This window comes from Sander lucioperca, chromosome 15 (assembly GCF_008315115.2).
Source record: "Sander lucioperca isolate FBNREF2018 chromosome 15, SLUC_FBN_1.2, whole genome shotgun sequence".
In the NCBI taxonomy this organism is placed as follows: Eukaryota; Metazoa; Chordata; class Actinopteri; order Perciformes; family Percidae; genus Sander; species Sander lucioperca.
The window spans coordinates 24,534,794-25,087,939 of record NC_050187.1 but is presented as its reverse complement, the minus strand read 5'-3'; the positions used below and the strand labels follow the sequence as shown (position 1 = coordinate 25,087,939).

Sequence of the window (553,146 nt, the reverse complement as noted above, 5' to 3'; positions counted from 1 at the left end):
TTTTTAAGCCATGGTAGTGTCCAAATTTTAAACAGCAAAACATGCCCATATATATTGAAAAAAACATTGACATTAATATTGAACTTGTTAAGCACAAACACAGTTCATGAGCAGGAAATAGCGAAACAAATGGCACAAAATGTGTACATCTTCGTAATGGTGTTAAAACAAAACTATTGGCCATGTGTTTGTAGTTCTAAGTTCACTTGTAGTGTGTTTTAACTTGATTTTGAAAGACATTTTGTTTGTAACTGTAGTGCTGACAAAAATGCATTTTCAGTCATCTAAAGCAACATCAGCGTAAGGCTTCAGTTTTTTTTTAAACACAATTTCCTTGTTAGACTCAACAGTTTGCACCAACAGTCAACAGTCATGCAGGGAGAAATCTATCACAACCACAGACTGTGTATAATGGATCATAACAGAAGCAGATATGCCAGTTTCTCCTCCAGCAGCATCTGTAACAGACCATGATGCAATTGAGAAGACATGCATTGTTTGAGTACAACAAGTCTCACTTTTTTTATTGAAAAAAAAACAAAAAAAAAAACTGTCACTCTCTTGGTCTCATTACTGTACCTATCTGTCTCTCTCCACTTTGTAACCCACAGCTAAATTCAACAATTTTACACATTTTTTGGAAGTCACTGTCTGTAGTGTAGACAAGAATTTTTCAGGGAATATGAGGAAAATTCATCCTAGAATATACCCAGCACCACAGATCTTTGGCATGTGGTACTCTCTCACTGTCATCCTCTGCAGTGGTGAGATAATTGAAATAATGTTCACACTCTAATGGAGGAGCTCCTGTGGATGGTTGAGGAGAAGGCTGTCATTTTCGATGTGCAAACATGCAAACATGATTTGTTTTTTCAGTTTGTCGACTATACTAAACACACTTTATTGGCATCATAAGTATGTTATCAAAAATAATGAGCAACTCTAACTGTGGTAAATGTGCTGGTTGCTGTGTTCTTTTCATACTCCACCATGCAGATAAATATATATTAACCAATAACAGACACCAGCTTTTAAGAACATCCAGGGTTGGACTTGTCTGTGGATATTTGAACTGCATAGTTCAGTGTGTTACAGCTTTGAGCTAAATGCTCACGCTCACCATGACATGCTGATGTTAGGCAGATATAATGTTGTTGCCATCTTTGTTAGGCATATTAGCGTACTAAGATTAGCTGATTATCACTAAACGTACAGCTGAGGCTGATGGAAATGTCAGTAGTTTTGCAGATACTTTGGTCATGAATAGAAGTATTGCACAAATTAAAATTGAAACCAATTTTGACTTGATGATGGCCTTATATGAAAAGTTATTTCAGTTCCTCTTGAGGGGGGCGTGGATGTCGAAACCAAATTTAATGACAATCCTTTCATTACTTGTCCTGTCAAGACATTTGACTAAAATCCACAAATGTGAACCTAATAGCAAAAGGTTTGGGATCCAAAGTCATTAGAGTACATGACTGTTTGTACAAAATATTACAGTATTTCAGTCTGGACCAAAGTTGTGGACTTACTGGTGCCATCCCTAGAGGCATGCTGCTAGTGTGGCTTAAAATGGGCTTTTTCAGTAGTTTAGAAGTGACCTTTATGCCTGTTGGCCTGCATGTCATCATGAGCTAGTACATTATCATATTAAATAAAGATGGCTTGGTCAACCCAATACAAGAAAACATATCACAATGTATTTATAATGCAATGCAACAGGCAAAGAAAGAAGTGTGTGAAAAACTGACAAATGCTGATGGCTGAGCAGCTGAGCTGCTGCTGTGCAGTTTAAAAGTATGGAATGATGAACAATCAACTGCAGCTGTGTCATATACTAACCTATTTTTTCAAACTGTAATGCACACATGCTAATTTCTAATACAGTTACAGACTTTCTGTGCATTATATCTTAAATTCACTTTATAGAATTCTTTAACAAATGTACGTAAAAAGCCTGGAACACTGGAGGTGATTAGTGATTAGGAGAGTTTCTATTCACCTTATAGCAAGAAATGAACATGAAAAACATTAACTTGCTCTGCTCCACTGTTGCATTACTCCATACAGACAACAGCTCTGGGGATCTTGAACCTTAGCAATGAACGCTTTGAATAATATAATAATTTGGGTCTGAACCATAAGACCTCAAGGGTGACAAAAGAATGACAAGTGAGTCTACTTACCATCCTGAACACATCTCATAAAAAAAATCTAGAAGGGCACTCAGAGAGCACAGAACAGAGATGGGGACTAGAGTTTGAGACTCGGACTTGAGTCGCACTTAAGTCGCACACACAGTGACTTCAGACTTGACTTGAAACTTGTCCTCAAAAGACAAGCATTGGCCATCTAACGTTAGCTTGCTTCTTGCCATAGCCATGACCTACAGGAGGTTAACTACGACTGTCGTTCGCTAGATGTTATGAAAAGATGAATGAGCGTTTATTTAGTTTGGACCTTTGATTGCCAAACTTGTCATAGTAGATTTACGTAATCATTTATGTCCCGCTGGCTGCAATGCTTTTAATTCCTTATAATAGCTATGCAGTGTTCTAAGCTGCCTGGATGGAATGCAGCAGGTGATACAGCACTCATTATAACTATAACCACGAGAGACTTGAGACTTGACTTGGACTCTAGCTCAGAGACTTGAGACTTGACTTGGACTCTAGCTCAGAGACTTGAGACTTGACTTGGACTCTAGCTCAGAGACTTGAGACTTAACTTGGTCGCTAGCTCAGAGATTTGTGAGCATCTCTGGCGCAGACCTTCGCCAATGCCAAATTGGCAAATACTTGTGTTTCCTCCCTGTGTTTCGAAATCGCTCCAATATTGAATTAGTTCTTCCTTGGCCCATGCTACACCCTTCCACCAAGTTTCATTAAAATAAAGGCCGTTTTACGGTGGCAGTAGCTCAGTCCGTAGGGAGTTGAATTGGGAACCGGAGGGTCGCTTTGTTCAAGTCCACGTACGGATGAAAGCATGGAGTATGGATTGGTAGGTGGAGCAATGCCAGTTCACCTCCTAGGCACAGCCAAAGAGCTCTTGAGCAAGGCACTGTACGTCTCCAATTGCTCAGTGTGCTGGTCCAGCACTAGCATCCCACTCACTCTGGCATCTCTCCATTTGTGCATGAATAGGTTCTCAGCATGTGTATGTCCATTTCAGGCCTGTTTGTAGTGATTTCTAACAAACACTGGGGATCAATAAAAAGTATAAATTAATAAACTCAATTCAATTCTGGTAGGTGTAGATTTTTTACCTTTTACGTGAAGGGGAATACTAAAACTTATTTTCTCTGTTTTCTCTGGCAATGTAGCACTAATTTTAAAATGTTTGCACCATTCTAATGTATAAACAGCCCAGTTTTATGAAAAGCCCCTTTTTCCAGCTGTAAATTCCTTTTTTAATCTTGCTGATAAAACAAGCAAACCAAACCAAAAACATAACCTCCTTGGCGAAGGTAAAAATGTTGCTTTTGGTGAATCATTTATGTGAAAGGAAACTTTAATATGTACTCTTCCTTTCACACAATGAATATCAATCATGATTAGGTCTTATCTGCTTGTAAAGGTAAACCTATCCATCTTTAGATTGTTTCCATCATTGATCAACACAGGGCAACATGATCGTTGCTGACACTGTTCCGTACCTTTTATATGAGTCGAGGGGAGTCTGCCAGGCATGAAAACATTATTAAACTGAGGTTGACGGTGTTAAAGTGGTTTTGTTGTTCTTATCCATGCGTGACTAAAAACATTTGCATGGTAAATCCAGAACAACAATGTGTGCCTCCCTTGCTCTCCCTAAGCTCCTGCTTGTATTAAAAAAGCCTGGTAGAATTTGCAAAGTTCACTTAGAGTTTCTGCATCTCTGCTCTGATTATTCACACTTGTCCAGGCAGAGCTACACCTGAACCCAAAAAAAATCCATCAGCATTTCTCCCTATTAATGTGAGCTTCTTTTGTCTGTTTTGTTTCCCCTATATATTCCTCTGACTGACCGTTCTGACCTGTTCTTCACAAGTATGGTTTATGAAAAGTTGTCTGAGTGTTCTTCAAAGTGTAAAGCCTCTTGTATGTTCTTACGGTTACATGTATTTGGACAGAAATAAATAATGTGTTAAAGATTGTTATACCCTCCTGCCCTCCTTTCAACCTGCACACACACACACACACACACACACACACACACACACACACACACACACACATACACACACACACACACACACACACACACACACACACACACACACACACACACACACACACACACACTGTCTCATGCACTATTAATGCTCTCATCTCTTTTAATTACCCTCTCCATCAGAGCATCAGCTCAGCAATCAGCCAGAGGAACACGTGCCTCAGGGCAGTGGCGCAAAAAGTGGGTATGCGCTATATGCGGCGCACCATGGGGGCACCAAAGCGATGGTAAAAAAAAAAAAAATATATATATATATATATATATGTAGCTGCTGTTGTGCATTTCTAAATCATTTCTGCATTTCCTCAATGTTATATAACATTTTAGAGGACTAACAGGCTAGAGTATCTCATAAGATTCCATCAACTTAGCACAAAAAGTAAGGACATTTGTGTTTGGTAGATTATTTCTCTGTGGTAACAATGCTTTTTGGCAATACATCTTATACCGTTGGAAAGCCTGTTTAGTTCCCTTTCAAATGGTGCCCCATTTGTAAGGAACATGCATTTGTGGGATGAGCAGCAGCACTGAGTATGTGGGTTGCGCCCATGAAAAACTTCTCTGCCAATGCCAAACAGCTTATTCTGCCATTGACTCGTTTGGTGTTTGGTGGATTGGATGATTGAAGTTTGAAGAAACAAGACATATTGGAAATTGAACAATTTATTCATTTCATAAACAGGAGCCTCAGTACCGTGTGGAAGAAACATACCTGGTCACCAGCCTGGTCACACACTGCTGTGGGATGGCATCCCATTCTTCAACCAGCATTTGTCGCAAGTCAGCCAACGTGGTTGTGCTGGTCACTCTGGCACGAACAGCACGCCCAAGCTGATCCCACAAGTGTTCAATGGGGTTGAGATCAGGACTGCTGGTTGAAGAATGGGATGCCATCCAACAGCAGTGTGTGACCAGGCTGGTGACCAGCATGAAGAGAAGAAGAAGATTGCGCTGAGCGAGCGGTACGAGCGTACGAGTAGTGAGTTGTCGTCTATGGAAAAAGATGGATAAAGCAAAAAAGCTGTCGGGGGCTAGAAATAGAAAAAGAAAGAGGAAAAAGGAGATGGCATGTCAAGGGATGTGACAGCAGTTAAATAAGTGGATGGTGAAAGGCAACAGGAGGGATTTAAAGTGTGACGTCTGTGCTTGGAGGCTTGCAAATATTCATGTTAACAGACTAGCTAGCGTTTGCTAACACTGGGAATATAGCAGCCAAATGGGAGTTTACCATGGAATCATGCATATATTTCTTACCAAACTTGGAGGCTTATGTAGTATATGACCATTCTATAACTTTCTATAAACTTTGCTTAAAGGTTTGTTAAAAGGGAGTCCTATGAACTTTACTCTACACTTACTGAGAACATCTGGAAATTGTTAACATGAGTAGGGGTCCCCCCAAGACAGAAGAGACCTTTTTTGGAGTTGTGCCAGATAACAGGCATTGATTGGCAGTTCTCAATGATACTCACACATATCACGCCCTATGTTGATACAATGCATAGGATATATACGTTGCTCACACAAAGGAAAGGCAGAGCGACAGAATTTGAAGATTGGGCTGGTCGTCTCTCCAGATATCCATGGGTCTGTTAAATTGATGCTGAATCTTTGCTTGTAATAAACCTTTTTATAATCAAGAACAGTGTCGGCGGATTCCTCTTCATACAGCATCACAGCATTACTATTTAAGACACCACAATTTTGGCGACGAGGATGGGATCGGTTGCATCTCCCAGGTCATCGTTTCATCATGGGCACCCAGGGACTGACTCCCGCTTCATTGGTCGACTATGAGGTGAGCTTTCTCACTATTTGGGCGCTGGTCAGTTCATGTGTGGCTCTGTGTGTGCGATGAGGGACTGCACCGTGTCGAATCGGTGTGTATTTTGTGTAGTGATTGCTGTGTGATGGGGTTCCGTTTTAAATTATTTGTGTTAAAATTAGCGCAGACAGGGGAAGTGTGAGTTAACATATGAGAAATAAGAAGAAAACAAAGCAAATGCTTTAAGGAAGCTAGAGAAACAGAGGAAAAGGAATATGAGACAAATGAAGCAAAGGCTTAAGGAAGTTAGAGAAACAGAGGAAAAGGAAATTTAAGTGAAGAAATAGAGAAAAGGGAGAAAAAGTAAGGGATTAAGGAATATTCACATAGACGATGTGAAAAGATTTTAAGGAATAGGCAAATTGGATTAAAGAAAACAGTTTAACCCTGGCCAGGGCAATTCGGCTTAAACAACATAAAGAAAAAGGAAACAAGAGAAAATAAAAACAAGAAGTAATAAGGAGAAGATAAAAGGAAATAAGAGAAAATAAAAGAATACAGAAAAGAACAGGAACAATAAAGAGAAACCACAGAAACAAGAAAAATAAAGGATAACGCCGTTAATCTGACAAAAAAGCCCTTTGAAAAAAGGCGATCACAGGATGGGCCGTAGTCTTGAACTTTTATTAGGTGAAAAGTTTGAGCCAGTTCTGAGAACTGAGGTGTAGACTAACAGTTCAATGGTAAGTTTACCAATCGATGCATTGTTGACGAATAATGTTCGAAGTAGACCCCATTGGACGTCTATATCTAAGGTAGCAAAATAACAAAAAAAAAAAAAGACAAAAAAAAAATAAAACGGCGGAAAGCAAGCTCTTTTTAGGAATTACATGCATGAATGATGTCGACTTTTGTGTGTATGAGAGAGAGTGTGTGTGAACAGCGGTGTGAGTGTGAACAGTGGTGTTTCTGCTGTGTGTGATAGGCTGTGCATGCGTTATAAGGATCCTATATTAGATATATATGAAATATTCTGTTCATTATGGCTAAAATTATGAGTCTCTTTTTGAAGAGAACGTTTTCAAAAGTGTTAAAATGTATGAGCCTTCTTTGGGAGGACTTTTGTCTTCTTCGAAGGAGAACGTTTTCAGAAATTGCTAAAACTTATGAGCCCCTTTGGAGGACGTGAAAATAGATTAGGCTAACCTATAGTAAAAATAAGAAGCTTCAAACTAGTATTTGTGTTTTATGTTTTGTGTTGGTTTGTTTTGTCCTGTGTCATTGTTGTTTTAATGTGGTCTGTTGAAGGGAAAAATGGAGAGACAATAGGTCTGTCTGTTGAGAGAATTTGTAGGAATCATTAAGTTTTCTCTGATTTCTTTGAGATCGTTTAAATTGCTTTATGATAGCATATTGCTATTTGCATTATCTGCCGCTTTGAAACTAGTGAGATTAAGAAATTTTATGTTAAAGTAAGCTGAGTGATTCTTTAGTTATTCTTTTGGTTGAGTGTGAGCCTAGGTTCCTTAACTCCAGTGGAGTTCCACTCACTGTGGAATCACACTGCTGACTGATCTGCGCATGCCCAAGAATGCTAGGAATTCAAGTTTTCACAGAAAGTTTAGACCACTCCTTGCCTGCACTTAAGGGCAGAGACGGAGCGGCTGAAGAAGAAGGGGGGTTCAGTGCAGCTCAGTAAAACATTAAAGTGGCTATTGCTTGACTATGAAACTGTACGATTAAGATCCATTAAATTTATAAATGAGAGTTATGTTGATGGATAAAAAAAAAGCGAGAGAAAATGTCATAAACACCTAGAGAAATGGCATTAGAATTTGAAATGTCCTTCTAATTAGGAAGCCTTAACTATGCTTGCTTCTGTAGCATGAAAAGAAAAATTGGGAGAAAGATTTGAGGAAAAAGTAGGATAAATAAGGCTCAGGCCTGAAAGAAAAAGGAAAAAAAGAGAGATTAATAGCTGGCATAGGTGATTTGCTGGAACTCAAATCAGTGATTGATCACCCTGGATTAAGAAAAGTCCAGCCTCTATACCTCTATTGAAAGTAAGAGATGAGAGGACTGATTGATGGGCTTCAGGATTGTCACCGCTGCCATTTTAAAATGTTGGACCACTTGTTTTGAGTGGCGAGGCATCTAAAATGATTTTACTTTGAATAAAACAATTCAAAATTTGATAATACTATAAGGTTTTTGATTTTGCTAAAGTTCCCTACTGTTACGTGTGGTTATGTCATTGTACCAAGGAAATGAGTGACATTTGTGAAGGTGGAAAACAGAATGAATGAATCTGATTCCTGTGAAGAAACAGCGAGTCAATTCAATCCTAATGAAACAACAGACTGAGTTAATAATGGGTAACTATTGTTACAAAAGATGGTCAGGAAAGCTGAGAGACGATGTTAAGTGTATGCTGTAGAAAGGGAAAAGAAAGTTTTATGGGATAATGGAAAAAAGGCATGACTTTAAGAGAAAGTTAAGGGTATAATAAGGTACAAGGTGGTTAAAGACAGAAAGAGAGTGTTGAGAAAGTGACAGAAAGACAAAGAAAGAGATAAATGTACTTTTGAATTAGGATACTGGAGTTCATACTAATATTGTTGTTACAGAGACAACTGTAGCATTGGGGTTATAATCTACAGGAGGGAAGACGTTTAGATGAAAATAGTAAAAAACTGCTATACCACAAGCACAAAACTTAGGGAAAAAGAGATAAATTATGTAATTTTCAGGAATGACTAATGGTAATTTCCAAGACAAATTGCTTTTGGATATTATTGTAATCTGACATATCATAAAAAAATTAATTAGGATTTGTGTAGAACAAACATATGTTTATAAATATGATATTTTATTGTTGTTAGACTGTTCAACAAATATATAGGCCTATAAGTCCAGTTGAAATGTTTAGCTGTTTAAATACTTAGTTAGTTGACAGGACTGTTGGGATCATTTCTAGTTTCAGAAATGTGAGGATTTTTCTACATTGTTACTTTTGATACTTTAAGTACATATTTTATGATACTTTTCTTACTTAGGTAATATTTTTGTAGCAACATTTTGAATCAATGAGGTCATAGGTTAGAAGCAAGAAAACTAAAATGAGTATGATTAAAAGTACAAGTAATGCTTCTCGGAGGTGTTGTGTTTTGTGTTTATTCAGTGTGCCTCGATGGATGTCAGAGCAGACCTGTCTCACTCCTCTACAAGCTGATTTGTTTGGTCCCATCCCCCACCACTTGCACCAGAAACTGCATCTGGAGCTGGAGCAGCAGAGAAGGAGGGGCGACAGATTTACAACTGTCCATGGTTAAGTGACTGAATTGGACACCCAGATGGCTCTCAGGGCATGACCAGAGACTGACATTAAAGAAGTAACGTCACACATGCCTACAAAGTACTTTGGTGAAACATTCACAGATGAACTAATAATTGAGAAGCTGAAACAACCATAAAGATGAATCCAAGCTCCAAAAGTAAGAAGAAAATGAAACATCTGGAAACTAAGGGCAGACTGAGGTTTAGGAAGACAAAGGATGATGATGATCAGAGTGATTCAGAAGAGTGTTATAACAGTGAAGATGGAGACAGCGATGAAGATTTGGAGAGCAGAGGAGCTACAGGATTTCATCCTGCAGCGATTAGCATAGAAGAGATTGAAAGAGACATGGAGCAATTGGAAGAGCACTTGGAGAAGCTGAAGATACAGAGGGACAAATTGCTGAAAAAAGGGTCCCAAAAAGTGAAAGAACAGGACCAAGAAACTCCCAGAACACTCAATCGAATACAACTGGTGGAGAATAAGAGGAAGAAGAAGAAGCAGGTTTTGGTTGTGCAGAATCAATGCCCACCAAAACAACAGTCACCGCCACAACTTCAGCCGAGCCACGTCCAACCGCAATTGCTCCAACCACCATTCGTGGTTCCAGTTGTTTTATATCCACAGCCATTTTTTGGACAGATACAGAACTGGAGAGGAAGAGGACGAGGAAGCTTAGGCAGAGGAAGAGGAAGAAGATTTGATTCATACTCTATGCAATCACCACAAGCGTGTTTTAATTGTGGACAGGATGGACACTTTGCCCGTGATTGTAATAGACCAGGAAGAAACTCCAGAGGAAATTACAGAAGAGGACCGGTGAACCCTTATAGGAGTCTGGAACCAAGATTCTAGAGATGCCCAGAAGATCTGAAAGGGGTGTCAGCTGGTGTCATCAGGACCAGAAAGAGATCCAACAATTGAGCTCAAGGACAAGGACAGTCACAAGTTGGTACAGATCTGCACAGATGAGCGTTGACATCAGCAGACTGACCAGAGAAAGAGGGAGGAGTGAGAGAGATCGGATTTGCTCTGACGCATCGACGCATCGACGCATCGACGCACTGACGCATCAACACATAAAAAGGAGGTAATGCACCGACAAACACACAATTTGAAAATACAATTACTCTAAAGAAGTAATTATTTTTGCTTTTAAAATAGAGTTACTCCTATGTGAACACACCTATGTGAAGGGTTAAGACATCTAAATTAAGCAAATTGGTATGAAAACCTTACATTTTGTCAGTATCTGGTGAAATCTATTCTGTTAAATTTGTAATGATTTTCCTGTGACAGCTTCTAACAAGACTAGTGACAAATATGCTACTTTGGTTGGTGTGTCAGGAAATGTTAAAAGAACATTTCACTGTTTTATTTTTGTGCTCTAATGACATTTAGGCAACTTTTGAAGATGTTTCTATTATTTGAGTGTTGCCCAGATAATTTATTGGGAAGTAATCTCATGTATGAATTTGAATTGGATTGATGTAAAGTTGTTACAAACAGCAGATTGAGAGTGCTGTTCTCAGAATTTGGTTAAAAGTAAGCTTAGAACAATTGTGTAACTATAAGTAAAATAGGGATGCATAGAGAATGCATAAAAACATTAGCAGTGATAATGTGAGAAAAGATAAGACAACTCCCAATCACAGATATAGTCTACTCAAATTAAAAGTTTGTTTGCATTGGTTAATTTGTTGTTTATAGTGTACCAGTCATTTGTTCATGATTTCTCTCTAAGATTTGCGAATGGAAATCAGTTATTATAGCCCAATGATGGATCAGCATCTTTTGTTATTGATACAGAGGTTTAGAAATCTGATTTGAATTTCACTATTCTGCATAAGTTGCAGTGGTGTTACTTAAGGTTGTAGAGTTAAAGGGTAAAAACCAAATAATAATAACTTACAAAAACTCCAGAGTGAAGCTCTGTAGTTTATTGAATTTTGATAGTGATTACAATTTACTGGAGAGGAACGATTGTTCTGCATATTACATTAGCAAGCAGACTTGGTTTGTCTTGTGTCTAATTTAAACAGGAATGTCACATAGATGAGGTTGACAGAGTTGGACATGAGGAGATTTATTACACCCACTATCTGGTAACCAAACAGTGAGGAGAGACTTTTGTGTGGTACTTTGTAGAAAGCAAGTAATTACATGCTATAAAATGATTGGCTCTTAAAATAAATTTGGTCTTCTCTAGTCCCCAATTGGCTACACCAAGACGTGTTAAAAAGGGATGTTTTATGATTTGTTTGATTTAATTTGTTGAAGGTGTGATTGATGCATCAGGATAAGAGTTATTTTTTTAGAAATGACATAACTTTTGTTGCTGACTATCAATGGTCGGCAAAGAGGGAATTAGACATTTTGTTTAAACTGAGGGTTTGGTTTACTGTATGCTTTTTTCACATTTCTTTGGATTTTGTAGTGATATTTAGTGTCTTCTTATTAATCAAAGGGGGGAAATGGAATGTGATTCATATTATCATATATTATTTTTGATATTATTAATTTTTATTCTTATTTGATGTTTTAATTTTCATGTGTTGTTTTGCAAACGATACTGGTCAGTGTTTTCTTTTCTTCCAGAGCATATGGGGTAATGTGCAGAGGGAGATTCAGATACAAATATGGACAATATGAAGGAACTAGGAGAACTCTGAACCAGGATGGTGTGGATCTGTTCAGATTTCACCACATCAACATTGCTGAGGAGCTGCAATGTAGTGGACTACATTCCTGTGTTTGTCTGATATATACATGTTTGCAGAGTAAAACATACTTTGTATCATATTTTTGTATTAATTGCTTGAATAATGATGTTTTTTGTCATGAATTGAATATATGGAGACCTCAGATGTTTTTCTTTCTTTTTGTTGACGCTTAGGGAAATGGGGTCTAAGAAATAGAAGTCCTTTTTCGGATCCGAAGGGTCGACCTGCCTGAATTTGGACATTGTTTTGATTTTATTTCATTTTCTGAGGTTTTCACATGTATTTGCTTAAACCATAATTCTACATAAATTGATAAAGATTTATTTTCTATATGATCTGGAGTACTAAGGTGGTCGCCTAGGCAGAGGGACCGTGAGAGAATTTTCCTATCTTGATTGATTGATGGTTACTTGAAAAGACAGCTGCCAGATGGGTTTTTCGCTCTCACACTCCAACGATTAAATTTTGTTACACTCTATAAATTTGTTTACACTCCGAAAGTTATATTATAAGGAACATGTTATAATGAGAAATGTTATTCCTACTCTTCTTGTTTTTCGAGACTTTATTAAGTCTCGAAGGGGGGAAATATGTAGTATATGACCATTCTATAACTTTCTATAAACTTTGCTTAAAGGTTTGTTATAAGGGAGTCCTATGAACTTTACTCTACACTTACTGAGAACATCTGGAAATTGTTAACATGAGTAGGGGTCCCCCCAAGACAGAAGAGACCTTTTTTGGAGTTGTGCCAGATAACAGGCATCGATTGGCTAGTTCATCATGTACTCACACATATACGCCCTATTTGATACAATGCATAGGATATATACGTTGCTCACACAAAGGAAAGGCAGAGCGACAGAATTTGAAGATTGGGCTGGTCGTCTCTCCAGATATCCATGGGTCTGTTAAATTGATGCTGAATCTTTGCTTGTAATAAACCTTTTTATAATCAAGAACAGTGTCGGCGGATTCCTCTTCATACAGCATCACAGCATTACTATTTAAGACACCACACTTGCAAATATTCATGTTAACAGACTGTTCTCAGACTAGCTAGTGTTTGCTAATACTAGCAGCTAAAGTGGGGTTAACGGCTAGCTTAATGCAAACCAATGTTGCTGATAGCTACATTTAGATTTTGGTTAAACCCTATGGTACCAATCCCATGCATGACATATCTTAATTTTATTAATGTAAAATAACAACTGGTAAATATAAGGTAGCATGCACAATAAATGACAAGAAGCTGGAAAACATAACTTACGCAACAACTCTGGTTTACCATGGAATCATTAATAGATTTTGTTTTACCATTAGCTGTTCATGTTAGCTGTGCTGTCAGACATACAGACTATAGTCACACATTTTTGGGGGGCATTTTAGGCTTTTATTTGGATAGGACAGCTTAGATTTGAAAGGGGAGAGAGAAGGAGAATGACATGCAGCAAAGGGCCGCAGGTTGTAATCGAACCCGCCGCCCCTGCGTCAAGGAGTAAACCTCTACATATGGGCACACGCTCTACCAGGTGAGCTAACCAGGTGACCATCTATCTCTCTATTTAAAGGTCTGTGCTAAGTGGCTCTCCATATTTGTACTTTTTAAAATCCAAAATGTGAATGTAATTTCAACAGCAGCACAACCTTACTGCATAATAGTTGTCTTATCAGATGTCATCACTATGCTGATAAGAATTTAATTTAGGCTGCTAATTTAACAGAGAGTTCATTTCATTCAGGTGTGAGGATGGTGGATCAGGAAAGACAGGGGAAGGCAACAGGTAGGTCTAACATTAGGTGGAAGTGTAGGGGGAGCCACTTGATACCAACAGATTAATTTCTTAATATTATTCAGTGCTCGAATTACGTGGGAGCCAGAGGGAGCCGAGCTCCCATAGAGTGAGGACTGCCTCCCATGAAAGCAACAAAGTCAAAATCTGAGGGGTCTCTCATATCTGAAGGTGTCTGCCATATGTGGCATTGTAATTTAATCTTAAACAACGCTCATTATCCATCCCTGTGCGGCCTCTTACCATTAAAGACGTTAAATTAAAATATAAAATATAGGCTACTACGGGACGTAGACCTGAGCCTACCCTACGCTCATGAACGCAGCATGACTGCACTTCACCACCACACCACTAGGCTATGTGAGCAAACCGCATAGGCTACGATCGATTTGACAGCACTCGCAAGTCCGAAGAAGTCACCTTGCTTTTAGCTTAATGTGCTTTTGAGGTAAATACCACCAATACATTTTAAATAAATAAATCTGTAGCTATCCTCTGCCATTCAGAGCTCCGGAAAAGTTCCCAGATATTTTGAAACACCTGTCAGCAATACAATGCAATCTCTGATGGCGGAATATTCAGTGAATAGGCTACCCAACAACATCTCAGTGCAAATTCCAAAATTGTTCGTCTATTTATTTCCACGGTTCAACACATGAGATGACTGAACACCCAGGTGTTGTTATCACTACGTGTATATTATAAGACTAGAACATAGTTTGGCTGTGCAATGGCTTTATTCATTTCTGCCAGTTAGTGCATTTTCCCTGTGTATAAGTTAAAGACTACATGCATTATTGTGTTTGACACTGAGGATATCTGAGACGGTGGTCTGTTTCAAATGAGTTCCGTTTTATTTCATTGTGAAATTGAGAATGACACTCAGACTAAATCGTTTATTTCTTTGTATTGCGAAATTGAAATGAAATATGGACTATTACAATCAATAATATGTTGAAATTAATTAAAAGGAATCCATTTCTGTAAAAAAAAAAAAAATCTCTCTGTCTGTTGTGTGTGTGTGTCAAGTTATAGCCTAGGCCTACCGTGCGCATATAATGCGCAAAAGCACCACTCGCGCCTAGGCTACTTAATTGTATAGCCTTGTTAGGTTAGGCTATGTGCGGGTGTGCCAACTTTTTTTTTATGAGATAGAGAGACCCCCTTAAAGACAAAAAGATAATTCGAGCACTGATATTATTAATATGGAAAAACTAATATGGAAAATATATGACATAATGTTTGTTTGACAATATGTCTTAGTAGAGAAGAACAGAGGCAAGGAGTGAATGAGACAGACATGAGGTCGGTGATGGCATCAAGTAGAGATGAGACCAGTGATGACATCAGGTAGGAGTTCTATTAGACCACACAAAACTAAATGTCCAGTTCAAGCTCCGAGTCCTCCTCACTTTCGTTTCATTTTGCACTTTAACGTTAGTGTTGCTTACAGATGAAGTCTGATTACTTCTAATGCCAAATCGAAATAATTTAACATGTTTTCTTATATGCTATTAGGCTAATCTTGCCATTGCGAATGAAAAATGCATTTCTGTATCAAAACCCGGTGCATGTGGGAAATATAACAATTAGCCTATGTCTGACAGCGGGGACGTAGTAAACAAATCAGAACGCAAATTAAAACATCTGCAACGCATATGCTTGAATGCCATCAATGATGATTTATTTATTGTAATGAAAATAAAGTACATTTATATATGTATATATATATATATATATATATATACACCATATAATTATTTATAATTATGGTAGGCCTACAGTGGCTGATGTACTTTAAAATAAACCTTTATTATTTAAACCACATACATGATGATGTCCGGCACACTTATTTATTTATTTGTTGTTGTTGTTGTTTTGTTTTGTTTTTTTTTTTTGTTTTTTTTTGGGGGGGGGGGGCCAAAATTGTTGCTGCATACTCCTCTGACACTGAATAGTTGCGCCCCTGCCTCAGGGGATCACCAGCCCTGCCTCCTGCTGGGATGCTGCACTTAATTCCTGGCCTGCCGTACTGCTCGGTTGTTGGTGCACAGCGATGATGACTGCACACAGTGCATAGACTCACACTGTGACAACGATAATGACAGCAATGCTGTTGAACAATGAATGGTGTTGCGAGCCCTGCAAATCAGATATCGAACGTTCTGTCGTTGTGTGAAGGACCAAACCGATTTGGATTTTAAATCTGCGGGTAACACCTGGGGAGGATATGTACGAGTCCTCTGGTTCGGTGAAGAAGTCCATTCAATAGCTTTTTGAACGAGACAGAAACTGAATGTACTCTGGACTGCGTGAAATCACTACTCAAACAGGTAATTTCATTAAGGTCGCCTCAGGAATATCATAATCATCCCTGTGAATTAAAAAAATAATTAGATCTGATTTACTTTGCTCAAATGTGAGAACTAATGGACTAATGTAATAGTAAATATCTTTAAATATGCAATGCTTTTCAAGGTGTTCAAAACACTTGGCATGTTTCACTTTCATTTTCGCTTTCATACAAAAGCAATGTGGAGGCCAGCCTTAATCAATAGATCCCCATGCATTCTTAAACACATTTTTCTTTAAAGCTGTTTTTCAGGATCCAATAAAGAGCTACCTTACATATACTCTAACAAAAAAGTAGTTTTGAGGAACTGCAAGCAGTTTGAAGTGTATCATTTTTGCCACAATATACCATTTAAACCAAGCAGCAACCTCCGGTGCTGAAAAATGAATCTGACATAGAAGTGCCATAAGTTGCAGTTCATTGAGTGGCCACTTGAGGCTGGCTCCAAAAGGGAGTCAATCCCCTAGACCCCCATGTTAAAATGTCCAACTTTACAGCAGAAATAAACATGTTTTCAGCCTGGTACATAAAGCGGTTTTGGTCTCTATAGCTAAGTTCCCATTTCATGATAACTCTGTTATATTAAGGCTTAAAGTGGCCATATTATGCTCATTTTCAGGTTCATAATTGTATTTTGAGGTTGTACCAGAATAGGTTTACATGGTTTCATTTTCAAAAACATATATTTGTTGTACTGCACGTTGCTGCTGCTCCTCTTTTCACCCTGTGTTCAGGTCTCTGTTTTAGCTACAGAGTGAGACCTCACACTGCTGTAACATCTTTGTTGGGAGTCGCACATGCGCAGTAGCTAGGTATGGATCACATCAGCTAGCTGTTTGTTTCTACAACTTCAGTAGTACAAGGCAGGATTAGCCGGGAGACTTCTTCTAAACGAGGGCACACTTCCAACTTTGCGTGGAATACCTGCAGAACAGGGACATGTAAGTAGTTCTTTTGTAGATTATGGTGAACTTGTGTGTGTTGTAGCAGTGTTTTGCCATTCAGAACGAGCTAGCATGCTACGGTTAGCCCCTTAGGCCCCTCGTTTCGGCTAGTTATGTAGAAAACCCTGACGATTTTGAACAGCTCACCCGGAGACTGAAGGCAAGACACATTCAGAAACCAGTATCTCACTCAAAACAGCATGGATGTTTTTTTTCAAAGTTTGTATGCATGTGGAAGCACCAGAGACACAAAATAACACCCCAAATCCCAGAAAAAAAAGTGTTTTTTTCATAATATGGGCACTTTAAAGTTCTGCTTTGAGTGACAGGTGCGCTGCCGTCACAGGAAGTGAGCACAGAATGTAGGCTTCATTCGGCACGCCTCAGCTCCATACACGCTCCACCTCTTTGCCCATTTTTGGATTAGCCGGTAGTTAGACAGCGCCAGGCACTGCCAAGATGGCAACTGCTGGAGTTACTGGGAGCTGCCCACTTTTCAGAAACCTATGGGTGATATCACAGAGACTATGTCCGTATTTTATACCGTCTATGATTTAAACCTATTGACATTACTCATAACGAGAAAAGAAGGATTGGTCTTCATGCTGTACAAGTGTACAAAAGTACCTTGCACTTGTATTGTTTCTGGTAAAGGATGCTTGCACTCAAAAGCGAGACTGAACAGAGCAGTTTATTTGGTTGAAATTCAAAGCAAAGTTCAACATCAGGTAGACAAATCCAAAAAGGGAGCAGGCAGTTAAACAAGAACAGAAGTTGGACTGCTATGACTACAATAGCACACTAGACAATCTGGTAAGGGTCCAGTGTGTCTGAGCAGTAGCCATCTTCACCTTTTCCTCTGTGTTTACTCTGATGTTTACATTTGAAAACCTTGACAGGCTGGGCTAGCAGAGTCAGCAGGAGACAAGACAAGTAACTTGTAGTCAATAGATGGCTGCTAGCTTGAGCTTATTTTCTCCACCAAACAAATGACGATTACATTTGTGAATTGGTGACTTTAAAACAATAGTCGTATGATCAAGATCTGTAATATATATATATATATATATATATATATATATATGGTACTTGAGAACAGGCTATTAGACACTTCAGTTAATGAAACAATTTTTAATCCTAAATCTTCTGACCATTTTCTAAATTAATCATTCCTAATTAGCTCTAAATCAGCTGTTTAGTGGCACACAAGGAATAATCAATCATGACTTCCTTATTGCGCACAAATCATTTTAAAATTATTTTCGTGCCGTCTCAAATGAAGCAATGCATCATGTTTAGTTTTTAAGAAAAGCATCATGACTTTATGGTTATCTCACCATTACTAAACATCTCTGTATCCCCCAGAAGTGTATCATCACACTGACTAATTAGTTCCTGATTAGTTTTTCTTTGTCTGGACTGCTCAGGATTTAGTTTACTCTATTTTTTATTGTGTTACCAAACCTCTCTTGCAGAGTTCAGTAATAACAGGCACCCTATCAAGATGGATTGTTGGATTTGTCTGTGTGATTGTTATTTTTAGCTGCATGCCTTATCTTCACGTTTACAATTTAATTTTAAACCTCTCATTCATTTTCTCTCTCTCCCTATCTGTCTCCTTCTGTTTTATTGCTGAGCTGTCACTCAATAGGCCGATCACACCAACGCTCAGTCTGGGCCTCACCTGAAGCCATTCCGCATTATAAGACCAAATAAGTGTTAAACCCATATATCTATGGTTAAACCTCACAGGGCCTTCGAAATACATGGAATATGTGAAAATCCAATGACCACCAGTGATGTGTTGGATTCTTTGATGCTGTGATAGCAGTGAATCTGTGCACACAAGCACCTGCCTCACTGCTATTTGAACTCTTACTTCTGCTCAATTAATTAGCTCACCTGTTGTGCTACTGTTGCAATAGAATAATACAGATAACTGAAGGGCATGCAATGTGGTTGAAAAGAATTCAAAATTTGTTTTAATTATTTATCATAAAAAAAAAAAATCTTTATAAAAAGATGGCGGTGTGCAACGGCAGTCTGGCAGGTCATGTTGGAGCCCACGCAAACAACATTGCCAAATTTGCCTTCCTACAAAAAGACGGATTGTGTTCTAAATATACACACAAAAACTGTAGACTGGCCGACATAGTTCAAAGACTATTTGTTTTAAACTATGTGTTTGCACTACTGCTACTATCTGTGCAAAGTTGCCATTCATGCCAACAACAACAACCTGGCTGTGAACGTGACGTTCGTCACGGCTTCAATCTCAACCCATATGTAACCTATGCCAAAATTCTAAACAATGGCCGCGCTACCCAACCACCAACCTGGACAAATACCCGAGAACCCAGTGCATTGTCCCTTTTAAATAAACAAATAAAAAAAAAAAATAAAATAAAAAAAAATAAATAAAATATATATATATATATATTACACTGCTGTGTCTGCTTCTGTTCCACTAGCTTTCATTTCTCACTGTAAGGTCATTTTCAAATATGTTTTTTGTTCATAATAATGGAAACTGCTACTACTACTGATTTGTGAAATCTGAAGATATCCTATGACTGGTACAGACAGTTATAGCATATATATATATATATATTGTTTTTTATCCCAGAAAGTGGTCAGAAAACCACACTTATGTTTCAGCTAATCATCAGCTAATGAGAAAATAAAATATATTTTCTTGGACAAAGTGGAGGTCATTTTATATTCTAGGATTAGACATTTCATTATTTACAAAAAACAATGTTCTATTTTAGGTGAGTAGCTCTTGTGTTAGCACGGGTTCATTACCGAGTGTGTCTGTTACTTTAAGAGAGCATTGAATCATGGATACATCAGTTTGCTGCTTGAGTTAGTAAGCCCAACATGTGTTCAATCAACTCCTCCCAAAGTCTTTACCACAGAAATGTCATCCTAGAGGATGGCAAATTATTTAAAATGCTAATAGCTACAGAAAATCTGGCAATGGCCACAAACAGGTAAGTTGTATACTTATTTCAAATAACTTACAAGACAAAAGGCTTCACAGATGAGCACCATCCAGGTAGTCTGGCAAATGCATAGTTTGTAAACATTCCCACTTTCAAAAGCAGGATAAAGCTGACACCATAATCATTGGGGGGAGAAAATAGTTGAATCCACTGGTCAGTGGTGATCCTCTGACAGGGTAAAATGGAACACACACACACACACACACACACACACACACACACACACACACACACACACACACACACACACACACACACACACACACACACACACACACACATAGGTGTTTTCATTTACTCTGGCTGATTAGACCTTTGCTCAAGTTAATATTAATTACATCTGTGAGTTTGTAATATGGATGTGTACCATTGAGAGTGCGTCTGTTGAACAGAGATTCATACTGTCAAAATGTTGCACATCTTTACCTGTCACTGCAGCTTAACTGTCTAAATTCACATTGCAGTGCTGTTCTCAATGGAGTATTTCCTGAAATATTGGTTGTGATTTGGTTGGCTCTGTGATTCTTGCTTACCTCCCAACATCCCTGTGAACCCACCTGCCAATACTCCCATGTATCATTTGCAAGTATGATTTGGAGAAGGCCTTCCTGCCTATGTGATTTGCAAATAAGTACAAAGAGAGAAATTCTGTTGAAAAAAATCAGATTTCAGCTTCATATTTAAAATGGATTTTTAGCCATGGATGACAGGAGAGAGGATACAGTATGTTTCTCGGGAACTGTTGTTATGTTGCTTCTAATATTCAACGCACATCAGGGGCTAGCTAAGATGTAGAAGCAGACAGCCGTATCCTCTTCTAAAATGTCTGTTTGTTTTAGTTCTCATTCCAAGGCTTTGCCCCTCCACTCTCACGCTCAGATCCCGAGCTCCCAAAGTGAAAGCGGCACAGCAATCTCTGGGCTCATTGACTGTGGGGCCTGAGGGGCTTTGTGGTAAAAGTCTAGGCACGTATTAGCTCTGCAGTGCTGGCTGCCTCAGACTGGTCCCTGGCCACATAACCACAATCTCATGCCTACTCAAAGGGCCTCTGTGTTGGAATGTGTCGACACGGAGCCTGGCCCCCTCTGGAACATCATCAATGGGATATGCAGAGCTGGCAGGTAGACGGACAGGTATGTAGGCACAAGGTGGCTGGAAGGCTGTCCCACTGCCTTCTCGGATCAAGTTTTTAGAGGCCTGTGTGTTTTTAAAAAAAATCCCCTCCATCATTCCCTCAATCCAGTCTCATTGTTGGTCTTTTTATGTGCAAATTTCTCTATCCAATCTCTGTTTGTACAAATCTCTATCCATGTGCAAATCTCCATATACTTATGTTTTCTTTCTGTGTGTCTGCCCTACTCTCTTCACCACTGTGGCTCCTTTGCTGCATGCTATTCCTATGATTGTCTCTAGTTGCCGTTGCATTATAATTAATTGATAAGTCCCCAGTCTTCCTGTCATCTTCCACTGTTTTTTCCTTCCGTCGTTCCCCCTCTTCCCACCTCTTTCCTGTTATTTGCTTCCTCTCTCTTCATTCCCCAATCAGCCCTCTCCTCCACACTTCCTCCAGTATCCCCACTCTCATCCCGTCTTCCACTTGCACAGTTGTGCCTTTTTCCTTACCTAATTAGAAATCCCCTGTAGGTTTTGGTTACAAAGCAGAATATTTACTGTGAGCAGTTCAGCCAGAGGTTTCTTGGTCATGTAAGGGGACAGGGAGACTGATCAGCCTGAAGATTTAGGCTTAACATCAATAATTCATTACTAAGTAACAGTGTGATTTATATTACCCTCCATACTAATAAAGTACTGTAATGTAATATAGTTTACTTTTTGGATATCGTGTTAAAGTACTGAGCAAAAGCGACTGGCCTTACATATAGAATTTCCTAATTTAATGGCCGATTCATTGCACACTGAATATTGTTTCCATACAACATTTAATATGTACATGCAGGCTTGAACTGTTACCTAGCAACAGCTGCTGTAAGTGGGTGAAGACAGATGAGTGCTGGGAGGACAGGCACTGGAGTTGGCAAATTTAAGAATGGCTGAGGATATTGGGTGCTTCCAAATGTGGAGATACAGTCATTATTTTGAATTGACTTCCTAGAAACGCAGTCATTTTAGCTGGAAGTTGTACAATGTAAGCTATTTCCATATCTTCCAAAGTCTTGTGGTAGTTATTAGCGGTTAACTTTATTATAATGTGTACTTCACTGAAATATCTGAGTTTGAGTGTGTTTTTGTTTAAGGGTAGTGATATATAAATATGATTTATACTTCAGATTTTCTACTGACTTGAAATGATTTACGTCCTTTAGGTATATTCACTGAAATGTAAGTCTGCAAATTGCTGTTGTCTCTGAGCAAGTACACACCGTGAGAATAACTTTTATTCTATTTTTCCCTAGACTTCTCATCCATGTTGGCAATTTTGTTCAGAGGGTTTATAAGAAATATTCAAATGTAATTTAAAAATGAAAAGTGAAATCACATTTATCAGTGAAAGGAGATACAAGTTGAAGTATTTTGTATTAGTAGTGTACCAATAGGTTACTACCTTCCACTGTTTTTCCCAATGTAAGGCAAGGTCATGTCTTTATACAGCACATTTTATACATAGTGGCAGTTCAAAGTGCTTTACAAACTGCATAATAGAATAAATTAAACAATTAAAACATGGATTGTCAAGGTATGAAAACCCGACTCAACTTGGTGTAAGTCAGCTAATGATCACTGAGCAATGCAAATCATCACCAAGTTGTTGATTGATGAAACCTCTATATTGATTATGTACATTTTTTCAAATGATTACATATCACAAAAGTAAAACATACATGCTAACTATACTGGTGAGAATGCAGCAAAAAAACATTATTGCAAATTGTTCCAGCTGGCCTGGTAACACAATAGTTCCCCTGCCCGCATTCCAAATTACTCGTAGTGTTTAATCAGATGAGTGACAGGTGACAGAGGTTAAGTACAGCAAATTTGATTGACACAAATGGAAAGAAACACTCTTCTTCCCGAAGGGATCAGAGTGTCATGATTGCAGAGTGATGCAATTAAAGGATTCCCAGCAGAGGACTTAACAGGAACTGCTTCAGGAGCAGCCCCTCGAAGGGAATGGCAGATTAGAAGCAGCTCAGCTTTTCATGTCATAGGTGTCTTGCAGCATGCCTGTCATACCTGAAAATAGACAGTCGTTATATGTATGGCAAAAGCATGAAGAAAAGACATTGCACATAAAAGAATCGGATGGCAGGCACTCGTGTGTAACATGGTAGCTTCAAGCTGTTGGCTTGTATTTGGTGAAGTACTTGCATCTTTAATACTTACAAGCCTAATACCTTAATAACTAAAAGGGGCACTCAGAGAGCGCAGACCTCCGCCAAAGCCGTGCCCTATCTCGCAATGTTAATGAAAGTGAAACATATTTTGTGTATCTGTCCCCTGATTTGTATCCGCTCCAAAATGTAATTGGTTCTTCCTTGGCCCATGCTACAGCTTTCGAAGTTTCATGGAAATAGGGCCAGTAGTTTTTCTGTAATCCTCCTGACAAACAAACCAACAAACGACGTGTAACGATAGACAGCCAATCACATGCATTATTAGATCTTGGTAGAAGCATGCTGCATGTTTATTGGCTCACTGGCGCTGATGAGATTTACTCCTTAGATATTGATATTTGGTATTGAATGACAAGGCATTTTTTGATACTTGATATTAAGGAGGCAATTTGGTCGGCGCCTAAAAAGTATTGAATTTGGTACCCAGCCCTGCTTGTGTGTATGGAGAAAGAGAAAAAGGATTTTCACTTGAGTAGTAATAATAACTATAATTACTACTTGTGTACTACTGTTTAATATTAAGATCTGCTTGTTAGTGGTAATTATTCCGATAAGGTTGGACTGCAAAATGAAATCTGCATTATTAACAGTAGAGCTGTAACTCACAATTATTTTTACTATCCGTTAATCCGTCAATTATTTAGGGGCCAGGAGTTGTCAACAAGAAGAGTTGGCAGAGAAACAGCAAAAGAGGAAAAGGACTATCAAATACAAATTTAAAAAGAAGTTGTATGACTGGGAAAGGAGGAAGAGCCTTGTTGCCATCGGTGAGGCATTCCATGGTTTCAACGCTGCAGAAAACTGATGAGGGTGGGGTCACGCTGGTGGCTCACCTGGTTGAGCGTGCGCCCCATGTACAAAGGCACAGTCCTTACCGCAGCAGCCGCGGTGTTCGATTCCAAACTGCGGCCCTTTGCTGTGTGTCATTCTCCTTCTCTCTCCCCTTTTACTTTCTTAAGCTCTCCTGTTAAATAAATGCCAAAAAAAATAATCTTTAAAACTGTCCTCGTTATGGACAAATGAGTAATAATGTTAGCTTCACTGTTTCACTGTTTGCTGTTTTCAACAGGTCAGTTTAACCTCGTCCGTTTTCTAGCAGTTTGCTAATCCACAACCTAACGTGAGCTAATATCAACTCTGCCATATTTCGTTTAGTCAGCAGAGACACAGACACAACAGAAGTGGTTACTATGGCAATGCATGTTCATTAATCTGTGGGGTGGAGATTCTGAAGCAGTGGTTGTATTTATTTGGCAGTTGAATTCAAATATAAACAATCTTCGCGTAGCATCGCTTACAGCACCTTTTAAGGTCAGTGTGTGCTTGATATGAATGCATATTCAAATAGTTTGTACTTTGTGCTGTCAAACTATGTGTAAGAATAAGAAGTATTTATATTTGTACCAAATGACTGCACTCAAAGGCGGGGCGAAAATCTTGCCGTCGTAGAGAGGGCCGATCATCGTACAAGTGGCTAATGGTGCACACTTTAAGGCAATCTCTTCCTGAAGGCATTGATGGTGTACACACGAAAAGTGACAGAAGTAACTGACTGAATTATGAAAAAAGAGAGAGAAGTTGAAATGCTGCTTCCCTGCTTAATTTCACACACCTAGGGCCTCATTTATAAACGGGGCGTACGCACAAAAGAAGACGTGTGCCGCTCTCTATGCAAGAATTGGGATTTATAAAAAGCAAACTTGACAGGAAAATGTGCGGTCCTCCACGGACACTCTGAACCAGGCATACGCACAGAAACGGGTAAAATAAGAAACGGCGACACCGACGGCAGATGGATGAAACTGTGTGACTCTGAAAGACCATTGTGTAAAACAAATCGAAATATTCCCTTTATTGATGATATGAAGAATTCACAAAGCCATTCTTACAATTAATATCCTATACAAACACCTGTTTGATCCATCTGTGGTGAAAAACAGACAAAATAAAACAAGATACTATCGTAAATTCAAACAAAGATATTTTTGCAAAGAAAACTCAAATGTTCTGTAATTATATTGGCATGTTATGGAATTTATTCTCATGAATAATACGATAAACAGGACAAATAGACTGATGCTGTTTTTGATGCCTCCTTCTGGCGGAGCACATCGTTTAAATATGGTCATCGTATAGCCTACAGTGTCATAGTGTTTTATACAGTGTTTATTTTTATGGCTTTAGATCGTTGTATTTTTGTTTTAAATGTTTTTTATTGTAGGTCTAAAGCATGTTTTAACCATTGTGAAAGGTACAATAGAAAGTTTTACTAATTACATGCTCCTTGCGCAGAACTATTTGTCATTTACAATTAGATTAATTCCGACACCTTTAGCTTTTAAGATGCAATCCAATGAATGGGTAAAGGCATGTCATGCGTAATGACGCACAATGGCTGGCTTTGCAATGTTGGAAGATGTGGCAAATAGAGACCGACATCAAGAAGACTTGCTGACAAACGAGGAAAAGTGGCCTCAGAGCTGGTTCCGACTGCCTCAAGCTGTCCTGTTAGATCTGTGTGCTTTTTTGGGCCCAGCGTTACAGAGCAGCATTCAGAGAAACCACACCGTGCCTGTCCCACTTCAAAGGTGGTCGTCTCCGGTGTCCCGTGGCAAAAACACTTTCTCTGTGTAGCGCTAGTCGTTTTGTTGCATCAACTTTAATACTGGACCATTTCTTTTTAATTTGGGCCATGGTCCGACCTCTGAGGCTGTGGCATTAACTGCGTCTGCAACATGTTGTCACTCTACAGCTTTTTTGGCATTAGTAATGCCCACATTGTGCCCTCCAAACATATTTTCCTCTTTTCCACCTCTCTAACAAGAACTACAACTTCACATTGAGTGAAAGTCCTTTGTTTTGTTTTCCTCTGTGCGCATGATGTCGGTATGGGTGAATATTAGTCAGTCAGTTTCACTGACTATTTAACGGCAATTATGGCCGTGACTTGAAGCCGCCAAAGCTGCGCCACATTTAGAGTTAATTATGATTTATAAAGGGAAACCGGCGTAGGACGTGAGTGCACACGGTTTTATAAATCTGAATATTTCTGTGCTTACTCACATCCTATGTTTCATCCGTACGCCACTTCTGACGCAAATTCGCTGCACAGTTTTATAAATGAGGCCCCTGGCCAATCACTGCATGAAGTGGCCGTAAATGTCTGATTGTCGGTTTTAGAAAGTTGATTTCTTGTATAGGGTCTTGAAAACTTCACTATGTGATTCATTCTGGCTATATGGTGGACACCCTTCCTTTCACATCTCTATTTAGAGCTTGGCATTGTGTTTGATGTATAGTAGTATATAGTTTCGTCCCCTGTCAATACGCACCGCCTCTTTCACAAAGCACTTAGATTTTCAATTTGTCATCTCAATGGAAAAGCTTCCGTGCTGACAAAAAGGAGAAAAAAAAGTGAGAAATGAAACAAGTATAATTTATAAACATCCTTTCAGTTTTCTATACAGTGTTTTTATTACATATTTTCTATGGGGTTTTACTTCTCAACACAATGAGCTCTGCTGTTTTGTACATTCATGTGTGTTAATGCTGTGAACATTTGCACAACACATGCGTGCCTGTAACATTGGTTGAGAATACAGATTTTCTTTATAGAAAGGCAGCCAGAGCTGAAGGATAGGGGTAGGTGTATCATGTCAGATTTATACCTTGTCTACCAGGGATGGGAGGGTGTTTTCATGCTGTTCACCAAACCCCGCAGCAGACTATCTCATGAATAATGCAGTGCCTTAGGTGGAAAATACAGCCTTGGGCCTTTTTATTTCCCTTGCAATATGATTCTTCAGAGAATTTGTATTTAGGACAGTTTGTAGTGGATTGTGAGTAATGCTACAAATTAGAGTACTCCAGTGTGCCTCGTTAGATGTTCTTTTTAAATTACACAAATCATTCTTACATGCAGTACTGACTAGTAACAGCCTACACTTAAGTGCTAAATACAAGCTGAAACATAGATTTAAAGTTAAGTCAAGGCACGAAAAATCTTTGCTACTGTGTAAAAGGCATCTGCCCTAAAATAGATCAGTCACAAGTCTCACAATGAGAGACTGGATTTAAATCAAAAGATCTTGAAGTCCTCTTATCTTTTGTGTACTGGCCAACTCTATCTGAGTCTGCATCTAAAAAAAATAAAAAGATGGGTTTTTTTTCTTCTTTTTTTCTCCTCTTCTGATGCAGTGAAACATGCCTTCAGCGCTTCCTCAGAATTCTGAAGAGATTTCCGCTGAGTAGCTCGACCTCACAGCCTAATCACCACATCTAAACTCTATCAGAGCTCTAGGCCGCACCAAGATGCATAAAACCCCCTCCTGTCCTTGCCTCTTACGGCCCCACATGCCAGTCCACAATTAATTCACAGTGCTGGAATCCTTGGATGGTCCCAATAGTACAACTATCATCCCTTGCTCTCATTTTCTGTCTGCATTTGCATAATATCAGATTAGTTTGTAGTGGCCTATTGGGGAACACAGTCTGCAAGTTTGCATAAATATAAGGAAAATAAAGCACATGCACAAAGCCCCAAAACTACACATTCTGTGTAGACTTTCACTGAACTTGATATAAGCGAAGTTTTTGTATGTGAAGATATTTCTAATGGAGAGTTGCTATCAGAGGTCTGTCTCACTTAGGAGAATCATCTGTGTGTAAAAGTAGGGTGTTGAATGTAATCACAGATAGGCAAACTGGCTGTGGGCTGAGTAGGTGAGTGAGTAAGTGGCAAAAGCTCTCTGCTTTTCCCTGGATGAATAATCATACAGTCCTGCCACACTCCTCCTCCGCTGGCTGCTTCTGAGGAGCACAAAAAAAACGGGGAATCACAGTCAAGAGGAACAGAGACATAGACAGACAGACAGGGAGAGAGAGATGAAGAGAAATAGAGCGAGAATGATGAGATGGGATGAAACAGTGCAAAAGCGCAGAGGAGAAGATTAGGTGAGGGCCAAACTAAATCTAGAAAGCAATCTTCCCGGCAGGCATTTGCAGTGGAGCCAGAATCTGTATTACCAAAGCTTGTACGAATGAGTACTGATAGAATCATAGTACATTGCACGACTAAATCGGCAGCTTGGTTCAAATGTCATTAATATCAATAGAAGACAGATAAGAGGAAGTGGGACAAAGATGTTTGATTCTCTCCATTTGTTTTATCCTTTTCAAACCAGAACTCGAGGATCTGTGTTCCAAGTGGAGGTGTGGATGGTGTGTGTGTGGATCATGATGAAACTGATCCCCCTCGGGACCCTCTCTGCAGATGGAGTAATGAAACCATCTCCGTGTGACTGATGAGTGCTCCTGTGCACAGAGCATATACTTACATAGCAAAGGGAGGTGTTTCTGTGGTCGCGTGTTGTCTCACCCACCTCCACAGGGAGGTCAGGGATCAAGACTGGCTTTAAGAGGATCATCACTTGAGCTTAAAAAAATTCAGTTTCTTGCGCACACTTTTTTAGATTCTCTACTCACTAAGTCAATGGTTTCCAACCTTTTTTCGACCCCCACAGCACTGTCAGATGAGCTCAGTGTACCCCTTCCTTCACACCACCTCACATGTTCCACTGATTAATGGACTCATTTGTTGTTATTGTTGGTCTACTGACAACTAGTGAAAACTCAGATTGGACAGATAGTCTAGCTAGCTGTCTCAATGTACCATGCAGAGATCTGAGGAGCAGTCAACAATAGTCCTCATAAACCCACCAAATTTAAAATTCCAACACAAAGAAAGCGGAAGGAAACGTAAAATACATGCATCCGGTGGAATTTCCTGCAGCACTGGAGCAATCCCGGAAGTTGAACGCGAAGGATATCGACCAACTGACAACTCACTCCGGATGTTGGGAGGTGTGGTATATGAATCATAATTTATAATTTTACAAATTAGCCGAGCTACTCCACAATCTTTCCAGCCCCCCCACCTGGCAACTGCAGACACCCTCCCTGGGTTACAAGTACCTCTGGTTGGGAGTCACTGCACTAGATCAACCTATGACCTATTGCCTCTCATTGTTTGTTTGCAGGTGTCATTAAAAACATTCTTGCAGTTATTTGACCTCAAAGTTGAATGAGTATTTACAACTTTCCCACTGAGCTGCTAATTAGCTTCTTCATCACCTTGTTGAAAATGGACTCCCACATCCTAATCAAACATTTGTAGCAGCTTCCTAATGCAGTTATGGAAAGATCAGATGGATGCTTTGCTTGCATATTCTAATTATGTAAATAAGAACAGCGTGGTGGTGCATTTCAATATGAGAATTTGCCTGTGCTAATTCAATTACACACGTGTCTGCAACAAAAATACTGATGGTTAAATGAATTAAAAACAGTTATAAACTGTTTATTTAAAAAAAATGAGATGTCTTTAATGAGATGTCTTTAAATGTAATGAGATGTCTTTAAATGTAATACATTTAACATTAAATGTTTTATGCATTAAAACAACATCGATGTTTACATTTTGCTTATCAAAGAAGATCAACTATATATTTTACAGATAAAATATGTCTTGACACATTTTACCTACAGCATTGTAAGCTGTTGTTTAGAGGTCATAGTTTAATATTTTTATGTGCCTGTAAATGCTAGTACTTGGTAAGGATTCACATGATGGAATTAGACATGCAGGAGTGTGCTACTGACAAATTAAACTTGAGTAAACAAGTCATATACTTTCAAGGTTGCAAATTATGAAAAAAATATTCCAAAGCTTTTAATTTTCTAAGTTATGCAGCAAACTGCTGCTTGTAAATCTGCTTTGTGGAATCTTTTGAAATGTCAAATTAAAAAACAAAAACCTGAGTCGTGCAGGAGATCAGAGGGTAGAAACTTATGCGAGACGACTCACCATGAATACAAGTGAAAATATGAAGTCACAAAGCTTATCAACACACAAAAGTAGGACTGTGGGAGACAAACATGTCAAGAAACAAGAAAGAAGAAATACAGAAGACATAAAGCTCATTAAAATACAACTCCAGAAATTCTGCTTACTTTTGTGTGTGTATATTTGTAAGAAATAACACAATTACATACTGACAAATTAAAAAAATATATAGTGTTTTATGTTGGTCCAGTGAGGTGATGCATTGTTTTTAGCCAAGCTACAGCATGGCTCTGTGGATGGCAATGTCAGTCTGTCAGTTGGTCCACCGCTTTGGTCCAGACTGAAATATAGCAACATCATTTTGATGGATTGCCATTATATTTCGTTCATAAATGCTTTTTGCCCACTACTTAAAGGGATACTTCACAGATTAGCATTAAGCATATTTTCAAATGACCGTGCTTCTCTCCCTCATGTCCCCCTGAGGTGAGCCTTCTCTGTATTGTGGGTCCACCCGCGGCGCTACCATTGGGCCCGGGTGGGCCTGGGCCCACCCATTTTAGGTCCGTGCCCGCCCATTTTGACCCTGAGTAATGAGTGATTTTCACTCTAGCAGTTCATCCAATAACCAACCCGAGAAAAGCTTTGAGTGAAAGCTTCTCAGCCAATCAGCGGCTTCTACCCCACGTGTGGACTCTTAAGCCTGCCCACAGGCTGCATCGTCACCAGCAAGTGATCCAATGAAATGAATGACGGCGCGCAAGCTTTTCAAGCAAGCTCAATGAGACAGACACAGACGGTAGCTATTAGCTAATATGAAACGCAAAGCAAAGCAGCTTGTTTTCATTTAAATTCAGCAAGAAACGCTCCGAGGAGCAGGAGGAGGAAACTCCTGCTGCCATTTTAAGTAACGCGGTTACAAGTGATGAGTTACCATCCTGCTCGGCCGCCCTCTCCCCATCAAGTCCTCTCATAGCCACCCCCTCACACCAGCATGGCAAGTAGGCAACAGTTAGGTTAACGTTTAGCCGCTTTCCGACCAAGTAGTTACAGGAACGTAGTTATAGGAAAAGTCCACTTCTAAACAGATCTACTAACTACTCTCCCCCAAAACTGTTTTTTTCCAATTGCATTCGCACTGGCCAAGTGGCCATAGGGACTGGTAGGAGGGGTAAGGGAGTGATGCAAGCACGACAACGGTCTTTATAGCGTTAAAATCAGAAAACAAATACACCAAAAAAGTATGAACTAAATACTAAATCTAATGTATATAGCATATTTGTCATAATTTAAACAAGTCTCCCGAAGATAAACGGGTATCTCTCTCTCCCCTGCCTTTGTCTGCTGTGCTGTGGACGTGTGTGTGTGTGTGTGTGTGTGTGTGTGTGTGTGTGTGTGACGGCCGGCCAGCCGGAGGACACGCTTTTGGAGTTTAACTCCGAAAAGACAGTTAACCACAGGTTCCCGTTAATCTTATGATGGACATGTGTTGTGATATTTAAACAAACGAACCGTCAACAGCAAAATAAAAGCCTCTTATTTACGAGACCGGTCTGAGAGACCTCCAGCTCACAGCGGGGTCTCTGAGCATAACTGGCCGAGCGACGAGCTAGCGGCCGGGGAAGGCGCCTGCTGGCTGTTGCCTCACTTCATGGAGCTCCGAAAAACTTTGAAGCAAATTGTCAATTCGGCATAAATTTTCGCAAGACTGCCTATATTCGAAATCTAAACAGTTAATTTCTCGCCTAAAACCTTGTCATAAGTAAAATTAGTGATGAATAAGATGGTGAAAATTGTCCCGTTGTTGGTCTGTCTGTACCGGAAACCCGACCCTCGTTGACCTAGGTTCAAATGCTGAAAAGGGAAAAGAGAAAAGACCCTGCCCTGAAGTACGAGCTGAAAGAGTTACAGGAACTGAGGCCAGAGGGACTTAAAAATCCCCAAATTGGTCCAGTTGGAAAAAAAGGGTTCTAGGAATTTTATGTTCTAGGAACTGCAAAAATCCCTCCGGTCAGAAAGCGGCTGTTAACGTTAGTGTCTGGCTGTAATAATTCCATTTCAGTCTTTTTGTGTATTGAACGTTCAAAAGAGATAAATGAAGTTAGGCTTACTGCCAAGGTGTATGTCGGCTTCAGCACTGAGCTGAGGACAGCGACACAAGAGCCACGCAGGTAGGCTACTGAGTCGCTGTCCTCAGTGCCGAAGAAAAGCGCTGAAACGGTGATGAAGGGGAACCTTTGGCTTATTTTAACTGGCCCATCCAGTTTTCTGGAGGCCCACCTACAATCAAAATCCTGGCGCTGCTAGTGTGTGGGTCTGGAAAAAAAGCCTCTGATGACGCAAAAATCATCATTTAGCGTCATCGGAGGTATTTTTGCCAGAGGCTGTGGACTGCAGCCAGCTAGTTCCGCATGTTTTCAACCCGCCCATAGGGGGTGGGACTGTCACTAGCCGATGCGACTCCAGTGTTAGCCATCTTGAAGCTAAGCTAATAACGGGCTTTCTCTTTTCAGCAGCAAAATTTACAACAATTATGTGCATTCAAACTACTGCCCATCCATCCTGCTTGCAAGTGTCCACTCATTAGATGACAAACTGGACTACCAACTTCCAACTTCAACGACACTCCCAACGCGAGTTCAGAGACTGCTGTGTTTTTTGTTTTTGTGGAAATATGGCTGAACAACAGTGTAACGGACTCCGCTATCCAGCTACCAGGCCTGCTAGCCTTCAGAGCAGGTGCTGCTCTGTCAGGTAAGACTCGTGGAGGTGGGCTGTGTTAACACGGACACAGACTGGTGCAGAAATGGGAAGCTTTTATCCCACTACTGCTAACCTTGGAGTTTGTGACTGTTAAATGCCGACCATTCTACATTCCACGCAAATTCACGGCTGTGTTTATATTCAGTGTTTACAGCCCACCAAGCGCTAATGCTACCAATGTGTGCTGAACTTTTACGGAGCCTATAATGTGTGCACTAAATGTGCACTTCATATGTCATTTTTATATAATGTCGTTTTTATATACTTTAAATGCGTAACATCACTTGAGCCACAGTGAAACGTTGTTTCGTTTTTCGTGTTTAATACATATCCATCTTTCCAGGGTGAAATATCCCTTAAGTTTATGGTCAAATTCCTGCAAAACTATTGACATTCCCATCAGCCTCAGCTGTACTTTGTGTTACGCTAAAAGATGGTGAACATGGTAAACATTATACCTCCTAAACATCAACATCTTAGCATGTAGATCACTACGGCCTCACAGAGCCTTTTAGTCTTGTTACAAAATAAATATAATTTAAAAAACAAGAGGGTCTCCAAAACGTCTTAGCATCCAGCAGGGATACACCTTACATTGTCCAATACCATCACCACACCAACTGATAACTCTCCCTGAGTTGCTGTATTGCACCCTGCTGAGCATCAGACACGATCCCAACAACCTCTCACACACACACACACACACACACACACACACACACACACACACACACACACACACACACACACACACATATAGTGCGTGGCACTATCTTTGTGGGGACCCGTCATTGACATAATGCATTCCCTAGCCCCTTACCCTAACCTTAACCATCATAACTAAATGCCTAACCTTAACCCTTACCCTTACCCTAACCATAACCTAATTCTAACCCTAATCCTACAACCAAGTCTTAACCCTCAAACAGCCCTTTAAACTTGTGGGGTCCAACATTTTGGCCCCACAAAGCTGTCCGGATCCCACAAGTATACTGTATTCCTGTTTTTTGGACCCCATGAATATAGTTAAACAAGACCACACATACACACACACACACACACACACACACACACACACACACACACACACACACACACACTTTGCAAAGCCTTCACTGTTTTATTCAGTACAGATCTTTATCCCCTGGCACCTTTTTTGTCAAATCCTCTTGTCGTGCTCTTGCTTTTCAAGATCTCATTTCTGACCCGGAGTGATGATGAGTTAATAATAACCCGGTGTCGTGTTATCATAACCCTGAATAGAATACTTGAGGCAACAGACTCCCTTTTCTCCTGTCCAATTTCTTTGGTGTTTTTGAAGCAATTTGCTATTGGGACTCTGCAAGGCAGCACACTAGAGAAGACAGGCGACAAAATGGACATAATGACTGGCCTAAGGGGAAAGACAGAGACAAAGAGCACCGAAACTGTTAGACATTTTTAACCTCATCAACAGCAAGGCCACATCTGAGGGCAATGAGGTGACTTGAGACTGATTAAAAGATAAAGGTTACTAAACAACTTTAGTCGCATGTGGCACTTATCTGTGGAGACGAAACCCAGAGAAAATATGGCTTAATTGAGATAAGAGGAGCATTTTGATGCAGATGGTGGAAGGGAAATGATTGTCATTCATTTGATTATAGTCTGTTTATTATTGTGCTGTTAATCTGCTCTTGATGTTGCAGATTCCAGCCTGTTTGGTAAATCTAGATCACATATTCATATAACTAAATCCTCACATACAAGCAACTGCTTTCAAGTAATAAGTTGCTATTGGAAATTATTTGCTGTGCAAACATAAAGAGGATGATTACTAATATGTCTCTCTACTATCATAATTGAGGTCAAATGAAGCTAAAGGTAGAGAAGGTGAAGTCACTGAATGGCTAATTACATTTCACTTTGGCCTGCAAGTGATCTTTTTGACACATACACCCACACACCATATATACAGTAGTACATGAAAGAAGATGATGTACTCACACATTAACTGACTAAACATTAACACACACTGACTAAATCTGAATAAAAAAAATGTGTGGGTAAGTCAGGTAAATGTGTCATTTACTTGTAGACATACATTCAGATAGACAGACAGTACGAATGCACGCAATATGTATTATGCACATTCAGTTATGCATGCACACAGTGCCCCATATGCACATACACACGTGTTTGTGCAAACAAAAGCATCTTGAATTGGAGATACGCCGTGACAGTATGGCTCTGGATTCAAACCGTCGGCTTAAAAGGCCAAAGGCAGTGCAGTGAGCGATGACAGGGAGGAACAGGGCAGTCTAGTCACACACTTATTCTTTTCACAGTTCTACTTGCACTTTCAACTTCACTCAGATTGACAGATTCAAGATTCAAAGAACTTTAATGTCAATACATCATACAACACAGCACAAGAGCCATATCTCCACACTGTCACCATGAATCATGAAAAAAAAAAGAATACGCCATAATATGACAGGGATATTTTCACTTTGGTCTATTTGCTATTTTAAGGGTGATATGGAGATATGTGTCAAAGAACATGTAGACATTTAAATTAGATGCAGCTCAGAGGATCAGGAAAAAGCTCCCTGAGGCTGTTCTATTAACCCTCTCGAGTTGCATACGACACGGAACCACGAACATTAGATGTTTTGTTTAATATATTAATATGACAATTGTAGCCCATCCAGAAGGTTTTTTAATCTATCATGGAATCAGTGTCATTACAGTGTCTTTGTAACATAAATAAATTATTTAGAATCCAAAAACCGACTTGCGTGTATATTTCGTTTGCTTCGCGACTTTTGGACCACTAGCTGAATAGCTGAGAGCTTGCCCTTTCCAGAGACCCCTTCTGTGTCTTCATAGCCCTTCCAGAAGCTTAGAAATCATTTTCGGGGACTTTTCGGAGCCTGTGCGGAGATGATGCATGCAGTTCCAGAGCGATAAATCCACAATTGAACGGCTATTTTCTGTGTTTTGTAACAAACAGTGATCTAGTTTTCGTTAGCCGGCAGCCATCTTTGATTTGGGCAAATGACCATGGCTTTGACTGACAGCTAAATCACATGAAGTAATGTGCTCAAATAGTTTGCTCAGTGAATAGAGAGCCTTTAGAGGAGGGCCTTATATACTAGGTCTGTGTATGTGTATTGGAGGATCCAGAGAGTGGGTGAGACGGCAGAAAGAAGCCTGGAGGATGAAATGAGTGTGATTTGGCTTACTGATGTCAAGTAGCAGACAGATAATACATTGAATATGACACAACTAACTTTTTGGATAAAAGCGTATGGACTTTTATGGGAAAAAACCGAAATAGTTTTATATTTTTCTTAGTTAGTTAGTTGTTGTTAGTTGTTTTCCCTGATTGCCAACACATAGAACACTTTCAAAAGCCAAAAGGAATAGCCATTACTGTTCTCTTTGTGATTTCAACACATTTCTGTGATATTTCATTTCCGTTTAGTCTTTTATTTTGTCTTTATAGTCATTTAACAATGTATACATTAATGTGACATCCCTGCAGCATGCATATCCTGATAGCCCATTTTTTCCTGGAATAAATTATGTATTTAACTTGATTGTGTATAACAGGGTTGAGGTTATACAAGCATTTTTACACAAGGAGACCAGGTGAACAAAAGATGGAAAAAAATGGCTAAGACCTCTGAGTGTTAACAATATTGTTGGATAGATAAAAGATGGAAAAACAACATGTTAAATCCCGACTACTAGTGGGGCAAAAAATGTAAAAGTTCGGCCCGATAGTGGAACCGAAGGAAAGGGCAAAGTGTTACCTGAATATAAAGAGTTTATTAACGGTACTGTGGCTGTTATAGGACATCACAGACACAATCATTACAGAACAAATTAACAAAAAATGATGCATACATTTTCTGAGAGTCACAAACATCCTGATCTAACTCTTTGTATTATCAGAACTTGATCCGAAGGTCCAGTAATTAAAAAACTACTCTGCCTCTGCTCTGATTGGCTAGTAGGCTACTAGTAGTAACGCTGCTGGGCTCGGTAGCGGTATGTCAGCAGGCCCGCTAGCTAAGAAAGCTAAAGTTAATGTTCGGGTATTTCAGCCCTCATGGACAGAAGAGCGGGGTTTTGTGTTTCAGAAGGACCGTGCCGTGTGCACTTTATGTCTTGAAAATGTTGTTTGCCGAAAATCGAACGCCATTTTGAGACCAAACATGAGAAAACTTTCAAGGATGCGGCAGACAAGGCTGAATCTATCAAACGTGCCATGTCCAGGTATGGGAAGCAAGCTAACACATTCAAAGTCTTCACCACGGCCAGAAATCATGCTACCAAAGCAAGCTATCACATTGGTAATTGCATTGCAAAACGTGGAAAGCCATTCACTGGAGAATATATAAAGGAGGCTTTCATCTGTAGCTCAGATGTTTTGTTTGATGGCTTACCAAACAAAGAGAATCAAGAATAAAAGACATTCAAGCTGCGGGAAAGTTTTGGAGTGGTTTGTTGGCTGCTTTGATGCTATAAACTTGGCCTTCCTGACTGAAAAAGGCCAAGACTATCCCGAACTGCAGGACAAGGAGTGGGTTGTGAAACTTATGTTTCTCACGGACATTATGGGACACCTCAACAAGCTTAATCTCCACCTGCAAGGTGCAGGGCAAACAATTTTTTTTTTTTTTTGGAAAGCTGACAATTTTTTCAAGCAACATTTCCACCTCCACTTTCCGCTACTTCAGACACTTAAGGGAGCTGTCCGTCAGCACTGCTGAAATATGCAAATACACCAGCGGGCTTGAGTCAGAGTTTACAACACGATTTCAGGAATTTCATCGTATGGACCCATGTTCTCATTCTTGATTAAACCCGATAGCTTTGACAGACATGAACTGGATTTATCTCTGGACTGGCTGGATATACAGGACGTGGAAATGCAGCTGATTGAGCTGAAGAGTTGAACACTGTGGGTGACAAAGTTTGCAGAGCTACGGAAACAGCTGGAAACCGCCTCAAGACATGATCACAGAACTTGCATCTTCACCTGCTGGATATCTGTACCAGAGAAGTTTTGCTGTCTCAGGAACATTGCATTGGCTTTGCTGACAGTCTTCGGATCAACATATCTCTGTGAGCAGATATTCTCACATATGAAGAGCGTGCTCAGTCCCTCCCGCAGTCGTTTGACAACTGACCACGCCGAAGCTTGTGTACATTGACTGGTAGGCATCTGTTTAATGTAGCACATATGACTTTACATTAGGGGTGGTACGGTTCATGAAAAAACATCCAAACCGCTTGGTTTGCTTGTCTCGGTTCGGAGCGTGTGTGCATCGCACGGTTCGTCAGTACACTGTTAATGTGCACTAACCACTTATTGCCGTAGTGCCCACTTTCGACACCTATGTTAAAACACTTACTGGAAATGACCATAGACAGTATATAAACGACGAGGGGGATGAGCGTGACGAACGCAACACATGGCAGCTGATTGGACCAACGCGTCACGTGGTTCTTGCTGCTCCCAAATTTCAAAACAGACTAATGCCGTCTCGTTCTGAATACGATCTCGTATTTTAAGAAAATAGTTCACCGAAAAGTGTTTCTGAAACCATTTTAAGTGAGAAATAGGCCATACAGTTGCTGAATCTGTCTGTTTTTTTTGACAAAGGTCAGTTTAAAAGATTTTCGTCAGATTTTGAGAGGCACCGAGCCGACCGCTCCTCAGGTGGAGTGTGGAGTGCTGCAGGTCACGTCACATGCAGAAATGTCAAGTGGGAGAGATAAGGAAGGCTGCCCGGAGTTGGAGGATGTGCTAGTGTCGTATATAGTCTGGTGTGTGGGAACATTTTGGATTTCATTTTACCTATAAAACAATAGATATAACTGCAACTGTGTGCATGTATTGTGCAACATGCATTCAATATGCTAATTTTAGCTATATACCATATGCTGAAGTATATTTCTGGAGTGTTAAAGATTAAAAGAAAAAATAACAACAACCGTACAGAACCGAAAACCGTGACTCTAAAACCGTAATATGAACCGAACCGTGGATTTTGTGAACCGTACCACCCCTACTTTACATAGAAGGGCTCTGTCCCAGTCTCTTTTTTCATCTTGTATAGTGTTTTTTTACACTTAATTCTCCTTTTGTAACATTTGCTTCCATTGTAACCTTTTTTGAAATGAGGGAATAGCATTGCAAGCAGTATGAGAAATGGGAACTGTGCATATACATCTGTAAAAAATACAAGTATTAAGTGTATTGCTGACAAGATTAATGATTCCAACTCAGATGTGGATGTTTCATAAGTATGGCAGCATTATTGTATAGTTCTCATATTTCTGTTTGTTACTCTTAATTCTCCTGTTTTGACATTTACTGCCATTATACTGAATGAAGTTTAAGATGATAAACAAGATTGGTGTAATGTTGGTAAGGTTAATGATTTCAACTCAGATGTGGATGTCAGCCTTGTATCATACTCCAGATATAATTACAATGTCCTGATTATGGGAAATAAATGTTATCAAATGTTGGAATAAATAAAATAAATAAATAATAATGGAATAAAATTACAGATTCCCTGGATATTAAATCTTGATGTGATGTCATAAACTTAAACTTAAATAAACTTAATGTTAACATGGCACACTAATAAACAAGACATTTTGAAAAGGGCACTTCATATCAAAAAGGTTGCTGACCCCTGGACTATAGATACCAAGTCAGTGGCAATTTATACTCCAAGGCTGCTGTTTGCATTTATGTCAACAAATGGACTAACTGGCGATTGAACAATGTGGTCCGGTCCTGTAAAATTCACTGTAAGCACAGCATAGAATGGCATAGCTAATGGGTCTTCATTGTTGGACAAAATGGTAAAATGAAGGTTATTGTCTCTGGCTCCTTTCTTTAGTTATAGCAGTAATAAATATCACCTCAGCAGATATATAACATGAGCAAGAGTGGCTCAATAACTGGCTGGCCTCTGGGGAGGCATTGTCTCAGCCAGGTCTTGCTTTAGGCTTTATATCAGGTATACTGTAGGTAAAGGAAAACATATGCATAGTCTGGCACCCATCATTACACTCCCCTACCCTGCGTGGCAGTGTGCATCTGGCGGAGATGGATGATGGTCTCTGGAATATACTAGTGCTCCGATTAAGGATCAATGATTCCAATAAACAGAGGTTTCTCATCAAAGCATTTAAACTCTAAATTGCTCTAAATTTTAGAGTATTGCACTTTGACAAATTAGCAAATACCCTTTTCAGCACCAGTGTTTTTTTGCCACCTGGGTACCCTGCTGAAATGTATTTCAACTCACAATTGAGCGGATACTGGTAAAAACTGATCAATACTGGATTCCAGAGGAAGATACAGATATTTCACAGTCTTCTAAATTACACTACTACTTATATACTACTTATTTGCAACATAGTGAACATATCCGCCTAGTTCCACAATGTACATGACAACGTATTTCATTTGTTTTTCTACAATATATTGCAACTAAAGAATTATACATACAGGGCATGTTTATTAACATTTAACCAAAAGCACGATTTTTCCCTAATTGTTTCCCTAAGTGGCTATAATATTTTTATAATACCAATGTATCAAATGACAAAGTGAAAACAATGTGACAATGTAAAAGGGGTCACTTGTAATGATGAACCTACACAGCATCCCCAAATCTGCAGCTTCCCTTTGCTTTACGGAGCTTTATAGTGAGTTTCAGCTCAAGTTTTGGTTTTGGTTTTTGTTTACTCTTACTGCTCTTACTGTGTCGCTGCAGCATGCAGCTGTTTTCAGGGCCACCAACATTTCAATTTAGTTTGAAATGCGATATTAAAAGTCCATTATATTTTACAGGGCACAGTCAGGGTAATCCTGAACAGGATGGCATTGAAGATTTCAGCAAACCTCTGAAAGACAAGGTTTTATGAGAATTTTAACATGAGGACATTCTATGTTTCAGTGTATTTTGATACGATTTTCCCTTTAATGTTCTTACGTGCAGTAAAGTAACTTTAAAATCTCATCCTCTAAGAGAGATGTGACCATTGGCTAACAACTCGCCAACAAACCTTTTCATCTTTACAGCCAGCTTTTCTTCTCATATGAAATAGTCTCAGATAAGTCAGAAGGTGCACTGTTACACGAAAGAGTGACACACACTGAGTCTCTACTGTGTTGGTTGAGCTCTTTATAAAGAACTTTACTGGATCATCGCCTTTTCTAAGCCGTATCTCAAAAGATGTAGCTTTTCCAGCTATAACATTTCATTTTGCTACACAATAGAACTGTGAAGTGTTTTGCATGGTGTTGCAGACATGATGTATTAATAGATGATTCTCAGTGATCTATCAATAGTACCCTGATTGCTGTGTCAGTCAGTTGTTGGCTTGGTTATTTTTAAACTTGTTTTCAAACAGAAAAGTGGAGCAGAAATGATATTTGGTCTGCTTAGATGTGTGGAAGTTCAAACTGAAAATAGATCTGGATATAAGAAACACACACACACACACACACACACACACACACACACACACACACACACACACACACACACTAGTCTTACCGAACTGCTTTCCCCACTTACATACTTGGTATGTGTATGAGCATTTTTTAAACACAGATTATGTAAATGTGAAATCAATAAAGTTGCTGCTTGATCTGTTCACTGGTCACACACATGTGCTTAAAACTCACGTTCATGTAGCTCAATATTTTTTTTTTTTTTCGAAAACTCATTTTATATTTGAAAAGATAGACGGGTCAATAATACAATGACCCTCATGTAACGTACGGCAAAGAGTCTCAATGAAATGCTTTTTATTGTAGGCTACACATCAAGCCTGGCAGAAAATCAATAGGATATTATTCCTTATGTGGTGCAGCTGGGTAATAATCTAAAATATTTAAGTGTGCATTTATAGGCAGTCTGCAGAACGTAGCTCACTCACTATAATGTTTACGTGACCTAAATGCTGTCCTGTAGCTGAGCTAAAATATATTTAATAAGCTTGCAGGATCTGGCTCTCCTAATGGTTTTTCTTTTTCCCCATCATGTCGTCATCAGTCAGGTTAGCAAGAACAGATAAACACCTTAAAACACACTGTGTCCATCTGGGCCCCATTTCAGGAAGGAGGTTTAACCCTGATCTCTGAGTTGATTTACCCTGAGATGGGAAACTTTGAGTTTTCGGTTCCAGAACAGCTGATTTGAGTTGTTTCACGCGCGTGCACCACCACAATAAAAAGGCAGCATGAATGGAGCCATGATACTACGATTCACCATGGTAACAACCACAAACAAACGGGTTGGCGGAAATACTCATGCGCACATACAGCGAGTTTAAAAAAACAACACAGCGGCTGCTGCAAAAGAGAGAGAATTTGCGTGGGAGAAAAGTGCTGGTAGAGTAAATGCGTATATTCCAATATAGTGTATATCATATTTAATCGTAAGTAGGCTATAGCCTAATATTACTGGTGAAATGATGAACCTATAATCTATTTCATTTAGGTGCAATACTGCGGGCGAAAAAGTACTACACCTAATCCCACTCAGCAGCACCATCATTAACAGAATTATAATTCATAATCTTTTATTTCAAAGTGTTTACCTCATTCACCTGCAATCATGTGGAACATATTTTTAATGGCTCTTACTGGTTTGTGTCCAGGGAACACTACAAAAACGTTTCAGAGCAAGTCACACTCTTCTCACGGCGCTTTGCTATACAGTGGCTTTACTAAAATGCTCCGCATCACCAATGTTGTAAAGAAAAAATTAATGTAACACAACTAATCTTCTGGGATGTAGAGCATGCCCAAGATGGGTGACGTTAGTGATATAAGGACGGATAAGGTTATGCAGCCTAAGCTGCTTAACAGACTGGGAAGAAAAACGATACCGCTCAAATAGGAAGTTATCTGAAAATTAAAATGTCGGGGCGTCAATATCATCTCCCGACATATAACACCCTGTGAATTAAAGCAGAAGTAAAGCACCTTCTTCATCAACGGGATCGTCGACAAAAGGAAATGCCATGTTTTAAGAAAAAAAAACATTTTATAGTGTGCCTAACACAGTTAATAAACCAACACTGTTTTTTTATTCATGCAGATAACAAACTGCGCTAAAATGCGCCTGATACAGACTGAATGAATGAATGAGGAAATGAAAGAGCGCTGTGTCAGAGGGAGGAGACTGAGAGAAACTCCAGGTTCCTTGAAGAAAACCTGCTCCCGACCAAGTTAGGTTCACAGGCTCAGTTACCATAGTAACTGACTCTGAGGTTAAGTTACCTCTCTTTTTGAAACAGAAAACCCAGAGTTTCCCTCATCTCAGGGTTAACAAACTCAGGAGTTTTCACTAAACCTGCTTTCTGAAACGGGGCCCTGGTCTGAATATAAATTAGGCCCAGTGAGTAAGTGTTGCTGTAATTGATTCCAAGTTCTCAGATTATACTAACCCTGTTAGAATACATGCGTTAGTAATTTGGTGCACTCTCTTTTCTTTGTCATGGCGGAGGCTGTCGTAGAGACTGGTTGCAACAGTTTAACCATCCAATAGACCCCATTAGAGAGAAACATTTGGAGGTTAAAACAGCCTGGGCTTGGCGTATCTGCACATGGCAGAAATGTTGTTTTCCCAAATTGAGAAATTTAATTCATGAACATTTCATTCCTATTTTACTTAGAAGCCACCCTTTTTGCCTACAAGGCATGTCATATTGTTCAAGACAAAAACACAACCTTCTGCTGGGAATTGATTAAATCTCTATACAAATGCCACCATTATAACTGGATGAAATACAGGTTCAAATGTTTGCCAAAATAGATATATTAAAGATTAAACAATAGAAAACAAGTCAGTTTGATCTAATAACATATGAAGGCTGGAGGTGTGGTTGGCCGCTGGTCTTAGCAGCAGCTATAGTAATCATATATAAATATAGCTGGCAGGGAGATACGTTTATAATAAGTGGATGAAATTACTACATGTTTATATCTCGAACACAACAGATTTTTTTGGCCACTTGGGGGCATCGGACATTGGCATATTATCACCTTTTTACGTTGATACGAATTGTGTAACTTGTTATCAAACAGTTGCTTATTTACACAGCAGCAGAGCTAATTTACACATTCATTTGGAGCCGTGTTTCTGGCCACCTGCCCGATGTAAGATCAATATTTACTCTCTTTCAGCTCTATTTTTGGTCTCTATCAACTCCTGAGGGAAATTTCTAACTCTTTAGCTGCTAATTGCTTGATTTTGTTCACAAGCTAGTCCATGACTTTTCCACTAAGAACTGCTGCCTGCTGTGCCAAAAACAACGCTATAAAGAGCGGTGACAGTGAACCAAAATGGCTGGATAGCAAAACAATGAGCTGGCACACACTACAAAGCTCCATACAGTTTTGGTTTTTAAAACACCTGGACACTGTAGTTATTAGCAGTCATTACTGAAACAGGAGTAAATAGGGCATTTGTTACAGACTTTACATGGATATGGTGCACTAGTGAGTATTTAAGGCAGCAAGATGGTGTTTGTGGGATTGGCTCAAATTAAGATACAGTGCTGTTGTTCACAGTTATGAAGGAACATGTCATCCAGTGCAACAGCGTGGCTCATTGATGTGTTTTAAAAATATCAGTCTTTGGCTTCACCGACAATGCTTGGATCAATTGAGGAGGCTTGGAGCAGGTGGGTACTCATCACCTGTCATCACTAAAGAAGAAGATTGCAGCATGAGCATGGGGTAAGTGTGGTGGAGTTGACAAGTGTTCCTCATATTAAACCTGCTAACAGACATGTCAAACTGTTATTTATTAATTTCTCTGCATCATTTGGCCAATCTTCTTGCACTGCTCCTCTGAGGTTTGTTCTCAGTTCTCTCCCAGTTGGCCTCTTTTCATCTAACTTTTTTCGATTTCAATTCTTCCATTGCCCTGGAAGCATTCTTTTTGTTATATATTAAAGAGATTGAAAACAGCGAACCATTTTTAATTAAAAAATAGTGTCCTTTGATGTCCTTTCTGTGCCACAGCTGGTTCACATCCTTGCGCTTAAGATGCCTGCAGAGCCTCCATAAGCTCCTGAGACCACACTACACCACATGTCCACCACACTAGTGGGAGAAAAAATGAAAAAGCAAGTTACATCTCAAAATGGCCTGTCCATTCTGCTGTATCTTGTCTGAATTCAAAATCTTGACACCCACATTGAGACTAAAGTACCCTAAAAAAAAATCAATAATGTACTAATCAATAATTATGTGGAAGAATCACATGACTATGTGCAAAGTGTTTTTAACCTACAAAATAAATATTCCCAGCTCAGCAGTTCCACACAGCTCCACGGAGCCTTTTAGTCTATTTTGGATCATTATTTTGGTTTTCTGGCCCGCAGTTCCGCTCTCATCAACATCATCACTTTTCAGCAAAAAGACTCCAAAAACTCACTGAACACTACCTGTCCTAATCATTTATTTCATGTATAAATACTGTATGTTGAAAGCAGCTACATGAGTGAAATGCTAAGAATGTCTGCACAAATATAGCTTATCTCTTGTAGTAGTGTTGTGTGCACGGTTTCTCTGACTGATGAAGACCTAACCCATCATGTATTTGATCTGAGGATAGACTTTGTAGCATATAAAGCCCCGGGCAACACTTTTAAGAAGAACAGTTCTCTCACTCTCTTTTTTTTCTCCATATCTGTCTTACACGTGTGTGTGTATATATTCTTCTTTTCCCATGAAGGACATTTCTTCAAAGGCTCAAAGTATATTACACAGTGTTTGATCACATTTTGATCTACCTCTGAACATGAGATGAAGGAACACATACATTTTACTTTATTTGCTGTGACTGCAGAACTTTAAAACATCAACCAGTCAACAGGAGACAAAAATATAAGTTATTTCATATTTCCTCATCTTGACAGCCTATATTTTGATTGGAGTTTAAGGTTGTAAAATGTAATCCGTTTAGTCACCTATTTAAACTATAAGGCATCGTAGAATGTTTGATTTTTTAATTATTAATCTGTAATTAAGCAAATGCAGTGCTAAAATTACATGTGAAACCTCTAATCTGGTTAAGCTCCCATCAGTCATGAACTAGTCTATATCCTTGACATTCAACTTCCAGGATTGCTCCGGTGCAGCAGGAAATTCCGCCGGATGCATGTATTTTCCATTTCCTTTTGCTTTCTTTGGGTTGGAATTTTAAATTCGGTGGATTTATGAGGACTATTATTGACTGCTTCTCAGGTCGCTGCATGGTAAATTGACACAGCTAGCTAGACTATCTGTGAGTTTTCTCTCACACAATTATTTTGCACGATTGACGATTCTGATTGGTTTAAAGAAATGCCAATAAACTAGAGCATGTTTTCCTCCCATCCCTGAATGCTATTTGAAGTAGCCAGACCCTCCTTCAGCGCGCTTTGAAGGAGGGTCTGGCAAAGCGAGACTACTCGTGAACTGACTAGTTATTTGTTCCCTCTGCAGTAAAGACCACTCATCTAAAAAGCATTTTGTAATAAACACCTTAAGCCTGTCAGTCTGCTTTGACATGATTGCTAGGGTAATGCAAACCTAACAAACACCACATATCTTGGTGTGTAATTAAGTCTCTTCCCTGTAGTGACTGAATGACTAGATAGGCAGAAGAGAGGTGTGAAATCTCCTGACTGTGTGGGTGGGGGCAAGTATTTTCACACTTACATTACATTATAAATTGATACACTTGTTGATAATTCATGTGCAGTTGTATAAGGGTTTATGCCAATATTAAAACTAGGTAACTAGCCCATAAGGTAGGTACTGTAATATGCTATAGCAGGAAATGCCTCAGTGTCCTTCAAGGAGAATTAAAAAAATTATCCAAGGCCAACACCTGCCTTCACCGATGCCTCTCCCTGTGGTAGGTTCAGTCTCCTCTGCCCTGGCAAATGCAATGAGGTACATTAGTATTCACATCCACATGTATGACTCTTCATGCATGTACTGTATACTGTATGTAGATACATTACAGTATCATTACATTACATACAGTATACTGCCCAGGTGCAGCGACCATTATAGTTACACATATCAGCATTAAATGATGGACCATTAATTATGTATTTAATGAAATGATGAATTAGTTTAGTTTGTTAGAGAGGATTAATTTAATTGTGTAAACAAACAAAAAACACCAGATAAGAATGTCAGTATGATTCTGGAAAAAGCTCAAAGTGCTACGTTTTTAAAATTCTCACTTTTTCCACAATATCTGTGCATGACAGCTATGGTATTTAAGGTATGTGAAAGACCATGAATATGTCAAATAAGGTATGGATTAGGCAACTAAAACAGTGGTTGAGGTTAGAGAAAACATGTGACTGTGCAGCTCTGTGACAAGACTCCAGCATGAAAGGCTGAAGGTTCATGTAATGCTTGGAAAATATGACATTTGGTCTGACCATGTGTTTATAAGTGTCCAAACACTAAAAAACTGAGATGCAATAACTGTTTAGATATGGTGATAATGGTGTGATAATTCATTTTCAGAAAGTCTCTTATGGATGGCTTTTTTAGTTTTGCACTCATTTGTACTCACAGAACGTGACCAAAATAGAATGGAAAAAGAGAGCTTGAGGGAAAAGATAGAACCCAGCTTACTGGCTTTCCTCTGCACAACCGGCCAATCACTGTATGAAGTGGGCATACATGTAGGATTGTCAGTTTTGGCAAATTACAGAAATGGCTTCTAGTTTGAAAATATAAAAATCTGGGGGGTGGAGTTAGAAGGAAGTGAGCTGACTAGACCTTTGTAGCCCGCTCCTCATCTCTGCTTAGGGCCTGAGGCTACATTAGCCACTATAAGCATCACACATGTTAAAGAAGCGAGCTTGTGACCGGGAGGTCGTCGGTTCAATCCCCAGACCAACAGGATAAAATCTGGGTGGGGAAAGTGAAAGAGCAGCGCTTGCCCCTCCCTCGTCACCACCACTGAGGTGCCCTTGAGCAAATCCCTTAACCCCCACCGCTCCAGGGGAGCTGCTCAGTGGCCAGCAGATCAGACTGTGGTTGTACCGGGCAGCTTCCAGGTATGACTGTGTAACTGTGTGTGATCAGGGTGTTCCTGCAAAAGAGAGGTTGCCTCTCAGTGAACCGTCCCTGAATAAATAAAGGTTAATGAAATAAAAAAAATAAAACACACCCAAACATCCAACTGAACTGTAGGTAGTGGAGTTGCATTGTGGGTAATGTAGGCGCCAGGTTTTGATGATGAAAAAGAATGCATGGAATAAAACAGATGATATATCTGGTTCTACAGCATCAATACTTTTTTTTATAACTGTCCATTGTGAGTCTGAAAGGACTGCAAAGCTACATCAGTGGAGTACCCTTTTAAGGGAAGATTAGTTCTCCCAGCCAAACCCTTCTTGCTGCTCAGATTCTTTGAAAGCTGCCTCAAATAGCAGAACTGTTTCTACCACTAACTGTGGAAACTATTTACTATAAATAGTCGAGTCCTTGATGTGTGTCTGACTGAAACAGCGTCTTCACTCCAAAATTCTTCGTCCATCTTCAGAGCTACAGAGCTACACCAGTTTTCACTCTTTGTTTCTGCTATCTCTGGCCCCAGAACTTTGTCTTTCTTCTCATTTTTAGGCTCAGTCTCTGTGTTGTCTGCTGGTATAACTGTACTCCTATACTTGACTTGCTCCAGCCCTATCAGCAGGTATAGATAATATATAGATTCTGCAAACAAATGAGCACACGGCTCCTCTTCTTCTGCTGCAAGTAAGCTGTTCCTAACATGGGTGTTGACATGGTGGCCTTCATGAATGTGTGACTACTCATTCTCAACATTTTCAGTCTTGATTTACTGACCAAGGATTGTTTATCTATATATATCTTTTTTTTTTACACAAACATGTCCATACACAGTCACACACATCTGCGAACAGATACTGTACACAACAACTAGAGCCAAGAGAGGTTCTCTGTTGGTGGCATCCAGGCAGGTTACAGTGCAAGTCTGTCAGCTCAGATGGAGCCCAGGGTGCAGTGCTGCACAGCGGAGATAGCACGCTCAAACGCACGCATACATACACACATACACACATACACACACACACACACACACACACACACACACACACACACACACACACACACACACACACACACACACACACACAGAGTTTGTTGCTAGTGCATGACATGCAGGTCTGCATGCACAGCCAACCACCAATCACAATCAATATTGATCAATGTATTAAACAAACAAAGCAGGCCCCGCTAGTTGACCCCAACCTTTAGAGGAGGCAACATGCATGCATTATTTATATCATTGACTTAAGCCTGGATTGATAGTATTATAATGTATACATTGGTGTCATGTGAGTCAACCAGTGTAACTACCTAATTTCCAAAATCACTCGTGATTACTTGCTTTGGTGTTTGTTAAGTATTAAAGTTCAACAAAGAATGGTTCATATAAGAAAAGTTCCTTTTTCATTTTTATTTTCTATGTAGATGCAATCCTCTACAAAATCACCCCAGTAGTTAGAGAATTATTTATTATTTCCAAATAGAGCTATTCATGTCACCTTGTAAAAATTTGTCTTTTTTAATATCGCAGGAAAAAATATATATCGCAATGTCAGTTTTTTCCAATATTGTGCAGGCCAAGTGGTTGTCAAACCTTTTTCTGTCATACTGCTCTTTGGAAGCAGAAAAAAAACAATTATGCCCCTCCAACCACTATAAACCTGTCTAGTTTTATGAGCCACTAACAATGTTTGGGAAAATTTAGCAACAAAACAAGTGAAATTAAATTGTCTGTTTTTCCTTTTCTTTAGTTCTACTCTACCCATTTTTCACCTTGGTCATGCCCTTCCCTGTAATGCAGTGTCAAAAAGGGGGCATATGTTTTCACTACCACAGAATGTGTGATGCTCTCAACCCCAAGTCCATTCATGGGGTACAGTAAATAGTGCATTTTGGCATTGGGGGCGTTTTAAGCCATGGATTGAATATTGCCCAGAGGAATAAGCTATATCAGGCTTTGAGTGCACAGGCAATACTTGTTAGAAGGATCAATTTATTGTTGGTTTTGGTCTCTTCATGGGATTTATTGAAAATAAGAAAAATGTTGTTGACTATGTTGCTTTAGTGTCGTGTAGCACCACTGATGACTAGTCTGCAAAGACCTCATCATTTACTCACTGCAGGGATCCATTTTTATTGCTTTTATGTGGTATATTAAGGTTACATTTTTTATGTATTTGTTGTGAGAAAAAGCTTAGCTTGGCTGTGAAAGTCAGATCTCATTTCTCCGCTATGATTCAGTGACAGGTTTCCTGATGCACTCGGTTCATAGTCTTTAATCTTCTCTCCCAAGTCACACATCAAGCCGCAGATGGTGAAAGTGAAATGAAAACACCATACATTTCATTCACTCACTGCTGCATGTCTGACATTCAAGCAAGCATGTCATGGACTCCAAAGGTTCAGTTGAATCCCTGTTCTCTACAAAGACCTTTTGGAAATGGAGGCTCTAAGGGGACAAACTGTAGCTTGTCAGCCCTTACAACCTCTGTTGCTTTTTCTTTCCCAGCATTAAGCTTGTACTGTATTTCCAGCATGTTCAAAGGTTGTTTTCCATCACTTAAGCTAGTAGACATGGCTTTTGTGGATGTGTTTTCAGAATGCAAAGTGAGGTATGTAAGTCCTAAGGAGATGTTTTCCTCTCAACTTGTCAGCATAACCGACTTCTGTCATATTTACTCTTGCATGACCTCTCTTCTTGCTGCCTCTGTAGAATCCACTGACCTCTCGCTTAGCGTGCCCTCCCGAGTTGCAGCTTTGGTCAAAATGTGAATAAGCGATTGATGCGTAGCCATTGACTCAAGGGTGAGCGACCACCCTCCTCTCCTCTCACTTCAGTGAGTCATGTTGCATTAACCTTGTCGCTGTTATGTGCCTTTATTCTATCGACTTAAATTCCCCACCTTCATGTATATTTTTAGGCCCTCAGCAATTCATCACGGTGCACAGCAAACACAGCTCCACATATGGTAAAACTGATGCTCATTAAGGTTGACATCAGAAGTGCATTTTGAGAACACTAATCGGATCTGCTAGAATGGTCAACGTAGTTAGGTTTAGGTATGGGGAGTGGGGATTGGTTAGGGTAAGAATACCAGGGTACTGAAACGTACATTTTGTAACTCCACCCACGATCTTTTCCTAAACATAACTGTCCCGTTCTTGTGCCACATGTCAGTTAAACGTACGTCCCGACCCAGAGCGTCAAAAAGTGACGCCAAGAGTCCCGACCAAGCGCGTCTAAATATGATGCCAAAGGGCCAGACGCAAGTCCCAAGAGCGTCAAATAGTGATGCCAAGAGTCCCGACCAAGCGCGTCTAAATATGACGCTAAAGGACACTTTTTGCGGCAATAACAAACGCCAAAGGCACCTGACCAAGTGTCGCTTTTTGACGAAATGGGAGTGAGAATGTGTTGTTCTTGACGCACGATTAACGCATTCTGTGATTTGGGCCTCTGGCCGCTCCGTAGTTTGGGAAATCAGGAACCAATGCAGCAGTATGTTGTGAATGGCTAGCAGATACAAAGCTCCTTGAGCAGAAATGGATAAAGAAAAAGCTCTTTTGAATGCAAAATTCTGTTTCAAAGCCCTTCCAGATGGTTCTCCCGACAAGACTAAGTCAGTTGCATGTACTGTCTTCACTTAATGTGAATTGAGTTACCACCGGAGTACATTGAGTAGGGCTGCACGATTATGGCCAAAATGATAATCACGATTATTTTGATCAATATATTGATCACGATTAATTATCACAATTATTTGTTGATTTTAACCAAAACAAAACAACATTTTTTATTGTCAAATAGGCTAATTATAACTGCTTTTACATCCGTATTGTGCTACATTCCTCCTTTGTTGAAGGATACTATGAAGGAGTATGCCATTTCAGCTGTTGTGCGACCGCTTTCCAAACATGCGCGTTTGCCATGAAAAGATACAGGCAACGCAATTTTCTGTTCATGTTAACGGCGCATGTTAAAATAGCGTGCCAATAGGGCACCGGTGCCCGGTATCTACCGGACGAAATAGCAACACGGATTACGGTGCCACTTAAATGTCTACGTTGCGCTCTGATGCTCCAAAACAGACGTTAGAGGCAACAGAAACACCGCTGCATGTCACGCTAGTAAACACTAATAACACGTTACACAGCAGCTAACGTTAGCCTACCGTTAGCTACAGTAGTATTTGGATTAAACACGGCTAAAATGCTGACAGCTAAACAGTGTAGTGTGACTGTATTTCACTGTAGAGGATTCCAACAGCGGGACGTACAACAGTCTGCCCCTAAAGCTATGAGCTTAAAGACTCAAACTAGCACTGGTCACTGATGTCTGAAAAACAACACAGACGGGACAAAATGTTGCGTTTACTGGTAAACTGGTAAACCTCGTGACAATTTATGACCGACTGCTATCTGTTGTGGAATTTTACTCACGTTACTCTGTCCTCTGTGACTGTCAACATCTAAACTAAAGATACGGTGCAGGGAACAACTCTGATTGGCTCATGGAGGCACGTGATCAGAGAGTGGTTTACGGAGCTTTGAAAAAAAAAAAACTTTGATACGGAGCGTTCTATGAACGGAATGAAGCATTTTAAATATCGCTCGATCACGTGAATTTGATCGTGGGAAGCCAAAATCGTGATCGTGATTAAAATTCGATTAATTGTGCAGCCCTAACATTGAGTCTTAAATACCACTTGCTGGCCAAGCATACAGCAGATGCAGAGAACCCTCCTCCCCCTCGCCAAAGGCAGGCCACGTTGGATAGTTTGCAACAGAGACGTAAGAAGTATAAGAAGTACAAATAAGCAAGAAGTACAAGTTTAAAGTGGGACACTACATTGTGTTAGTATTACCAAATAATGTTACATTCAGGTCAATATGCCCATCTGTTGTTGCTTCATGTGCTTGAGCTTACCATATTATGCTTTCAGCATATTTTTTTGAGCATTCAGTCAGTTGAGGTTATTCTGGAGAATATTCTAGAGAGTTTTTGTCATTGTTTTGGATTGTTGCAATAATAATAAACATTTGAATAAAATAAGCATATTTGTCCTCTCACATGTTGATAAGAGCATTGACAACTTTAAAAATATCCCTTTTAAAGAACATTTAGAACAGATGAAAAATGTGCGTGAGTTAACTTTGGACAATCATGCGATTAATCACAATTAAATATTTTAATTGATTGACAGCCCTAATACATATTGAACAAATGTACAGAAAACAACAATGTATAAAACATGCAAGGAACATAATTTTCTCGTGCAACAGTTTAACATTAATGCTATTGCTATGAAGTGAAGTTTGTTGGTTGCAGAAAAATCTGCAAGTGTAATTATACACGGATTAACAGCGGGTAATGTGCTAGTAGTAGTGTATTTATGCCTATGTATAAGATATGTGTTTGTGTGTGTGTGTTCACATATATGAGTGCAGATGGGCATGGTAATGAGGACATGGACATTCTGTAGGGTTAATTGTGTATGTATTCATGTATTTGTGTGTGTGTGTGTGTGTGTGTGTGTGTGCATCTGCATGATAGGTTGAAGCAAGCAGAACAATTACTAGCCCTCTGCGTAACCCCTGAAGCCATGAAATCCTATTTTATGACCACATATCAGGGGCTGTGAGGGGTTGGTGGTGGTGGGGGTGTGTTGTGGTCTGGAGTCTTCTACAGAAAGTCAGTTTATAGTAGCTGTCTCCTCTCATGATGGAGACAGCAATGGGTTGGGCAGAATATGCATGAGTTCTTTGATAATCTGTCGTGTCCTTTGGCAGGAAGACGAGGCTGTGCTTATCTCCTCCACGTTCTGTCTGCTGCCCACAAGACACCTGGTACCTAATTTGTAACTGCCAGGATGGACTTGACAAGGGAAGTCAGATTTGAAAAGAATGTAGTGTTAATCATATGGTCTGACAGCATTCCTATAGGTTTTCCTTTTTCTAATTAGCCAGAAAGAGCAAAATCTCCCTCTGGACAATTACAAATGCAACATACATTGTATCTTTCTGCAGTAGTGAGGCTTATCATAATGTAGTATTTGTCTAGCAAATGCTGAAACCGTGAATTTTAAATGTCCGTAAAACTTTACAGAATAGTGTAATCTGCTTAGTGAGCTCCCCTCCCATCAATATAAAACTTCAGAAGGATCTCAGGATCATTGTCTCAAACAGCAGAATGACCTCCTCAACACTGTAATTTCTTAAGGTTTATGAAGTATGGAATATCACATTTAATGATTTAATGTATCTAAATAAAGAGAGATCATAAAATGCTAAACTGGCTTGTAATTGGTTATTGGCAAGCAAAGAGGGTGTTGTAAAGAAAGCACCTGTCATGGTTTATGTGTTGCAACTTTGCATCATGGTGTCACAAAGTGCTTGTTATTAATAAGGGAGGCTGTATTTGAAAAAAAAAGAAAATCACATTTAAAGGCCTCCCCAATTGGTCTTGCATCGTTTTCTTACACATGTTGCAGTAAACATTCTGAGCATAATAGACTTTTATGTAAGGGCTGGTCTGTTAGACACCTGCCCTCGGAGTCTTTCTTCTATTGTCCCGTCATTCAAGAGCTCTAAAAACACCAAACACGCTCGGCTGCACTGAATGATCTCTTCTAAAGGAAAATTCAATGAGCTTTGTCTCATTTGTCACTTCTTCTCCCTCCTCCTTACCCTCACCACCTCATCCTTCTTCCCCCCTCCCTATTTACCTCACTCTCGACAAATGGAGTGATGATTTGGAAAGTATTTTGAGCCTCAAAATCGGCTTAGTGAGCTGCACAAGACAACGGGACCAGCTCTTTGATGGATATTCCAGTTCTGATTGCCTGACCACAGTGCAATATAAGGAATCTCCTTACCTCTGAGAGACTGATGCTGAGATCAGGCTATTTGGCTACAGTAGGGGATCAGCGATTATTGGATAATGAAACTCTCCTGCAGACGACCACGCAGACATGCATGTCCACCAGAAAGCACAGGTTGCCAGAAAGATACACACTCACACACAACTGTTCCATGACTGAGCAGCTTTTCTCTTTCAATTGCCAGGTCTGGAGGTGGCGATGGTGTCCTGCTTCTGCTGGAGGGGAGAGTGGAATAGTGAGAGTAATTTCGCCGCTGGCTTATCAAACACCTCCACAGTCAATCTCTGACTCTCACCAGCCTCATCGCTGCATGGAGAAACTCTTTTCTATCTGTGTCCTCTTGATCTTCTTTCTAATGGGCTAGTGGATTGCATGTGTCGTGGCCAATATTCTACAGAACACCTGTTATACGTAGTGATCTTGAAAGGGCTGTTTTGCTTTAAAAGGAACTCTTAGAAATATCTTTTTTCCACCTAGTACTGGATTTCTACATTTTCAATATGTGCTCTGTAAGCGAAGCTTTTTTAGAATTTTTGTCACAGAGGAAATACTGTTCTACTGGTGCACTCATTGCACGGTTCATCAGTGTATAAATCAATGCCTAAAATGTCACTAATTTGAGATGATGGCACAAAGGGGGATCCTTTATATTAGATTTTATTTTAGATTGATGGGTTTGAAACTGATCTCATCTCACACAAATTTAAATCTTGATGAAAACTAAGATTTTGTAAGATTTCTTTTGGCTTACATCACACTGCTGTATTAAAGCCATAGATGTTACACAGGGCTTTTCTCTTGATTAAATAGTTTCACACTTTTATGCAAGTTCAAATATGCAAAATGTCAGAAGTTAGTGGACATGCTAATTGCTTTAGCGCCATTCATTTGGCAAGCTCGCATCAGCCACCTCACAGTAACGTAGCAGAGTGCCTGTTAGCTGTCTGAACACAGAACATGATGTCTTTTGAAAAGTCAGCTCATTTGCATTCTATCTCAGGGGGATTTTCAACAAAGAAAACTAATGAAGCACGGTATATCATAACAAAGAGCACTGGTTGAGAGCAAACACACTCCCACTCACATACCAGCAACCACACACACACACACACACACAAAACCACCCCATGCCACACCTACAGTACATCCACACAACAAATCGAACAGTTGCAGAAAATAAACTGGCAGTCTTGTTAGTTATTTGCATTTTTGGACTTCTTCAAACTAGCTTATTTTCTTGTAAGACTTAACAACTCCACTCACAGCAGAGTAGTGACTGGCAGGAATTGGTCCTTTTTCTTTGCTGGTGGCACAATTGGTATTTTTCTTTGTCTACAAAAATCAGACAAATAACCACAATCAGACTTCGATCTAGCTCTATCTATCATCTATCATTCAGTGCACTGATGCACACCAGCTGTTAAAGAAATCAATCCAGCGTGTGAATTGACTTCAATCATTTTTGTAGCTTAACAAGATTATTCATACTTTAAAAAAACTAATTTATTTGAATATTCAAAATAGTAGAATCTTTGTGTTTCTAGGCTTTACCTGCTTATTTTGGGGTCTTTGTAGGCAACTTTTCACCTGCTTATACTTTGAGAACAGACATACAATGAGTTGCAGACCAGCTTCGATGTAAGTCTATCAAAATACCAAATGTTTTTTAGGCCATCTTGTTTTCATTGGGGTGTTTTGACTGGTCACAAACGTTCATCTTACAAAGCTCATGTTTAATGGAATTTGAAAGACATTCATTTTATGTGCTGCTCAGTTTTCATTGTTTAGTAATCTTTCCCCATTGAGGAGCTGGGGGTTATCATCTTTCAACTGCAAAATGAAAAATTACTGAAATTGGAGTCAGAAGGTCTCCCATGCAACAGTAATAAGCAACGCATCTACATGCAGCTGTCATCGAACCACGTTTATCCCTCAGTGTACCAATTAAACAGAACAAGGGGTATATGTCTGTACATTCAAGATTCTGCCAGCGATCCACCTGTTTGTATTATCGGCCTCAGCAGACTAGTTGTGATTCGACCGCCAGGAGATGATTGCTGTCTGGAGAGTGTGTGTGAGCGTGTGAAACTGTCAGGGTTCAGACTGGTGCCTTCTTACACAAGCACGAACACACACACACACACACACACACACACACACACACACATACATACACAAGCAAAATAGGATACAACTGGGGGTCCATCACTTCTAGAGAATATACATTGGAAGTGAACACGAAGTGTCTGAGCACTGAAATACGACGATGGCTCAGTACTGTGCTGGTTAAACTCTATTATCCTCTCTGTCTCTCCCACATCCACACACACACACACACACACACACACACACACACACACACACACACACACACACACACACACACACACACACACACACACACACACACATTACCATCCCAAACAGAAATGCAACGAGTAAGTGGACGAGCAAGGGTTAAAACTCTTCAAGGTGTTGGAAAAGGTAGACCCTTTGGACCATTTCTCTTGCTGCTTAGCAACATACACACACACACACACACACACACACACACACACACACACACACACACACACACACACACACACACACACACACACACACACACACACACACAGCTTTCTTCAAACTACTAAATAATGAAATAATTTTGCACACAAATCCTAACTGCATAGATCAGGATATTTGTTTTTTTCTTCTATATCTACATTTCATATGCATTTTAATCTATAGCCTAATGATTACATTGTGTGTCCAGGTTACATTGAAATATCAAGAATAAGCATATTTTAAATCAGTTTTCTCCAGAAGCCTTACGGTTAGGCTAATTTGGCCATTTTAAAGCAAATTGAAAATCATTTATGCGATTGATTATGTGCCACCATTTGGCTTAAACTGAACGCTCAGATCACACCAAAGTATTTATTCAGAATGGTGATCAAACAGTTGTCACAGCACTCCAGTTAAACCACGCTTTAAACAAACTTAATCGACAACATAGAAGCCTTTTAGAATCAAATATTCCCCCGGGCAAAAGCATAAATGAAAAATGCACAAGCCTACACACACACACACACACACACACACACACACACACACACACACACACACACAGACATAGACATAGACATACACATACACATACACATACACATACACAGTTTCCTTAACCATATATACACAATTTCCCTGTCACAGTCATTGTGAATAAATGCTGTTATCATCTGTCAGGAAATGCAAGTTGCCTGCAGCTAAAGTAGACATGGAGATAAAATAAAATATCCTCCTACAAAAAGCCTGGGGCAGGCCAAAAACACAAGACACCCGCTGCCACACACAATGTTTAAATCTGTTTTATTAACAGTAGTATATTCACAATCATGCGCATGCCTCTGCTGTCCTGATACAGACCAGTGACTTAAGAAAGATGTTGCATGACAAAATGATCGAGAGACAGGATGGGCAGATAAGATTTATGTTTTTGGCCAAAAAACCCAATAATATATTTTTAAACTTTTTTACGTTTGTCATGCAGTTTTTTTTGTTTTCATTTCTGAATTCTATCTTTTACCGCTGCTGTGTTGCTTTAAAGTTGACAAAAATATGCACGTTGAAGCTATATTTAGCTGTGAGTTATGTGTCGTTTCTGCTGGAAAATGAACATGCATCTTCCCGCATCAGGAATCTCATTTTTTAGCTAAGGGGAACACACCATGGCTTGGAGGTAGGAAGGAGCAGTTCTCTTAATTTCCCTGTACTGTAGGCAAGTACCAGAGTATTTAACTGAAAGTGAGCGGCAACAGGGAACCAGTGTAGTGGAGAAGAAGACCTCCAAAACAAATGCCCAAAAGCCTCATGTGTTTGTTTGTGGCAGCAATAGTCTAGTCTGTTGGAAACAAAAGTGGAAGTAGTGTGATGTTGTTATAGAGTGGACAGAGGTAGGAGGTCCAAGTGGATGGACATTTGCCTCTTTTAACCATGATCACGATCGTTCCCTAACGTTTACCAATTGTTTATTATTGTAACCATGACAACAAAGGTTCCCTAACCTTAACAAATGTTTTTCTAACTCTGACTAAGTCACAACCAAGTCATGATTATGTCTAGACCTGACCAAATCTTAACCATAGCGTTGACACATCAGAAAATGCTTCTATTTCTTCAACATGGAAAGCTCTGACAATGTCCTACCAATAGGGCCAGCAGATCAGAAAACACGTCTCTGTGTTGTTCTGTGGGGTCAAGACAAGCATGTTTGAATGAATGAATGAATGAATGAATGAATGAATGCTTTATTTCGAACATTTAAAAAAAAAAAAAAAATGAAAAATACAAACACAGAAACAAACAAAATATGAATTTAACATGTCCGAAAAGGAATAGGAAGAAGCAAAAGCTTATTTAATCCTACCCCCTTTTCTACTACTATATAATAATCATCACAAATAGGTAAATGTTTACATCATAAAGTATTTATATCATATTTAACACGTTCTTTACAATTTCCTATAAGTATATTTACACACCACAAGGTAGAGACATTTTTCCTATGTATATATTGAACATAAAAAAGAAATAAATAATGAAAGTAACCAAATAAATAAATTTGATAGTCAAAACCCTATTTTTGTTGTTTCATGTGGAGGACTTGCTGGGGTCAAGGTATCTCAGCTTCTGCTGCTTCAATTTTGACTATAAATGTTTTGATCAATGTTTGCAAGTTTCCCAACTTTTCTTAAACTTAATTGCTGCAATGCCCCTTTAAACCATCATGGCCAAAATGGCTCTGTCACTGGTTCACTGATGCGCATGTTCAGAGAGAACAGAAGATAATTGTATGCAAATGAAAGAAAGGAGTGCAGTGCTACTGTACTGCACCTCTCTCCTCTGATTGAGCGGTTGCGCCTATCTGCAGGGGCGCCTCTTTTATTCTGAATGACAGCTGCACCAAATAATGCACATTTATCAGACCATTCATGACTTTGTCATTACTGTTAAGTCTTAGCAGCGTGTATTTAAAATGATCTAAGGCCTCCCTCAGCGGGATAATATCCTACTCCAATCATGTTTGTGTCACTGAATGGATCGCTTGGCACCTCGTCATCAAATGCGATGAACAGTTAACGTAATAGGCCCGCAACACTAGACTATATCATCTGCCAATTAATTAATCCAATAGAGCCTGGCTAGGCCTATTAAATCCCATTCTAATTAATCAGATGTCACCAGGATACTCTGTCACTTACCCCACATTTGAAGGATAATTACCCAAATGAAAGAGAGAAATATAACTGTAGAGATTATTTTTTTTAAATATATCCTTTTAAATAAGGAAATGAGGCATATTCCTGCATATTTTCAGCATAGAAGTGACAGATTTACGAGGGTGTTAATAAATCTTGGCTATGTGTGGTAACTGACTGCAGAGGGACATTTCTGCAAAGGAACTCTGGTAACTATCAAGATGGGCTTCACAAGTCATGGAGTGGGAATACATTTGGATACATTTGGAGCCACTAAGAGGAAATCCAATTTGGTTTCACATCATTAACGCTTATTGTGTTATATTTTGCCATAAGGCCCAAGGCTTTTACTTCTTAAAAGTAGGCTTTGGGGCCAAAGGGAAGGGAAGAACCCTGTAGAGTTAAAAGAAGACCAGGAACTGAGCTGAATACTAAGACTTGTGTCATCTCTACCTCTTACGCGCAGCACGCGTTAGAGAGAAAGATCTCTCTCCCAAACACACCTGTGGATGTGGCAGTGAGAGGACAAGAAAGAAAAAGAGTGATATTGGGACAGCATAAGAGAGAGAAGAAAATAGCAGAGAGAGACAGACTCTTTGCTAGTTCACTTAGCAGGACCAACTTTTCAGAACGCCAACCTCGACATCATTATAAATAGATTCAAAACTGCTTGTTGCTGTTGTTGCTGTCTTTCTAGCTTCTCTCCCTCCTACTGGACTGTAATATCTGTGTAATAACGTATGTGTTGTGTAATAATGTATGTGTTGTACACAGTGATAATGCCCACAAGCACTGGCTTTCACCTATGGAGCTTTGCTCCAAAATCTCACCACTACTTTTGTTAACTGCAGTACATTGAATGGTAGGTTTACATAGCAATATTTTAATGGCCACAGATATGAAGAATGTTCATAAGCGTTTGTCTGCAAACATGATTTTTCTGTGCTTTCAAGCTACAAAATGTGGACAATTGGAATAATAGATATTTGCCAATAAGTAGCAGAGCTTTTTAAATTTCAGACAGGGCTTCTCTGTGTCTCACCACTGTGTGTGTTCTCCTTTGTTAGTTTTCCTTAAATACGGAATATAATAATGAATCAGATTGACCTGCTTTTAAAGACAAAAAAAAAAATCAAAGAATGTTGTTGTTGTGCTCATTTGCAAAGTGTACCTTTTTGCAGGTATATTTGTAAGTGTGTTTCTACTAAGTGGCTCCCCTTTAAACAACCTCATCCACTAATGACTGTCTTGCAGGCACAGCTGGAATAAAATATAGCTGACACAGGCACTGGGGTCAGTAGCATTGCTCAGTGCAACCAAAACAAATGGCTGAACAGTCACTATTAGGCGTATACATTGTAAACATCTCTGCAGTCAGAATTAGTGCTGGATAAAAAGGAAGCTGCATTGGCTCAAACAACAAGTTCTTATTTTGAAATAAATTCATAGGCAGATTTTCCACATGAATACCATTATTTAAACACACAGCAATGGTTGATTCTTGGACCTTCTGGTGCTTTTGGTTTGTTAATATGGTGAAATATTTCTGCAGACAGACAAAGAGATAGAATGACTGACAGACAGTCAGATAGGCAAACCTACTGTATATTTACAGTACGGTGTCCATACCACAGGTTAGTTTTAACAATGAATTATGGACGGCAAAAACAGAAAACACTGACCACATTGCGTACATTCCTCCTTTATTTTTAATAGGAGTAACCACAATCCACTCCCAGTTTGACACCAACATGATGCTAAGACACATGGTTAGAGAACGGGGAAAAAACAAAGAGCAGAAGAGCTGTTTTTTTTTTTCTTTCCACTTGTCATTTGCAGGCTCAAACAATAAATCCAGCAAGAACAACCCCTCCATTTTTCAAACCACAATTGATCATACAACCAGTCTATTCTGTAGGCTATTCAGTGCATATGTTTGTTAATGGTCTGCTATGTTTGTGTTTTTCCACGTGTTCTTTGTGAGAATAGAATAGAGTGAGACATGAATATAAACTGTACTGTATGGTAGATGTGGTTCTGATAAAAAAGGGGTCTTTCAACATAAATTATGGATCACATCTAATTGTCTTTTATAACAAACCTGCAATAAATGAGCAAGACCATGTTTGAAGGTTGCATACTTGATTTAGACTGAATCCACTGGTATATTTTTCCAAATAATAATTTATGTATTTATTACCTAGTACATATTTCATTAAGGTTCAGCACTGTATAATGTTGAAATATATAATGATGTGGGTAGTCAACAATTCACTCATTGAAATGCAGAGTCTGTAAAGGAGGTTGTGCTTATTCTCCCATAACATGATTAATCTATAATGTTACCTCAGGCTGTGTATTTGGAAGAGAGGGTCTTGCTTATTCACCTCTAGTGCTGCAGACCCGTATTGCTATTCCCTGCACAGTTCGGCTTGACATGAATGGATTTTTCAACTTGTCTGAGATTTAATCCTCCTCCAAATTTGTGCATGGGCTTCATCCAGTACCACCATGGGATGGACAGGGCCAACTTCATGGTGAAAGACTTTTCAGTCAACTTGTGGTATTAAAGTGTAATCTATTACTAGCTCTTACAAACTACTTTTTGAATATGCTAACTTACTTATATCTATTATCTTTATCTATTATTTCTATCGTTGCAGAACGCTGGTGCTGCTCTCAATGCATCCCTCACTGGTAATGCTTGTAGTGACATTGGCATACTGTATGTAAGCCACACAGCTGCTGCAGTAACTAGTCTAATTATGTTGACTAAATTAATTGACTTCTGGCTCTGTCCAGTTCTCTCCATAAACCACAAATATGTTAGGCTTAAGCTGAAGTGATTAAACTCAGACTTATTGCACATCACTAGGTATCAAACCATGGCTCCATGTGCAAAGATAAAAGCAAACACAGTAAACACAGTTAGTAATTACCCATTACTGTGTAAGAACAGAACAAAAGCAGTTTCAGTGAGTATACAATAGCACTAATAGTACTACTAATCAATGACGACAGAGACCAGCTATTCAGGAGCAAGGCATGTGTGCTTCACTGTGAAAAGCAATCACAGGCAGCAGTGTGCCTTGTCCCAAGCCATGCATAAGAAAATAATTTCAGAGATGGGAGTCTTCAGAAGGAGCTGAGGACCCAGAAGTCGAAGACACTATCCTGTGAAAACAATTAATCATGCGGAGACTTGTGCTTTAGGCTTTTGATTGGAGAAGTGTATTATTTCGGAAAGAGGAAAAATTTGTTTATCACAGAAAAATAGCAAGCGGACATTGTGTATCAGTGGTACTTATCTATTCATGGTTAACAGGTTGTTGCTGTTGTTTTTTGCTTTGATACTTCTGCATGTGACAGCTCCTCTTTATCTAAATTCACTTTTTGGCATTGTTCCAAAAAAGGAGGAGAACAAAATCTGTCTTTCCGTTTCACTTCATTGCTCATAGCCATAAACATTAATGACTCAGGTTTGTGTGACAATGAAAGTCCACCTTCGTTGCTGAGAGCAGGCGTGACCTACCCGCCAATGTCTCGGTGACTGTTTGCAGCACTTTTGAGACTAACTTATGTTGACACCCGTGGAGATGCACATGTACGCTCCATAACTGGAGCTGAAGCAGCAAAACACTGACAGATGCCAACCATTTTTATAATTTGTAAATAATCATTTAGGTGCAATTTTGCACTAAGAACAGAGCCAGTATGAATCAACTGCATAATGATCCCAAAAATGGGTGATTATCCATTGGATGGCCTACTTTCCATGAAAAGGTATTCCCTCTATCATACTAAATCTACTTACTATCTCATAAATACCTTTTCTATATGCAGAGAATAAATATTAGAGGACATATATTATTTTCAACATGCCTCTCTGATACATGGTAGTGGCTAACATAGGATAAGATAGCAAAACTTACCACTTACACTTATATATATATATATCATATCCACATATCCTGACTATATGGAGCCTCAGCTTGTTCCATCACAGCTTACATGTGAACCAGAAACAATCACATGATGCTATATGTATTTCACATGCAACATAAATGTTATTGGACAGCTTCATTGCAGCTTATAGGTGGTAGTCAGATGAAACCCATTTGTATTATTCTTATGCAGATTTTGCACAAGTTTCACAACATGTATTACTCAGAAGAGGAGAGAGGTAGAGAAATGGCAGATTTGCATCACATACAAAGAATGAAGCCTTTTCAAGAGCTGTGTCACCAGTTAAAATGAAGAATTGTATGATGAAATCTCAACAACATAATTGTTTCATAGATAAATGAAATTACCTGATTTATTCCCCTGCTGGGATGTGGTGAATTGTTAATGGAATTGTGGATGCCTGTCATTTTAAAACCCAAATCTCAAGGTTCATGTTTCAGTTTTGATTCCCTTGGAATGATTCTAGATTGAGCTACTGTGTCATGGGAACTGTAATTAGGATCAAAGGGCAATAATTCCTATGTTTCTTTCCTGTTTTTGTCAAATCTATTGCTCCATATAAACTCTGAAATTTGGCACTGATATGTGAGTTAGCATTATATTCAGACATAAATACTGTTAAGTTGCACTTTTTAGATATTAATGTTATGGGCGCTTTGTTCTGAAAAGCAATGTGTTTTAAATTGCATTTTCATCTTCCCCTTAATCCTATTTTGTATCAATCTAAATCACAGAAATTCCATGAATCGTTATGAAAAATGTAAACGTTTTGCGCAAACACAGCTGCAATATCAATATATGGCCAGCAGGGGTAGTGTGTGATTTTACAACAACTTTGGAGGCATGGATGTTTATTTCTCTGTTGCAATGAAAACAAGATGATTACCATGATACATGTGAGACTTTGACGTGAGAGTGATGTGGATTTATTTAGTTTTGTCTATGAAAGAAAGAAAAAAAGGGCTGCAGTGTGGGTAAAACATTATTCTCCCAGTTATGGTTTGCTTCCAATATTGAAAGCAGTCCTTGGAAAGAAAACAAAATCAACAAATAAACAAGCATTGAGGTATGTCGTAGACTGTGAGATCGCTGACTCGCTCTGCTCTACAGGTGCCTTTTTTCTTGGACTAGTGCAGGTTAGTGAGGGAGCTGTCCTCTGTCGGTGGTGCTGAAAGTTTATGCTCTGCGCCTCTGACAGACGTAACCAAACAATTAAAAGATATTTCCGTTTTTATTGCAGTCACGAAAAATATCCTTTAATTGTAAGATTATGCCTATCTAGAAACTCCGTCTCTTGCACGACTTCTTCCTCTTCTTCACAGCTCTGCACACGCCTGGCATTGCTCAAACATAACGGGGACCCAGTAAGAATTACTGGCACCCTGTAGTCTAAATCACACACAACAAACTATCCTTTAAATGAGCCCCAATGCCCTAATCCCGCGATAAAAAAACAACAAGGGCGTACATTTTGCTAAAGCAACAATCAATTAATCAAGTCATGCAGCTATAACACAACATTGGGCTATTTGTGTTTGTTCCTCTGCAAAATGCTCCTCCGGTAACTCAGTGTCAGCTGTGCCCCGGTTCAGTCAGGCGTTGTGGCTTCTGTCACGTCTGTCCCTCATCGATCAGCCCTCGCCGAGGAACATGGTTTGTAAATCCTTTTCTCTGCCACATCAGCTGCGGTCCGTCGCAAGTGAAGTACTACGCTGAAAATGTGTCTCAGCCGCTCTGTGCCCTCACACCATCACTGGAAAACGGCAACTTCTCCAAAAGTAAACTGTTTACACCGCCATCGACTTTTCATCTCTCGAGCCAATTTATGTTTGGTTTTGCGCGTGAGCTTTGTCAGCACTTGTCTTTCTTTTCAGTATATAGGCTGATAGACTTTTTGTTACCTCCAATCATGTGTTTAAATAGGATATCTGCTCTTCAAGCGTCTTTCTCCGGCTAGTCCAAATCATTTCTACCCAGCTTGTCGGGACAGCAGCTGAGTCGTGAAGTCTCTGCAGTCACGTGATCGAGACAGAACTGAAGTGTGTGTGTGTGTGTGTGTGTGTGTGTGTGTGTGTGTGTGTGTGTGTGTGTGTGTGCGTGCGTGTGCGTGCGTGTGTGTGTGTGTGTGTGTGTGTGTGTGTGTGTGTGTGCGTGCGTGCGCGTGCGTGTGTGTGTGTGTGTGTGTGTGTGTGTGTGTCTGTGTTTTAGTAGACTAGTGTGTATGTGAGCGTCTCTCCGTGTGTAGTTAGAGGGGTGTCCCTCCTCCGCATTTTTTGCTGCTTGCCACGCTTTAGACGCCGGAGCGCAGGGAGAGAGGCGAGAGTGAGATAGGTAACGCCGGTCTCTCTCACCGGGCTACCTTCAGTCATACCTCGGGTCCCCGTCGGTTCTTCCTCGTCTTTTTGATCCCACCTTCCTGCGGTCTGCTTGTTTTTGTTGGTTAAAAAAAAAGAGGAAAAAAACTGATCATTTCTGTAGGGTTTCATGCGGGTCTGGTCTGCCAGGAGGAGGACCGCGGTTCTGTTTTGCACTGGGTTTTGATCCTCTTTTTTTTTTCTTTTTCTTTGGGTGCTCCATTTGGACAGTACAGGACAGCCGAGCAGAGCTTGGATGAGCCGCTTCGCTCAAATCCCGAGATGGAGTTGCTGCTGATCTGCCTTTCCCTGTGGATATTGCAGTGCAATTCGGCCAAAGCGGACTCCATCATACATATCGGTAAGTGTCCGACAAAACAGCACGCTGTTTGGTTAGACAGGTGTAAAGACAAAGCGTGCGGGGATAAAGCTCAGCCAGTGCATACTGTGTTGATCACAGGGTTTTGGTGAGAGGGCGGGATAAATAGTCAATTCAGCTTGTATTCTGTGTTTAAGCAAGACTTTGACTCACATGCGAGTTGAAAAGTTGGCGTTTTGTAAGCGGCCATGCCGTTGACCTTTACTGCCACAGCTATTTTCTGTATGTATTACAGTTATTTAGTTTAGCCTATTTCTGCACGCATGTCTTACACTTTTCGATGGCAAATTAACGCATTAATGCTAGCTTCAGATCTAAATCTCACCACTGTCGGCCTCTAAATTGCAATTTTGTATTCAAAACACGGACTACAGTAAGAAGGCCTGTATCGTCGAAGCTTTGACGAAATTAATGTCTAATAGCCAAATGGCTGAGGCTTTTTTAGACCAAGCTACCTCTTGTCTGTAACCGACAAGCCTCAACTTTCACCGGAACGTGACTGCAATGTCAATAACAAGAGAGAGGGAATGTCAGTGGAGTTTCGATTTAGAGATGCAAAACGCATAGAGCCTCCTTGTTCTCAAACTTAAAACCAGAGCTGCCATTTTTTCAGAAATGGGGGAATGCGTTAAACTCATAATGCTGTTCAAATGATTCTGTTTGTCCCTAAACATCGCATTGCATGTCACAGTTTTAAAATACATACATGATCCACACGCACAAACACACAAACACACAAACACACACACAAGCACACACACACACACACACACACACACACACACACACACACACACACACACACACACACACACACACACACACACACACACATTGAGTAATTGCTTTGGTTTGTGTCCCTTTTTCATGCACACAGCTACGTAGCCACTTATAATGTCTATCTGTAATCTCAGATAAAAATATAAAAATATCAATGTCACTGTGAGCAAATTCGTCTCGGTGCCCCTCCGCTGCTGCTGTAGCTGCTGCTGCTGGTGTTCACTGTTTACTGCAACAGTCTGGCAAGCAGCAGGTGCTCAGTCACTGGCTTAATACTGAGGTGGGACTCCATCCAGATAATATTGGCTGATGCCTCGCATAACGTTAGGGTACCCCAATTATACTTTTCATTTCCTGAAACCTTTTTTGTGATATATTATGTGCGTCTCCCAATAGCAGCTGATGCCATAAACAGAGGAAGAAAGAAGGGGAAAGAGGGGAGGGGGAGAGACAGAGAGACAGTTAAGCTTCAGCATGCCTCCCACACTATGCCTATAATGCTTATTGGCTAGTGTGCCATCGATCTAGTAGACACGACAGCCATTTCTTTTCTAATTCTGGCTACTTTATGCATCAAAGTAGTTTTTGTGATGTGGCCGTGTCGCTCTCCATGGTGCTGAAATCTTGAGACGCACATATTGCGCAAGGCGAAATAAACCACAAAAAGATATATTCCACTTGCAATTATAAAAGTATGCATCCCTTTGACCTGTTTTGGACAATAACATTAAAAGCTTCTATTTCGTATGTAATATAGCGATGGTCCATTAATGAAGGTACAACTCATTTACTACTTCCTCCACCTTCAACTCTACTTCACCTCTTCGCGTTTTCTCTCGAAATAACCTGTGATTATTTAATTCAACAGGTGCCATATTCGAGGAAAACGCTGGCAGAGATGACGAGATTTTCCAACTTGCCATCTCAGATCTGAGTCTGAACGATGACATTCTGCAGAGCGAGAAAATCACCCACTCTGTGAAACTTATCGAGCCAAACAACCCTTTCCAGGCTGTGCAGGAAGGTAAGCGCGATTCCCCCAATCGCAATACATTTCCCCTGCTATTTAATTTGATTACTTGGGCCCACATGGCACGTCAAAAAGGCAGTCTCCTTTGCTCAGTCGCTTTTAGTTATGAGCAGGCAAGAAGGCTGATGGTAAAAGTCTTGACTGCCTTGATCTTGCACGTTTTTTGGGCCATGAGCTGATGTTGTTCATTTCACATGTTGATCAGTCAGTGTGGTTTCTCGGGTATATTGATGATAATCCATGTGCCTCTGTGAGTACAATGCAATGGCTGTGTGTGTGTGTGTGTGTGTGTGTGTGTGTGTGTGTGTGTGTGTGTGTGTGTGTGTGTGTGTGTTTTGCCATCTGCAAAGTGCTGTGCCTCTGTACTAAAGCAAGGTGTCTTCTGTGGTTGAAAAGCTAGGTGGAAGCATTGAGTTAGAGCACAGCAGCTAAGGATATGTTACGTGCAATACAAATCATTTGATCAGATGATCAAATATAATTCCAGCACCAATACTCACTTCTGTAATTGCAGGAGAGAAAAATATTTCTAGTTTTTATGTCTCCTTTGAAGGATGAGCACCACAATCATGTTCATGCACATTTATCACCCTTCAGCCTTTTTCCTTGAAATGTCTGAAATGCCTCATTTGGATTCCGCATGAGTGCTTAGAATGCACACACCTCCACAAACCAGACAGGAAATTAGCAATGAAATTATTTTAGTCAAGGTCATCTCGCTCAGTCACTGAAAGGTACTGCCATACAGTTCACTGCAAAAAGTGATTAAAAATTCTAACTTAATCATTAAGACTTTAATAGGTTCATAGGGACCTTCAAATGCTGTTTATGTTCCCTGCACTTAGTTACCAGCCTGTACTTTTCCCCCACAAAGTTGCACAAAGGCCTTGATGAGTCATTGCTATTCATAGTGCCCTTGTCAGGCACAGAAAGATAATATGGCATGCCTTTTAAAGAAAAAAGTACTTGATCCCTCAATAGTGAAATTCCATTTTATTGTTATAATTATCCCATGTCATTTAGCTGTGGTCTTCAACGATGTCACAGATATCTAGTATTATAATTCACATTACTTTTGTAAACTTAAATCCTGATTGGGCTCACATGAAGCAAAGTGGCATTCAGGCTCTTTAAATAAACCTGAAGTATACAGAGGAGATAATCCAGGTTGCTACTGCAGAGATAAACTAAAAAAGATGGCTAGTTTGCCAGTCGATGTAGCTTGGGATACAAAAGTATAGTAATTAAACGACTTTCCAGCAAATAATTTGCCATTAGACTTGGTAGAGAATATGCACACTGAACTCTTATTAATGATCTTAAAGTTGTTTTATTGACAATCCCCCAGATAATATTATAATTACATTACACTGTGTTATAACACAATGACATGCCTGTACAGAAGCCTAAGGACATACATAAGTTGTTAATGGTGCTGTACAAAACATAAAGGATGTGAATAGAGTTTTTCCTCGCCACTGTCGCAATAGCCACTGCTAATGCTTGCTCTTGGGGGAACTATTGGAATTGTTGGGGCTTTATAGAGTGTGGTCTAGACCTACTCTATCTGTAAAGTGTCTCGAGATAACTCTTGTTATGATTTGATACTATAAATAAAATTGAATTGAATTGAATTGAATTGAATTGAATTGAATTTGTAACTGCAGAGCTTTTTATTGCTCATTGAAAATTATTCAGAGCTTACTTCCTCTGCTTGAATTGCCTTTCGTTAGCCTTGATTGGGTATCATTTAACATGATTAATTGCTGTTTACGGTTAGGCTCCTGATTATCAAATATTCACAGAAGTGGGTGATTAGTGATTAGTTTCTGGTGAGCGTTTAATAATGTGCAGTCGTTGACGTGAGAATCAATGGGTGGCCCCGGACTCTTGCACTAGACACAAGGCAGGGTTGTGAGTGTTGAGTGACAACTGGGATAAGTTGACCTTTTGTTTCGCTCTTTTGTTCACTGTCATCCCACGGCAGTGACAGGAGCTTGGCAAATAGGGAGGGGTGGGTGGAGGTAAACAGGGAGTGGGTGGTGGGGTGGATGGAGAAGATAGTGGCTGTAGAAAAGAAGAAAAGCATGGAAATTAAGGGTGAGAAGAGCAATGAGGATAAAAAATACCCATGAGTACCAGTAGAGAGAGGAGAATTATGATCAAGACCTGAATAAACATGAGTGGACAAAACGAGAGCATGAGGAGAGTTAAGATAGGAGTGAGGTGATGAGGAAAATTTGCCAGCCAAGTGAGAGGAGTAGTTGCAGTGTCATATTTGTCCTTTGGCTTTCTTTGTCCTTGCACTGGTTGAACATATATTAACGAGGATGTCACTCCGACACCATGCACACAGAAACACTCAACTATTCAGTTCTTTCCATGCTCTTATCGTTTAAAGATGACAGCTCAAGGCTGGATATACTGCTTGACCACACACCTGGCAGATACTGTCCTATTTATAGACTGGAGCAATTGGAGAGGATGAATAGGGTGATTTTAACACCGGGATCAAAAACTCAGAATAATATCTATCTATTTTGGTAATAGCTTATCTGATCACAAGGTTTTTAGATGCCATTAGCTTGCAATACTGTCACAGAATGTGGTTAGTGGAACAGCCCCACCCCATATTTATTACATTTCCCCTCAGTTCTCGTACTTTATAGAGATCAAGATAAGGCACTGGCAAGGATGATAACAAATGCATAAACTATGCACGATTTAACTGCATGTACTGCCATTCTGATCAATTTTAATGTTAATGCCTCACTTATCTCGTAACAGCCAGTCATCACTCGGGAGAGCCAATCTGGATCTTGCAGGGACGGGAGCATCAGCAAAGTCTGTAATAACCTGAGAAAGTTGAAGTTCAGAGCATGACCACAGCCTATTAAAGGAGAACTCCGGGCAATTTTTATGTTAATCTTGATCGCTATAATTATATGAGTACTGTCGATAGCAAGAAAAACGAACAGAATCGGTCCTAGCAAACTGGAGTTGCTGCAGCTAATGCCCATAGCTCCCAGTTAGCTAAAATGGCAGTTTTGGGGGTATATTCTAAAGAGTGCCTTTGTGCCTCTTAACAGACACAAAATGCAATTATAATGTATGTGCAACATGAACAGGGCTCTTACGTGACAACAAAATGCGTTTTCAACTCAGACATCCTGCCGCTAGCTCGTCCTGCTAGCTGCCAGCTGCTAGCTGCCGTCTAGGATGAGTGTATTCAGCCAGGCTTCGATGATAATCATCATGCAGCAGTTTCATGTGTATTTGTAGCTCATCTATTGTGCGTGACATCGATCTGGCGTTGGTGAGTAGGAGTCTTGGCAGTTGCGATTTGTGTGGTAGTTTCATTAGCCGGGTTAGCAGGCCCGACCGGCGTCCTTGCTTCTCCTTCCTCCCCGCCTTCCTCGCCTGCCGCGGCTGACAACAATACAACTACATGGAAACGGGATAAATGAGGCCGGTCGGGCCTGCTAACCTAGTCTTTCTGAGAATATAGTTCCCAGTTTATATACAGTTAGAAGATGGCTGTGTCTCATGTGACCTTGTTATTTGTACACCCTGTGACTATACAAATCACAACATGTAAATAGGAACATGTTGGCGTTATTTTGTCACTTATTCGGAGCAGTAGGCTAGCTGGAACCGATTACCTTCAGGATCCGTGCTAGGCTAAGCTACTGGTGGAGCCGTCAGAAAGAGCTACAACACGAACAGAGATGAGAAGGGTATGTATGGACTTATCTAACTCTGGGGGTTACTGTGAATAAGCTAAAGTCCCAATAAGGCGGCGTGTTCCTTTAAGAGAACTTGCAGTGCACTTCTTTTTTTTCTCTTTTTCCTCAATAAAAAAAATGTAAATAATGGCTTTGAAAGTGTTGGCATGGGTAATGTAATATCTTCCATCTGATTGTCTGCTTGACAACTCATCACTTGCTGTGCTCTAAACGTGATGGAATGCTGCCATTTCGCTATCATTGTCCCGTTGATTTTAATAATGCTGCATAAATCTTGTTAATGGATTTGTTTTTGTTTTTTAATGTCTTATGTGGGACTGTGTCTTTACCGGCTCTACACGAGGGGGGGGGGTGATGATCAGGTCATTTTACCAGCTACTGTTAATTACCCAGTGGTTATTTTAATTCGTCATAAGCTCCCCAATGGGCTGTATAAAGGCCTGCTGGTACCCTAATCAGCTAAGTGATGTTGCGGCAGAGGTATACCTTTTACCATTTAGTCCCTCACAGTGTAAGCCCCACTACTCAGCATCCTGTCATCTTAACCTTTGTTGGTTGCACACTGTTGGTCCAGTTTGTGGTAAAGAAAATTAACTATTAGAAAGGCTGAGTATTAGGCCTACTCTTTTTAGCCATTCCATAATAATAATAATAATAATAATAATAATAATCCGGTGATTCCAGACTAGACAGGCTACTTCTGCTGTTGCCACAGGGTAACTGGAAAGATTAGCTCAGCCAGTTTAAAAAATATGATTTGGTTATAAATACATCCACACGTTTGTATTTAAGAAGTAAATAAACACATGATAGACTTACAAACTGGTGTAGCTGATCTTCATTATATTTATTGTCAGATTAACCAAATATCTACCAGCTATGATAGGCTGACTCTACAGGGCACGCCTCCCCCTAGAGCCCACCCAGTCGAAACTGATTAGGTAGCATATAAGCAGAACATTTAATTTATATGAAAAGTAATGCAAAAATTGTTGAACACGTCCGTCTTCTGCCACTCCAAAATGGTTCAGTAGCACAAAAAACAAAACCAACCAGCGGCTAAGGATTTGTCCGGATTTTGGATTGGTTGAACGAACGCTGAGACACACAAACAAACACACTTGAAAATGGATGTCGTGCCTCCTGATAGCCTGAAAAGTTGTGTCTTGAACTTGTGCCATCCTATTGGTTTAAGCTTCTGATAACACAGTGAGAGATGCCCACATTGCTGCTGGGCTTGTGTGGACTGTTCTTGCATTTGTTGTGAAAAAGTGCAACGAAGAATGTGTGATTAACAGTATATCACAGGGCTTGCACGTGTTGGTATTGTATTTGTGCAAAGTGCCATGTTTTTATGTGTTGTGGATATTATTGCAGTGCTGTATGTTAAGTGTTGTGATTGTTTGGTTCCCTGCTGATTGCTTACTCTACATTACTGTTATACTTGATTGTTGTCTGCTTCCTTACAACTCATCTTATCTCCTCGAAGAGACTCCCAATGCAAAATTCTACTTCTTTGTCACACTGCACCTGTTATGTAATGGACAGTGCAGTTCTGTGGATTACAAACCTATACTTGTCCCTCTATACCTATGCCATTCACACCATACAGTGTGGATGACACAAGGGAGGCCCAATGGAACCTGTAGTCCGCTGTGGAATGACACACACACAAAAGAATATGTATTCCTCCAGCTTTTCTTTTAGAATAGCCAGAGTCAGCGATGTCTGGCAACTGCTGCAGAAAGAGAGAGACGAATGAAGGAAGGGAGACAGAGGGAGGTCATGGCTGTTAAATGCTGGATCTGCTTAGTATAGGCCTACAGGTTTTGTCCTCTGTGCTGCACAGGAACAGCTGGTCAGTATGACTCTCCTGCAGTGGGATATCTCTGTGTCACATACATTTGGCAGTTCTCAAAGTACTCTTAAAAGGACCACAGAGACATTTCTAAGTATCCAATTATAAAAATTGAAAAAACATGAAGACTTTGAAAGATTATGGCTTTTGAGTCAGAAGGCTCGGTCTGCTGATTAACTTCGAGAAAAACGTCAATTCACTTAAATGCCACGTCTGATCTGTATTCAAAGGAATCATCGGCAGCGTGCTAAATGTCACCATGAGCAGGGATTTTAGTAATCTTCTAATTTAAGTAAACAGGGCCAGTGTTTTTTTGAAGCACAGAGACATTTTTTTTTCCAAATACAATATAAATAAATAAAGAGAGTGAGAGCAATGCACTGCTTTGCTCGCTGTAATATTTCAACAGATTTTTTTGCAGGTATTTTAAGAAAGTTATGTTTGATTTAAACAGAATTAGTGTATTGAGCAAATTAGAAAGTGGCAGTCATGCTGGGCCTTTTCTGCATTTATGTATTCATCACACTCCCCATGCTGCCAGCAGACAGCTGAGGGCTGATTTCAAAGTATTCTCATCGCTTTTCACACTGGCATGTTTGATTGAGGATGTTCTGGGGGTCATTGTGTATAAGGCTGACTAATGGCTTCTGGGTGGTATGATGGTTGTCTGTCTCTGAAGGACAAATGCAGGAAAAACACATTTGAAAAGCGGATACATTTTGAATACAAATCTTGATTAATGTGCAACTGTTTGTTCCTCCTTTGATGCGCACACATTTCTAAAATTTGGCATCAGAGAATATTATTTGGGTCATTTAGCACTGTCAGACAATGACATCAAACTATCAGGCGACCAAATTCATCCTGGCCTGTTCCTGTAATTGTTGTTTGAAAGACATTTACCACCTGTATTGATTTTACGATATGACAGCAGCATCTGATGTACGAGGAATGGCTTAAAGACCAAAAAATGTATGGCTATCAGAACACCTGCTTGCATGCCATACATAACTCAACAGGCTGCCATTACACATACACATGACCCCACAACATATGCTTTCCCTTTCACAGGTCTCTCAGCCCCATGTCTTATTCATGTTCCTGTCTTCTCTGGTGTGACAGATTTATAACGAGCTGTAGAGAACACTGTGACAGATGTTAGTGCATTGCCACGACCCCCAAACAGCTCCCAACCACTGCTGGGGATTGGCCATCAATACTACTCTACCTGTTAGAGCGAGAGGGACTGAGAGAGAGAGAGAGAGAGAGAGAGAGAGAGAGAGAGAGAGAGAGAGAGAGACAGAGAGAGAGAGAGAGAGAGAGAGACAGAGACAGAGAATGCCCAAAGTAGATGTCCTGTCCAATCAGATTGATGCAGATGAGCCCTCCGGCCTCTGTCCGTTCCGTTGTAATACATCGCAGTCCCACATGATACGATCATCATTTCTCTTTGAACACACTGTTATGCATCGACTTTATTGAGCTGCTGAGATGACAGCGACTGGGAGGGTGGCTGAGGTAGAGTGGGTGTATCAATGGTCAGGGAGGATTTGCTTGTTTGTGCATCGTGATATGAATATATGCCTTTACGTGTGTATGCTATGATGTATTGTGGTGGTTTTATAGACACAGGTTCGCGTTTGTAGATGTTTTTGAAAAATGGTGCTGGTTTGGTGGGAGGTAGTGTGTGGTGATAATAGTCCGGGAATTGCAGGGTGTAACCCCCCCTCCACTCACTTCTGATGCTGACTAGCTCAAAGGAAAGTGTGTATAATTTACTACCCACCACCTGCACCATTGGCAGCAAGAAGACTTCATTCCAGGAAGGAAGACAAGGAGCAGAAAATCAGCCCCCAAGAAAATCCTTTTAGGGAGTCAGCCAAAGAAATGCTGCGCAGCTATCTCCGACTTTACACTCTTTTCAGACAGACGGAGGAGGGAGATGTAGGGGGTGAGATGTGGGGTGGAATTGGAGTCTTAGTATGGGTAAAACGGTGAAGCAGAGTGAACTGGTGAGCAAGCGTGATGATGAGGGCGAAAGCAGGATGATGGAGATGGCAGAAGGCAGAGGGAAAGATAATGCGGGGGAAAAAAGAAGCAGAGGCTGTGAAATTTGGGGCCTTATGGAAGACAAGAGGGGCGAAGTCATTCGAAACTGCAGACTCGGCTCACTAGCCTCATTGATGAAGAGATGCCAAAATGTATTTGGGAGCCATTGGTTACATTACTGCCCACAGACACGGATATCGAGTGGGACCATCTGTCATAAGACTCCCTCCAAATTCTTACTCGCTGAGTATCTGACTCTCTGTCTCTCTCTCACTGCCATGGGCCTCTACAATGCCCAGGCAACATGGATTTTATCCAAAGATGAGGCTAAGCTAGTGCGTAAGCCCTCTCCGAGTGAAATCAAAACCCAGCTTAAACCTCATGAGTGAAAGCCTAAAAGAGTGTAGAGGGTGAAACATGCAGGCATCACTGAAAACTGGGTCAAATATGCATCCTAAGATGTAATTCAAACAGTTTGGCTAAGGAGTAAGTATGTTACTCTATTCTACATTGAAAATCATCACAAGCCATTGCAATATAACTCAGCTTTTTTGAACTCATAATGATAAACATAATAATATATTCTTTGACTCACTCATTTAATTGCTCATTCATGTTGTGTTTTCCCTTTTACTGTAACAGTACATGATCCATGACAGCTGTTACTCTCTTTTACATGGGATGTTTAACCTGTTATTGCCTGTAAATGCAATTTATTGGAATAGTGATAAAAAACACACCAGAGCCCAGACAGATTGTCTCAGCTGAAGATAAGTCTCAGATAAAGAATGAATTTGTAATTGTTTCGAAAACATGAGCTGAGTACATATTTCAGAATTACAGTTAGTAGGCCACGATTTGTCATGTTATCTATCTATTACATCACCATTCTGTTGTACTAACCCATTACAAGTATGTGAGTCCTCCTTAGGTCCTATCAAAGCTAGGTGTTATTGTTAGGTTTTAATCATCACTAGAACAAGCTTTTGAAATCCCACGCCACAGAATTCATTGAATCTCTCCTTTTCCTTTAATTATCTCAATGTAAAGAGCAATTCATTAGATGGCTTTATTCAGCAGAAGAAAAGAAAACACACCAACGTGACCAGCTCATGTTTGTCCCTCCAATTGACGACAGGCATATTTCTCTACAGAAGTGGTTCCTAAAACCATGGCAACCTTTTTATAATTATTTTTGCACAGAGTTTAAAGACATATCCTAAACTTTAAAGTAAGAATCATACCATGAATATGTATATGTTGCAAATTACTTTGGTCTGATGTCCATTGTGATGGCCACCCCTGCCATCAGCTGAAGCCACAAAGGCACTCCACAGTGCTTTGACATTTTACCTCTGAGCTAGGTGCACAACCCAGACTCTTATCATCAGTTAAACATGTGTTCAATTTCATGGCAATCCATCCAATATGTGTTGATACATTTCACTAAAAAGCACACATATTAACCTCATAATGGCACTAAAGGGAATGTCATGGGATCACCAAAGTCAGAAGGATACATCATCTGGGAACCATGAATGTCTGTACAAAGTTTTGCGCCAATCCGTCAGGTAGATGTTGAGATATTTCACTGGACAAGTGAAATATTCGACCTGGTTGGGATGCTTGATGAAAGGTTGGAGGATCACCAAAGTAATTAGGATTCGCCCTCTAAGGCACCGTCAGTATCTGTTCCAAATTTCATGGTAATCCATCTGGTAGTTATTGAGCTATTTTAGTCTGGGGGACTGATGGACCAACATTGCCATTCTTAAAGCCACAGCGCTAGTGTGGTTAAAGATATATAGATAACAAATAAATCAAAGAAAGCCATATACACAATATGTCCCCCTTAATTAGTGCTAGTAAGAAAATGTAAATGTGTTATCTGTCTATGATTTTACAGTTGCAAATTCATGCATAAAACCACAATTTTTTTACATGCTGAGACAGATTTAACCCATTTGTGCAAATGTGAATGTTGTGAATATTTTCCAAAATCCAAACTTTGTCTCAAAGAGATATATTAGCCACCTTCATGCAGGGTAGAGTCATGGTATTATTGCAGCAGTATTCCGTCCACTGTATATGTATCCTGTTGTACGAGCTGTTAACTGTTAGCTTATCTGCTGTGTCTGTACAGGTCTAATGCCTTCACATTTAGAGGGTAAACTGTGTCTGTGAAAATAATATAGGGTGCTGGATCTTTTCTTCATTTTGTCAGTTGTTTTTTTTAGGTAGTTTTTTTATTAGGTTGAACCAGATTTTTGATCTTTTTTGGGAAGGAAAGTGTGCTCACAGTAACAAAGGTTTCACTATCTGAACTTTTTTTTTCACAGCATAGAAGAGGTTTCAAGCAGGTACTAATGCTTCTGACTGGGCCATTTACCTTTAACCTCAGCTGGATGAAGGTTTTACATGATAAGGAGAAGCACTTCACTCAGAGAAAGAGTTGACGAAAAGAGTAGCATTAATGTGCTGTTTGCCTCTTTAAGCCTTTTCAAACTCAAGGCAATGTGGATGATTCATTATTTCACTTGAACAAGACAGCAGGTTCATCATCTCGCATTATCATGTCATCCTGAGACATGCAGTCATTTTGTTTGCCTTAAACAACATGTTTGCAAAGGATTTTGTTGCGACAGTTTTCCGCTGTCACTTCAATCACTGCATGTTTACTTTTCCCGCAAAGAAATGAGAAGCACATTAGAACTGTGTAAATAATTAGAGTGTATACGTCATAGCGTTTACTGTGTGTGTAATTGAGTGTGTTTTACCTGTCATGTTTGGTACATGTTTGTGTACCTTGCCTTGAATGTTGACATATTTGTGTGTGTTTGTGTGTTATTGTGGGCAGGGGTGTCGGACTGGGGGAAAAATTGGACTAAGTATACTGGGCCCTCATATGAGACGGGGGCACACAAAGATGCTGGAATGAATAGCTGTGGATGCGGGGAAGGGCGCATAGAGGATGCCTATGTATAGGGTCCAGAATGTTGTACCATGTCCCTGATTGTGGGGCTCAAAATCACAACCCCCAAATGTTTCGAAGTCCAGATAGACGTTCACAGAGTTATAGTGATGTTTGTTCGATGTTTGCTCCATATAAAACGCTGGTCCCCTTAAGTAGTACTTCCAGGACAGGAACTACGCTCCCCTGCTTGAAAGTCCTGTGTTTTGGGGTCGATTCATCATACCCCATCCCCACACCCTCCCTATGTGGATTTTCATGGTCTTATACTAGGTGCTCCGGTCATAGGTAGTACGGCCACTAGCGGTTGCTGCCTTATGAATGGTTCATTGGAACAGCCTGATCAATGTGACTGGCTGAGAGAGACTATTTAATCACCACATCCTCCAATCTACTGTATATTCCACTTCACATACATGAACAAAAGCCGATGCCCACACAGTCTATGCGCCCAAGACCTATCGCTTTGCACTTGCGCTTACAAGGTTAAAATAGGGCCCATGGTCTTGTTTGGAACCAGATATGTGGTTTAATTTGCCTTTGATAGTTTAACAATGGTAGATTTTGTGGCGAAGCAAGGTGTTGTAACTCACTGACTCTTATGGCAAAGTTACACCACCATGTTGTCATACCAGTTGTGTCCTCAGAGGGCTGGTCCCACTAGACTAATAAATAACTGACCCCATGCTGGCCTAAGATAACTCTACAGTCATCAGAAATGGGTAACTTACTGTGATCGTCTAGCCAGGGTTAGCGATGTCCTCCAGATAACTGCATACATTTAATATTTGAGCTCAGGATGTGAAGGGACGTGACAAGTGGCTTTAAATAGTATAAGCATATGCCTAGACTCCCACATAAGGGAATTGCATAATGCATTTTCTCATCCATTATATGCCTCCCATATATATATTGAACACAGTGTCCCGATTCTCTGTATGGTTCTTGAAAAAGAGCATCATGAATCAGGATCATTTCTGTTTTTCAATGAGAGGAAAACACTGCAGGTCTAATCTCTAATGCCATGAGGAGGAGGATTTAGCTTCATTTTATCTAAAAAAACATAAGAATCGGCCTTTAAACAACCAGATGGGATCGTATCATCAGTTCAGACAGCAGATTTTTCCCTTGCAATTATTCACAAACAGTTTGCAGAGAGATAAGGGAAATGAGCACAAGAACATTTTTCATACTGGAAAAAGCAAAACCCACCTACTAACTTCCAAACGATGAGGTGCTTGGCTCTTAGGTATGGTGCACTTAGTAACATACCTCCATCGAGATAGAAATTGGCCCCCCCCCCCCCCCCACCTCCCGCCCCAGGCTAAAATAACTCTGGCTCTAGTGAATTTTAACAACTTAAAGCCCTAGTTTTTATTGCCTTCACCACTGGCACAGCAACAAACTGAGTCCTGGGCAACAACAGAAAAAAAGTTTAATCAAATGCTCAGAAGATCTACATTTTCATGAGGTCAAACACAGGAGATACGACAAAAACTTTTAGTATGTACTGAGTCTCCAGCACAACAACAGTATCACATTCAGGAAAAAAAGATGCCTTAAAGGCAGTATGAAAATATACAAAAGAAATGAGTAGGAAGACAAGAGAAGCAGATCACCTCAAGGGGAGTAGGAAAGGAACAGTGGTGGAGGAGGAAGTGGCAGCAGCGATTCAGATCATCTCTCTATCTTTCCCTTTTCTCTTGGACAGCAGGAGGATGTCTATCAAGGCAAAGTCATCTTTTCTGGCAGTGCTAGCTTCCTCCTAGCAACGCCCTGGCAGGCCGTGCAACCAGGAAGAGAGGCTAGGAAAATGAGGCTTCTCCCCATTAAATAGTTGTCCCTCACTGACTCACCGCACGCCCACTCACTGCCATAACACAGCCTCCTTTTAACAGCACAAAAATGGAAGCTCTTAGACACAGTCACATTCATTCCGGCACAAACAGTGTGTGTGCTATTGTCACATGCTTGTATGTGGTTTGTGAGAGAGCTTGTTTGTTATTCCTGCATTGGCAGCATGTTCATTAATTGCAATTCATCAAAAACCACATCAACAAGATGTCAAGATACCACTATGCTGTATGGCCATGATGCACTGTACTGTTGTCTTAATAAGGCATGTTTCTTATATCAGATTGCACTTCCATTGAAATCCACAGATTGGACTGAGCAATCTAATGCCTTAATCCAATGCATCGGTTGATATGGCAACTGCTCCCTTCTCTAGAGAAGAAATTGTCCCCGTCCACCTGTTGACGACGGGAAAAAAAAGGCTGTGAGACATAAGAATGGAAATCTGTTGCGTTTTCAGGCAAGATTAAAATCAAGGCACATGCAAGAGTGCAAGGGAGGCATTATCATTACAACATCCGTCATAGGCGTAATGATATTCTACCTCTCGATAACTGAATAACCGCATGATAAAAATCAGTCACTTGAAGGGGGATGTTTGGAGCTTCTTTTCTTTTCTTTTTTTTTAAATGCCAATGCCGACTCACAAGGGAATTCATATTCTATTTGTCATAATGACTGTGTACTAAGCACTTCCCTTTTCCTTTAAATTAGCCACGCTCATTTCACAAATGCTTGTTATAATACACAATCCTGTGTAGTGTATAAAACAGAGATGGTAGCAGAGGTTAGCGACAGGAATATTCAGCTTTGTTCTGTGTCATGATGAAAAAGAAAGAGAGCGAGCAGTAATGACCCTCTCTCTCTTCAAAGCCCAGAGGAGAGAAATTACATCAGCCTGAAACTCAGAGTTGCTGCATGGTTGTGGCTACTGGGATTTCCTTTGTTTTTCTTGCTTCTTCCAGACTGAGTGGGGATGGAATGGTTGCAGTGTGTGTTTGTGGGTCAATATTTCAAGGGCTGGCTGCTATTTTTATTTGTCATTAATTTAGAATGTGTGTGAACTATCTCTTGAGACCACACATCTGTTCATCTGGTTAGTTAAGTGGAATAAAGTGCTTGAGCTGAATTTGTTTTTAATACTGGTGTGCTTTCCTGAATTTGATCTGAACAATATTAATGTGATTTAACCAAGATCACAGTCGACCTCAACCCCAATAGCCACAAATTCAACACATTATCCATGTTTAATAGTTCTCGGGGCAGATTGTGATAGTTAATTGTTTGGCTCTGTTTGCTTTACCTTCAGAGGGCATTGAAACAAGCTGCTCTTGCTGCTTGCTGGTTTACAGTAAGAACATTTGGAGGGGATTTTTTTTTTTAGGTTGAAAATTCCTGCCTGGCATCAAGTCCATTTGTTAAGGGGCTAATAGCAGCTTTTGTTATGAGCCAGATCCAGATTGTGTTGCTGTTAGTGTTTTAATGTTTGCAAATATTAATGCATGTGTATGGCTGTGTGTATGGCTGTGTGTGTGTGTGTGTGTGTGTGTGTGTGTGTGTGTGTGTCTGTGTGTGTGTGTGTTGCATGTATGCCTTTGCAGAGGCTCAGTGTCATCCCCCCTCAGTGACGAATGGGTGCACAGCTTTTAGGATTTTGCCTTAAACAGTATAAATCTGTGATTATGTGTTCCTTTATCGGAGTGCGAGGTCTGAATAGGAAAGGCTCTTGCAATGTGTCATCAATAATCTCGGTAGTCCTGTAATGCCTTTCAATCCTCAATGTTCAGTGCTGTCAATGCCATTTTAGCTACTCCTATCCCTCTAAACTAACCTATACCATAGCTTTCTTATCCAACACAGCCTATCACAGCTTCTTTTATTGCCTCTTAATGTCACCCTTTTGCAGTATTTCTGACTGTATGTGCAGTATGAATAGAGTTGATCCCTCTGCTGTGTTGCCGTAGTGGAAGAGGTTTTAAAAAACTTTGTAGAAGCTGCTCTCAGCAGAAATGGATTACACCTGGCACTGGATTTTGGTTAGGATCAATGCTGGGCTTGATATAGGGAGAACAAGATCAGGGTTGGTGGATTGTTACTTACCCAAGGACCTCGAATTTAAGAGGGGTGTTATTAGGATCTTAAATATAAAGGGGCCACAATAAATGTGGTGCTGGGAGTAATATAGCTCAATAAATAATGTAGAATGTCCAATGTTTGCTTTGGATACAGGTCACAATTATATATAAACGTCTATGCTTTGTTTTTCAATTTTGGAGCACATTCCTTTACTTTCTGGCTGGGCAATCATTTATTTTAACCTTTAATAGTTTTATCATGATATTACAGGTGATCTTGTATGTATGATCTTTTCATGTTATCGTTCCACAAATTTCTGTGGTATATAATCATACAGTTGTAATCTTTCAATTTTATTCCTCGCCCCATGCTAACTACTATATTTAGCTACTTCATTGATTCTGTTGCTACCAACTATTAAAGGAGAATTCCGGTGGATTTCAACATGTAGCTCTGATGTTTGGAAATGTGCTGTGCTGTCAGTAGCAAGAAAAACTAAAACAATCGGTGCTGCCTACACTGTGTTATCCCCCTGCTAGCGTTAGCACCCAACAGGCTTAAACAGGGCAAGTTTAAAATGTGTTTTTAGCCTCTAAACATGCTCAAAATGTCATTACAAGTGCCTACCTATGTGCAGTGATTCCTTCCGAGGAAACACAGCAAATTTGACTGGAATATTGGATTGTATGAGTTCGACAATCGACTAGTGTGGACTTGACCGGAAAACAGGAAATAAACAGAGGTATGTGCACTAGCTGGATTACCACAACTTTTATGCCTTTCTGTCACATCTACTGCAGTCAGATTCGATGTGTTCCCTTGGAAGGAATCACTACACATGGGTAGGCACTTGTAATGACATTTCAAGCATGTTTAGAGGCTTAAAACACGTTTAAAACTTGCCCTGTTTAAGCCTGTTGGGTGCTAACGCTAGCAGGGGGATAACACGGTGTAGGAAGCACCGATTGTTTTCGGGTTTTTTTTGCTACTGCCAGCACTCCAAATTTCCAAACAACAGAGCTACGTGTTGAAATTGACCGGAAGTCTCCTTTAAGCGATTATCCATCTGAAAAGCTCTGAGGCTTATCAGTACAGCCATAGGAACCTCTAAATTAAACAACAAAATATACATTGTTTGTGACTGCCCTCCAGAACGACAGGATGTGATTTGTGGGTGGTGGGATGGGTCAACAAACGGCATTCACTCCCAGTTTCATCCCGTCAGTCAACGTTGGTTTGGTTTGGTCAATGTTGGCCATGATCACTCCTTAGCCCTAAGAAAGTAGTTAAACCTTGACAACAAAGGTCTCCTAACCTTGATGAAGTAGTTATTTTAACCCAAACCATGACCTTTCCCTTCTCCCAACCAACTCATTTTTGTGTTTAAACTAAACCAAACCTTAACCATAGCAGTGTCAGTATTTTATACACTGTTCTGGAAGGCCATAGTCACACAATCATAAGTATAGGTCATACATTATATGAAAATGAAACAAAACCTATTAAAGCCTTTGGCCTTTATGCATTTATATGCATTTATTTCCACTGGTACTGATTGTTGTTGTCATGGTTAACTTGAACGTAAATACATGATCAATATATCTGATGCTGCTGTTTTTCATGGGAGAACAGTCTCATATAGAGTTATTGGAAATCGTTAATATTGTGATAATGAATTCAACCTAGTCTTAATTTCCATTCATAATTTGCTCAACAGGTACTCTTTTTAACAAACTTCTGCTTCAGTGTTGACCGTTAGAAATTCATTCATGCTGCTGGACAGCAAAGCTAACAATAAATAGATATATTCATATATTATATACCATAGCACAAAGCTACCTTATATATCTTTTGGGGGATGATAATAATGACCCAACAGTTGCCTAAGATTTCTGGTTTACAAAAATCTTCGTGCTAAAAGTCATATCAGCAGGCGTTGCAGAGTGAAAGAGATCCACTTTCATCTTCTTTCTTTGCCTGAGGATTTCATCCTATGAGCTCACTTCTTGAACCTTGAGGCTCCCACTGACTCTCTAATGATGTGTGCATTTGCTCTTTGTAGACAGAGAGTAGGTTAAAGCGTAGGTCTTTATGCACAGACGGCCATTGGAGCCTGGAGGGGAGTTGGTGCCTATTCTGCTCATCTTTCCCTGGAGCATTGTCATCAGGATGGTGGTGTCAATGCTGGCCTCATTTTGGACTCATCACAGCCTCACAGTGTAACGATCTTGTGATTAAGTATGATCAGCAGTGTTGGAGCAACAGCATTTGACCGTGCTGTCTGAATTGATGATTCCCTTGTTTAATTCCCTGTAGGGCTCCAGCTTCTAAATGATCTCACCCCCTCCCCTTAAAGCTGTAATGAACAAAGGAAGGGATGTCTTTCTATCCACTCAGCAGAAATCACTGGACTCTAGAGTTCAGGCCAGACAATTAATAAAGAATCTTTGAAGTTCCCTTTTATTACATATGGGATATTTTAGGATGAGATTATAGCCTTCCATGAATATTAATTTACAGTACATGCCAGGCAGAGTTCACATTGTCAACACTTTCACATTGGACAGCAGACTGCTTTTTATGATACCATTAATATTACTGTGAGAGTAATAAATTAAACTTTTTTGTTTGTTTTTATGCAGGAAAAAAGGTTTATTGTCATGCTTGTCTCATTCTTAAACTGTATTTGAATGGAAGGTTAGAACAAAGTACTTGTTATGAGGAATTCTTGTTACAAAAAGAATCTGTATATATATATAGCCTGCTGAACTTAGACCCACACAGAACACAATAACTTCGTCGGGGTTTGTTTATTTCTTTAATATTGGCAGTACTTTCAATTTGACAGAAAGACCAAAACCAAAACATTATTTAAACAAAATGATCCAAAACATACGGCAGTGGGCTTAGAACATTGACATAGAAAACAAAATAAAACAATATAAATATACCTTCACAATAAACTCCAGTTGATTCTTAAATGTACAGTTTGACTTAGAAACCACTTACATTTCACAGAATACAGACTCCGAAAATAAACGGGCTTCACCAGGGAGCGCACAACACTTGTCACTCTGTCTTGCTAACACATGGAAACACTGGCGTCGGCCGCTACACATGAAATCCATCGACATCCATCCAAAGTCAATCTCATCTATAACATAACATCCAGTTAAAAGATGAACACAGATATCATTTTAACCTTTTCTACATACATGTTTTTAACCAGTTATGCAATATTTACCTGTTTATTTCACACGATGTACTCAGCATTCTCCACAGTGCTGTTTCCCTGATCGGCCGAAAAGAAAAAGAGAGCGATCAAGAGGCACCGCGCAACTCTTGGCGTGTGATACCGCCACCTAGAGGCTGGAATAACTAACTAAAATGTACCTTCTGCCAGCAAACAAACAAACATATGCACATTTCTTTCATTTTTAGAACACAAAATACATACTGAAACAAACCAGAAATAAATGTGATGGAGTTGTTACAAATTCACCACCGGCTACATATATATATATATATATATATATATATTATATATATTTTTCTTTTTTTTTCTTTTTTTTTTAATACGCACTTGCTTGCATATAATACCTGTTTGTTTAGATTTGTTGTCTTGGCTGAATTAAAGTTGATTCTAATGTAAATAATGGTCCCTTCACCCACAGTGATGCAGCCTAGCTTCTTATTTGCCATCCAGTCAGTGGAGATAGAACCTCTTTGGCACAACACATGCTTTATTTCAAACGACCTGATGAGTGTGACCTTTCTATCACAAGTGGTAATTGTGCCAAAAAAAGGATGACTCTTCCCTTCAACAGGAAAGTGGATTAGTTGCCTGGCAGCACCTTTTGCTTTTCACATGTATAGCAGAAAGTTAGTAAAAGCTGCATACTGAGGCTCCAACTTATAGTATTTGCAGTTCTCCTTCTCCTTTGCTGAATACTGTTGACCCTGCATAGAAGAGAGAAAGAGTGGTGCTACACCTTGTTTGTTTTTCTTGTTGTTGATGCATGCTTATTTTTGCATTGTCTTCTCCTTTGCTCATGTTTAGCCTCGAGAGGAAATCTCATTATAGACTAAATGTTAACATCCAGGTCCACTTGTTTTCTCATTACTTTTTTATATATCTCTGTTACTCTGTCTAATGGTGTGCTCTGTTTCTGTTTTTTCTCATCATGTACCTCCGATTTCCCTAAGGATTATAACGTGGCACGTGACAGCAACTTTGCATTCAATTAATGTAAAAACAATGGAGATATTAATCAAATCAAGTCTTATTTTTCGTACTTCTATTTAAATCACACCCTCTCTTTAGACTCTCGATTCATCGATGATTAAAATAATTAGAGTTGATATTTGGCTATGACCTCATCACCCCCCGTAACCATGCATCGATTTCCCTAAGGGGTTGTGGATAATGCTAAAGCTTGTCAGAGGTCTTACCTGGACTCAAGCTCTGACCATATCACATAGATCACAAATTGAGTTGATGCTAATTAATTCCCCCGTTATAATTTGTGCTTGAACTGCCTCTGATTCATGTGATGCTGGCAGTTTTCTCTCTGTCTGGTGCAGATATACAGCCTGTGTAAATACCTAAACCCCTCTCTGCTTACGATGGAGAATAAAGTACTGGTGTTGTGCCATAAGCTTTTCTGATGTGATTAGGCGTTCATTAAGTGATATATACACCCACAATTGCACGGTTTATTTCCTGCAAATCTGTTCACTTTACCACTCCCAGCTTATGTTGGGCACACAGACAAGCACACATACACATGCATCAACTTAAAAAAACATATGCTTTTACACATTTGTACATACTTTTTAAGTTCTATACACATTGTTCAGGGTTTCATAAAGCTGTTTCACATTGTTTCACCCTCCAACTCAGCCTCTCTCATGTAGTCATTATTGTGTTGTTTGAAGCTGAGCTAATATTTGCTCAGGGTTATTAACCTCATTGTAACATTCATGAGATCTCAACCTTGCTGTGTGTGTCCCAGTTTGCAGCACTTTAACTGATTTTGAAGGCATAAAATCACACCGAATAAAAAGAAACCATTTGCACAGAAAACAAAACTTAAAAAACAAACATTAACACTAAGATCCAGATTTATTGTAAGTGTTTTTTTATATTTTGAAATTGGTAGTGAAATCATCCGATCTAGGTCGCATAGATGTTAAAAAAATCAGATTGTTCTTGAGTAAATCCAGCCAAAGGGTAAAACCGTGTCCTTTAGGGTGGGAAATGGGTTGTGATTTATGTACAGATCATGCAGCCATTTGGTATGGGCTATTATCCTGCATATGATTATCATTATTCTCTTTTGCCTGTTAATCATGGTAATCTCCCAGGGTATGTTGGCAAGGTGATCACATTTAATCTAGCTGTGTAAAGACCACTCCGCAGAGGTTGTTTTATCACTTAGGAGAGGAGGCTAGCATTATCCAAATGAAAAACAAGCTGGAGAATGGGCTGATTTGTCACATGCTGATTAGACCTACAAGGAGACCTACAGGAGCTTTTCAAAGGTGAGACACAGAGGGGTACTGAGAAAAAAACCCCACCACTGTTTATTTTCACATTTAAGCAGCCAACGCTGAAATGTTCCACCCACTTATGGCTTTATTTCCATTGTGACACCATAGAAGAACAGCATGCAATCTCTGTTATTGCAATATGCATCTTTGCTTTTATTCTGTACTGTCTGTATTATTTTCTCACCTTTAACCAATGTATTCATTTACTTACTTACTTACTATACTTTTTTTATAGATGCTCTTGATGAAGAGCTTAGAGGCAGCAGACAGAACGTTATACAATAAACAGAACAGCGGGTGTCAGGCGTCAACATTGGAAACAAAAGGCGCAGAACAAATGACGAACAAGAGCATAAGGAAACATCCATTCTTACTCACTTATTTATGAATTGTTTAGCGCTGTCAATGTTGTTCATGCGGTTTTTCTTAGACACCGTGTTGTGAAATTAAACTGAATTAAACACAGACGTTTATGCATTTTTTTATAGAAACATGACCCCAAAGATTTCCTTTTGTTTTATAATGGATGTGGGGGAATTTGACAGCGTATGACTCACTGCTGATGTTTATATGTTTGTGTGTGTGTGTGTGTTCTCAGATTAGTTCACCTTGAAAGATGAGAGCATGATCGCACACTAAAACAGCACAAATTACAAGGTTCCATATTGCATAATAAGGCATCTCTGGCTTCTTTTCCCCAGCAGCCAGACGCTTACAATCCATTAAATACAACATGTTTAAAAGGGTCATTTACATCTTGTCCCTGGAGCAATCGCAAGATCAGCCTCACTAAATACTGGTGGCCCCACATCACTGGCCAACAGGTAGTGGAGGGGAAGTTATGAAAGTGGCTCACTGGAGGCTTAGGAGTGGCGTAGTGAGTGAGGAAGCCACTCTTCTTCATCTAGAGGTCCCTGCTTTATGCCCGCATGTTGGCAAACATCTGCATCTCTTCTGCTAAAGTATCCTTAAACCAGGTGCCATGTTTCTGCAAGATCTACAAGCACCATATCAGGTAGTATAGGCAAACAAACACTCTAACTTGAAGTATTCACATGACTGGTTACTCAGGCATTTGTCTGTCAGTCAGTTTAACATGAGATAAGGCACGTACTGTGAAACCCTCTTGACATTTGTGGCTAATGCAAACATGATACTCACAATTTAAACACTAGAGCAGAGATCTTCAACAGGGGGTTCGGGACCCCTAGGGGGTCCTCAGAATTACTGCAGGATGGCTGCCAAATTATCGTTAATTTTTTTTAAAGTTTCCAAGAAAATTAAAATACCTTAATATAAATCCAACATATTATTTGCAATATTATTAGTAAATATAAATCCGCTTCACAATCAAATCCTCTGTAGGCTAACTGGCCCATAGGTAAGGTAGTCACTAAGCTCCACAGTTAATCCTAAGGATTCACTGTGCCACGTGTGTTTTACATTAAAACATGATTTATAAAATCATGCCAACAATTATTTTAATAGCTTAGTATTCTATGCAATAAACAGGTATGAAAAAAGGCTTTAGGCCGCCCCACACACGATATTGTAGGCCCAGTTTAATATGCAACTTAATTTTATACAATATAAGTAGTACTGGGTCCCTGATCTGTCTCTCTTTTACTTAAGGGGTCCTTGGCTTAAAAAACCTTGAAGAGCCCTAGAGTATTTCAGCACTCAACTCACGTAAAGAAGATTATAACGTGGCACGTGACAACAATTTTACATTCAATTAATGTAAAAACAATGGAGATATTAATCAAATCAAGTCTTATTTTTCTTACTTCTATTTAAAGGAACTTTACAATCTTAACAATCACACCCTCTCTTTAGACTCTCGATTCATCGATAATTAAAATAATTATTGTTTGCAGCCGTAGTACAGAGTTGATATTTGGCTATGACCTCGTCACCCCCCGTAACCATGCATCGGCCTCTGCAGAGAATGAGGAGGGATGATAGTAATCCCCCCCCCAGGGAACTGGACTCAGAGAATACAGGTCGATGCTGGGGTGGATGTGGGAGCTTATGAAACTCTGCATGCAGCATCTCCAGCAGTGCTTTCAGATGAGCAGTGCAGCAGCATGCAATGCTGAGATAAAAAATAAGCAAAGCACTGAGCGTTCAAAAAGACTGCACTTTTGCAAAGAGTGCGTTGGATATACGGTATGTTCCAGTGAGTAGAGCATGTGTAATTAAAATATTAGATGCAAGTTGTCTGCCTTCCCGACCTCATATAGGCTTGGCACCATGTATATTAACTAGAAACACACCAATAATTTGTTTTATTTAAACTCAAGTAAATGATGTGACTACTACTTCCACCACTAGTGTTTATTATTACGTCTTCTTGTTCATCATTTATCAATTGGAATAATATTGGCATTTATCATTGCAAAAGACTTGTAGTGCCTAGAAGAAAAGAAAGCAACATTTGAGCAGTTAATAAATGCAGGGATGAAGGTATAATCGCATGAAGACATGATCACACAGTCAAACTGACCAAAATGAGTGCAGTGAACAGTGGAACGATCATGGAACATAATTCTCATTGTGCTTCAAGCAGTGAGGAAGGCAGGGCTGTGATCCCTGTTGTGATGGGCACTCAAGCAAGTGTTAGTGTACAGTGGGCTGGTGGTAGGTGGTAAGAGAGGGAGGTGACCTGAGGGTCAGGAAAAAATATGTTTCACTCATTTGCTATGCCCTAATTCGTCCTCACTGTTTTCATCTCGCTCCCCATGTTATACTGTTTTTCTGCAGTTTGTCTCTCAGTAGGTGTTCTTTCCAGCGTTAATTCTGCTATTGAGCTCCCTGTACCTATCCCCAGAAGCTTTTCTTCCTATTGAGAGGATGTGGGCTTCTATTTGTGATTCAAGGTTAGTTGTTCAGATAACAGCTAACAAATTGGTTTGCACATTTTACTGTAAATATACTCTTTACAAAGAAAGTGACATAGTTCATTGCCACTTGGAGTAGTGGTTGCACACCTGCCCTTAGAGCCTCCATAGACTCTCATTGTTTAGGCTGCAAAGGGCTGCTGCTGGATGGTGAACACATACCTGTGCCCCAGAGGCTTTATTAAAAAACATCTTAAAGTTAAAAGTAGATCCTAACTGGCGGAGTTAAGAGAAACTCCTTAAAAAAAAGGTGGGGTGGCATGTCAGTCCTAATTTTAAGACTCTAAGTTCTTGGTCTAATTGTAATTCACAAAGACTTTTAGTGCTAAACTTAGCTCCTGAGTCTGCTCATAATCAATCAGTTCATGCCAGTAATATGCCTCACAGCATCAGCATTTTGGAAAAATGCAACTATAATTAATTTTTAAAAACATATTTGGATGATGGGTCACGGGTGAGTTAATCAGGATTAAATTGACTCACCAACAAATCAAAATAATCCAATAACACCAGAGGTGACGATTTGCACAACTCTCTGCTACTGTGACTCCGGAAATATGCAGTTTGCAGTGCTGATGAACTTGGGATATCTCAGCCGTCTATCAGAATTATTCATCAAACCAAAATGTGATCCAGATCCCAGTTGGTTTGACACATCATTACTGTAAGTGTACATGAAATAATCACCAATGTAGGATAATTTAATACATAAATAGGCTATATAAAGATATCCTGGCCATCCCCAAAATACCCAGTAAAATTGGCGTTATATGTACAATTACCTTATCAAAGGATAAAGGAAAAAATATCACAGTATCAAGATGGTGTTGCCAGGTACAATCCACTTCACAATTCAATATTTTACTTTGTTACATGTATACAATTTGTGACACAGTTTATAAAAAAACCCAAATCAATCTATCTTTAATCTACCTAATCAGGTCTAAAAATTAATTCAAGACCTCCACTCCTATATATTGAACTACATCTTTTCACATTTACTGACAAAGTCTGGTCACCTGTCCACCAGTCATTGTAGATTTAAATCATTCATCACACATGCTTGATACCATGATAGCACCAGGATGTTGTCAACTATCAGTCTAATAATGTGGTTATACCATATAAACTGTGATTTCACAAAAACTAGAGAGGTTTATACCTAGGTGGCTGGTGGATTAGAGGCCTTAAAGAGATTAGAGCTGGTAGCACAGGGACAACAGCTATGTGGCAATGAGTCAGAGCTATAAGCCTCTGCTCTCCTGTGATTAGCCCAGTTTATCTTTTCCACTTTCTCTGCAGACCTTCACCAAGACTAGCCCATGAGCTCCACTCGTGTTTCTCTCTTTCTCTCTGCTCATCCCTGAGAGTGGTCTAAGAGTGAGAGATACAAAAGGTTGCTGGTTAGACAGTGCAAGTTTTTTGGCACCATTTAGTCTGAAAAAAGTTACTCGAATGGATTTTTAGAACTTAAATGGGATGGAAAGACCTGTTGGTAGATGTAGGCTGGAGGTGATCTGACTCCATTTATTGAAGCTGTGGTTCTAACTATTGATTGGTGGTTGGAGAGTGATGGTCCATGTCGAGTGCAGTCTCAGTCTTCCACGGGTCTGCTACAAAGTCAAAAAGAAGCTAGGCTCTTCAGTTTTGTCTGTTGACTTTCATACAACAAAGAGAGAGAGAAAGAGAGAGAGAGAGAGAGAGAGAGAGAGAGAGAGAGAGAGAGAGAGAGAGTAAAACTAGAGGGATCGGTTGTCATTTGCTCTTTCTCTCTCAGACACACATATACGTCATGCATGAATACACATTTACACATAATCCATGTACATATAATCACCTTGTCTTTGCGCAATTAATATGTTTACTGTATGAACCTTGAGCAGGTGAAAGGAGACCATCTACTATCTTTCCACTGGTAGCTAATTGTCAGGCTGTGGCTAAATCTATGTTAGAGGTCATGCACTTATTAGTCTACAGAGATTTCATTGTTGTATTTATGTAAATATTAGGGCTGTCAATCGATTAAAAAATGTAATCTAATTAATTACATACTCTGTGATTAATTAATCGAAATTAATCGCATACATAATTAACGGTGCCTGAACTGATACTTTTTAGGAAAGTAAAAAAAGAAAAGAAAAAAAAGGGTACTAAACAACAGTTGATGACATTAAAGAACGGCTTGTTTATTGCTAAGGCCATATGGTTAAAATTAAATGATTTAATAATAATCTATAACAATAACAATAACTTATTTCACTAGTAAATTGCTGTTGAACGACAAAAACAACCACCAGACGGGAAACGGACATTTACAATAACTTCAAATGCTTATTTTTTTTAACGCGTTATTTTTTCTCAGATTAATTAATCGAAATTAACGCGTTATTTTGACAGCCCTAGTAAATATGTTTGTGTTGTTTTATCTGCTAACAGTAAAGAATAGTGTGTGTGTGTGTGTGTGTGTGTGTGTGTGTGTGTGTGTGTGTGTGTGTGTGTGTGTGTGAGCTTGCTGCCCATGGCTCATCCCTCTCTCTATCTATGTATTGATCACTTTGCTGCACAAGACCCCTAATCAGATGACTGGATTTATTGGGATTAACCTGTTGACAGCCTATCACAGAAGTACACAGGCAGGAATGTAGATGTTCTCACACACACACACACACACACACACACACACGCACACACACACACACACACACACACACACACACACACACACACACACACACACACACACACACACACACGCACACACACACACACACACACACACACACACACACACACACACACACACACACACAACAAGTTCAAGTGTAAGTTCCAGTGCACACATAGAGGCAGACATACTGCTGGCTTGCAAGTACAACAGAACAGAGTCCTGTACATGTTCTGTATGCACACTTCAAGTTAGACTATCCACATAGAAATAGACGGCTGCAATAGTTGCAATGGCATTAGGTTCCTTTTGTTCATTTAGATTTAAAAGATTACACTTCACAATATTTGTGTCTTTTTAGGGGTCACTGCCAGATGACCCGTCATAGAGACTGAAATATTTGCTTTGAGTGGTGGAGAAATATGGCACACTACACATTAGCTTGCTGTCTTTCACAAGAAGAGAAGGCAAAACGTTCTGACACATTAGTCTTTTTGTCATCTTGGATGCTGCGTCAATTGTCCTATACTATGATATACTACACAGGATAAAACAAACGTGCCTCATTTCTCATTTCCATTCCAAATGATGTCTTTCAGTTTGGGCCATTATCGGGCTGGTATCATCTAGTCTGATCCTGACATGAATATGAGAGGTTCATAACATTGGCCTATTGGATAAGTTTCAGTTTCATTTGGCTTTTGGGTTTTTTACATGTCACAGTAGAAAAAAGCACACGAATAATACAACTAATTGTGGCATTTGACAAATATTAATCGATCGCAAGACAGCAAATAAGCAAATTATCCAAATTGTCAAACTATTCCTTTAATTGGTAGTAGGAAAAGCACGGGTGCTTTTCCTACTAGCTGTCAAAATGTCTGCTGTGAAAATGTCCTTTGAGGTTTAAACATCATTGACATTAAAGGTCATGTCAGTTATTCTGGCTGATTAAACCTCTGCTTAGGCTGAAGGTAGGTGGACAATGTGATGGGAATTATGTAAGGTCATCAGACTTTATGTATTAATAATAATGAAATAGTTGTAAATTGCAAAGGTGCAACAAAGCTGACAGGAGAGTGAAAGAGATGTCAATCAATCACAGTCGGTACACACCCACACAGTCCTGAGAAGAGGATCAACACAGACATAACACTTCTGCTCTAACGTCTGATGTTCCAACATGTGTTGTTAGCGGAAACAACATGAACAACACATCAGAGAAATGGATCCATAAAAAAAATGTTATCACTGTTTTTTTTTTTGCCAGTGTCTCAGACTGAATCTATTTTCTTTTTTTCTATTTGAGAGTCTTTTTATAAGATTTGGGTTCATAGTGTTCCATAGGCTTAGACTCATTAAATACTTAAATGACTGAAAGCCAAAAGGGCTACATTCTTTATTATTGTCCCTGCTGGAAACAGTGCAAAAATGGGATTAGAAAATGTTTCCATGCAGAGTGAGAGAGGCAAAAACACTTTTCACTCTCTCTCTCTCTCACATACACAAACTGCATTACACACACACAGGAGGTTGTAGTTTATTTTTATACTATGTCCCAAATGTCAGAGAGTGGATGATGATGGTCATCATGCTGATGAAAGAGTCGTAATTTTCTTGTTATTGTCTACATTGCTTTTATCTATTTTCTGTTCAACAGTAAGCATATATATTTAAGTGTTTTGAGTTGTTCTTGAATATCACAGTCCTACAGGTCCTACAGATATTCATGTGGTACTACAGGGTTTTACTGCAAACTGCTTTGTTGTATGTTTATTGTTTTGTATTGTATTGTTTATGCCCATCACTTTGCATTCCTGTCATTTCTTTTGTCTGAATAAAATGCCATCCAGGGACAAATTAAGCTGAAATAGACACAAACAATGCATCACTTAATAGGTGCTCCAGCATTAATGTTATTGGCCACTCCAGTGGAGAAACAAACAATCTTACCTTCCTCCTTACTTCCTTCATTACTTTTTTACCTCTTCCTTTCTTAACCCCTTCATTCCTTCCTTCTCTTATTTACTTCCTTCCTTACCTTCCTATCTTCCTTACTTAACTCCATACTTCCTCACTCCTTCTGAAGTACTTCCATTCTTTCTTCCTGCCTTATATTATTTCTTATTTAAATACTTCCTTCCACCATTCATCACCTCCTTCCTTCCTTTCTTAACCTCTTCCTTCCTTCCTTCCTTCCTTCCTTCCTTCCTGACACTATGTATTTCCTTACTTTCTTAAAGTGCCCATATTATGAAAAAATCACTTTTTCTGGGATTTGGGGTGTTATTTTGTGTCTCTGGTGCTTCCACACACATACAAACTTTGAAAAAAATCCACCCATGCTGTTTAGAGTGAGATACGGTTTCTGAATGTGTCCTGCCTTCAGTCTCTGGGTGAGCTGTTCAAAATCGGCACGGCTTGTGACGTCACAAGCCGAAACGAGCAGGCTAACCGCAACCATTAGCTCGTAGCGTTAGCATGCTAACGCTATGGCTAACGCTAGCATGCTAACGCTAGCATGCTACCTCGTTCTCAATAGCAAAGCACTACTACAACACACACAAGTTCACCATAATCTACAAAAGAACTACTTACATGTGCGCCCTCATTTAGAAGTCTCCCAGCTAATCCTGCCTTGTAACTGACCGAAGTTGTAGAAACAGCCTTTCTTTTACTGTCTATGGAGCTAGCTAGCTGACATGATCTACATCTGAGCTACTGGGCATGTGCAGTGCAATCAAAGATAGTACAGAAGAAGAAGAAGAAGAAGAAAAGAGGTCTCACTCTGTAGCTAAAACAGAGACCAGCTGAAAAGAGGATCTGCAGCAGTGAGAGAGAGCACTGCAGTACAACACAAATATGGTGTTTTTTGAAAATTAAACCATGTAAACTTATTCTGGTACAACCTTAAAATACAATTATGAACCTGAAAATGAGCATAATATGGCTGCTTTAACCCCTTACTTCCTAACATTTTTTGCTTTTCTCCCTACTTACCTTACCTCCTCATCATTCCTTCATGATTTACTTGTTTGTCTCCTTTCATCCTTATCTACTTACCTGCTTCCTTCCTTAACCCCTTCCATCCTTCCATCCCTCCCTCTTTCTTTCACTACGACATTCCTTCCTTCTTTCCCTCCTTCCTTCCTTCTGTCCCTCCTTCGACCAACTTCTCTTGAGCCGTCTCCCTCTGCCTGGCTTGGAGTCAAGTCTTTCGGTACTGCATCATCCACTGTCAGTGTGGGTGGGGGGCTGAGATCAATCACTGTGCCTCTCATGCAGTGCTTTGGCATACAAAGAGTGCTTTGAGGTTGATACAGTCCACAGGGAAATCACGTGATGCACTATTTATACTGAAGGTACCTGTAGCTGGCATTCTCACTCTGCCGCAATTTTATGTAACCTATCTCTTCTGATTCATTTCATGGTCAGTATAGTATTATTTTTTATCAGACATTATGTACTCAACTCAGCCAGCGAAATAAAAGTCAGCCTTTTGAATCTCTTTATTTTTTATCTGTCAATGGCCCAAAGCAGCAGCGGGCAGCTCTTTAAAAACGCTGCAAGTCAATACCTGTCTTGTGTTTATTTCTCAAGTGTTGGCAACTCCCCTGAATTCCCCGCATATGACATATATCTTACTACTGACCTTTCTCAAGATTGCCAGTGAATTAGATCATAACATCTCAAATCTCTGGCTCCTCCACGCTGATAAATTACTTTCCTAAAATTAAATTGTCATCCTCCTCAACACCCCTGTGTTTCCTACGTATGAGTCCGTCAAAAACAAAATGAATGGGACATGCCCTATTGTTCCTCAGTGAATCCCAAGTAATAAGGCAGTCTAACCAGGAGAAATGAATACTGTTCTCTTGTCGAGGAAGGACATTATCTTGCCTTTCACACTGTTTTCACTCGAATTGAGAGATTTAGTATATTTGGTGTTCACATTTTATACATGCCAGGTTCACATATCTAACCAGCCAATTATACAGAGAGTTGGATAGAAGCCTGTCTATTCTCTATAGATTTCCTGCTGCGGTGTGGGGCTTGGATTGATCACATCCAGCAGTTACTTGGAAACGGAAGCTGCAACAGGGATGCTGACAGGCAGATAGCATTTAACACGCAAACACACTACAAATCCCCATGCATGCATGCACAAAGACACTCATAATGTACAATGCCTGCCAATGAAGTATACACTTCTTACCTGTTTTTACTTGGACTCAAAGGTTGAGTTTCTATGAGAGAACTTTGTAGGTCGTGTATTGATGTCGACCTCCTATTGCCAAAGGCATAGTAATTAGAAACCTGCAGCTTTATGCTCCACCCTTGAGCAAACAAACCATTAATTCCAGCTGCCTCTCAGGCATCGCTTTAAATGACAGCCCCAACCATGTCACGCTCTGCAGGCATCTACAACATGACTTGTGTTTAGAGAAGATATGTCTTTATGACTACCATATGTGCACTGGCCCATTGATTGTATACAGTACATGTGTGGGCTGCATGTGTGCTGATAATCCTAATTGTTTTGCAATAATGCAGTTATGCACAAGGTGAAAAGCAGGGCATGCAGATCATTTTCAAACCACTGCATCCTAAGCACGTCATCAAGTCCCTATACTTTCATTTCCATGTTGGAATTGTACAGTTTTTCTCAACTGCTTAGGCACATTTTCTGGAACAGTGCTCAAAACAGTAAGCGCAATTACCTCTTCAGTGTGTACTGCATACCACTTAATTGTTCTGCAAAGGGCCATCACTAACAACTCCCAGAATGCACTTGCTTCGCTTCCCTACGTGTCCACTCCCAAGCCACGCCTAACGGTTACAGACATAGACACTGAGGCAGTCAAGTCAACTCAAATGTGTTTTATTGTCATTTCAACCATATACACAAAACAGCGTTTCACCGTGGCTCAAGTGGTGTTACACATTTAAAATATATAAAAACGGCATTATATAAAAACGAAACAAGCTACATTTAGCGCACACACATTATAGGCTCCGTAAAGTTCAGCTAACGCATCGGTTGCATTAGAGCGTGGTGTGATGTAAATAAGTGTAAATGAGTATAAACACAGCCGTGAATTTGCGTGTAATGTAGAATGGTCTGCATTTAACAGTCACAAACTCCACCAGCGGTTAGCAGTAGTTGGATAAAAGCATCCCATTTCACCAGTCTGTGTCCGTGTTAACACAACCCACCTCCATGAGTCTTACTTGACAGAGCAGCACCTGCTCTGAAGGCTAGCAGGCCTGGTAGCTGGATAGCGGAGTCCGTTACACTGTTGTTCAGCCATGTTTCCACAAAACAAAAACACAGCAGTTTCTGAACTCGCGTTGGGAGTTTCGTTGGAGTCGGATGTAGTCCAGTTTGTTGTCTAATGAGCGGACACTTGCAAGCAGGATGGATGGGACAGGTGGCCGGCTAGCATTAGCTTTCCACCTAGCTCGAACTCCTGCCCTTGGTCCGCGTTTCCACTTTCACACACACCGCTTTCGATGTACCCTTATCCGGCTAGCGGCATCAAGCGCCACCGCAGGCTGAGGTGCTGGTCGAGTATTCTGTCTGTAATAAAGTTTCCTGCATATTCTCCGATCTGTACCAATATATCCCAGTGGTACACATGTGCGGTAGTTTGAATGCACATAATTGTTGTAAAAGTTTGCTGCTGAAAAGAGAGAGCCTGTTTAGCTTAGCTTCAAGATGGCTGACACTTGTCTCGCATCGGATAGTGACAGTCCCACCCCCTATGGGCGGGTTGAAAACATGCGGAACTAGCTGGCTGTAGTCCATAGCCTCTGGGCTAAAATGCCTCCGATGACGCTAAATGACGATTTTTGCGTCATCAGAGGCTTTTTTCCAAACCCACAATACAGAGAAATCTAGTCTCAGGGGGACATGAGGGAGGGAAGCACTGTCATTCGAAAATACTACCGGGTTTCTACTGATACAAAGCTTAATGCTAATCGGTGAAGTATCACTTTAATGTCTCAACCAGTTCATCACTGTCACTGAAATAAAATATCATTAAGTCAAACATTCAAAAGTCTAAGGAACAGTGTAATTAAAGTCTCTTTCACAGTTTGACTATTTATTTTACATGTAATTACAATCAGTAACACTATACAAACTCAAAAGAGAAATCTTGAAATGTCTATATTCACAGGTTTCTCAATTACAGTGTGCACCTCTTACCTATAAGTACACACATTAAAGTGACAGTAATGTACTTCAAAATTGAAAGCTAGTATAACAGTAAAGACAAGTGTCTTAACACAACAAATTCAATTATTGAAGAAATGTTCTCGTATGGCCACGTTTCATCTACTTTACATTTGATATTTGCTCTTCTAGTACACCGACAGACACAAGCCCCCTCTACGTGTCTCTGCTGTGACCTGTGTACAGACAGCATGACGGCGCTGTCCTCCCCGGTCTCTTCCTCTGTGTCCACCACTAGTACAATGGACAAATGTCATTTGACGATTGTGCCACAACAACTTATGTAAAGGAATGTGGATGATTATGGAGAATGGCTGTGAATTGAAGTAAGACAACAGCAAAATAAGCTGTTAATTAAAGAATTGTTTCACTTACGTAAAAATCAACATCTCCATCAATACCCAACTGTGATTCCTGAAACCATAGCATAATCACCAGCAGGAGTACTAGTACAGCTTAATATTCCTAATTTTATCAGAGCTCAATTTAGCATTTGTGGCATTTAGTAAAGGTTGATAATTCATCATCAGCATTGTTTACTGGGGTGTTTGTGTGTGCTTGTGTTTCCTGATTTGACAATTACAAGTTTGTTCACAAAGTTAAGGCTTACCTGCACACACATTCTGTTTTAAGGTGGCTTTGCATACAAAATGGTTACCACCTAGTTTGGCAGTGTGTTCGTCTAGACGTGTTTCCTCTTTGAAGTCAGCTCCGTGCCTTGTTATCCATCCCTTAGCCCAACATGGCTTCTCCCTGTATCAGCCTGCATCTGATGAAAGGGCTACATAGCTCGACCCAGAGCTCCCTCAGAGACACACAGAGAGATGTAGAGAGGATTTATTTAGTCCAGTGCTGAGTCCAGATGTGCAGAGTCACATCTACATTAGGAGGATGGGGGAAAAAAGATTAAAAAATAGTGAAATAAAAAATGTAATCAGACAACTCAAATATTCCATAAAGTGAATATAGAGACAGACTCCTCAAAAAAGATGGGGTTTATAAGACCTCAGATCTGAACTGGACAAGAAATAGGCATTCTGAAAACATTGTTAATGGTTTAAGCGAGTGAAAGATTTTGCTTAAACTTAGCAATATGCAAATAAGGGCTTAAAGGTTATTGAAAGAAAAACAAGTTTGGAATTGTTGATAAGATGTACCTGATTTGGCTCCATGAAATCAACCATTTCAGCTTTTCTGTTCTAGACTAGGTCTAGTAATTTCATACTTTGACTTCAAGATCAATAAAGCCAATCGACAAAGAGGAGAGGTTTTAATGACAGAGGCAAACTAATCAGTAATATACTCATCTTACAGTTCAACAGGCCCTCACTTTAGTCAATCTGAGGTGGCAATTGTCATCAAATAATGCAGATTTTGAGACGGACTGCTTTACTTCCCGCTAGTTGTAGTTAAGACTAACACCAAGGATATTACTTCTGTGGTGGTGAGAGCCTGCAGCAAGGCACGCAGTAAAAATATTTTTACATGTAAAGATGCTATTCTTGCCTACCAACCATATCACGTGAGAGAATTGCTCTACTCCTTTTTTTATTTTTTAGATATTTTTGAGGTAATGAGAAAGAAAGTGTTGTCGAAAATGTTGATGGAGTTCTAAGACACAACAGTGCAGTCAGATTGAATTTGATGTAGTTTTATTACATTAAGATGACTTGTAGCACATTGAAAAGGTGAAAGCTACAATTTTTAGCCTTTTTTGCCAAATCCTCGTGTTTTCCTGTGACGGTTTATATGAGTTAAAATAGAAAAGATGACTTATCTAATACCAGAAAGTGTTTTGTTATTGCTTTTAGTGTTCAGCACATTCACTACACACATAGCTTATGGCAGGGCATAAATCAATTAGATATCCATGAAAATATTTTAATAACAAAGAAAGATGTTGATCAGAAAATACACACAGCTAGCAACAAAAATACAATTTCCTTTCTGGAAGAAAAAAGGAATGAATTGTGAGGATTATCCTTAAGGGTTTTTGTTCCTCCGATATATGCGGCTCTGGTTCAAGGTGGTCTTGAGCTCTATTGGTTGGGTCAGCAGCACTGATTTGCTGGGCAGTAAGAACCGGGCGTGCGGCAGCTGCCTTTGTGTTTCATTGACCTATGTCTGTAATTACAGTGTGAAAATATCAGCTGTCCTCTCACGTAAATGTCGTCCCGGAGTGAGCAAAGTTTAATCGAAACAGAATCCCTTGCCTGATCTGACTCGGAGGTTATGAATGCTGATGGAAATGATGGGCTGGATGGGGAATATATCCACTTCTTTTAATCCTCCCAAACTAAGAAAAAGATACACACTTTCAGCAGATTGTAACTAAACCAAGACATAAATGAAAATCCAAGGAATATAATATCATTCCCACTCTTAGAGCTAGTGTGAAGCTAGGACTAGGATGTCAATCTACACAGAAGCTTCTGCGCATATTTGTGAAATTTACACTACAGTGTGGATGGAATGTGTTGACAGTCTAAATAAAAGCTCTCCCTGCTGCAACATTTGGCCAAGATAAACAAAGTGAGATGTGGAACACAAATCGCTTGCCAAAAGTGCATATAAACGCTCAATGTAATACATAAAATAGTAGTCATGTCAAAATGTAAATTTATAGAGACTTTAAGCATGTATAAATGTCTCACTTTGAGATATTTGTTATTGACATCCTCTCAGAATATGAAATGGCAACGGAATTAAGTACATTCTGTATCACTACAGGACCTTTTCCCATTGCACAATTAGCAGGATTATGCTCCGATGTTTCATCTCAGAGTAGTCATCCAACAAATAAATGCCTGGGTTTCTTGACATTGGACAGCCCACAACTCAGCACAGAACAAACAAGCCTTCTGTTGTAAAAGGCTTTCATTTAACAGCTGAGGTTAAGCCAACGCTCTCTTCTTCTGTATATGTAGACTATATGAATATCATCCAATGGCGTTCCTGCATGCTGTAAATAGATGTAAGGGTGAGTAGTTGTGTATGACTGGAAACATTCACCACCTACATGCTGTACAGTAACTTACAATTGTTCTCATCGACATTGGCTTTCAGGAAAGTGGATGCCAAAGCAAGACAATATGTTTTTTGGTTTGACCAACGTTTTTATCACAAGCTACAGTACAGTGAGGGATCACAGTGATATAAGTCCACTCTCTTTCCATTTTCTTTAAGTGCGACACGTTTTTTTAATTTCTTGGCCGTCTGTCTTTTTCTGTTTTAGTTTGTTCACTGATATTTTTTTGTAGATTTTTCTCATGCATATCAATGCAATCACCATTTGAAATGTTGGATCGATAGAGTGTCCGTCATTGTTTGAATATGCCTAAACAAATGTCACCTATCTTAGTGCGCATCCCTGCGCAAAGAGCATCAGGGCTTAGTCGTGGAATAGTTTGAGCTCCAAATTCTCCTCCTGTCCTTTCTGTGTGAGTTTGTGTAAGCATGCTCTGACTTATCTTGGTTGTGAGCTGACATGGTAGGGGATGGGAATCAAAGCACAATAAATCTCCCCAACAAGAAAATAACTCCTTCCACTATCTCAAAAAGCACCATTCATCCCTGGATGCTCCACTGAATACACTGACATGCTTCCACTAATATAACTACAGGACATCTGATGCACTCAGGGAAGAAGGTGCTGAATGTAAAATGAGAAAAATATCAGCCTCTGTACATGAGCCATCACAGGAACTGATAGACTTAAATACAGAAGCATTAGTTATAGCTGCAGCCATGCTCAATGTTTGATGGAAATCTTCATCCCTGACAAAGGGACTTATTGATAATGCACCATCATGCTTCAGTGGCTCCCACTGAAACACCCAATTACTTCCTCACATTGGCTCCATGGCATCTTAAACATTGCATTTCCTCCAACACGTTATGATTTGTGCAAAAATAATGGCATTTGGTTATACTGTGCATAGATGTTGGTAATATTGACTATTCTGTGTACAGAAATGCATGGCAGAGGAAGGGGGGAGAGGGACATCAGTGACATCAGGCGCCACTGACTCAATCTGTTACATCTCCACACCCAAACCTCCCTTTCATTATCTGTTCATCCTTTCATCTCTCTCTTTCTTTTTCTGCCTCTCTCCCTCCATCACTCCCTTATCAGTCTCTCCCTGCCTCTTTCCTTCCAGGGAAGCGTGGCCTCACCTGGGGGCTATGATAACACAAGGCAGAGTCATAAATGGCTGGAGAGTGAGGAGGGAAATCAGCAATGGTCAAGCAGTTAGCTAGAGAAAATGCAGCTGTGTGTGTCGGCTGCCACAGGGGCCAGTGAAGGATTTCACTCAAGCTTGACCTTTCTCATGAGGGAGCAGGAAAACCGTAGCATCTTCTAACCGACTAACATGGCTAAATCCCACCACAAACGCCACACTGAGAAGGAGAAAATCAGTTGCATAAAAACAGTTTCATGCTGGGCAGACTCAGGCACGTTGAGTCCTCCCAGATATTGTATGTATCTGTTGCTTATACAAACACTGTGCGCAAGATATTAGGAACTTTACTCCCGTGCCACCTGTAAGCCCCTCAAAGTCATTTCTGATTGATTTGCCTCAGTTATAAATGTATATATATTACTTGTATATTATCAGTGTTGGGAGTAACGTGTTACAAAATTAAAAGCAATTACAGTAATTCAGCCTATTTTTGCATTGCCTTTGCATTAATATGATCTGTAATCACCACGTCTAAGTTCTCTTCACATCCAGTCTGAACACAGCTTTACACCTTTGGCAGTGGTGTAACAACACTCTCCTGATGTTGCATTTGAGTGTAGCTATACAGTATGCCACTTAAATTATCAGGGCAGTTGTTTCTTCTAAAGAAGATGGTTTTACACACACACATACACAGACAAAATGAGTTGGCTTAGTAATAGTGCATGTCTTGCAGGTTCACACACACACTTAGGCTATCTGCATTACACATTTGCATATAAGTATAAAAGTATGAGTGTAAATTCACAGACACACATTTCCGAACACACAATAATGCATTCATATTGTTTAAGGCATCTGAGTAACTACAAGAGTAGCATGTGTAGGATATTTGCTGTAGAGGAAAAACTCAGTGATGTTATGTAAAATGATGATGAGATGATAACAGAAAAATAAAGAGAAAAAGAGAAAATAGAACAAGTGAGACATGAGAAATATGGGATTTAATTCCTCTCCCAAGACTCAGCCTCTGCTTACAGTAATGCAGTTTGCTGAACCACCCCTCACCTCTGACTTGTCTATTAGAGGAGGATCAATGTGTCTGTCTGTTGTGCATGTGGCTTTAGATAGAGTTATTTTGTTGAATATGTGTAATGGGGCCTTATTTCATACACTTATTGTAGGAAAGTTCATTTGGATATGCATCGCTGTGGCCGGTCCTCATCTTTTTTTATTATTTTCTCCTTTCCTTTCCTTTCTCTTCTCTTCTCTTCTCTTCTCTTCTCTTCTCTTCTCTTCTCTTCTCTTCTCTTCTCTTTCCTTTCCTTTCCTTTCCCTTCTCTTCTCTTCTCTTTTCTTTTCTTTTCTTTTCTTCTCTTCTCTTGTCTTCTCTTCTCTTCTCTAACATTCTCTCTGCTTTCTGTCACAGCTTTGGCTCCTGCTGAAGACAGATAACAGAAACTGGAGGTTTATATTTGCTTTATTGAGCGTTAGATTCGCAAGTGTGTATTCAGTGCTGATGGATGTTCCTTATGAGCCGTGCCCAATGAGAGTGTGAATGAGTGTCTGTGTGCATGTGTGTCTATACAAGAGTTTGTGTGTAGGGTAATGTGTGTAGGTTGCTTAAAGTGATCTGCATGGAGTGTAGAAAGCTTTATAATAAAGTCAACTGGGAATGTGATAGTGTTTGCTATACATAGGCAAATGTGTTCACACAGTACACAAATACGTGACAGAAAACTGGCCTGACTGCCATGGTTGTGTTAGCCTGACAAGCCAGACCCACATCAAGATGTTGGGTCTGGGAACTCACCATTGGCAGGGCTCAATCCAAGGGGCGGGATAAACGGTTGTCTTTCAAATTCCCTCTCCACTCATAGCCAACCAGAGCAACACTAGTTGATAGATTCAACTTTTGCTGTATCCGGTCGGCAAAACTCTTAACACATCTTCCTTTTTTAAGAATGACTTCAGTGCTTAACTCCAAGTCTTCCAGAGTCGTGGCTAAAGCTGATTCGAAAGACCGCTGTTCGCCAGCAGCAGCAGCCATCTTCTTTGTTTTCAAGTAGCAGGGAATTCACGCGGAACTGTCACAACTCTGCCGTCTTTATGTTAAGCCCGCCCACCGACTCTATACACGATGTGATTGGCCTGACCAGAATTTGGTTTTTCCAGCTCGCAAGCCAACGGAGAGTTGCTAGACTGACCCTGGCTGCAAAATACATTTGCTGCCGCTAGGGTGCGTCTAGATTTCTAGGCTATGGTTGTGTAACATGAAGATAACAATGACACCATGCAACAAAATTGAAATTACTCTTTTATCCCATTAAGTGTTCCACTGCTTGACATTTTCATCTCATTTCAGCTCAGTTTTCTGAGGTTAGATAATCTTCCATCTCATTTCTCCTTGCAGCATGATATTAGCACATTGTGCCTTTTATCCAGATATTCCTCCTTTCATTTCTGATTTTACTCTCCCCCTCCGGGAGCTGCATCTTTTCAAGGAATTTTTATTAAATTGGGAGGAAGCTGTTCCCTGATTTTCGTTTTTTCTCTTTGACCTTTTTTCGTAAGCATCAAATGTCTTCAAATATATTCACTATGCCATTCCTCTCCATCACCAAAATGAGGCCTTAATTAACTATCTATTCCGCTTTGAGTTTAATGTGAAAGCGTCTCTTACCATTGTGGCTGATCTGACATTAAGTCAAGTGCACTCGGCCATACCACACCTCATGACTGCCATCTGCTTAGACAGGCCTGCTTGTTATAGTAGCTCTCCAGGGAGGGTACCCTCTCTCTGTTTGGCGCTGGTCCTTAGTGTGTGTCTAAGGACCTATATGGTAATAAAATATGCAGCTGTATTTGATAAGCTTTACACTATGTGTGTATGTATGTATGTGTATGCATATGTATGCATATATGTATATTTACACTTTTTTACATACAAACTTGTATCTGTACATAGTAGTAAATGTTTATGTTTACCTTGTTCGGCTTTATTGTCCTTGTTTTTAGCCGTATGTCTATTGTGTCTAATGTGTATGTACTTTGAGAGCAACAAAAAGCCAGAGTCAGATTCCCTGTGTTCACACTTATTGGCCATTAAAGCTGATTCTGATAAAATCACAAGTAAAGCCCATTGGGAAGTCTGTTCAGGGCTACACATCATTTGCACATTCATGTAGCTCCTAGGAAGAGCTAAATGTACATAACAAGGAGTCATAAAGACCAGTGGTGGAAGAAATATCCATATCCTTTACTGTTAAAGTACCTATACAACATGTACATGTACAAATACTCCATTGCAAGTACATTCTTGCACTTAAGATCATTACTGAATAAAACTACATAAGTATTATAAACATTTACTTGTTAAAGTTTCAAAATTAAAGGGACAGTTGCTCCTGTGACTCATATGTGATCTTTACAGTTTTTCCTCAGTCACTTTGGTACATTTCTCAGATCAGAATTGAAATTCTCAAAACTACCTGTTCAATCTTCACATCATTGTGTCACTTGTGCACATCAAAAAAGCAGTTTCTCATTTCTTTGAACAAGTTGCAAATACTTTGGTACATCCCTGCAAATGATTATGTACAATTATCTGCTGTTTCCTACATTATCAATTGCTTATGTCATGATCAAAATGTATTATAATGGGTCTCTGTTGAATAGTCTCACACCCCACAACATTTAGGCATTAGTTCATAGCATAAGTCTTTACATGCAAAATGGTTGAACAAGTTATCATAATATGTCAAGCATATTTCTATACATTTCAATTAGACTTTTTTTCTAAATCTGTCCAAAATTGGTAAATTGCTCCCAGGTGAATCTTGACTTTCTCTAACGAAGGTGCATCTCATGAACCATCAACTGGCAAGTATATATATAGCCGGAGCACAACACAATGTTACAATGAACGTCAGGAGATGTAGGAAGACTGCACTGTAATTCCTACAGCACTGCACAATGTACAGTTGCCCCTAAGGAGATACTACCTACTTTTCTTCTACCCTACTTTTGTTTTTTTGTTTTTTTCTTTGTTCTATCGTTTCCTTTCTGTATCGCAATGACATGGTCTGTCAACAAATTACAGTACAAACATTAAAAAAAAAGTAATTTTTCTCAGGTAGGCAGCTACCAATAGTTGGGCCGTGCCAAAGTACTTATCCCCGCCAGGATTTGTATCCCCTGGCCGCGGGAGCGAGCGTGCACTCAGAGTGAAGTTCAACTGCTGCACTTCGAATTCACCTCTTAAATGGAACAAATAGCGACGTGGAAGACTCAACAGGGTTTTCCATAGTAACAAGGGTCTCCTTTATCTACATAAATACGTTTATTTATCTGTTACATTAATGCAATGTGTGAATTGTTTAATGCGTCGTTTAGTATTGTGGATTAATCAACAGTGTTTTCCAAAGTTCTAGTGCCATACACCTTAGCTACATAGGCCAACTGATAGGCCTATCTATGTGAGTCATGCAGGTTTATGAACAATACTTTTTCCTTTAAAGTGGCCATATTATGCTCATTTTCAGGTTCATAATTGTAATTTGAGATTGTATCAGAATAGGTTTACATGGTTTAATTTTCAAAAAACACCATATTTTTGTTGTACTGCACATTGCTGCAGATCTTCTTTTCACCCTGTGGTCAGGTCTCTGTTTTAGCTACAGAGTGAGACCTCTCACTGCTGTAAAATCTTTGTTGTCAGTCGCACATGCGCAGTAGCCATTGACATATATATAATGGACCAACAGATCCCGTTGCTCTGGACGGAGACCAGTGAAGGCCACTTAGAAGCACTTTTCTGGTGATGGCTAGGGTTAGTGCGCAGCCTCCAACTGAGCTCGAAGACGTAAATGTGACGTGAGCAACGTGTCTGAAAGTTGTAAGTCTTCTGGTAGCTGTGCCAAGAGAAATCTCAATCATTCCCAATCTTGCAGAGACGGGGAGCGTACGTATATGTAAGGAGATAACATAGGCACAGGCTAATTATTGCTAACTAAAATGCTAGTTAACATTAGTGATTACACTTAAACAGCTAATGTAAGACAAAACTGCCTGCGAGCTTCTCCTGACTATATGGTAATTTCTCTACTGTGTGACAGTAAGTCACGTGGTTATGACACAATCGTTAGCCTATTTTTACAAAAACGTCTGCTACGGAGCCATAACGTGAAGTACAAGGTAATGGAGCCTTTTATACATTGTCGTGTTTCTTTAGAAATAAACAATGGACAAATAGAGTCTTTAAACGCTTCAGATGTAAAGTTATTCGCTGTCAAAGTGGCGCCAAAATGAATGGCAGTCAATGGAATGCTAAAGGGAGGTGATGGCTTTATAGCATTAAAATGGCGCCATAGGAGGTTCACGGTCCGAGGAGAAGCCTACCCCCCTTGGCAGTAGCTAGGTAAGGATTACATGAGCTAGCTAGGTGTTTCTGCAACTTCGGCCTGTACAAGGCAGGATTAGCCGGGAGACTTCTTCTAAATCAGGGCGCACTTCCAACTTTGTGTGGAATACCTGCAGAACAGGGACATGTAAGTAGTTTTATACAATTTATTTTGTAGATTAGGGTGAATTTGTGTGTTGTAGCAGTGTTTTGCCATTGAGAACGAGCTAGCATGCTAGCCCTGGGCCCCTCATCTTGGCTAGTTACGTAGAAAGCCGTGCAGATTTTGAACAGCTCACCCGGAGACTGAAGGCAGGACACATTCAGAAACCCGTATCTCACTCAAAACAGCATGGATGTTTTTTTTTCAAAGTTTGTATGCATGTGGAAGCACAATAGACACAAAATAACACCCCAAATCCCAGAAAAAGTGATTTTTTCATAGTATGGGCACTTTAATCTAGGCTACCTCCATCTGTCCATTCTTTGTGGGTGTGGTCTGGCAAGAATGCCTCGTCTTTGCTAACTCGTCACTCCCTGCCCTCTAACATGATTTCTGTTTTAATTCAATTTTGTTCAATATGGCTTTTCAATTAACTGCTTTGTTCACCTGTCTACCATATAAGTTACAGAGGAGATACACAAAATATCAGGCCGTTTTTCACCTGATATAATGTGTATCCCCTCCCCTAACAATCAAAGGGTCTGTCCTGTCATCATGTGTGTTATTTCCTGTGTTTACTAGGTCACAATAAGCAACCTAAGATAATATGGAGATGTCTGCTTTTTTTCTAGCAAAAGTTACAGAGGGGATAAACATTATATCAAGTGAAAAACGGCCTGATATAATCTGTATCCCCTCTGTAACTTTTGCTAGATAAATCTCCATATTATCTCATGAATTAGTTAAGTTAATTTATCAACCTATCCTTGTGGAATAGTGGAATATTGTTGTTAACTTCTCAGCTTAAGTGAATTATTATTTAACCTTTACATTATTTGTTGAACCATGGTATTAATAAAAATTACAGAATAGAGCTGAACTGTTGCTTCATTTATCCAATTTCCACCACCATGGAAAAAGTGGGCCGGTCTTGGGCCTGAAAGTCCCGGGCTGAAAAGTGGCCCCTCTCCGGCCCTGAATCAGTGTATTACCTACAGTAAATGGTGGTCAACATGCCCCCAGTTTGGAGTAGCAGCAGGATGGAAAGGAACAGAAGCTACAAAATGTGCAGTACTGCTGTGGATGGGGCCAGCAGCTAAATGTATTTTAGCCACCTAAAGAAGGCCCACCTAAAAAAAAAAAAAAATCAATATCTTCCCCTATGTAAACTTAAACAGGACTGCTGGCATCAAGGTAAAGCAGTGAACATATTCTAAATATAACATACACTTAAACTGATATTGATTTTTCTTTACGGGGGGGCATATTTAGGTGGCTAAAATGCATTAAACTGCTGCCCCCTTCCAACGTAGTACATTGCTAAGCTTCGGTGTAGCTAATACACTAACAATGGAAAAGTACCTCATACAGCCCCACTTCAAAAAATCTGAACTATCCCTTTAAGATGCTAGTTTTTACATACAGCTAAGAGTCACAAGCTATTTCTGGGTGCTTGTGAGATGATTAATGGGGTAGTAAAGAAGAAAAGTAATCATTTTACCACACACATTTGTATTCATTTTTTGGATTATTCTGTAATCTTTTTTTTTTTTTTTTTTTTTTTTTTTTTACTAAATATTATAATATTTTACCTCCCTGGGTCTCAAACTGTTATTTACATTAAAACATCTGAGAAGTTTCGAAGGGAAATTTGTCTTTGGAGAAACTGCTAACAACTCGATATAGATACTCGATGTAGATATCTGAACTCATAGACATCTAAAACTAAAATGGCTTTAATCTTTAACAATGTAGTACATTTCCCAGCCTTATCCAATGATTTTTTTGATGAATTTTAAATGTAAAATCGTAATGTAATAAGTAGTAGCTATAGCTCTAAAATAAATGTTAGGGGAGTAAAAAGTACAATATTTATGTCCGAAATGTTGTAAAAGACAAAAAAATAAATACTAAGTTTCTCCAATTTATACTCACAGTATTTGAGTAAACGTACTTGCAGTCAGTTTTCACCACTGCGTAGAAACCATTTTAGTAAATTCAGTGACCGACATTAACCTCGGATAAGATATGATAAATAGATAGTGACACACAAAAGAAGCGGTTCCATGCTCTCATTGGCACTGCTGGCAAAATGTCCTAAGCCATAAGTTTAGCCCCATCCATATTTAATTAGCAGTCCCTTTTGTGCTTTTAGGCCTTTGTTAGATGTGTGAGGCACTAAACTCCGAGGGTGCTGCTCACTGCCAGTCAGTTTGGATGAGCCTGTGCAGCCATGAAGTGATGGAGATAAACACTGCATTGTGGGAAACAACAAAAGAGCACACAAATACTTCTTGATTGGAGCTGTAGTAGCAGTCCTGTACTCCATGTCACCACAAATTGTATATCTAGAATTGTTCCCCTTTAAATAGCTTTTTGAGTTTGTGTGTGCATGTACTTTGTTGCATTTGTGTGTTTGGAGGTTTTCTGTGTGTAACTGTGCAGTAATGTTGGTAAGAAGAGAGAGAAACGGGAAGACAACGGATCAAAAGATGTAGAGGCCACTGTAATCCAACTTTGTGGATCTGTATTCTATCTCTGGTGATTTTCTCAGGGCTAATCTGTTATTAATAGGGTTAGGGTTGACACAGATGCTTAGATCTCAAAGGACCACACAGAAACAAAACATCTTTACTTCCCCCTCCGTCTATCTATTGCTTACATGCATGCATAGAAACACACACACACACACACACACACACACACACACACACACACACACACACACTCAAAAGCATAAACAGTAAACCCCCAGTGTGTTGTAGCCTCCTGTCACTGGTATCCTGATCAGATTTGATTCTGATTCTATGATAGGCTCTGACTTAATTCTGCTCATTGACAAGCTAATACTATTGGTAACCATTTAAACATTGGTTGCCAGTTTCCACTTGATTCTCCATAGGCAATCAATTGTTAGAGCCCAGCTCAATCGCTAGCAGGGCTAACCATATCCTTTATTAATATTTTCCTTAAGGCTGGTGCAAAACTCATTATTTCAATGAAATACAATGACATTGATAATCTATTTGTTGCTTTGGTTCTTTTTTTTAGTGGTCTTAGTGGAAACATGTTTTTTGTGATAAGCATCATAGCTTCTGTTGTCTTACATTGTATTTTTCAGTAATACCTTTTTTAGGGAAATCACTGGACTAACCTCCAATTAAATTAATGAATTAAAGTATGGAATGCTGTGACCTGCCAGTCACAGAGATTGACATCGGCTACAAAGATGGTGATAAGTAAACTACATTACACAGCAAACACGTTTAGTGAGTATTGTTTAGTTACATTTTTACTCTATTAAACTGAAAAGAAAATACTCAAATGAAAAAAATGTATGTCAAAATGTTATAGCCATACTGTGTAGACACCGGCCAAAAACAATGATAAATAAGCTACTCAGTGTCGACTGCAGCTAACAAACAATGGTGAAACTAAGTTGCAAAGCGCCAACCAGAGAGAAAAGAGCAGCAATTCAGGACTCACATCTACATTACTCATCAGGCTTTTCTTATCTTTGAGTGGTCTTCATCTTGAAAAAGTCATTGCCAATGTTCACTCTATGTTTGGCTCAGAGACAGTTTTTATTTTTATTTTAAGCAACTTCTTTTTCCATGAATTTTGCATTTATACTGTAAAATGTTCTGTTTCCGTTTTTCTTTCTCTCTTTTTGTTTTATGCTCATTTTTATTCTTCTAATTGCTGATGATTAAACAACCAATGCCTTCTTTTTACTCCAAACAATCACTTAATATAAATATAAATAAAACAAGTAATATATATTGTGTGTTATGCTATTATGTCCACTTAAGCTTAAATATTTTAGTATATTATTTGCATATATTAGCATAGCAATTTAATGTAGTTAGTAGTAGAATGTAGTAGGGCTTTAAAACTTGCGACGTGCTTAGAAAACAGTGCATGCACAGACATGTTTTGTGTTGAAAGATGGTACGATACGCTCACAGCATATTTATACCTGACGTAACACATACATAGTGAGATACAATTACCATAGAGTGAGAGTTCAACAACTAAAAGTGTTTTAGCATAAAAGCACGAAGGCCAGCACCAGCATCAGAAGAAAACTGCTGCAAACCAGCTTTCACTTACTAGGCATGATGTTGCCATGGTTACACAGCAGGGACGGGCCACCCCCTGGCACTGTCTAAATGTTTTTTTTGCGTTAAATGCAACCTTATTTGTCCTAATCTTTAAAGTATAAATAAAAGCAAAGCAGAGCAGTTTCCTGCCTACACCAGGTTTTTGAGCTGCGTAGCATCAGAGGTTGGAACTGTAACAAAGCGACATTTGGCCATGGCAGTGCCCTTTTCCCGCTTTCCATGGGATAGGCTCTCCAAATTATGCAAACCACTCCATGTCCGCCCAAGCCGGGTTTAAGTGGGCAGAGGTGGAGTTTGTCATTATAACACACACAGTCGTTGGCCTATAGCCTAATCTAACCTGATAAACAGAATATAATATAATTCCCTTTTCTTAGCCAAGTGTAGGCAAGTAATTACTCTCTTTATAATTCATAACACTCAAAACATTTTTATCTTACAAACACTGCATCTACACTGAAATGTTGCACACTATTATCGAGAATTAGCCATACAGCCTTACCAGAAAAATTTATATTTTTGTTGATATTCGCTGGATTTTTCACCAGCACACACACACACACACACACACACACACACACACACACACACACACACACACACAATGTAAAAGCCTCTTCTTTACATGAGTGATTGGAAAATGTGATACAAATAAATGAGTCTGCAGTTACTAATAGTGAGTAAAATGATTTTTTTTATGTAGTCCTGCTCTAAAATAGAATGGACTTCATGCTGCCTTAACTATATACACAAAATATTCAATATTCAACACATTGTTCACTTAAATTTGTTGCGCATGAGGAGGTGGAATGCACTAAATGAGTAAATGAGTACATTTGAAGATACATCAGATACATTTACTTATTGTTGGATCCAGTAGGTGTATGCTCAGGTAAATCAAGTGAAGTAATTTATTTAAAATAAAATCATAAATTTACCTCAAATGGCTTTACAATCAAAAACACGCTCTACTCTTAGAGCTTACCCCTCACTCCGGATTAGGAAGGACTACCACCAATGGATCTCATCATAAATATGTTACTCTGTAACATATTACTATATACATACACATACTGCCCATGTGCTAGCTTATGGCTGGCACATGGGCAACCCACACCTCGTTATCTTTAATTAGCCTAACCTTGTCCATTACCACCTGAGTTACAGAGTCTGCATGTGTTTCAGCCTCCGCTTGCGCTGCTGATGACATTTAGCGATATCAGCCCAAATGGCCTGAATGTGAGCTGCTTGGGCAACGTGTACTCTGAAGTTCAGAGAAATGAAAGCTTGAAAACCCTTGTGAAGGATGGAGGAGACCAGGGTGGTTGAAGGAGGATGTGAAGTTGTGTGTTTTTTGGCAGTGAAACAAATGAACAACCCGTTACATGGGTGGGGCTGCCCCCCGTGTGATCTACCGACTAACCACAGGTTGCCTGCATCTGTTGCTGCCTCAAAGCTGTGCTATTCACTCTTGGAGTGTTTGTTTGTCATTGCAACCAGTGTCCGATTTTAGTGCTTTTATTACCCCAGACTGTATGAGAATTCCTGATTGATGTGTGAATGTGGGTGTTTGGTTTGATTGGCATTAAGCTTCCTTCACCACAGAAGCTCTCCTCTGGTCCAGTTGGGTCTGACGGGTGCTGATTGGGTTCAAGTACACCTTGACTGCAGATGCCATTTGAAGATTGCTTTCATCCCCGCTTGAAACACAAGCACAGATAAGACACATACTTTTTTACTCTGGGGCTTTGAAAGCTCCCTCTCACATAGACACAAATGCATGTACACAGGACAACTTTTCAATTTACCTACTTCCCTTCTTTCTTGTGCCTTCTGTCAGGTGGGTACACATGCACAATCACACACACACACACACACACACACACACACACACACACACACACCCAGAAAGAAAATACTGCAAATAGTATTTGCTTGCTCCAAGGCAATTCCCTTCAAAAGACAAAAAGATGGTGAGAACGATTGGTCCTGAAACCTCTTTAACTCCCTAGTCGTCCACCACTCCTCCATGCCATCTTATCTTCCCCATACAGCATGCTAATCAAAAGAGGTCGCGCCCTGCTATCTCTCGATGGGATCAGCAGCTTTGTCTAAGTCCTTGCCATGAATGTCTTAAAAGCAGCACCTTTTAAATTAGCACAGGTGTTGTGTTGGCTTTGAATCCTATGTAGCACACATCAAAAGATAAACAAAACTACCAACAGAGTGAAATAACAAATAATTTTTAAGGTGTGGGAATGGTGACTATTATGCCGAACAGGCAACTTCCTCTCCAGCTTTAATCTCAATTAACAAGGTGCATCTGTTAAGGGTGTTCAGTAAGCTCATTTGAGACTACTACATTGCAGTAGAAATCACATTTTATAAGCGTATATGTTTCATAAAGGAGGTTTAGAAAAACAGGGCTCTGTGTGAAAAGCCTGTTTTGAATGTTTTTAACAATCTAAACCAGAAGCAGTTTCATAAAGCAAATTCAGAGCTATTGTAATCTGACTAAATCAGTTAGGTTTAATCCAATCAATTTCCAATGAAAACTATCAAGATGTTAAGAGAAAATTTCCATGTTCACAAATTCTGTCAATAAGTCAATTAACATTTTCTGGAGTCTACACTACACAATCTTCATCAGTTGGATTACAATATGCTACTTTGCATGTACAGTAACATCACAGCCTCTATGGTGAAGATGCTTCATCCTTCAGCCCCTTTTATAATTTCAATAGAGGGATTTTTGGTTGTATGTTTATTTAATTGTATTTGGATAACATGTTAAATAAGCCTCGGGTCAATGTTGTTTATTATTTCACGTAAAGTACTTAAGTAGCCTAAAGCAAATATTTTACCAGTCTTGTCTGGAGAGTTAAGTTTTCAGAGGTATGAATCGTATGATAATTAGGCAAGCCTTATTTACCGTAAACCTGCTTTATGATTCAGAAACTAATAAATTGAATTTATTCAATTTCACTTATTTACAAAAGTGAGCCTGGCTTAACTGGTAATCTTGTTTTAGATATCAGAAAATCCTGAGTGTGTAAAATAAAAGGAATAGTTGATATTTGTCTTGTAGTGAAGCCCAAAGTAACATACTGTAGCTATTACTTGCGATCACATTGTACAACCATACAAATTTGATTTATATGCCGACTTCTTTTGACATCATCCCTGGCATGCAACACTGCTGTCTTTTGATGAAGCACTCTTCCCTCTCTTGGAGTAGACTGTACTACACAACTTTACACCCTCTACAACTTTAAAATCCTGCAAAGTACTGAGAGTAGATGCTCGTCAGAGGGAAGCGGACTACTTATGATACTCCTGGGATTTGTGGATGAGCATAGCGCAAGCTGTTGGCAAGCGCTGGAGCACAGTGTGCACATCACATAGCAATATTAATACAATCTGAAGTTCTTTCAGGCAACCCTCACCATATTCCTCCACTGAATAGTCAAAGCAATGACAATGTCCACAGGTGTGTGAGCAGTGATGTTGGGTAACACACCAGTTTGATGGAGGAGCGACGTCTAAAGACTTGCATTTTCCACTGTTTGAGGGGATTTGAAAGCAGCCTGCATCTGCACTTTCACAAGAGCAGAATGTAGTGTTGTATGAGTTTGTGATAATGCAGGCTTTTTGTGGGTTTACAGGAAGAGAAACCTGATAATGGATGAGATGTAGGGAGCGGCGAGTGGAGGGATGTGCTGAACAACAGTTTCAGAACATCTGTCGCATCAGTTTTATTCTTGTCTCATTGTATTTTCTCAGTCCATCACTTTCTATGTCTTATCTACCACCCTCTAGCTCTTGTTTTTGTGTGTCTCCATTTCTCTTGCTGCCTTCATAACCAGTTATTTATACCTCTACTTTTCCACTCCATTATCCCATCATTCCTCTTCACAGGTCCATCTCTCCCTTTCCCACCTCTTTTATCTCCCCTTTCTCTTTTTAATAGCCCCCTGGAAGTCAACTACCTCTTATGGATATCGTTCTCCATTTCTCCCTCTACCTTTCTTATTTCTTTTTCTTTTGTTCTCCGCCCATGCCCTATCCTTTCATCGATAAGGATTTATTCTACTGCAGGCAGGAACAGGACAGGAGGAGGAAGAGAGAGGAGAAATCAGAGTGACCATTAGATGAAGTGCAAGAATGTGAGAATGAATAGTAAACCAGAGTGAGCTCCTCTGGACTAATTGAATTCCCCTCTCCACTCTAGTGGTTAGGAGTCGGGTTAGCTGCAGCAGTCACAAGGAAATTCTGACTGCGATAGGGAGAAAAGAGAAAAGGGGGAGGAAAAAGAGAACGAGAATAGTGAGCATAGCAAGAGAGCAAGTTAGAGAAGGGCCAAGAGATTGGATAACAAACATAAGAGAGAGAAAGAGAGAGCGATTGCTCCTCTGGCCAGACTAATTGAATTCCAATTCCCCCTCTGAGATTGGTTAGCAGCAGCAGGCAGGCAGACAGGCTGCCCCCAGCGTGGATCAGCTCTATCCAACCAATCACACTAATACAGTGTTTATGTCCAATCCACTGCAGCCCGGTCAATAGCGTCTTCTCCAGTGCAAGGCCAAGAGGGAGTATACTGGGTCCAGAGCCAACTTAAAAAAATGATCCATAATTGAAAAGGCCCAGCTGGAACTACCAAACTACAGTCCTACTTACAAATCATCTCAATTTGAAAACAACGTGTGGAGGGAATTGCAAGTTTATTCATTTTTGTGTAAGAGTATTTAAATATCAAGCAGTGGTTAAGTGATGCAGTGTAAACCACAGCACAAAGGTGGATTCTGTTCATCAAGGTCAAACTCAGTCTGCTTTCTCTCTGGAGGCAGTGGCCAATAGGAATTCAATTTGTGGAAAACCCACTCTAAACCAGTTTACTTCATCCTTAAAGGATGAGTCTGGTGATATTCTGTTTCTTATTGTCAATAAACCCCATGAAAATTGTACTAACAATTTGTACATGTGTAGCCAAAGCCTATAGCTTATTCCTCAGTGCCATAGACCTCCATTGTTGTCCGGAAACCATTAAAATCATATCAATGAGCCACACGATTGCACTGGCAACCTTTCCTTCATAACAATGAACATGGGCACTGTAATTTATTTTGTGTCAATCCACCGTCGTGCTGCCGTAAATACTTACTAGCTCACCAAATGTGTCTTCATTTGAAACTAAAATTGTACCCATCAAGTGCTTTACTCCTGTTAAAGTAACGTTTGCTGAAAACTACAGCACCGTTTTTTTTAAAGATTTACATCGACAGTAAGAGTCAATGGGCTCAGGACAGACAGGATAGGGAAGTGGGAACGTATTTAAAGACAGCTTACACATTGGTGGTTTTGCTCTTTCATGGAATGTGTAAGCAGTAAGTAAAATATTGAAAGCCAGCTTTTAACTACTAGCAATTTACTCATGACAAAGCTTGCACATGTTCAATAAAGAGTAAAGAGATCACTTTCTGTGTGTAAGGGGAGGTTTGCCTGCAAAGTATGTGCAAGTTTGCATGCACATGTCTTTGCTTCTCCATAATTGCACATTTGTATTTGTGAGTTTGTGTCTGTGCCTTGGCTGTCTGTGAGCCTCCAGCTGTGTCGAAACGCATGGGGGTGTCTCTCTCTATGTTCATTATTCGCCTCTTTCCCACAGTCTCCTCTATCTCCCTCGCTGCTCTACGTCACTGCCCAGCACCACACAGCCTTTATGAATATTTAACCAGTCCTCAAGCTTCTCTGCTCTTTTTTCATACTCCCTCTTTTATTCCCTTGCTTTTTTTCTCATCCTTTGTCATACCTTTTTGTCACTGCTGCACACATTTCTCTGTCTCTGTCTCCCTCTGAAACTCTTGTAAGTTGTTCCTTCCTCCCTCTCTCTATCTCCCACTGCCTGTCTCTCTCTATCTCTGTTTTAGCACATCACTCGCTCTTACAGTGGGGGAGTAAGCTACTGCTACACACCCTGTCCCTTAATGCCCAATCGTTGTTTCTTATTTAATCTGTTCCGCTTTATTGAATTTAATTATTTCCAAATGATTAACTCAGAGTTCAGAGGGAGGGAGGGGGGCAGAGGGACATATGTTGTGAGATGGGGTGGAAGGGCCACTGGAAGAAAGATTGTGGGGATCGTGGCTTTTTGTTTTGGAGCCAGCCAGAGTAAATAGCCTGGTATGCACACTCATCAGTCTTTGATTCCATTACTGCAGCATGGCTGCAAATGTATGCCCCACTCTCACCCGCCAGCTCTCCTCACCCTCAAACTCACCAAACGCCATCCTAATATGTACGTTTGTGTGTGTGTGTGTGTGTGTGTGTGTGTGTGTGTGTGTGTGTGGTTATGAGAGACAGAAAAAGAGAATTTGCATTTTCTTGAAATATCATGCTACGTGTCTGAATAGCTACAGGTACCAAGTTAGTCTATTTTTCAGTGTCTCAGTGTATGTGTTTCTGTGTGACAGGTGTAAAGGAGCAGCAGGTACTGTTTACTTTCACATTGCCGTACCTCAAAAAGAGGTATTCATTACAGTGCCAGAAGGCACTGAAAGCATAGCTATACTGATGTCCAATAGGCTGTCAGCTATTTATATGAAAATTTGACTGGTGGAGAAAAGAAAAGCTAGAATGATGAGATTTTACAATGCTGCAGTCTCACTCCAATCACTTTGGAAATACTGATATAGACTTGCATCAAGCATACACGAAAGATAGAAATGGAGATGCATAAACACACACACATGCTTATACACACTCATGCAGGGCAATAAACACACCAGTAGTTCTACCACACACCTTTCTCTGAAATTACAATTGTAGGCCATTGTATTATTTAAAATAAAAACACTATACTGTCTGTTAAAACGGCGTCCTTCTTCACATTACTACTACTACACATTACATTACAAAAAGTTTTAGAAGGATGGATTATTGCTTAATCTTGGCTAGACTTTTCAGTCAATGCCCTATGCATACTTGGTGACTAGCAGTATTCTGGTAACACATCAGGAAGGAAACCAAAACCTTACTAAGGGATGAATAATGAAAAGATTCAGAGTAAGGCTTCAACTGATCATTATATATATTCTTCTATCACGTAATTAATTAATCGGCTAATTGTTTCATCTTTAATCTGATTAATACATTGCTGAAAATTAATCAAATTACTCAGAATCAAGATTTTTAAATAGGATTTATAATTGTTAATGGTTTTGATATTATAGGATTATTTTTATTGTATCTAGTAAATGATAATAATTAATTTGAGAAATAACTGCTAGAAGTGTGTAATGATTGGCTCAAAGATATTTATGCTTTCAAACTGTGTCAATGCATATATTATTATTGTTATTATTATTATTACTATTATTGTTATTATTATTATTATTATTATTATTATTATTATTATTATTATATAGATTGCATAAAGCTTAACTTTTTTAATGTTCGATTTATTTCTTTTATTTGATTTATGTCTTTTATTTGATTTATTTTAATGTTGATTCACCGCCCAGCGAGCATGCAAAGTGACACAAATCGAACCCTCCCTTAACGGAATTACGGGACTCGTCTGTAAATAAAACTTTCTACAAAGGAGGGCCTAATAAGCAGTGGCCAATGGAAATGGTAAAAAATGTGAAATTCGGAGCAAGACAAGACGTTTCCCAACTCAGAAGATACTTTGTTGTTGTTTCTACATGGTCGCCAGCAACGGGAAAGAAAGATGGGCGAGAGGATCCGCCAACGGTAACTTATGAGCTAGCAAACTTTGCTGTTGATTGTATTTGGTTAGCTAAATGCGACATCTGCCGTGGTGTTCCTACCATAATGGATTTATTGTAGGACATGGTTAGCTAGCTAGTTGTATTAAATGGCGTAAATTCATGCTGCTCAGATTATTGTTAAGCTAACGTTAGCTAGCTACATGTGGAAAATAACGCTAATTATATTAGGCCGGTTACACACTGGATGTGTCGCGCGAGCGTGGCGTTTCTGTTGCGTCTCAGAAGCGTGGCCGCTGCGTGGATTTTTCTGTGTCCAACACACCAGAAGCGTGTCTGACGCGGCGCTGCTCCTGCTGCTAGGTACAGGGAGGGCTGATCTCGGGACATAGCGCCGACACATTCGAAGTCTGAAAAATGGGTAAGTGGGCTGTCTGTTTATAACAACTTTGTGTAGCTGGACCGTCACTCAGAACACACACTACGTTGTTATTGTAGCCTATTCTACCCTTTATATATAGGCTTGTTCGACGTATGGGGAGAGAGTTGTTAAACTTACAATAAATATATAGCCTACTGATTTGATTAAAGTAAGGCAACGTCGGCAGTATTGACTGCAAAATATGTTACAGAATATTTCGTTCTGTATGACAGGTGGTATATTTGAAAATCTTTTCTCTGACATTTTTATTACATTTATATCTACATTGATGTCAAAACCTAGAGACTTTCAAACATCAAGATGTCATTTATTAATATGCATTCGTGTCTAAATGACATATAAACATATTTTCCTATTCCTATTTCTAGCAGGCACGCGTCTCAGGCGAGGCTGACACGCTCGCGCGACGCATCCAGTGTGTAACCGGCTTCACAGTAGTAACGTTAGCAAATAGAAAAACATTAAACATTAAACATTTCTAGTACAGGCTCAGCATAAACTGCCACTCTATGGACTATAACTTTTTAGGTGCGTTAAAACAAGAAATAACATGCTATTTTTTTTTTTATCTGGAGGTACACTGTTATCGATATAAAATGTGTAGCTAGCTATATAAACTCAAGCGGTGTTGGTGGATGTTTACACAAGTGGCACGTGTCCAACAGGTGCAGCTAATTTTGTTATTGAGAGAAATGGTCGTTTTAAGCTTGCTTACCAGGATAGTGTGAAGTTGGAGGGAGTTGTCACTTTCAAATTTGATAAGAGGGAAGTGGGTAAAAGATGAATGGGCAGGAGGCGACAGTGTGAAAGAAATAAGACAAGGATTTGGCTTGCAGTGTTTCAGCTAAAATGGTTTCTCTGTTGATGAGGGACAGTAGTCAGATTATGTTATTGAGGTGAAACAATTAGGATGGACAGAGACAACTGATAGCTCTCATTTTAAATATCTGTTTCACAATATAAATGCCATATTTTAAGATACATTAAATGCATGTAATATTTCACATGAACGTATTTATCCTGTCTGCCTGCTTGTGTATATAAGGTAGCCTAATTCTCTGTAGGAACCCATATCACATTGTTGTGAGAACATAAGGTCTGCTTTGGGTGAATCCTACTGCAGATGGGGCTTCACTGTGAAGGTTTGTTTACACTAACCCTACGGTGGCCGACAGGGGCAAACGCCCTGCAACTTAAGAAAACACACGCAAATAGACAAAACACAAGCAAATTAAGAAAACATCTTCATTAATTTGACAACACATGAGCAGTATTCAGCAAACGCGCTACAAATAAAAAACGATGCAAAAAGAAAAGCACGCAAACCCCGAAAAAAGAAACGATGCAAAAAGAAAAACAACTTCATTAATTTGACAACACATGCGCAGCATTCAGCAAACGCGCTGCAAATACACACAACACAACCAAATACATAAACGTGCTGCAAATACACACAACCAAATAGATAAACGCGCTGCAAATATGAAACGATGCAAAAAGAAAAGCAAACAAACGCTGCATCCAGATTACACAACGGAAGTTCTCCAGGCCTCTAGAGGGAGCAGCTAAGTGGAACAGCTTGATTTTTGACCTCACCGAGAGAGAGAGAGAGAGAGAGAGAGTGAGAGAGAGAGAGAGAGAGACTGTAAATATTAAGTCTATGTTTGAGATATGTTTTCTCAGGTTTGGTGTGTGTGTCTCGGCTCAGGTCACAGGTGATACTCAATCAGCAGAGACGTCTGTAAACTTGTGGTGATAAAACATTTAAAACTGCATCAGCGTTTAACGTTGACGTTTGTTTAAGCCATATTACATGAGGGGGTTTAATTTCGAGGTCCGAAAGGCGCATTACTGAAGTATAGGCCTCCTCAAGTGTAGAGGTGGGAATCTCTTGGCACCTCACGATTCGATTCCGAATTCAGAGGCCAACGATTCGATTCTAAACCGATTATTGATGCATCTCGATGCAACAATTTTTTAATGTACATTTCCATGCGTGATTTAAAAAAGTATACATATAAATCTGAGTTTGCTACTCAGAGTTTGCTAATCACTTCCTAGACAAAGCAGCTAGACAAAGCTTAGATTTTGACATATACAATATTTGTCACACACAAGTTTTAATGAAATGTTTTGTCTACTGAGGTTTTTGTTTGGTCGTTCCATTCTTAAGCCTTAAACATGCTTGTGAAAGTCCCCTTCTCTCAGAGTAATCTTCCAGGTCAGAGGCTCAGTCATGTTTAAAGGTGGAGAATTGGCTTCTTAGAACATGAAACATGAGGTGGTCAGATGTAATGTGATAAAGTAGATGAACAGCCTATATGTGTTTTGCCTAATTATTTTATGTATGTCTTATTAGATAATGTGTATATATACAAAAAAATGTTTTTCCTTTTGGCCATTTTTGTGTGTTTTTTTCTGCCTAAGTTGTTGTCCATTATCCCATCCTCTTTCAGTCACTCTGTTTTCTGATTTGTACTTGTCTGGAGACAGTAACTTTTGAATAAAAATCAACACATAAAAAAAAAAGAAAGGAAAAAAAAAAGAAAAATCTTAAATAAAATAAATACTCGATTATTAACTTGAATCGATAATCGAATCAGAATCGATAATCGAATTGTTCTAGAGAGAATCGCGATGCATCTAAGAATCGATTATTTTTCCCACCCCTACTCAAGTGTAGGTTGATATTGTGATTATACAACAACGGTTACCAACAAAATAAATGATCAATCTGTATTCATATTGTGGAGCAATTCGCTCTTGAAATACAAAAAACAGACAGACATTTATAGTCCCTCCCTGTTTAGTAAACCAGCCAATTTACCGTGGGATTTATCAAACTGAATAAATCCTGCCCGCACATAAACACAAAACTGCTTTGCTAACTCCATTGTGTTGTAAGTAAGACATCTGCTGAAAAAGTTATTGTATTTATTAGTATGATTGCCGTACTGTTTAGTTCAAAAACATCCAAAACACCAAAGTATGAAGACATAGGGACCAGACGCAAGCTTTTATTTTGAAAAGCCGAAGCTTGGGGACAGCACCAGCTGGGAGGGCATGAGATGGGAGCATAGACTGTATATTATTAATATATTATGTTGTTATTATTATTAATAATAATAATATGAATTTAATATACAGTCTATGGAGTTCTCCAGGCTGCAGCCATACCCGACTCTAATAAAAAGGCAGAGTGCTCTCTCCCCGTGGGGTCGAAAATCCAGCTGTTCCACTTAGCTGCTCCGTCTAGAGGTCTGGAGAACTTGCGTTGTGTAATCTGGATGCAGCGTGTTTTTGTTGCATTTGTTTTCCGGGGTTTGTGTGCTTTTCTTTTTGCATCGTTTCATATTTGCAGAGCGTTTATCTATTTGGTTGTGTTGTGTGTATTTGCAGCGCGTTCATGTATTTGGTTGTGTTGTGTATATTTGCAGCATATTTGCTGAATGCTGCTCATGTGTTGTCAAATTAATGAAGATGTTTTCTTAATTTGCTTGTGTCTTGTCTATTTGCGTGTGTTTTCTTAAGTTGCAGGGCATTTGCCCCCGTCGGCCACCGTACTAACCAGTTAAGAGCATTTACTTTAGTTTGGATCGTTTGATCAGGTGGAAAAAAAATAGACCCAGGTCACACCAAATAACTTTCCCTGAGATGCCTGAAACATCTGTCTTGTTTGTCTTCCAGAGTCCTGAAAATTACTTAAAAATGCATTTGATCACAGTGGTGTAAACGGAAGGGTGTTGACATCTGAAAACCTAAACACAGAAATGCAGTAATCTAAATGTAGAATGTTGTTATTGTACACTATTGTGTGACTGCTTCCCAGCATGGAGGAATGAGCTTATTTCCTGGACTGATGGAAAGTATTTTTACCTATGATATTTACTCATGTCCAGCGTGTGTAGTCTTTTGCCTGTGAGAATTCAATTTTACGGCACAATAAGCCTGTTGCTTTTTCAAAAAGTTGAATTATGAATTACGTGTTGTGTGTACACAACCGATATAGCATAATGAGTGAGATACAGGGATCAGAGAGGGTATCTACCTTTCAGTATAGTCTTTATATTTTCTCTTATGGTGTCATACAACTGCACTTGTGTCTTGAGGTAGGCAGTCAAAAGATGTACAGTGAGTTGATGTTGCTCCACTACTTACTGGTGTGCCTCCGCTGGCTGACTTGGGTGGTGAGCTAGCCGGTGAGTCCTCAGATTTGTTGTTGTTAAGGCAGTTTCTTTTTACGAATTTGGCAAACAGCCTTATTAATTTCGCAATCTACGGTGTAGAACCCATACTTTCACACACTGCTTCTCGGATGCTTCTGTGTTGTGATTATCCGATCAGAACAGCTTTGCACGTCTTGTTAATTTTTTATTTATTAGCTTAGGTAACTGAAAGGTCAATGGGGCCTGCACTAGGTCAAGCTGATGAGTTTAAGAACGCCCTCTTCTGGACCACAAGGCATACTACTTCAAACTGTCAGTTGCACTAGCTATAGATTGTAAATCTTAAATTCCAACAGGTCATTACAATTCACTGTTTCCCAGATTTGAACAAAAAGTGACAGCCCTACAATATAAAAACATGAATTATCCTTGGCTGGTTGTGTATGAAAGCATTTTAACCACAAACATGCTTTGTTGTATTGTGGCTTAAACCTTAGTTAAGTTTGTGTCTGGAGTGTGATGAGTGTGATAGACAGATTGAAAAATTGAAACATTATTTATTACTGCAAAGGCGATGGTCTAATGTTGAAAGCTACATCTTGCTACTCTATTACTGTTCTTGTACACATTTTGTAGATCAAATGAACTGATTTTGCTCATTACTGTTTTTTTATTGTCAGAAAAAATTGATTTCATCTACAATTGTAACACGACGTAGATATTTTTGTAAATTATGACGTATTAGAGATCTTGTGAAAACCAGTAAATTTTCCTCCTTAGGATGATAACCCATTGTGAGGGCTCAGTGTCTCCTCAAAACCCTATTCATAATAGATTGTTATTGAGCTGAAGATCATTTTTCACCTGGGATGACACAGTAGGGATTTCTCAAAATGTCAACAGCTCAGTGTGATTGCTCAGTGTGACACGGCTATCTCATTTCATAAGAAACCTAGCCAGGGTAGAGATGTGCTATCCAAAGGAATCTAACTAAGAGTCCCTTTCAAACTGGGAAGCTTTGGGGAATGATGAGTCGTGATAGTGCTTAATCAAATGGGAACACATTGTTTACATTTTTGCTGTAAATCTAAAAGCACTGCTAAATGATACAGCCACTTGAGGGCTCTGTGTTTGAGGCTATATTCACCAGCCAGCCTGTAGTGAATTTCAAGACCCCGTAGGACTCTGTGCACCTCGTTTTAATGCAGTTTCTCTCCAGACCATCACTGCTTTTAATCTCTGTGCATGATCACAAATACAATTCAGAAACATGTAGTTAATCACCATGGCGGGTCCAGTGTGCACTTCTCTCACCAAGCCTGCTTATTGACACAGCCAGCATCAACAATCAGCCTATTAAGCTTTTAATCTAAAACACAATTACCACCTATGACTCAGTGGCTCCAGGCAATAATGTTTTCTGTTACTCCATGGGAACAGCAGCTTGAGCCCTAATTTGCACACTCCGTTGGCCAGTTAAGCCAATAAACTAAAATGCACAAAACATATTCTTATTGCAATGATTTAATTGTAAATGTATACAACAAAGCCACTCATCCACATTTCTGTTATGATTATGCAATAAGATAGCCAACACAATCATTAACATTAATAGATAATAAACATAACACAATCCATTGCTAATGAACAATGAAATACAATACATCTGTAGTTTGCATCCCAACGGTTTTAGTTTGAACACTCTGGACAGTCTTATTTATAATTGCCATGATATTATAATCATTAATAGTTACCAAACTAATAGTAATGATTCTTTCTAACTGTTATTTTGAATGGATTGGGGTGGCATTTGGCTAACAGAACAATAAAACATCTATATTAAAAGAGACGGTGCCCGCCATAATTGTGTGCCATCATTCCATGGCATTTTTTATCTCACTCCTGTGGGTCCCTAGTCTTGTTGGTATCTGTGTAGGGCAGGTGGGAAGTTAGATAGTCCCACAGGTAGCCCCTGCCTCCTCCCTGCTTCTCCCTCACTCCACCACAGATGCATTTTTCTTTATCTTTCTAAAAAAACGGCCAATACCACCCCTGTCTCTTCATTTTTGTATACATAATTAAACGTCATCATATAGTATAGTAGCTCTTCCAACATTTTGCACTGGGCACAAAGAGAAAAGCAATATGGTTGGCAGAATGCATTGGCCCTATTAATCTGAGGAGTTCTCTTGACACAGAAAGAACTGTGGAAAATAGCTTGTCCTTTTAAAGTATAAGAATGTGTTTGTATGCATGTGTGACGTATTTTCACATAATGCATATGCGATATGCCAGGACCATAAATGAATACATTAAAATTGACATTGCATTAGAAAAATGCAATGATGGTTATTTCCACAGCGAATTTAATAACTGTTTTAGCAACATAATAATGGAAATGTGAAAAGGTCCCATACCTGTTTACAGTTACTGACTGCCTCATTTGAATGGGGTTAATAAGGTTTCCAATATGTTTTATCTTAGGCAAATTAAATATGCTGTCTTTTATGCAGACTACAATTATGCAGTTCCTTTTCTATTTCTTTTTAAACAGCCATTTTCTTTCTAACACTACATTTTTTGTGGCAGTAAAGTTTTTTTTGGTTGAACAAGGCACGTCCGTGCGACCGGTAGCTACAAGAACACAGCTGTCCGCGGACGTGGAACGTATGTCCGAGCCTGTTCCCACTGCATCAATTAGTTTAGCTGCGAGGTTGTCAGCTGTGTGTCTGCCTGGCGTACTCTGTGTGTAGGACGGTAAATTTATCCCAGTCCTCATTGATATAGTGGCATATGTCACATAGCTGTCCGTAGTGAGCGCCGTGCAGTCATCTGTAAGAGCCACGAACTCAGCAGAAAAAGCTGCTTACTTTTGCAGTAGAAAGTTACTAGCAGTTAAGAAATAGATTGTATAGCCTATTGTTCTTTTACCCAAGCATGCAAACTCCTCACATTTCGACGAAATTCACAGTTTTGAAACCAAAATAGGTCACCTACATGATTTGTGCAGATCCGATGAGAAAACATTTGCAGAGGGGGTAAGATAACAGCAGATATCTTGTAAAATAACATTAAAATACAATGAGGGCTTATATAAAGAAATCTCCTGATTGATTTACCTGGCTTCACTGGCATACGCTAACACAGGCTTTTCCGGCGTTACAAAGAAATCTGTGACCCGTCAGAATGTGTTACTATAGTGCCGTCTACCTGCCGCAAATCATTCTTTGACTGCACAGGGAAAATCAAACCCGGGCAGAGGCCTTACTAAAAACTATATAAACATGCCGTTCTTTTCACTGTTAGTCTCGTTTGCTGTTACAGGTCATTTAAGATCATTGTATGAAAAATGACAGAGCTTCTAAAAAGTTACATATAGTCACTTTAACTGATCGTATTAATCGGTCAAAATTCTTTTCCGGTTAATGGTTAAACGGTTATTGTTAACATCTCTAGAGATGATAATTGGTAGATTGATAATAATGAAAAATGTGTTGAATCAAAGTTTGACTGTAACCAATTAAAGTTATTTAAAGTCCTTACCTCAGCAGACTGAAGTAAAAGTGAGAAGGCGCATAAGTGGCATGTAAATGATAGCCTTTTCAAAGTACTTTAATGCCCTGTGGTTCTGAACAGTCTGTTGAAGCATGAGTAATAGTTTCTGTCAAAGCAATCTGATGGTGCACACAGTGGAAACTATTTTACCTGCATGTTTCCAAATGGCACAGTCTGACAAAGTGACATCAATGAATTGCTAATTAAAAACAATCTTTACAGTGTTTCCTTCACTAAGATTGTTGTAGGGCAGGGGTCTCAAACTCAATTTACCTGGGGGCCGCTCGAGGCAGAGTGTGGGTCAGGCTGGGCCGTGTCAAGTATTCAACAAAAGTATTCTTTGTTTGCTTTCTTAAATAAATCTTGTTGCCTCAATAGACATTTTTTAAGATTGGCGACCCGGTTCTTTCTCGACACTAAACTTTGATGTCAAGTAGGGGGGCCACAACATGAAAAGGAACATAACCCTAACAAAACTTGTTTATTTGTATAGGCCTTCGTGGGTTAAAACCTCAGTTGATTTGAAAGGAAACTTACATTTTAAAGCGCAAAATTAAAATGTTAAAGAAAAATTATACCCAGGTATAGTTAATAGATAAATGGATGGATATTGAACATGCTCTTTAAAACAGCAGAACTATCAAGAGTACATCTGCTGCGTCTCTCAGTTCTGTTCTGTATGAAACATGTTTTTATACAGGATCAAACAGGTAGACAAGAAATAAAAAAAGAGACTAGAAATGAAAGAAAAGCTGTTATTTGTTTACAATGACCTGATATCTTCTCATTGTAGTAAATAAAAAGCCTTGTCTGATAATACAAACAAATTAGCTGACCTAGCGGTTTTGTTTACTCTACAAAATAGGTATTTACATTCAAAAGCAGTCTGACTTCATCAAAGATAGCAGAGATGGCCATTGCTGACTTGGGTTTTTAGTAATGAATGTCGTAATCTTTCACTAGAATAGGTAGCATGCAGTAGGTGTATCGTTTAGCCTATGTGCTTGTAAGTACCTTTTTTGAACAGGGAAGTCAGTGGTTACAATCCACGCACTATAATTTAGACTCCATGCCAAAAAAATACTTCTGACTTAATCCCAACAAACAATTGAGCTTCACAAATGTATAGCCTAAAGTCAAAGGTAACAAATGTAGTACTCTTTGAAAGGCTATTGCTGTGGATTGCATTGCAATAGTTATTTTTATATCTGCCTTCTGCAACTTAGTCATGTGCCTCTAATTTGACTTGTAAGGGTTGCTGTGACAAAGGCCTATTGCTGAAATGAATCATTACTCAACATTAATTACCAACATGCCACATTCTACGAGTATAATTATATTTTCCCTCTGTCAATACTGAAATTTCTCCTAAATATGGAAAACACTGGCTGTTGTCTATTATAGATGAATATGTGAAGACCTATTTGAAGCCATTGTTTTGTAAACATAAGCATTACAATGGAGGTTCATAAGGTAAAATCCTCGGAGGGCTGTCGCTTTGAGCCCTAATGAAGAGCAGTATGTCACTGGCCATATGGCAGGAGTCATGGTGTTAGAGCCTGTGTGTGTGTGTGTGTGTGTGTGTGTGTGTGTGTGTGTGTGTGTGTGTGTGTGTGTGTGTGTGTGTGTGTGTGTGTGTGTGTGTGTGTGTGTGTGTGTGTGTGTGTGTGTGCGTGCGTGCGTGCGCGCGCGCGCGCAATGTGCCAACAAGCCTGGCCTGAGAAAGCTAACAGACGGCTTAGATTTTCAGTGCGGGTCAGTGGCTGAAAGTAAGGGCTGAGAGGACCTGCTGGGTAGACAGACTGTCAGCCACATCAAGTAGACAAATGGCGCTGTCCAGGTCCTGGGGGCATCCAACAAGGTCAAGGGTCATTAGCAGCACATAGGTGCACGTGACAACAGTCAGTTGCTCTAATGCAGATGCAGCCCTTGGAATAGCTGGAATATTTGGCATTTCTGCTTGAAAAATGCAGAAAATATGAAACAATAAAAAATAGTTGCCAACATCGATTAATTTACTAATGACTAATTGTTGCTTTTCTAGAAGCTACCATTACATTTTTTTTTAAATATTTGCATTTACAATTGACTGCTGTTAGGAAGAGATATTTTAGACTTTAGATGTTTTGTGGGAGAAAGTTATTTGGTCATTTTATAAAACAAAAAGATCCAGCATAAGAACTCATCTTCATTCCTTTTACTAGACACTTGAGGTAATCCACAGCCAAGAGTGGCTCCATTATTTCATACAGCCATCAGTGTGAAATATAAAAGTAAGACAATAAAATAGAAAGAGAATCTGTCTGTTATATATTCAAGTGATGCAAATTATACTTTAGCCTCTGTCATAATCCAGGCATTGCCTCTGTGTATAAAGGACATAACACATAGACTGTAATGTCCTGAAAGACATTAACAGTAATGACCTTATTCATTTGACACCATTACAATTACCCAGCCCAGAGGCTCAGTGGTGCTCTCTCTTTTTTCAGAGTCTCCCTGTCTCTCCCCCTTTCACCCTCTCTGTCATTTTCTCTCCAATGCTGCTATTCAGCTCACAGTTTGATTCACATTCGCTTATCATGCATACATCATCCCGGCAAGACGGCTTTTCATCAAGCGGAACACACTGACGAGCATGAACGCACACAAATGGACAACAAGAGTGCAAACACATTTTTTTTTTTTTTTTATTAAAGATTCTTTTTTTGGGGCTTTTCCCTTTTATTAGATAGTGACATTGGATAGACAGTTGCCGCTGCAAAGGACTCAGCCTACATGGGGCGCACGCTCTTACTGGGTGAGCTAGAGGCTGCCCCCAAACACATTTATCTTTAAACACCTTTTGAGATTTGAGGACGGTCGCGCAAGTACTGCAGTAAATTAGTACAAAACTGTGCAGAACTAATTAGCGACTGTTTTGCTGAGGGAGGTTGCAAGAGAGAAAGAGAGAGAGAGAGCATGAGGGATGAGATCTGTTTAACAGATGATCTATATGCAGGGTGCTTTGCAGTGATATCCCCCACTGAGAGAAATTATTATCTGTAAACAGAAGCTTGCATCTCATAAATGGATCTGCATTCATTTGACTTGACGGCCGACCTCATGATTCCATCTTTGGCAGTAAGTGATATCTCTCTCAGAAAGAATACCATTGACTGCCATCCATAAGGAAAATGAGCGGAGAGAAGTAAGAGGTGGGACAGGCCTTGGCATCTGGTGTGAAGGTAGAAAGTGGCAGCATCTCGATGACCTCAGTGACTGCACACACTTATTTGTCCAAAATGCTGCCTCACCTATAATAAAGTTGTAGAGATATGGGGGAAGAAATGACCCTAATATTGATTGACTCAATGATTATGACCTTTCCTGGGAGAGTAATTCCTCTATAATGTTCAAGCTGCTCTAGGCTAGGGCAGCTAACCATATGCTAAGGCATAAAAAAAAAAAATTGTTTGGTTCTGGTTGGTTGTCAGTTGAGGTCATGGGTCGATAGGGAATTTATTTTTTCCTTTACAGTAGCGATGGATACTCTATTTTTTCATAACATAGCCTACCTGTTACTACATGTACAGTTGTCACTTAGTAAATTGAAAACATGGTGGTGAGGTGTCTTTGACGTGCATATTAAGCAGCCACATGTATCTGTTTTGGTCTTATACATCCACAAGTTTACCGCTCCAGCGGAGAGGATGGTTTGTTTAGACAGCAGCTAAGTTTACACGAGTTTGTCCAAAATTCAAGATTCGTTGCAAACTAAGAAACAGTTAGACTACAAACTGACATCTTTCATTTTAGCTTGTTTTGTAAAAAGTCTCTATTTGCAGAGTAGAGCTGTGTTTGCACAGTGCGGTGGACAAGAGTCGACAGAGCAGACTGACATATCGGTTTCTACATGTTTATGCCTGTAGAACAGGTAGGTGGTTATTGATTGAAGTACTAGAGCTGTCAATCTTCCTGTATAATACTATTCGAATTCCATTTGATATTTTTTTTAATATTCAAATATTTATGTTCGAGTGTCAATGCCACTATAAGCATGTGGTTGTTGTTACACGTTATGTCCTCTAGAGGGACTGCTAACATTAGCCTGGCCTTGAGGCGACCTGCACGCAACTTTGTTTATATTCATTTTCCACCAATAGCACACAGCGACAAACACAAATCAACAGAGAACTCTGTAATGAAACGTTATCTAACAAGTGTAGTGAAGCGGCTCTGTTGTAAAGGCTAACGGTGCTCCGTTAGCACAATGATATCATGTTAGGAAGCACAGCCGAAACGATTTGTCATAAACTAGGTAAGTAACAAACGATGCTAACTGCATTAATAACCAAGCCAAACGGTGCTGTCACTACTATTTTAGTGATTTATAAGCAACCTGTTTCCAGCAGATTGTCACGTTACTGAGAATACAGCTGTAAGAAGGTAATATATGACGTGGAAGCTAACTGACAGCTGTAGGGCAGTTAACATCAACTTTAGCTTTCTCCATGAAGCTCCCAGCTAAGCTAACGTTACTATACCTCGCGACGCAGTTAGGAAACCAGAACGAGCTAACTATTGATAACATAAGCATTTTGGCTCGGTGGATGTCGATTTTAAAGTCATGTTAAAACTATTTCCCGTCCTTCTTGCGATTTCCAGCCTTTTGTTTCTCACTCCGGCTAAGTTATTGTTCATACGACATGACATGAATCACACATGCAGGTAGGCCAAGGTGAGAAGAGGATGATTAGCTAACGTTTATTATATATAACGTATATTTATAAAAAAAAAAAAAAAAAAAAGTCACATTCGAATAGTAATTTCAGCATTCGAATAGTATTGATTTTTTTACTATTCGAATTATATTCGAATTTCGGTATTCGTTCCAACAGCCCTAATAAGTATTGACTTTTTAATCATAGAGGGTTTATTGTAGGCTACTTACAGTAACGAGTGTAGCCTTAGTTCCTCTGTGCCAGCGGCAGTAAATAATGTATAGCCTAATCTGTATCGTTTCCAATCAGTTACATGTGCTGCGTTAAGTAACGCACACACAGTGTGTGTGTGTGTGTGTGTCGCGCGCGCGTGCGCGCATATCACAGTTCAGAATCCATTCTGTCTTCCATAATGCAATGCTTTTGTGTTGTGAAGTTGTCATTAGCTTCACTGCTGTTAGCCACCTCCATTGAGCCACAGGGACTTGCTGTAACGTTAGAGCGCTCTAAAGGGTGTTTACCTTTCATTTGATCGTGTTTGCTTGCTACGTTGCCATCCTCTTGAACGACATTAAACACAACATATAGTTCATGAGTGGTTTCATCTACCCTTTTTAATGTGTTGAAGCTCCCTGACGGCGCAGTAGCGCTGTAGCTGGCCGATGAGGGCTGCTTGAAGGCGGCGTCCTCACACTGCTGCCGTAAAACTGGACACGGCAACGTTAAGTGCCGCTGTGGCGACATCGGGTCCTCTTCCAGCATTGCTGGAGGACAACAGGCATCTTGCATCGCAAGAGTGCTGTAGAAAAATGTAATTATAGTTCGCCTCAAACTTTTTATTTGGGTATTTATTTAATTTGTATCATTTCTTCCCCAAACTCATAAAATAAATTTGGGTCGCACATAAATGACAGGGTCAGTCGGAAACCGGAACCAAACAATTATTTTTGTTAGGCTTAAGGCCTAAAGTTGGTTTATTAACTAGGGCTTCTCTGTTATTCTTGTTTAATGGTCTTCTGAACATACATTCTCACATACACAATGTATGTCATAATCAGTCCCTCTCCCAAAAATGCTCAGGATACTGCAAATGTTGGTATAATATGAAAATGACTGGTGGATTTAAGAAAAAAATAAAATGTATTGAATGAATCAAATTTGAACATATGTGTCAGTGGCATTATGATCTTTACATTGTTAGTTAATTTCCTATCCTGGCCTGGGACACACACGTACTGTTTGATAAAGTACTTATTGGACTTTAACTTATCATTGCACTTACAATAACGAGCTAATTATTGCTAACTAAAATGCTAGTTAACATTAGTAATTACACTTAAACAGCTAATGTGAGATGAAACTGCCTGCGCGCTTCTCCTGTACTATACGGTAATTCCTCTACTATGCGACTCTACTAGTCGCGTGGTTATGACACAAACGTTAGCCTATTTTTACAAAAACGTCTGCTACGGAGCCATAACGTAAGGTACAAGGTAATGGAGTCTTATACATTGTCATGTTTCTTTAGAAATAAACAATGGACAAATAGAGTCTTTAAACGCTTCAGATGTAAAGTTATTTGCTGTCAAAGTGGCGCCAAAATGAATGGCAGTCAATGGAATGCTAACGGGAGGTGATGGCTTATTAGCATCAAATAAATGTGGTAAAAGGTAAATGTGAGATGTTACACACTCGTCTTCATATCAGAAACAAGGAAATGAATTTGGCGACGTACGTGTGTTACGTCAACCCGTTCTCACTCCCGCTTGGTCAGTGGCTCTCAGAGTACACCTCAGAGTCACATACTGACGCAAAGTCTGGCATGTGGGACTGCTGGGATTGGTTGAAGTCGCGGGAAACTCCAGTTATTGGTCAAATTTGCTGAAAAGTTGCGGTGATTGGTCAAAATTGCGAGTCTGACCAAATTCACATCATTGGTTGAATTTGCATGAATTGTTGCGATCATGACAACGCAAAATCCTGGAAGGACTGCTATGTGTTGTGTCTAATACTGCTTGTGATTGAAGTAGAATATCATGTTTTTCACTCCTGCAAAAGCATCAGTTACCTTTTCAGAACAATATTTCAACAAATTACCATTTGTATTTTAGCAGTATTTATTTGAAAAATGAAAAGGATGAAATGTGTAAAAAAGGCTTTTATTTGGTCTCTCTCCAAAATAAGTATAGTATTATCTTGAGTGAACCATCATTCCTTGTCCCTGACCTTGGAACTCACTATAAGCTGCACTCGTGTTAAACTGTGCTATTGCATTCAGACTAAGGTTTATCCACAGCATGCAGCTTGTTTCTTTTACTTTTCTGTTCTAGTTGACCTCAATAGAGATATTGCTGTCTTCCTTGAAAGAATCTAAGGGATGCAGTCAAGTCCTAATGTAAGAAATCGTGATGTACCAGAAGTTACTGTTTTGGTTATTTAGTTTAAAAGAGTACACCACTTTTAGTGACATAATTTTATATTAACATATTTTAACATAATACAATACATTATCTATCACCAAACTAAGCAGTGAGACAAAAAGGTCTAATGTATTATGACAGGAGGGCATTGAGAGAATATGATGTGTTTTACTAGACCAAACCTGAACCTAAAAATATGTTAGTCTATGAATAATTTTTATAATGTTTGACTTATCTCTTACAGAGGGCAGACAGTATGATAACAATAGGCTTTCTGCTCCCTGCTTGTTGCAGTTGAACACAACATCACAAATATTGCTAGAGGCATTTAACACACAGCCGGGTTTGACTGACTTCCTCAGATTGGAATATGTATTAATAATAAATAAATGAATTAATAAATTCAACATTAAACAGCATAAAGGCTGTTTAGTGTGCTTAAATCACATGTTTAGATCAGTGAAATGTGGATGCATGTATGTTATAGCATATAATGCACCATCATTTTTTTTTTATTTGTAAGGCATGACTCAGATGGCATTAGCTTTTTCAGTAAAGCTTGTGTATTTCAAAAAAAAAAAAAAACATTTATTCTGTCTTTACTTTCCAAACCATTAAAGGAGAACTCCGGACAATTTTTACGTTAATCTTGATCGCTATAAGTATGTGAGTACTGTCGATAGCAAAAAAAAGGAGCCGAATCGGTGCTAGCTAACTGGAGCTGCTGCAGCTAATGCCGAGAGCTCCCACTTAGCTAAAATGGCAGTTTTGGGGGCATATCATAAAGAGTGCCTTTGTGCCTCTTAACAGACACAAAATGCAATTAAGATGTCTGTGCAACATGAACAGGGCCCTTACATGACAAAAAGATGCGTTTTCAACTCAGACATTGTTTAAATTCACCTACTCTGTTAGCTGATAGCTGCCGTCTGGGATGAGTGAGTGTGTTCAGGCTTCGGTAATAATCATCAAGCAGCAGTTCCCTGTGTATTTGTAGCATATATATCCATTTTGTGTGCGATCCATCTGGCGTTGGTGAATTAGTAGTCTCTGCAGTGGCGACCTGTGTGTTAGTTCCCTTAGCCAGGCTAGCAGGGCCGACCGGCATCCTTCTAATTCCTCCCCGCCTTCCTCACCTGCCGCGGCCGACAACAATCCACGGGCGCCCGCTGGTCTGGTGGATGTCCTCCAGAGGACAGTTCATGCTTTCGCGGCGAAATTTTTGTGGCGAAAAAAGTTTATTTCCCCCTCAAAAATAGGTAATTGAGCACTGTAGTGGTTATGATCATATTAGTGACTATGTAACTACATGGAAACGGGCCAAATGATGTCTGGTTCTTGTAAAGTAACAGCGTTACAGAAGGCTGGCTGTAGTCTTGTGCTGAAGTCCCGTGGGATTTCAGTTGTAGCAGGAAAAGGTAAACAGCAGTGTGTAGATCGGAGCGTGGTGTGAGGAGTGAAGAGCGGAGGTGTTCACAAGGGAAGAAGCTTGGAGTAACCTATGGAGCTAGAGCTAGCCTTCAGTAACGCTATTACTGTACAAGAACCAGACATCATTTGGCCCGTTTCCATGTAGTTACATAGTCACTAATATGATCATAACCACTACAGTGCTCAATTACCTATTTTTGAGGGGGAAATAAACTTTTTTCGCTGCAAAAATTTCGCCGCAAAAGCATGAACTGTCCTCTGGAGGACATCCACCAGACCAGCGGGCGCCCGTGGATTGTTGTCGGCCGCGGCAGGTGAGGAAGGCGGGGAGGAATTGGAAGGATGCCGGTCGGTCCTGCTAGCCTGGCTAAGGCAACTAACACACAGGTCGCCACTGCAGAGACTACTAATTCACCAACGCCAGATGGATCGCACACAAAATGGATATATATGCTACAAATACACAGGGAACTGCTGCTTGATGATTATTACCGAAGCCTGAACACACTCACTCATCCCAGACGGCAGCTCGCAGCTAACAGGGTAGGTGAATTTAAACAATGTCTGAGTTGAAAACGCATCTTGTTGTCATGTAAGGGCCCTGTTCATGTTGCACAGACATTTTAATTGCATTTTGTGTCTGTTAAGAGGCACAAAGGCACTCTTTATGATATGCCCCCAAAACTGCCGTTTTAGCTAAGTGTCGGCATTAGCTGCAGCAGCTCCAGTTAGCTAGCACCGATTCGGCTCCTTTTTTTTGCTATCGACAGTACTCACATACTTATAGCGATCAAGATTAACGTAAAAATTGCCCAGAGTTCTCCTTTAAAGCCTTCTGCACAAATGGGTCCCTGTGCCTTAGCTGATATGGTATACCATGCTGTTTCTGAACAGCAAAAAACAAACAAACATCAAAACAATGCAGATTACTGACAATGTCATAATTGCCTATGTCATCCCAAAAAATAGGCTAGCTCATTCCTTTTGTAACAAAGTATGAGCTACATTTTTCAACAAGTGCTAATAGGAGGCTCATGCTCTAATTGAATGACAGTGGGATCCTCAGGGGGACATGTATTCATATTTACAACTCATTTTAAGACCCAAGCATGAATTGCTCTGGCAGATAGGGGGGGGGCTGTGGGTGGACTCCGTTCAAGGTCATCCATTGCAGGCATAGTTGTAAAGCTTTAATCTTTGTATATATTTCCCTGTAATTTTACATGCTGATCCCTAACCTCCTGCTTTCAATTTTAAAGGCTGCATGTTACTACCAAGTACATTGATTCTACTTCTGTTTTACTTTTAGCCTATAGTTTCTTAGTTATATTGAGTTATTTTACCAGGCACTGTATGCAGGATACAATCACTTATGCCAACTTTTAAGCCCTAGACTAAGCCTAAACCAGGCTCAAAAACTATGGAGCCTAAATGGCTGAAGACAAACAGAAAATTGGTACTCCTTGTTTATTAGCTGTTGCTACAAAGGCACACAGAAAAGCTTGGCATAATGACAAACATTTTATATTAGTGCTTGTGGAATTATTCTCAATTTTACATCACACCGGTGATCAGTGTTTTCTTACATAACTGATGTAAACAAACCTTTAGTAGCATACATTACATACATAATAGACACAATACAGGTTAGAGCTTCTGTTGTCACAGTGTCCAGTACAGTGTAGCCTGGGAGTAAAACAAAATACCCAGTTTGGATGTGTGTGGCTGTGTTTATGCATATTTACTGTGTATGTGTGCATCGGTATTTTTTGTGTTTGTGTATTGGTGTGTATGGAATTATGTTCATATGCATGTGGATGTATGCGTTTTTATGTTTTTTTTTGTATTATATTTATTTTTATTTTTTATTATGTGCAGGCAGCTCCATGTGTCTGCTCGAGATTAATCTAATGGTGGGGAATTCAATCAGTTCCTGCTGTTGAATCCACCCTGCGAAGATCCATCAGCAAAGCAGGGGACATTTACACAGCAGCAGTGATGAGAGGACATTCTTTACAGCACAGACAAAGGGGAGGAGGAACATGCTGGCACTCTAGACTTATTTCAGAAGCTTCCATTTGTGCAGGCGTGGCGCTGCGAGCTGGGAGAGCAGGAAAATGACAAAGTTAACAAAAACAGTGAAAGTCAAAGCAAATCCATGTGAAATAATGCATGTCATTTATTCATAATGTTCCCTAGTTTTGGTCATGCTTTGGTCCTGGCAAATGAAATGGGCCTCCCTTGTGCGGTCATGTGGCATTTTCTCCCTTTATCTCTAAGCTTTCTTTTGCTTCATCTTCTGCACTCCCATCTGTTGGAAATGGATAGTCCAGTAAAGAAAAAGAAAACAGTTCAAGTAGATGCAGTCATGAGAGCTGTGCTTTTCACTCTTCACAAAGCTCAGTTGATGAGAGTATTTTTTAGCGCAGAGTATTATGGAATAAACCTTCATATTCTCTCAAATACATCTGATCTCTGCCATCGATTGAGTTTGCTCAGAATAATATCTCACTCAACCAACAGAACCCCCTCTATGCATAATATCCAATCCTTGTGTGCTCACGATCGACTCCATTTTGATCAAAGATGATGAGAAAAAGTAATGAAGATATATTGTTTTATTTCATTTATGTGTGCACAGTTTAGATTAGAGCTGATGTTATTTTTGCCCAACTACGGCATGTCGTTCATATTCAAACACTGGATCATGTTATTTCAAGTCTGTAACAAATTGTTTCTTGGAAATATGATTATATAAAGATACTCATTTCATCAGGTAGGATTGTATACTGTACCACTTTAGGAAGTCCACAAGATTACATCTTTTTAAGAAGATCTCCATTATTGCACTAAGCTCGTAAGTGAGAGTGCTGTACTGTATTAAATATTGTTTCTATTTTTATTTTCTTTAAAACTTAATAACTAAATTGATTGTATTGGAGTACAATACCTTTACATAGGTGCAAGTTTACAATGTACTTGACATTTGAACGTTAAACTGCTAAAAGCTCATGAAACAGGAAAATGTAATTTATAAATGGAACATCTTTTACAAATTACCCACATATTTTGTTGATGTATTGTTTTTTTATATTCTTCCTCCTGTGTATGTTATCATAACTGGTACTGGTACATACTTAAAGTTCTAGGCATCGGTACCAAATACCAGTTAAGTCATTATCATTCATCACTCTGCTTCACAGCCCTTTACCTCCTCGTTATTTTATTTCTTTGCTTCTTAAGATACACAACACTCCTTCAGTTTCTTCTTGCATTAGTAATCTGGCGATCTTTGGTCAGGTCCCAGCCACTGATAATTAGCTTGCTTGTCATGTGGATGCAACTAGATGAACAAGCGGCTCTCTCCAAATGAAATGGAAGTGTAGCCATGGAAATAGCTCTATGAAATTAACATCTCAGCCAATCAGTCAGCTCTTTCTTTCTGTGACTACTGGAGTCAGCTGGGCTTTACCACTGAGAGATAGCCCGCCGGGGGCCATGCTAGCCGGAATACAAGAGCCACAATTAAATCCCTGTGTCACTGCCATTACTGATGCTAATCTATTCATCTATCTGGAGAACTTCCGGCCTTGTCTTGTTGAGCTGTGGACACTGCTTTGATCAGGCTGAGATACTGAGGGCTCTGCACATGAAGGCAGCATATGCCAAAAGCATTTGCAAGAGGATATTGCTGTTGGTTATGAAGAATACACACTGGGTAGGCATATCCAAACAGTTGTAGAAATATAATAGATTGAGCTTTTGATAGCATTTTATTTTAGTGCAACACACTTTGAAACATTTTAGGATATATTACATTATTTTCTTTCTACTTTGGTACTTACATGTATTTTCCCAAAAAATAGTATGAATTCCAAGCCAATTTTAGAGATGGAACAAAATCTAAAGATGCAGTAAAAGCATCCAGTGCCTTGAGTGGAATCCAGCTTGTGGTTATGTAAATGTATCCTTCATGCTATAGGATTATTCAAATGAGGTTGGTTAAGACTCTGCTACTTTTGTCTAAGCTATTGTACAAGTCAGGGAGAATATGTGTTGAATTAAAAGTGTGGGAATCTTGAAGCTACCTAGAAGGCAGTATCACACCATTCACTGTCAATCAATATGTGGGAATCAAGTACAAGTGAGCTGAGAGGTGGAAAGAGGTGAAAGGAGACTCTATGAAACGATGAGTAGCACCTGGGTCCCATTCATATCTGTATACATATCTCCTCTTTTTCTTTTAGTAGGTGGTGAACTCTGGGGAAGAAAGCTCAAGCAGAGAAAGACTGAGAAAGGCAAAGAGACAGACGTAGGGAAGATGATGGGGAGTAGGTAGCACTTGTCTCATTAGGCTTCCCCTCACCTTTCTTCACCTCCTTTATGAATACTCAACAGGGCTCCAGACTGCGACCACATTTTTTGAGACAGTGCAAGTATTTGTAACAACTACTCGCACATGTGTGAGCTGCAAATTTCATGACATTTTTTTTTTAAATTTCATGTTGGAAAAACTAGGAGGGTTCTGCCAGAGTTGGCCAATGTGTGTGAGAGGGGGAGGGTCTGTGAGTGATTAGTCAACTGCGTGGGTAACGTCCTCTACACTCGTGTGTCACGCTTCTGTGACGTCACACTCATCGTCCGTAAAGGTTGACCATGGCGAAACATGATCATGCTGTTGCACGGGGGCTGTCATTAGCATGTTTTCTGTGAAAATCATGATGTTGCAGTCCAAAGTCCATTTATGAGCGGTGATCCGCAGCCAAAGTTCATCCATTTTGTTTGCTAAAAACCGTACATTGGCGAGGAAAATGCTGCATAATGATAGCCGATTAGGAGTTAGCCTTAGCATACCATTAGCCCTCCTCTCTTCCCCCCCACTTTCTTTATGGTCTCAACCCCGTCTGCGAGCACTTCCGGGCTGCGGAGATGGGCTGGTAGCCCTCGTCAGTGTTTTAGTACTCTGTCTCATCACAAAATCAACCACATTTTTACTCCATCTCAGACAAAACAGACTGGATTTTGTTTCAACAACACAAATGCGGGGATATCACTTAATTGCCTGTGCATTCACTGTTGTATTTGCATTTTTACATCAATGCTAAGGTTAGCTCCGACATTTGCCACACGCCGTGGTACCGCTCCCTCACTTCGGTGAGAGAGATAGAGATGTGATAGCAGAGAGCGGAGACCGCTTCTATGAAAACAAAAATACATTTAGGCTGCTTTGCCTGGCCATGAATACACAGTTGTTGATCAAATATATAACTATTTGTGTTTTGAATGTCGTTTTGAATGTCGTGAGTTCCTCTCTCTCTGGCTCGCTCATCACTCAATCTTTCCCTCACTGGGTGTTAGATACTTAGTTAGATACTTACCCTTTTGGGAAGGAGAGCCTGTATGAGGCAGTAATATAGTACATTGACAGTAATAATACTTTGTTTACATTTCTCATTGTGCATTTATTAAGCACTATTCAATTAAAATGTGACTGTGAACTAAAATAAAACAGCACATTGTAGTTTCTGTATTTATTACCAAAGCATTTATCAGTAATACAGTTAAAATGGGGAAAATGTGAAAAATTGTGTTGCAGGTCAATTTAAGATGTGCGCGCCTACATTTTCTGCCTGTGCCCCTAAGATTTTCAGTTAGGGGCTACAGTGGTCCAAGTAAAAAAATGTTAGTCTAGAATCCTGGCTCTGGACTAGTGTTGCTTTCGTCAACGAAAATCATGACTAAATATCGTCATCAACGAACCTTTATCACGTGACGAAAACGAGACGGGACGCAACGTAAATGCTGGTCATGTGACGATGACTATAATTAAATGTATAATGCAATATTGTTGATGAATAAAAACGAGACTAAATGTGGTTTACAAAATAAAAACTATGCTAAAATGTCTCTTCATTTTCGTTGACTGGGACGAGACGAAATGTCATAACGTTATTTTGTCTCGTTTAGTCGCGTTATTAGTATTTTGCAGTATTTCTGTTCCCTGTGTCTCACTTCAGGGGCTGCATCAGGTCGCATTCGGGTCGCACTGCGCAGACGCAGGCGACATTACTTCCTCAAGCCCTGTCGCGGCATTATTTAATTTAGAAGATGCAGCGGTGAGTTAGAGAGTGAGACGAACGTAAACGACAACAAACTAAATTAAGTCTGACACAGAGAAAGGGACCGTGGCCGGCCAGCTGGAGTTCGTCTTTGGGAGAAAAAGAATAAACGGCATTTGGAAAAACTTCCATTACATAGAAGTGGAAAAGAAAACTGAATGTGTTGTAGAAGAAGATGGGGAGAAATGCGGCCACAAAATCATAGGAAAAAACACCACGAACCTTAAGAGATCTTCAATCTCAAGCCATTCCATAATGAAATTGAGGTAAGTCAAGACATTAACGTAATGGTATTTTCTATTTTAGAAAGCTAATGCCATGAGGCTGTGGTTAATGTGTCTCATTTTAACGTTAGCTTTAGACGTTAGCCACTGGAGCTGAAAACAACTGAGACAAACGTGTGTGTGCGTGCGCGTGCGCGAGGGTTCTTAGTTCCTGCCTGACTAACTCCGTGTGTACTAAGCATCCCTTGTTGGCCAACATTTTGGTTTTGTCTATACTACTAGGTACTTATACTATATTGACTGGATTAAATATAATTGCATTACTAAAGAGGCTAAAATACGTATAATTCTGACTAAAATAAGACTAAAATGCTCAGACTTTTAGTCGACTGAAACATGACTAGACTAAAAAGAGTATGAACGTGACTAAAACTAATAAAAACTAAAATGACAGCTTGACACAAAGACTACACTAAAACTAAAATGAAAACAGGCCGCCAAACACTACTCTGGACAGCTCACAAAGACTCTACCGGTCTAGGGAAACACCACTCCTCTCCGAGGTGAGACACAAGGCGTTGAGTAGCAGTCATGCCATGCTTTGATTAAAGAACATTTTTTGATCAAGGATTTCCAAGTAAGAAAGAGAAGAGGGGGTTGTGGCATAGCCATGATTAGCCAAATAAATCTGTAAGAAAAAGGAGGAAAATGGAACAAGGTTTTACAGCAAACTGGTGGTGCTGATACAGTCAGATATTGGTGCAGAATTTCCATTGGCGTTGTTTAACTCTTTAATGGACAATTTAATTGTTCAGCTTCTTGCAGTAGACTGATGTCATATACAAGTACTCAGCTGTCAGTTTTACACAACATAAGTCAGTCAATACAATGGCCTTGCAATAAATTCTACCTTCACGAAGGTTGTATGGGAAGAAGCAGTGACGCCCTCAGTGAGTCCCCCCTAATCTCAACAGGTCCTCAGTAAAGAGGGTGGACAGCTTGAAGTACCTTGGTGTCCACATCACCGATGGTCTGACCTGGTGGTGTAAAAGGCAAGGCAGAGACTGTTTCACCTCAGACGCCTGGGGAAATTCTGACTATCCCATCATCGAAATTCATTGCCTGTTACAGAAACGGCAGCGAACAGGAGCGCAGGGCCCTGCAAATTTACACCAGGCGCTGCAAGAATAAGGCCTAGAAGAAGGTACCGGATACATCAGGCCAGCACTGAGATGCTCAGGAGGAGCTTCTACCCTAAGGCCAATAGAATCCTACTGTAAATGAGGATACTAAAAGTGCTAAAAGCTCTCCCTCTGTGAGCTAGCTAAAAGTCACACATTTTCAGAGAATGAGGCGATAGTGTATTCTCATTCAGAGGCATGAGCGATTTTCATCTCTTATAATGCTGTCTCTGTAACCGTGTTTACTGTCTACCTTTCAGTATCTCTCACTATAGTGGTCATAATGGCTCGTTCTTTGTAAAGCTTTGAAAGTGTCTAACAAGTAAGACCTGAGATAAACCTAGTGATAACGTGTAAAGCTATGAGTTTGATTATGCATTTTACAATTGCACCTGGTATATACAGTATGGCCTTATTTTGATGAGCCCATGTTTTTGCACACACAAAACAAAGCTCACAGGTGTAGGAGAGATGCCGCTGTCAACACCATAAATGGCAGGCATGTGGTCCTTTTACATGATACTGAGCAGTCCTGCAGTATTTATCATTTTCATTGAAAGGCTCACCTTTTGCAACTCATTTCTAGGAGGCAGCAAAGAATAACAGGTCATTTACAGTCTTTGCCAACTTTGCATCTGCTCTGAATCCTACTATGCATGATGTTGTAATTACCTTTGGAAATACAAACCCAGTGATTTCATCTAGGGCTAGATGCATAAAACTGTGTAGATTCAGAACTAAAAAGATGCATGCTCATTATTCTCTTCAAATTTCTAAAGGCATGCGTATGCATTGTCCTGTTCATAAATCTCAATCATTGTGGAACTGGATGCACAAGCCTGATTTCAACTCTCACAGATTGCCACAAATGGATGTAGAAAATCACCAGTTTGCATGGCGAGAATTTGGCCTGCTCCACCACTCATTAGAGTTAAAAGAAGAGCAATAAAGTGCAAGTTTACAGATTGTGTCACATTCACATGGTTCCAAACCGCTAAACCATCAGTATGAAGGTAGTAATAGGAGTAGTAGGAGTATGATGTTAGCAGTAACGCTATAGCTGTGAATGTATCAGTGCAGTGTGTGTGTACAGTTTTTCTGTCTGTGAATAAATACTACAACTCCTCAGGACCCAAGCAGAGTTTCTGTGTCTTGCTTGCTACCTGCTGGTTAAAGTGAAGAGGGTTAGCCACAGAGCTAGTGACAACTTCAGCACAGGCTCACTAACTTAAGGTGGGCTGATCTTTTAAGGTGGACCAGCCAGTCTCATTTTAGTTACAAGCTTCTTCTTGTTTCAAAGTTTAAAGTTTTGCTTTATAGATCTCTCCAGCGCTGTAATCGACAACCACTAAGCTTTATGCAAATAATTGCACAATGAGGTTCCAATATGCAAATGAGCAATATGACATCAATTACACTTAAAGCACTCCTAAAAACCCAGGGAAAACCATAATCTGGCCCTTGGCTGAGATTCAGTCGCAATGGTGAGCTGCATCCAGACAAGTCAGAATAATTTTAGTTTTTGACATTCACTCTCTTTGTTGATGCATTATAGCTCTCTGTCTTAGACATCCCAAAACAGAAAGGCTTTTCCTTTTTAACTGATTTAAATAAATGGCCATTGAAGGTCAAAACCACATAGTGCTGCATAATTTCCTCTTATGCTTCCTCTGAGGAGTATAAAACTGCATGCCGTTGCTGAGGCATGCTCACTGACCTGCATGTGTATGTTTGCATTTGAGTTTATATGCATGCCAAGGTCAGTCTGACTCCCCTGTGTGCAGAGGGGTTCCTCTGTAATGCCCCATCACAGTGGGTGGCACTCAACCCACAAGGTCCAAAGTCATGACTCTCACTTTGATTGCTAAATGCCCTGAAGATGTTTGAACATTAGCTGTTGAATGTATTCATTTAGTCAGCAAATCAATGGGCAACGGCAGCAATGCAGTCATGTTTTAGAGACCGTGTGTATGATGTTTACAGTATGTGAGTTAAGACTAGCAGATGACTGCTTACTTTTTATGCTGTTATCACTGTGACATTTACATAAGCTGTTTTTTTTAGACAGACAGCTGTGCTGCCATTATGCAGACATATCAATGAAGCTCTTAATGGTTGTGGCACAGATTGTGATTACTCCATCTTCTCCAAAATGTGTCATTTGTCACAATACACAAATGTGGCTTAATTTCACCTAAGTTATAAAGAACAACCGCATCATGTTTATTCAACCAAAAACAAAGAAAGGTGAAGAGACAAAAATTAAGTGCAGAGTTTCTCCTGAAACCTGAAGACAATGCCATCATTGCTTGTTGAACGAGAGCTTGGCAGGCTTTCTCAAGCGACAACAATCACAGCAATTGTCGGAAAAATACTTATTTTGCACGAAAGAGAGAATACTCAACAATAAAGCTGCAGTGCTTAAACAGGTAAACACAGTATTTTTATATGGAAGCAGTTTCCTTACTTTAAACGTGTCAACCGCATTATAAATGGAATTAAAAGAGCACAAAAGCGCTGCAATTGTGTCCTGGCTCTAGAATTATATGGACAAATAGTGAAAAGCATGATAATCCATTCCCATTCATTTTTTTCCTTTTAATTGGCATGACAGACCAGCAAGTGCGTAAGTACTATTTATTTTCCTGGGTGCCGAGGTTTTTTTTTTTAAACTGCTGTTAGAGGTCAATCGCTGGCCTATAGAGCTGTGAGTCTGGAGATCTCATGGCATAATCCCAGGAATGCTGCTGCAGGTTGCCACATTAATTCACACCTCTGTGTGGCAGTTTCTGTAAAATTTGCAACATGCAGCTTCTTCAGCTTCATTACATCATACACTCTACCTTCCTAGGTGTCATGATGAGACAGAGATACGGGCAAGTTGCTAGTGGCCAAAACTAGACTTGTGGGGAGCTGTCATTTTTAAGTTTTCTTGGATAACTGCAGGCAGTGAATAGTCAAACTAATTGTCAGGTAGTTAATTTACTGTAAGTTGCCTTCTTTGAATAGATCACCTGAGCAGCGGAGTGTTATAAAGAAGATGGAGGGAGTATTACCATGAATTAGAATCATTCCCTTTTTGTTTTGTTTTTCCCATACATGCTCAGACTTTACACTAGTGTTCTGAATTACTCTCGGTTTGTGGCCAGCTGTGTCCCAACATAATTGTAGGATTTCAACATGGGCTATGTCACAGCCTGGCAGTCAGCCAGACTGGAAGAAATCTGCTCCTTTATTTCCCTTGTTCATGCCCTTTTCCCCTCTGTGCTGGGCTAATCTGGCCTGACAGAGTGGGTGTAACATTACATAAACCCTAGAGCCATTCTGCTGCTTGCTAATTAACTCTGCTCATCAGCAATTGCTGTATGAAGAGCTGCATTTATAAAGCACTAATACAGTAAGCCAATGGGAATCCGTCATGATCAAGACAGGGAGAGAGAGGACTTACACCGAGCGACATTGCTGGTTACTTCAGTCATACTTGGATATATTGTAACTAAAAACTGTCAAGCCGTTTTTGCTTCTATTTACCTGTACACTTGATTTACCTATTATTGTGAATGGCATTGAGGTACTAGAGTAAATGTAATTAATGTAATTAAATGTAATTTTGGTATTCCAATGCCCTCCTCTTTGTACTGTGTTGTCTCTCTTTGGCTGTCAAGCTTCAAACAGCTGTGGATTTTTTTTTCTTTCTCCTTCCAGAGGGGTTTGAGTAGGTGGATTATGAGAGCAGGAAAACAAACTTCAAAACACCCCTCTCTGTCACACTGCTCACACAGACTGTTCCTTCACACTGTAACTCCTGCTGTTTAGAATCCATTTACAGTACAAAAACCCCAACACATTCAACCTCATGGCACTGCAGTGAGGAGCTGTTTAAATGGCTGATGAGTAATTGTTGTCCACTAACGTCTTTTGTTAAAGAGAATAATCACAGCAAGATAAGTAGATATAACCTAGAGCAGTATCTAAGATCCACATCTTGATTAGTGGCGAGGATTGTGGATGTGAAAGTTTGGTGTAATCTGTTTCCTCTAAAGGACTTCCAGTTTTTGTAGGACCAGGTAGCTCAGTGGATGTATCACTTACAGCAAGTAAGCCCTGGGTTTCTATCTTAGCCTCGGTCCATTTGGTCCAAAGTAACCATGCCCCTATTAGGTTTAAATTACTTTTCTTCCTTCCTCCCTTTTTTCTTTTTTTAAGTCCACAGACAAAAGACCCTTAATTACCCAAAGATGTGAATGTGTTTGTCTGTCAGTACATTACACTGTGATTAGCCAGATTAAGCCAGGTAAACTACATTTATTATGCTTACTCCAAATTCTTAATTCAACTATAATTACTCAATTGAGGGCTTTAACCAAAAGTTGGGAAATGTAATCAAAGTACTGCCTTGAAGCTGTTATAATAGAATCATTACTTACCATTTGAACATACTGTCTGTATGTGTCTGTCTGGGGTGTTTTTCTCCCTTTTGCCGAAAATGCCTGCTATGCTTGATGAGCTGACTCACAGTGATGACAACGGCATCATTAAACAACACATTGCAACACAGCCACAACCCATTCAGAACAGACAACAGTGAACATGTGCTTGTATTGGCTGAGTCAGCACAGTGACTGCAGTGAGTGTTGGCTGCTGTCCTAGTGCTTCAGCTGAGGTTGCTCCTCAGGTAAAAAGTGGTGAAAGCTGCCATGCCTGTGTCTACATCTCTTTGGAAACACTCGGGGAGAGTGTGACTCAAACAGCCTCAACCTGACCTGCACAGAAATTTACCTCCAGGCTCAATCCTCTCCATCTAACGTAAGCACATTCTTAGGCATTTCTTTCTCTGGTAAACATCTGTACTTGTTCATAGATTTCATGTCAAATTTTCATGCTATGAGTGTTACAGTTTAATGCGTCATACAGGTTAGAGAAAGGATAACGGCTATTAATATTGTGGTATTTCATGTTTGGCTGGTTTTTAATAAAAGAAAAATACATAAAAACAGTTGCAGACAGATGACAAATGCTAAAAGAAATCACCCATGCATTAACCAGTTAAGTAATTCAGTGTGTCACAAGTTTTGAATAAAGTACTGAATAAATAACAGTGGACTGGAGGATACTTTCTATATAGTGAGTCCGCCAGTTGTTATCAAGAAATGAAGAGTAGAGTTCTTGAGTGTTATGATTTTGCCTGGAATATGGAACAGCTCTGTGAAAGTCAGGTCTCTAGTTTGACAGTGGTAGTTTAACATTTACTGGCATCTCAAATGGCTGTTGGCACACAGCAGCGGTATTAGTAAGTTGGCAACATAAGAGGTGAGGCAGCTTTAAAATATTGAGCTGTGTGAAATTTAAAATGTTGACTATATGTTCCGTCGCATCTATTTCCTCCAGCTCTTGGCTGCATGCATCCAGGTCGTTTGGTTCAATAGACCTTTTTTCACGGCAGACATGTTGACATGTCATAGTAGGAAAAGCACAGGTGTATTCAAAACCATTAATGATGGCTGCATTCCACTTAGGAGAGGCCCTGGTATTGTGCATGCTGACTCACTGAAATAGCTTACTGGGACAATTGATGGAATTGAGCCATCGTTAAGGTTATCAATTTCAGCTGTGCTTTTCCTACTATGACAAGGTCCATACCATTTCCTCCTGTCATGACCAGTAAGAGAGGCCGTTTGAGTGAAAAGTGAATATGAGACTTAAAATGAAGGTAAAAACTAGCACTATCTTCAAAGAAATTAAGTACATTAGTCCATGCTTCTTATTAAATAGTAATTCAGACAATATTGTTAATTTTAAAAGTTGACATACGTATGGTAGGGTTTATGTTAATGTTCCTGAGTGTGTGCTGGCAGGAAGAAACATCTCATAACTTTGGTATTGTGCCCTTTTCAAGCAGATTCAATCATTTAAAAAGGCTGAGTTGTCTTGTAACTGCATTTTATCAAATGGTTGAACAGGTTAAATGCATACCCATTTATTGCCTTAACTCTGATAATGGAAAATACACCATTTGAAAACTGCTGCTGTGTTACATTTATTACAATTATCACATTTTAATATGGTTTTAAGTAGCCATATTTAGGCCTACTAGTTCTTCACATAAGTTAAATCATAATTTCATTAAGACAATAATGTAGGTAGGGCAAAGCCCACACAACCCCCATATCATCATTATGATAATGTGATTGAGCTCTGAAGTGAAGAAGCATAATCACATTAACAAAATGTAGTTCTATTGTAATCTCATTAATTAACACCAGTTAAGATTATAGAATTTAGTGACTTTTAAAATGTGATTATAGTGTTCATTTGTTAAGCTTGTCATGTTGTCTGGATGTACAATGTAAGGAAAATGTTGGTTAGAATTAATGTTTGTTGTGTCCGATATTTATAATCTTAAAATCATAATCAATCTTCTAAAGACCAAACAAGCCAGCCACACAGAACAGATTACTCACACTTATGTCACAAATATCACAAATCTGAAAGTGTACATTGATGGCAATTTGGCAATAACCTCTAGTATGCCTCAAGACAACCCATCCAACATAAACAAAAGAATATGTCATCTACAGGCACAAACAGTTTGCAGAGCACCAACATTAACAGCATTTATCAAAATAAACAGGACTTTCTTGTCAATTTCCACAGTGAACGCTGCTCTAACCTTGAATTCACCCACAACTGCCCTGCATGTAATGAAACAATTAAGGATCCATAGACATTCAAACAAGAAGCACACAGGAAAATCTCATATTCTCTGGTATACCAATTTGACAAATAAATTGCTGTACCTCAAAAAAATTCACTGACGTATCGATGTATCTTTCACCATGTAAAGTACTGTATATGGGAAAGCGCAGAATTGTGACGATGGTTGCTCTAGAGTGACTTCAGAGTTGCATGAATTCCGATCTGACTGTCCAGACTGAGGTTGCATTTTTTATTTTTTTATCCGACCTGTAACGGATTTGGACCACATATGAAAGTGGCCCAAATCAGTACTGGAAAAGATTGGATGCCATGTGACTTGCCATGTAATATGAATGGCCTGCAGTCTGAACGTAGCCTAATTGTGCACATTTACTGTAGGCTTAGGCTATATGTAGCCAATGGTATCAGCTTTGTGCTAGGGAAGTATAGATAGCCTAGGTGATTTGTAAATACTTATTTTCTAGAGAAAAGACCAAGTCTGCAAGTAATGACTAATGCTCTTGTTACTGTTATTTATTTACTGTTATATATATTAATTAAATAATCTCATACTTTTCTAGGCAGTAAATGTGCTTCCAGATTAATCTTTACTAAACGCTCATATTACATTGAGAGCACCCTATAGAGATCAGAGCTATTATCATTCATATATAATGTTTAAATGTAGTTTTTTTGATTTGTAAAACTAATTTTAGCACCACTGAAATTTCACGATATTACTACGCCACAAATGTTTGTTGGGTTTAAGTCAGATCTAATTCAGCTATTCCGCTCTCAACCATGGACTGATAACATTTAGCATGCTGGTGAGGAAAGAAAGGATCATCTACACTGAAGCCTGTAAATTGTCAAGTCACGTCAACACATTTTCAGCGTGAAGCTTTATTCTCAGTCCATCATAAGTAGAAAGAAAATCCTTCGTTCAGGACCCACCATGTTGCAGCATTTGCAGAGGAGTAAAGCTAAGCCACTGTCTCTAACTGTCCCTGAAGTTCAAAACATGTCTGTATTCATACGAGAGGATGCACAACAGAAGTGGTCTGAAATTATCTTTAGTCCCAGGTTTTTTGTCTATTTTGTCTATAAGTATGATTAAGTTACATAATATTTAAGCAGTTCCAGAGCAATTTTAAGTCAATGAGTAAGCACCCCTTCTCTCTTATGGAATAGAACATGGCTAGCAGTGAATCATGTCGTTCAGTAAATCTATTCATGAAAAAAAAAACAGACAGAAACTATTGAAACCTGTTTGTGTTTTTATATGGATTTATGTAGTATTATTACCCAATGCTGTGCCCACTGGTCTGTCTAAAATGTTAGATTCTTCTGGAGATTTATCAGACATTCTCCTTTAACACGGTGGCAATAACACAGCAAATAACCTTCTTAACACATGTCCACTTTTTAATGACAGAATGCTACAATTTGAAGAGCTAAAAGACAAAGTAAAGATGACTGACTTGCATGTCCACCAGAGTAAAAAAAAAAGAATTTCCCCAAGAGAGATTAATAAAGTACTACTTTTTCTTATTCACAGCTGCCTTAATGTGTGACTTCTATCAGCCAGGTCTAACGCATACATATGCTGTCATTTCTTGAGACATGCACCTGTGATCAGTTTATGAAATAAAAATAGTTGTATTGCAATTTTCTTAAACTTTTTCAGATGATTACACATAATAGCCAGATGATTGAATGCAGGAAGGCAGACGTCTCTAGTTCTGATGGCACCCATATTTGTTTAGAATATGTTTAACTATTTTTATCTACATTCAATATTTAGTTTAATCTCCACTTTATTTGCATTATCATTATTACTGCTGTTTTTGCTTTCTCCGACTTTGCATTAAATAAACTGCTGGATGCAACAAGTCCAGGCACATAGAGTGCATTTTTAACACTGCATTTTGTTTTACATTTGTGTAACGGGTCAACCTCCAACACTGTGTATTTTCATGTATTTATACATAATTCCTACTATTTCTACTTTAGTATAATAATCTGTTATTGTTTCTAGACATTCTGAAGACACTTTTACCCAAGCAATGTCAGAACCTGGCAGTTAAAACTAGCGATGTGAAGTAATGCTGTAGTGCATTATGATTGGATTTTCCGTTTGAATGTCTTGACTTGATGATTGTGTCTCCTGAATGCCAAGTCTGCAAGACTGTATGGTGTATGAGTCACACTGCAGGCCAGGATAGGCAAACATTGACCAAAGCCCGACTACTGCTTACAGAATTCTATATATCCCTTTTTAAACGATCTCCATAAAGTCCTTTAATAAATAATTGTAACCTTACACTCCAGACCCTTGTGAATATTTCTGACTTTGCAACATCAGAGCAGAGGGACAAAGGAAAGAATAAGAACATGGGAAAAATCAGTTACTTGGAGATTTAACTGGAAACTCAGCACTTTAACCTTATACTTGTGTGTGTATATATATATTTCGGTATTCGTTCCAACAGCCCTATATATATTAGGGCTGTTGGAACGAATACCGAAATTCTAATATAATTCGAATAGTAAAAAAATCAATACTATTCGAATGCTGAAATTACTATTCGAATGTGACTTTTTTTTCTATAAATATATGTTATATATAATTAACGTTAGCTAATCATCCTCTTGTCGCCTTGGCCTACCCGCATGTGTGATTCATGTCATGTCGTATGAACAATAACTTAGCCAGAGTGAGAAACACAAGGCATTGTGAGGTCTAAGCTAACGGTACGTACCAAGTAACGTTAGTACAATATTACGGAGCTAACATTACGTACCGAGTAACGTTAGTACACGGGGGAGTGACAGGCTGCGGCTGGAAATCGTAAGGAGGACGGGAAATAGTTTTAACATGACTTTAAAATCGACATCCACTGAGCCAAAATGCTTATGTTATCAATAGTTAGCTCGTTCTGGTTTCCTAACTGCGTCGCGAGGTATAGTAACGTTAGCTTAGCTGGGAGCTTCATGGAGAAAGCTAAAGTTGATGTTAACTGCCCTACAGCTGTCAGTTAGCTTCCACGTCATATATTACCTTCTTACAGCTGTATTCTCAGTAATCTGACAATCTGCTGGAAACAGGTTGCTTATAAATCACTAAAATAGTAGTGACAGCACCGTTTGGCTTGGTTATTAATGCAGTTAGCATCGTTTGTTACTTACCTAGTTTATGACAAATCGTTTCGGCTGTGCTTCCTAACATGATATCATTGTGCTAACCGAGCACCGTTAGCCTTTACAACAGAGCCGCTTCACTACACTTGTTAGATAACGTTTCATTACAGAGTTCTCTGTTGATTTGTGTTTGTCGCTGTGTGCTTGTGGTGGAAAATGAATGTAAACAAAGTTGCGTGCAGGTCGCCTCAAGGCCAGGCTAATGTTAGAAGTCCCTCTAGGGGACATAACGTGTAACAACAACCACATGCTTATAGTGGCATTGACAATGCATGAGCCTGAGTAGTGTAGTACATATTATTTAACAGGCTGCAATTGAGCATTAAATATTCGAATATTATTCGAATATTAAAAAAAATTGTATTATAGAGGAAGATTGACAGCTCTTATATATATATATATATATATATATATATATATATATATATATATATATATATATATATAATACTTATATATTGTTTTATTTCAATTAAATTCAATAACGTTATTCACACCCAGTGGGTAATTAAAAAACAAATCTGGAGTACAGTTCCAAGTCAACAGAGCCTACTTACAGACTGCACTGTATTACATATCAGTCTGCCATGGTTCTGTTTTACCATTTTCTACCACCCCTCAACAAAGTCTCCTCTCAACAAAGCTTTTTTCACAAATCAAATCAGCTGAATGAAGTATCCTGTCACATCACCCTGCTGGTATCCCCACCAACTCTGGCTCATCAGCATCCTATCCATGTCCAGCTCATCATGTACTTGTTGCCACCCTCTGATATGATACATGACCATCCTCTTGTGGCTTGAATTAGTGAAGCTTTGGAGCGGATTTTGTGGCTTTGTTGCTGTGTAGAATTTAGAGAAAGGGAAGGAATGAGATTTCTTTTCTGGTCTTTGTCTATGTATACCTTTTCATTTCAGTGTGGTTGCATTCAGCATAGACAGTATTGTTATGTAGAATTGTTGCTGGAGGTGACAAAGGCTTAGGTGTCTTTTTTGTTTCCTGTGTTGATGTGTGTGGTGTTTGTGTCACTTTGATTATGATGGAGGCACTGCAAATGAACAAGCAGCCCACAATTATAAACATCTAATAATAGCTGTCCTTGGGTGATGTTTCGTTCTCCCGCGACCCCATGCTATCCATTGCACATTGCATTGATTGATTCCGACTGATCACTTGCTTTATCCCAAAAACAGTCTATCCATACACAATCCCAGTAGTGATAGTGTCCCTGGTATCCAATCATGGTGACTATTTCTAGTAAACATGTTTCACAAGATTTTCTAACATTCTGAAACCGTACTAAAGCTGATATATAGCCAGATATATAGTTTTTCAGATTTCAACCAAATTCCTGAATGCACATCATCTTATGTTCTGTGACGTTTGCTTTACTTGTCTTTATAAGTGTCTCTACTCTGTTTAAAGGAGAATTCCGGTCGATTTCAACACATAGCTCTGTTGTTTGTAAATTTGGAGTGCTGTCAGTAGCGAGAAAAACGAAAAAACAATCGTTGTTGCCTACACCGTATTATCCTCCTGCTAGCGTTAGCACCCAGGAGGCTGAAACCGGGCAAGTTTTAAACGTGCTTTTGGCCTCTTAAAGTAAGTGCTGTAGTACAACTAGCAGGAGACAAGTTATAATTGAGGTAAGTTTGGAGACACTACCTTATTTAATCATTAAATCAATACATATTTTCTTTTCAGTGTTGTACTTTGTAGACGGTCCCTAAGCACTCGTCTTGCCGTCTCAACACCGGAACTAAACAGAGCTGAATTAGCACAACTTTCATGCATTTCTTTCACATCTACTGCAGTCAGATTCACTGTGTTCACTCAGAAGGAATCACTTCACATGGGTAGGCACTTGTAATGACATTTCGAACATGTTAACAGGCCAAAAGCATGTTTAAAACTTGCCCGGTTTCAGCCTCCTGGGTGCTAACACTAGCAGAAGGATAACACGGTGTAAGCAACACCGATTGTTTTCGTTTTTCTCGCTACTGACAGCACTCCAAATTTACAAACAACAAAGCTACGTGTTGAAATCAACCGGAATTCTCCTTTAAGCCAGTGTAGAGAGATAAAGGTTTTTGCAGTAATGACCACACTCACAGAAGAGAGAGCAGAGAGTCTCAGAGGTTAGAGCAGAAATAGATCACAAAGACTGTGACAAAACAGACTGAAATGCTGACCGGCACTAGGAACTACATACAACTAGCTCAATGCAGACACTTCACACTCATGTGCAAACACAGATGCTCAAACGTTATTAGCACATAATTGCGCACTAATTGTGATTAATCAGGTATGCATTTAGAAGTGCATGCGTGCGTGCTGCGTGCTGCTTTATTGCCTCAAGCTAGACAGCCAATAGGAAAGGTTGCAGTCAAGGTGTTTGGAAGGGACTGAGGGGAAGGCTAAAAGGGGTTGGGTCAGGGGCCCACAGGGCCTAATTGAGCACCACAATGACAGGGAAGTGAGGAGAGAACAGAGCAAGGAGCGTTTACTCTCAGGCCACCCATTTTAAAAGCGGTGTGATCAGATGTGCTGATAAAAGCAAACACAATAGTCTGGTCCAAATAGGCAGAGGATCTTATCACCACTAAGAAGAGAAGGGAGACAGAGAGGGGGGCTTTCCAACAGTGTATACAATAAAACCACCCAACAAAGAATGCACTAAACAAATATACAGTATCCATTAATACTGTAGCTCCAAAGAAGGCAATATTTTTTCATTTTTCCATTGATGAAAATGTTGATCTATCTGCCAATAACTGGTGAATATATACCAGAAAAATATTTTTCACCCAGCCATATAACTGCATAACATACAATGTCATTGTCGCGTGACTGTCATAAAAAAGATGATCCCTCCCCAGCCCCTTATCTGTGAAGTGCCACTTCTCGGTAAATTTCCTTTTACCGTACTTCCACCGTGCTATTCATTTTTCATTTTAGCTTGATCTACTCCGACAATGTGCACCCGACCGGTACCAGTGGTAACATAAATGAGTGATTGGGGAATATAATCTGACACTGTTGGTTGACCAAACCTGTCTCTGCCTTCCCTTGTCCTTCTTTTGACGTTTTCTCTGGTTTTACAGCTTTCTGATACAGGGAGTTTTGAAGGATTTTGTGCCACTTATTTGTTGTACTACCATTGACGATGAGACAAAAGACAGTGGAGTATTCCTTTTTAATTATTTCCTGCGCAAAATAATGCACTTTAATTGCACTTTGAATGAAAGGAGCACTTTGTTAATTTACTGGTATTCTTTTGGGTAAGGCACAGTGAAGCAGCAAACGGGGCATACAGTACCAGCTGAGACTGTCAGATTTATTGTAATTTGTGCCTCATTCCCAATTAATTCTGTGACTGAAAACCTAGACCTACCTTTCATGTATTAAACAGGTGCACTGGAATGGAAATGCCATAACCTGCCATCTTTAGAAACGTGCAGTAATCAGTGGTAGAACCCCTCTCAGATTTATGCATATTCATTTGAGGAATGATCATGCAAAAATGGTGCAATATAAATTTTCACTGTGCTCTAAAGTGCGGTACAGAAATGTGGTCCTATGTGTGTAGCTAGTGTAGTAAAAAATGCCCTTCACAGAGTTCAGTATGTTAGAGCTGAGTAAACACACTGACCTATCAGGGTATTTCTACTAATTTTCCAACTCTCCAATTTTTTCATTGCTCAAGCTCAGGCTGCCAGACCAGGCTACAGTACCTATTAAACCCTACCTGTTAAAGCAGATTCAGTGAATCAAGGTAATCAAAGAGTTCCCTTTTGGAAAAACAACTTTGGAAAAACAACTTGTTCTTTATTGTTCTGGTTTGTTTCAAAGCTTTAATTTCCAACAACAGAAATGTAACTACCCTGTATGTGATTAGTTTAGAAATGGCCTCATGTTCATGTATTTCCTTATTAGGAAACATTTAACACGCCTCATCACAAATTCAACATTATTTTTAGTGTTTATGCAAAAGCATTCACAAAAACTTTTTAATGCCTGTATAATGTTATAAAAAGTACAAAACAGTCCACATATAAACTCAAGTAATTCCGTATGTGACATAATCAGTTTCTTAATCTTTTTAATCCTTGATTGTGTACAAGGCATGGAGAAAACTGAGTGGGAAAAATTGCTGAAGGGAGAGATTATTAAACAAATAAAGTATTTGTAGTCATAGTGTAATTTATTTTGTTGAAGGTTTGGCACACATAGTTTAAACATGATGTGTGTATATATATAAACCCTGTAAATCATCTGTCTTATCATTCTATAAACATTTTCTGAGAGAATAAGCCCCAAGCATTGGACATTCTGGAGTGCCTAGGTTTCAGATTTCTTGTCGGATATCTCCGCCATCTGTCATAGTAGAATTTATGCTGAATAGAAGTTGTTTCATTGTGGGCAGACACCACTAACGCAATGTCTACGTGTCTTGGTCTTTGACTGAACAAATATGCAATATTTAATGTGGATCTTTTGCATGGAAAAATAATCTTTAAATATTCATGTGGCCTCTCTGCATGAGGAAGTCGAGTGGCAAGTACAACACAGACTTGTGCAAAAATCACATGGAAGACTTACTCTTATTTTAGCTGAATTCATAAATGAGAATCACAATTTTTGTAAAAACTCAATGTTTATAGGTTAAGTGAGAGTTTTTACAAAAATTGTCTGGCAGTATGAGATTACGCTATGGATTTTTACGAGTTCTAACTATGTGCCCATGCCAATTCTAGTCAAGGGCTGGGACTAGCATGTGCCATTTTGGCCCACATCAGTCCAGACTCTATGATTAATGACTGTTCAAAATGGACGTGGGAATAATGACATTGATAGATGTCACTTTGCCAATGACGCTTTTAACTGACTCTTAAATGGATTTGGTACAGTGCTTGACTAACTGTGTGTCTCCGTTTTCTCTCCCTGTTTCTCTTTCACCATATCTCTCTTTCTCTGTGAAATGGCCCATCTGTTTCTTTTTCACTCTTGCTTCTGAATTAATGCTGCCAATCCTCTACACTAGGTAAGACACATTTTAAAGTTTTCTACACACACACTCATACTCACACTCAATGTGAAACTACAGTGCTTGTGTGCTAAAAGAAACATCACCAGTATGGCAGTACTACTGCAGAAGAAGACATCACTATGCTGTTGGACCTTTGCCTCCCGCTGGCCTGAAAAAATCAGCTCTGGTGTCTTCCCTGCTAATATGGCTTTGAAAGCTGAATGGAATCACATTGGCCCACTTTGTCATAATCCCACACTAAACCACAATACTGGGGGGGGTTCAAGTCTTTGCCCATATGTGCACATAATTACATTTTTTGAATGCCTAAAAAGCAGTGTGTTGGTTGCCTCTCTGTTTATAATGAGATGCACAGCCTTGGGAGCAAGAGGGGATTGGAAAACAGATGTCTCTGTACATTATAGAGGTTTGAAACACCCCATCATGAGTGAAAGTTGGCTGGCTGCCTTGGGTTTACCCCCTGTGGTAAAGCATGCAGCTGCCTATCTGTTTTTGGTTTTGGACTACATGCCATGTGGTTCAGTAAAAAAAAATGAGTAAGCAAAAAAAAAAAAAAAAAAAAATGGGTCCATGGGAGATCTGATCTAATACATGTAGACTCTTTGCGCTAGCTTGTCAAGAAGTTGATGCTCTTCACTTGAGCCAACAGCAGCAGCCCACTCCACTGGGAACAGAGTTTGAGTCCATATTAAGAGGGCAACGGCGTTCATGTTACTCCTCACTATGGATTAAGGGCTCATTAAATGAGCTGTGTTCTCTCAGTTGAGATGGCAAAGCTAGAGGGACTCCCGAGTCTTGCTTAAGCTAACAAGTATTTAGAGAGAGTGGGAAAGAAGACAATGAGGTGAGTGATGGGGATGTGCAGTGAGACGTGGCAATATGGAGGGTAGAAGAATCTGAGAAGGATTAGATAAAATGGTATTTACTGTGTGTGTGTGTGTGTGTGTGTGTGTGGGGGGTATTGACCAGGGAGGGAAACATGGATTGTGGGAGCTGAGCATTTGGAGTATGCATTAATCAAATATAAAAAATGTTAGAGAAAACCTGAAATAGGAAGGGATAGATCATGGCGAGAGCACAGAGCGAGACAGTGAGGCGGAGGGAGGTTTGGGGGGCAGATAGAGAGATAGGAGCTAGTGGAGTGTGACGACTGTGGATTTCTCTATCAGTATTTTGTCTCTGACTGAGCTCCAGGGGCTTAAAGCAGCCATGTTCTCCATTCTTCTCGATCTCTCTTATGCAGTACATACACATGCACATATACAAGTATGCACACAAACACTTCATACACTCTTAGCATACGCACACCCACAAACACAAGCGGACAACACAGTTCCTCCTTCTCTTTGCATATCTTTCTTTTTCTTTAGAACAGCCAGAGCAACATTTAATACATTCTGTAACTACTTTCTTTTCTTCTTTGTATATAAACCTAGAACTGCACTTTGATGAAATTCAATGGTTTTAGAATTACGCCAAAGCAAGGCTGCTAGCCTAGAGAGAAACTCAAGGTTTATTGAAGAAAACCTGCTGCCGACCAGGTTAGGTTCACAGGCTCAGTTACCATAGTAACTGACTCTGAGGTTAAGTTACCTCTCTTTCTGAAACGGGCTGGAGTTACCCCTCTTAGAGTGCGGATACCCGACCCAAGCCCGACAGGACCCGACGGTACCGACGGGCCGGGTTCGGACAGATATTTAGAAATGATGTTCGTGTTGGGCTCATTCACATCAGCGCGATAAGGCATTTGTTGTAAAATGGTGCTGCGGCTCCTTTAAGAGAGCTGTGTGTGTGTGTGTGTGTGTGTGTGTGTGTGTGTGTGTGTGTGTGTGTGTTGGAAAGTGGGCAGAAGAGAGATAGAGAAAGAGGAAGCAGACGTGTAGATGCGACCGGAGCAGAGTTGGTGGAATAAGTTAAAGGTTTTTACTGAAAGCCAAGTTCATTCATTTGCTCACCAGAAACGGGATTTTAACCCCGACGTTATTCATTTTATAACGTCGGCCCTGGAGGTAACGAGTCTCCCCTGGTTTTCTGACCACGGTCGGAAAAGAAGCAATCGGGAAAGGTTAACACATTGAACATTTTAAATTAAACAGCTTATTAACGTGCGGTTGTTGCCCCGTGTGCGCTGATGCGCTCATCTGTTGACATTTCTGAATGCCTTCCTACAGTTGCTTAATAAAAGCGGGCTTTCCACACAAACAAACGTACATGTGTCATTAGTATGAGAAAAAACGAGATTTTAACTGTCGGGCTTGGGTCAGGCTCGGACATAAATATCTTAATGCCTGTCGGGCTCGGGTCGGGTTCGGTTACTGCTCTGTCGGACGCGGGCCGGGCTCAGACAGAAAAATGCGGCCCGATCAGCACTCTAACCCCTCTCTCTCAGGTTTGATTAACCTCCCTTTGTGAAACAGAAAACCCAGAGTTTCCCTCATCTCAGGGTTAACAGACTGTTTTCACTAAACCTGCTTTCTGAAACGGACCCCAGGAATTATCACAGGTGTTATGATCGAGCATTGTTTACATGTGTTATTTTCTCTTGATGACAATAGGAGCATTTGATAGTTTACGATTAAGAAGAAGAAGAAGAATTATAGCCAATGAGCTACCATCAAATGTTTACATTTTTCAAAATAAAATATAAAACACATTCCTAATGCAAGGTGTGTCTACATAAACTAAAAGATAATGAAAGTAAAATAATGAAAATTAATCTGTTTATTTTAATCATGGATCTTTACAAATATGCTATGTTTTAAGAGAAACAAGTAATCTCACAGTGGGGAAAAAATAAATTGTTTAAAGAAATAAAAAATTGGATGCATTAAGAGGCATTGATCATCAATCGCATTGTAGCTCTTGGAATCGGAATGAAATCGTGAAGTGCCTGGAGATTTACACTCCTATTAGAGAGTGAAAGCTTTCGCATCATTCATTTACGTGATTGTTACTTTGACATATCGTATGTTGTATAAAATCAGGAGGTTTAGTCAATAACCTACCAATACGTTCCCTCTGTCTAAGCAGATCCAAGGGGGAATGAAGCAGAAGAAAAGTATTTAGAGGGAGCCTCTTTATCAAAGAGTCATGCCATGCATGTAATTGACCTCTCTCTCTCTCTCTCTCTCTCTCTCTCTCTCTCTCTCTCTCTCTCTCTCTGTTTCTCTAGCTGTTGCTTTATTTCTCACTGTATTTTTCTTCTTGTCACAGTTAGGCATAATGAAAACACCTGATTCCACTTAGTAAACCTCAATGTAATTAAAAAGAATTGCACATTAAATTCAGTGTTTGCAAATTCAAATTAATTTGTTTGTTGACATTTTATAGAAATTGAATTGGCCATTAAAATATGTATCATTTTATTTTGCACCACAGTTCTTACTAAATAATGTAACGGCATAATGAAGGTAATTTTTTCTATATAAGTTCTATTACACACTTCATCAGTGCCGCAAATGTTTAATTCCTAATTTGTACATGACATGTACAATACATGATTTCATTTCCACTCGCAAGATGACATCAGATTTCACCTCTTGCCAGGGTACATTGTGGAGACAGCAGCATATTTCCAAGAGAGTTTTCATGTTTGCCTTTGTGGAGGACATACTGTATGATTGCTGAGCCTGCAGCCTTTGCTGGCCTTATTGCGGTGCTTCGGTCATAGGAGTCATAGGTCTGTCCATTTATTTTGCCCTGCTCTGGGCTTGGGCCAAGTCTAACTGCAGTTCCTCGCTGTGACAGCCACCGTGGTAGAGGTTGTCACTCAGAATCCTCCCCTCATGAGACAAAGCCAAACTGTTTTCACAGGTCAGAGGAGAGAGTGAAAGCATGTAATAGATTCCCGCTTCATCACTAAATGGCCTCCCTCTATTATGGACAACACAAATGGAGTGAGAAATAATAATAATAAATTTTATTTAAAGGCGCCTTTCTCGGCACTCAAAGACACCGTACAGAGATACATAAGACATTTAAAAGCAGCAAAAAAAAAAAAACTATAAATAATTCTAAAAACAGAAGTGGATAAAGAAAAAAACTATCATTGGCATTAGAGAAGTGGATTATCTTGCGTGGTGTATGCTATTAAGTCAGAGAATATGGTATTTTTCATTAAACAAATCTTTTATCATTTAGCTCATCATTTCTATTATCAGCAATGTGGCAAAAATCTTCGAAAAGACAATATTCAATCAATTATATAACTATATTAATCAGTCCTCTATCTTGTCTCAACATCAATCGGGTGTCAGACCAAAATGTTCTACCACAACTGCCTTAGTAAAGCTCACCAATGATGTCCACTGGAGCGATTTTTATAAATTTAACTAAAGCATTTGACCTAGTCAACCACTACATTCTTTTAGATAAACTTCATGCCATTCATCTCTCTAAACAAGCTCTTCTCTGGTTCAACTCTTATCTACATTTTCGACATCAGTGTGTCCTTATCCAGGGTAGTCTATCTCGCTTTTCTATTATGGAAAAAGGTGTCCCTCAAGGATCATCGCTGGGGCCTCTCTTATTTTCAATCTTCGTCAATGACCTCCCCCAAGTTTGCTCAGATTGTTCTATACATTTATACGCTGATGACACAGTGATTTATACTTCTGATACTAAGATCTCTAAGATACAGAACAATCTTCAATCTGATTTCGATACCATTCAACAATGGTTCCAATGTAATGACCTTCTGTTGAATAAGAAAAAATCATACAGCATGCTTTTCCCAACAAGATCTGCTTGGGAGAGTTGATGAATACAAATACCTGAGTCTCTGGCTTGACTCTCAACTCTCCTTTAAAGCACACATAAACTCTATTGTAAGGAAGCTAAACTGCAATCTAAGGATGCTGTACCGTTCTAGCAATTGTTTTACACAGCAGATCAGGTTAAGAATTGTGAAGCAACTATTATTTCCAATTATAGACTATGCTGATGCAGTATATCAGAACACTACTGAGACTAACCTTAAGCCTTTGACTGTTGTCTTTAACACTAGAACGGCCATGACGGTCATTTTGACCGTTTTGAAATTTATATGTGTAATAACTTTGCTGAATAAAAAAATACAATCTTGCTGCTGCCTGACTTTTCCTAAAAGAGTCTGTATTTTAATTTAAAATTGTTTTTATATACATTACACAAAAGGCAAAGAAAATACAGTCACTTTTACCTATTTCGGCCATACACGGTCATATTGACCGCTTGGATTTTCGCGGTATTGTTTTTAATTTTTCGCGCGTTTGAAGATGCATCTCGGTTGCTTAGTAACTACCATAGTCTCTGTCAGAGCAACGTAACTAGCAGTCTCGAGTAACAAATGTGGGCATCACCGATGGGCCGAAGGCAAAGCCAGAGTCGGTAACGTAGGCTACTACGGCGTGGAGGCACTCTGTTCTGAATCAGAAGGCAAGCACCGGGCGCTCGCTCTGTGAAAGGCGCCGTACACGTAGATGGCCGGTGGCTGTTTACATGTTCATATAACTTTATACATCCTCGAACTGGCTGGAATCGTTGCACACATCCTCTCCAAGGAGTGCACCAACAGTAAAATTGTCCGGAGGAAGTTTATGCAGCAACTGGCAGAGGAGCTGAGAGCGGAGTTTATGGAGGAAAAAAGGGCAGCGGCGCCAATCCGAGCAGCGCTGTGTACCGCAGCAGACGCCAAAACGGAGGCAGTGCCAGGTTAGGTTATAGCTAAATGTTCAAATAAGATACTAATAATTGTTATTTGGCTGTTATGAGTTAAGTTGAATGAATTTCCACACCATATTTTTCGGGATATGAATGTATAAAATAATTACGGTTTACTATGCCATGATATGAATAATTGAAACACGTATTACTACTCAAATGTATAATTAAACTCGTAAAAATGTACATTTCGGTGTTATTACGTTTTTCTAAAGATATCCTAACACAATACATAATACAATATTGCAATTAGGTATTTATCATGAGAGATTATAGAGTTTGGAATCTGGCGGTCAAAATGACCGCTCACGGCAGTTCTAGTAGTTACGGAATTCCGGCACTTCTAGTGTTAATAGTCTTTGTAGATTTGTGTTGAACACATCATTGTGTCCTATATGACTCATTGAATATCCTGTCACCTAACGCTAGGAGACAGTTTCACTGGTTCCAGATCATTTTCAAATGCATATATCTTAACTATCCACCCTACTTGAAACAATACTTAACACCTTACCAAACAAATTATAGCTTAAGACACACCTAGAATACCTATCCTTTAATGTGCCTCACATTTCCAAAGAAAGTGGCAGGCGTTCATTTAAATTTAAAGCCCCCTTTGACTGGAATAGCTTGCCTGGGTCACTAAGCTCAATCACATCTTTGAGATGCTTCAAGACATCTTTGTTCATTTACTTGCAAACAAGTAATTGTTGTAGATGCTTTCCCTAAAGCGTGATTGCTTTTTGGTGGAATTGTTTTTGGTTTGTCTGATTTCTGTTATTTCTCTATCTTTTTGTTCTTAATCACTGTTCATACATTTCTGTTATGATTATTTTTAATATTGGTGATGTCTGGGTAGGGATGTAATGGTATGAAAATTTAACCTCACGGTTATAGTGACCAAAATTATCACGGTTTTCGGTATTATCGCAGTATTTTTAAAAGTGTCTTCAATATGTTCAGAAAGCACTGATAGGCCTACACAAGCTGAAATAGTTTCAAAAAGTGTAAAAGTGTTTATTATATTACAAAAATATAGGCAATAGGCTTGTAAAAACTATTGACACTGGCCCGCTGTAGGGTGTCCGGTAAGAACTTGAACCGGAGATGTCTGACTTTGAGATCCAGGAAGATTTATTTACAACTCGAACATGAAGTTAACTATGAAGTTGTATACATTACATGTGAAGTTGGATGTGGTTCTGAAATATAAGCAAATAACAATGCACATTAATAAGAATCTGACTTACTATGAACATTATTTACCAAAACTAAATGTTATAGCCTCCAGCATACAAGAAACAATACTAAGAATTACATTATTTCTCTGTTATAATTAACATAAATGTAACATATTGCTCAGTAACACAAACTGAGAATAAGCCACATCTATTACAGCACACCTATCCATAACGGAGCAAACAGTGTAATACACCTTTAATAGCTAAGCATGTGGCTCCACAGCGCTAGTCTGTTTACTGATGATTGCACGATGCTAGCAAACACAACCTGAATATCAACACGTGGCTGCACAAATAATATTAAACAATCTGCACATCTATCAGCTATGCAATACGAAACACAGCAACAGCAATATTATCAAGGCGATAATATCTCTCTCTCTCTCTCTCGCTCTCCAAATGTCACGTCGTAACATGGGCTAATTCCACATCGTAGCAGAACACTTATTGAAGATAACGAGGCAGTGAAACCCATGACAGTTTAGCAAGCTACAGAATAGTTTTAATTTACATTCTGTGCTATACTACCCACATCACTTCAACAAGTCCGAAAACGTTGAAAGCATAGAAAAAAGTCTGTTAACATGCTGCTACATTCTGTGAGCCTCGGATGAAGCTGGGAAGGATTAAACACAGGGTTTCCACACCGTGGTAATCCACCACGATAATAAGTATATTTTAAATGAAAAGGGTAATTGTTACCGTCAACATTTTTACCGTGGTTTACCGTTACACCGGTAATCGTTACATCCCTATGTCTGGGCATGGGTGTAGGGGTGGGGGTGGGTTTAGGGGGAGCTTGTATGTGAGTGAATGTGTATGTTGTACTGCAATGTCTTGTCTTCTGTACTGTCCAGTCCTACCGAAGACCCTCTCGAAAATGAGATGACTGCTTAGATATTCTGTTCCCATGTTCTTACAAGCTCCCATATAATGTGTTTATTATATTTTATTTTTTATTTTCTTGCTACAATATTTAGGATATTTTTATATACTGACATAGAGGAAATACATACATTTAAACTACTGACCATGCAGACTGCATTCCCTGCTGCAGCGGTAGCCTGCATGTAAATATTCATGGTGCCTATTTTGCTGGTATCACGCATCCTGGGTGAATGAGGCACGGAGAAATGGGCGCTGCTAGCTGGCTGCCACCTCACCCACTTGTAAAAGTGTTAATGGTTTAATGTGGGTCTGGCAGCTAGCTACTATTTCTGTTTGTGTATACATGAATTTGTGTATGTGTGTTTTCTTGATTACCCAAGCCGCCGCTGAGTAGTCCAGGGTGATGGTTTGTGAAGCAGCTGACCACTGGCGTTCTCTACGCGCCTCATTTGCAGAGAGCCATGATCTCATGATTTAAAAAGCAGGAGAGTCCATTAGCACAGCGTGATGAGGCCCTGTCACCGCCAGGCTGGCTGGAACCAACTGACTGCTAAACATGGAGATGCACAGATTAAGTGTGTGTGTACAAAAAGGACAGAGACCATTTTCACTTTTCTGTAGCTACTCATTATTCTTGTGGTGTTACAAAACACTTTACTGGTCTGGCGCATATTACAATTTTTGGCTTTTAAGGATGATTCAGAAATGGTTGATAATGGCAAGTTGGGGTCCTTGCCACCCTGGGCCCCACAATATGCATGGTGACCATTATTCTGGCATGCAGCCTGTTATCCCCTCTGCTTTGGTGGATATCTTGTTAATAGTGGTATACAATTTGCTTATAATGTATGCAAGTTGCCCGCCTTGTGGCTTACTTCCTCTGGGCTTCGAATTATACCAAATTTATGTTGGCAGAAGCTTGGGGAGAGTTTGGGTTGGCGGGGGAAGTACATTTGTGTGTTTGTTTTGAATCTCATGTCCATCTGCTGTCTGTTGTGTCTGTAAATTGGTGGTTTTAAGCACATTCTTTTGGTAATTGCTGTTTGTGTTGTCATCACTTTGTCAGTGCCTTTGTCAGTGTTGATATCCAAGTGCTCTTTTTTTGTATCTCAAACTAAATCACCACATTAATAATACATGTTGTCGACTGAGCCAAGTAAGTTGCCAGATGTCAGTGTGATGCCACAAACATGGAGCACATCATCCAAGGGCCACAAGTGCTAAACTGACAGCCCACTGGCTGTTTACACTTAAATAAGTTGTTGTTTCACATGCAGAATGCAGTATGTGCCTGACATGTAGAATTTAGCAATGAAAAAAAGAAAGAAAGCAGTACCCTTCTCAAAGCTTACTCAGCCTCCCCTCCATTCCACGTCTCTCAAGAATAGTGCATTACTTATCTGACTATATGTCTTCATCTCATGTGTGCAGGTCTGCTCCAGCAGTTTAATTTGGATCAAATTTCTTTGTATGAGCTGCTTGTTGAGAAAGCTTATTGGAGATTTTCGGTATCACTTTAACCTTAACAGCTCACTTTGTTCTGACCTTTTTTAATCCAGACTTATTTAGATTAGTTACATTGTGTTTTCTATGTCCCCAGAGGCCTTTTGTTTCTCTTGTGTAATGAATAGCATGAACAAATGGTGGTGGGAACATCTATAATTTGAAAAACCATCAGTCTGAAACAATCACGTTTTTGCAGAGAGTGATTTTTGTTGTTGAGGCAGAACATTGGCAGAAAATAATAGCAACATTATATCTACAGTATGTACTTATTTTCTTTTGCCACCAAGTCTCACATTAACAAACATAAGAACAATTCAATGTATTGATGGCAAAATCAACAGAGATGGAGATTACAATTTTTCAGACTTAGGTTATTCAGTTTTCTTTTTCCTCTTAAATGGTTTGAATTGTTCTTTGCCACTTTGCTCATTCCCAAATTATAAAACACGTAGGCGTACAGCCTATCCCCAAATGCATCGGACAGAAATAAGGAAAACAACTTGGACTGACCACTAGTTTATCACAGAGCATTTTTTTGGGTTGTTCTGTATGTGGGGATGATTTACTGGCATGTGCATCTCTCTCTCTCTCTCTCTCTCTCTCTCTCTCTCTCTCTCTCTCTCTCTCTCTCTCTCTCTCTTTTTAAATTTAGTTATTGCTTCTACCCTTAACTGGAGTAGGCTGCTTAACAGAGGTCAGTTTGAAAAGTGATTCCACTTTGCTGCCACTTTTGTGTGAAAACATTTGCTATTTCTGACTGTATGAGTCAACAACACAACTATGCGTCAGTGGGGAATTATTAGTATTGAAGTTTGAAGTTATTTTGCACTAGCCTTGCTGTAATTTGGAGTGAAGCCATGTCTCATTTTTTTGACTCTGGACCGTTATACGAGTAAGTAAATTGCATAATTTTTATAGCATTGGATTAGTAAGAATATTGAACAGCAGGTGGTACTCTTAGGTCAAATCCCCTGAGAGGTCATTCCATCCGCATGTTTAGTAGAATGATTAAAGGACTGAGAGTAGGCCTGGGCGATAAAACAATCTCGAATGGCGATAAACAGGTCGATAACGATTATAAGCTTTGGACATATTTACACGATAACACAACTGCTAGAGTCTGCCTTTTTCGGCTTGGATGCCAGACACACCCACTTCCTATTGTGAGCGTTTATAGGGTTTCCCTCCTGTTAAAATGCATACCGCCCCCATCCATAGTATTGGTTAGAGATAAGGTTTGGTTCAGATTTAGATAGGGGGAAAGGCATATCGATGGGGGAACAGTCTTTGACGGTGAAAGTGGAGCCGAGGGCAACGAAAGTGATGGTGGACTTGAACGTTAACTGGCGTTATCCTCTCAAGCAGAAGACATTGTTGATAAAAAGGGTTACACAACGTCAGTTGTGTGGAAATGGTTCGGATTTCACAAAAGCGAGGAGCAGATTAAGCCGGTCTGCAAAATATGTCGGCCGTTGGTGTCAACCAGGTAGGGATCAGTGATGGGAGTAACGCGTTACAAAAGTAACGCAATTTGCAGTACCGTTTTTATATTACTGCGTTACAGCAAAAAGGAATACTTTTTGCTGTAACGCAGTAATATAAAAACGGTACGGACAACATCTGTGTATCAACAGTGTGTCCGAGCTGCTGACAGATATAAACATGTCGGGAATTAGAGCTGTAATCGGGCCATAAAAGTTCGGCCCGACAAGGCCCGAGCCCGACAGAATTCAGCCCGAGCCCGATAAGTACAGTTTGATTGACAGATTTTTAAAAGCCCGAACCCGTTTACAGCCCGACTGTACAAAAGGCCGTCTATCAGCAGTGATTAGAGTGCACGTCGGAAAATAGCGCGGACACGCTCTTCACACCGCGAGCGGGCACACGCACCACTCGGCAGAAAGCCAGCCTCTGTTTCACCTCCTCAGCATCCATTTTCACGCTAATCGAAACGCTTGTTTACTGCGCAACTCGGAGCGTAAGCCTGAGCCCGTGTAACATGATAGAAATTAAGACCGAACCCGACCGAACCCGTCGGGTCCCGTCAGGTTCGGGCAAAGATCTTCAGCTCTATCGGGAATTACTGTTTAGGCTTGCTACACGTAAATATCATTGCATTTTATCAGCCGTGGAAAGTAACAATGCCGTACTTCAATACAACTGTAAGGTACTTTTAATTGAGTATTTTCATTTTGTCCTACTTGCCTATTGTACGTTTTACTTCTCTATTTGTATAACTATGGTTACTTTGCATATTCATATTAATTATACAAAATATTATAAATAATCTATGATGTATTAAAGTGGATTAAGAGGAGACTTTATTGATCCGGTGGTGAAATTCACAAGCTACCTGCCAAGTCAAACTTCCGCTGCTATTTTGGTGAAAGTAACTCCAAAGTAATGCAAAAGTAGCGTAAAGCATTACAATTCAGAGACAGTAATATTGTAATATAACTAATTACTCTCAAATGACAGTAACTAGTAATCTATAATGTATTACAATTTGGGAGTAACTTGCCCAACACTGGTAGGGATACGCAACAAATCTTTTCCATCACCTTAACAGGTACCGTCCCAGCAACCACACCAGTATGGAAATGTGGACTCATGCTGGCCCGAGTCCACACACACAGCCTGCAAGTATGGTCCAAAGTAGTAGTTTGTCTGCTGTTAACAGCGCTAGCATTAGCTGTTCTGTAGCTGCTGTAACAACTAACCGTGTTGTCTTTTTCCCCATATGAAAAACATTCAAAAAGGAGCAAAAATATAGCAAGCACTTGTTTACTTTGTTTGGTTTAGTGCTACCTCTACCAGCATTTGAGATGCTTTCTTGGCAGGAGTTTGTCACGACCTCAGACACGAAACTGGTGGACTCAAATGCACAACTCTAAAGCAGTAGTAGGTATAACAAAGGTATTTTACTGGGCAAAGTTCAATCAAAACAAAACAACACTCACAATGAGGATCAAAGTTCAAACAAAGAAAAACGCTCACTTGGAGGATCAAACAATTATCACAAAACTTAAATCAAAACCTGATAACATGAAAATCTGGCTGGGACGTTTGACGAGACTATCATACAGACTGAACAAGACGAACTGGCAACAAGACAAAGGGAGACAAGGACTATTTATACATGAGGTAGGGGAAAACAGGTGAAACCAATTGCGCGGGGTAGACAATCACAATGTCGGGAAATTCACACAAAGGGAGGAAGTAAGGGTCTGAAACAAGAGGGAAAGGTGAGTACAAAATAAAACAGGAAGTGCACAACGAGACTAGACACGAGTGACTTAACTTAAAGTGGTCATGACAACAAAGGACTAAACATGAAACACTAAACATGAACAAGAATAAAATTAACATACTTGACGAGACACAACAGAGTTTTTTTTACATGTAATATGTTGACTGAAGATGTGACTTTGCCATCGGTAGTGATCCTGAGTATAAACCTGCATATCAAGAATTCTTGCCTCTTAATGCGCTGAATAGCTTAACTTTGCCTTGTCTTTCACACTGTGCAATGAACACTAACCTGTGTTGGCAAGGTGCTATGGTTTTACTCACTGCTTCTGGTGGGCAGCCCTCCACAAAGGTTTTTTCACAAACAAGGCTGACACTGCCTCAACACGCCGCCATTCATCGTTGCTAATTAAGTCAGACAACACGTTAGTCACAGTTATGCTGACTATCAATCACACAGGAAGACCATGAAACTGGGGGGCGGATGGAGAGGCAAATGATGAATGTTCCTTCCTGAGTGTCTCTTGGTTGGTCATACTGTTTTGCCTTTATCAACATGCTGTTTTGTGTGCAGTTAGGCATTGTATGTTTTAGTGCTGTGAGAAATATGGCCATATTATAAAATAGTTAGCACACTTGGTTTTCCTCTGATTCAGAGGACTTGGATGTTTAAGCATGTGTACACATATGAACACATTCACACAATTGTTTATCTTCAGGTACGTTTAATCACATTTTTCAGGATAACATTTGTGCTTAAACACTGCCTGACTCAAATGAAAATTATTCAAGTTGCTCTTTTCAAGTTTTATTGAACAAACCAATTTACATTATATTTACATTATATGGGATTTACAGCTCCCTCTTCATTGAACAAAGGTTCAGGGAACACACACATTTTATTGATTATACATTTAATTAACGATCTTATTATTAACTGAAAATTGTCACCTCTTTTCTGGGTGAAAGTATCCTCCATACAGTAACAAACTGTTAAAAGAGGCCACTGTTGTTTAGTCCTTTTTCATTTTTATCTCAAAGCAGTACACAGTGCAAAGAGTAAGAATCTGTCAGACAAAATAAAAGACACATTCATCTGTGTTCAAAGTGGTAAAAGTGCCCAAGGTCGGCTGTTATAATGAGGAAATAAAACTTCTAAAGCCCACATTGCCGTCTTCAAATACCTACAGTAAAAAGACTATTGAAAGAATGCTCTTTTTATTTGTTGTTGCTGTGGATGTTGTTTTCATTTATTATCTTTTTAGCTTTGCAAAATGGTGTCATTGAAATGATCCCTCTTCTGTGATACCTGTCCTGCATTTGTCAGTGTTCTCTTTTACTCCAAACTAATAAGTGGGCAATCCAATGGTATTCCTTATTATAATAACTGATTCCTGCCAAGTCCATCCATCCATCTTCTTCCGCTTATCCGGTAACGGGTCGCGGGGGTAGCAGCTCCAGCAGGGGACCCCAAACTTCCCTTTCCCGAGCCACATTAACCAGCTCCGACTGGGGGATCCCGAGGCGTTCCCAGGCCAGGTTGGAGATATAATCCCTCCACCTAGTCCTGGGTCTTCCCTGAGGCCTCCTCCCAGCTGGACGTGCCTGGAAAACCTCCCTAGGGAGGCGCCCAGGGGGCATCCTTACCAGATGCCCGAACCACCTCAACTGGCTCCTTTCGACGCGAAGGAGCAGCGGCTCTACTCCGAGCTCCTCACGGATGACTGAGCTTCTCACCCTATCTCTAAGGGAGACGTCAGCCACCCTCCTGAGGAAACCCATTTCGGCCGCTTGTACCCTGGATCTCGTTCTTTCGGTCATGACCCAGCCTTCATGACCATAGGTGAGGGTAGGAACGAAAACTGACCGGTAGATTGAGAGCTTTGCCTTCTGGCTCAGCTCTCTTTTCGTCACAACGGTGCGATAAATTGAGTGTAATACCGCACCCGCTGCGCCGATTCTCCGACCAATCTCCCGCTCCATTGTTCCCTCACTCGCGAACAAGACTCCAAGGTACTTGAACTCCTTCACTTGGGGTAAAGACTCATTCCCTACCTGGAGAAGGCACTCCATCGGTTTCCTGCTGAGAACCATGGCCTCAGATTTAGAGGTGCTGATCCTCATCCCAGCCGCTTCACACTCGGCTGCGAACCGATCCAGTGAGTGCTGAAGGTCACAGGCCGACGATGCCATCAGGACCACATCATCTGCAAAAAGCAGCGATGATCCCCAGCTCACCAAACTGCAACCCCTCTCCACCCCGACTACGCCTCGATATCCTGTCCGTAAATACTACAAACAGGATTGGTGACAAAGCGCAGCCCTGGCGGAGGCCAACTCTCACCTGAAACGAGTCCGACTTACTGCCGAGAACCCGGACACAGCTCTCGCTTTGGTCGTACAGAGATTGGATGGCCCTGAGAAGGGACCCCCTCACCCCATACTCCCGCAGCACCTCCCACAGTGTCTCCCGGGGGACCCGGTCATACGCCTTCTCCAGATCCACAAAGCACATGTAGACCGGTTGGGCATACTCCCAGGCTCCCTCCAGGATCCTTGCGAGAGTAAAGATCTGGTCCGTTGTTCCACGACCAGGACGGAATCCGCATTGTTCCTCTTCAACCTGAGGTTCGACTATCGACCGAACCCTCCTTTCCAGCACCTTGGAGTAGACTTTACCCGGGAGGCTGAGAAGTGTAATTGGCACACACCCTCTGGTCCCCCTTTTTGAAAAGGGGAACCACCACCCCGGTCTGCCACTCCTTAGGCACCGTCCCCGACGACTTCCACGCAATGTTGAAGAGGCGTGTCAACCAAGACAACCCCTCCACACCCAGAGCTTTAAGCATTTCTGGACGGATCTCATCAATCCCTGGGGCTTTGCCACTGTGGAGTTGTTTAACTACCTCAGCAACTTCCACCAGGGAAATTGACGACAATCCCCCATCATCCTCCAGCTCTGCCTCTACCATAGAGGGCGTATTAGTCGGATTTAGGAGTTCCTCAAAGTGCTCCTTCCACCGCCCTATTACCTCCTCAGTTGAGGTCAGCAGCGTCCCATCCTTACTGTACACAGCTTGGATGGTTCCCCGCTTCCCCCTCCTGAGGTGGCGAACGGTTTTCCAGAAGCACCTTGGTGCCGACCGAAAGTCCTTCTCCATGTCTTCTCCGAACCTCTCCCACACCCGCTGCTTTGCCTCTTTCACGGCAGAGGCTGCAGCCCTTCGGGCCCTTCGGTACCTTGCAACTGCCTCCGGAGTCCCCTGGGATAACATATCCCAGAAAGACTCCTTCTTCAGTCGGACGGCTTCCCTGACCACCGGTGTCCACCACGGTGTTCATGGGTTGCCGCCCCTTGAGGCACCTAAGACCCTAAGACCACAGCTCCCCGCCGCAGCTTCAGCAATGGAAACTTCCAAGTTTGTGCTCTAAATATCTCTGAGAAGCCTGCTGTGAGTGGTTCAACCTGTTTGCAAATGTGTAACTGTAGTTCTCTAATTTGTAGCTATCATTCAAAAATAGGCTCCACAGGTACACAATGGAGTCCTCACTCCACAAGACTTATTTATGAGACCATTCTCATTGTGTATACAACCTTATTGCCTCATTACCATCAGTGTGACAAGCTAAATCTAAATCTAAAAAACTATTATGAATGGATAAAGAATGTTTATTTTTTTATTTTATTTTTTTTTATTGTTTCAACATTGATAAAAAGGTTTATTCACTTTGTCTTGGGTTGGTCCAATGGGTGAACTACATTGAATTTAATAATAATCTTCTTAAAGTTCAGTCGCAGCCCATTTTTGCTGAATTCACACCCATTTTTTTTTTTTTTTAAATCCTTCCAAAACTGAACTCCTAAACTACACTAATTTCTCTGTGATTAGTGAATAGTGTTGCCAATTACCAGTGACAATGACTTAACCTGGATTCACGTCATTAATTAACTAAAAGTAAATAATAGTGAGTCAACTAATATTTGAAAACAATTAGGAATCATGTTAATCGTTAAATAATTTAAATAATAATACAGACGACTAAAACGAGATTGAGCATACACCTAGAAAGCAAGTGTTCAAGGCAAACATTTAAACCATCTACCATTCAGACCTAAACAACCATATTTTTAGTTGCCCTGTACAGTATGAATTTACACTACACAGTATGAATGCATACTACTTTCTGCATTGGCCCTGAATGCTGCAATAAATGTTGCACAGCATACTGTTCATATACTGTAAGTGAAATATATAGGAGACAGGGCTGCAGATGTCAGTTCTATGGCAATATTTGAGGCTATAGTTTGTGGTGATGTTGCATTGGATTGCATCATTGTATTGGGATTTTTGGGTCTTTTTACGAGTGTATATAACCTCTAAATAGTTTCTGTACTCAGGATTCAGCTATTCTGTTGCTCAGTCCTGTTGCACAATGTTTTTCTCCCCTTTGTCAACATAGAGGTGTAATGTTTAGTCTGTTTGCCCAGTAAACACAGTCTCAAAGTACAGTACTGCCCTAAGGCCGGTTACACACTGGATGCGTCGCGCGAGCGAGGCGTTTCTGTTGCGTCTCAGAAGCGTGGCCGCTGCGTGGATTTTTCTGTGTCCTACACACCAGAAGCGTGTCTGACGCGGCGCTGCTCCTGCTGCTAGGTACAGGGAGGGCTGATCTCGGGACATAGTGCCAACACATTCAAACTCTGAAAAATGGGTAAGTGGGCTGTCTGTTTATAACAACTTTGTGTAGCTGGACCGTCACTCAGAACACACACTACGTTGTTATTGTAGCCTATCCTACTCTTTATATATAGGCTTGTTCGACGTATGGGGAGAGAGTTGTTAAACATAAATATATAGCCTACTGATTTGATTAAAGCAAGACAATGTCGGCAGTATTGACTGCAAAATATTTTACAGAATATTTTGTTCTGTATGACAGGTGCAATATTTGAAAATCTTTTCTCTGAAATTTTTTATTACATTTATATCTACATTGATGTCAAAACCTAGAGACTTTCAAACATCAAGATGTCATTTATTAATATGCATTCGTGTCTAAATGACATATAAACATATTTTCCTATTTTATTTTGCCTGGAAACGCTTCCAACACGCTCACGTCTCGCGCGAAAAATAGGCGTTGGTTCTATTTCTAGCAGGCACGCGTCTCTGGCGCGGCATCTCACTCAGGCAGTGTGTAAGCTCTAACCTGTTAACATGGGAGCCGAAATATAAACGGACACGCCATGCGGCTGAAACGCTCGCGAGACGCTTCCAGTGTGTAACCGGCCTAATGGCTCAGTTGGCTCAAAGCCTCAACAGTGTGGAGGAGCACAGCTCTGATGTGAAGGCACCAAAGTTATGCATTTTCCATAAAACATTACAGACAAGCCTCAGGTGCGTTTCTCTCTCAACTACTGCACAAACTCATCACAACAGTTGTGCTTCTTCCAGTAGAGCATGATAGTGAAATAACCTGCAAAGAGAATCCATGCCAACAGTTGATGCATCCTTTGGTGCACAGGATTGCACAAGAATGCGGCAGTATGGACACACACACACACACACAATCAATCAATCAAGCAGACAGATTAAGTGTTTAGACTTACAGCATCCATCTGAAGAGTTGCTAGACTGACACTGGCTGCAAATTACATTTGCTGCCGCTAGGGTGTGTCTAGATTTCTAGGCTAATTTAGAGCACCTTATTTTATTAATTAAAATATTGATATTTGGCGCCAGCGTATCGATTCTCATATTCCCACAAAGGACAATGATATGTTGCTGTATCTATATGTTGTCCTAACCCTAATAAATAGTTACATTGTTAAAACATGGCAGGTAGGGGGAGGGGGATAGAAAAGTAAATGGCTGTGTAATGACATCTGTAAGCTGCATGGAGTTTCATAGGATCGACAGTGTCAGTTTAAAGAGTTCACAATGTACTTCTGTAGAAAGAAGGGATAATTACCAATGTCCAACGGTGCTTAAAGAGAGCCATCATCACGAGTCACAGAAAGGGGGCATACATACTTTCATTCTTTTGGTCCTTTCATTTTTATGTCACTGCCTTTCCTTCCATCTGAGCAGCGATCAATCTTGCTCAATCAGCTCAAGGACAAGGTGTAATGGGGTCACAAAGTAATAATATAAACAGAGATAAAAGACATGAAACTGCAATGAAACAACATGACAATGACATGAGGCCAGACTCTGATGTCACTTGTTCCCCATTGTAAGTGAGATCAGCATGATACCGCGTCATGGACTGATGTCTCCTTGTTGAATGGACCCTTACTAATGTTGCGTCATCTCTCAAATCTGACCCCACGCTGTTTCCACTCTCTTCACATCTCCTCAGTGGGTCGGCAGGGGCAGGTCACTGTTGTGACATCACAATAGGTTGGACAGGTCCGTACCATCCATCAAAGCTAAAGTGCCTATTAGAGGCCTTTTAATATTTTACTAATTAAGATTGCTGAGTGCTCAACCATCTTTCGCTCCAGCTAAAGTGGGCTAGATTCACCATAAAGTGTTAAGTGACATTGATTGACCTACAGTGGTGTACCCTCTATAATGGGTTTCAGGAGATTTGCCCTTTGCCTGCCCTACTGTGGTTCAGGAGATACACAGTAGTCTGCTGAATATGTAATTGATGTTTTTTTCTTTTCTTTCTGGAATCCTCCTTCCATTTGACTCTGACTTTTGCCCTCACAGTACAGCAAGGATGGATGGTGTCCTCTGCTGGGCACTTCCGATGCAACATTTATATTCCGATCATACATCGGGTTATTGATTTTGAATGGTCTCAATTAATACAAACTCACTGTTTCTCTCTGGGTTTGTTAAGTTTGAATTCAACAAGCTCTGTGTTTGTGTCACAGTCCAGTCCAGTCTTGTCTGTGGTGAGTAAGCACTTTTTAATGCCGAGGCCTCCCTTGGAAAGAGTAGAAATGCGATCACCCATTGAAAGCACTAAGCCAGCTTGGCTCAGCTAAGCATGACATTTCTTTCAGAGGATCTACTGTACATCCATTTTTTTGCACCCAAATCCTCTGCTTAGTTTTCCCCTCTCAGCTTTGACACAAATGAACAAGCCAAAATAATGCAGATCACCAGCCAGGGGTGGAGTCATCTGGGGCAGTTGGATGACAAACAAAATGCATAATTAGGAGTGAGTATATATTTATGGTGTTTAAGATTGAAAGGAAAACTGCTGAGGCGGGCTGAATGTCACATGTCAGTTAGAAAAGTGTATGTCTAACTCCTGCTGATGACTCATTGCTTGCAGCACAGTACAGCCTTATAAATGTTTAATTATTAAGAAGATTTAAAAGTCTGGCTGCTGCAAACAATTGCTGACACACATTTCAGCAATTATGATGCTTGCCCGTAGAATATTTGATTTATAGTAATGATTGCTGACGTCTATCAGATATAATTATTTTTTTAACTGTTTGTTTTGAATCAAAATATTACTCAACAAGGCCAGGAAAGTAGCTCACTGTCACACAATTCATTGTAGTTCTTAATTTTGTTTCCAGAGAGAGACAAATCAGCAAATCACTGTGTGGCAAAGTTATTGGCTTGTTAGCATAAATGATTTAGTAGCACAATTTAATTTGGCTGTAGTTTTTGAAAATAGTATTCCTTAAATGCACAGTCCATTTTACCATACATAGCTAATCATTAGGTTTGGGTACATAACCTAAAATAAGCTCCAAGGCTAATGTCGTGCTGCAGTGAAAGTAATACAAATGCATGATTTCTAAAAGGTCTCCAAATATGTCACAATAATTGTTTTTCTTTTTATAGGAGACACTAGAACACATTTTAATGGGCTATTTAGCTGTGGATGAATAAATAGGTCTATCCCTGGCAACCCCAGCTGCAGAACCAATGGATTTACTTTGTCTGCGAGCACAGTTCGGTTTTAGAGGAATCATATCAATGATATAAGTCTGTCAGCATATTTGTGCAGGAGAAAAATGCAAATCATTATTTCTCTCAATTAAAAAAATAGGCATAATGAATCACTTTTTTTTTTTAGATCAACTTTTTATTGTTTTTATATTTTTGAACATACAGAACAGACAAATACAATTGAACAAGAACAAAAACCCTCTGCCAGCCCCCACCCTCTGCGGTCTCGAGGAAACAAAACAAACAAATAAACAAACAAAAAAAAATCACACCTTGCCTAGTCACTCGCCTCTAATTCTTGTGATGCTGAGGACATTAGGACTGATACTTGTGCTGCTGCGCTTTTCCATAGGTCTATAGTCGATGATTTGGCTTTGTTAATCCTTGCTGTAGAGAGCTCAAGCATAACTATGTCTAGAAAATACGGCAAACACAAAGTGAGTGGGGGGGGGGGAGCCAGCGTTGAGCTATCATTTTCTTGGTTACGGTTGAGCCGGCTAGCCAAACTTTCTTCTGTCTCCCAAGCAGGTGTAATTTAGAGTCATCATTAAGTAACAAAACAATCGGGTCAGTAGGAATTTAACATCCTATCACATCAGATATTATTGATGTTGTTTTATTCCAGAACTCATGCACCTGTTCACACTCCCAGACCATGTGCACAAGTTCCAGTTTGTTCAGGTTGACAGAACGTGCAATAGGGAGTGGGAATGACTTTAGAGACGTATCTCTTCTGAGGAGTCCAATATGTCCTATGACATATGTTGAAGTGGATCTGCTGGTGATTTGGGTTCTTGAAGCAATGGAAAATGTTGTCATATCAATCACTTTTGATGTGTGCATCACTTATTTTTTAAGCACTGGAGACTAATTAAAACTGTCATTGGAAGGAGCTGTCTGTTGTAATTGCTAGACCTCTGATTCCCGTCTAATTATTGGGTCTTTGTAATTGGAACTACCGATAACCACCAGGCTGTTTCCTTTTTGGCCTGGATAACTGGGTGTAGAAAGGTGCAGGGGGTTAAGAGAAATAAGAACAGAGTAAAGACAGAGTGGAGATCAGATTGGCTACCATCTTCCAGCTCCTCTCGCATTTTTAGGTGGAGTTGAAAATGAAAAGGAGTCCTTGTGTCCCACATTCCACTGCTGATGAAAGAAATAAATAGATTGGGAGACCCACAGTGAGAGTGAGATGAAAAAAAAAATGAAGATGGAGGCTCACATTAGAGGATAGGGCTGAACTATTAATTGCATTTGCAATTAAATCGTGATATGTTAAAATGAGATTTTCAAAGGCTGTGATTACACTCTGGTCATATGACATGCGAGAGTAAAGCAGTCCGCAGAGGAAGCATCAACTTTCCTAGTTGCTGCGCAGCGTCAGGTAATGTCCAAAACGTTACCACCTCACAGGGCAACACTACTAAACTGAATCTTAAAAAAAACACCACAAAGCCATGTAGGATAGTTGCCTGGCTAAAAAGCCAAACACAAGTAAGCAAAACAGTTTGTTTAATTATCTAATTGTGTTGGTCATACTATACAATTATTTATTGTTTGTCTTTTTTGAATCATACAGCAGATAAAGAGAGTAAAAAAAAATTGCATTTTAAATTGCAATAATGATTAAAGAAATCACAATTAGATTATTTTCCTAAATCATTCAGCCCTACTAGAGGACAATGAGAAAGTGAGGCTTATCTGAAACAATGCTACAGTGACAGAAATTAAAAGAATACAAGATAAAAGCCAGGAGTTTTATTGCTTCACAGTCTACATTACAGTAGTTCAGACCCCACTTGACCTATTCACTGAACAAGAAAAAAATATTTTCTAATCATACTATTAGTTCTTGGAATATAGTTTGTAAACACTAATCCTTTTTAGCTGTACAAAAATGGATGCAAATGAAAATACACTTTTGCTATTTTCAATAACTGTAATCCTGCCAGTGAAGGGCTACCTTGGGATAATACAGTGTCTGACATTTGACAGTCTATTAAAGGTTTTCTTTTTATTGTGTCATGTTGAAATTTCTATTGAAATGGCAGAAATACCCAAGTTGGAACTATATAACAAAACTGTGCAATCCCTGTTAAGTCCTGTTCAGATTAATCCCCACTAAGTGCACCAGTCCAATCAGCCTGTCTAGGTTTTAGTGTTCCTCAAATATTTCCTGAACAGCTCTGATTCAAGGGTTTGAAAAAAAGGTGAAACCACTGTGATCTTTTTTTATAGCACATTCTTGTTTTGACCATCCAAAGCCATGGATATCTTTCTTTCTGGAATGATTTCTTTATCTAAATAAAACCAGATTTCTCTAGTTATTAATTTATTATGACAGATTACCAAGTTACTCAAAGCATTTGTCTCACCTACTGTATGTGTTGACAAAAGATATAGACTAGCAATCACTCCTGGAGGCAACATACATGAATACATTGGACGTTCCGTAATGTTCTTGCTACTATCTTTCCTCAAGGGCATTATTCAAATGAATTCATCAAGAGATGAGAGTAATGGGTGACAGATAAAACATTTGTCCGCTCAACGAGAAATGCAGTACGATTCAATGTGTGTGTGTGTGTGTGTGTGTGTGTGTGTGTGTGTGTGTGTGTGTGTGTGTGTGTGTGTGTGTGTTGTGTGTTGTGTGTGTGTGTGTGTGTGTGTGTGTGTGTGTGTGTGTGTGTGTGTGTAAAATAGGAGGAATTCAATTATGGCTGTGCATTTATGTGTGAAGGGATTTGGAGGTGAGGCTTTCTTAAGGTGTTTCAGTGGTGGCAGGAGGCTTAAAAATTCAGCACTAAGTTTGCCTGAAACATTAAACGATAAGAGAATTAAAAGAAAATGGCACACATTCCCAAATTCATGCACACACCACACACAGCGTTGTCTTCTCTGTATGAATCTTGTTCCAAACAGCATCTTTGTAGGCCCTGTAATCTCATTGCAAACCATTATCCAATTCAACCTCCAGACATCTTATTCATTTTTAATTCATTTTCTTTGTTCATCTATTTTACTGCAGCAGTGTAATACTCTGATAAAAGGCTTTAGGTAAATTCTTTCATATTCTAAGTGTTATTTTCCTCACTGCTGAGAAGTTCAGACTCATATATGAGGGGGAATTTAATGGTATAGGCTGATAGTAGCTGTCCTTTTACGTGGCATCCTTTTCATTGATTGGAGAAAGGCGGTGGCAGTATCCTTATTGCTAATAGCCTGCTGATGTGTCTAATCGGGGACTGGGTGACCTTTACAGGAGACATCCTACCTCTTTCCCCCCTACACAGCCAGCCACCCCACCCCCACCCCCCCCTCCCGTCAAGGACTATTAATCCGGTGAGGTAGCATGCAATCACCACGCCATGTGCCATTTTATCTGTCATCTGCAATGGAAAGTGACAGGTAATGTGGCACAAATAATTCTCTCCTATTCCATTTAAGACATCGTTTTAATAAAACATTAGACCTATTATTAGACCAAAAACATGAAAGTATCGTAAATACACCATCATCCCCTCTACTGACACACACCCACAGACTGAGAAAGTGAGGATTCATAAAACTTTGGAGAATCACAAAACTTGTGCAAAAAAGTTAAGAAATCAATTTTAATCTTTTTTCTAAATCAGTATCACGTTATGAATACAGCTCCTGCCTGCAGGTCATCTGAATTTGTATGCAGGGTGTGTCATTGTGTGATCTGATCAGACTGTAATTGTACTGAAATAAAATCACCTCTCCTCATTCTACTTGACTGGGGTTTTCTTACACCTGAGAGAATATCCACAATAACTTGGTCCAGAGGTAAAACTGCCTAATGAAAGAGTGAATGGCTTTCACACCTTGAGTCTTTCTGCGTGCAGACATAACTGAGTGTCCATGAGCTCGCTTGAAAAAAGGCAAATGGCCTATTGAGTCTACCTTACCAAACAGTGGACATTCTCATGCTCATTTCAGCTTCAGGAACGGTTTGCTTTAATGCTTTAATTAACTCAACTTTGATAACTTGGACATTATTATTAGAATTTAGCACATTCAATTAGAGAAGGTTCTGCAGTCAAAGATCCAATTTCCAAGAGCACACACCAGAGTTCGTAAGAACAGCATCAGCCTGGGGGGTGGTAGTCTGGATCGACAACAGTTAATTTCCACCATAATCGGCGAAACATCCCTGCTGGATGTCCTTCGCCTTGCAAAACTCTGTTTGTTTTTTGGGAAACAACCACGCACTTCGAGCTAGCACGCTACACACTGAAAATGTAAACATTTTATAGAAAATTTGGATCATGCAACAAGGCAGTCTTGCGTGGTTCTTTCGGGGAATAACTGTACAGAGAATATGTTTAACGTTACAGCATTTACTATCCTACTGGGACATTTTGTGGCAGGATTGCTGTGGACAAACTATTGTTACACAGGGCGATACACTGGTAAGAGAAACTACATTTAACCATGTATCCAGCTAATTTAAATAGCTCACATTACTGTATTGTGTGAACAGTTAAGTTAAGCCAGCGTCCCTGTGTCCAGAGCTTAGTGCCATCAAAGATGATTGCGATTGGTTTGAAGAAATGCAAACAGTCCAGAGCGTTTTTTTTCTCCTATCCAGGAATGTTAGTGTGAAGGAGCCAGACCTTACTCCGCAGCGCTGTGGAGATGGAGATTCTGGCAATGTGAGACAAGCCGGGGGGTTACACACATCGTGATGGTGTATTGTCATGGACACTTCTTGTTAACATCAATGGAAAAAAACTTTTAAACCTTTTGTTATTGTTGTTACTTACAGTATGTTCACTTTCACTGAGATTTTTTTGTGTCTGTTTATCTGACTTCTGTGTGCCAAATAACCTTATGTGTCAACAAAGTTTGTTCTTACAGTACTTGTTGGTTATTTGAAATGGCTGCTGCCTCCAGCTGCAAAGGCACTTCATGTGTGAACCTCAAGCTCCCTGAAAGAATAACACTGACTTTGAATTAAGCCTTGCTCTGTTTGCGTTCTTCTGGAGTTAAGAGTGTCTCCCGCATCCACACAATCCCTCTGTTTCCTCCACACTCTGTGTCCATCGTTGTTTCTTTATAGTTGCAGCCATATCTCTGCACTTGCACCCATACACACACATGTACAAATTTACATATACACACATATTACTGGGCCCTGTCACCGTTTTCCTTGCCTGGATGGCTGTGTAATTGAGTTTTGGGGATGCAGCCTGGCACTTCCTCCTTGTGTGCAGGCTCCCCCTCATTACAGAAGCCTAATTGGGATTAGTGCAGCATTTTGTTTTGGCATTGTTAACGAGGCCTGTGGTCAATGCCAATATCGGGCTTGTTCCTCTCCCAAACTCCAGGACAAGGATCCATTTGTGTGTTCATGTGTTTGAGTATGTGTATGCTTCTGGCTTGTGTTGTTGTGGTATACAAGTCTTTGCCGATTTTACCTCTATACTAGACACCGAAGTAGGCCAGGAAATCGTGTTTGGGAAGCCATTGTGTGAATGGCATCATAATTCAAAAAATCTTTACAAACAAAACATGATAGTGTTTCAACTTATGGGTTCTGCTATGCCTTTTAAAAATGTGTATTTTGTACGGATGTTTCTCGAAACAGTGGTGAGTTTTTTTCTCTATTGTGCATAATAGCAAAGGTGCAAGCAGTTAATACCTTATAACCATCACAAGATAATAGCTATCCTTTAAACAGAGATGGATAACGGAATAAGAAAAAGACTGAGGCCGGACATGTGGCTTAAGGGGATGTGCTGTGTGTTTCACACAGCTCATTTAACCCTTTAACTAAATTGATCACAACAAAATGAGATGCCATCTGAACTAGGGCTGGGAAATATATCAATATTATATCGATATTGTGATATGAGACTGGATATCGTCTTAGATTTTGGATATCGTAATATCGTGATATGTCACGTAAGTGTTATCTGTCCCTGGTTTTAATGGCTGGATTACAGTAAAGTGATTTTTTTTTTTTAATTTACCAGACTGTTCTAGATTTTCTGTTATTTGCCTTTACCCACTTAGTTATTATATACACATTAATGATGACTATTTATCAAACATCTCATTGTGTAAATATTTTTTTGTAAGCACCAATTGTCAACCCTACAATATCGCCGCAATATCGATATTGAGGTATTTGGTCAACAATATTGTGATATTAGATTTTTTTCTATGATATCACCCAGCTCTAATCTGAACATGGCTGAGGTGGGGGTGTGCTCACTTAATTACTCCACTATACCCTGGAGCTCTTGATTCTTTTTCTCTTTGATTAGCTTTTAATCAATAGCATAGAGATCCATGTCTACATGAAGGCACGCACTAAAAGAAAGCGTATCTTCATACACAAATACAATACTGTAGAGTCTTCCTAATGACCCTTGTGTCCAATGCATCACCTGGGCAACAGTCTTTTTTGCTGTTATTTTAGGAGAACATGAGTTCATTTTATCAATCCCATTTATCCAACCATCAGTGAATTACAGTTGTTTGGATCTTGCTGCTGCCAATCCATCAGAGAAAAGGTAAATATTTTTTTTTCTTCTGTTGCCTGTCTGTCCGCCTCCCTGTGTGTGGATGAATGGATGGGTGCAGCAGGTGGAGCTTGTTTTGGCATGACCAAGATCCATCACTACAGAAGGATTGCTGCCTTCCAACTAACACTCCACAAACAGTTGACATAAATCTTTCTAAAAAAGTTTATTCACTGTCAAAATAAATCTAATCTCTACATGTTGTGAGATAATTTATGTTACCCAACAATATAAATGCTTATCCTTAAGTTCAATGACAGTTAATGCAGAAAGGATGACTATGACTGAGGGATCTGCTGTAGAATTTGCAAGATCTTCAGGAATCAAAGATATTTGCACACCTACAAACACAAAATGTTTGGGAAGCAGACTGCACGCAAATACTCAAACAAGCAAACCAAGCAAACACGGATATACAGATATGTGTCCTCTTAGCCATAACACACACATACACACACACACTGGTTTAAAGCAATGCAGATTTTGTGTCAGGCTGAAAACATGTTAAGATAATCTAGCAGGACAGTCAACAGCTCTGTCAATAACTCCTTGTCACTTAAAACCACTTGAAATGGATAATTTATTAAATTTGAAAATGAAAACTGAGATCAATGATTGTTAGCTGTTTGAGGGTTTGATGTTGATCAATTTGTGAAATAATTTAAATGAATTAGACACTTCTTTTTTTGAGAGGTGTGAAAATGAGGGAAAACACAAAGATTAAGAGCAAGGCTATTCTCTTCAGTATTGTATCCACACTGGTCCTTTTGATGAGGCTTTGTGTTTGGTTGTTATCAGTTCTGGCTTGTACAGTTTTAATCCTTGCCCAGAAAGACAGGGATTTCTCCTGCTTTCTCCTTTTTATTTCTGAAAATGACCCACTGATAGCTTACCTTTTTCTGCATCCCTACAACTTGTCAGCCTGAGCCAAGCAAGGTTTTTAAGGCTTCCTGATAAGAGAATGAAAAACTTGGAACCTGCTCATTACTGAAGAATCTCACCAACCAGGGCAGGCATCAAAGAATACTCCAAATTGACTCCTTAATATCTCTGAATCTACACCAGCACGTCTCCCTGTCGTACTTTAGTTCATCAAAAATATTTACCGTAGCTTGAATTGAACTAGAACTCCAGTGGCTCAGTGCTCAACTGCTGAGTACTTGGTTTGATCCCCGGTCTGGCCTTTCTGTGTGGAGTTTCCATGTTTGCATAAGTTTCCTCTGGGTGCTCTGGTTTTCTCCCACCACCAAAAAACATGTTACGTTAGTGCTCTTGTCAGTGCCCCAAGACCAAAAGGCACTGGCAAAAAGATGGGAGTGGTTGCCCACTGCTTTATATATAAATACTGTTTTTAATGTAAAGGTCTTCAAAATAGCTTTGTGAGCCAGATCCCCTGCAAACTAAATTCATGTTTGCCTTGTGGTGTTCTGTATTTCTTGTTAACAGCAAGGTTTTATAACAGCACCTCATTGATTCTGTGTGCTGTTTGCAGATTTGCTTCCTCATTAAACATTGCCTTTGCCATTGCATTTATGTCCACATGAGCATTCTGTTTTCCAAGCTGACTTACTTTACATGCTGCCTCTTTTATTGTCTTTGGAGTCTGTTCATGTTGTAAAATATGTCGAAGCAACTCAAGGGTAATAACCCCTCCAAATATTGTTCACAGAGCAAATATTTTTTCTTGGCATAGTGAGAGGGAACCCTGCCGGGAGCATGATTTGGAAATCCACTGCTGTTGTTTACTCTGGGAAGTTTGAGCACTTCTCTGATCAACTGAAGACCTATTTACTGCATGCTTACTCTTAGATGAGCTCTAAAATAACTGAACTTGTCACCAAGAAGACAATGTAGCATCACAGTTGCCAGTTGGTGTATTGCTTGTTGTTGTAAAGCACATGGTTTAACATTTTGCTGGTTAAGGACATATTTCAAAGCTCCTGTATGCACATGTTATTTTTCCGCATCTCAGCGTGCAAATGCGAGCCTTTAATAATTGATTCCTACATAAGTAGTCACACATGAGAGTCACACAGAGACTATCAAATGTTTGACAATGTTGCAATAAAGACATTTGGGTTGACACACTGTCATGAGACTTAAGCTCATGTGTTAAAATAATATGGTGCCATTTTGCAGATTACAGGGGCATTTGTGGTGAACATTTCAGCTTTCTTAATGTCTTACACAAGAAACATTGCTCATTTCCAGCAGGAGGACAATGATTATTCAGATACACCAGGGGACAGATCTTATTCAGCTGAGCTAAGTGTGATTCAGCATAGTATTTAAAATATCAAAGAGGGGTTTAAGATGAAAATGTATTTGGAGTTTCACAATCACAGCCTTGATAAAACCATAATAAATATTTATTAGTAGTACGTTCATTGTACCGGATTGCATTATAGTGTACAGTTGTTTAAAATGGAGGGGAGGTAGTTTACTGTAGGATGTTGATGAGAGGATGAATGTGGTGCGTGAATGTGTGTGGATTGATACAAGTTGTCAATAGTTCATGTACTTGTTTACAAATGTCTGAAAGTGACTGACCACAAGACTAACTGCACCCTGCCAAGAAATAGTCCCGCCCATGACTCCTCGTAAAACAACACATTGCTATTTTTTTTCGAAATTTGTGTCCGTATAGATTTTAAACAAAAAAGGTAGAATTAGTGATTGGTTGATGGAATTATTTTTACCTTTGGACAGAGCCAGGCTAGCTGTCCCTCTTGCTATCAGTCTTTATGCTTAGCTAAGCTAACTGTCTCCTGGCTGTAGCTTCGTATTTAATGGACAGATATGAGTGGTATTCAGCTGGAAAATGAATATGCATATCCCAAAACATAGAAATATTGCTTTTAGCTTTAATCTACATTAAATGTGATATATCTGCCCCCTGTAAATGGCATACGCTTCAGTATATCCTACTGATACTGTAATTATATGGTACATTCTCTGTTTTAGTTCATTAAAGTTTTTTTTTGGGGCCAGGACCCATTAGAAAATTATGACCATAAGAAACTACAGTCAATTGATGTTCCTTCTGCCAGTGCAGTATTCAAGAGCCCATTAGGTTTCCCTGGCCCTGCCAGCAGAGTCTTAAAGCATTTGTTTTGACCTAGCAAATTAAAATGTCTGTTCTTATCAATGCCCTCGGGGCTACAGGGAAAGAGAGAGAGAGATGTCTCTGCCTGTCCTTGTCAGGTCGCCAGTCTGTCTTCCATTGCTCGAGTAACCGTAAACCTGCTGTCAGACTAAAGAGCACTTTGCCCTCGGTGTGTGTTTGTAAGTAAGTGTGTGTGTGTGTGTGTGTGTGTGTGTGTGTGTGTGTGTGTGTGTGTGTGTGTGTGTGGGTGTGTGTGTGTGAGTTAAAGACGAGGGAGGACAATGTTTATGATTTTCATTTTTATGTGCAAATAGAAGCTTGGCATTTCCTATGACTGTCATATAATTTATAATTTCAAATTCTCAGGCAAAGGCTGAGAAACGAAGGACAACACATTCACTGTTAGGGAAGTCAGTCTCTGGCCACAGGACATACCCCCCTATTTCTCTGGCATGAGACTTTTCTCTGTACAGGATGGGACTTGAATCTGGAGAGGTGACTTCTATGTACTGTACAGTTTCAAATTTTATGGCTGACACTATGTTATTTTTAGATTTAGGTCTATTCCTGTTTTTGCCCACTTGCATACACTTTCACTGCCAGCAAATGGGCTGTCTTGTACATGTGATTCCCCCTAACATTTTGTGTGTTTGTGTGTGGTTCTGCTGATGTTCGTTTGGGGCGGCAGCAGGGCTCCTAATGAGAATGTATGGCTCTTGGTGCAGACTGCCATCCGGCTGCCCTGCTGCAGAAATGCATGCACTTTCACACACACACACACACACACACACACACACACACACACACACACACACACACACACACACACACACACATAGTGCGTTTCACTATCTTTGTGGGGACCCGTCATTGACATAATACATTCCCTAGCCCCTTACCCTGACCTTAACCATCACAACTAAATGCCTAAACTTAACCCTTACCCTAACCCTAACCATAACCTAATTCTAACCTTAATCCTAAAACCAAGTCTTAACCCTCAAACAGCCCTTTAAAGTTGTGGGGTCCAGCATTTTGGCCCCACAAAGCTGTCCGGACCCCACAAGTATACTGTATTCTCGATTTTTGGACCCCACCAATATAGTTAAACAAGAACACACACACACACACACACACACACACAAACACACACACACACACACACTCTCTCTCGCTCTCTCTTCTCTCTCGCTCTGTCGCTCTCTCTCTCTCTCTCTCTCTCTCTCTCTCTCTCTCTCTCTCTACACTGAGTGTCTCCTTTTTCTTCTCTCACTCTATGCTTTTTCTGTCAATTCATTTTTCTACTGAGTTGTAATCTTTTCATCTTTTGGTTTCTTCCACCTTGGCTTGGCACAGACACACACAAGAGTGGCATGCTCCCATTGTGAGCATGTTCCTTGGTAGTCTGTACAAGTGGGTGGCGAAGGTGTAGGGACTCGGTCAAAAGTATATCACACATGCTACATATTATTAGGCCAGCTGCTGCTGTCAGCATAACCACTGCACTGCTCAGAAAAGCAAGATTCATAGATTACTTATTGTTCCTTTACGTTCACCTTATTCCATCTCTTTTTTTTTCACATCATTCATCTCATTTCATCTTTTCATTAACCCACCAGTCATCTGTTGCGTAAGGTGATCTCCCTTGCTACTTCAGTCTCATTTCCACTTTCTTATATTTTTTGTCGTTATGCTCTGTCAACTCAAACCTGTCTGCTTACTCCTCAGCATCATCCTCTAACTAGCTTCTTGGTGTGGTGTTATTGCTCTCCCTCTCATCCTTGCTCTCTTACCCTCTTTCTTTCTTTGTGCATCTCCCAGGATCGATTTATCAAAATGCCGAGCTCTGCTATTAGCCTACAGGGAAGGCCATTTGACAGATCCAGTTCCTGGCAGCATAAGCCAGCAAACACAATGGGGCAGGGATGAAGGTAGATAGTCACTGACAGCTAACAAATAGGCCCGGGGGACGCAACAGGATAAGATAACAAAGTTCTTAACACATTAAATTCCTGATCTCTTCACTGATAGTGGATCAACCAAAGTGGCAGTGAATGAAACAGATATGAGCCTGACAAAGGCAGGGGTGTGAAATGAAATGAAGACCAGATGTGCATGGAATATTTCCTGACAGCACAAATCAAAAGTATTTTTTTTGGACATACAGTATATTTAGACATTATTTTTTTTTATCACGCTGGCATTCAACAAAATATGTGATTCTGAGCCACCCTGAAAAAAGCCTAGAGCGATCAGTGTTTGAAAGGTAGCGAAGGTAGCGAGTAAAGAAGCTGTAAAATTAAACCTGAGGCAACAGATAAGAGAATTTGGAATAATCATAAATGTAATTCCCAGAAGCCCTCAATGTTAGAAAACCAGAAAAGATTACGAAGACTTGAAAAACACAAGAAGGGTGAAAAAAATACCTTTGGCTGCACTTTAATACATTTTGAGGTACTTGTGGATGATACTGTGCCTACGCCGTTTCATTAAAGCACAAATAGTGTTCTACTGTATAGAAGTGTTTGCTTCTGACCAAAAAATAACTGTTGCTTGTTTGTATTTCACTTTCTATCGAGGAAAGCATTTCATTTTTATTTCCAATATATTATATGGGCTAAACAAACAGCAGTGGTAAAAAGAAAATTGGGTTTTAAATACATGATAGGCCAGGGCAGATTTAATATAGCAGTAATTAGCAACATTTTTGCTGCTAAATATCCTGGGGTCTCATTTATAAAACTGTGTGTAGGATCCTTACTAAAAGTGTACGTATGCCCAAAAGCCAAAAATGGGGTACGCCAAAAACAATTCAGATTTATAAAACCGTGCATACGCACATCTGTAAGAAGTGTTCCCTTTATTAATCACAGATTACCCACAAGTGTGCGTACGTGAATCAGCCTCTTATCCAACCCTGTACACGCCCATTTTTAACCATAAATAATCAATGCAAAGCACCTCATGAATGCTGATCAGTATGTTAATGACCCTGGCAGTTGTTCTTTCATTATGTGATGACAGGCTGAGAAAAAGCAGAAAACTTCTCAGACGCTCGGAAATTGCTGCAAATTGAATTATAATGTTGGCCTGTTCTCGCACAGTCTAGGGAAACCTGATGTATAGACTACCTATATTAATAATACGTCCAAAACGGCAGGCATTACGGCACTCGGGGACAGCTTTGATATACCAGACCTATATGATAAGATTTAAAATAAATATATATTATATCCAAACAAGCCTTAGTGATAAAGTTGAAGATTATACATAATATTTATATAAAACACTTAGCTGTCTGCCATTTACCGCTGGAAAAAGCCGGTTGCCCCCAGAGTGGAGGACCTGTATTTGGACCGGGATGGACCGGGATGCCACGGTTCCAGCGCGTTACCCTCTCTACTGGACCCAATTCACTACATAGATCTTATTTATTAGCCATATTAGCCAGTCATCATGATGGTCCCTGAAGTCTTTTTCTCTCCTGCTTCTTCCATTGGCGTAGTCCACCTGCAGTGCCAGCTAGGGCTGAACGATTAATTGCATTTGCGATAATATCGCGATATGTTAAGACGCGATTTCCTAATCGCAAAGGCTGCGATTTGGTCACGTGACTCACAAGAGCAAATCAGTCTGCACCCGCAGAGAAAGCATCAACTTAGCACGCTAACACTACGCTGTACCTTGAGCAGATTTCTGTCATTCAAACAACTCTGAGTTGTAGTTTAAAACTTTTACAGCCATTTTAATAAAATGAAGGGTTTTATTCGGGCTCGAGTCCATACATGCAGTTAATGGATACAGGCACGCAGAACTGAAGGCTCGGTTAGCAACGATTAGCTCTGATTAGCGATTAGCTCCAGTTAGCTAGCTCTGCCAGCAGTGCCATCATGAAGCATTACGCACGGGCAGTATTTCTATGTTTACAACAATTTGTGATTGTTAACACCTTGCCAAAAATCACAGCATCAACTAGTAGTATCCCCCACCTCGAGATACAATTTGCAAACACACTTTTCTTCATGCAGGTTTTGTCACGAACAGTATTAAAGTTCGGACCGATAATGAGGACATTAAGTGTAATGATTGCGTTTTACAAGGTGTTTATGGAACAATTATTACTCAGTACAAGCGCAAATAACACTGCTGGATTTAATCTTCATGATAACGTGGATGATATGGAGTGAAAAAATGTGTGTGAGGCATCAATACTTGAACATATTACGAGTAATCGTTATTCCCACATTTGCTTTCTGCAGTCTGACTTCAGTTCACCACCTCACCATCTGCGTCGCCAATTCCCATTGTCTCCAAAATGTGTGTACGCATGGGTAAGAGTTTGCGTGGAGGACCGCATTTTCTCCCGTCAAGTTTGTTTTTTATAAATCACAACCTCTGCGTGGGAAGTGGCGTACGCACATTTATTACGCCACGTTTATAAATGAGACCCCTGGACAGCAGTCTATAATAAAATTAGGTGTCAGTCTTCAGAGCTGGCTTTCACTCTTTATCCTTTAAAACAGTCCCTCCCAAAGGGAGCTTTAATTTCCACTTATCAGTCATGATTGAGAGATAAACCAACAGGTGCTCAACAAGAAGGACTCTAGATGGAAGTGGGAAGTTTGGGTGGGATTGCTGTCAGGTACTGTCGAGTCAATAATTCTCGATCCGTCATAGAGCCCAGATCTTGCTCAGTGTGTCATCAGTTGGTTGCTAGTCTGGATCAACGGAAATACATTTCCATATATATATATATATATATATATACATTTTTTTCTCCTACCCCAGAATGTATGAGTGGTGTACTGGAGCTAGGTCTGGCAATGTGAAACTAGATGGTTGCTAACCCACTCTAACTAACGCTAACTGCCTGTTGATAATGTGCCAAAAAAAGAATGAAACATGTATTTAGGATTTGTACTCAAGTCTGTTGAGAGCTTAGTGATCAGATGCAATGCATAACCTGTATAGTATACCATTGGTGCATTGAGGTTATTATGTGGGAAAGAAGGCATTTACTTTTTCCATCAAAGGGTTAAATAGGAGAGGCAGGATCCTTGTCAAAGTCGGCACACTACCTGTGTGAGGTTCTTAGTAGAGCACGAGTGTGGGATTAGCCAATTACCATCACAGGGCCCTATTAAAACATTACTAGAGGCTTGTATATTTAATAAAGTGAACAGACAAGGAGGCGAAGGAGAACAAGCAGGAGGGGAGGGCATCTGCTTATTAGCTGTTAGATGGACTGAAACATGGGGTTCTTTGTGGGCATGGTCCAGATGATCGTTACACCTTGTTAACATCTGAATTCTTTAGTGGAACCTATTATAGCAAGATGAACTTAAAACGAAAATTGTATTTTCTGTGAAACCACATGCGCTTTTACATTAAGATTACAGTATGAAGGTGTATGGCAAAGCAAGATAAAACATTTGTGGATCAAATGTTCGTTTCAGTATCAAATATTAATGTTGGAAAATTCAACATGATTCTTTTTCATTAAAACATTGACCCAAGTTGGTCTTTTCAGATGTACTTTAAGTAATACCGTTTTTAGCCAGGCTAGTTGTTTCCCCCTGCTAGCAGTCTTCATGCTAGGCCAACTGGCTGCTAGCTGTAAGCTCTATATTTAGCCGCCAGACATAGGTGGTATTAATCTTCTTATGTAATTCTGGGCAAGAAAAATAATAAATTATATCTCAAAAATGTTGAGCTGTTCCTTAATGTAGTTTTTCTTAATTATATCATACATCTGCAGAGCGTTAAATAACAAAAAATAATATTCTTAGCAGTCAGCTCCCATGAGAATTGACTAATGCAACTGATCTTGAGCTGCTTGGTTCACTCTGCACCTCCTCTCACTTTGACCTCAGGGCTCAACAACTACAAAGCCAGTGGGAAATTGAGTGCTCGCCTGCTGAGAGAGATTGAGAGAGAGAGAGAGAGAGAGAGAGAGAGAGAGAGAGATCCAGGGAGCAAAAAGGACTTGGAGATGAGGTCAAGGATTGGAGAATAAACTACAGTCAGCGCATAAGAGAGATGGTGTGACCAGTAGAGCTATTGGGGAGAGTATAGTTTGGTAGACTCTGCAATTCAGAGGTGAAGTTACAACATTGTTGCATTTTTCATTTGGTTTGTGTTTGCACTGCACTTTGTCAAGCGCACTAAACATTGTAAACAAATGTCACACGGTTGAAACGGTCTGTCTATTGGACAGAATATCCAAGTAAACCTGCTGACACTTCTGGTCTCAGAAATAATGCAACAACACTAAATGTATAATGGCTAGGGTTTTCTGGTTTTGCTGTGTTTGTGTGTTTCTAATATTTTAGGAAAAGGCGAATATGAGCAGCTGACAAGACATTGAGTGAAGGAGAGGCCGGGTGCTGACGAGAGAGAAATTATGATGTGTTGTCACAGACGACGAGTGATGTATGGTCATAATATGTTATGGATTTGAAAGGTATCATATAGTGCTGTCAGTTAAACGCGTTATTAACGGCGTTTACTGCAAACCCATTTTAACGCCGTCAATTTTTTATCGCAAGATTAACGTTCTTTTTGGCCTAGCAAACTTTGTAGTTTATTTCACATGCTGTTGCAACAACTAGTAACGTTAGAAAAACTACAACACCACACCGGATCTAGCTAGACCGGAGATTCTGAATGGAAAGGTTTACTTTTAAAAAGTTGCCAAATGGTTCCATTGACAAGACCAAATTGATCTGTGTGTTTTGTCGTTGTGAACTGAGCTATCATCGTAGCACGTCCAGTCTGAAATACCACTTGATGGCCAAGCACACAGCTGATGCGAATTCTCCGTCCCCTCGTCAAAGCCGTTACATTGTGTGAGAGATTATTTGCTCCAAGTGTGAACGACTGCTCCAAGTGAGAATGTTAGTGTGAAATTGAACACTACAGTATGCCAATGTTGTTTTCAATAAAAAAACATTTGCACAAAGCAAGCCTATCCACTTTTCCATGTTGATAAGAGCATTAAAATGAGAAAAAATAATGGGACAAAAAGAAATCAAGGGACATTTAGAATAGATTTAAATGTGCGATTAATTGCGAGTTAACTATGACATTAATGCGATTTATCGCGATTAAATATTTTAATCGTTTGACAGCACTAGTATCATATATAAGTCCATAAATTGTGTGCAAGGTTGAAATTGAAGGTTAGTAAATGCATGTTTTTTGGTTCACTTCCTTTATTTGGGTTGGATTGTATTCTAAAGTAAACCAAACTCTAATGCACTTGGAAGCGGACCAGAGTTCAGTTGTTTGGTCCACACCAGTGTTCTAATGAGTTTTCACACCACCCCAAAACAACCGGACTATCCAACGAAACACTCCAGAGTTTGGTCAAAATGGACCAAATTGCTCAGGTGTGAAAGCAACCTAAGAGAAATTTAGAGAGGGAATAAAAGGTGACGAACAAAAACACCTGTCCAGTTGAAGCTAAAGATATGAGTGTTTAGGCCTGAATGGACACAAAACTAAGATTAAAAAAAAAAAATTCTCATGTTTACTGTATTTTGATTAAAAATCCAATCAACTTTTTAATGCTTTTTATTTTAGGTTTTTATTAAAAATGTTAAATTTAAAAGATGTCAAATTTGATATTAGCCTACTGTTTTTTATTCAGTGTTTCATATTTACACATGTAAAAGAAGGTGTTTCAAATGGGTTGGTCGGCTCCTAGGTATGTTGTATGATTGGGCTTTGGGAAATGGAGAATTCCTGCAGGGATTGTTATTTATTCATTTATTTGTTATTTCACAGCTACTCAGTTCTTCTACTTATGTAGATTTAGAAAGTGTCTCTGGTACTGTGTGCAAATATTTAATTATATGCAGGCAGAGAATCGTGAGACTGACTAGGGACCTTGATTAATTTTCCGTTAGACCTTGAATACTGCAATGATCCCGGTGTACTGGCAGGTGATACAACGCCTATATAAGAGACAGCAAATGTAGCAGTGGATATCATTTAGCTGTGAAAGATGTATTCGTTTTCCAGGATAAGTATGTTACATAGCTAACAAGATGATGAATCTCCTACACTGCGTTGTGGGTAGAAACTATTGAACCACTGGAAATGCATGCAGTAAAGAGATCAAATCCCAACAGGAGGGAAAGGAATGCACACCAGAGAGAAGAAAGGGAGGATGCAGACAGACAAAAGGAAAGGGGTTTGAAACATCACACACGGAACATTTTAGGATCTGAGATACAGAGACAAGATGGCAAGAGTCCTCAAGCAGATGGCAGCTAAGGTCTGCTGGGTCATTCAGAGCGGTGATCACTGGAGCGCAGTGCAGAAGACAGTGATTCAGCAGTAAGCCACCTGTGACTCGTACCAAAAAAAGAACACATTTGAACAGTATTGCAAACATAACTGATACATATAGTATTAGTTATTGAAATTCACAATGACATCTACAATATTGAAATTCAGTGGCTTGATAACCCTGGACATCAGGGACGTCACTAGGATTGAAAGAAGAGGCTTAGTCCCCAGGGTATACGTAACTTGCGCTTGCAAATTGTTTGCACTCGCATCTTTTGTTACTGTATTAGAACTACACTTATGTCAACAACCAGTAAAGAAGCCAAGATGTTAAGTAAAAAGCGACGTAATCTTTTCTTCCATTTCTCCTCTGTTGAACAAAAATTACTAAATAAATATGACAAATAGCAGTACAATAGAAAGAATAAAATAAACAGGCATTGTTGCATACTTTATCATGTAAGCTAATAAGTGCCCTATTTAAAGTGGCTACTTTCTGAATTTAATAATCTGATGGCGGAAGGAAGAAAACATTTGGAGTAACGATTACTACATGTATGTATGTATGTATGCATATATGTATGTATGATTGTTTTCATTTTATTATATTTCCATGTGTGGGTACAGTATGTGCTCATGTATGCAAGGCAACATCTACATATTTATTACATGTATTACAGCCAATGAATGCAGAAAGTTAAGTTGGTCAGAATATAGCATATATAATAAATATCATGAACTATTTTAGTTTAGGCTATGCCTTGGTGCCTAGACCTGCCAACAAATGCCTATTGTTAGAAGAAAACAAAACACCCCAGATTTCCTTAGACCTGTAGACCACTACTGACCTCAATCATGCCAGCTCCCTCAGAATCAGCTGCTTCTATTTCTCTCTTTCTCCTAAAATATCTTCCAATATCCATCCGGTCAATGAATTGAAGGATATACCAGTACAATAGCATTAACATTTACAACATTTAGTTTTCACTGACAACAACATTCAATGGGGACTGACATTGTTTTGAAACACTATAGAGATAGGCTATATTAATGGCAAGGAATAGAGAGCTGTGGCTAGCTAGCTAGGTTAGCTATTCCTTGAATTTCACTTGTATGGGAGTTGTAGTTTAACACAATTGCCAATTAAAATATCTGTTCACGGATAGGTTTATCCGTTACAGTTACAGTACATCCACTGCCCAGCAGCTATTTTAAAATAGCTGCTGGGCTTCACCTTTTAGGGTAGCTTCAGCCCCCCTAAAATAGGCCTAACAACGTCCATGCTGGACATATTACTCATAATGAGATATGAAGATTTAACACATCTTGGAATTAAGGCCAAATTATAGAGGGTGCACAATTTAAATAGTTCTGAATTTTAATCACTGAAATGCAAGATTTACAATGAGACCAAGCACGTCACTTCACTAAAGTGCTACAACATATGTTAAGGAAATCTATCAGATGTCATTGGCTACTATGAACGGCACTGGATCTTTGAAGGATCTTCAGTCTGAGTTTCTCTAAATGGTCACCCAATGTGAGATTATAAAATTAAATCCAAATCCAATGAAAAATGATTGTAAATACCCTGTCTAACTTCACTTTTCACAACATTCCATCATAGCTACAGTTGGGTCCTGACCTTTAACCAGTGAGCCTGTCTAATAGGGTAAAAGCCACCAGAAACACCATTTGTGACATTTTTGCCATTAGACACAACACCCTCTGTCTCACATGGCAAAAGTGAAAACACCCTGTGGGCTATTAAATAAATCTAATTGCTGAAGGAGGCAGTGGGGCGAAAGGTATATGGAAGAATGGCTGGTTTGTCATTCTAATCAAAGTAGAAACTCTGTGGCTGAGGAGACAAGAGAGCAGCCTCGCAGGACCGGGTATTAGCTCACCCCGTACTGACACTTTAAATTGATGTTATCAACATGGTAATAGACCTACTTTTGCAATCTCCCTTCATGCTATATTGGGGATGACAGTTTACTTAGGGACTACATAAAGTAGATCATATTTCCACTAGAATCTCTGTCTGCTCACGTTTACCTTAGTAGCTACAGCAGATGGCCTGGCCTGTGTGTCTTTCATGCCACCTGTTGTACTAGTACACTGAAAAATATGTGGCACTGTGTCCCTTAGAGCAGTACTTGGAGATATATTAGTACATTAGGGTTAATCTAGGATTAGAATACATTTTGATACCCTTGAAGATTATTTTGTTGTAGCAGCAACATGACAAGAATTAAGAGACTGTGACAAACCCGGCAAAAGCACACTGACAGAATACATAATTTAAAAAAACAATGTGGCATTGTTAAATTACATACAGCAGAATGGAGATATGTGCTGTACATTCTTCTCTGTTCAAAGAATCATGATAGAAATGGACGACTGCATTTATAACATTGCGATATGGACTATGAGCAGGTGTCAAAGAATGTTGTCCCTTATGTGCAGAGGGAATGTAAAACCCTTTACAGCAAATTATCAATGACTGATGGTATGAATTACTATGCATTAAAAGAACAGTGCTACAGAAAAAATATCTCAGAGCCTTGTCGCATCTACCTGTGTACTGCCATACTGCAGGGCTATGGGAATAATGTCACATCTGCTGCAAAAACATCATCCTGTCACAAAAATCCAATCTGCATCCATTTTGTCTAGTGTATCTATTGCTGTGGTGTCTATACAGATATGCTTAGTCATAATGCTTATAGTTTTAGTCATTACTTAAATTGACTATTCTTATGTAAGAAGTGCAACATTGAACAATTCCAAATTTACATAATTGACCTGTGCAGCCCCTGCAACTACAAGCATACAAATATGGCCAACATCTTGAAAATTTCTGTTACCAGGGAAACGGTTGTGAAGTGGTTGCCAGGGAGCACCCACATGTTATAGACTGACAATATGCACAGCCAGGTAAAGTTGAAGAATATTTATGTTTTTGAAGGCCATCTAACCCAAAATAGTAAAACGCAATAAGTGTTGCAGGCTTTTAGAGCATACGACAGTGTCAGCCCCCTACAGGAGGGCCAAAGCCCTCTTTCATTTCATGCATGAGGAGCCCCTCTGCATTTTTTTGTTTCTCTGCTCACAACTCATCTCCTGAGAGAGGAAATTAATAAAAACTAGAGTTCAGAACGCAACAGAACAAAGAAGGGCTGGTGATTAGGAAATTGGATCCTAATTCAAGAAATTATTAGTGGTTTGCTTTTTAGGATTTGAGACAATAAGAACTCCTGGAATTAAACAAAAGGTTGCATGGACTTTATCTGAAGGTGTCTTGAGTTTAAGTAGTTTTGGTGCCTGCCAAACGCGGGCCAATTTCATCATGGCATTAAATGGTTTAGTAAAAATGATGTAAAAAAAAATATTTACAGTAAATGTATGTTGGGCCTTTTGGCAAATGTATCATCGGTCAGATATAGGCCAAATAATTAAATAAATATCTGCAGGATAGACAGATTTAAAGAATTGTTTATTACACTTGGGAGTTGTTAAGGTATTAACAAATGTTTTCCTGTGTTTAAGCGTGGCAGTCCTTTGACTTTCATGCACACATGCAAAGGTTTGTTTTGACACATGCCTCCTCCAGTAGATATTTAATTAACTCAGGAATATATGTTGTTGGCAGCACGATGCACAGTGTGTCACCTTGGCATTTATCTACAGATACTCATTCCAAACTTTAAAATCCTGCTGCTTGTTGGGTGTTTTTCTTTTTTTGTTGGGAAGGAGTGTGGTGCCTTAATGGACTTGATAATGGGGATCAGTCTTGTGACAGCCATTACCGCCTGAGTTTATTGTGCACTCTCAAAGTACCATGTTGACATTTTCAGCTTGGCACATTCAAAGGCTTGGCTCGTCATGCATGCTGCTCCTATGTGCACAGCCTTCCAAGGATAATGAGCTAATTTGTTCTTCCACAGGACAGTGCTAATGTTAAGCAGAGAGCAGATCGTGAGGGAAAAGTTAGTTGTTCTAGTGATACATTTTCAATCTTCAGACACATTTTTGTTCAGTTAGTAGGACTCATTAGACTATATAGTAAGACAAGGTAATATGTGCAAGATGAAAGTAAAGTCATAACAGCCTTTTACCACATGTTTATTATAAACTGAGATGCAGACCTACTGATTATTTGAACTGTTTTCATACCATGTGACAGAACATATATATATTTGTGCTTTATTTTTATAAAACCACATAGATGTATGAATATTTTCATTTTAAAAATATAATCTAGTTATTGGCAAGTTCAATATAGGCATTCCTAATTACAGTTTGCACTTTGATGGATGAGCTGCTAGCTGTTGATCTCATTAAAAGATTTTTTTTTGTACAACCAATGCATGTGAATTTCACATAATAACAAAAGCTTATTGAAACCTGAAATATTCTCGGGCTCTGAATTAGAAATACTATTAACAAGAAATGAATACAGATCGAATCAATCAGTTTTTTTGTCGCATGAAATCATACAATTCCAGTGAAATGTAATCCCATCTGCTCCTTCAACTTGTGCATGATTCATCATAACACAAAATGTGGCCGCCAGATCGGACTGGCAAGTTGATCGCCCATCCTGATTAGCGACTCATCTCAGCCACATGCAGTAGTGTTATTTGGCATGGGTGAAGCGGGCAGCCACCCGAGGCGGCATTTTGTCATGACACATAGGGGGTGGCATGAGCACTTAAAAAAAACATTACGCAGCGAAGCAGTTTTCTATTATCTATCATTTCACTGTGTTTGGAATTGGCAAATTGGCGCCCCTTGCAGCTGCAGGCGCCCCTGCTTGCTCAGAAGGTGCCGAGCACAGAAGCTGTGTGAGAAGGGGGAGGGGGGCGCGGGGGACAGTTCACCTCTGGGTTTCTGGAACGGTCCGGACAAGGGGGGGGACAGGGGACCATGAGCCTCCTTGAGCTTATCACTTTTATGCATGATAAGGATCTATCAGAGATGTACCCCAACTTTTGGACTGCTCTCAGGATTGCACTTAGCCTACTCTGCCAGTCACTGTGGCTCAAGCAGAGAGGAGCTTTTCAAAACTAAAGTTGATCAAGTCATACCTGAGGTCAACCATGTCCCAGGAGCAGATTTCATACGATAACATCATTGATGATTTTGCATCAAGGAAGGCCAGAAAGGTCAGGTTTTAGTTTTATTTTGTGTTTTCTGTTCTTAGTGCAATAGTGTAATGATTAGATTCTCTTTAGTGTGTTTCCACATTTGTGTGTTGAAGGATTTGTGCTATTTAGAATATGTATTCTATATTTTATTTGCATATTATTCTTAATATTTTATATTATTGTTGCTCTCTGCTCTTGTTACATATATATAATACCGGCACTGGCCACATGCCATCACCGTCCAATGTCAACCACATAAACCACAACTAATATTTGTAAAATAGACAATTTAGCATTACTTTTGCAGAGCTGGCAGAGAGGCGACTTGAGAGGTCTGCGCCTTCTAGAACGTTCATTACATTCCTTCCAGAGTAAAGGAGAGAGAAATGTTACATCTTCTGCCTTAATAAATTGGTCATTGCACAATTCACTTAAATCATTCCAACTGACTTATATAAACTGACCCCCCTAAGAGAAAAATGTTGCTTAGATTGGTGAACAGCTTACATTAATAATCTTCATCTGCCTCACTGCTGTTTGTTTACTTTTGCCCACACCATTACCCTCATTTAAAGACCTTACTAGTGTTAATTGTAATTTCATTAATGTCCACCTCTTCTAAAATGTTGAGACTGTAGAGTTTACAGTACTTACTGAGATAAAGAAGATAAAGATCGATTGAGCAGATTCATGTTGTAAAGACTGAAAGAGCTAGAAAAACACTAGTAATTTGAATAATAAAAATCCTCGATTCAAATTCTTTGTCTCCATCATTTGCAGGGCCTAATCAACAGACATCTACATTTGCATGCTTGTATCTAAAGCACCTTGCAGTACTTTGGTTATCTGCATTTTTAGCACTGTAAGTCCTTCAAGGAAGTTTCATACTCTCCATTACCAGTGCCAAAAGCTAAATTACACACTTTTAACTGCTTGATATTGCATTGATGTATTACTCATCTCAGCAGAACAACACTTCAGAAGAAGACTATTCCTTACTATGAGTCAGGGCTCAGTTAATAATGGTAGTGGTGGATTTTGATGAGTAAGGGCGTTTTCACACCTACCTCATTTGGTCCGGACTTTCGGACTTTTCAGTTTTATCTGAACCAAAATTACAGGTGTGAAACCTCCCCCGGACCACGGTCCAGATCAAAAGACCAAATTTTGGTCCGATAAAAAGAGGTGGTCTCGGTCCGGATGGTCCGGTTTGTTTATAGTGTGAAAGCATTTTTTGGATGGTTCGGACTTTCGGACCAAATACAAGAAGCTCTGGCAGGCTCTCCTTGTGTTACAAGACCGGGGAAGCTCCTTTAAGGAATAGCTCGGTGCTTAGTGTGTAGGCTACATGAGAGAGTGTGTGACGGTGAATGTGCTCAGAGCAGACAGCTGTTGGCTATCAGAGCAGAGAATACATCAGCAGTTTATTTGTTAAGTGGTAGTAAATGTACAGTGTAGGTTTCCGTTTGTCTCTGAATAAATGCTCCAGAAAGAAAGTTTCTGTGTCTCGCTTCTCAACATCACAACAAAACAAAAAGATCCGCGACAGTAGGGGAGAGCAGCAGTCAGTTGAAAAAACTCCGACACAAAGAGAGGATACGAGAGGACGAGTAAGCCCGTCTACAAACCAATCAATTTTAAGTATCTGGAGACGCAGCTCACGTATGTGATGACGGCAGGACGTAGTTTTGTCACGTATAGATCTTTAGTGTGTTTGCATAACAGCAAGTATGAAAACAAAACTTATTGGATCAAATGTATACAATGTAACAAACACATGAACCTTGGTCCGGACCTTTGTTCGGACTTTCAGGTGTGAAAACGCCCTAACTCTGCAAAGCAGGTGAACACCTATCTGCCATCAGGCTTGCATATAAACACATGTCCGGCTTTGTTCAAGCTGTGGGAACAGGTGGCTGTGTTCCTGTAAGCCAACATGAGTCTCAGTGGAGTTGGTCAGTGTTTGTAGAAGTATGGCCAACATACTGTAGTGGCTACAGTCTCATACAGTGGATCACTAATGCTAGCCTCACGTACGCCATTGAAATGATGAATAAAATATCATTGCAGTGGAGGATAGCACTGGAGCTTTCTAAGTAGCTGAGACTATTTCTTTACAGTGAAGTGACTAAAGCCTAAATCTAGGCTCAAGTGAAAAAAGTCATCCAATATGTCAACATAACATAAATGGTGCAAAGGAGGGTCTTGAATGTCACACACTTTACTGTCAAAACATTACCTGAATTAAATGCATTTTAATAGTTTTCTTTATCTGCCTAAAAAGCAAGTATGTGCCTGGTTGCTGTTGTTTTATATCAGTGTTTGTAGTACTGTATAGTTTTATGTTATTTCTCTTTGCCATTACTTTGTTCCATGGCACTTTTTCCACTTAAGTACAAGCTTTCTTTAACCCTCCACAGTGTAGTAGCTGTCTTTCCACTTTGAACTAACAACTAGCTGTGGTACTGTACTACTCTTCCAGTGGTGGCCTCTTCTTCTTGGCATCTTAGGACCAAAGATTCACTTCTTCACACATCTTAATGTAGCATATTCTAATGGTGCACTATTATTATCGAATCATTCGCTGCAGCAGACAGATTGAGTCTACTTATAAAGTGAACTCGAGGTTGCCTAAAGAATGTAAAACTTGTATCTGTGAGATGTCGGGGGAGGACTATAAATCACTCAAGCAAGAGATTATAGTCCTGAGCCCTCAACCACCTCTTTACAATGTTATCACCACATGTTAGCCCTGCCAGGGAAATTAAATAATAATGTGCTCAGACTGACGACATTACAATTTCTCTTTGGTTCTGATTTTCCAACTCGTTCTCACCCCCAACTCGTAAAATACCGACAGCTTGGTCACTTGGCTGTCAGCGTCAGATACGACGCAATAAGCATCCCTCAGCGTGTTTATGGAATGCACTGGGCAGAGCAGCAGCTTCATGGCGTGTGAAGATGACGTAGTATTAAGAGCGACAACTGCGAGTAGTATTAAAGCCCGAAATTTTGCGTGGGTAGGTTGGTTGGGTGGTGGATGGGTCAAACAACATAGGACTTTCACCCTGTAGACCGGGGTTCGTGTCCCTCGTGTCACAGAAACATGCTTTTTATAACCCCACCCACGATCTTTTCCTAAACTGTCGCGTTCTTGGTTTTATAAACCCAACTGACGCATTCTTTGTTTCCTAAACCCAACTGTCTCATTCTTGTCCCGCGTGTCACGTAAACGCACCTTTTATAAGCCCACCCACGATCTTTCCCTAAACCTAACTGCGTCAAAAGTGATGACAATAGTCCCGACTCAGTGTGTTTAGATCTGACGCTAAAGGAGACTTTTAGCGTCAATAACAACGCCAAAGGCACCTGACTACGGTGGCCCTGAAGGTACTTCATGTAACTGTGTAGTTTCTTCATCATGGTCTTAACTGACAACTGTTGACCATTTAACACACTTACACCTACCTTTACTGTATTAGTGGGTGTTTATCAATGGTGTTATGATTTTTCATTTGTTGGTTGTAGCCTTGTAGCTTGTGTGTTTACAGTACTATTTACCCTTTCTCACTTGCAGTTTACTGCATATCATACTGCCTGTGGTAGCTCATTAGCTGGTAGCGTTTACCTTGTAGTTGCTGATCATATTTTGCACTGCATTTGTCTGAAAGCTAGAAGCTACTGGACAGTGAGCTAATGTTGCATACATGCAGTAAACTACAAGCTAATGTAAACGGTTAGCTACTGTAAGCTTAATGTAATTAAGATTAATTAATGCAATTCTCCTTACGGTAAGTGTTATGACTACTACAAACATGAACTCCCAAGAGTTTTTAATTTATTGACATGGGATAAATAAGAGAAAACGACTATTGCTTACATTAAAGCCTATCAGTGTCAGTAACGTTATCTACCTTCGCACGTTGCGGGCAAAGTTCCTGACAGAATATTCTCCTCCTGCAAGCAGACTGACGCCGATTCACCAACAGCACAGTTCATAGTTCCACATCCATTTCGTCCAGTGTTTTGAAATGAGAAACGGCTAGTCTGTCTGTTAAAAGCATAGACAGTGAGGTGCTTTTATTTTTTCACCTCTCCTTCCTGTCAAAATACAGACAGTGCGTCTGTCCAATCAGGAGGGTCCGTCCTCTGCTAGATAGGCCCTACCTTTTCCGGTAGAAGTTAATGCCGTTGTGTTTTGTGATTTGTTGAAGTGTTTTCATATTTGCTGTCGTGTTTTCCTATTTGCTGTCGTGTTTTCATATTTGCTGTTGTGTTTTCATTTTTGCTGTCGTGTTTTTCTATTTGCCGTTGTGTTTTATGATTTGTTGTTGTGTTTTTCTAATTGCTGTTGTGATTTGCACTTCAGGGCCACCGTACCTGATCAAGCGTCCGTATTTTATGCGATGGGAGTGAGAATGTGTTGGATTTTCATAGAAGAGGCATACGCTTGCTTTTTGGTTACTTGTTATGCAGCCATTGGCTTTACAATTCATTTGTTGACTTGTTGTTGAATCATTGATTTGAAAAAAAATTGCTTGTTGAAGCAACAACCTTATTAAAGATGATTAAAACAATGTTATTTAATCCTCAAACCTTGTGTCTCATATTATACTGCTGTAGCACAGGAAAAGGAAGAAAGCCTCCCTGAATGAATTTATGGTAATTAATTTTTTATCTTGCATGTTTGAGGTATTGCTCGAGATGCAGATGGGCCGAGAAAGACAAGGGCAGATTGTGATAAGCAACATGAAGGGTGAGATGAAGAGGACAAGTGAGAGAAAAACACAGAGGGATCAGATGAGAAAGAAAAAAAGACTGATTGAGATATATAGACAAAGAGAAAGAGACCAGAAAACTACAAAGATTGACAAAGAAACATGATATCAGAGTAAATGACACATTACCAAGAGAAGAGCATGAGATGTTTCTTAATGTGTCTAATTCCAGCAGACAAGCCAACACCCAGCCTGTCCTAACAGTGAATGAGTCATGATTACCCCTAACAATGCTAGCCAATCTTTCTCGATAACACCATCCAGTTCAATCATCACAAAACCCAAACATGTTTGCCATATAACAACTAGGCTCCCTATTCACATGTTTCAACATTCAGCACACACAGTGCTGCCAATGATTGTCCCAACAGGCATTGCTGCATGTTAATTGTAAGATGGCTTAATCAGCCTCTTACTAGCAAAAAAAGAAAAACAAACGTACATACATCATTGTGTAAGGACTGTTATGCATGTTAGACTGACCATATTCACCCTGCCCTGGAAGGAGCAGTGGTTGTGCTAAGATGATGAGAGAAAAGTGACAGAGAGTCGCAAGCACTCTGAAAAAGAAAGGAAGGAGTGGGGATATAATAAGGAAACAGAACGGTGGGGATTAATTGAAATGGCTTAATTATCAATGCAATTTCAGAGTGGCATTTGTCTTCTTGTTTTAACAGAGACATCAACATGTTAGAGTTTAAATCATATATTTTATGTTACAGGCTGAGACTCCCTACCCATGTTTTCTTTGTGAAGCACACTACCAATCACTACCTACTTTTGAACAGTTTAAACTGATGCCACAAGACGTGGTAACTAGTTGTATCACATTTTGGTAGTGTTGTTTATATCATTGTCTGGTGGCATCAGTTTAAGTGTCAGTATAGCCGTCAATGACTCTGAGAACTACGCACTGGGTGTGTCTCCCCAGTCTAAACGTTAGGCTTTGTTTTTTACTTTGTTTACCGAATGTATACGGAGTGGATTATTTCTGTTGCATTAGGTCAAGCTCTTCTCCCAGGCTTTTTTTTAACCTTTATTTATCCAGGTAAGTCGATTGAGAACAAATATCCTTAAGCATAAGGGCACAACAGATATCTTCTTTTGTCAGCTCCAATGTCAGAAAAAACATAGGGATGTATATTTAACATAGGGACCAGGCAAGGAGACATTAAAGCACAACAGAACAAACTTGGCCTCATTGTCAATCCACAAATCATTTTGATGTTTAACATTCCAAAAATCGCGATTCGAAATCGATTGACACCTCTACTCAGTATAATTTTTTTATTGTTGATTTTACACACATCATCACAAGCTACCAAAGCTTGTTTGTGCATGGTGCAGGTCAAATAACAAGTATAAATGTCTGTCATTATTTTGTTTACATTTTTTACATCTGAATTGAGAGTTTGCTTTATTACAGTACATTATGTGAGAAGTTTTTTTTTAAATTGGTTGTGAAGACTCATGTTCATGTGATTCATAAGAATAACATGATTAAGTGTAGCATGTTTTAAAATAGGAACAATGACACAAGCTGAGTCTCACATTTGTATTGCAACATTGCCACATCACAGTGAATTATTCACAAGTTAGTGGAGCCATCTCAGCCATTTGAAATTCATAAAGTGCTTACGTCAACAATAAGTGGCTTTGCAGCAGTCATAAAATATGCTAGTCAAGTGCCATTGACTTTCAGCAGTAGAGAGTAGACAGGGATTGAATGGAGTGAGTTGCCATGCAACAAGTCCTCAGCTGGACTCAAACCAGGGACAATGCAAGACCATGGTCCGCATTATTAAACTCTTAGGCAACAGATGCTCCTGTAATGTTATTTCAATATAAAATGCTTTTGTGAAGCTTTTTAAAGTGCCAAAATTATCAGTCCCGGCTGGAGGTTTCTTTGGCTGACACCACCCCCCCCTTCACACTCTCTCATTTACATTAAATATGATAATAACTAATTATAGGCAAACTGGGTAGATGAAAATATCCAGTGGCATTAAGCAAACTTTTAGTAAAATGGTCACACTACAGCAGTCTGATGGCAGTAAACGTTTCAGCTTCCATAATCACTGCTCCTTTTGGTAGATCGATAACACATTGCAACTGATTTCCACACATGGTGCTTAGGGGCATTACGAGGCGGTATTGGAGTGCATGCACTACGTCATCAAGGGGGGATCGTTCCACCAAGGACCGAGCAGGGACCCAGCAGGGATCAGCCACGGATCAGCTTTGGCCCTGTCACGGCCCAGCCTGCAATTTTAGATGGCTATACTGTAGGTTAAATATTTGTTCAGACTGTGTCAGAGAGCTACCAATCTCTTTGAGATTTTAATCTCAATGTGACTTTTACCTGGTCAAATAAATAAATAAATAAATAAATAAATATATATATATATATATATATATATATATGATTTCAGAGGCTGTAGGTTGTAGTGGTTATATTAAGTCCCATTGTATTGTGAGGTGTTCCTTTCCACCTCTGTGGACAAAACAGAATGGAACATTCAAGCTTCACAGAAGTAATATTTATTGCAGGGCTATTGCATTGGGTCGTGCTGTACTGTACAGGTCCTGTTGTTATTGTATTCCCTGCATATAAACTATCTACTGTACTGTGTCTATTTCTGCCATTCTACCTGTCAGTTGTTTGGAGGGTATAATGCACAGCAGTGAAACATTTCTTCACAGTTCAGATGACAGGCAGTCTTAGCGTCAATCGTATTGATGGGAATATGTACCCCTATCTAAGTCTGACAGCAGGAGTGCAGGCATGGGGAAAGGGCCATGGAAGGGATTGAGTGAGTGAATGAGTGAATCAGAGAATCAGAATCAGAATCAGAAAGGGCTTTATTGCCAAGTACGTTGCACATATGAGGAATTTGTCATGGTGTTGTTGGAGCATGTCACACATACAAATATAGGAAGGATAAAAAGAATATAAACAATATAAGTATAAACATATACACACAGTACGTATTAATAACGATAAAATAAATTTAAATAAATAGTAAAATAAGTTAAACAGTAGTAAAAAGGAACGCTACAGCAGAGTAGGTACAGTGGCATGAGGAGCCAGAGGTGGGGTGTGGAGAGAGTCAGGATGGATTCCGGGCCTTGTTTAGAAGGCTAGTGGCGGAGGGGAAAAAAATGTTTATGTGGCGTGAGGTTTTGGTCCTGATGGACCTCAGCCTCCTGCCAGATGGGAGTGACTCAAAGAGCTTGTGACCGGGGTGGGAGGGGTCAGCCACAATCTTTCCAGCACGCTTCAGAGTCCTGGTGGCGTATAGGTCCTGGAGCGGCGGCAGATTGCAGCCAATCACCTTCTCTGCTGACCAAATGACACGCTGCAGCCTGCCCTTGTCCTTGGCAGTGGCAGCAGCGTACCAGATGGTGATGGAGGATGTGAGGATGGACTCAATGATGGCTGTGTAGAAGTGCACCATCATTGTCTTTGGCAGGTTGAATTTCTTCAGCTGCCGCAGGAAGTACATCCTCTGTTGTGCTTTCTTCACGAGGAAGCGGAAAGACTCCACAGTGTCAATTGTGGAGCCACAGAGGGTGATGGGGGCAGGTGGGGCTGGGTTCTTCCTGAAGTCCACAACCATCTCCACTGTCTTTAGAGCATTGGGCTCTAGGTTGTTTTGCTTGCACCAGGTCACCAGGTGGTCATCCTCCCACCTGTAGGCGGACTCGTCTCCATCAGAGATGAGTCCGATGAGGGAGGTGTCGTCCGCAAACTTCAGAAGCTTGACGGACTGGTGACCGGAGGTGCAGCTGTTGGTGTACAGGGAGAAGAGCAGAGGAGAAAGAACGCAGCCCTGGGGCGATCCGGTGTTGATGGTCTGCTGTTTATGAGAGAGCAATGGGGAGTCGATTCATTCTTACTGGAGGTGCAATGTTGCTGTGGACTTAAATGTTGAACTAAGCTGTGGTCCAGCTGCCATATAATACTGATCACTCCCATTTCTCCCTTCTCTTTGGCGAAAAGCTATTATGTTGTGGGAAGCTGCCAAAAGCAGAGCGGAAGGGCCCATTCATTATGAGGAAATGACACAACATCCAGTCTCCTCTTAGCTGAGTGTGATATGGATCATTTAAAGCTCTTATGAATCTTCCACCAGCTAAAACATTTTTAAAAACTGTTCTTTGTGCTAGTGGTCCCTGCTGAATGCTTAAAAACCATCAATGACCAATTTAGCGGTCGGGTATCTTAATATCAGCACTTTATCTTGTAATCAGTAATTTGTGCTGAAAGAAACAAATATGATCCAATGTCAATACATTGAAGCACACAGAGGTATGGATGTACTGTAAATGTATGGTAGATCTTAATTTTCTTTTCAGTTTTTTTCTTGGTTTGAACTTTAGAACAATTTGAGATCAAATTCAATAGTGTAGTCGATATTCAAGTTGCAGTAGTTTCTTTGTGGAATCAATGATTGTTTTTCCTCGAACCTAAACTCTTGTGATTACATTCTAATTTAGCCTACATTATGAGGTTTAACATTCTCATGATTTCATATTTAGAGGGAATAAGTAGGTGCTCATCCTAAAAAAATAACAAGGAGCATTATAATATGGTCAAAGCGTTTTCAAACGGCCTCTGAATGGTACAAAACATTTCATTCTGAATAATGCATTACAAGCTGTCTCAATTAGATCAGAGTAACACCATTGTCACTGCAGGGTAGAGTGGTGTTGACAACATCGCAGCATTTATCTCAGTGGTGACTCCTTTGAATCCTAGGCTTGTGCTCTGAGTCAGAGCAAACTAAATGAGACTGTCTTATCTAGACTGTGAAATCACTGAGACAGCCCCAAATGATGCAATATTCACTACATCAGTGGCGTGGTGGTTTGTTTCCTCCCTTCATATTACATTGGTAAAATGAGTGCAAGACACTGATGACATCATGTTTTAATGGGCAAACAGATTGTGTGGCACAAAGTTGTAATGTCTACTTTCAGTATGGTGTCTTAATGCTAATTTTCCCTCTCCTGAGACTATCCGTGCAGTGCTCGAATTATCTTTTTGTCTTTAAGGGGGTCTCTCTATCTCATAAAAAAAGTTGGCACACCCGCACATAGCCTAACAAGGCTATACAATTAAGTAGCCTAGGCGCGAGTGGTGCTTTTGTATGAGAGGCCGTATAGGAAATAATTCATACTTGGTCTCACATACAACACCATAACCTCACATATACACCATTATACTTTCACATATATACCATTATACTCTTGCACATAAACTGGCATAACCTTTTACATGCACAATCAAAATTTCCTTTATTTACTATCATACTCTCTTACACAGATTGCTATTCATAACCTCACATATACACCATTATACTCTCATATATATACCATTATACTCTTGCACATAAACTGGCATAACCTTTTACATGCACAGTCAAACTTTCCTTTATTTACTATCATACTCTCTTATACAGATTGCTATTATCTCTTACACAAACAAAAATACCCTGTTATATGCCTGATATGACAATATATGTAAGAGAGACAAATAGTATGTGTGAAACAGAATGATAGTATATATAAGTAAGATTAATAGTCTATGTGAATAAGAATAATTATATGTAAGAACCATAATTACTGTGTAAATGTAAGAGAATAACAGTATGTGCAAGAGAGAATACTTGCTTATGTGAGAGAGTTTGATTGAAACGGAAGGCAGTTTGATTGAAAAGGAAATAGTACTAAATTCTCAGTTCCTGATTGGCTTATACATGAAGAAGAATAGTTAACGGCCCACCTTCCCTTTCAAGACGAGACATGACATGACAAGATGGCAGACAGCGGACGGCTTAATGAAGCCATTGGACTCATTAATAACTTTTTGAATACTCCAAATGCTGTGACGTCATTGTCAGAAATGTTGGATCAACGACGACAGCCATCCACAGGGGCTATTTCTAACGCTAACGTTGACGATGAAATGCGCCGGCTCTTCAGACCTGGATCAGGTGCATCAACGAGCGGCAGCAGTAGTACTCTGCCAGGAGCTAGTCTTAATGCTAGCCAAGTGATGCAACCCCGATATCAAACTCAGCAGTATTTCGGTGGATGGACTTCAAAGTCAAGGAAGAGGTGAGTTTATTAAGGTAAAATTATTTCTGTAGCCGGGGGTATTGTTTTATTGAAGCCACCGATTTTTCCTGCTTCTTAGCTAAGTTAGCTGTAACGTTAATAAGGCAATGAACGTGTTAAAAAGTAGACATTCTCATGGCGATTGCCTTAACGTTAATTTCGTTTCAACATTAAGCTAGCTACCGTACATTGATGTGTGCCCCCATTTGGAATACCTGATAACTCAACTCATGTAACGTTAGCTAGCTAACGTTAGCTAACGTTAGTTAGCTAGCTAAAGCGTGACATTGACAATGGATACACCCGTAACAGCTGTAAAACAGTTTACCGGTATTATTTTAGTTAACGTAATGTGTATGTTATTTACCACGAGTTGCTTAGCTATTTAACGTTGTTTTTGCATTCGCGTTGGACCGCGCTGGACTCACATTCTAAAACTATTGTGGTGGACTCAAAATATAAAAAATCCTTTATAATATGCCATGCTATTAATACTTTAGCTAGTAAAGTGACATTTACTTGGTCTAATTACCCAACAGTAGCTCACTGACAGGAATTGCATTTCCTGCTGTGGATCTATAAATGCATGCCATGTAGGGACTGTCTCATCTGCTCACTTCTCTCGCCTTTGGGAGGAGGACGCTGGATGTGGCGCGATATCATTGTCTGCAGAGGCAAATGGATAGTCTGTGATTACAGGGCAGAACACTGGAAAAGGCTCTAGAGATTTATGATCAGAAATGAACTGCATCAGCTTAAATCTGTGTCCGTGATCGCTTTTTTGTCACCTCTTTAAACCACCTTGTTACCTGCAAATCAGCACCCTCACCAGTTAATCCCACACACTTTACCATCAAAAAAGGTCTAGTATGATGATATGATTGCGGGACTACTGCTACTACCAATAATAATAATAATAATAATAATAATAATTATTATTATTATTATTATAATTATAATGATTGCAATGCCAATTATGACATTCTTTGTGCATTATTTTTTAGGTCTACTACCCAGAATCACCCTACCTTCAACAAGGATGTTGTATTGTTACCTCATCCAGCATGGAGTGAAGTTTGCAAGCATAAAACCAGAAGAAGGCTTCATGAAAGTGGCTGTATTTTAAGTGCCTTTGAAATGAGAAAAATGTGGGACTGCAGGACGGTTATTGCAGAGATTAGGGAAGCATTCAAGGACAGAATTCCTGAGGATGTCGGGTATTGTTGAAATATTCTGAATATACATGGGTTAATTGACACATAATTGTTTTGAAATTAAATTTTTTCTTGTTTTTCCATTTTTTCCCCAGTATTGAACTTTTGATGCCATGTGGAAACAAATTGGTTTCACCGAAGTTGCGCGAAGGACAGGAACTGAATGGCTTTATGATTCACAAAGTATTCAGATCAAAGGCTGTGTACATTAGACCATCAACCATCCTTCCAGTTCCTGTAAGATTTAAACAAATAATAATTGTAAAGAGGAGATTTTTGCTCGGTTTGGAGCGCACAGTTTTCATGGTTTGGTCAATTTGTTTAGCCCCTTTATTTTTTTATTACATTTTTTGTCATTTCCTTTTTCCTTTTTTGTGTTTGTTTTGTTTTTAGTTTAACAGTTCCGATTCAGAGGACAGTTGTGTAGAAGTTGACACGTCATCAGCGAATGACCCAGCTACCACTACCAATCAGACCAACAATTTTATGACTACAAGGGCTAGGGGAGCGCAACTTGCATCAACACAGCAGGTTTCTAGGTATCCTTTCACAAGGAGAGCCAGAGCGAACCAGCTCTCTGCATCACAGCAAGGGTCCAGTGACACCATGACCAGACTGAACCAGCTCTCTACATCACAGCAAGGGTCCAGTGACACCATGACCAGACCGAACCAGCTCTCTACATCACAGCAAGGGTCCAGTGACACCATGACCAGACCGAACCAGCTCTCTACATCACAGCAAGGGTCCAGTGACACCATGACCAGACCGAACCAGCTCTCTACATCACAGCAAGGGTCCAGTGACACCATGACCAGACCGAACCAGCTCTCTACATCACAGCAAGGGTCCAGTGACACCATGACCACACCGAACCAGCACTCCGCAGAGAAAGCATCAACTTGGCACGCTAACGTTACGTCATACCTTGAGCACATTTCTGTCATTCAAACAACTCTGAGTTGTATTTTAAAACTTTTACAGCCATTTTAATAAAATGAAGGGTTTTATTCGGGCTCGAGTCCATACATGCAGTTAATGGATACAGACACACAGAACTGAAGGCTCAGTTGGCAACGATTAGCTCTGATTAGCGGTTAGCTCACTTTTCAGTTATAAAAATATGGAGTGGAGGAGCTGCCACTGAGAGGGGTAACAACCAGACTGATTAATGACGTTCGGGGAGCTTTCACAGCAGCATGCCCGCAGTGTTTCAACGGTTTTATTAGTACAGTTAAAGGAGAATTCCGGCCAATTTTTACATTAATCTTGGTCGCTATAAACATGCGTGTACTTTCAATTGAAAAAAATCCGACCCGAATCGGTGCAGGCAACACGGAGAAGCTGAAGCTACGTGTATGAGCGTCCCCTGAGCTAAAAAGGCAGTTGTCGGGTCAAGTTTTAGAGTGCCTTTGTGCCTCTTAACAGACATAAAATGCATATATATATATATATATATACTGTCTAGTAAAGAAGACCAAAAAAGTGCAATCCACATGTTTACGTATGTTTATTACAGTAAATACTAATTAAATAATCTAAATACTACTAAGTGTGGTAAAGCCACATATTTGTTTTTATATTTCTGCAATCTGCACTTTAGTTTGTGATTAGTTTCTGACTTTCATATGAATGTTTACACCAGGCTTGGTCAGTGCTCAATATACTACTGTGACTGAAGTAGTTAAATAAAAGATGTCATTCATATAAATTCATGCATCACCAAATTTCATCATCACATACAGGCCTGGCCTCCAGGAAAGAACAGTTTGTTTAATCTAATCTTGTGTTGTTCATACTATACAATGATTTATTGCTTGTCTTTATTGAATCACAAGTAGATTATTTTCAAAAATCGTTCAGCCCTACAAAAAATTCTTACAGGGATCACCTGTATTGATTCATGAAACCTTCTGTCTATATAGTGCTGGTACAGATAACCCTCTAAAGCGACAATATTGCCCTGCAAAAAAAGGAAGTAGTACTAACATATATGATGGCAAGAAAAAGGCAAGGTTTGGGTCATTATGTTGCTGTACGATCAAGCTGCCCAACTGGTCTCTTTTTTTAATTGCCTTTTTCTTGTGGTTATATGGATATTGTTAAGAAATTAGTTGGCAGTGATAGTTAAAAAAAAATTTTAAAAAAAGTGATTTTCCACTAGTACCATCCTTGAGTTAACTGCTGCGGCTTTTGGTTTTCTCTAAAAGGTATGCTCTTGTTCATGAGAATTTTTTTTTTTCTCTTTCAACAGGACATCTGAATGCACTAACACTAAATCAGCGCAGGATGTACTCCTCAGTCTTGCATCCCAAATTGTCAGTAACCAAAAATGCAGATTCAACATCAATAGGTCCTCAGTACTGGATGGTGCCATGCGTGGCTTCAAACGACTGTCCTACAATCCCTCGTACCAGATGTGCATCAAGTTTTCAGATGACTTGGGAATAGATGAAGAGGCTGTGGACCTTGGTGGTCCTAGGAGGGAATTTTTACGATTGCTTATGGAAGCCTTGATACAGTCACCGATGTTTGAAGGAAAGGATGGCAAAATGAATTTGGGTCTGGACAGTTCTGGTAAATGCTATATTTTTGGTCCCAAAGTATTGATTGCTTTATATTTCCTATAATCACAGCCCTTGTTTTGTCCTATTCATGTTATCCTATGTTTTGTCTGTCAATGTTATGTTTTCTCCAGCTTTAAGAGAAGATCGCTATTTCATTGCTGGCCGAGCCATTGCTGTAAGTCTTGTTCATGGTGGTCCTTTCTTGATTCTTGGCACCAACACTGTATGCTTGCCTAGTTGGTGAAAAGTCCTCAATAAAGCCTGTCTTGGAAGACATTGCTGATGCTGACCTGTATGAGAAGGTTAAAAAGGTAATTGTACTTTAAATATATTGTAAAATGCGAATATTAAGTGTATATTTCATTCCATGTGTGATGGCTGCAGCTCAATGGTTAAAGCAAGGTATCGCTGGTCTAACAGAACTGTAGTAGCTGGGCCAATCACACTAGAAATATTTGCAAATTTATTGTTTCGTTCTGTCTTTTGTGCGTTGTTTTTTTAGGTGTCAGAATGTACATCTTTGGATGACCTGTTACACGCCACAGAACCACTGCAAGATTACCTGGCAAATGCTGGGTGCCTCAGGCCATTAAAATGCATTGAAGACAGAGACCTACTTGTTCAAGACATCCTCATGTTTCAGGTGGTCCACAGAGTCTGCGGGGCACTTGAAAGGTCTGTGTCACACTATTGTTTATAAACCAAATTAGTGCGATTGTTATTACATTAATAATAACACAAAAAAACTGTATTTGGAAATATTTCTGCTGTTTTTCTCTGCACAAATAGAAGAAAATCAAAACATTTGAGCATCTTTTTTTATTTTGTATATAGTGGTAGTAGTGGAAAGCAGTGTATTTTTTTAATAGTGTTCCCTTTCAACTAGGCCTACCAGAACTGTGCAAGAATAACCCAACTCAAAGAAAAACAGCCTCAAACAGTTCATACAGTCAGCAGGCAATTTCTGTTTGTAAAGTAGGCTGTACAACAATTATATTTTCACAATTAAGACATATTACACATAGAAAAACAAAACTTGAAACAGTGAATTCACTTTACTTTTTCACCTGATTATTCTAAAACTTACTGGCAGCTTACAAAACTGGAACTGAACTGGATTTCAAATTATGTTAGGAATTTTCAAAACATTATCAAACATCATTGACTTATATTTTTGGCTAAAATTTCATCCTAGTTTCTGATAGCATCTTATTTTTATTTATTGGTTTATTTGATATTCTAGCTCATTCTGCATTAGTAATACAATAAATGATTAGCATTCCAATTTGAAACATAAGTATTTTTATTTTTTATAGATTTGTGGAGGGCCTGAATACCCTTGGTGTTCTGAATGCAATCCGAATGCATCCTGGCAGTTTTAGGCCCTTAATGTGCCATGAACCATCTGTACTCACTGCTGACATAATGGATCACCTTTTCCACATCCGCCTGTCTGAAGTGGGAAGCAACAAGAGAAGAGCAGAGGAACTTGTGGTACCATTTTGGAGGGACTACCTGCAGGATGTTGAAGGTAAATACTGCAGCTAGTTAAGGCACGATCTCTCATGCTATTGGTCACTCCAAATGTACATAATATTGAACAAGGAAAAAACATTTGAACTACAACTTTCACAGTTGTATCACAATTGTAAAGAACCCTCTGGCCAATTTGTGAACTGCTTTCACATTTAGTCTGTATTTCTTTCTTTCCATTCACTATTTGTTATGTTTTACTCTTCTTACCACCCCCTATATTATTTATTCTTTGATTCTTTAAATTCTACTATTTTTCTACTTAAACCCTTTCTATCACCATCTCACAATTTCATTGTTTTCTTTGTTTTTTTTGGTTGTTTACAGAGCAAGAAGGACCATCAAAGCTAGGTAAAATCCTAGCCTTTGCCACAGGTGCAAGTGTCATCCCTCCAGTTGGCTTCTCCCCTCAGCCATCAATCGATTTCCTGCATGATCATTCCTCCAGCCCGAGACGCTGTTTGCCTATGGCCAACACCTGCATTAACTGCCTTAAGCTACCGCTTTTTGACAAATATGGGGATTTCAGGGAGAGAATGGACTTTGCAGTTGGTAACACACAGGGTTTTGGTAGGGAATAACAGAACATCATGAGTGGTTAGTTCCAAGTACCCTCTTGAGGATGTTTGGAATAGACAGGTTAAGAATACACAGTGAAAATATATGTTTGTTTTTTTACCAGAAAAATTAGCAAGAAAAAGAATTATAGCGATTGCTGATAAAAACACATCACCTTTTGAGTGTTAAAGGTGAAAGGGTTCCGATTTTTTTTAACCTGTACCCTATTTTACTATGTTTGTTTGTCTAAGTGACTGATGGGGAGAACAATCTTTGAAATTGGTCCAGTATTTATTAAGATCCCTGTAGTCGGCAGTGGCGAAACTAGATGCAATGTTAGTTATTGGGTAATTGCTTGTTTTGTCACTGACATGCTCAGATTATTATTCTAAATCTTTTTGTTAAAGGACAATTCTGGCGTAAAACGAACCTAGGGGTTATTAACAGATGTGTACCTCTCTCTGGGACATGTTTTCATGCTAATCGAATGAGTTTGTAGCTTGAAAGACGCTAGCGCGGACCGCTGATTAGCTTACAACGCTAGTATTTAGGGCACAGGGAAAGTAAAAAAAAATCGCTATTTATACCACTAAAAAGGCTCAAAATATCACCACACTTCAACGGTAGCATAATGAGGGTCCCTAAATGTTAACCGAAGCATTGAGAACTTTGTAAGTGTACAGACAGTTTATTAAAAAGATAGATTACAAAGACACTCACGTTCATGTTTACATGCCGCCGCCGTCTTGAAAACCAGTCATGACTTACAGCTGGCGATGCAAACTAAAATCAAAAGGAGTTTGCTCAATATATCTGAAATAATCACACTATAACTTGTCTAGTGTACTCAGTGGATAACTGTCCATCTGGTCCCTCCAGTCTGGGTCGCCGAAAGAGTTTCAAGTCCAGCCCTGTTTATCAGAGAGGGGAAATCTTCAGACTGTACAAAACACTGTGTCTCTTGGGCATCGCGACGCAACAGGTCCCACTCCGTGCAACACACACTCAACACTCCTGTTCGGTGGCCATAGCTTCACAATGTCCGCAGGTACACCACCAGTTTCCTGAAGTACGAGGATGTGTTGCGGCATTGACTACCGGTAGCTCTCTCTCTCTCTCTCGTAGGCCTTTCACGGAGCTCCCGCATCTTATCTTTTCAATAAACTGTCTGTACACTTACAAAGTTCTCAATGCTTCGGTTAACATTTAGGGACCCTCATTATGCTACCGTTGAAGTTTGGTGATATTTGGAGCCTTTTCAGTGGTATAGTGATTTGTTTTTACGTTCCCTGTGCCCTGAATACTAGTGTTGTAAGCTAATCAGTGGTCCGCGCTAGCGTCTTTCAAGCTAAAAACATTCGATTAGTATGAAAACATGTCCCAGAGAGTGACAGAGTGGGTACACATCTGTTAATAACCCCTAGGTTAGTTTTGTGCCAGAATTGTCCTTTAAAGAGTACATTATAACAGCCCTGAAATCGCCATTGCCAGATTCAGTAATTTTATCATTGTAATCAGAAACAAAATAGTTTTAGTGGACAAAATTGACTATGCACATTTGCACTATAGGGTTACATAGTCACAAATACATGGGAAAATAAGGTCCAGGTTAAAAAACAAAAATGAACCTTTAAACCTAAATTGTTTGTATTTTACAAACATCCTGCACACCTTTGTTTTTTCTTTAAAGGTTCAAGGCACAGTAATGTAAAAAATAAAATCCAAATGTTGTTAATGTTACATTATTCAGTTCATTACAAAACAACCCAAATTGTGATAGCATGTTAACACTTGGTGTCGGCTGCATTTTCAGTATCAGCGTTCACTAAGAAAATTCACTAGACTTAAAAATAATTGTATGCCGTGGTTGCCATCATCAATCAGTGGGTCTACTGTTTCTTGAAGTGTGTTAATAACTGTTTGATTTACATTAAAGTCATTTACAGGAACAACAATATTGTTATCAGTCTCTAAATGTAGAGGCCTATCTTCATCGATTCCAAAGGTCTCATTTCCTGTAAAAATGTCATCAATTGCCAAGTTACCAGCTCCGGCACTGTTAAGAACCCCTCTCTGCCACAGTTGTAGAGGGGTTTGTCCTCCCTGTGTAGATAATCCATGGTTGTTCCACTGATTTCGAAATTCTGCAGCCGCTCTCTGAACTCTTGGCAAGTAGATGTAGTGAAGACAAAACAAATGGAGTTCATCTGTAGAATCCAGTATGCCCTCATTTTCCATGAAGGCAAACAGGTTACTGAAGTGAAACGACACAACTCTATTTAGCTCTGCCCACAACCGCTCTATCCTCTGATTATGGACACTGCGGCCAGTAATGACACTGCGTCTGTTTAACCCTCTTCTCTCCAGCATATACCGGGCCACCGCTGTGTTCTCCATGCCATGGTCACAGCATATTCTTAAGGGAAGGCCAAAGCTCTGTACACCAGTGCAAAATAGTTCCAATACACTTGATGCTCTGTTGTTATTGAGGCACTGCAAGTATATGATGGTCCGACTAAAGCCGTCAACACATCCATGAAAGACCATCCTCCACCTCACCAGTTTATGGTTCCCATCAATATGCCTGTGTGAAAATTGAAATGTCGACAATGAAAAAAAGAACTGCAACCATGGTAAATATTTTTACAGAACCAGAATCTGTTCCCAACTTGATTGACCTATTTGTTATTTTTCTCAACTCTCGTGGTTTACAACATATCTGAAGCCTGTGATATGGCATTTAATACCTTAACCCCCTTTACTGCTGTTGATGTGTATCAAGTCAAAAAACCTTCATATGTTAGTAGATTAATTTCTAAAATCCTATGGCAAAAAGCATTCCAAAAAGTGTTTCATTGAGAAGGTCCATTGCCAGACAAATAAAGTATATGTATGTTGTATGTCAACTCATTTACAGAAATTGTTTAAAACAAAGGGTGCACCATTATATTAACATGACATTAAACAACAGTGTAAGACCATTCCTAGTCTAATATAAAATATATTAAAATATTGGGCGGATGAAATTTGTTGTGGGCATTAAGGGTCTCCTCAGGATGAATAATATTCCATCCAATACTTTTGCCTTATGTACTGTATAATCATATGATGTGGTAAATGCATTCCGGTGTTTTGGTATAAAAATACTACAAAACTAATTAAGAAAAAAAACAACCATCTGAAACATAAGAGTAGTTCCAACATTTGTATTTAATGTTACTACAAACATTTTCTGTGGTATATGGACTTCTATACTCTAGTGTACTATTGCAATAGTAAGAGTATTTAAAAAAACATGAAATTATTATTTGACCAGTTTGTGTATTCGAAGACAGAACTATTTCCAAACAGAAAAAATACTCACCATAACTGATTGGGCGTTTGAACATTGTAAATTCTTCGTCGAATTGCGCGGCGTCGCCGGTAGGCCCGTCCAACTGGATCAAGATGTTGCAGGCAGCGTCTCACGCGCCAGCGTTGTATTCTGATGTTGCGTGATAGCAGGCCTCCTAACACATACCTTTCCCCTGCATTTGGGGTGGTTTGAAGGATCTCTCTAATAATGTCAGTCAAGACCTCGTCAGACATTTCTGTATAGGTCAGTGGTCCAATTTCAAGTTGCTCTCTATGTCTGTACAGTGTCCGCCTGCTGATTCCAAAGCATATAGCTATTCTTTGCCAACTCATTCCAAGAGATAAACAGTGGGTAATTTGACCATGTAGCATGCTGTACTGAGGGCGACCAGGAAGACCATTTCTGATAGTTGGAGGTGCTCTTGAATCAAACATAGCTCGTTGTCTCACTTCTAATGATCTTGAATTTTCATTTGAATTGATAATAGAACAAAGACAAGCATACGTAGCCTCTAGTGCACCCAAACTTTCCCGACTGTCACTCCCTCCTAACTGCTGGCAAATCAAAATAAAGGAAAACATTGTCCGTCTGTAAGAATCAAGCTCACCAAATAATCTTTGCAAAACCATGCTGTCAGGTCCCATGCTCTCAGTTTCCCTTATAATGTCATGAACACACCGCATTGTATCTGTAAAAAACAAAGTAATGTCCTCCTCATTACCATTAACTTCCACAAAAACAAACGGGACTTGCAAAAGAAGGTAAATAAAATGAAAATTCATGTCTACCCTGCTAAACTTCCTAACAAAAACTGTAAAAGTTATCCTTTAAGTGTCGTAAAGTTCTACTGCTTGTTTTAATTGTGCCTTGTAGCTCCAGTTTAGCTTGCAGTGCTCTGGGCAGATACACGCTTGTTTTTAAGGCTGTCAGCGAATCAGGGAATGAGGATTTAAACTGTCTTCCTGTTTGATCAAACTAACTTCCTTTTTAATTATACTCTCACACACACTACTATACTCTCACACACACACACACACACACGCTACTATACTCTCTCACACACTACTATACTCTCACATACACTACTATACGCTCTCACACACACTATTATACTTTCTCACATACACTACTATACTCTCACATACACTACTATGCTCTCTCACACACACACACTACTATACTCTCTCACATACACTTATACTCTCTCACACACACTACTATACTCTCTCACACACACTATTATACTCTCTCACACACACTACTATACTCTCTCACACACACTACTATGCTCTCTCACACACACTACTATACTCTCTCACACACACTACTATGCTCTCTCACATACACTACTATACTCTCTCACACACACTACTATACTCTCTCACACACACTACTATACCCTCTCATACATACATGTAAAAGGAGTATAATAGTGTGTGTGTATGAGTATAGTGGTGTATATGCAAAATTATGATAGTGTGTGTAAGACAGAAGTATGAATTATTTCCTATACGGCCTCTCATACTTTTGCGCTGTATATGCGCACGGTAGGCCTAGGCTATAACTTGACACATGCACACAACAGACAGAGAGATTTTTTTTACAGAAATGGATTCCTTTTAATTAATTTCAACATATTATTGATTGTAATAGTCCATATTTAATTTCAATTTCGCAATACAAAGAAATGAACGATTTAGTCTGAGTGTCATTCTCAATTTCACAATGAAATAAAACGGAACTCATTTGAAACAGACCACCGTCTCAGATATCCTCAGTGTCAAACACAATAATGCATGTAGTCTTTAACTTATACACAGGGAAAATGCACTAACTGGCAGAAAGTTTGGTGGCTTTGCTCTGTGTGGATGCTGTTGCCTCAGTCTCTCTCTCAGACTTTGATGAGGCAGTTCCTGAATGAATTAATAGACCAAATTCACCCCAAACTCAGTGATTCATGCCATCCTTATTTACACCATCCCTCCCCTCTTTATTTAACACACAGTGGGCCACAGCAGGGCAATACGTTTGTGTGTTTTCTGGGAGTTTAGCCTTTGGTGAAGACATTCGTGCATACATGTCTTCTTTTAAACACCTCTTAGCTGCCTGGCTTTATGTGTAATTTATCAGCTTGTGTCATCAGTAAAAATAGAGCCTATGACTTGAATTATTTGAGTTTTTGAAACTGATGGTAAACCAATTTTTGTGCTGGAGCTTCCTTTACCAAATATTTTTACAGTAAGGCGGTACATTTATGTAGCATGGCATACATCGTATTCTACAAGCTCTCACATTTTGCACCATATTATTTACCTTCATAAATTCCTCCTTGATGTCCTTGTCATTGGTAAGTGCCCCAGCAGCATGATTGACTGGCTGTAGTAGCCACAACGTCCTCTGCCTCGGTAGAGCTAGTAGGTGCCTGGCTAGAACCAGAGCCATAGAGAGATGATATTGAGAGATCTCTATTACTCTGGCTAGAACTAGCTGTTGCTAGGACCATATTTTCTAATTCTAAATATGCAACTATTGTTTGTTTTTTGGTGGTAAAACCGAAACTTGTCAGGGCTGAATAAGAATTTGGCGCAAGTGGCCTTTTTTTCGGTGGCATAACTGACAGTGATATTAATATTTAAGATGTATTTGGTGGTATTTACCTCAAAAGCACATTAAGCTAAAAGCAAGGTGACTTCTTCAGACCTGCGAGTGCTGTCAAATCGATCATATGCGATCCTAGTGGTGTGGTGGTGAAGTGCAGTCATGCTGCGTTCATGAGCGTAGGGTAGGCTCAGATCTACGTCCCGTAGTAGACTATTTTAATTTAACGTCTTTAATGGTAAGAGACCGCACAGGGATGGATAATGAGCGTTGTTTAAGATTAAATTACAATGCCACATATGGCAGACGCCTTCAGATATGAGAGACCCCCTCAGATTTTTGACTTTGTTGCTTTCATGGGAGCCAGTCCTCACTCTATGGGAGCTCGGCTCCCTCTGGCTCCCACGTAATTCGAGCACTGTATCCGTGCATCGCTGAACTGGTCTGATGAGCCGAGGACTTCTGCAGACAAAAAAATACTGTTTTGTTGCCCTAATCCGCATGGAAGATGTCGTTTTACAGTTTCTATTATCAGTGTAGGAGCATGATAGAATTGCTTACAATCTCCGGGCCCCTTCCCTGATTTGGTCTCTGAATTTACTGAAAGTTAAGCGAAAATACATGATCTCATTGTAATGTTAATTGAATCAAGGTCTTAAACAATATGCAGAGATGATTAGGTTTGTTTGATAATCCCTCCACCTCTCCTCAATTCTTCATCCTTCAATAGACCATGCCATTACTGTGAAGAAAATGAGTACTTCTCCACAATGGGTTTGATAGATTATTAATAAATTTCCTTTTTCCAAACAAAGCATCTGTTGTTTGCATCTCATAGCTAATACGTTAAGGTGTATAAGACTGCTTACATTAAATGTCATATAGCTAGCAAGAAATGAGTGATGGCCCCTGTCCACTTCAGGGGGAACATTTAATAGTCATTATTCCACCATTATCATCCTTGCCAATGACTGTGAAACGCTCCTGCTTCCTGTCAGTGAGCTGTCTGCTGTATAATGGGCCCTGGGTATCCATTATGAAGCCAAAATGACCGCTGACACACTCTAGCCACAGCCTGCTAAAAGTTGCTAAGGGATGGGGGGTAGGGACTACGCATCATAAAAAGGAAAATATGTTTCTATATTGCCCACTGGTTTTGAGTTTCATTCTTAGCAGATGGTGGAACAAGTGAAATAAATTATGGATGTGGAAAATGCAGTACACTGTTTTGAACACAGTCTCTTTTGATTAAAGTAATCATGCCAATATTTCACAATCTGATCTTGATATATTTTAGGGCTGCAACTAATGATTGTAATATTCATGAGTTATTCTGTTATTCGGTAATTTCTTCAAGTAATTTTTATTCGTATTAAACAAATCTTCACATTTGAGAAGCCTAAGCCAGAGCATGTTACCATTGCCATTTTACGATTATCAAAATTGATTAATTTTTTGGTTATTGACTAATGAATGAATTGACTAGCCTAATTGTTTTAACTCTCAAATCATGTATGCAGCATCGTTAAATTGGAGTCCTGGAACTCTTATGAACAGACTGTCTCTGTTTTCAGTGTACACAGTTTATTGTTACCAGCTGACACATTTAGACACTGTATCAGTGTTGAAGCGTGCCTTAGATTTGTATTACTGTCAATCACATTACTTCCTGCAGAACAAAGTATTAGCATTTCATGTTGCACAAAGGAATATTTGCCAAGTGCCCTGGTGCGCATGCTGACATCCATGTAAGTCTCTCTTTGTGACACACACACACACACACACATACAGGCATATGTGGTTTAAGAGACCAATTTGGCTTTTTCTTGCGTGGCAGTGGTTTATGAGACCACGCCTAACCCAACATCTGGTGAACTTAAAAGACGTATCAAAAATTTTTATTTTATCTGCAGAACACAAATCTGACTTCAAAATCATAATTTCTCTTTTAGAAGAATATGTGACATATCACAGGCTTACGGGGTCAGACAAATGGTGGTTTGTGAAACCAACAGTGTTTATGAGGCCTGTTTACATATAACACACAAACACAGACCAGGTAATGGTATGAGAGGACTGACCAACATTACAAGGCCTGTTCACACATAACACACAAACACCGACCAGGTAATGGTATGAGAGGACTGACCAACATTACAAGGCCTGTTCATACATAACACACAAACACAGACCAGGTAATGGTATGAGAGGACTGACCAACATTACAAGGCCTGTTCACACATAACAAACAAACACAGATCAGGTAATGGTATGAGAGGACTGACCAACATTACAAGGCCTGTTTACATATAACACACAAACACAGACCAGATAATGGTATGAGAGGACTGACCAACATTACAAGGCCTGTTTACATATAACACACAAACACAGACCAGGTAATGGTATGAGAGGACTGACCAACATTACAAGGCCTGTTTACATATAACACACAAACACAGACCAGGTAATGGTATGAGAGGACTGACCAACATTACAAGGTCTACAAGAATACAATACTATATTTAATCTCTTAAAAACCCTTTTAGAGACCCACTCCAATCCTCATTTTTAGCTATTTTCATTCTCAGTGGTCTTTAAATTGTTGTTATGAAGTTTTTAGCCAAAATAACAAAACCTGTGCTATTTTCTAAGACTCTCCCTCTGCAGAGTGCCAGTTTCTCATTAGCAATGAGTTGTGGGCAGAGGCGGTGCTACTACTCTGCACCCTCCCCCTCACACGCCACATCTCAACCGAGGAAAATAATTAAAAAAATAAGTTGGTAGCAAGGTTAGCATATTTTACAAGTCAAAGCAGTCTGATCCTTGTATCCGATGCTCTCTGCTACTGTCCCCCTCGCAGGGGAGCCTTCTGCCTGCCTATTGCCAGCCTGCTCTGGCTGCTGAGCAGCGAGCAACCAAAACTGCAAGCTTTGGTTGCTCGCTGTAGAGTCAGTACAAAGATTACATGCAAAACTGCAAGTTTTTAGAATCACATAAAAAAACGTACTCTTTAGGTTAAGAGAATATACAAATAAATCTGAGTTAGATTAATAATTGGATCATGAATGAATGAATGACAACCATTACTTCTTCAACGTGTCAGCCAAGTTCAGATATGTGTTTGACTGTTTTCCCTGAACGGGGTAAAGGTAACTGGAGTCAGAGGTTAGATATTATGTTGGATGGAGGACAAAGGTCCTGAGTGGCATCTAGGCAATGTTTTGTCTATAGACCAGTAGACTAAATTCTGTATATTGTAGATGTGTTGGATCTGCCCATATTTGGGCATGGCTCAAACCTACGGCATTATCTGTGTGGTTTTCCCCAGAGGACAGACACTTCAGAATTGAAAGGAGCATCAGAACATAACATGTACTGATCATTCATTTACTTCTCCTTGATCAAGTTAATAAACCTTTTCAACGCAAGGCATCCTGGACTCCTGTCTACTCTCTCCACTGATGTATGGGGCTGCATGATTCAAATCTCTAAAGTAAAGTAATAGTAATCGTGCTTCTTGAATGGATTGTTTATTATTCTTATTGTTTATAGAAGCTGATAATGCAGTAATTGTATCGTTTTCCTTTATGATTGGTTAAGGTTATCAACCTGAAACTGAACCTCCTTCTGAATTAACAAAATAAATTCAGAAAAGGAAAAGGAACTGAGTTGTCTGCGCGTCATCTGTTTTCTATGCCTTTCAAGTTTGGCATGTTGAGGAAGAGTAAGACACTTAACAAACAAGCTGTTGTATGACACCATAGATATATTCTAAAAAGACAACACAAATGCAAATGCAGCAGTTGTTGGTGTTGGAGCCTTACTCACCCACAAAAATGTAGTAGACGTTAGAGGTGCCGCTATCAGGATTTTTTGGGCCGATAACCGATACCGATCACTAGGGGTGGTACGGTTCACAAACCCCCCGGTTCGGTTCGTATCACGGTTTTAGGGTCACGGTTTTCGGTTCTGTACGGTTTGTTATTTTTTCTTTTAATCTTTAACACTCCAGAAATATACTTCAGCATATGATATATAGCTTAATTATCCAAATGTAGGATACAGTATTAAAAAGTAGTTATATCATGTAATCATGCACAAACTGAATCTGACTTGACTTTAAGCACATTATTGGGACCATCTCTGAGGAAAGCTAGCTGAGATGTTGATACAGCAAGAGGGAAGACATTGATGATTTCAACATGCATTTATTTGGCAAAAAAAAGAGAATGTGTATTGCCATCTACAGGAACTTATGTGCCTTTTTAGCACATGAAGATTGAAATATTACAGAATATCAATTGAAATAACTTGCATTTATCAAACTGCCAACTTCAGTGTAGCTCTTACAGAAATGTATCCTTTGAAAGAAAAAGAGAGGAACTCTTACAGCTCAGAATACGTTAAACATAAAAACAGTTTACACTGTTAGTTAATTTCCTATCCTGGGCTGGGACACACAGTCATACGGTTTGATAAAGTACTTATTGGACTTATCATTGCACTTACAATAACAAGCGTAGCTGTCAGGTCCTCCTGTATAGCCTACGCGCGCGTCACTCGCGGGGAGAACTGAGTAGCCCCGCCCGCTGCAGAGACCCGACAGAGAAACAGCAGCCGCTTCAGCGAATTCAGAGTGAAAAATCGTTACAGTACATTGATGTTAAAATGTTTACAGGTTGGCAGGACGGTCTGTTAGCTGTACGTTTTGTTGGTAACTTGTCCACACCTCTTATTTCGCGCGAAATAAGGGAAACACACTGTCTGAGGTCACATACGGGTCTATAGTCTATATCTAATTTTATAGTTTGCCCAATATTGCACCAACATAGTACCTTCAACCAGTGTTGTAATTTTAAGTGCAAGGCTTGGAGTTTTGTAACAGTTCTTTTCTTTATCAAATCCTGCTGTTTCTTTTACTGCTTCAATTACTTCAATGAAATTTCCTGGTTTTATGGCATCCTCTAAGGTTAATATTGAAGACCTTTTGCGGATAGATTGCAGGAATCTTCCCAGCTGCCGGATTTTTTGGCGGATATAGTCATGTTTTGAAGGGTCATGTCCATGTTTTCTGAAAAGGGTGTCAGCATACCGAAGAAGGCAGAAGTCATTACGAATAACACTTGCAATGACATCGTCATGCATACGGCTTAACATTTTAAGCACCCCATCATTAACTGGGCTTGAACATGCTGACTGGATTGCAGATGCTAGGCCAAGCACCCTTTTTCTTCCTTGACGATCCTCTTCCTCTGGTTTGGAGGAGCACCTTTTCATATGTCTCCATAGTTCTGGTCGCAAAAACATACCCTTACAATGGATACAATATTCATATTTTTTACATTCGACCTTCTTGGCTCTGCGCTTCACTTTAAGCTGACCACTTCCTTTTTTCAGCACATCTGTTATACTCGAAGTTTCCCCTGTTGCGAAGATTCTCTAGGAGCTTCTTCCTAGTTGCTGAGCCTGCTGGGAGACTAAGTGCATATGCTATATCAGAATTCTCTTTTATGTGAATTGTCGCGCTATTTTGAAATGAAAATCCTTGCAAATGAAGCAGAAATTTGCCATAAAACAGGAAATTTCATTGAAGTAATTGAAGCAGTAAAAGAAACAGCAGGATTTGATAAAGAAAAGAACTGTTACAAAACTCCAAGCCTTGCACTTAAAATTGGACACTCACTGTTAAAAGTGGTTTTGTGATGCAAATGTCTTACTCTTTTGAACACTTTGTTTTGTGAAGCAAAACGCTTTATCTTTGTGACCCAAGCTGTTTATTGGTTCCTCATCTTCTGTGTCACTTTCTGAGCCTGGAACGTATTCTGGATCACATACATCATCTGATGCCTCCTCTTCACTGAAGTCACTTTCATTCTGATTAAAATACAAGGAAAAGAAAAGAAAACATAAGGCATATATAACACCTGCAATAAGCACTACATGACAATCAACAAGCAACTGGACCTCATATGCTTCTCATTGTGCTTTTATAAACCACTACTGAGCGCGCACGCGCACACATACACACACATACACACACACACACACAAACTAGGACTGTTTGATGTGGCCTAAAAATAGTTAAAAAAATAAATTTTGATTATTTTTATCATCATTTTAACAACAAAAGACAAAGAAATGATGTCACATAAGTTGCTCAAAGCGGTCAAAATACTGAGTGTGGAAGTGGCAGCAGTCTAGGGACCACGAATCTTGTAGAAATGCCCCCGTGTGGACTATAGCAGTGATTTTAACTGCTGAGCACACAGCTAATTAATTATGCTCATACTCTGCTGGTTCACTTTAATTTTTTTTTCTGTTTGTTCGCTGGCTTTTATTTTGAAATGTTGTTTCCAGACAGGAAGACACTGTTATGAGGTTGCAGTAACATATTGTAACATGTCAGAGAGTGTCAAACTCCACACCTCTCCTCTCCTGTTATTTTAGATGAGATAGATAGATAGTTGCGGTTGTAAACATACTACAACTATGAGTAGGAGGGGGGAGACGTTAGCGGAGCAGATGGAGCCGTGTTGTCCACCTCGTGTTAAACAGCAGTACATAAGTAAAAGTATGACGACGTTCAATTTAATAACAATGAATTGAAGTCAAGTGTAAACAAGCCGGTAGATATGTTAGCGGGGGTCAGTCGCTGAAGTAATTAAGCGGTTGCTCAAGTAGTTGAAGAGAAAATCTCGATTTAGCAATTTCATTTTGTCAACATCATCATAACTAAAAAAAATTGAATTACGATGTATAATCAATTTATCGAACAGCCGTAACACAAACACAGACACGCTTTGTTCTAAAGTATTGCTTCTCACTACTGTCCTCATATATCAAACAATGGCCTCAAACACTATGAGCAGGCATACACACAAAACACACAAGGGTTATAGGACCATACCAAATCATAAGTCATATACAGATATGGCTGGGCACCGAACGTCGATACTTTTATGGCACCGAAAAAAATCGATCCTATGTGTATCGAAAAATTATTTTTCTTTCGTTGCCAAATTTCGGTTCCAAAAGCGTCTGAGCGCGTACGCGCAAGCTTATCTGTCCTCTCTGTATACTGACAGAGAGCGGAGCTCCGACCGACACACACGCGCGAGCAGAGGTGCAAACTACGTCAGCTCTGCAGTTTTGTTGAAGTCACAGTGAGTCACGGCAATGCCGATAAAGCAGTTTCAAGTGTGGTTACAGTTTTTCAAAACTTCACGCAGACAGCGTTTGCTGTGATATATTAATTGCGAGCCGAAAGCGGTTGCTGTGCTGTTGTTTTACACTTCCTCTGAGACAAGCAGGCACAACGGTGGTTTCTGTGCCCTGATGACTGACTGACAGGTTGAGGTTGTAAGGCAAGGCAACTTTATTTCTACAGCACCTTTCAGCAACAAGGCAATTCAATTCCATTCCTTTGCACTTAAGTTAGTTCTTCATTAGTTCAATGTTGACAACAGGGCAGTCACCAGGTTTATTGTTAAAAGGTTTGTGTCATAATGCAGTTTGACATAAAAAGTCTTTGTTGTTTACATTCCTTTGCATTTTAGTTAGTTCTATATTAGCCTGTACACAATGTCATTTGTTTATTTATTATTTATAATATGTTCATGTTGTGGCAAAAAGGTTTCTCCTTTTTTGTTAATTTTTAAAGTTCGGATTGATACCAATCCTGAGTATCTGAATGGTGCACCCCGATCCAAAAGCACAACCAGTTTTATTAGTTACTCTGAGTGAGCAGTGTTACCAGAATGTTTTTAATTTTGATAACTGTTTTGAGTCACAATTAAGGTAGAAAATAAAAGTTTTGTGTTTAATGGATTTTTGTTGATGTTGAAATAGATTTTAAAAAATATGGTATCGAAAAAAGTATCGTTAGGAACCGGTATCAAAACTGAGGTATCGAAATTGGCACCGGATCGAAAGATTTTAAACGATGCCCAGCCCTATATACAGAAGCAGAAAATGAGCATCATTTCAGGTCAGGTTAAAGCATTTCCTGTGTTTGAAGCTACACCAACAAATGTACTGACAAACCTCTTCAGGGAGCACTGTGGAGGAGAGGAATGGCGTGTGACTTGTAGATGGAGAGACGACTGGTGTGTGGAGAACAGTTTTTTCTAGTTGGAGACACAGACTGATGGAGAGGCAAAAAGGGAGAACCAGAGGAGAATGAAAGAGGGAGACATGGCAGTTATTTCAATGTAGAACATCTGCTGCTGAAATACTGAATTTGATGATACGAGACAATGACTATAATTTCCAGAAACTGAACATCACTGATTCACTGTTGGTATGTAACACTTCAACAGGTAACACTCAGGCTTCAAAGCTGTGATTCATAAGATCTACCAACTCACACACATCAAATATTATCTGAACATATTTGGCTAGAACTTCTACTGAGCAGACTCACAATATTTACGTTTTGCTCAATGATTAAAACCTTGTGAAATTTGATCCTATAACTCCTATAAAAAAGTTTTGGAAACATTGTGCTTAACACATAATGACAAGTCACTGCTGATGCTGCCATTACATGTTTGGTGTAGTGGACTGCTAGGACTTTTCACCTTTCTGATGTGTTCAAAGTTCATACCATTTCAAATTTAATTTGTGTTTTGTTTTAAAATCAAAATAGAGGTATCAGTATCTGTGAGAGTCCCTAATTAACGTATATGCCACAGGTATTAACTTTTACCATGACCGCAGTCAAAGAATTATTTTGGTGACATCAATTTGAGAATGAATTTTGTTACCTTCACTGTTAACACCAAATCTATTACCCATGACACACAATACACTATTTGAACTAACACTTTAAACCTTTTGGAAAAGCATTTCAATAAATATCTGTTTATGCCAGTTCTTAGTGCTTATGTAGGTGTAGGTGGCATGAAAACCTTATGGATACTGCTTCCAGTAAAGGGTTACCAAAATAACTACTTACCAAAGTCTTTTGTCTTTGGAGTGAAAGCAGTATGTATGCCAGACAGTGGTGCAAACTGTTAAAACAACAAAATACTAAGGTTAGCATTAATGTTGTAACCTACAAAGACATACATGTACAGCTCGTCAGTGCTGCTGCCTGGGAAAACTGGAGGAATTTGGCACATTCCATACAGAGACCCGAGCGAGGTGGCCAGGCACATCCACTCAACACCATGGATCCTCCTTGTGATGCTGCACAACAGCGTGAACAGCAGGTAGACAGCATCGCTGGGATGGATCTGTGGTGTGTGGCAGTGCCTGGCCACCTCGCTCGGGTCTCGGGATGAAGCTCGCCAAACCCCAGCCTCTACTGTGCTGCTACTGCTATGGCTGTAAACATCGTCGAAATCTCATGGAATCACCCGGTGTTGCTAGTAGACCACTAGTTATTTTTCCTCAGTGCATCGCGCGAGATTTCGACAATGTTTACAGCAGTAGCAGCAGAGTAGAAACCATCAGGTAAGTGTTATTTTAATAAACTCCTGGTGTACTTACAAACTTTCCAATGCCTCGTTTTATGAGTACAGACCATATTTGTACTACTGTAGAAGTTTGATACCCTTCTGGGCTTTTCTCCAGAAATGCACTATAACTAGCATGTACAACATCTGCTGCCTTCATCCTGCAATGTGGGCCACCTGTTTTTTTCACAGAATCAATAGCCTCATTCATTGAACCCCACACTGCTATTATTTTGAACAGCTTAATATCTGATTTCTTCACTTTTCTGTAAAATAATAGTTCATGGCCACGTTTCAGGTCATGTTAAAACACTTTCTGCATTTAAAGCTACACCAACAAATGTACTGACAAACCTCTTCAGGGAGCACTGTGGAGGAGAGGAATGGTGCGGGCCTGTAGATGGAGAGACGACTGGTGTGTGAGTGAACAAAATTGTGGTCCAGAATTTGGCAAGCATTTCTATCACCCAGAAATTTCATAGGGCCGTTTCCACTACGGGGCCAACCGGGCCAAAATACGGGGCTGGGGCTGTGTCCTCTATTATAGGGCCTTCCCCCTCAGGGGCATCTCCTGCCTCGGAGTAGGTACTCAGATCGGCCCCGAAAAGCTCCCAGGTGGGGCTTAAGGTTTACTCGCTGATTGGGTGAAAACAGAGCAGGATGTGACGTTATCAGAAAGCGCCAAATCAAGGGGCATTTTTAAAACCTAGCAGAAGAGGAGCATTAGCCTAGTACACAGTTAAAAACAAAATATGTTCGACAAGTAGGGCAACGACAAAGTAGCACTACAAAAAGCTGTCTATTACGATTACGCGGACATCAAAACTCTCGCCCCTTACCACGCGATAAGGGGAGTGGGACAGGAACTTGACAAGAACTTCCCCTCACTCGGCCCTCTTAACTGGCATGTCAGTGGGGACCATCTGCGACGTCCCGGTCATCGTAGTGCCACTATTCGGCCCCATAGTGGAAACACGGGTCATGTGTGGTTTGGCTATTGATCAAGAATAAAATCCTACAATTCAGCTTACTCACCAATATTCCGTTCCTTTATGTTTGAAGATGTATGTATACTCATTCCATGCTGCAGTTTTCTCAGTCTTTTTCAAAACTCCTCTGTACTCCAAAATGAATGAGCCTTTACGAATTGGCTCCAATGCCAACACACCTCTTCCTATGAATAAATAAATAACAGTTAATGAAAACGAGCGTAATAAAAAAGTGAAATTATTAAATGAAAATTTAAATTATGATAAAAAATTACAATCATGAGGAAAGAAGGTGAAATTCATAAGATCTGCCAACTCACTCAAATATCATCTCAACATTACTGTACACATTCACAATATTTACTGTTTTTCCTTGATGAAAAAAGGCATAACTAGATGAAAACATTGTGAAATTTGATCCTAAAACTGCTTTGTCATAAGCCAATATTTAAAATCATGCAAAACGGTGATGTGACATACTGTATTTTACTGTATGACCTTGTATGCTTAACTCTGTCCTTATAAACCATTACTGGGCCACACACAAACACACACAAGTCTTTGTACTAAAGTATTAGTTCACACTGTCTCACTGTTGTCCTCATATGCCAAACACTGGTCTCAAACACCATGATCATGCAAACACAAAGAACACACATACTATACTGAATCTTAGTCATATACAGCAGCAGTATCTAGTAGGGATGTCCAGATCCGATCACGTGATCGGAAATCGGGCCCGATCACGTGGTTTCAGACTCGATCGGAATCGGACGTTACCTCCCGATCAGGACTGGGATATATATGTATATATATTCACATTATTTTTTAACACATCTATAGTTATGCGGTGGCACAGAGTTAGACCCTTTTGACTCCACACAGAAACAGCAACGCGTGCAGCATGACATCACTTTGTTGCAGAGATGCTATTGGTTAAATGCCGGCAAAGTAGAACACGAAACGCAGCTCGAAGCGGAAAGCACGAGTATGTCTGAGGTCTGGAGGTATTATGAAGTTGAATTATTATAGAAGTATTGAATCTGGACTCGGTATCTGTATATACTCAAAATCAAATGACTCTGACTTGGACTCGAGGGCAAAAAAACCTGATCGGGACATCCCTAGTATTTAGCATTGTTTCAGGTCATTTTAAAGCACTTCCTGTGTTTGAATCTACACTGACACAGTGTACTGACAAACCTCTTTGAGCAAGACTGTGGGAGACACGGCTGCTGTGTGCAAAACATGACCACAATTGACCAAAAACTACTAAAACTGACCAAAAACTGAAAAAAAAAAAAGGAAATTAATAAAATTCAAGCTTATTGTGATATGGGAGCCTTTACGAATTGGCTCCAATGCCAACACACCTCTTCCTATAAATAAATAAATAGCATTTAATGAAAACGAGCGTAATAAAAAAGTGAAATTATTAAATGAAAATTGAAATTATGATAAAAAATTACAATCATGAGGAAAGAAGGTGAAATTCATAAAATCTGCCAACTCACTCAAATATCATCAACATTACTGTACACATTCACAATATTTACTGTTTTTCCTTGATGAAAAAAGGCATAACTAGATGAAAACATTGTGAAATTTGATCCTAAAACTGCTTTGTCATAAGCCAATATTTAAAATCATGCAAAACGGTGATGTGACATACTGTATTTTACTGTATGACCCTGTATGCTTCACTCTGTCCTTATAAACCATTACTGGGCCACACACAAACACAAACAAGTCTTTGTACTAAAGTATTAGTTCACACTGTCTCACTGTTGTCCTCATATGCCAAACACTGGTCTCAAACACCATGATCATGCAAACACAAAGAACACACACACTATACTGAATCTTAGTCATGTACAGAAGCAGTATTTAGCATTGTTTCAGGTCATTTTAAAGCACTTCCTGTGTTTGAATCTACACTGACACAGTGTACTGACAAACCTCTTTGAGCAAGACTGTGGAAGACACGGCTGCTGTGTGCAAAACATGACCACAATTGACCAAAAACTACTAAAACTGACCAAAAACTGAAGAAAAAAAAAGGAAATTAATAAAATTCAAGCTTATTGTGATATGAGAGCCTTTACAAATTGGCTCCAATGCCAACACACCTCTTCCTATAAATAAATAAATAACAGTTAATGAAAACGAGCGTAATAAAAAAGTGAAATTATTAGATGAAAAACTGAAATTCTGATAAAAAAAATTACAATCATGAGGAAAGAAGGTGAAATTCATAAGATCTGCCAACTCACTCAAATATCATCAACATTACTGTACACATTCACAATATTTACTGTTTTTCCTTGATGAAAAAAGGCATAACTAGATGAAAACATTGTGAAATTTGATCCTAAAACTGCTTTGTCATAAGCCAATATTTAAAATCATGCAAAACGGTGATGTGACATACTGTATTTTACTGTATGACCCTGTATGCTTCACGCTGTCCTTATAAACCATTACTGGGCCACACACAAACACACACAAGTCTTTGTACTAAAGTATTAGTTCACACTGTCTCACTGTTGTCCTCATATGCCAAACACTGGTCTCAAACACCATGATCATGCAAACACAAAGAACACACACACTATACTGAATCTTAGTCATATACAGCAGCAGTATCTAGTAGGGATGTCCAGATCCGATCACGTGATCGGAAATCGGGCCCGATCACGTGGTTTCAGACTCGATCGGAATCGGACGTTACCTCCCGATTAGGACTGGGATATATATGTATATATATTCACATTATTTTTTAACACATCTATAGTTATGCGGTGGCCCAGAGTTAGACCCTTTTGACTCCACACAGAAACAGCAACGCGTGCGGCATGACATCACTTTGTTGCAGAGATGCTATTGGTTAAATGCCGGCAAAGTAGAACACGAAACGCAGCTCGAAGCGGAAAGCACGAGTATGTCTGAGGTCTGGAGGTATTATGAAGTTGAATTATTATAGAAGTATTGAATCTGGACTCGGTATCTGTATATACTCAAAATCAAATGACTCTGACTTGGACTCGAGGGCAAAAAAACCTGATCGGGACATCCCTAGTATTTAGCATTGTTTCAGGTCATTTTAAAGCACTTCCTGTGTTTGAATCTACACTGACACAGTGTACTGACAAACCTCTTTGAGCAAGACTGTGGGAGACACGGCTGCTGTGTGCAAAACATGACCACAATTGACCAAAAACTACTAAAACTGACCAAAAACTACTAAAACTGACCAAAAACTGACCTAAAACGGACAAAAAACTGACCTAAAACGGACCAAAAACTGACCTAAAACTGACCAAAAACTGAAAAAGAAAAAGGAAATTAACAAAATTCAAGCTTATTGTGATATGGGAGCCTTTACGAATTGGCTCCAATGCCAACACACCTCTTCCTATAAATAAATAAATAACATTTAATGAAAACGAGCGTAATAAAAAAGTGAAATTATTAGATGAAAATTGAAATTATGATAAAAAATTACAATCATGAGGAAAGAAGGTGAAATTCATAAGATCTGCCAACTCACTCAAATATCATCTCAACATTACTGTACACATTCACAATATTTACTGTTTTTCCTTGATGAAAAAAGGCATAACTAGATGAAAACATTGTGAAATTTGATCCTAAAACTGCTTTGTCATAAGCCAATATTTAAAATCATGCAAAACGGTGATGTGACATACTGTATTTTACTGTATGACCCTGTATGCTTCACGCTGTCCTTATAAACCATTACTGGGCCACACACAAACACACACAAGTCTTTGTACTAAAGTATTAGTTCACACTGTCTCACTGTTGTCCTCATATGCCAAACACTGGTCTCAAACACCATGATCATGCAAACACAAAGAACACACACACTATACTGAATCTTAGTCATATACAGAAGCAGTATTTAGCATTGTTTCAGGTCATTTTAAAGCACTTCCTGTGTTTGAATCTACACTGACACAGTGTACTGACAAACCTCTTTGAGCAAGACTGTGGAAGACACGGCTGCTGTGTGCAAAACATGACCACAATTGACCAAAAACTACTAAAACTGACCAAAAACTGACCAAAAACTGAAAAAAAGGAAATTAATAAGATCACATCTTATTGTGATTTGGGGGCTTTGAGACACAAAACATCAGACATCACCGAATCTCAAATCAAGCACTTACAGTACGCAAGTACACACAGGGTTTAAAGCCCATGTGGCAGGTTAACCACCACTGTTGATTAATGGGTACATAAAGCACTCAACATATGTATATCATTGTTAAAAATGTCTCCAAATAGTGTTAAAGGCCAGTTTTTGTCATTGTTGGTATTATTGTTTTTTTTATGCAATATATTTGCCTAGTGTTTATTCATTACTTGGATGGCAAGCATCAACTTAGCGCAACAGCGTTAGCCTTCACGGCTAGGTAAATATTACGACTGCCATCGGAGTTTCCTATATCTGCGTCCACTTTTTCAACATAAGACATGTGGCGTTAGTGCTCCTTTTGTACCATCATTTTATTGAATGACATGTTAAGCTTCGCTCCTACGAGATGGGTGGGTTTTTGTTACATTACACACAAAGTTAACTGTCTATAGTTAGCCTGTACGTATGCTAGTGGAATTAGCTAACGTTGCGTAGCCAGTCAGCAACTTCGGCAGTAGTTTCGGCGAGCTAACCACGACTAGGCCTGTCACGATAGTCAATAAATCAATTAATCGCACGATAAAAAAAATTAGCTCGATAATTTTTCCGGCCGCGATAATTTCCATTTGCATGCTTGTTTGTTTTCCTTGTCTGTCTCGCTCTCTCGCTCTCTCTCTCTCTCTCTCTCTCTCTCTCTACCAAAGAGACTGGAGGACCACTCTCGGTTCCTTAGCGTATCGAGGAGTGAACCCTCTTGTGAGTCGCATGGTCTTTGTGTGGAGGCGGGACTCCTGGCGGAGAGAGAGAGAGAGAGAGACAGAAAATGCGAGTAGTTGGAGCTGGGTTTTCCGCAGCACTTTGCCGTTAAGGCGCTATCAAAAAAAAGAAGACGCATATGAGCGATATCCCCCTTGTTACTCGGCGTCCGGTTTTCTCCCTTTCATTCCAAACCACACAGTTGACAACCTGCAGGTGGAGGCGGTGGAGACAGGCTCGGACATAAACGCCACTGTGGACTTGTCAGTCTTGCAAGCGGTTTCAGGAAAGTTGCTGTATGTGTCCGACAATGCACAGAACATTAACCGGTACAAGCCTACAGCTGTCAGTGTGTCAGAGGCTCCCGGACGGTGAACTGAGACTCCGTTACCTGCTTGTCAAAAATCGCCACTTACTAGCTAATAAATTAGCCTAAGGTAAACGCTAGCTATCAGTAAACAGAAGTGACGTGGTGGCTGGTGTCTGTTTGTGCGCGCACGCGTGTGCGTGCGTGCGTCGCCCCCCCCCCGCAAAGCTCCGACCTGCAGACTGCAGAGGAGCAGAAGAAAGTATAGCTGCACCTTCGCCAAAATGAAGACTAAAAAACAGAACTATTTTGGTACAAACATTTACTCGCAATGTGGCAGATAGTCACATAGAAATAGATAGATATAATGTATTATTTAATATTTAGTGTTTAATAAATAATTGTTAAATGCAGTACAGAGTCTGTACTCTATCACAAACACTCGACTAATGCTGCAAACATTTGACAGCCAGTATGAATTACCTGGGAGAACATACGGGTCACAAACGGCAATTCCACAACTGTACAACAGCGTGAAAGACGACTAAAGGAGATCAAAGACATATTGTGGATATTTAAAATGTCTTCCAGTTCCAGTGTTAAATATTCTTTAGAAATAAAAGTTTATTGATCTTTGAAAAGGTGTACCTGCATTATGTCATTATCATTATATTAGATGAAAATGGTGTCAGAACGACAATATTATCGTTTATCGCAATAATTTCTGGGACAATTTATCATCCAGCAAAATTTGTTATCGTGACAGACCTAACCACGACAGCTAACACATCCACGTGTCTCCATTTCAAACATCACTGCAGGTTGACTGCTTTTAGCAGCAGAGGTTGATTGTGGGCGACAATACTGTCGTGGTTAGCTCACCGAAACTACTGCCGATTGCCGAAGTTGCTGGCTGGTTACGCAACGTTAGCTAATTCCGCTAGCATACATACAGGCTAACTATAGCCAGTTAGCTTTGCATGTAACGTAATAAAAACCCACCCATCTTGTAGGAGCGAAGCTTAACATTTCATTCAATAACATTATGGTACAAAAGGAGCACTAACACAACATGTCTTATGTTGACAACGTGGATGCAGATATAGGAAACTCAGAAGGCAGTCGTAATATTTACCTAGCTAGAAGTCTAGGCTAACTCTGTTGCGCTAACGTTAGCGTAGCTAGCTGTCTAAACTTGTGAAAAGCCGAACAGCATCCCCGTCCAAGCTGTGTTTCACTTTCCCTCCAATATTATTATACACATAATAAAACCACATGGACTCGGTCGAGACCAAAAGCCATATTTTGCAACACAAGTGGCACAGACGAGCCCATAGACAGTGAACAGAGACCAGTGGCACGGAACGAGACCACAGACAGTGAACAGAGACGGGGCTTTTGTGTCGTCTCCCCAACGTGACGTAATGCAGTGCATTGTGGGGGAAAAGAGAATCATTGCAAACCGCTGTAAAATAGTACTACCTGTCGGTACACGATCCGTTCTGCCTGCACGATCCGTTCTGCACATGCGCAAGATAATACTGTTTTACGTATCCATACGACCTGCACGATCTGTTCCACGCTAGCCTATGGCTAGCCTCCACCGGGAAGCTAACGTTAGTTTAGCTAACAGCTAATTCGGCTAACCGCTAGCTGACAGCTAGATTCAGTCTAAAATAACGTTAACTCAAACGTAATGGGAAAAGCAGCTACAGCTAAATTAAGACTTCACAGTAATAACAATAAAGACAAGTATTGAGTGATTGTATTTTAAATGAGCACAAGTAAAGTAGAACTGACGTAACAGCTGTTATATATGTTAGGTGTTTGTTATATATGTCAACGTTTATTTTCAAGTTTTATTTTGAGGGTCTTTTAAAGTTATTACATGCTGTCTCAGCTAGCGGTTAGCCGAATTAGCTGTTAGCTAAACTAACGTTAGCTTGGCTGTCGACCGGAAGCGTGGAACAGATCGTGCAGTGTCGTAAATCCTCGTACAACCGCGCATGCGCGAACATTTTGCGCATGTGCAGAACGGATCGTGCAGGCAGAACGGATCGTGTACCGACACTACCTTTTCGTATTTTATTCCGTTTTGTGATATCTATTGTATTTTATGTTGTTGGGTAACAGTTTAAATGTTTATTACCAACAAGCAAATTGCGCAAATTCATTAGAAAATAAACCCTGCAACATGGGCTTTAAAGCAAAAACTTACCTTTGATGGGGCCGATGTATCTCCAGACACACAACGCTTTCTCCTTCTTCAGTCTTATGTGATGTTGTGCATCACAAATGGGGTCTAGTCTGCCTCGCCTCACTGCAAAATATCATGTCAAGTCAGTCCTTACAAATATACAGCATTATTAGAACTCATTTTAGCTGTGGCCTAAAAAGGTAATTATGCTAGGCACCGACACAGCTTAAGCTAGACGATGCTGAAGTTTGCTTCCAGCTTCCATCAGGCAGTTAAGGGAAAAGCAATGTTGACATTTGCTTCAATCTTAGACCAGAGGGATATTCCAGACAGGAGGTTCAACAAACTAGACAAACTTCAACAAGAGTCTAAACCTGAACTCTGAGTATCAGTTCCAGAGCAGCTGATCTGAATTAGTTATTAGCTATACTTTTTTGAGTACTGTCTATAGCAAAAACCACGAGCCGAATTAGTGCTAGCAACATGGAACTTCTGTAGCTAATGCCCAGAGCTCCCGTTAGCTAAAACGGCAGTTATGGGGGCATAAGCTAAAGAGTGCCTTTGTGCCTCTTAACAGACTCAAAATGCTATTAAAATGTCTGTGCAACATAAACAGGTCCCTTACGTGACAAGATGCGTTTAGCAACTTAGCCATTGTTGAAATGCACATACCCTGTTAGCTGCTAGCTGCCGTCTGGGATGAGTGAGTGTGTTCAGCCAGGCTCCGTAATAATCATCACGCTGCAGTCCTGTGTGTATTTGTAACATAAATATCCATTTAGTGTGCAATCCATCTGGCGTTGATGAGTCTTGTCCGTGTATATCGTTGTGGTTTCCTTAGCCGGACTAGCATGCCCAGCCAGCGTCCCTGCTTCTGCTTCCTCCCCGCCCTCCTGGCTTCACGCGGCCGACAACAATCCAACGAGCGCCCGCTGGTCTGGTGGATGTCTTCCAGAAGACCATTAAAGCCTTCACAACGCGAAAATTTTTATTTTATTTCCCCCTCAAAAATAGGTAAATGAGCACTGTAGTGGTTCTGACCATATTAGTGACTATGCTACATGGAAACGGACCAAATTATGTTTGGGTCCTGTACAGTAAAATAGTGTTTTAGACGGCTAGCTGTAGTATCGCTAAGTGTCCCAGTCCCGTGGGAATTCAGTTGTAGCAGGAATTGTTGTCGGCCGCGTGAAGCCAGGAGGGCGGGGAGGAAGCAGAAGCAGGGACGCCGGCCAGGCATGCTAGTCCGACTAAGGAAACCACAACGATCGACACGGACAAGACTCCTACTCACCAACAACAATAAGCAATAGCAACTATATTTTATGCAAACAACACAACCTACCCCTCAAATGAAAGCCATCTACAACAAAGCGTCCGAAAGTCAGCAGCCAAACCGCAACAAAAAGCTAGCTAATTGCTTCGTTGAAAACCTGACTGAGAGTAACTGTGATGACAGAATTAGCTTACCAGCTAGCTGCAGTGCTAAAGCCGTTTACACACGAGCTTCGGTCCGGCTGTAACAGACGTGATGCAAACAACGGGAGACACGTTCTTACATGACACAAAATGGACAATGCGTTTGTTTAAAAAAACAAAAACAAATTGCCCCCCTCCCACAAACCTAGTTTCACAGCGGAGTGTGTTCAGGCCAGGAGAGGGAACTACTGGAAGTCAAACGTTGCGTTCAAGATCGTCTTATTAAACGGCTTAAAAACACAGACAGGATTTGAAGCGCTATTTCTGTCTCAATCATGTTAACGCTTATTATTTTCCTTTGACGGTAAAAAAAAAATCCGCGTTCACACAGAGACACAGACATAAGCTGCAAAGATATTTCTAAGCAGGACAATCCCTGATATTGCTATAACACCGTCAGTCTCTTCATCACTAACCAAAATGGATTATACTCTTTCAGAAGCTGCCGCTGTTTAGCTAGCTGACAGAGGATCCAGTGAAAGCTTACACACATTTTATGAAATAAAAAAACAAAATAAGCATTTGTACAGTGTGTAGTTTAATCTGTTAGCTAACAACCAGCATGAACATTAAATGCTGGCAATAAGATAAGATAAGATAGAATATAAGAGCAGCAATAAGAAAAATAATAGTCATATATGTATAAAATATAAAATATGAAAGTCTTACTTTTCGAAGTTCATCCCACTCGCTGGTCCCGGCTGGTCCACACTGCAAGCCCGCCGAAGTTCCCGCCTTGTGTGTAAAATTGGCGCGTCATTGTGTATATTTTCGCGGAAATGTGTATAACTTGCAATGCCTCTTGCAGCCTGTGGTGTCGCTGTTGGACACACACGTCTTGGTCTTACAAACCCATCCTGCCTTGTGAGACCAATATGTATGAACGTCAGAAAGGCAGGGGGTGGGCCATAAAAGTAGAACAACTATATTAACTGATAACACTAGGACCTATGTAATCACACATATATTCATAATGACTTATACAATTAATATTCAATAATTATAACATTATAAAGTTTTATGTTTACGAGACCATCAAAATTGGTTCCTTAACCCGATTGGTCTTGTAATGCTGGTGAGTAAACCTGAAAATTGGTTTCGTAAACCATGTATGCCTACTCACACACACACACACACACACACACACACACACACACACACACACACACACTCTCTCTTCCTGCTGTGAATACGTATTTCTTGCACTTTCCTTCCTTTCAAGCAAAAAGCTACAAATAACTCCTCGATTTTGTTTGCACTCTCATCCTTGTTATACCCCACAGTATACAGTGTACAGTGCATCTACCTTAGGTGTCTGACATTCCTACATCCTGCTCCTCCTCAGCATGTTATTTAGTTGCCCCTATACTCATGATTTACAGAGCTTTAATGTACTCCTGTGCTTGCAGTCAGCAGATGAAATTGTCATTTGTCACATTAATAGTCCTCCCCCTTTCTGCCATACATTCACACACACACACACACACACACACACACACACACACACACAGCCCAGTATGGCTACATTCAGAGAACACTCCCTCTTATCATCCTTCCCTCTCTCCCCCTCCTTACCCCTCCTCCTCAGGCCTCTTGCCTCACTCCCAATGCCTTTTCTCCAAAACCACCCTCCTTTTTCTTAACCTCTTCCTCTACGCCTTCCTCTTGTATAATGGTGGATTTAACTTAATGGAATCTTACCTGCATTTGTTTATGATATATTCGTAATGTGCAGTCCTTGTTGTGCTTCTCAAAACACTTGATATCAAGGATTTATATGGTATCATCATGAACTGCAGTGCTGTTGTTTTGTGCTACATTTTGCAGATATTGAAGTAGACTTTATAATTAGGTGGTATTATGAAAAGCAGTGAGAGAACATTCAATTGCTGTTTTGAACAATATGCTCAGCTGTGTATGCTGAAATTATAAGAGCCCTGCTGTGTGAGTAATGGTGACTTGAATTTTAAGCAGCATTTTGCAGTAGCCTGTCCTGTGTCACATGCGAAATTAGACATCCCTGTAATAGATGATTATGCAGCTCATAGCAGAGATAGAGCCTAAAATTAAATGGAAATTCATTATTCTTCATTAAAACTGTTTTGCATTGGTTTCACATCACTATCTCTTTTTAGCTAATTGCCTATTTCTGTGTTTTGCATCTTTTAACCTTAGAGACGATGCAAACACTGTGAAAATGTGAATTTCCCCTTGCGGGATGAATAAAGGCATATCTTATTCTTCTTCCTAAACACGTTTTTACTTTATGGTGTATTTACTCCACAAGAAGGGTAGGTCAAGAGTATATAGTGTCAACATTTATGAATGTGTATTTTTCCTCGAAGAAACATGAGAATAATCTAACCGTGGTTTCAACTGAGAAAGTAATATTGCTTTAGAATAAGTCTTGTATCTTGTAAAAATTGCCTGATTCGATGCACAGCTAGTACTTGAAGATTTGAAAACCAACTGTATTAAAAAGTAAAAGAACCTGTGAACTGTATGTTACTTTTACACTACACATAACTGTATTAAAGAGAGAGGTATGGAATTGTGTTGCAAGTAAAGTGCCTAAAATGTGTATTCTTTACAGTGATAGTAAAACAAACTCAGCCATCTCTACTATGCACTAAAGATATTGCCATTTGGGAAAAATGAATCATCTTTTTTGGTCTTTAGTCATTGATCAACTGTCAGATAATTTAAAAAGCAAATAACGAGTGCCTAATATGTCAAATCACTGCAACTTAAGATAAGATAACTTACGCTTAAGTCTACCCATTCTCAATAAATATTTACCACCACTTAGATGAAACAGCTTTTCTCGTCAATTTCAGACATATTAATAATGTCGAAGATGGCATTTTCGTCTTTAAAAATATTTGCCATTTTCTTCCAGCAGACATGCTGGCCTGCCCTAAGAGGATCTAAAACAGATTGTGTCCAAATTACATGTGTACATAAAAATGTAGGGACATTAAGACCAACCACAGACATTACAAGCATACATCTGCATCTCCAGATTTTTGACCATGTGTAGGTGAAAGAGAGATAATGAATGCGTGGGACAATATTTAGCAGAAACTCATGGGAGGCATAATTTTGCATCTAACTTTTTGTATCCAGTTAAAATATTCCTGTTTTTTATGTGACTTGCTGTTCCATGCTTTTGCTGAGAACCTCACTGACTCTAGCTCCCTGATTCATCTGCTGTTTTCGAGTGACTGTTGACTTAACCAAGCATTTTCACTTTAGTCAGCTGTCTCGATTTTGTCTGGGGACAGGGATTAGATGATGCCCCCCCCCCCCGACTCTCTCATCTACACATTATAATACAACCTCAGTACCAACCCCCTCCTTTCTGTGATCTGTTCTCCACTGCAGAGGCTCATAGGATGCACAAAGAACCATTTTGAATTCTTAAGATCAGTTGAGCACACTTTTTTGAAAAATGTGCAGTACAACACTCTTAAAACCTGAAAGATTTTTGAAAAGAAAACGTTGTTGGCATTTATTACAATTTAAATTAACTTAAAATGCATTTCTAACCATGTTTTACCTTATTCCTTCTCCTCTTCTCTTTTCCCGACCCCATCTTTTCTCCATATATCTGCTTTTTCTTTCTTCCTCCTCTATCCCTTTTAAATACTTGTGTGTTCTTCATCCTTTTTTCCTTTCTCCAAATCCTTGTCTCCGCCCCTCTTCCTTTACTCTTTTCGTTTCATCCACCTTCCCTTCTATTTATTCTTTCTTCTGTCCAGCATGTGAGCTGATGAACCAGGGTATCCTCGCTCTGGTCACATCCACGGGCTGCGCAGCCGCAAGTGCCCTGCAGTCTCTGACAGATGCAATGCACATTCCCCACCTCTTCATCCAGAGAAATGGCGATGGTGCACCCCGCACTGCCTGCCAGCTCAACCCCAGCCCAGACGGAGAGAGCTACACCTTGGCTGCCCGTCCACCTGTTCGAATCAACGACGTCCTGCTCACCCTCGTCTCAGAACTACACTGGCAGAAGTTCATCATCTTTTATGAGAGTGACTATGGTGAGTTGGGAAGAATAAGAGCAGTTGATTTCCAAATGTATCTCATAAACATGACATTTGTCATGTCTTTCATTTAAATGTTAATGCTCCAAAAGCATCTCCAGTGTCAGGGGTATATCAGGCTGAAGTAAAGCTGTTTTAACACTAGGAATTCATACGCAGAAAAGAATACACAGAGTAGAAACTAAGATAAAAGAACATCACCACTCCCACGTATATGCATGCACATACACACGCACATAAACACACACACACACTGTACATGCACACTGCCAAAAAATAAATCAAAGTTCAGTAGAAATTATCGGGAAAAACAAGATCTCATTGCCGCATTCACCATTAGCATCCTCGCAAAGAGACAAGTCTAAGCCTAATTGGCTCATTTGTGGCACCAGAGAATGACGGGTGTGTCCCAACAGTACTCAATATATTCTCAGATGTTCTCCATTTCTGTTTCATTATTCTCACCATGACGCCCCTGTGGACTAGACATTTCCTGACCCACATTTGGCAAAAGGCAAAGGACTGGATTGAGGAGTGATTGGCAAGACAGTAGGGCAGAAAGATGAAGAGAATACATGTTCCTGCATTGGCATTTCTTAGATGATGCTTTGCCACTGCTGGCTAATCTTTTTTACTACTTGTGAGAGTGCAATCTAGAAGAGAGCGTAAATCTGTTTTATTTTCCGTACAGTGGAGTTGATGAAGTGTATCGTAAAGCAAGCCCTCAAGGGAATACAGACACCCACTAAAACCATTAATGTTTCCACCCCACATGTTGGACTCTACTGCCAGTTGCAGTGCTCCATGTGAATGTATGTGACATGCTGTTTCACATTTACAGAGATCTGTCCTTGGATTTCTTTCTGACATTGGCACTCTTTGTAGAGAGTGCACGCTCAGCATTGAGTTGGATCGATTAAAATACCACCGTGGAAGAGCATCTGTTTGTCTATCTATCTATCTTGTCTGTCTGACTAGCTGTCTCGCTATCTGTCTTTCTTTTTCTGTCTTTCAAATACTCATGGTGCCTGCCTTGAAGTAGTATCACAGTGACCCACACCACTGCCTAGAGACAAAAGTGTTGTCTATAAATCTGTGTTGGCACTTAGTATTTAAAGAGATAGTGAATGTTGAATTTAAACTTAAGACATGAGTTGGGAGAAACAGCTGCAGCAGTTCACTCACTTTAATTCAGATTATGTATTTTTGTTTGGTAATGAGTAATTTAACATGTTACCTATGATAAATGTATTCTGTATTTCTCAAACTTGAGTTGCCTTGTCTTTACTTTGCTAAACAAGTTTATATTGTGTGACATTGTTCAATTCTAGTGCTCTTACAGTACATGAATCAATGCAAAACAATATTTGTATATATATTTGAATATGTTTTCATTAATGTTTTTCTACAAAGCCCTGTTTTTATTCAACAACAGAAGCAACAGTTCTGAAATCTAGATGCTGTCCAAACATAAGCAACCATACTGTACAATAACCTTTCCTAAACAAAACAGTTTAAAATTGTTAACATTTCAATTGAAATGAGGAACTGATCAAAGAATAAGTATACCAGATCATTTCTCTGACATTTAGATGCCAGCTTTTGGTATTTGACAGGTTTTGAGATGGTTTAATTGACATATTTTGGTCAATACTGAAAAAGTATTGAGGTTCAATAACGGGCACTGCAGACCAACATTGGTGCTGTCAGTTGGTCTGGCTGATAAGACAACTTTTCGGTTTTAGTTTTGTTGGAGAATATCCTGTGGATATGCTGAGGTAGCCCAAGCCTGTACACCTAAAAGAACCATAAAGGTGTTGCGCCTTTATACGTAACAGGAGAGTCAGGGAATTGTCAGTCAAGTACAGTGTATACACATTCACATTGTCCCGAGGAGAGGTCTAATCAAATTAAATAAAAACACTTCTGGGAATGCACTTAACCATTGGTGTGGAGCTTAAGTTTGAATTGTAGACCTGAATATGGAATTCTTAAGAAACAGGGTTAAAAATAGTCATTAGTTAGTATAGTTAGTATAAGATTACACACAACGCTAGACATTAAAATAGTATAAGTATGCATTTTTAATTTATAATGATAGGGATTATTGCACTGTTCAGAAAAAAAACTTGAATCTTTATTCCAACTGTACTTCTCCCATCACCTTTTCCATCATAGCTAAACCTTCATAAGCACAGATTTTAGGTTTTAAACATCACATCACTTTCAACTCATGCTGTCAGATCAGTGATAATCAAAGAGCGGAAATGAGATGATGTAATTTAAACAGCACAGGAGCTCAGGTCAGGTTCTCAGTGTGATCTTGTCATAGCCTTTCTGTCTTGCATGAAAAGGGCAGGAAGTACAACATTGTGACATGTCCTTCTCTAGGAAAGTTGATTTCATGATTTGTCACATTATGGAGCCATCTACAATGGTTGTAACATAATGTTTTGTTTAGGTTAGTCACACATGCCTAGATTATAATTATGTTCATCATGTGAATGTATTAGCCTACTTGTAGAGTTTTGATTATTATTTTTTTTTCTTGATTGTTTGGTCCTACATGTCAGAAAAAAGTGGAAAAATGTCCCTCAAGTATTCCTAACCAACAGTCCAAAATGTAGTATTTTTTTACAGTCATATACTGTAAGACTAAGAAAAGCAGGAAAAACAGTTAATTTCAGTTTTGCATAAAACATTTTTCTTTTTTTTTCTTTTGATTAATCGACTACTTGATTCAGCTCAGGTTGCATTAAAAAAAGATAGACCAAAAGAACTGAGAGCTGCTTGCCTGCCATACTGTATATGAGTCAGTGCAGGTGATTTTAACCCAATCACCAAATCATGATAAATTAAGCTGCAGTTCTACTGAAAATACTGTAATATTATCAAAATCTATGTTTGTCACAAACCTCAAACTCCCCTCTCAAGTTTGATAACATTCAGTTACATGTAAAGCTATTGTTTTATCCCAGTAGGAAAAAGCAGTAAGTCTATAAACATAGCTGTTATAAACCAAGAGCAGTGAACTTGTTACATTGATTTGTGTGCAGATATGGCTGTGTTATTATTATATATTTAGTCATAACAAAAATTAGGCTGCAAGGTACATTGAGATGGTTTATCAAGTGCTGTGATGCTTTTATCATATTTGTCTACACATTCAACATGTGAGAATAAAACAAATGACACATTGGCTGATGCACTGAAAGTCAGACAGTGAGATATTATTTACCTTTTAAATAAGTTACATTCCTATTTTGGACTGGAATCCTGTCTGCACTATCAAGGCATGTTTTTCCCCTCAGCCATAATCCGATTTGCTGATGTACTTTGACTATGACAAGACACTGTGCTGATCTATGATCATCAGAGCACTCAGTCTGTCTATCTCCATCTAATGTAATGGATCCTATAACTGCCTATAGAAAAAGAGATTTCAGAGATTGGAAATATCATCTCATTCAATTATTTTTTAAATCTGATATTTAAAACTCATACCGACATTAAATACTGTCAGAATGAACAAGTTGAAAAAGGACATTTCATTTACACATTCATTAGATACATGATTGCGATACCAAGGCCATCCTTATCGAACATGTAGAATAGGAGTGAGCTGATAGATTTCTGAATGTAGAGTGATAAGCCTGTGTTTTTCTGGGCTGCTGTGTCATCAATTTGCTGATGGTGTGTTAGTCTATAGAAAGAGATCCTAGAAAAGATAGAGTACCTTCTTGCACATAGCCCCAGGCATCACACTGTAGCACTACATACAAAGAATTATTATCTACTGTATATTACACTTATCTAGACAATTATTATTATATTCTTTAAAAAAAGAATCCTTTATTTGTTGATGATAAGAGCAACACCAGGCTCTGCATCATAAACAGCTGGCTTCCTTGACCTCAGGGATAAAGTGTAGCTCGGTGTAATGAAGTGTGTCAGGGAAGCTGATTCCTTCCAGTCTCCACCAATGCATCAGTTGCATAAAAGGCACATTATGTAAACAACGTCAAGGCTTCACCTCTTCTGGTTCCATTTGTCATTGTACATTTTCAACACATATTTGATTTTCTGTTGTGATTAAGCGTGTTCCATAATGTCTTTCACAAGCAACAGAAATAACCTTATTCTTGTGCCGTAGGAAGCCAACTTTGTATTATGACAAAACATCCTTATGTGTTTTTTTCTTTTGTGCCTTCAGGCAAATGGGAGAGAACAAAATTATATGATAATCCTATAACAGCCCATAGCTTAACAAAAGGCCCTTTATGCCTTCTACGTTTCAGCTTTTTCTTTTTTGTTAGGTTGTGTTTGTTCTTTTTTCCCTTTTTACTTTTTAACCAATACAGTTTTCGCTTCCTTCAAACAGTCCTGTTGCAGATTTCAGCCATGCTCTTTGACAGCGCTGAAGTGTACACTAATGCCTCAGCTTTTTAAAAAAAAAAAAAAAAGACAAAATAGACCCATTGCATGTCAAGGCCACAAAAGTTCATCCCTCCCACTGAAAAACTCTTGCCATCAAGGACCCTTTGTGCATTGTGGGCATTCTTTCCAAACTGACCGGAGTGCCCAGATATCAAACGAAAGTTTCATACACAAACAACTGTTGGCTGTTGTCTTTTTGCTGCATTTAAATGACATTGACTGAATTTGCAGGTGTGGGTTGAGTTCCTGCGGTGAAACAAAATATCTGTTTTTATTCCATTTCATTTTACATTTAACCATGATCAGACACAACTCAGGTTCATGCTTTTCTCTCCGCTTGTTCTTTAAACCAACCATGCCTTCAATTAGACACCGTTCAGCACAAATCGTCGCAAATTAACCTTGGTCCCCTGTCTGCCAAAATGAAGCCCACTGCCAGAAATTTGGAAGTGGTATTTGACTCAGATTTAACATTTCATCCTCACATCAAAAAAGTCGTCCTGTCCTGTTTCCTTCAATTTAGAACCATCTCCAGAATCAAATCCATGCTCTCACACTCCTGGACCTGGAAAAAGTAATTCATGCATTTATCTTCTCCAGACTCGACTACTGTAACTCCCTCCTTTCTGGCATCAATCATAGGTCACTCTCTCGCCTCCAACTGGTTCAGAACGCAGCAGATAGGATTTTTACTTTTTACTTTTTTATTCCCTTTTTATCGTCTCATTTTGTTGTTCCTTTTGATCTGTATCTTGTATGCTTATTTTGTCTTGCCATTACCTGTTTTTTTTTGGCCCCACTGTTTAGCTGTTATTGTACTGACCAATTTTGCCTTGCTTTTCTGTCAAAGCACTTTGTAAACTTTGTTTTTAAAGGTGCTATATAAATAAAGTTATTATTATTATTATTATTATTATTATTATTATTATTATTATTATTATAGTGAGTAAGGAAGTTTAAACAGGTGAGTTTTGAGGTGGGATTTGAATTATGTTATGGTGTCAGACTGACAAATGTGGAGGGCAGGGAGTTCCAGAGCCTGGGAGCAGTGCAGCTGAAAGCCCTAGCACCCATGGTGCTGAGGCGTGCAGTGGGGGTAGTTAGGAGACCAGCAGAGGAGGAGTGCAGAGAGCAGGAGGGAGTGAATTCTTGGAGGAGGTCAGAGATGTAGGTTGGGGTTAAGTTGTGGAGGGCTTTGAAACTGAGCAAAAAGGTTTTTGTAATCAATCCGGTATTGAACAGGGAGCCAGTGTAGCTGGATGAGAATGGGGGTGATGTGGTCGGTAATGATTCAGGCAGCGGATTTTTTTTGATGATTTGAAGCCTGGTAAGCAGTTTGGTAAGAATGCCAGAAAGCAGCATTACAGTAGTCAATTCGGGATGTGACGAAGGCATGGACCAAGACTTTGTGTGACAGTGCTGGATTGAGACAAAATTGCTGTTCTAAAAGTGCTAACAGATGATTTTAAATGATGCTCTAGGGGTGCCTGGGTAGCTCACCTGGTAGAGCACGCGCCCCATGTACAGAGGCTCAGTCCTCGATTCTTGATCGATCCCTTTGCTGCATGTTGTTGTCCCTCTCTCTCCCCCTTCATGTCTTCATGTCTAAGCTGTCCTATCAATAAATGCCTAAAATGCCAAAAAAAAAAATCTTTAAATGATTCTCTAGGGATGGCAATGTCAGCCTGTAGGTCGGTCAGTACAACCTCACAGAGCTGTAGCTTGAAGGTTTACAATATATTATCTGTATGCCTTTGTAAATGCCATTAAAGGTGTGCTTACACGGTTCTCACAATTGTGTGTATGTAAGCCAGCTAATGATTCTGTGTGTGAGGGTGGACAGTGGGTAGACTATCTGCAAACAAAAGCATCTGTTAAATTGCCTTTTTATTTTATTATAATGAGGAGAGCATAAAAGTCAGCTGAGGCACGATTACTGGAATTCTTAAAGATGGGTTGATTTTCTTGAATATCAGTAGGCTCCTTGGCAGGTCTGTCTAAGTTAACCTGCGCTTAGTAATGACTATGAGCTGTGGTGACTGGCTCTCTGTTAGGAGGAGAGACTTAGGCTGGGATTAAGTGTGAGATTGATTAAAATGCTCTTGGACCCATGTAGGTGGTGGTTCCTAATGTAGGAAGTGTATTTTTAACACAGGCAGGACAAACACAAAAGGAAATCTCATGCAGAGTTTGTAACAAGTTTGTAATGCATAATGTTAGTTAGTGACAGAGCTGACAATATGAAGCAGTGAAGACACTTATGTGTTATGGCATACTCTTTCACTTCTGATTGTCTTACTTTATTTTATTGAAATGAGTGCTACATTGAGGCCATAAATTCTGTAACACTGCCAACTTACTTGTCAGGTAACGTCACACAGAGTGAACGCACAGATGACCTTCAATTAATTGGTTTTCATAAGAATAGAGAGGAGAGGATCAACGAGAATGTAAAATAGAAAAGGAAAGATGTGTAAAGGAAGAGAAACTGTAAAAATAAGGAGACTATTTTTAGCTATACTATGCAGAATAGTATTTATATAATAGGTTTAATACTTAATAGTTTTACACCTGATAGCTGGAAATAAAGGAATAAATCCAGCATGTCCACACAGAAAGGCACTTAACCTTGTTGTGAAAGGGTAAATTAATTGGTAAGCCCTCATTTGCATAGTTTTTTGTTGATGCTCAACAATTTGGTGAGAAAAAGTAGAAAATGAACAGTATTTTTTAACTCTAACCTGACCTCATAAAAAAAAAAAAAAAAACTTACTTGAAATGTGGCCCTACAGTATTGATGATTTTTCTGTTTTTGATTATTCCTGCATTATTTCCCAATTTTATTATTATATTGCTATCTTCCAAATTGTTGCGTTCTGGTCTGCACTGGACTGTCTCCCTTCTAATTACAAAGCATCGCAAAGGCATGTCAGCCAAACTTAGTAACAAAGTAGAGCAATTCATTTTATTCTATACTATATTCTATGTGCATGGTGGTGTTGTAAGTCAAAAATCCAATCACTGGACACTATCTTGGAGACCATTCACCAGGCCTGGACTGAGATAATGACTCCAGGACTGTAACTCCAGCCGCTCTGTACATTCAGACCCGACTTCTATTGAAACCATTTTGTAGACGGTGCTTTCCTTAAGTTTTTATAGTGTTTGACTGACAAAAGAAAAAAGTGATGGAATGTATTCATGCCTACCAAAAGTACAATAGTAAACAGCTGCTTTCTAAAACTATAAATGACAATCATAGATGTGGACATCCCATGTCCAAACAAAGCATACAAATTTTGAGGCTCGTTTAATTTCAACAGGCTTAACAGAAACCCCTGTACATGTTTGAAAAATCAATGTCCCCTCTCCATAAAGAAGAAAAACACAAATCATTTATGTGTAGTTTTGCAACAGCAGAGAGACTATACTCATTTGCAAAGATTTACCTCAATAAAAACACCAGATGAGGTAAGTGACCGTCACTTACCTCATCTGGTCACTCTATGTATGTGTATATATATATATATATATATATATATATATATATATATATATATATATATATATATAATATAAATAAAAGAGTGAACTGTTTATTCAGTACACCTGTACAATCTAATGCAATCCAGTACAATGGTCATTTTTAGTGTAGTGGTCATTTTGTATTGGACTGTATTATATTGTAAGATCTTGCTTATGTTTTGACCACCATCATTTATACATTCATACATGAGGGGGACAAAATATTACAATAATTTCCCTGTATGAACATATCTCACTTTTTCTATATGACATGAATGAGAGTTGATAACTTGATGTCATTTATATTATATTATTATTTTTATGTAAAACATGGAATCAGCCCGGTCAGGTATGACATTATCCTCATCTTCTCTGCATGTAACATGATGTGCTACAAGCTAGCATGCTTCTTTTATTCACACTGACCTTGTCCCTTGCTTGCCAACAGAAATAGTGCAGCATTTAGCATCATCGCCATCTCCCACTGCCTCACATTTTTCTCGTTTCTCGTTTTTCCCATAATTGTGTGTCCATGATAGGCAGAGATCCTACCATGAGGTAAAAAGCAGGGGAACTATACTGTAGGTACCAATCTGAATGTAGCTATCTTGTGTTGCTTTTTCTTTGATTTATTTCTTCGTTTTTCTTTAGAATTTTAACTGCCCTGACTCTTGGGGGTCAATCAGCCAGCCTTGCCAGTATGAATGTCCAGTCTGGACCTGCCTTTCACACAACTACAGGCTATTCAATCAATGGTGTTTGGCATGGTGTAAGAACATAAAATGATTTCCTCCTCATCCTTTTCTCCTCTGCAAGGTGTTGGGTTTGTTTGTCTTCACAGCTCATAACACATAATGTACAGTATGTATACAAATGGACAGACAAAGACTGACTGTGTACAGTATGCTCTCATATCCTCATCTACCCCCAACATGCCCTGTCCTCTAATCACATATAAGAATAACCTAAATATGATTAGAAGACAACATGTTATTTAATTTACATACACTGATTATTTATTAAATGGGTCATTTGCTCTCTCCACTTTATTCCTACATTGCTTCCAGAATATGTTTTGTCATTTGTGTAGGGCTCATTATTTGTTTTATTTAAATAATTTGGCTACAAATGGGTAATACAAATAACATAAAAAATCAATAATACAAGAATCCAACTGAAAATGATATTTCGTAAAGACAATTTGCAGCACAAATCCTCAGTGGTTCAATTATTAATTTCTTACTTAAGTTACTTAAGTCAAATCAAGTCAGTTTATTCATAGAGCACATTTAAAACCAACCTAGGCTGAACAAAGCGTTGTACAAAGTTATATTATGTTATAAAAACAAAGGAAGACAATAAAAATATAGACACAATGAACATCATACAAACAACACACTTCTATACAAATGTCCCTAAACTAAATAATGCGCCAAAGAATAAAAATGTGTTTTAAGATGAGACTTAAAGGGATACTTCACCAATTTAGCATTAAGCTTTGTATCAGTAGAAACACGGTAGTATTTTTGAATGACCGTGCTTCCCTCCCTCATGTCCCCCTGAGACAAGAGATCTCTGTACTGTGGTACTGCGGTACTCACGCCCGTGAAATATGACAGCTACAGCTTATTGGAAAATAGCATTGTGGACACTGAAGTTGATGAATTTACTGTTTATCAGACCCCAGATGAGACAAGAAGCTAATGTTAGCCAGGCTGCTGTGATGGCCCCTCTGCCTCGCCGCTGCAGGAGACTGTGTGTATTCCTCCGACACGCTGTAGTAACGTTACTGATTTAAAACCGTTTTCCAGGTTAGTGGGGGTGCATACCGCTCAAAACCAACATGAAAAATGTAGCTAGTAATGTTCACTCAGCGTTTTGTTTTGTTGTTAAACTGTGTGTAAAATGAGCGGTGACGTTAAATCACCCTACGGTACCGTCTATTTTCTGGATGGTTTCAAGGTAATGGTCGGTAGCTTACATTAGCAGATAAGCCCATACTCTGTCCCCCCCCTCCCCGCCACCGCTGAAAAAAATTCTAGAGGAAACACTGGAAATGCAAACATTTTTGGACTACTTTTTTTTTAAATGGCGTGCGCCCGTGAGCACCCACGGAGGAAAACATAAATCGGCGCCTATGTGAAAGGGGACAATATCTTAAGATGAATAGGTATGTTTCATGTGTGATACAATATCCATCAATGCTGACAGGGCCACAGGCACAAAACAATTCAGAGAAGCCGGGGCATAGGATTGATTTAGAAGGGTCATGATCACTAGGTGAAATACAAGATCTGATAGTGTCAACCTTGTTGATGAAAAAGCTCAACAATTGTTCTGTGATTTCAAACATAGCATCAGGGAGTGCAATAGCATGATTTAGTGCAGTATTTATTGCACTAAACAAAATTTTAGGGCTATGTACATTTTTAGATATGATATCAGAAAAATGCTTTGCTATAGATGCTTTGACAAGGCGTTTGTAGAATACCTGGTGATCTCTCAGTATCTCATAGGACACTTGCAGTTTATCTTTTTTCCATTTCCTCTCTGCTTTTCTACACTTTTGTCAAAGGACATGAGTCTCACTGTTAAGCCAAGGTTGGGCTTTGACTTTGGGTCGCTTCAGTTTAAAAAGGGCAACAATATCAAGAACATCTGTGACAGTGATATTAAACCGAGTAACTAGCTCATCTGTAGACAGAGAGGCGGAGGTTATCTCTGTAGGGCTAGCAAAAGGACAAGCTATGAAAGCATCAGAAAATTGCCTAGCAGTGAACGGGTTCAGTGCTCGGATGTAGCGATCTGTCAAACAAGGTTTAGGTAATGGATTAGAAAGTGATGCATTAAAAAGCACAGGTTTATGGTCAGATAGACTAGCAACATCCAACTCAATATTTAAAACAAGAAAACCTAATGATAAAACAAGATCCAGTATGACCATGTTCTATTTCGTATAGGCTTCGCCCTCTAAGCCACGCTATTGGGTTTATCCCTTCGCGCATGCGCAGTCGTGAAGATTTTCTTTCCCGCCCTTGCGTACCGCTCGGGCCTCAACTACATCCGCAAATACTGTATATAAACAGAGCGGACCCGTTGCTCTGCTCCCACTTTTTCTTCAAGCTAGCAGTATGAAGACAAGCTCGACTTCCAGCGGTGTTCGCCTCTGCCCCACCTGCCGGACCGGCTACATCCTGCCGCCGGACCTCCATCCCCGCTGTGAGACCTGCCTTGGCACCGCTTACGCCTCCTCCAGTTCTGCATCCACCTGCCATCTAAAGAGCTTAACCGGCAGGCGGAAGCTTTTCTGGAGTGTCAGACTAGCGGGGAAGGGGATGGCAGCTGGGCAGACAGACGGCAGTCCGTCAACACCCTGGATTCGCCGGAGGAAGGCTTTGCCGACGAGCACAAGCCCGATGGCTCGATTCCCTTGGATAACGCCTCCGTCACCGGCTGTCCCTCCTCCCCCCTGGGAGAACTGGACCTCGAGACGGGGATCGATGCCCTCCCATTGCGGCTCTCCCCATCTCTGGAATGGCCAAGGGCCCCGCTCCAGCGGTCTTCCCCTCTGCCTCAGGCGGCTCACCGCTAAGACTCTCGGCGGCAGACCAGAGAGGCATTGCGCTCCCGGCTGAGCTTCCAGCCCCCGCTCGCAGCCTCTTGAGAGGGGATGTTTACGCTCAGGAGCCGCCCTCCTCACGGGCTCCACTCTGGCCGCGCTTCACGGAGCTTCGGCCATTTGTGGAAGAGGTGCTCTCCCAGCCCGGGAAACTGAAGGCTCCCGTCTTTCGCTACGCCCCGTTTACCCGGGTTCAAGGCGACACAGAAGCGGGCTTCCCTTCGGTCCCCCCCCCTGGAGCAGAGCCTGGCGTCCATCCTGCTTCCGAAGGCCACTTTTTTCGGCCACCGGAAGCCTACGCCTCCTTCGCCCCAGGATCAGGTATGTGCTCAGGTCACTGACCGGTCACACCAGTGTGCGGCCCAGGGTCTCGCGGCACAGAACAATATAGCTTTGCTAGCCTCCGCCGTCTCCGCCATGGCCCCGGGAGCCCTTCCTCCAGAGCTAGCCACGGAGATTGGCAAAGCTATGACCGCGATCCTCACCCTGACCACGGCGTCCACGGTGGCGTTGTCCAGAGTCATGGTGTGGCAGACTGTGGCCCAGCGAAACATCTGGCCCCACATGACACAGCTACCCACTGACATCAGACGCGAGCTTCTGTACGGTCCCATAGCTCCTGATGGACTATTTGGGCCCCGCCTACAGACAGCCAACAAACAGCGGCGTCGGGGCGCGGGGAACGTCTGTCCCCATACGGTTGAGAGCTGGAAACACAACGGCCCTTTTGAGCAGTTTCCCCTCAGCCAAGCAGCCCCTGTTCCCACTGAACAGTGCGCTGACAACATGACAGTCGTTCCCCACACAAGCACACACCAGCCCATCGCTGCACGCGGAGCTCCACCGCTCTCTCACTATGCAGACAGCGGGAGCGAACGCTCACTCACTATGAACGGTGCAGCTCAGTCATCCCTCTCCCCCCGGGCATTCCAGCGGGACGAGGAAGACAATGACCCGGTGACCGCTCCCGCCTCTCACGGCGGTGACCGGCCCTTTCGACAGAGCCCTCTATGGACTGGGCGTCACAATCTCACGTCTCGCCCAGCGGCGGAATGGCCTCTGCGCTCCTTGCTGACTATGTCTTCAAACAACACACAGACATGCGCGCGCCCGCTCTCAGAGCACAGCGCAGCATGTATCAGGCTGACACACATGGACTCATGGATGTCAAAGCTGGTAATACAGGGCTACACACTTCAGTTCGCCTCCCCCCCACCTGCTTCGCGGGCATATTGGAGACAACCGTGTCATCCCAGGCAGAATCAGATGCCATGATAACAGAGCTAGGGGAGCTACTGTCAAAGGGGCAATTTCCCGCGTTCCTCCGGGGGTGGACAACGAGGGATTTTATTCCCGCTACTTCTCACTCCAAAAAAAGTCAGACGGGTTACGCCCCATCCTCGACCTGTCCCAGTTCAACCTGTGCATCACGGAGCGCCCATTCCACATGCTGACTATCAGACATGTGTTGGAATGCGTGCGCCACCAAGAATGGTTTACATCTGTGGATCTGAAAGACGCATACTTTCACATCCAAATCATTCCCAGACACAGGAGATTCCTGCGCTTCTTTTTCCAAGGGGCCCATTCCAGTACAACCGGCTTCTGTTCGGGTACTCACTGGCCCCCCTGCACATTTTCCAAGTGCATGGAGACGGCACTTCAGCCGTTGCGGAAAAAATGAGGCGCCAGAGTCCTGTTCCCACACAATCGATAGTTTATCTGGCCGTGGACATAAACTCGATTGTCATGAGAGCCAGGCTGTCAGCGCCAAGGCAAGACGCGCTGATCTCTGTCCTGTTGCGCACCACGCCACGCGCGACGGTGTCAACGCTGTCCGTAATGCACCTTCTGGGCATGATGTTCGCGGGCTACATGGTGGCCCCTCTGGGTCTTCTCCACATGAAAAAAAATCCAGAGGTGGTTCCTCCGCCAGCGCGTCGACCCCATACGCCACAAGTGGCGAATACTGACCATCCCTCCTTCTCTGCAGTCAGACCTGTCATACTGGGGGAACCCCCGGACCCTGTCTACCGGGGTACCCCTGGGCAAGGTGACGTCATACGTGACGGTGTACACAGACACGTCGCTTACTGGCTGGGGAGGAATGTGCGAATCACAGGTGGTGGGAGGAGAATGGCCACTTCTCCCTCTCCCACACATAAACTGCCTGAAGCTGACCACGGTGCTGAAAGTTCTAAAACGCTTCAGCCCGGTGGTAGCAGGGAGACATGTCGTCGTACAGACAGACAATGTTACAGCAGCAGCGTTCATAAATTGCCAAGGCGGCGTGCGCTCGGCCCAGCTATTGGAAATAGCCAGGAGCCTCCTGCTGTGGGCACACAGTAATCTGTTATCCCTCAAGGCTGTTTACATCCCCGGGATACTAACCGGGCGGCAGACCTAATGTCAAGGGTAGGGCCCTCTCACAACGAGTGGAAATAGGAACCCTCCTATACGCTTTTCCCCCGGTCCCTCTGATTCCTCGTCTCCTGGAACGCATCCAGGAGGAGAATCTGTCGGTCATATTGGTGGCACCGGAGCGCACGAGCGCATCCGGTTCCCGACGCTGGTTCAGCTGCTGGTGGGTCCCCCCTGGCAATTGCCGTGGCGTGAGGACGCCCTGTCACAGCTGGACGGCGCGATTTCTCACCCCCCGCTGATAACCCAGCGACTGTGGGGCTGGCTGCTGAGCGGGAACGCCTGCAGAGATTAGGCTTGCCTCCTGCCGTGGTGCGCACAATTCAGAGCGCGAGAGCCCCCTCCAAAACAGCGAGTTACGCGGCACGTTGGTCCGCTTTCCAGCGCTGATGCACGGAGAGGGAAACAGACCCCATATCGTGTCCCCTGCCTCTCGTGTTGACTTATCTCCAACATTGGTGGATAATGACTTGGCTCTGTCCACAGTCAAAGCCTACGCAGCGGCCATTTCATCCTGCTACAAAGGGTATGGAGAGAGGACGGTTTTTGCGCACCCCTTAGTAAAGCATTTTTTTGAAAGGGGTCAGACGACAGAAACCGCCGTGCGCTCTCTCACACCCTCTCAGGTTGCTGTCTCTAAAAACGGCGCTTCTCCTTGCCTTGACGTCAGCCAAGCGAGTGAGCGACTTACGTGCGCTGTCAGTTTCGCCGTCCTGTCTCTCCATTAAAGGGGACGGCAGTGCACCCACCCTACCCTAATTCCTTTCGGTCGAGGGTTTTTTCCTTCCAGGGTTTTTTCCCCCCGCCTCATAACAACGACGCGGAGGAGGTTTTCCACCGTTTGTGTCCGGTGCGTGCGTTATCACAGTACGTTTTACGCACGGCGGACATAAGGCGGACACAGCAGCTGTTTGTACACTATAGGGAACACTCCCAAGGAGCGGCCCTGTCAAAACAGCGTCTGTCTCACTGGCTGTGCGATCACCCAGGCCTATAACACGGAGGGGGCGGAGCCCCCCCAGGGCATCTGGGCACATTCTACAAGGGCACTATCGACATCAGCGGCTCTGTTCAGAGGCATGTCAGTAGCCGAAATCTGCGCAGCGGCCTCCTGGGCATCCCTATGCCCTTTTATCCGTTTCTATCCCCCCCCCCACTCTGGGTGGCTGGGAGGAACACGGGCGTCCCATAATTGTCAATCATGTACTACCCTCACCAATCATGCACGCCTGCACTCACGGCTTGGGCTTTACAGCCAGCTAGGCCAAGTCATTACCATGGCAGGCTCCGTTATCAAGATAACGGCTTATCGGATACAGTCTCCTGTCTGCATGAGAGAGAGAGAGACAGAGAAGGGAAAAAAAGTTTAGTCTATGTTCCACTTGTGGGCTCTGGGTCGCAGGTGGCATTGACTACATCAGCTTCGCCCTAACCCAATAGCGTGGCTTAGAGGGCGAAGCCTATACGAAATAGAACAATAGTTACAAATTGTAACTCCAGGTCTATGAGTATAGGCGCCCTCTAAAATTCGGGCTACCTGCTCCGGTTACATTAACTGAAGAAAAAGCTTATGTTGGGAGCAGAGCAACGGGTCCGCTCTGTTTATATACAGTATTTGCAGACGTAGTTGAGGCCCGAGCGGTACGCAAGGGCGGGAAAGAAAATCTTCACGACTGCGCATGCGTGAAGGGATAAACCCAATAGCGTGGCTTAGAGGGCTACGCCTATATTCATAGAATCTGGAGTTACAATTCGTAACTATCGTTTGTGTGTGGGACCAGTTACAGACTGAGTCAGATTGAATGATTCCACAAGTTGTAGAAACTGGCTAACTAAAGGCTTTGATGGACAACAGACATGGATATTAAAATCACCAAGGATTAAAATCTTATCCGAGTTGGGCACAATCAAGGATAGAAACTCAGAAAATTCACTGATAAAGTCCTTATTGTACTTTGGGGGTCTATACACCAGTGCACAAATCAATGGGCACGACAAATCAACCTCAAATGCTTGCATCTCAAAACTAACTGTGTGTTTATCAACTGGCAGTTGATGGCAGTTGATGGCATTTATAGCGATTTTTGAAGATTGTCGCTAAACCCCCACCTGTGCCAGTGGATCTGGGAGAACTAAAAAAGTCACAATCGCCAGGGGAGAAATCAGTGAAAGGGCTTAGATCACCAACATGCAGCCACGTTTCCGTGACAAATAAAAAGTCTAGATCACGTGATAGAAAGAAGTCATTTAAAATTAATGTTTTGTTTGAAAGTGATTGCACATTCAACAATGCAAATTTGATAGGGATTATATCCATAGCCCGTGCTGATCCTATTCAATCATTTGAACAGTCAAGGCAACAGAGATTACCATAGTTGACTCCTCGTCTTCTGCGGCCAGGGGAGTGATGATACTTAGAGAGCCTGTGGTACATAATCAGCAGATAATTTCTCCCATTTTTCCCCCATTTTTTTTGTCACTTTGGTTATGGGAAGCATTTTCTAAGCTTTGCTTTTCACCATGAGGTCCTCATTTGGTGTTAATTTCATACACACTTCAACCATTTTGATGCATGTGGCTGCAAAATCCAAGTGAAAATCAGTTTAAACTGATTTTAGGTTTTACAAATCTTGTTTTTTTTTGTGTGAGAAAAAATGAACCTGACTCCACTGTTAGTATTAAGTGTAGATATGAGATGATATTGCAAATGTCTTACACTGAACTCCTGTGTTTGGCAGGTGCTTTTTTGTGTTTTGCCACAAAAACCAGGAATGTATGGATATGATGTTCAGACCTCATATCCATTACATAAGCTATCATTTATCATTTTATTCAGATAGTTACAGTAATATAATCATACTTGCCTAAAAATACTATGTTAACTGTGTTATAGCGTAACGAGCTGCAGTCAGTAAAAAGAGGGTGCATTCAAACCGAAGCAGTTGCTCTCTCTGGCAATGCACAACACACTCAGCACCTGATCCATTTCAGATTTGCAAAAAAAATCAATATTGCACATAATTAAACAATGTTATTGTTGCAAGAAAAAAACTGATTGCTTCAACAGACTCATCTCAATTTTGAGTAAACAGGCTGGTACCGTAGTCATTTCTCAGGCTTTTCCGCTTGGATTGCAACGCAGCTTGACAGCTCAGTCAAAACCTCTGAGCCCTTTCATCATGATATGCTCAATTCTGAAATGCTCCAATCCAAGAGAGAGTCCCTCTTTAGTTACGACTCGAGTAAGATGGAGCTGAAAAGGATGTTAGAGCATCTTCATGGGGTATTTCTCAGTCTCCCTCAAACTATCTTTTCCTGACGTTTTTAAAACAGATACTGTTAAAGCAAAAGATAGGTAAGGGATAGAGAGATATCAAAAGTTCTAAGTAAGTTGCCCCGTTGAGCGAGAGAGCACGATGCTGATACATGAGGGGCAGAGAAGGTTTAAGTTTTGATATCTAAAACTTTCAGAAGCAGATTTGTGTTCAGAAATAACGCTCTGGTAAACATGTCCAGAAATCAGACCTTTAATTCCACGTTAATCCTCTTTTCTGCAGCCCTGTCCATGGCTGACACGGTTGCCCCGTGGAAAAGCCTGCTACGGGTTTGGATCGCTGGCTTTGAAGTCCGATGTTTCTATCGGGTTCCTAGAGTAGTTATCACATGGTGGCTTTCCCTTGTTTGTTGTTATAGTATGTTTCTTCTATGATGTTTTTCAGCCAACTGCAACATTACACTATGTTACTACTAAATATAGTTTTTGTCTTTTTTGATCAGTTTTCTAGATCCAATTTGAATTGCATTGTTCTTCAAGGAATTACTGTAGTAAGCCTCTACTAGGTAGATTCATGTTGTTGTTGTTGTTGTTGTATTTATTTGTGTGGTTATTAAGTCATCACAAATGTATAGAAGGTCCCTTTTATACCTTCTGGGTTTCGTTTAACAGAGATGGTTCACACTGAACATAATAAATATGAAATCTTTAGTCTATAGTCAGTATCACCATATGTGATTGCAGCTGATATGTGATTGCAGCTGAAGATTGTATATAGAAAATATTGTAGTCAAAATGAATTGCAATAGTACAGTCGTGGCAAAGGATCGAAGGTTGAGCTTTTGCCCATTATATTCTGTGTGTGTGTGTGTGTGTGTGTGTGTGTGTGTGTGTGTGTGTGTGTGTGTGTGTGTGTGTGTGTGTGTGTGTGTGTGTGTGTGTGTGTGTGTGTGTGTGTGTGTGTGTGTGTGTGTGTGTGTGTGTGTGTGTGTTAGTTTTCAAAGAGTGCTGCAGTAAAAGTCTGGCCACGCTTCAAAAATGATAAATGATTTAATTTCATGTTTTGTTCGGCACTTTGAACATTTTTATTCTGTATCTTTGTTTCCCCAAAAACTAAATTGCAATATAACAATGGCAGGAAAAATCGAACATTGCATCTAATCCTTTATGATTTGCTTCATATGGTACTTAGTCATGTCGCTGTCTCACTTTCCCCCGAGGTATAGACTGAGAAAGGGGGGCGATGTACCAATATGTTGCTTCACTGCTCAGACCAGGTCAAAGGCTTTCTTATTAGCCTAATTTCTAGTTTTTGCCCTGAGCATCTAAAAATGATGTGCCATATCACCTCAAATAACGACCACACACCCCTACAGTATGATATTGTAGGTTTGTGTGTGTGTGTGTGTGTGTGTGTGTGTGTGTGTGTGTGTTGCGTGTTTATGCAGCTATATGTATGTTTGAGCCAGTTTGCTTTTCTATCCCTCTGTGAGCAATACTAAAGCACTAGGGCACGCGACTCATCAAACCTCCAGAGACGCAACAGGGGAAAACCCATCCCCCCCCCCCCACACACACACACACACACACACACACACACACATACACACACACATATTGTGGATGCAGAAAGAGGTCTGGCCCTAGCGATTTGGCCTAACCTCTCTTTAACAATGCGGCATGACTTGGCACATGCTGGGCTGCTGCTCCTCCTGTGACTGCTGGGATTGCTGTGCTTATTGTGAGTCCTCTGCTGCACATCACCTTTGATTTGAGTGTGCATCACAGGCTTCTTTTAAGTGGTTTCCTGTATAGTGAACACATACACACACACACACACACACACACACACACACACACACACACACACACACTTAGATCTCTGGGGACAGAAACACCTGCCTGCAGTTTCATATCCTGTAAACCCCACCAAACAGAAAGACAGGAGTGCTTGTTGTGTTTTGTCACACTTTAGATCAGAACGAAACCTGCCTTGAAGCCCCTGGAACGAAGCCTGAAAATATATAGTGCATGTGCAGGTGCTCCAGGAATAAAGTATTGTATACCATAGCACCTGCCTAAAGTGTTATTATTTTTCTTCCTCTGTCTGTCTGTGTCTTATCTCCCCCCATCACTCATTCTGTGTCATTCTTTCACCTTCAGATATTCGGGGTTTGCAAACCTTTATGGACCAGGCGTCTCGGCTGGGTCTGGATGTGTCCTTGCAGAGGGTGGACCGCAACGTCAGCCGAGTCTTTACTGACCTCTTTAACACGATGCGCACTGAGGAGCTCAACCGGTACCGGGACACCCTGCGACGGGCTGTGTTGCTCATGAGCCCTCGCGGTGCACAGGTGTTCATCCACCAGGTAGGCTGCATTGCTGAGACTTTTCTTAATCAAGGGATCAGCAACACACTCAGAGAGACAGTGAAAGCAGAAAACAGAAAACATGTATTCCCTAAAGATGATGACCCATGAATCAAAACAAATTTGCCTGGCACCCCTAATCTGACATCTGATCAAACATTTCATTGCCTCAACTGTTGTGAATGAAACATATGACCAACTATTTGAGTTATAGGAGATTAATTACCTATTTTTTGTTGGAAATGTGTCACTGATACCACACTAGTGACCCTTCCCTTGTTAAAACTGATGAAACAAGATGCAACTGCCTATCTCAACCGTGTGTATTTCTGACCCAAGACAGATGGCAGAAATCAGATTAAGTTTGTTTTGCCTTCAATGTGTTTGCCAGAAGAAAAACACAGGTGCCAATATGCTGCATCATGTGTTACAAATATAACTCTGAACAGTAGAAAGAGTATTTCTACAGTAAAACGTTTATTCCGGCTTCACTGCATTGCCAGTGAACAGAGTTTTGTTTACTGTACAGATCAGCAGCGCTATATATAACCCCAGGCAAAGTTTAAACAAAGTCAACTGTGTGTAGCCACAGACGATTTGCATCTTTCTTAGCTCATACTATCCTAACATGGAAGCTAAGTTCTCCTCTATTTACTCCTTCCACATCATGTTTGCTAATTATAGAAGTTGGAATCCGGGGAACGCATCCAACTCCAACTGTAGCGCACATCTTTTTCCTCTTTCATCTCACCTTGCTAAGTTCAAAGGACATTCCTTAATCAGCTGTCCTTTCCTCAAAAGTTCATACAAAATTAACTGCTGTGTCTATGACTGACCTAAATTTCAGTAAACTAAAAATAATTAGGTTAGATGTTATGATTACAAAGAACATGTTGCTATACTGTATGTTCTCCTCATTAAGAGCAGACAGAAGTGGGAGTTTTCCTTTAATCATCTGTAGGGTTTTTACTCATTATAAACACTCAGTCAAACCATGTTGAATCATGTTGCACTGTAGTGCTTTGGCATGATTACGGACTTGCGTGGCATTTAGCAGTGTTGGAGACACAACTAGTGCAACATTAAAACCATTTGAGTGGCTTGTTCTGCCCAGCAAACATGTCACAGTCTTACACTTAATCTTCTGCCCATCTGGCAAGGACAGTGAGACACTGATAAAACATTGAAGATTTTCAATCTCAAATGAAAAATATGGGCCTCAAATATAGGGCAGTCGACAGGGTTTTTTAAAATATGGCTGTGAATAAAATGTACACCCCCCTATTTAAATGTAAGCTCTTGACTATGTCTTGTCTATGCAATATCTACTCTTTTTATTAACTGTTTGCATTTTTGTTAACCAGAAGGCAAATTCATGGCCTCAGAAATCCATTTAAGATACTTGGTTAGCTTTTTTTGCATCATTTACAGTAAGCAACATATTTACTACTCAACTCCTGTCAAAGCAAAATGTCATTTAAATAGGTCAAGACTACAGAGTCAGCAGACCAAGGAGGTTGACTTTAGAATTAACAGTGCAAAGCAAAAGTGAGATCCACATATGCAGATAATTAAAAGATTGTGCATCCTATGATATAAAGTATGTTAATTGTCCATTTAGAGATAATAGACATTCTTATTTTAGCCTATATTTTGCATATTCTTCAAACCGTCTTGCTTTTATACTACTGCTTAAAAATAATGCAATGTTATGTATCAAGCCCAATAATTTTTTTGGTTTATTTTCATTTAATTTTCTTGTTCCAGGACACTGAGAAGGTATTTTCTCCTGGTGGATAACCTTTTTACACTTCCTTTAATGTCACTTGCTATGAAAGAGAGACTTAACCTAAGCTCTGAGTTATGATATGTAACTATAAGTATACTTATCCATCTTAGTGAAGATGAGTTAGTGCTAACAGTGTATATAAAAGGAACTAAAAAGTCATGATGATGTATTAAAATGCTTTACAAAAGGATATTAAATTTATTTCCAGAATTTGGCTTTTTATTGTATTTAACGATCACTGGAAGATAGCGAATCCTTCTGAGACACGTGACAGTACCGAGCTGTATGTACTGTATTCCTGTCCATAACGCATTTTCTTGAAGCCTCAGAAACACATGACATACATATACAGTATACATGTGATCGTCTGCGCTAACTCCTTTAATCTTTCTAAATATTGTCAGCAAATACAGTAGAAAAAAGCCTCAACTAATACAATACATTGGAATACAAGTGAGTAAACCTCACTCGTATTCCAATTAGCATCTTGTAAATGCTTCACTATATAAAAGTCAACCACTTGTAGACAAATAAATCAGTGCACAGGTTGTGAATACACATGGCATACTGCTTTGTTCTTTTTCTGTACTCCAATTAATTCTGTTTGATTACACTGAACATACCCAGAGACACACACAAACGGCGGTGGACATCTTTTCTTTATTTTTTAATCTTACCAAGTATATTCTTTATCATTCCTTATACCAGTGGTTCCTAACCTGGGGTCCGGGGACCCCTAAGGGGGGCGGCAAAGATCACAGGGGGGGCGCGAGTCTTTATCTGGTTTGAGGTTGAGGTAAAAAAAAAAAATATTTGCACATGTTAAAGAAATTATGATAATACACTAGAATATATAATGTATACAAAAGTCTGTATAAAAACTATATATTTTTGTTCTCGCTTAAACTTGTAGGCAGGCTACTTAGTAGGTCAAACCTCCGGGACCTCTTAACCTGGGACCCTTGCTGTCATCAGGTCAGCTGCTAGCTGCTATCATCCTCGTTTGTCCTGCCGCCACGGCATCACTATTTTATGAACGAAACATAGTGGAGAAACGTGAAAGTGGTGATAACTCCTCTGTATCAAAAAGAAAGTAAGGGAAATTTACCTCAACTTCGGTTTCGGAGGGGGGGCTCAGCTTTTCTTATGAGGCATCTTGGGGACTAAGAAAGAAGCACACCTTCACGTTCAGCACAACTCCCAAATCCCCCTGTGAATATGTTAATATATTAGAAGTGGTGGAGATTTATAATTCATCAAAGCTTCATTAATACCTTGGTATCTGTTGTCACAGAGCGTATCCACTCCCCACCAGAGATACTGGGGGAGAAAATATAAACATGCTAATATCTGAATAGAGAATAATGATGATGCCTTGGAGGGTTAAGTACTCCTGAAGTGTTTCAGCACAAGACAAGAAAAGTAAAGTTGCCATGGTGAGAAGTTGACAGAATGCTGGATCAAAAATTCATCACAGGCGACAAATCAGTTCTGTTTTTAATGTAAATGTTGGTAATTAGTAGGATTAATGGTATTAGTGGTCCTGACGATTTGCGCAAGGCGTGACAAAATAACAATAATAATAATAATAAATGTGAAGTTGATCAGCTGTTGTAGGGCAGCTGTGCTGTTTAACACAGAGACCCGGTTTTACCCGGTATTTTAATATGTATTATTATTATAATAATAATACATTTTATTTATATAGCGCTTTTCATGGTACTCAAAGACACTTTACCGTAAAAACCAGCACATATATCACATTAAAAACAGAGGAGCAACAAAACCAAAACATAAAACAAGCATATTAGAAGCAATTAAAAACTCTTTGTGTGGATTTCGGGCCGATGAGCATCAAGTCAGATTTATTGTAGTTGAGTTGGAGGAAGTTGGTTTGCATCCAGGTTTGAATGTCGGTGAGGCAGTTGGTCAGGGAGGAGGATATAGCTGTGGTGATGGATTTGGTAGAGATGTAGATCTGGACATCATTGGAGTAGCAGTGGAAGTGAAGACCATGTTTGCGTATGATATTTCCGAGTAGCAGGATGTAAAGGATGAAAAGGAGAGGACCAAGCACCGAACCTTGGGGGACGCTTTGTGACAGAGGAGCAATGGAGGAGGTGCAGTTATTGATGTGTATGATCTGTTGTCTGTTGGTGAGATAGGAACGGAGCCAGGAGAGTGCGGTGCCACTGATGTTGCAGTAGGTTTCCAGTCGGGACAGGAGGATGGAGGTCATTGGTGACTTTGAGGAGGGCTGTTTCAGTGCTGTGTTGTGAGCGGAATCCAGATTGAAATGGTTCATACAGGTTATTGGAGGAGAGGTAGGTTTTAATTTGGGCAGCGACAACACGTTCCAGGATTTTTGATAGGAAGGGGAGGTTGGAAATGGGACGGAAGTTGGACATGGTGTCCGGGTTTAGACCAGGTTTCTTGAGGATGGGGGTGACTGAGGCAAGCTTGAGTGTTGTGGGGACTGATCTGGAACTGAGAGAGGAATTGATGATTTTAGTGATGATGGATGGTAGACAGGTCTTAATGAAAGCTGATGGGATGGGATCAACGCTGCAGGTGGAGCTGTTCATACCTGTGGTGAAATGTGAAAGCTCCACAGGGGACAGCAGAGAGAAATGAGAGAGTGACTGAGAAGGTGGAGGGGGGGAGGCAGGTGTGGTGGTTGAAGGAGCAGGGGAGGTGGTCAAGTTGTTGTAAATGTTGTGAAAATGGAGAGAAAAGAGTTGCATTTGTCCACTGTAAAGGTTGTAGAAATGTTGTCAGGGGGGTTAAGAAGTTTGTTTATTGTAGAGAAGAGAGTCTTGGGGTTGTTGGTGCCGGAGTGTATGAGCTGTGAGTGGCAGTAGGACCGGGCAGTGTTTAGGGCATTTTTGTATTGGTGAAGGTAGTCTGTATATGCATGGAGGTGAACTGTTAAACCGGTTTTATTGTAGAGTCTTTCCAGCTGACGTTTGTGGGACTTAATTTGGTGAAGTTCAGGAGTGTACCAGGGGGCTGAGTGTGTGAAAGAGACAGTTTTAGTAATGATGGGAGCCAGTAGGTCGAGACAGGAGGACAGAGTGTTGTTGTAGTAGGCCACAAGGTGGGTTGGATCATCAGACGCTGAGGGGGGAGGCAGATATTGAATTGGAGAGAGAAGCTGAGAGAGCAGATGAATTTATGGATTTGAGTTTCCTGAATGAGAGTGTGGTGGGGAAGTTAACATGTTGTGAGAAGTTGAAGCAGTTTAACAGTTCCAGAAATTCAGTGGCAGTTGATGTTGTAAATGTGGAAGTTAAAATCTCCAAGGATGAGGACAGAGGGTGATATAGCACAGAGCTGGGTCAGGAAATGCGAAAGATCTGAGAGAAAGGTGGGGTTTGGCTTGGGGGGGGGCGGTAGATAACGGAAGTGACGAGAGGACTGGGACCAGAGAGTTTGAAGGTGAGATGTTTAAAAGACAGGGCGACTGCGATGGAGATGGTGGTTATTTTAATGTCCTTTCTGTGAACAGTGGCAACACCACCTCCCCGTCCCTCAGTGCATGGTATGTCTGTGTGGGTGAATCCTGTTGGTGTGATCTGGTTGAGTGAGAAGTAGTCCAGGGGTTTGTGCCAGGTTTCAATGATGCAGAGGAAGTCCAGTTTGTTGTCAGTGATGAATTCATTCAGGATGAGAGTTTTATTGCTTAGCGATCGAGTGTTGAGCAAGGCTATTTTCAGATGACGTTGTTATGGTATTAGTTGGGATGACTGGGGAAGGGGACAGAGCAAAGAGATGCAAAATGACCACAAAGAGGTGCAAAACACAAAGAGATGCACATCTGCTGCAAAGACATGCAAATTAATCTAAAAGAGATGCAAAAATACTACAGAGAGATGCAAAACAACAACATGGAGACACAAAACATCTACAAAGAGAAGCAAAACAACTACAATGAGACGCAAAACGACAACAAAGATGCAAAATGACCACTAATAGATGCAAAACAACTATAAAGAGAGATATAATTAACACAAACGGATGCAAAATGACCACAACGAGACACAAAAGGACCACAAAAAGACACAAAATACTCCAAAGAGACAAAAAATGACTTCAAGTGACATGGCCGTGTCTCTTACCGTCTGGGTATCTTGTTCCTATGTAGCGGGGTGGGTCGTCTGTCTGTGCCCAAGGGCCCATTTTCTCATAATGTGTCCATGCCTACTTATCCCTCTACAAGGTCAAGTGGGGGTGAGGGGAAAATGTCCCAATATGCATTGGGCAGATGAAAGAGAGGCACCCTTGTCAGGCAGACAGTTCATAAAAGAACTAATATTGCCAATTATATTCATACATTTATATTCTTTAATTTCAAGTTCACCTGACTAACATTAATCATTATCAAAAGTCATCCTAAATCACATATTGTATTCTGTTCTATTCTACTATGATAATGCTCTACTTCCCTTACTAACATATTCTGCCACAAGCCAGTTGTCACTTCTCCAGTCTACTCTCAGGCCACCGTCATTTCTTATACTTTGAACAAGATGTATATGTCATTGACAGTGTTTGTGGTTTCATACTGAAATTCTGGCCTCTTGTTTCTCCCGTCCAGACAGTTGCCGTGTCGTCTCTCTTTCACTTTGGCCATAAGATGATGTAGCGTCTTCTGTCAGCTTCAGTGCCGCCTCGTTCCTGACACCCAACTACTCTCTGTTCCCTTCATGAGAGGAGAACGTCACATGAGTCATGTGAGCCTTTTAGAGGGCCATAAAGTGGAATTTTAAGCTTTCAACTGTCCTTTCCCATTTATTTTCCTTTCCCTGTCCTTGGGTTGTATTCGTGAGCATTTGCTAAATCACTTACAAAAAGAACGATGCACATTTAGGTACAAAAACTTGACACATTTTATGAGGTACCAAAGTCACTCTCCAATTAATTGTCAACGGTGCAGCTCCAAGCTATATATCTTGAAGACACCCAAATTAGATTTTTGGCTCTCTGGGTTCTGACTTTGGAAGATAGTCATTCATTTTCACCAACATTGATTAAAATGCTTTAAGCAATTGAAATACCTGTACTGAATCTAAATTGTGAAAATGAGTAGTATGCCTTAATAGTAAGACTAATACATTGAACATTTAGAGTGTATTATTATTATTATTATTATTATTATTATTATTATTATTATTATTATTATTAATATGAGGAAGTGTGCAAGCAAGCTTTTCCAGGTTACAGTTATGCATTCGGTCTCATAGGCCTGTGAGTTTTGGTCTGTATCAGCTTTTGTAATGTATCACAAGTTGAATGTTTCCTTATTTTTTTAAATTCTTTTGCATTTCTTCTCTCTATACTTGTGGGACAGTATAGCCTCCTAAAGGTGTTGATGTGAGAGGAAACAGAATGGGTGGTGTCAGTTGGCATGCCAGCTCTGCAGGCCAGTTGATGGATGGAGCAGAGGCTGGGTGAGGGTTGCCTCCTGTGCGGCGGCTACACCAAGCTACGAGAGTGACAAGTGCTGCTGTCTGCTGCCAGGTAACGTGAGAGGGAGAAAGAGATGCTGCACAGGGTGGCAGGAGGGTAAAGAGAGGGAGACAGGAAGAGCACAAATCCTATGGGATACAAAGGCAGGGAGAGAAATAAAGGACGGGAGGAGATGGAAAGGTCAGAGAACGGAAAGGGATTTCGGAGCTCCTCCAACATAAAGCACTTCTGTGTGAAACAGTAATGGGTGATATCTAATGGAAGAGATGGCAGTGAAGAGAGACAACAGAGAGGAGCGCTGAGAGACTGGAACTGAGCATGGTATCTGACAGACGGTATATATTTAAGAAGGAAGGATTTTAAAACCAGTGGAAAAAGATGGCTTTTGTGCAAAGAGCTACTTAAAGAATGGGTTTAGACAGCTAAAAGCCTTTTAATCTGTACGCTGTGAATTGAAGTGTGACTGCAACCACATGTGGAAAAAGTTCATTATACATTTCTGTAACTGTAATAGTTCAAATGAATTCATCTGGAAGGAGGTATGGTTTGTTTTAAAAAAAAAAAAAAAAAAAAAAAAAAAAAATAATTGACTGTACTCGAGAACTCACTGTAGATCATCTGATGACATTTTAAAATACTGACATATTGCACAGAAAAATAAATAAAAATATTATTTTTTTTCTAATTAATACTCATTATTATTATTATTATTATTATTATAAGCATTTTTTAGTCATTATTTTGACCATTTTTTTTATTTAAATCATGGACTCTGACACTTGCAAGCCTGTCTTATTGCAGTATGCCCTGCTTATCTTTAAGTTATGTCTATGCAGGAATGAAACATTGTCAGAACTGGTGACTCAGCTGTGGCACATAGGGGATAAATTGCATTATACACTCCCTGTTTATGAAAGTAAATATTATTATTATTATTATTCAACTTTGTCATATCCTGAATTTGGCACTATAAAAAAGGACTTGTTTTCTTCTGTATATTTTATTTTACATCCTGAATAAAAGTCCCCAGTTGTGTTAGCAGGGCTTCATGTGAACTGCCAAAGGATTCAAGACATAGATGACCGTCACCTGCTAGACTGGTAGTAGTGGATTAGTGGTGCCTTCTTCTAAATTGTAGGTGTTCTTGAGTATTTTCCTTTTTCCTTAATCTGCCACTTTATCAACCATATCTGCCAACTAAAACATCTTGTTCAATATCCAAGTATTTATTTCGAAGGGGAGGAAATATAAATGCCATCACTAAGCAACTATACCGGAGCTGTTTGTGTACTCTTACAAAGCATTTAGCAGAACTGTGGCATACAACCTATTTGTATTAGCTTATTCTGTTCCAAAATAACCTTAGAGAGTTCAACAAATCTGGCTTGATGATTACAATTATTTATTTCAGCAAATATTTCCTTTCATCTTTCTGTTTTGCCCACTCACTTTTTAAATGTCATCCTGTGTGACAAAAAAAGTCAGCCAACAGCAAAACTGTGACTTTGCTTCAGTGGTTAGAGTACCTAAGTACATTTGCACAAGTACTGCACTTAGGTACTTAGTTTTGAAGTACTTTTATTTTACCTGAGTATTTCAATGTTGTGCTACTTTATACCTCACTACATTTCAAGAACAAGAAATGTATTTTATAAAATAATACAGTGCTGTAGATTAAACTATCCAACAATATATAAAGTAGTTAAAATGTTAACAGCTCCACCAGCTGTAATAAAATGCTGATTATGTGTTAAAGCATCAGTAATAATATTCCAATAATATACCATATATTATAACATTGAAAGGGACAATTCTGCCAAACAAATACTTTCACTTTAATACTTTAAGTACATTTTGCTCTTAGTACTTTTACTTTAATACTTTTACTTTTTTACAGAGCGGTAGGGCTACTTTGACCATGGTTAAAGATATAAGTACTTCATCCACCACTGCTTTACACTACCTGCTACCACTAGTAAAAACACAGAAGCGCTTTCAGAACATACCGGCACCTATCTGTAAACAAATTTGACTGCGTGGCAGACGAGGTTGTGGTGTGGGAAACAGATTCACTTGTCAAGACTTGACTGTGAGATGAAGTAAACACATTTGCCCTCGCTTGTAATTTTGTTTTGATCCCAAGGACTCTTCCATCCTATTGTCACAAACGCTTGTGGCCGGTGATTTAAAAGCGGTCTGAGTTGACATGCTATTATGGGGTGCTCTGGAAAAAGACATTGATGATGGCTTGGCTTGCTTTGGGAATTCAGTGCTGTTGACATGACAGCTTGTGGAGGCGCAACACACGTATTCAAGCACATGTAAAAGTCTCAGACACTCTTTTGAACATGATAGCCATAGATATAGAGTGCCACAGGTTGAAAACACTATGGAAAAAAATTGTTTTTTTTAAGATTGCGTCCACTTTAATATTAGGTGAAGAGTGCATATACCATTTTTCTAAATGTTTCAAAAATAAGCCGCAAAAGGTCAGTTTCTATCTGCCATGTTTTTAATTCAAATGTTTCTCTTGTCTGCAGCACTTAAGTTATCAAACTGTGAAAAGGTCTAAAACATTTTCCCACCTACAGCACCTTTCAGCAGTAAGCGCAAATATCCCATGTGTCTGGACTGTCTTCATATCCTGTGCCCAACTACCATTTTTAAATCATTGCTCCAGCTTTTGATAGCATTTCTTAGATTTACGAATGAAGCACAACTTGCTAAGATGTGATCTAAAAAAACAATCACAATCGTTCATTTTTGTAGTTGTACTAATTCTGTTTTGTTTTTCTAACATTTCTTTTTTAAAATATCCCTGCATGCAGCACAGTTGTATCTTGGCACCTGGACTTCCCCTCTCAGACGGAATAAAGCTGGCCATGACCTGGAAGTGTTTATCCCAGCATGACTCATTAACCTGACACAGAGAGCACGGTGTTGGTGCAGGGGAGCGTAGTGCTGGCACAAACATCCTTTGCATTCATGAACACACACAGAAGGATGCCCAAACATGTGCACACCTTCACTGTGTCACCCCACATTCCTTCCCCAGATCCATCACTGCCAGTTCTGTCTACACCCCCTCCTTTAGTGCTAATGAGTTAGGCCGGGTGTAATTACAAAGCTCCAAAAGTACTTCTTAGCCTGATTTTTTTAAACGCCATAAAAAACACACTTGCCGCCACCCAGAAGGTTCGTTCAGACTCGCCCAGAATAGGAATGAAGGCTAGTGTGTGATACAGGTTGAGTGGCATCATTTGGAATGGGACGCTGGGAGAGTTTATAGAGGTGACAAACAAAGCAACACATTAGGGATGGCCAGTACCTAGCAAGGGGAGTGCAAAGTTTTGAATAGACGACACCGTGTGAGAGACTATACAGTATCAAGATTATCTGTACTGTATAAACAGACAATGGGTGCAGTCTGGGAATTTAATTATGTTTATTGTTTACTGATTGCATTTTTCTTTAGACAAAAATCCACTTTAGTTGATTGGAGATTGCATATTTTAGATTTAATTATGCTACAGTTTCAATATGATACTTGCCATAAAATGGGACATTTCTTTAAAAAAAACTGTATTTGTGCACTTATTTATGAATTACAATATTATTATACAGTTCTCACACAATGGAATTTGCATGTAATTGTTATTCTGCATATTTGTTTATATATATATTTAATTCCTAAGCTGCAATATGTTTTATTTGTCAAAAGGCTAACCAAGGACAGTGAATAAAGTTTAGCTTCAGCCAGTAACTCTAAATGCAATGCAGTGTCAAATTCCACTGCCCATGTTAAAGCTGCACTTCCTTTTGTCTATTGTTTTAGTACCCCAAAATACCCCCACATTTCCAGATTTTTTTTTACATAAAAGCTCAATATTTTCTCTATATGGTGCCTAGTGTTATTACCATGGCATGCCTCTTTTAATAAAAACAATTGTATCTTTATACACCATCAACCTGTAGGTTGAGCTTGAAGTTGGCACAGATCAACTAAAGTGAATTAATCTATGTCAAAAAGACATAAAAGAAATCATGTTCAAACTAGTCCACCAGTATATGGTGGGGCACTGGTTACTGGGATGGAGTCATCAGAGTGCTGTATCCTCAATGATCATTTGTTGATGGCCAGAGGTGAAGAGGTGTGTGGAGTTTATCTCGCTTAGCGTGCTCTGGTGTTGCTCCCTCCTGGCTTAACTCTCCCACCTCTGGACCCCTGTCCCCCTCTGACCTCACTGCAGCTCCTCTATTCCATTTTACTTCCAATAACAGCGTGACAAATTGAGCCTGCCAGAAAACGATCTATCATTGTCCTACATATCATCCTCCTCTGCCCTCTGTTACCTCCTCTTCTCTATCTCTTTGTATTGCTTTACCCTTCCTGTTACAGGACATTCCCTCTTTTCTTTGTGTTTTTCCCATCTTAATGATTTCATGTTTTTCTGTACATGGGCACTTTATTTCTCCCCCTCCCCATAACCAAACATAACAAATCATCTCCTATTTGTCTCCTCTCTTAATGCACTGCACTTGTCTATGTCTCCATTTCTTTTTCTCTGTTCATTGTCTCCTTATCCTCTCTGCAAACTTGTTTTGTTGTGTGATATTCTCTCTCTATTTGTTCTGTCATCCCTCTGTTTGCGTTACAGATGGATACATTATGGTATAGCTTCATACACTCCTAAGTTGTCTTTATTCCCCTGCAGTCATTTAGGAACTTGGAGACACTATAATGTGTACAGTACAAACACAAATAGACCCAAATATAAGTAGCAGATGTGTTGCTAGTGTGCCATTTTGTAGTCCTTGTGTACTTTAACAAACACTTTTCAATACCATCCCTGGCTTGAAGCAAAACAATTTAGTTGGTGTGACTAAATTCAGCCACTCCATTTTTCTACATGATAAGCCAAGTGTTATTGGAGCATGGAGTAACTGTAGTGCACACAGAGAAAACATTAATTGCTTTGCATGATGAATGAACAGTACAATTTGACGGGTAAATTATACATGGCTCGCTCTCTGTCCATGATCAATTAATAGTCCGTCCTGGGAGCTGGTGAGAAACTTAGCAACATTCTGTGTCCTAAGTTTCAAATATTCTGAATGTCTTTGCATATGCATACAATATGTTGCCTCCAACAGCACATCACTTTGTAACAAAGTAGTTTACTCCAACACAATCTAAATAAAACCACGTATTAAGGTACATATTTCATGGGAGGGCGGAATAATCAAGAGAAATGGGTATATATCCAAACTCTGGTATTAAAATTGAAATCGGGGCAGTTGGCAAGCTCTTTACTAGATGGATTGTCATTACTTACGCAAGTATAAATCATCTAATAAAGTTAAAGTTTTTCATAAATAATTTGTAGTAGTAAGTAATGCTGGAGAATTAAAACTGTGTTGTATTTCAGGTGATTTCAGGGCTTATACCTTCACATTAATCAATGTCTGGAGGACATGTGGTAAACGGCCTTTACCTGGGGTGGCAGTAGCTCAGTCCATAGGGAGTTGGGGTGGGGACCGGAGGGTCGCTGGTTCAAGTCCCCGTACAGACTGAAGCATGGAGTGTGGATTGGTAGCTGTTCACCTCCTGGGCACTGCCAGGTGCTCTTGAGCAAGGTGCCAAACCCTGAAGCTGATGGCTTCCTACCCTCTGTGATTGCTCTAACCTTGTCCTTTATGCTTCTACTCAGTAAGAAAAGGAAATGTTTAATACAGCCGCCTGTATAGAACAAAACCCCTTCTCAGTTTATGTATTTCAGTGGCAGCACCTTAAACAAAGTGTTGTCTTGACAGAGGGTGATAAACTCTTGATTGATGTTCGTGATTATGAGTCATGCTTAGCATTATTGAAACAGTAAACCTCTTGGGCAATTTTTATTTCTTCAGGAGGGAAACTGGTTAATCTCGTAAAAGGCTCCCGGTGAAGTCGATCTCATTTATCTGCTGACCTCTAGAGTTGTACATAAGTGTCAGAAGTCCTTTAAATAGTGTTTAGTGTTGCTCTCTCAGAGCCTGTTGTTCTCTTTTTGTTTCTGTAAAACAGTAGGATTGGAGCACACACAAAAAAAAGCTGGTTAAAATGTGTTAAGTGCACACTTTGTGTTTAATTTGTTAAGTTTTTGCAAAACATTTGTGTAGTTTATATTCTTGTTAAATTGGAACAGTAAAAAACACAGTCACTTTGTCTGTATAAATTAATAGCTTCATCACTCTGTATATTTGTCTCCCTGCAGCATTATGTGAGATGCAATTATACCAAAACCCTACAATATTGTCGGAAGGTTCTGTCTTTGTAAAAATTGTTGCTGTGGGCTCAGGATTATTGCCCAATTCCCAAGTGGCAAAGTCAAAATACAGTAAGTTATGAGTAATTGCAAAGCCAACCACTTGGAAAACAAGTACTGTATTGGTACCCAGCACACAGCCAAAAGCGTATCATTGTCCAAAAGCTCTCGAGAAAATGTTCAATTAAAGTACAGCTCCACTGGAAAGAATACAAATATAAACTCCCATTCAGGTGTCCTCCCTTTTCTACCCTGTTTTTACTTGCTTGCTTTTTCCTGTCCTTATTTTGCTTGTACACAAATATGTATGAGTGAGTGTTCAACATGTGCACATGCATATTCATATGTTCCTTTGATGTGTCCTTTGCAGGTCTGAGTTAACACCCACATGTAAAAGATATAACCATCAATGTTGGAGTAATTACTCAAAAAAGTAATAGATTACACATTACTACTTTAAAGTACTCATATTATGTTACTTTCCCCTTTCCTTTATTGTGTTATATATCTTTTTGTGCATGTTATAGGTTTACAAAGTGAAAAAGCCCAAAGTCCACCCCAAAGGGACTTACCATCTCCAACAGAAAACACTGTTCACAAACTGCTCCAAACATCTCTATTGTAGTCCAGCCTTTACTTTCATGACAAACGTGCGTCACTTTGTAACACACGTTATAATGCTCGCCTAGCTGCTAGCATGGCACTCCCTCATGCTCTGCAACTGACAAGCTAGCAGTACTTACTGTGCATGTGCGACTCCCAACAAAGATGGTACAGAAGTGAGATGTCTCACTCTGTAGCTAAAACAGAGAGCTCAGCACACACGGTGAAAAGAGGAGCTGCCCAAATGTGCAGTACAACAAATATATGGTGTTTTCTGAAAATTAAACCACATAAACCTATTCTGGTACAACCTCTAAATACAATTATGAACCTGAAAATGAACATAATTTGAGCACTTTAAAAAAGTAATGCCTTACTTTACTACATTACATTACTACATTGTATCGTATCATACTAGTCACATTACTTTTGGATTACTCTGTAACTGAGATACACCATAACTTACTTGCCAAATAACAATATAAAGTTAAACCTCATGTATGCCCAGATCAACACAAACCCTTATTATAATGAGGACATACACAATATCTCTCTTTTATGCTCTTTAATACCACAAAATTTGTCAAGAAGTACTGGTGCCGTCTGCTCTTCATAACCTGCATTTTGCCCAGTTTGTTTCGGAAAGACGCAATTCCACTGTCGAAACAGGCAACATTTCATCCATTATGTATGCTGCAACAAGCCCACTTATCTCTGCTTTGTTTACCTGCTGTTGAAAATCAAGTCTTGGCTGGTGTCGGAAACGTGCTCTTTTCATCCGCATCTCAGGGTCCGGGGGTCTTTAGCAACTAGCTTAGGTTAGATGTTGTGTTCGTGGCGGTGGAGAGGTGTTTTTGACCTGGGCACAATATACACTTTACAATCAAGTTTTTGTCCTTTCGCGCAACTCATTTGAAGTAATGGGCATACCTCCACCCCTCAAAAGACGTCTTAAGCGGTGGCTCTGACATTTTTGTTTCGTCTACTTGGAACACGCACGAAACCGGACGCTTGATATATAATTCTCTCCTCACGTTATGCAGATAGTTGAAGAACCCGTAACGCGTTAAATATTTGATAAGTAACTGTAATGTGATTACTGAGTTATCAACAGTAATGTGTTACATTACTGTGTTACAGACAAATGTAATCTGATTACAGTAACACGTTACTTAGTAACACGTTACCGCGTTACCCCCAACACTGATAACCATATACGGTATCTCATTTATGCATAACTACTGTATGTAAATATATGCAGTCTGCATTATATCAATGAGGAACTCTATGTTCAGTTTAGAAAGGGTAGATTTAAAAAAAAATATATATATATAGTTATTTTTCAGTATCTTTCTCACCTCTTACTGCTTTTACAAGTAAACAAGAAACTGTTCCTACTTAGTCTTACATAGAACAATGTTCACTGTGTGTAGTTTCCAGTAACACATCATTTGATTGACTATTAAATTCTAATATAGGTATATAAATTCCCACATATCCATAACCATGGATGTTATGGATTTAGTCACAATCATTTAATGAGGCTATTATTTGCGTAATAGGTCATCAACACCTCAGTGCAGAAACCTGCTGTTCTGAGAAGAGTTTTTCCCAACAAGCCTGTGGGAGTTTCATATGGCTGTCAGTGCTTCTGCATTAGCATTAGCAGATTTATTTTGCATTGGGAGCATTGAATAAAATCCTTAACCGATTCTGATGTAAAAAAAAACCAAAGAGCACTCAGAAGAGAATCGCTGTAAATGCTAATGTGTAAGTGAGCACAGGGGACATATTTTGAACTCGGATTTCACACTCTGCCAAGAATGTTGCTTGATGTTATTGTGCCAACACTTACCCGTATTTAATTTAAGCGTCGTTTTAGAGCTAAAATATTTCAGCATTGTCATGCCAACAAGCCTTCCGTCAAATTAAAATTTGGGCCATGTTAGAAATGTATTTCATGAATCTGTGAATCCATGTTTTTTTGCTTTTGCTTCCATTCATCTGCCCTTCTAAACTCTTGTTTACTTTTCTCCAAAGGGCATCCCGACAGCTATTACTGAAGCATTCTTACTTTTCTTGAGCCCCATGTTTCACATCTCCTGATAACTATTTTTGCATGCATCTGTCTCTGTCTCACACACACACACACACACACACACACTAGCAAGCATACAGGCACACACACTGACATAACATAACATGACAGGGTTTTTGAGGTGCTAAATTCAGCCATGGGCATTGTGACTGTGTCTGTGTTTTTACCTAAAGCAGATAAAGAAACCAAGGTCTCCCAGACTTTCCAAAATATTTACTTTTGCTGTCTCATTACAGTAATAATCAGGACAACCCCCAAAGAGCAAAAACATAATCATAGTTACAACAGAAATGTGATGTAAGTAATTATTATCCTAAAACTACACAGACTGGATGGCATTTAAGAACTGCAGAATAAAAGTAAAGGTTTTCCTGCCCTTTCTCCTTTCCAGAAGACTTACCATGTACCTGCTGCATTCAGCTGAAAACTTCAATGCATTACATTATAAAGAATTTGACAAGTATGAATTCAGCCTGACATGCCCTTCTTTCTCTGTCTGTCTTTGATTGTCATTTTCTTCTATTCATTTTAGTCTTTTTATCTATTCCTCTCATTTTCTTGGTGGTACAATTATCGAGCTAATGAGTAAACTTGAATTTAATTGGTTGCTTAGTCTGCTGTACTGCTTCCAACAAACAATGTGTCATAAAAGCAGCTAGAATTGGACAATGCAGTTCATCTAGGTTCATGTCCAAATGAAAGGTCTGTCTGAATGATACCTTAGTAAATCTTTTCTCCAGGTGACCTATATTTTCTAATGACCTTCATTCACCTAACAGTCTCTTTCCCTAAAACTGTGCAGCTCATTCATCATTTCATTTACTTTACATCCTACACTGTCTCAGACACCGTCCTGTTATTGAGACAATAAACTTCTTCTGTTGTTCTTATGTAACCCAGATCTGAAAACTTTAGATAAAGTATGAAAAGAGGAAATAGTAGCTTTGTTTGTTGTGTGCATTTAGTCTAATTATTTCCACCCTATTAAAGTGGACGTGATTTCAAAGGCTTTGAAGATAACTGTTTTATTAAAAAATTCTTAAGCTGCACTTAATTGCAGCTGATCACTCAAGAGTTTTACATGATATTCTTTTCATATTGTTCAATACGCGTTTGTCACATGAACGGTATAAATGTGCTGAAAAAACATGTTGACAAAGGAAACGTTAATTGAATAAAGACTGCATTTAGGGAATGGGGTGAAGCATCATCTGAGCGTTAAAAAGAATACGACGCAAACATTGAAAGATGCTGCAGATACATATCAATCACAATTTATGTTATGCTCCCCGCAGCTTAGAGAGGGCAAGTGAAGCATGCCACTAAGCCTGAATGAGAGACGAACTCGGGGGAGGGGGGTTATAGTAGTATGGTGAGGCTTCAGGGTGTGTGGCAGGGGGGATAGATGGATGAAGAGGAGGTAGTCTACTGTCCAGGATGCCCTGTAGAATCTCCTCCAGATCCTCCTTTCAAGCAGGCCTTTTCAGCCCTCTATTCAAAAAGCTGTAATTGCATCATTTTTCAAGCCCCTTGCCTCTGTCTGACTGTGAGGCTGGCCCCATTAATCAAACTAATGGAGAAGTAAGTGATTTCAAAATATAGGCTTTGATCATGCACCCTCTATCCTCTCCAACAACTCCGCCTTCTTCTGAGCTTTGGGAGATCCTCTCCTCCCAATCTCCCATATCCTTATTTTCTCACAGCCCTCCTTGTGTACTTCACTAAATACTGTATGGAAAGGGCTGTGTGATTAAAAATGTACTTTCATATTATGCCTTTTTAGTCTTCTATTAATGTACGTGAGTTCTTTGCTTTTGCACATTCTGGCAGTGCTGTGGCTCGCTGGCTTGATCAGAGTTGATTTCCAGTGTATAGCACCAAACTATGAAGTTCTAGAAAATGGTCACTCTAAAATCATTGTGGACTATTAACGGTTAGTATGTCCCAAAGAATCACATTTCAGACACATTTATTGATCTTGATGAGACAGATTAAATTAAAGTGCTCCTCAGGTGTATTGAAAAGCTTGTGCCAGCTATAAAGCAGCAGATCCATTACTCGAGGCCACTACCAGAGCATGCTGCCAAATTAGATTCCTTCCAAGCAAGGGGTAAACTACTGTTCAGGGATAAACTCTTTGTGATACAACCAGTGGTCTTGGGGGAATACAAAAATAAACATTTACAAATGCTTTATTTACTGCACATTTGACTAATTCATTGTCTGTACAACTGCATCCTTTTCAGACTTTGCTCTAATTTCCCCAGAGTGTTGTTTACTGGGATCTATTGTCTATAAAGCCTCTATAAAAGTACTCATTGCCCCAAACAAGTATCATACATGCCAGTATGCATGCTCTCCTAAGCCCATTGTTGTAAACACAATGCTGATTAAGCAAACATTACCAAAAATATTTCATAAAACAATTAACCTATCTCTGAACAATATCTCTCAACATTGTTCAGAGATGTACTGTAGTTGGCAAAGTGCTATCACTGCCGCCTCCTCTTCTCCTTTTCTCTTGCAGCCTTCCTGGCTGTCAGTGTTGTTTGGAATTAGCATTATGTCAAAACTTAAACTTTCACACTCCCACTCTTCAGAACACCTCTTTTTCACATGGCGTTCTGCGAAGGCATGTCTCACCCTGTGCTGAAATAATTAGGATGAGATCCACGTTCATCTCTGGCCCAGCTAACCTCCCACAGTTACCTTTTCTTATTTCTTTTTCTATTTGCCTGCCCACTTATCTTCTTTACGTGTGCTTAATCAGGAAGAGTTTGGTGCATAGAGCCTGTCTACTTATCCCGACCTATAATACCTACTAATATAAGACACAAAGACGTGCTTGATTGTTCAAGAAGAGAGAAACCACATCAATACAGACCCATCGGGCACATTGCAGTGATTTATAAAAGAACTAAAGTGATATTTTTTTTAGGAGAAAACAAATCATTAACACCATGTACCTGATGTACCTGTGTGTCATTTGTTATGGCCTCTGCTCCTGTATCATCATATTTTCCTTTTAGTCTCAGCCTGTGTTGTCAGGCTTCTCACTTCAAAAATATCACTGTTTACTTCCCTGAAGATCAGAGGCAGTGGGAGCAATTTTATATTGGAAGAAGTTCTGTCCCAAGCCCAAATGTTTTAACACACCTTTTATTCAGTGGACATGGCTATTTTTATTTGAGCATGAATGGTCTTTTTCAGGAGCTTGCCTTGATTCTTACTCACACACTTCTACTGTAAAACAGCGAGCTGCCCAGCACACCTGCAGTCTAATACCACCAGCCACTTAGCACTATTGTAAGTGCCTCACTTACTGTCCCTCAAGAATGGTTATTGAGGAAGGATTAGTTATTGGATGGATGGAGTGGTAAAATCCAGAACACATTGGACAGCCACACCTGTTATTTTCAACACCCCAGTGGCAGTAAGGTGCATATCTGCACTGGTGAACACCACCTGTCTTATTTTCAAGTGTTGATGTTCCAGAAAAGCAGCAAATCTTCTGAAAAAAACTCTGAAAAACTCTGTCCCTCACTTGGCACATACCAAACTCTTTTTCTCCTGGCAGGTGATAGAAGAGATTGATAGATAGATTTCTCAACTCAACATTGTTTTCACTCTCCTTCCCTGACAGCAGTAGAGTGAGTAGTTACGTTGAAGCAGTATCAGTGAGTGATCGTGTACCCTCGAGCAGAGATTACAGCAGTGTGTCTGTAGTTGTCTCTGAATGTGTGTTTGGGTGTTCTTACGTGGCGGGCGCTGCCTCCTTATAGGCCATGTGAGAAACAAGTCCACTAAAGAGCCTGACAGGCTTCCAGAGCCATGGGTGTCATTCTAGGACACTGACATGGGTGTGATGTAAGGACACTGCAGTGAGTTGTCTTTAGTCAGAGGGCTGTATAACTTTACTGTAATGCTCTACAAGGACCTGTCTGCAACCGTTTTAGCATGTTTTCAAGGCTGTCTATTTTTGGCTCTACAAAAATAATAGGTCTCAGCTTCCCATTATGTCAGCTTTTATGAAGAACAAAACAGCTTCTAAATTACTCAAGACCCTCTACACAAAACTGTTTCAAGAAGTTTGAATAAAACAATGGAGAGATTTCCATTTGTGCCAGTTTTGTAAAACACTACCTATCCTGCCCTGAATGCAACATTGACTAAATGGGCAGCTCAATTAATTATTTATATGTTTCCAAATAAAAATCACTTACCTCTTTCTTAAGTTGTGTTTTTCGTGGTGTGAAGTTCAGTGTGAAAGGAAAGTTCTGTGATCCATTATTCTAAGCTAATGGCCTTGGAATGGTACAAAGTGCTTTTATGGAAAACAATTATTGTATTTCACTCAGCTTAAAACACTCGACTAATGTTAGCATTGTTGGCGTTTATTATTCAGTTGCATTTAAATAGCATCCTTTTGCTTATCTATTGTCTTTGCTTGCATCCAGTCCCATGAGTTACATATTTTAATGTTTATAGGATTTTGCTTGTCAACTTCAATTTGTGTGTTGCAACGTACAGGTTTTGCCCAGGCGTCCTTGTTCCAGGTTATCTGCCAGCTCGTGTCATAAACTAATGGTGTCTCACTCTTCAGCTTTGATCATTCTTAACCAATAACACCAAAGAGCATCAAAGAGCTGCTTCAAAAATTAAAAAGATCTTAGGGAGATTGGGAACAATCTCAGTCACGTTTGCATGTTTCCAAAAATACAATCCTAATGCAGCATACAATTATTGTTTGTTCTCTGGAACATTAATGTTCTGTGTAATATTGTCCTCTCCTTTTACGCTGTGTTAAAATATGATTGTTAATATAACGCTACATTTGTGTTGGTGTTGTGTAAATACAGTACATTGACTCTATATATATATATATATATATATATATGATTGTCCTTGTGTTGTAACTGTAGTCACAGATGAACAAAATAACTTTTGGTGTGGTAATCAGTTTCTTCTCTGTTAATTATCCTGGTTTCATACATTCATCAGCTGTGCAATAAAAATTCAATTGCAAATATCATCAAAGATCCACAACATAAATTTCCGCCATGGTGCAGGGGATTTAGTTTATGCTCAGTGCTTCCCCAAGGACACGGTGCAGAAATGCAAAGTAATTTCTCTTCTGCTAAGATGTATTGTTCAAGAAGTGTTCTTTGGTGTCTTGTTAAAATGCTAACTAAGTTTGAATTTTCCTACAAGCTGTTTTTATTCAAAGCAAAGCTTGCTCACAATGTCACACACTTGCTTGCTTTGCTTCTTAACTACTACTACTCTTATCTACTGTATATGTGGAAGCCTGACTAAAACGATCTGATCATGAGAACGTTGAATATTTTGGAGATGCATATGCCAGGGCTTAAGATTCCTATCCACAAAACAGTGTAACTATGGACTAAACCCTAATCAATCAATCAACCTGGCTGTATAGATACTTGGCACTAATCATAGTGTTTACATTTAAGCCAAGCAAATTCCATTTGTATTTTCTGTGACAACATCATGATAAGTGATGAGCAAGATCTTTTCAAAGTGCATTGTAATGGTGCTGTAGTGTTAATGACTAATGTTTTGATGTTCCTTTTCAAAAAGGAGGAATTATTTTGGCTGCATTATGCAAAAAGAAAAATGTTTTTAATAGTAAAAGCAATCACAATTAGGCTAATGAAATGGCTCCAGTTCAACTTTATTTATCTACATACCCTCTCATTACAAGACTGTCTCAAGGTACTTGTTGGTGTGGTGGTGGGCTAAAGTCATGCTCAGGCAATGGCCATTGCACTGTTTGAAAAATAGCAACTGTTCCAAAACCCTCGCCCTGAAGGCTCCTACTCTTTACTGAATGCCTGCACTCAGGAGGCTCTTCAGCGTGCTATGGTATTCATAAAATGCCACACCTTGTTTTAATCCTGTTAGTGACTCTCGGAAATCCCCCTCACAACATTACAGCTCAAAAAATGTGATGAAGTCAACAGAGGGAATATGTCACAGGGACCGTTAAAGAGTAGCCAACACATACTTTTACTGAAGATTCGTCAAATACAGATATAACAGAAGAATGGTTCACGGTCCTAAGACAGAAAATAAGTGCTTATTTGATATTGGTACCCCTCCCCCAGCTTCAACCAATCTTTTTGAACACTTTTCATCATTCATGTGACAACCAAATGTATCCCAAGATAAAAGCACATGTCAGGTATTAACTTAAATTAAGTAAATGTAAGTTAAATCAAATTTGACAAAACTGTGATTTGTTTTAAATGAATTGTACTGATAGTTAAATATTGCAAGTTAGTGCAAAAACAGTAAATATTTACCTTTTGTACATATTTATATACATTAAAAAGAAACGTTGTATTTTAGCCCTGGGCACAGTCCTAAGGTTCCTAATTTAGTCCATATATCGAGGATAATGTGCCAACTGGTGAGTCTCAGTGGGGACATTAGCTATTCCGCTCATGGCTATAGTGTAAGCCTGTGGGAAGCTAACTACATGCAGGGAGGAACTAGCGGCCTCAGTACCATGGCAGATGGGAGTCTTGATTTGTTTTTAATGTGACACGTGTGTGCCATCTTCTTGGGAGGGCCACCTGGTCTTGAATACTGACAGTGGAAGGTCAGAAGAGATTTGATCGGGTGCTGGATTTTTATGAAGGACTGCAGATCAGTATCCCATCTGACTTTTCTCTTGGTTTTATCAGTTGCTGTATATTTTGAGCATCAGTCATTAATTGATAGTAAGATTTATGAATAAGGGTGCCATTTGAACTATTTTCTTTACAGAGCACATAGAACAGCCCATAGAACTGACTAGCATTAGTAAAGGTTTTCCAATCCCTTAGTGATATAACATTATGACTTTTTAAGCTTTTCATAAACAATTCATCTTTGCATTAGACTCTAAGTGTCTTCATCTGCTCTTCATGTTTTGTTCCTTATCAATTCCTCTGTAGACAACACTTTCATTTTTGACAACATTATTGTGTATAATCAAGGACCTATGCTGTCATGAAGAGCTGTGATTGTGTCGCTAACCTTCTCACTCTAAATTGTGAGTTATGTTTGGTTCTAATAAATTATGGATGCTAATTGTCACAGAAAAAAAAAGGCGTGGCGTTGATGAACCCAGTCTCTAAAATAACCCATGCATGTATGTACTAGAGCTGTCAATCTTCCTCTATAATACCATTCGAATTCCATTTGATATTTTTTTTAATATTCAAATAATGTTTGAATATTTAATGCTCAATTGCAGCCTGTAAAATAATATGTAGTACACTACTCAGGCTTATGCATTGTCGACGGCATTACAAGCATGTGGTTGTTGTTACACGTTCCATCCACTAGAGGGACTTCTAACATTAGCCTGGCCTTGAGGGGACCTGCACGCAACTTTGTTTACATTCATTTTCCACCACGAGCACACAGCGAAAAACACAAATCAACAGAGAACTCTGGAATGAAACATTATCAACAAGTGTAGCAAAGCAGCTCTGTTGTAAAGGCTAACAGTGCTCGGTTAGCACAATGATATCATGTTAGAAAGCACAGCCGAAACGTTTTGTCATAAACTAGCTAGGTAAGTAACAAATGATGCTAACGGCATTGATAACTAAGCCAAACGGTGCTGTCACTACTATTTTAGTGATTTATAAGCAACCTGTTTCTTGCAGATTGTCACGTTACTGAGAATACAGCTATTAGAAGGTAATATATAAGTAGAAGCTAACTCTGACAGCTGTAGGGAAGCTAACATTACCTTTAGCTGCCTTCATGAAGCTCCCAGCTACGCTAACGTTACTGTACCTCGCGACGCAGTTAGAAAACAAGAATGAGCTAACTAATGTTAACATAAGCACTTTGGCTCGGTGAAAGTCAATTTTAAAGTCATGTTAAAACTATTTCCCGTCCTTCTTAACGATTTCCTGCCGCAGCCTGTCACTCCCCCGTGTACTAACGTTACTCGGTACGTAACGTTAGCTCCGTAATGTTGTACTAACGTTATCTTAGACCTCACAATGCCTTGTGTTTCTCACTCCCGCTAAGTTATTGTTCATAAGACATGACATGAGTGACACATGCGGGTAGGCCAAGGCGAGAAGAGGGATATTAGCTAATGTTAGCCAACATATTTATAAAAAAGTCACATTCGAATAGTAATTTCAGCATTCGAATAGTATTGATTTTTTTACTATTCGAATTATATTTGAATTTCGGCATTTGTTCCAACAGCCCTAGTATGTACCCATACATGGTATGTCTGTACCAGTCTAAATAGATAGATAAAGCAGATAAAGTGGTTTGAAGGTGTATTTCCACAGCAACAGTGGCTGGGTTCAGAGGGACTATTGCCATTTTTTATGGCAGACCTCATTACTCCTTCCTGACTTCTTTGTGAGATCCTTACACCAAAGGAAAACACAAAAAGGTGGGACAGCTTCAAAAATCTTTTCATTGTCCACCCTGTTCAAATTATACCAACATACTAAGACTCTGAAAGGTCCCCATTTCAAACCAACAGGGGCCCTTTGTTGTTATACACCCAGAGCTGACCTTAAAACTATGGTGCATGGCCTCAAACAGGGACACATCTGTTGTCATTGAAGACTCCCTGAGTAGGTGGGACAAAGAGGGAGGGGGGTAAGCAAAGCCATCTCTGCATTCTGAGAGCAGTTCACTGACTTGAAAATGTAACAATCAGTGCATAAATGTACTCACTATAATATATACGATGTTAGGGTTTGTATCTTTCCCTCTCGAATGATAACTAGATACGCAATCTACAGTCAGATACCCTAATCCTTAAGCCACAAAGTTAAATTTTTTAAAACTTTAAATGGTAAATGTGTGACTAAAATAAATTAATTATATCCTCAATTGCAATGCCCCAGAAAATTCTGTCTTCTGCCACACAAACAATAATACACTTTGCACTGACACTAGATAACTTTCTTAGCCAGTTCACTTTCAGTTATCAAATGCTGCAAACTGAGCATTGTTTACCTCAGTTTCTGGGTCAGTGTCATCCCTTTGAATCTAGTATTTTCAATAATGCTGTGTGGCTTCAGGGACCAGGAGGAGTTGGCGCCGGTTAGAATTAGCATTACTGCAGCTGACACTTTCCTCTCGTTGACTGCCAATAGCGATGTTTGAAGAGACTGCAAATTCAATGTAAAGAGTCCAAGCAGGGTTATAAATGATAGTCTGAAGACACTTATTTTGAAGACACATTGAATTTAGATCATTATCTAAACTGTAAGCTGCAGGGTGGGGATTCGCTTCACTTGGAAGATCTGTACACTGTGAAGTGATCAAATGAGAAAGCTGTTAATTACAACGTTTATATTTATTTATGTTGGTGCTAGACTCATCCTACATTTGCGGGGGCAAGTTTTAGTCCAGCCCAAGTGAAAATGTCACTGTTGGAATACATACAGTAGTTGTGATGTAAAAGCTCCTGTAGCTCATATTGGAAGCAAACTATGCTAATTATCACAAACAATAATTTTAATCAGCAATTCAAGTAGGCTACAATTTGGCTTAACTTGTAGTCTCACTGCAGCTTTATTTTCTATTATTTATCCTACCCTCATTGATATAAATGGGATGGAAAAAATAATAGAAACACCTGTCTGTGTAACATTTCTCTAAGGGACTGTTTGTTATTTAATTAAGGGGCCACCTGAGGAGTTTTGTGGCCTCTAACCTAAAAAGACGTGACCCTCCCCTCGTCAGTAATGATTTCCCTATGACCCTCCTAAATGATTTGAAAAAGAGGAATGACCCTCCCCTTGCATGCAAGTTTACACTTAGCAAAGAAGTCCAGATACCATTTGATTTTAACAGCCATGATGTACAGGAGTTAACCTCTGCATTCTCATCTTACACATCACACTCCTCTGTTATGGTGTGGTGGCCATTTCAGTAGATTTACTCACTAACATTATTGTGGAAACACAATAAGCATAGAAACTAAATGCACACTTCATGCATTACTTCAGATACTAAGTTACTCCTCTAGTAAACTAGTATTCATATGAAATAAAACAATAAAACATTGAGACCATTCAGCAAAGGACGCTGGGATATAACCAATTCAACACTGGTTGCTATGGACTTGTCACTAGGCTTCGTCATTGTATATTTTAGAACATAGGTAAAGCTGCCGAAGCTGAACATTGTATTCCAAAACATATATGTTTATTTTTAAAGCAGATTTTAAGTTACATGGTAACAATTTAACAATTCGCCCTTATGAAATCCAATCGCGGCACGGCTGTTTTGGAACGCAATAGACAGACGCTTAAATTCAACTAAAATGTAACAGTAAACAATCAGTGTTGGACCTACAGTCTGTTGAGATGCCTCTACAAACTCACCATAAAACGTTAAGACACGTTGAGAAAAAAAGATCCCTATTTTGCCGTAATCCAATGACACGAAAAAGTAATCCACAGCGATCAGTAGATCCACAAAAAGGTAAATGACACGGTGTATCCAGCAAGGCGTCATATTCACCAGCCAGCTCCAAACAGGTGAACGAGGCCTCTCCACTTCGCCGTTTAAACAAAGTGGAATAAACGTATAAAAGTCCAAATCTACACAAATGCCGCAATCAATTAGTAAGCTGACATCACATGTATATAGATGGCATTTAGGAAACCTTTATTGCAAGGTTGGCACGGCAAGCTGTCCAGACTAGTGCAACAGTAACTTTCGTTTTTTGCGTCCTGCTGCTCCCATCGTTAGCCAGGTAATATTTGTTTTACTAAAGCAGTATATGAAATCAGATGTATTACCTATCACCATTTAGTTGTTTTGTGTTATTTAAGATATTTATAAAATATCTGGTCATGCCAGATGTAATTATTCCACTCATTTTTTAAACAATGCAATTACTTGTTTGAGCCACCAGGGGGGCAGTGCTCCTCCTGCCCCCCCAGCAAACTCCTCGTATGCGGTCAGACCATCTGCTAGGGGGCCGAGACTGAAAGCCACATGGATAAATATGCACCAAACAAGCCACTTTGAAATTTTGCTCTTTTCATGAATAAAAAAGTTGGGTGACCCCCCCACCCAGACTAAAAAATGTTGGATGACCCTCCCCTATTTTCCTCCGGTGGTCCATTCCATAAATACCGAACGGTCCCTAAAACAGTTTTATCAAAAACTGATTATAACCTTCATGAAGGTAGGATTTAATGCAGGAGTTGGTTATAATAGACTAAACATGTTTTGTGTACCTATTAAACCAAAATGTACAATCCAAACTGGCTTTGCTTTTAAACATTCCAAACATGTTTTGTACTGTAACAAATAATTGTATTGGATGAGTTTACACTTAGCACTCATCTTTTCACATTCATGAGATTCCTCCTCAGTCGTCTGAGCCTTGCCCAAACCTCCCCCCACCTATTTCCACATCCTTCTAACCGCAATTCCTCTCAATCCCTCTTCGGCTGTCACGGTTTTAAATTGGAGTTGGCATTCTATGGCTGCCTTTGTAGCATTGCTACTGTATAAGAACATGCCTGGGGTTCTTTGCCTCTCTGATTAGAGATCTTACTGTCGCCAGGCTTTGGCTGTATCAACCGTATAGAATATTCCTCAGATGTCACTCCAGGCTCTTGTCTATGCCTCCGTCTCCAAAACCACATTGCTCTTCAGAGTTTCACTATTACATCATGTACTGAAGTGAATGGAAAGACAGAAAACACACAAAGCCGAAATTATTCTGCCTAGATGTTGATAACATTTAAGGTCTCAAATGGATTTTTAGACTTTGGTGTGATCAAGTTTAAGCAATGGGGAAAACCCTTGCTTAGTTTAACTGAAATAGGACGACGTGTGATTAGGAAAGGGCTGATAAGGCAAAATAATGTAGTAATTGTACTGAGACATACGTTTTTTATTTTTTTATTTTAATAGGTGCAAGTTTGGAATCCTAATAAGCAACTCCCTGAAGTACTGTAAGCACAGCATGTTTTGGGCTATTTCTGAGATCTCAAGCCGCTTTTCAATTAAAATCAAATTTTGAATTTTGAATGAATGAATCTGAACTATTGGCCACTCACAGTTAGAATTGAAACAAAACCAGTCTCAATTTACTGTTGATGTTAGGGGAAATGGCAACAATGACTAACAATGAATGACAAAACAGTGATCAGCTATAACTTTAGCACAGCTTTCAGTCTGTTATAGCAGCTCTCAAACACTTCAGTATGTCAACACAATTATTCATTTGTCAAATCCATACAGCACCACACAGACATTTAGCTTGACAAGAGTTCTTTTCTACAGTGTCTAAAGTTTGCAAGTGTTCAGTTGTGCTGTGAACTGCGACTGAACCTCTCAAGTGGTGGGTTCTTTTGTGCCTAGGGCTTCAACGAAACATTTCAGCTGGTACACATTAACTAACAGTGCTCTAGACTAACTTTTCCACTGGAAGAAGGTGCTTCTCAGTTTGTCGCACCAGCACATGATTTGGTCACACCCTTTTTTTTGTTACAGCATGGTATTAATCAGTGACCTTGCATTCTGATGAATAGTTGTCTTAATTTGCATTACGTTTTGCATTGATGTAAATATTGACAGAGATTTGATATTTGTAAAATATTTTATTCTAAATTTTATCTGAATATTATTCTAACTGCTAAAAAGAAGTCGGGAAGGGCTTAGTGTTTTGGGTCATGCATCAGTCCCTGCAGGTTTAGTGTTTATTACTGTTCTTGTACAACTTCAAAATGTCAAGCTTAAACTGTGTTAACCTGGTAACAAGTTGAGAGTAGCCAGCAATGGACGGGCCACGTTGCCTACAATACACATTCGGCGTAGCTTTCCTCTTGTACAGCAACCACGGGTACTGCGTTAGCCTTTGTGGTTTAAAGTGGTACTTTTTCTTCTGGCGGCTGTGGCTCAGGCGGTAGAGCGGTTATCTACCAATCGGTGATTCGATCCCTGGCCCTGTCGAAGTGTCCTTTGGCATTGAACCCCAAATTGCTCCCGATGCTGATGTTTATCTGATAAGTAAGACCTTGTCTGGCAGCCTGGCGCCAGTGTATGAATGTGTGTGTGAATGGTGAATAGTGCCTGAAGTATAAAAGTGCTTTGCTCAGTTGTTAAGACTAGAAAAGTGCTATATAAATGCAGTCAATTTACACTTTAATCATCAGTGGCGTCTGAGTTGAAACCTCCTCCTCTCTATCTTCATTTTGCTTATTAAAATAATCAGCTGTGGACTGCTTCATTTTTGGAACACGGTAATAGGATTTTTTGTATGGTTCTATGCCACTATGTACATGCGCATCATGTGCTGTGCACAGACACAAAGTACTGGTGGGGGCACCAATTATAATGATCACCATGCACCTCCATATGCGACCACACTACTGTACTTGATTGTTTTTTACTGATGATAATGGCATCTGACAGATTTTTTCTGCAACAATGAATGCAGTTTAAGGAGTTTTCGTCTCTCTTGAATGTCAAGGTTTTTCTTCAAGGCAGAGAAAAGAGTTCTCATTGTCAGATTTTTTTCAGGACTTGAGAGAGATAATGATTTTAATTAATGGATTACTCGCACATGAAAGGATTAATCTGATATTGTCCCATCATACAGATTACAGGAACCCCTGAGTTATCTTTTGCTTTTAACTTAAAGGTTTACGTTGTTTTGCTGATAAAAGATTGCATCAAGTTATGTCTCTTGTCAAAGCAAACAGTCCTTCTGTCTTATTAAGAAATGGTTCAAGTGCTAATGCAATTATGGAAAAAATCTACAATCTACAACTGAAATAATAAAACTCAAACATAGAAATAAAATCTTTCTATATATGCATATTTAGAAAATCTTCGAGTTTACCTAAAAACACACTCACACATGTACCCTCCACACACAGTTCCCTTTTATCTGCTACTGCTCTTTCTTTTTGTTCACCTTTTGCCTAAAGTGGTCCCTACGGCTCTACATTGAGCATTGTAGCCTTCATTTTTCTCAGAATCTTGCTTTGCTCCATGCCTGCAAACAAATGCACACACACACACACACACACACACACACACACACACACACACACACATGCCCTCCAGTGTTATGTTGTGCCTTAAGGTTGTGTGACACAATAGTGAAATATTTCCTTTCTTCTCTGCCTTTATCAAATTTAAAATGTCACTCCTACCATGATAAATACTTATATTACATGAATAACAATATTAATTACAATACCAACATTGTGAATGTATATAATTATTGAGCCAATCCTTGATGGAAGGACAGAATAATCTTTTTAATTTTAGACCCATGTAGTTAAGTAAGCAGAGTGGACAATAGTTGGTCTTTTACTACATAAATCTTCAGACATGCATCTCTCTGGTATTGCATAACATCCATTGCTAATGTTGGCCTACACATCTGAATTTCAGGGCAATTTATAAAGGCATATAGCCCCACGCTTTAATTTTAAGCACGAGACGTGGTATTTCAACCATGGAGGTAAATATTGCTCTTGCACCAGTATGGTTCTCTTGCAGTTTGATGAGCTCAATCTGAGAATGAGAGGAGCATTAAAATCAAATCATGACTCTTCCAAGGTTAGAAGATCGATTGGCAGCTTTTGGTGCTGTGCTCTGCACCAGCTATTATTAATGAGCATGGTGTTGTCGAGTAAAAATCCAGCATGTTTCCGCCAGTTATATGTTGAGACATCAGTCTTCATTGCTTTGTGTGAAAGGGATTCATTTGGACACTAATGATAGCAATTTGCAGGAGAGGGCATGCATTGAGACGTTAAGCATGACAGATGTAAAATGTGTGCAGTCTCATGACAGGTGGTTTATGGTAATTCCACAGTGAGTTATTTTCACCTGTACGGAAAGGTTTCCGGCCACTTACATGCACTTCAGTAAACGGATTACAGTACAATTTTTGAAACCTGATTTCTAAATGTCATGTAAACACTGTTTCTGTAATTGGGGTAAAGAAACCTGATTTTTTTCCTAGAAAAAGCAGATTTATCTGCTGTGTATATGTGTAACTTGGTTTACACATTACAGGCCTGACAAAAGACTTTAGATAAGGAGAGTATCGGCCTGACAGCAGTGGGATGGGATGAAGGGAGAGACTATTACAGATCAGTCAGTCTGTGTCAATATAAGGTTTCCATCACTGAACATTTGAAAATTCAAACAGTAGAAACACAGTAGGGATTTCTGGCACAACTTCACCTACTTAAGGTACATGGAGAAGGGAAAAATATGAACAGGTCAAAGGTGGAGTGAGAGTGCACAGATTTTCTTCACAGTGAGTGATTCTTTGACTTTTACGAGGTCAAAACTCCAACACTTAGTATAAAGAGCAACTTCATTGTCATACCTCATTATTGGATGATCCTGATGAAGGCTGAAGGCCACAAGCAGAAAATGCATTAGTCTGACAAAGGTGGTCTTTATACTAGAAGTGTTGCTGGAGTTTTGACCTCTAAGGCTGAGAGGACCTCTTGTCCTCTCAGCCTTAACATCTTACTACAAACCTTACCTCTTTAGTAGGTGTTTATATATTGGTATATTTTTATATTAGTACTGTATTTCTTCAGAGTTGACTCTAGTAGTCTATATCGACAACGTTTCATTTCCGGGATTGTTCAGGTGCAGCCGGAAATTTTGCCGGATGTCCGTCACATTCCGCTTTCTTTGTGTTGGCATTCTAAACTCCGGTGGATTTATGAGGACTATGGTTAACTGCTCCTTAGATCTCTGCAAGGTAAATCCAGACAGCTAGCTAGACTATCCGTCGAATCTGAGTTTTCTGTTGCACGACTAAAACAACCTTTGAACGTACACACGTTCCACCAAAACAAGTTCCTTCCTGAGGCTATTTTGCAGAGGCACTGTTGCTCCGTCCGGCGCTTAGCGCCGCCCCAGACAATTGTAATTGGTTTAAAGAAATGCCAATAAACCACTGCACGTTTTTTCTCCCATCCCAGACTGCTGTGTGAACTAGCCAGACCCTTCTCCGCAGCGCTGTGGAGTAAGGTTTGGCAATGCGAGACTAACTCTCTAGTGCCACAGACAGGTTGCAGATTTATATCCAACAGTGGCACCAATTTCTGCAGGCTTCACATTTTCTGTTACTTTCAAAATCTCTGAAGTGAGTAGGGCTAATGAAGTAAGTCCCATAGCAGTGGGCATAATATGTGCATTTGTACTTCAGGCTTCATTTTCAAATCCAATGTAAAAATATTCAGCTTGTATATAGCTGGTGTGCTCAACATGGCATAATTTATCATGGCTGGTGTGTCCAATATCCTCCAGGCAGTGTGATATTGATGCATGATGTTATTTCCTTCCCTGACCCATCGGACCAGCACTCTCTCTGTGATCCAAGATGTCTTGATTTACAAATTAAGCTCCAGACAGACCCGGGGGGTGACTGACATGAGCTATTGTAAGATCTCTATGATATGCACACAAGGTTCTGAAAATGTCCTTCTTTCTTTGTCCGTCCTCTCTCTTTCTCTTTTTATTCATCACTACAGGCTGTGGAAACCAACCTGGCATCCAAGGACAGTCACTGGGTCTATGCCAATGAGGTAAGGCCAAACACACTTGTATGCACCTGAGTGAATTTAGACCTTAGTGTGAGTTTGCCTCTGTCAACACAGTCTCATTTGCACAAACACATGAAAACCTACAACACTGTCACTGTGCACACTTTCATATTCATTTAAATTAGCAGCACATCTTTTGTTTTCATTTTATCTTGGCTGCCTGAGCGACTGGGCCTTTATGTGATATTGTATAATTGCCCTCCCTTTAACTGTTGACGTTAGTGTGTCTTTTCTCCTCTGTACCAATGTTCAGTGTGTCTGACATTGACCTGAAGGGTCTTCTAAAGTGGCTGTAACAACACAAAATTCAGATGCACTTACAGAGCAATACAAGACAGAGCAGTGGACTTTAGCTTAAGTGCCTCAGCGCTGCATTTCCCTTAATTCAAAATGATCTGGAGATAAGGGGGGTTATAGGATTGGCCTGATACTAAAAGCAGTGTGAAATAAATACTTTAGATAAAATGTTTTTTCCCATGATTAACCTGGAATATATGCATTGCGGTGCCTAATAGGATGTCTATGTGTTTTAATGAAATGTCACCTCTTCACTTACACAAACATCTGTGCTCAACATCCAAAACAAGACCCATATTGATCCATAATCCATGGAGCATGATTGTGTGTCTGTTGCCCAGATATCCATGTTGTCTAAGCAACAATCAATTTTCACACACTGCAGTCATGTGATGTAAATTTACTCTTGACACAGAAATTGATAACCTATATTGGTCACTAGACTTTAACCAACAAGTATGAAATAGTTGCTTTAGTTAGAGATTCACAGTGTAGCATTTCAGTGTATTTCAGTAGCTCAAATATTGATTTACAAAAGTTAATGAGGCTCAATGTGTTGAAAACTATCTGGTATGTAAATGCCTAAATTACCTCATTTTAGACTATAATGAGCTTTTATAGAATAACTACCTTATATGTTTCAAATGATTTCCACCGTGCATTTCAGCACACACATAACTGAAATATTGATTTACAACAGCTAATGAGACCTTGATTTCTTTCAAACTTTAGTTTTGTCTGGCAGCTTACATGAAATTGTTTTGTTGATATGTCTCCAAAAAAGACGTAAGTAGTCTCAGTCGATAGGATCAGGACTGTAATTCTTAATTTGAAACAGTATTCACATACAAATTCATGCATGTCTTTTTCAGTCAATTACCACACACTTCCACTAAGACATTAGCTTAAATTGCATCTGACTCTGGAAAGTATGAACTAATGGCATGTTAATTTCTATGGCACTGCCTTAATGGTTGACGTGATGTGGCTTACTGTAGAGTTATCTCTCCCTAGTACACATTTTAAGGGGAAGAATGTGCATGGTTGTGTCTGTGAACAATGAAATATATCCCCATTTTGTTTTCTTGTTCTCTTTTTTTCCCCTGTTTTCTTTTCCTGTAAATGTTGATTGTACTGTTCTCTTCTTTGTTTCCCTGCTTTCAGTCCCTTCCCCAAGATATACTGAATCACCTTGAAATGATAATACCACAGACTTGTTGAAAAATCTAACAAGAAAATTCAATTACTACTCATGCCGATCTATTTATCTCCCAGACGTTAGCCTCCAGAGCTCCTCTCATGTACAGAAAAAAGAAAAAACATTAACTCTGAGCACCTTAGTAGTCCACCTTTCTTTTAGATTTTAATTTTCTCCTAGAGCCTTTTAAATTACTAAACCTTGATCAACAAGAGTCACCATGTAAATTGAATCCAGGCATGTATCGAACAGCAAATGATTTATCCACAAATCTTGCTTATCTTTAAAGGGAAAGGGGGAAGGAGATTTAAAGGAAGGTACAAAGCTAATCTGTTTCCATTAGCCTGTGATTTAATTTCTGAGCAGCCTCCCACATGGCTGATAGCACAAAGAGTGTGCACAAGGTTCTTTAATTCATTGAAATACGTGAGGGACGGCAAGCACAGTGATTATCAGAATGAGATTCTCGGATTTGTAGTATGTTTCTATTTTATTATCTTTTCTGGGTATTTTTACAAACTGCAACAACTATGAATCACTCTCCTTTTGTAGCAGCTGCTGGTGAAATCTTTACTCTCTTACTAAACAGCTATAATATACTAGATACTGTTTTCCTGCACTCATGGAAATCCTGTTAGCCTGATCAGATGCAGTCTGGGTGTATCACAAAATCCTGCAGGAAAATAACAGCTTTCCATGGTACCCCTGTATGCACCGACTGTCCCTGTTGACAGTTGCTCCTATTCAGTTGCCTAGTCGTGACTGAGTTGTGACATTCATTTTAACCAGGTGAACTTGAAGCTCACTGTCACTTGCCTGCCCGCCAGCCTTTACATCCCATACATATTAATGTTAATAACAGATGTGTAGCCACTCTGTCGTTCTCTGGGACATGATTGTATGCTAATCGAATGTGTTTGTAGCTTGAAACAAGCTAGCGCGGTCCGCTGAGTAGCTTACAACGCTAGTATTCGGGGCACAGGGAAAGTAAAAACAAATTGTTATTTATACCACTAAAAAGGCTCAAAATATCACCACACTTCAACGGTAATATTGTGAGGGTCCCTAAATGTAAACCAAAGCATTGAGAACATTGTAAGTGTACAGACAGTTTATTATAAAGATAGTTTAGAAAGACCGTAGCTCCCAAGCTAGCCGCCTGTATACGAGAACGCTACTGTCTAATCAGTATAATCTATCTTTTTAATAAACTGTCTGTACGCTTACAAAGTTCTCAATGCTTCGGTTAACATTTAGGGACCCTCATTATGCTACCATTGAAGTGTGGTGATATTTTGAGCCTTTTTAGTGGTATAAATAACAATTTGTTTTTACTTTCCCTGTGCCCCGAATACTAGCATTGCAAGCTAATCAGCGGTCCACACTAGCTTGTTTCAAGCTACAAACACATTCGATTAGCATGAAAACATGTCCCAGAGAACGATCGAGTGGGTACACATCTGTTATTAACCCCTAGGTTCGTTTTGCGCCGGAATTGTCCTTTAAGAAATGTATTATGACACTTGTATAAAGTAGAGACTGAAATATCCTGACCTTTAGTCCCTATTATAGGTCAAACTTCAAGACAAAATGTTTGAGTTTAAAACAATGAACTTTTCTCTGAACAAACTTGTCTTCAGTAGTTTAAGACTGACACTAATGCATTTTAAAACCAAAAGAGTGGGTTTGAATGGCACACTGTTCATGAGCCCTCAGGGAATTAAACTTATTCAACACAAAATATAATATATAATATAATATAATATATAATATAAAATATGAACAATATAATGTTTAAGAAAAAAGAAAAACAATCTTTTATATTTAGTTTATGAAGTGCAGCAGGACTTGATGTGAGCAGCAGGGCACGGGGATGACAGGCAGGCGTGCATCTTCCTAAACCACCCACCAAACCAGGGTGCTGCAGCTGCTAGCACACAGAAGGTTGTCTGCTTCTGACACTGTCTAGTGAACTCAGATGGATTGCACATTATGGGAGAATTTGTTGTTGTTTTCTTCCCTTCAAAGGCGGGACGGTGACACCTCAGAATGTTTGATGGATTAGGTGGCTGTACCTGCTGTGACAGACAGAGTCGAGGAGGACAGTCATGATATGACTGATGTCTTTGGTAACTGCCCGTCAAGCAACTGAGCTGGAAACCGTTTTCTTCTGACACAATCTCATCAGACTGTGGGACAGGAAGGTGGATTACTGAAGAGGCCACTTACAAGAAAAATAAATATTATATTTTCCAGTTAGCTTATTGATTACTCAAAGTACTGTAAAACATTGCATTTTTTAAAACCCTGGGTTGCTGTTTTGATTCTTTGTATCATTAAGCACAATGAGAATCTATGCAGAAACCCAATTCAGATGTCAAAAAATGATGTACTAACCAACAAATGGTGACCACAGGAGACATCCTGCTTCATGGTCATAAATCTAAAGGATACCAGACAGGCGACTCCCTTCACTAACCACCTTATCAAAATGTTACAGCAGTTACAGTTTCATTTTTTCATTTTAATGTCACCCCCCGCACCTCTAGGCTGAAATGTAGGTTCCATCATAGCAATACAACCCTCATCACCAACTCATGTATAGATATACGTTGCACTGTACTCATGGACAATGAGCTATGTAATGGGATGACTATTACACAGTTGCACTGTACTGTAAAAATGAGTGCATTAATTAATGTAATTATTTACATGCTATTTCACCTTATGTCGCATTTGAGATATCCTGCTATAATGAATCAGCCAATCTAATCTTAAGTGTTAACACAGTCGCAGTATATCTTCTTAGGTCAAAGTACATGTTTTATGTTATGTTATGTTGGTGCGGATCACACAGTGCAGTGCAATTTTGCATAAAAGTATGTTGTATTTCCGCGTTTATCTGTGTTTTAAGCCCCCAACGTCTCCTTCCAGGCACTAGGATAAGGCAATGGTTATGATTATGGGTTAAGGTTAGGGTTAGGTGCCTTGAAGTCAACGGTCGCAGCGCTGCCTTGAAGTCAATTAGACAATGGTTATGGTTAGGGTTAAGGTTAGGGTTAGGTACCTTGAAGTCAACGGTCGCAGGCTCGCAGCGCTGCCTGGAAGGAGACGTTGGGGGCTTAAAACACCATCGAGCTATTTCCGCCTGCTCAGACTACAGGCCCTATTTTAACGATCTGAAACGATCTGAAATGCGCTTGATACGCCAAAGTATCAAACGCCAAACTCAAGTAGCTTTGTGGGCGGATGTCGGGCACTGTTGCTATTATACCAGCAGGATAAATGACTCTTGCGCCCGACGCAAATCTAAAATGGGTTGGTCTGAAGTAGCTACATTACTCATAGGTGTGGCTTGGGCGTAACGTGCAATAAACCAATCAGAGTGTTAACTCACATTCCCTTTAAAAGCAGGCGTGCTTGTTCCATGGCGGATTGCTATTATAATGGCGGATTTGTTAGGCGCACGCTCTTAATACATCCATGGGCACACGCCAGGAACGGTTGACAGACGAGGAGACCGACGTTTGCTATTGATTTTTCTTTTTGACAAAATGTAAATAAAGAAATGTCACAAAAACATACTTTCCGATGTTTTGGGCTCACTCTCACTAAATCACGAGGTTATGAATGCATGGTGATATTTATATCAGACCGAGATTACCTCACTATAGACAATGCAGCTCTTCTGTTTCTCCTCTCCCGTGCTGCTGCTGGGGCATTTGGGTTAAGTGGCATCGGCACATGTAGTTCAACATCACATCTCCTTAAGGCCTCTAATATTTGCTCATTTATGTCATCAACACATCCATGATTCATGGAAATGTTGTGTAAAACAAGGTCCTATTTTTACTTGTATTTATGTATGGTTTGCAAAAATGGGAACTGCTGGGTCCGTGAGATGAGAGAAGCAAAGTGTACGCGCAGTGTCCACACTCTACATTACAGCCAAGCACGCGCCCTTAAAATAGCATCTGAATAACGCGCCACTGACTTTAGACTAGGTTTTTCCTGGTCTGTGGCGGAATTGTTTTCTCAAACTGCAAAATCGCACTAGGGAACGTTTGTGCCAGAACACGCCTGCTCTTTTTGCTGGACCGCCCCCGGGAGTGCAAGTTCATTCATCTAATTTACTGATGTGAGTCTGTGGAAGAAAAAGTCCGCTGTGTGTCGGGTGCAAAATAGGAATGATACATGCGTCGGTGTGCAAAGTCAATTGCACTGGGTGCAAGATAGGGCCCTACATGTTATTGCAAATGGTTATTTGTTTCACTTTCATTTAAAGTCCTTCCCTTTCAGGCAATCATGAACTGTGAGCAGCCAGACTATTGCTAAATATTTTTCTATTTAAAGGGTGCCTGGGTAGCTCACCTGGTAGAGCGGGCACCCATATATATAGAGGTTCACTCCTCGACGCAGCAGCCGCAGGTTCGACTCCGACCTGCAGCCCTTTGCTGCATGTCATTCCCCCTCTCCCTCCCCTTTCAAGTCTAAGCTGTCCTACACAAATAAAGGCCTAAAATGCCCATAAAATAATCTAGAGTAGTAGAGTTATGTGCATGAAGATACATATTACATATTATTAACTGAATCCAATGGTTTTAATTCATTGATAAATTATCAAAAAAAGGCAGTAATAATCAAAGACATTTCATCAAACTACGAAAATAACCTCACGTTATTGCAAAGAGACAGGAACTCCATCTCCTGATACTGCATTCCTCCGACTATTGAAATGCGTTCATCCCTAATCAGCCTCTTTACATCCATATTTGTTCGCCAAACCTGCAAAGATTAGGTGGTCCCACTCCCATTTGTGTAGGTGCCCGCAGGTTGCACTAGTGTTTTTTTTTTTTTCCAAAAAGCCTTTCAAGAAATTCAAAGGCCATGGACTTATGGTGTGCTGTGGTTGACAGTGATGCACTCACCATAGGATAGCATGGATATTTAATAGGAAATAACTGCTTTGATCTGCTGGGAAGGTGACATAGTGCTGCAAAACCAGCTGTATGGACCTTCTTCATTTAATATGTAATCTTAGTCTGATTTAATTTGCAAAGTGTTGTTCATACAAGACAACATGAAATATAATTGCATGTCATAATGCTTTTAAAGAAACTGTAACAAGGTTTCTGTGCAGTTATGTACGAGTAATAGCTCTGGCTCTCTACTGTAGATCTGGTTTATTGTGGTTGGATGTTAAGAAACTTTTCAAATACACTGAAAGTAATTTTTTAAGTCCCCATACATGTGCTAAATACTAAATGCAAATTGGTGGTGGCTGTACTTAATATTTTAATACAGAATATAACAGCAGTGTTTCGTACATGGTTTTCCACATGAATGATGTTCTCACTCTGTGAAAAACAAGTAAATATGATATAAAAATTTAAAAAACAGCACTTATTGAATAGGACATGGCATTGATGTAATTGCGAAATCCTTCAATTTGACATAATTATGTCTATTGTTTGATGAAAGAAGGCAGCTGCAATTTAATATGAGCATTAATAAATTGAAAATCAGTAGCACAACTCAGCAAAGGCTTGTGCCTTGCATTATTTTATGTTTGTGATGTTTAATTGTTTTTCTCTGTTGCAAAAGGACAATAGGACACCAATTATTCGGTTCTTATAACTGGATAATAAAATAATCGTGTGGTTATTTTCTGCCTAACTAATTACCTTTCTCTCAACAATACCCTGAAAGCACATAAAAAGACACATACTATATGTTTTATAGGCAAATACAGCTCAAATTAATGTCATACGCACTGTGCTGTGCTCTCCTTCTCTGACTCTTCCCTGACATTACTTCTCAATTTAGTTGCCTGCAGCTTCAAGAAGCACCTTAACTTCTAATTAAATCGCTGTCATGATTACCAGTCATTTTATTTTTTTTATTTCTCATGAGTGATTAATGACAGTGACTGAGCAGCACAAAGAGGATAATCTGTCATCTGAACTTGATTTGTGAATGTATTTTGGTCGTCGGCCGTCATTGAAACATAGCTGCGCTGTATTCACTCTTTCAGAAATTTGAGTGGGTTACCTCCAAGGTGCTTAACACCTGAACTGATTGTTTGAAAACTGAAATTTTAAAAGCACTTTATGACGTTAAATGCTTGTGTCCAGACAGTTCTGAGTAATATTGTGATTCAACTTGCTATTATAATCACATACAGTACACCATTTAGATTCTATAATGCTTCTCTGGTGCTTTCAAAATCTATGGGATGATCATTGTAGTCAGAGGCCTTGATGTATCATTACTGTATTCATTATATAGTATTGGTCCTTTTTGTGTGCATTTTGTACAAGTGGAATATATCACATTGTCTGTACTTTCTTCTTAAACAGAGGTAAAAAGGCACGTCAGACCTGTCCCATTGATCAGTGGCCGGGTCAGTTTATGACACAAACCTGTGATGGTGACAGAACACTTGGACTGGGTGGCACTGGAAGTTATTAGCTTGGACGTGAGGGTTCGACTCTGTGAACCATGCAGCATGATTTATCTGATTAATGTGTCACGACAACTCATGAATATTCATAATTTTCACCTGACTGAGTCAGAAAAAGACTCAGAGGATAAACTAAATGAGCTAGAATCACCTGAGGAGTGTTTTACTCACGCTGTACACAGATAAAAGAAGAAAGAAGAAGAAAAGAAGAAAGAATCCATATAAATCAATTCAGTTCGCTCACCATCAAGTGGTTTTGCATTGAAAATATAAACATGTATATGACATGAGAAAAAGGCAGGGGGGTTTAAAGTTTACCCTCTATCTTTTTTAAATAATGTGAAAAAGGCAAGGTTGACTGTCAGCTGAAATAAGGTAAACATACAAAGAAAGACAATGTGAGAAGCCAGGAGAAATGAAAGCGAGGGAGGACAGAGACCAGCAGTAACATCAGAGGTTGATGCAAAGAGGAGAAAACAAAACGTCGGCTGAGGAAAACGGATGAGAAGCATGGATTCAGGCATGTGTGGTTAATGATTATATTAACCAAGAGCTGTTTAAGTTTTGACCCAACAGTAACCTCACAGCTTTATTGTTAGATAATACTGTATATGAACCCAACGTTTCCCAAGAGACTCACTGTCTGCCTCAGCATTGACCATTGTCCTGCTCTGGAGACTAGCAGGCTGCTCAATGCCTAGTGAATATTGATCCGACCCTTCACATAGGCTAGTGACAAATGGTCAAAAAGGGCTTTAGTTTTTGAGATACCCCTACCGGAGGTAGATCTAAAGCCAACAATGTTTTTCCTCATCTCTAAGGTCTCCCATATATGAAATGGATTCTAGGCTAAAAATATTTTACTGCTAAGATTGTTAAATTAACAGATATTGTTATACACCCCAAAACCAAAAAAGGACTAAAATATAGTCTGTCCGTATGGGAGTTAAGGCATATAAACTAATGCAGATCGATCACACAAGGTCTGAGAGCTTTGAAACGTGGCATGTTAGTAGTCAGGTAGTTGCTTTACCTACTAGAAAAGAAAGGATGTGAATATATTGATGTATGAAATAAATAGAGACCTATAAACACATACCTAAAATAGGCGAGCATGCAAAAATATCTATGCAGAATGTTTTCATTTACTTTGTGGTTACTTTACCAGGGATTATCATTCAAAAAGATCAGATTTCATGTGATTTGTGCTGGTCACACTGTTATGAAAAGTCTGAGAAATCTGATTTGGGCCACTTTCGCCTGCAGTCTGAACGTAGCCTAATGTGAATAAGAAAATAACAGACTTTGCTAGACAATACATTCTATCTTAAAATTTGACATTTGAAAATAGTAATTGATTAAAATGTTACCGTCTGTCTTTTGGCCTAAAGCATGGACTCAGTTGATCAAAAGTATTAAATAAACCAATGTTGGTACAGAAATGATATGTGAAATAGGCTTTGGTTGATCATCGTTAAAATGTTTTATGTTCTACAAATAGCAACAAAGAATGAAATGAAATCCTCACTTTGTCTCGTATCTAATTGCTCTGTAGCCCTCCAATGTGTCATCTGATATGTTAATTGCTCAAGAAGTAGGCACAGCCAACGCAAATCCCTCAGAGGTTCTGTTTCTAATCCAAATTTCCACTTTTTCAAGAGCTTTTCGAAAACTGAAAATTCATGGTTTGTGTCATTACTCCCCACTGTTCAAAAAAAAAAAAAAGAGCCACCATACTTGACCTAAGATTAAAGGGAAAGATTTGTTAAACTAAACTTCTGCTGTTGTCTTCTTTTTCAGGAGGTGAGTGATGCAGACATCATGGAGCTGGTTCACAGCTCTCTGGGGCGGATGACCATCATTCGTCAGGTCTTCCCATTGTGGAGAGACACCAACGTTCGCTGTATGAGAAACAATCATCGCATCTCCTCCCTGCTCTGTGACCCACAGGAAGGCTATCTGCAGTCCTTAGAGGTAAACGCTGCTTAAAAATTTACTGTTGAAGCTTGTGAAATATTGTCAGTTACTGTAGATCACATAGCTGCACAGAAAATTTTGCAAGAATTATTTTCAATGGACTGGATATAGATGAGTATTAAATGTATTGATGGATACATGTGGCAAATATTTTTCATTCAAGTAACTGCAGTAATTCATAGGGAAAAAAACTCTGAAAAAATTCCTATTACAATCTTTAAAATATTCCCAGGCCAAATTACACTGAAAACTGTTGACTGATTTTTGAGATACTCTAAATAACAAGCAGACACAAACAGGATCAAAAACAAACTCTTTGATAGAGGTTAGTTAGTGATTCATTGTGTCATGCCCACATGGACTTACGACGATACACTAAAAAATTTTTGCAGTGGTAAAATATTTTTTTCAGATATAAACATAACTTATAACATATTTCACATTACATTTCTAACAAGGAACTTCATCTTTTCAGGCTCTACAAATAAAATCTGCCCCAAAAAGGTTCCCTTCCCAAAGGATTTTTTTAATAATCATCTAACCAGAAGAACACATCAGAATTAAGAGCGTTGTACTAATTTTTAAAATTCATTAGTGGTGATACCAAAATTCCAACTTTTGAGTTTCAAATCGTCACCCACTATAAGCTTGAAAGGTAGCTGTAAAAGGTTGGTAATGTCTGTGGTCAGTTTGAATTAAGTTGGTTACAATGAATTCCAATGGTGGCAAGTTTTCAAATCAGGAAAAGTGAGAAAACCTCCAAAGGAAATTCTCAAACCACTCCAAATTCTCCACTGTCTGTGCAAATGCTCAATTTGTTCCAAACCGTCACAGATTCACCAACAGAAGGTACGTTCAGAGGAGAGTCTGAGCTTTGAGGAAGGTGAATGCACAACATGGAAGCAGTATGATGGATGAGGCTGTGTTGTGTATTTGACTAGTGGCAAGGTTTTGTTTTTCCTGTTATTTTATCCCTTTTGCTGCAGAATTTATAGTACAGCAGTGTTGTGTTTTAGCAACAACCAGCATGTTTCACACACTTTCTCCAGCAGCCAACAGGGATACACTTGTTATGAGCCAGAGTGGCAGAACCATAAAACAAGCACAAAGTGGTCTTTTTTCCCATTCTGTGTACAGCACATGTGCTGTAAGGACTTATGAACATGATTCCTGCTTGATCACGCCTTTTTCACAGCTGTAGTGGTGTAGGACAATATAGACAAGCATCTGCCAAGTACCACATGAATGCAAATATTAACTGATTATGTATGCAACTGAACATAGATTAAACTCCCTAGATAAGGCAATTATGAGGGACATGAATGCTCATGAATATAAATGACTTGAGCTCAATATGACTGGGGAATAAGTGGCAGAACAGAGTAAAATATAGTTTAGAAGTAAATAAAATCGTGTTTTTCCATTAACGTGCAAATCTTCTTAAAACGGATTATATTCCAATTGTAGAAAGCCAAAAAACAACTTATTATTTGTCAATAAACTACTGAGATATCACAAGCTTAACAAAGGCTTCCATCATGGAAAGACCTTTAAAAAGGTTTTGCTATCTATGATTTGTATTAAGGATTTGTCAACCAGGAACCCAACCTCCGGTAAATTCTGTATGACAATGAGAGTCAATAAATAAAGGTACAGTATGCCCTTCAGCACTATCACAGCTTTATCTAACACCATCTCATTCCCTTCTTTTGGTCTTCATAATAACCTTGCTCACCCTGCCACTTTACTTTCAGTACTTTCTATAGTAAGTTAAGGTCGCCTCCTTAGACTTTTCTTTTGTTCAATCCATCTGGAGTGAAATGGCTGTGTTCCCTGTAGCTCTGTTGAAATGTTCATTTCCCTTTTCTTTTTCTTTTTTCATACTCCGGACAGATGGCAAAACCATGTGGTGTGTGCACCCACAGTCCTCAATAATTCACACAAAAGAGGGTTAAATATCGGGTAATGGCAGTTTAGGCATTTATCAGAATAGTTAACACTGAGGAGATCGCAGTGTTTTTCCTGTACTAATCCCTTTCACAAGCAGTCAGCTGTGGTATATGCTGAAATATCCAGAGCTTCTATGTTGCATTAGATCAGGACTGAGTGACCTTTAGGAAAGTGAACTTGACTTGTGTGATGTCTTACTACTGAGAGGCTTGGACTGAAGTCTAAATGCGTCATGAACTGAATGCCTGGAGTGGCAGCACGTATTGCTTCCATGGGTCTTCTGCTGTGGGAGAATTTGACTTTGACCCAGAGGACCTATCAAATCCACTGTCACACCAAGACAAGAAGGGTAGACATGATTCCTGACAGGATGCACTGCAGTCAGAGGAAGACAGTTGGATTGATGGCAGAATAATTGATCATGAAATTATTTTTCTTTGGCCCCTCTCTTGATTTCAGTTCACATCTTTATCTCTTGTTGATCATGCATATCATTTAACCTGCTGCAGAGAGTGCAATCCTATGATTGCAGCAAATTAAACCTCAGTGTTTTAGCAGTAAGTTTCCAGCAAGTGTAAACATGTGGACAATCAGAGCGCAGTTGCTGCTGACTTCACTGTGCCATCCTTCAACATTGTTCTCATGAAGAAAGAAACTGGGTCTTCATCTCGACACCAAACAACATTGACAGACCAAATAAAAAAAACAGTTTTTCCAATGCTTTCTATTCTCTATCCAAGCAAGGAGACAAGCTTTTATTCCCCACTGAGGTTTTTCTTATTTACCATGAAACCTCACAGGACCAGACTGAAAGACAAGTGCCTTTGTGTCTGCTTCACTCATAAGGGTTCACCATGAGGCTGTGTGATATTTCTTGGAGCCCAAAAAAACCTATTTGTTTTCTTTGTTGTATCCAGAGTTTGCGTTCTGTTCTCCAAGAATGCATTTATTGATATGGCTTGTTTTTTACTCCAACAGGTGTCCAATCTCTACCTGTATGACAGTGTGTTGATGCTAGCCAACGCCTTCTACAGGAAACTGGAGGACAGGAAGTGGCACAGTATGGCCAGCCTTAACTGCATGAGAAAGTCCACGAAGCCATGGAATGGAGGATGGTCTATGTTGGATACCATCCAAAAGGTTTTTTTGCTTAACAAAGCTGCTGCTTTGCATTTGCTATTTTGTAAGAAATGATGAATTATAGCTTCTGCAAAATTCTATCTATTCATCGTAGAAAGGGCTCAATTTAATCAATTTCAATCTGATAATGAAATTTGTCATTATTGCATGTCATGCTGCTTAAATCTCAAGTGTGACAGTAAGATGACCAAATGGGGCATGAAGAACCACAAAGATGGGGTGCTCTCGTCATATTGTTTGATTGATGGATTGCCGTTACAGTTCATACTATTTCAAAAATGTACCAGAATTTGTCATAAAAAGGTGATTGTACCCAAAACACCCTTTGTCTGAAATTATCTTTGATAACCTCATACTGTACCTACAAGCCTGGTTGATTAAGTGTACGTTTAAAAGGATAATTTGCATAAATCATATGGTATAATTGAAAACTTCCCCTTGGTCATTTATATACCTTTCTACCAAATTTTGTTTTCCGTAATCCTGCTGACAAACAAACAGGCGAACAGACCAAACCGAAAACATAACCTCCTTGCTGGAAAACATCGCCATCACTGCTACTGCTCTTGTGTTGTGACATCTCCCACAGTAACTATTTTCTACTTGTTGTTACAGGGAAGGATCAGTGGCCTGACAGGAATGATGGACTTCCGCGCTGAAGGCTCTAATTCCCATGTGCAATTTGAGATTCTTGGAACTAGCTACAGTGAGACATTTGGGAAAGATGTGAAACGGGTCAGTCCAGAATATTTTATATGTATATTTTGTCTACTTCTGTCTTCAGAAAATCTAAAAGTGTGGCAAGTAGATTAATATGAAAATTATGAATACTTTCCAAATCTCTTTTTTACTGTTGTCTCCGGTAGCTTTAGATATAGCAACAGTTGTCAATTTGGTATCTCCTGTCAGTATGTCAGAAAAAAAAACGTGTAGCTGTGCTATTTGTAGCCTAATGTATTCCATAGCCGGGTGCACCACCTTTCTCATTTCTGTGCCATTAACTGTGCCATGTCCCAGTTAGATGCTGTATGCATTAGACCACAAACCATTCGATTAGAACTTCTGTACAGAACTTCATTTCAAAAGCTATTGTTGGTAGCGATTTTGCAGGGACTTACAGTACATAATTGTCCCTTCTGTAGGTGTTGAGGAAACAGCAGGTACTGTGAAACCTCTGATCAAAATATAGCTTTTCTTAGACATTGTCTCAATGTGACCACTTGTGTGGGAGGAGAGAGCCAAGAGTGAAATTAAACTATTTCTCATTTTCTCAAAGCCCCCCTGAACACCTCTTAAGTGTTGGCACTTTATTCCAGTCCTTAAAACTGGTGTCCTGCAGGTTTTTGTTCCTCTCTAATAGTTTATTATCCAGTATGTGTGGCTGATTTACTACCAGGGAGGTACAAAGACCTGCAGGAAACCTATTCTTGAGGATCAGAATTGAGTACCACTTCTAATAGAAATTCTGGGGGTCCATTGGAGTGCCTGATAGTAACAAATACTGGATAGAAAGGATTCCAACTGTCTATTGTTTTTAAATGTGCTTTTTTCATAGACCACTGGTTCTCAATCTTAATCCCCAGGATCCAAAGCCTTGCTGTTTGTTTATTTATTTATTTTTTACTTTCTGGAATGTCAGGTGAATCGGCTGTACTCTGATCGTTGAGAACCCTGGTCGCAGGCCTTAACATTTGACAGTGAGGTGTCAGGTATCAGGGTGCCCTCTACTGGAACTCCTGAATTAACCAGATCTATCTGCTATCATCTTCCTTTTAACCATACCAACCATCCTGGCCTGACCTGAGAATTGGAAAAATGTGTGGAGAAATGTGTGCTTCTGCTGTTAACTTTACTCACAAAAACAAAGCATACCACTTCCTCTTCACCTTTGACTATTGTTAAAGTATGTTTGATCTGCTGTTGCTTGTTGAGCGTAGACATTTTAAAAATAACGAGCAGGCTTTATGAGCTGGCCATGAAGTATTTTCTGAGAAACTTGTCTGATCTTTGAGTGTTGCAGAGCTGAAGTGAGAGATTGAGAGCATTCATTATTTGTGCACTCCTCTCTTAGCTGTAATTTGTTTGTCGCTGTGGATGTCCTGATTCAGTCAGGGACTTCTTGCGGAATGAAGAGGAATTGAGTTTCTTGGCAATCTATGTAGAGCAGGACTGACCAGAAGCGGTAATGAAGATTTAATCACCACTCAGCCTAACTGAAATCATGAAGCCAATTCATCATAATGTGGCCATTAGCATTAGCAAGGAAGAGACGCACTGCATGCAGTGTTTACACACATACACACACACACACACACACACACACGCACACACGCACACACACAGGAACAAACATACACTTTCATGTCCTACAGCAGAGTCACACATTCACAGCGAGACAAACAATGGAGCCCCGAAGCACATTAACACACAAACATGTATTGTACACACTGTTTTGGATCTCAGACACTAAGAGCATGCAGCCAGGCAAACAGACAACAGAGGCCAGGGAGCACAATTACATGTGGGCGCTTGTATCTCAAAATCATTAGAGGCAGAAGGGGACAGCAAGGCCAGATAATGGGATGCCAAATGCATTCAGTGCTGTTGTTCATTAGCTGGCATGTCTATCTGTGCCTGCCCCACTACTTGGCAGAACCATTTACTGTGAGAAAACAGACACAAATTCATGTACCTCTCCTCTCTGTTTCTCTATAATAGGATGTTTATACAGTATATACATACATTTAGCATGTGTCTTCCCTCGTGTTGTGCACAGCTGATGTCAATCAAAAAGGACCACGCCATTACATGGTTTCCTCTGCAATGTACTATAATGTCATGTTGTCAGGTCTATGTTTTTTTCTTTTCGAGTGGAGTGTAATGATGATCCCCCCCGACCCACATTCACCCCACAGGGCCATCCTCATTATGTCTCTCTCTTCCCTCTTTTTATGTTTTATCTCATTTTATCTCCCATCCTCTCCTCCCTTCTTCTCTTCTTCACAAATCCTTTCTTCCCCATTTTCAGTCTTGGTTTCCTCCTTCTCCATCATCGTTTATCTGCATTCAGTCCATTTTCTCCCCAGCCTGATGGCTCTTAGATGAGGCGTCTTTCTGGTTAGACACTGTAATGAAGACTGAAATACTATTTCCTGGATGGCTACTGTGATTTTTCTCCACCATCCAGTGCTGCAGCAGAGTGATCGATGCTGCTGTTGTTGTTTTGGTTTCCCAGTTTGCTCTTATTGATGTGTCAGCTCATCTCTAACCAGATATTGCTAATGACTTCCAGCTTACACAAAGCTCTTCATAGAGAAAAGTCAATTAATTTGAATGTAATTGTTCCTTCTATCCAAGCATCTTGCATGCATCATGCAGTAGTTATCTCTCTAATGTGTCCACAGTAGCAGCGCGGGCATTATTGTATTATTCAAAATCACATTTTTGGTGACATTTGTACTATTCTATAGCAAAAATATAAGAAAAAATATCATCCTAATGCTGTACGTCTGCTTAATGTTGTGTAGTCTCTGAAAAAGGGCAGGTCCAAATTCTCCTCATTCAATTTTCTGGTTGCAGTGCCTAAAAATACTTTTTTTTTTTTTTTTTTTTTTTTATAAAAGTGTAATATAGGGTATAGCTAAATAGCCTGACTTGCGCTGGAAATAATATATAGCTGGCTGCCTGAAACATGACTATGCCAGCCTTAGAAATAGAGGAAGTTAAAAACAGCCTCAGGTTTAAAAGTTAAAAGAAATTCTTTCTGTTGATGTGGCTCAGTCAGTGTTGTTCATTACATGCATCTAGCCATTTTCTCCCAGGTAGCCAAAATTGCTTTGTCATCAGCAGCCTAAATCTGGCATGTCTGGTCTGGTGTCCTTGCCAGATTTAAAGAATAACAAACCAGAATAAGTGCTAAGTATCCATCCGATCCTGGTTGCTAACATTGGCCCAAAGCTAGCCCAAGTAGCGCTAACTGGAGCTGATTCTTACCCTAAATAAACCCAAGTCCATACCCCAAAAATCTAGCCAAATCTGAGTTCCATGTGCTCTGTTGCATGTTGCGTCTACCAAACTGCAGTCCTTGATAGCTGATGTATTCATCCTGGCAGTATTTCATACTGGCTCATGGAGCTGAAATGGCATTACATTGTCTCTAAAGGGTACTTCTCTCTTACCAACAATAGCTCTGCAGTGGTTTGATAGGGTTGTTGATCCAATGATTAATTTGCCAGGCACTGAGATTTCTAGCTTTTAGAAACTTTCTGGCTCCTACAGTTTTTTGAAACCTCCCCTAACTGCTGGGATTTTCACCCGCAGGAAGATAAAGAACAGCACTATGAAGCAGTAGCTAGTATTTCACTAGCCAAATATCATTACTCTATTTTACAAATTTGCACCATTGTATAGTAATGGCATATATCCATATCCAATTTAGAAATGTGTAAAACAGTATTAGACTGATCAAGTTATTTTGCCACAGATGATTAAATGACAGCATTGTGCAATGTTGAAATGTAATTGTGTGCAAATTGCCTTTTATCACAGCCTGCATTAATAGGAAAGCATTGAAGTGGCAGTACCCACTTCTGGTTGTTCTACTGCCACACTGGCAAAAGTAAATCCTCTTGAGAGTCTCAAGTAATTGGGTGAAAAGTGGATATTTTCCCACATGCCTTAATTTATTCCCTCTCGTGTGCTCCAATACATCATAAAAACAAATGTTACCAACCTTATCATCATCCAGTGCACTTAAAATGCATATCATCACCTATACTCCCAGCTCTTTGTTTCCCCCAATTTCATGAGGTGAAGTTTAAAATAATTTTCAGTTAATCAGTGGATAAGTTGAGTTGAAACCAAAATCAGTAATTCACTTTTTATGATAACTGGTCATGTGTTCACTTTTAGACTGTAACACTTTTTTTTTTTTTTTTTAACCTACAGCTACGCCTTCTTTTGTCTTTCTTTATGTCTTGCATGTAGTCTTTTTTAAGCAATCTGATAATGAATGCTGAAACAGTGATGATGGAGGATAACTCTGCCTGCTGTATACTGCACTGACCCAACTACTGATACAGATACTTTCTTTTCTCCAAGATAACACATTGTATTTAAAAGCTATGTGTGGGGAACTTGTTCAGCAAATAAATGCTGGAATGAAGGAAAACAGGAAATTCAGGAAAGATCTGCCTTAGTGGATGGGGAAAACATCAATAAAACTACTGTAAATAATAATGCAATGGGTCAATAAGAAGCTCGGTAGCATGATAGGCTTGTCAATATGTAAGCACCTGGCGAACTGAACTAGCAGGGGAAAAGAAGAAGCAGAATAGCAGCAACTAGCTCAAACTGTGGTTTGTTTTTATAATGATGCAGTTGAAATGGTTCCATGAAAGAGAACAGAGGGCTTTCTATAAGATCTTTAAGAGATGTAATTCAGACAGATGTTGCACTATGAATTCAGGGCAATTTGACCATCCCTTTGTCATTTTCAAGTGGTCATTGGCATTTGCTCAGCCCCATTACAGATGATTATTTTACGGTATTGAGCATCTACTGTAGGATAAAAACAAAGCATATAGTTATAGGAGGAAAGAACTGAATGTTTTGATCCACTTACAGTAGGTACACACTCTTGGTGACTGATTGCTATGCATATTTATAGGAAAAACTTAAATCCTCAATGAGCTGACACTTCAAAGAAAGTGAAAGCAGAAAGCAGGGAAAAAGCTAGAAAGCCCTTTTTTGAAGAGATTTGGCATCAAGTCATAAAAATCTTTTTTTCTTTAATTGTATCTTTAAGCATATTTTTATACAATACATCCGTTCTCAGTAGAAATATGCATCCTGTTTCATTGTCATGTCCTTCAAATTCTGGTAATCAAAGATCACAGTGTGTCCAGTGAAGTGTTACTCGTTTATATGCAGGTGGTTTGCCTGCTGTATGTATTGTTTGTGACCTTCCCAGTGGCGTGCTGGTGTGCAAAGCTCTGTGAAGTAGAAGTGTTCCTCTTTAGTGTTCTTCAGTTTACAGAGCAGAGATTGCTCTGTGTTTTTCAATGAGGACGAAGTTGCTCATGGAGAAAATAGTCCCCTGTGAAGCCAGCAACACAGACTGACATTTCGCCTCTACACACACACACACACACACACACACACACACACACACACACACACACACACACACACACACAGACTCCAGCAAAACATGGTTGGACACAGAGGTGTATACCAATGTACACAGATGAACAAGGAGACAAGCTATTACAATTAGATTGAACAGTACGTACGTAGAGAATTGTACTCATTATGCCAGATGTCATATCAACAGTTTTTGAGCAAAGGGCAGGGCAGATTTTAGTAACACCAATGGATGTAAATACATAATGCATAACTTTATATTATGTTTGCAGTAAACAGCTCCATAACGAACTGATCTCCATATCATTTACATGACCACACAAGCTGGGAGATTCTAAACATGATTTACTAGCAGTTTGCAGTAAAGTTATACATAGCAGTGTAACTCTTAAGACAGACTATTTGGAAGAGCACATGATCTGCAGATGGTTTGTGAAGAACAAAAGATTTAACTTAATAAAGTGAATCTTCTTCCATTGCCTCACATGCTTCTATTTCATTCACAGTTGAAAGCCTTTGTTGATGCCTTGTGTAGCTGTAGTAATTGCTGTTTTCTCTTGATTGTATAATTCTTTGCCTTTGCAAATGGTGACAGAGATTTATGTTTGTTCATGTTGTTTTTCTCATCAATCTCCATTGGTAGCCAAATGGAACATCACAAGAATACAAAATTGTGTTTTTAAAAACAATATGCTCAATTGTTTTGGCTTTTCCAGGCTCTAACCCATTCAAGTAAAAGAGCAAAGGAGCCTCGACATTTCATGAAGCAAGAGTTCAGGACTTGTGATGAAATCTTAAATTTAAAAAATATCTCTACTCCCGTTCACAGTTTTGATCTCTGGTACCTTTTTCTACTTATTATTGTATGAAAAGCCCAGATCTTTCTTCTCGATGGCCCAATAGTCTTTCAGCATCTTATAAACCTTCCCTCACTGATGAAAGTGAGTCATATAAACTGCCTATTAAGATTCAGCTGGATGCAATTGTGCCAAAATGAGATGTGAGAAGTGTGCAGTTTCTCCTAGTCTGAATTTGAGGTTATGTGATAGTTTGGCAGCAATAACATCTATAGTAAGTGCTTAACATAATGTATACTTTAGTAAGTGGTTATATTGAAATATATTCTGTAATATTATTAACTGAATTCATTTTTTTTTTTAAAGCAGGTAGCAAGTAAGAAAATGTAATTCCTGTTAATAGGAAGACCACAGTGATCCAAAATGAAAAGCTAGAAGAAACATTTTAAATTGAGTAATTTAACAAAAAACAAAAAAATACAGTTTGCATACTTTTTAAAGCTTACTGCTTTTTAATGAAGTCTCTCTGATATTGTGGAGTACAGTGTGTTTCTGTGGAAAAGGTATTTGGATGATGGGGCATGTGTGCTGCAGACTGAGGTGTGCTGTGGCCACAACAGGCTGTTGTTTGGCCCGGAGCCACCATTCTTGTCCTGTCAGCTCAAATCTCATTGACCACTCCAGATGTTGTGTCAGATTCTTGAGAATTCTTGTCTTGCTTGCAGCAATGATTACGAATTTAACAAACATAAGCTTTACAACTTGAGACATAGCTCAAAACGTTGACAGGGTAGAGAGTTTTAAAGATGAGGTATAGTTTATATTCAAGAAACAAACCCAAACTGATGTGTAATCTTTCTGAAATTGTTATCTGTTTCGTTGTTATTCTACAATTTTCACATGATGAGCATGATGTCTACTTAAAGTCCTCATTATTTTTCCTTCTTCTCCTTCCTCTTATCATCATCACCACCTCCATCTGTATGATTACTGATAAAGTATACTGTAGATTACTTACAAATGACAATTGACAAGTGACAACACATTGCAGCATTCAGTTCTGGAGTTTGAATATAGTGTCCTAATAGCATACTAATGGCTGACGCTTGTTGTCTTGGTAACCAGCTCAGATTTATACATAGACATTGGCTACTCAGTGTTAAATGTCACTACAAACTGAGTCACACAATGGCAGTTAGATGGATAACTTCACTTATAGCTCCCTCACTTTTTTATCCTGCTATCCACTGTTTATTAATAAGGTGTATGTCACCTTTGTCTCTCAGAGAACTGCTCCATTTTTATCTATTTTTCTCATCTATCTGATTTTTCTTTTTCCCCATTAGCTGGCATCTTGGGACTCCACTCGTGGTTTAAATGGTAGCCTAAAGGAGAATCGGATAGAGAGCGGTATGCAGGGAGTGACGCTGAAGATTGTAACATTACTGGTAAGTTGTGGGAGTACACTGAATCTAACAATTCTTGACCTGAGCAGGCAAATATCTGAGTAAGAAAACAAACTGTATAGAGGCAAATGTATCAACACATTCATTAAGTTGTTCTTTACACCCACGAATTAAGCAATCATTTCTCGGTGAAATACAGACTCAAACATAATACTGTGAATCATCTTTTTAAAGCTATAATGCGTAGTTTCTGCCGCCCCCATGAGGAATTCTAAGTAATGACAACAAAACTGTCAGCGCGTCCACATGATACAAGCCTTACGTGACCGGGCACCACCCCCACGCCCCCTTCACACAGTTGCTAGTAGCCAAGGAGAACACGGAGGATTAAAAAAACATGATGGACTCTTCAGAAGAGATAATTATCTTCACTCGAGTTTCTGCGCAGAAAAGTCACCGGACGCCACAATCTTCTGAACATAGCCATGCTGAGAAATACAGAGAGAGTTGTGTGGAGCTGATAGTCTTAATTAGCTTTGTAGCAACTCATTTGGCAATGGCTTGAACGTAACAGTTATTAATATCAAAAAGTTACGCACTAAAGCTGTAACAGAAAAACATGTTTACTCACTGATACATTAATTTTGATGAATACTTCTTTGCCTTGCTTTCTCAATGTTCAGCCACTGTCAATGACACTCAACATTCCCTGCAGATGTTTCACAATAAAACAATGAGTTTGCATTTAAAAAAGCATACAGCTACAAGCAAGCAGAGCAGGCAACATGAGGGCTTCTTACAAAACATGGGAATTAAGTCCTTTCTATACCACGCTAGAATGACTTGAAACAAGGTAACCAAGGCATTTTTTCCACAAAAAAATGTTACAGAGTCCATGGTAGAACTTCAGACATTACCACAAAGTAATGAAATACGTGTGGCAGGGCACCTTTAAAGAAAAGCCTATTCGTTGCCTCAGTTGAGTTAATTATCTGTTTGTTATTTGAGAATTTAATGATAAACAAACGGTTATAGGTGTTATCACAGGAGGATGGAGAACCAACAAGGACAACACAGGATCTTAGAGAACTAGACCTTTTCTAATCTACTTTGGTCATACTCACTTAGAAGAGGGAAGTTTAGGTCTTCTCCTCCATCTTGTCCTGTGAATCTAAAGCAACAGAAGGCCGTTAAAAATAAATCCTACTTTACAGCAGTTTTTCTTTAACTAAATTCTCCAGTTCTAGCAGCTAAAGTCACTTCCCAGCCCCTCTCTTCATTTTTCCTCTTCTTCACACATGATTTACCTGCACCATATTTATTCACATAAGTTCTGCTCAGCTCACCCCTGTCAGTGTCACTTAATCAAGTCATTTGCCCCTGCCCACTTTAACACCCCCGTCTCTTCTCTGTCCCTCTCCCCTGTCTTCTTCAGCTCTCTTTAGTCCTCCTTCACTCATTTAATTCTGCCCAGACACTTTCAACCCATAAAGAAGAACCATTGTTGGGTGCAATAAATTTAAAATTACATTTTCCATGTTGATGAACTGTGGCAGTTGCCATGGTGCCATGTGTTACAGGTCAACAGGAAAATATTTTATTAAGATGAAGTTTAACTTAGATCACCTTAGAAACTCTTCATAAAGGTGTCACCCCAAAGTTCTTAAGATGACTGAATGTGTCCTTGCTTCGGTCGCCAATCTGGCCCCGAGAAGATTATGGTGCATCTTGATAAATTACATGCCTGTGATTAAGTACACATACTCTACTCTTTTCCAAACGTCTTAGGATAAATCGTGGGCTTAGAGACAAAGTTCTCACACATTCACATTCCTAAGCATTATCATTGTGAGTAAAAACAAATACAATATTCATTGAAACAGGAAGAGCCTTTTGTGATGGTGGCAGAGAATATTCTGGGTCAACCCAAGAGATACAAGGGTTTCTCCATTGATGTCCTGGATGCCCTGGCCAAGATCCTGGGCTTCAAGTATGACATCTACCAAGTCGGAGATGGGAAGTATGGCTCAGAACTCCCTAATGGATCCTGGAATGGCATGATTGGAGAACTCATTGGCAAGGTTGGTGTTTTCTTTTTATCTCTGTCAATCAATGTCCAGATTTCAGTCCAAATCATTTTTTGGCCATTTTTGTCTGGGAGTCCGGTCACATTGTCTTGTTCTAATATGGGATCCAAATTATATTGCTCAGTAAAGTTGGTAAGATTGGACAAACATTGCACAGTCCAACAGCCGCTACATGCACATCAGTTTTCTCCAGTGGTCGACATCACCGATTGATTGAACTGGGTCTGATTTCTGCCTTTTAAAAAGGAACCCTGATAAGGTTTGAGACCTTGACAAATGCTTTTATGGGTCATAATGATAATGGGATTTAATTCCCATTGATAGAGATAGAAGTGTTTTTCATTGCATAGTGGCTATATGTACTGTTACTTGACGAGAAAGCTACAGTGTTTACTCCATAAAGGCTATTAAATTCATGTTTCAGATTTCAGACATTTTATTACTGTAAGGTACACTCTCAACCATATCTTTCAACATAAAATATCAAGATAATGCAGACTGGAAATAATGTGGAATTAAATCCAAGATTAGCAAGAAAAGCACTCTAGGGTTAAAATATTTACGAAGGCCTAATGATTTCCCTGGTTATTAGCTTCAAAGTCAAGAATGTACTGGGTAGATGAAAAAATGATGATGAATGATCATTGTGTCAGAGACAAATTGTCTGTCGGAGTAGACAGAGACAGATACTTGCATTTTAAAATTGAAAATGTGGACTGATGATGGTTGTTAAAGAAAAGTATTAGTGTTAACAAAACCATTAGGTTTCTTCTTTTAGGGAATGAAAATGTGCACAACAAATTTCCTTCCAATTTGGCCATTACCTTCGCAGATATCAGAAACAGTGGCGTGATGTAGATCTAGAGAAAAGCAGAGAATAAAGTGTATCACCTGTTAGAAGTGTGAATAAAGTGTGATGGAAGCTCATTTGAAAACTGAAGTTAGCATGATGGAGACACAAGAGCAAAGGTCCCAGGGTCACCAAAATTTCTTTCTCTTGGGAGTATTTGAAGTCGGCCACAAGTTTTTAAAATGTTGCCACAAACAAACCAACCTAACCTCCTCAATGATGAGAAAACATGGATCAACTAATGGAGGTCAAATATGCTAAATTTGACTAATGTCTAACAATGTACAAACATTTTTTTAAACATAGTATTATGTTGTTTTAAAAAGAAATGTGTGTGACTTACTCTGACTCTTCATCCACAGCGAGCTGACTTGGCCATATCAGCCATCACCATCACCCCGGAGCGTGAGAGTGTGGTGGATTTCAGCAAGCGCTACTTGGACTATTCAGTGGGAATCCTGATGCGCAAGTCAGAGGAAAATATCAACATTTTCTCTTTGCTAGCACCATTTGACTTGGCAGTGTGGGCGTGCATTGCTGCAGCCATCCCTGTGGTGGGCATCATGATCTTCCTGCTCAGGCGCATCCAAGCAGTGCGGTGCCAGAGCAATGCAGGAGGCCATCCACCGCCTTCAGTCTCCACTTCGCTTCAGAGTGCCATCTGGATTGTCTACGGTGCTTTTGTGCAACAAGGTGGGTGATATCGTTTGAGTCTGGCCTCCACAACATGCAAGGACTCCAGTTACAAATCTAGTATTTGTCATATATTGGAGGGCCAAGACTCAGGCAGGTTTTTATTCTACTAAATCGTACATCAACCACTTACTATTAAACAATTCTCTATTTGAAGGTGTGTTAACTGCTAAAGTAAGTGTCATTGTTAAATCAATGAAAAACCAGCATGCTATTGACAGGGATACACCGTTGTACACCAAGCACCAGCCATGCAGTTCTTAAATGTTCAACCCTAAATCTAAGCAGGAAAAAACACCAAAAACTACTTCAAGTGATTAAGGACAGAAGATTAAAATATAAAGGAGTCAATTTAATGAAAATGCACATGTGGTTGTCAGTATACAGCCAATGCTGATTCAGTAGTGAGTCAGTTTGAGGCACAACGCCCACCCTAGCATTTTCTAAAGGTGCCCTCGTCAAGGAGAACATCTCCTCTTTAGGTCTGGTGTTGATCCAGGTATGTCCGGTTTGGATAAATGACTACTTCAGCAACTGATGTTAAAGCCTGAACAATATCTATCAACGTCTGGCACACTGCCTATGAGCCTTTTTTAACCCACCCACTATATTTAAAGACAAACTACATTACATGTCTTTTCTCTGCTTCCCCTTTTTTCTCTTCGTTTCTGGCTTGCATTCAAACGTTGCCACTTTTTGTTTCAGTCAAGTGGATTGCATTTTTTTTCTGGGGATGACGTAGGTCGCTTTGATATGGATCTGACTGCTTAGTGGGCCTTTTTGAGAGAGCATAAACTTGGCAACCGTATCCCCCCGATGATTTCATAATGATATGCCAACACTTGTCTGGGTTTTGTTGTATGTTCATGAGGATTAAACTCTTTTTCAAACAGGGACTGCCCTTCTTTTGTTCCATAGAGGGTCAGGGAGAGGTAGGAAATAATCTGAAACTGTCTCGGAGAACTGATGAAAATAACACTTTGTCATTGTGATCAGAGTTAAATCAAATTGTTTCAAAGATGAAAGAGCCTGCACCACAGTGGACGGTTGCAGTAGTGTAAGATCCATTAGAAGTTTCGAGATGCACATTTCACATTCGATGACCTTAAGAAATCAGTCAAAGCCATATTTAATAAAAATGACTGATGCCGGAGTGCTATGCATCTGACAAGGCCGTCCGTTTTTTTCCCCAAACTGTCCTAAGGGCACAGCTGTGTTGATTGTGACACTTTCAGACAAATATGTTTTCATTACATTTCACACTCCTGAATCTCTCAGATGACATTTCTATGGCTTCTATGGCAAAATTAAAATGTGTGCTGACATTTTTCTCATGCACCTCATAAGCTGTTGGATATTTTGAGAGAAAGAGTTGGTACGACAGAAAAAAAGTGAAAATAGAAAAGCTAATGTGATGAACCTGTCTTTTCCTCTCAAAGAAAACAAGGAAGGGCAAAGGATTAAAGTACTAGAGTACTAGGCTATTTGAAAAATTGAATTTGGTAATAAAATATAAAAGTGCGCAAGTAACATTTCAGGCTAGTTGGTTTTGAATCGACTAAACTATTGGGAAAATAAGTGATGAAAATTTCCAGTAATTACATTAAATCATCAGATGCATATAGTTGACTGCTCCAGTGTTAGAATTATCTCAAAAGTGAGTAGGGATCAGAGAGTGATGCTGTACAGTACATAGTAAAGATGATGATGTGTGCTTCTGGGTGCAGTTTTTATACCCATGTGTTTATACCTGCTCCTTCACAGGCAGTGACTCCATCCTGGGATCGGTGGCTCTGCGTATTGTCATGGGCAGCTGGTGGCTCTTCACCCTCATTGTCTGTTCGTCCTACACAGCAAACCTGGCTGCTTACCTCACCGTGTCACGCATGGATAATGCTGTCCGGTAAGGCATAATACCTTCATGTTTACATTGTTTAAAGTGAGTCAAATGCACTTGCTTATCTTATTATGGAACCTCAAAACAACAGGGAATTTAACTTTAAAAAAATTATTGATTCATTTATGCTACATATGTTTTCCACATACACGTGCACTGTATACACCTCCAGTAATGGTTTATGGAGGGATGATTGAAGTCCTAGTTTGTGGTATGTTATCTTGAATGTCAAAAGCACAGAAATTAACTTGCAGTATGTAATTTCTTTCTCTGTTATTATTCTCACAGTGGGAATACTACATTATGTAAACATGTTTTTTGGCCCAAATCCTGATCCAAGTGCTTTAATATTATAATACTTATATTTACCAAAAACTTGATTAAATATTACATTTTATTTATTTAATGTTTATTTGATAGGCACAAATACAGTATACATAGAACATTGCACAATAATAAGCCAATGCAATGTATCACAGCATTTATAGCTACTGCTAATTTTCAATGCCCATCCCTAGAAGGGCCTTTAAAATGACAAATGTCAGTTTAATTTTAAAGTGTTGATAGTTTTAGTTCAGTCGGCAGGGCATTCCATATGTTACCTCCCTTTAAAGAAAAAGGTGTTTGGTCAAAGGAGGTATTCCAGTGCTATGCTTCACAATTCCCTGCAGTTGAAATTTCTAATGGACAATCCAAAGGCCTGTAACGGTCGAAACATGCAACACTTGTGGATAACGTTGGCGTTTGCGCATGCAATTTATTTGGCAAAACTTAGCATGTTTAGGTTTTCCAGGATGTGACATTTGTGTGATCTTATTGGCCTTTTGTCTGATATTTTTAATTGCACGATTGTATAACCTCTAGGGGTGTAGTTACTAATAAACTTGCCTACAACCATGAAGTGACACAGTAACTGAGGTGTAAGAAAAATCATTAAGTGCATATATATTTTGGCTGCATCAAATGTTAGTTAGACTATGTGTACATATTGACTTTTACAGTTGTACTATTTATTTTAGTACGTGTTTGTCAAATTTCAAGTGAGGGTCATATGTTAGAGATCTAGATATTTTACCTCAGAAACTTGATTGATTGACTGTTGTTATTAACATCTAGTTCAGCTGATGTGGGCCGTCTCCCAGGGGAAAAACATATGGACACTTTTTTTTACATTAAGTGACAAACAGGCTTTTGCCTCTAGGTGCTTTGACAATATGTATCTGACACATTTAAAAAATAACAGCTGTAGCCTTCTTAATTTGACACACCTTTTATTCAAAAGTGTAAAAAAAATGCTACTCCTGAAATTGACGTGAAGCAATCCTCTGAGTGGAGTGTGAAGACGTCACACTCTGTTGGAACTACAGTGTTACAGAGTGATGCTTCTTTTATCTCGTAAACCATTTTTTGCTGAGTACAGACGCCTGCTACAGGAGGACATAAACCTGACAAGAGCTAGATAGCTTTATTTTGGCGTGTCATCAAGTTACCTAATTAGCGACAGCTGATATGACCTGCGGCCTGTGGTGGTGAAAGTAACGGTCAGGCCAGCTAAAGGTGAGGAGCTGCTTCCTGGATGTTTTGCACACTCAGCTTTGAGAAAGAGAGAGGAGAAATAACAGATTTGGTACTATGGGAGCTCAGCATATTTTGCAAGCCCAGGTGCCAAAACAGAGTCAATCACAAGTGCAACCAAATCACAGTTCACTTTGATTTTCACTCTCATATGAAGGGAAAGCTCACAGTGTAGAGCCCAGCTGTCATTAGGTAAAGCAGTGCTGCAACATTAGCAGGCTGAGGTGGACAGCACACAGTAGAGTTCAGTTAAGAAAGGCTTGGATTTGTATTGGCTTTATTTTATCCCACACGAGCCATTAAAATATGCATGGATCAGCCCTCTATTAAAAATTTTGTCAATTTGAATATATGTGTATTCTCAATCACTGAAGTAACTGACCCACTGAAATATACTTTATGAGACAACTAAGGACTGTCAAGGACAAATTTTAAAACCATTACGACCTTGAGCACTCCACTGATTTAGCATTGGACTCCTATAACATTGTCAGATGGACAGTTTAAAAAAGACAAAGAAAATCAATACAGCAGAACCAGAGATATCCTCTGTTTTTATTCTTTGTTAAAACCTGGCGCCTGCGTTACACACATTGTAGTCTCGCATAGCCAGACCTATCTCCACAGCGCTGTGGAGTAAGGTCTGGCTACACCACACACAATAGTAGAAGAAAAAAAAAAATCCTCTGGGTTGTTTGCATTTCTTTAAACCAATCACAATCGTCTTGGGCGGCACTAAGCTCCAGACGCAGAGATGGAGGCTCTGCAAATTGGTCTCGGGAAGAAACTTGTTTTGGTGGAACTTTTGCCCCCTGCGAAAGAAACGCCACATATAATATTAAATAAAGTTTGGTATACGCAAGACAGTATACGTGAGCTATTAAAATTAGCTGGATACATGGTTAAACGTAATTTGCTCTTACCAGTGTATCACCACGTGTACTTCATCCACAGCAATCCCCACCAACAGGTCCCAAAATGTCCCAGTTATAGAGTAAATGCCATAAACATATTATTTTAAAATCTTTAATAATCAATCATTCCCCAAAAGAACCAAGCAGGCCTGTCTCGTTGCACAATCCAAATTCAAATTTTATTCAAAACTAGCCTTTTTTAGCATGTAGCTTGCTAGCTCAAAGTTTGTTGTTTGTTGATGTGAGGGACATCGCGAAAGATGTCAGGCAATTATTGGGTTGAGGGGGGGTAAAATGTGAGCATTATACTTTTGCGTATATTACTTTGGGAACTTGTAACTTCTAATGTTAATGCTCAATAACACATTTCATTTTATATATTACATATATTTACCAACCACAACCACATTTGTTTGCATACAAACTTGTACGTGTAGCTTTCTTTATTGTGAGAAGAAGAGCAAGTCAATGCAATTCCAAAATGTGTTAATTGGTTTCTTCAACCGCAGCATTTCAAACTAAAGCAGGAGAGAGCTTTCTTTAGTACTCCATTGCTTTCCTGACATGCATAAGACACTTCTTAAATTGCCCAGCATCAGGTCTTATTTAGCAGCAGTGCATTCAAATTACCTCTGCTGCTAAACCTCCCATTTACATAATCTTTGTGACTGAATACTCTGCTAAATGTATGTAAAATGTAAAACTAGCTGTGAACACATTTGTGGACAATCAAAAAACAATTTGTGACCCTGACTTTAATTTGCTTGCAGGCTTAGTAAATCTGCCCCCTAATGTCCAAATTAAGACAGAAACAAACAACCAGAAATGTAATGGACATATTAAGGATCAGGTTGATTAACATTTTTTGAAGGACCTGAGGATTTGTTTTCTAAGACCTGAAAACTAAATTGTAATGCCTGGGGTCACATCAGAGCAGCAACATGTGGTAAAGTGATTGCTTCTTTTTATTACAGAGACAGAAGGAATAACACCTCAGATCTAACCTCGAGAATGGGGGTTATTTGACTTAATGAAAAAAAAAAAAAATCAAACTTGCTTCTTGTTTTCTACCCAACCTCCTATTAATGATTTCCTATTATGAAATGAATGTTCATCTAATAACAAAACACAGTTGTAATTTGCAACAAAAGCACAGGGTGGAAAACTCTGGATTAGCCCTTAATTTAACCCTATCATTTCCACAGACGCACCTAAAGGTCAGAACTAGAATTCCCCTCATTTGAAGGCGGTGACTGCTTTTGCAACATTTTAGAACCACTGGAGGCCAGATAGTGCAGGACATTTACATAGGACATTTTGTGTTTATGAAGGACCATTTCTGCTTTTCCCATTGTCCTGGGGAGCGTACTGGGGAAGTAACCATTATGCAGGTAATCAGAGAACGTGTCTATATGCACTGTAGTAACCTGGTTACTGTAAATTCATGTATACATGCAGGAAGTCAGTAATCAGATTTCTCCCTTATCCCCTGACCTAAAGTGTCTGTATCTTACAAATAGTCAAATGTTGCTGCAGATTAGTTTCAGTTTTTGTCTGACTGGGGAGGAATCAGTTTAAATAAGAGGATGCATCACTCTGTAATTATCTCTCCTTTCATCTAGCCGCTCAGCTGTTACTTTCCCTGTCTACAGTCTTCTGTCACGCACATGCATACTAAAAAAGCAGATTAGAAAACCAGTTTCCCATTTACATGGTAGAGAAATCAGCTGTCTCTAGGGGAAATCTACCTGGGGAAATCCGGTTTCCCTAATCCCCTATACTCAATTACAATAACCAGGTTTGTCATTTACTAGAGAAGGCAGATTATAAACAGGTTACTTAATTGCATGCAAATAAACAGACTGTATCTTGGCTTGGAAAAGGAAAGGAATTCATTTCACAATGCCCACAAACCAGGTCCTTGCTGCCTTGGAGCCATTGTGGTCGAGGTGGAAAGGCTGTGTTGAACCAAAATTAAAGTATGGGAGCAAAAAAAACTAAGAATTTGGATTGCTGTATTACAATAGGCATTTTTTTTTTAATCTCCCTCTCCAGATGCACTGTACCTGGAGGGATCCCTCACTGCTCAATTCTAGGCTCCATCATTTTTCCCTCTTAGCAAGATAGTCTATCTTTTTTAACGCAGATGATAACCTAGGTTTTAATTAAACCCGGTGACCAGTAAACAACTATGAAGTACCTAAGAATCTGAAAATTTCTTTCCTGCTTTGGAAATGTTTTTCAGAAAAGCATGAGCAGTTTGTCCTCCAACATCAATCCAATGCCCAAAACCTTGGAAAGATTCTGACAGATATGACTTGAATCTTAAAAACCATATAGAATGAGGGTGCAGTTCAGCTCCTTTCATTTTAAAAACTTTGTTTACTGGTTTACTGCCTGCAGTATGTACAGTATAGTTTGTATGTGAACATGCTTCCCACTGAGTGTGTGCTTATGTGAGATTGCCTCTGCCTCTTTCTAAGTGAGTGTGTGCATTATACATTACTGTAAGTTGGTGTACCAGAAACAATTAACAATTTGGTCTGAAGATAGTACGCTTACTTAAATGGATACTTTGTCGATTTTAATTCAGCTTTGTTTCATCTTTGTGTAGGTAGTGGGTTTATATGAACAGTGTTTGGCTTCCCTCTGTGGCGCTTGTGAACCGAGGATCGAAGGTCTGCCAAGATCTGCTGGATGACGCAACACGTGGATTTCGGCGGACCTCCATGAGGCGTTTCGCGTCCCCCGGCGGATCTCAGCAGACCTCTGCTGCTCTGCACCGCAGGGAGCTTAGTGCACTGGTGCCACGGAGGGAAGCCAAACACTGTTCATCTAAACAAACTACCCACACTGCCATGACACAGAGTTGGATTTAAATCAGCAAATATCTCTTTAAACCAGAATTTGCATATTATACATTTTCTTTAAACTCTGAATGGCTTTTTCCCCTTTTGTTTGCTCTTTCTGTAAATAAGCCTTTACAAAACGCCTACGCCTCAGGACACAGAGGTGAAAAAGTGTTTTTCTTCCACACTACAATGTTAAACTATTATATGTTCCTCTCTTGAGTAAGTGTGAGAGGGAGTCAGATTAGTTTCTTAACTTTGTTTTAGTGGTACTCTTTGGCTAAACTGTTTTGTTTTTATTTTTAATGTTGCTTTAATTGTTATTACTATGGCCAATTTTACATTTATACTGTACAGCTAAATACAATCATGACCACTTAGTGCCTTTGATTCCAACAAGAACACCTGAGAGGAAATTTGTGACATGCACATAGAAGAGAAGAATGTTCTTTACAAGCGTGTGTCTCTGTAGCTGTGCATGGCAGAGAGGAATTGTGTGTGTGTGTGTGTGTGTGTGTGTGTGTGTGTGTGTGTGTGTGTGTGTGTGTGTGTGTGTGTGTGTGTGTGTTTGTGTGTGTGTCAGTCTTTGTTCAGACATTAGAGTTAATGAACAGAGAGCTGCGTTGGACCTCTGTATTGATCACAATGTTGTAGTGCTCACAAAGAAAAGGCAAACAAGGAAATGGGCGACAGATGTCCTCAGTACATATACAGTATCTACTTCAAAATGTACCATCTGTCTATTTTTTATTACAATACAGGGGCTTTCACCACTTGTATTAATTTTAGTTACTTCAGCTGGTGGATCTAAATATGTATGTTTATGTATCTCAAAAATTCAACATGTGTAGGTACTTGTGTAGTAACATTAAAGTAAGCTGTTGGACAAAAGTAAAGCAGAATATTTTACTCGGTGCAGTAAAGCTTACAGTTTAATCTGACAGAATAAACTGGAGACCATGCAATATGTAATCAGTTGTTTCTTTCTCACTCACTCCCCCCCCCACCCCAATAACCACTGCTACACCATACAGGCTTCTAATTAAATGGTTGAATTAGTCCAACATCATTATCTTGAGATAAGCTATTCGATTCTCTCACTTTTTAGAGAATTGTTGAGAAGACTTCATTATATAAACATTCTGATGCTACTCTAATATGTTGATTTTGTAGCAAATGCACAGAGCAGCATGTCAAACATATCCACCTAATACCAGTCAAGGAAGTAGGTAATCTTCTGGAAAAATACCATTCAAATTACATTGGAAGCAAACTCGTCAAATAAAAACAGCATTGACATTTAGCAAATAAGATGCTGTATAAAATTGGCAATCAATTCAAGATGTAAAATACAGCTGCAGCAAGGAGCCTCATTTCATATTGCCCACATAGCATCTGCATAATAAGCATTTGAATAAGGAGAGACTAGTTTTCAGATATTAAGTATTGTCTCTGAAAAGTAGATTAGAGTTGGGTGCAGACTCAATTAGAGGCTAATGCACAATCGGGGACGAAACCCATAATCAGTCAGCAACTTAACCTCCCAACCTGGTCATCATTACTCTGAAGCTGGTTGGAGTCCTGGTGCTGATGGCTGGGGAAAGCATCGACATCAGAATAGCAAAACGCACGCTACAGGTGGAGCTAAGTTGGTTGATAAAGAACACTCTTATTAGTGATTTGCTTCCAATATGCATAAGAGAGGGAGGTGGTAGTTTTAGGCTTACTCATTGGATGGAGTAAACCAGTTTAAAACGTTTTTTGGGGTTATTCTGTATATCAAAGTATATAAGCCAAGAGGCTTAGGTGGACTAATGAATAAAGGAGGAGTGTTAGTACCAGCGGGAATCGCTGTCTTTTCTGATACTGGCACAAGTCAGAAATGTTCAAACCCTGTCATAAATTCTCTAGATTAGTGAAAGACATTCCCATCTGGATGATTAACCTATAAACTGTTTATCAGCCATCCTTGTTGTTAGTAATGAAGTATGAAAAGAATAAAGCCTAAGGCTGAATCCCATTTCTCTTTCTTACCCCTTCCCCTACCCCTTCGTTTTAGCCCTAGCCCTTGTCCCTCGAAACAGAGTGGTAAGGGCTAAGGATGAAAACATACCCCTATGAATGAGACATCACTTGGTTACGGTTACGTCATCATACATTGTCACTAGCTGGCTGCTACATCACCAGAGGTGACAAGTATTGATCACAAACTTCCAAGATTCCGTCTGCAAGTGTGTGTATGTCGATTGCGTGGGTTTTGACAACAGTGTCATATGCATGTATATATTTTATAGTTCTTTTATGTTCACTTTGGTGGTGGTAGTGTAGATGCAGATGTTCTTATCTGTGTACTACTTAGGTCTGTTTGCAATAAATATTTTTATACACACTGCATGGTGTGTTGTATATCTGTTTCAGTTATCACCGTTTCGAATGTCATTGATGTTCAGAAACACCTTCTTTGTTAACTTTGTCTTTATTGCCCAATAAAGTAAACATAACAGGCAAAAACATAAAAATATATTATATTACAGAACCATTATTAACTATTAGAATCATAACTTGCATGTCACACACATATACAAAGGCACTCAAATGTATAAAACTTACAAAAGACACACAAGACCACAAACAAACAAAAAAACAGCTATTCTGAAATTCCAGACCACAGTCTGATGCCTGATGACTGTTGTGCAAATAAGCAATGTAAAGTTAACCTAGCAAACAAGCGATTTTTAAAAACGTTTCAATTAAGAATATGGTTGCAAATATATATGTACAGTGTGTGTAGAGCACAAAACAAGACTTGTAATTTTTAAATCAATTATTTAAGCCGAAAATACTTACATTTATGGGACTCTCTGGTTGATCTGTCCGCCATTGTTGCCGGTTGCGCAGTGTATTCTGGGTACCCCTCGGTTTCAAGTAAGCTCGGGACTTTGCTTGGTTTTAAGGGGTATCTACCCCTTCCCCTTAGCCATACCCCCAAAACGAGAATTGGGATAGCCCTTACTCTCACGTGAACGCGCAAAACTAAGGGGAAGGGGTAAGACAGGGAAATGAAATTCAGCCTAAATTTGTTACAAAATGCACCCAAGTGTAATTTATATCAGCAGAAGTTGGTAATTTAACAGTATAAGTGTTTGTACATACATATTTTCTCACTTGTGTTTAATAAATTATTGTTTTCTTGCATAATGTGGAGAAAAATAAGGCATGGTTTAGATTTTACAAGATGACACAGTGGAAAGAAAAAGTATGTGAACCTTTTGGAATTTCATGGTTTTCTGAATAAATTTGTCATAAAATGTGATCTGATCTTCATCTAAGTCGAGGGTATTGACAAACATAATGTGTCTAAAATAATAACACAACATTTTTTGGATCTTTCATGTCTTTATTGAGAACAACCAAAAAAACCTCATAGTGCTTGTTGAAAGTATGTGAATCCTTGAGTTAATGACCTCAAAAAAGCTAAATGGAGTCAGGTTTTAGCACACCTGGAGTCTCATTAAAATAATGAGTTTGGAGGTGTGGACTACAGCTACTTTGACTGATAAAAAACCCTCAAACTTTTGGAGTTTGCTCTGCACAAGAAGAACACACTTATGTGAGCCATGCCTTGCCAAAAAGAGCTTTCAGAGGATCTACGATCAAGAATTGTTGATTTACATAAAGCTGGCAAGGGTTACAAAGTTATTTCAGAGACTTTAGAAATTCACCAGTCTACAGTTAGGCAAACAATCTACAAATGGAGACACTTTGGGACTGTTGCTACTCTACCAAGAAGTGGGCGCCCAGTCAAAATGACACCAAGAGCACAACGAAGACTCATCAATGAGGTCAAGAAACAATCCTGAATGACAGCCATAGATTTGAAGGCATCATTGGAACTGGCTAACATCTCTGTTCATGAGTCTACAATACGTAAAACATTGAACAAGCAGGGTATCTATGGCAGGACACCACGAAGGAAACCACTGCTTACTAAAAAGAACATTGGCAAAATGTTTTGAGGACTGATGAAACTAAGATTGAACTATTTGGAAATACCACACAGCACTACATCTGGCTTAGAAACGGCACGGCATATCATCATGAAAACATCATCCCAACCGTAAAGTATGGTGGAGGAAACATGATGATTTAGGCCTGCTAAAATCCACCTTTTGGAGTGGCCAAGTCAGAGCCCAGACCTCAACCCAATAGAGATGCTATGGATTGACTTGAAGAGGGCCATACACATGAGACATCCAAAGAATATGACAGAGCTAAAGCAGGTCTGCCAGGAAGAATGGGCTAAGATTCCTCCTCAACGATGTGCAGGTCTGATCCACAGCTACAGGAAGCGCCTGGTTGAGGTTATTGCTGCCAGGGGTCAACCAGTTATTAATTCTTAAGGGTTCACTTACTTTTTCCACTGCCATTTTGAATGTTGAATGAGTGTGTTCCATAAAGATATGGTCAGAATTTGTTTGTGTTATTATTTTAGACACATTATGTTTGTCAATACCATTGACTTAGATGAAGATCAGATCACATTTTATGACTTCAGAAATTATTCTGAACTAGAAAATGCATTTCCTGCAGAAAATGCGTGGGAATGCTGAATAGCTGAATTGCTAAAGCTAAACTGGATGAATATCTTAAATCCGTAAGAAGTTGCAGTAGTGAGAGTAGTTGAAAAAGTGGAAATCGTTTTAATAAGTATGAATTTCATTAAAAAGTTAAAAGTTGACCTAAAACTGAATTGTCAGCTTTAAAAGTTGAAAAATGACAAAATATGTATAACATTGTGAGGTCTGAGTATATTTTCTAACTGATAATGACTCACATATGCAGAAATATGAAACAAATTGTATGAAAAATCTTAAAGCCCAAATGCATTGCACTGCTGAAACATCTGGAAAATTGTCAGAGTTGGAAGCTAAACTGCATAACTTAAATAAGTGAAGAGCTAACATTGTTAGAAAAGCTGGAAGATGAACTGTAATACTGTCAAAGATGAAAGTTGAAATGAATTACCTGAAAATTTCTTAATATTTAAAAAAGTATAAATAGTAGAAACAAGTTGAAGTCCTATCATTAGCTGAAAGAGCTGAACATTTTAAAAGGTGAATGGTTTTAATAGCTGAACGTATGCAGAAGTTACGGAGAGCCAAAATAAAACATGAATAGCTGAATTGCTAAAGCTAAACTGGTTGAATAGCTTAAATCCGTAAGAATAAGTTGAAGTAGTGAGAATAGTTGAAAAAGTGAAATAACATGTTGGTCAGGGACACATTGACAGATGTACCACAGTGGGATTCAAACCCAGGTCTCCCACACCAAAGGCATGTGCCATATCCACTACACTATCATCTGTATAGCTGAGTGGTGTTCCTTCAGCTCTAATAAAGCCTTTCTTTGATCTGTAATTATCACACCTGCTGTTAATATGTCACGTGTGGCACGCTGCAGCTATTCAGAGACAGATTTCTTGAAAAAGGGGAAATTATAAGGATTGGAAAAGTTGTAGAACATTGTGAGGTCTGAGTATATTTTCGAACTGATAATGACTCACAAATGCAGAAATGTGAAACAAATTGTATGAAAAATCTTTAAGCCCAAATGCATTGCACTGCTGAAACATCTGGAAAATTGTCAGAGTTGGAAGCTAAACTGCATTACCTAAATAAGTGAAGAGCTAATATACATTGTTAGAAAAGCTGGAAGATGAACTGTAATACTGTCAAAGATGAAAGTTGAAATGAATTACCTGAACATTTCTTTTTTTTTTTTTTCACTCAGATTTTATTGATTTTTGGTATAAACAATAAAGAACAGAGAACACAGCACAGCATCAGTGGGGTACGTGTTCTTAGTAATAATACTCAAATGTCCCTGACATCAAAGTTTCCGGTGGTGACTCTTCATTGTGATTGGTATTCTGTCCATTTTTCGCATTTCTTATCGTATTTTGCTTGCTGGAGTCTCAATATATATATATATATATGAGTCTTTCCATGTTGAGTATCTCCTCGACTACGTCCAGCCAGTTCCTCAGAGTGGGAGGGTCCTCTCTACACCAATTTCTGGTGATTGCCTTCTTGGCCGCAGCCAGCAGAATTTTAACCAGGAATCCATCTTCATGTTGTACATTTCCCCTCTCAGGTTACACAGATATAATATCTCACAAGTCTTTGGTAGTTCATATCCCAGTATTGTTTTCAATTCTACCCACACATCATTCCAATAACCTGAACATTTCTTAATATTTAAAAAAGTATAAATAGTAGAAAAAAGTTGAAGAAGTCCTATCATTAGCTGAAAGAGCTGAACATTTTAAAAGTTGAATGGTTTTAATAGCTGAACGTATGCAGAAGTTACGGAGAGCCAAAAAAAGTACGGAAGAGGGAATAAAAACAAGAAACAGAAACAGACAGACAGACAAACAGACAGACAGACAGACAGAGACAGACAAACAAACAGAGACAGACAGACCGAGACAGAGAGAAACAAACAGAGAGACAGGGACAGGGAGAGAGAGACAGAGACAGGGAGAAACAGAAACAGACAGGGAGAAACAAAAACAGACAGAGACAGAGAGAAACAAACAGACAGACAGAGAGACAGAGAGAGACAGAGACAGGGAGAAACAGAAACAGACAGACAGAGACAGGGAGAAACAGAGCCAGACAGAGAGAGACAGAGACAGACAGAGAAAGACATAGACAGACAGAGAGACAGAGAGACAGAGACAGACAGAGAGAGACAGAGAGACAGAGACAGATAGAGAGAGACAGAGACAGACAGAGAGAGACAGAGACAGACAGACAGAAGTGGAACACAAAAGATGTAGACTAATGTTCATATTACTGCCTGTAGTATTCAATTCAACTGTCTGTGAAAGGGTTGTCATGGTAACGTATGACCAGTGAAAACACCCTTTGTCTGTGGTTCGCTCTGCGTTTCGCTCAAAAATGTGGAGAATGTTAAACAGGGCAGCGAATGGAGGAAGATGTGGAACTCTTGTCATTTGGAAGCTCACCAAGCCAAAAGTAAGTCATATCGCATAACGGAGCACATTGCCTGAAACTAGACAAAAATACCTACGTTTTGATGTATAAATTGTGTGTGACAAGTAGATATTGTGGGTGTGAGAGCAATTTATAGAGAGGGGACAAAGATAATTTTTTTAAGGCTCTGTGCTCTAGCGATGACATCATCCACTCTAGCTCGCCCCAACACACACTCATTATAAACTCCAAAAAATCCTGAAATGATCACTAAACTTAAACAGCTTTTTCACAAAAACTGTAAAAGATATCAAACTGAAAAGCAATAGCCTAATACCTGAATATTTGTGAACATTTTAAAGTTTGTTTGGCGTCTGTAGGTGAAAGTATGGAGGGGCTGAAAATTTTGGGAGCGGAAGAAGATTTGAATGATGTGAAACATGCTCCGATTGACTTCAATGTTAAAAAAAAGTGTTAAAAAGCTTAATATTTTAAAAAGTATAAATAGTTTAAAAAAAGTTGAAGAAGTCCCATCATTAGCTGAAAGAGCTGAACATTTTAAAAGTTGAATGGTTTTAATAGCTGAACGTATGCAGAAGTTACGGAGAGCCAAAAAACGTACGGAATAATAAAAATGGCCGAAAGGAATAACAGTAGTTGGAATGCTGCTGAATCAGCATTCCCACTAATTATTCAGAAAACAATGAAATTCCAAAAGGTTCACATACTTTTTCTTGACACTGTATATTGCAAGTAGTAACAGCTTTGTTGGCAGTAAACATGTACAACAACTTGTGCAGGTGGAAAAATAATGGTACAAGACAGTAACACTCTTTATCTTAAAGAAAATGTATGTTAAATTAAAAGCACAGTAGCACTGCGATGCAAATTTTAAAAAAGGTATCACTAGTATCAAAATTAAAACACTAGATTGGAAGCTGATGGGCTCACAAGTTCAAGAAAAATAGCTGATAAAGTTTGAATAGGTTTTATGAAAACCTATTCAAACCTACTGTAAAAAGTTTTTATATTGAGCCTATATTTTAGTATTGACTGGTTAATAAACGCACAAAATGTTGATTAATCATTTAAAACTCAATCTCTACTATTATTATTATTATTAGGGCCTGAGCGCCGACAGCGGCGAAGGCCCTATTTAAATTATTATTAAAAAAAAAATCAAAAAATGAATTGCCTTTTTGAGGGGCTTAGCATATTCAAAAACTCACCAGAATTAGCGGTCGCATCAATCCTGGTGAAAATTTACGTATTTCCTATTCGCAAATAGGTGCACAAAAATGGCTCGCTAGCGCCCCTACAAAGTTACAAAAAATTTAGCCCCTGCAGTACGTTTAACGTAGACTAATGAAACTTGGTACACATATATAGCATGTCAAGACCATAGACTGTATATAAATGGACCAACAGATCCCGTTGCTCTGGGCGGACACCAGTGAAGGCCAATAGAAGCACTTTTCTGGTGATGGCTAGGGTTACTGCGCAGCCTCCAACTGAGAGAGACGACGTAAATGTGCCGTTAGCAACCTGTCTGAAAGTTGTAAGTCTTCTGGTAGCTGTGCCAAGAGAAATCTCAATCATTCCCAATCTTGCAGAGACGGAGAGCGTAGGTATATGTAAGGAGATAACATAGGCACAGGCTAATTATTGCTAACTAAAATGCTAGTTAACATTAGTAATTACACTTAAACAGCTAATGTGAGACGAAACTGTCTGCGAGCTTCTCCTGTACTATACGGCAATTCCTCTACTATGCGACAGTAAGTCGCGTAACGGAGCCATAACGTGAGGTACAAGGTAATGGAACCTTTTATACATTGGCTTTTATACATTGTTGTTGTAGAAATAAACAATGGACAAATGGAGTCTTTAAACTCTTCAGATGTAAAGTTATTCGCTGTCAAAGTGGCGCCAAAATGAATGGCAGTCAATGGAATGCTAACGGGAGGTGATGGCTTTATAGCATTAAAATGGCGCCATAGGAGGCTCGCGGTCCGAGGAGAGGCTTACCCCCTTGGTCAAGACGTACAAAAAAGCTCATTGGAGCCATACCCTAAACCCAACAGGAAGTCCGCCATTTTTAATTGAAAGTTCGAAATTAGTGCGATTTTGGCCATTTCCACATGTTGTACTTTAACGAACTCATCCTAGACATTTCATCCGATGGACTTCAAATTTGTTCTGTACCATCTCAACACCTTAAAGATCAAAAGTTATTAAAAGAAAAACCTTTCGTCAAATAGTGTGGGCATGGTGTGGTGGCCATTTTGAGTGTTTAGCGATGAACAAAGAAGTTGTTGTAACTTGAGTGTACATTGTCGTATCTGCCCGAAGGGTCCAGGCCTGAGGACATCCACAGGCCAAAATTGACTTTTGGTCATAGCTGGCAACAGGAAATGCGCCTTATATAACAAACATCATCCAATTTACATGAAACTTATGTGTGGTCTACATGTGATACTGAGCTGCCCCCTATACTTTAACCACGCCCCCTTTCATAACATTTGAACTGTTTAAGGTACAGTCTTGTGTGAGGTGTCATTGAACTCAGCAGAGAGTTCCTTCCTCATTGGTGATGGTTTGGCCCGCCCCCTATGCTTAAGCCATGCCCCTTTCATAACAATTTAACCGTTTAAGGTAGACCCTTGTGTGAGGTATCATTGAACTCAGCAGAGAGTTCCTTATTCATTGGTGATGGTTTGGCCCGCCCCCCTATGCTTAAGCCACGCCCCCTTTCCTAACTGGTGACCCGTTTAAGGTAGAGTCTTACGTGAGATATCAATGAACTCAGCAGAGACTTCCTTTTTTATTGGTAAAGGTTTGCCCCGACCCCTATACTTTGGCCACGAACTTTGGCTAATGAACTGTATGATGTAAAGTCTTGTGTGAGGTATCATTGAACTCAGCAGGGAGTTCCCTTTTCATTGGTGACAATTTGCAGTGTCTGAGTGCCGCGCAAATGCACGGTCGCAAGGAGCGGCGACTGCCAGTAACTGTGACGAGCGCAGAGGCGCGAGGGCCCGCCCATCGCTGCTTGCAGCTTTAATTATTATTATGATTATTATTATTATTATACTATTATGTATCCAAGTATGGTTGGTTAGCCCTTTAATACACTCTATACCCTAGATTAATTCACACTGTTTTTTGATAAATAACTCCACAACAGTCATATTTCCTGCTGACAGTTATTACGTTCTCTACATGACGCAAACTGAAATATTCTCCCATAAATGCCTGTTTCTGTCTGAATTTTGTTTATTATTTCCTGGTTTACCAATCACAATCTTCTATCAAATCTAGTAAACCAACACAATATTTGTGACCCTGACTGTAGGTCGTTCCAGGACCTGTCCAAGCAGGTGGACCTGGTTTACGGGACAGTGAGGGACTCGGCCGTGTACGACTATTTCCAGGCTAAAGGGACCAATCCTCTGGAGCAGGACAGCACATTCGCTGAGCTCTGGAAGACCATCAACAAGAACAATGCCTTTGAGAACTCTGTCTCCAGCCCATCAGAGGGAATCAAGAAGGTGCGTAATTGTTTTGGTATTCATGAATGTAAATGTTGTCAATTCACTTTTAACTCATGTTGCTGTTGTTGGACTTCTGCTGGCATCTTTGCATACTTTATATTGTATATGAAAAGTGAGATTTAATCAAATCAGTTGTTTCTGAAGTGTTAACTATTTTTTTTTAATTATTTTCGTTCGAACCTTATAAATGAAAAATATATATTGCTATTATTTGACATGAAACAGGCAGGCAATGAAGAGGTTGCTTTGTCCTCCAGAAACTGTAAAAGCTTTTAAATATTTATCTAAAAATATAATATGATTATATCTCTATATATTTCTAAGAGAGAAATGAACACTGCGAAACATAACGAAATGTAGCTTTTTACTGTCACACCACCAGGTAGGAACAAAAAATGTGAGCAATAATCACCATCCCTGATTCACGGGGGCATTTGAGTAAAGTGATATTTAAATCTATTGAATTTTGAGGGTTTTAAATTATTCTCAAAAACTCTGTGGGCTACTGAATTAATATGTATGCATTCTCTTATTTCTATCTTCCTTTAACACATAAACAAACAACCTCACAAACACCAGATTGAAGAATTATCCATAATTTAACAAATTACAGAGTCTTGACATATGAACTGCTTTATTATCTGAGCAGCTAATTGCATACAGTGTAGTCAGGCCAGATTGCATTGCAGACACATTAACGGAAACCAACTCTTAGTTTTAAATCCCACTCCAAACATATTTGATGTGATGAAGCCATTTTATGATGATTTTTATGATGGTAATGTGATTTCTCCAGTACGTGTTTTTTTTTTTTATTAAAGCTGAGTGAACTTGAGAGCCCTGTGTAGTCCTAATGAGGTTTGAGGTGAAAAGGCTGCTGAGCTGCATTTGTTAAGAGCACAGTCTTACTCTAGAAGACGTAGGATGTAGGGACACCACAGGGAAGAAGGCCAGAGAAGTGCATGAAAAAGAAAAAAGTCCAGAAGGATTTCAGACAGATTTTCTATCTGTTGTTGTTCTACATATTCTCCACAGTTTGTGCTTGAGGCTACAGCACATGATCGTGTCTCTGAAAATATGCTACACGCAGAGGAATGCAACGCTGGAAAAACAAATACGGATGCAATTATTTTCATCATCTTTGTAAAGAAATCTAATGCTGTGCTATTCAATGATTACACTAATGAGTGGGCAAAATGTTTAGGTTAATTTCTTTGCAACTATTTAGCTCTACTGTTTGCTCTACTCATTGTTTTTTCCCAGTGAAAAGTCTTCCTGTGCACAACTCTCCCACCAATACAGGGACATTTGGAGTAAAGTGTCTTTACGCTCTAATTCAACATTTTGGTGCTTAAACCATGATGCTTGGGTGGGACATGACAATGGAAAAGTTCACAAATGTAACCATGAGATTTAAAGTAAGAAGTATTGATTTTTATATCAAAATATTGAGAAACATATTTCAACTTTAAGGTAGATGTCCCCAGGATCATGGGGTGTGTCTTGTTTCTATGTGTGTACTGCACATGGATGTATTAGGATAACTTAAGGTACTGCATTGTTTTTTCTTGTCCGTACCAAGGTTATAATCGTTAACGAAAACGAACGAAATAACGAAAACTAGGTGGGAAAAAACATTGTCGTTAACTAAAATAAAAATAAAAACGAGGCATTACAAAAAAATCGATAACTAAACTAAAACTGTAATGTCTATTTGCAAAACTAACTAAAATAAAATAAAATTATCGAGTAAATGTCCTTTGTTTTCGTCTTTGTCGATCTTTCATAGAGCAAATAACGTTATATCTCTCCGACCATGACATGTATAGTTTCCGACTGGGAACCCAGAAATTCCGACATTCCACGTCAAATTGAACACAACATGTCCGTGGCTCCGTGCCTCTCGCCTGGCATCATAGCGGTACCGAAAGCCGGAAGAAAGCGGCACCTATTGATTATGACTGACTGTGTCAGATAAAGTGCCTTGCAGTGGAAGGTGGTATCATTTTGCACTTACTGCAGCGTCTTGTGTAGACTGTTTACATATTTATGACCATATGTAGGCTACATTTTATGTACTGGTGTTATTGTTGAATACATTGTGAATACATATTTCTAAAATTGTATGATGTTTTTTGTTTTTTGTTGAGTTATTATTGCACAATACTTTTTCTGATCTTTTTGAATCCCCCGACAAATAATCCATATTACAAAAAAAAGACTAAAACTAATAAAAACTAAACTAAAACTAAGCATTTTCAAAAAAATAAAAACTAAACTAAACTAGCAAACCCTTTTTAAAAACTAATTAAAACTAAACTGAACAAAAAGTCAAAACGAAATAAAAATAAAAACTAATGAAAAATGCAAGCACTGCTACTCTCTGCTCCTCACCACGGGGCTTCTCAGGTGCTGCAAGCAAATCACTCCGCCCAAGTAGCAGAGCTTCGCCTTTCTGAGAATATAGTTCCCAGTTTGTATATGGTTAGAAGACGGCTGTGTTTCATGTGACGTTATTTGTACACACTGTGACTATACAAATCACAACATGTAAATAGGAACATGTTGGTGTTATTTGGTCACTTATTGGGAGCAGTAGGCTAGTTGGAGCCGGTTACCTCTAGGATCTGTGCTAACCAGGCTAGCGATGGGGGCGTCAGACAGAGTTACAACATGTACGGAGATGAGAAGGGTATGTATGGACTTATCTAACTCTGGGGGATATGGTGAATAAGCTAAAGTCCCAATAAGTCGGCGTGTTCCTTTAAACACATCAGCCGTGTATTTATCCTTTGAATGTATATGTCTATTGTTGAACTATCCAGGTGAAGCGAGAGTCGTATGCCTTTCTGTGGGACATGGCGGTGGTAGAGTATGCTGCTCTGACAGACGACGACTGCACACTGACTGTAGCAGGAAATGGCATGAGTACCAGAGGCTACGGCATGGCCCTGCAGCATGGCAGTCCTTACAGAGACCTCTTCTCTCAGAAGTACGTATATTGGTATATATTTTAAACGGTGTATTGATATATTTATTATTTGGGATGCATTCATTTTAGCTAAGCCTTAATGGAATCAGTGCATTGTATCTTTGTAGCTCTGGACATCGATTCTAACAGTTACATACCAAATCATTGCTGAGATTTGGAAACAGGAAACCTCCATAAAAAAAGGTCCAACTGGGCATGAAATACAAGCGGTCAGACAAGTTGTAAATGAGCCAACAGTTTAGCCAGATTTTCAAACCACTATATTTGAGTAACCGTGAGTGCACACAACTACAGTAAGTACAGTAGGTCAAAGTTGAACCAGAAAGTTGGTTTGACTAACCTGAAGGTTTGTTTACAATGTGTGTGATCGTCTGAATGCTTGTAATTTTTGCCTCGCTGGAGCTATTTTAGCAATGTTACCATGTCTCCAAATCTCAGCAATTCTTCGGTGAGTACAATGTTATCATAACAGACAAAACAAATCTAGCCAGAGCTATGGAAATAAAACCCAAGCTGTAATAAACTGTATCAATGTTGACTGATGACTAGATACAACCAGAACATTTCTTATCACAGTTTCTCTTGAAGACACACACTGAGAAGTACATATTTCATATTTCCAGTCCATTGTTTTTGATTAATCAGCCCCCCCCCCCCAGACAAAAGACAGAAATATGCTGCTCCAAACATTTTCACTGCAGTTTTACAAGATTGATAGTAGTGAATTTTAAATCAGGACAGCAAACAAAAAATAAATCTAGGACAAACACCATCTGAAATTGGATGATTGATCACCCTGTAAATTACAAACAGTGCCTCGGTGAAAGATCTTAAATACATGACAGGCAGGAAAGGAATGGTGAATATTTAAAGGGGTTTCAAGAGTGTAAATGTGTATAAAAGTCAAAAGATTTAAGTCTGAGTGTTCCTTTTTGATTTGAATGAATGTGCAGGCTTGTGCACAAACACACATATGCCAGTCACTGTTGAAGAGGTTGAATAATGACTGTGCAGAAAGCTAACTGTTCCGATGGGACAGATTCAGTGCCTCGCCTCAGTTTATACTCAGCTGTCATCATTCTCCTCCACAACATCCATCCATTCCTCTCCGTACGCTAACTAATGGGCTGACTGGAGTATTTGATCATCTTTGTTTCTACGCTTATACAATTTGATATGAAACCAATTAATCTTGAAGCTGTGATTGTTTTTCTTCGCCTCGTTTAAATAGCACTGGTCTTTGTGCTCTTGTTAGCACAGTTACAGTGCGTCAGTATCACATCTTACAATCGGCTGCTGTGCGAACTGCAGCTACCCACTATGGGGCTTTAGTGAGCTAACAGTTAATGCTAATGCAGTACATTAACAGATACACAGTATTATCATGTAATTATAGTCATTCAGAGCAGTTATACTGATTTACTTATATTCTCTATGAAAATTATATTTAATTTTTCATTCTCTACTCCAATGTCTTTTTTAATTTGATAAGCCAGCAATTAACATGCCTGAATCCAAGCTATTAGGTGCAGAGTTTCATGTAATAACACCACAGGACATTGGACAAATCCTGCTCGTGTGAAATAACTACTTAGTGTTTCTTCTCTACAGGATATTGGAGCTTCAGGAAAAAGGGGACCTTGACATCCTGAAGCAGAAATGGTGGCCGAGGAAAGGCCGCTGTGACCTGCAGAGCCACGCAGATGCCCAGCCGGAGGGACGGGCACTGCGTCTCCACAGCTTTGCTGGTGTATTCTGCATCCTGGCTGCAGGGCTGCTGCTGGCTCTGCTTGTGGCTGCACTGGAGACCTGGTGGAACAGCAACCACTGCCGGAGAGAGCAGCCCAAAGAGGTGACCACTGACATCTCGTCGGGCCAGGGCCCAGTCCCAAGCCTGCTAACCCAGAACCAGGCCATGGTGGCCACCACGGGTCCCCCTGCCCCACCAAGGCCCCGGTCGAGACCCAGACCCCCGGGCCCCCCGGTCCTGCCCAGAGATGCCACTGCCACACTCTACTTTATGGATCCAGCAGGCGCTGATGCCAGCCCCGATTTAGTAGAGCTGCAGTACACCCAGTTATAATAGGTGTGCCCCTGATGATAGTCCAGACATCATATGTGATCAATCTACTCATTCCTTCTCATGTTGGGAGAGAGGTTGGGGTGCTTTGTTAGGGACTAAGGCTTCTCTCAAACCCACACGCTGTGATTCTCTCATACAGACACATCAAAATATGAATTGCCTGAACAGACAATCACAATGTCTGATGCTCATGTGTGAGAAAACTGCAGCTGAAGTGATATAAGTTGTAGTTGTACAATAGCTCTCTTTAGCTAATCCATTCAAGTCTTAATGCTTTAGAGCTCGGACTTCATCTTGCTGCTGTCGACTGGGCAGCCCCTCTGCATGAGGCGTCATGCAGACAACTAAGGCTTGACATGGATCCCTAAACTAAAGTGTGAGCAAAAGCACATAGTAAAGAATCTGAGCCTTGACCTGCCTGTTTGACTTGACAGTCCAACAATCCAATAAAAACCACTGGCTAAGGACAACCATGAAAGACACACAGTAAATCAAACTCCACCCATGCTGGTTTTTGGTGCATACAAGTTTGACTTACTGTGGTTGATTTTGTTAGATCAAAATCCTTCAATTTCTATTTCAGTCTTTGTGCGCAGCTGCTCTAATAATAACCACATACTGCTGTCATGTGATATTCAAAACAGACAAACCACTTATCATTATTTATAGAACATAAAATGTGTTTGAGTATAATCATGATTGTGTGCTCCATTATTATTGTTTGTTGACATGTATTGAAGCGATTTTACACTCAAAATGTATCTTTTGAGCATCAAACGCTCCCCCTCTGAAGGCTTGAAATGTGATTTGAAAAAGTTTGTAGTTTTCTACAAAGTGGGTGGGCAGTTTTCACAGCAGAATAAATCAAAACTTTATTATCAAAAATAGAAATTTGTCAAAACACTCTTAATACCCTGTTCATCTGTATTCTCAATGATGCTAAAATATAATATACAATATACTTAATTGTCCCCATAGGGATATTTGTCTTGGACTCAAATGCTGCACACATATAGCTGCCTCCATAGTAGTAATCATAAAAAACAGACAACATATAAACCAAAAAAGATACTGTAGCAAAGCACAACTTCAAATTACACAACCATTGATAGGAACACCATAAAGCTATTGCACAACCCCTGCATCCTCAAGCAACATTACATTTTTTAATTCAGATAGGCACAAATGAGTTTTTAATGGTTGAGTTTACATTTTGGTACCCTATATCTTCTGCCAGAGGGTAAGAGCTCATACTCTGCGTGGAGAATATGAGATGGGTCAGACAATACTCTTTGTGCTTGCCTGAGAACAGACGCTCATATGTATATTCACCAGAGGGAGTGGTAAAATATAGAAAATAGATTAGAGGAGAGACTGATTACAGAGGATTATTTGGCAACCATTTTTAAAATCAGTTTGACATTTTATGGACCAATTAATTTAAAAAATATATGTGATTAATCATGAATTAAAAACTGGTTGTAACCCTAAAATAGAATAATTTGTCATTTATGAAACAAAAATATCTGGTTCAAGCTTTTAAAATCTGAGAATTTGCTGCTTTTATATCATTGAATAGCTTTAGATTTCATGAATTCAAGCTGACCGCAGCAGCTGTTCTTCACACTAGAAAATGTTTACAACTACCTTTCAAGCCTGCACGGATATATTTAATATTTTCGAAGATTTGGGTGTAGTTTCACTTAAATTGTTTCAAGCATCATTGGCACCATGACAGCACAAACAAACAGTATGTGGACATTATGACAGCCATTTCAAACAAAACCTACTGCAAACCTGTACACATCAGCCATTTAAAGGGATAGTTCAAAATTTTGGGAAAATAGCCTTATTTGCTTTCTTGCAGGGAGTCAGATGAGGAGATTGATACCACTCTCATACCTGACTGGTAAATAACAAGCTACAGCCAGGAGATGGTTAGCCAAGGAAATGCTTCAATTGTCAATTGAGTACACAAGTTTACATGCACACCAATATTCCACTATTATTCCGAATTTGATACAGGTCATGTAAACAGCATATTCCGGTTGAATATTCCGAATAAGTCCTTTTTCCGAATATAGCATTTTCCGATTAAGACGCGTGAGATATTCCGGTATTATTCAGAATATGTGTCTCAATCGGGGTTTTTACCGCAGGCTTATGGTCAGCTCTGTCCGTTGCTATGGTTGCTGTACACAAACCAACCAGCCAACAGTTTGCAAGACTGCAGACCCGATAAGGAGAAACACAGCTACTTTTAAACATTTTCAAAGACTTGGATATCAACAGGTTTTTGGAAATGCGTACACATCGCTACACCAACCTTTTCAAGAAGCTGGCTGAAGAAATGAAAGAGGGAAGCTATGTTCGCACGGTCCAACAAGTCTGCCACCGCTAGTAAACTTTGAAAAAAATCTTATTTTGCATGGCTACATGTAAACGGGAATATTAGTGGAATATTCACTTTTATAAGCCACGTAAACAGCTTAGTCGGAATATTGTCTTTTTTTTAATAAGGGCAAAAAACTGAATATTATGTGCATGTAAATATAGTCAGTCTCTGAAGAAAATGATCGGACTGGAACAAGGTTTGCCTGAACTCACTCTCAATTGTGGTATAGATCTTCTCTTCCCATTCTCAGAACGAAAGCGAATAAGAGTATTTCCCAAAATGTCAAACTATTCCTTTTATAACCTAAGTAGTAATTAATTGCAATTATATGTCAATGTCCGGATTCACATGGGACCATTTTGGTTATGTATCGTTGTCTATGATCTTCAGCAGGTGACTAAGGATTACGGTCTGCAAAGAGTTTCTGGTCCATTGACATATAATGACATAACAAGCGCTTCACCAGAAGGGAGGCGGCACATATGGACAGACAGAGAGAGAGACTGGGAGGAGGCCGAGGCTCTTGACACAGGTCAGGAGAGGCCTGACATACTGGATGGCCATTGGCTGTGTCAGGGCAAAGGGGCGGGGCATGGGGACGGGCAGGAGTATATTGTAGTGGCTTCATCTGTCATCTCACTCCATGGTCTCTCCTGTTATATAGCATTTTGTTTGTTTTTAGTGTGGCTCGACTTAATGGGTGCATGATGATAGAATAAAATATTGCCATGTAGGGCAGGGTGCAGCCAAACCGTGTCTGAAAAACAATCATGTGCCTGTATTTGGCTTCTCCCTTCCCTCTCCCATATTTGTGTTACCTCATTAATGTACTGTATGCTTTAGAAAAAATAACATTTTAAACAATTTTTCAATACAATTTAGATTATTTGAACTAAGTGACATTAACTACTTTGTCTTCATTTAGATTTTATTGTCTCACAAAGTCTGATTAGTTGGATCTGTGCGTCCATTGGAGCCTGTCATGTTAACAGCAGATGCTCTTCATGCAAGAGTAGCCCAGTGCAGATGTGTGGTCACCTAACTGTGGGAAAACTTAAAGACTTTTGCATGAAGAGACATCTTCATTTAAGTTCATTTCGGAAGTGGAGACATTACCTTTTACGAGACCATATTTAAGATTTAATGTCTCTCTTGATGTTGGCTGCTTGAAAAATTGCAGCATATTCATTTATATATTTGGTTTCCTGAGTAAAGCTGATATTAGCCAGCTTGTTATTTCAGCTGAATAATAAAATAATAAGTAGACTACATTGCATGTAAACTGGTTATGATGGGGATGGTAAAAAAAACCCATTGTAACCTGTCTTTTTCTGTCTTTGTTCACTCTCTGTCCCCGTCCCATTCTTTCCTATAACCTCATAACTCCTTTCACTGCACATTCATTTTCACTTTTATTCTTTATCACGCTCCTCTTTAATTACATTCATGCTCTCCCTTCCATTAAACCCCTTCTATTCTATCCTGGCCTCTTTTATTCCACACACGCTCTGCCTTTCTTTCCATCTATCTTTAGGACAAAGAGGTGAACCTGGAACAGGTCCACCATCGTTTGAACAGCCTGCTGGACGAGGACTTGGCCCACAAGCAGCTGCCAGGCCAGTCTATCGAGATCTCTGCCCTGGACATTGGCAGCATGCAGCCCAGCCAGTCCCTGGAGGCCTTGTCCACTCGGGACTACCCAGCCTATCGGGGGCCACCGCGGCTCTCTGTGACCACCTTCCTCCAGGAGGGTCATCATGGGGCAGGAAGGACACTGGGGGCAGCCACTGGCAGAACCTTGCCCCTGCCCCTCAGCAGTGCCACCATGCCCTCTATCCGCTGCAAACACAGGGCGCCCAATGGGGGGCTCTTCCGGCAGAGCCCAGTCAAGACACCCATGCCAATGTCCTACCAACCAGTGCCAGGAGGACCCATCCCAGAAGCCAGTGAGCCCAGCCATGGGACATCCATCTGAGCACACCAAACATTCACAGACACTCAAGCTCAAACAGATAGTGGTGAGCTAAACAGAGTGCTAACAGTGTGAAGAGTTATAAATAAAACACTAAAAAAGGGTTTTTATTACCAGTGATGAAGAGTCAGTGGGTAAACACGTGACAAGACATTAATGTACATATTTGTAAGTACAAAGAGAGAGAGAAGCAACATTAAAGAGTATTTTGAATATTCTCAACAGTTGAGTTTAAAAAACATAAAAGTATTAAAAAAATGACTGTTTGAATGGCTTTGTAAATTTTGTTCTAAATCAATAAAGGTGACAATTCTTTGTGGTTGTTTTCTAAGTGCCAAGTTCAAAGATGTTTTCTTTCAGATCAACATTAACTGAATGTCCTGTGAGAATTTATGTTAAAAAGAAATTTCACACTTCAAAAGACATTGGAAGAATTGATTTGTTTCATATGAAAAAAATAAAAAGTATACTGCAAAAACACAGATGTGTGCTTGAAAACATTTAGAATATCAGTGCCATGATGTCAGTGTGTATCTGTGCCTCTGGCATCGCTGATAAAAATTGTGTTTAGAGTATAATAGAAGGGAAATGAATGCCTGAAGTGTTTTTTTAGTTTTAGTTTTTTTAGGTTAGTTGTCAACCAATAAATTATTCACCAATTATTTCGATAATTGATTGATCAGTTGAAAAAGTAAAAATTCTCTGATTCCAGCTTCTTAAATTTGAATATTTTATAGTTTCTTCACTCCTTTATGACAGTAAACCTTAATATCTTTGGATGCCATCTTGGGCTTTGGTAAACACTGATCGACATTTTTCACCATTTTCTGACATTTTATAGACCAACTAACTAATCTATTAATCGAGAAAATAATCAACAATGAAAATAATCGTTAGTTGATTGATAAGTTGATATTTTAAATATTAGGGGGGAAAACAGTTCCGAGATAGATTTGCAAAACACTGCAATGAAACAACTGTATGATAATCATGCTTTTTTCTATTATCAGCAGCTCATTGCATTTTCTCCATTTCACTCTTTTTTTCTGAATGATGCTTATTGAGGGAAGACATTGTTTACTGTAAATGAAAGTGTGGTCTTGCAGCACAAAACAATACCTTGTTGGTATCGGTTTAAAACTGAATGTATTTTTTGATAAAGACCAAAAATGATGAGCCTTATACACAGTTTTGCCAAGAAAGGATTCATCCAATATTTTATTTGTTGGTCCATATTTATAATAGCCTTAAATGTTTACGAGTTCAAGCCAACAACTGGGATTGAGAAAGCAGAATAATGCCAAAAAACAATAATATTGTCCATTTTACCCATTTCTTATCTAATTATTACCTACCAGGTTTGCCCCTACGGACCTAACCTGTGGTCCACCCTGCACTACTATCAGCCCACATACAGCAAAAGGAAACAAAAAGCTGTCCATTAGGGGATTGAGGATAATTGCTCACATTGGAGCCAACTTCACACCACCACCAGTCCAAGCAGACACAACGGGGCCTATATGAACAAACTGGACACCGGGGCCAGCCGTAGCATGAGGGGCCAACATGGACATGGCAGTTGGGAGGGCAACAATTGGCCTAGCAGACTCAGTTGGCCATGTGTAGCTGGTGTTTAATGGTGTTTGTGTAGAAGGCAATATTGGGTGTTTGTGGGGATTTAGACTGAAAACTCAAGTTGGTCTGAACGCGGTTTTAGGATTGGACAATAAACTTAATTTATTAACAGTCTTCAATAAATAGTCTAAATTCCATATAACTAAACTTAGCATACCTGCAACAGCCATTGGCATCTAACCAGATGTTCAACCAATCATTCAGCTTTAATTCCAGTTCAGAGGTCTTAAACTAGTCACTGTAATTCATACAGACGAACAAAAAAGCCAGCATGAGGAAATCTCATAGTTTGTATAGAATCAATAGTTGTTACACATAAATTTGACATTAGATGGTGATATAAATTAAAGATCGCAACGTGCAGAATTCCTTCCAGCCAGTGAGAATTTAACACAAATGTAGAGCAATGTTCTTGACAAAACATTCCTCTCCACTCTCCCACTGATTTCCCTGACCTTCTGCCTGTTGTGCACATATAGCTGACTGCTGATGTCTATTTATAAACTACAACATCTTTAGTTCAAATCTTACAGGCTGCCACTGGAGATAATCAAGCAAGAGTAAAAAAATAATGGCTCAAAGCCACGCTTAAAAGTTAATAATCAGTTATCTCAGTCGTAATTTAAGTGAAGTGTATGACTATATTTTAAATGTCAAGTCTTAGAGATGATTCAGGACATGGTTTGCTGTGCTGTGCCACAAACTAGAGGTCGACCGATATGGGTTTTCTCTGGCCGATGCCGATGCCGATCTTTAGAAATCAGGGTCAGCCGATGGCCGATAAATGCTGCCGATTTATTTTGGCCGATATGTGCTTGTTTTTAAACCTCTATTTGAAAGATAAAATGTAACACTAATATAGCTACACAGAATTTCTCAACAAAAATATTTATTGAACACTTCACCAATCTACACTTGTATACTTCAATTAAAAATGTATAATGTAAAAACTGTACTATCTGTACTGTTCACTGAGCAGCTCGCATCTCTGCCCCCGCGGATCTCAAAACAACATGCACTGATAATTAAAAGTAATGAACCTATACTGCTTACGGCAGTAGGCAAATTCGCCAAAATCATGTCAACCAGTCCCAAAAGTTAGACTAACTTCAAGTAAGCACCGCCATCTGAACTGAAAGCTGGTATTGAAACAGGGTGTAACCAGACTTTGGTTTCTAAGGGGGAATACCCTCTGTCCTCCCCACCACACCCACCCACACCCACACTGAGGATCCAGGTGAGGAAAATCCACCCATGGGGAGCCATTAGTGCATATGTCTTAGTTCCTTTCCTTTTTGCTTTTGTCTCAACGCCCTGCCTTGTTAACTGCTGCAATCAGTTGGTCTTTGAAATGTGGGGCAAGTCCAAATTTTAGAATGTAGCTGGTTTTGTCCTTTCCACAGGTGAAAGATTTGGCTATGTCAGAGTCAGGAAACATTTTCTGAAATAACTCAGAGACACCTTCGTTGGATGCATATGAGTGGTGCTTCACTGCAGTGTTCAGACACCAGAGCACCTCCGCTTCCAAAGTCGCATTCGAGCCAAATGCCGCTCGCAGGTCGCTGGTCTTCCCCACTGTCCCGGCTCTGCTGGGGGCAGTCACTGTAGCGGCTCTGCTGGGGCCTACGGCAGGAGTGGTGGTAGCAGCGGCAGCTGCAGCTGCAGGTGTGGTGACAGCAGAAGTTGCGTTGCTGGTCACGGCAAAAAAATTCAAAACAGTGCTGCCTGCCTTTAAGTGGCGACTTGTGACTCTCAGACTGCATGTGTGATTTCACCGCATTGACGCCCATTGTGCAAAGTTTGAAGTTTTTTTTGCACACGCTGCAAAATGCCTCTCCGGGTTTACCGTCGACGGGCTTTAACCAGGTTCTGAATAGTAGGGATGGGCGATACCACACTTTTAGGATTCGATACGATACCGATACTTTTTCTTGTATTTTCATCGATATCGATACCGATACCGTTAATTTCTTATTGGCAATTTTTGTCAGTAAAAATATTATTACATTTAAGACAAATCACAAGACAAATGCAGACCATTTATACAAAATGTATTATGGTCAATACATAATAAAATAAAAATTAAAATAAATAACATAAATATGAATGAAATAAATTAAATATGAACAAAAACATACACATTTTCAGGCCCTTGGCTGTGTCGCACGTTGACGCTCATTTGCTCGTCTCCTGTCACGTGACATGGGCCAGCTCAATACGCCGCCAGGTACAGGGGTGTCCCGGCACATAGTAATTTAAGTAAGTAATCTAAAACAGCTGAAAGTGATGCATACACCCCCAATTAATATTTTTTAGTTTATATCGATATTTTTTTAAGGAAATCAATGCCAAATGAGTAGCGTGAGTATATCAGTCTATCGATACCACAGGATCGATACGCCCATCCCTACTGAATAGTTCATCCTCCAACCACTTCTGCTGAAACTTGCATTTTCCCATTTTTCCGTCATTTGATATTTCCTCCGTTCTTTCGCCACAGCGTACACTCACTCACACCCAAGGGAGTAAGCCTCTCCTCGGACCGCGAACCTCCTATGGCGCCATTTTAATGCTAGAAAGCGATCACCCCCCCGTTAGCATTCCATTGACTGCCATTCATTTTGGCGCCACTTTGACAGCGAATAACTTTACGTCTGAAGCGTTTAAATACTCTATTTGTCCGTTGTTTATTTCTAAAGAAACATGACAATGTATAAAAGACTCCATTACCTTGTACTTCACGTTATGGCTCCGTAGCAGACGTTTTTATAAAAATAGGCTAACGATTGTGTCATAACCACACGACTTACTGTCGCATAGTAGAGGAATTACCGTATAGTACAGGAGAAGCGCGCAGGCAGTTTCGTCTCACATTAGCTGTTTAAGTGCAATTACTAATGTTAACTAGCATTTTAGTTAGCAATAATTAGCCTGTGCCTATGTTATCTCCTTACATATACCTACGCTCTCCGTCTCTGCTAGATTGGGAATGATTGAGATTTGTCTTGGCACAGCTACCAGAAGACTTACAACTTTCAGACACGTTGCTCACGTCACATTTACGTCGTAAATCTCTCAGTTGGAGGCTGCGCAGTAACGCTCAGCGCTCACCGGAAAAGTGCTTCTAACAGCCTTCACTGGTCTCCGTCCAGAGCAACGGGATCTGTTGGTCCACTCTTATATACTGTCTATGCTCACACCATAGACAGTAGACTCACACTCACCGCACGTTGCATTACTAGCATCCGGTGTCGCGACTTCGTGCACCAGCCGTAAAAAACAGCCAATTAAAAGGTTCCGCCTGTCAACCATTACGCTATACTTCCGATCAAAATTAGATTTAGATGTTTATATAATCAAAATAAATCGTGAAAAACAATGTTTTTATTCCATCAAGTTTACATAAGTTCATGCTTTTTCTTTTTTTTTCATTCATGCCTGAATTTTCACAAAATCTATTTCATTACTTTTCATGCTTTTTAATGACCCGCGGAAACCCTGCAATTTAATAAAATTAAGGGTTTTATTCGTGCTCGAGTCCATAGATGCAGTTAATGGATACAGGCACGGAGAACTGAAGTCTCTGTTAGCAACGATTAGCTCCGTTAGCGGTTAGCTCCGTTAGCGGTTAGCTCCAGTTAGCTCCGTTATAGGAGTGGATGAGACTGCCACGGACAGGGGTAACAACCAGACTCTAATAAATGACATTCGGGTAGCTTCCACAGCGGTGTGGCTGCGGTGTTTTGTATGGTTTTATTAGTACAGTTAATCCCAAGGCAAGAACACCAGCAATATGCTACTACTAACGGTAGTCTGAGCCTGAAGTGACTGTGCGAGACACACGGCGAAAGACTTCACGAGGGGAGGGGCTGGAGGCAGCTGGTCTGGGTCATAGACTGTATATAAGAAGGTCTGGGTGCGCTGTAAAAAATGTTGCCTATTCATGTTTTTAACACTAGGCTGCCCGCAGATGCGCCTGCCTATTAATCGGCTTGATATATACTGGGATATTGGCCGATGCCGATTATGTAAAAAAATGCCAAAAATCGGCGACCTCTACCACAAACAGGATTTTGGATGATGACAAAGGCATGGACCAATCACTGAATTGATTTTCTTATTTAAGAATATTCTCAGATAAATTCACTAAGATGAGTTTACATTCAACACACATTTGACAATAAAGAATTCTCAAGAGAATACATTATGATATACACATTGGAAATTAAAGAAAAACACGTTTTCTATAATGTATTAATTACAAATTGTAACTGACCTGCCTATATATAGCCTAGATTTTATGATATTTTATGCCTGCCGCAGTAAATCAAACGATACCGTTTGATTAACTGCTCATCGTCAAACATTTCAAAAACATTGTTTCTCTCCTGAAAGATTCACACATCTCTGTCTCCTCAGTGCCATCACAAGCCCCTACTGGCAACTCCTAACCACTTGAGAGACCTCTCGAGCTGTCTTAATTAACTGGGAGAGTAAGAGCGATTCTTAGCTTTAAGAAATTTTATAACTTGCTTTTATACTTAAGTTTGAAAATAGGAGTAGGCTAAATTTCATGAATTCTCTAGCCTGGGAAAACCCTGACGAACTAATGGCAAATTTGAGATTTGCTCTGCAAGTCAGTCTGACCAGCAGCCCATTTAAGCCCATTTCCAATTTTTCCAAATCGAGGCACCAATCACAACCGTTGAGGCAGGCTTTACACGATGACGATAGCGCAGCGAGGGCAAGCAGCTTTTTGTTTACATTCAACACGACAGCCACCGAAGTGCAGCAAAATAGAGTAACGGGCAGTTAAGAGCCAGGCCACACAATATCTAAAAAAAAAGAAGAAAAAAAAGCCTCCGTCATCTTTACTAGTAAGAATCACATCCCACTGATACATGGAAAACAGGTGTTGCCATCATCCTCCTCATCATTAGGCAAGGCAAGGCAAATTTATTCATAGAGCACTTTCTCATACACAGAGGTCATTCAAAGTGCTTTACAGGCAGAAACAACAACAAAAATATACAATTGAGATACATGAAAAGACAGACACATTTTATAAAGGCATAACATAGTTTAAAAACAAATAAAGTAATTAAAAACACCATCATACAAGACTAATTAAAAGCTCTGGAGAAGTGAACAGTCTTTAACTTAGATTTAAAAATGGTTATAGTTGGTGCTTGCCTTAGATCCAGCGGAAGCTGATTCCAGCAGTGGGCAACATAATGGCTGAAGGCCGTTTCACCACTCTTGGAAAGAACTCTGGGCGCCACCAACTGACCAGTACCTGCTGATCTGAGAGACCTACCAGTAAGGCTGGGCGATATGGAGAAAATCAAATATCACAATATTTTTGACCAAATACCTTGATGTCGATATTGCAACGATATTGTAAGGTTGACAATTGGTGCTTTCACAAAATATCTTCCACATTTAGATTTTAGATAAATAACCATCATAATGTGGATATAATGACTAAGTGGTTAAAGGCAAATAATAGAACAGCTAGAACAGTCTAGTAAGTTCAGAAAATGACACCACTTTACTGTAATGCAGCCTTTGAAACCAGGAAAAGACTAAACTTACCATGTAACGATATTACAATTCAAAATCTAAGACGATATCTAGTCTTATATCACGATATCGATATAATATTGAAATATTGCCCAGCCCTACTTACCAGGCTCATAGTCAATAAACATGTCAGCAATATATTTAGTACCTAGACCATTGAAAAACTTGAAGGCAATTAAGTGGGGCCTTGAAATCAATTCTGAATTTAACTGGAAGCCAGTGCAGGGATTTGAGAATTGGGGTAATGTGCTCTCTCCTCTTCGTGTTTGTTCTTGCAGCAGCATTTTGGATGAGTTGCAACTGTTTTATGGTCTTCTTAGGAGCATTAATAGGAAGCGCATCGCAGTAGTCTACCCTACAAGAAATAAAAGCGTGAATGATTTCTAGATCATGTTTGGACACAAAGTTTCTGATTCTCGCTATGTTTTTGAGATGCCAGAAAGATAAATTGGTTACTGCTTTAATGTGATGACCAAAATTTAGGTCTTCATCAATTATTACGCCAAGGTTCTTGACTTTGGTACTCGTTTTTAGTCCTCTAGAGTCAAGGTAAGTACTAAGTGCCAGTCTTCCTTTTTAATTGCCAAATAGAATTATTATTATTATTAGTCTTATCTTCATTTAGTTGGAGGAAATTTTGTTGCATCCACTTTTTTACTTTCTCCAGACAAAGACATAGAGAGTCTATAGAAGCATAGACATTTGGTGAGAGTGCAAGATAAATCTGGGTATCGTCCATATAGCTTTGATAAGATATCTTATGGTGTTGCAGAGAATGACAAAGAGGAAGCATATAAAGATTGAACAGAAGGGGCCCAAGATCAGATCCTTGTGGAACTCCATATGTCATGGTCGTTCTCTCAGATTCGAGATTGCCCATCCTTACTACATATCCCCAGCCATCTAAGTATGACCTGAAATACCTGAGAACAGTTCCTGAGAGCCAAACCCAGTTTTCTAATCTATCCAGAAGGATTGTGTAATAGACAGTGTCAAAAGCTGCAGTAAGATCTAATAACACCAGGACTGTCAAACTACCAGCATCATTATTCAAGCGAATGTCATTTAAAAAATTTATGAGAGCAGTTTCTGTGCTGTGATGTTTACAGAAACCAAATTGATTGCTATCGAGGAGGTCATTTGTTTTGCAGGAGCTCATTGATTTGATTAAAAGCAACTTTCTCAATAATTTTGCTTACGAAGGGCAGATTCGAGATAGGCCTGTAGTTGTTAAGTACAGAGGCATCAAGATTTCTCTTTTTCAGAAGGGGTCTGATATTTGCAGTTTTCAGGGATGCAGGGAAACTGCCTGTGAGTAACGTGCAATTTACAATAAGCAACAAATACATTGCAAACGAGCTAAAAACTGTTTTAAAGAAACTAGCAGGCATGAGAGCACTGAGATGGCTTAACAACCTGCACGATTTCTGCGAGTGTTTTGTCATTAATAGCAATCAATTCTGACATAGAGACCATTCTTTTTGTATGGGGTGATAAAGTGTTAATGTTTCCGCTCAGAGTGGAGCTAATATTGAATCTTATGTTTTAAATTTTATTCTGGATGAATTGGGCAAACTCCTTACATTGTTGAGACAAAATCAGGGCACAACTGCATGGGGGGATTAGTTAACCTATCAACAGTGGCAAACAATACACGTGTATTATTAATATTAGCATGAAAAATTCCTGAAAAGTGGGATTGCCTCGTACTAGTAGCACAGTGTTGTACTGACAGAGTTTCTTTGTAGATCTCATGGTCAATCTGTGTTTTCATTTTTCGCCATCTTTGTTCTGCCTTCCTGCATTCTTTCTTCTGATTAGCTACTGTCAGGGCATTTCTCCATGGGGCTTTCTGTTTACCAGACCTTATTTTAGTCCTAACAGGTGCTATGACATCAAGTACCCCGAGTATTTCGGAATTAAACAGTTTAAGGTGATTTTCTACAGACCCTGCTGCTGTAATTAATTTATTAGATACCAATTCCATGAAAGTAAGGTACTATGACTGAATGAACCAGGAGCGCTTCTACTAGTGGGAGGTTTTGTGTGTTAGGGGGGATTACTGTTGCCGATTTTGTTTCTGTGTACCACGGTCACTGCAGCCACTGACCCACACTGCTGGCCTGGCTAGGGTGTACACTAACATCTGCCTGCTCTGATACACATGGAGTCACCATCTGCTCATTTTTACCTGAAGGCAAAGAGTTTTGCCAGGTGAAAATGGAGGCATCAAGATTTCTCTTTTTCAGAAGGGGTCTGATAATTGCAGTTTTCAGGGATGCAGGGAAACTGCCTGTGAGTAACGAGCAATTTACAATAAGCAACAAATACATTGCAAATGAGCTAAAAACCTTTTTAAAGAAACTAGCAGGAATGATGTCTAGAGAGCACTGAGATGGCTTAACAAACTGCACAATTTCTGCGAGTGTTTTGTCATTAATAGCAATAAATTCTGACATAGAGACCATTCTTTTTGTATGGGGTGATAAAGTGTTAATGTTTCCGCTCAGAGTGGAGCTAATACTGAATCTTATGTTTTCAATTTTATTCTGGATGAATTGGGCAAACTCCTTACATTGTTAAATTGAGACAAAGTCAGGGCATAACTGCATGGGGGGATTAGTTAACGTATCAACAGTGGCAAACAATACACGTGTATTATTAATATCATCATGAATAATTCCTGAAAAGTGGGACTGCCTCCTACTAGTAGCACAGTGTTGTATTGACAGAGTTTATCTTTGTAGATCTCATGGTCAATCTGTGTTTTCATTTTTCGCCATCTTCGTTCTGCCTTCCTGCATTCTTTCTTCTGATTAGCTACTGTCAGGGCATTTCTCCATGGGGCTTTCTGTTTATCAGACCTTATTTTAGTCCTAACAGGTGCTATGACATCAAGTACCCAGAGTATTTCGGAATTAAACAGTTTGAGGTGATTTTCTACAGACCCTGCTGCTGTTATTAATTTATTAGATACAAATTCCATGAAAGTAAGGTACTATGACTGAATGAACCAGGAGCGCTTCTACTAGTGGGAGGTTTTGTGTGTTAGAGGGGATTATTGTTGCCTATTTTGTTTCTGTGTACCATGGTCATTGCAGCCACTGACCCACACTGCTGGCCTGGCTAGGGTGTACACTAACATCAGCCTGCTCTGATACACATGGAGTCACCATCTGCTCATTTTTACCTGAAGGCAAAGAGTTTTGCCAGGTGAAAACAATAAAAGTTCCTGGAGGAGTCACTACTGCTGCATGATCCCTCACTGCAAACACTGCCAACTGTGTTGAGTGGTATGGCACCTGGCCAGGTTCATGCAATGGTGGGACAGTGTTTGTATAAGTTTTCAAGTAATAACGAAGGTGGCTTCACTTGACTGCACTGTGCCCCGAAAGTTGAAAACTTCAAACACTTTAAAATTGCTTCCCTCAAGTTTTGTGTGTTGATGCACTTCAGCATAGTGGAGTTAAAAGATCTGTCTTCACTCATATGTGTGTTGAGATTGTTGATTTGCCCTTGTCACCTTTCCTGTCCGGCGGTCCTGCCTGCCAGTCTTGGATGTGGTGCTGAGCGATGCTGTAAAGTTTCCATGGCTGCGCTCAAAGGAACCACTGACCTTATTCTGAGAGCTGAGCTCTGTCAGGGATGTACTTCTTGTTTTTGCCTAACACAAACAGTCCACTGCCACCACTTTGTCAAGACTTATCATGTGACATGGCCTTTTTCACCTCCACATCAGACACAGCACATACAGAAGCTCTGCCTCACTTTGCATGCTTTGCAAAAATCCACTTCCATGGAGGAGCTATTGAGATTGTTTTCATCTGAAGACATTATTGAAGAGGTCATTTTAAAAGACAAGTCCATTTTGAAACATTGCGTAATGCAGAATAAAATGAATGTTTAAATGTGGATAATTTACTGTGCATGGAAGAAAATCACCTAATGGACTCATTACTTGTAAAACCAAACTCTCCATCGGTTTTTCACATAGCACATTATCAAAGGAACAGGGTCTTTGTAATCACATAATTCTGCCATAGATGACTTGCATGAATAGTCTGTATAATTAGCTTGTGTGGGCAGTGTGAGGCAATCTGCTGTAAAATAACTTCTATTCTCCCTGCAGGGAGATCACTGACCGTCTGTCCAGACTGCCACTGCAGCTTTATTGTCCATTCATTGGGCCATCATACCTTAAACTGCATGCAGGGCTTTTGGCTTTCTTGTCCTGAGGGAAGCTCTTTGCCTTTTTTGCCCCCAACACTTTAAAGTTTAATGACATTAACGTGTTTTTTTTCCAAATTTAGTACTTGGAATAAGAATAGCCTCTCAACTTTACTTGATCCTAGAATTCTTAACATACAAATATGATCTACACAACATAGTTCAAGATAACATACACAGGTTATGATTTAATACTATTTGAGTCATTTTAAATGTGGTCTCTTACCCTTTCTTCAAGGCAGAGAATCCTTTTTTGGAGATGTTTTAAGGCCCATCTGTTACCTACAAAGCCATCTATAGACACTGTAATGAGTTACTCTTTAAACTAGCAGATGGGGAGCTTTAATTAGGAAACATAAATCGTCTCAACTACATGTCTTAAAAGGAACAGTTCATCATTTCGGCAAATACCCTTAATTGCTGTCTTAGCTGAGAGGATTGATATAATATCTGTATGGTACATATAAAGCTACAGCCAGCAGCTGGCTAACTTGGCTTTGTATAAAGATGGGAGACAGAAGGGGAAACAGCTAGGCTGGAAACAAAAGCCGCCTATCAGGACCACTAAAGCCCACTTATTAACATGCTGTATCCCATTTGTTTAATCTATACTAAAAGTTTAAAAGTAACATTTTGCCCCCCCCCCCCCCCCATAAAACTATTTATTGACCACATTTCCCAAAATATTGAAGTTTTTCTTTTTTCCCCCGGACAAAATCCAATAGGTTTTCATACTAGCCACATTTGACAGTTTTACGATTGACATTTTAATAAACAGCAGTAAATACAACTTTCTACAACTTTATATTCTTGAACTTCTAACGTCCGTAATCCAGTGAAATTTGGTGTATGATAAGCAAACAACAAACAACATAAAACAAAAAGCCAAAAAACTGAGTCAGAGGTTTAGGCTTCATGCTTTTCGGAGTGCAATAATTTAACACACATTACTTTTATTAAACACACTAGCTGTTCCAGTGGAAGGCGAGGGTAAACACACTTGGTAAATACACAGAGTGGGCATATTTACACAGATACAAAGATCTCTGGTGCTCTCTACCAGAGCTATGTTCATCAAAACTGTTTTTATGCTGCCTTGATAAATTATTGGTAATATCTGCTTGTGCTCCACTTTAAACAAATCTTATGAAATGGTGACCTGATAAACACAAAACAGTTTACGTTTGAGTGTGGATAATAAAGAAGGTAGTAGTGCTAAAACAAAACGTAAGAGTCTGCAGCCATGCAAGCAGCTCTGTGAGAATATATAATGACAATACCAATAAGCTAATGTTTAGCAAATATCTTTACCATCTGACTATAGCCTGTCAGCGAATTAGCACTAAACAATGCAATTATGGCTGCTGTGAATTTCAAAAGTTTGCAGGTATTTGGTCATAAACCAAAGTATTGGGCAAATTAAAATGTTGACCTGATTGTGACGGCCCTATCCACCGCCAGCATTTAAAGTGGGGTAATGGGTTTGTTTTTACAAATAACCATCAACACATTTTCTTCAGATATGTTTATTCTTTTCACAAATATTTCCAATCTGAGTGCATGTATTTTGGTTAATAATAGTAATCATTTGATTAGAATTGTTAGTGATTTATACCTGTCTTTGGTTTCTCCACATGCTGCTGCTGCTGCTGCGCCATCTGCCAAAGGGAGAGCTGGAGTCTGAAACTGTCCTTTATACTCCACCCCAGGAAGTGCAAGGAACCAACTCTTGGCAGTGGGCAGGGGGACTCTGAACTACAAAATACTTAACAACAGAGCAGCATGTGGATAATTTGTTTGGGTTAGATTAATATTGGGTTTTGGTAGTGTTCGTTTCTTTAGTAATTTCTTATGGTTGGTTGTGGGGTTTAATTTGGGTCTTGGTAATTGTAGCAAGTTAATTTTTTTTTCCCTTTGGGTTTGGGGTAGGCTAGTCTTGGGGTATATATACCCCTCTCTCCAGTCTCTCTGGAGGTTGGGTTTTTGTTATGTTAAAAAGTACCTGGTAGTATTGTTATGTTGACCTCAGTTTTGTTAAAGACCCACTTCTAAGTATTTTTGTTTGAAACTTTAATGGATATAGCTGGCAAAAATAAGGCCTACACTTTTCTGAACAACCGTGTGTCCTTGCCTATACTGCTTGGTCCCTGACACTGATGATGGCGCAAGATGAGTCAGGGGGGTCACAGTTCTTAGGGTTCTGCCTCTGGGGACCATGAATGCCTGTACAAAATTGTATGTCCACTACACCCAATAGCTGTTGAGATATTTCCGTCTGGACTACCCATCCCAATACACTCAGTCATGAACTGAAAACGACTAAAACTAAACACAATGTGATGATGGCATACAATAGAATACAACTTCATTGTACAACAAGGTGGGAGAAAAATAACTTTTATCCTCTACCTTTGGGACTAAAAGAAGCCTAAACCTACTGACTTAAAAATGGCCCAGTGGTGAAAAGAAAACTTCATTTCATTACTGGCATTATATTAGGAAACACTGTTGCATAAAAAATGTTGAATATTTCATGAAGCAAACGGGCCTTTGCTGTGAGAGTACAGGTGTTACACAATGTTATTTCATATTGGTAAAGCTGCATAAGTGCTGTACTGTTTAATTATGTATTCTTCACTTCTTACTAAACTATTCGGTGGTCCACCTACAGTAGATGTTTCTTAAATCTAACTGCCTGCATAAAAATAAACTTTAAAAACAATTTATTTGCGTTAGAGTTGTTGAAACAATGTGAAAAGCTTTTTCTCAAATGTGGTACCTAAATGTGGGAGATTGCCCTTTTCTATTGAAGCAATACATTTGACTTCAGCATAATGTCTGCATTTAAAAGCAACCTCCCAACCCAGTTTGAAAGCCATCTCACAGTAAAGTAAGAAAAATCTTCCCCAAGTGGGCGTAGAGTGAACAGAACTGTGGTTATCTGACAACATGCAAAATGACTGAATGACACCGTAGTTTCAAATTCCCTGTGTATAATAAATATAGCTGGTTAACTAGAGTCCATGAATCAACTTAAATCAAATAGCATATCTCTGAAGTCTGGTGTTTGTGTGGTTTCAGCTGTCAGTCTGACACTATGCCCTGGTGACAGACTGGAGGTAACTTCATTTCTCTAGCACATTTCAGCAACAAGGCAAGTCAAAGTGCTTTACGTAAAAAAAGGTTATGGAAATAAAAACAGAGTAAAATAGAATGAGATACAAATACAAGAATACAAGTTACAGTGTAGGGAATGAATAATTATTTGATTTATTTGATGTGGTGTAAAATGTTCTTAATAAATAACATGTTCTAAGTAAATAGGATAAATAGGTTTGGTAATATTTATACAACTGAAATATTTTTTTTGTTATTACAGAGGGAAAGTACTGGAAAAAGGTACCGTTGGGTACCGGGACCGAATTTCATGCACCGGTAAAAATGTGAATGGTACCCAACCCTACCCGCCACTTTTAAATTGTTCCCGGTGGAAACGCCGCAGTTATTAGGTCTGAAGAGGTTAGTTATACAGGAGAGAAGCCAGTCATTTAAGTTTGTGGCAAAACCTTTCACAGTGCTCATTTATCATTTTCTGACTTTCATTTGAATAAAAGACTATTTCTCCAGTCATATTTTTTCATTGAAGTTTTCTTTAAAACAGTGTTAAAATCTCGTCTCGTTCATGTGAACCTGGTCTACATCCACGACGTTCCACTTCCGGGATTGCTCCGTTGCAGTCGGAAATTCCTCCGGATATCCCTCTTTTCGGCCAGAGGTCCGTTACCTTTCGCACTCTTTGTGTTGGAATTTTAAACTCCGGTCGAGACTATGGTTAACTGCTCCTCAAATCTCTGCAGGGTAATTCGAGACAGTTATCTATCCAATCTGAGTTTTCTGTTGCACGACTAAAACAACTTTTGAAAGTACACGTTCCACCAAAACAAGTTCCTTCCCGAGGCTATTTTGCAGTAGCAACGTGGCTCTGTCCAGCGCTTAGCACCACCCATGTGGATGTGATTGGTTTAAAGAAATGCCAATAAACCAGAACACATTTTTCTCCCATCCTGGAATGCTGTGTGGACTAGCCAGACCCTCCTTCGCAGCACTGTGGAGGAAGGTCGGGCAAAGCGAGATTACCATGAACCCAATATCATCTTGTCTTGTGAGCTGAGTGTTTGTCATACCCCTACAGAGTGCCTTTCTACCTTTCCAGATAAAGTGCTTTACAATTTGTGCACAGGGCAACACCATCGGTGTATGAATATGTGTGTGAATAAGAGGCAAATTGTATAAACTGGGGTTTGGTGTCTTGCTCAAGGAAACTTTGATATGCAGACTGGAGGACTGAACTGCCAACCTTGAGATTAAAGGGTGACCCACTCTACCTCCTGAGCCACAGCTGCTTCCCTTGTAAGTTTTGCTGAGTTGTAATGCTCGTCATAATAAAGGAATGTTAACCAAATGCAACAGTAATGTGTTGTTAATAGTTTTAGGACAATAATGTAGATCTTTGAAATGGCAGAATAATCTATAGCAGACATTGGTTACATTGGAAAAAAACATGTTAATATGATCAATAATTTGTGAATTTTGGCCTTTGCATTAGATTTAGTAACAATAATAAAACGAGATACTAATTGTATCAACTGATAATCAGTTTAATAGAGGCAGCTGGACGTACTCCAAATTTTCTGTTGAGCTGTCACATTTATGGACATTGTAGTTTATATGAGCTTAATTGGCAGGTTTTAGCATATGTTTCATATATATATATATATATATATATATATATATATATATATATTTTACCTTATGTTCAGTCTATGGATGTCAGTGTCACTCAAGTACTACTCATTGCTTTTTCCTGAATCAGTTACACAGGTCGGTTTCCCCCCTCTGACCACCTGTCTTGTATTAGCTCTTAAGAGAGAGAAACAGTGGTAAAGCAACAATACATAAATGTGTTGCCTACTGTCCTTGCTCAGGTGTTTACATGCCTAAAAAATAACATCTGTCCACATGCACCCACATGTCAAATGAGGAAAACAAAATCATAAATATATCGACTACCTCTTGTGTTATGCGTATTCTGTTATATCCTCCTCTCGTTCATAATAAAGAGTTCAGGTTCATCTCACACAACAAACCCCATCTGTTTCTTATTTAGCTAGTGTTAATGTCAGGGAAGAAAAAGACTGCAAGCAAGTAAACATTGATAGGTTAAAAAACATGCTTTACAAATGTTTTATGAGGAAAGAGATATATTCAACACATTTATTAGATCTTAAGGACGCAAACAATGTGTTCTGGTGAGTAACACCAGGCCCGGAGTGGGTAATCGGGAGAATTCCCGGTAGGCCGCTTCACTTTTGGGCCGGTCGAGGATTTTTTTTTTGTCACATATCTTCTCTTAAAGTAGATTACACACGTTCTGCATTCTGACACCGCAGCCTCTGCATGGGTTGTACCATGTGAGGGAGTTCTCCCCTCCCCTCCCAAATAGAGTTGGTTGGGTCCATAGCCCGTTTTTTCCAAAACGTTTTCTCAGGTAGGCGGCTACCGATAGCTGGGCCATGCCAAGGTACTTATCCCCGCCAGGATATGTATCCCCTGGCCGCGGGAGCGAGCGTGCACTCAGAGCGAAGTTCAACTGCTGCACTTCGAATTCACCTCTTAAATGGAACAAATAGCGATGTGGAAGACTCAACAGAGTTTTCCATAGTAACAAGGGTCTCCTTTATCTACATAAATACGTTTATTTATCTGTTACATTAAGGCGACGTGTGAATTGTTTAATGCGTCGTTTATTATTGTGGATTAATGGACAGTGTTTTCCAAAGTTCCATACTGCCATGCACCTTAGCTACATAGGCCGACTGATAGGCCTATCTATGTGAGTCATGCAGGTTTATGAACAATATTTTTTCCTTTAATCTAGGCTACCTCCATCTGTCCATTCTTTGTGGGTGTGGTCTGGCAAGGATGCCTCGTCTTTGCTAACCCGTCCCTCCCTGCCCTCTAACGTGATTTCTGTTTTAATTTAATTTTGTTTAATATGGCTTTTCAATTAACTGCTTTGTTCACCTGTCTACCATATAAGTTACAGAGGGATACACAAAATATCAGGCCGTTTTTCACCTGATATAATGTGTATCCCCTCCCCTAACATGCAGAGGGTCTGTCCTGTCATCATGTGTGTTATTTTCTGTGTTTACCAGGTCACAATAAACAACCTGTGATAATATGGAGATGTCTGCGTTTTTCTAGCAAAAGTTACAGAGGGGATACACATTATATCAGGTGAAAAACGGCCTGATATAATCTGTATCCCCTCTGTAACTTTTGCTAGAAAAAAGCAGACATCTCCATATCTCATGCTGTTTAATTAGTTAAGTTAATTTATCAACCTATCCTTGTGGAATAGTGGAATATTTTTGTTAACTTCTCAGCTTAAGTGAATTATTATTTAACCTTTACATAATTTGTTGAACCATGGTATTAATAAAAACTACAGAATAGTAAGAGCTGAATTGTTGCTTCATTTATCCAGTTTCCACCACCATGGAAAAAGTGGGCTGGTCTTGGGCCTGAAACTCCCGGGCTGAAAAGTGGCCCCTCTCCGGCCCTGAGTAACACTGAATGCAAACAGAAACTTTGTTTACAAGTAATCTCCACTGGCACCTTTAAGTGAACCTAGCTACCTCAGCAGTCAGTATTAATGCATTTACATGCCAGTAGGACAAAGACTAGCATGTTTTCTGCCTCGCAGTATCCTGGCTGTAAAAAGCCTCAACTGCAGGATCAAAATGAGGTCACACTAACACTAACTTCACTTAATGTATAATTGGGACTATGAACTAAAAAGAAAAAGCCAATCACTTGTTTAAACTGATATTTGTAATATACTGAAGCTACAACAACATAACTAATCATATCTTATTATCATTTGTGTGGTGTAAAGTATGGCATGCCAAACAATGTAGCCCTGACAGGTCAGTGCTGCAGGGGCCTCTGATGCCTCGCCCTCTGTACAACATACAGCCATCAGTGATCTGAGCATGGCGTATAATGAGATTAATTAGAATGAGATCATGTCTTTGTTATGAAGCCAAAACAATGCCCTCAGAGCTCAAAAAGGTCAATTACCAATGGCCTACGATTACCTCAACAGACATTGCTTTTAATAAAAGTAGCTCTCGGTTTCTGTGGGACAGTCTGTTGTTTTGGCAGCCCTGTACTGTTCTGCTTAGTATTTTAGTTATTTTTTTACCGACTCTGTTATCTTTTAGCTTGGGTAAATCACAACGCTGTACTATATCCATCCCTTATAATATCATTAAATCATTTATGTCACATATGTTTTTCCAGAAAACATCAGTGGAAGAACTCTCTAGTGTAGCTGCATAGCATCCACCTTACTCCACACTTCAAAATGAATGTGGCACATCCATTTCTCTCCCTTCATGTCGCTGGAAAACAGATTCATATGTATTATGAGGCCCAATGTATTTGAAGTTGCTGGGATCCTACCTGAGCAGAGCAGTATTAGCTGTGTGATAAACAACCCCTCACTATTTGATAAATAATCCAAGAGAAACACAGACAGAGCTATGAAAGTTTTATGCCCTGTGCCGCAGAGATTCTTTCTCTCGCCGAATATCAGACATAACTCGGGGAGCGGGCAGAATCCTAATATTTCTCTATTTCTGTCCATTTGTTTTCTCCCTCACTATGTCTGTCTCTTCAAATATGTCTGAAATGCCTTTTTTTCTCTTGCTAGTTTTGTGTTGAATGTTTGTATTAGGATATATTCTTTTCCCCAGCAAGCTTGGGAATACTGTTCTCTGCTTGCCAACAGGTTGTTGTGCACCCACGCTGTATGAATCTTGATATACTTCTTCCCCTGCAGAATGCCAGTTAATGACGATGCTATTTCTAAAGCTTGTTATCTCAAGTGCAGAGGAAGCCGTAGAGTTAACTACCCAAATGGAAGAAACACACTATTTTGGAAGATATCTTATAAGCCTGTGATACAGACTGTTGCTTCTTTGGGGAAATTTTCTGGAGTGGCAGCTTGTGTGACCATCTGGTTAAAATAAGAAGAAACAGACCTTAGAGATCCATCACTTTGCTGACTTAATATTATTCCTCAAACACATAACATTCCATAAACTTATTGGACTGTAAAAATCTGTAAATCTTTTTTTATAAAAACCATCGTATATTACATACATATATAGTGTATTGATAATTGTCATAAATGCACTGTAAAACCTTGCTCCCTTTGGAGCTTTTGAAAAGAGTGAGATTTAATCACTTGACTATTGAGGTTATTTTTAGTCACACTAGTGGCACGGCTGTAGGGATGGCAATGTCGGTGACATACAAACATTCATGGTTCCCAAAGGATGAATTCTAATGACTTTGGTGATCCCCTGACCTCTCTTCCTCTCGAGCCACCACGAGGTTCATATTTTTGGTTTTGAGTAAATGTTTGAACTACTATTTAATGGATTGCCATGGAATTTAGTTTTTTAAAAATGATTACAATTCATCCTGAGGGAGACATGAATATTCATGTCTCGCTCAGGATAAATTGTAGTCATTTTTGGCATCCCTTAACATCTATCAGGTCAAATTTCTAATTTGTCCAATACCTTTAATGGCAAGGCGTGTGCTAGGGGAGGAGTCGCCACCTGAGTCTAACTAACCGACAACGCCACCTGGGGACTTCCACCCCAAGAAATGTTTATTTCTACTTCAACAAGCTCCCCAGTTATACAAAAGGCTACACAGGTTCACTAACTGAAGTAAGACAGAGACGTGGTTACAAAAGAAATATTAATTTATTAATGGATAATTTATGACTGGAAGTGCCTGTAAAGAGGATGGTTAGAAATTAGGATGTTTGACTCAAATTGCAATAGAAAATGTAGAAAAGGTTTTATTACAATATATATTTAGCAATCACGTTATTTCTTTTAAAACAGTTACACTCCCTGTTATGAATTAAATTATCAAAGGAAAAGGAGGGGGGAAGTGGGCAGAGGCCAGCTGTGGAGAGACAGTCTACTAAGGGTGTGTTCCAGGGGTGCACCAACTTACCCACCGCATGTGCTCACTGCAAACCGGTTCACTGCAAATCGTGTCACCACAAATCGTGTCACCGTGCTGCTATCACTACAATCTGTGAAGGGAACCACACTAACGTGCCTAGTCTCCACCACAAGCTGGCTACTAGCTCCACTGGAAAGCAAAATAACAATTTAACAAAATCAAGAAAACAATAAACCAGTTGATAACCTAAAATACAAGCAAACCAAACAGGGAGAGTGTCCTTAAGTACATCCAACAAGGATGTACTTAAATGATTAAAATACAAAAACAGCTAAACTAAAGCAAAACAGCAGCTGACAACCTACAATTCAGACAGAAGATTACATTAATGACAAGTTTAAAAGCAGTGTGTGATAACATTTAGCTCAGGTAGTGATCATACCAGGCTCGGGCTCATAATTACAGTTAATGTTTCGGGCCGGGCCGGGCTCGGACGCAACGTGCTCGGGCAGGTTCGGGCTTGATTTTTTGGGCCGATCTAAGCTCTAGGAGCCGTTTCGCAGTGGAGCCGGTCCGCTGACGTACTGCATTCAGTGGAAATCCGGGTTAGCGTTGTCATCGTAAGCACGTTTGCATGCTGATGTTAGCATTAACAGTATACTGTGTAGTTTCTGTCGCCCCCATGAGGAATTCTAAGTAATGACAACAACACTGTCGGTGCGTCCACATGATACAAGCCTTCGGTGATCGCACACGCGCCCCCACCCCTCCTCCATGCAGTTGCTAGCAGCTAAGGAGGACAGGAGGATTAAAAAAACATGATAGACATTTCAGAAGAGGTAATTATTATATTATATTCGAGTTTCTGCGCGGGAAACTCACCGGACGACACAATCTTCTGAACATATACTGAGAAATACAGACGGAGTTGTGTGGAGCTGATTAATTAGCTTTGTAACAGCTTTGTAACAACTCATTTGGCAATGGCTTGAATGTAACGGACATTTATTAAAGTGCTCATATTATGCTTTTTGGCTTTTTCCCTTTCCTTTATTGTGTTATATATTTTCTTTCGTGCTTGTTACAGGTTTACAAAGTGAAAAAGCTCAAAGTCCACCCCAAAGGGACTTACCATCTCCAACAGAAAACACTGTTCACAAACTGCTCCAAACAGCTCTATTATAGTCCAGCCTTTACTTCTGTGACTAACAGAAATTTGTAACACACGTTATAATGCTCGCCTAGCTGCTAGCGTGGCACACCCGCCTACTCTGCTTCTGACTGGGTATTAGTCCTTATCTAGCTACTGCGCATGTGCGACTCCCAACGAAGATGGAACAGAAGTGTGATGCCTTAATTGGTAACTAAAACAGAGAGCTCAACACACAGGGTGAAAAGAGGAGCTGCAGCAATGTGCAGTACAACAAAATATGGTGTTTTTTGAAAATTAAACTATGTATACCTATTCTGATACAATCTCTACATGTAAATACAATTATGAACCTGAAAATGAGCATAATATGAGCACTTTATTATCAAAAAGTTACGCACTAAAGCTTTAAGCACAAAGCTGTGCCTCAGTACAGCCTCACGGAGCTGCTAGCATGGCTGTAGACTCTTAGTCTTGTTGGTGTATACTTATATACTATACTTACAATATGTAGCCTAATTTTAAAAATTGTAATTCTAAAATCACAGTAGGCCTAAACCCCAAAACAAAGATGAACGATGGCACTGCATTCATTATTGCACACTGGTTGCACAGGTTGTCAGCAAATTGTGTGTATTCACTAGATAGCTAGTAAATGGCATGTTTTGAAGAAAGACGACTTCAATTTTATTCTAATATGTTTGCAGATATTTTCAGCATCCTCTGAATTGCTTTTTTATTGCAATAGGGCATTTCAACACCTAACCACAACCTGTCATTGTAAGAGATGGGCCCTGTCAACCACCCAGAGCTAAACCACTATTATCCAGCCAAAATAAGCTCAACCAAAATGTTTGTTTGTGCTTTTTTAGGAGAGTATTCTTCCCAACAGCAACATCAAATCTTAGGAATGTTTAAGTGTTATTTCAGCTTGTTAAAATGTGTACCACCTTCCCACCAAATGATCTACATAGACATGACAGTGTGCTGATGAGAAGTCCCAGCCCTACATACATTTCAAGGCTTCAGGTTACATGCATTTCAAAGTAGTAAGCTCATCCAGATACGCGCTAAGGTGCTGTTTCAGCGTAACACTCACCATACAGCTTAAAGGAACATGCCGACTTATTGGGACTTTAGCTTATTCACCGTAACCCTCAGAGTTAGATAAGTTCATACATACCCTTCTCATCTGATTCCTACATTACTGGATATACACATTATGTTGGTCTTTAATTAATTATTACTGCGTTCATCACTTTTTAGAACTGGAAACTTCTTTTTGTGCTGTACCTCAGTTTTGTTCTGTATTGGCTTGTGTTTTCTACACTGGTAGCACATTTCTTAAAGTGCTCATATTATGCTCATTTTCAGGTTCATAATTCTATATAGAGGTTATATCAGAATAGGTTTACATGGTTTAATTTTCAAAAAACACCATATTTTTTGTTGTACTGCACATTGCTGCAGTTGCTCTTTTCACCCTGTGTGTTGAGCTCTCTGTTTTAGCTACAGAGTGAGGCATCACACTTCTCTTCTATCTTTGTTGGGAGTCGCACATGCGCAGTACCTAGGTAAGCACTACAAGCTAGTCAGAAGCAGAGTATGAGGGCGTGCCACGCTAGCAGCTAGGCGAGCATTATAACAAAGTGATGCACGTTTGTCACAGAAGTAAAGGCACAATAGAGCTGTTTGGAGCAGTTTGTTGGAGATGGTAAGTCCCTTAGGAGTGGACTTTGGGCTTTTTCACTTTGTAAACCTATTACATGCACAAAAAGATATATAACACAATAAAGTACAGGGAAAAAGCCAAAAAGCATAATATGAGCACTATAAGGTGAAAATCTTCCTTAATTTGCTTCTTTTTTTTTTTTTTTTATAAATGCCACATATATGTTGTTAGTGGTGAAAATATGTTATTCATTTGCTTCTGTTTTTGTAAACTGCAGTGCATTGAGCTCAACTGCAAATTAAACAACGTATTTGCCTCGTTTGTTTATGTTTGTTTAAACATTGACAAAAAAAAGAATTAAACTGAAATGACTTTTATAATCATTAAGATCATCAAGATTAAGATCATTAACAGGCCTGTTTCAACTGAACTGATCACTAAATAATTGGGCTATCAAGGAAAAATGTTAAACATTAAAATGTCATTATTATGTTATTTCAGTGGTGTCATTGCTTGAACAAAAATCCAATTTATCCTGATATAAACTAACAGGTTTAACTCTTTGGTGGACAAATCAAGATCAAGATATTAACTTTTTGGAAAATGCAATTAAATGCTTTTATTGAGGCAAACTCCTGCTGGTAGAGAGAAAATTGCCAAAACTGGCTGTATTTACTCTTCAAGTCTATTTTTATTCGGCTCTGCAGACAGAATGGGATTCTGGGAGAAAATAATAAGTTTTACACTCTCTGGCCTCTTCTGCTTTCTCTTATTGTCTCTCTCCATTATCTCTGTTTTCCCCCATTTTTTTTGTAATGACTATCTTTACTGATTTATGAATTCAATTGATGAATAGGAATCGAATGATTGAATTATTTCACTAACAAAAAGACTGACTGACTGTAAATAATATAAAAGTCATTTTCCAATAAAATTTTAATACATTTTCCAATTTCTAGTTTAACAAATGTGTGTCAAAACTCTGGCCACACAATAATTATTTAAATATCACATTTCAGAGAAGCATCCAGTCATAAACATACGCAAACAAAAAGTGTAAATGTGCACCTACTATTTTGGATTTAGAGTTTAAATATATTAACATTTTTGTTCATGATTTTAGATCTAGATGAATCCAGAAGGTCAGTGAGAAAATGTTTGTGTGTGTGTTTGATTTGGTTGGACTGCCTGCCTAAAAGCACCAGTAACATGTTCAAAGTTTGTTCTGTTCTCAGATGAGTAGAATATACGGAAGATATATTTTCCAACAACATGAAGACAGACTGACAGTGTGAATGTCAACGGAATGAGGGCAAGAACAAAATGGATGCAGCTTTGCTCCGACTGTGGGTACAGAGATGTTCACGTTTTAGCACTAGCAGCGTCACTCCAGGGATGGCAATGCTGTTTGACCATCAGTCCACCTTTTTGATCCAGACTGAACTATTCCAACAACTGCTGGATGGTTGTCATTATATCTGTCTGTAGATAACATTGTCGGTAGCCTACCGGTCACAAACCGGTAGTCAACGACACACATCATTTTAATGAAAACTCAACTACTGGCATTTGCTCCTGGTGTTCTTTACCACCGTATTTGGAAGAAGGAAATAAACGGCAAACCAACTTTAATTAAAAATGCGTTCTTTTTAAAGCTCCCATATTACGCTCATTTTCAGGTTCATAATTGTATTTTAAGGTTATACCAGAATAGGTTTACATGGTTTAATTTTCAAAAAACACCATATTTTTGTTGTACTGCACAGCTCCCGCTCACTGCTGCAGCTCCTAGTTTCACTTTGTGTTCAGGTCTCTGTTTTAGCTACAGAGTGAGACATCTTTTCTTCTGTACTATCTTTGTTTGCACTCGCACATGCGCAGTAGCTCAGATCATAGATCATGTCAGCTAGCTCCATAGACAGTAAAAGAAAGGCTGTTTCTCCAACTTTGGTCAGTTACAGGGCAGGATTAGCCGGGAGACTTCCTCTAAACGACGGTGCACATGTAAGTAGTTCTTCTGTATATTATGGTTAACTTGTGTGTGTTGTAGCAGTGCTTTACCATTGAGAACGAGGTAGCATGCTAGCGCTAGCATGCTAACAGTTGCGGTTAGCCAGCTCGTTTCAGCTAGTGACGTAGAAAGCCGTGCAGATTTTGTCCAACTCACCCGGAGACTGAAGGCAGGACACATTCGGAAACCAGTATCTCACTCAAAACAGCATGGGTGGGGGGTTTTTTCAAAGTTTGTATGCATGTGGAAGCACCAGAGACACAAAATAAAACTCCAAATCCTAGAAAAAGTGATTTTTTTCATAATATGGGCACTGTAAGGTGCTGTGTGGTGGATTCTAATTCTTAACATTTACCAAATGTATCACCACCATTATAAATGAATGGAAGTTAAAAGCCAATAAGTGAGGCTTTTTTATGTGATTATAACATATTTTACATGATTCTTATTGCAAGTCTTTGCTGAAAAAAATAAATAAAAAAATGTGACAACTGCAGTGAAAACTGGAGAAAATTAAAGTAACCAGCGAGGTATTGTAATAAACAGAGCTACGTGTGTAATTACACACGGAAGTCATTTATAATTTAATACTTTTTACAATTTACACAATCTACACATCGTCATACTCAGATTCTAGTCAGAATGTTGTGGGCAGGGCTAAGTTCGGCTGGCATCCAGGCTAATTACACACCACACACAGGCCTGAAATACACACACATGCTCAGGTCCTTTAACATGCATAAATGGAGAGATGTCAGAGTGAGTGGACAGGTGAGCGGTGAACTGGCATCTCTCCAGCTACCAGTCCACACTCCATACTTCGGTCTGTATATGGGGACTTGAACCTGCGACCCTGCGGTTCCCAAACCAACTCCCTATGGACTGAGCTACTGCCCCTCTTCTATGGGTCGTACTATGGGTCATACTAGAGGGTAGGAACAAATGACCTATGTGGTTGAATGGTTTAGAGGACTTGTTGGAAATCTGGTATAATATATATATATATATATATATATATATATATATATATATATATATATAAATAATCACTCTTCACTAGGTGTTGACAGTCAGTCAGAAATGTTCAAATCCACACACCATAAATCCCTTAAATCTTAATGGGAATTTGTTCAGAATAAATTATTCTCAACGATTTGTAATTTTGGTATACGGTCAAATGCTGCCTTGATTTTCTACACTGACTAATCTGCAAACATCCTGCTGCTCTAAAACCAAATTCACAGACATAATTTACTTAAATACAGAAACAAACGTGTCATATAAACACTCATTTATGCAAAAACTCAACTTTGTTTACTAGATTTTGTTTTTTCTAAGTGTAGTGGATTGTTCTGATCAAAGTATTTGGTAACCAGCTGGTACTGCTGATATTTGCTTAATCCAAAAAAGATCTGATGATCACAGTGCTTCCCGTGCAAAGTTTAGCCTCTTGCCTTCTGCGGAAAATAAATCTATGCAAATTAGTAAGATATCATCTGGCAACCTCTGGTGATTTTTTGAGAAGCAATTATTTTTCTGCAGAACAGTGTTGGTGTTTTCACTTATAAACCTGTTGCAGCAAAGTGAAACTGAGGTTGCTTGTTATCACACTTGTTTAATTTCTCTCTGAAAAACAATGGAAAGACTAAGACTAGCATTTTCCATGTTACACACACTGCTGAGCGGCGGATATAAAAACATCTTGGAGGAGTGTCAAGGATTTTTTACACAAGATCACATTTTTACACAACCTCAGGCAAACTTGAGAATAGACAAATGTTTGAAACTTAACAACAACACCTTCATTATAATGGTAACATGAATGAATCACACTTGGCTGTAAAATATTGTACATATTTGCTTCTGTTTCACTCCAGCTCTCCATCTCTGACAGAACCTCTGAGCCTGGATGGTAATCCCACCACCGCGTGGAGGTTTATGAACCAGCTGCTGTTCACTGAGAGGCAGCCAACACTGACTGGGCACAGATTAAACAGCCTCAGACATCCAAAGCTCAAAGGAGAAAAAGATGCAACAACTGACTAGACATCAGAGGACCAGTGAACATGTTGCACTTGTCATTTCCAGTCTGACTTTTTTTCCCCCTAGATGTTTGTCTCATGGCAAAACAGAATATTGTTTTACTGCTGGGTGAGGAATCAATCGAAATGGCTTTACTAGTATCAAAAGAATGGCCCTGGATTGTAACACATCTCCATAAAATTAGATTTGTATTAGAAAAAGTTTTAATGTTGCCTTTTTACTTGCTGAGTACTTAAGATGTTCCTGTCTGTTCAGAGGTGAAACTGAATGTATGAGTCAATCTATGAGTCATCTAATATTAACTAATGTTTTTGTTGAAGATATCAAATATTCACAATGTAAGAATCCAGAGCATTCCCCTTCCTGCTTTCATACAACATCTGTTTACTTATCATAAATCATACATTTTCATCACAGTAAATTTACATGCATTTACATGTCAGGAATCAGGTTATTGTCAAAGTTCTGCAGCAAAACGGTTTCTTAAACGTCATGTAAATGTGAAAATGTAAATACGTTCTGGTTAACACAGCTAGTCTTCATTTCTTGTAGGGAGGTTTTGCATGACGGACATGGGGAAAGGATTGTTGTGGCAGCAGTGCAACGGTATGAAAGTAAAATTATTACACATAGTGGTGCGTCCTTGCATCCAAAATAATCAAATCCAAAACTCAACATAAATTGACATTTAAGCTGACCAGGTATAGACAGACTGTAGCCCTGCGTGAGAAAAAGCAGCCCCCTCATTCATTTCAATGAGGCCACACCAATGATGCAGAAGCAGAAGGCTCTGAAAAAAAAGTTGAACCTGGTTTAATATAATATATGGAGGCAAATGTTAGCCTTTATAGAAAGCAACCATAGAGACAGTCAGGTAACATAAGGTGAGAGAGGGGGACAGCATGCAACCAGGGGCAATGTGATGTGTCTTATCCCTATTTTCCACCGGGCGCATCTGCGCTGCATTCTAGAGGTGCCGCAACCCCAGCCATTCAAGTCAATGTTTGATATTCCACCAGCCGCACCATGGCGTGTCCTAGAAGCGTGAAGCGGCTCTTCGCTCTGCTAAAGATACGTGCATTGGTCTATTTTCACGCAACCCGTGGGCCGTTCGCACAGCCGGTCAGGAGGTAAAACAGCGAGAGTATCCAGTCAATTTACCAAAAGACACCCCCCAATATCGTATACGTCTCCTTTACAACACCGGACAACGAGAGATTCATTTTGGAAGTGGAAAAACATAATACGACATCACAGATCTTTTTTTTTTAAAGGACAACGCCAGGAAAGAGAAGGCATGAAGTTTAATTACAGGAGTGCTCGGAGTGGAAGGTAGATACTAGCTAATAAACACTTGATTGTTCTGTAAAGTACTTGTAGAGACAATAAAATCTGCGAGTCAGGAAGCAAGACGCTCCGCTTCTGAGACACTCCCGGTGTGGTAAGGCACATGGGGGAGGAAGGAACAAAACCGCTGCACAGCCGGAACGCAGCACAGTGGAAAATCGTGGTTAATCACTGGGTTACAAGGACACCAACGTAGTTCTAATGTTTACCTCTTGCTGAAATATAAAAACACTTGCTGACATGATAACTTTCCAGAGTAAAATCCTTTCTTTGGCATTTTTTAAGCCTTCAAGTTAACAGATCTATTACCCAAACCAGCCTTCCTGAATCATATTTTATTGTCTCAACCGTACGTGAAACACCCTCAACACAGATCCTTACAATCATTTTTAATCATAGGGCTGTTTTCTGTCTGAACCTTCTCACGACAAAAACAACATCGTGTGTCGATCTTTCTGATATTTAACTTGCAACTTCATCTGTGGAGAATCAGTATAAAACAGATATACTAGTTTCCCACAGTATAGGGCCAACTGGGACTTGACAGGGCCAGGGACAATCCAAAACATTTATTACATGAAGTCAAAAGCAGTATTTGTCTGTTAGAGACTGTATCCTTGACGAATTGTGTTTGGGAGAAAGAAGTTTGAGAAATAATTTGTACACTCTGGGTAGCGCTGTTAGGCCTTGTAGTGCAAACTGCAATACGCAGATGCCACATGAGTAATGGAGTTAGGCAGACAGCAGCATAGCTTGAATATTAATCTCAAAAGTGTGGCAGATGTGGCCACTCTGTTAAAGGGGTGGTTCAGAATTTTGAACATAAGACCTTATTTCCAAGTTAGCCAGTGTGTTATTTATCAGTGGAGACAGTTTTCAACACTTTTCATCCAGTCCTTCCAGTTGCAGAGTTCGCTGGTGCTAGGGTAGCGCAAGTCAACAGTAACTGCTAGCCTGCCATTAAAAACAGTCTTACCCACTCCACAGTACACCAAAGGCAAATAAATTATAACGCCCGACTATCAATGTAAATGTCTGTTGATAGAATAATGATAGAAATAAAACTACAGTTGCATCACATTGCAATAGTTATACTTTGTTCCCTGTAGTTGGTAGCACAGGCTACAGCAGCGGCGGAGTGATATTACCGAGAAAGCCGGTTCACATGACAAATAACGCAAGTTTATTTACCTCCTGCCAGGCTATAACACACATAACGTTACCGGTACATGAAAGCACACGGGCTAGCAATTTGCATGTAAAATGTCTGAGTTTACATGACTTTTCTGTCAGCAATTACCTAAAGTTAGCGGTTAGCCCAGCCAGGTATCTACCAAGGGTGTAGCTATACCGTTAGCTACACTATTGTCACTCTCCACAATGCATTGAACTGTAACGTTATCTCCACTAACGTTGTCAGTCTCAATCTATCAGTAGCATCTAGGCTAACGTTATGAAAGGGGCTAGCTTTATTAGCTAGAGTAGCCTACCAAAAGTTATTACCTGTTCATCAGTAGCTGTTGGTGCATCTGGAAAGACGGATGGAACCGCATTCGTTGTCAGTGACTTGTGGTCCTTAAGATTGCGGGGTTTTTCAAAGTCGTCTGGTCTAAAATGATCACTACAAATTCGCAACTTGAGTTGAGTCTCGGCCGGTGTCTCGATGTCCAAGCCAGCAGCAAGAAGCCACAGTTGGTTCCTTTCTGGTTCTCGCAATGGAAATTTGTGGAAAGTTTGTGGTGCCCATCTGTTTGATTTATTTTTACAATTTGTAAATGCACACTGACTCACCATGTTGCCTAGTCCTTAGTTTCCAATCCAATGCTTCAATACCAATGTACTAGGCTACTACTAGGTGTCCCGACTGTAGTGCGCTTCTCGGTTTATTTTTTGGTGCAGTACTACTAACCGGAGCAAAGTAAAATTCCGCTGCTGCTGAGAAACTAGTCCCTCAAAATGTAATGTGATCATTGAGATGCAAGGGTAGTTTTATTTCTAACATTATTCTATCAACAGACATTTACATTGATAGTTGGGCGTTATAATTTATTTGCCTTTGGTGTACTGTGGAGTGGGTAAGACTGTTTTTTAATGGCAGGCTAGCAGATACTGTTGACTTGCGCTAGCCTAGCATCAGCGAACCCTGCAACTGGAAGGACTGGATGAAAAGTGTTGAAAACTGTCTCCACTGATAAATAACACACTGGCTAACTTGGAAATAAGGTCTTATGTCCAAAATTCTGAACCACCTCTTTAAAAGGACGGAACAGAAATGTATTTAAGGGAGTGAGTCAAATGACAAAACAAGGAGATATGGACACACCCTCCCCTTATAAAAAGGCAAAGTATGTGATCACACACACTCTTCTTCCACTCATAAAACAGACACCACAACTTCCAAGTTCAAGTTGTGGGCATTTCAAATTCATGCTGACCATTTGGGTGAGTCAGCCTCCCCTCTACAAAGCAGAAAAGAGTAGAAGGGTGTGTGTGTGTGTGTGTGTGTGTGTGTGTGTGTGTGTGTGTGTGTGTGTGTGTTGTGCCGTAATCCCAAGTGCCATCAGTTCCATAGCAGCATGCAAGTTGTGCCAGCAGGGCAGAACTAAACTGCTGCAAGCTTCAGTAGCTGCTCTGCCAATCGAATTTAAAGTGGATTTAAGGTGAATTATGAGTGTCAAACTGGGATTACCATCCCAAAGTCAGTCTGCTTTTTAAATGCCTGCTCAATAATTAAACTCTGTCTGTTTAACATTCTGTTTTCACAGGTCGGACACAGGGCACTGTAGGTTTCTTCCGTTTACCTCTTTACATGATAGCAAGCAAGAAGTTTAAAATGTCAAAATTACATTCTGTCAACTGTATACAGTTAATTGTTTATTGATGCATATGATTATTTAAGGGCATCTATAATTCCTTATTTGCATGAAGACAAGAACAAAATGTAACAGGATTTCTGTTATCCTTTAAAAGGAACACGCCGACCTATTGGGACTTTAGCTTATTCACAATAACCCCCAGAGTTAGATAAGTCCATACATACCCTTCTCATCTCCGTGCGTGTTGTAACTCTGTCTGACGCCCCCAGCGCTAGCTAAGCCTAGCACAGATCCTGGAGGTAACCGGTTCCAACTAGCCTACTGCGCCGAATAAGTGACAAAATAACGCCAACACGTTCCTATTTACATGTTGTGATTTGTATAGTCAGAGGGTGTACAAATAACTAGGTCATATGAGACACAGCCGTCTTCTAACCGTATACAAACTGGGAACTATATTCTCAGAAAGGCGAAGCACTGCTACTTCTGCTACTTGGGCGGAGTGATTTGCTAGCAGCACCTGAAGCCCTGTGGTGAGGAGCAGAGAGTTCGCCTGGAGTTCGCTCAGAGTTGGAGTAATAGAGTCAACAATTACTAGATAGTAAAAGCATAATGACCTAGTTATTTGTACACCCTGTGACTATATTTCCCTAACCCTACCCTAACCCTAATCCTCGTCTGAAAAACTTATCTTTGTAAAACCATTTGACTCTTAAAGCTCTACTCTGAAGTCTTTTTCATGTAAACAAACACAGTTATGTTTACAGTACATTCAATGTTTCTCATTGAAAACTTACTGTGATGTGATTTTCTTATGCATGAGACTTCTTTTACTTACGTTTTTTTGGGCATTTGTAGGCCTTTATTGTTGATAGGACAGCTTAGACTTGAAATGGGAGAGAGAGGGGGAATGACATGCGTAAAGGGTCGCAGGAACCGAATCCGCCGCCGCTGCATCGAGGACTGAGCCTCTGCATATGGGCGCGCGCTCTACTAGGTGAGCTGTCCAGGTGCCCATGGATGAAACATTTTAATTTGCAACAACAGTTCTAAGTCATTTCTAAAGCAAAAAATGCTAAAAAAAAAAAAAAAAAGAAATGCTAAAAGAAAAAATAATAAAAAAAATAAAAACTGGTTAAATGATTTGTTTAGGGTAAGTAAATAGGTAATACATTTCATTTGGATTGATGGTTGGATAAAACAAACAATTTGAAAATGGAAAACTGATGGGAATAATGATTTATTGATCAAAATTGGCAAATTAATCAATTATGATTATTAGTTGGAACCCTGGTATCGGTGTGCACCTGATTATATATATTCACTTATATTCTTTGAATATTCACGATTAATATAACTACTTTAAGTCACACTTGTTTAAATTGAAGATGAGTAAATCTGATTGTTGACTCCTGACAGGGTAAACCTGACATTTTCAATGATCTCCTGCTTGGCCCAAAAATTGTGATTTGGCATGGCATTGCGCTCCACTCAATGGATTCACTAATTAAGTAATTGCACACAGTTCATAAAAAGCCTGCAGAGAGTTCTGCCACAGCACACTGAAGAGGGCAACCTGCCAAACCGTCTGTGCTTCGGCCGCCCTGTGCTATTTATAAATGTGTTGAAACAGTTTTGAATGCCTCAGCATCTTCGTGAGTTTGGACCTCCCTCTCAATTTCTGTTTTCTCAAGCAGAGAAACACAAGATGCCAGGTGAGAACGGTGTAGCTCTGTGTCATCCTCCTCATAGTTTTGTTTGTTCACTGTGAGACTGCTGTCACAGTGCCAACGGCAGGGCAGATGTCCCTTCATATGGACAAAGCCAGAGAGAGGAGACAGCCTAGATCGCATTAGCAAATTACTACATCAGTTCATCAGCATCCACACCATGGAGCAGCCTCAAGCTCTTCCTCCCACTCCCCATCAACAGCTTTCATCTTCATTCAGGAACCTTTGTCCTAATGCTTCTTTGAAAAAACAAAAAAATAAGCAGGATATAAATCTGAATCCAAGTGACAGGGCCTTTCTGTTTGCATACTGAAAGTTCCTTAATTATGACAGGTGTCTTTATTTTTTTCCCTACTGTACGTGCACTTTGCTCTCTTTGCATATTTATACTTTACGCCTTACAAACGGCAAACAAAGCAGACCTTTTATGCCTTGCCTTTTAATTCTTGATCCTGTGCTAAATGCAACAATCTGTAGCACATATGCTCAGAATAATTAATGTTATCACTCCTTTATAGGGGCTGTACTCAAAAATATTGCATTTGCATTGCCTCCACACAGCTCTCACAGACCATTCCCCAACTTGTCAAATACCTACGTTTTGTCACAGCCATCGGCGTCTGACACTGACACACAAGGCATTGACTTGCACTGATGTGCAACATGCTAACCCTAACACACACGCCAGGACCAGCTACCAAAACAAAGAACAGAAGCTCAGATTACAACACATACAGAGGGAGTGAGACTTCATTCTCTGCTCAGGACGCCATTACTCCACTATATCTTTACATAGCAAATATTTGTTTGCTGCTATATTAAAGTTCTGAATACTGAGTACAGCCCCTTTAACATGCATGTTGATTGAAAAGATTGATTTTATGTATTCTTCAGCAGCTGCACACCACACCTGCCTCTCTATATTACCTAACTTGATTATTATCATTTGGGTGAAACATAAAAATTGACATCACCTTTTCATACACCCTGTGAGCCCTGTTCAGTATCTGAATATGAAATTATTTATAAACGACCAAAATACTTATTTTGTCATTAATGGATTAAGATTGTTGCATTTTGGATTAGACTGACATTTCACTTGCTTCCAAGAGGTATTTTTTTACGCCATTACCCCAATGCAGTTTCCTAGTGTGAAATGAGCAGAAAAACCTAAAGTTTACAGAATTCTTAAATACTGCCCTTAATGGCTTAGCACAAATAATCTCACTTTCCAAAAAACATGAAAACAAGCTTAAAAACACCAAATATAAACTGAGCTTGTACTGGCGTTTGTTAATGTTTCCCGGGAGCAGAGAATCAACAGCAAACAGAAGACTCAAATCGGCGCATTAAGTGAAACCAGGGCATGAAGTTAACTTTTTTGACCACCAGCCACTGTGGCAGGTGAATGTTTAAATCCACCTGCCACAGGGACTTTTTACCAGCCAGTTTTTTTTTTGCGTCATAAAGGTGAAAAACAGGAATTGCTGTGACTCTATGATCCTATCCTGTCCTATTCATGGTAGCCTACTCGTGAACATTGCGCCGTCATCACGTGCTGTAGTAGGGGGGCCCGCCTTGATAATCCTGAATAGGGGCCGGTGTTGGCTCGTTATACCACTGCATATAAGAGATGAGATGACTGACAAAATCAGGAGTAGCCTACGCGCACCACAACAACAACAAAACACTGGTGAATGCGCACCATAACACATGAATGTTTTTTGTATAGTTCTTAAAAATAAAAAAATAAATAAAAGGAAACTTGTTTTGGGGAGAATAATACTTATTACTATTAGGCTAATTAATTACTCTGGGCTGAGATTTTCTAGGAACCTTACCAAAAAGGCTCAGGATGCTGCAAATGTTGGTAAAATATGAAAAAGGCTGGTGGATTTAAGACACAAAATAATTTATTGGATGAATCCAATATGAACATATCTGTCATTGTCAGTGGCTTGTTAATCTTTACATTGTTAGTTAATTTCCTATCCTGGCCTTGGACACACATTCATACGGTTTAATAAAGTACTTATTGGACTTTAACTTATCATTGCACTTACAATAACGTAGCTGTCCTCAATTTAGGTCATCCTGTACGTCTCATCTGCGTTTTTTCCTGCATCCACCGCGTGCGTTTGTGTGTGTGTCTGTGCGTGCGTGTGTTTGTGTGTGTGTGTGTGTGTCTGTGTGTGTGTTTGTGTGTGCGCGTCAGTCGCGGGGGAAACGGAGCAGTCCCGCCCGCTGCAGAGAGCCGACAATTTGAAACATCAGCGCTGACTTTAGAGTGAAGAAATGTTCCAGTGTACATTAATGTTAAAATGTCTACAGGTTGGCAGGACGGTCTGAAATGTTTTGCACGGTCTTTTGCTGTACGTTTTGTTGGTAAATGTGAGATGTTCGAGTCACACACACGACTCGTCTTCATATCAGAAACTAGGAAATTACCTTTACCCGTTCTCACTCCCGCTTGGTCAGTGGCTGCACGTGGGATGCTGGGATTGTGTGAGTAATGAAAATGCGATAGGGGGCCCCGGCTGTCAATCAGTGTCTTCCAGTGATGCGGGCCCCTGATTGGACCAGGCCCGTAAGCAACCGTGTACCCTGCTTACCGATAGTTACGAATCTGAATCACTCAATTCTCATTGGCTACCCGCCAATGTGGCAGGTAGATTGACAGTTTAACCCGCCAATCAGAAAAGTTACCCGCATTTGGCGGGTGGGCGGGTGCCAATTTCATGCCCTGAGTGAAACAATTCAGTTTTCTGACTATAAGAGGCACTTCTAAGAAAGCATCAATGACAACAACAATGCTTTAAACATGAAGCTTTGTGCATGAGCTCACATGAACTCACACTCGTATATTTGCCACATTTGCATACTAACATGTAAACAGTTTGCCAATTTACAACGTAATTAAGAGCTGTCTGTACATGTCATCAGCTGTTTAAGTCCCTGCTGTCTCTGTCTGTGGAGTTTATGATGGCATACTAAATATTCATCAGGGATGCAAATCAAAACCCATTGGTCCACAATTTATCAGGTCAGCTTAACATGCACAAAAGACGAGTACTGGTATACCAAATATGATTTCAAATTGGACTAATTTCTCTCTCAGATTTCCATTTTGATTCCATTTCCACAGATTATCTTTCTACTCATGAAACAACTGGAAAGGCACCCCAGAGCCATGGAAGTTGTTTCCATAGAAACCGCTCTCAACAGTCATTTTTCAGTGTCACAAAGTCAAGTCATCAACAATTAGTGAATGTCTAGCTGCTGACCAAAATGAAAAAGGAAGAAATCTGAACAAGTGAGGGGTTACGTCAGGGCGTAAGGCTACTGTTGAGATGTGTAGGAGTCACTCACTACACTAAAATAAAAGCTTTTAATTATGTCAGATCTCTGAATGACTTGGATGTCACATCTTTTGCATAAACCTGTTACCCTGAACTCAACTTTTTTTATTCAGGGGCAGATCTACAGGGGTGCAAGCGGGGGCAGCTGACCCCCCACTGTAGGGCCTTGCCCCCCCCCCAGCTGCCGTTCAAAAAACTGTGCTCTTATGTAATCTTAGCCCCCTGCCCCTCAAATACTTAGCTACGTCCCTGCAGCAAACGTCAGAGCGGCGTCCGCACAGTCTGGCTCGCACACTGCAAGTCTGCTGCGGTGTGGCGGCCCTGCATCCCGGCAAAGACTGGAGCGACTGAGCTGCCCCCAAGCCTCTGAAGGTGAAGTCAGTTTCCCCAGGTGAAATTTAAACACACGTTTAATTTAAAGTTAAATTTATTAGTAACAATTATTATTATTTATTATTAAATATTATAACAAGTATTATAAAATCCACTTCCTCTGCATTTTGATGAATGATGTTTATGATGGATGTTTAAAGAAAAAGTTTAGAAAAAAATGTAATTATTATTTTTCTACTGATATACACTTTATTCTATGTATTTCCTGTGCGATTTCCATCAATAAACAGATAAAAAAAAAAAAAAAATCCACTTCCTCTCACATACCACGGCAATAAGGCTGCACAAATTAAACCAGGTGACATCCTTTACTGTCAAACTGGGAAAACAACGAATACAATGGGATTAAGAAGGCTAGTCTAAACATAACTGTTGTGTGCATGTAATAAATCTCTTCTGATTTTATGTTTGTTAGGCTACTTATGAGCTACAGGGCCCTACAGTGTAATGTAATACAAGGATAACCAGAGCTTTTCACATCTTGACTTTTGCAGGCCAGAGTAGCTGGAGATATTAGCTGAAGCCTAAATGTGGGGATATTGCCAGCCAAGAAAATTCTGAGTAGTGCACAGGAGAAGGAGGGAAATGAAGAAGGAGAAGGCAGTAAACTGGAGAGACCAGGCAGGTCAGAGCAGGAGAAGACCACAGAAGGAGATCTAGAAATAAGTGAAAGAGAAGAGGGAAAGGAAGAATTGACTGTGAGGGATGAAGAGGAGGCTGCAGATTCAGAGAGAGGGACAGAGGCAGAGAGTGATCAGGAGGAGGCAGATGAAGATGACAGGGAGGAAGAGGCCTGTAGTTACCCCTGGACCATATGGTTTGTTTATATTCTCCTTCCATATAAATTGCAGTGTAGTAGCATAACATGTCATGTCACTCAGTGAAATGACATGTTTTCAGTTTTTGGCTATTTCCATTCAGTTGTATATGTTATAGGGTTAGATGTATAAAGTAATACATATATACATAGATTATCTAATGATGTTTTACAGTTTCTCTATCATAGCATTTGTTTGACATTTTGTTTGATCATAATTACTGATAAAATAAGACACATTCTGTTCTATTTTCTGTTCTATTTGTCTGTATCAGTAAATATAATCAAGCCATTTAATTCAATTTCAGCTAAATTAAATTTTTATTTATAGTAGTCAAATCATAACAAGAGTTCACTCTTCTCAAGACACTTTACAGATAGAGTATGTCTAGACTAACTTACTTACTTACTGCCTATTATGCCTGTCGGCATGTAGGGCAACAACAAAGGATTTCCACTCTTGTCTGTTTTGAGCTAGTGTCTTTATAAAGCCCCAGGTGTGATGTAGGGTCTTCAGCTCTCCCTCTACCGTCCTGCGCCAGGTATTCTTGGGTCGGCCTCTTTTACGTTTGCAATCTGGTGTCCAGTGAAGGGCAGTTCGCGTGATGTTTTCTTGCTCTCTACGTATTACATGTCCAATCCATTTCCATCGCCTTCTCATAATGATGGTAGCCATGTTGTCATGTTTACACTGGCTGAGTAGAAGTTGATTGGAGATGGTGTTGGGTCAGAATATTCTCTTTATTTTACGTAGGCTTTTGGTGTGGAAGGTCGACAGTTTGTGGAGATCGCTTTCAGTTGTTCGCCACCACTCAGAGCCGTATAGCAGGGTAGACAAGACACAGCTCTGGTAAAGTCTCAGCTTGGTGTTGGTATGTCTAGACCACACTATAATTTACAAAGACCCAACAATTCCCCCAAGAGCAAGCATTTGATGCAACAGTGGTGAGGAAAAACTTCCTTTTGGGCAGAAACCTCAGACAGACCCAGGCTCTTGGTGGGCAGCCATCTGCCGCTGCCGGTTGGGATACAGAGACGGATACATATATACAGATATAGAGAATTATGATTCATAATAATTATAGCAGTTGGTATGATGAACGGTGGCAATTATAGTAACAATAAAGATAATGAAACTATGACTAGAAATAATAGTTGTAGCAGTTCAGGGCGTAGCAGGATGTTGCAGGGCATAGTAGGGCATAGCAGTGCGTTTACATATGGGGGGGGGGGGTTCCCATGTACCATCTTCCCCTGCCACCCTGCCAAGATCTCTCGCTACCCCTTTGTCACCCCATGTCAAATTTTCTAGATCCACCACTGCTTGTATTCATTTTTACAGTTTTGTAACCTACAATACTTACAAAGCAAACTGCAGTTAAACCTTTTAATGCTGGTGTGAGGCTTTGTGTGCAAAAAAACAACCTAACGACATTCGCTCCCTGCTGATTTCTCAGTTACTCTGATCCATGTGAGATGTGTATCTTCAGTGTCTAATCAAAGCTCCACATTGATTCCTTCTTCCTATCAATGAAGCTGTGGCAGCTCCAATCGTCCTTTCCTTCAACCAATCTGGCAGGAAAATGAACTTGTCTCACACCGTCAAATAATGTCTTCAAGAGGAAAAAGTCCTCACCTGTGACTGAGACAGTCTTTATCATTCTGAAAAACAGCCTAAAGAGGTTCTTGAAAGGGAACACTCTCGAAGGGAGACCGTTATGTTATTGTGTACATTTATCCAGGGCTGCCACCAGCTGGAGGGACATCAAAAGGAGATGTTCAGACACCCAATGATACCTTTAAAAGTGTGAGTGTCCGTGAGTGATAAAACTACTTTGTATTTTAAAAAAAAAAAAAGGTATTTCAGTGAAAGACCTGTCAAGTGCTGCTGTTGGTTGAAAAAAAAAAAAAAATAGTCCACCAATTCAGCATTGCATACACATAAAGTCAGACTCCAATGTAAAGTTAAAAATAATAGGATCAAAATTGATACAACAGAACCAAGATATGGTCATTTTTTTATTTCTCTCTTTTTCCCCTGTTCCGTTTCAAAACCTGGTGCCTGAATTACCCACAATGCAACTCGAATGCCGACAGTTCGGTCTGAGATGCGGGTGCGTTATGCTAGTAGCAGATGAGGAGTGGACCACAGAGGTCTGGTAAGCTCACTTATTTCACTTATAACTCCTCTTTTCATTTTCAAAGTGATTTTGTCCAGCTCGCTCCGGAGCCAAAAAAGGCTTTAAACTTTTTTTTTTTCTTTCACATTTGAAGTAGTACTCCCCAAAACCTGTAAACAGACTTTGATATGTAAAATTTGTTGAGTTCCCCTTTAAGTATTTTGTTCATAGTGAGGTTGAAAACTCCCATCAAGACCTTTGTGCAACAACAGACACAATATTAGTACACTGTACAAAATATGATAGAATATCATTAAAGGCTAGCTGTCAGGCAAGTTTCCTTTTTTAAATGCTGAGCTATTTATTTGTAAGTCAAATATCTAAATTGCTTCCCTATTGTGCACTTAAAAGGTGCAATTAGAATAAATATTGGATCATAAAATGTGGTCAGGACAGGCATGAGTGTTGATAATACATGCACCTCGATAAAAACTGTTCTGACATGGCTAAAACCAGGATCAGTCATAACAGCGACACTGGTGATTAAAGTTCTTAATATTATTTGGGCACTAAAAGATTAATTCCTTCAGGGTGCTGATGGATGTCTGGCCTAGGGCACCACATGTCCAGAAACAGCACATCACTTATCCTCCATCAAGTACAAAAGTGGTTACATAGAAACTGTACAAATATTTTAATTGAAACTGCTCTCTTTTCTCATTTTACAATACCTGAGCTCTTTCCTTGTTGAAATACAGTTATACTAACTTGTTTTTTGTGTTGCTGCCCAACGGCACTGTTTAGGATTTCAAAGAAATATCTTATTACCAACTAGTTTGTCATTACACAACATATAATTAGAATATAATTACTTTTTGATACATTCGGCACTCAATGTTTTCATAAAGATTGTTCAAGGTTTCAAACAGTTATGACTCATTTCTTTAATTAGTTAAACGTAATTGAATCAACTGTGCAGATTAGGTGCTCTTGATCTCCATTTAATTTGAAATCATTGTTTCAAATTGGTTTTAAACATTTTTTCCCCATTGAGAAAAAAACTCTTTAAAATGATCATTCATTTTGAAACCTATGGAAATATGCAAAGTAACTCCTAAACCATTTATTTCCCTCACACAACCTCTTTATTGTGATCGAGAGCTGGCCGTTACCTTTTTGTTTTAATTGGACTTTGAGAAATACATCTCAGTCATGGGTAACAGCACTGAGTGGCTTGCTCAGGGGATATTCCGAGCAGCGAAAAGGTCAGTGAATTTTGGTATTGTGGATACAGTGATCATCCAGCACCTGCTGAAGGGAGAAATTTGCATTTTGTGCTCAGAAGAAAGACAGTATTGTATACAGGAACTGTGTCCAAGCCAAAACATGTGTCCTACCTGCTGCCTGACTACATCACACAGTTTTTGGTCTGTTTGTATTATTGGCCACTGGAGTTTTACTTTGTTTTGAGACTAGGAGCAATTTACTTACTAGCTTTTTTGGACACAAAAGATGCCACATTTGCATACAAGAGTATAGCTTCCAATTGAAAACCATGGCAAAAACTTAAAGGTAACAAATGACTATCATGTACCAGTACCTGGGAGTGTACATTGACAATAAACTGGACTGGGCTATAAGAACACTGAAGCCCTCTACAATAAGGGCCAGAGCCTTCTCTATATTCTGAGGAGGCTGAGATCCTTCAACATCTGCCGGACAATGCTGAGGATGTTTTATGAGTCTGTGGTGGCCAGTGCTAACCTGTGTGCTGTTGTGTGCTGGGGAAGCAGGTGGAGGGTAGCGGACGCCTACAGATTTAAATGACTGCTCTGCAAGGCCAATGAAGGTGTGGGGTGGACTCTCTGGGGCCAGTGTCAGAGAAGAGGATGCTGTCCAAGTTACGTGTCGTCTTGCACAATATCTCCCACCCACTCCATGACGTGCTGGTCAAGCACACGAGTACATTCTGTGCACGACTCATTACAGAGATGCACAAAAGAGCACCACAGGAAGTCATTCCTGCCTGTGGTCATCACATCTTTCAACTCACCTTTCAAGCCAGGAAGCTCTATATTTTTCATTACAAGTAGCTCCTGCACTCAGTAATCAGTCTTTCAGGAACTTTTCTCATGCTTCAAACTTCTTTGCTTGAGTTAATAGATTTTATCTAGTTGTAGATGAGTGACTAATTTGTGGGTGGAAGCAATCTGGCAGCAGTAGGAGAATCATCTGTCTTCTGACAAACAGATATTTCTAATTTTGTAAACTATTGACATATTAAAGACCAACCCAAGTCTATACAGAACCATTTCTGTGCTGTGTTGTAGAAACATAGTTCCATGGTGATAGTAACAACATATTACAACAAAATCAATACATCAGAGTTGACTGGTGTGATGGATAGATAGAGACTGTTAAAATTCAACAACTTGAGGAAAATATCTAGCGGCAGTTTTCTGAACAGCCAAGATTTCTGTTTTGCTAACTCATACAATCAATGTGAACTAGTTACAGCTGAAGAAATTTGCACGTCACGTCCTAGCTAAGACACTAAAAACTAACTTCTTTTAGTTATAAAAACTAAAAAGGTAAAGTGAAAATGATTATTTCTTTGTCACATATTTCTTTGTAGGTATGTGTGATGTCATTATGAGAAGATATTGCTACACTTTTGTATAGCAGCCTAAATGTAAATTATTATGTCCCCTCTACAGCACTGAATGTGCTCAAATATTGGTGGCATTATTGTCAGACCAGCTTATTGTTCTTTGTGTGTTTATCATTTGATAAGAAACCAACTGTCCAAAACCCACACAGTCATGCTGAACCCTTTTGAATCTGACAAAAAGCAGAGAAGACGGCTCAGCATGATTTCATACTGTGATGCAGGAAGTAACTGTCCTCCTTGTGTGCACCTTTGACCTCAAACACAAAATGCGTGGGATGTGGTAAGGTGCTTTAGACATGTATTTTGACGTTAAGGTAGGTGGGATCCCCAGGCTATCTTTGCAATGATGATGCTGTGAAAATAATACAGCAGATTATTATTTATATTGTTTGTTTTCTAAAGAATTGTATACGATTGTTGCTGTTAGATTGGCGTGTCTGTCCCACAGTGGTTTGAGTCAGTGGATGATACCTCTGAACAGTAGTGGGTGTTACAAACTCTGACGGAAATGGTTTCTGGCAGTTCCAGAAGCAAACACTCAGGCCAACATTTTTAACTTGAGTGTTCATTTGTTTAATTAAAGATACTGTATTCCAAGGCTGGACTGGCCATCTGGCATACCGGGCATTTTCCCGGTGGGCAGACGCACTTGTGGGCCGAATCGCCGATATAATAAGCCTTTTTTTATTTTTATTTATTTATTTATTTTGGCCGCACCAGCCCATAAAAAGAACTGACAGCGGCCCATTGGTTAATTTTCTTTATTGGCACTGGCCTGACCCAATCAAATCCAGGAACCCCCTTCCCCACTCCCGGCCCTGAGACACGAGCTGTAATAGTTATGCTTATGCCGGAAGTTTAGCATCCACGTTAAAATGGACAAACAACCACCGAAGCGCAAGGGAGGTGCAGAGAAATTACGGGAGAAAAAGATTAAGAATCTACAGGCGGATGCCTCAAAATGTGCCAAAATTTCAGACATGTTTGGGGCTGTAATAGCTGCTTCAACATCAGCATTACCTGAAGTAGAGGAAGGAGGAGATGTGGCTGGCTATACAGAGAAGCAGAAACAACATCATGACAGGGAAGAAGCCGAGGAGGAGGAGAGTGACCATGTCAGGGCCATGGGAGCGAGTGAGGAAAAGATGGAAGAGAGAGTAGTTGACAACGTGGTAAGGAGTATGCAAATGAACAGGGACTCTCAGGAAGGGACGGAGGCTGTGTGTGTGTGTGTGTGTGTGTGTGTGTGTGTGTGTGTGTGTGTGTGTGTGTGTGTGTGTGTGTTATGTGCGCCTCACGTCATAACGACAACAAGCAGTTTGGCTGTAACATTAATGTGGCTGTCAGGTAACCTAACTGCTTAAGCTTACATTGAAAATGCTAGCGGTTGGCCTGTTGGGTAGCTGAAAAGTCTGTGTGATCTATAAAATCAGTGTTGATACAAGCATCAGTGTTCCTTGAATTGCTTAATTAGCTAATGTTATTCAGTAGCATTGCAAAGCCAAAGTGTTCTTTTCCAGGGCATATACTACTCTCAGCTTTATTGTAGCTTTTTGGAAGGGTTATGGTTATGGTTACTGTATTTAGCAGATCAACAGATAAGTCTTAAGACCCCTCTTGAAGGATCCAAAACTATCACATGAAAGCAGAACACTAGGCAACTCATATAGAATGCACGCATATTTTAAGAGGACTGTCTGCAGGGAATGTGTCTGACCAATCACGGTGGGTGTGGGCCGCCTGAGCGAAAAATGCCAGGGCCAATTTTTTGTCCCAGTCCAGCCCTGCTGTATTTGATAAAAGACAAACTGAACGTACAACCTGCATATGCAAAGTTAATTGATGGATTAAGTCTCTAAGGGATGTCATTCAGGCCACTATAATAGTTTTCTTTTTTTTTTACACTGATTAACATCTTTTGTTTAAAAAGAAAAAAAGGTTTATCTGAATACAAACTTGCAATGACACACCATGACACACCTCCCCAGTTGCAAAGCACTTTGCTGAATTAAATCAATCAAAGAATTAAAATCCCCTACCACGAATAAGGTATTCAATCCATGATTTGGTGTTATCGTAAAACATTTTGCAGTCTCATCCTTTTTGGTGACAATTATGACTCATGTCGATTGTGCACTACAGTTTAAGGTAGACCTCATTACTTTTTTTTTTTTACTGAACCTTGAGACACTGGTTCTCATTCTCAAGAGAGACCTGTTTGGGACAATACAACAACAATCAGCTGCAGACAGACAGAAAGACCTTTCTTCAGATTCTTTGATCAGATTATAGGATTTAAATCTAAATTTGCTAATTTTAGAGCAAATTCATGGCATGGTTGCTTGTGAGACAACATTTAACCTTTGCAAAAGCTTTCTTTTGTAAATTATGAAATCTTTTACATAGAAAAACATGTTTATATTCTTCAAGTAACGTCTCAAGAAGCTATCGTTTTGGTATCAGTACCCCACCAAGGGCAACAAAATGATCCAGATGAGCCCTAGTGGCAACATTTACTATACAGGAACCAAAAAATGAAATCCTAATAAGATCCATCTGGCAGCTCATATTTCTTGCTGGCTGCACACTGCTCTGAAAGAAAGTTTGTCTAAATGTTTGTTTAAAGACAATGTTCCAACTGGAATGAATAAAATTAATTAATAAGGCAAGTCATTATGCGCTTCTCAATATAACCTACTGACTATTGAAATGTCAATGATGTCAGGAACTTTAATCTATTAGGTTGTGACTGGTTTTTGTAGAAGTATTCAAATAAACCTTACAATAGTTTCTGCTTTAGGCTGCATTCACAAAGCCTTAGGCGCTTTGGCGATTCGCTGCAGGGTTGCACAGCGGTGTGGGAGTGTCACTTAAATGGCCCATTTGCGTTCTTTAACCCCCCAACGTAGCACAAGAAGACTTCATATTTCACAACTATTTCACAACTTTTCCGTCAGATTGTTTTTATTGATCTCATCATTTCCACTTGAAGGCAGCTTCATTTTACAGAGAAAGATAAAGAAAAGAGATGCAGGGACTTTCTAGTGGCAGCAATAGAGGCAGGGCTGTTAACTGTACGGTACTCTCAGACCGCTTGGAAAAACGGTTAAGTCTGATCGGCGGTTACATGATTGGCCACCCCCTTGCAGCCCCCACCACCACAGTTTAAACCCACTGTCTCCATTCAACTGAATGCAAGGACTGCTGTTTTTGCCAGAGCGTCCGATCTAGTCTGAATGAGGCCTTTCTTCAGTAACACAATCTGGAAATCTATTAATTAATGCTGTACTCCAACTACATTCCAAAACTGCTTTCTGAATACATTTTAAACTTGCAATCGGCCATGCAGTTGGTTGAATCATGCTTAATTTTAGCTATACACTGCATAGTTTAAGTGGTTGTTCACAAGGGTCGGGAGAGAGGCATAGAGTCAGCACTCAATTCAACCTCTAAATACAACACTGCTCGCTGTCATCATCTGAACCACTCCTAAATCGGTCTAGCCTCCAGCTGCTGGCCTCAACCGAGTTTCAGTGAATATTTCCCAGACTAATATCTTGTACAGAAAAACTGAATTAAAAATGTTTAGACTGGCTTTGCGACACTATTGATTGATGTTGGTATTGCAGAATATGTAAAATCCCTCACATTTACAGATAATCCACGTAGACCATCAATCCCAACGAAGCTGCAACACCCTGAACTCAGGGATTCCCCTTAAAGACTGTCAGGATTTTCATATATTGTGTTAATCAGCCCAATAATCCTCAACAATGCCAAGGGCCTGAGCTGTCCACCACACAGGTTCAGCTGACAGATGACTTAGAGAGTACTTATATCGCTCAATGGCCATGTGTTTCCTCTCCTGTATTACAGAGTCCAGATTTGAACTTTTTTTAACTTTCTTGTCAAGATGGATGCCGCCGCAATTGGCATCGGTGAAGCTCCGAGGAGATATGGCAAAGATTGGACAAGTCTACGCCTTCGCTAGAACACAAACTTAATCGCTGAGACTATAGCTTAGGCTTGCATGTTTAAAGTATCACCTTGACAGGATACACAGAAAATGAAAATTCACAAACTCAGAACGACACTTTTTCAGCACAGGTATCTTGAACATCAGGCGTTTAAAGATTGGTGTGTGCTGCAAAGCAAGAAAAGCATAAGTCACAGTTGACAATTTTGACTGCCAAACTTTATCGCCTCAGGAGAACAAGGAGGTAATGTGATGGAGAAGCAATCTCTGATCACAAAGCAGCAGCACCAGGAAGGCACATGTTCACATCAGTGCACATTAAACATTAACAAGTGCATTCTTCTGACACTACTCTTTATTTGTATGCTACTTTTCTTTGTTAATGCACAGGAGTCATAACCTCCGTCTTTGCTTCGTAGCTGTTTTTCCACTTCCATCTGTTCAGTCGTTGCATCTTAGGTTGCTATGACATCCTGCTGTGATAATAGAGGGTATAAATCAATGTTACTTTTTACCGTTTCCATGGTACCAACCCCCTGACAGGTGGCTGCTTTGAATAGGTAGGGCTTCAAGACCGAGAGAAGAAAAATCAATGCCATTTAAATCCAAACAACACACTGGACAGTCAGTGGCCTGTGAACATAATAATAATAACAACATAATGTCACAAAGTAAACAACAAGCCTGTTCCTATTGCAAAGCATGATTTGCCAGTGTGAACAAAATCACAAGGACTTGGAAAAAGGTATTCTGGTTGTCTCTGGTTGCGGTTTTCACACAAGACAATAAGATGAGCAATTGAAAGCTAATTTGTTGCCTGATTGAAAGTTGTTGCGAATCAATATATCAGCACTTTTTTCTGCCTCTTTTGATTAATTTGAAGTTACTCAGCATTTCAGCATCTTCCAAAACAGTTTTTCCTTTTACACCCTACAACTTCACAGTTTTGGTTAACTTTTGTTAGCAACCTTTGCAGACTCTGCAGTCAGCTGATTCCAGCAGAAAGCTCAATCTGTACACTACTTGTCAAGCACCAAACGGCAGGTAGACAAAGTTTACAACTAGCTGGTGGAGCATTTAGCTGCTAAAGAGCTTGATATTATTCTCTTAGGAGTTGGTGAAGACTACAAACAGAGCTAAAAGAAGAATGACTATTGGACAGTCAGGTGGCCAGAAACTTGACTGCAAATGAATGATAAGGTCGCTCTGTAACTGCTGGGTGTGTAAATAAGCAACGGTTTGCTTTCCAACGCTATTGTTGAAATAAAACGAGAACACTTTGGGATACTAATCAAGGACTTAAAAAGACCTTTGTATTTTTAAAATGGTATACAGTATGTCTTTAAAAAGATGTCTTTAGAAGTTGTATGAGCAGTGTCCCTCTGAAGAGATTCAAAGAACAAAACATAAACCTTATTAAGTCTTGTACAGATTGAAATGCCAGTCAACAGGGGAACAAGATGCATTATATATATTATATAAGAACAGTGATAAGGAACATTATGAATATTAAATAATGAGGAATTACCATGTGTGAGGGTAATGGGATAATTTGGATAACAATAGTCTTATTCAAGCTACAGTATTAAAACAAAATACAAAAAAAGCATGATTCATGGACTATAGGCAGCATGTGACAGGCAAGGCAACATGTCAAATGTATTCTGTCCATGTTTGTCCATTCATTTAATTCACTTATCTCAAGTTTTTATTCATCGCTCTCTCAGACTGTTACTCAATATTTTCATGAATTCTTTCAGGGCTCCTTGCAGCATGACAGCACTTTTATTGATGCAGGTCTCAGATGTTCCTGTAATCTGTGGAGTCACTCTCTTAACTTTGGGGGGGAGGGGGTCACATCTCTGAGTAACCCCACACATGGGACTACTTTTGTCTTCACTTTCCACACTGACTTGAGTCTCTCTCACTCTCAGCCTCTTGTTATTTCTCCAGCTTTTCATTTTCAGTCCTCTCGATGTTGTTGCCACTTGAGAACACATCAATCATCAGTCATCGCTGGTGTTTTCAGTTTCTTGACCAAGTACAACCATGTTCAGTTGGTCGGTCAGTGCTTGTCCGTCGAGTTGAAGGGGGTCACGGTAGAGACGTGTCAAAATACTCCTTCTCCAAGTCATAACTCAGTCAAAGCTTAACCCTCGTGTTGTCCTGGGGTCAAATTTGACCCATTTTCAAAGTTTCAATATCAGTTGCTATGGCTTTCTTTCAACCAAATTTCCCAAAAATAACATGGATGGTTCCAAACGCTTATTGATGATCACTACTTTCATGGTCTACCCGGGTCAAAATCTGTGAATCCATAAACATATGTGCCTCTGATCCTAACTATTTGTCAAAACAATTCATAATGTTTGCTTATTTTACTCAAAAATTAGGGATAGTTTCATGTAAATGAGGTTTATTTGCCATCAATTTCAAAAATAAGTGTAAAACTAGTGGTAATAACTTATAAAGTTGGCTAAGAAGATAACACAGAATTGAGTGATAATTTATAGGCTACTTTATGCTTTATAAACAGGCGAACCAAAACGGAGGACAAGTGCATGGTCGTCGACGGGAAGACAATACAAGGGTTAACACACGTACATGATGCATATATCTTTAGATTCAGTGTGGTTTGTACTTCACAGTGATATTGTTATCTCCGATATCCAGCATAGTAATAGCAGCATATTAATGCCCATGGCTTTGGAATGAAATGTTCAGCAACCACATATGGGTGTAATGTTCAGGTGTCCACATACTTTGGGCCCTTTAGTTTATAATAATTCGATCTTCTACTCGACCTGTGGCTCAAGGTCTCACAGGATCATATCTCGTCATTGTCATCCACTGATTGTGGCATTTCCCATCTGGACCTGAAAGGGTTTAACTCATGCTATCCTCACAACTTGAATGTGCATTCAGTATATGCTGCTGCACCCAACTCACAGAAGAGGAATTCTCTGTGTACTGTGAGTTGCATAATGCAAAGATACCAGCTAACAAAGACGGCAGCCTGCGACATGCTGTCAAAGGCTTATTCAATCTCAAAAACACCATACTGATTGAAACATTTAGCCCCATTAGTACATCGTGGAGGGCTGCTAATCCTCTCAAACAAGAGAATACTGATTTAGATACATGGTTTATTTAGATACATGGTTTATGTAGCAGACTCACACTTTTACACATTTCCCTTCTACCCTCACTTTTCCTAAATACCTATTCTGCACATGCCTATATTGTCATAATGATAGAATAACATAAGAATTTCACAGAAATACCCCCTTTTATGGGGTAGGAGTATGCAGATTAACATTGGCACTCTCCTCTGCAGCCAAACTGATGCATTTGCATAATGGCTGTACAGCACATTGATACATTGAGATCTATATATCTATCATAAGTGTAAAATATCTGAAATGAAAGTGAAACTAATCACGCTTTTTGTTTGACTATAAAAGTAATGTCTCGTCAAGGGAGCCCCGTGTGTGCGCTTTATGCATTTGTAATACCATCAGAAATGTTATGTATGTAAAGTGACAGTCTTACGTAATGGCCGTACAGTTTATCTCATATACTCTTAAGGTTTAGCTCTTTGTGGATTTCTGGAGAACAAAAAGGTAAGGAGTATGGCGTTGGTGCCAAACACATCCCAGATTCCTCTCTTGGTTCACATTTGTTTCCACTGACATTTACGTAGAACACACCAACAATCCTGATTTATCAGAGCAGCCCTTTTCTGTTCTGACTATGTTTGAACACTGAGAAACTAGTTATCTTATAACTCTGATAAGACTCTTTGTTCTGATCTTTCATATTGAAGGTAGGCTGGCGCGTATAGCTTTAGATAAACCTCAGTCTCCCAGTTGCCAAGAGGCATTTCCTGTGTCTAGATGTTAAATGATCATGAAGCAGTACACACACGCCCACAGCCATCATGTATATCAACTGTGATTACATTTACCATTTCAAATTCCATTAAATACACCATGGTTTAGAATTAGGTTTTCAATTACATAGGCTATGATGACTTAAAGTAACACCTTAATTTTGGATTAGCTTTTGCCCTGAACCATACTGGATGTTACGTGGTTACACACATCATGCTAAATGGGATTTGCTTCTTCTTGATGAATGAATGATTTAAGAACATTGTTATGAAGACACACTGGGTTGTGTGGTCATCTTTACAGTTAACCGCGTGATCCTCTCAAACTCAATAACTCCTTGACACCCTGGGGCAATTTTACACTTTAGTTAGGGCTGCAACAATTTTTTTTTAAACTATCCAATTACTCGATTATAACACATCAGAAAAGAGTTAAAATGCCATTCCAAAATTTCCAGCGTCTAATTTGATATCTTTAAATTGCTTTTTTGTCTGAACATTGAAAAAACCCAAAATATGTATTTCACAATGATATAACACATCCTCACATTTGTTAACCTTGAAAAAATGTTTTCACATTTTTGCTTGATAAATGACTTGAATTAATTTAATCAAAATTGCTGCCAGTTCATTTTCTGTTGATTGACTAATTAATTAATCAAATCCATCCATTCATTAATCACTTCAGCTCTAACTGTAGTGCGTGCGTCAATTCATTTCCTGTGTAGGGTGGCAAACTAACAATTATTTTTTAGGATCAATTAATCTGCTGATTATTTTCTTGATTAATAATTTGGTCAATGAATAGGCAATAAAATGTATAGAGTAAAAACAATGTCCAAAATCATTTCTCAGAGGCCAAAGGGACAACTTCAGAAAATAGTGCAAAACTGATATTACTGCAAATATATTATAATCCCATTTGATAAAGAAAAGCTGCAAATCTTCATACTTGAGAAGCTGGAAGCAGAGACTGGTGTTTTTGTTTAAAAAACAAAAACGATTGAATTTATCATAGTAGTAATTAATTAGTTTTCTGTGGATCAAGAAATCTACTAATCGACTAATCACACGTTTAAGTTTGTTTTATATTATATCTGAGCAATTATTTTCCAGATATGACTGTTTCACAATTTTTTTCATCACTGTCACCTCCTACACTGCAATAAAGCTGGTGCCAGAACAGATTTAGGCCTGTATAGAAATATGTAATATGTTCATGTTTCTCCACAGTAACACAGACCTTTAAAGAATTGTCCCTGACAGCTTACTCTGACACACGCGAGCATGATGACTGTAGCATTAATGATTAAAATGAATGAAAAATGGAACAGCGTGGAGTACTAATCAGGGGAATGGATAGGCTGTCTGTAACATTCTGCTTCGCTACCCAGTGGTCAGCTCAATCAGCTTTCAAAAATGGGGGGGGCACACACAAGCCTCTCTATGGTCTGCCAAGCATCACCATGGCGACACTCATCTTCTTTCCCACTTTCTCTTTTTTATCTTTGTTACTACAAATCTTTTTAGCGACCACTTTCATTAACATGGTTTTGTAATTATTGTGTGTTTTTTCATTTTAACTACAGCTTCGAAACAGGTCCCTTTTCACTTGATTTGTTTGTTGCTCAGTGTTTTGATTAGTCAGTGTTTGTGTTCTTCATAAAATACGCTATACCCACAGTATATCTGCCAGCTGCTAGCAGTGTTGAGTACAGCAAGGTCAATACAACCCGCCTTGTTAAACTTTTAAGATAACAAAAGTAAGTAAGTAAGTAAGTAAGTAAAATGTATTTATAAAGCGCTTTTCACAGATAAAATCACAAAGTGCTGTACAAAAGAATAGGTAAAACAAACAATATAAAATGTATATACATATGTAAAATTAAAATGACACTAGTGAAAACCCATCAACCAAAGGCTTTCCTAAATAAACATGTTTTCAGATCCTTTTTAAAAGAGACAACAGAGTCTGCCAGACGCATGGACAGGGGCAGGGCGTTCCACAGTCTGGGAGCAACAGACTGAAAAGAGAGGTCCCCTCGGGTCTTATAACGAGTCTTAGGGACTACAAGCAAGTTCTGGCCAGAGGACCGAAGAGTCCGGCCAGAGAAATACGGCTTCAAAAGGTCCAGGATGTACTGTGGGGCCTGACCATTTAAGGCTCTGAAAGTCAGCACTAAAATCTTAAAATCAATCCTGAATTTTACAGGGAGCCAATGGAGAGCCGACAAGACTGGAGTGATATGAGACCTTCGAGGGGCATCTGTTAAAAGTCTAGCAGCACAATTTTGAACAATTTGCAGTTTGTTCAGTGCAGACTTATTCAGACAGGTAAAAACAGAGTTGCAGTAGTCAAGTCTTGTTGATATGAAAGCGTGAATTATCATTTCCAGATCCTTCTTTGACAACATTTTGCGAATTTTAGAGATGTTCCTAAGATGATAAAAGCAATTTCGGACAAGCTGTTTTGAGTGTGTCTCCAAAGACATGGCCTGGTCAAACACAACCCCCAGGTTTCTGAGGCTGGATTTGACAGAGGGGCCCAGAGAGCCAAGGTGCTGTTTGATCAGCGGGATCTTATGGTCTGGAGCAAAGATCAGCGTTTCAGTCTTGTTTGAATTTATCTGCAGGTAGTTAGTGGCCAGCCAGTCTTTGATGGAGGACACACACTCTAGGAACAGAGACAAACGATGGAACTCAGCATCATTAAAAGAACAATACAACTGGACATCGTCGGCATAGAAATGATATGATACATCCTTGAAACAACCAATAATTTGACCAAGTGGCAAAATATACAGTAAAAACAAAATAGGACCTAAAACTGACCCTTGTGCCACTCCGCAGAACAAATTGGTCACATCAGACTGTACATTGTTTACAGCAACATTAAAGGTTCGGTCATGAATATAGGAAGAGAACCACTGAAGGACAGATCCTGATAGTCCCATCTCATTCTGAAGCCGATTGATCAGTATACTGTGATCCACAGTGTCAAAAGCAGAAGTCAAATCAGGAAGTACAAGTACAGTGTAACGGCCAGAGTCTGCTGCCATCATCACATCACTAGAGACTTTGATAAGGGCTGTTTCAGTGGAGTGTAATTTTCGAAAACCAGACTGAAAAGTATCAAACAAGTTGTGCTGCTCCATGAAGGTGGTCAGCTGGCATGCCACTACTTTTTCCAAAATTTTGGAGATAAATGGAAGTTTTGATATGGGCCTGTAGTTTTTAGGTTCTGAAGGGTCAAGATTGGGCTTTTTAAGGATCGGGTTTACCACAGCTTGTTTGAAGTAGCTGGGGACTGAGCCAGATGTAAGTGACAGGTTAATTATTTTTTCCACACAGGGGCCGACAATATCAAACATTTTCAACAATAGAGTTGTTGGGACGATGTCAGTGGGGCTCGAAGACGGTTTCATATTTCCCAAAACACAAAGAAAACAAAGAAAATATGACAATGTATATCCCTGCAACGTACAAGCCAAGTATTATATACAGTAGTGCTCTTTAGGATCCTTTGTTATAAAATGTAGATGGATGCAGCAAAATACTACAACAGAAATGCTTTTAGATACATGTTAAATGCTGCTTTTTAAGAGTATCTTTTCAGTGAACGATAGAAAATAAAATACAATTATTGAAACGGATGTGGAGGCACAGATAAATGAATATATAAATGTCACCCCCATTTGAGTCCTCTAAGCAGTAAAGAAAAAGTCCTTACAGGTTTTGATCATTAAAAAGGTTTATGTTGGTAAGTTCTTTTATATGCTGAAAGTGCAGCAAGTCAGATCTAAAACAAATTAGACGCAAGTCTTTTGAGACTCTTCAGAAACAAAGGAAACTGTAGACAATTGACTGAGCAAGAGTGAAAAAGACAGCCATGGTTATCTGATATATTGGTATAATGCATTCCCCTAGTTAATCGTTATCACTTAATAGGTATAGTGTTTACTCAGTAACTCAGCTTCATTTGTCTGTATAATGAACCAGTAGCAATACTGCTGAATTAACACTGCAGTGCACACCAGACAACACAAAACCAAATATCCTGAACTGCATTTGTTACAGCATCAAAGATACAGAAAATGTCTCAGCTGCTTTATCCCTTAGGAAAATATCCACCATCTCAGGAAAATATCCACCATCTCAGGGGTCTACAGAAGTGCTGCAACATGTGTTCGTCAACATGTGTGGTGTAAAGTCTCAAAAGCCACCACAAATAAATTAATGCCTCATTCTCCCTCTTCAACTGAAGCAAATAATTTGAGAATTTGTGGCAATCATGTATCTCTAACTGCTGTGGACAATTATTCAACGTTTAGCTCTATTAACAGGCATATGCATATGAATGAGGAATCATCAAACGGCAGTTGGAAATTGCTTTTGAAAATTCACCATCTAATTGGCTTTGGCATCTGATGGCTGATAAAAAGATCTGTTCGGGTAGATGCCAGTACCATTGTCAAGAGTCCACAGGTACACAGTAATTTTCCTTGGCAAATATGCAAAGGTTTCTCTGCCTGCTTTGTAGGGGACACCCAGCCGCACTGCACCTCAATGGCCACCGAAATGGCAGAAGATTACTAAAGAATGGGGCTGGTCTGACGAGGTTGACAGCCAACACTCTCCATCTCAGATGTGCCTCCCAATCACCCAAGAATATTTGCAGTAGCTGAGGTGTTAAACAATGTTTTATAGGCAATACCTGTGCAGTCTCGCAGCAATTCGTAATTAAAGAGGTGTCGGGGAGAGAGTATCTAGTGGGGATGTCACCTGTTTGCAGCAGATTCAATTAGATTAGCACATACTGTATTCTCTTTAGAATGATGGGCTGGATTGCACAGAGCACCGTCAGCAAAATAAACAATAGTGTTATGGTTTGGGACATTTCTGTTACCTGTTTGGACTTTTCGGTTGCCTGTATTTTCATTTCTGTATGTTCCCTGTGTTTGTATATTTATTCTGTATATTTCTGATCCCTGTTGTGTTGATGTATCCTGTTTTGTGTATTTCGGTTTCCTGTTTTATTTTGATAGTCCTGTTTTCTGTTTTGTCTGGTCTAGTTTTACTTTCTGTTTTCCCGCCTTGGTTGATTGTCCTGCCCCGCCCTGATGTGTTTCACCTGCTGTATCACCTGTCCCTCATTTGTTCATTACCTCATGTATTTAACCTCTGTGTTCCCTTTGTCTCTTGTTAGATCATTTTGTGTCCGTTGCCCTGTCTTTATGAGTTTTCCCTCAGAGTTTTTCAGTGTTCTTTTCCAGTCCCTGTTCTGCCGTTTTTTGTTATCATTAAATAATCAAGCTCAAACCATCTCCTGCCTGCCTGCCTCGCTCTGCATTTGGGTCCACTTTTTCCCGAACTCGTAACAATAGTTTTGTTAATGTTTAGGATTTCTGATTATCAGTTGGTCTACTGGGAAATTGATACAATCTCTCCTGCAGCAAAAACCCAAATGACCCTTGCGCTGTGCTTACAGGTGCTTATAGAGAACAAATCTATACTGTCTAACATACTGTGGGAATAGTGTGGTGACAGACAAAAGAAAAGAAATTATGGGCTTTACTGATGAGTGCCTGATGCCAAGAACTTTGCGTACATCAGGGGCGTGACAGTCTCTATTCTGAGTCTGGAGGATGAAACACTGTGAGGAATTACTTTTTTCAGATATATACAGCACGACAGACGCAGTGTGTGAAAGAATGCTTAGCCAGCACCTCACTGTATTGGCATTATGCACAGTCATACTATCTTTACCTTTATCAAATCACCTGAAAACGACGGCAGGTAGTATATACAGACCTCTATAAACATCAGACTGCTTGCTTGTAGTGGACATTTGGCTAGCAGCTTAATCCCTACAAAACACTAGGGCTGTCAAAATTGCTCAAAAATGACGTTCGAATATTCCCTCTAAAAAAACACAATATTCAAACTATTCGAATCTGGTTGCGCATGCGCATTTTGTCAATGACGCGCATTTTGTCAATGACGCGAAGTTTCACAGTAGCCTATATAGAACCGACATAGAACGCTCCGAGCGAGCTGTGCTGTGGTAAACATGGAGCTTTTCCTTGACATGAAACGGTAAATAATCAAACCAGTGGAAGCAGTGCATTTAACCTTTATTCATGCATATCTATTCAGTCGTAGCATAGAAATGAATGAAATTAATTTCTCCGTTATGGCCTCTTGTCGTGTTGCAGACAAAGAGCTTGTGGCAGGCGGTGCAAAATACATGTCAAGACATGACTGTTTAGCTGGAGTTCCACACATTATGCCATGCTCATTTGGGTGCACATTTTCGAGATGTGACCTCATGTTGCTAGTGGTCGAATGGTATGCTAACTGTATTTTACAAAGCTTGCATACAACTATCTCGTGGCTGAACTATTTTACCTCCTACCGACCAAAATCCAAAGTACTTCCAGACATGGCTTTTTAGATTTTGGGGGGTTAAAATCGCTTTCTCTGATGCGGTCGAGTTGGGCTCTGCACTTTCTGCCATCTTCCATGCAAGACAAGTCAACTTTCAGCAGTGACGCTGTGCCAGACAGTGCGACTCCTGTGACCTGTCCCTGAACCCTCTGGCGCGCTATTTTTTTAATTCAAATATTAATTTTCACCTTCGAAATTCGTTTTTTAAAAACTATTCGAATATATATTTGAATTTAGAATATTCATTGACAGCCCTACAAAACACCACAGTGAATTTCAGCCTGCATATACGTAAAAAACAAATATTTGAATCCCAAAATTGAAAATCGAATACCTACCCATTGAACAAATATTCGAAACCAGCCCTATCTACTACACACTTCGAAAGGGAGGGATGAGCGTGGGGGTATTCAGCTGGTTGCAATCTGCAATCCGCTAGATGCCACTAAATCCTACATACCGATCTTATAAGTATACCGTTTATCTATAACATTAATAATAATGAATAAAATACAAACAATCAAAGTGAAAAGACATCTTTTGGTATTATTTACTAAGTGACTAACATTACAAAACCCAGTTAATCTGCTTCATCAAGACTGTGAGGGTTGAGTTTATCCATATTTTAAGGTAAAAAATAAAAACAATGTTCAGTATTTTTCAACCCTATTTTCCCATGCATCTGTGTCTAAGTGACTAGTATGAACAAAATTCTTTGAAATCAGTCCAGTATTGAGCAAGAACGCTGTAACCGGCAGCTACAAACTGGGCTGCAATGTAATCCTAGAGTGCAAATATGCATCGTCAATTTCCATCCACAAAAAGTGCTGTTTTGCCACTAACAGGCTCAGATTGTTATTATAGGTGTCTGACAACATTATGGAAAGGATCACATGGAATGACGTTTTTGGCAAAATCCTTTTCTGTTTAACCAAAACCAGCCCAGAACGAAAATACTGTTTATTTATATGGAGTCTAGTAGGTTTGGGGATAGCAATGTCAGGGTTGTTTCATGTGAAAACCAAAAGGATCTTACTCAGTAACAAAAAGGTCAACCTCTGTAGGGATCCTTTCCATAATGTTGTCAGAAACTTAAAATAATAATCTGAGCATGTCAGTGGCAAAACAAGCCCTTTTTATGGATGTGAATTAAAGGTGTGCAATTGCCCATTAACGTCATTGCAGCTTGTTTCGCCGCTGCCAACTGCAGTTGTCTTGCTTAATACTGGACTAATTTTAAAAATTGGTGTCATCAGTCACATAGAAACAAAAACATATGAATATAGGGTCCAGGCTGAAAAAAAAAAAAAGTTACCCTTTAACTGCACAAAAATGAAATATCTAATGTTAATATGTTGTCGTTTAAGTGGCAAATGTGTGAATTTGCTTGAAAAGATAAAATTTTGAAAAATGTCCAACAAGACCTTGTCTGTGTACATCTGTTACCTTTCATATCTTGGAGAGTGTTTATGTAGACAGTGTTAACAAAATTCTTTAAAAAGGGCTGTTAGGAGGGGGGAAAAAACGGAAAATAAGTGACAAAGTGTCAATGGAAACACAGTGGAGGACAGCACTAACACCACTAATTACTGTTCCAGTAATAGTTGCAATGTTGTTGATGTGTACCCATCCAATGGTATTAAAAAAAACAAATTGTATGGTCAGCAGTCAGCATTAGTTTATTAAAAGTGCAAAACACCTGCAGGCTTTGCAAAGAATTTAAAGAAGATTAAAGTCCTTTTAATCTGCAGGTTGAAACTTTGACAGTTTTGCTTTGCTGCAGATTAAGTAAAGAGGCCACAATATTGCAATTTGTGGAGCACAATAACTTCCATTTAAAGCTTACAGTATCTATAGCTTACTAAAAAGATTATTTTTTGAAAAATATATTTTCTATCACATGATATCATTCTAGGCCTGAACCTTGATGTTTCTTCAGAAAAAAATAGCTGTATAGAGTGGATGTTTGACTTAAACTGGACAGCATATTTTTCTGCAGTTCCGTGGGACTAGTCAGGTGAGAATACAAAATAGACAAACATAGACCTAAAGCACTTTGTCTCCGCTACAGGGGAAAATCCATCCATCACCTTTATTACAACTCTTCATCCCCTTCATGCACTTTTGAATATAAAACAGGCAGCCCATGGGACACTGTGACAACAAAATACCCTGTCACTGTAAACATGGGCACAATAAAGTAGATACAGTAGAAGTCATTGCAGATGTTCTTCAAATATTTTTTTCTACGTATGGACCATGCTTTTTTGTATCTATCGTTCTTGAGCTTAGCTACTAACAAAATGGTGATGCCTCAATCAGTTAAAGGAATAGTTACAAGACATGTCCAGCACATAACCTTCCAGAAAGTTTACATTGAACAAACAAGATAGAACAAGTTAATTATTAAAATGTATAAATGCTGGTAGCTGGATTTTATTACCTTTGAACAGAGCCAGACTAGCATTTTTTTTAGCAGTTTCCAGTTGTTATGCTAAGCTAACTGGCGGCTGACTCCAGCTACATATTTACTGCACAGATGTGGTGTCAATCTTCTCCCGCTCTCTGCAAGAAGGCAAATAAATCACAACATCCCACATAGGATGGCTAATCTGTCAGTATAATCTCTGAACTCAGAAAAGTGTAGTTTCGGTTTCTATTCTATATGCGTTTTTTTCTGTATCTACCTATTAGTGTGATTCCATAAACACTGAACGAGCTGTTGTAAACAGAAAGTTGGTGTGTTGATGGGTGTGTTTCTGTGTCGCTTTTGTTACCATGGCAACTGACTCTCTCACCATAAATCAAGGTGTTTTCTAAAACGTTCTTTCATTTAGAGAAACCTTATAAAACTAACCCATAAACAACACAACCCTGTTTTCCCCTGACATGAGTCCTTTCCAATTTATCAGACCTAAACCTGGGCTATGTACTGGCCAGTGCACACTTCAGTGTTTTAGTCCTTGTCCAACTGCTTTATCCTCTCTTAGCATGTCTTGTCTTTCTCCCTCGGTGAGAAAGTTTATCCTTGATTTTTTGCCTCTAATGTAAATGTGCAGTCTGTCCTCTTTCTAGTTCTTCATGGTGCATTTATGGTCCTGGTCCAAATTTCCTTACACAATAATTGACAGACATTTGCACTCCATGATGGATTAACTGTATCGCCATGTGAAATTCCCTGTTGCCAAAAACTCATTGAGCGCACATATTGTATCCTCCAGTTTGTAAGGTAGTGATGCCAGGCTCCTTGGCCAAAAGCCGCCTGACATTTGGCTTCACTTTCAAAAACATAATAGAAACAAATAGACTGTAGGATAAACTGGAGCTACAGCCAGCTGTGAGCCTGTGAACCCAGGAGGAGACCAATGTAAAGAGACTGCTAGAGCAAGGCAAGACCTATTGTAAGGATGTTTAGAAACAGAAGGTGCAGGAAGTATGTGGTTTCTCCTCAGCGACTGCACAACCAGATGGTGTTACACGTTCAATGCGGATACTCACTCCCTTCAGTCAAAGAAACACTCCGGGAGTTGGCTATCAAAAAAGACTGACGCAGTCTTCTTGCTAGCAAATGGCAAAAACTAGAAGCTCTCAAAGAGCTCCTCCTGCTTTTCGCAGAGCATATACAATGCCACAGAGTGACAGAGTGTCCCTGTCCTCCGCAGGCCCTGCTTTGTTTCACCTCACCAGCTACCTGTCAGATTTCTGCGAGAGCACAAGATACAGAGACTTAGTTGCATTATCAGAAATGAAAACAGTGATGCGTCAGATATTCTACCAGTTTCTGAGCAGACAGGAACAGAATATCTTCTCCGCTCGCAGCAGCAGCATGTTTCCTTGATGCTACAGTGGCAGTGAAAACACTTGTTAATAAAGATGTTTGGTTCAAGGAACACCTGCACAGTACTGTAGAGTACCTCATCCTAAGGGCCTCAACTGCTCGACAAAGAAAATCTAGACTTGTGAGATACATAGCTGTCTTTCAAATGTCAATAACAAGAGAAATGACCATCCCAAGTCCTAATAATTATTTGAGACAACTTCTGCTTGTCTGCAGTGGCGTAAATGAATGCTGCATCAATGCATTCTTGCAGTTCTGACACTAGGGTTTAACAGTCAGCCACAGCTGTGAGATTTTATAACGAGCATTATTTGCTATTTTCTGTGTTCCTCAAACAGTTATCTCAGTCTAAAGAAATAACAACTGCCTCTGCAAGAAGTTATCAACAGCAGCTAGCCATCTAATTAAGCTTATATTCTTACATTAGCTCCATGAGTTCGTTGAAAATGTGTTCTCTTGCTGACTTTTTAATGTTGACATGATTTTGTGCTAAAAGATGGAGGCTATTGCTGCATGTCCCAGGCAAAAGGATAACACCCTCACAGATAATCTATCTAGATATGGAAATAAAGAAGTGTCATTATATTTGTAATGCAGTAGAGAGATAGGTACTCCTGGTATGTAAATATGATGAGGAAAAATGTAAGCTCAGGCTGTTATTACACTCCAACATAACTGTCTACTTACCTATACTTTTCAAACAGTATGTTTTCACTTATAAGAGACAACACTCCCAAGAAAAAAGTCCAATAAAGAGCAGGAAAGGTCCACACAATGACACAGGGCTGTTTTGCCATAAAGTGTAACCTAGATAGTTAATGGTGTGTGTAATAGGCCTTGAAATAAGGATTAGTTGCTACTAGTATAGTAAGCTAGTTAGCCAGACGAGCTTTAATTTACAGCTTATGTTGGAGTAGATTGGAGTAATCCATTCCTCACACTTTTGCTGTTATGAAGAAACTGTATTAACCCATTTGCTCTTATGAAGAAGCTGTGTGTTAACCTTATTTGCCAAAACTAAATTTGGGCATCGGGTAACAAATCTTTTCTGTACACATGAGATGATGAATTATACATTTATAGCTGACATACAACACGGTCTTCCTTACAACAGGGAGAAAACAATGTGCCAAAAGGAGAAGAATCAGCAACACTGATCTTATGCTACTCTCGCCTTCACAAACACACATACAAGAATAAATTACTTCTGGGATTTCAAAGTCCACAAAAGCTAATTCTTGTTCAGTTATCTCTTACAACCATTTAGAGATTGTAATGTGTAAAGCTCGCCACTGAAATAGCTAGAAATGTGCGTGTCCCACACACTTCACTTGGCATTCGCAGAATCACTTTGACAGCCCAAGCACTGTTCTCTACAACCATCTCATTACCTCAGTGGTAATTTTAAAGCAATAGTTTGGTTATAATTACCCAGTACTGTTGCAAGGCACATTATCTGAGCCAGTATTAGATGCCTAGCCCCAAGTTAAACTCCCTTGGTTGAGTGATGTTGCAACAGCAGCACATTATTTCCAAGGTCTACAGCAAAACTGTCTTTTCTGGGTATCAATAATTTGTCAGGAAACTGTGTTCTGTGACTCCCAAATTATTCCTTTGAAGTGGATTGTGAAGCAGTTGCCTTCTGCCTCCCCTGACAATAACCCTCTCCGTCTCCATCTCTTATTGTCTCGTCCTCCCTCTCGTTCCCCCTCTTCACAGATCATTATGTTAGAATTATTGCTCGCTAGTGCTCTGCTCCACATCTGTCCCTCCACTTAAGTTCGGGTGGCCGACAACAGCCGTGTTTGCAGTCCCTGTGGATGTGGCTGAGCTGGGGCATTATGGCTCACTAGTGCCTTTATTATCTATATCCCTTTGGCAGCTCATTAGTCTATTTAATATGCAATGTAATTAAATTATGTAATAAGCTTCAAAATGCAGTACACATGTAAACAGCAACATATCTACATCAGAAGATGACTGGGTAAACAAGTGCAATTATGGTCTGTCTGCATTTTATAAATATTTAATTTTTTTTTTTTTTTTTTTTTTTTTTAAAAGGTTGTGAAATATTCCAAAAACTGAAAACTGAATTACTTGTTGAGCTTTCTTTTAAATTTTTCTCTTTATCGAGGGAAGGACGATTATAAATTATTGACCAATTTAATTAGAATTTTATACACTTTTATTAATTGCACAATTTCAAACAGCAATTTAATGAATCACTTTATGCATTTGTAAGTGGAGCAGAACCCTTTGGGGTTCTGCTCAACTGTTATGTTGTGTTAGACTGCAGCATGAATAGTGAAAAAATAGTTCTGCAAATATTTTTGATTTATCATTTGAGTCACTTTAAAAACCAAAAATGGCAAAATCTGATTCTAGCTTTCAAATGTAAGGATTTGCTGCTTTCCATCACCTTGTATGATAATTTACAGAATATCTTTGGGATGTGTTAGTTGAACTAAACAAGCAATCTGAATGTGTCACCGTAGACTCTGGGAAATGGACAGCATTTTATTTATTTCTATCTATATTTATTATTATATTTATATATATCTATATATCTATATAAATCATATATAGATGGATTGAGACAATTATCGTCACATTAATCAACAATGAATGATAAAGCTGGAACAATAAGTCCTTAGTCCTCTACAATAGTATACAAAATATTTGAGTATTGGATTGTTGTTAAGACAAAACATGATATTTAAAGAAGTCACCGTGGACTTTGGACATTTTTCCTTATTTTCTGACATTTGATAGACAAAACGATTAATTCTAAATAACTGCCAACAATTTTACTGATCAATTAAGTGTTTAACAAATTTTCAAGCAAAGTTGTGATGAGCGATGTGACAGTTATCGAGGCTTCGTTGCCAGTTACTAAACCAGTAATTTAGTGTATAAGGACGAACACAAACGGAGAAAACTATTGAAGACAAAGACTCTGAAGGACTATTCTTGTTTTCCCACAACAACTTTTGTAAATGCACCTTTTAAAACCTAAACTACGGTGGCCGACAGGGGCAAACACCCTGCAACTTAAGAAAACACATACAAATAGACAAAACACAAGCAAATTAAGAAAACAACTTCATTAATTTGAACACATGCACAGCATTCAGCAAACGCGCTGCAAATACACACAACACAACCAAATACATAAACGTGCTGCAAATACACACAACACAACCAAATACATAAACACACTGCAAATACACATAACACAACCAAATACATAAACGTGCTGCAAATACACACAACACAACCAAATACATAAACGCGCTGCAAATACACACAACACAAACAAATACATAAACGCGCTGCAAATAAAAAACGATGCAAAAAGAAAAGCACACAAACCCCGAAAACAAATGCAACAAAAAATGCTGCATCCAGATTACACAACGGAAGTTCTCCAGACCTCTAGAGGGAGCAGCTAAGTGGAACAGCTTGATTTTTGACCCCATGGGGGGGGAGAGAGAGAGAGAGAGAGAGAGAGAGAGAGAGAGAGAGAGAGAGAGAGAGAGAGAGAGAGAGAGAGAGAGAGAGAGAGAGCTGGGACACGTTCAATCTCAGAACGGTGTGCACCGTTGTGAAACGGTGTGCAACGGTGAGATCATAGACTGTAAATATTAAATCTATGTTTGAGATAGGTTTTCTCTCGTTTGGTGGGTGTGTCTCGGCTCAGGTCACAGGTGATACTCAATCAGCAGAGACGTCTGTAAACTTGTGGTAATAAAACATTTAAAACTGCATCAGCGTTTAATGTTGACGTCTGTTTAAGCCATATTACATGAGAGGGTTTAATTTTCAAGGTCCGAAATTACTGAAAAAAAAAGACAGGATTTATAGTCCCTCCCTGTTTAGTAAACCAGCCAATTTACCGTATATATAAATTATTATTATTATAAATTAGTTATATCAAACTGAATAAATCCTGCCCGCACATAAACACAAAACCGCTTTGCTTGCTCCATCGTGTTGTAAGTAAGACATCTGCTGAAAAAGTTATTGTATTTATTAGCATGATTGCCGTACTGTTTAGTTCAAAAACATCCAACACACCAAAGTACAAACACATAGCGGACCAGACGCAAGCTTTTATTTTGAAAAGCTGAAGCTTGGGGACAGCACCAGCTGGGAGGGCATGAGACGGGAGCATAGACTGTATATTAATAATATATTATATTATGTTATTAATAATAATAATAATAATAATAATAATAATATGAATTTAATATACAGTCTTTGGACGGGAGGGCATGAGACGGGAGTTCTCTTTTTACTATGCAGCCATACCCGACTCTAATAAAAAGGCAGAGTGCTCTCTCCCCGTGGGGTCGAAAATCCAGCTGTTCCACTTAGCTGCTCCCTCTAGAGGCCTGGAGAACTTCCATTGTGTAATCTGGATGCAGCGTTTTTTTGTTGCATTTGTTTTCAGGGTTTGTATGCTTTTCTTTTTGCATCGTTTTTTATTTGCAGCGCGTTTGTGTATTTGGTTGGGTTGTGTGTATTTGCAGCGCGTTTATGTATTTGGTTGCGTTGTGTGTATTTGCAGCGCGTTTATGTATTTTGTTGTGTTGTGTGTATTTGCAGCGCGTTTGCTGAATGCTGCACGTGTTGTCAAATTAATGAAGTTGTTTTTCTTTTTGCATCGCTTCTTTTTCGGGGTTTGTGTGCTTTTCTTTTTGCATCGTTTTTTATTTGCAGCGCGTTTATGTATTTGGTTGTGTTGTGTGCATTTGCAGCGCGTTTGCTGAATGCTGCGCATGTGTTGTGAAATTAATGAAGTTGTTTTATTAATTTGCTTGTGTTTTGTCTATTTGTATGTGTTTTCTTAAGTTGCAGGGCGTTTTCCCCTGTCGGCCACCGTACTAAACTATACAACACAGCGAGCGGGAGTCCCGACACCGGCGAAGGAGAGGAAACTGGAAAGCGGACACAGAGCAGTGAATGCAGAACAGCAGCCTCCCGACTGCAGGCGAGACCAGACGCCAGCAGGCCCAGCTCCGGAGCGCGAATTACATCAGCGGCTGGGTGAGTCAGTTTAACACAGCACAAACCCCTCTAGAAGTAGAAAAGACATACACTCATCCAGGTAAGCTTAGTCTCACTCTCATGTTAAATGCAACACGCAGGGAAAAAAATCAAAAAGATCATCTTTTGGAAATTGATCTTAATGCCTTAATTAAAAAGATGAGGAAAAATCCAACCTTTAAGGACACCAATTTTCTTTGTGAATGAATAATGTATCGTAAATGTTCTTCCTTAAAATACAGGGGGCATAAGTCAGTACACCCCTATGTTAAATTCCCATAGAGGCAGGCATATTTTTATTTGTAAAGGCCAGTTATTTCATGGATCCAGGAAACTATGCATCCTTATAAAGTTCCCTTGGCCTTTGGAATTAAAATAGCCCCACATCATCACATACCCTTCAACTTTATCAGGATGCATATTATCCTGGATACTATGCATCCTGATAAAGAGATGAGAAGAGAGATGATTTTATGGAAAGTACCCCATGCCAATCTCTAGGTATGGTGAAGGGTATGTGATGATGTGGGGCTATTTTAATTCCAAAGGCCAAGGGAACTTTATCAGGATGCATAGTATCCTGGATCCATGAAATAACTGGCCTTTAAAAATAAAAATCTGCCTTCCTCTATGGGAATTTAACATAGGGGTATACTTACTTATGCCCCCTGTATTTTAAGGAAGAACATTTAAAATACATTATTCATTCACAAAGAAAACTGGTATCCTTAAAGGTTGGATTTTCCTCATCTTTTTAATTAAGGCATTAAGATCAATTTCCAAAAGATGATTTTTTTATTCCTCTTTTTAGTCAACTTTAGCATGGGTTCATAAACTTATGAGTGCCACTGTATATGTAGGATATACAGTATATTTTGGTTTGTTCAATGCTGTTATAGGAAAATAAATGCTGTTCAGATTTTTTTCTTCAGGGGAACTCTGGAGAGGTAGTCTGGTCTTACCAGACTCTCGTACATTTCATTTATACAGAGAGTCTGGCCACTCTCCATTGACAAGACTTGTTAACTTCCTTGAAGGCGGGTACTCTATTGAAGTTTAAAACTATTGGATCTGCCCAGAGCCACTCTGGATCTGCCATAACCAATCGCTAACGTTTGGTCGTGACGTCGGCTTAGCATCGCTAGCGTCCGCCTTAGCCACCTCCTTCGCCACCTCCTTCGCCACTAACGGAGCAAGCTGGAAAATCAAACTTTTCCCAAACCCCGTGGGGAGGAGGGCTACAACATCATGGCCACCAACAAAACTCAGAAAAGATTGTTCTTGCTCAGGCTTTTAACTTCTGGATATTCTGCAGCGTTGCCACAACGGACCGAATGGCTTCGCTCACATCTTTCTCCGCCACCATTACGGAACTAGCGCAAGACCTCAACGTCATCGTTCTCAGCCACTCCCTCTGTTCGCTGATTGGACCGCTAAATATTTGGCCGGAGAAAACCCAAGAATATACCGCAAACCCAGACGGAGTACTAAAGGAAAATGAAAATTGAGTGGAAGTACGTAGGAGGGCGGAGCCAGGCTACTGGAGAGGGGGAAAGCTAGACCAATCAGAACCTTTTACTTTAAATGAAGCACATTATTTTCTCACAACTGTTGAATTGTTTAGCTACAGAAGTTTAGTTAATACACTCTTCAGTGTACATTTAAGCATCCCATCCCTCTTTCAGTTGCACTTTGACAAAGAAATTCAAAACGACAGAACAAAAAATTACTGGATCGAAAGACGATAAATGCACATGTGGCCGCTACATTGCCTCCTTGCCCTTTGTGGGAGTGGATGAGAGTGAAAGTTAGGGAGAAGTCATTCCAAGGCCTGTGCTGATAAATATTTCAGGGAGAGAACTTTGCCTCGTCTCTCTGCATCAGTTCACAGTGCCCCTATTCCTCTCCAGACTCGCACTTACAATACAGACACAAACAGAAAAAAAAACAGTCATGAGGACAAGCTGTATTAAAGAGCTGAAGTCGACAGGTAACCTTTTTCTGCTGCCCACTGCTGTTACACCAGCGGCAGCAACTTCACACTCCTGAGCTACAGTTACAGTCAGAGTCAGAGGGAAGACAAAAGGCAGAGTGAAGGGAAAGTGGACAACCAATGAATTCATCCAATGTGTAATGAAGAGACCGTAAGTAATTCAAGACAAAAAAGGAAGGCTTTTGAAATTGACACTTCAAAAGAAACTTAGTAGGACAGCTACTAACTTCTTCAGAGTAAAATAAACTCAAATACACTCAAAGTACAAGGGCTGCAACTATAGTTTTTTTCATTATCGATAATTTTTCTTTAATTATTTGGTCTCTAAAATGCCAGAAAACAGAAAAATGTCCATCATAGGTTCCCAGAGTTCAACATGCAGTCCAAAACACAGATTCCAACTCAGCAAATGTTGATATTTGGTGATTTCCTTAGTCGTCTGCATTTTGGCCAAAACAATGATGCTGATAGCTGATTACAACTAGTCGTTAATCAGTTCAGCTCTACAGCCCACAATTAAATCAAAACAGAAAAATGCAGCAAATCCTCAAATTTTAAGAAGTTGAAGCACGTCTAGCATGTTTGCTTGATAAACATCACGATTAGTCAGTTATTAAAACTGTTGATTATATTCTGTTGATCGATTGAATGTTTTAGCACTATAATGATGTCAAGTGGAAGTCAACGTAATCACATCATAATTTGTATATAAAAAAATGTTTGAAGAAAAGGGGAAGAATTTCTCTCAACAGAACAATAGAATTTGTCTCATCTTTTATGAAAGCCACGACCATTTATGTGGTCATTAAAGAACAAACTACAAAGCAGTTGGAAAAAGTTATTAGTCAAATGATTTCTTAATGAAGAGTGAATCTGAGTTGTTATTATATTTTCAAACAGAGTCAGGTGCTATGGGACTGCTCAAATACTGTACAAATAAGTCACTTAGAGTAAGTCTGTTTAATGTCCCGTTTTTTTTTTTTTTGGGTGACAAAATAACAGTAAGAGCAACACAAATCAGTCCAAGGTGAGGCCTTTAAATACCCTATTTCGTCTGACCAACTGTCCAAATTCAAAGATATTCAATTTAAAATTATATAAAAACAGGAAAAGCAGCAAATCCTCACATTATAAGGAGCCAGAGAATGTTTTTGCATTTCTGGTTGGAAAATGACTTTAGCAAATAATGAAATAAAAAATAAAATAACAATTTATCAACTAATCGTTTCAACTCAGCACATTTCCACAAGTGACACTTAGTTGATTTCAAGCTCTACTGCTGCCAAATTTACTCAAAAATGTGCTGTCCAAGGGATGACAAAGAAGGGCAGAGAAAAGAAAGATTGAGGCTGAAATGGAGAGAGGTGCTGCTGAGTCATTTTGACCCGTATGGCGGAGGTCATATCAACGAGTCACTATGGCTGAGTGAGTCCTCTGTCACTCGACATGCAGACGAGGAAGATGTTGAGACCTCTTAAACTGACTTGATAGGGATTTCCTCTGCTGCCTGATGGAGTTGACACTTTTCTACCTCTGTGCCATTTCTGTAAGGGCACTTTACGCCAAGCGTCAGTCTACATCACCCCCAACCTTTCCAATGTGTCCGAGACCATTGCTGGATAATTGACAAAAATGTGGTAGGCCTAGGCCAAGGCCAATGTGACAACTGAGAAAGTCTGCCACAAATCCTAAATAGGCTATCTGGGGTGAAATGGCAAGCAAGAGCAACTGAATATCACAAATTACAGCTATTTCCCCTGAAACCCCGCACTGAATTCTAAATTTCGCATTCATTGAAAAGCAAAAGAACATGCCAATACTCTGATATTCATTGACTATTATAGAATATATGCATTCAGCTGACAAGTGACTACATTCAGCATGGTGTTTGTGATTTCTGTCTGACACCGCAGAGGACATCCAGCTGGCATCTAAAGCTTGGCCTTATAGCCGTGAGCTTTTCTAAATTCAGAATAATGGAAATCTGAAACTAATCCACAAAACAGGAAAAATATGCTGCCCTCTCTTACCTTGGACCAAAAAGGTGGCCTGGGTGCATTTGTCATTTGTATCTTGTAACTCTGGAAAAATATTTCTCTTTTTGTTTTGTTGTTGCTGCCATCAATTTTAACTTAACCACAGATAAACTTTATAACAAGCAGTCACTGTCTGGCACAGCTTCAAAACATGCAATTCACCAACTTCAAAAACAGCTAAATAAACTGTTCATTGATTTTCTTATGCAATTTAAAACTCAATGAATATGTCTTCGTCCTCAGTTTCTAAGCATTGTAAAAACATTAGTAACCCTAATGCTAGGTTCACTGCCAAAATATTATCCCATCGTAAGAAATATAAATGAGCGATAATGGACGAGGAGCCAGACAAGGTCTCTCCTTTTAAAAAGACATAAATAAATAAAAAAAAAATATATATATATATATATATATATATATTCAAAAAGTCTTTGTTCAAGGATGTATGAACTCTCAGTGTTCCACTTATTCAGCGCACTGAAGTGAGAGTTATTTTCTGTGCTGGCTCATGCAGGGAGTCATTTGCTTCCTTTCCATCTCACCGCATTATGTGTTGGCCTCCAGGGAGGCAGAGTTTCATTACAGCCGAAGCCCAGTTTAGCATGTTTGGAATGGCTCAAATCGATCTGTTTGGCCCTGGTAGATCGCAGTCCAATCCTTTGTGTTGCAGGTAGGAGCTGCAGTGTTTGCCCCTGCCAGGTAATGAAGGTAACTTTGATAAAGCTTGACCTTGTCGCTTTTCATGAGCCATCTGTGTGAAACCCTTTTCATTTTGAGAACCTTCTGATTTTCTACCGTGTGTTTTTGTATCCCTTTATTACTTTATCTCCTCCCCCATGTCTGCAACTCATTAGATATAAAAGTTTTTAGTGCAGACGATTTATGAGTAAATGTCAAATGTGACTCAGGTACTGCAGCAACCCAGAAAAAAGTAGTTTATCTATATACTGTACAATTCTGTGAGATATTTTGTCCATCAATACCTTCAGGATACGTGCATTTAAAGCATCAACACTTTGCAAATAAGACCAAAAGCCCAAGCTGGTGCCAGTCACAGACTGATGGCAGCATTAATGTAGAGCCCAATAATTTGTGATAACAGAATCATGGAAGGAATCACGAAATTAAGAATTTAAAAACGCTATAAGATTCCATAGGGCCCTACATTAAGTCAGTGCTAAAAGCTAACTGGAGATTTGAAAATATTACGTCTAAGTTTCCAACCGAGCCACCCCGCTGTAACTGTAGCTTTAAAAACCGTCTTAAATTACATAAAAAAAATAATTCCCAGTGGCTTTGGCCTGGTGGGGGCAACTTAGGCCCAGTGGTCTACAAGGCTTGTAATACACTGGGGGAAACAATGAAAAGATAATATACCTTCCCAGCAAAGCTATTCTTTAACCAATACCCTGAGAATCTGTATCACGTCTCCTGTCAAACAGCATACTGATGAAACTGAAAAATGGAAAAATGCTTGACAGATGTGTACTGGCAAGAAAACACTCTGTGATTGTGTCTGTCCATCACACAACACTTTGTTTCCTGGTCTCACTCAGGAGACTATGGGAACGCTATAGAGTCAGTGTCGAAGTGTGTTAGTCTGTGCCGGGGCTGACACGACAGTGTCCTAAATATTAGACAAGTCCATTATGTGTTGTGAGATAGAAAAGGATTGTGCAATGAAATCTCAGACAGGGAGGGAGGGGAGGGTGTATATCACAAAATGTCTTGGCGCATCACACAAAGGTTTCAGATTTTTTAGAGTGCCCTCCCTTTTTGGGCAGATGCTCCTCTGTGAGCCTTGAGGCTGGAGATAAACCACCTACACTCATTTTGAGCAATGGGCCAAGTCTCTGCAGAGCTTTAAGTAAAGATTTCCAACGAGCCCCCAGTTGTTTGAGGGTCTCTCAGGCAACAGATGGGTTTCCAGACCCCACTTAGCCAGACACAGGGAGTTGATCCATGCAGGGGAGGAAAGGCCCCACGGAGGTGATGGAGATACCTGCCACTGCATCAGCACTGGCTGATCTGTTACTGACAAATACTTTCCCTGGGACATGAATCTCCTCCTGATCCCTCCAACCGAGCAGGGCAGACGAAGAGAGAAAGACAGAGGGGGATTGTCAAAAAAGGATTTAACATGCAGAAAAAGTAAACAGTTTGAAGACATGTCCTGCTTTATCCAAAGTTTCAAGGTCAGATTGATCTCTTCAGTGTAATTTGGATGAAAAGACTTGCATGGGAAAAAGCTCAACATGAATGTGATCTTGTTTTCTTACAGATACACCATGCAGTATGTGGCTTCCTGGCATTCAATGTTCATTCAATGTAATGCTGCTTTTTGGAGAGATGTTTTTCCATCAGGCTGGCTCTCTTATCAAGTGGATTGGAAATAGTTAATTTTTTTATTTCTGTCTTTTCTTGTTTACTGGTTGTCGTTTTGCATTCACATATGTGGATGTCAAAATGAAATCAAAGACCTGGTAAGGCCAAATAGATATATAAGTGGGGGTTTTGTCTTTAACCCTGCATGCACATATCTAATCTATCTATCTATCTATCTATCTATTCCTCTACCTCGTTTCAGAGGGGTTAAATATGTCACCAGTATGTATCAGCAGTGTGGGAAGATTAACAACCGTAGAGAGACTAATTCAGTGTTCAGTGGGGCTAGCTGGGCCACTGCCTCAGAAGAAGCATGTTGAGTCATTTTTGTTGTTCAGCCTGTGATCAGCAAGTATTTTCCCCATCTGCTCTGCCACTGGCTGAGTGCACATCTAATTAAAAGCAAAAAGGCTCTTGTGAAAAGGGAATGTTTCTTTGTGTTAAAGCTGATGGATCAATCCTTCACATTGTGCACAGTTTTAAAGCAACTTCTCAGTAAGGAGGATCAAGTTGACTTATTTCTTTTTAAAGTGCCAACAGATACGACAAACACTCTATATGTTTGACAGCAACACCTAATCTTTGTCAGCGATGGAGTCTGCTGACATCTCCCTGTCGAGACTGATATATAGTATATTGACAAAAATCGATGAACAGAGACTTACAGACAGTTTTTCTCTCACTTTACTGCTGGTTATGTTCATGGTTTTACTTCAAAATGTGGATCAAAAAATGCATTTAATATTTTCTTTGGGGTTTCTTTCACTGTAATGTCTCAGTATCAGATTTCAAGATCTTAAAATTGTTTCAAATTGTTTTTTTCATGTTTTCGTCTGCTGGCCAGAAAATATGCTCAAGGCTAACTTTAATAATAGAAAGTGGCAATAAAAGCATCCAATGCCTTCATTATTTAATAAAAAAAAAAACACTAGGCCCATCATATCACTTAACAGTTTATCCCTCTCACATTGTTGCTAATACAATGAGTCATTTAATCGATTAGTCGGTGGACAGGGAAGAAGCAAAACACAGCTGCTTAATACCTTTTGGTTTGGGGCTGACAATTTGAAAATGTCACCTCAGTCTCTAGGAAGTTGTGAAAAATTTCCCCTCACAACGTCCTGACGTTTTAACGACTCAACAATGAATCAAATAAAACAAACATAGTAGTATAGTTAGATGACTCGATGATGAAAATCAATGGTTACTGACATGGTTTCTTTGGTTTTTAAGCATTTTGTAGCTTTCACCCATATGCTAAAAAAAAAAACTAGACTAAAAAGAGAAAAATAATTGGTCATTCCTTCACAATGTCCACATTTTGAAACAATACCCAAATTAAATAAAACCGTGTTCCTCATCATCACTGAATAAAACACCTCAAGCGACAGGTACTGATAATGGGGACAAAACAATTAAAAGGTTGATAACAAAATGACATAATGATTCAACAAGTCTTCCAAATTAAACAACCCAAATCTTTATCATTACTAGTTAAGCAGTTGTACATTTTGTATTCCCAACTTGTATATATTTTAAATATTTGTTCTTGTATTCTATCCTATTATTATTTCATGTATATTGTATCCTAGTATTTCATGTATATTCTGTGCTGTGTGACTAATATTTTGCTGCTGTAACACTGTCATTTCCAATAAATATCTATCTATCTATCTATCTATCTATCTATCTATCTATCTAAGTGCCCTTTAAAACAACACAGAGGCGATTTCTAAACTAGTGCCTCGATCTGCTGCGCAACATCATTTGTCCATGCCTTCCAAAATTGTTACAAAGCTCTGTTGGAAAAGAAAAAACATTTAAATTAATAAATACATTATAGGGTTTGGGTTCAAATTACTATTTCGATAAAATGAAGTGGCTTTGACAAGAGTCATACTGTGGCTTGACGGCTTTGTCACTTAAAGAAATGTAGTTTTGGGGCTTTTGGTGAAACTACTGATTGTGTGGTTTTCTTATACAAGACTAAGAGTCTACAACCATTCTAGCAGCTTTGAGAGGCTGTATATGAACATAGCGGTGCTGGGAGCTAAATGCTAATGTCAGCATGGTAACAAGCTTACAATGGCAATGCTAGTTTAGCTAAAAATACTAAATGCAGTCAGAAAATCAGAATCTGGCACAACAGCACTGCAAGTTCAGTCACTTTCGCCAATGCCGGCATCAGTGTGACCCTTGATGTGACTGTAAGGAAGAAACCAAGTGCAGAGACATCACCTCTACAGCACAAAGCACACTGTGTTGCAGTCATGCGATAACCAGAACACATTTCATTCCAGTACTTCTCTTAACAAAGACTAAAGTGAACATGAACATCATATTTTTTCATCTTAAAATGAATAATAAACTAAACCACTCATAAAGTAGTACTGGAGGACTCATGCTCCATAGACTCCCAGACTGTTTGATCCACACAGACAGACAGCAGCTTCATATAACTGAGACTTATTTCAGGTCACTTAATGTCAAAATATCTAAAAAGAACATTAGGAACAGCCTCCCTCCCAAAAAAAATGAATTTACCATACAAAGAAAAACTATGAAGCCATTCTTAGAAGAATAAGGCACTCATCTCTTTGTAAACTAATTATTCAAGGCTTCAGGCCCTTAACATTAGAAAGCCGGCCGGCTGTGCTCTGCATTCCAAATGCACTTAAAATCTATGATACGGGGAGGATTTTGAATCTCCCTAAAATTAAATCATGTCATTCTGGCAAACAATGTTATGCTGTATTAAAGTATGCAATGGATTGATGACTCATTTAATTACTTTTTTCACTGTATGTGCTCAAGACTGTTACAGTACTACATTAATATCAGCATGTTCTTTGGCATGATTATGTGGACTATGCTTTTCTTTAAGCTAGCCTTCATAGATGTGCTTATGCTGTCTGTCTTTTTGTGTGTTTCTCTTCATGTTGTTAGTGTCTGGATGTCTAATCTGAGCCTGTGTGCGCTTCACGGTCTGTGGGTGTCTGTGTGGGCAGGTTTAGTTTCATTATCCTCGAAATAGAGAAGACAAGTTTAGGTTCATAAATGCATGTTTGAAGCTTGAGATTGAGATGTGCAAGACATCACAGGCCAACAATTTACGGCTCTGTCAATTACGCCTTTAACCTATATTGCGTTTATCTGCAGTGACTGCATGTTGAACACGTCTGGGTAGTAAGTCCTGTGTCCATGCTGTAAAATCTGATCAGTGCTGAGGAAGAGATGGATATCCATCAGAGGCTGGTGTTGATAAATTAGCAATAACATGTCTATTGAGACGATCAGGCCGACCATTTAAACCAGCATTACCCGCAGAAGATCATTATCGTGAAGTAGAAGCTCTGAGAATGTGCACAGAATATTGCCTCTTTGGATGGCATAGTGTCAGTTTAACCCCGGATGTCGACACCGATGCAGTCAAACCTACAATGTGTTTGTTTAACCATTAAGCTTTCTGACATGCTCTTTGCAACTAAAGGGCCACCAAGGTAGTTTTGCTTGCCTGCTCTCTTTTTTATTTTGTTTTTCTTTGTACCTGCCTATTTTTATTCACTCTAAAAATGGATCTTGACACAAGAGTTGAAAATGTTGTCACATTTACAACAAAAAGAAAAAGAAAAAAAAGGGACAAGATAAAGCATAATATTTAGCAAGAAAATGATGTGGTATTGCCAATTAAGTTCAAACTGAGGTTTTAAGAAATGCTTTAAAGATCGTAGAGGTCAGTTTTGTTGAACGAAGTTAGGGTTTAGTCCTTTTTATATCAAATAGGCTTTGGTTTCATCCACCATGAGCTGCTGTGTTATGATGCAAAAATGGGTGTAAAAATGTGTCTTGCATCTTGTAGAACAGAGGCAACTCAATGCCCTTTAAGACTCTTTTTCTATCAAGCATCGGTGTTGCAGACAGGAAGGTTTTAGGAGTGTCACTGACTTTGTCTGACTTCATTTTGTGCAGAGAGTCCTCCAGCCATCTGTTTTTCTTTTATCCACATCCTTCCTGAGAGGAACAGTCTAATATATAGTAGAACTTACTTACTGTTTATATTCAGTGTTATTTTGGTACTTCCAGCATTACATAATATGTTCCCCAATCTCCTTCTCTCCTTATTTCTTGTCAGTTTGTTGCCGTCTTTTATCTAATAAATGCAAAACTGCCCCAAATTTGAAAAAGGAAATAAACAATGTCATAGTTTCTATCCAGGTCTTAAAACTGTTTTCTAAAACAATTTAAAACTGCAGAAACAGATAAACCTGGGATTGTATCTACGTACAGGGCCTAGTCTTCACACAGAACTAAATATCACACCATCAACATACACAAGGACATCCATTTTTTGACATCTTGCAAAGCTAACGAATACCCTTGATAGCACGCACTCTGAAATGCTAGACCGGTGATCTGTAGGTCATTAAAAAGGGATAACCACTGTATAGTTCAAACTGACCAGGACAGCTATGAAAAGCAATGAGTGTCTGTGTGTGAATTAAAGCATCAGAGTGAGGGGGTCCAGTCCTAGAGGAGGTAGAAGTCAGACAGCTGTCAGGGGATCCAATTATGTTCATGTTCCTCGGCCACCCCACAGCGCACACTCCACTGTTGTGCATTCCCCTAAACCTTCCCTCAACACTCAAGTTAAGCCGTCTCGCCTGCAGCCTTTTGTGAATATTTGAAAGTATTGCCAGAGGAAGAGAACGCAGCTGGCATTTCTCCTTCAAGAGAAGTGGCCTGGAGCCCCGGGGCAGAAAGACTGCCTGAAAACATAACACAAGTCAAATACACAAAAGGCCCTCTGTGCCTTTGTCACTGCTTAACTGTTTAAGAAACTCCCCTCCATGTTGTCACAGCAAGTTCAAGATTTTTATTGACAGTGACAGAAAGGCGGATGAAGAGCATGACCTAAAAATACAAACACATCCTAAATTAAAAGATCAGCTGGCACAAGCGTCAGGTATGTTTTTTATCTTTCTCTCTGGGATGGAGCACGTTAATCAACAACGACAACTCAGTGGAGTTGACTTGAAGACTCAAGTACTATGACACTTTGTTTTACCCTATGAGCTCCACCAAGTGTTCAGAAAAGATGTTCAAGCAGGCCTAAAAATCTAAATGATAGAGATTTATTGTAAAAGCATTCAAGTTAACTGTTATCTCCCACACACACTGAGCGCAGAAAGAGTGGCCTGCAACCAATAAGGAGAGTTCATGAGGAAAACAGGAACCTGTGACATACCACAGTATACATATACAGTGAGGAAAATAAGTATTTGAACACCCATGCTATTTTGCAAGTTCTCCCACTTAGAAATCATGGAGGGGTCTGAAATTGTCATCGTAGGTGCATGTCCACTGTGAGAGACATAATCTATCCAGAAATCACAATGTATGATTTTTTAACTATTTATTTGTATGATACAGCTGCAAATAAGTATTTGAACACCTGAGAAAATCAATGTTAATATTTGGTACAGTAGCCTTTGTTTGCAATTACAGAGGTCAAACGTTTCCTGTAGTTTTTCACCAGGTTTGCACACACTGCAGGAGGGATTTTGGCCCACTCCTCCACACAGATCTTCTCTAGATCAGTCAGGTTTCTGGGCTGTCGCTGAGAAACACGGAGTTTGAGCTCCCTCCAAAGATTCTCTATTGGGTTTAGGTCTGGAGACTGGCTAGGCCACGCCAGAACCTTGATATGCTTCTTACAGAGCCACTCCTTGGCTATCCTGGCTGTGTGCTTCGGGTCATTGTCATGTTGGAAGACCCAGCCTCGACCCATCTTCAATGCTCTAACTGAGGGAAGGAGGTTGTTCCCCAAAATCTCGCAATACATGGCCCCGGTCATCCTCTCCTTAATACAGTGCAGTCGCCCTGTCCCATGTGCAGAAAAACACCCCCAAAGCATGATGCTACCACCCCCATGCTTCACAGTAGGGATGGTGTTCTTGGGATGGTACTCATCATTCTTCTTCCTCCAAACACGGTTAGTGGAATTATGACCAAAAAGTTCTATTTTGGTCTCATCTGACCACATGACTTTCTCCCATGACTCCTCTGGATCATCCAAATGGTCATTGGCAAACTTAAAGCAGCCATATTATGCTCATTTTCAGGTTCATATTGTATTTTAAGGTTGTACCAGAATAGGTTTACATGGTTTAATTTTCAAAAAACACCATATTTTTGTTGTACTGCAGTGCTCTCTCTCACTGCTGCAGATCCTCTTTTCAGCTGGTCTCTGTTTTAGCTACAGAGTGAGACCTCTTTTCTTCTTCTGTACTATCTTTGATTGCACTGCACATGCCCAGTAGCTCAGATGTAGATCATGTCAGCTAGCTAGCTCCATAGACAGTAAAAGAAAGGCTGTTTCTACAACTTCGGTCAGTTACAAGGCAGGATTAGCTGGGAGACTTCTAAATGAGGGTGCACATGTAAGTAGTTCTTTTGTAGATTATGGTGAACTTGTGTGTTGTAGCAGTGCTTTGCTATTGAGAACAAGGTAGCATGCTAGCGTTAGCATTAGCGTTAGCATGCTAACGTTACGAGCTAATGGTTGCGGTTAGCCTGCTCGTTTCGGCTTGTGACGTCACAAGCCGTGCCAATTTGGAACAGCTCACCCAGAGACTGAAGGCAGGACACATTCAGAAACCGTATCTCACTCTAAACAGAATGGATGGATTTTTTTCAAAGTTTGTATGTGTGTGGAAGCACCAGAGACACAAAAGAACACCCCAAATCCCAGAAAAAGTGATTTTTTCATAATATGGGCACTTTAAGACGGGCCTTGACATGTGCTGGTTTAAGCAGGGGAACCTTCCGTGCCATGCATGATTTCAAACCATGACGTCTTAGTGTATTACCAACAGTAACCTTGGAAACGGTGGTCCCAGCTCTTTTCAGGTCATTGACCAGCTCCTCCCGTGTAGTTCTGGGCTGATTTCTCACCTTTCTTAGGATCATTGAGACCCCACGAGGTGAGATCTTGCATGGAGCCCCAGTCCGAGGGAGATTGACAGTCATGTTTAGCTTCTTCCATTTTCTAATGATTGCTCCAACAGTGGACCTTTTTTCACCAAGCTGCTTGGCAATTTCCCCGTAGCCCTTTCCAGCTTTGTGGAGGTGTACAATTTTGTCTCTAGTGTCTTTGGACAGCTCTTTGGTCTTGGCCATGTTAGTAGTTGGATTCTTACTGATTGTATGGGGTGGACAGGTGTCTTTATGCAGCTAACGACCTCAAACAGGTGCATCTAATTTAGGATAATAAATGGAGTGGAGGTGGACATTTTAAAGGCAGACTAACAGGTCTTTGAGGGTCAGAATTCTAGCTGATAGACAGGTGTTCAAATACTTATTTTCCTCATTGTATGTATACAGACAACGTGCTTTATTATTGCGCTAACCCTGTCAAAACTGACTGAGATGAGACTGAGATGCAAAGTACCAGCTGTCAGCTTTGGCCTCAGCAAAAATGTTCTGCAACACAATCAAGTGCACTATGAAAGTACTCATTTAGTCATACCTAGTCCCTACATTAACCCTGCTACAACACGCCAGGGAATAAAATCACATAGTGTACAACTGCCATTAACAGTGTCCTGTTTACCTTTTATGCACCGCTCGCCACTACAGGCACACTGTTCACATTCATAGGAACTTTCACAACGTTTTAAAGCACTCATGTCAAAGTAGTGCAGCAACATACTGTACTTTTTGCCACTCAACACGACAGTCATGTTTTCATGAGTTTTTAGCTGTCTGAAACGAAGACCACCAACAGCAACATAAAAATGAAATAAAACATTAACAGTCACTATTTCACACTGCCAATGCAATATACTTAAGGAGTGTAGTTATCATCAAACTAAATTGACCATGACCCACTTTGGCTATTTCCTGGGGCTAAATCCTAGACATGTCAATCTTAAATAACACACGACCCCTCTATCTGAATATCAAAGACTTAGCCTGTTACTACTGTTTTTACTTTGTTTTACCCTATGAGCTCCACCAAGTGTTCAGAAAGGATGTTCAAGCAGGCCTAAAAATCGAAACAATAGAGATTTATTGTAAAAGCATTCAAGTTAACGGTTATCTCCCACACACACTGAGGTCAGAAAGAGTGGCCTGCAACCAACAAGGAGAGTTAATGAGGAAAACAGGAACCTGTGACATACAGGTACAGTATACAGACAATGTGCTTTATTATTGCGCTAACCCCGTGAAAACCAACTGAGATGCAAAGTACCAGCTGTCAGCTTTGGCCTCAGCAAAGACGTTCTGCAACACAATCAAGTGCACTATGAAAGTACTCATTTAGTCATACCTAGTCCCTACGTTAACCCTGCTACAACACGCCAGGGATTAAAATCACATAGTGTACAATTACCATTAACAGTGTCCTGTTTACCTTTTATGCACCGCTCGCCACTACAGGCACACTGTTCACATTCATAGGAACTTTCACAATGTTTTAAAGCACTCATGTCAAAGTAGTGCAGCAATTTACTTTTTGCCACTCAACATGACAGTCATGTTTTCATGAGTTGTATTTAGCCGTCTGAAACGAAGACCACCACCAGCAACATAAAAATTAACAACACGGTATCACGGCAGTTTGTGAAATGGTCACGTTATTTTTAATCTATTTATCGTGTACACGGACACGTTTATGTCGTTTTTTTCGTGGTGGTCAGCACATAATGGGTAGCATCTATACAGAGAGGTTATAGAGAATATAGAGGTTGGGTTTAGGAAAAGAAGAACGGGGAAAAGACACGTCACACACCGGGACATGATCCGCGGTCTCTGGGGGATGCAGGACAACAACGGGACGGTTGGGTTTAGGAAAAGTAGAACGGGTAAAGGAAACGTCACACACAGGCCACCATCCGCGGCCTCTGGGGGATGGGCGACAACAACAGGACGGTTGGGTTTAGGAAAAGAATAGGGAAATGAAACGTCACACGCAGGACACGATCCCCGGTCTCCAGGGTGAAAGTCCTGTGTTGTTTGACCTATCCACCACCCCAACCAACCTACCTATATTATTATTAATAATAATAATAATAATAATAATAATAATAATAATAATAATAATAATGACAACAAAACTGTTGACGTTCTGCAGTCTCGGTTGACACTTTTAAAAAGCTTTTTAAAGGGTTTTTAGTCTTTTAATCTTTTACCTTCATTGGTATTGTATTTGTTTTTGCTTGTTTATTTTCTGTTTTGGATCCTACTGTATTTTAACAAATGTTTATTGTGTGAAGCACTTTGTGCCTGTCTGTAAAAGGTGCTATATCAAATAAATTATTATTATTATTATAATTATTATGATACAAGCCTTCCATGACCACGCACATTGAGCTGTGTGCATAACAATATATTTATTTACTTATTTATTTATTTAATATGTATCTCTAAAGCCAATTTACATAATTGTGTTCTACCTGGTTTGCAGTGAGCCCCCCAGACAACAATCTAAGTGAGGGGTAGGCTAAATATGCCTTAAAGTGCCCATATTATGAAAAAATCACTTTTTCTGGGATTTGGGGTGTTCTTTGGTGTCTCTGGTGCTTCGACACACATACAAACTTTGAAAAAAATCCATCCATGCTGTTTAGAGTGAGATACGGTTTTTGAATGTGTCCTGCCTTCAGTCTCTGGGTGAGCTGTTCAAAATCAGCACGGCTTGTGACGTCACAAGCCGAAACGAGCAGGCTAACCGCAACCATTAGCTCGTAGCGTTAGTGTTAGCATGCTAACGCTAATGCTAACGCTAGCATGCTACCTCGTTCTCAATAGCAAAGCACTGCTACAACACACACAAGTTCACCATAATCTACAAAAGAACTACTTACATGTGCGCCCTCATTTAGAAGTCTCCCAGCTAATCCTGCCTTGTAACTGACCGAAGTTGTAGAAACAGCCTTTCTTTTACTGTCTATGGAGCTAGCTAGCTGACATGATCCACATCTGAGCTACTGGGCATGTGCAGTGCAATCAAAGATAGTACAGAAGAAGAAGAAGAAAAGAGGTCTCACTCTGTAGCTAAAACAGAGACCAGCTGAAAAGAGGATCTGCAGCAGTGAGAGAGAGCACTGCAGTACAACAAAAATATGGTGTTTTTTGAAAATTAAACCATGTAAACCTATTCTGGTACAACCTTAAAATACAATTATGAACCTGAAAATGAGCATAATATGGCTGCTTTAAAACAAATTCAGCTCATAAAACCCATAATACTCAAATCTTGAGTTCTTATATTTCACATCAAGGAGCCTAAATTAACAACATGAAGCAAGAAAAAAGGATATGCCAAACAACAGCCAAGGAAGAATTCAGCCAGTAAGAAGTTAATTCACATGTCATTTCAACACAAACATTGCACATGTGTATCCAGCAGCAAAATAACGGAAATTAGCAGCCAGCTGAAGCCAAGAATCATCAAGCAGAGCGAAACAACAGCCAGCAGCCTCACAGCAGCACACAACAGAGCCAACAACACATCACAATATGCAGGTTAGCATCATCAGCAGAAACTTACCTCAAGAAATAAAGCAGTGATTTCAGAGTGCCGACATCCGCGAGAGAAAACTTTGCATCCGGTTTGGAACTCCTTTGAGGCCGAGGCTGGTATGATTAAAGACTAGCCAACAAGTGCAGCACCAACATCATAATTTGTCCACAAAAGTCTCCTAAAAACACGTGTTGGTTGTAGCTTGTTTATATGTTTATGAATTGTAGCAGCAACTGTCTGCAGCAATGTTAACAGCATAGTTAGCTAAATGAGCAGAGGAGCAGAGTAAAAAAAAGTGGAGAACAGATGGATTAATAGGCCGCCATTTTTAAAAGGGTGCGTTTGATTCGTGCCAGAGGAGTAGCTCAGGTACAATCACGATGCCTGGGTAGCTGACCTGGTAGAGCATATATAAAGATTTACTCCTCGACGCAGCAGCCGCGGGTTTGACTCCGACCTTTCCTGCATGTCATTCCCCCTTTCTCTCCCCTTTCATGTATTCATCTGTCCTATGAAAATAAAGGCCTAAAATGCCCAAAAGAGAATCTTTAAAATGTCCATTATGTTGCTGCTTTTCTCTCTCTCTCTCTCTCTCTCTCTCTCTCTCTCTCTCTCTCTCTCTCTCTCTCTCTTTATTCCTCTTATTGTTATGTTGGGTTGAGTAACTAATACAAATCTCATTAGATATCTCAAAAGGATTTTCAATCCATTTAACTAGCCTCCATTTTACCTAGCATCTATTTAACTTCTTTAAAGTCTAGTGGAGGCTTGAATCAGTCTAAATTTGAGGGGAATTTGTATATATTATGCACAAGAAAACAAAACAAAAACATCTACAATATATCTATTTCATTAAATGATGCAGCCATACAAAGCTTTTGATGAATGAATTTGTGGAAAATGATGATCTTTGAAGTAAAATAAAAAGGGAATCTGAAAGCCAAGGGGTTTAACACCCTCCTGTTAGAAGTACTGATTATATTAATTTGTATAATTGAAGAGCACCAATTGTATAATTTTAAAAAAAAATTATTTCACAAAAGAATGTGCACTTTCCTCAATGCCTGTGTTCTCTTAGAAACCTGCAGCACACTACAAAGTGAAAATCTGCAACATATATTTGACAGTTCATGATAAAAGAGCCTGGCTTCCTTTCAAAAGAAAACCTTTTGCACTCCATCTCCCACTTCTCTATGTTAATGACAGTGTCACACTACTCCTTGCGCTTGGCAGGCTGTTATCCACCCATCGTCTCTGAAGCGTGTAACCTCATTAGTAAGTGGACTATATGCAAGGTGTACAGAGGCGGCATAGTTTGTAATGAATAGAGAGTTATGCTACTTAGTTTCGTTTATTTGACAAGAAGGTAAATGCCTTCTGCTTTAGGTCCTAAAAGAAGCCTTTAAGAGGCCTGAACATTGCTTACATTTCCATTAAAAGTGCCCCTGTGATGCTAACGCTAGGGCTTTGTGACTGCCTTTGAAGTTTGTTGAAATTAGAAGAAAAAAAGGGTGATTATTATTCGAAACAATAACAAAACATCAGACAAAACCACATTAGTTTCACAATCACACTTTATTTCCACAGAAATTCACCCAGTAGACAGTGTAAACAAGGAAAAGCATGAGGTTTCTCTTTCATTTTGAACTGAGGTCCGCAGCTTTATGTTTGTGTGTAAGCATTGGCTAGGGTCTATGATTCAGAAGAATGAATAGCATTGACTTTCAAAGTAGTACCTACCACCATAGGACCAGGGGTTTCACCTGTGGCCTCTCATTGATAGCCCAGCCCCATCTTCTGCTCGGAAGTTTAACATTTTTCTGTTGACCTACAGTTAAAGCTATAGTGCGTAGTTTCGGTCTCCCCCATGAGGAATTCTAAGTAATGACAACAACACTGTCGCGTCCACATGATACAGCCTTCCGTGATCGCGCATGCGCCCCCACCCCTCCTCCATCCAGTTGCTAGTATGCAAGGAGGACACAGAGGATTAAAAAAACATGATGGACTCTTCAGAAGAGGTAATTATCTTTACTCAAGCATCTGCACGGGAAAGTCACCGGATGACACAATCTTCTTCCATACTGAGAAATACAGAGAAAGTTGCTGATAGAGCTGATAGTGTTAATTAGCTTTGTATCAACTCATTTGGCAATGGCTTGAATGTAACAGACGTTCATTAATATCAAAAGGTTACGCACTAAAGCTTTAAGCATTTAGTGTAAACACGTCTGGAGGTTATTGGTCTAACATGCAAGCAATTGTGATGGAAACAACATATTAAAGAAACATGGTAAAAGGTGACAAAGCTCCATTTGCTTCAGTACTAACAGAAGATTAGCTGAAACACCCTTATCAGATTTTTTGGTTCAACCTTTATTGCTGTCTCACATGGCTTCCTAGAAAAATACGATTACATTTGCAAAGTGAGAAACACTGGGAAAAAAGAAAGAATATAATAAATCAAAAGGTACTATAAAACCAAGTAGCTTCTAAATCCAGTTTAATGTTCATTCAGCATTAACAACTAATGTCATTTAAAGTGCTCGGATCAGAATTTTCAAAAAGCTGAATTTGCTTTTCTTTCATTTGCATAAAAGGTAGCTAAAATACATAGTGTAGCGTTCCCTCATGTTTTTGCTTCAAACAATATTGCACAGTATACTGGTGATAGTGCTCAACATCTGAAAGCAGCTGATACTGGAGATTATTAAGTAATAAATACAGTGACCTTGTATATTATGGGAAAAAAATATAAACAGCTACACTACGGTATGTGCTTTATCTGCACACTTTTAAATTTAGCTGTTGAAAATGACAACTGTAACACTTAAGTGGTGGATTTCAACCTACTGTAAAAGGACATCAATGGGCTGTACCGTGTCTGTCGCTGCTTGGACAACAAATATACTAAACCACAAGTCAAAAATTAGATTTAAATATTTAGTAGAGTTATCTCAAAAATAGAGAAAGGCATATTTGCAAGTTTAAGCTTTACTTTAAAACCATCATCAGGAGCAGATAGAGGTGGCTAGGAAACAACTGCTCCTTCTGGTGGTTTTAAACCAGCATTAACTGATTTTTTTCACCACTTGGAAGCAGCTAATGGCAAATGTGTTAGCAAACAGTAGCTACAGTTTTTACTAATTCAGCAGATATGTAGCATTCATTTGGAGTCATGATACACATTGATGTGAGTGAACCAAAACAGTAAAGTCGTGGGCTGTAAAAATAAAACAACAAGCTAAAAGGCCGTAAAACGCTCCGTAGAGCTGAGGGGAACTGCTGAGTTACAGTAGGTGATGATTATCTGTGGGTTTGTCACTGTTTGTGTTTTGTTTTTTGCGGTAACTCTACTATGTTGTAAATATTAGTAGATTTCCTGGTTACAAGTCAAGTAATGTGTCAGCTGCTGTGCATCTTCATCGTATTGCATGAAAACATCTTTAGAGATAGATAATGACTGCCGACATGTAGTCATGTCATGCCATTCACAGTAATAATATATATCAACCTGGCCCCTTTTCCTGTTGTGTAATGCAGCCTAATAATTTGTGAGTCTTATGGGAAAAAAAGTGAATCAAGATCCTGCATTAGAATTGATCCGAGTTGCTACAGAGAACCCAGTTGTGGTTTTGTTATAGCATAGCTAGCAAGACTGATTGGCTTGACTGCTAAACTGAGCACGGATATTGATTTGGAGATAGGGAATACAGCACAGGGAGAGAAGGATGTCACTGCCCTGCTTTCCCTGGCATGGGTTTGCCTTTGGCCTGTAGGCAAACACATCTCCCTCTCCCTCCCTCCCTCCCTCCCTCCCTCCCTCACTCTCTCACACACTCTCTCTCTCACACACACACACACACACACACACACACACACTTCCAAAAGAGAAACACTGGCAGCCAGAGGTGTCTGGAGATGTACAAATACACACACACAGGCACACAAACACATACAGCAGGCAACATTGATTTCCTGTTTGGGATTACTAAGCAGTCAGTGCCACAGCTGAGGCTATTCTCTGGACCACAGTGCACACAAACAGACATGCTATGTATTTTGTGTCCCTCTCCTCTCTTATATACACCTTCACGAGATTTTATGACAAACATTCACAAGCAGAAAGGTCTGCCAGAAATGGCTTCTCCTGATCATAGCACCTTCACTATTTCATCTCTACATCTATTATTCTTTGCTTTAAACTCCTCTTTCTTATCCTGTGTATGCATCTTTCTCTCTCTGTTTTCATTAAAATAAATGGGTTTTTCTTGGCTTCCCATAGCAGTGTTGACTGCTTGGCTGGTTTGGCACAATGCTGAAATGTCCAACAGGTAAACATTTGTTATCAGCCACATGGATCCACATTTCCAGCCTCTACCCATTTCCAGGGTAATCTAGGGACCACCTTTTCTTGTCTACACTGGACAGATGGATTAATGTGTACTTGGAGAGCTCATTTTGTGAGAGCTACCAAAACAACACAAACACTCTTGTAAGCACTTTACTGTAGAATTCAAAGTGTGTATGTAGACACACTTGTTTGGCTACTGGGAAGTGTAAACTGATGGGCCCTATCTTGCACCCAGCTTAACTGACTTTGTACACCGGCGCATGTATCATTCCTATTTTGCACCCGACGCACAGCAGACTTTTCCCTCCACAGACTCACGTCGGTAAATTAGGGAATGAACTTGCGCTCCCGATGGGGCCCAATGTGTGTGTGTTCCCTCTGCGTTTCATGTCTCTTTGAGTTTTGTCAGAGCTCCTGTGCATGTAACTTGTGTGTCCGGATGTCTATGTGTGTGATGTGTCTATGTGTATCTCTCTCTCCCTGTCTCATTCTGTCTATGTAGGGTGCATTATTGGATGCAGTAGACCGGACAGTGCCAGAGGCATACACCAAGCGGTCACGCGGCGTGACAGAGAAGAGAGCAGAGTTGCTGTCAGAAGGCCTTTTTAACACACTGCTGCTCTCCGTTAGGGGACATTTCGGAAGCGTTTGACTGCAAAAGGGCTCCGTAAAGGAGAGATAAACACAATTCTGAAAAACTCCCACAGAAACACCACTAAAGCCCCAAAGGCTCCCTACCTGAAAATACCACACTAATACCTTTGATGTTCCCAAAGTGATGTGCAAGAGAGCAAGAGAGAGACAGGGGGGAAAACGACAACTCAGACACTCAAAAACAAACACACACACACACACACACACACACACACACACACACAGTCACTAACTCACTCACTCACTCACTCACTCACACTCACACACACAAGGCAGCAGCTTCATGCGTCTAACGAGTGCCTGTTAGCTGATGTTTACATGTGTGGGTCATTGAGACAGTTAAAGGAAGTCAGTGTGCATTGCAAAAATTTCCTTCTTTACAAGTTATTGTCTCCCAAATTCTTCTTTTCCTAAATGTCACTTTTATTAACCTGAGTTTGACTTACATTTTTCTTATATTAAATTATGTCTTTCAAATGAGGCTTTTTTTTCACTAAAAAAGTGTGTATTTGCACTAGAAACAAGGGACATTACTAGCACATGTTTTATGTTGTGTTTGTCTTACAGTAAGGATTACCAGATAATAAATAAGCTTTGTTACATGCTGTCTCCTCTCTCTCATCATACATCCTGTTACTCTTCACTGTTTTCTATCTACAAATGCACAAAGTAGCCCTGAAATAAAAGACACTTTTAGTGTGTGTGTGTGTGTGTGTGTGTGTGTGTGTGTGTGTGTGTGTGTTTGTGTTTGTGTGTGTGGGCCTACATTGTACCTGAACACACTTAAATGTGTGAGTGCTTTATTACACTGCTCTTTTCCGCTACGGTATAAAACCTAATTCCTCACTTGCACACTGTTTCTCTAAATAATATCTCCACCACCATCATGGTATTATTTTTATGAGCCTATAATTACGTCTGAGTTGCATTTACACAGAAGGTCTGAGACCCCTTTTGCTAATATGTGCAGGTTCAAAGGTTAACTCAGGATGTAACTAAAAACATTATGCACCTCACCTCTATGTATCTCATCTCTCACTTCCACACACACATACATACACACACACACACACACACACACACACACACACACACACACACACACACATTCTGGGAGTGACAGCTGCAGAGAACTTTGACAAATTTGTTTTTCAGTCTAGCCCCCCCATTCCACTTGTTATTTTATTTTATTTCTCACTTCTTGTTTTTGCCTCCATCTTCCCCTTGGCTTTCTATTACAATACAAAGGTCACATTCATGTCACCTCCATGTTTAAAATCAAATGCACCTGTGTGTCAGAGGGCACAGCTGTGTGAGGACAAGACTTTTAAATTTAGCCAGCGGACATTACAAAACAAAACTAAAGCTGACTTCTCTGAATGTTAACACTTTTTTTGCATCAGCGGCATTCATGTAGATTGTAAACCCAGCCCGATGTGCCGCCGATTTGATTTTGCCCTGCAGCTCAGGCTGGAAACCTGTACGTTTATCTATCCTGCTTCTGTTACAAATTTGCGTGAACCAATCACAAACTCGTTCGTTGGTCTGATTGGTTGAAGGACTATCCAATTGTATACAGAGTCATTTGAACTATGTCCGTTGATCACGCCTCTTGTGCAGAGAAAATACAAAGCAGACTCCCCAGACTAATGTTCAATTTTAAAAGATTGAGCTTGGTCTGGTGATAGCCAGACTATCATTCATGTGCATGGCTTGCAAACTTCCATAAAATTCCCCTCAATCCCAAAACTGTTATACTGTATACCACTATGGATTGCTGTGACGATAAGATCCTGCTAGATACTATATTTCAATCAGTTAGTCAGGCTGGAGTTGTAGATGCTAATATAGAAACAATACAGCAGTCACAATACCGATGTCAATGACACAGGCAGTCCCTGAATAGTCTATATGGGTTAATCAGCTCAGTGTATGTTCCTCTGACACTCAAAAGGTGAAACAATCACACAGTTATTATGGCTGGGGAGAGAAAGGGATGAATATAAATGTCAGAGTGATTTCAGTTTTAAGTTTTGATGGCTGTGTTTATGCTCCTCAGGGAATCTTTGGCTTGGGGAGGCAGGAGCGACTCAAAGGGATCAGGATCTTGGCTGACCCAGGGCCTTTGAGCGTCCCCTGATCGGGCTCCTTCAGGCTGGAGTTGGAGCACCGTGGAAACCTGCAAGGCTCTGATGCTCTGCGAGGCTGAAGCAGTGAAGCACGACATAGACTTGAAGCCTGAACCTGGGGTCCAGCATTAAAGCAGGGAAGGCCTCTAGATGGAGGGGGCAGCTGCTTGATCTGGTTAGCCAGAGGCCCTAAGGAACACCCAGTCTTCAGCGAGGCAAAGCCACCAGTGCCCCCTGGCTTGAGTGAAGGGAGAGACACACGCTTGTGTAGGCGAGGAGGCTGCAGCATGCGAGGGCTAGTCAAACCAGGAGATTTAGCAGTGACAGAGCTCTGCGGTATCACAGCAGGGGCTCTTCGTTCATGCTCTGCTGCAGACTGAGCTGCTGATGCTGGACTGTCTCTGGCAATTACCCCCTGCAGAGCCCCAAAGCCTGGCCGGTGCAGGTTGGTGCTGAGGAGATGACTCATCTCATCGGGGTGTGCTGGCCCAGACACATCTGCCATAAGGTCTTCAAGACGACGGTCAGCGTCTATTTGCGTTCCTTCCTCTGATCTACTCCTTGTGAGGTCACTGTGGCCCTCTGTGGGGAGAGTTTTTAATAGTCTTCCCTGGTGGAGGTGCTCGTTGAGGCAGGGGTTGAAAGGCTGTAGTATTTGAGGCTGCAGAAAAGAGGAAAGACATATCAATATATGATTTTAAATGGGTATAAAATAGTCATGGAACAGTCAGTGTAATGAAGTTATTTTTACCACGTTCCAGAAATGGCTGGATTTAAAAATTCTCCAGGCATTTGAATATTTTGCTGCTGCAAAGGAACTTCTGAATCAAAAGGCAAACTGAAAATTTTGCTTTCCTTTGACTTGTTTATTTACTTTTTAATAACAGCCTGTTTCCACTGCCAGCCCCTGAACTATTCCTAGAATGAGAGAGGCAAAGTCACAGAGGAAGCCCTGATTCAGCACTTAAAAACAAGCAGAGAATAACCTTGCCATGTGAGTGCCTGGGATCTACTGAAGTCTTTGACTCATTTTGTGATCGCTGCTGCAGAGGTGCTTCAAAACATTCAAACTGAGAGCTACGATGCCTGCTGCCTGTGTATGAACATGCTGAGTCGTTAACCACATGAAATTTAGACCAACTGTGGTGTTGTCCTCCACCAGGAGACATACAGGGTATGAACACAAAATCCTGCAACAATTACGGTCTCAGTGAAGCTCATTATGTTTAATATTTGTTGTGTTAGAGAGCTGCTAATTATTCAGCACGACGAAACAACAAACTGATTCAACAAGAGTTGACTTAACACTTCTCTAACACAGACACAACAAAAACTCATTATGACTTAATAACAGAGTTAGTATTTGTTTCAACACTCCTGTATTGGATTGGATTTTGGACCTTGTTAAGAACAACTATTTTGGACCACGTTTCCAGATAAGCAGCAGAATACAAGGCCAACGGTACTTATTAGTCCAAACAACCACCAGCAGGAGCAGAGTTGCTCAGATCAGAAAAAAAGTCAATATTGAACTATATATGAATATTTTATACAGTATGAGTACATTTTCTGAATAGCTTATGACCTCAACATAAAAACCTGTCAAGACATTTCCTATTTTAGCATACTTAGTTTGAGTTGGATTCTGTAGGGCATACTGACAGCATTACTGTCAGTTTTTACCACCAGACTGACCTTTTTCCATCAATGCCCATTGAGCAGAACCTAAATAATCTAAATCCACCTGAAACCATCTAAAGCATGAACTCAGTTTTAGCAGAAAACATACCCTCTGCGAGTTGAAAGTAAGATCTCAGAGGATGTGAATATATAGCTGTGCAGGTCAAGCTGCTTTGCCTGTTTCTACCATCAGTCATTTATATTGAGAGTGGGAGTCGATGTCCGAGGCCACAGCTCCATCTCCTGGTCCCCTGCCACAATGTGTCCTCTAGCCTATTACAAAAACCTTGTCCACCTCCAGTATAATTTTTTTGTTGCATGTTTTTCAAGCAAAGAAATACTGTTTCTAGATTTCAAAGTCTGTAATTTTAAATCTTCTGAATAAATAATGTACTGTTGCTTCTTACAATAGCTCTGATCAGTCTGTCACTCAAATCATGAGCATGTTATTAAGCCTTTTTTTTGCTTTGACATACAGTACAGTTGCTTTTGTCATACAGTTTGGGAGCACTCCCTACTGACTCAGTTCAAAAACTAAATAAAAGACGTTCCAATCCACAAATTACAGGTGTCATGAAGTAAATCAACTACATTAATAGGACATCATCATTATAGATACATGCCTTGTACTAATTTTCAGTTTGGACAATGTGGTTCATGATTAAAAAAAAAACAAAACAACAACTAAAATGTCCATTCTCATAACACTACGTTTAATATATGATACCTTTAATTGCAAGGTTTGCATTAAGTGAATATATTTATAGTTTGCCCAGCTGGAAGAAGCCTAGCAACATGCAGTATCTACAGGGTGTAAGTCAATAATTATTGGCATCTACAGCTGTCTGCTACAGATACAAATAATTAGCAGCAATCATTCTGAGCTCCTCACTGCCAAGAAGTAAATAGCTCAGCTTACTGATGATAGCTATCACTTGAATAGAAATGTTCTTTCTAACCAAGAAAGACGCAACATTTGAGGCACCTGGAAGATGCCAGGGCCCACCCACAATAACCGATCTCATCTCCAGCCTCTCTCACAGTAAAACATGGCTGTGTGATTAGAAAAGCAACATGCAAGAATTTGAATAAGGATGTAAATGATCCCCGTTATGTCTAGCACATAAGCAGATCAGAGTGGCAATATGGTAACACTCCATTTCAAAGCTAGATTAACTTTGTGGTATCATTTAATATAGGTGGTTGTGTAAATGGTGAGTTGAATCATGTTTGAATTTAAGCAGTGGAAATACTGCGAGAGCAGAGGATGTGTGATTACTTTGATTTGTTTTGCTTGCTGTGCTTAACTGCTTTGATAGGGGAGTCAGAATAAAGGCGATTGCTCAGGACAGCAGTAATATGCATTCACGTCCCATAACATAAGGGTTTTCTTAAATGTTATTCCTTCCAATACACTTCATCCAAATCCTTCAAGGTGAACACCTAGAATAATAAAGCACCTTTTCAATAAATAAGATATAGAAAAACAAATCCACACAGAGAGATGTACCCATGCATGCATACCGGTTCCTATATACTTCATTTAAAAAGATGGAACAAATTGAAAAGACAGGTAAATGAAATGTGAAAAAAATGAAAAATGACCAAAAGTAAAGAAGTTTCACTGTGACCTCCATTAAGAAGAGTGGACCAAAGTTCAAAGTACAGATACATCAGATCAAAACTCTGAAACAACTGAAAATCCAACGCAAAGCATGCAGACACAGATGTAGAAGGGCATGCTTCAGTCGCGCCTCGTGACGCCAAACCACAGCCCAGCGTGCAGGAGGTGGGGGCAGCATGTTGACTGCATGTTAAAGAAACATTACTGTACCACGCTGTGTCAGTGAAGTACTGCACTAGGTGCTCCACTCCTGGTCATAGGCATTATGTGTGGGGAGGCAAAGGTAGAAGAGAGAACATGGGAAATTCAATTACATTTTTTCAGTGACGGAGAACAGAGATGAGGAGAAAAAAGGGTTAAAAGACAGAGAGAGAGGGTGGAGAGTGAGAAAGAGAGAAAATGTGGTGGTATTGACTTGTAAAACAGACACTTGTTGGTGGTAAGAAATTAGAAATCCAGAATTAACACCCAGCCCATGCTTGCAAGAAAAGGTCACACATTAGTTCAACAAACAAACCAATGTAATGCAAAAATATAATTACTACATCCTCCATTCAGCGGCACCTGTGTGAAAGCCCAATTCTATTTTCTATTCTGAAAACCATCATTACTGGCAAGAACTCTTTGCGCCCAGGGAGGTCAGAGCATTCTTATATCTAAATATAACTGCATACCGACTATTTAAGTGTCATTACCTCTCCTCGTACTGTTTTCTCCTACTGTACAGACGCTCTTTTGATATTTGTCGAAACAGTCTATAAACATAGGTGCACTTAAGATCAAAATAACCTAAGATAAAATAAAAGAAAATACATCACCCTCCCTCTTGATACAAAGCTGATCCACACCGAGATAGATCAAAAGAACACAGCGTGGGTTCTTCTCTTTGTTTCTTTCTTTGTTTTTTTGCTCTTCGCTCTCTCACATATGTGTATTTTCTGAAGTCTATTTACCCAATGTCATTATCGTTCTCTGCCTCTCCTACTAGCTACCTCATCAGCACAGCATAATACAAAAGCTTTGGGTAACACTTTACTTGAAGGTATCTTCATAAGAGTGACATGACACTGTCATGAACACATGAACCCTAACCCTAACCATAATCTTAACCATAACTTGTCATGACAAAAACCTAATGACACTTACTAAAAGAAGCGTTATGTCATAAACGTGTATGACTTGTTTATAATGTTTATGACATGTTCATGACAGTGTCATGTGACTCTTATGTAGATACCTTCAAGTAAAGTGTAACCAAGCTTTGTTGTGGGATTCACCGTTGCTGTTACTGTGCGATCATTGTTTCGGCAGACCTGTCCTCAATAAAGTCAACCTCTTTTAGTCTACAGGCAAATGTTGCAATTTTAATTTTTATATCCAAAGCAAAGATCATGTTATGGTCATGTGTAGAAGATACATCCTCTGTTAATGGAACTATTATATCATTCATTTACATTATATATTAACATTGTTCCTACTGCAAATTATGGTAGATATATTATTTTTTAGGGGAGTAAAGGTTAAAAATGCAGGTATCTGCAGGTTTTCGAAAGTCGCCAAAGTCAGCTAGTTTCTGACTGAACACAGCAAATAAAAGAGAACTGAAGCTATGGGAAAACGACACCTGAAAATGAATTGCTAAGGGACAAGAAGTCAAACTGTGTTTAGTACTATTTTGCATGTTACTAATCTTGTTCAAAAGTCTAAAACTGACATACAAATCTCCCTATAACTGCACAGTGAAAAAAGGCTCTGCTAATTTAAACAAAGATCTTTCAGTAGTTTAAAGGGTTTTAATTGGAGATAAAGTCAACTTTTTTCAGACTATTTACAGACCTATGGATAAGTTGTGTTAGGAAAAGATAGAGAAGAGGCTGCAAAGGATGTTAGTGACTCACTCTGTCTGCGCTGGGGCATGCTGGTACGGGTCAAGCCCTGGTGCTGTGCCTGCCACGGGGACAGCAAAGGGGTGGGCAGCACACCCTACGCAGAGAAAAACACAAAGGACAAAAGGCATGACGTACCAGAACACACACACACACACACACACACACACACACACACACACACACACACCAACATAATAAACACACACTCACAGTCATAAACACACTGTTAATGAGAATGGATAGCCCAATTTACACAGCACACAAAAACACACACAGGCAAACATGCACACGTATCTTTGATTTCCCTTTGAGTAACTTTTTTTGTTGGGAAAATACTCTTTTTCCCACAATGTCTGACAGTATCATAAATATCCTATATCGGCTCGTTTCAACTATTCACTGAAGCAACAAACGTACAGTAATATATGATGTTTTTACAGGGTGAAATATTCAACGCAGGATCCATTCTTTTTTATAGCAACACTATATTTCCCTCAAATTGAAATATACAATATAGAGGTCTTCCACACAATTGTGTACCCATTTCCCACAATTTAAAAATTCGAAAATTCATATTTGGTGTATGTATTTAAATGGACACGTCTGGTCCCAGTCTTCATTTGGTCAAAATGAAGACACACACACAAAAGAGTAATGTATACACATAAGTTAACCACCACATCACATTATTAAGCTATTGTTAATAGGGAATTGTGAAGTATCCAAACAGGAAGCAAAACATTGTTTTCCACACCTACCACTATAATGTGTATTTTTCAGATCAGTTCAGTTCAATTGTATTTATATAGCACGTTTAAAAACTACCATAGTTGACCAAAGTGCTTAACAAGCTCAAAAACCCCAAATGATAATATACACAAAAATACACAATACAAAATAACAGTAGAAAAGGTGTCAAAGCTCAACTTGAATTGAAAGCCAACGAATAGTAGTGGGTCTTAAGCAAGGACTTGAATGTTTCAGCGGTCCGAGCTGTTCATATATGAATAGGTAAACTATTCCTGAGGTTTGGAGCAGCCGCTGCAAAGGCTCGGTCACCTTTATTCTTTAACCTGGATCTGGGCACATTGAGAAGCATCTGATTGGAAGACCTCAGTGCTTTGACAGGTGTGTGGACATGTAAAAGCTCAGATAAATAAGAAGGCGACAACCCATTTAAAATCTTAAAACAAGCAATACAATTTTAAAATCAATCCTGAAACAGATAGAAAGCCAGTGGAGCGAGGCCAAAATTGGTGTAATGTGATCACGCTTTTTGGTCCCGGTTAAAAGTCGAGCTGCTGCGTTCTGGACTAACTGTAATTGACGAAGGGATGGCTGATCCAATCCAACAAATAAAGAGTTACAGTAGTCTAATCGAGACGTAATAAATGCATGTATGACTCTTTCGAAGTCTTTGCATAGCAGATAGGGCTTGACTTTAGCCAGAAGTCTCAGCTGAAGAAACTGGCTTTAATAACAGAACTAATCTGTTTGTCAAATTTAAAAGCACTGTCAAAAATCACACCCAGATTCTTGGTAGAAGAACGAATATGGGAACTTAAAGTACCAAGAGCATCTACACAATATTATACTCATTATCCTATAAAACATTCGTTACCTGGACTTTTAATTGTCTTTATGTTGTTTCTCCCAGGGCCACTCTGGAAACCATTTCTTCCTCCTGCATAATTGTTTTTACATAAATATAGTAAAATCTATTATCAACTATCCCTAGTGCAAACTCTACAATTCTTTGTAGAAGAGCACCACATCATAGGCAATGCAAAAAACAAGGTGACACTGTAAACGACAACTTTTCCACCCATCCTTTTGAAAACTGACAGAACAAGTTTTATAAGATGGGAAGTGGGGGGATTTTTCATAAACGTGTGATGCCATCTCTATTTGATGTATGTCTACTGCATATGCTGAAGATATGTATCAGTCTCTTGAATACCTTTTAATTATTGGTCTTGGGTTACACAGTAAGATGATTGGCAAGGATAAATTCACACTTAGAGTATAATTCGTTACAGAAGGTGTTAAATCCATAGGCATCTAACTGAGGCACAATGTGACAACTGGAATCATTGAATGTGTGGCTTATTGCAACTGGTCTACCTAAATAGTATATTTCACTCCAGTTTCTTACCACATTCTCTGTCTATATGTTCTGCTTTCTCCATTTGTCACATTATGCAGTCTGTCGTCTGAGCATTTAGTTTGACCAGCATCTGTAACTCTGTGCATTACCTGAAAGAACACAAGCCCTTTTATTGATACCAAACCTATCTTCAGGTCAAGCAATTCAAAGATCCCTGGCCCCCATTGGGAGAGGCAAAGTGAAGGGGCAGCAGGGCCATCACGTTAAGCAGACAGACGGACTAAAACCCTATCAAATGCTTTTGTTCCTCAGTTGTGGAGAGGGCTGCCGCTCAATTAGGACTCCACTATAGAAGAGAGAAGCACTGAATCTCTCAAAGGGAAGAAGGAACAGAGATCCAGCCCAAGCTATTTCAGAGCCCTCCTAGAGCGTTTAGAGGGGGGAGGAATAAGTTCCCCTGATCTGTTCTTGTCCATGTCCTTCCTTGAACACCAACAACTGCTTCAGCGGGAGGTCTTGGCAGAAGCCTCCTGTCGAGGCTTCATTTGCAGAGAGGAAAAACTTGGGCGGTGAAAACAAGAGGGTACGTCGGGGGCTCTCACATGATTCTGACAGTGTCTGGCAGCTTTATTAGACTACAGCAGCAGCTTAGCCTGTCAATTTCTTACAGTTTCTATTGCTGTAAAGACTCTTGAATGAAGGGCTACCAGAGCTTTACAAGGTCAGGGAGAAATTGTGAAAATATAAAAGTTTTTCATATTCCATCAATTTCATCAAAACTTTTTTTATTTCATGTTCACCAGTAGGCTACTGAGACCCTGGTTTTGATGCTTGGTAGTAGCACTTCTGGCTTTTTCAAATGAACACAAGTGTTCAAAAGTGGAACACAGCAAGGGTTCTCTTCCTTGTTGCTGCACTCACGACACCTCCTTGTTGGTCTTGCCTGCACAGTGGGGCTAAAATATGGTCCTGGCAATGGGGATAAATAGCCTAAACCACCAGCATTACACTCTCCTGGTAAAGCTCAGGTAGTGGAGGAAGCACCTGTCTGTCTGCAGCACTCGCAGGGACAACAGTAGTTAGCAGTGAAAAGAACTGCAGTTCACATAGAATATGGCAGCATATTTTAAGAGAGCGGGTGCAAAACTCTATGAGAATAAGTAATATAATATATATTCGACCCCAAGCAGCATTAGGTTAAATATGTACTTAAAATGTTTCTAACTATACATTTATTTACAAGTACCAACCCTACATATTTATCAGTGTAAAGCATTTCAAGATCCTAATGTCATTGTGACAATAGTTGTGTTCAGAACAGTAATTCAGAAGACACTGGGATCATGTGTAACCAAAAGGGTTCAAGAACAGGAAACATTTTTCTTTGGTATGCCATTTTTAGGCTTGTACATAAAAAAGTAGATGCTAGCTAAAGGCTTAAACTTGCTCTGTGTTATGGCAAAATGACTTGAATGACATTTAGCTAACAAATGAAGGGGACAGAACAATAATAACGGTAATAGTCGTGGTATGTTCACTAGAGGCCCCTCTCATAGTGATTTGTTAAGATACTTTGTTTGTGCAGAGTCCCAAAAGAAGATGGCGAAACTTGGCGAAGTTGGATGAGAATTTGAAAAAGTCAAGTAAAAGTTGTTCTTTGTGATCCTACAAGCTTTTCATCAAATAACAACAGTATTTAGAAGAAACCATGATGCTAATCCCCTAATCCACTACACAGAGCTTCTCGTGGTTCGCTACAGCTAATACCTCAGGTTTGGACGCAGTGTCTCACTTCACAGACTTTGGCAATTAAATCCTCACCTGTCCAAGATGACTGCTGTGCATTGTGTATTAAAGCGTGCGCATGTGTGATGGTGTGCCTGTGGGTGGAGAGGTAATGTCAGGATCTGAGAGGGCAAAACCTAAAGCGTATCTCTCTCTCTCTCTCTCTCTCTCTCTCTCTCTCTCTCTGTGACAGCAAATTAATCTAATTACATCTGAGCTAAGAATTAGAGAGGTAATGTCAAAGAAAGAATGACAGACAAAAACATGGGGAATGAAAAAAAAATCACTGAAGCAAGACTGAAAGAATATAACAGAGTGAGAGAGCAGGAGCGATAAAAAGACATGAAGGTTGGGGTGTGAGAGGACAACAGGAGCTAAAGAAGATGAGAGGTAGTAGGAGGGTAGCTGTAATTATGTTCTCTGTATGCCATTGATGAAACACTGCCTATTGTGTTGCCATTGTTTAACTGCTGCTGCTCATCCGCGTGTTTGTTTATCTGGGTTATCAACAAGGTCGGCTCCCCGGTCCTCGGTCTGCTGAACTCATTGTTCAGTCAAACTGAGAGTGCCCCACACTTGAGTACAAGAGATGCATGTGGCACATCCCACACACACACACACACACACACACACACACACACACACACACACACACGCAGACAATCAGGGTCTCTCAAAACATAAACAGATACACACACAAATACAGGGCTGCGCAGTTTTCTATTGTGCTACATCTTGAAATTACTCATGTTTTATTTGTTGCAAATGCAGAGGAGGCACAGAAAACATTCCTGCTGCTGTGATTGCTCTGAGGAGCTTTATGAGAAGGGTATGTTTCTACAAATGAGATTTTAGTAGTTTTCAGTGACACACGACAAGGTGTCTTGCTGCGACAAGTGTGTCAACTATTTCTCTGCGTCTTGTAAAGTGACAGACATATACTCATGCCATATTGTTAGGCATTTCTTTCTCTGAGCATGCTTTTGGACTCAAAATTGGATTGTAAACAGATTAAAATGGGTCACAAGTCTTCCTACAGACTTAGAAGAAGTTAGGAGATGAGTTCATCACAAACAGTGAAATTGGTTAAAGCAGCCTACAGAGCAATAGCCCACAGTTCCTGAGGAAAAGTGATGGGAATAAATGGCTCTCTTGAGGAGACTATATGAACTGCTTGAAGATGTTGCATGAATAATGTACAAAAAGTAAATGTCCCTAAATAGCCATGTCCAAGGGTCATAGGCCAAAAGCTTTCTCTTTTGTTATACTCTTAATCTCAGTTTAAACCACCGTGAGATTTTTCCTAAATTCATGTTCAAGTTGCTGAAAAGACTCAGCCAAGGACTCAACTCTAGACCTCCCAGAATCAGGGTACACCTTCCCCTGTGGGCTACTGATAAGGCAACTAGATATCAGCATTAAAGCTATAAAAAGATTATAGCTACTGGCCTTTGACATCAAAATTATTCTTGGCTGATCCTTTCAGCTGAGCACTCAAAAAATACAATCAGAGGGCAAGAGCTACTCCAGTGCTCTGTTACAGCAGCACTTTAAATGTCAGAGGAGCAAAACATCAACAGGAAAGGGCATTTCAAAGAGCAAGAGGGGGGAAAAAAAACAATAAAGATGACAGCAGAGTATGAATGTGAGCATGTGTGTGTTGGAGAAGTACTAAAAAGTGAAATAAAGATTCTATGAACATGCAAGTGGGGAAAAACAATGGAATGGAAAAATAATATTTGTGTAAAAAAATGCCAAGTGTAAAGGAATATAGCTAGAGAGACAAACACACATAGGTGAAAGCGAAGCATTGTTTGAGAATCACTGTGAACCCGGGCTTGCTGAAGGTGCTAAACCTAATGCGATACCAAGAGTTTTGATACCATCTAAAAGTAAGAATAAGAAACATCCCTCTTCTCTCTCGTCATTTGTTTACTCTGTGCTCTCTTTACTTCTTACCTTCTTGTTAACCGCAACAAAAAACTCACAGATAACCTTTTCGAGCAACTGCATGCAAGTAAAATGCCACTAGCATAATTTGCTTATCCCCACAGCGCTGCAACAAAATGTGCAGGAAATAGCCTCCACCCTGGTGAGGACATAGTATTGTAGATTAAAGGGAGAAAAAAGGGAGGAAGGTGGCAAACAAAACAATATCTATAAACAGGAGCAGCCAGAATGGACAGCAAAGCATACACTCAATCTTGCTGTGTTTTAGTGTGTTATTATACACCAGGCGCTACAGGTCACAGGTAGATGTTCCCACCATAGAGATGCTTCCCATCGAGCACAGCTAGCCCTGCTTCGATGGTTACCATAGCAACTGTTAAACCATATGCGGTAAGCAGGGACCTTTCTTCTGTTTAATCCTTCATTTTTTTCTCCGTGGCTTATGTGTAGTACAATAAAATATACTTGTGATAAATACTTTTTCACCACTGTTGACAGTCTTCGTGGTCGGGCCTCATTTCTATAATTTATTATTACAATTATACCAATAACCCTGGAAATCTCTTTGGTACCTTTTTTTTTATTAAATTATTTTCTCTATGTAACCTATTTATTTCTGCCTCTGTGTGTGTGTGTGTGTGTGTGTGTGTGTGTGTGTGTGTGTGTGTGTGTGTGTGTGTGTGTGTGTGTGTGTGTCATGCATACCATAATTAACCTTAACACTGCTTATTCAAAAACGTAACAAATGAAGAGTGCTCACAGCTGGGTGCTCACAGATGTACTTGTTCTAAGCACTTAAAAATTAATTAATGATAGTTTTCCCCCATGTTTGCTGTACCTAAAAGCAGCTATTTTGTCCATTGTATGTTACATTATACATATACAGCAGTTATTATTTGCTTGCCCTACCTTTATTATAACCATATTTATTAGCTCTCTGTTTGAAAGCACTGATGGCAGAGAGCAGGTCAATTAGGGGAGTGTTTACTAGGCACCCTGCCTGTGGCACTCCTGCTATTGAATCAATACTTGGCTTCCACACAGCATGCTATTGTGGCACAATGCTGAACACATTGAACACATATATATCCATCTTCAACCTCTCTGTCTCTCTCTCTGTTTACTTCCTTCCTCCCATGAATCTCTCTCTCTTTTCCTCCAACCCTCCAACTGTTAATCTTCTCTTTCTCAGTCACTCGAACATCAACACCCACCTCACAACTCCCTGTTCAGTGTGATATCTGGGTATTAAGAGTGTGAGAGTGACAAGCCCACTGACAACCCAATAAACTGTATTCCATAGAGGGGGCATGGTGTAGTCATCAAACAATTCAGACACGGCTGGTCTGAGAGAAGCAGCAGATAAATGGGGAACTGGTTGAATGAATTCAGTGGAGTGACTCAGCAACATACTACACACATGTACTTGGTCACCAGTGTATCCCACTGAGATGTGTACTACTGCATCAGGCAAGCTCTGATATATAATAATATATTGATAATTGCTGAATTGAGGTGAAACACACACATTGTATTCTGAACCAGTTACAGATTTTAGAAATCCAGTTTTGCAAAACTAACGTGAGCACTTCAGGAGTGCTGTTATGGGTGCGGTTAATGTTTACACTCACAGCATGGCTTGGTGGTCTCCAGTACGTCTGTGTGGCCTTGTCATATTGATGCTGAATCCGTTTGTCCATCTGTCTGTCGCTCTGTCGTAGTGAAGTGGGAGCCCTCTGGTGGTGGCACTGACACCTGACCGGCTGTCCTTGAGAAGACTGAGGGGGCAAGAATAAATAAATCAGTGAAATAAAAGCTTATTACACAATATATATATATATATATATATACTGTAAATGTTGTATTATTATATGTTTAACCTGGTCACATTTTCCTATGTCTACATTCATGCTGGCAATAAGCTTGTCACTCTGCAAAGTCAAACCACTGTGCAATTAAACTTTTAAATCATAAAAGGCTTGGAACCTCCATACATATCTACTTAGATATATAGAAGAGCATGAAAAAAAGAGAGAATTCATTGTTGGGTTTAATATCTTGCATTTGGCATCACCAGTTGTCTAAATATACAACCTTAGCAGTAAAGATAGCAGGAAAACCAACCACAAGTATCAGATGTAATACACAAGAACATGAATAAATAAACAAATCAATGAATATTTTTATGCCAAAGCAATGAAATATCATTGTGCATCTCCACTTCTTTAGACCGAATGTGGAAGAAAACTGTGAGTCAACAGATTATCACTCTTATCACTGTTTCAAACTGACAGGCATGATGGGCACATCAGGGAAAATCGGGCCCAGGTTGTAAATGGCTATAATTACCTTTACATGGTCATTTAAAGATCCTGCACTAAATTAAACTCACTGACATTTACTTTAAACACATGTTCACAGACAATTAACTCCTTTTTAAAACCACTTTGACTGACTAACTGATGTGAGTAATACATGTGACTTATAAGCCTTTACTATTAACTATTAACTCAATCTAATATTGAATTAAACATCGGAGCAGCTGATGATGTGCATTAATTGCAGTTGTAAGAATTTAGAACTAAATCTCATATAATCTTTCTTATATGTGACTAAATAGCAGAGCAACGTACAATATACAAATACAATGACAAAAATTGCTAGTTTTTCCAGTTTTGGTAAAAACTTCAATACAGCTCAAAGTAGATGAGCGCATAATCATGGGCAGTCTGCTTCAACACACTTAGAAATCAGTTTTCTTTCTTTGAAAGCTTCACTTTTCTCTGTCCCATTTTTTTCATTTTCTCTCCTCTTAGTCCTTCACATAAACACATGCAGCATACTGCAACAGACTTTCTCCCTGCCGCACACAGCTACTCTATTGTTTTCTTATTACTCCATTATGTTCAATTCAGTCAACTGTTCCCCACTTCTGTCTCTCAGCAGTTTGTACCTGACTCTTAACCAACTGTAATATTATCTCGTAACCAAACAGCAGGTCCAGCCGCCTTTGGCTTTCTAATTCTAGATATCATGTGAACTGGCAATCTTCACAGCCTCTGAACCAGGGTGGGTCTAATTGGTATTTTCTCACAACCAAACATTCAAGGTTTGTCAGCACATTGAACTGATCCAAGCCTGATCCTCGTTGTTCAATCCTGTTCTGCAGGGACATCAGAGGCCATGATAATACAAATCATCTTCAGCATTCCTTTAAAGGGGAACTATGCAGTTTCTTTAGCTTAATTTACCTTAACTGAAGAGCTTCGGAGTCATTGGAATGGTTATATGACTTTTTTCGGGTTGAATGGTGGTCGTCTCGCTCCCCCCTAGCGCCTGTGAGCGGAAAAACCACCCTTGCAACTTTGGGCCGCCAGGCCGCCGGCCTCAGCGTCAGGAAGTATCACGTGATATCAGGTCTCGCGATGTAACAAATTGCTTAACGGCACTGCACACATACAGGAACCGGCTGCGATATTACGAATACCATTATGGCCACGCCAAGACCCCCCCTTCAATAGCATTTATTGGCCAGGCGTCCATGGTTATGCAAGGTAACGTTACCCCATTTGTGCAGGTCCTATCCCCTGACCAATCGGCTATCCTAACCGTAACCACTCAAGGTCAAATGCCTAACCCCAACCACTCGAGCTGCTTCGTAGGGCGGGTCTTGGCGTGGCCATAGTGGGATTCGTAAATTTGTGAACCGGCTAGCTGTAAGAACAAGGTAGCGATGGAGTTTTTCACATTATCGTCATGGCTGAGCCGGCAAAAAAGAAGCAGAAAGCTAGGAAAGCATTGTCAGAGGAACAGAGAAAGAGGAAACGGCAGACTGACCAAGCAAGGAGTCAGAGTAAACATTGGACCTGCGTTTTCAGAATGGCGAGAACTGAGACAAACAGAAGCCTGCAAATCCGATGCTGACCTGGCATTCTTGCTGTTGCACCTGTAAGTATCTTTGGGATAAACTGTATTTCTTGTTATTGTGACCTCAGGATGTTTGCTATTGTCTGTAAAGGATTTTATTATGATCGCTGTCTGTTACGGGCTTACTAGCTAGCTTGTTATGTCTAGCTCAGTGGACATGGCTCCGTGCGTTCGCCGGCTTCTTTGAAAACAAATGCACATGACCAGAGGGAGAACAGATTACAACAGTGTTGCCAAATATCAGGGACTGCAGATGTAAATTAGGCTAACTCTGGTGCAACGCATCAAATGGTCACATTTATGTTTTAATTGCACATTGCCCCTTATAAATAAATTGAAATTGAAATCTATTCCGAAGCTGTAGGGGGAGCTCTATAGAGAAACCTGCGAGCAAAAAGAGAAAACAGCGAAGTAATTGCCAAAACTGCATAGCGCCCCTTTAACCTAACTTCGGAGGCCCACACAGTGCTTCCAAGACAGAGTCAGCAGAGCAAATATCTCTGTTTCCCTCTTATCTTCTTTCTACTCTTCCCAACATCTTCACTCTTTCAGCCTCTACAACCATTAATGTCAGGCAGAGATTTGAAAATATGTGTACATATACTTTGCTTGTTGTGGGTGACAGTGCAACAATATTGTTCTTGGTTGAAGAACATGTTGTGGGTGGGTGCTAATTCTAATTGGAGGGAAAGTATGCGGCAGTGAGGCTGGAGGACAGACCAGGCCTTGACATTTTGGTATTTCTCGATACGGCTGGGATTTGAATAATGTCAGCCTGGCATAGGGTTGTTTGGCTAACAAGCGAGCCTGGTCAAGAAACTAATGAATGTTAGAGTGGAGATGGAGCCAGCTAAAAGCGAACAGAACGGAGGTTATTGGTAGGCAGTCTTTACCGTGCAAGTACACACACTGGAGTGCACGTGGGAGTCCAGCAACATACTGAGCAGAAACTGAACTCCCACCTATGATAAAGGAAAAGGGTACTACAGTCAGTCTTCACTGACTCACTACAAAGCTGAACAGTGGATCTGTACATGTATCACGTGCCTTGCACACTGTAGAGTGAATTAACAAAAAGACTGCGTTGCTTTTGTGGCCACTAAACCTGCACAAAATTGGCCCATTTCTATGCAAATGAGCCTCGTTGCAAAAACAGTCCAATTCACAAAGCTCGGCGCAAATAGCCAGGCGCAGTTACAGCGAAATTCTTAGCGTCTTCAGAGATTTGTTGGTAATGAAGCGCATTTATAAGGGGGGGTCCTCTGCTTCCAATCATGCCACTTCAATGCCATCTTCTTCTAAAGTCTGAAGGTGTGCGTTTGAAAAAACCAAAAGCACTGACAGACTGGGATATTAAATCCCAAATACTGTTTATCTCTGTCACATTTAAATTCCTTGCCTGAAGTTTTGAGAAATGCCTCTGCGCTTTGTCGGTCACGACCTGTAGCTCGCAGTCTGTAAATCTCATTCTGTCATTGATCTGCCTACTGCATTTTTGGTGCAAAGGCAACATTTATACTTTGCCGCATGGATAATTGCAATTAGATGCAAAAATGGGGCAAATTGCACTCTGCTGCAAAACCTTATGGGCTTGTTAGCGCTGTATATGTAATATCATAAGCGCAATATCTTTTGTGAACGGCGGTTGCAATCCATTCTTTTCAAATTTGCGCCTGTGTTTTTATCAGTCTCTCTCTGTCTTCAATATGCTACAAACCACAGGGTGATTATGTTTATAGAAAATTATTTCTTCTGTCTTGTTCGCTCTATTCCTTCTTTTTACGCTTTTCCTTCATACACTTTTTTTTTACCTTATCTAAGTCAAGGGTCTAAGGATATAGGGTGTCATCTGTTGCCCTTTGGGGCAAATTTGTGAATTACACAAGCTGCCAACCCTCTCAGCGATGATCTTGTCTGTTTCTAATCTCACGAATGACTCATTATTAAAATGCTATACTTAATACCATTAGAACAGATATCAACAGTAGAAAGAACTCACATACTGTACCTACATGAAAATATCAACTAGTGTCATTGCTGTCAGAGCAAAAGTCAGACGTAAAAGACCTGCACACCGTACTGATAGCTCCCATCAAATGTAATTTAACAGAGCAACGTTATGATCTAACAGAGATCTTTGTCAGGCATTGGAAAACCTATTTGCTGGGAGCTATCAGTACAGTGTGCAGATCCTTTGTCAGACTTTGGCCTTCAATTTGTGTTTTGGCTCGGCACCTGTAGAAGGTTTTTGGATGTGCAGTGTGCCCTACACTCTGTTTAATATCTGTCAGAGTCCCAAATGTAAGATATGGGGACAATGTATTCCTGGAATTGAATGGTTACACTGTAACTATTTCCCACCATATAGTATACAGTCCCCTTTTCAGACTTTACACTTTTATCAGTCGTGTTCACACCAACTCACAATTTGTTTGCGCTGATGTTGTTGTAACTGTTGACACTGCAATGTGAGCTGAGCAATGGTCTTGTCTCGACATCTCAGCTCCTCTCTGAGCACCTGCACTTCCTTAATCAGCTCCTCCAACTGAAAACACACACACATACAGTATAATGTAGCGGTAGTACACTACCTCAGTAGGAAACTGGAGAAAAATAAACACTATATATATATATATATATATATATATATATATATATATATATATATACATACACACAATCAATCACTGCTATAACCCGGAGGTAAAGTTTCTTACCTGTGATACAGTGGTATTGTCTTCAATCTCTTCAGGAACATCTGCTGGAGAGTCGGTATCCTCAAGCTGGAAACAAACACACAGTGAACTGGATCAATGACAATTGCCTTAGGCATGCCTCAAGAACAATATTTCGCAACAGTGGAATAACTCTTCAGCATATACACTCTGCTGACCCTGAACTGTCAGCCACCAATGCTAGATACATCAGGCAGAGCAGAGATTGTTTTTGAACATTCAATACATTTATTTCATAGTTAGGAGTACAAAAACATGTCTGTAGATGCTGCTTAAAGTTACTATATGTAACTTTTTAATGTTTCTGAAGCTGTGTAATTTTTCATTTAATGGGACAGTGAAAGACAACAGGCAAGACTCAGAGTCAATCTCAGTCGGGCTTTCAACAGATAGAGACAATAACGGGATTGTAAATGATTCAAAACAGACCCCGGATTGGCCCTCAGTTATGTAATATGTCTATTTCATTCATGAAATAACTTTACAAAGCACCTATATTAAATTACGTCCCCCTTCCATTTAGCGCGGACGTTTTATTCCTTTCAGTCCGTGTTTGTGTTGGCCTACTATTTTCTTTTCCCTTGTCCCCCTGTACTTGCGAAAAGCGTCAATGGGTTTCATGAAATGCGCTATAAATCAAAGATATTATTACGTTAGTTGCTACAACAAACTCTTAGTGCTTTGGCTCGTGACAGTGATATCCGGTTTAGCTCACGATACATTCAAAGTAGGTAGTCGTATGCAACACTTGAAACGCAACGATGCATCTGTAACTTATTCTTTTATTGTAAATGAATGATATCTGTCTGAGCAAAACATTCATCGCAACTACATGAACGCCCAGTAACACTAACTCAGTAATACAGCACCTTAAAGAAAAGACGCTACGACAGCAGGTGTGGTAAAAACACTACTGCTTTTGCCCAAAGCGGCCGCTGGAATCAACACAAACTGAAAGTTACATATAGCCACTTTAAATTACAGCAGCACTTCTCTATTTTTTTTTTCCAAAGGAGATCCATATTTCATCTTATATAGACTAGAATATTCAGTGCAACACTCTAATTACAGTCGTTGATTATTTTACCAATTACTGTTAGATTAAGTATTTGGTAATTACAATGTCATCAGAGCCCAAACTTATGTCTTACAATAGCATATTTTATCTGGCCAAGAGTCACAAAAAGGTATTTAATTTACATTGACATGAAATAGAAAAAAAAAAATTGAATTTGAACGTTTCAAAAGTTATAGTCAGCAAATGTATGGGCATTTTACTAATTATAAAATTATTAAATTGTCATTTTGTGGAAAATTATCAAATTGTTGTATAAATATTCAGTCAACTACTTGAAATTTAATTTCAAAACTACATTCCACCTGCTCCTTTTTCAGGTCAGATAGAATAATTCAGTTAGAACCAGCATGTCTGAATGTCTGAAGGTGCATAAAGCAAAGATCAATTAAGATTCGGCAAGTCTGGAGGTTCATTTTACAGTCGCTGCCTTGAGCTCAACATCATACAAAAAAAAACATAATTAAGATCAGAGTTACTTATGAGTCTACAGAAATATTATTCCTCTTGAGGCTATTTAGCCAAAGCGTTTGACTAATTGCAATGAGCACAATAAACACATCTGAAGGAGACATTTGATTTAAATGCAAACGCAAATATCACTTTTTTTGCTGTAGAGAGTAAATTGAGTCGAGGCATTCAAAATAATTTCATTTTACAGAGCGTGCAGTATTATGTGCTTGTGCCTCTGTGCATTTCGCGATTTCCAAGATGGGGTTGTGTGTTTTGTAGGAGTGTGGGTTTTGTGTGTTCATCATATATGCAAGAGCACATTTCTATTACTGAAAACTTTTATTTCTTTCCTCTCCTTCCCTGTCACCCTTTCTTCTTGTCATTGAAGGATTTCTCAAACTGACAGAAAGAAAGAACGGTCTTTTAAGTGATCAGTTTCACACAAGCACAAATATATACATATATATGCATATACAAATGCAACTACAAATGCACAATACCATTCACATACTGTGCATTGAAAGAGAAGGAGGCCTAGAACATCAAATAACTTAAATAATTGCTGTGAAGCTGGTACAGCACATTAAAAATACTTACAAAGACTTCCCCATCACAGCAGCTGAAATCAAACCCAAAATCCAGACAGTTTACAGTATGTGGCCTAATTATAAAACCAAAATAAAAGCCTGAGAGTGGTGACATGATCTGCGTGTGAATTGTGTGTGACATATTTAAAGGGTGATGCAACAGTGTTAGAACAATGACAATATATAAGAGTCACAACGTTTTCTTTCACTGGAAAGTGCATGCTAAACACATACTGTATCTGTGTTTGTGTTAGAGCTGGGCAATATATCGATATTATATCGATATCGTGATATGAGACTAGATATCGTCTTAGAATTTGGATATCGTAATATGGCATAAGTGTTGTCTTTTCCTGGTTTTATAGGCTGCATTACAGTAAAGTGATGTCATTTTCTGAACTTACCAGACTGTTGTAACTGTTCTATTATTTGCCTTTACCCACTTAGTCATTATATCCACATTACTGATGATTATTTATCAAAAATGTCATTGTGTTAATATTTGGTGAAAGCACCAATACTCAACACTACAATATCCTTGCGGTATCGATATCGAAGTATTTGGTCAAAAATATCGGGATATTTGATTTTCTCCATATTGTCCAGCTCTAGTTTGTGTGAGTGCATTTATGCATGTACCTACCTAACACATATATGTCTTTGTATATGTATGTGTTGCAGTCCTGTAGAACTGTATGCATATGTGTGAGAGTGTGCAATCGTACACGTTTGTGTTCATTCGTCTTTTTGCAAACATGGAACGAACCTGTAGCAACGTTTTGAGCCTGAGCAACTGGTTCTTGAGTGAGCTGCAGTCCTGAGTCATGTGTTCGAGTGTGAGTTCATCCAGCATCGCCATGTAGCCGTGCTGCCTGCCTTCAGAGGGGATGGGCCGTGAAGAGATCCTTGAAGCCTTAAGACCATCATAGTGCTGGACGACATGGGCCCTAAGAAAGAGACAGAGAGAAAAAACAATCACAGAGTCAGGCAGACAGAAAAACTAAATGATGTTGCCCTTGTGTTTGTACTTTTATACAGTGTTTTTTCAGGCCTTACCAACCTGCTATCATTGTAGAAGTGATCTGGTCCACTCCAGCGATGGTGTCTACGTCGCTGCCCCTGCCGGCCGGCCCTTTCTGAGCGCTCAAAGTGCGACATCCTGTCAGCGTCTATATAGGAAGAATTTAGAGCTTTAGCAACAGTAAAGAAACAGTAAAGAAACTGGTGCATGTCTTAAACAGAGAGAATGCAAATGAGATTTAAAAGGGCATATACACTGCGCTATCTGACCTGAAATGTATAAAGTCAGTGTTCGGGATATGCTGTAGATGCAGTATAGGTGCAAAGAATTCAAGAGAAGTTCAAGAAAATTACTTCTGTTCTGCTGTTATTTGTTCAAGTACATGTTTGTGGTTAAAGATGAGCAGTAGATTTATTTATTTATTTTTACTACCACTCTATGCTATATACACACGCACACACACAATTGCAAGACTATGAATAAATTGTTCCTATCTTGGGAAAATGAATACTGCTGTGTATATTTCAGATACTCTATTCTAGAATATCTGCATATAAATCATGATCTGATCCACCTCATTCTCTATTTCTCTCAACTGTCTCCATCATCAAACGCAAACACACGCTCACAAACACGGTGACAGGCCATTTCATTTTCAAGGAGGTAAAAGGGCACAGTATTTGGCAACACTCAATAGCATATAGCTGTGAAATGAACTGTGACCGCAACAAAATTGACAACTAACAGAGCGCAACCCCCAGGAAATCAAAAGGACCATATTCCAGATAGTCTTTAGACTGAGAGAAATAGAGGAGAAAGAGAGAAAGAAAAATAGAGATAAAGAAATACTGGCAGATTGAAAGACCCAATCCAAGGAATGCAGTTGGTTATAAAATACTTTACCCTGAGTGTCACCACATAGCACAGGAGCAGACAGTCTGTTTCATTCTGAACTGTTACATTCCAGGAAATTTCAGCGCTCCCAATAACTCCCTTTCAGTTCATAAAAAGTCCTCTAAAAAGTAATACAACAGGAATATATTCCAATTTATATAAAAAAAAAGTCCACAAAGGCAGAGAAACTCAGACGGAGAGTGGAGAGAAATGACTCCTTGTCCGGTCAGCTGGTGGCAGTTAAAGGGCCAGAGAGAGAATATCAACCCAGCTCCCACCCTGCCTGGTTCTGTCTTTGTTGACAGCCTTGTTTTTTTCTGGGAACTCCCTAGGAACTGGAGCTGGGGAGAAATGACTGTGGTTGCGGTGGTGAGAGAGCAGTGACTGGTTTGTGTCCAAGCTAGAAAGTCACCAGCTGAGGCAGGCAAGGGAGAAAAGCTAGGGCCTCTCTACTGTCACGGGACCAGACAACTAGAGGAAAATATTACATGGAGGCCCCTTCTACCCTTCCCTTTAGTTTTACTCCTCTTCTCCCCTTTCTCTCGTCCTGTTCTGTGGTGTGAGTCAGGGTGTCTTTGGGAGGGAGGAAACACTCTTCCCTATCCCGTGTCTCAGGGCCTGCCCTGTGGGTTGGACTCTTCAGCCTTTCTTGCTTTCACTCTGACTCTCATGACACTAGCCATGACATAGAGCGCTATAAATATGTCTGCTTCCCGAAAAGGAGTAGGAAGAGACGACACTCTAATGCACATTCCTTCGGAGTTAACATTCCTCTCCCTCTCTCGCTCTCTCTGTCTCTCTGTCGCCTTCTCTCAAAAACAACAAGATCACTGTTTACAGACTAAAGAATGATATCAGAGGCATAAAGCGGCCTCATTAATGTATACCCAGTTGAAAATGTATTAGGCACACCTAGCTAAAACTAATGCAGTCTAATACAACAGGCCTGCAATAAATCCTATCTTCAATGTTCAGTTGTTGAAGCTGTTAGAGAGGCGTTAATTCAACTTCATGGTCATTTTGGAGGCTTTAGTTGGGTAAATATTGGAAACACCTCTCAGTGTGACAGAATGCAAAACAACAGCACAACAATCTACTTTTCTCTCAAACACCAATATTATAGCTTTCATAAAGAATTTACTGCAGAGCTGTTGCAGTGGACTGCATTGCAAAGTGTACCTAATAAACGGGCACCTGTGTGTTCACATGTATGTGCATGGGTGTGTGTACTTCAATAGGGCTGGCTTCAGGACTGACAAGGGAAAATTCACTTCCTAGAATTCATTATGTCTCATGACAGATGAGGTCAATATTCCTAAATCCTTCTTTCCCTCTCCCTTCCTCCTCTCATGTATGTGACACACACTATCCAATGAATCCATAATAACGTTGTCAACACTATCACTATGTAGTAATAATGTGACCCGATTACCTTTAACACCTACAAAAAAGCTATTTTACTCAATTCCAATGAGAATGGCAATTGAATACATTTACAGAGTGAAAATGAGTAACAGAGAACGCTCCTACGACTTCAATACATGATGACATCCAGATGGGAGTGGGCTGTGTTGATGTGGAACACTAAGCTATTAATCAAATCATGCTAACACCATACTGGTGTTGTCAAGCCAGTCAAATGTAAACTCAGCTCCTACTTAAGCCTATGTATGCACTGTGGACGTGCTGTTACCATACGCAAGTGTGTGTGTGTGCATCTGTTCATATAGACAGAGACAGACAGCTGGCTGAATACTTAATACAAGTTAGCTGCCTACCTGTCATTCAAGGCCAGTTGTGTGGCAGTGGTGGAGTTGTAATTAAATAACTCTTTAGCAACTAAATATTAAATGAGTAACAGCACTAAATAGACAACAAAGTGTCCATTAAAGGATTATAATGGATGTTGCAGAGGCAACTCTACACCCAAGGCCATGCAGGATTCAATTTATTCAAGCCATAATATGCCATGAAAGGATATTGCTGGAAAAAAGAATGCTCAGACCTTGGTAATGCATTAATTTACAACTATGATCAAAGCAGTTTTGCTGGAGGTGTGCGTGCGTGCGTGCGTGCGTGCGTGCGTGCGTGTCTGTGTGCATGTGCTGACCATGCAAGCCATCCTCTGGAAGGTCCACATCCAGCATGAGGTCATCTTCATCCAACTCTCCTGTTCCCGGAGGGTCCAGGTTGTTCAGGATATCCTGAGAACCACGGAAATCACAGGTAACATTGTGAGGCATTAGATAACATTATAGGCACATTATGAGTGCATTAGAGTCATTATATAATTTTGTCCCCGGGCAAAAGTGATTTTGTTCAGTAAGACCAACTACCAGGGGTCGGATACATGTAACTCTGCATAGATTCAGAAGCAAACAAAAAAAAAACACAATGCACAAAAGAGCAAATGTACAGATGTCGTCTTTGCCTGCGATTAATAAAACCTCGCAAAAAGTACATTTTTGTGTCACGCATCATTTTGAAATTGTGTGTATGCACATAAATGTAGTTCCCAATCCTCCAATTAGCAAACATCCTGTTTTGACATAAATCAGGATCCTTCTGTCCTTGGTCTGGTATTAGCAAGTCTTCCAACAGTGCCAAAGCAGCTTTTTGTTGCTACTAACCCATATTTTATTATAAGATATATAATAACATTATATGTATAATAGCAGAACACCTCTACAATGTAATCACTGCATAAATACAACCTTTGTGAAACATAATATACTTTATAGAATAGAATGTCATGCTGAACTCTTGCAATTATTATGATGTTTTTATTGTGATTATTTTTGTTTTAATTGCATTATGACATTTGTACAGTAATCTTTTCCCTGTTATTTATTTCTTAATACATATTTTCACTGCCAGTAATTTAATATTTTTTTAACTAACAATAGCAATTTATGAAGCACTGTCAATTAGTTTTTTTTCTATATTACTGTTTCACATGATTCTCTTACAACAGCTCAGAATATCCCATGCACCATGGATAACAGAACAGGCTTCTGGAAAAAAATATCACTCAATTATGAATCATAATACAGAACATTTTGAAAAGCCAATGAAAACACTTCTCATTACAGCCTCATAATATGCAGTTAGTCTGACTGCTGCGCTGCTATCTACAGAATAATTCAAAGCATATGCAAAAGCAACGAACTGAATCAATAGTTCAAAGCTTTATTTTTCAAGGCAATTTTGTTCTTCATGAAACTAAACTGACAGGGCTTTGACTAAAAGACACAAGCACAAAATTATTCATTATAGGAAATCGCATGTGCTGCACAACAACTGGCTGGCTCTCAGTGTTTTAGACTTAATGAAAAAGGAAATTGAATAAACAACACATACTTCTGTAGTCATCCAAATACTGTCAAACCAAGATTTTTTTGTCTTTGTTGTTTGAAGAGTCAACCTGTCTCATCGGTTTTATTCTCTCACTTCCTCTGTCCTCAGATTTATGTCTCTTTTTCCTCCACCCTGTTGCTCTCTTCTCTCTAACCTGATAACTCCCACCTTCTGGATATAAAGATTTTAACTTGATGAAGCAAGACATTGTGATGCATTTTTTAAAACATCTATTTAACCAGAATAGCTTTACTGGACGAGATGCTCTCTTTTTCACCCGTGTGTGTGTGTGTGTGTGTGTGTGTGTGTGTGTGTGTGTGTGTGTGTGTGTGTGTGTGTGTGTGTGTGTGTGTGTGTGTGTTAAAAAGAGCACCATCTATACATAGTACACCAGTCACACAACAAAAGCAGCAGAACAGCAGCAGCTGCGCATCCTCTAGCAGCACTGTATTTTTTCAGCCAAAGTACTAATGCGCACTGTGAGGTGATTGACAAAACTCACAACTCAGTTCAAAATCATACACTTAACCCTATAGTGTATTGACTATATCAAATTAGCACCTAACCACTCAATAATACATTCTTTTTCTTTTTTTCATTCCAGCAACATTCATAACTTACTTTATGTCTCTGTACTTTCCTTTCATTGACTGTCTTTGTTGTTATTGACAGAGTGTAGCTCCAGAGTACATTATATTTTACACAGTCTAAAATAGTCATTTATTAAGAGAAAACCACAATGCATGAAGGACCTGGGCTTAGGTTAATTACTGAAATTACATAACAGCAAATGTTCAGTCTGATACATTCAGTGTGTTCTGTTTTTTTTATATTTTGCTCTGCTGATGTGTTGCGCAGCAAGATGTTGAATCACTTCCTGCTGCAATTTTGCTTGCTCTAAGGGAATAATGATTTAACTTGTAGTAGAATATGAGTTTGACACATGCACATGCACATTTTCAAAATATCTTAAGACACCCAGAGGTGCTCCAGCAATCCAAATCCTGCAGCATGAGCAGCATTCTGAAAGGAAACAGCCAAAGGAAGGTCTTCCAATATACTCAGTTTCATGGCACAGTCACTGCATCCCACCGTAACATCAGATGAATCTTTCAACAAACAAGGCTGGATCAAACAATGATTAAAATCTTCAAAATCACTGGAAACGTTTTCAGGCTGAACTTCTCTCTCTCTGACAGTTTGCTCTCAAATGACCCAGTTGTCTGCACAACCGACTTGCAGAGCAAAAATAAAAGTTCAAACCTTAATTCTACTCTGCTTTCTTGGAGAGTATCTTTTGGAATCTCTGGTAGACATTTGGTTTCCATGTGATGAATGTAAATTTGCATCATCAGCCCAAAAGGGTTACAGCTTCAAAGAAAACACAAACTTCAGCATTAGATGAAAGTGTCAAATCAATGAGTGCCAGGGAGAAATCTTTAGACTGACTGTACTTGTTCTTCTCAGACATCTCTGTCTTCCTCTTCTCTTTTGTCTCACAAGACTTTTGAAATTAAATATCACTTGAGCTACTCTTATCAGAGAGAAGGGCTAGAAATCAACATAACAAATATTTTTTCCAAGATCATTACAATCATTTTGTGAAAGGCAAATACTTTTTTTTTAGAAGAATTACTAGATAGCTTATGCAGTGTCTTTTCATGGACTTGGTTTGGGAGTGATGTGCTTCGCTTCTGTTGCTGTTGCTGTGTGTGTGTGTGTGTGTGTGTGTGTGTGTGTGTGTGTGTGTGTGTGTGTGTGTGTGTGTGTGTGTGTGTGTGTGTGTGTCTCTTGTGTGACCTGTACTAAACAGCATAATTTCTTATACTCTATATCTTGCGGCTCGCTGGTGGTTTTGATGGAGGATGTCCGCTACTCATTTGCAGCTCTTGAACTAAGACCAATTTTTAACAAAAAATGTAAGATGTAAATATGTGTGAAATGTATGATAATCCAGTGCACCCACTTTAAAAAGCCTAATTGGTCTTATTGGTTTTACAGTGATAATTAGGTATCCGCTGTGAGCTCTGAGTGAGAAACTAATAAGCGGTGAGTCCGAACAACATCCAAATAATGACACCCAAATATGGGTTTATAAAGAAAAATACAGAATACCAGAAAATCTTTTTTTATATTGATTCTTCTTTTATTCTCTTCCCTTTCAACTCTGACTATAATAGGCTGTCAGTGTAGAGAGGGAGAAATACCAGATTCATACCAGTGTACTTCTACAGCATTAATGCTTAATAACAGAAAAAACTTTATGATTTGTGATCAAATCTACCGCTTCTTTCTCAATGTTACAGTAAGGTACAGATAATGAAACTCAACACTTTGATGTTTCACAGTGGATGAGGAAAGAGCAACCTATATTTTGTATATTTCATAGTATAAGAGATGCTTTTCAGTTTTATAGCCTATTGTGACCTGTTGCCTTTTGGGAGAGGGATTGTACAGTGGTCGCACAGTGTAATACAGAAGTGTTTGATATGTTCCTTATTTTTATAATGAAAATTGTATACAAAAGTACCCAGTGGGCAAATGCCACCTTAGTCCCCAGCAAGAGGATGTTGTCTGTCTTTGACACTTGCACCACTGTCTGTTCAAAACAAATGAGAATCAACTTATCCATAGCATTTGGGGTTTTTCTACTGTACCAAACTCACACCGAACCGTGACTCCTAAACCGGGGTATGAACTGTAAAATGAATTCTCTGTACTGTGCAATATCCTTTCTAATAATAGTTTATTTCTGTTGCGTTGTGCTACGCAGGCAAACATTTAGAGAACGAAACCGAGGCAGTGTGGAGGAGGCACTCTGAGTGAAATTGATGGCAGCTGGAGAACAGAGCAAAATAGAGTTAGGTAACCCTCAAATCAGCATGTTTTTCACAGATTTATCTTTTCTCCATTTCGTTTGGTGCTGAGATGTGCGTATTGTTGACAAAATAACAATAATGTGCTTCCTGTGCCATAGTGTATATGCCTTAGACATATAAAACAGACAGGAGTGTTGTTGCAATCAATGACAAACAAGCAGACACCTCAGGTGTCTGTGCTGTTTACACATTGCACTGTTTTTTAAGATGGTCGCAGTTTGAAAAGGATTTGTTTCTTAAGTGTAAGGTGTAGTTACTGTTATGAACAATGTAAGTAGTTTCATTCAAATTACGGTTTTGGTAACTTTAATAATATAATGAAATACTAACCTTTCCTTAGAAACGTAATTTATAGTGCAGTCCATAAGTATTTGGACAGTGATACATTGTGTTGGCTCTGTATGGCAGCACATTTAAACTCTAACAACAGAAAGCAATGACTATTAGGTAGGTGTATAATGCATATATATTGATGTCCTCATCTGAGGGTAGAAGCTCCTCCTGAGCCTCTCAGTGCTGACCCGATGTATTCGGTACCTTCTTCCCGACCTCAACAGGGAGAAAAGGCTGTTACCCGGGTGGTTTGGATCTTTAGTGATTCTCCTAGCCTTATTGTTGCAGCGCCTGGTGTAAATATCCTTTAGGCAGTGTAAGGTATAGAATGCCACATGTATTATGCATTAGAAACCTGATGTAGAAACTTCATTGTCGATTAATCTGTTAATAATTTTTCTCGATTAATCGATTAGTTGTTTGGTCTACAAAATTTTAGAAAAATGTTGATCAGTGTTTTCCATAATCCAAGATGACATCCTCAAACGTCTTGTTTTGTCCACAACTCAAATATATTCAGTTTACTGTGAAGAAACTAGAAAATATTCACATTTAAGAAGCTGGAATCTGAGAATTTCTACTATTTTTCTGACAAAATTACTTAAATCGATTAATCGATTATTAAAATAGTTGGCGATTAATTTAATAGTTGACAACTAATCAATTAATTGATAAATATTTGCAGCTCTAAACAGATGTAAGCAAAAACATTCAATGGGTCCCATTAATTAATTGTCATTGCCAGTTTAGTATCATTAGTATCAGATTACAGGACTTTCATCTAGATAATCTAGACAATTAATTTTTGTATATCCAGTCTAAAACAAAACTTTAGTTTGAGACAATGCTCAGAAATTAAGTTATAATGTTCTCATTTCTAACATTTAAGCAACAATAAGCTAGAGTAAATCTTACTGTAAAATGTTTTACAGTAAGATAATTGGCCATGACACAGTCCACACAGATGCACTGTGTGGATTGTGTCATAGCCAATTATGCAACTGCAAGTAAAATATAGTCAATAAACAGATTTTACTCAAACAACAAAACCTTGTCAGAGAAAATGGTTCTGCTTTTATGTTGCCAGCTAATATAGTATTGCGTTGTCTTACAGGGGCCCAATAAGCAGCCAATGTAAGATTGACAATATGTGAGGGCCAGTTGAGAGACAAAGTGGTTATAAAAGGCAGCATGGTAATGATCTGCAGTAAAATATGAGTCATGACTGTGGTCAAACACTAAAGGGAGTCATGATGGATAATGATGGAAGTATAGGCTGTAATTCTGAATGACTCAGACTGCAGTTCTCACAGATTGTGTGTTATGGTCTCCATTGAAAGCACTGAATGCACCAAAAGAGGAACACAAAAAAAACATTGTTTACCTCAAAGGGCTTCTGCTGTTAATTTAAAATCAAGACAAACAAAAGCAGGTGAGCTATAAGCCTCATTAATGCAATAGCATAGCCGCTTCACTGGCAGCATGTTCCATAAATGGCTCAACACTCTGCAGACAAAAGGCTTAAGCACCTCACTCATTTTAACACTAATGAATTGACCTGTCTCAACCTGGCTCCCCAAAAGCCTAAAATTAGAGGCAAAATAAATAAATTAGGGATAAGAGGCAGCGTAACTCTGCAGCTTTGAGGAAAAGGGAGAAACTAAAGGATTACAGGACCACCAGGAGTTTGGCTGGAAAACAGAAAGGGAAAAGAGGGGGAGAAGGCCAAATGAATAAAACCTCAACAGGAGAAACAACAAACTGGTAAAATAAAGAAAATGTCAACAGCAAAAAAAAAATGCCAGTTATCCAATAGCAGGATGAATAAGAACTGTCAGAATTGTAAGATGCAAAAGGAAAACATCCGGGAGTTTTCCGTGCAAGGTTTCATGCTGCAAGGTGGGACACTGGGCTGTAATTTGAAAGGGAAATGTATTTCTTATAATGAGAGACACTCCAATACACAATTAAATCAACAGAGCAGTTCTTAAGGACACAGGTCCAATCCAAAACTTACCATTAAAATGAGTTTGACTAATTCTCAGTTACTTATCCATTGAAATGTGACCATAAAGTTTGATTTAATGTAAAGATAAAACATTGCACCTGATGATACATTGTGAGGATAATGTGATGCAATACAAAATAGTAATGCATATTACATTTGAGACCGTTAATGTGGTTGATGAGAATCCGATAGAGATGGGCTGATTGTAGTTATGTTGTTTTCAATTTTATTATATCTAAGGACCAAATATTTGGTGACTCCTGAGGAGAGAAAATATTAGCTGTACTTAAAAATATAAAGCAATCCAATAGGACAAACAACAAACAAAAATGTCTACAGCCAAACTACTAATTTCATTCTTCTGAGTTTCAACAAAAATCGAACATCATAAGCTTCACAGAGGTTATAAGTATCATGGAGGTATTGTACTGGATTCTAGTTAATTTCAGAGGTGTTGTTATTATTGTGTCCACCTTGATGTAAATATGAGAAAGTATCTATACTATTTCAGCTTCTCTCTATATCCTATGCATTATGAGCTCTTGTGAGTTGCCTGACAAAATAAAATAAGCAATCTCAAACACTCAAAAATACTTCAACCATTTGAATATAAATTGCGCCCAGCCTACTGATGCTGTTGCACTGCATGAAAAATTGTGCTGAGGCCCGGGAAACATTAACAGTCACTAAGACAAGTAGCCATCCATTTAACAATGCCAATTTTTTAAAGCTGGTACTGCAACGACCTGCATGGGAATGTTATTATCAACTCAGGTATACCCACTCCTTGATTTTGCACAGAGGCATAAGAATGCAGATAGAGCCATATATAGCCAGAAAAATACTGGGACACACGAACCAGGAACACTAGCAAGCACACACTTGTTGTGTGTCTTAAGGACGCACAGTGCCTCCAAGTGGACTGAGCCCACCACTGCAGCATGGCAAACTAAACCTGCTTAGAACTGAATATCTCATCCATTCTCTCATACCTACAAGAAACAAACAGGGAGAGTATGCTTACACATAAATTATATAAACACTAGTTGCTTTCTATCTAAAGAGGATTACATTGTTTTATTTGCTTAGAGCCATGATTGCATGCCTTGCCTTTTTACATGTCATTAGGATTGGGCCTAATTACCCTGCATGTTTTTCTCCAGCATCTAATTCAGAGCAGGAGGCTTTTCACATGCACAAGCTCAAGAAAGACGCTTTACTGGCATTTTGTTCAACTACTAACAAACTGTGATACACATTGTTTGATGCCTCGACTTTGTCATTACAGACCACATAGATTATACAGGATAAATCCGAAAGAATTACAAATCATTTAGGACACAGACGCTGCTTTGTGACAGGATTATATTCGTGGTTTTCTTCTCCTCATTATGAGGAACAATTTCCTCAGTAAACAAGGGAAGAATGAGCAAGAGAGAGACACTAACAGATGGAAAGACAGTAATAGAAAATACTGCAGGAGAAAAAGGGGTGGGATCGAGAGTGCATCCAATTACAGTAAGTGGGCTCATTTCCTCTAATCAAATAGCTCAGTTAAATATCTCAAAGGCAGATTCCCCATAGAGCTGATCTTCACACATCAGCAATCAGTCACTAAGTCTATCCCTTTCTCTCTCGGGTTTCTACTCTTTTCCGCTTTACTTATTTTTTCCTCTCTAGCTCCCACTTACTCAACAGCCATCACCATGCCTTTCCCTCTCTTATAGCAAGGACTATCAATATTCTTTTCTTCTCTGAACAGAGATTTGTACCTGACTAAGGGATGTTATTTCTCTTCTCATTTAACATACTGTAATGGGAAGATTTTCTTTTCACGTTTCATAGAAAGGTTTCACAAAAGCCTCAAATATGCATTCATTCATTTCTCCACAGATTTCTACCGGTGTTGGGTCTGCTGCATAGGGTGGGAATGAAAGCTGCTACTGATGCAATAACAGCCCCCAGTCATAGTCACAGGGGACAAACATCCTCTAGTTAAACACAAACTAGTAGCCCTGTGGCTGTTTTATTCTGGTAGAATAGAACAGCATTAGATATTGAGTATTAGATCTCTCTAATCACCCGCAATTATTTTGATTACAAAATACATGATAGTATCTTGTACAATAATAATAGCCTAATTGAGTGTAGAACTGCAGTCAAATAATTTAAAAAGCATCTTGTACTTCTGATTGTGGCACAATCACACAGAAGAAGATACTTCTTCTAGGACTGATTAAAATTCTCTAATCCATCCTTGATTATTCTGTTATCCACTGTAGAATATTGTTTCTATACAGTAAAGGACGTAGATTCAAGTGGACTATGCCATGGCGAAATACAAAAACTATGGTCTGAGCTATTGTCTCCAGTCTGCTATTGTAGAATGTCAATCACACTTTGACATCAAAACGCATGACATTTTACCTAATCTGCTACACAAACATGTGCATGCATGCACACACACACACACTCGCACACGCACACACCTTAAAGGACAATTCCAGAGCAAAATGAACCTAGGGGTTAAGAACACATGATTATCGAGTAGGGATGTCCAGATCCGATCACATGATCGGAAATCGGGCCCGATCACATGGTTTCAGACTCGATCGGAATCGGCCGTTACCTCCCGATCAGGACTCGGATATATATGTATATATATTCTCATTCTTTTTTAACACATCTATAGTTATGCGGTAGCACAGAGTTAGACCCTTTTGACTCCACACAGAAACAGCAACGCGTGCGGCATGACATCACTTTGTTGCAGAGACGCTATTGGTTAAATGCCGGCAAAGTAGAACACGGAAGCAGCTTGAAGCGGAAAGCACGAGTATGTCTGCGGTCTGGAGGTATTATAAAGTTGATGACAACAACATTGCCATAGCAAACTGTGAGATCTGCAACAGAAGTGCTCTGATTGTTAACAGAGTTGTTGAATGTTAAAATAAGGTGAATTAAATAAAAAATAAGGAACATCCTGGATCTGTTTTTTCGCTCTTCTTTATTCTTTTTTTATATATTATAGAAGTATCAGATCGGGACTCGGTATCGGTAGATACTCAAAATCAAATGACTCGGACTCGGACTCGAGGGCAAAAAAACCTGATCGGGACATCCCTATTATCGAGTTAACCGTTCTCTGGGCTATGTTTTCATGCTAATCAAATGTGTCTCTAGCTTGAAACAAGCTACCGCAAACCGCTGATTAGCTTATAAAGCTATTCGTCGGGGCATGGGTAAAGTAAAAAGAAATCTCTATTTCTATACCCCTAACAAGGCTCAAAATAGCACCACACTTCAACGGTAGCATAATGAGGGTCCCTACATGTAAACCGAAGCATTGAGAACTTTGTAAGTGTACAGACAGTTTATTAAAAAGATAGATTATAAAGACCGTAGCGTTCACGTATACAAGCAGGCACCATCTTGGGAAAACAGTCATGACCAGTCGAACGACGAACGACGTGCAACCAGTAACCAGTAACATAGCTTAAGCACAGCGCTCGTCGTTCGATTGGTCATGACCAGATGGAAATAGCGATTTCTTTTTACTTTACCCATGCCCCGACGAATAGCTTTATAAGCTAATCAGCGGTTTGCAGTAGCTTGTTTAAAGCTAGAGACACATTTGATTAGCATGAAACCATATCCCAGAGAACGGTCGACTCGGTAATCATGTGTTATTAACTCCTAGGTTCATTTTGCGCAGGAATTGTCCTTTAAGACATGCTGAATGACTCTTAATCAGATACACATGGCTAAAGCACACGTGCTTGTAATGACAGCACCAATGAGCACCTACTGTACAGACAGAGCATACACATACACAGCACACACACACATAATGCTCTCTCCTCCTTTTCTTATTGCTTTGGTAGTTGCTACAGATCCATTATTGCGAGATAAACATGTTACATTTTCAGTGACTCGAAGCTTGTGTCAACATCACATGGTAAAAGTAGTAAACACATAAAGCTTATATCATTTCTAATCCAGCTCATTTTAAGCTCTTTACGCATTCCTGAAATCAGGTGCTGTGGTACAGTAATACAGAGAACCAAAGCGAAGGCCAGCAAGACTATTAACACACAGTTGGTGGCCAGGTCAGCATTCCTCTCAGGGAGAGAGAGGGCTTGGCATGAAACTGCCGGTGAGAGCTGGCAGAAACCTCTAGACAGTTTAGCTTTCCCTTTCAGCCTTTGTTCTGCTCGTTTAATCCCCAATTACAAAAGGAAGGAGGAATTATTTAAAAGTGGAACTGATTAATGGATTGAACCACATACAGTGTTTGTCATGCTAAAAAGGTCTGCTGTTATAACCAGGTCTACAAGTACAGTATATGTGCTTGATAATGGCCTCAAAGTTTATTAACTGAACAAAGTCAACCCCTTATTAAGGGACATTTACTTTAATGACATAACAAATAAGACCTCCATTACTGTACACAGCACATCAAACACTTGGGCTAACTCTAAAGAAGTTTAACTTTTCTAATCACAGACCAAAGAGAAGGATCTTAAGATTGCATACTACCACATATTTCCATTTTTTACAGATAAAAATATCATCTCATTAATAATAGAATAATAGTGATACTACAGGGCTTGCAAATGTACGCTTTATCACATTACTTCAAAGTGTAGAATCTAGAGAGTGTGCTTGAGGGTAATTTAGGTTTAGCTCATGAAGCTAACATTAAGTACATTATGTTTTCTTAAACATATATTGCAGGCCCACATTCTTTTGAGCTGGTCTTTTGATGCTTGAACTCTTGTCTCTAGCGCCCATGGAAAAGTTACAAGAAGTCCATTTGTGTAATATGAATCAGACCACTTTTAGGGCGTTTTCACACATGAAAGTCCGAACCAAGGTCCGGACCAAGGTTCATGTTTTTGTTACATTGTATACATTTGATCCGGTAAGTTTTGGTTTCACACTGCAGTTATGCAAGCGCACTAAAGATCTAAATGTGACAAAACTACGTCCTGCCGTCATCACATACATGAGCTGCGTCTCCAGATACTTATAATTGACTGGTTTGTTGACAGGCTTTCCCGTCCTCTCGTATCCTCTCTCTGTGTCGAAGTTTTTTCAACTGACTGCTGCTCTCCCCTACTGCCGCGGCTCTTTTTGTTTTGTTGTGTTGTTGAGAAGCGAGACACAGAAACTTTCTTTCTGGAGAATTTATTCAGAGACAGACGGAAACCTACACTGTACATTTACTACCACTTAACAAATAAACTGCTGATGTATTCTCAGCTCTGATAGCCGACAGCTGTCTGCTCTGAGCGCATTCAACGTCACACACTCTCTCACGTAGCCTACACACTAAGCACCGAGCTATTCCTTAAAGGAGCTTCCCCGGTCTTGTAACACAAGGAGAGCCTGCCAGAGTTTCTTGTATTTGGTCCGAAAGTCCGAACCATCCAAAAAATGCTTTCACACTATAAACGAACCGGACCATGGTCCAGTTTGGTCCGGACCGAGACCACCTCTTTTTATCGGACCAAAATTTGGTCTTTTGATCCGGACCGTGGTCCGGGGGAGGTTTCACACCTGTAATTTTGGTTCGGATCAAACTAAAAAGTCCGGACCAAATGAGGTATGTGTGAAAACGCCCTTAATGGGCCATAGCCTTTTCTTTCAACCCTACCCCTCTTAAAAACGACTGTACTACAAAATGAACCCACTTCTCAGTCACACAAGCCTATTCTTTGCCAACTAGCAATCAGTTAAAGCTGCAATGGTGTTCTCTGAAGTTCTTAGCCTTAGTATCGTATCATCATCGCTAAAGGGTTTTGGCTGCTCTTGACCCGTTTCCATTTCTGAAATATGCTACAAAACAATCTGCCAGTTGACATAAAGTGAGGAGTGGAGAGCATGAGCAGCTTGTTGGCAGACACTACAACTAAAGTGCTTACTTCCTTCCTTACTTTAATATTATAATTAACAATTGAGATATACTTCGAAACATAAAGTATCAGAGCTGAAACTTATATTTGATTTCCTACCAATGAGTCAATCAACAGAACATTTTTAACCTTTAACTTAAATAACATTAAGTGAGTTAGTCGCTCATGTTTAATTCATATCAGTTTCTTTGACTAAAGAATTTCTGGAATTATGGAATTTTCTTGCAAAAGAAGTGATAGATGATATCTTTCTGACAGCAGTGGGAATAATTGGAACCAGCAGCAAAATATTTTTAAATTATGTCAGATTTTAGGTTTTCTTTTGCATTTAACAATGTTAAAATTCATCAAAGCTGGAAACTGGGACTCACCATGCTGTTGAGCTCTGAATCATCATAGCTGTCACATGGCCCAGGCCCCCCAAGGGGCTCAAGACCATCTTCATCCCACATGTAGGTTCCACCAGAGCTGTTGGAGGGTGATAACTCCACAGACGAAGCCTGAAGGACATCACCCTGCTCTGAAGACAAATCCAGTGGTCCCTGGGAGTCCTGCATAGGGCTTTCTTCTGTATTTCCTGAAGAACAAATATAAACACAAGACTGAACTGACACAAATGTAGCACAAACATTTAGTTGAATGTTTTTTCAATTGTTTTTTTCAATTTACCTGCCATATCCATAGTGTCCCAATCAAGGTTCTCATTGAGAAAGCTTTGTAGGCGGGTTTGGGTAGTGCTGCCAGTTTTCCTGTTGTCAGGCAGGTCACTATCACTGAACACATCTCCCACACAGTCAATGTCATCTAGAAACTCTTCACTGATATCGCCTCTGTCTAGAGATGAGGCAGAAGACAAGGACATGTCCTCCAGAGTCTCGCCTGCTGTCTGGCCAGAGCTCTTCCTAAGCATACTACTTCCTCCTCCTTTTTCTCCTCCAGAGCTTCCATCACTGTCACTGTGTGAGTCTGCCTTGGCAGCTTCGACAGTTTGCTCAATGTCTTTTGCTATCCCTAATAGCCCTGCACATTCAGAAGCAGCTGAAGGTTTGATATCCCCCTTGACCCTTCCTGGAAAAAGTGGCTTCTGTTGCTTGGCCTGCCCAGATCGAGACAGCCTGTAGCCCAAAGACCCCCCACTGCCTCCCAATGATTTGGTCAGCACACTACTGGGAAGCAGAGGCTTCTTTAGAGCACTGGGAGTAGTGGGTGCTGGGGAGATCGAGAGGGTGGGCAGAGAGGAGGCAGCTGAAGAAGTTCTACTGTACTGAAGTCCTCCACATAGACCTCCTGAACCTCCAAGGCTGCCATTCATGCCCCCCAGTCCTAAACCCACTCTTCCATTGCTCAGCTGAGGGGGTTTAAGGAAACTACTCCGAGGAGGTCGAAGCTGAGTGTTTGCCAGAGGCTTGGCTAGCTCCACAGCGCGGTTAAATGAGAAAGACCGTGTCATAGGCTGGCTGGTGGGCGAGGGAATCTGCTTGAAGTGAGTGAAGCTGTTCGAACGCACCATGTTGTCCAGCGCCAAGGTCTTAAGGCTGTCACTGGACTGGGACAGGCTGTCTTGAGAGCTGCTTCTGGGAGAGCTGGATCCTAACCTTGGCCGCACAAGACGGGACTCTGACCCTGTTTGAGCAGGAATGCTGGAGCCATTATGGCCCTTTTTAGGACTTACGTTTAGTGGGCTTTGGCCTAGCTTGGTCCCTACTTTGGGACTCATCGTCAAGGATTGCTTGGGGATGGCCTTGGGACTGGAGACCGCCACCATGAAAGCACCTGATCTTCGCATCTTGGGTGTCACAGGAAAGCCATTCTTTACCTCCTTTGCCACTGAGGGAAGCTGTATCTGAGCCTTGTCTTCAACTCCATCCTCAGGGCTGGCTGGGGTGGTGACGCCAGTGGGGGTTGTCCCCTCATCTCTCTTCAATTTCAGGGAAAAAGGAGAGGCACAGATTACACCATTTAGCCGTGTTCCTGGGGGAGTGTTCTTACCATCCTGGGTAGAGGTGGTTGGCTGTGTGGAACCATTGGACAAGGGGCTAGCGCCACCAGTCGAGGAGCGTCCACCAAATTTAGGCAATCTGGATACCATGGCAGACCTGATGGGTGCTTTCTCTTCCATTAGATGCCAACAAAGGCATGGATGAATGTGTAATTACACACAACTACAGAAAGAATACACAAAAAGAGATGATTAGATTTAAGTGTGCATGATTTGACTTCGGACACTGACAAGTAGCTATATATCTTTGACTGGTAATATAGTACAGAGATTTGTTTTTCTGTCTATGACAATAACCACCACTATGAAAAGTTCCATTATAGATTAAGTGAAAGAAGAAAGTCAAATGTAGTTGAAAAACACACATTAGCAAGCGCACTCAGACACAGTAACAATACAAAGGGTAGTCCTGTCCACCTGCTGCAGTGATTGCATGTCTTCTTTTTAAAGATCGCTGACTGTGAGAAGCATTAGGGATTAATCTGGCAAGCTTACAGGGCGACTTGAGACTTTGTCACGGCAAGTCTGGCTGATGCTTTCCCGTGGTCATGGGAGGGACATATTGGAGGAAGGGCTAAATTAAATGTTTTTATGCAACTGGTACATGATCACAAATTCCAATCACACATGTCATATCTGCTGTCTATTCCTTAAACATTGTGCTAAGTACCTGTGACTCTATTAAAAAAAGACAGCAAAAAATGTATAAACTAAATCCAGTGCCAGAAACAGAATAGTGTTCTTGTTATGATCTGTTTAAGACCATGCAATTGTAACATAAAATCTCCCAAAACTGAGGCCGTCGGACCGCCTGGCAAGGTCGGTGACTCGAGTCTGTTCGGTGTGTCCCGTGCCGTGAGCAACGTGTCTGAAAGTTGTAAGTCTTCTGGCAGCTGTGCCAAGAGAAATCTCAATCATTCCGAATATTGCAGAGACGGAGAGCGTAGGTATATGTAAGGAGATAACATAGGCACAGGATAATTATTGCTAACTAAAATGCTAATTAGTAATTAAACTTAAACAGCTAATGTGAGACGAAACTGCCTGCGCGCTTCTCCTGTACTATACAGTAATTCCTCTACTATGTGACAGTAAGTCGCGTGGTTTTGACACAATCGTTAGCCTATTTTTACAAAAACGTCTGCTACGGAGCCATAACGTGAGGTACAAGGCAATGGAGCCTTTTATACATTGTCGTGTTTCTTTAGAAATAAACAATGGACAAATAGAGTCTTTAAACGCTTTTGATGTAAAGTTATTCGCTGTCAAAGTGACGTCAAAATGAATGGCAGTCAATGGAATACTAACGGGAGGTGATTGCTTGGTAGCATCAAAATGGCGCCATAGGAGGTTCGCGGTCTGAGGAGAAGCTTACCCCCTTGATTCTGAACAAGCCGCCATGACAGTCTGGCTGTGAATTTCCGGAGAAAAAAGACCCACGTGACACGTTCATCCAATCAGCTGCCGGTTTTCATTTTCTGGGAAACAATCATAGACTGTTAATAGAAACAATACAGAGAAGCGCCGCCTGCTGCTATGGAGACGTATTACGTTTCGCGCACGCGCAGAGTGTACGCTCAAGTCGGCGTCGCCTCAGTGTGTTTTGCGACATTTTTTGGACCTCGGGGACCCGACTGATCAGTCCGACTGCCTTTTCTGCCGACGGTCGGGTGTCTTGTTGGTGTGTAAGCACCTTAAATAAAAGAAATAAACAGGACATTCTTAATGAGAAGTTAATATAATGATGAGCTTCAATATTTTAAGAGTTTCACACATGACACGACCTGTAGCTGGCACGGGTTTTAGAGGATATGGCACCAACACGCCTGGCCAACAAAAGAATGGGCAAACGGATAGACCGTGCCTGGGAGACAAGGGGAAACCAGTGCTGGGAAGGTGGCCAGCACACTGTGAATAGTGAATGGAGGATGTACAACATGTAAAGCCAATGGAGGAAGAACAAAGGGCTGTTTCCTGCTACTCATTGTTAAATTTATTCAATTCCAATCAGCCATGTGACAAGTGTACACGTGTTGGTGGTGCACCTGCGTGATCCATCTGGCTAGTGCTGGAAGATTATGAATAGGAAAGTTACTGAGATCCAGATGGCTGGTGTGGTTAGCAGAAAGAGATACATCTGCATGAGGGAGCAAAGCAGTTACTTAAAACTGTTTGTAGACTGTTGCCCTCGAAAAAATTGTTGTTGCATCAAATAATATTAATATTCACAAATGCTAATTAACCTTTAACAAATGCATGCTCCCATGTGAGTGGATCCGTTGACAAACTGGCACAAAGGCAGATACTAGAGCAGAAGGGTGGGGGAGGGGTGTTGTGTTACAATGTGGGTCACCTATTCTGTAAAAAAAATAAAAAAATAAAACTGTACCACACTGCCCCACATTCCCATGCACAGACACACGTGTCTACAATCAAAGTGACACACTCACCACTGACACAGAAGTCTGGCTATGCCACCACCCTAAGCTGCTTCAAAAACACACACGGGCACAAACACTAAAACACATAGTTACACACAAAATCAGGTCAGCATGTGCAGGCAGGGCAACCAAAGCCTCTTTGCCCCGGGGAAGGGGGCGGTGATTGTGTGTGTCTATGTGTGTTTAATGGGTAGCAATTAGATTAGGGGTTTTCGCCACTGTGAATGGCCCCAGAACCTCTCAAGTTTTATTCACATCCAGCGTGGCAGATCACTATTACAAAGCAGCAAATCCACACACTGCTGTGGCAAATGTTTATTCATCTGGGTCATCTCACTCATCACCCAGCCACTGGAAGATATCCGACTGCAGTGCTGGTGTTTTCTTTGATGTTTTTTTACTTAAGTCCCCATGAAAAAAATCCCACATCCACAGCTTCTATTCTTGACATATAATGGTTTTGTTATAATTATTGGCCTGCTGCATATAGATACAGAGGTGCAGTCAATGAAAAGTAATCTCAACAGTCTCAACTTTGTATTTACTGTAACAGCAAACAAGAGAAATATGCACGGCCCTCTGATTTAACAGTTGCTCAAATAATTCAACCAGTAGGCTCATGAAAGAGAAGTAAAAAAAAAAAAACAAAGATCAGAGATGTCAGAGATCAACGTGTATATATGACATTAGCTTTCTCTACATTTAGGCAAATTTAAAAAAAAATTCTAATGGAAAATCAGTAGCCTACTAATGTCACATCATCAGAGCCCAGGTATAAAGCTGAGTATTGCCTCAATACTAGTATCAATGTATGTATCAATACTAGTGCCCATACATTACCAATGTTTTGGTACCAATGCCCAAAACAATGCTGTTAAAGTTACCTTAAATTGCAGCATATGTAATACATTTTAATACATTCAAATTTATATTATTTTAACAAAATAAGCCAAACTTACCACGTTCATACATCAGTGAATAATTGATCTTAACATTAACATCCATACAAGCATTTTGCCTAAATAAATAATACAAAATTATTATTTGAATATTATTTGAGTAAATCGCTTGTCTAAGAATCAGAAAATAGGTATCTGACCAAATTTCAGTAAATGACTGCATGGTTCTGTTACTCCGTGCTACAGATAAAATATGGTTGATACTAGTACAAAGACACAGGTCAGATCAAGAGGACCACAAATAATCAACAAGATCCCGACTGACTGACACACATTCAGAGGTAGGGCAGTAAAACGTGCAGGCCATCTGTCAAACTCTCATATCTGAAGGCCTGCCCCTCCCCCCAGAGTATAATACTGTAGATAAATATCTCAGAGCTTCACTAAAAAGTACAAGGCTTGCACTAAACCCCATATTAACCAAGGCCAGCAATGTGCCTTCTGTGGCTCTGCACTGCACAACAAAACGATGAAATGAAATGAAACCTTTATAGTGTGAGGGGATGAATAAGGTAAAGAAAAATCCAGGAAAACATAGTTACAGGGAAAGCAAATTATGTAGCCTACACTGCAATGAGAAACCCTCTAACAAGTCTTAGTGCTGTTGATTTCATTTTAATCTGGTTCGACATTGAGGTCTTCAGAGATAGTTTCAATAATTAAGTTTATCTTTGTTTTGTGGTCTGAATTCTTCACTGCAATGAGAATTGTTGAACAACAATAAACAGTTTTATCTTGATGTCCAAAAACCTCTCTGTTTTATACATTACATGTCATTTAGCTGACGCTTTTATCCAAAGCGACATACAATTGCTATATATGTCAGAGGTCGCACGCCTCTGGAGCAACTAGAGGTTAAGTGTCTTGCTCAGGGACACATTGGTTGATGTATCACAGTGGGAATCGAACCCGGGTCTCCCACACCAAAGGTATGTGTTATATCCACTGCGCCATCACCACCACGTTTTATAGATTTTGTCTGTTATAGAACAGATTAGCAGCCAAAATTAACATCCAATATCGCCCAGTGCATGCATGGTTTGGATCTGCAAGAATAAGTCGTTCATTACTCCTCTGACAAAGCTTTCACTTTTGACCTGCACATACACTACAGAGATGCATTCTTCAGGAGTAACAGGATGGATGCAGATAGGATGTGACAGGCCGAGGGCTATGATCTATTGGGTCATTGGGGCTACGCATGAATGGAGGTGCTCTACTACAGACAGTAAATCCCCTATCCGTCTGTCTGTCCCCATCTCCAAATGCTCATAGTTCCCAATCCTTACAAAGTCTCAGCACCATCTCTCAATAGCAGAATGCCAGGCTAGATCCATCTTTTCCCCTCCTACCTTTCCTTCACTCAATTTTTAAAGATTGGTAAGGGGATAATTTTATTCAGATTGCGAAAAACCCTAGAGAAGGATCCAGAGTAAGGGATGCCTTATTTGATAAACAATCCACCTTTCTATAGTATTTTAGAACAAAAACAGCAAACAATATCAAAAACTTATTAAAATTGAAATTGAAATGAAAACTTGAAATGATGGGTAAACATGAGTACCTTACTGGTAGTATTGTATACCATAATATTGCAGTATACATTACTGCCAACTAATTTCCAAAGCATTGCATCACATTTGTATCTTGTTAATGCATTTGTCATTTTAGTACAACTTTGGGAGGATTGATCCCTTAAATAAAATATAATCTTAAAAGAACAGACAGTTCAACAACAGACAGACAATAACAGTTTTTAAAAGCAGAGGTGGGCCACTTGGCCTGAAATAAAGACCACCTGTGAACATCATAAAAAGGGAACACACTTCATCACAAGTTCATGCTCAACAAAAAAAAAAGAGCAGTGTTATTTCACACAGCACATGCCACATATTTAATGAGTGTGACTTTGGGATGTCATATTTTTCGAGTTTTGACAGACACTACTGTTTTCTCTGTTGTCCTGCTGCTGTAACTATTTCACGTATAGAGTCATTTGTAGCTTATAAATTTAGCACAAAAAGTTAGGAAATTTGTGTTTGGTAGATTATTTCTCTGTGGTAACAATGCTTTTTGGCAATAAATCTTATACCGTTGGAAAGCCTGTTTAGTTCCCTTTCAAATGGTGCCCCATTTGTAAGGAACATGCATTTGTGGGATGAGCAGCAGCGCTGAGTATGTGGGTTGCGCCCATGGAAAATTTGCCAAATCATCTCTGCCAATGCCAAACAGCTTATTCTGCCATTGACTCGTTTGGTGTTTGGTGGATTGGATGATTCTGCCTATGGCAGTTGGATCGTAGGGTCAAAGTGTGGAGAAGACGCGGAGAACGCTATGCTGCACCGATAGAGTAACACCTTTTGGTGGAGGCAGTGTGATGGTGTGGGGCGGCATCTCCCTCACTGGAAAAATGAGGCTTGTCATCATTGGAGGCAATCTCAATGCAGAGAGATATAGAGATGAGATTCTGCAACCAGTGGCAATCCCATATCTCCACAGTCTGGGATCGAACTCTATCCTCCAAGATGACAACGCTCGCCCCAACAGGGCGGGGTTTATCAGAGACTACCTCCAGAATGTGGGAGTGGAGAGGATGGAATGGCCTGCCAGCAGTCCTGACCTCAACCCCATTGAACACTTGTGGGATCAGCTTGGGCCTGCTCTCGTGCCAGAGTGACCAACACAACCACGTTGGCTGACTTGCGACAAATGCTGGTTGAAGAATGGGATGCCATCCCACAGCAGTGTGTGACCAGGCTGGTGACCAGCATGAGGAGGAGGTGCCAGGCTGTTGTGGCTGTGTATGGCTCTTCTACACGCTACTGAGGCTCCTGTTTGTGAAATAAATAAATTGGTAAATTGCCAATATGTCTTGTTTCTTCAAACTTCAATCATCCAATCCACCAAACACCAAACGAGTCAATGGCAGAATAAGCTGTTTGGCATTGGCGGAGAAGATTTGGCAAATTTTTCATGGGCGCAACCCACATACTCAGCGCTGCTGCTCATCCCACAAATGCATGTTCCTTACAAATGGGGCACCATTTGAAAGGGAACTAAACAGGCTTTCCAACGGTATAAGATTTATTGCCAAAAAGCATTGTTACCACAGAGAAATAATCTACCAAACACAAATTTCCTTACTTTTTGTGCTAAGTTTAGTTAGATTTTCAGAATAGTTTTCTAAACACAACAGCAGTGTTCATATTTGCAGAGGTTAAAAATGACTGAACAAGCAAAGAGTGTTCTCTTCTGAATAGAAAATTGGGATATCTGACCATTTGTAGTCCACATAGACTGTGGTTAAGCTACATAATGAAGATAACTGAAGAAAGGAAGATACAGTGGGGAAAACATTCAGTGGGAGGGTCAGGATGGATGGATGGAATGAGCGAGAAAAGATGAACTTGTCCGTTCTTAGTATGACGTGGAACTTGCAACTTCCTATTTCTTTCCATCTCGAAAATCTGTCTTTCATAACATTTATTTTAATGTTTATTTGTAAAGGGACATGTAGCATAAACCAATGCCACACACCAAAGCATTTACAGCCAAAGCTAATTTGCAATGCCAGTCTAGCGCCAATCCAATCAATAATATGGATCAATAGTTATATAACCCATCTGAAGAGCCTAGTGTGTCATCCAGTTGGCTCCACTCTGAGACAAGTACCACCTCAGACACACATTAGAACTACTATCTCAGAGCTGTTTCACTCTTGTCAGTGTCACTCTCAACAAATCTAAGGGCTTGTTTCAACCAACCAGAGTACAGATCAATTTTAAAATGAGAAAATATGTAGGCCTATTTAATTCAAAGTATCTGATCTGAGAATGGATAATGTCATAATAAATATAAGATGACAATCAAATACAGCCCAAAGGACATTCTTAGCTCCTATTGAATCTAAACCAAAGTGCAGCTTCATTTACATATATTGACCATTGAGTCCATGTCCCGCTGGAGTAATAACTAGGCCAGTCATCTGGACAGAGCAGTAGTGGGCCACAGCTCTGTCCCTGAAGAGATTAACAGAGTGCCATTAGAGCAGGCTAATAGAATGAGACAGGGATGAAAGCAACACTGACACAAGGCTAATGTGTATTGAGTGAAACCAATACTGGGCTGAGCTGCACTGATGCTTACAGAAGCAAATCCAATGAGACAGCATAGAGGGTTTGGTAATGCTATATACCAAATGTGGTAAATCGAATGGCAGAGAGCAACAGAGGAAACAGTGACTAGAGAGAGGTGGAGAAAAGGTGTGGCAACCTGCTACATTAAAAACAGTGTGTTAACCTTGCATGTGGTAGTATACTGGAACACCACAAGCACACAGACACCTACAGAAACAATGTCCCATCACATTTTTGGCTCATAATGTACCACAGAAAAGTAAATAAGAAAACAATACCTTAACTCTGAGAACTTATGTTGACTACTCCAATAATTTTCATCCCAGAGTCAATCATTAAGATAAGAGCTACGCCCTGCCATGTCACTCTGTTTCCTCCATCATCTAAACTGAAAGTAAGGGAGCGCCCAAAAGATAGAAGAGCACAGGAACAGGAAGACCGTGATCTGTCTGCTGGCTGGCTCTCTCCTTGCATGTGTGCCTGTGTGTAATGTGACGTCTGTGGTGTGTAGCGATGGGTATGTGGGTGGGGAGAACAGAGCCTTTATGGGAGTGTTTAATATTTAATAAGGCATCTTTTAGGAGCCCCACCCAGTGTGCTGCAAGAGAGGAGAGGTGAAAATAACTTTTGTTTTGGGGGAAAATACAATAAAAGAAGAAATGAAAAACATAACAAGGACTCATTTCCAGTACAAAAGAAATTATCAGCAGGAAAAGTAGCAGCAGAAAAAAATGTTGATCAATTATCCACAATATGGTACAAAGACTAAAGCCATATAATCCTTCTGGCTCAAGATATTTTACCAACAAGCTAAAGTAGCAATTTTCAGCGTGCATGCTGCAGCCCTATAATGTCATGATATCACCAGAGAGAAAAATAAAGGGAAACAGATCCTGCCTAGCACTCTGCTGTCTTTGAAAAGTCACTCCAGTAAGGAGAAATTTGTTGTGGTTCTCATAAAGATTCAATGTAAGTTCAATTTCCATGACTCATTTCATGGTTGACAGCATACTGGTTCCACTCAGTCAACTGTTTTCAGCTAAATGCCAGCAGTAAAACCATACGAGCACTGCCAGTTCCTCAATGTCTCCTGTTTGTACGTGTCACAGGCACTGATAAATCACAGCATGGAGTCTGATCCAACCCACATCAGCAACGATAAAATAAAGGCTAAAACACAGGGTTTCAAAGGACTTCTTCAGCTTTAAAATTGCTTCATGTTGTGCTTCTATTAACAAGCCTCAATCAAAGTAAGCTGCTAAACATCTACGTCGTTATATTGGTATTCTTCTAAATATTTGTTATTTCTAGACTGAAAACATTTTCTACCATGCAACTTTGAATGGTGGAAAGATTTATTATATTTTTGGTGCTACATTAATTTAGGATATACTGTATGTACAGAACCAAGATACAGTAGTGACAAAGAAAGCCTGAACCAAAATGAGTCATATACTGACTAGTCACGACACAGAAACACCCTCAAAAAGTCCTCATCATCCACCCTGACTCATCAATAAAAATACCTCTGCTGCTGCATTCTTTCTGAGGTGTGATGCTGAGCAGTGGAAGTCTTGACAGGACTTGGCAGAATCTAATTATCTTCACTGTTAGAGCATCCCAGCTGTCCACAATCCCATCACCATAATCTCTCTCTGCTTTATCGTTCACAATTTTAAGTGTATGTGTACGGCAAGAATAGAAAGACATGCAAGTATCGGTTCCCTCTCCCATCTATGACCTTCACTTGAACCACACCGTGGGAAGACTGCAGTGCATTTGACAGCTTCATTTAATTCTCACCTTCTGATTGGCCACAATAACTAGTAAGGCTGATAAGTGTCACCAAGCAACAGCGCAGGTGTCAATCACTGTCAGCAAGGTCATTAGAGTAGTTTATGTACAGTATATGAGATCCGAAGGCAGGGCAGACAGCAGCCCGAGGCTTACTTTTCTTTTTGAAGCATAATTAAACTTCACTGAGACCACAGAAAATCCCATTATTGATTAATCACACAAGGGAGACAGGGTTTCCCCCATTATATTGCAAAGCCTGGTTGCCCTCCACCAGGCTTAAGCCACTGGGAATTATTTTGTCATGTATTTTTAAGACGTTTTACAGTTACAGTGGGGCGGCTCGGTTGGAAACAAAGACGTAGTCATATTTTCAAATCTCCAGTTAGCTTTTAGCACTGACTTAATGTAGGGCCCTATGGAATCTTTCTTATAGCTTTTTTAAATTCTCAATTTCGCGATTCCTTCCATGATTCTGTTATCACAGAAACTATGCGGCTCTACATTAATGCTGCAATCAGTCTGTGACTGGCCCCAGCCGAGCCCTCGTCGAAAAAAAAAACCCTGTGAGATATCACGATTACAATAGAGCACAAAAACAGAGATGTGATCAGCACACAAAAAAAAGACAGGAAGTAGTGAGAGACAAAGCAAAAACAACAGGAATCTCCATTAGAAATGACAGAGAAGAGCATGACCACAGATTTTTTAAAGGCATGTGATGTTAGATTTGTTGCTTAACTAGCTTAGGTATATAATGATGTAAGTAACATTCAAATTAAGAGGGCCGACGTTTTCGCAATAAAATACATTATTTGTGTTAGCAAACCGTTTTTAAAGGGCATTATGGACTTCCAACTGACGTCCTCCTTCTGACTACCTGTCAAATCATTAATCATTAATATATTTATTGGTTTTCAGTTTTGCAAATCATATCAAATTGTACAGGGAATAACAGTTATATAAAACAGCAAACATTTTTCACCCTGTTCTCCCTTTCATCAACTGGGTACGTCCTGGGACGCACACAAACCATTAAACCAATCAAAGGTCATGAAGAGTGCTTTATGTCATGTTAAAAGATTTGTAAAATGCTAAATGTAATCAATATATAGTAGTTAGTAGCTAGTAATAGTAGCATGTCTTAAGGTGTGTGTGTGTGTGTGTGTGTGTGTGTGTGTGTGTGTGAGACAACGAATTTAGAAAGTATATATTTTTCTTTAAATTAAAGCCATCGCAATTTACATTCCTAACAATCATGATTACACTATCATATATGATCCACCTTGGTTTCAATTCAAAATATCCCATGGCAAACAATATGATCTAACCTCGTTATCAAAGAGTGCATGTGAATGCAACATGACCATAAAGCAACTCCACATTGTGACTGAGCAAGTGGATGTGTGAGATCACTTTAATACATGTTTATCTTCAGCACAGAAGTAGCATAGCAAAACATCAGATAAACATTACTTGCAACCGCCTGCCTTCCCCCAAGCTTTTCTTTCCAGAACAATTACATCACTTTCTCTACAGTATCAATGGCTTTTCTTTACACTGACATGTCAGTTCATCTGAAACACTTCCAGCTTATCTACCCACTGTGCTGTTTATTGGGCATTTGATGTAACCTTTGGTAACTCTGACTCACTCCTTATCGCCACAAGTTACAATGCAAAACACAGGCCTGTCGTGAGAGGTGAGAAAATTTGACTTTTGAGAGAATGAACCTAATGTTAGGGCCCTGAAAATTAAACACAGTCTAATAAATAAGCTTTTAATAGATCATGTTCCTGGTGGATTTTGTCCTGTGAATGGACAATACACTGCTACTTCCTCTGTGCCCAACTTCCCTCTTTTCCTGTGCCTCCCTTCTTTCCATTCACACTTTCAGGCTAATGTCTATTATTTTCCTAGGCAGCACGTTTGTACAGTAAATAGCAAACAGTGTCACATGAGCCCAGTGAGAACAAGGCCTCCACACATCACATTGGGCCACAGTTGGTGGTTAACATCCATGTCATGCCTTTGTGTCCAATTTTTCACAGAGTTTAGATCTATTTGGGCAATTGTTAAAACTAGATGGGAACTTATCCAAAAGAGTGTCTGATACAAAAGAGTAACCTTTCTATTCACCTCAGGAGCCTTCTGGGATAAACTGGCTGAATACTCATTGGTGGTGGTTGTGGCTAGATATACCCCTGCTGGGTAAATTGTTTTGAGCACAGAAAAGGCACCATGCACCAACACAATGTCCACAAGTCCATTATATGGGGATGTAAGATGCTGCAGTTGAGCCTGCCATGCAAACACAGTATTTGATTATCAACTTCATGGCTGTGCAGGTAACCTCGTAGACATTTGGGACAACATTTTTGCCTTGGAACTGCCGGGCAAAAGTACTAATGAGTCAAATGTCACTACAGTCTCACAACACCTCAGCCATCAGATCCAGAGCTTAAGCTCACAAGAAATACCATATGTTAACCTGGGTAAAATGGAAGTTTAGAAGTGACAATAATATAGCAGTACTGAGTGACCAAAACGAGGCGATGTGCCAAATGAAACTGGTACAGTAACATGAGAACAAGGAAACGTTTTAACAACTGAGCAATGCACTGGAAACAAGCCATCCCATCTGAGAAAAACACCTTGAACATTTTAAACAGATGCATGCAGATTGCAGCACATACTGTGATTGAGTGACTCAGCAGTGTTTGTGCAGAGATGCTGAAAACAAACTTTCACTATCAAAACACAGCTCACAATCTCCAGCACATACAGTATACTCTTTTTCCACCCAAATTAGCACCTATATGCAGGTTTTTTAAACGTGGGAAAACCCGCAAAAAATAGGCGATAGATGGCTTTCTCATTACCATTAGACAAGAATGCCTGTTTTTTTTTTCTGGTGTGTCACATTTAACGCAATAAGTCGTCTAAACCATTTGACCATAAATTAGCGTCCCTAGCAGTGGCAAGAAATACAACCCACAGGCGCGCTTTCTGTCTTCATATGTAAACCACAGAACGTAATGGTCGCAGTTTTAAACACGTTAACGTTGCGAACGGTCGGAGTTCGGTTACGTTTACTGACTGAGATGACAGCGATTAACGACTGAGTCAAAGCTTCATGCCGGAAAAAGGGGTGGTAATCAGCGTGTCCACCCGGGTGTCATGTTTCTATCACTGCTGTCTGGAGCTGGAGCCGATAAATACCTGGAACTCGTGACCGACTCATTTGTCCCAAGAATTAAAGCGGGTTTTAACCTTTCTAACTGAAGACAAAAGCCAGATGGTGGGTGTTAGTTTTTTTTTTTGCCCAGTGGGAAAGGGGCTTTATATGTCCAATGACTGATCCCAAGGACATAAAGACTTATAATATCACATGATTCAAAGCCTTGAAGGATTATTAAATGAGATGTAAAGCTCAATGCAGTTACTAGAAACTAATAATATACAGAGGAACTGGATGAAGAAGGGGCATATACTTTGTTTATGTCACATAAATTGATATGAGCAAAAATGAAAGCTGACATGCTAACAAGTGCAGACTGAGGCATGTACTGAATATGCAATGCTTCTGCGCTCAACATAGGAACAGTATGGTTAGGCTGTGGCTCAGAGGTAGAGTGGGTCGGTCCTCAAACACAGGATTGGCGGTTCTTGAGCAAGACACTGAACCCCAAGTTGCTCCCCGGATGCTGTATGTGGCTGTCCACTGCTCCTAATGCTTAGGATGGGTAAAATGCAGAGATCGAATTTCGCTACATTGTACTTTACGATTGTATGTGACAAATAATAAAGTTTCTTCTTCTTCACAAAAAAAGTATGTAGTTCAAACATCATATAAAGTACTGTCAATAAAGAAATAATGCATCAATGACGGAACATTTATGTGACGAAAGCGCTTGTCTTTAATTGCTTAATGTATATACAGATTATCCAGGTTTAAATTATACAAATCCAAACATTCAAGCTAAGACATAAAGAACAATATGTAAACAAATAAAAAAAACACCACTAAGTGTATACTTGTTTTCTTTATAATCGAAATTAAAATGTACAACGCACTTTGTAGGCTGCGCAGTGCGCGGCAACTTCAGGAGACTCGGATGAAGCTGGGAAGTATTAAACACACGGTTTCCACACCGTGGTAATCCACCGTGATAATAATTATATTTTAAATGAAAACGGTAATTGTTACCGTCAACATTTTTATCACGGTTTACCGATACACCGGTAATCGTTACATCCCTACATGCATGCATTATTAATATCATTCACTTTAGCCTTGATTGATAGTATTATATGAATACAATGGTGTCATGTCAGTCAATCAGTGTATTTCTACCTAAATTCCCTCTCCAAAATCTCTTCAGAAGAGTAGTCACAGCGCTTACTTGCTTTGGTGTTTGTAAAGTATTAAAGTTCAACAAAGAATGGTTCACATAAGAAAAGTTTTCATTTTTATTTTCTATGTAGATGCACTCCCTTACAAAATCACCCCAGTAGTCGAGAATGATTTATTATTTCCAAATAGAGCTATTTGTCATCTTGTAAAAATTAGTCTTTTTTCATATCGCAATATACATCGCAGGAAAAAAAATATCGCTATGTCAGTTTTTTCCAATATCGTGCAGCCCTACCACGCACACTCACACAGGTGTTTTCACTCATTGCTAATTAGGCCTCCTCTCAGGTATACTGGCCAGAGATGGAAGTAGTAGATGGAAGTAGGACAATGTCATCAAGCACAGTCTGTGTACAGGCCCACACAGTCCAGATCAGAGGTCTAATCAGGCAAAGTGAGAACACCTGTGTGGGTCTACCATGGGTATGTAGGAGCTTTACATACTAACATCAGTTGTACCCAACCTAGGATCTGCTATGATAAAACAGTTAACAATTGTTCCACTGTCACAGCACAAACAAATGTAATATAAATGAATCACTCTTGATAAAAATGTTGACTAAAAAGTTGATGTCAAAGCACTTAAACGTCTCTCTTAATCTTAAACAAATCAGGGAGGTGCTTGACGGTGTAAGTAAATTTCTCAACCATGCCATCTTTCACTATCTTTTCCCTATTGACAGCTAAAATGTCTACTACTTCAGGGTACATCAATCACCTAGTCTCCCACAGACAGTCAATTGTGAAGTAAAATCTGAATGAGGCAACATGCAAAGAGTACTCCTATATATTAGCATTCATTCTTTTTTATTGAAAGGACATTTTCTGATCCTTGAAGGGCATTTTTGCCCCAAATGCCTGTCAATTTTTGACCTGTGTCAGTGCATCTGAGATCCTGTGTCTACACTCTGCTACACTGAGCTATTCCAAGCCCTTAAACATTTGTGGTCTTACCGAGGGAACTGATAAGCATGGCTAAGTATAGCTCTAATGATAGGCCACATGCAGAGAGAGTAGAGGGCAAGAAGGATCAGAGAAAAGTCAAAGTCAAATCAAGTCACTAGGCTCTGAGCATAACACACACATGAAAACATTCACAAAACTATAAGCAATGCACTATCCTGAATGACCTAATCTCTGGGCATTTTAAGTACTCATTAGATGTGCAAACAAAAACTCTGTATTGTTCCAATAAAAGATCAGAAAGAAACGACAATATACAGCAATTACAACACCTTCAGTGGAAAGGATGCAGACAGCTCATGTGTGATGGTTTGAAGAGTTGTTTAACACTCCCCTTGATCTACACGGAATCCCTAAGCCTGTGATTTCTGGCCTTGCCATACAAATAACTCAACACTTCTCTGTGCTGTAAGTATTCACTTTTAGCATCATGCAAGCACACTTTCACATCTTATCTGTTGGCCTCAAGGTCGCCCTTAAGGGGCATTACAGTGCATTGGAATGACTACTATGCACAGGGTAATGTGTATAAAGTGTATCTTCACGCATAGCTAGACACTGACGGTTAGGGCACACATGAAGAGAGGCAGACAACAGGGACAACCCTCACATATTGAACTGCAATTTGGGGGGTCTTTAGCAGGCAGGCACATAGTGGAGACATTCAGCTGTTGTTGGGGGGAATCAGATTGTAAACACACCCTCAGCCAAGGTGGCGCTCCAGGACCTATGCCAACAGGTGCCTGATGAACACACACATGGATGTGTGTGTGTGTGTGTGTGTGTAACCCTACCCAAACACTGGAACACCAGAGGAGTGTCCATCTCACTTACACTAAGGGCAATCAGTCATGCCTTATCCTAATGTGCACCGGCACGTTGATGCCATGGCGCTTTGCACTGTCTGGGCTGTAATAGATCACAGCCTAAAATGGTTCACACACACACATAGTTATGAGACTTGACTGACAGCAACTTCAGTTGTGGTACAAAAATATGAATATGTGAGGCATGGTATAAAAACCCTGGTTAAATTTGAACTCCTGTCTGAGTAGAGCATGAGGCTCATGAGTCATCTTGTGTTACCCTTTAATCCTGACATGTGCATGAGGAACACACATTTCCATGGTGTATCTCAAACAAGATTGAGTTCCCCTCAAGTATTAACTACTGAGCCATACAGATGGACTGTGTGACATGGTGAGACACTTGTCAAGCAGAAATACAGATTGTTCCAATGTATCTACATTATGAGATCAGTTTCTGTTTAAAATGTGTTATACAAGTGACTTTGTATGCTTATTACATAAAGGCATGGTCATCCTCATTCATGGTACAGTAACTCTTTCCAGGGCATGTTATGACTGGGGGGTGATGTTACGTTAGAAAACATGGCCTTTTCTGCCTCACTGGGCATCCCTGAGAAAGATTTCCTCATCAAAGGCTCTTTGGTGTTGTTTGTCTTCATTAGTTTAATTTAAAAATGCATAGTACATGTTCTATACCCACACAGAGAAATAAGGACATGCATTACTACATAAAGGTACTCAATATTGCTAATACAATAACTTAATTGTTTTCCCATAATTTCACAATCATAACAGGACTTATGTAATACATGTATGCACTTACCTGAATTATACCGTTAAAAGCATGTTACAGCCTCAATGGGTCAGCAAGCAGTCCACGTTGACATTGTCTTGTGAATAACATGTTGTAAAAGTTAGTAGAGGTAGATCATCTTACACTTTCCGCTTAAAACAGTCTTTGAACGTTATGATTTATTGATGAAGTGATAGCTAGCCCGCCGTCAATAGTCATTACAAAAGCTTTACGCTTGACATACTGATATCCAGTCTGTTCTGTGCTATGTTGAGTCCTGTAACAATTAAGACGAGCTGACTGGAAAATAGACACACAAAATGTTGTGAATTCCTCGCATTTCGATGAAGTACTTCCACTTTAAGGTTATAGCCAGAAGCTACTGTCACTGTCACGATGTCAACGCCGACCAACTGATGATACCGAGCATTACCGACTGAAAAAGACGGTCCGTAAAGCGACGGGAAGACGTAAACAAAATGCGGCCGGACATGAAAAGTCTTGAAAATAAACTAACCAGACGACCATACAGTGCAGACTGACTTCCCAAAGCAGTTATCACTCCGAAATCGTCCTCTCACTTCCAGCTGGGCGGAGCGTTTATAGATGTCTCTAGGTCTCAAAGGGTAACATTGCATGCTAACGTTAATCTCAAAGTGCTGGTTATAATTCTCCTACAGCTGTGTACTATTTTAAAAAATGTTGTCTGCATGTTAAGTATTCATTTCATTAGTTTTACGGAGTCTACATGTTTTAAATAGCTCCGTTTACCGAAGGCAAACTATCTTTTAAATTACAGCCTTCCCGCAAGCTGTCGATGGGAGCCTAGCCGACTGACCTGAGACGCGTGCACGGCAGTCGTGTGGTACTCTGTGCACGCGAAAGTAATGATCACAAAGCACTACTCATACGGATGTGAAATTACGACTCATTGGTGGAAAGTAACCAAGTTGGCTATATCTACATATTCTCAAGTAGCCTACTGTACGTACGATTTTGAGGTACTTTTAGTTCAGTGTCACTGCTACTTTCTACTTAAGATAAGATAAGATTAAACTTTATTATCCCCCAACGCAATAGCGTTGATAATGAAACACAGGAGAATAGCTACATGCAGGTAAACGTAGGAGTAAAGAACCCACCAAAATAAATAAAAACAAGAACAATAGAGATAACATTAACTACCGAGCTGCTGAGCCTATACCTGCACTGTATCACTGAAATTAGTGAATAAGTGAACATGTGTCTATATCAAAAATAGCCTATGTAGCAGCAGATTTTTTTTATGTTGGTAAAGGTCTAATTTTTTATGGCACGAAAGCATGGCTACTTTAGTTAGGTAATTTATGCTTGTTTATAGTATGATCTGCTTAAATGATGCTTAAATTCTGGGATGGCTCATCCCATGGGGCCTGTATTGACCCCTGTTTTTGTGGTGATTTCTATCATGTAAATTTTACAAGACGGGTGGTCAAGCCAAGTAATAAAACAAGACCTGCTATCATTTTGTGTTGATATTTTGATTTGGTGGTCTATATTCCCAAATTTGCAAATACTCAAGCACAAACCATTTGATAGAAAACTGACTTAAGGCCTTTAAGGCCCTGAGGGTCTAGGCCCCTGGTGCAGTTGCGCGCATTGCGCAGTTGGCAATCCTGTCTTGCCTACATTACCCTAAATCACAACTAATGGAACACTAACAAACATGTTGCTGCTTTTCCAACAGGATACACAAACCTATTTTTAAAGGATATATTTATTTTATTATTTTGTATGTTTTACTAATTAATGCTTTTTGTTTCATGTTTTCTCCTCAATTTAATATTTAATGCTTCTTCCGTACTATGAGAGAAGAGAAGCTTACTCAGGGAAAATATTGAAATGTTTTCAATAAATATTTTAAGAGGAAACTGAGTCAAAAAGAACAACTTTAAAGCCAAGTGTAGAAATTATGTATTTCTTCAAGGAGAAAAAACAGCAACAATAGACTTACAGATAACTTGTAAGATTTAAAATACATGACGTTATTTAACCTGTAGGCCCACAGAATTTTTGCCAGTCATACAGTGAAACTGTTATTGATCAACTTAACCACTAGAGAGCAGCCTTTTCCATATTATTGAAAGTTCATATTTTCAGAGGTGTCCTTCCTCTGCACATTAATTCTCTCTTACCGTTGGTTGTGTGTTTGCGTGTGTCTGTAATATTAAGGGAGTTTGAATGTGATAAAAAGACAGAGAGAGAAGAAGAAGTGTGAGCATATGTTGTACATTTTTCTGTGGACCAGTGCCACCCCACTTCCCCAAAAAACTAATCCACTCTCTCAGTAAGTACTGTACAGCTCCCCTGTACTTTTTCACCATATCTCAGCATCATTCAACTGCGCAATGTCTTCAAGTAACACTGAGTTCAGATCCCTGTACAGTCCCTCAGCTGCAATCAACATGAAGCTAATGTGAAGGGAAGACAGTCAGACAGACAGGGAAAAGCAGAGAGGAGGGGTTAGATAAGGTAAGAATGTAAAAATAGATGAATCAAATGAAAAGAAAAAAGTAAAGACTGCTGAAGAAGGCTGTAAAAAAAGAAAAAAAAAAAAGAAAAGAATACACCCTCACAGGAGCCGGTGAGACGGAGAGACAAAAGGTAGCTGGAGCAAGGAAAAGAAGGAGAATACTAACAAGGGAAAAACAGCAGAAGAAAGAAGTGACAGAGGCCCAGGTAAGATTTTTTTTCAAGCAGCAGGGATATAGAGAATGACTTGTTAGACTGTAATAACTTCCTCAACTGAAATCCTGAATGTCCTCTCAGTGTAATTCAACCCTCAATTTCCTCTGTGATGGAAAATTATTGTTTTCTTGAGACTCAATGAGCTGCATTGTTTCCCCTCTACATTATCGGAAATAGAGTAATAGTTGTGTAAATGACACCGAAGAGACACAGAAGAAAGAAGTCTCAGTCCTGTTTATGTTCTACAGAGATAGCATCCACAGCTATGATTGCAAGATTAGAGTGAATTAGTCCAATATTTTCTTCCTGCAGGAAAATTTGTGAAAACTTCCTCTCGTAGCCCACTGGATGAGTCAACATGAAGCTGAGCTTCACCAATGCCCTGTTTCTTCTCCTGAATCTTCACACTTGTGCAATCATGGTGAGCCTGTGGCTTTTGTTGAAATGTGCTGAATATGCATTGAAAACTACAAACTAGTTGAGCACAAAGCTTAATAAAAATGATGACCTGGGTTTGTGTCACGAGTAGGGTTGCAGCTGCAAACAAATGGTAAAAGATCACATGGATATATTCATCCGGAATGTTTTGTGATAGGTGTTTTAATGGCACAACATGAGCTATGGAAGCGTAGCGCCAGTGTTTTGGGTCAGCATTGCACCTGTTTCCCATCTCATCTGGGAGGACTTTTGGGGCAGATGTGGACCTGGCACCGACTACAAAGCTTCACGAAATATAAGTATTTGGGGTATATGAAGGGAGATGGATGTGATATAGAACGCATACCATTTTCATTGTGGTTTCAATTGATGTTATTTTTTAATCATTTACAGTACACTGACTTCAAGAAGTTGATTTTCTTAGATTATTTAGATTAGATAATAAGCCTCATCATCACACACACTGCATCACACTGATAAAAACTGAAATTATTGTCATGTTGGGACACATCAGCAAAGTTTAAGACAATAGGTTTACAATGTTGACAAGTTTATGCCTGAGGTTAGTGTATGCCTGTGGAATGTCATGAAAAGAAAAACTCATCCTTTCAGCTCTGCATGATTTTTGTGTGTTTGTGTGTGTGTGTGTGTGTGTGTGTGTGTGTGTGTCAGGGAGGCAGAGCCCAGCGCAGACAGAGACAAGCTGAGGAGAGCCTGAGACCGTATATTGGCAGAGTAGAGCCAGGTAAGTACAGTACAGTAGAGGAATGCCATTTTCTGACTGTATGTCAGTTATATATCTCTTATAGACAAAGTAAGTTCTATTTGAGGGTATTAATATAGTCTAAGGTACAAAAGAAAGTATCATGGGCTGCAGAAAATATATTTTTTTCCACATCATGGAATGAATTATGTGTTTTAAATTCACCATCTAAAAACTGGCAAGGATAGTCCAGAGTCCAAAAAGTACAAGGCAAGTATATTAGCATGTATATGAAAAGAATAAGCAGACAAGGTTCTATACAGTTATTATACCTACATGAATATGCATTATAAGACATTTTGACTGTAAATTTTGGACCAAGAATTGAATGTATAGCAATGATTAAAATCAGGTACGTTTTCATTTTTCATATTTGCTTTTCTTTTTCTTCTTCTAACTTCATTTTTTTTTCCCTCCACCACTCTATGGCATTTTATTATCTTAAATAGACTCTCATGAGACATTTTATATGATGCTCTCATCCAAAACACCTTTTATTCAGCACTGAAAGCTGAATCAGTGGTCATTGGAGGTAAAGTTAAATTAGGAAACACAAAAATGATGTAGTAACAATAATGTTTCTTTGTGTTTCAGAAAAGCTTTGTGAGCTGCTGAAATGCCGCAGTCCAGTGGGATCTTGGTGCCAGGTAGTTCAGGAAAATGGAGTTCTCGTCCCCAAGTGTGTTTGTCCTCAGTCCTGTCCACGGTAAACGCCTCATGACATTTAAAACAAGTCAGACTATTTTAGTTTGTATACATTTTGAGAATTTTCTGTATTTGACCAGGAAATGTACGTAAATGTATCCTTTATCTCTATGTAAAGTTGCATACTCACTGTTTTTGGTTTTGTTAATCATACTCATATTAAACAAAAACAAGATGTAGATTTTGGGATGAAATCACAGCAGTTTTTATAATCCAGCTGTGCACCTCACATAAAGTTTTGCATCTGGGCACTGGCTCATGCAATCAGGCAGAGGGCACCAGTGTGCAGTGTTCTGGGAAAGACCTATGGGAATGAGTGTTTGCTGCATAAAGAAGCCTGCAGAAAGAGACGCCGCACCGGACTAGCTCACACAGGACCCTGTCTGGGTAAACACGCACAGCATTAGATATTACACACAATTTCCACTGTGTACTGCAGCCTGCCAAAGTAGCTCTGCTCTCCTTCTTGATCAGTCCCCAAGGCTAAATGCACTGAGGAGGAGTTAAGCCAGTTTCCATATCGTCTCCTGGACTGGTTCCTGCTCCTGAGTCGTATGGGGGAGTCCTATGTACCTGCTGCCCCGCCCCAGAGCTGCCTCAGCCATGCCCAGAGGACACAACTAGCACAGGTAGCTGGAACCTCGTGCTTTAAAGTGAGCCAAAGCAGCACACTGACAGACACCAAAGGTCTGCACCCAAAGATGATTGTTGAGTACTAAACATTATCTATGATGATGCAAATTAAATCAATATCCACAACAAAGTGTAATGCTAAAGGAACTATAGCCGGAAGAACAATATACCAAGGGATCACTTCCACTCCTAGTGTAACCTAACCCTGAACATAAAGTTGTTTTTGACACCAGACACCATCATCGTGCTAATATACAAACTACGCTTCATGCATTGTCCAGTAAGAAATCAATGCTAACAACCTACTGTAAGTGATTGTGTTGCTTGTCGTGTGGTCGTCCACAGAATGAGACAGGGGCACCATGTATAAATAGGATTTGGTCAATAATCATTAATTATTCAATAAGATGGTGGATGGATGAATAACTTAATATCCTCCCACCAGCCACCTTGACCTCCTGGCCTCAAATGAATTAAAAGAAAACTTCTGCATAATTTTTGATGGTCTGAAAAATTATATAGTTTAGTTGTTTTTTTTTTGGAACAAAATTATTTTTGTGGCACTTCATACATCTCCAACACTATGTGCATTCTGCATAGAATTTCATCCTTCAAAAATGTTAACCCTAGCATGGAGAGAAATAGAACTTTTTTGTAAAAACAGCCATGGTAGCAGCTGTCGGCTGTACTCAGGCACAGCAATGCTTTGAGCTGAATGCTAACATCAACATGCTAACATGCTCACAATGACAATGCTAACATGTTGATGTTTAGCAGCTATTTTTTACCATGCTAACCATTTTAGTTTAGTGTGTTAGCATGCTAACATTTGCTAATTAGCAGTAAACACAAAGTACAGCTTAATAATGATAGTAATGTCATGAGTTTTGCAGGTATTTGTCATACAATTTTGACTTGATGGTGACATTATATGAAAAGTCAGGGGATCACCAAATTCATTCATCCTCTGAAGTCCTTGAATGTCAAATTTAATTGCAATCCATCCACTAGAGCTAAACGTTGCCATCCCTAGACCTAATATTGCAAGCATGGCTAACAATGCATGTTTATTTCATTTATTGCCATATCAATTAAAAATGCTGTGCAAACAATGAGCTCTACATAGCTATTTTTCCACCATTACTTTTATCTCTCTTCTTCTCTCTCTTTAGCAAAGATTTACCGTACTGGACAAGAACAACGATGGGAAGTTGAGCCGCCGGGACCTGAGGAAGCTGCATTACAAGAGGATGCCACTGGAGCACTGTGCTACACCATTCTTTCAGTCAGTCCCACCTCCAGCAGCTATCGCTACAGGGCTGCAAAGAAAGGCCTCTAAGATTTTAGCTATTGGATAACAGGAGAATCTTATGATGATTAACTTAGATGACTTAAATTTGAATGAACTAGTATTGGCATGTTTTTTTCTGAAAAGTCAGAAACACATACCATCATAACATTCACATATATTAACTAATGATTCATTTTTAGTGTTGCATGTATTTTCAGGAAACTAGTAGCATGGGAGGAAAAAATCTATGATTTCATGGCCTATTTGGTAAAATCTTACTTACCATTTGGGTGACTGAGTAGTTAATAACGTAAAGGGGGTGTTGCTCATCATGTTCATATCACCATATGTCACGCAAAGGCTCATAATGTGAACCTTCTGTCTCTTGCAATATGTTACTTTCCAGCTAATTACTGAAACACCAAGGGTTAAAAATGTCACACAGGCGCATTTCGACCCCGCTCTGTGACCAAGTTGCACCTCCCACCATGCTGTTCTCTCTATCCATTCATTCTCCATGCCAACACCCGCTTCCTGTGTCCTCCTCCCCTCCGATCTCATGACCACACCATCTCTCCATCATCTTACTCCTCCTCCCCTTCATTACTCCTTCTTTCCCCCTTCTGTGCTTCCTACTTCATCTTCAAATAGATGTATCCTCTCCCTTCCTCTTTGTCAATCCTTCTTTAATTTTCACTCATTCTTTCATCCTTCCATCTCTCCCCTTTCTCTATCCTCCATACTCCCAACCAACCCCCTTTTCTCTGCCAGTCTGCAGTGACATGTTTTGTGTGAGTAGGGCTGGCTGTGTCAATGTCAAGCCATTCCCAGCAATGATAATGTTTATTACCCACTGTGTCTCCCGCTGCCCATGGATTAACACAAATTGAAGGAGTACCCTTCAGAGATAACGCTGCAGGGTGAACTGAAAGACAATGGCTGTTGAAGAGCCCCAATGCAGTTGTTTCCGTACCTATGTCTATATACCATCTCTGTGTATATCTGTCATGTTGTGTGTGCATGTAACAAGTGCATGGGTCCATAAGAGTATGAGTGAATGGTAATGTCATGCTGTGCTGTGTTGCAGGTCATGTGATCAGAACAGGAACAGGAAGGTGACCCTGCAAGAGTGGACGACCTGTCTGGTGGATCGCTCCGAGGACTGGTTCTACCATTTTATGTGTTAGTCACAACTTTTGCCCAATTTTCCCGTAATTCCTCATGGTAACAGATAGATGTTGATGAAGGTTATAGCCTACTGTAATGGAATAAAAGTAATCTATTGTATGTTATGCAGTTGAAGAAGAGAAACGATTCTCAACCAAGTTAACAGGATACTTTATGTTACATGTTCTTTTATGTTATAAGTTTTACCTCAAAATTAGGTCTAAATCATGAACCTTCTTCTTAGGAAAATAATTTCCTGGACGATGATTACACTTATTCATTAAAGCGGCAATTTGGTATTGCATGTCCATAAAATTGATGGATTTACGAGAAGCAGATTAAAAAAGGAATGGTCAAAATAGTTGCGGTGGAGGCCAAGACATCCAGACTTTTATTGACTTCAGGAAGAATATTGTTTTATTACTGTATTAGAGTTGAGTAGTAGTACTCCTTGTGATAAGTATAATGGTTCAGGCTTGATTGTTCATTCTTGGTATCTTAGATGTTAAGATCAAAATTTCTTATCTTTAATTTTAGTATCTGAATTTGATTAGACACTCAAATTCCAGATGAGGCATTGAGATCTGAACACAAGTAACCCAAATATTTTGACAAGATTTGAATTTTTGGATCCAAATTGAACTGAATTTGAACAATTTGAAAAATATAATATAACCTTTAAATATTGAGCGCTTGAATCTGAATTTGTGAACCCTACAACCCAAATGGGTTTGTATCTATACACAGAAAATTAAGTTTTTGCGCGAAGTGCACAACTTTATATTAACTTTTATTGACCGCATACATTTAGATGATTTTCGATGTAACATATTTCAGTGCTAAATTCTATTGTATTTATATTTCAAGTATTCAATAGTAATTAAATTAAGACATATTTCAGAGTTTTAGAATTATTATTTTTTATACATATATATATATATATATATATATATATATATATATATATATATATATATATATATATTGGTAAAAATATGCTTTTTCCAAGTCAATTAAATCAATTGTCAATTGTTTTATCTACAGCAATGAGAATGGGGTCCCGCAAGTTGTGTCCTACAATCAAAGAGAACCACCTTTGAAATGAAAAACAGCCATGAACTCCTTCCTGCATGTCTTTTTTACATTACTGTAAATAACTCACTGGAGACAACAGCACCACAGTTAACTAATATAAAAGCTACACAATTGGAATCTCTACACACTGTTTACGCATATGTTTCACGCCAGTATTCATGCTCGTAACATAGGGATTTATAACCTCATCAAATCTGAAAGTCTGCTGGTTGTCTGTGCATTCATGTGTGTAAATAAATGTCTGGACGGACTGACTGCCAGTCTTGTTAATTACATTAGCTGACATTTGAACATTTGTGTTGTAAAAGAGCAGAGGCAATAGCCAATATTACCTAAATACCCAAATTACATTGCATGCTTTGAATAACCAATTAAAAGAGAGGATGACAGCAGTGCAGACAGACAGTGCGATGTACACTGAATGACAAACTAGATGGGAAATAAAGACAAAGGGGAAAAGAAACGCTTAGTATGGGATGACGTGACCGGAGAAGAGACAGAGAGATAATAAAGAGGGTGAAAGGGAGAAGTAGAGGAAAGTGTCATAATTCACTGGAGGAGAGTGAGGGAGGGAAGGAGGGAAGCAAAGTGACTGAAGGAAGGAGAGAGAAGTACAAAGTGTGTTTGTGAAAGATGGGAGGAGGTAATGCACTGTAAATGGGACTTGAGAGAAATGGAGTAATGCATAAAAAATGGATCAGAAATGAGGGAAAGACTGAGAACGGAGAGTGAGAGGGGGGAAGGGATGGCTGAGACAGCGGGAGGAACTGAGGAGAAGAGGAAATGCAAGAAAAAAGGTTTTGATGCTGCAAAACATTTCCTCTACAGCCGACTCTGTAAATAGCATCTCCCAGCATGATGCAGAATATTTGAAACACTTGACCTCTGTCAAGGTCAGAAAACTTGCACAGTGCCAGCTAGGCAACTTTTTGTACGTATGTACCATCTATAATACATGCTGCTCTAAAAACTCTTGTTGCATCTTGTTTGTTTGCGTCAGTTTTGTGTGTGAATGTGTGTGTGGTTTTGCTCGTATTGGTGCTACAAGATCAATAGGAGGATGTGTGCGTGGCCTGGGGTGGGTTCTTTGGTATGACTGGTTTCTATGGACTAATTAGCCTTCACATATACTATGCCTGAAGGATGAGGGGGGCGAGAAAGAAAGACATTGGAAAGAAGATGAAGAAAGGGGGAGAGATTTCAGTACTCAATGTGATATGCAGATTCAGTGCAGACAGACACGAGGCAAGCAAGTACCGAGGACTGCTTGCTCTACATGTCGGGCAGAAAGAAAGTGCATAATCATAAATATCAAAACAAGATGTTTTTATTCCATCAGATTTTCACTTAAAAACTTTTGATAAAGTGGAGTGGACCACTGGAGGGCTGCAGTTCGTTATGGTGCACGGAGTAAAAAACAAGTCTAAACTGGGAGAAAAACAAGGAAAACAAGCATGAAAACAGAACAAAAGCAAAAGAGATTAACTCTACTGAACTGAGATGGAACTGTATTTGCTAATGATGAGTGACCTGCGGAACGGAAAGCTGTTGGTCCTGTCATTCCGCTATGTAAAAAAAACTAAAAAATGCTCTGAATACTAAGTCCATACCTCCTCCGACAAACAACTCTCCTCAATCACATCTTTCTTCTCTAGGGACTACTTCCTTTATCCGAAAAAAAAATAACAAAACTGTTGGAGGCCACCCTCTGGAGGTCCAGCATAGCCTCCTCTCTCTCACCACTGCTCTTTCTTTGTGTGTCTTCATACCCCCCCCCCCCCTGCTAACAGATTCCCCTTCATTACCACTGGACCACTGTCTCCACCTCCTTCCCTCCCCCCATCCAAACATGAGAGGGCAGTTGTAGATTGATCCACCTAATCCTACTTTACCTTCCTGTCACATACACACGCATACACACACACACACACGCACTCACACAGCGTTCACATACTGTCCTCCCCTGTCACACCCCTCCCCTGTCACACCCCATTTGGATATAAGAGAAGAGGGATATCTGTGCCACCCACCTCTTTAACCTTGTTCGCTCTCCTTCTTTTGGTGCTGATCAGAGATCTGATCTGTGATGGCTTGCTTGCATTACTCTCTCTCTCTCTCCCACGCACACACACACACACTCTCTCTCTCTCCCAAGGGACTCTGACAGCACAGGAGCAGATGGGTGGCTGGTGATGACATGTTGTTAAAAATAAGGATTCCTGTTAACCCGTTTTCAGCTAGCACACCCTCCATCCCTCATGTCCCCCCATTTCATCTAATTTCTCTCTGTCAATTTCTCTTTATCACTTTCTCTCTCTGTCAATCCCTCTGTCTCTTTTTTGCTTTTACAACACTGTCCATGTTACTCAGTACCAAAGCCAACTGACTGTGGCAGTGAAAGCATGCAACCAGAGACCCCCGACCCCCAGAAAATGATATTTAATACATGGTTGTCATAAAGACGGCCCCTTGCATTATGCATGGCTTGTAAGCAGACATTCATAATAGATGAAAAGGCCCGTTTTGCAGTTTCTTTTCATGCAATTATGCCAAATTTTTACTCTCACTTTCTGTCGCTCTCTGTGCGGATGGAGTTTGTCCGGTGACTGTATGTCGATAAATTATTAAACGGCAACACACGAGGAGAGGAGCTGTGTGGATCAAAAGAAATATTCAGGCCAGTCACGATGGCAGTGAAACTGAGAGAGGATGTGTGTGAGAGCTTGTGGGTGTGTGTCACCCAAGCTTGTGCATCCATTCCAGGTCTGACAGATGTCCGACAGATGTCCAAAGTCTTAGGAAAACAGACTACATTGTGTTTCTCAAATCAAATTCCCCCCCCCAAAAAACAGCATAAAAATTGTTAGAACACAGCTCATACATAAAGTTGTATGTGTGCAGTAATCTCTCTAAGGTTAATCACCATCCAATCTTCAAAAGCAGCCGCCCGTATCGTGCTCTGCCAGATTGCCGACTTTCAGAACTTCTTAGGGACTGTAAAGTGGGCCAGCGAATGGAGCGGGATACAGAGAGGAAGATTGGCTTTGAAAGAGAGTCCAGTCGCAGCAAAGGGTCCTCACTCAAAAAAAAAAAAAAAAAGTACCAGTTGTGATACATTTATTAATAGCGCTCATGTGCCACATTTTTTATTCTTCTTTGAAGTGATGTTGGAGACAGAGAGGAAGGGAGAGAGAGGGTGTCTTTCAGATTTTAGCCTCCGGTCAGACAATATTCCCTCTGGGTGGAGAGGGTCCCATTCAGAGCGACCTCAATAGCCCTACACTGAAGTACCTGGGGAATGAGTGAGAAAAGGCCCCATCATAGAATGGGAGAGAGGGAGTTAGCACACAATGTGGTGAGCCTCTTTCTATTTTCCTAATGATATTGATTAAAGAGCTCAGGAGAGAGAGCATGTATACATGAGGCCCACCATTGTGTGCAGATGAGAGGGCTGGGTGGGGTTGGAGAGCCACTGATATGAATGCCCACAATCCTCTGAGAGCTACACTTGACCTATAGGTGGAGGACATAAAGCCTTCAATATGGCTGTCCTGTAGACAGACTTTATAGTCTCTGTCCGGTAGATTTCCAGTTCATTACATTGTGCCCTCATTATCACATGCAGGGGGGATTCACTCTGAAACCAAGACCCAGGCAGCAAACACAAGTCACTAGCCTAAATGCAACAATTTTCTTAGTAAGACTTCTATAAGCAAGACTGAAATCAAGAATAAAAAGGCTTAGATGAGAAAAATATGTAGAGAGAAAGAAAGTAAGGGGATTTATTGTAGAAACTGATATGATATGAGATATATATATGTATATATATATATATATATATATATATATACATATATATATATATATATATATATATATATATATATATAAATATATATAAATAACTTTTAATTCCATATCTACAGAAAAAAACAAATACAATTTTCTCATTCTATTCATTTAATGGGAAAATATAAAGGTTCAAAATTAACATATGTTGCTGCACAAACAAATGGTTTCCTCAGCACTGTCAAAAGTCCAGTTACTCTTTTTATTTTTATAGTACAGTCTTTAATTTGTTTTAAAGCCAGCATGCACACAAAATATTTGCATAAATCCATTAAGCGTCTGATAGGCCATCCTTCCATTTAAACATGTTCATTTAGAGGCAGTCTAAGCAAAATACTGCCACTTCCCGACCCTGGTCTGGGAGCCCAAAACAGGAAAGGTGTAACATATAAGCCTATACTGATGATGAGACTGACTGACAAACAAGCGATAAGGGCACAAAGACTGAAGCCCTCTCCTAATACAGATGTTATCAGACCAGCCGGATAACGGTTAATGTAGGGCAGGCTAACTTTTTACCTTACCTCCCCTTTCCCTAATGCTGCTCTTGACAACACAAACAATCTATCTCTCTCTCTCTCTCTCTCTCTCTCTCTCTCTCTCTCTCTCTCACACTCTCTCCTCATCACCACCCCCATTTAGCGACCTTACCGACCAGCCCCTTCACACTCACCCACTCGCTCACTCACTATCAGATTGCACATTCAGATACACAAACACACACAATCACACATAAGCCCATTTGAATTGCAAGTGAGCTCTGTTCACTACCAGAGGAGGTAAACAGAGGGAACAAGTGAAAAGAACAGAAGGGGAAAAAAAGAGTGACAGAGGGAAAACAGAAAATGAGAAGAGAAGAGAAGAGAAGAGAAGAGAAGAGAAGAGAAGAGAAGAGAAGAGAAGAGAAGAGAAGGGGGGGACACAGGCTTCACTGACCGGATGACATTCACACAGTTTTTAGCAGGACAAGCCTCCACGTGTGAAGGACTAAGAGACAGAGAATGAAGAGAGTGCCTGGGGAGCTTTGCACCACACCAGGGCACATAGGAGCTGGGACAGCCCTGAAGGGACACTGGAGCCCTGAAGGGACACCTCCTGAAGTAGGGAGTGAGCAGCACCCCATGGGAGACGGAGTCAGAGGAACACCCGACAGCAACCTGCTGTTGCTCCTCCTCTCCTCACGACCAGCTCTCATCCCCTTCTCCTCCTCCTCCTCCTCCTCCTCCTCCTCCTCCTCCTCCATCCTCGCTCCCTCACTCATTTGATCCCATCCCTCACTTCCTGCGCAGGAGAGGGAGAGCGTGCACTGAGAGAAGGTAAGGGGGATGCATGCATGCATGTTGTTGTCCGAGCATGTGTGTGTGTGTGTGTGTGTGTGTGTGTGTGTGTGTGTGTGTGTGTGTGTGTGTGTGTGTGTGTGTGTGTGTTTGTGTGTGTGTGTGTGTGTGTGTGTGTGTGTGTGTGTGAGTTAGCGTCTCTTATTGCAACTGGATATGTAAGTCAGCAACTTGTTTCTTTGGAACACTTCTTTGTGTGTGTGTGTGTGTGTCTGTGTGTGTGTGTGTGTGTGTGTGTGTGTGTGTGTGTGTGGTCTCTGGAGGGTTTTTTAAAAAGCTGACACAGATGCAGGGCACTTTTCATTTGTTGCGGGATCGTTTTCATCTTGACAGCATGTTTAAAGACTGTGCTCATCAGTTATCTGTGTATTTTATTACTCACTGTGTTTGTCTTTTCTCTCTGACTACCAATAATTATCTTGTCATTTTAAAAGAAAAGTATGACTTTGGAGTGGGGCAGCAATCACAGAGAGAGAGCAGACATAAAGTATGCATCAAGAAAGGGCATGATCCTGCACGAAGGTGTAAGAGATGCAGGCACAAAGGGACAATGAAAGTAAGGAAGACAGAAGAAGGATTAATATATTCAAATGTATATGCAGCGAGGTAGAAAATCAGCCGTAAAATCGTATTAAGTTCCAGGCTGATAGCATTTTTTTTCCCCGCCATCATCTCGTCAACCCCCACCATGAACCACGGGCCATTTCTTTGCCCATAGTAGTTTGGGGGGACAACGGATCCTGCAGGGACCACCCCATGCCATTTAATCTGTCCCTGCCCACAGATAACAGAAGGCAGATGGTCCTGCCATAGCACAGGGAGATAGAAGATAGCAAATACAGTGTGCAGACAGATAGCACGCCTAATTCAACCTTTCCCTCTGAAACTGAGCCTACATTAACTTCTAAAGGAGGGGGGCCAAATGAAGTGAAAAGCAGGCAGAAAAGAAGGGCAGAGAGAGAGAAGGAAAAAGACAAACAGTATCCAGACTAAATTCAGTCAGTTGACAGTCAGGGATAAACATAATGGAAGGAGGAAACTAATCTAAAAGAGAAAAGAAAGAGCGGAGCGTGAGCGGGACCATCAAAGTCATGAGCTCCTGTGTTTAAAGGGGAGTGTGTATTTATTTATAGAGGGCTGTGGTTAAGTTCACTAAGCTTCCTCTCTCTGTAAGACCCAGCCTTTTTACCTTATGAAAATTCAATTGGCCATAATTTGCTGAGGAGCCGTATGCATATTTTATAAGCGGGTGCGTTTTGAAGAAACAAGCCCGCCAAGCTTTTTATGTGCCTTCATTTTTATCAAGACTAAATGAGGGGGAGTGTGAGGTTGTGCAGCCGTCTGGTAATATGTGACACCCTTTCGAACCCTTTCGACATGGGGGGCTAAAATAAACACCAATCAGCTTCATGTGTCATGTGTCAATTCATTGCAACCTTGTTGCATGGCAATAATGGTTTTTTTTCCCTCTGATTCCAACCCTCTCTTTTCCAGTTGTACATTCTCCTCTTTTCCTCTCTCCGTCTCCTTCCCTCTAATTACTCCAGGATCCAACATCCTCCTCTTCTTGCTCTCCATTTCCACAGCCTTTTCTTCTTCAGCCTCCCCTTCCTCTCCTCCCTCCCTCCCATTTCCATCTGCCTCTCTGCCACTGCATGTCTCTCAGTTAAAGCTTTATGGGTCGTTCACTCCCCCCTTTTTTGGAAAGGATAATGAGCAGGCGCCTCTGTGCGACTTTGTAGCTGTGCAACGATTTGTGAGTTTGGATCTCTGCGCGTCTCTGGGCCCGAAAGACTCAGATGTACCTTCTGTAGCCGCCTCCATGGTTACACTGTGATTGTCATCTGATCTATAGGGCACAGCAGTGACATAATACACCTTGTTAGAGGAAGGCGGGGAGTGTGTTTGTGAAGACTCTGTGACTTTGAACAAATGTTTTCTCTGGGGAGCAAGAAGAACACTGGGACCTGTAATCATCCTATCCACTATCACTAAATCACAACCACACACACAATCACACACCCATACATAAATATACACATAAAAATAGTAATAGAAAATAATAGTGTGAAATAAATAGAATAAAAGACAGAAAGAAAGACGCAAAAATATGATACAAGCTCTTGTTAGGCGTTGCATTTATGTATGCTGATTGGATCGGACTGCATCAGAGCACCTCCAGGTGTTGTCTGTGTTCTCCACATCAGCATGGCGTCACTTTCTTACTGATAAAATGGCTGCTAATAGCCGTGATGAAAGATATTTGTAGAACAGACTCATTTGAACTCCCCCGACTAAAAATAGAAATGTAGATGTAAAGGCATTGACTTCAGAGTGATATTATCAACCCACTTCGCACTTGGAAAATTTGTGCGAATTTTTACAGTAAGTGTCAAGCTGTGCTATACACACACATCCCAGAGTAATATGGAATGGTAATTTCTATTCCACTGCAGGAAAAATTCTGTCTGAATAGGATAGGATGTTTCTTCATATGAATGAATCATCAGCCGCTACAGCTCTTTAGTGTCTGTGTTAACGGTACAGTAGAAATGTGTGTGTGTGTGTGTGTGTGTGTGTGTGTGTGTGTGTGTGTGTGTGTGTGTTTTGCTGATGGGCTCTGATTGATGTTCTTGACCTTTCCACTATGCGTTCTCACAGCCTGGGAGATATCCAAGACGTGGCGACTGAGGAAAGTCAAAGAGCGAAAGAGATAGACAGCAAGAACCAGCAATGGCACTCATGTCCCTGTCGTGGTGTCTTAGTGCAGTTTTGGCACTGTTTTGTGTTTCTTCATGGACCCAGGTCCACTCCGCCCTGGCACCTGAGAATGAGGTGCCACTTCGCCCAACTACATGGTTCCCAGAAGGAAAGATCACCTCTGTAACTCTCCCCAAAGGACGGACTCGCAGGTAGGGTAATAGATGGGATTGGGAAAAGGTACAAAGCAATACACATTCAGGTGGTCTCGTCGGATCTAGTCTATTCAGATAATTGTCAGCGTTGACAATCTGTTGGTAATTTTATCGTGTACTTAGATGTTTTACCTAAGTAGAAGTAGCAATACCACAGTGGAGAAATACTCTGTTACAAGGTCCTGCATTTACATTTTTACTCATACTATTTGTCTTATTTCTACTAATAAGTGAAAGTACAAATGTATTAGCTAAAGTAAATACTCATTAAAGTAATTAGACTATAATGTTGCAGCAGGTAAAGGTGGTTTCCTTTTAATTATTTTATATACTACTGGGTAACTTGTAAAAAAACAATTCACCCCTGGATAAATAAAGTATTATGATATCCCAAAATAATACATCAGAATTTATTTGTTGATTATATGTTTATTATTAATCAGAATCTACAAAATAACTAGTAAGTAAAGTTATCAAATAAATAAAGTAGAATATTTCCCTCTAAAATGTGGTGGAAGAGTAGCAGAAATTGGATATATTCTATAAGTACTTCAAAATTGTATTTTAGTCCAGCACTTGAGTAAATGTACTTTCCACCACTGGCTGTGATTGGAAGTAAATTAAGTTAAGAAGATTTTGAAACTTAACACTACGCTAAAGGACTCCTTAACAGTAACAAAGTGAAGATTTGTCCCTGTTTGCAGTTCATGGAAGGTGCATGAATAAATCTTGAGGCCTGCTCATCAGATTTGCCCTTGTTTCCACTTCAATAACAAGTCATCAGCCATCCACCAACCACCTTTTTGGAGACAGGGGCTGATTCCAGCACCACTGTAGCGAGAGCGAGAGGAAGTGGAGCCCATTTGGCCTGAACCAGACACAACAGTGCCAGTGCTTGCTTTCTGAAACTGGGAGCTAAAATTTGCGAAATGCATCTCCCTGTGTGCTGCAGTCTGTCCACCAGTGCGGTCATGCAGAACCACATGGCAAATAATGGAGAGAAAACACAGATTCAGAAATGAATCACTCTATTAAATAAGCCACAAAGCGCCCTTGAGAATGACAGTGTCGCACATCTGTTTGGAAACAACCGCCATCTGCACAGAATCATGATGAATAATGATGTTTGTAAGGACGGAGAACAAATATGTATTAACAAATAACCGCATGGTTGGTTAATTTAATTTATAAATTTAATTTAATTTAATAGGGTAACTAGCTGTGAAGAAAGGACATGTTACATAACTGTTAGGGTTTATGAGAGACAGACTTCTTCTATCCAGGTGTCCTTGTGGAGGTAAAAAGTTCAACATCACAAGTTAACAAAAGTGATTGTTTTGAAAATAAGACCAGACCATCACAGCGGGAATGTTAAATGCCATCTAAAATGCAAATCTCTTATCCAACATGCACTGTTCTTAAAACATTTGATCACCATAAGGGACACAATAGTTTCTATGCCAAGCACGATCCCAGATAGTTACAGAAGGAAGGCAGATATCCATCTGAAACTGTCAATGCAGCCTTATCATCTGAGTCCCAGGTCACCTCTCCTGATCCGCAATCAAATGAATGATCAGCATGTAGGCAAATGGAAAGACAGTGACTGGCAACAGCTGCCAGTTGAAATTTTCAAGCTTTTGGGAAAAAAAATTATAACCAGCCTACCGTATCTAGAAATCATCCAACATAATGAAAGAATGTTGCGCAGTATGGTCTGGAAGATATCTTGTCTTCTCATCCATCACCTCGCAGCTGAATTTAAACAGGATGTTATCTTTTTGACATTCCGTGTGATGAATCAAACAACTTCTTTTTGCAGTTATCTTTGGTGTTTTCTCCACAGGCTATACTTCACACTAAAGAAGAAGGCTCCGGCGATGTCGGTGACTGTCAGCCCCTGTGACCTCCCCATCGAATGGAGCTTGTCAGCCCGCACCCTGAAGGACAAACCCCTCAAGAGCCTGCAGTGTGAGTGAACAGTAAGACCACAACCTGCACCCTCAGACACCCACTTAACCCTGAAGATAATCACTGCATCTGGCTAAGCCTAGACGATCAATTAGAGATTATTAACATTATATAACAGATAGGGATTTAGAAGAGGGCAAAGACTCTATCTCTATCCCACTTAACTTTGTGTTTGTAGAAGATTTACTTTTTGGAACACCAGAAGTTGTAGGACAGTAGTAAGGATGATCAAACTATTAGAAGTCATATAAGGTCTATAGTTTTAGCATTGCTTGTTTGTCTTTTGTTTGCAGCTTGGAGGTCATAGCTTCAATTTACCACTGCTGTTATATTACATTTATAGAATAATAAACCGACTCCCTTCGAGCAATTATATCACAGCTGAGGCCTTTGTTTTTTCAAAAGCGAGGTAGATAAGACTACCAAGATTATTTTATTCATCTTCCTATCAGCACATTCCCATTTGTTTAAGTTTATAGCACAGGAAATGCTATATAATGCTATAAATTTCATAAGAGACTTTGGATTTGAAAATCTCATAAAACACACGCACAAACCGAAAAGCGCTGCCAACTCCTGATTTAGACATTGAATAAACAATAAAATAAAACTAAGCTCTGAGTCTGCAATATTTTGTGCTTCGCAAAACCAAACAAATCAAATAAACTCGGGACATTTAAACATACTATCAAGCAGCAGATTTACAATATGGCTTAAAACTAAAGTCATGGCAATAAGTACTCAAAGTAAATGAAAGTAATCAAATTTCTAAGCTAAAAAAGGCTCAGATTTCTGGAAAAGGAATATACCTCAGAGTGTTCCATGAGCACTTTTCCAGGTTAACTAAACAAGCTTCTCTTCATGGTAAAATAACATTATGAAGTTATAAAATGACACATGAATCATTCAGTCCCTGAGCTTATGGGTCCCCATCGCCAGCCTGAATTATTCACTTTGATTCTGTAACATTTGGTCTCATTTGAGGAGCAATTTCTCATCTCGAGAAGCGATGAATAGTGAAGACGAGTGGTTTTTCAGTTTTATTTGCCAGTTGCGTCACTCAAGTGAAGAGCATGTACTTTAAAATGACAATACTTTAGGTAGGAATGAAAACACAGGCAACCATTCTTGAAGTGGCAATTGACATTGTGTTTATTGATTTGTTTATTTATGGAGGTGTCTAGGGTTTTCTTTATATCAGCCAGGTTCTATGTGCTCTGTTGTTCTTGTTTTATGCAATTTGCAGTACTTAATGTGTCCTGGCTGTAACCCCCAGAATCCTTTTAAAAGTGAAATAGAGTGCATACTCGACTCGTACACATGTATAACTGTGTTCACATAACAGGAAACAGAGTAGAGAGAGAATTTCTGTAGTTATGGTCTTTGTCTGTTCAATTACAATTGCTGCTCACTGAACCACAATACTAACTTAATTCTAAACTATTGTTGTTGCAATATTAACTACCGGATGCAATATCTACTTCACTGAAAAGTCCATTCTCAGTGTATGTGCACTGGAGGCTGCAACAAGTCTCCACATCACACTTATGTAAGTTGCATATTGGACCACGATTGGTTTCCAAACCAGGTGTGATGTCAACAAATCATGTGTTTACATGAGCACAGAGAAACTTTCTCCTATCATCGGATGAATGTGAAAACTCTGCACATACATCACTCTGAACAGTGAAGGTCAAACATCCAAGTGAAGAAACAATAAGCAAACTACTTGAATCAATTATATGTTTATAACTATGATTTCATTTTTCTTTCCTCACAGGGAGCACCAAAAAGAGTATGCCCGAGGTGTGGTGGCGAGGTCCTGGGATTGAGGAAAAAATGCACAGCTATACAGGCAATGCAGTTGACACCTACAGGGGTCCTTCCCATCCCCAGGCTTCCATCTACATCCTGAGGCTGCGCTCCAAACAGCAGAACAGCAGAGCTACAGTGTACCTCCATGAAGGCCTGGGCCCCTCAGGCGCCTTCCCTCTGCTCCCAGCTGACCCTCGAGTTCACACATTAGGCGTAGGCATGACCAGTGTCACCCTAAGCTGGGCTCCCAGTGCCTCGATAACCAGTCTCCCACAGACTCAGAAAAGCTATGATTATTGTGTCCTCGTCAACTCTCAGCAAAACTTGCCCAGCGTTTGTGCTGCACAAGAAAGCATAAGGAAAAAGAAAGACCAGAAACAAGAAAAGAAGGAAAGGAGGAGAAGAGTGACAGTGTGGCCAATTTTGAAAGAGTGGTGGTGGCAGCAGTGGGACTCTTATCCTGAACCCCAGAGTCCACCTTCCTCCCTTGCTGATGATAATGCTGATCTCCAGTGTGTGTGTCAGGGGACAGAGAGTGTTTGCACCGTCTCTGAGCTCCTGCCTGACACCCAGTATTACTTTGACGTCTTTGTAATTGACAGGTTGAACGGGACCAGCATGGCGTACAAGGGGACATTTGCTCGAACGCACGAGGAGGCTCGGCCGGATATTATCACACTAAGAGAAGGGGAGCTGAGGTGGGTGACCTTCCGTGACAGAGGCTCTAACTCAGAGCAGTTCTTCAGTTTCCGTCCTCGGGGTTGGCAGCAGAGTGGCCTCCTCACCTTGCAGAGCTGCGGTGGAGGTGAAAAGGTTAAGGTCACCGTGTCCAGTAAAGGTCAGGTTTTGACCTCCCAGGCAGTGGGGGGAGATTTAGTGCACATTTGGCTCCAGGGAAGTTCGTCCTATCTCATCCACTTGGAGAGAGAAGGAACTACTACAGGCCAGATTTCTGCTGCTGCAGACCCAGCTCTACCAGGTCTGATGGCTTCAGTCAAAATGCAGACCTCCTCAGCCTACCACCGCAAAGGGGTCCCATCTCTGCCCTCAACCTTGCAGATAAAATCCTTCAACCGGCTGCGTGGTTGCAACAGTGTCACCCTGGCGTGGATGGGCACAGAGGAAAGAAGCCTGTACTGTGTGTACCGCAGAAAGCTGGGAGACCGTGAAGCAGAGGCAGGGGGAGCATCAGCTCTAACTGCGCCCTGTCTGGGGCCAGAGTCCCGCTCTGACACCGAGAGGGTTCTCTGCAAGTATTTCCAGGAGCTGAATCCTCGGCGGGCCGTCACTACAGCTGTGATCGGGGGCCTGAAACCAGGGATGGCCTATGTGTTTGATGTCTATCTAATGAGACGCTGGGGGATCCCTATCAAGTATGCCAGCAAGATGGTGAAGACCAGAAAGGAATGCTGAGCTGCCGCCCCCTACAGGTTTTTTTTAGACTGTTCCAGTTTAGGGGGAAATGCATCGGCCATGGACATGAGACTGACCATGAGAACGAAGCCATTTGACTGTTGTGGAGAGACTGTTACCATAACAAGGAAATATTCCCCCTGGAGGAGCAATGGTTTTATTTAAAAACTCTGCACTATCTGTGCAAGTGGATGGATGGCATATGAGAATGATCTGCACACCAGCAAAAGTTCGTAACATTTACAATACAACTACTGTGCTTTCGTCATTTTGTTTTTCATTGTTGATGATGATGATGATGATGCTGTGCCAGTTGTCCAAGTACTTATTTTGTGTTGTGTGAGTACAAAGGACAGATGAGGTTTATGATGACAGAATGTCAATACAAAAACAACAACAACAGAGACTGTGCCAAATATGCAACAGAAACAGATGGGGCAATAATTGGATAACATCTGAGACAGGGGGGGTTTGCATTGTATATCTCCAGTGCTGCATATTGTACAGGCTTATAAACACAGATGGGTGCAATCTACAGATGCTTAGTTCAAAGTCAGTGTGTATCTTTGTGTTCTGCTTTCGCATGAAGCAGTGAAAAATACTTAGTGACTTGCCTCATTGTCTTTGATGTATTCTTGTGCTGCTTCAAACGCACCAATAAATACTAGGGTACCTGTACATTATTGACTGAGTGTATGTATACGTGTGTATGTAAATGGGCTTTCAAATTTGATTTTCTTGCTACCAAATTGTTTTCAGATAGCTTCGTGGTGCAGCTCAGTGCCATTCTAATACGTGAAATTCAATTTCAGGGAGATTGTGAACGTATAGGCCTATATTTTGGTAACTAGATGGGGCTGATAGAATGAAGTAGTCCTGCCTTGTCTTGTCTTTGAAAGTTTATTATCTTTCTTAAAGACAAATCTGTCCTTTGGCTGTCAGTAATTACTTATTTACTGTATATTTACCAAATAACAGCCCTTAGTAAGTATTACCTCAGACATCATTACACTATATACTAGCAGTATACTTTAAGTTAGTAAAGTGAGTCAGCTAAACGTTATAACAGTGTAAGGTGTAAATTAAGTTTATCATAAATTTAGGATTAATGTTGCAAATGTGTGAGTTTACAATTTCAAATTAAATCTGAATAATAGTTTTAAAATATAAAATACATTTAAATAAATTCATAATTATTGATACATAGTCAGAATTGGGATTATCAGAGTCTAGAGGCATGATTATATTTATGCCAGGCTTTTTTTAACCTTTTGACACCTGATAGATGAGTAGGCTATCAACAGACTAATTCAATGTAGTGTTACTTAGTAGCCTATAACTCCATGAAATCAACAACATATACAGTAGTAGTCTACAGCATATTGTCTGAAAAAAAAGATAGGTAACTAAGTAAAATAAAAAAAATGAGACATTATTAAATTATTATTATTCAATATGTTTTCCAGAAACTATCTCATCAGAGCCTCATTACATAGTCTGACGAACTCGATAATGAGAACCAATAAGGTCGCGTTTGTGCTTGTTACGTAAACACGTCGCTGTACGTATGGCGGAAGGTGACAGGCCAGCGCGCCAAATTGATATTGGATATTGCCAACAAAGGGAAAGGCAATATGATTTGTTGAACTTCTGAATAGTTAACCACACAACTCAACTGTAAAAAGTCGTAGACGCTTAAGAGGAAATATTACCGGATTACTTTACTCGGTCAACGTTGTTAGAATGGGTTTGCTCGAGCGCTGCCAGGAGCTCTTCAAGACCTCAAACCTTTACGAGGTGCTCGGCATCAACAAAGAGGCAACCGAGACCGAGATCCGGAGGAGCTACTACAAAGTGTCGCTGAAAGTCCACCCGGACCGGGCTCCTGAAGACCCGCTGGCCACGGAGAAATTCCAGGTTAACTATCTTGGTTGTTGGCTGTCAGACTGTACACATACAATGAACACAAGCTAGCTTAACTAGCTAACGTTAGCTAACTTAAGTAACGCTAACCCTAGCTAGTTGCCCTGGCTGAGTAACGTTATTCTCCTAACGGTTAACTTTATTTCCCCCTGTGCAGTCACTAACGTTAACGTTTTGACATTTTCCCGTCTTATTTATTGGTTAAAGTCAATTTTTAGCTAATTGATGTGCGTTTCTGTCAGAGCTTTGGTATAATTGCAGCTAACGTTAACGTTAGGTGCTACATAGACTTTACAGTTATTATGTTTCGAAAAACCGTTGGTGCTGATTTTCCAGTTTTATTACATGATGTTCCTCTTAGGAAAAATATCACAACAATCCTATGTGTTATAACCATAGACTGTAAATATTATTATTATTGTTATTATTATTATTATAGTAATATATTTTTAATATTAATGGTTATAACCCAATAAAAGCAGCATAATAATACCGATTAGAAAAGGGCAATATGGATAACATTCTAGTTCATGTTATAACGTCATGTATTTTCATATCACAAAATGTATATATGGTGGTAACGTTATACATTTTCTCAAAACTGTGTAAAGATCAGATAAACAGATGCAAATAACTGTATTTTTGTGTCCAGTAAATATAATACTAGACCGATTACGATACTTAATACCATTGGCAATCCTGTTATTCAGATATTAATAATACCTCCTCATTAATTGCAGCATTGCCCATAATGTGCCAATACAATCGGAGATACCAAATGAATAGCTTTGCTATAAAAGGTATGGCAAAATCTGACTGTTGACAAATTTCCCATGCTATCGTCATTACATAAAACTATGTGGCTTTTTAAAGCTGACAATATGAATATCAATAGTTCTAAGCATCTTCACGTCTTATTTTATATTACTCATATAATGCGTATAATAATGGTACATACCATACTTTTCAGTAAGGCCTCTAGATGTGTGTGTAAAATTGAGTCCCACCTGATTTTTTTCCCCCCCCTCCAGGTGTTGGGAAAGCTGTATGCGGTGCTTGGCGATAAGGAGCAGAGAGCTGTTTATAATGAGCAGGGGGTGGTGGATGAAGAGTCTGACGCCCTGAGTCAAGACCGCTGCTGGGAAGACTACTGGAGGCTGCTCTTCCCCAAGGTAACGGAGCACAGCAGGTGTTCTCTTTATTGGTATTAACATGACTTAATAATGAGTCACACACATGGCTTTGTTTTTGTGTTATACATGCGATGATGTGACACATGGAGCAAGTCACTTGTATTCCAGGAGTTTTAGACAAAATAGACACCACGGTACAAAACATGATTTAAAAGATTGCCTAAAATACCTGATTATTTAAGATGACACCTGCAGCACAACAACAACAACAACAACAACAAATAAAAGCCTACAACATAACCTTACCCAGGGATAATGGTTATGCTAACTTTTTCGACTAGTTTATTTGTTGCAGCATCATAAAATATCACATTAACATACTTGTATTGCCTTGACCAGCAACTATCATACACGTTTTTTTTCTCTCCATCCATCTCCTAGATTACATTGCAGGACATCCTTGAATTTGAGACTACATATAAGGGCTCTGATGAGGAGCGTCAGGATGTGATCCAGCTGTATGTGCAGCACCAGGGAAATATGGATGCCATCATAGACTCGGCCATGTGCTGCTCCCAGGATGATGAGCCCAGGCTCTGCAGCATCATCCAGGCTGCCATCCAGAGCGGAGAAGTCACAGCGTTTCCAGCGTTTACGCAGGAGAGTGAAAAGAAGAAGAAGGCTCGTAGAAAGAGGGTGAGAAATCACAGCTCATGTTATATGTATAGCTAGATCTTCTCTTGCGTGACTGTTGGATGGTCGAAAGATGCCTCCAAAACATTTACACTTTTCAATTTATAATGTCAATCTCAATAATTTGATGGCAATTGACCTTCCAGGCTAATAAAGAGCGAGAAGAAGCAGAAGAAATGCAGAAAGAGATGGGGCTCGGTGATGAGGATGACAGTCTTGTGATGATGCTTAAGGTAACAACGCATACGCACGTTTGAAATGGTTAGGGATTTTTTTTGTTTGTTCTCTCAATAACCATACTTTTCAATTTTTATTTTCCAGCAAAAACAGAAGTCGAGAGAGCAGAATTTCAACAGTTTCCTGTCTGACCTGGAAGCAAAATACTCCAAAAAAGGTGGGAAGTCCCAAAGAGGAAAAAGAGGAAAAAAGTAAGGAGGGTACAGGCTATGGTTATAGCAGATAACATGTATCTAAATGGCAGAACTCAATCAAAAAACATCATTTAGATTAATAAGAGCATTCTGCTTAACTGCGCCCTTCTGTATGTCTTTTATCTGGACTCGGTTTTATGTGATGTTATCGAAATGTAAATGCATTCTTTGTTTTTTGTCATGTATGTTTGGTCAAAGTCTTCATAAACACAAATAAATTCATATTTATATACATTTGTACACAGCTTTTTATTTTTTTGTATAAAATAGAATCAAAGAAAATGCATCGAAGAAAAGTTTTGATTTTCAAGCTTTGTCACCTTTGTAGCATGGCTGTCCGATATATTATTTTAAGAACGAATGAAGGGAAATTTACCCTTTGTGCAGTAACCCTGATGCATCCCCACTTGGCTTTGCTAAGGTAATCAGGAAAATATACCTTGAATACAGTATTTTGTATAGACATGATGAATGAATCCCTTAGTAATTCACATAAGTTTCTTCTAACTGCCCTGTATTCCTACATTATCTTGAGGTGTAGTAAAAGCATGTGGGCTGCAGAGATGTTCAGCCACCTCATTCCCTCTTCAGATTTATATGATTTAAACTGAGCTTTAATGGAGAGAAAGGCAACCAACAATTAAGTTGGCATATCTTGTTCTTGTTCATGTGTGCAATGAGAGGCTCTAACAGCCGGGTGGTTGAAAATTGTGTCCTTATAAAAGATACAGTACCAAACTCTCTGTTGTAGCATCAGAGAGGGGAAAAAGTGCTTTTTATCCCCTATATCCCTGCCTGGATGTATGTGTTATTTCCTGCATAGTGATTTACCAGTACAACAACACACCAAGGAGGATAATATACTGTACATTCACATATAAGTAGATAAATACACATTCAGATCATACATATATACATGTTACAAATGTCCACGCATACAGCTCATACTGTACATGAAGATGGAGTTAAAATGTGTTTGGCAGCCACATAAGCTGATTTCTGAAATACAAAAATAGGCCTCGTAACAAAAATGTCACCAAAGCAGCATAATATGAAAAAAAACTATTTTGCTACTTCTGTAAAAAAAAAAAAAAAAAAAATTGTTTGGTGGGCACAAATGCTGCAGAGTGTTGCACTTTGTTGTGGTGAATAAAGATGAATGGCTGAAGGGTCTGGAGGCAAACTACAAGCCAGGTCTGCTGGCTCTGGATGAGATGCCAGCCCTGGTGTAAGACCGAGGTGGGACTGACACGGGCACCAGTTGCGCTGTGGGAAAGAGGAAGGATAAAAAAATCTAGTTAATGAAGATACTGAATAGACTTCAATCATCTTACCAGCAGGTAAATCGTACTTGAAGCCAGCTGCTGAAACCTCTTTCATTCATAGTTTATTTGAGAACCAAGTCTGGCGTCTCATCAGTGCTTTAATCTACTGACCTGGAACAGGGGCTTGTGGGTCTGGCTCCTCTTCGTCTTTGATGGGCAAGTGCCCCAAGGGGTGGTGGGAAAACGAGTCCAAGAAAGATGAGCTGCTGATGCCAAGACTGATGCCAGTCACACCGATTCCAAGAGAGTCTGGTGGAATGGACAAATAAATGAATGCATAAGAGATTAACTGATGTACTAGAAAATCCATATCTTACACAGACACTGGATATGTTGTACAAGTACAGGCAAAAAAAAACGTAACACAAAACAGGCAGATGAAAAGTAGGAGTCTCAGTGATTCGGAATAAACATTTAAAATAAGAAGCTAAAAAAAGAATGGATAAACACTTGAAACTGATAGCTAAACTATCAGTGGAAAACGAACATGATGTGGTGTTGAAGTGGTACTTGTGTTAATCTGACAGGGCTGTTTTTTTGTTTTTAAAGATTATTTTTTGGGGCATTTTTAGGCCTTTATTGACAGGACAGCTGAAGACATGAAAGGGGAGAGAGGGGGGAATGACATGCAGCAAAGGGCCGCAGGTCGGAGCCGAACCTGGGCCCGCTGCGTCGAGGAGTAAACCTCTATATATGGGCGCCCGCTCTACCAACTGAGCTATCCGGGCGCCCTGACAGGGCTGTTTTAACAAAAACGGTTGGGAGCCAGTAGTTTACCACATCCCTTTTCCAGGAGCATTTTTTACATATTCATATTCAACTATTCTAGTTGAATTTCTGACCTGTGGCCACAGAGGCTCTGCCTGGCCGCCCCTGGTTGATGTTGTCCAATACTGTGAAGGAACGACGATACGGAGTGTCCGACTGAAAACAAAACCAGGGGTCAAACAGGGCCGTCTCTGACACTCAAACCACTAAAAATAACATCGCCATTGATCATAAAATACAGAATATAAACGTAAACCTGATAAAGAAAACGTCTCTTCATAGAAAGGCACACAATCATTGACTTGTGATAGTATGCTGTATGTGTATGCAGGAGTCTGATGATAATGAGCATCTTACCCTGTATGTGTGAGTGGTGTTGGGGCGAGAGAAGACGTCCAGTAGGTGGTGACGATCCCTTGGTATTGAACTGCCAGCTTCATCATTTATAGCACTGTGGGCGCGGTTGGACGGGCCTTTCTGACGCTGGTTGGAATGGATCAATGCATGTAATAAATGCTACAATATAATTGTTTTTAGGCTGTATACTTCAACACTTTCGGGTTACTGGTAGATTTTATAAACCTATTATCTATTCAGAAAGCCTTCATTTTTGTATCTGTTTCTGTTCAGGTGCTGTAACAAGTTTTTTTTCATTGTCAGTGTAGTTGTGTTCAAGTAGTTGTGCAGTACTCTACCTGTGCAGGTTTGGACTGCTGTCCCAAGTGAGATGACTCTGCGTCTCCGCCGCTGATAGGGGGAAGGAGTGTGTTCCTGCTCAGAGGCAACAGCGGAGACGTCAGGCGGTCACTGGCTGTGGGTCTGTGGAAGAAGACACACACTTCTGTAAAGACAATATATATATTGTTCTATGCTGCATCTATGGTACCAACATATACTGTACGTCTTACTGAAAACAGGTCTTGGGAGTTGTGAAAATTTACAGCTTAGGATGATAGTCAAAATTAGAATTTGACTTCTTGTGATAGCATCGATACTTTTAAATAAAGACAGGATGTGATTTGTAGCTAATGTTTGTTCTTAGTGCTTTGTTTTGCCAAAGTGCGATCAAATGTAGACGTTAATCTCCCCAGATAGAATTTAATGACCAAGATGCTAAAGTGACAGTACTGTGATATTATAGGAGTAGTTTGACATTATGGGAAATGTGCTAATTCACCTTCTGGCTGAAAGTTAGATGAGAAGATCCCACTCTCATAGCTGTCTATTAAATATGAAGCTGGAGACAGTTTGCTTATCTTAGCATAGGGCTGGAAACAAGGTTAACCAGCTAGCCTGGCTCTGTCCAAAGATTGTTTTTTAAAGCCACCTACCAGTACTTCTGAAGCTCATTAATTAATGTGTTGTATCTTCTTTGTTTACTCTGTACAAAAAAATGAAGTGTAAAAACAAGTTGTAGTTTTACAGGCAGTTATATGCCGGGACTATTTCTTGGCCAGGCCCAGTGACTTCCTGGATTTGAGCCTCATGGTGATGACAGTAAAGTAAAAATAAAACCACAAGTTAATACAATTCAATCTTAGATATTCTCATTTAACTATTGGTAAGAAAGCAAAGAAGCATAAAATGTCAAACTATTCCTTTAAAAACAAAAATGCCATAAACATGCTCACTGAGTTTAATATTAAATATTAAGATGCAGTAGTTGCTGAAATGTGTAGAAGAATTGACATTCCACATGAAAGGAAAACTATGTTACACACTTAACGTTTTTACTCTGTCACCCGCGGTTCATAAATTCATCCGTGAAGTTGGTTTCACCCCCCCTCTCCCCATTATTCTGCTGCACAGAGTCATAAGGCACAAGTTGAAAGAGAGTCTGTTTTCAAAGTAATCTCACTCTGCCTCTCGACAGCTTCAGAGACTGTAGGGGAGAATGAAAGCAAAAAGCAAGATAGAAGTTTGTGTGGGGCTGGTGAGGTTCCCATGACGTTAAAACTCACAGACGTGTCCCGCGGATGACCTCATCCATCGATACTGCTGCGCTGGACTGACTGAGGCTGGGAACCAGCGGCAGGAGGGTTCGGGGAGGGGGGTTTCTGCGTCGGGCAGACTGTGCCAGGCGGGGCAGCGAGGAAGAGCTCTGTTCCAGGGTTCGGCGAGGACGAGGCTTGCTGGAGGGGACCACGCTGGAGCCTGGTCTGTGAGACGTCCGCTCTTCTGGCTCCCTGTATGGCAAGAAGAGAGTGGAGCACAATCGCTGAATGGTGCATTTCCAAACTGCTGCCAACTGACTGTGTCCTCTGTCAAACAAGGTGTTAAGACCAGGGACAAAAACATGGCATGAGTGAGGCTATGTGTTTACCTGTAAATGGGGAAACAAGAACTACAAGACATCTATGCCTCTTTTCATTCCCATTCAAGATCAAAGTCACATATTACACATATACAAATGTGTGGTGATGGATGGGTCTTTGATTTTGTTTGTTTTTTTGGCACCAATGCTCATTGGTTAGAAGAGTAAAATGTATCCATACAGGTTTCTATCCAGCACACCCAGGTTCCTCTGCTGCAGGGGGATGCTATGGATCACGATGAGGTCATTTAGGTTGTGCTGGGTCGCTGCTGCTCCTACCGGGACCCTTCCAGCCTGGGGAATGGTGTGAGACGAAGGGGAGAAAGTAATGAGATAGAGGGAGAGAGGTGGATGGTAAAGGAGAGGGATAAAAGGATGCGGAAAGACAGGAAGAGAGAGAGATACAATATAGAAGGAAAGGCAGGTCAGATACAAATTATGTATTTTATGAAGGCCATATGGTTAGTTAATGCCATATGTACAATACAGCATATTGTCAAAAAAACGGTTATTCATCATGCAGTGATGTCAGGAGGACCCCATATCTGCCAAATATGCAACCAACCAAAAATAACATTCACAACATTTACAATGCAACAAAAGCAATAACTACCAAAACAAAGCATTCCAACATTCACGTTGTTAAAGAAATATCTAAAGAAAATCAAAGTAGTTGATGTTGAAAATAAGTTGCAGTTAATCAAAAAGATAAACGGTCGTGATGCGTTTGGGTTAATCAACAGGCACAAGCACATTCTAGAGATAAAGATAATGAGCCGCCATGGACGGCGTGCACAGAACACGCCACCATTTTGACATTAAGTGAAGGAATTACATACAGTGGAAGGTCTTTTCTGCTTTTTGGATTTCCGTCTGGACTTGTGCTTTGAGCCCCTTGACTTTGTGTTCTTTAAGGGGAAAAAGACATGGCCAAAAGAAGATAGTGGATATAGAAGAAAGGAAGGGAGATGGGTAAAGAACATAGAGGGAAATAAAGACAGAAAGAAAAAAAAAAGAAAGAAAATGAATGACATTAAGAAGGGAAAAGAAATTGACAAGAAAACAAAAAGGTACACAAGGTGAAGGGCAGATAGTAAATAGGGAAGGTTGAAAACAGTGATACAAGTTAATGATCTGGAAGCATTGAAAGACTGAAAGAGCAACAGGCAGGAGTGAAAAAAAGGTGGCAATCAAGTGTGGACTGTGGAACAGAGATATGTGAAAGCCTGCTAAGACCTCACAGTTAGGAATGCTGAGCAAATGTTAGTCTCCTCAAGGCTAAAATGGGTTGCAGTCAACATGAGTAAGACATTACTTTATATACTGCAGCATTATTAAAGTGAAGAAAACTCATGGTAAAATGTCAACTGTTTGAGATTTTAGGTGAATACAATGGTCACTGTAAGCTCAAATAGATGTCTTTTTAAAAAGGAGAAATTTTAGATTTTTAAAGTGCCCATATTATGAAAAAATCACTTTTTCTGGGATTTGGGGTGTTATTTTGTGTCTCTGGTGCTTCCACACGCATACAAACTTGGAGAAAAAAAAACATCCATGCTGTTTTGAGTGAGATTTGGGTTTCTGAATGTGTCCTGCCTTCAGTCTCCGGGTGAGCTGTTCAAAATCTGCAGGGTTTTCTACGTCACTAGCCGAAACGAGGGGGCTAACCGCTAGCATGCTAGCGCCTCGTTCTCAATGGCAAACTGCTACAACACACACGCGTTCACCATAATCTACAAAAGAACTACTTACATGTCCCTGTTCTGCAGGTATTCCATGCAAAGTTGGAAGTGTGCCCTCGTTTAGAAGAAGTCTCCCGGCTAATGCTGCCTTGTACTGACTGAAGTTAGAGAAACAGCTAGCTAGCTGATGTGATCCTTACCTAGCTACTGCGCATGTGCGAATCCCAACGATGGAACAGAAGTGAGATGTCTCACTCTGTAGCTAAAATAGAGACCTGAACACAGGGTGAAAAGAGGAGCTGCAGCAATGTGCAGTACAACAAAACTATGGTGTTTTTTGAAAATTAAACCACATAAACCTATTCTGGTACAACCTCTAAATACAATTTTGAACCTGAAAATGAGCATAATATGGGCGCTTTAAGTTTTTAATTGACCTCCCGAACTGCTGACAGTTATGAAAGTGAAATGATGAGGCTCCGAGTCTAATCCCCCAGACGCACCCTGCTGCCTCCCAGACCCCCTCAGACCACTGACCTGGAACTGCAGGCCAGCTGTGAGCGGGGGCACCCTGTTCTGGCCGAGTTTGGGCAGCATCGTAGGCAGCATGGAGAGCAGAGTGAAGGGATTCTGGGAATCTTGCTGCACGGGGCTCAAGTTCCCAGAAATCTTTTCATCAACTGCTAAACATACATACAATCATTCCAAATACCATGCTTAGGAATATAAGTATATTCTATGAAAGTTAGGTTTAATCAATTCAGCCCTACTTGAGGTGCAGCATTCCCAGTGGCGTTGAACCAGCTCTTTCATCCAACCAACCAGCTGCCACCACACATCATCGAACAGCAGGTCGAGAACAGCTTGATGGCGACAGCCGTATGGAGAGACAGGGGGCAGACAGTGATGCCTCCGACCGGACTCCGAACAATCCAGTTCCCACTCATCCTCCCTGCAGAAGACAGATATAGTAAATCATTAAAAACAGCTGAGGTTAAGATTAGACTCTGGCATAGGAACATAACTGTGTAGCATAAGGAAAGTAACTCACAAGTCCCTGCTATCGAAAGCCAGGTATTCCTCCATCAGACCCTCCATTTCAATCACTCTCGGCTTGTCATGACTGCTGGAGCCACTGGAGGTGCCAGGAGGCTCATCCAATTCGGCTGAGGAGGACTTGATCAGCGCCAATCTCCTGCCCTGTACGTTCAACCTTTCCCCCAAGACAAATGCACACACAGTTAAGCACCTTATTATGTACACATAAAGTGATATGCTCACAGACACAAGCCAACACATCCTGTATGTTCTCTATAAATCATAGATAAACTTGAATCCAGCGGACAACTGCAGGCGGAAAAATCGTGACTGTTTTCAGTATACAGAGGCATGCACAAGCTCACGCTAACACACTGCACAGCGACATTAACAAAGTGGCTGACATAAACTCCTTCATGTAAACTCAGTTTTAAAAGTGGCAGTCCTAGCAACTATTCATCACAGCTACCCAAGATGACCCACAAACCTGATTGAGGAGCCTGAGCATCTAGGTCACAAAACCACAGTCAGCCAGGACTCCTCTATAGTTAATTGATGCACTAACAGTCATCTGGACAGCCAGCCAACAGCCACTTGAGATAGAGAGGCATAGTATTTCTAACACATTTCTTTAAATAATAAAGCAACAAACAGTAGTTCCTTACATCAAGTAAATGTATTTAACAGGTGGACTTTGTCTGATGTCAGAAGGACACATACGGTCAGTCAACCAGTGTCACTGTGTCAGTGCAGTTAAGACGTACTCTATGCCACCTTTATCTTTCTCCTGGGACTTCACACTGCTTTCTTTGCCTGCTGATGGGCTGCTGGCAGAGCTGCCTTTCCCTGAGGTAGCATACCACTGGAAGCCCTCATCACTGGGGCACATCAGCTGAGTCCCCAGGATCCTGACACACACACACACACACACACACACACACACACACACACACACACACACACACACACACACACACACACACACACACACAATGAATATTTTAGTAATATAATTATGTTTTCATACCGGAATGGCAGCATTCATCTTTTATCCCACTGCTACCCTGAAGTAAAAGGTCAGGAGGTTGGTAGCAAACTGTGGATAACATACCGAAGATGTGGGAAACGTGTGGCCCACTGCTGACATTCATCCTGCAGGCCCTGGAGTATCCCTCCCCCGCTGCCTCTCCCCTCGTACAGAAATTTGTCAATCTCCTCAAACATATGCTGCACCTGCCGTGATGCTGCTTTGTCGAACTCCTATGGGACAGAAAAACAAAAAGAGACAGAGACAAAGGAAGGAAAGCTAGTCATTCCTCTGTTCTCATACACCGGCTCCATGACTAAAAGCTGTGTTTCAGTTTGTTCATCAGTTATTGGCAACACGTCGCCATTCTTTGTTATTTTATCTCACGGCAAGCTTTAATGTACATAATAATTAGCCCTTATAGCCCTTTGGGATGTATGTATGCATTTGTGGTCAAGCAGGATTGTTCATATGCTTTGACAAAAAAAATGAGAGAGAGACAGGGAGAATGAGATGTGTAAGGAGTGAGTTAGTTTGCATAACTGAGGGTTTTTTTTCTTTCTCAGAAGCAGCTTGGAGGACAACGCACTAAATAAATCATTGAGTCCTGGAAAAGTTTTGTAGGACCAGCTGAGGCTAGAAAGCACAGCATAATAACAAACCAATACCCAGTGGATTCATGCCTTGCAAACACAAAGAAGTAGCAGACAATTATGGCATCTACCCTACAGTACAGTAGAGGTTTTATGTCATTCTATGGTGTTCCTAAGGTTTGCCAAAAGATGACAAATGTTAGTAAGTAAATCAAAATCTGACATTAAAACGTGCACGAATGTATGTCTGTGGAGTCTTTTTATCTTTGCAACAGAAGAACATAGAGGATGGACAGTGTTGTCTCCCTTGTGTGACAGAGCCAGGCTGGCACCATCACTTCACATTAAGATCTCAGGAGTAGACTTACATCGTAGCCCCAGGAGAAAACAGAGCTCCTCTCTGTGGAGATGCCAGTGCCTGTGGAGCTGTGGATACCTGACCAGGACTGGTTGGAGTCTACTGAGATGACAGTGGGACAGTCAGAGTGGCCTGAGGCAGCAGATGTCTCTGAGCTGCATAGAAAGGACAAGGAAGTTGTGACGTTTATGTACAGCAAACCCTCACCTGTTTCACATGTACTTAGTGGATTTAACAAGTATATTCAAACACCTTGACAATGTGACAGAATAAACCAAGTCTATGTTATGTGGCTGCATGCATCTGGTGGTTGCTGACATAAAGAAAGGCAAGGTTTCAAAGTGGAAAATAAAGGGCAAATGTGAAAGTAATTGAATATTCCAACAGCCTAACTCATTATTTATTCTTTTAACTGCACATCTGACAGAGGCACTGTGTTATCAATTAATTTACTGCTTCTGGGTGTCTTGTTTCACATAGCGAGAGCCCTGAGAATCAGCTGTCCATTCAAGACGGTGTACCATTACAAAACACACAGGCAAGAGTATATTTGTGTACTAGTGGCAAGTAGTTTCATCTTGGCTTTACTTTGGCATTGCCAAGGTTTATCTCGCTGCAGAACAAGCCCGGACTGCCTGTCTGTAGCATGAGGACTCAGTTACCTGTTGTGAGCGGAGACAGCTTCCTGGAGATCATGGAGGTAACGATGAGGTGCTTGGTTATCGTCTGCTTCCTCTGGGAGAGGGTGGTGGTCGAGGCTGCTGCGAGACAACCCACGACTGCATAAAACACAGATTGAAAACATTAATCAAAAAAAGTTTAATGAAAACAGTGAGTTTGTAATCACATTTTGGAGAGGCCACCAGTGGTGTGCTTAATGTCAGTGATAGGCTTACAGTCAAAAAACATGACAAAACATCATGAAATACAATTGAAGCAGCTGACTGTCTTTCCAAGTGGTTGAATCCAGAAATGAGGGAAAACAGAGTTAGATGATCAAATCATAAAAAAGATATAATGGTGATGTTCTATATGCATGTGATCTTTATCATAATTCTTGTTGCTGTATCTATTTAATGGACCACACTGGTGGTGTAATGCCTTAGCCCTTTAAATACAAATAATAGACTTCACTTTACTGCCGATTATTTTCCAAAGCATCACATCATGAAACCAAGGAAATATTGTTTTTCAAATAATAGGGTGACTTGGTAACGTTAAAAAAGAAGAAGCTGGGAAAACCTTGTTTACAGTGCTCAGTTGGTACAGTACCAAATTCAGCGCTGACCATTTCTTTTCGGTACTTACATCTCAAGTTTGTGCGATACAGGTCTTCTGTTGTATCGTGAAATCATTCTCCCTTGTCTCCGTTTTATAGGCTCACGCCCTCGTCTCCCATCCTTGCCTCCACATCCTGGACTCGCTGGGAACAGTTTGGAGGGAGGTCTGACATTTCCTCTAGTCTGCAGATAAACGCCCTTAGTGCAGGGAAGCTGGACGTGGCTTTGCCTACAGATGCTAACGTTGTTTCTAACGGTTGCAGCTAATGTTAGGAGGTGGAGGCTAAAAATAAGCTAGCTAACGTTAACATTAGCTAGCTAGCTAGCTACATGGACGGGCAGTTAAAACATCAATAAGGCACGAACATTGTATAATTCTTCAAAAGACATTTCCTGTTGGTTTAACCTTGCTACACTAAATTAGCTATCATAGTGCGTGGTCCAGGCGTTTCCAATCAATTAGGTTTACATCTTAAAATATAACGTAATGGAGCGGGCTTTCGCCACCTCAGAGGATTGTCTTGCTAATGTTAGCACAGCCAACAACAATAATACGGCTGTCATGGATACGCAGCTCCGTATGACCGTTGTCTCACGGGAAATAGATTTCTGACTACCGCAAAATAGCCGTTAGATGATTGGCTATTTCAATACAACTTCCAGCATCCATTGCGACAACCTGATTGCGTTTCTGAAATGTACCCGCATGTCGTTGGTGGATTAACCTAGCTAACTCAAAATGCACATGATGTAATTGGTTATTTCATTTTCATTTTGAATTCAGTAAATTACGTTTTATTTTCAATGTACATTTGGTATAATATAGGTTATTTTGTATCTGTAGAACAGCGAGAATTAGTTTATATAAAACCTAGGAACTATTATTTTTTACACGATAAGGTTAGTCGAGTAGATTTCACAGTAGGACCTAAACAGTGACAGATGGGACAGATGGCGTGCTAACAATGTAGCTACGTAGATATGAGAAAAGTTTAAGGTTTTTTCCGCATTGAAATCGTTACAGACTACATCAACATAACAAATAACATTTAAAAACAAGACAAGGTAACGTTAAGGTTGACCGACACTTTTAAGAGATGGTCCTGTAATAAACCGTTTGTGGTTAACGTTAGCTGTAAACGTTAACGTACCTAGCCTTTACTAAACGATAATACTTAACTCGTACTTTCTATTTGACTCTAGTGTCTTTAAAAAATACCTCTATGGATGCCCTACAGAGGAGAGTGATTCAGGAGGACACGGTTGTGTACAAACTCTTCTTGATCCAGCCAGAAAGCTCAATTTCACAGCAGACTGAGGAACATCTCACACATCGAATAGAGGAGATTTTGGCAAAGGTTGCCCCACTCTTGATACAAAACATCTGGCAGCATCAGTCATTCAACCTCAAGTATCATCCTGAGAAAGGTATAGTGTTGTCAACACCTCAGAGAGGAATTCATTTAAATGTTGGTACCCCCGCTAAAGACTGATATGTTATTTTTATTGACAGGTGGAGTCCCTGCTCACATTGGAGGTAGAACTCAGTTTGGGGACAATGTGGAGGACGAGTGGTTTATCGTTTACCTCCTGCAGCAAATCACAGAAGCCTTCCCAGAGCTCGCAGCCAGGTGATACCAAATGTGCTCTGAGTTTATGGTTTTAAAATAAATAAAAAACGAATGATTTGATTGGCATATTAGAGTGCAGTTGTTTGTCACTCATTTGTTTCTGTGCTTCTAACTCCCATTTCATGTTTGTGTGGGTGAAGAGTTGAGGACAATGATGGAGAGTTTCTTCTGATTGAGGCAGCAGATTATCTTCCCAAGTGGCTGAATCCCGACAACAGTGAAAACAGAGTGAGTTGACCAGATGTCATTTTTAAATAGTTCATGGTCTTTAGTTGTCTTTATCACAGTTTTCGTTGGTATGTCCATTTAAAAGACCATACCAATGGATTTGCAAGTCTTAGCCCTTTAAATACAAACCATTTCCCAAAGCATACCACAGGGATGTAGTACTTGAGTCCGGTCTCGAGTCCACTTGTTTGAAGTCTTGCTTTTGTCTTGGTCTTGTGCATTGTTGGACTTGGTATTTTTTTTAACTCAGCTATTGAGAACTGTTGAAGTTGTTCTACAAAACATGCAGAACCACTCGTATGGCACTTTTTATAAATATTTTGTTTGTTTTTCTCTTGTCATTTCATGTATTTACAATAAGTGTAAGCCTTTATTGTTTCACTCATTCTCTTTTACAGGTCTTTCTTTATAGGGGAGTGTTGCATATTCTGCCCTGTCCCTCCAAATCCAGTCCAGTGGGGATTTCAAAAGATGTGGTACCAAGTGTGGCACAAGCTCTAGCACTGCTCTCCACCCACCCAGAGGCCTGTCAGGCAAGCCCCAAGATTTGTTCAGCCCTAAGGAAGCGATTAGAGGGGTGAGAGAGAACGCCTTCACGTGTTAAAAGTCTATTTTTAATACACAAATGTGTTGCAAATCCAACGTCATTGAAAAGTATATAAGCTCTCCACTGGGGATGATCTAACCCAATCCTCAGTATCTGTGTCTGAGACTAGCCATATTGAATATCAAACTATGAAAGTTACACGATAAACACAATAGCAACATTAGCTGCCTCTGGTCATATTGGCTCTGTATTGTTACACTAAAGAGGAAAAAAGCAAAATGTCAGAATGCAAGATTTCAAAGTGCAGAATAAATGTTGGATACTTCGTCACTGCAAATTTGATTAAACATTTGCAGTAGCATAAGAATAGCTTGTTAACAGCCTCATGCATATTTAATGTAAGTGGATAAAACGAATGTGCGACTGGTATCAGCAGGTACTGTAAATGTGTCAAAAATGAAAAAGCATATCAATCTCTACTCCCCATATAGGTACCCAGAGAAGATTAAAGCTGGCCTCCATCGTGCCCACTGCTTCATACCATCGGGTATCGCCATGGTGTTAGCCCAACGACCAGACCTGGTCGCCCCTGCAGTGTCAGCGTTCTACCTGCGGGATCCAGTAGATCTACAGGCGTGTCGAAGCTTCAAGACCTTTCCTCCTGATACAAGAGTCCTCGCCTCGGTAAACACACTTAATGATGCGTGATTGTAGCGGTCTAAGCAAAGAAAGGAAATTATTTTAAAATAATCCTTCAGTGTTATATGCTGTAATCTCTGGTTGTGTTTTTAGTTTTTTATTAATATGTTTCAGCTTTTGTGTAATGTTTTCAAAACCTTTTATGCAAACTATAACCTTGTACTATACTGTATATATATGTATTTCCAGGTGACATTCACCCGTTGCCTGTATGCCCAGCTGCAGCAGCAACAGTTTACCCCGGACCGGAGGAGCGGCTTCACCCTGCCTCCTTGCTCTCATCCCCAGTACAAATCCCAAGAGCTCGGCATGAAATTGGTGAGCCATCGTCTGTGTTCACTCTTCGTTCTGGTTCGGTTTTTGAATGAATACATTTATGCATCATGTAGGATGCAAGATGGCCTTTTAGTGTTGTATTCGACTATGTGTCTGAGTCTGTCTGTCTGTTTCTCCCAGGCCCATGGCTTTGAGATCCTGTGCTCTAAGTGCAGGATGCCATCATCAGAGCCTGATGCCCCCGTCAGTTGTAACCCTCAGTGGAAAGGCTTTATTGACAGTCTGAAAAGGAATGGCTACTTCTGGGTAAGTCACACTTTTGAATGTTAAGGTCAAGAGGAAGAGTAGCTACTTAACCACACCTGGAACACTAGGTTAGGCATGTAGGGACACATTGTTAAATATGCGATATACTCAGCACGCCACAACTGTGTAAAGTTAATTTTATTGTCAATGCAGGGAGAACTGGAAGGTTCAGCAAATTACAGAGAACTGACAAGATCTGCGGAAAACTTTTTCAAACAGTATGTCGCCTCAAAATCAAGGTGAGGTTGGGAATCAAGGTGTCTGTGTGTACGTGACTAACACTGTGAGAACATGCCTATGGCATCCAAGTGTATCTGTCTGAATGTACCTATTGTGTACGTTTTCTCAGTGCTTTGTCCCCCGGCGAGGAGGTTCTCCAGCTGCTGCACTGCTGCAGTCCTTTCAACTTGGAGGAGCTGAGGAAACAAGAGTCACAGCTCCCTCAAGAGGACAGTAAGTGAAAATCATTTTTTGAATATAAAAACACTCTTGAAAGACTTTTTTTTTTTTTTAAGGTTGTAGATTCATCCTTTCAGAGTACATCAACTTGAATTTGGCTCAGTTATATTTGGTGAGAATGATGACTAGTCCTGTCAGCAGAAATAAACTATCAACATGTCTGAACATGGAAATGTGGAGAATAGTCGTCATGTACATACTGTATATATTGGTTAAAGTCTGACTGTGAAGCTTTTACTTTTTACAGCTTTATAGTAAGGGAGTAAGTAAAGGAAGGCCTTATATATATGTCTGCCACCTGGGATGTTCTTCTTCCTGCCAATTCCTTTCAGTTTCTGTCCTTTGGTATACATCCTCCATTCTCTACCCTTTCTCCCTTTCAAGCATTTCCCATAGTTAGTTTTTCTTTGTGTCTATCGCTAGGTGACAGCTGGCTGGATATCACAACTCAGGATTTGGAGCGTATGTTGCAGGAGAGGAGTGGGAGGAGAGCTGATGTTGGCAGCCAAAACTCCAGTTCTACTAAACAGACACAGCATGTCGGGGGTGTAGAGGAGAAGAGAAAGGAGACAGAGGACAACAAGGAGGAAGAGGAGGTCGGTTACAGCCTAGTAGCAGTCAGTCAGGGGATGAAGAACTTCCTCAACGCCATGTCGTCGCATGAGGGTGCTGAACTGCCCTGGTGAGACTGACAAAATATCTGTGCAGTACGCCTGATTGATTGTGACCATTTGTAGCCAAGATTATCAAACGCTCATTTGGGTCAATGAATAAAATGATTTAGTATCATTTATGTATTTATTTTCCATATGATACTAAAAGGTAATGAACACAAAAACACACCCACCACATGCTGGAGCACAGTAAATCTACCCAATGTATACATTATGCATAATTTCTTATCATGGTCTATCTGTGCTACAAATACTAGTGCATTCACACTTTCGCCTGTCTAGCTTATGTATTTCAATGTTACGTTGTCCCACCAATAGTCTTGCGGTTCAGATTTTACATTGTTTTTCTTTTTATTCCAGGAGCAGTTCAACTCAGCCTTTTAGTTTTGAGCCTGACTCCATGGCCAACGCATTGGACAGACTGCTAGGTATATAGAAGTTATGAAAAATGTGGAACAGTAAAAATAACGAGCAGAAACTTTGCACATCTTTGTCTGAATCTGTCTGTCTTTTAATTTGTATAGGAAGCAAAGAAGAAGAGCTAGATTCAGATGATCTAGATGATGATGATGATGATGATGAGGAAGAGGAAGAGGAAGAGGAGGGGGAAGAGAAAGAAGAGGGGTCCTCTGGTTACGCAAGCGAGATGAACGGGACAGAAACTTTGGACAATCTCAGAAGATACATGGACCAAATGGATCAGGAGCTGATGAGCACTAATATAGGACAAAGCTTCAATCTGACGGTAAATTAAATTATTCAATTTCCCCATATGTTCAGCCTCAAAATACTGTCCATTTTCAAAACATAGGTGAAATAATGCATATATATATATATATATATATATATCTCATCCTGAATCTAGTTAAGCAACCATTTGTTTTACTATATTTGTCCTTTCTGCAGAATAACAAGGCAGGCTTGAACAATGGCTCCCCTCATCCCTCTGCTACGGACGGTCTCCCGGGACATGGAGGGGCAGAAGAGACCGAGGAGGAGATTCAGCCTCTCGACGTCGACCTCAATCTGGTCACAAACCTGCTGGAGTCCCTCAGCTGCCAGGCCGGGCTGGCCGGACCGGCTTCTAACCTGCTGCAGAGTCTGGGTATACACCTACCGCCCAACTCTGACCCCTCATAAAGGACAAGAAGGAGACTTCTGTTGGCAAAGCACTCATAGATGTCAGCGATGTCCTGTAGAGCTTTTATAGTAAAAAAACCCAGTTTTGTTCACATTCAATGTTTCTCACTGCAACGTATTGTGTGCACTGTAAAACTATTATTTAGGAATGAAAAACACGTCGGGTACATTTCATAAAACATTAGTATGGATCTTTTGGAATGTGTTTTAAACCTGCATTGTTTGTAGTTTACAGGTGATTTTAAATATACACAAGTACAAAAATGGAAAGAAAGTTCATACATGTGCACAAGATACATTAAGATAACATTAATTAAAAATACACCTAACACACCAAATTAACATAATTAAATTATATACAGGGTTTGGCAATGTTTTTCCAGTGGATATTTTCCTGTTTGGTCCATTTAATTGTGCATATATATGTGTGTATATATACAACATTTCATTTTTTATAGGATGTCCCCATCAATTGTGTATGATAGACATGTTTATGCAAGTGTAATAACAAATGCATTTATCTTGAGTTTTGATTGCAGTGTAGCTACGGATTTTGTATGTCTGTGTTTCCATGAATCTTTGTCAGGTTTTCATTTTGTTCCTTAATCCGACAAACCAAGTCTCGATTTAGTTAAAAAATGGCAGGATGAGGCAGGACTCCTGCTACAGAATACTTAACAGAAAAAGGCACCTCACTCAGTTATGATCAGGTTTACAGATGATTTTTGATATATGCTGCTTTGTGTACTGTAAGTCATTTTTTGACCGCACTTACACTTTCTTACTTGTTGTAGTTAGAAACAGAATACATATTTTTGCAAATAAAGTCTTTTTCAGTGTCATTTCAGATTTTGTACAGATTCTCTCCGGTGCACCATCATGTAGTTCAACTTTATTATCATATTATATGTTTAAGCATTTTAATTATTTACTCAGTGTTTTTAAGGCAATACATACTTTGAGTAAACAAATAATAGCATATTCTTAAATTAAAATAATGAGGTTCTGATAATGACTCAAAGAATGTGTTGATGGCACCATTGAACTCGTTCCTTATCATTATCCCTTCTCATCTGACTAACCTTCAGTCAGATTCATTCAAGGGCAACTTCTACAAACCTCAAAGATCTGAGTTTAAACATTTTGAACACTGTCACTGTAAACGTAAGAAAGCGTTTTTAATGGTCTGTGTCCTGAACAAATAACCCCGGTCCTCAACATCATCGCTTCTCATCTGAAAAAGCTGTCAGAATCATTCAAGGCCGAACATGAGAATTTAAATCGGTTCATCTTAAATACTGTTAAATAAATCATGTCACATATACAGTGTAAGCAACAACAGAAGTGACAATACTGAAAAAAGATACTGTACATGGATTAAGGGCATATTAAAAAATGTTAGTATTTAAAGTAAATATGTAGTGCCATAAAATTCAAGCCTTCATTTATGTAATTTAGACTTGTCAACTGAGTACTGGTTAATAAAAGGAAAGAACAGAAAAATACAGAAAATGGTCATTTATACTGGCAGTGGCCTCATTTATACTGTTGGACCCAACTGTAAATCATTAGCTTGTTACAGAATGTGTTTGCAATGTTCTATCAATGCGTGTTGCTTCTCTGCTGACATTCTGTATTTTATCTTAGTGGCTCAGTAGGTTATTGTGAACGGAGGAAAGAAGCTGATGTAACTTGTTATTCTCCATAGAATAAAATGACTGTGGTCCTGATGTGCATCAAACTACAATGTGTGTATGTTAATACAGTACAAAACAGTCAATAATAGTTTTAAGTCCTTTGCGAGTGAAACTACAAAAGCTGGAGGAACGGCTGCACCACCCGCCTTGCTGAGTGTAGCAGCGCAGCAGCAAGCGGTGAGACACACAGAGCCGACATACCGACCAGAAAATTCAGCACCATCCCCAGCAGGAGAATAGCGAGCAGGTATCCTTGGAAGAGCAGGCTTTGCCAGCTGCCGTGACTCAACACCTGCCAGGGACTGTCCGGGTGCAGCAGCCACAGGAGGCCCAGCACCCAGCTCTGATTGACCAACTGGGTGTAGTAGATGTCAAATATAGAGGCTTGGGCATCTTGGTGGTGGCGGCGCTCAGCTTCAGACACTTTAGTCAACCAAGTCAGAGACAGACTGTGGAGGATTAAAGCCAGAGGTGCATACATGTACTCCAGACGCTCAACACCTGACAGACCCTGGGAGGCTGCAGAGAAAGGGAGGGAGTAGAGGTCAATTTGTTCTGAGGTGAAGAAATAGGGATGGACCGATTTCTCGGCCCCAGTTTGCAGATTATCTGTATCTGCGTTTTATTTGCCTGATAACCAATTACGTTAATTCATTAAAAAGTATGCTACTTTGGCTGCACTACAGCTCCGTGTCTGTCCCTCTTCCCTCCACTTCGGTTTCACTCACCACTGATGCTACGTTTACACGTGGCCGGCTATTTTCATAAACGGACATTTCTACCTCTCCGTTTTAAAAAATAACATCGTGCACAGCTGTCAGTTTTTTTCAGAAAAGTGTTTGTTTACATGTATCCGTGTATATATGCCGTCAATGCCGTCAAGAGCATGCCAAACCTGTAGGTGGCAGTGTAACGAGAAGCTCAAGCCCACGTTAGCCACGTCAGAATCCCGAAAATAGCAACAACAGCAACAAATCACTTCCTCTCTCTTCTCTTCCTCGGCTGCCTAAACCTCCGTTTGTCTCAGTTGACATGCAAACGTGCAAACAAAGTTTTCTAAAATCTCCACTCTGGCCGGAGGACTCGTTTTCAGAGGCGAATTCTCCATTTGCGTGTAAACGAATTAAGGGCACAAACGAAGGGAAATGTCTCCGTTTTTCAAAATAACCATGCACGTGTAAACAGGGCCTGAGTCTGAGTTAATGTCCCGCCCACAACCCTGTCTGACTATCTTTTACTGTGGATTATGTTGAAAGTTTCTAATTTATTAAATAATTGCTTAAAGCAAAGTTTTGTGTCGGAGTTTGTAACATCCCAAAATCTTAATTTTGACTTAAAGATTTTCATTTTCACTGTAAATGCATATCAGTTGTCAGTTTCATTAACTACTAATAATCGGTATTGGCCTTGAAAAACGAGTATCGGTTAATCCCTATGAAGAACCCTTAGTTTCAGCTTCAAATAACATCTAACCTTTTACCTGTGATAGCAAAAGATGTCCCACCCAGGATGGAAATCAAAACAGATATGTGGATAGATGGGGTGGATGTCAACTTCTGAGAGAAACTGAAGCCCACAGTTACCATGGGCAGCAGAGGCAGGAGAAGGGGGAAGAGGCCGGTGTACGAGGTGCTAGCCTTGGCCCACATGGCCAGAACAGCATGGATGCTGTTACAGATAGAAGGCACCAACACCCTCTCACCCAGGGACCTGGAGTAATGCTTTAGATGCACCAGATCCAGGACATGGAGGAGATTTAAGACTAAGAGAGAGACCAGAACCTGAAAAAGATCACGTCAGTATAAAGAGTTACAGTATAAAAACCACAAGGCACTAAAGACTCAAATAGAAGGTGGAAGTATTTTAGTCACACTGATAGCTGATTAGATGCTTAATAGAAGTTTGACAAACTACGCCAGTTTCAACAACTCATGTAGGTAATGGACATTCAGGACAGGCTGCATAGTAACATCTGTATCTCTTAATGAAACTGAGATTTCTCCAGAGCCCTCAGAATCACCACAACTTGTATAAAATGTGTACAGCGTGTACCTAACGTCTATTATACCAAAACTGTTGCTTTATTTCATTTTTGACACTGGTTTTAAATTCCTGACTTACATGCAAACGATGCAAACCAATAATGTGCTTACTCATCTATTTTGCCGAGATGATTAGTCAATTGATAGTTTGAATTATATAAAATTAATGAGTGACAATTTTTTAGCAAACAATATATTATTTATGTGATTTATCACAAAAAAATACCATATGTAGGCTCCAGCTTCTCTTTAACTGTAAAGTAAATACTCTTAAGTTTTGTTGGACAAAACTATTAAGGTACCTTGCATTGTACAGACTAAATAATTCATTAATTAATTAATTTATAAAAAAAATTAAAAAAAATTGGATTAATTGATGATGAAAATAATTGTTAGTTGCAGCCCTAATCTATGCCATTGTAGTCTGTTTGTACTTTTGTGTTTTGTACTTTGTTTATGTTTGTACTGTTTTAGTATATTATTTTATATTATAATGACTGAGAAAACTGCTTGCAGAAGATGATACATGTTTTTAGTCATATTTAAAATGCTATACCACATACCTTTAGAGCATAATGTATATGTTTCATGACCACAAAATAATCACATAAATGCAGGATAAAAATCTGGGATGTGCGGATATGAAGTAGAATATTGTACACCAAACCAACTCTTGTGATTCACTGACGTTAGTATGCCACATGGATAGATACAACTTAACAACTAAAGGCAGTGTTAACCTATGAGAACGTCATTCAGTCTTAACTATTTTATACAGTCTATGGCCCCTTCCAGTGTCATCGCTTCAGAACCACCTGATGTTTTTGTACCACAGTGTGCTGTAAAAGTAGTCAGAAGGTTCAAGGTTCAAACCTTAGACAGGGACACATTTACCTGTCCTTTAATCACACATTCAGTTATATATATATATATATATATATATATATATATATATATATATATCATGCACAAGTGTTAATCAACACTGAACCCTTTCTGTCACACCCCAACACTAACATGCTCTATACTTCAAACTAGCACACATTGTACAGGTAAGTTAACTGCACGATGGTTAAAAACAATCCAATAAGTATGTGTGAGTTTAAAAAAAATGGTACTTTCATGTCAACATACTGTACTAGTTGTTGTATGACCTTTGCATATATGTTGGCAGAGATACTATAAACACACATGTAATTGCAGTATAGGCAAATAGCCTGCTGTCAGGACACAGTACTCTGTGTAAACTAAACAGCAGCTGAGCCATAGCCAGTGTGTGCAGTCTTTTTAATACATTTTTTTTTTAAATACACAGGGGCTGGTGACAAACAAAGACTGACTCCATATTTGATCGATTAATTCAGATGTATGAATCAGTATGAATCATCCTTAGAAATTAGCCAGACAGCAGGCACCAACCTGGGCAAAGCAGAGAGCCACTGCATAGGGGTAGTGGTACTGAGGGATGAAGATGGCGACCACAAAGTTTCGGAGTTTGTCCGCAAGGCCGTGTATCACCACGACCATCAGGCACAGAGTGGGTACCAGGGGCTTCAGTGCATGATTAGACGAAAGACTCTTCGTCGCTGAGGCACACCATCCCCTCCTCCACCTCCCAGAACTGCACACAGGAACGTATTAAATCATACAATAACAATGACAAAGCTGTAAATGTAGTTTGGTAAAAATTGCATTTGTAGTTGAAATAACAAAAGCCAATTTAACTATATAAAAAAAAAAAGAATTAACATAATAACTGAATTTATTCCAAACAAAAATTAAAAACCAGATTGTCCTTTAACTGATGTTTTAACCATTGTTGTTTATTGTTTATTAAGGATCCCCATTAGTCATCACCCTTAGTGAAGACTATTCTTCCTGGGGTCCAACACAAGGCAAAACACAAACAAATATTATAAAGCAAAATACATATTGTTAAATTAGTTGTCAAGCATAATGTTTTATAATGGCCACCAACCGCAGAAGGCTGCTTTGTTTGGCTGACAGAACACCTTTTAAATAGCACTCAGGAATGAGTGAGGTTTACATAACCTGCAATAAATCTAACACCAATATAATGTGCATATATGCAAATAAAGTTTGGCTGTATAAATACAACTAGCTTTCTCACTTGCCTGCAGAATAACAAATAATATAAAAGCCAGTTGGATTACCTTTTACCTAAAAGACATGCTGTCATTCACCTTTTACCTAAAAGACATGCTGTCGGATCTGTTGTCTGGAGTCAGTGTGGGGAGAAGAGAAATTCACATAACCAGGGTTGGGTCAGATTACTTTGAAATGTAATCCATTACTGACTACAAATTACATAGCAATTTTTGTAATCAGTTGGATTACCCAAAACATGTAACGTGATCTGATTACTTCAGGATTACTCTTAGATCACTTCAATAAATATGCACCTTAAGTAAAAGACACCGTCACAGAATTGAGCAATGAATTCTCATTTTATTTTTCTCTTTATTATTTCATTACATCTAAGAAATCTTTTTGCTCTCATTAAAGCATTCCTGTGTGAACTAACTAAAAATGTTATTGTAGCTAGCAATATTTGCACGATGCTGAGCATGTTCCTGTAATGTTAATGTTTTTTTTTTTAGTTTAGTTTATTTTAAACATTTGAAAAAAAAAAAAAAAAAAATATATATATATATATATATATATATATATATATATATATATATATATACACATACATACAATTAAAATTACAGTTAAATAAGTACATGTACTTCTCAGCACAATCTACCAAAGTTATTATAAGTAATTCAAATAAGAAATTCTCATGTTCAAAATGGAGTAGGAAGTAGTTCATCAACAAACTTTTCTAGTCCTACCCCCTTTCTCTATTTTTACCTTTTAGTTAAATACAAAACAATTCAACACAATTCTTCTTTACATACACATACACCGTATAACTACCTACCTACAGTTCACATAGAGCAGGGGTCACCAACCTTTTTGAAACTGAGAGCTACTTCATGGGTACTGAGTCATACGAAAGGCTACCAGTTTGATACACTCTTCTGAAATAACAAATTTGCTCAGTTTGCCTTTAGTTATATATGATTATTAATGATTAATGATAGTCCTCTATGTGAGGACACTGATCACGTTAATGATTTCTCATTGTCAATAATTATCAACAGTGACTTAACAAGGTGGGAAACAGATAATATCAATATTCAATTTTCATTTTTAGAACAGGCCTGAGGGCTACTCATGTGGTCCTTGGGGGCTACCTGGTGCCCGCGGGCACCGTGTTGGTGACCCCTGACATAGACCCATGCATACACAGACACAGATGCATACATGCATACACACACATAAACAATTTTTTTATTGTAATCTGGGTTGATTATAGTTACTTGATTTTTGTAATCTGATTATGTAATCCAGATTACATGTAATCCGTTACTACCCAACCCTGCACATGACTGTAACATTACAGAGTGTATGCAATCAATATATCCTCCGAAATACAACAGACAGGAATGCCGGTTTAGCCATTACATGTCATAACATCATTTGTTGTTGCTGTGCTATGCTGTTTACAGGTGATCTCTGAAACCATTTTACGTGTCTTATATTCAGGACCAAATTTGCACCATTGTTACCAGCTAAACAGACACTTTCATTCGGTTGTCTTGCACTGTGAGAAAAGATACACCATATCTCCTCAATAAAAATGAGGCAACAGATTACAAGCAATATTATTAATTAAATTTCAAATGGTTTGGTATTGAGTAAATATGAATTAAATGATACCCTTAATAGTTATCCATTTAATATGAGTATATTCGAATAGAAAACAGTACAGAATTAATTATAACCTAAACAAAAATATTGAGTTGATTTGAAAAAGATAAACTCCCTAATGTGTAAATAGTACTAATAAAAAATAATTTAATTCTACATATCAATCATATATAATTGAGTAATAATCATCTACATTAATCTGCACATCAATTTGATTTAATCAATGCAATGAATTAAATTTAAATATTCTTTCTTAGGAATAACTTAGTCTATGGCCCAGAAAGTATAGAACTTAACAAATACTTAAATAAGAATTTTATCAGCAATTCACTTTTGTGCTTTCGACTCATTGTGGTAGTGCTGGGCAGTATACCGGTATAGGGATATTAATTTCCCATTTGAATTTTTCACATACCGTAACACCGGTGCAATGCCGCAGAAATCGCTACGGCCAAATTGATCTACGAGTGACTTCAGAACGGGAGCTCTGTTAACTTCGTACCCTTCTCACTCATGGTTGCAAATTTACAACGACAATTAACCTACAACTAACTCTCTTTAATAGGATAAAACACCATAGCACACAACTATTTGTGACTTTAACAATTTCTAACACTAATAATTTTATGTTTAGCCTAATGGCCGAATGGCTTGCTGGGTAACATTATAGCTGCTAGCTAGCTAGGTTGACAGGAAGTGCTTTTCAATTAAAAATAGCCTGATTGCATTGATTTGAATTAACTCAATATTCTCTCTATTTTGGATTAGATAAATATAATGCTTATGTTTTATTTAACTACAATGGTTGGATTTTATTCCAAACATTTTTATTTGAAATTTAATTAAATATTTGTCTCAAAATCAAAAACACAATCATATTGAATATATTTTACCTAATACATTAATTGAAATCTACATGACCACAGAATCATTTCTTACAGTGTGCTCTTATTTGGTTGTACGTATTTTAATTAGTTTTTACTCACCCATTTACTGATAGTGTGTTTTTCTATTTAAGAGGCCTATTTCTTATTTTATTTCTCTTTTATTGATGATGTCTCTGTTTGTTGCCAAGCTGCAAGCCAAATTTCCCATGCTGAACTAAACCTAGTTAATTATGAGACAGGAATTTAAAATTAAAATAAAAATCTATAAAAAAAAAAAATAGGCCTATTAAAATAATGTTATGTAACTAAATACATGTAAAAACAGAATATTGGACATTTTAATCAAAATAGCTGGCCTACACGAGGTGTGCACGTATGCTAATAGTGGAAATTATAAATAAGGTCAAAATATTATATAAATATTATATATAATCACAAGCAAATGGAAAAAAATATTTGTTACCTATAGACCCAATTAATGTATGCTATGCTTACACAAAGAAACTTTACTCACCATCTGAAATTCCTCATAAAGCCATGTTTCATCCTCAAAGTCCAATAATTCCCTCTGAGTGTCTAACACCACTAATTCACCTTTGTCTTAACAAACTTCTCTCTCCCACCATTCTGCTGAATGAGCCTCTCTGCTGTCTGCTGCGGGCATTCACCTCATTTTTTTTTTTTTTTATCTTGTGTTCAGATGGACTTTGGTCCTGGTCTGTTTATCTTCCCTTAATTATGCTAAAGAAGCAACCTAGGCGGACAGTTATTAAGTCTGTTTCTCCCAAGAAACAGCAACAGAACCGACAACATCTGTGGAATCCATTAGCGTCTCTGTTTACATTTCATCACAATGTGCGATAGTGAGATATAGCAGCATCGCGAGAGGAATTTGACCTATATGGCATCATGTTAACCATCTATAATTGACAATGGATGTTTAAGTTTATTTTATCTGCTGATGAGAGAGTAAAGTCCACGCTTTGTTTCTTTTCAGCTTTGACACCTGTTTGTGACATTCCTGTCACTCACGCACCCCCCAGTTTTATGTCCCCTACCCCGCCTCTGTCTGGATCTCTGTAGCTGTACAGACCATGCCACATGGCTGCATGTGTAAGGGTCGATCTGCTTAAGTAAACACTCATGATGCTAAAAGGGTGGAGGTCTGTGCACTCTGAAGCAGCGTGGGAGCCTCTGATTGATCCAGAATACTATAGCAACAAGCCTGTAAGATGCTTTTTTTTTAAAGGCCATGGGTGCCATTTAGGGCTGGATGAGCATTAAAAAAAACACACACTAACAATAAAATGTAGGATAGTGACTGATCATGTGTGTACAAATTACACGTTAGCACACTGATGATGGGTGTACACTGATATGTAGAAATATGTGTACATACTTGTCTGCACACTGATATAAGTGATATGTGTACACTGATATGTGTGTACAGTATATATTCTTCACCAACCCTTCACAAAGTGTAGACCAGGTTGTTTGCAATAAGCTCACTCAGGAGCACAGCAGGGGGCAGTCATACTCTGTTTTGATGTTCGTAGACACAACCTCGCACAAAGATTTGGACACAGGTTTGTATGAATAACATGTA

At 39.7% G+C, this 553,146-nt stretch overlaps 9 protein-coding genes and 3 long non-coding RNA genes across 29 annotated transcripts; 7 read left to right on the top strand and 5 right to left on the bottom strand.

Moving 5' to 3' along the window:
• The first annotated feature begins 66,497 nt into the window (after positions 1 to 66,497).
• On the top strand, positions 66,498 to 356,379 carry grid1a (glutamate receptor, ionotropic, delta 1a). 2 transcript variants are annotated; one of them, XM_031308230.2, is made up of 16 exons: positions 66,498 to 67,024; positions 68,691 to 68,846; positions 251,005 to 251,289; positions 270,732 to 270,937; positions 303,743 to 303,796; positions 313,573 to 313,746; positions 316,678 to 316,839; positions 317,455 to 317,574; positions 325,127 to 325,228; positions 327,070 to 327,267; positions 328,486 to 328,816; positions 330,581 to 330,719; positions 346,405 to 346,600; positions 349,429 to 349,595; positions 351,207 to 351,681; positions 355,608 to 355,846. In XM_031308230.2, exons 1-15 carry the CDS (start codon positions 66,946 to 66,948, stop codon positions 351,676 to 351,678), a joined length of 2,841 nt encoding a protein of 946 aa, XP_031164090.1. In that variant the 5' UTR covers positions 66,498 to 66,945; the 3' UTR covers positions 351,679 to 351,681; positions 355,608 to 355,846. The 2 variants fall into 2 exon arrangements, with proteins under 2 accessions (XP_031164090.1, XP_031164083.1); XM_031308223.2 differs by having other exon boundaries at positions 66,501 to 67,024; positions 351,207 to 351,447; positions 355,608 to 356,379.
• On the top strand, positions 215,506 to 232,096 carry LOC118493203. Its single transcript, XR_004895190.1, has 3 exons — positions 215,506 to 215,518; positions 219,403 to 219,407; positions 231,971 to 232,096. It is a non-coding gene; the product is annotated as an uncharacterized LOC118493203 (long non-coding RNA).
• Positions 221,087 to 222,039, top strand: LOC116056116 (G2/M phase-specific E3 ubiquitin-protein ligase-like). The gene is made up of 2 exons (XM_031308253.2): positions 221,087 to 221,379; positions 221,709 to 222,039. Exons 1-2 carry the CDS (start codon positions 221,211 to 221,213, stop codon positions 221,960 to 221,962), a joined length of 423 nt encoding a protein of 140 aa, XP_031164113.2. The 5' UTR covers positions 221,087 to 221,210; the 3' UTR covers positions 221,963 to 222,039.
• On the bottom strand, positions 233,665 to 237,775 carry LOC116056122. The gene is made up of 4 exons (XR_004106495.1): positions 237,708 to 237,775; positions 236,852 to 236,906; positions 235,939 to 236,038; positions 233,665 to 233,769 (listed from the first exon to the last, which is right to left on the bottom strand). It is a non-coding gene; the product is annotated as an uncharacterized LOC116056122 (long non-coding RNA).
• Positions 356,380 to 441,175: 84,796 nt separating the features above from the next.
• On the bottom strand, positions 441,176 to 445,233 carry LOC116056070. 5 transcript variants are annotated; one of them, XR_004895178.1, is made up of 2 exons: positions 444,050 to 445,233; positions 441,176 to 442,593 (listed from the first exon to the last, which is right to left on the bottom strand). It is a non-coding gene; the product is annotated as an uncharacterized LOC116056070 (long non-coding RNA). The 5 variants fall into 5 exon arrangements; XR_004106480.2 differs by having other exon boundaries at positions 444,058 to 445,233; XR_004106474.2 differs by having other exon boundaries at positions 444,062 to 445,233.
• Positions 445,234 to 445,524: 291 nt separating this feature from the next.
• ccser2a (coiled-coil serine-rich protein 2a) lies at positions 445,525 to 503,946 on the bottom strand. Of its 7 annotated transcripts, none has more exons than XM_031308181.1 (12): positions 503,933 to 503,946; positions 500,844 to 500,848; positions 500,521 to 500,717; positions 482,849 to 484,341; positions 482,551 to 482,756; positions 469,795 to 469,888; positions 466,830 to 466,938; positions 466,536 to 466,716; positions 463,637 to 463,702; positions 463,345 to 463,464; positions 458,624 to 458,770; positions 445,525 to 446,618 (listed from the first exon to the last, which is right to left on the bottom strand). In XM_031308181.1, exons 4-12 carry the CDS (start codon positions 484,296 to 484,298, stop codon positions 445,884 to 445,886), a joined length of 3,108 nt encoding a protein of 1,035 aa, XP_031164041.1. In that variant the 5' UTR covers positions 484,299 to 484,341; positions 500,521 to 500,717; positions 500,844 to 500,848; positions 503,933 to 503,946; the 3' UTR covers positions 445,525 to 445,883. The 7 variants fall into 7 exon arrangements, with proteins under 7 accessions (XP_031164041.1, XP_031164031.1, XP_035847989.1 ...); XM_035992098.1 differs by lacking the exon at positions 503,933 to 503,946 and adding exons at positions 449,472 to 449,511; positions 451,160 to 451,244 and having other exon boundaries at positions 446,311 to 446,618; positions 500,521 to 501,351; XM_031308189.2 differs by lacking the exon at positions 503,933 to 503,946 and adding an exon at positions 451,160 to 451,244 and having other exon boundaries at positions 446,280 to 446,618; positions 500,521 to 501,350.
• On the top strand, positions 502,306 to 509,564 carry LOC116056058 (SPARC-like protein 1). Its single transcript, XM_031308196.2, has 9 exons — positions 502,306 to 503,208; positions 503,530 to 503,638; positions 504,328 to 504,400; positions 505,013 to 505,124; positions 505,392 to 505,510; positions 505,598 to 505,752; positions 506,929 to 507,041; positions 508,135 to 508,229; positions 509,259 to 509,564. Exons 2-9 carry the CDS (start codon positions 503,576 to 503,578, stop codon positions 509,312 to 509,314), a joined length of 786 nt encoding a protein of 261 aa, XP_031164056.1. The 5' UTR covers positions 502,306 to 503,208; positions 503,530 to 503,575; the 3' UTR covers positions 509,315 to 509,564.
• A 4,263-nt stretch (positions 509,565 to 513,827) lies between these two features.
• On the top strand, positions 513,828 to 523,287 carry ndnfl (neuron-derived neurotrophic factor, like). The gene is made up of 4 exons (XM_035992052.1): positions 513,828 to 514,474; positions 517,155 to 517,407; positions 519,257 to 519,381; positions 521,162 to 523,287. The coding sequence occupies exons 2-4, from the start codon at positions 517,229 to 517,231 to the stop codon at positions 522,607 to 522,609; spliced, it is 1,752 nt and encodes a 583-aa protein (XP_035847945.1). The 5' UTR covers positions 513,828 to 514,474; positions 517,155 to 517,228; the 3' UTR covers positions 522,610 to 523,287.
• An 878-nt stretch (positions 523,288 to 524,165) lies between these two features.
• On the top strand, positions 524,166 to 527,026 carry dnajc9 (DnaJ (Hsp40) homolog, subfamily C, member 9). The gene is made up of 5 exons (XM_031308149.2): positions 524,166 to 524,526; positions 525,564 to 525,704; positions 526,107 to 526,361; positions 526,505 to 526,591; positions 526,680 to 527,026. The coding sequence occupies exons 1-5, from the start codon at positions 524,353 to 524,355 to the stop codon at positions 526,788 to 526,790; spliced, it is 768 nt and encodes a 255-aa protein (XP_031164009.1). The 5' UTR covers positions 524,166 to 524,352; the 3' UTR covers positions 526,791 to 527,026.
• A 450-nt stretch (positions 527,027 to 527,476) lies between these two features.
• Positions 527,477 to 537,824, bottom strand: fam149b1 (family with sequence similarity 149 member B1). 4 transcript variants are annotated; one of them, XM_031308080.2, is made up of 16 exons: positions 537,203 to 537,824; positions 536,557 to 536,673; positions 535,905 to 536,049; positions 535,028 to 535,176; positions 534,681 to 534,824; positions 533,930 to 534,091; positions 533,649 to 533,830; positions 533,416 to 533,561; positions 532,036 to 532,104; positions 531,378 to 531,490; positions 530,844 to 531,068; positions 529,578 to 529,701; positions 529,240 to 529,365; positions 528,957 to 529,038; positions 528,226 to 528,363; positions 527,477 to 528,055 (listed from the first exon to the last, which is right to left on the bottom strand). In XM_031308080.2, the coding sequence occupies exons 1-16, from the start codon at positions 537,247 to 537,249 to the stop codon at positions 527,973 to 527,975; spliced, it is 2,052 nt and encodes a 683-aa protein (XP_031163940.1). In that variant the 5' UTR covers positions 537,250 to 537,824; the 3' UTR covers positions 527,477 to 527,972. The 4 variants fall into 4 exon arrangements, with proteins under 4 accessions (XP_031163940.1, XP_031163948.1, XP_031163955.1 ...); XM_031308088.2 differs by having other exon boundaries at positions 533,416 to 533,558; positions 537,203 to 537,822; XM_031308095.2 differs by lacking the exon at positions 532,036 to 532,104 and having other exon boundaries at positions 537,203 to 537,823.
• Positions 537,825 to 538,020: 196 nt separating this feature from the next.
• Positions 538,021 to 543,981, top strand: ecd (ecdysoneless homolog (Drosophila)). 2 transcript variants are annotated; one of them, XR_004106460.2, is made up of 16 exons: positions 538,022 to 538,147; positions 538,229 to 538,239; positions 538,378 to 538,602; positions 538,688 to 538,805; positions 538,946 to 539,033; positions 539,432 to 539,610; positions 540,072 to 540,264; positions 540,469 to 540,597; positions 540,736 to 540,861; positions 541,015 to 541,100; positions 541,211 to 541,314; positions 541,744 to 542,002; positions 542,355 to 542,422; positions 542,519 to 542,739; positions 542,901 to 543,222; positions 543,357 to 543,981. XR_004106460.2 is itself a non-coding variant. In XM_031308102.2 (15 exons), the coding sequence occupies exons 3-15, from the start codon at positions 538,398 to 538,400 to the stop codon at positions 543,132 to 543,134; spliced, it is 2,010 nt and encodes a 669-aa protein (XP_031163962.1). In that variant the 5' UTR covers positions 538,021 to 538,147; positions 538,229 to 538,239; positions 538,378 to 538,397; the 3' UTR covers positions 543,135 to 543,981. The 2 variants fall into 2 exon arrangements, 1 of the variants encoding a protein (XP_031163962.1); XM_031308102.2 differs by having other exon boundaries at positions 538,021 to 538,147; positions 542,901 to 543,981.
• On the bottom strand, positions 543,964 to 552,509 carry si:ch211-248a14.8. 3 transcript variants are annotated; one of them, XM_035992053.1, is made up of 5 exons: positions 552,055 to 552,509; positions 549,048 to 549,112; positions 548,293 to 548,494; positions 546,312 to 546,612; positions 543,964 to 545,350 (listed from the first exon to the last, which is right to left on the bottom strand). In XM_035992053.1, the coding sequence occupies exons 2-5, from the start codon at positions 549,071 to 549,073 to the stop codon at positions 544,944 to 544,946; spliced, it is 936 nt and encodes a 311-aa protein (XP_035847946.1). In that variant the 5' UTR covers positions 549,074 to 549,112; positions 552,055 to 552,509; the 3' UTR covers positions 543,964 to 544,943. The 3 variants fall into 3 exon arrangements, with proteins under 3 accessions (XP_035847946.1, XP_035847947.1, XP_031163979.1); XM_035992054.1 differs by having other exon boundaries at positions 549,055 to 549,112; XM_031308119.2 differs by lacking the exon at positions 549,048 to 549,112 and having other exon boundaries at positions 552,055 to 552,503.
• Between the last annotated feature and the right edge of the window lie 637 nt (positions 552,510 to 553,146).

What these genes read in the sequence shown, in the direction of transcription:
- fam149b1 (XM_031308080.2), bottom strand. Translation starts at nt 537,249, where the DNA reads ATGATTTCACGATACAACAGAAGACCTGTATCGCACAAACTTGAGAT. An exon ending in GCTTTCGATAGCAGGGACTT is followed by an intron (nt 533,831 to 533,929) that starts GTGAGTTACTTT and finishes TGTCTTCTGCAG; the next exon opens with GGAGGATGAGTGGGAACTGG. An exon ending in CAGAGCCTCTGTGGCCACAG is followed by an intron (nt 528,364 to 528,956) that starts GTCAGAAATTCA and finishes CCATTCCACCAG; the next exon opens with ACTCTCTTGGAATCGGTGTG.
- ccser2a (XM_031308181.1), bottom strand. Translation starts at nt 484,298, where the DNA reads ATGGAAGAGAAAGCACCCATCAGGTCTGCCATGGTATCCAGATTGCCT. An exon ending in GGCTCAAAACGTTGCTACAG is followed by an intron (nt 463,703 to 466,535) that starts GTTCGTTCCATG and finishes GTTTGTTTCCAG; the next exon opens with CTTGAGGATACCGACTCTCC. An exon ending in GGAGACCACCAAGCCATGCT is followed by an intron (nt 446,619 to 458,623) that starts GTGAGTGTAAAC and finishes TCTTTTCTGCAG; the next exon opens with CCTCAAATACTACAGCCTTT.
- dnajc9 (XM_031308149.2), top strand. Translation starts at nt 524,353, where the DNA reads ATGGGTTTGCTCGAGCGCTGCCAGGAGCTCTTCAAGACCTCAAACCTT. An exon ending in TGGCCACGGAGAAATTCCAG is followed by an intron (nt 524,527 to 525,563) that starts GTTAACTATCTT and finishes CCCCCCCTCCAG; the next exon opens with GTGTTGGGAAAGCTGTATGC. An exon ending in GGAGGCTGCTCTTCCCCAAG is followed by an intron (nt 525,705 to 526,106) that starts GTAACGGAGCAC and finishes TCCATCTCCTAG; the next exon opens with ATTACATTGCAGGACATCCT.
- si:ch211-248a14.8 (XM_031308119.2), bottom strand. Translation starts at nt 552,086, where the DNA reads ATGAAACATGGCTTTATGAGGAATTTCAGATG. An exon ending in TTTATGAGGAATTTCAGATG is followed by an intron (nt 548,495 to 552,054) that starts GTGAGTAAAGTT and finishes TCCTGTGTGCAG; the next exon opens with TTCTGGGAGGTGGAGGAGGG. An exon ending in TGGCTCTCTGCTTTGCCCAG is followed by an intron (nt 546,613 to 548,292) that starts GTTGGTGCCTGC and finishes GATCTTTTTCAG; the next exon opens with GTTCTGGTCTCTCTCTTAGT.
- ndnfl (XM_035992052.1), top strand. Translation starts at nt 517,229, where the DNA reads ATGGCACTCATGTCCCTGTCGTGGTGTCTTAGTGCAGTTTTGGCACTG. An exon ending in CCCAAAGGACGGACTCGCAG is followed by an intron (nt 517,408 to 519,256) that starts GTAGGGTAATAG and finishes TTTTCTCCACAG; the next exon opens with GCTATACTTCACACTAAAGA. An exon ending in ACCCCTCAAGAGCCTGCAGT is followed by an intron (nt 519,382 to 521,161) that starts GTGAGTGAACAG and finishes CTTTCCTCACAG; the next exon opens with GGAGCACCAAAAAGAGTATG.
- LOC116056116 (XM_031308253.2), top strand. Translation starts at nt 221,211, where the DNA reads ATGCATCCTGGCAGTTTTAGGCCCTTAATGTGCCATGAACCATCTGTA. An exon ending in CTACCTGCAGGATGTTGAAG is followed by an intron (nt 221,380 to 221,708) that starts GTAAATACTGCA and finishes GGTTGTTTACAG; the next exon opens with AGCAAGAAGGACCATCAAAG.
- LOC116056058 (XM_031308196.2), top strand. Translation starts at nt 503,576, where the DNA reads ATGAAGCTGAGCTTCACCAATGCCCTGTTTCTTCTCCTGAATCTTCAC. An exon ending in TTCACACTTGTGCAATCATG is followed by an intron (nt 503,639 to 504,327) that starts GTGAGCCTGTGG and finishes TGTGTGTGTCAG; the next exon opens with GGAGGCAGAGCCCAGCGCAG. An exon ending in TGTGCTACACCATTCTTTCA is followed by an intron (nt 507,042 to 508,134) that starts GTCAGTCCCACC and finishes GCTGTGTTGCAG; the next exon opens with GTCATGTGATCAGAACAGGA.
- grid1a (XM_031308223.2), top strand. Translation starts at nt 66,946, where the DNA reads ATGGAGTTGCTGCTGATCTGCCTTTCCCTGTGGATATTGCAGTGCAAT. An exon ending in GCTATCTGCAGTCCTTAGAG is followed by an intron (nt 313,747 to 316,677) that starts GTAAACGCTGCT and finishes TTACTCCAACAG; the next exon opens with GTGTCCAATCTCTACCTGTA. An exon ending in CATCAGAGGGAATCAAGAAG is followed by an intron (nt 346,601 to 349,428) that starts GTGCGTAATTGT and finishes TGAACTATCCAG; the next exon opens with GTGAAGCGAGAGTCGTATGC.
- ecd (XM_031308102.2), top strand. Translation starts at nt 538,398, where the DNA reads ATGGATGCCCTACAGAGGAGAGTGATTCAGGAGGACACGGTTGTGTAC. An exon ending in CAAGTATCATCCTGAGAAAG is followed by an intron (nt 538,603 to 538,687) that starts GTATAGTGTTGT and finishes TTTTATTGACAG; the next exon opens with GTGGAGTCCCTGCTCACATT. An exon ending in GAGGGTGCTGAACTGCCCTG is followed by an intron (nt 542,003 to 542,354) that starts GTGAGACTGACA and finishes TTTTTATTCCAG; the next exon opens with GAGCAGTTCAACTCAGCCTT.